A 576716-nucleotide genomic window follows, 5' to 3' on the forward strand; every position below is an offset into this window, starting at 1 on the left:
CATCTCATTTGCAGACACCATGTTCAGTGTGTTTATCTGCTCAAGGGAAGGAAGGCTCTGCAGAGGGACCTGGAAAAAGCTGCCCAGGGAAGTGGTGGTCACCATTCCCAAAGGTATTTAAAAGCTGTGTAGATGTGGTGCTGAGGAAGAGGGTTTAGTGGTGACCTGGCAGAGCTGGGTTAAATGTTGGAGTTCATCATCTTAGAGGCCTTTTCCAACCAAAATGATTCTATTATTCTTTATTGAAACACCTGCACCAGTGCCCATCAGAACACAACAGCCTGCAGTATATACTGCACCTCCCTATTTCCAGGGGAGGCACTGGTGTAGGCAAAAGACTGGAAAACATCAGGAATAATGTTTCAGCTGCAATGCATTTCAGCAGATGGCATGACACCTTGTGTTACCTTCCCTGTGTATTGGTAGGAGACTTGAAATCATACACATCAGGGGCTGAGATCTTATTGACTAACTGGAATCTATCCAGAAAGGGAATCAATTAAAATCCATTACTTGCACCCCATGAGCTCTTCCAGGCACCTAATGCATTCTGAGAGGCAGTGTTATTTTACAAACTCTGCAGGTTTGATAGGAATGATGTACAAGTTAAAATGGCTAAGTGTGGACTGTATATAGTGCTTCTCATTCTGTATTATTAATTACACATTAATCGTTTGAGATGTGCTTACACCTGCATTCCGCTTCCAGCAGCAGCATTTCAACTGCTCTTGAAAGCAACCCAGAACTGTAGCACTCAGCTTCAGGTTACTGAGTTAAATCTAGGTTCCAGTTAGGAAAGCTAAAGTGCCTGAAGCTCATATTTTGTCAGGAGCCAACTCTAATTTTAATTAGTGCCCATACTCTGGGATCCCCTTTACCTCTCATGCCAGCCAACCTTCTGCCCCTCAGCAGCAGAGACATGCTGGGCTTATGTGATGCTTAGAATGAACTTCTCAAATTGAAAAGATCTTGATTGTAGGCAGTCAGCAGACTCCATCCACCTTTCAACATTTTCTTCTTCCTGGGGCCTGGCACTGATTAAGGCTTCTCAAGAACAGTCTTTGTAAAGTCTTCCAACACCTCGTCATGACAAAACCAAATATGCAGTATTAATACTGGACCTTAAAGGGGAAACTCACTTCCTGAAGTTACTAAAATATATCAAGTGCAGTGCTATCACTAGCTCAGTAACTTTAAAATCCTGTTTCCCCCCCGATCTGAATATGTCCCTGCATTTTGTCTTCATCAGTTGGAGCCAAACCAGAGTACTTTGATGATAGATGTTCAGCTTCAGCTTGGAAAATCTTACTCTGTTTGCATTTTTCCTCTTAAACCACAGAGACATTTTATAAAAAGTAGGCAAATATGTCTGTCAGAAAGTTCTGTACTCACATTCCTGTTATAGCACAACAAAGTAGCAGGAGAAGACATAAAGATGTCAGCAGTTGTAAGATGCCGCAGGCAGCACTTGGTGGTGGGATGCTGGGATGCTGAGATGCTGAGGCTTAGGCCCAGTGCACAGCCACCCCCTGTTGGTTGGCAGCTGGGAAGCCCCCAAGCCTGGAGCCTCTCAGGGCTTTCTGGCTGAGGGGCAGGGGCCGGTAGAAAGATGCTTCCTGGGTATGTTCATTCATTTAAAACCTACCTTAACTTCTGATTCTTAAACAACCAGCTATTAATTTTTAATTCTCATGACTGCAAGAACTCGACTCCATTTGCTTCACTACAATCTGGCCTCCCCTGAGAGTTTGGGGTTTTTTTTTCCATTTTTTTCCCACAAGTTCAGAGCTTGCCTCAGCACAGCCATGCATTGTTCTGTGAAATGGTACAATTTAATTTAACTGACACTGCAGCTTTGGGACTAAAAAAATCTGAAGTGTTTCATGTTGTTTCCTAGGAAACCTTAGAAAGCCTGGAATCATCAAACTGTAACACAGCCTGCAGAACAAAGTATTGTTTTGGATCTAGACTGGGGATCTGCCTGGGATCTACCCTAGACCTGAGTGATTCATAAAAATCCAGCTGACCCTGAAAGACAGACTCTGCTTACTGAGTTTTTCCCTCACCTATCTCATCTCAGTTGAGTAGCTGGGATGTTTGTGACTTTGAAAACTTTACCAAGGAAATGACTCAAACCGAAAACCTTGCTCCGTGCTTGAAACTGACATTGTCCGTAGCAGGCTTTATACACAGGAAAGCTTTTAATGCTGTAACTTAATGATCTGTAGAGGAAATGAATCCATAAACCCACGTTAGAATGAAGGAGAACACAAGTTCTCCAAACCTCAGTAATGTAAGCCTCTATCTTTGGATTCGTTTGTATAAAATACACTTTGTTTCTGTGAGAGAGAAGTTCTTTCTGCACAGGGATTTAGAAACATCACTGCAGTCAGCAGCACCACTGCCAAATAAATGCTCTTTTTCCTCTGGACTTCACTAAGGAAATAGAGTTGTACTGTTAAGAGGAATCTTATATTTTTCAGAGAACTTTCATGCAACAAAAATGCAGAAAGGATAAAATGTCTTAATATTCCCTGAGCAGCACTAAATGTGATCTGGAGCACAAACACAGTCAGTTAGTGTATTAGATAAAGCAGACTCAAACCAGTATTTGATCCTGTGAGGACACAGCCATGCTTGTATATGTAGATGAAAAACAGATCTTCAAAACATAGATAGGCAATTGTGTTAACTATGACTTGCAACAGTATAATGCACAGCAACTTTTAACAGACCTAAATGGTTTGAAGCTGAGGGAGAGCAGGGTTAGACTGGATCTTAGGAAGTAGTTCTTCAGTATGAAGGTGGTGAGACTCTGGAATGGGTTGTCCAGGGAGGTTGTGGATGCCTCTTCCCTGGGGTTGGTTGGAGGCAGCCTTCAGCAGCTGAGTCTAGTTGAGAGATGTCCCTGCCCATGGCAGGGGGGTTGGAGTAGATGAATCAGCACCAGAATAAGAGGACACAGTCTCAAGCTGTGCCAGGGGATGTTTAGGCTCAAGCTGAGGAGACTGTTCTTCATTGAGAGAGTTGTTGGCCATTGGAGTGAGCTGCCCAGGGATGTGGTGGAGTTGCTGTCCCTGGAGGTGTTCAAGAGGGGATCGGATGTGGCACTTGGTGCCATGGTCTAGTAGGCATGAGGTCTGGGGTGACAGGTTGGACTTGATGATCTTTGAGGTCTTTTCCAACCTTGTTGAGTCTATGATTCTAAAGAGTAGCAGACTGGTAGTACCAAGCTTAAGCTTTTGTTGAGAAGCTTGACATCATTAAGTCTTTCATCACAGAAACATTGTCTTAAAAAACAATCACAGCTCTAATTCCTAATCAATAGGGTGGGTTTCTGACCCATTTCTTCCCTCCCCATGTCACGTCAGTACTTCTTTGTCAAGGACATGGAAACAAATGAAGGAACTCTATTGATTTTTGTCATCTTTGTGGGATTCTATAGAATTTCTCTTAGGTGTAAGCACCTTGGAAATAAATAGAGTCACTAAGCAGACCAGACTTACATGGTCCATGTAGTTCTCTGTGGTTGAGAGAAGGGCAACAAGGCTGGTGAGAGGCCTTGAACACAAGCCCTATGAGGAGAGGCTGAGGGAGCTGGGATTGTTTAGCCTGGAGAAGAGGAGGCTCAGGGGTGACCTCATTGCCCTCTACAACTACCTGAGGGGTGGTTGTGGCCGGGAAGGGGTTGGTCTCTGCTCCCAGGCACCCAGCACCAGAACAAGGGGACACAGTCTCAAGCTGTGCCAGGAGAGGTTTAGACTCGAGGTGAGGAGGAAGTTCTTCACCGAGCGAGTCGTTCGTCATTGGAACAGGTTGCCCAGGGAGGTGGTGGAGTCACCATCCCTGGAGGCGCTCAAGAGGAGATTGGACGTGGCACTTGGTGCCATGGTCTAGTCATGGGGTCTGTGTTGATAGGTTGGACTCGATGATCCTCGAGGTCCTTTCCAACCTAAGTTATACTGTGATACTGTGATACTGTAATACAGCCTATTTAACTGAGCAGTGCAGTAACACTTCCTCAAATATCAAAGAAAACCACTTGATGATCTACAATGGAATTAATTTGTCAGTCTGGATATTTCAGAAGAAATACTGCAAGTTCTTGGAAGGCTGAGAACACAGTGCTTTTAACTCTGTTTTGAACATAACAATCAAAGGCACCACGGGGTTTGGATAACGATTGTTCTGGCTCTCGTCTCTGCACAATCCACTTTAACTAGTGGCAGTTTTATAAAGGGAATGTGAGATACAAATTGGCCACAGGGAGCCCTGGAAAAAAGACAAACTGTAAACTATAGACATAGCTATATGTAATTAGGGCGTAACAATAAAATTGCCATCATATAGTAGCTTTTATCAAAATGTGTTTTATAAACTCTAATTAAGCAATGAGATGCAATTATCTCGTTTTCCAAAGATGATTATTAACTGTTTAACAGCAGCACTGACAGTCTAAGTGACCTTCTCAAGTACAAAAAAAAAACAGCAAAAAAATAACTTATGTCCTTTTTTTTGGCCATTGTTTCTACCTATATCAGAAAAACATTTTCAAAGGTCACAAGGCTTTTTTTTTTTTTTCCCCCCTCCAGCTAAATTGAAATTGGTCCATTCAAATGTTTCAATCCCTGCATCTTGACACTGACATTACCCTTTTGCCTGTCAAAACTTGCTGCTCAGGGAGTTTCAAACCAAATTTATGGTCTAAGTGCAACTTTGTTTTTCATAAGGTGGCTTGTCTTGCGTTCAGACGTTATTTGCTCGGGTATCTAGTCAGTGTTTTTTATCCCAGTGCATTGTGTCCACGTGGTGTTGAACAGCATCTTTCTTTCGAGATTTACTTCTGCACAAACTTGAGCATCACGAAGGATGCGGAAGGAAAACGCAGGCTGGAGAAATCCTGCAACAAATCCAGCGCAGGCATCAGCCTCCACACCTCCTCTTTCGTAACCAGGGCTGCCAACTCAGCCAGCGCCCAAGAAGGAACAGGCGCCCCAGGCCGCACCAACCCCAGATCGGGTTGAGGCCACAGGGCCAGCTCGGCGAGGAATAGGGCCGCACCCCAAAACCGCCCAGGACCGAGGGAAGCGGCGCCGGCAATGGCCTTTCCCACACAGAAAAAACCCCGCAGGGCTGGGAAGTTTGACAATCTCCTGCACTGCCTGCGCCTCACAGGAAAAGAGACAGTGAATGAGGGCAGAAGCGGAGCTGCCACGGCTCCCCCCGTCCCCCATCACGACGTCAGCTATAGGGCAGGCAAGGAAAACAGAGCGAAACCAGCCGCACACCCGTGCCCTCACAGCCCCGCCTGCATCCGCCTTCAAGCCCCACGAGGCGCATGCGCGCAAATCTCGAGCCCATTCCGTCACCCGAGCTTCGCCGGGCCTGCCCAATCAGGAGCCGCGCCTACCGCGGCGCCAAACCTACAAAGGGCGGGGGTGTAGCGGCGACTTCGTGCACTGGGCTGGGGGTTCCCTTGCGCCCCGCCCCCGGGGCTCCCCCGCCACGTGACAGAAGACGTGGCTGCCTCGTTAAGGGGCGATGCCCAGTAGGAAGGTACCTGCGTGCGCGTGCCAGGGAGGGGAGGGGGCTCCGGTGGTCGGGGCGCGGTGGAATCTCTCCGGCCCAGCCTGCCGGCTCTCGGGGCCATGCTGCGGCTCCAGCTGCCCCGCCGGCAGTACGCCGTGCATCCCGGTCGCTCGCCGCGCCTCGGCCCCGGTACGGGGGGGCGAATGGTGAAAGAGGGGCAGCCCCGCAGACCCGAACCTAGAGCTCTGGCTGTCGGTGCTCCCGTCGCCCGAGCCTGGGGCTGGGGTGTGAGAAAGGCATGCAGCTGGCTCCCCGGGGACTGTGATCCCGGTGGAGGGCGGTGTTCCGTGACCGGGTAGGCTATGGCTGGGCCCGCCGAGCTCAGCCTGCGGGCAGGCGCCTGCCGCAGAGCGGCTCAGCGGCGCCTCTTGCCGGACTCTGGCCGCACCTGCGGCAAGGGAAGGAACGCTCGTTCCGGCTCGGTAGAGGGTATCGGCACCCGCTGGAGACGCCGCCGCCGTGGTGTTCGCAATTGCGCAACGTTGACCTTTTATTCGTTATTGCACAGTGAAAGCACAGCTGGACCGAGCGGAAAGTGTATAGCCTTACTTGCTAGGCGACCGAGAAAAAGCGCAGGGAAAATAACAGAAAAAGAGACCTGGTAAAATTGCCAGGCTTGGTGTTCTTCGGAGCAGCCTAGCTTCTCTGGGCATGAGTATGAGTAGAGGGAGTAGTCCCCTGTGCTGCTTTTTTTGTTTGGATCCTCTCACTTGGGTAGTTTGGTGTGTGAAGTGATGCTTTCAGGGCAGTCAGTGGGATGCCGTCTCCGATTTGCAGTGCTCATGCCGGTATTGAGTTACCGGTGAAAGGCTGCAAGTGTCATTATTTGCTATGGGAATGCAAATGGAGTTCAAATGCCACCTGGATTCTAAAACATTTATTTTCCCTTTTAGTGTATGGACGAAATGGTGTGAATATTTACTAACTTTTAAATGCATCTGCACTTAAAATCTTTTTAGTGGAAGAAGACATCAACAACAAGCTTAAAATAGCCTCCTCTACTTAAACTACCTTGTAATACTGACACTATAGGTATTTTCTTCTGCAAGGTTTTATGCTCTTCTTTAGTGAAGAGTTGCACAGTCAACTGCCAAGGTTTAGCCAACTCTTGTAGTGTGATGACAGCTTTTGATAGCAGTAGCTTCTTTTGCAGTCAGGTATGATTGTTATTATATTGATAAAAACTTCCTGGGGGTTCATTCTGTGGGTTTGGAGCAGCCCCAAGAAAAGTGGGATTGTCTAGAGTGTAAAGGGCTGTGTCGTGTGTAGTCTTTGAACATACAGTCCCAGTGACTTCATACAGGGTGCTTATGGCTAACAAATATTTGGTAGAACTAAAACATACTCTGGTTGAGTAGAGATGTTCTAGATAGGACCATCTGTGAGAAGCTTGGCCAGCCCCATATTAAGTAGTTTGTTGCATGATTGCTTTGTATATTTGTTGATTTTCCAGTGTGTTACTGTTTTCCTCACACCTGCACCCATGTGACCTGGCCTATGTTTATCTTACTGGAAGTAACTAAATGGGTAACTGAGGAAGGATTGTTTCCTGTGCTTTTTGTCTGGAGGGTTTGAGCCTAATTCCCCTAAAGCCAGCAGGAGAAATGTAGGTTTTTTTTTTGTCCTCCTTTAGAAGGAACTGCTCCAAAGATGAAATGCAATGTTTTTGTGAACAGAATTCAACAGACAACTTCTGTAGAAGGAAGCCATCCGAGCCTCCCCTTTAACTCAACATTTTAGGCCTTACTATGTCTTCAAATACTCTATGTAATTCAAAGGTTCTTTTGCCTATCTCTTGATTTTTCTTGAGATATGCCAGGTCTACATGCTTTTAGCTCCTTTAAGCCTGATTCAGTGATATTTAATACCAATATCTTGTTTCTTAAGACATAAGACTAATAAATTACAAAAGATATTTTTGTGCCCTGTTTTTATGCCAGAGGAAGATGATGATGAGCCTTGTGATTGAGATGAAGAAAACTCACTTTTGTTGCTGTATTTCTTTGGGTACAGCATGGCCTTTGGACTAGCTTCATTATAAGTATTTATTCCTGAGAAACAAGGTTTTTAAAACCCTGATTTCTCTCCTGCCTTGAAGGAGGCTGGAGTGGATTAAAGAGCTTTTAGAGCTTTACACTTCTGTGTGCCAGCCAACATACTCCTGCAGTAGAGGTCCTTGGATGCCAGACCTCTGTGTCTGGGGAGCAGCAGCCTTGGAGGCTTTGCAGGGGAAGGGTGACAGTGCCTTCCTTGACATGGGCACTGTCCCACCATGGCCAAAAGCAAAGAGCTGAAGACAGACCCTGCAGAGCTGCTCCAAGCTCACTCTCACCTGGGGCTGTGGCCACACTCTTGCAGCTGCTACTGTAGGGCATTTGTCATTTGAAGCCTGGTGACACTAGCTGTGTATGGAAGGTGTGGCTGCTGTTTCCTTTCTGTTCTTTGGGCTATAATATTCATCCAGGTGCACCCCTGCCCTGGTGTCATTTGTGTTCTTGAGAATTTCATGTCTCAACTTCATATCTATGGCTATCTGTAGCTCTTTCTGTTGCACACAATGTTCAGATTACAGATCTGTAATAAAAACACATTTGTGGCATTTACATTTATATATTCACATAAACATTACTTTATGCATGTTGAAGTTATGTAGTGGCTGGAAATTTCTGTGTGGTATCAGAAACTCTGATTTTCCTGTATCTGGGGAGCAGGGCCACGTGATGAGACAAATAGGTAATTAACCACAGTTGTCAGCAGTACCAAGGGTTCTTCAGGTTGTAATTAAGCTGACATGGTGTCAAGCAGCTGCTGGAGTGGTCCCACTGGTCCTTGCATCCTTTATTGTGCTGCTGTGCCAGCTGTAGATAACTAGTGCTTCTTCCCAGAGAAGTTTTCTGCCAGTTTGGTTCCTTGTCACTGTGTCTGCATAGAAGTCTGCTGAGTGCTTGAGAAGGGAGAGAGGGGACTGCAGTTGTCTGGTTTGCCATGAGACCACCTGCTCTGAGACATCCCTGTAGGGCTACTTTGAAAACCTGAGCAGCACCTGCCTTTATCCAGGCTAGCAAAGTGGAGGATTAAATAACACAATTCTGTTGTTGAGTCATTAACTATTAAGACTGTTTCTTGCCTGTCACGGCCTTGATTATTTAATGCCTTTGAAAGAATATTCCCGGCTGTTTAAAAGTTACTTCCAGTGCCACTTCACATTGCACAGGGCCATGATGTGTTTCAGTTATTTGCCTTGTCCATGCTTGCTTCTGTGCAGAGCCATAAGTGCTTTCCAAGAGGTTCATGTCTAAGCATTCTAAAAATTGACCTTGGGGATAGCATCTTCAGCAGGAGGAAAACAGGGTTTAAATTCTGTGTCACAGTGTAAACCTTTCTTGTTTAAACTGTCATAGGCTCCTTACTTGATGCCATGCCTTTATTAAAGTACTTTTGATTCCTTATTTAATACCATGTCAGATGCAAGGTTGTGCTGCTTTTTATACATGTGTGGAAGTAGTTGTGGGGTTGGTTGGCCTTTGATGATAAACCTCTTGTAGTAGCTACTTTGCAGTGTGTATACCCTCAGTGGTTTTAGTAGAGACTCTTAGCAAGGTCAGATGCTGTCAGAGGCAACTGCAAAGCTCACTTCTCTTACCCTGTCTTCTCACTGTGTGACAACAGGACCAGCTCACCAGAGGGGGTGAAGCAAGATGCTGCTCACTGCATGCTTTGGAAAGTGCTTGTGTTGTTCTTGCAAGTGCTCACAAGATCTAAAGGAAACAAAATATATGTTGTCAAATACAAAATGGACAAAAGTTGCCAAAGACTGTCTTTGTTTCTTAGTTCAAAGTATGTTACAGTCTTGATTTCCCAGCCTGGCTGAGAATGTATGTGCTGATTAACATAACATTGGAGTAATTCTCAAGTACAGCTAGGAGCTGTGGTTGCTTGAGGAAGACTATCAGGAGAAGAAAGACATTCAGGCAGATAATGTAGTCAACATTTTGTAAGTTTCAGTAGCATAGTGGGCTAAGATGTTTATCATGCTCAGTGTTAATTTATGTGTGTAAAAGGCTGCAGAATCTGAAAGGTAACTTTGGATGTGATAGCAGGCAGTTCCCTCATCTTCAGCTCTTCTCATCTATTGCATGTAATTAGCACTGGGTGCTGATCAGCATTCTTATTTGTGACCTATCTAATAGTCCAAAGAACTTCTAGCAGCCTGTAAGGGGGAGGCAACACTGTCTACTAATTTCTGGGGAAATGACTATGAAAGCAAACATAATTCTAAGAGCTGGAAGAGTCTGGGTTCTTTTGGTTGTTTAATGGGGAGCTGTACAGTGATATCTAGCTTGACCTGGATCACACAGAATGAGATTAAATGCAGCTTGGAATGAATTAAGTTAAAGTGTGTATTACTGGGCTGGTCCTGTTTAGGATCATATTTTCCTCTCTGCTGGGCAATTAACAGGTATTACAACTGTAACTGATCAACAGAACATGGTGTACTTAAAAACGACTGCATTTTCACCTGACAGTGCTGATAATATTTAGTATTGCAGATACAATAGTTGTAAGTGTTCAAGACTCTTATTCCCTCAGCTCATTAAAAATTGGAATTTGCTTGCAAGTCTTCCTCAAATTCTAAGGGGGTAGTCTAGGTTAAGTAAGCTTAACTTAAAGAATTGTGTGTACACTGTCCTCAGTGGGTTTGCTTTCCCTTGCAGCGGAAGCGGTGTTGGAATGCAGAATGCACTCCCTTCCCAGATGACACACCCCTACAGCTGAAAAAATCGAGTGTCAGGACATCAGTGGCTTCCACTTCCATTTCCAATGCGTGGCTCAGGTGTGGGGATGGTTTTCAGAGCACACCGGTGCTGGAGGTAAGATGCTGGCTTACCAGTGTAAGGAAGAGATGTGAAGTGACAGTTGAACCAGTTGCCATGCATGACTGGATTTCAAGATGTTGCCCTTTTTTGTTTCTTGCATTGTTTCCCAATTAACAGCATATTGCTGGCTGTCAAAGCAGACAAAAATGGGAAGCAAGGTTACATAAGGGCATTGTCTTAACTGGTTAGTGTAATTTCTTGAGTACACATCAATATGTTATCGCCTAGATAGCTTTTGTCACTTGGAAAGTTTCAGTATGCTGAGGGCTACAAAAGTAATTTCTCATTTGGGATGTGCTGCATTTCCTAGCAAAAATACTGAACATAAATCCTCTCACTTGCATCTGATGATTTGTTGTTAGGTCTAAAGAGTGTTTGCAGTAATTAATTCACTGTAGGGAATCTTGCTTGTTGCTGACTCTGCAGACATGTATTTGGGTCTGATGCTCTTTTGGAAGATATGTCAAATTGTTCTTCATTTTGTGTGCATTGGTCTCATTGGTCAGCCAGCTCTGGGTGAGAAGTGCTTTGTGTTGAAAATCACTTTCAAAGTTGCCTTTATTTCTTGTTTTTCTGGTACTGAGCAGTCAGTGTTGCATAGCTTGTGGGATTTAATGGAATCAGAGACAGGGCCATTGAATAGTCTTTCTCTGCAGCCTTTGAATAGAGCACGTGCTTTATCAAGTGTGTTCTTCCTGTCTGCTTTTGACATTTTAATGCTGAAAATACTGGCTCTTGTTCTTTGCAAGGTCAGATGTGATTCCTTTCATTGTCACAGTAAATTAACCTTCCTAAACAATGAAAGTTTAGCTTTTATTTTACTGTTCTCCTGCTTTATTACCTCACATTGAGTCTAGTAGATAGAGAAACTGATTTGAAGCTGTGCCACTAAGTTGTGGTGGGTGAATAACAAGAGTTTTGAGTATATTGCTGTATGTTAAATTGTCTTTACTTGTCATGATTAAATGTCTCTGCCTCTTTTTTAATATAGTCCCTGACACCTACAGATAAGAAATCCAGGTTTAAGAAGCATCTTGGACCACTCTTAACATCTACTGAAAGAGCAGCAGGTATAGCTATTTCATGTTAGTGTTGTCAGGAGATTGTTTTGCTCTCTTTCAAGGTGGAACGGGGCTGAAAATGCTAATTGCTTTCTTTGGTTATTGGAATCAGAAGCTAATTTGGATAAGACACAGCTGTGATGCTGTTGTGATTAGGCTCCTCTGTTCACCTGGAGTTGCAGGAATATATTCTGCAAAGCTGCAGGCACTCCAGCTCTTGAAGAGGTGAAAGAAGCATTGCTCATGTTGTGTATACTCTGTGGTCTGCAAGGACTGGATATTAAAATTGCTTACATTTTTAAGAGGAGAGAATGATAAACAAGCCTTAGCTGTCTAGATAGGGGGCAAAATTATTCTCAACAGGCACCAGTGTTTTGTAAGTATGAGAGAATACATATTTTATAAGTATGAGGAATAGATAGGAAAACAATTTTGTCAGCCTTCTGCTTTCAGTCTTGATGCACCTGAGTCTCTGTAATACCCAAGGAGATGTCATTGCATTTCTGCTCTGGGCCTCCCTGCCTTCAAATCCCCAGTGGCTGCCTAGGTTCCCATTTCCTACAAAGCTCTAGTAGGGTAGGAAGTGAAAAGCTCTGCCTTCCTATGATTGCAAATGTTATATGCTCCATGCTGAGCATTAATCTTTCTCCTTTAAGTGTCTCACATCAAAGGTACAATGGCTATTTGTGGTTACTCCTGAAAAGTTTAACTTCTTTTTAACCTCAGGTCAAAACTGGGGAGTACCCTTTACTGATGGAATACTTTGTTCTTCACTCTATAAAGTTCCAAACACAAGTCCAAGGACAGTCTTTATTTAAACCACTTATGATTTGAAAGGGCACACGTGAGAGCATTGGGAGTGAAGGGCAGAGTGACAGCCTCGCTGTATAAAATGCAGTGTTAGTGTTTAGTATGAAGAGCCAACATGAAATGATGTGTATGTATAAGAAATAAGTGGGAGTTAATGGTCCAGTATTAATCTCTGATGCCTGATGACACAAGTGATAATTCTTCCAGTTCAAAGATAGTGTAGTTTCATTTTTAAGTATTGTTACATTAAACTTCTGTACCAGACTAACAGTTTCCAAACTTTTCTTAATAGGATCTGCTGCTGCTGCGAGCTCTAAGGAAGCTGAGGACATTGTATGGACCTCTAGTGGCAGTGATTTTTCAGATGATGGAAGTAAAACCTTGTTACACAGCAAAAGAAGCCCTGCTTCCAAACCAGAGGAATCACCCAGCAGACATGATTTATTATTAGAGGACAGTAGTAGTGAAGGTAAGCTCAAACACAAGCAGATCTGTCAAGAAACCTTCTGTCAGCTTCAAGTGATACAGTGACAATTCTTTGAGGTCATTCTGATCAAATGACACTATCTTAATCCTATTTCAGTTAAGTCAGTGGTCATTTTTATCATGCATTCCACCTGAGCATGGAATAAACTTGTAGGATGAATTATGTACAAAAATTTTAGACCTTGGAGTAAAGGAACATAGTTGGGCAGGTTACACATGGAGTGAAGCATGTCAGTTCCTTGCAATACATGATAGCTTATTTGTCCCATTTCCTTCTGTGCTGTGGCACAGATACTGGGGTTGTGAACAGGGCTTTGTCTGCCCTGTCCTACTGACAGCTCTTCATTTCTCTGTGAAGGTTGCCACTAACAGCAGATGTTAACTTACACCAGATTTTCAGCTGTTCCAGGTCACTGTCTGAGGTACTTGCTTAGAACAGTTAATTCTGAACAAGTGCACTGGGAAAATCCAGTGCAACTGGAAACCTCCCCCTAAATAAACCCTAGGAGAACTAATAATAACTGGACTAAAAGCCCTACCTGCCTAAGCTGTTAAATATACTGCCTTGGGGGGAAGTTCTTTGAAATCTCTTTTTATTAAACATACTTTTTCTATCTTTCTTCACAATGGAGTGTCTGCTGGTAGGATTTAGCTTCTATGAGAGGCAGGATTATGAAATAAACATAAGGATCAGTTGAACATGTGTGAAAAATCCCAAAACAACCAAGCCTTGTCCAAGTTCAGCATAAGTGTAAGATTGCTCTAGCTTCATTCTTCTGAACAACTCTTTTGTACAACTGTTTCATTGTTAGATGAGTTGGAGTTCATTGACTGGGAGAAGGATAGTGATTCCCCTGAGAGGCATGATGGATCAGAGAAAGATGACAGCACACTTGAGATATCAGATTCAGACTCCTGCACAAATCCTAATTCCCTGCCTGTCAAAGAAAATGATGAGCTATGCATGGTAAGAAACTGTTTCAAATTTCAGGGGGGAAAAAAACCTCTTGTACTGTAACTGTGGAGGGCATTCATATTTGGTTGCACTTATTTGGAGCAATGTGAGAGCTTTGCTTGCCTTCTTTCTCCAGAAGAAATTCTGTACACAAGAATTTCCAAGGGTGTTCTTTTGATTGCCAAACCTCAAAACCAAGTGGTGCCCCACATACAGAGCTTGGTCACTGAATCACTGGATGACTGAGGTGGGAAGGAACCTTTGGCAACAGTCCAGTCAAACCCTCTGCTCAAAGCAAGGTCAGCTGGAGCTGGTGCATCAGGAATGTCTGGTTGGGGTTCAAGTATTTTCAAAGATAGAGATTCCACAAGCTGTCTGGGTAAGCTGTACCAGTGCTTGGTCACTGTTGCAGTAAAGCAGCTTTTTCTTGTGTATGAATGGCATTTCTTGTATTTCATTGTGTGCACAAAAATTGCTCAAGTGGGTAGGTTTCTCACCAGAGATACAGTGATTTGGATTCTTTACAGCCCCTGGCTGTGGCAAGTTGATGTCCAGATTTCCTGTAATGTGTTGTGAGACTGTCAACCTGCCTTTATTACTATGAGATTCTGAGTATATAAAACCGCAGTATTGTGAGCAGAGCATATTGTGAGTGAGGATGAGGGGCTGTGGAGCCTGCAAGAGACTGAAGGGGGATCTCGTCAATGGTTATCAATAGCTAAAGGATGAGTGTCAGGATTGAGCCAGACTCGTCTCAGTGGTGTCCAGTGACAGGGCAAGGGGCAGTGCATACAAACTGGAACACAATAGGTTCCACAAACATAAGGAAAAAATTCTTCACTTTGAGGATGGCGCAGCACTGGAACTGGCTGCTCAGAGAGGTGGTGAAGCTTCCATCTCGGGAGGCATTCACCTGGATGTGTTCTTGAGTGATTTACTCTAGGTGACTGCTCTAGGCAGGGATTGGACTGGGTGATCTTCAGAAGCTCCTTCCAGCCCTCGTGCTTGGGACCCTTAGAGGAGCCCATCGAAAGGCCAAGAAGCAGCGGCCATCTGGCAGCAGATGAAGCTGGGCTGGACGAAGGGAGGGTCTGGGAGCCTTGTTCGGGCAGGGCTCGAGGCTCTGCAGGCGCGGAGGGCACACGCTACCCGGGTCTGCTGGCTGGGTCGCCCCGAGCCCGCTCCGTCGGGCGGCGTTGAGGCTCCGGATCCGCGGCTCCGTGCTGCCGGCGAGGCCCCGGCAGAGGGCGCTGCAGGTCCTTGCTGCGCGGCCCCGGTCCCGATCCGGCCGCCGCCTCCCGCGGGCGCGGCCCTCCGGCGGCGGCTCTGCCCGCGGCGGACTAGCGCCGGGACCGGCCCCGGCAGGCGGGCTGGAGCTGTGCCACCGCCTGCGGGCAAGGGAGGGAAGCGGGCCGGGCTCCGTCCCGCGGTAGGGATGGGGCCGAGGAAGGCTGTTAGCGGAGCGCATTAAAGCCTTGCTAAAGATCCCCTAGACTCGTGTGTTCGTTCGTCATTAAATGTCTGTGAGGGTACAGAGGAGCCTGACAGTTCCGCTCCCGGAGGAGCGGCAGTCGCCAGCTTCCCTCTGAATCGGTCCCCGGCAGGGTCGTGCCGCCGTTCTGGGGTTGCTGCCTTGCTACACCTGGCCGGTCCCTAAAGCGGGTCTGGACCTGGTGCGTGACAACGTGCCAGCTGCTGCGGTCACGTCCGACGTGGCTTCCAGCTCACTCACGCATGGCTGTCGGTGCACTTCAGCATCTGTACCTTAAAGTTCAAGAGTTCGAGTGTTTTTCAAATTCGTGAAGAAGTGATATAAAATAGGTTAGATCCTGGGCAGCAGCATCAGAAGAGATCTCGTGGTCTGCATAAATCTGGGAAGCCAGAAGTGGGATTTGTGCAAGCAGTAAAAGTTGTTCTCCTTCTGTTATGGCAGAGCTGGATAAATGCTGTGAGACATGTTCATATAGTAAAGGTTGCTCAGGAAAAAGGTGTTTTTGACTGCAGCCAAATGTAATAAAGCTTTTAGCTCCAACCAGAGTAGTTACACTGCTATAAAAGATGAGGATACGCTGGGAATCTGGGAATGTGAGAATGCCTCTGCAGCTGGAGTGCCATGCTGTGGGAATTTGCATGGGTGGTCAGTTTCACCAGTGAACTTTCTGGGGATTTGGTTTATGCAGGAGGGTAAATCCTCAGTGGTTGCTGTGCCTGTTGCAGTCTTTGTTTTGCTTCACTTGGGGTAGGCTGATTTCTTAGGGGGGAAAAATTGCAGGCAAGCTGTTCAAGAGGTTTCCGAGTGAGAACAGAAAAGCAGTGTTCTCTATAGGAGGCCATTTGCTGTATGAGTAGTCTTTGAGAGGACCTGTTAATTTTGTGGCCTGGTTCCTGGTGGGGAATAGCAGGGAGGGGAAAGCCAAACGTGGATATATGATCATTTTTGTGGTATTTACTCAATCTCTGGAACCTAATGGAGTGTGCAGATAATCAAAAGACCATGAAATTTATTTTACCCCGCTTTAAAATATGCCAAATACCAAGAGGTTCTGGAGGGTTTAGGATTGCTGCCAAAATATCTTTAGGGTAGTGTTTACCCATGGTAGAAGTGCACTAGGCTTCTAATGGGAAATGTCAAAAGCTGTGTAACTCCACAGCTTGCTTTATTTGTATACCAGTAGAACAGATTTTCAAATTACTGTTCCTCAGTGGTAACTAACTGTGTGCAAAGACTTCATGTGAAGCTTTGGTGCAAAGATAAAGCCTCTGCCTATTGGGACTGTAGCTTCACGCTCTACAGATTTGCTTCACGTTCCAGGTCTGTGTCTTTCCTATCAAGTACCCACGTCTGACGTGTAAAGCTGCTTGATAGAGGGTAATGAGGAATGCAAGTTGAAGCTGGTCTTGTGGTGAGCAGCTGTTAGCTAATTTACGGTTTTGGTTCAATTCAGAAATTTTGAAGCAAACGTGTGCAAGATGTGACACGGTCGTGCTTTGCGTGTGCGAGATGCGACATGGTTGTGCTTTGCTTTATGTGTGCAAGATGTGACATGGTCGTGCTTTCCGTGTGCGAGATGTGACACGGTCGTGCTTTGCGTGTGCAAGATGTGACACGGTCGTGCTTTCCGTGTGCGAGATGTGACACGGTCGTGCTTTGCTTTACGTGTGCAAGATGTGACACGGTCGTGCTTTACGTTCCGTTGTATATTTTTAGGGCATGGGAGAGTTATTTGTCAACTTTCCTTTGACCTATAACCAGTGGAATTCTTGCTTAAGGTGATGTGGGACGAAGATCTGGCAAGACCTGATCCCAGATGGTTTTGTTCTGAGAAGTCCTCTGCTTTCAGATGCTTGCCTGGTTGACCTTTTTCTTGGAGATTAATGGTTAACCTTTCTCTTAGCACCATAATGTTAACTTTCTGCCATACATGTGTTCTGGAAGAGAATCGTGTAGTCATCTCAAAATTGATCTGACATATTTCCATGGATTAGTAATGGCTAGGTTTTGCTTGGTTTGGGCAGAGACTTGTCTCATGATCAGTTCTTATCACATGCAGAACTTCAGCTTGTCTCTGAATTGTTTTCAACTTCTAAGTATTTCAATGCTAGGGATTAAATGAAATCTAGTACTCCTGTAAGTGAATTCATGTTTCCTGCCATACTGCCTCCTAAACTGAGAACTTCCTCTGGCCCTGTGCACTGAGTGGCATCATCTTCTGTGCTCACATCCCTCCTTAACACACTCTGTATCTTAATCCCTTAAAGTAGGCCAGCATTTTTATAGAGTATATCATGGTGGTGTTTTGCAGACTAGGGTCTTTCCTTTTTGTCCTGTGCTAAATCTGCTTCTCAGTTTCTGATGGGTAGTCAGATTTGCTTGCTTTGTATGCAGTGAGATTTATCCCAAAATGGTGTGAAGAGAACCTTTCACCCTTTGTACTGCTAGTATGTAGGAGCTAGTCTCCTGTACTTGCTGTGCAGTGCTAATAAAGCTTAACTGATTACAGCAGACCCTTTTTATTGCAGAGCACGCTAATAAGCTTGTCTACTGATCTTAACTTCTAATTTGACTGAAAATTAATCAAGAAGCCAAGTGGTTAAGGGCTTATTTTCTTTAAATACATAACGACAAGATCCCTGAAGTGTCTTGCTCTGTTGGTAGACAACTGAAAAAGAGTTGCCATATTTTGTTTATGAAACTGAAATGGATCACCACCGAATTCCTAGCTCTCTGTGCTGCAGTGTGTGTATACTGACAGTGGGGAATGTTGAATCTTGTGCCAAAATCCTTGTAATGTTGTGCAAAAGGTTGATTTTTAGGCTTTCTCCTGAGTGAAGAACACATTACTTGAAGTCATAGTATCATAGTATCAGTCAGGGTTGGAAGGGATCACAAGGATCATCTAGTTCCAACCCTGCTGCCGTGGGCAGGGACACCCCACACTAGATCAGGCTTGCCAGAGCCTCATCCAGCCTGGGCTTAAACACCTCCAGGGACAGGGTCCTTCTTGCACATGGATGTACGTAGCTGTATTTCTTTGTATCTGAGGCCTTCTCATCTGTCAAAACAAGGTCCACTCATGTGCTTAATTCATGGATTTATTACTGTCTTTAGGGTTTTTAAAAGCAAATTTGACTCTGCCCTTCTGTGGTATTACATTGAGGAGGATTCAACATATCTAATGAAACTCTGAAGTGATGACTTGAAAGATGAGTACACCAAGATTTTGCTGTTATTTCTGGGCCTGCATTGTCCTTGATCTCTTGGTCCCTTGTGATGGTAATTATAACTATCATTGGCTTGGTAATTAGAATTGAGCCTAGAACTATTGTTGTGTAACAGAATTGAAAATAGGTTATCTCAAGGTAGGGAATCATTATTATGGCAAATGGAATTTGTGTCATCCTCTCAGACTGATGGCTTCACACTGATAAAGGGTGATGGTATGACCATGTTATTGCAAGCACTTACTCTTGTCAGTCCATTACCAAAGGAAGCTTATTAGAATATATACAAGAATACCCACAGGCTTACTATTACTTCTAAATGTGTGCTTCATAGAATAATCCAGGTTGGAAGAGACTTCAGAATGTCTCCAACCTGCGCAAAGCAGGCTCAGGTGCAAGGTCAGACAAGGTTGCTTAGGGCTTTGTCCAATTCGATCTTGGGAAAACCAAAGGTCTGAGACTGGATAACCAGTCAGGGCAACATCACTCTTCCCTCCCTGTCTCTTTCCTCCATGTCTCCTCCAAAATTGGAATGTTACCTTTCTGGATTGAACTGGTCTCTTCTAGCAGGGCACTTCAGGTGGGCTTTTTGAATCAAAAGACTGCAAATCAGTACTGGCACAGAAACAGATGCGTTTTGCATTCAGACTGGCCAGGTGGAAAGATTTGTACCTAAGCTGCTGGACAAAAATGAACTCATGCACCAACAGCTTTCTTCCACATCTGCAGGGGTGTCTTTGCACCTTCTGATCCAGAAGTGAAACCTTGGAGCTTAGTCACAGACAATAGTTTCCCTCTAAACTTCATTTCCATGATTTGCTTGGATTCATCAAATAGGAAGCAGCATGTTTCTGGGTGCACTGTGCCTCGCTGTACTCTTAACTGCCTTCTCCTAAATCTCCAGTTAAACAATCACCCTGTTAATTTTAAATCAGGATCAAAGACATTAGTTCAGCTAACATCTAAATGGCTCAGATGTTCCTTGCTTTGATTCAAAGTATCTTGGGAGGACATTTCTTTATAATTCCAAGGCACATCTCAGTGCAGGTGAATGGGCTCATTATCCTCCTCAAGAATGATGCACTCAGTCAAATGAGTGTCTTGACATTCATTAAGTGTCTTTTTAATGGTGTTTAAAAAAAAATCCTTGATGGCTGTTTTGGAGGAAGCCTCTTGGCTCACAGTTGTCAGACTTACAGGTGTTTGCATGTATATATGTGTGTTTGCTCTTGCAGGTGATCCTGAGCATCACTGAGGCAGCTGTGCTTTGTGCCTCACTTGTGAATTCCCTGGATATTTTATTAACTAAGTATAACAGAATCCTGTGTACCACATCCTGGGCATACTAAATCTGATGGATCACAGGAACCACTGCAGTGACATAAAGAGACTTCAGACTTCACTGCCTTCTGGTGTCATTCCCAGACTGTATTTTTGTTTGAAGTCCTGGGCTGTGTGCTGCTCATCCAGTCCCTGTGCTTTGTTTAACTTAAGGCTTCAACCGAGCCCCATATTCTTTATTTCACAGCTCTGGAGAGCAACATCTTTAAGTGCAGCTGACAGCATGGCTATCTTGGCATCCACCTATTGAATGCTTCCCTCTGTCATCTTTCCTCCTCCCCACGTTTGCCTGGTCTTTCAAACAGGATTCAAGTGGCCTGTGTGGCTTTTCCTGCAGCTGCATGCCACAGGAGGCATCTGCCTTTTGTCAGGCCAGGCACCTCTTGGCTTTCTTCACAGCACTGCAGAGGGTCTGTAGGAGTACTAGGAGAACCAAAGCAGTCTGTTTGCTCTGTTAAGACACTGACCTCCACCTCAAGAGGTGAAGCAAAGAAAGAGAACCTGTGTCTCCAGTTTGTAGGCTGCCTGGTGCTGGAGCAGAGGCTATGGGAAAGGGCAGAGCATGCACTGCTGGGAGTGCAGTGCTCTCAGTCTTTTCCAACCTGGTTTATTCTATTCTAAATCCAGAGGAGTTAACATGCACAGGAAGTTGAAAGCTTTTGTCTCTTCTCATCTGAGGCTTTCTGTTTGCATATCACATTACAGGTGATATGTTAATAGTTCTGGACTCTGCAAGTAGCTGAGGACCCTGAGGAAGCTCTTGTGTTTTGATTTGTCCAGCTTTGTCTTCCAAACTATTTCCTAAAGGGGTCTCTCAGAACTGCTCAGGCCAAGTTGGAGGAGAGATTGGTTTGAATTTGTTTTAAATCCTCTTTGAAGGAAATGGTGGAAGTTGTACTGGAATACATAGGACTAGTCTTAACCAGTTCTTGTTCTGATATGTGTGCTTTCTAAATATTCTTCTGGAAGGAGACCTGAACAGAATAGACTGGCTCATGGCTTGGATTCTCAAAGTCTTTAATAAAATCTTTTTTTGTGGATTGTAACTTTGCTCTACAAATTTTGATCTTTCAGTGGCTGGTTCTGTCTCACATCATACCAGTTTGTTGTGGCAGGCAAAGGTCTGAATATATTAGGGGAAAGTAAAATGCTCTTTCTTTATCAAGCATACTTGTTGCATCCAGGGGTGATAGAAGAAAACATATATCATGTCCTTTTAAGGTACTTTGTTGCTGCTCACATCTTTTCACAAGTGAACCTTGCTGGTCTGGGGATTTGTGGCAGCAACAGAATAAAGACACACAGCTATGTGGAAAAAATGCACATGTTAGAATAAACCTTTATTAGAATAAATCAAACCAGGTTGGAAGAGACCTTCAAGATCATCGTGTCCAACCCATCAACCAATCCCACCCACCCAAACAGCTAACCCATGGCACCAAGCACCCCATCAAGTCTCCTTCTGAACACCTTCAATGACGGCGACTCCACCACCTCCCCGGGCAGCCCATTCCATAGCGCAATCACTCTCTCTGTATAGAACTTCTTCCTAACATCCAACCTGAACCTCCCCTGGCACAGCCTGAGACTGTGTCCTCTTGTTCTGGTACTGGGTGCCTGGGAGAAGAGACCATCATCCGCCTGTCTACAACCTCCCTTCAGGTAGTTGTAGAGAGTGATAAGGTCACCCCTGAGTCTCCTCTTCTCCAGGCTGAGCAACCCCAGCTCCCTCAGCCTCTCCTCATAGGGCTTGTGTTCCAAACCCCTCACCAACTTTGTTGCTCTTCTCTGGACTCGTTCCAGCAAGTCAACCTCCTTCCTAAACTGAGGGGCCCAGAACTGGACACAGGACTCGAGGTGTGGCCTAACCAGTGCAGTGTACAGGGGCAGAATGACCTCCCTGCTCCTGCTGGCCACACTGTTCCTGATGCAGGCCAGGATGCCATTGGCCCTCTTGGCTGCCTGGGCACACTGCAGGCTTATGTTCAGCCTACCATCAACCAGCACCCCCAGGTCCCTCTCTGCCTGGCTGCTCTCCAGCCACTCTGACCCCAGCCTGTAGCACTGCATGGGGTTGTTGTGGCCAATGTGCAGAACCCGGCACTTGGATGTGTTAATGTAATGCTGCTTATAGAATGGCTATCAAGTAGGGCATTTAAATGCCCAAGGTTAACATTTAATTTGTGGCAAACCAGGTAAAACATGGAGTGGTAACAAAATCATCCAGCTATCCCTGTATTGCAGTTTCATCTTAGGAGTTTGTCACTCTTCACTGAAACAGAGCTGTTCCTTGATGGTAATGTTTAGGGTATCCTGGCTCTTTGTAGCATTTGCTGAATTGGGAATATCTGGGAATAAATGTAGAATGCTGTAAACAGAGGAAGACCAAAGTTTAGAGACTATTCTGTACTAACCACGAGGTTTTTCAACCCCCCTGAGGTTTTTTTTCCAGTGTGTTTCTCCCTCTTGAACAGATGAAGCTCTTGTATATCTGTGCTTGTCTTTATCTGGCATGGAAGAAGGCAGCTATGTGGGGGCTTTGTTTTGTGGCTGTTTTTAAGTCCTGCCACTATCTTTTGCATGCAAAGAATGCAGTTTGGTATGGTATGGGGAGCGGGACAGGACGTTTGTTCCCTCTGCAATGTGGATGTGTGCTGGATAGATAAGAGAAGTAAATGGGGGTAGAACAAATGGAATAAAGCTGAGATATTTATAATAAAACATAAGACATTTGGATGTGGGAACTTCTCTTGGGCGGGGGTTTGGCTTGCTTGGGGACAATGAGGCGGGGTGAAATCCCAATGTTTCTCATATCCAGTTTGGCAGGGTTTGTGTCATGTTCTGTTGCTCTTGCTTTGTGATAAACAGTTTCTAGACAAATGTCTGAATCATCTGTAGATGACAATCCAGATTTACAGTTCTTTTGTTATCAGGACACTTGCATTCCAGGCTAATAAGCCTGGTGATTGATTAACCCTTTCTGTGGAGGTGTTCCATAGTGGTGGGATAAAACTCCCTAAGTGTAACATTAAAGATGACTTTGCTCTGCAAGGATGTGCTAGCACACTCCTGTATATGCTAGCTGCATACAACCCTGCTCTCATGAATCTTTATTAGTGTATCACTATTTGACTTCAGCCAGGGTAGCAGCCTTGACTACTTCATGGTTTTATCTTTGTCCTTGATCTCTATCTTTGTCCTTGATCTCTCTGGAAATACGCTCACAGATAGTGAGTAGTGGGAGAACTATCACATGAAGTAACAACTTCATTATTTCCATTATTCCTAACTCACAGCTTTATTATTGCCACTTCCTGGATACATGAAGAAGCTGTTGCCCCCTGGCTGTTGATTCACTGTTCAGTCCCAGCTCCAGTGGCATATTTTTTGACTCAGTCCCAGTCATTCTCCTCCCACTCTGTCTCCTCTGCCTAGCACGGTCACTATTTCACTCCCTTGTCCCCATTCACCCTCACCTGGTCATTGCTTGGTCTCAACTCACCAGTTCTCTTGCCTAATACATCTGCTTTGTTCTGTGCTACCAGATGCTCTCCCGTGGATGCAGCTCTTCAGACACAGTGGCTACAGCAGCTCCTCACATCCAGTGTCTCACCAGCACAGTGCTGTTGTGGCAGTCTCCAGTGTTCTGCACACAACTCTTGTACTGATTCCTTTAGTAGGAATCTTGGTGGGGCTGTGGGGAATTTTGGTGCTTCTGAGAGGAAATGATTTGTTGTTTTGCAGACACATTGACACCTTCCTATTCATGGGAAAGGGACAACTGAAGCTAAGTGAGGAAAGCAGTGTAACTGTCTGCATGTGAAGGCAACAATGATAGGCATAGAGCAAATTCATCCTGACATACAGTAGCCATGGATGAGATGGGTTGAGGTGTGTTCTGGGGTTTAAATAGGCTTAACAGTTGCTAAAACACTGCAGTTCAAAAAATCCATTGTGTGTACATCAGCTGTACTTGTGGACAGTAGTTTTCATCCTCCTGTGCACAAAAAAAACCCAGCCCTGCTGTGTAACTAGAAAAGCTTAAGAGCAAGTTGGTAAGAGTGATCAGGTATATGGGATGCTTTCTGCAAGGGAAAAACTCCATACAATAGAAACCTTCATTCTCACAAAGATTGCTGTGGAGAGGACATGAAAGAAACCTGTGAGTCACAAACAGATAGGGAGAAGTAAACAGAATGACTCGCTACTGCATGCCTGAGAGACATCAAGTGAAACTAGCAGGTTGATTCAACGTTAAAAAGGAGTTTGTTCATCCCACCATATGAGCTGTAGAGCTCCTTGCCACAGGGATGATATGGATGCTTAAAGATTACATGAGTTCAAAACTAATTGGACACAAATTCATGGATGACAGATCTGTTAAGGATTACATACAAAGATCTTGTCACTGGTTGAAGCCACAAAGTGGAATCAGGGAGGCTGTTCTGTGGCAGCATTGCCACATGCTTGTCCTGTGTTAAACTCTTCCCTAAACATCTGACATTAATCATTGTTGGAGACAAAAGTAAGGGGCTAGAATGATCCTTGGTAGATTCTCCTACAGCTATTCCCATGTTTGTACTGTGGACTTTTCAACATGTATGAATTTTGTCCTCTTCCTGTTGCCACCCTCAATGCTTTTTCTGCAAAGCAGTTGAGAAGTTACATACCAAGAAAGCTATGTTGCAAATTCAGATTGCACTGGGTTGGAAGGGACCCTCAAAGGTCATCTTGTCCATGCCCCCTGCAGTGAGCAGAGACACCTCCAACTACATCAGGCTGCCTAGGGCCACATCAAGTCTGAGCTTGAAAGCGTCCAGGGATGGGGCCTCAACCACATCCTTAGGCAAACTGTTGAAGTATTTTACTACTCTCATTGTAAAGAACTTCTTCCTAACATCCAGCCTAGATCTACCCTGCTCCAGTTTCAAACTATTGCTCCTTGTCCTATCACTAAAGTTGATCCTCACTTGGTGCAATGCAGTGCTAGTAGTTGTGGCATCTATAGGGAAAGCATCATATTTCCTTTCACTCTAGTCTTTGCAGACAGGTACAGAGAAAAGAACAATATTATAGACAGTAATGTAACAGTTTTACAGAGCCACTTGTAAATCCAGGTTATATAGCTGGGTACCAGCTTCATCAGGGAATTTGGTTAATGTGTTCCTCCCTGATAGGACTTATCCTTGTAATGTAAGGTACCTGTGATGTGAGGGCAAGATATGAGAGATTTGTGTGGTGTTTACTTACTTTTTCTAGAAAGGAAGAATCAAGGCATCTCTTTGCAGTAAGAAACTCATCAGATTAGCCTGCAGTTACTGCAGGGGTTAGGGAGAGGCAGATGTGTTGTTCTCTTACCTAGCTTGTGGTGGATTAAAATATATCAGGCTGTGTAGACTTTTCCAAAGGTACAAATTTAGGACAAGGAAATAAAACAAGCCATAACTGCCACTCATATGCCTAGAAAGCAATGAGCTGGACAGCAGATAAGGTTGTCAGTTTAAACAACAACTAAATCAATGTTTTTACAAGAAACAAGTGAAAAAACACGAAGGGTGATTATTCCCATCTACTTTTTAACCTTTAGATGCACTTGAGTCTCATTCTCCATATTGTTTTCTCCCTGCAAACAGCACAACTAGATTTGTTTCTGACAATGTTTGACTTGTGGCTTATTTAGATTATGAAGTAAAAGGTTCTCTGTTTTTTCTTTTCTGTAAGAGCATTTCATTGTTGAAAAGCTAATAAAGGAGCTGTGGAAGGAAAAAGGGAGCATTGGAAAAGGGCATGGCTTTGCAATTTTAGATAAATGATTGCTAAGCCTATCAATGCTTCATAAATCTAATGATTTTGGAGAAGAAACTGGGTCTGGGAAAACATCTGCTTTAGTTTCTTTCATGTTAAAGAAAAAAGAAGTCGCTGAAAAAGGCAAATACATCACCTTGGATAATGAGGGTGGATTGATTCATCACTTCTATATGAGTCTTAAGTGAAAAATATTACTCATTTCCTTGTTTCCTATCGTGGGAATATGCTAAGTGTAAATGTTTAAGTTGGTGACCATCATAGTTCGTTGTGAGTGAATTGGAAGAAGTATCTGGGGAAATGGGGAGGAAAATCAGACCATGATTTTATGCAGTAGTGGCAGGCAGCATCTCCTATGCCACTCTTGTATTGTTCAAGTCACTTTTTGAAGCCAAGACTGGCAGTGAGATTTAAGGGGGACATTATACTATATTATTAACTACTCTACTTTTTCTTGTGTATGCCTTTGGTACTACCTTGAGCATTCTCAGGTTGGCATTTCTGCATGCTTAACGCAGCAGTGGCTTAGGGACCACGACTTAAAGTTTGGTAGTGAAGTACCAACACTTAACTTCTCTGCATGCAAATTGCAGTTTGTAAAAAGCTACTCAGCTGTTACTTAATTGCCATCAATTAACTTGCAATCATTTTGGAAGGTGGTGGAAGTTTTCTATTTGCCTTGCACACCCCAGACACTTTGAGCAGTCAGAAGTAATAATGCAGGCTTTGACACAGTCATGATCTGTGTCGTCATCACGGGGCTGGAGAAGTAGGACTGCTGGTGATATAATGTGTGGTGGTTTCTTCTCACATTTTGGGGAGGGAGGAGTGATTTAAGAGAACATTGAATGCTAATTTCTGCTGCTTTGTTACCATGCATATTTTAAATGAAAGAATAGCAAATGGATTTAATTTTTATGGGATTTGCAGCCAGTAGATCATAAAAATTCTCCATCTGCTTGTTAGCAGCACTGTGCTCCACTCTCTGTAGAAGATGATGATTATGCAGCTTATGTGTTTTCCTGAACTGGAATGAACTGGAATGAATGAATGAGATGTTCTGAAGGAGATTCCCACATGTTGGTGGTATTGTAGGGTTTAACTGCAAGAAAAGTACCATTGAATATTTTCTTTCCTCCAGCACTATGCCTTTTCCAAATGTACTTTGTTTCTCAGGCTCTTCAGCTGGCACAAAGTCGTTGAACAGAGGTTGCTGCTTTTTGCAGTTTTTGGTACAGGTCTCAGCACAACACTCAACTTTCCTGAGGCTTCTTTAGGTGTTGCAGCAATAACAAACCACGACTGCTTTGGGAACCTAGAGCTGGTGAGCCAGCTGTGGCCCCTTCCAATTACTTTCCTTGCTGATGTTAAGAAGTTGTACAGTATTTCCAGACTTCTGCAGTGTTTGGTTTAAAAGTGATTGTGCAGTTGTTTGTTTTCTGGAGTTAAAAATCCATTAAACTGAAAAATCAGCTGTTGGTCCCCTGGGAAGTTCTCCAGTTGCAGATCACATTCCTCTGAAGGAGTATACCAGGGAAGAAGTATTCCTTTGCTTAGTACTTCTTTGCTTCATGCATTTCATACAGACAATCTATCAGATAAGATGCTGAGTTCAACAAGTCTCTGATCTGACTTGTTCTTGATGTTCTTACTTTGTTCCCTTGATTTCTGCAACTTTTAAACTGCTGCTCTCTTGTACATTAAGTTCTCTGCTTCCAGAATCTCCTTGGTACGTTATCTTATGTGGCATTACAACAATGTTTATGGATTAAAGCAAAAGGAAGTTCTGGTTTGCTGTTGACATCTAAAATGTAGAGGTTGCTTCTATTCTATTTAGTGAAACTGAAAATTCATATCTGATGCCTCAATCTCTCTGGCAGATGTTAGTCCCAGTATGTTCAATTTCTAAAAAGAACAATGCTTTAACTTCTGCTAGTTCAAACTAGACTAATTGCATGTGTAGAAATAGATACAAACTATGCTGGAAAAAGCTAGAAAGGAGTTAGCTGTTGTTTTCTTTTAGCTTCCTATTTAGAGTTGTAAAGAGAGGAAGTTATACTGTGGAAAATCAACGCTTGCTAAAACTTAAACCACACAGAGGTCAAAGTAAGGCATAATAAAGTGAAAGCATTAAACTCAAGTGAAGAAGGTGATAGTTACTGATAGAAAAGAGGTCTGAAAAGTGAGAATGAAATTAAGACTGGGGAAACAAGCTTGAAATTCTATTTAAATGAGATGTGAGTACAAATCTGTTCTAGCGTCGTGAAACTGCAGAATCCAGAAGCCTGATGGGTCATAAGACATTGTTGCTGTGGTTAAAATGTGGTCAGTGCCAATGTGTGCAGCTGTTTTTAGAAAAAGATGTCAACCTGGACTGGCTTTTGAAAAAGAAAACACACACACACACATCCCCCTCCCAGCCCTGAGATGGAATTATTCAGAATAAAACCAAGTCATCGAGAAATATGTTCTCATAGGTAGCTGGTGATGAACATCTCCTTCACTGCAAATACTGATAACTTGTATTGAATAAATTGAAAGGTCTTGAGTTCTGTGTGCATAGTCAGGTGCAATTTGTCTGCCTCTGTCTGCATTCATGGTGACCACACATCATGTAAATCCGGTTGTGTTACCCTGTAGGCAGCTAGACGTTTTTTCCTTTCACCTATTTTCTGTGCTTTTCGTCTGGTAATAAGTCATTTCCAGACCCAAGAGGGATGAGGACTGACAGGTCAGGTGTTATAAAACAGCAATAGAATTACAATGCTTTGACTTGGAATATTGCAGAAGCTCAAATGCAACACTAACCTAGTTCTGGCATTATCCCAGTTTTACTCACCCATGGATGCGATTCGTATCTCTCATCTGCTGTTGCACTTCCTGCTCCTCTGAAGTCGTGTTTCTACGTTGCTCCTGCACTTAACAGCTCGGTCTTGTTTTGGATCTGTCCTAGATTCTTTTCTCTGACCCTCTAAATGAATATTTTAACTATTTAAAAATGGGGGAGGAGAAAGTAGGCAAACATGTTAGGTTGTCAGGTTCTACAACATTACTGACAGAAGGGCTCTTTGCTTTATTGGCAAATGATCCTACTCTCAGCTTAGCTTGACATGCTAACGGAGCTGCAAGGTGTTGCTGTTCTTCAGTAGCTGAGTTATAGAATAGAATTAGCCAGGATAGAAAAGACCTTTGAGATCAAGTACAACCTATCACTTGGTTTTAAGGAGGGTGTAACAAAGCTGGTGAGGGCTTTGGAGCACCAGCCCTATGAGGAGAGGCTGAGGGAGCTGGGGTTGTTTAGCCTGGAGAAGAGGAGGCTCAGGGGTGACCTTATTGCTCTCTACAGCTACCAGAAGGGAGGTTGTAGCCAGGAGGGGGTTGGTCTCTTCTCCCAAGCAACCAGCACCAGAACAAAAGGACATAGTCTCAAACTGTGCTAGAGGAGGTTTAGGCTGGATGCTAGGAAGAAATTCTTCACAGAAAGAGATTGGCCGTTGGAATGTGCTGCCCAGGGAGGTGGTGGAGTTGCTATCATTGGGGGTGTTTAGGAGACTTGATGGGGTGCTTGGTGCCATGGTTTAGTTGATTAGATGGTGTTGGGTGATGGGCTGGACTCAATCTTGAAGGTCTCTTCCAACCTGGTTTATTCTATTTAAGAAAAGAAATTTATTTTCTAGTTTCCCTCCCTCCTTCCTAACTGGCAGCTTTGTAACTAGCTGGAGATGTGTACTGTTGTGGTTGCTTTCAGACCTATATAGTTGATGGTTAGCTGCATTCATGGCTCAGGATTCAACTCTGCTTTCAAGATGGGGCTTCAATGACAGGTGGTCGTTTCTTTTATGTTAAATAAAACAATGTGCTGCAATGGAAAGCTGTAATTCAAACACTATGTACTCAAGTCAGGGAATGTATTACTCTGGTTTTGATCCTGGTGAAGCTAATTCATAGAATGGTTCGAGTTGGAAGGGACCTTAAAGATTATCTAGTTCAAACACCCTCCCTAGACCAGGTTGCTCAAGGCCTCATCCAGCCTGGTCATGAATGAGTTGAGATGCTCTAAACCACAAATGAAAATTATTTCCAGGACTTAGCAAACTGAAATCCTTCATGCTTCAGAGAGATGAAGTGGTCTAGGAGAATGGCAGTGGAGCAGAGGACTTGGTGGCTTTTGTGTTCAGCTGAGAAATAGAAGGATTTGTTGCTTTGTCTTTCCATTTTAAGAGACCCCAACTTTCTCCTTCTTTAACCATCCTATTCACAGCCTTGAAGGGTGTAAGAAGAATCTTGCTGACTACGTACTTTGACAATACAATACAAAATTAATCTTGCCCTGCTGAAGCTAACGTGCCTTTGCTTAGAGGCTGCAAGCCAGGCTGCCTGTTAGGCAGACAAGTAGCCCGCATGATTGCGGTAAGTGTGTCACATCCTGCCCTCAACTTTGCCCTCCTTGGAGGCTCTGGCAGTCTCCCTGTGGTTTGCCCACTAGCCAGCTGGGAGTGGCTCGAGAGAACTTCTCGAACCTGTGGATCTGGTTCTCGAGCAAACTTTCAGACTTAACAGTATCTTGGTGCTGCTTGCCAAGCTCAATTAGGAGCGAGGCGAGGGTACTGGGGCAGGCTTTCAAAGTTTGGCGGAGAACTCACCTGTAATTTTGTGACAAATGTAATTGTATGTATACAAAGCATGTTGTGTGGGGAGCACTGTGGGCTTTGTTCTCCTTAACGACCCAGTAAACTCCTTTGTAAACATAAGAATACTGAAGAGCTTCCCTCTTCTGTGAAAATCTTCCCCCGGTTTCCACTGCCGGAGTAGTGTTTCTGGCCGTGCTTGCAGGGGAATGGTTAAGGCAGTTCCCTGCCGTCTGCTTCGGGTGGTGTGAATGCCAGTGCATCTTGGTTAAATACGAACTGCTCCTTTCCTTAGGGAATTTTAAAGATAACCTATCAAGTTACAGCATGCTGTTGGAAATCTACGTGTCCTGATATGAATTCTGTCATCTGTGTCATCGTCAGTACACGTTGTGTGCCTCTTACTTGAAAGCCTTTTTGTCCTGTAACTTACCACCTCTGAATTCACTTTACTTCTGCTACTTATTGAGGTGCCTCTTTGATCTGGAGCCTGACCAGAGAAAGACAAGATTAGAAATTAGCTCCACTGTTGTTTCTCTTGCTCTGTGAACATTTTTCTCTTGTACAGACTTGTATCAAATGATCATTAATTGTTTATAGAGGGCTTTTAAATTGTTTACTCTTAAGCTAGTCTCCTTCCCCACTTTGTCTTGATGAACATTCATGTTTTGTGGGTGTTTTCCATATGTGAACGTGTGCTTGGTGTATATCATAGAAGCAAAAGAAAATTGGGTAAGAGTTGTATGTTTTGTTTTGTTTTTTCTTTTACTTCAGGATGCAGTTACTGAGAAAATGGCTTTTTGAACATCAAAAAACCCTGAAAAAGCATTCACAAAACATCAAATACATAACTTCTTTCTCTCTTTTTTTCCTCCCTTGGGGCATTAAGGCACTGCTACAGTATTGGAACCAATACTGGTTTAATCTGGAAGACATAAGCAAGATTCTGGCTGGAAGAAAATGGCTTTTGAAAGGATTTTCTGTGATATTAACCAGGGACTACTAAAAGGGCCTAATTGCTTCCTATACAAGTTTTGTTGTGTCTTTGCTTAGCAGGTAGTTTATTTCTATGGTCATAATAGTAGTTTGCAGTGTGTGTAATAGTCAAGGTGGAAAAATAATCAGTGCAAGCTTCATGTATAACACAAGCTCCTGATGCTGAAAAGACTGGCCAGAGATGTGGAGCCTCTCCTACAGGTTTGTGTTCTGTCTCAGAATCTGTAACTAGACAGAAATGTCTTCCAGCCTATGGATGAAGGGTGGTGGAATGCTGGATCAGCTATGAACTGATGTAGCTTTTCAGGTTTGCACAGAAATGCTGGAAGTAGCTTCAGTGGATTACCCATGCAGGGAGCAGGTTTGCCATGCTGTCTCCTTTATATTCCTCTAAGTGTGTGGACTGTGTTCTAGGCTGAGGATGTGTGTGCAGAAGGATGAAACTGGATCCATCTGGATCCATCTCCAATTGTCAGCACGGCTGATGACCTGGCTGGAAGGTGCTGCTGGAGGCTTGCACAGTCAGGACACTGGCGGGTTTGTGGATGGCAGGTATGGGCCCTTAATAGGTAGCAGGTACCTGTGAGATGGTTTTGATCCTGTACCTGCAAGTGTTAAATGCATTGATCAGTTGCTGAAGAGGAGTATAGGACATCAGAGAGAAGAGGTGACAGGTGGAAGAAGAAAAAGGGATGTGAGGCTAGGCTTTGGAGAGAAGGAGACAGAGTGGGAGTCCTGGAGGGAGGAAATACAGAAATGGGAGATAACAGCCACATGATATATGGAGGAAGTACATCAAGTTCGTGGTTCACTAAGTTTATTTTGCCTGTCCTCCTACTTGTTTGCTTTTCACCCCATGACAGTGTTGGCATAATCCACTTGTGAATGACATAACTGTATAAGCCATCATCCCCTATGGAAGCCTTGCGTGAGCTGCCTGCCTGTTGCCTCGGTGTGAGGGCTGGGCAAGGAAGTGACTCAGGGGCAGCCCTGGCACAGCAGCCCTGGCACAGCAGTCGCTGCCTGGCTGAGCACTGCACTGGAATTTTCCAGGTAGGGCACAGATTGAGGTGAGAGGGAGAGTGTGTGGGACAGGATCTGGACGGGGAGGGCTCCTCCTGTGGAGAGCTGCCCGTGCGCCCAGCTCCTGGTAGCACCAAGTGGTACAAATAAATCAGGGGGAAACGCAGTGGGTGCACTAAAAAATATCTAATGCTGTCTCGGTGTTTTATTACCTTTTCAGTACCATTTTCCTGGATTAATTTGAAACATACACTGACTTTTTTTTTCTCTCTCTCTCTCCAGCGTGGATTTCAACACATTTTTGTGTGGGTGCCAAGAACACTGTGTTCTGTTAAGTCACAGAGTGACGTAGGGTGCTGGATGGCTGCCAACCTGGGTCAAGTTCATTCAAATAAGTTTCAGTGGCAGCCCTTGCTGCCTGAGCCTTGTCAGTCCTGCTTTTGCATGGTAGGTGGCTCTGTTGTGTTAGTTTTTCAAAGAGCTGAAGAATTTTTGGGGCTTGAAATTTTACAGGCTTTGGAATTTTCTTCAATGTTTACATAAGGATTAAAAAAAAAATATGGAAACAAAACCAACCAAACAAAAAACCCAATAACAACAAGAAAAATAACCTGAAGCCTGACCTCACATAAATCTGCGAGGAGAGAAGGAAATGGCCATGGATTTACTGAGCAGAACAAGGTTCACAAGTTGTAGCATTGCTGTAGTTACAAGTCTGCCCACTGGCTTGTTTTTTGACTCTTGTCCTTGTGATGGCTTTTCACCATGGTGTGCATGCTTGGTCTTTAAAGCAGGGCTACTCCTGAGGGTTCCAGTGACAAAATCCCACTTGTGACAAAAATAGAGGAACGGCACAATGTGTGAAAGCAGCAGGGCTGTGCTAGTGCTAGGCTAATCACTTCCCTTTCCTACAGGATTTTGTGTTTTGCTCTTCATCCTGGAGCTTTGGACTGCTCTTAAAAATGCATTAAGTGAAGAAATTTCTTTCTCCCAGTGTACAGGATTATCCCCATGTCATGGTGTTGAAAAGTCACGCCAGTTTTCTTGGTCTCTTTATTCTAGCTTCCCTTTCAGGGGACTGTGTTGTTGCTACTTTGCATAGTAGCATACTTTTCCTTCCTGTAACCCTACCAGAAATCACACTAGATCCCCTCCCCTTCACTTCCAGTAACTGCTCTCTGAGCAATAATTTTGGAACTGCTGGCAAAATAAGAGTCTTTGACAGGCTTGTAAAGTCCTTACAACAGGACAGCAGCTACAAAGCTGGAGACATCACTAAGTGGTCTCTAAGACAACTGCTGATATTTTAGTCTTTGATGAGAAACCCATTCTTCCCCTTTGCTTCTGGGATATATATTTTTAATTAAGAATGAGATCTCTGGGAAAACTTAGTGTTTCCAGAGAGAGGTCATTAGTTTTGAAGAGAATAGCCAAGTGAATTTACAAGTCATGATTTAGATCTGTTTAAACCATCTCTTATTTGGAGAGGTTTAGCCATTTTATTTTCACTCTTTTTAGCTGTGCACCAAGTTTCTAGGCCTTGGCTCACTTGATGTTTGGCTTTTAAGGGAGAGAAACGTAGTAGTGTCAGGTTCCCATGATTCAACACCCACTCCTGAGTTACCTGTTGGTGCTTGCTGGCTTATCTGCTCTGTGTGGGAGAGTGGAGGATGATCAGATTTGTGTTCATCACTAGGTGTCACTCACTTGCAATTACTTAAAGTATGTTTTAGGGCAGAATTAAAAGAAACAACAAAAAAAAACCACCTCTCTTGCTTCCTACCTCACTCTGAATCTGGGGGGGAGGGAGGGGACAGAAAATGGTGTGAAGTCTGGAAAAGATTCTCCCCCCAATCCATCCTTCCCCTAAAACTATTGTAGGTGGTGTTTAGTAGTTTCAGTGCTTTATAGTATATCTTGACCTGTATTTTTGTTGTTCTTCTATAGTTCTGTAGAGTTTCAATGATTCTTTCTTCCTGTTGTCAGGTGTGGGAAAAACCTAGCAGGTAGCACTGGGTGGGGGGAGGGAGGGGAAATAAAAATCTGGATACCTAGCTTAAGGGAGGTGCCCCAATGGAACTATGGGGTCACTTGAGAGCTGAAAAAGAGATGAGAGGACTCATGAAATTTTTCTTGACCACTGAGCTATGTTGGGCAAGGGATGGTGGTTAACTCTGCACGTAGAAAGATGATTTATACTTCTGTTATCTAATAAATTATGTGGAATGTGGTGCCTCAGCTGGGTGCTGGTCAATCTTCTCCCTCATCAAGTGATTGGTGTGGGCAATGTGTTCAGCTCAAACTACAGAATATTTCAAAATTATACCACCAATGATGAGGAAAAACAGTGGGAGAAGAGGAAGGTTAAGCAGTTAAGCTCGGTCGATTTGCTTAGCAATGTTGAATGCACACCACATGCTCTAAATACTTCATTCCAGAATGAGAGTTTCCAGAGTGTCCATGTGGATAACTGGAAACTGTGTGTCCTGTATCTCCTGCTCTTCTCCTTTTTCCCTTGAAATGTGATGTCTTTTATCCAAGCTGGTTCCATTGTTTGGTCTGGGACTGCTGCGGGTCAAGATGCTCCGTGGACCCTGCTCTCCTTCTCCAGGTTCAAGTGCACTTGGTGTGTGTGGCCTGAGTTAGTCTTCTCAGGGAACTGAACCTCCTTCAGGGTCTGCAGGCATCTTTTGCTGGGAAAGGTTCTCTAACTGTCTTCATTGGTGTTAAATGTGGACTTGGAGTGTCGGTAGAAAATCTGCTGAGAAACTAAAGCTTGCCTAGTGTCCGTTTTGTTTTTCATTGTGTCACCAGAAGTGTTAGTTGGAAAGCTACATACAGAAACTGCTTTCCCTCATGTTATTCCTGAGTAGTGGTGGCTATTTGAGGTTAACTTCTTTTTCCCTGTGAAAGGTGACCTAAGCCAAGGAAGCCCCTCTGTGCTGGCAAGGACAAGAACAATTATTCCTGTGGACGTGGAGTGATTATTTGCTGATCAAATGGAGCAAGTCTGTTTCAGGGTTGAAAATACTGAGAAGAAAAAGATTTCTACTGTGCTGGAAAAGATTCTTAGTGCCAGCCTACCCCTCTGTGCAGTGTATATGTGGATACCCATAGAAGTTCTGTGCTAACTGTATAAACAAGTAAATCTCTTAAACTCTGTCAGACCTCGTGTTTGCAGTGTCTCTGCTCAAATTTAGGCCCTAAAAGCAGCATGAATTTCTTATGCCAGTTGAGAAGAAAACACACAGCCTCCACTGATACCTGCAGAGATATGACAGAACTCTTAATCATAAGATTTAGTTTCCCTTTGCGAAGATTATAGGTTAAAAGATTCATCTCCTTGTTCTATCTTGGATTACTAAGTGTTTGTGGCTGTGTGTCACTGTATTTATCTAGTCCACATGCTGTATTTGAATTTAACTGAGAGTGTGTTTGGATGAATAAAGTAGCATAATTTCCTTCCCTTCCCCTGAAGGAGAGGTGGGTTTCGTTTAAAGTACGGCAGCTATTATGACTAACTATATAATTACACCTTTAATCAGGGTAAAATAGTCTAGATACACAGTAGCCCCATTTGGCCCCTCAGTGCTGAATTGAAAGCCCTCTAAAGATGCATAGTATGGCCTTGTAGTCATCATTGTCATCGCTCATCACTCAGCATGTTAAAGCCACTGTGCAGGAGTGTACATGGCTGTGATTTAGTTTTTGGGAGGTGGTGGTGAGAGCAGGGAGGAGAGAAGTGTTAACTGAAAATTCCCTTTTCCCCTAAACCTGTAAGGACACTATCTGTGTGTCTTTTCTTGCTCTCCCTGATCATGTTGCTGATATTCAGTGGATGGATTTCTTCCACTCTTGATCTGTGATTGAAGCTGTGTGTGGCTCTGAAGATGTGGGGAGTTGTTTTTAGTCCCTCTACTTAAGATTTTGAGGCTGATGGATGTGGCAAGAAACTTGTTGCATGTACAGTTCAGAGACATGGCTTCCAGAGAGCATTTCTAAGTGGTGAAGTTGTCCTCATAGCTCCTCAAATACCGAACTCAGCTACTCTCCGTCCCATTTTATGCAAGCTAAATGGGCAGTCTCTAATTTCTCTTGTATTGAGTTTCATCCTCAAAGTAAGAAAGATGTACTGCTGCTACCAACTATCAGTCTTGTAATTTATACAGTGTACTGCTGGTGTCAATCCTGTAACTTCAGTAAAACATGGTAAGTGCTGTTTCTTGCAGACCTTAATGCTAACAGCAGTTTTCAAACGAATCTCCAGTTGATACACAGTTCCAATATTTGCTTCTGCCCTGTTTCATGTTTTGCCCAGTGCTTTTGGGCATCTCTTTTGTGCAAGGAGGATGAGTAGAGGAGGAAAGGAAGGGGCACATGTCACAGTGAACAAAGGATAACACCAGAAAGGCAGCTCTGTGAAATAGAGCCCAATTCAGGGGTTTCACAAGGTGGCAGATGTAGGCTGATTTGGGGCTAAAAGGTTAAATGCTATTGGAAGAAGAATTGACATTATCTGGGAATGTTATTCAAGAAGGATTGATGGAGCTTAGGGTTGTTCCATAACTGATTTCACATTGGAAGGCCCGGAGTTCAGAAGTGAGCAGATCTGTTGTTCCAAGGCATGTGCAGATGACAGTTTTCAGGCATCATTATGCATGGTCCATGATACTCCATCAGGAGTGAGAAACTCAGCATCGTGTTTGCAAAGTGGTCATGGTAAAGCTGGAGTTTGTAACCTGTTACTGCATCTTTTTGTCACAACTTACTGGCTACACAAACTTTGCATGGGGATGCTGGTACAGCACTGGGATAAGGGCAGTAAATTAAACCAAGCATAATAAATGAAGAAGCCTTTGTGAAAAAAGTGTGCAGATAAGACAACTGCATTCAGCACAACTGTTGATGGCTTGGCCTTGAGCTGAGGTGGTGGAGCTGCTGCCTGACTGCCAAGGTAGTGTATGATGTAATCATGCCAAGCCCACACTATGATGGTATTACAGCAAAAGCTGTGCCTGTGAACTGGGCACAATCCCAGTTACATTTGGGTACAGTAACAAGGTAATTGGCAAGGTTTTGCCAGTGCTGTACACATGTAGTTACAACTTGAAGTGGGTGTTGTGGGGCATGAAAGGCAAAGTAAGTCTGGTTGCTGGCCACGTTGGCCACATGTCTTTAGTGGGTACCTTTTTTTATCTAACTTTCATATTTAAATGACCCTGCAAGCATGCAGCCCTTTGCTGGCTGCAGAGGAACATTTTCTGAGAGGATGTGAGGATGGCTGTATGGGATGGACCCAAGATCTGCCCAGCCCATTGCCCTTTCTGTGCTTGTGGCCAGACTCCTGCAGTTTGGACGCTGGATATAAACACAGGTTAAGCTAAATGTATTAATTGACTGAATTGTAATCCAAGCTGGTTTGCTGCTGGTTAATCTCTGATCTTTGGAGAAGTATAGATCTTTGAATGCTGGAAAGTTGTGAGTGGTAGGGAAAACCAGCAGAATAAAGAGAAGAGAGAAGGCTTGGGTAGACCTTATAGCAGCCTTCCAATACCTGAAGAGAGCATACAAGAAAGCTGGGGAGGGACTTCTTACAAGGGCTTGTAGCGATAAGACAATGAGGAACAGCTTTAAGCTTGAAGAGGGAGTTTTAGACTGGATCTTAGGAAGACATTCTTTGTGGTGAGGGTGTTGAGACACTGGAACAAGTTGCCCAGGGAGGTTGTGGATGCCTTCTCCCTGGAGGTGTTCAAGGCCAGATTGAATAAGGCCTTGAGCAACCTGGTCTAGTGGAAGGTGTCCCTGCCCATGGCAGGGGAGGTTAGAACTTGATGGTCTTTAAGGTCCCTTTCAACCCATTCCATGGCAAATGTCCTGGTGTCAAATACCTTTGTGTTGTATGACTGAGAAGGTAGAGAATCTAAATGGTTTTGTCTTAGCCAATTTGAAGTGTCTGCATCTAGCCTGTCCAGTGGGTAAATAAATACATCTCAATGTGACAATTGCAAGGCTATCTGTTATGACCTTTCAGAAGCCTGTGCCACTTGATGGGAGAGGTTTGTTTTGGTTGGGTTTTGGGTTGTGTGTTTTTCTCTTAAGCGGGGACGTTCTGAAGTTATTGACACAGTCCTAAACTGAGCTTGTTTATGTGGTTGCGTGCAGTTTCTTCACACAACCTTCACAAACCCTTCCTGCTTTCTGAAGGTTTTTGGAACAGTTAGTTAATTCTCACTCTCCATCTTCCTCTTCGACTGAAATTTGCAATTTCCTTTCGAGAAACAACTTCCTATTGAGTCCTAACTTTTCTGACCGCTTTGATGTAGTTGAGATATGTTTTTTAAAGTCCTGAATGCGTTGCAAAATCCAGTGTTGGCTTCACAGCTTGAACTTCTGCACTGAGTTGAGAAAGTATAGGGCTGGGGAGGAACTTGTCGAACTCACAAACGAAAATCCAATTAAATTGTGCTTGGTCATGCGGTGTCATTGTAAAATTCCAAGCGGCAGTAATTGGTCTGGTTAGGCAGCTAGAGGGGACTGAATTGTTGCACATTTGCTGTGAGCAGCGTTGAAGTTGGGAGATTTGCCTTTTGGGAGTTGTGGAGTTCCAAAAAATGCTGCGGCGCGTTTGGAGGCGGATCAGAACTGGGCTGATCTCTGCGGCGCGGCCGATCCTCATGCCAGAGCTGCAGGAATCTAAGCCCTGGCCTGCAAAACAGTCACCAGACTTAGATCTAGATGCCTGTCTCCTGTATACAGTGAACAGAAGAGCTTAAGTGCTAAAGACCAGCATTCCCAGCTACTGTCTTTCTAACCAAGGAATGCTTAAGCTCCCTGGTGTTCCTGCATTTTATCTAACGCCTGTTTGATGTGGAGCAGGAATTGGAACCCTTAAAGACCCTTTGAATCTTGTGGTTTCTTCCACAGTGGCCTAGCCTTGAAGGGAGAGGTAGAAATGACCTTCTCATTGCTTTGTTTGTTGGGCTGAGTGCTTTCCTGAGGGAGGGATTTAAACTCTCTTAAGCTAAAGACTGTTGCTAAAATTTGGATTTCTCACTGCTTAGGCTGACATGTCTGGTGCCTTACAGAAGAGTTATGTGCTTACTGTTGTGGATGTGCTTTTCCCTGCAAGCATGCTGAGTGGAAATCTCTGCAGAGCATAAACCCACACCTACTGAATCAAGCCCCTAAACAAGCTTAGCTGCAGAAGTGCCACCTTTGTACTCACAGGCTTAAATGTGACATAAACCATGAGCTTGCAGGGCTGTGTTGCACCTGGGTATGTCCAGAAGGAGTGCTTCAAGAAACTCCTGAAATGCTAGGTATTGAAAAAGCTGGATTCAGCAGGAGGCTTTGGGGACAGGAGTGGAAGATTTTGACTGACCTCTTGGATTTGTCTGAATGCTATTGATGGGCCCTTAGAATAAAAGCCTTATTTTCATAGCTGAGGATAACCTGATGTATTTGTATGCATAGAACCCTTCTAATGCTTTCTTTTCTGTTGCAGTCTCCATGTAGTTATCAAAGTGATCAATAGTCTATTTTGAAGAGTTAATTAAAGGAGGACTTCCAAAAGTCTTAACACCTGTGCAAAAAAACCTTGAGAGCTAAGCTGCCAGATGCAGTTGAGTCACTTGTGAAAATTTTGTCCTAAACAGCATCTCCACAAACCACAGGAACTGATGTTAGATCCAGTCTTAAATGTCAGCCTCTGACTCAGTCTTTTGCTTACACCACTGGAGCACACTTTATTGTGAAGGTTCACGTGTTCAGGCAGTTGATGGACATCATGTGCCTTTTAAAGTAGATCCTTGGGTTCTAGTACAGCTATTGTTTCCTCTCCTGTATCTGAAGGAGGGAATTCCCCACATTTCTCCCAGGATGTTTCTTTGTAAGTTCAGGGTTGTGCTCTCTCTAGAAATCTTCTGGCTCAAGTGTACTTCATCAGTCATGAGAACTTTTGGTGGTGATTGCTATCTACAGCAAATAGTGTTCCTCTGCTTCCCCCAAACTAGCTTTATGTACAATCTGTCAAACTACTTCAGGTATCTGCGCATCTGTCCACCAAGGTTGTATCCATGGAGAGGCCACCTTTGTGCACTCAGTCTTCACAGCCTTGGCTGTGTGATGTGGTAATATTTGAACAGCTAGAAAACCCATGCACATAAATGCAGTGTTGTTACTTTCCTAGAACACCTGATGTATGTGCCTTCTGGATCCTCTCCCTTCATTGTACCTTCTAAGTGGTTGTCCAATGAAACAAACTCTTCTAATCTCCCTCTGGTTTTCCAGGACTTCCATACTTGCTGTTCAGGACTTCAGGCACTGGTTTAATGTCCCCAGAAGTCCTGGTTTATCAGTATAGCATCACGTGAAACTCCAAAGCTCCTTGGGGTCTAGTCTTGAGGCTCAGAATATGAGAAAGCATCATTGCTGTTGCTCCCTATTTTTGTGTGCTGTGTTTCTATAATCCTTCAAATGTAAAGTTATTTGCAGAACTTTCATGGCAACTATCTTTCTGTATTTGAAACCAGATTCTAGAGAAGGTGAATATGTGTGTGTGTAGTGGAGTGGGGTTCAGCTTAGGGGCAAGGAAAATTGTATGTGTAGATGCATCCATCTACTTTCAATGTATGCTGTTCTTCCTTTCCTGTTTAGTAAAACTTGTGTTGAGTTATTCCAGCCTTAAGTAGTTGTTAGTGAAGATGAACTGAAGTTTCTGTTCTGCAAAAAAAACCAGAGTGAATTTGGGAACCCCTTCATAGCCAGAGACCTCTTCTATTAGGCAGAATGAGCTAACAGGTTAACAGTAAATGTATACAAATATAAAGGCAAACCTCAAACTGGGTAGAAAAATGTGAGGTTTCCTAAGTGGAAAAGGACAGGTTTGTTTGAGCAAAGCAATGTAAATGCTTGTGGTAAGGATGTCGTGGGGTATGTGCACAGACACATGTTCTTCCACTGTGCTCTTTGAGTGTGGGTGACTTGTTAAATTGAATTTTCAATTTCCTGAGCACTTTCTCCTTTAGAAGTGGTTGTCTTCTCAGGTAGTCTGCATGTAATGGTACACTTCTGCTGGTTTGCATGGGGCAGACTTTGTGTTTCTTCTCTAAGTGCATTCCGGGAGTAATAGGACTTATAATTGGCTGTAGTGATGCAATTGTTGAGGACAGAAGAGTTAAAAGAAAACCCTCACTTGTTTGGTGGTACTCTGGCAAATTGATACAAATAGCCAGCTTGTGATCTAGACACTCCTCCCTCCTAAGTGATGAATACAGAACAGAATCCATTTACTTTTGGCTATTTGGAGGGAAAATGTATTTAAAATGTCTAAGATTTCCAAGTGTAAATTTGGCTGTAGTGGATGTCAATAAACATGTCAAAAGGATTTTTATCCTGAAGCCTTGGTATGTGTTATAATAATGCTGTGAATTGCAGTAGCTCCAGTGGAAATCTGAAGTCAGCCTTCTGGAAAACAAGGGTTTAAATGCTTATTTTGACAGATTTTTAGAGCTGAGGCACAATCTTGTCTGCAAGAATATTCTTGTCTGACTCCTGAATTATTCCCCTTTATGCCTAGACTAAATCATCTTGCACCATATTGTGACACAGCTGTTTGGGTTTATTCTGAATTTTCTTGACTGCACTTTGTGCTTGATTCTAATGACATTTGTTATTAATGTGTAGTTTGCTTTCAATGAGCTGATAACTCTAGGAGGGGGGGAAGAGGAACTTGCCCTTCTGCCATTTGTCTAAAGACTTGCTTTAACTTTGACTAACTTTATCTGAGGAGAGCTCTCCTACTGAGAGCTCTGTAGTTTCTGTCCTACATACTGAACAGAAGATACTGTATGAGTTGGAGTTTAAATGAGTAAACCAGCTATATAGATGAACTGACTGAGCTTCTGACAAATAAAGTAATATCTTGCTGTAGTAAGTTCTGCTGCAGTTCTGCCCTGTATTGCACCCTAAAAAATGAGCCTTGAAGCTATGTGAAAGTCTTTGGATTTGAAAAGATTGGTTGGTTTGTTTATGATTATTAAAACAAAACACAAACCCAACTCTTCTACAGTATTTTGCTCAGCTTTCTGTCCAGAATGAAATTGCTGTCAGCTGGGGAATGCAGATGATCAGAGGGCAGTTCAGGTGACTTTATGCCCAAGTATCTCTGGTGATTTGGAGCAGGGAATACAAAATGTTGCAGTTAAAACGGGCTCTGGGGGCTGTTCATGCTGCTGAATCAGTGTGACTATATCACACACTGCTGTTTAATTGCTAAGTAGAAAAATTCCAATTAAAATAGTTGACAGTAAGACAAGTACAAAATTGATACACAGGAAGGCTGGGGAGGGACTGCTCAGGATCTCAGGTAGTGATAGGACTAGGGGGAATGGAATGAAGCTGGAGGTGGGGAGATTCAGGCTGCAGGTGAGGAGGAGGTTCTTCACCATGAGAGTGGTGAAGCCCTGGAATGGGTTGTCCAGGGAGGTGGTCGAGGCCCCATCCCTGGAGGTGTTTAAGCCCAGGCTGGATGAGGCTCTGGCCAGCCTGATCTAGTGTGGGGTGTCCCTGCCCATGGCAGGGGGGTTGGAACTGGATGATCCTTGTGGTCCCTTCCAACCCTGAATGATACTATGATACAGTGGACACCAACAGTTGCACTTCTGCATTTAGGCAATGGAGCTGCCTGTCAGACACTTCCTAAAAGTGGTGCAGCTGGGTGCCCAGAACTGCTTGAGCGCTTTCTTCAAAGCTGGTGTTTTTGCTCTCCCCCCAGCCCAGCTTCTCAGCTCTGAGCACAGCTCCTGGAGTGAGACCTCTAACTGCTGGTCTTCGAGAGTTAACTGCTGCTTAGTACAAAACACTTTTTTTTCCCCCCCATTTACTCTTAGAACAAACTTTGGGCCTGGCTTTGTGGCCCCCAACACTTCAGGAAATTGCAGCTTGCACAGGGTTTTTAGTTGCTTCATACAGAACATGTCAGTTTTTGGTCAGAATGCAAATGGTCACTTAAAAACTCAATGAGGGGGGGGAAAAATATAAGATGTGCAGTGCTTCTAAAAATCTGAGGACAAATGTCACATGAGTGTTGGGTTGTTTTTTTACCTTGGGAAGAGGAAAATAAGGAATGCTTAATATTATCTTGAAGGACATACTTCATATGCTCTTCCTAGAAGCCCAATTCACATGTTACTTTAGCATTATCTTGTCAGGTTTTGAGGCTATCTTACATTGAAAACAAAACTAAGCAAAACCCAAACAAACCCCCCCAAACCCCAACCAAATAACTAAAAACACAAAGTGGGATGGGGGGGGGGGGGCTGGACACCACCTCTGATTCTTGCAGAGGTTGCATTTTCCATGAGTAAATACACAGCATTGACATGTGCCACCCTAATAGAAGAGAAAAATGCCAATTCTATATGCTTTCACTACACACCCACACCCCCTTTCTGAAGTAAAGCAAGCATTGGTTTAAGAATGGAAGTGAAATTGAGCCATTGCAACCTCTTGATCTGGTTTGAGATTAGTGGAGGCATGAAGCCAAAAGATACTGGTGACTGCTGCCGAAAGCAGTGAGCTGTTGCTGTTCAAAGTGTGCTAAAGTACGCAGAGGAGCACTGAGGCTCTTTCTCTTTGCCTGCAATTGAGAAGCATTACCTTAATTCTTTTTAATCTTCCTGCTTTATGCAAGCTTTATAATCCTTATAAGGCATTGCTTAGGACAAATGACTGATGCTTGTATTTCAGAGCTCTTCTCTTTGCAAGTTTTCCATGCAAGGCAGTCCTTAGAGGCTTGCAGCTCATTGAGTTTAAGGGTTCTGTGTAATTGCTGCCTTGGTGAGACACTTGAAGTGTGTTCTTCCTGGTATGTTTATGTGGTATGTTTATTTACTAATAAAAGCTTTCAGTATCTGTCTCCATGTGCCCTGTGATGTGTGTTATCCCCACGCTCTGGCAGTCGTGGCTCTGTGTGTAAAGTGACACACACGTGGTTTTGTTCTCGTCTAAATCTCGGAGGAGCTTTAATCCGTCTGCCCTCTGAAATCTTCCCATGCGCTGTGAACAACCAGCACAATGAAATGCGTCAGACTGAAGACAGGATTGCAGCAGTTAGCACCTCTGAATCTTGCTATAAAATGTGTATTTATAACAGCATGGCAGTTTTCAGTCACAGCGCTTTACGCAATTGACAGTAACTTCATTCTCCTTCTGCTCCTTCAGAGTTTAGGCACATGATCTGAAAGAAAAATTTGTAAACCTAGTGGTGCTCTCCTTTTTTCCTTTGTTCTTTCTCCAGGCAGAATTAATTTTAGCAGAGTACATTTAATGTGTTTCTTTTTCTTTAATTTTTGTTGTAACTAGTTTTCTTGTTTGGGGTTCTTTGGCTCATTTGGAAGAGCAATTAACTGGGCCCTCTGTTGCTTCAGTCTCGCTTATAGGTGCTCTCATCCTCATGGAAATTCAGTTGAGGTGAGGGTGCTTTTGTGTGCACACACATACTGTCCTCCCTAACACAGTATTTCAGAGTGTGGAAGATATTTCCTGCCCTGAAATGTTCACTGTTTAAAGTAGCTTTAACAGCACAAAAATGTGAAACAAATGCTCCAGAGGAGGAAGGTTGTGGAAGAACTTCTGGAGAGGAGGGAAGGGGTTGCAAGAAGTTAGAAATGGAGAGGAGGGAAGAAATGAAGCGGCTATTTTAGGATTTGGGGGCAGTACTGCAGGCCCTGTGGAGCAATAAATGGGGCAAAGGGGAGAACAGTCAAGTGAGAAGAATGTGGAGTGAGTGGGAGTAGAAGCAAATTTATGTAATGTGCTGCACTGCCCAGCAGCCCGGTGTCTCCTGCAGCTGCCAGCGCTGGAGCTGTGACTGCCGGCGCTGCTGGAGCTGCAAGAGCACAGGCTCAGTTTTAAGTAGTGCCTTGTGTACCTCTGTGGAAATTATGAACAAAGCAAAACAAATCCCCTCCGTGCTGAGCACTATTGCAGAAATGATGCCTGTATTGCACTGGTGTGTTGTACAACACTGCCAGTTGTGTTTCCTCCCTCTCTTTTTTTTTTCTCGTCCTTTTTTGATAAGTGCTTCTCTAAGGGCTTTCACAGGAAGCTGCAGGCAGATAACCAAAGATGAGAAGTCAGTGTGCATAACTTGTTCTTTTTGAATACCTGTGTGCCATCTCTCGTTCGGTTTGGGGTTTTTTAGGGAGGGAATTGTTTTCTTTCATCGCAGAAAATAACATGCCTGCAGTCATCACCTACTTTTTGGAAGAGAATACAATATGAAAGATGGTTTAAAGTCTGCTTGGTCTAAACAGTGACATTACTGTGAGAGGTATTTTTCTCATGGCTTCTTATTTTTAGAAAGAATTTGAGAAAAGATGACTCTGGGGGGACCTTAGAGCTGCCTTCCAATACCTGAAGGGATCCTACAGCAAGGCTGGGGAGGGACTTTTCATGAGGTTGTATAGCAGCAATGGGATTAGAGGGAATGGTTTTAAGCTGAAGGAGAGTAGGGTTAGACTGGATTGTAGAAGTTCTTCAGTACAGGGGTAGTGAGACTCTGGAACAGGTTGCCCAGGGAGGCTGTGGGTGCCTCCTCTGTGGGGGTGTTCTAGGCCTTGAGCAGCTAAGTCTGAGAGGTGACCCTGCCCATGGTGATGAGGTTGGAGTAGATGCTCTGTAAGGTCCCTTCCAGCCTAAGCCATTCCATGTATCTGTGTTAAAAGGCTTTCAGGATTGTTATTTATAACTGTATAAGCTATTATTATAAGGAAATAACTTATCCAGACCAAGTTATCTAGTTAAAGAAACAACACACTGACAAACTTTTGGGACCTAGAGAAGGGCTCGATGCTGAAAGCTTGCCTGTTTTCTCCACAGTTAAATCAGGTTGTCTAGTTAAAGACATTACCTCTCATTGCAAGCATTTTTTTGTCTCTGGAGACTTGGAACAAAACAGAGTTGCTTGAAGATGGAAGTGTATTTCCTCCCTTAACAGTTCCTACTGAATCCTGCAGGTGTTTAGTCTAGGCGCTCTAGGGTTTAGCTCATAAATAATAATTTGGCTTTTAATCATGCCTTTCAGTTGAGTCCTCTTGTTACATCCAAGCTTTAACCTGGCTGATTACCATAGCATCACCTAAAATAGAGACAATAAAACTGAGGTTTCATGGCCTGAATCCACTAACTTTACTAAATGAAACTGAGCGAATAACTACAAACAAAGAATGTGAAAGTAGGTTATCAAACCACGTGATAACATCTGCTCCTTGGGAACATGAAAGTAACAATTTCTGTGTCAAGAACTAAACCCTGTTTAAGTGGTGTTTGAAGCTGACTGTAATTTTCTCGTGTGCCCAGGCTGCAGTGCATGATGTTGAGGCTTCTGTGCGAGGTGATGTAATTATCTGCATGCCCTATCAGAGGCAGGTATTTATATTTGAAAACTTGAGACTGTCATCTGGAGAATCCTTATCAAGATGAGAGCTCGACTGCGTGGGATAATATGCAGTTGCAGGAGAGGAGCCCTGGTTCTGTCCCTGAATAGTTTGCAAGATGCAACATGTGAAGTGGCGTCTTCCCCCTCCCCTCTTCTTTTTTTTAAGGAAGGAATGGAGAGCAAGGGTTACAGTAATCCACTTGGCTGTGATGTTGGCTAACAGTGTGCTTAAATGGGTCCAAACTGGCTTTAACAGCCAGTTATTTTCTCTGGGAGAAACTGAGGATGACCTTGTATGATAAAAAGAAATAAAACCAGACAAAGCAGGAAAAGCACTCCTGGGTTACCTGTATTGACATTTTGCAGCATTGTTGGGTCTCTTAGAATTTGACTGCTTGTCTGATCACCGGCTGGTGGAGAGCTCGGTGGTAATGCAGAATATTAGGAAGCGATAGTCTGGCTTTATAATGCTAAAGCTTCATTTCATTAATAAAGCAATGCTTTTTAAGAGGTGTGGTTGTAGCACAAACGCTGCAGATGCCAAGATGGCAGCAGGCTTTTCCTTAGGCTTCCTGCAGTGCAAATCAGTATCCCTTAACTGTTGTCAGCAAACTTCTGCTTCGTGCCTGTTTCTAGCTCACTGTCCTCCACCTGCCTTCTCTTACCTGCCTTTGTGCCTGGCACGCAGCCATTTTGTTCCATTTTCCCTTCAGACTCGCTATTCAATTGTACATCTGAAGAGTACACCGAGAAATAAATGCAGTCCTTTTGGCTTTACTGACTTATTTTGTGCTTAAAAAGAAAAAAAAAATGAAAGAAAATGCACTTGGGCTGAGAAGACAGCCTCACCTGTTTCGGTTGGCTGATCCCTGCCTTAGAACAACCTGTTCTGGGAGAGGCAGGCTGGAACAGCTTGTGGATGTATCTCCAGAGGTATAGCCTGCTAAACCTGTTTGCCTTGTAAAAGCTGAGGTTTCTGCTCAGGATTAGAAGTTATGGCTTCGATTTCATCTTCCTTACCACTGGCTCAGGGAAGGGGGAGGGAAAAAAAAAGTCAGTAAAACACCATCTTGTCATTAGGTCTATAAAAAGTCCATTTTGTTGTGATTTACATCACTCCTCTCCCAGAGCTGTTCTTTCTGAGGACAGATCTTCGTGAGGTTTCTGTGTGCAAAACCTTCCTCTAATATTTTTTCCATTCTTGCTTTCTAAAAGGATTAGTGCTGTGTGCAGGATACTGCCTGCCAATGGTGTGTGTGCACAGGATTATGTGTGAGCTCAAACCAAACAAAAACATGCACCTCTCCCTTTATAATAAAGAATGTACAGCCAAATGTACTGCATGTGGTCCTAATCATCACCTCATTTTCCACTTCAAGGCACTATGATCTCCACCAGATACAGGAGCTGATAAATGATGATACAAGCTATTTCTTTTGTTAATGATGTCATGTGTGATCTAAAACACCATTTCTGTGGGCTTGTTTGCTGTACTTCAACTTCCTCACTCTTTGAAGCAAGCGTTCCTGTCCATGCCACCCTCCACACCTTTTCTTGGTATCAGAAACTGTGCAGGAAGCCCAGCACCAGAAGAGAACTGTTGCTTCTACTCAACAGCAGCTATATTGTGCTGGTAATTCCTGCAGTTATGTCAAAGTTCCTTCAACTCCTTTGTTCCATGAACGCATCTCTGAAACTGTCCCCTTTGCTTTTGATAACAGCTCTTGGTATTCCTCCTTTGGACTGAATCATGCTTGGGGTAACCTTTAAAGACAGTAGCTGCTGCAGCTGTAATTTTTGACAGAGTTCGCAGAATAAATGGGCTCATACATGAGTAAGACTTCCCCAGGAGCTCTCCAAAGGGAAGCCCAGCAGAGTCAGCAGTGGTGCATAAGGGCTAGTAGCTGGCCTCCTTCCTTCAGAGATAATCATGAATCAATTTCCTTCATGATAGGAAGCACTGGGCTCCTGCTTGCAATGAATCCTTTTTAATTAGTCATAGGAGAGAAGTCCTAACCCCTTGTTTAAAGGTCTCAAAACACCATTAAGAGGAGATGAGGGTGCAGCCTGTGACCAAATTCTGCTTTGAATAATTACAGTGTTGCTCCCTACATGTCTCCTCCATATTCACTAGATACAGCATTCTTCTTTGCTGCTTGGCAGAAATGATTTTGTGTGTTAATGACTACATTCCAGCCTAGGGGTGGTGGCATCTAGGAGATAGCAAAAGTTCATTCCCATGTTTGTGTGAAGGGAGATGCTGCTGAAGTTTAGCAGTGGCTGAGCAGGGAGAAAGAAGCAAACCCTTTGTCAGCTCAGTAGTAGCTGCTGTTGGGGATGCCCAGACAGATGCTTGAGGTGGCTGTTCTGGTGGCCTCGAAGAGCGTGTGGCTCCATGTCCTGCAATGGCAGCCACGAAATGCTAATGTGTGGGGAGCAGGACCTGTCATTTCCTAGTGTGCTGGACCAGCCCCACTGATAAATATTTAGGGCAGATCAGATGGTCTGAGCACATGTGCTGAGGAGGAATGCTGTGCTTGGCTAAACAACCAGGCATTATCTGAGTTCCACTTTAAATATATGCTGTCTCTGTAATAACACTGCCTGGTTCTTCCAGATACAAAATTCCAGTTAATATGCTGTGTCAGTTTGGGCTTGCAAGTCCTAAAATATCTTATTAGTGATTTATGTCTTTCATTGTTGTTCTTTTTGTCATACTGTTATCTCTGCCCACGCACAGCTACCTAATCTCGCACATTTTGCGTGCTGTTGCTGTGGTTCTTCCGTGAGAAGAAAGCTTGGTGTCACCCAGAGAGCAGCACACGCCTAGCTCTGCGCTTTGAATATTCAGTATCTTGTGTGAAGGTATATCTGAATTTTATCTTTCTGGAGTGAAAGCAGCTCTCTTACCGAGAACTAAATTATTTCTCAAGATACCAGGAAAATATTTGGCAGGAACTTCGCTGCTTCGGTTGGAGCTTCAGAAAGCACAAAGCCTTGAAGAGAGCTGCAAGCGTTAAATGCTTTATCTTTTATTATCTTTATGAAGCTGAATAATATCCTGTACTATCTGTGTGCACAATGCTTGAATTAATTTTATGTTGATTAATTAAGGGGGGAGCTTTTTTTCTTTCACCCTTACCCTACTCCCCATAGTCCTGCAAGCCAGCTTCTGGTGGAGTTAGCTTCAAGCCTTCGTTAGCATAGCCTGAGCCTTTTGACACACTGCTCTGGTGATTTATGCTTGTGAATATTCATTGTAGTAAATCCAGTAGCTTTTCTGCTCATTCTGGTTTTTGGAGAGCTCCATGCAAGATATAAAATTGCTTTGTAGCCTCGAACTAACTCACTGTAGAGGTTCGCTGTGTTTGAATCCCTTTGCGTGCATGACCTCAAAGAGTCCCAGGAGAGCAAATGGAGCCTTGCTTATCAGAAAGGAGGACTGTATTTAAAAGGAGAGGTGGCAGGATAGTTGCCCAAGTTTGCTCTGGGTGTTAATACTAGTCATCTTCCACCCATCCTGACAGCTGTCATTTAGAGGGTGGTTAGGAGAAGTCTAAATTAGCTCTGAAAAGAAAGAGCAAGGGAATCAGAAAAGAGGGGGGAAAAAAAAAATCATGAGGCAATAATAGAAAACACTTCCAGAGTATAGAGATAAAGATAGGAGAGAGAACAAGGAGGAAAGAAAATTCCACAAGATTAATTTTCCTCTGTGTACAGTGATCAAAGTCTGAAAGTCTTGCATACTGGTTCCATTTCTGACATAACTTGGCGCTGTGGCCTGCTAAAGCCTGCTTCCCTAAGGGTGCCTTCTGAGAAACCCTATTAGTTCTGCCATTTGAGCTAAGCTGGAGTGAGATAACAGAAGGGAAGAAATGTATTAATTTTAGGGAAGGGAATAACAGATTCAGTGACCTCTATCTGCAAAAACAAATAAAAAAGAAGTTATTTCAATGTCTGTGTAGAATTAGATAGCGACTTTTTATCAGCAAGAGGAGATTTGGACATACAGCAGCATACTGAAGCGCCTTAATGCCGGCTGATGAGCTTGTTCAGAAGATCCAAAGCAAACATTTTGCTTTCTCAAAGAGGTTGAGGTTTGTATCCTTGTTGAGGTGCAGTGGCTATCACAGCAATTGAAGCAAAATTAAAGCATTCCCAAAGCAAAAGGGTGCACTGGAACGGTGCTTTAAGACTCAAGTGCTTGCTTACTGCTTTAGTGCTGTTTGAAACCTTTTCTTTCTGGCCCTTTGCCAACGTGGAAGGAGTTTGTTTTCAGAGCAATATTGTTGCCAGGGGACAAATGTTGACTGTGTTGTGTTTAAAATAGGCTGATATTAATTACATTCTCTTAGCTATTCTCCTTCTCTGGCTAACTTTAAAAGGTCTTTCCAATTTCCAGCGTGTTTGGGTGAGCGCTCAGAGCACGAACGCAGTGTCTCATCATTTACGTGAAGAATGCATTAAAGAACTGGCAAGAGCTGAACTCATTTCTGTGCACAGTTGAGATATGTTGGTTTCAGATGATTGTACTAATTAATGACATACAACAGCATTAGTGAATGCAGTGATTTTTCCTCCCTTTAGTCTGTAAACTTTAAGGCAATTGTCAGTCAACCTGTGCGGAGAGCTGCTTACTGCATTAGACCAGGGGCCCTGGGCAGCCTGATGTAGTTGGAGGTGTTCCTGCTGACTGCAGGGGGCTTGGACAAGATGATCTTAGAGGGTCTCTTCCAAAACAGTGTGATCTGTGACTCTGCAAACAGGCTGGTTTGCAGTGTGACATGGAGTAAAATCAGCCCTCGGGGTTTTCCAGTTCCCCATTTAAAATGTGACCCTAGTGTTTTGGCATTGGGTTTTGGTTCTTTCAAGGACTGGGCTGAGTTCTCTTCTACTGAGTAGTTTTGTGCAAGCCTCCTTGATCTGTGCTAGTGCTGGTGGTCCCAGTGATGGGACTGGGACTGTACTACCCTGCCAGAAATTGCACAGAATGGTTCTTTTCATTTGGGTTGTTGAGCTGATTTTTTTCCCAACCAGTTCCTGAAGACTGAGCCCAGCTCTTGTTTCTTAGTCTTCTGCTTCTTCCAAAGGTTTAGATTGTTCTGTACTAAGTAAAATGCCACTTTCTAAGTACTTTTGCTTAATAGTGGTTTAAGAAGTATTAGGTCAAGAGAGCATAACAGACATAACTGTGCAGAGCTCATGTTGGGGTGACAACCCAGCTGCCTTGCCCTGCTTGTGCACCGCCCTAGAAGACAGTAAAACAAGCTGAACCAAAGCATGTGAATTTTCTCTGCCAGCATTCTCATCCGTCCACATCTCTTTATAGTCTAGTTTTGGGGCCTTTTCATTCTCTTCTTGCACTCCTCCTTCAGTGGGATGAGTTCAGTGTGTCCTGTGATGCTCTGGGAGAAGACTACCAGTGAGGTTTTTTGAGTCTGAACTCCGGCCATGCTTGCTCTCAGTGCTGTTTGCTCAACAGTGATTGATCCTTCCTTGGAGCTACCTGCATGTGGTCTGATAACTTATCAACTTCTGAAACCTTCCTGGGAAGCTGTAGCCCTGCTGGGCATGGGGGAAGGCCAGCTTTAGTGGTCAAAATCTTGCTTTAATATGAGGTTACATACTTTTGCTAGCTATGAGTTCTCAACAGAGGCATGTGTTTTACTTTCACTGTTTAGACTATGGAAGCCAACCCTCCAACTTGAATCCTGATGTGAAATAGAATAGAATAAACCAGGTTGGAAAAGACCTTCGAGATCATCAAGTCCAACCTATCACCCAACACCATCTGATAAACTAAACCATGGCACCAAGCACCCTATCCAGTCTCTTCCTAAACACCTCCAGTGATGGTGACCCCACCACCTCCCTGGGCAGCCCATTCCAACGGCAAATCTCTTTCTGTGAAGAACTTCTAACATCCAGCCTAAACCTCCCCTGGCACAGCTTGAGACTGTGTCCTCTTGTTCTGGTGCTGGTTGCCTGGGAGAAGAGACTAACCCCCACCTGGCTACAACCTCCCTTCAGGTAGTTGTAGATGGCAACAAGGTCTCCTCTGAGCCTCCTCCAGATGAAGCAACCCCAGCTCCCTCAGCCTCTCTTCGCAAGGTGCTTGTGCCCTCACCAACTTTGTTGCCCTTCTATCTGCCTCTCAGCTTTCTTGCCACTCTGAATCCCTGTCTTCTGCTTTCCTGAAAATGTACTTTAATCCTCCCCCTTGTCTGGAAACTTTTCCTGGTAGAGACAAGCACTGGCTTACCATTTTCATAACTTGAGCAGGTCTCATTGCTTGAAAAAAAATGAAAGCTACTCATCCCAGTTGTTCCTCAAGAGATGGTCCTTATGTTCAGGAGTTCATGTTGACTTCCACAAGATCCATGTTATGCACAGTGAAGTCATCCAAGTTACAGTAATAAGTTGGCATTCAGTTTGTGGCTTACTGGGGAACACCACTAACTGCCTCTCTAAATCTGTGCTGTCTCCCCAGCTCTCTGTTTAAATAGCTTTGTGTTTCTGTTTGTTTAGACACCTTCAACAGGCATTTCTGAGTATTCATCCGATAATGACAGCGTGGGAGAAGGAGACATGGGCCTGGTGACCATGGCAGAGAGACTCCAGTGGAGGTCAGGAGTGGACACGGAGGGTGATGGAGCACGGCCAGCCAGTGAGTGGCTGAGGTCAGCGCAGGCACTGCTCCGCACCCCCAGCAAGCAGCCAGGCAGGGCCCCCCGAGCCCCCACTGAGTCCGCCAAGAAGAGGAAGCTACTGAGGTAAATGTGCTGTTAGCCCTAAAGAAAGGTTAATTAGTTTTTAAGCCAAATAAGCTGGAGGTGGGGAGATTCAGGCTAGATGTGAGGAGGAGGTTCTTCACCATGAGAGTGGTGAAGCCCTGGAATGGGTTGTCCAGGGAGGTGGTCGAGGCCCCGTCCCTGGAGGTGTTTAAGCCCAGGCTGGCTGAGGCTCTGGCCAGCCTGATCTAGTGTGGGGTGTCCCTGCCCATGGCAGGGGGGTTGGAACTAGATGATCCTTATAGTTCTTTCCAACCCTGAATGATACTATGATACTATGATAATGCCTGCAGAAAAGTAGGAAGGTATTTCAGGGATAAACACTTTAGAGATGCAGACTCCAAAAACTTAGGGGGATGTAAGCAAGTAACCAAGGCGAGAAAGAACTCAGCTGAGGTTTAAAAATCTGTGGTGAAAGCTCTTGATCTTGAACTTCTGTTTACAAATAGGTGTGGGTTTTGCACTTCTAATAAGGCTTTATGATGCCTTACAGGGATGAGTGAGAGGACATACTTTTGGTTGGTCTTGTAATCACTTCATTGCTTTGTGCCTCTCCAGACAGTCTGCAAAGATGTTGTACCCAAAATACTGTAGGATGAGCAATAGGGCTAAGCAGTGCAGGACAGAGTGGTATTTAGGCAAAGGTGGGTTGTAGTGGTTAATTTGAAGTTGAAATCTCTGTGACAAATTAAATATGTTAAAAAGATAACTAACTGCTGGGGAGAAAAACAACCAAGAAAACCCCAAAACCCATCACCACTGTGGCCGGTTGACGTTGCCCCCTTAAGAAAGGGAATATGGTGGACGGAAGTTGGTAAACGGAAGGAATAGTCTAAACTAATTTCATTGGATGAGTGGGAGGAAGCACTTCTGAGCTGGGACTATACTGGACATTTCCAGCACTTCTCAGTCAGTCTTGCTTCCGCCTCTTCTTCAGGCAACAGCTTTCTGTCCTGGGCTTTCTGCCAAGGCTTCGGCCTTGAGGCCGATAAGATACCAGGCCTGTATATTAACTCCTTTCCAATTAACACGAACTGCTTCTAACTTTTTTTTCCTCTCTTCTCTTTCTCTTTCTATCCCATTCTGGGGAAAGGGGGGGAAGAGAGGGGAGAGCGGAGGTGGGGGACCCCTCTCTGCCGAGAGGGATTACTCTCATTTCTGTGTTACTCTGTTGTATATCTTTGTATATATTGTAGATATTGTAAATTTGTAAATAATCCCCTGCAAACCCTACATCGCTTTGTAAATATAGCTCCACTGCTTTGCTAATTCAGCTTGCGAGTTTTTTTTTCTTTTCCCTTCAATTTTTTTTCCCTTTTACCTTACAAGGGGGAAGGGAGGAGGCTTCTCGGCCTTACCCCTTCCACCCCACGACATTTTTTTTTATTGGCGTACCCAACGTGGGGCAGATAATTAGTTCAATTTATTACTTGATTGATTTAGTGTTTTCCAGCTGAATTAGCAAACATGAAGGTATTGTGGTTTGTGGAGCGATTATTCTTTTCAATTTTTGGGGCTCTGGTTTACAGGTATTGTTTGGGTTTGATTTTGGATTACCTGGGTAAATATTTGGTGCAGACACTTTATATGTGGGTTATGTATAAAGTTAAATTATGGTATGGAAAATGTATTAATTTGTTATGGCCAGTGAGATACAGGAATGTTACCTCCACCACTCTCCCAATTGAGATAAAGGGTTTTAAGATTCCGCCTGAGGAGACAGTAACTTTAGGTGATGCCTGGGATCCAAAGATGATTTATGTGATGTGTATAATTCTGCTGCTGGTGATAACTAATGTGTTTTCTCTGTATTCCTTGTGGCGAGAGAAAAAGGTGTCCAGGGCGTGTTTTGTTATTAAAACTAGATCAAAAAGAAAACGCCGTGGCTCTCGATCAGTCCCAGAGTCATCTAGTGACGAGGACTGTGGAGAACCCGTGTCAGTAAAAAAGAAGGCTAAAAAGTTAACTGGTAAGGCAGCTCTAAATGACTTTGCTGATTCTGGCAAGCAGCCAAGGGCATCAGCTGGTATCAACATGGCGCCTACTCCTTCTCCCACTCCTTTTCCTTCTTCTTCTTCTCCGTCGGCCAGTAATGGAGCAACGTCACTTCCACCCACTCCCTCGGTGGGACCGGAAGTCACTGCCCCAGCAGCTGATTTATCTCAGGACCTGTCAGCTTCCATTAAGGTGGCTGTAAATTCAAACACAGCTCCAGTCAAGATGGCTCCTTTAAAGACTAGAGCTGGAAAGGGCAAAGATGGAGAAGAAGAGGAGGAGACTGATCCTGGTGAGGGGCCCTCTACTGTAAAAGATCCTGCTCAGGAGGAAGAGAAGGTTTGTTTTAAAGATCTAGCTAACCTAGTGAGATCAAAGCAGGATAGAGATGAAGCTAGGAAAGCAGCTGGCAAAGGTGGTTCTCAGCTTAAAGAGATCCTTAGGAGAATGACAGCAGGATTTTATGGGCAAAGAATTCAGGGAGATGAAGAGGAAGATGATATTACGGACTGTTCATCACCACGGGAGGAATTGAGAAATGTCCGTAAAGATTTCACCAGGGCAGATAAGGAGCCAGTTCTAGCTTGGCTTAGTAGGTGTTATGATACAGGTGCTTCAGCTCTAACAGTTGGAGACAAGTCAGCAGCTCAGTTAGGAACTCTCTCGAGGGACAATGGAATAGATAGACATCTAGGCGAAGCTCTCGGTAAGGTTAATCTGTGGATACGCCTTTTAATAGCGGTTGCCCTGAGATACCCTTCCCGAGATGATCTTCCATGGAATCCTAAACCCTGGACTACCATAGATGAGGGAATTAAGCGCTTGAGAGAATTTGCTGTTAGAGAGCTACTCTATGGTGAACATGAAACTCTGAATCCTGATGACGTTCCTGTGGGTATTGGTCTTGCTAAAAAGATCATCAAACTTGCTCCTTCTAATTATGCAAACATTCTGGCAAGCAGAATTGTGTCAAGAAGTTATGGTGGAGCTTCTCCCACGGTTGGCCAATTCAGTGATCAAATGAGACAATTGGAGGATAGCATGACACGTGGTTCTTTGGTTTCAGCCATTGAAACTCTGTCTGGAAAAATTGAAAATTGCATGAAGGATCTAAAAGATTCCATATACCAATTGGCACAGAAGGATAATTTCAATTCTTCCTCCAGGTGGGTACAAGTCTCATCTGTGAGGAATACACGTCCTCCAAGGAGGTCATTCCAAAACAGGACATTCCAAAACAGGTCATTCCAAAACAATTCCAGCAAAAACCAAGCAGTGTAAGCTTGATGTTCACAAATCCCTATTTCTGTAACTAATTACAGTGCAGAAACTCTCACTTGCTATACTGAGTTAATGAAAGCTGCTTTAACTTAAATGGTGTAAGTGAAGTTATGCCTCAAGCTATGGAGACTGCAAGCAGTGCTTCTGGAGATGTCTGTTGTACTTTTAACAAGGTGGTTCTTCCTTTTCTTTTTTCCCCTAACTGATTCTATGTGCAGTTATCAATTAATTGTTTAAGAATAGAATAGAATTAACCAACCTGGTGAATTTTATTCTATCAATAGACAGAAGGATGTTCTTCACAGAAAGAGTGATTGGCCATTTCAAGGTGCTGCCCAGAGAGGTGGTGGAGTCACCATCACTGGACATGCTTAGGAAGAGACTGGATGGGGTGCTTGGTGCCATGGTTTAGTTGATCAGATAGTGTTGGATGATAGGTTGGACTCAATGATCTCAAAGGTCTTTTCCAACCTGGTTAATTCTATTCTATTCTACTTCAAAATGCTAACTGAGCTAACGGATTAGAAAGTCCTGATTACTGAGGATCTCTATACTTAAAAGTACTTTGCTTATGCAATCAAGCTTTATTTTTTTGTTGCTTTAAAAACACATAGACTGTGCTAGGTCAGACCAAAGCTGTAACACCTTAAAGTGTCTGTTAGTGGCCAAAAGGAAATAAGTATGAAGGTAATAAGAACAGGATAAGCATATGGTGGTATGTTACCCAGGTGCTCTTCCAGCTTTCAGCAGTTTCCTGCTCAGGAGCTGTTTGTTACCCTCAGAGGCTTCATTGTTTTGTGAATTTTCCCAGTAGTTTTCTGAAGCCACAAAAACTGGCTGCTGCAGTAACATCCTAGGGTGTAAGCATGACTTGAATCTGCACCCGCCAGCTTCGTCTGATGATCTCCACTATCTGCAATCTTAGTGCAAAAATATCTTTTCCAGCAAAGATACTCTGAAACAAGCTTTTAAAATAGACAAAACCAAACCAACCACAACTGTATAGAATGTAATCTGTCTGGAGTGGCCAGAGGAGCTGAGTCTGCAGGACTTTTCACTGTGGTTCCACCTTGGGTTCCTTTGGGAACAGGAAAGCAGGCAGGAAATACCTTAGTTATGAGTTTTGTTTATCTAGTTACTTTGCTTGTCCAGGTAATTGTCATCTCTTCACTCTTCCTGTTCAGGACATTCATTCCTTTGTCCCTGTCCCATCCTTCCTCTTACTGTTGATGGAGAACATTTTCATTAGTGTGCTAACTGTGGATAAGGATCTGCACCCTTGATAGGAAAGCTCAGGTTTTCTGTGCAGAGGTCTGAAGGCTGGTTTGGGGAAAGCTATGTCAGCATCTTGACAGATGAATGACACCACCTCCTTTCTGGTCATATAGCTAAATATTACGTAGCAGTCATTGCCTTTCTCCTTCCTTCTCATCTCTGTTGCAGGTCATGGCTACAGCACAGAAAGCAGTGAGCAGGGGAGATCATCCTGAAAGCTGGATCTGGCCCATGGCTTCCACTTGGATAATTTGGAACTGTGCAGCAGGTGGAGGAAAGCCAAAAGCCTCTGCTTAGCTGGGCTCTTTTTCCAGGCTGGTGCTAGGGAAGCTGGGGTTGAGTGGAGACAGTGTAGATGGTAGAGCTGTTTGGTTGTTTTTTAGTATTTGAGTGGCTTGGTTTAGTTTAATAGTAGAACAGAATCTTGGGAAATTCAGTTGAACTATCTTATATCTACTCGTATGCAGATCACTTACAGATCTGCTCTGCTAAAATTAACTTCCTTTATCAAAATATGAGAAAAATTACAGCATGTCCTGGTTTGCCTCATGCAGTAAAATGAAATCCAGTTGTTGGATGAGGCCAACTGGGGTCCTGAGAATAAAGGAGACTGCCAGGGCAGGAAGGAGCTGGCGCAAATGTAGGGACTTCAAATTATTGTCCTCAACTTTTGGTCTTTTATTTTTCTATCACATAGGAAAAGAAATCATGTCATGCTTTGATTCCAGAAAAGTAGCCCACCCTCAACAGACAGAATCATGCCAGTGGTCATGGTAATGGTGGTGCACCTAAGGCAAAAGCTTGTAAATCTAGTTTTTGAGCTTGAGTGATCTAGGAAGCTGAAGTTACTCTTTCTGATCCCTTGTTACTTCAAGTTGACAGCTTCTCTTCTGCAGTGGAGGGGAGTTGGGCCTCTGTAGAGGAGATTTGTATGTGTCTCTCTACTCTGTATGCTAAAGGAGCACTTGGTAGTGACTGTCAGCATCCAGTGTGGCTAATTTTGCAAGTCATAAAATAGCTGATAATAGCTGATGGGTTTGTAGTGTTGACAAATGAAATACCAGCATGCTTAGGGGGCCTTTTTCCTTCTTTAGCAAGCACCCTGTGGAGTGGAAATGGACGGCTGAGTGTTGCCGTAACTGAGTGAAGTCAGTTACTTCGCCAGTTAAGTTGGAACTATGAAAGGAGTTCTGTCCTTGCCTTGAACATAGAGGCAGGGAAATTGCCCAATCCTGAGATGGGGATATATAGTTATATAATCTATGGTGTTTTAAAATACATGGGGTCTTGAGTATAGTGTATATGAGGAAACAACTCAGTAACAAGATGCTTAAGTGCTTACTGTTCTTAATTTCAAATGCAGCCTGGAGAGAAGCTGACCTAGATGAATGTGGGGTTATTTTTGGTGACTGCCTCACTGAATTAAAACCTTAAGAAATAAACAGAGACCTCCAGCACTTCAGAAAGACTGGAAATGCCTTTTCAAAACACGCCCTACTCACTAATGCTCACTCTTCCCACTGCCTCCTTCTGTTCCCTCTTAGCCTCATTGGAGTAGGAAGCTAGGGGGGCAGCAGCCTGAGAGTCACAGAGCAGGTTCGTTGTTACCTTTTGGTGATGGTTGCCTCACAGTGGCACAAAACTCTTCAGTCATGCTGCTGAAGTTTGTGGAAAGAGGCAACCACCAGAAACTGAGCTTTTGTACTGGCTGCTGAGCTTTCTTATGGTCATCAAAGCTGTCTTTCATGTGGCTATTGTTGGACGTGGACAGTAACGGCAAACTGTTGTTCTAAATGTGGTATTTCAACAAGCTCAGCGGACATGGATTTCTGCTTGTTAAATCAGCCTGCCTTCAGGGATTTAAAGGAACAAAATAGCTGTTCTGAAAGCTTTGTGATTAAAAATAAAAAAGGTTGTGGGCAGTAGAGATTGTATCTGAGCAGCTTGGCTTCCCTGAACGGCCTTTGTATTAACGATTCGCCAAATGTGTTCAATTTGCTCATATTAAAGCGTTTTGGGAGCAAGTCTGATGTGCTGCTCGGTGAAGTATGCCTCTCAGATTACAGGTTTTGTTATTTAAATCCAGTTTGTCAGTTCCCCTGATTGCAGAAATTGTACACTAGTAATCAAAACATATTTGCCAAATACATACGTAACACGCTCAGCACATGTTGGGTTTGTTATGGAGGGCAATAGAGTGCGTCGTAAGAGCTAGAGCTGTGCAAAAGAGGGAGCTGAAAATGTTGTCCCAAACTTCTTGAAGCAGCTAGATGTGTCAATAAACACAGACTACAGGTCAACTAAAGGGAGGGGGGTGAAAAAGAGGGGGGAATGGGAAAAAAAAGGGAGAGAAAAGGGTGGTTTAAGGTGTAAGATCCAGTCCCCACCCTTGATGCCATTAAGCCTCTCCTCTGGCAAAATTAATCCAAAACCATTTATGAAAAGCCAGGAAAACCAGGGAATTTTTCAGAGGGATGCTGTATGGACAGTGTAAAGTGAGTATTATTAATCTCTACCTTGAATTACCAAAATGAGCAACTCCCACATGATAGAATCTGTGCTGAAGGATGACTTAGCCCCAGTAAAGCCAGTTAACTACCAAAGGCTGACTATAAAAGCTCATTAGGTGTACAGCAATCCATACACGTGCAATTAGGAGTAACATAATAGTAATTTTAACCATTTAGCTTTATTCAAAGCATGGAGTTGGTTCTTACACTGTAGTCAGCACCTGATTAGTGCCATGTTCTGCTTGGTGTAAGCTCTGTGTAATTCTGTCTTATCTCTCACGTGCACAGCCAGGAATGTCTTGGTGGGTACAGTTCACAGTATCTCACAGCACATATATTGACACTTTCAACAGTGTGGGCACCTGTACTGTATGGAAAGGCATTAGTAGTTTCCAAATGCCATTGTCATCAAATTTATTAGACTATGCAACAGAAAAGTGTGTCTGTCTTTGTTTCTTTTACGTGTTTGAGCTAGAAAAGGAGCTTGATCCAGCTGGGTTTGGGGAGGTGATTAAATGTCTTTGTTTCTGCCTTTTAAAAGAAACAAACCATAATCTACCAACTCTCTGCCTTGTCACAGAAATTCCTTTTGTGCATGACATGTCCTTAATTTGTGTTTTCCAATTTCCCAATGTATGAAATGGACATTTTTAAACCACCCCAGTTCCAGTGACCAGCTGGGAACCTGTCATAAAAGTATTCTTGGTTATTTTATATTCTGCAACCAAGCAGATGCAAAACACTTCATGATGTTTTCTGCTTGAGCTATCTTTAATTGCCTTTGGAATGTGAATGGAGGGATGGTGATTAGTATCAAGGAATTTTATTAGCACAGAGGGTTGCTAAGGTAAAGGCACAGCTTTACTCTGTGATTACTAGTGTCCTACTACAGGCATGGTTAGCAAAGTAGTAATGAAGCTGTAAGTGTCAGTGAGACCCTTTCTGGTAGGTGTATCAGGCCTGAAACAGGAATGGTGTATTGTAGTAGCCACCAGACCAGGCACTTACTATCCTTCATGCTACAAAGTGTTCACAAGGAAAAGCAGGAATAGACTGGACACAACCATAGCCCAGCACAGAGAAAGAGGGAGAAACAGGCTGTGTGCCAGTAATAGCTGCTCTCTTCTGCAGGTATCTTGAAGCTTTCTAGTGTTACTTGAACAAAGAAAATATATTTCTTTCACTGTTGCCTATGTAGGGAATGGAGCAGGGGTTTGGAACACTCCTGTTGAACAGTTCTCTTTCAGCAAAATGAGTTTTTTTGCTGCTGGCTGTATAGTGTCTTGCTGTAGTCAGACCAGAGAGTTCACTTGCAGACTCAGGCTTGCAAGACAAAGAAGCAAACTCAAAAAGTGTTTCTAAGCCTAGCTGAGCTGGCATCTACCTGTTCCAGCGTGGCTCATGTAGACCATGCAGCCAAGCTGAATTACAACAGCATCTGAGAATGGTTCCCTGGCAGGAAGAAAAACTGGGCAGATAGCTTGCTGGATTTTGCAGTACGATCTTGCCCACAAGTGTTGCAGTGCAGTAGTAGTGCTTGAGTGCTCAGGTTTGGGGGGAAAAGTGGCTAGAGCAAAATGTCATCAGCAGAGTAAATTATCCTGTATGAAGTTCTGTGACTGTACTCTTGGTAGCAGTTTCTCTCTTCCCTGCCTCAACCACATCAGCCAGAGAGGAGATGCGGTCATGTAAACTACAAAACTTTCATGGATCACTCTGTCCCCAAAGTGACTCTGAACATTTCAGAGTGTGATCTTTTACTTCTGAAATGTTTAGCCATGCTTTCTAATAATTCTTGGGACAGTTAGAATTTTGCCAACTGTATGTAGTTGTCCATTAGAAACCCAGCTGAGACTGTGAACTACTTTGCATATAACCTGTTGCTTTGTCTGCAGGTGAAATTGCTCAGTAATTGCTAACCAAAGAGTCTCTTACAGCCTACCAGGGATGCTGCTTAGCCATTTTAGCTGATCTTTGGTTTCCACAGGTGTGAGTCCTCCCAGTTTCACATTTGCAATGTGAGCTTTACCAAGCTATTTGTCTTTTCTTTTACCTCAGCAAAAAGATTCTATTCCTGAGCACAAATAACATTAAGGTGCTTGTGTATTATCTCTGATTCCTAAACCAGTTTAACTCCAGGACACATTTCACCTTAATAGAAACCTTTATTGATATACTGGATGGTATTTGTTGTGGAAAAAAACTTGCACTGTAAGGAAAGAATGAGGTAGGTTTTAATGCAAATAACTTATTTGAAGCCAAAGAAAAATGCTCAGATAATCCCCTAGTAGTCCCAAGCTCTTTGTAATAGCCCAAAGACAGCTTCCAACATATTAGTCTTTTTGTTCTTAAAGTGAGAAACTGTCTTCTGGCTTTGATTCTAGGGCTAGGAATTACTTTAGTGTTACCTTAAATGTGTTTGTGTTAGGTGCCACTCCTCTGCTCCTCACCTTGGGAATGCTGAATTAATTTTTGTCTGGGAGAGTGTTCAGACCACTGAAACTACACACTTGACCCAGCTTGTGAAATGAATCATAGGGTCAAGTATGGGTAAAAGAATATTTTTGTGATCACTCCTTGCCAAAAGCCAAACAAATCTCGGGGGGGGTGAGAGGGGGACACAAAAAAAAAGTGCAACCAACCTGTTACAACTGGTGGTTACACTGGTGGTTTGTTTTGGATTTGCAGTGTCTGGAGTCTCTGTCAGGATTTGTCTGTAAGGGCAAAGAAAAGTAGAGAACCTTGCATTACAATCCTTCTGGTGGAAACAGGCCTGAAAACATGAAGATAGTAAAAATGTTTTATTGTGTGTGTTGACCCTAAGTGTGTGCCTTGTTGGGAGTACATCCACTGGAAAATTCAAAGTAGGGGAACTAATCTGCAGAATGTAATTTTACTGTATGTTTCTGTCTCTAAGGGGCAAAGCATGCATATTCCATCTGTCCCATGGCTTCTCACTTGGCACTTGCATACTGATTCCTGGCAAAACTGAGCATTCCTTTATTCTCTGCAGGGGTGGGCTAGCTGAGAGGCTGTGTCGACTGCAGAACAGAGAGAGGTCTGCCATTAGCTTTTGGAGGCATCAGTGTGTTTCAGATGATAAAATCCCCTCAGGTAAGAAGCTTTACACATACACTACTCTACTGTGTAAAACTCTGTGCTTACATGTGTGTATCTATGGCCCACAGAGGGGTACAGCTGAAGCTTTTGTTCTTTGTGGGTTTTGCCTGACTTGAGTTTAATGCTCTCTTGATTGTCTTCGTCTAAATATGATGGTTTATAACATCTCACTCATCAAAGTGTTTGAATGCAAGAGGTCAAGAACTTGTTTTAAAGAGCCTCCATCTACATTCTTCGCAGCTGCTTGATTTCTGGCATCACCCAGAGAAACGGTGTTTCCAACAGAGTGTAGGACAATTTAAGGTTTAATTTATAGGTGGTTTTTTTTCCTTCTTGTTATTTCTGTATAACCACCTTGCTCATTTTGTCTTTGAAGTCAGCTGTATTCATGGGCAAGTGGTGAAAGTGTGAATGACAGCAAATATGGGCAAATGGAACACAACCATGAAATGAGTGTGAAGCGTAACTGCAGTGGGCACTTCACTCTAAAAGGAGCAGTGGGAGTTATGTGAATTAGTTACAAGTGACTGACAGCACCACCTTTCAGCAGTGGTGCTTTGGAGATAATGGGGTCACAGAGTTGAAGTGTGAAGAAATGGTTAGTGTTTTTTATCAGTTTGTGTGTGTGTGTGACTGCAGGCTGTGAAGCTTCGAGCATTTATTTGGAATGAAGCTGGCAGCTTGTTCCTCAGCATATATTCACTTACTTTTCTTTGTCAGGGTGTCCTCTGGTCTTAATTTGCACATACAGATGAGGGAATCTATCACTTGGCTTGGAAGCTTGTCCTTAATTCCACTCCCAAATTTTTAAGTGGATATTCTTCCAAATCTGAGTTTGTCTGGCTTCAGTTCCTCTCTTTTGTTTCTTGTAAAGCCTTTCTCCAGTAGATTAAAGGGCTCTTTAGTATGTGGCATTTTCCTTCTCTGGCACTTGTGCAGCAAAATCATGCTGCTTCACTATTTTCATAAACTAAACAGACTGAGGTCTTTAAGGCTCTTTAAAGCATTTTTACCACTCTTGAAGCGATTTGTATGGCTTGTTGTATGGCTGCACCCTCTCAAACTTTTCAGCATGATCTGAAGAACAAGGACAGGCACTCTGTATGTATTCTTCCAGTCTCATCAAAAGCATTGGCCAGATCCAGTTTGCTGCTCAGCCTCCTGTATGTTCAATGAGTTTAATCTGGCTTTGGTCACAGCAAGATGTGGGATTTCATGTTGAATTGGTTGTCCAAAGTGGTTTCATAACTTTCGTAGCTGTTGTTTTCTATGATCCAGTTTCCTGGTGTCCAGCTATGTTCTGTGTCTCTTCTACCTAGACACACAGACGTATTTGTGCAGGCCTGCTTCCCTGGAGTATGCCTGGCTAACCACATCACTATCTATGTCAAGCCTGTCCTCTTCCAGTCACAACTATACTTCAATTTGAAATATCCATACAGTTTCTTATTTCTTTAACTTGTTCTGATATCACTGATGAAACCACTGAACAGCGTCACAGCTTGCTTTCAAATCCTGCTGGAACTATTCATACTCAGTCATGAGTCTCCACTGATTAAAAAGTTCTAGTTTCAGAGTTAGTTCTATGAAATCTTTGATTAATTTTTTTCTTTGCATTCCACTTAGAATACATTAGTGATAGTGAAAATGTTAGGTGTTTTTTTTCTTGAGAAGGTTGTATGATTTTTAAGTCACACCCAATCTATTGGCTATAGCCAGTTTCACAGTTTCTCAGTGGAGCTGTAGAAGGTTTACATCCTGTGTCCACTGCTCCCTCTGTGGAACAGCATGTTATGGTTCTAGCCTTAATCCCTTCCTTACTTTTCCAGTCTCTCTGCCTGGATCTGATGTCAGCCTAGCTGGTCTCCAGTTATTGTAGGTCACTGTTTGCTCTTCCCAAATACTAGCACAATATCATCAGCCTTTCAGTCTTCTGGCATTCCCCCAGTATTTGAAGACTCACTAGAAAGTAACATCAGGGAACCACAAATGTCTTTAGCCAATTGTTTTCAGAACAAGTATGTTGAAAATTATGCAGACTTAAACCCAATCAAGCCTTCAGCATGTAGTTTGCACCTGAACTGCTAAGAGGTAGGGGGTTACTTTGTCATTCTGGTGTGGTGTGAGGATGTCCTCTTTGTTACTACAACATGTGGAACAGAAATTGATACTAAGTAGGTCTGCCTCTTCAATAAAATGAAAATCTCTTGTGTTCTCTATAGTAATGGACCTACAACACTGCTAGTACTCTAATAGTCTTTTTGTCCTAGCTTCACATGTGTCCTCACAAAACCCTGTGTTTGGCTGCTCACCATTTTGTTAGGCTTTAACTCCTAGGCTGAAATATTCCATGCTAAACATCTGCCTCTGGCTGAATTCCTCTCTTTGATTATTCTTCTTTCTTTCAGAAAATGAGTCAGAATTCGTTAGCATTTTATGAGAAACCAGCTATGGGAAAATACCTTGCTCTGTTCTAAAGCACATTTCAAACATTCTGATGAATGTCTTCAAGACAATTCAGTTTTGGCAGATGATGAGCCGTTTCTGGGACGTGTCTTTTGTCCTAATGGTGAAAACCTACAGCAACTTGGGCAAGTTAGAAGTCTTTAGGACAAACTAGTGTTTCATTTACTCTGCTAACATTTCTGAAGGATGATGAACTTGCCATACTTCAGCTTAAACTTCACCTCCAATTCCCCACCCCTGAAATAGCTGTGATAATATTTGAGGGATATTTTTTCACTTAGGGTGAAATCTATTTTTGCCCCCTTTATGGTTTTTTTTTTGGTCTTTGAATGGCCATACTGTTTCATGACACCAAAGTAAAAATTGGTGTTTGGCTTGGAAAATGTGAGTTAGAATGTTGAAATTTCAGTAATGTAACAAGATAACCTTCTAATTGCTTCCAGTTTGGAAATGTGAAGTGTCAGCACAGCAAATGCTTGCAGCTTTTTAGGTTCAAACTAAGGGTGTCTCACTAACCTGAGATTCTCCTTGGATTTTATTTCCTCTCTGTTTCACCCAGTAATATTTCTAAACCACGTTGTTTCCAGAACTGATTCTGACATTGTCAACAGAAGGAGAGGGGAGAACTTGACCAACTCATTTGAGGTATCAAAGGAACCTGAAGATTGATGTCAAAGATTAACATAACTTAGTTGCTGGGGGAGCTGTCATGTCATTTTGGATATCCCATAGATTAGAATAAATAAACCTTTATTAGAATAAACCAAACCAGGTTGGAAGAGACCTTCAAGATCATCGTGTCCAACCCATCAACCAATCCAACCCACCCAAACAGCTAACCCATGGCACCAAGCACCCCATCAAGTCTCCTTCTGAACACCTTCAATGACGGCGACTCCACCACCTCCCCAGGCAGCCCATTCCATAGCGCAATCACTCTTTCTGTATAGAACTTCTTCCTAACATCCAACCTGAACCTCCCCTGGCACAGCCTGAGACTGTGTCCTCTTGTTCTGGTACTGGGTGCCTGGGAGAAGAGACCGTCATCAGCCTGTCTACAACATCCCTTCAGGTAGTTGTAGAGAGTGATAAGGTCACCCCTGAGTCTCTTCTTCTCCAGGCTGAGCAACCCCAGCTCCCTCAGCCTCTCCTCACAGGGCTTGTGTTCCAAACCCCTCACCAACTTTGTTGCTCTTCTCTGGACTCGTTCCAGCAAGTCAACCTCCTTCCTAAACTGAGGGGCCCAGAACTGGACACAGTACTCGAGGTGTGGCCTAACCAGTGCAGTGTACAGGGGCAGAATGACCTCCCTGCTCCTGCTGGCCACACTGTTCTTGATGCAGGCCAGGATGCCATTGGCCCTCTTGGCTGCCTGGGCACACTGCAGGCTCATGTTCAGCCTACCATCGACTAGTACCCCCAGGTTCCTCTCTGCCTGGCTGCTCTCCAACCACTCTGACCCCAGCCTGTAGCACTGCATGGGGTTGTTGATGTACAGCCCAGCATTTCATTGCTAAGGCCAAAGGGAGCAATTTCAAGAGAGATCAGTTTGAAATCCTCCTTCCATTTGAGATTTAAGGAAAAACATTTCCAGAAGTGTGGGTGTTCCTCCCATTAGGCATTTTGTGTTACAGAATTTTATGCCTTTGTTTAGCTGTTGTTTTCTTTCATATTGTATCAACACCCATGTTCTCCAAATCCCCCTCATTTTGGCTTTGTTTTTCAGAAATTCCTTTGTTTGCTCCCCTGACCCTTTTCTGTAAGTATCCATTGTGGTTTGGCTGCCTTTTGGTCACTGGGATGAATCACAAGCCCAGAAAAGAGCACCTCATTTCTGGGTGTTGTATAGCACATGGGGGTCTCACTTTTGACTGACTCGTTCTGCAGGGTAGAAGAAAGCTTTGTGCTTTCTTCATTTTGACAATTTCAGGTCAAAATTGGGTTGCATGGCCTGTCCCTGGATTGGGTTAGGCACTTGCTAAGGATGTGTGTTCTGATGAGGTGATTGGTCATTCCACTTCTGCCATCAAGATAATCATGTCAGACAGAGGCCTGAGAGACGGCCAAAGCTTGCCCATGCTACATGGTGTGGGCATGCTGTGGTTTAGTTGTACTGGAGATGGATGTCAGGCTCTTGGCCACAAATTCAGAAGTGTTTCTTTTACTTCAGAAGATGTGAAAGAGGGGATGAGAGCTGTGCAGTCCCCATAACAACAAGTCTCCAATCAGTCAGGCTGATGATTTGAGAGTATGATGTGCAGGGGAGGTTGAGACTGTGCAAGCTGCCTTTCCCCCTCTCCCACATATGCAATGCTGCAACTTGCCTGTGAAGTTTTTTGTTTGGGCAAAGAGGAGGTCTGGAAGGTTGAGACAGGAGTTGGGGGAAAAAAAAAAGGGGGGGGGAGGGGGAGAAAAAGCCCCAAGCAACTGAAAAACCAAAACAAGATCAGCACAATCCAAACAACAAACCCCCAAACTATTAAACAAAACCAAACCAATCAACCAACCAACAAAAAACCCAAACAACAGCCGCCCCTCCAACCAGTAAACAAAAACAAACATAAAATAAACAGCAGCAGCAGCAAGACAAACAGGAAAAAAACCCCAAACCTTTTGCCCATCAATACCTGCAGGGATTGCAGGCTGCAGAAAAAAAATGCAGTGTCTTTCAAAGTTATGTTCAGGCAACTTTGTAGGGGGACACTAACAGTATTTGAAGCAAACTCATTTAGATTCCTTCAGCAGCTTCTGAAGTTTTTCTTCCTAACCATTTTATTGTGTATTCTTTTTTCATTTTGGCAGTTATTATCAAAGTAGTTTTTGACCTCAGATGCTGGAGAACAATATGCTTCTGCGTTTTGAATCTGATACAAGATATTTGGTGTTGTTTGGCCTGAGATTAAGATTTGGGATTGGATTACAATTGAATTAGATTAATAAACTGATAAAACCCCCAAACCATTGATGTTTCCTTCCAGACTGCTCCTTCCTCTCAGGGGGAAGTGACCTGCAAGGAGCAATGATTCTTCACTTTGCTGTGGAGCATGCATATGAGGGGAGGAGGCTGAAGCCCTAGAGTGGAAGACAGGCTTTCACAGAACACATTTTCAGGAAGGCTTGAAGGGTTTACAGAAGAGGATATAAACAGTCACTCCCCATCTCATTAAAATGATGGGGAGAAAGGATTTTAGCAGCTTGAATGCCACGTACAGAAATGTGTCTCAGCGGATGGAGAAAACAAGGGTAGTCCTTCTAACAGGGTTTCCTTTTACCACGCAGAATGGTTATAAAAACACCAAAGCCTGCACTTTGCCAGTGGTTGCTTATTTTCTTAGTTCTTGATAGTTTGTTTTATTACTTAAGAGTTAATAATCTAAATTAGAGCTGTGGCAAGTGGCCAGATGTGTTTCTCTCTCTTTTTTTTTTTTGCTGCTGACTGCCTGAACTTGTTACAGCACTGGGGAGGGAAAAATCAAATGTAAACTTGTCTCTTGCTTCTTTTTTGTTTTGAAACAAGAATTCTTTGTATTGTTTTTGTTTTCTGGTGAGAAACAATGATGGCATGCACAGTCACTTTAAGTAGCTTGCCTATGTTCTTATAAAGACTGCCTGATGTTTAAAGCACAGCCAAACTCAGCAGCCTTTTTGCAATGAAGATAGATGTGGCAAAAAGCATTTATGCCTACAACACTTGGCATGTTTGTGAGAGAAATCTTTTTGAATGGCTTCAGAAGTCACCAGCCCAAGAGGAATAACATGTATGGATCAGAACAGCAACCAGGGTTGTTTTTTGTACAGGCTGTCAAAGTTTTGGAATGTCCACGTGGTTTTCAACACTGGATTGCAAGTGTCGGCTTGGTATCTACCTGCTTGTTGTGCTTGCACCTTCAGCCTTCTCTTTGAGGAAGGAGGAAGAACAGTAATGGGATGCCAAGCAAAGAAGGTTTTTATGTTGATTTATGCCTGTAATGGGCTTTTTTGTACTTTTTGCATTTGAGAATCATAGAATCAATAAGGTTGGAAAAGACCTCAAAGATCATCAAGTCCAACCTGTCACCCAAGACCTCATGCCTACTAAACCATGGCACCAAGTGCCACATCCAATTGACTCCACCACTTCCCTGGGCAGCACATTCCAATGCCTAACAACTCTCTCTGTGAAGAACTTTCTCCTCACCTCCAGCCTAAACTTCCCCTGGCACTGTTTGAGACTGTGTCCTCTTGTTCTGGTGCTGGTTGCCTGGGAGAAGAGACCAACCTCTACCTGGCTACAACCTCCTTTCAGGTAGTTGTAGAGAGCAAGAAGGTCTCTCCTGAGCCTCCTCTTCTCCAGGCTAAGCAACCCCAGCTCCCTCAGCCTCTCCTCACAGGGCTGTGCTCCAAACCCCTCACCAGTTTTGTTGCCCTTCTCTGGACGCTTTCCAGAGTCTCAATGTCCTTCTTAAATTGAGGGGCCCAGAACTGGACACAGGACTCAAGGTGTGGTCTAACCAGTGCTGAGTACAGGGGCAGAATGACTTCCCTGCTCCTCCTGAATGAAAGTGAAGTGAGTGCCGTCCCAGGGGGGTGTCTAACAACTGCAGTTTTGGAACCCACTTTGGACAATTAGATGATGTTGAGATGAAATAATGAAAAAAATAACCGAGGGAGACAAACTTGGAAGTCTTCTTTATTAAACAAGTCATAAAGTGGTTTTCTGTCTTTGCTTCATACTTCCAGAATGTGTATCTGATGCATCCATCAGAACCAAATGGAGAAGTTTGCTTCCATTTTTAGCACAGTCAGTACTATTCCCAGTGTCAACTCTCCAAGATTCTTTGTGCTTTCAGTTGGAAATAGTATTTTATAAGAGCTTTTAGCTAGGATTGCTAGAAATCTGCCTTCAGTGTAGCTCCTCTGGTTCCTGTAGTTCATATTTCTAACAACAACAACAAAACTGCCAGTTAAGTACCAGTATAATTTAGCTTTTCAGCCACGTTCTTCAGAAATGTCAACTAGGTCAGGTACGGTACAAGTTTGCTTCTAAACTGCAGTTCATAGCTGTGATTTGATAGGTCTTGGAGCAGAAGTAACAGTAATTTCTTTAAGAGCATCTGTCCTTCAATATCAGGTATCATGAAGATCAGGAACTGTGCATTGTGACTGTTCAGCTGCTAAGAGGAAACCCAGGTTGCCCTGACTGCCTTTTCACAACGCAAATATTGATTAGCAGTTTTCCCAGATGACATTGATCTCCTTTTCCTCCTAGTCCCTTGAGTTTTCTTATGAGTTTGTCTTGCTTTTTCAGAAAGCTCTACTTCCATGAGCAGCATTTCTTTTAATTGATTTAAAAGGAGTGTGTTGAAGTACTCTTCCTTTTGCCTCCTGCCCTGCTTGCTTGGTTTCTATCATCCATATGCCCTAAGGGGTAAGTTAGTGGAAAGGGTTTCTCTTTTGTTTTGTCCTTCTTGCCTTGCATGACAATCTATGTGTGTATTTACTTTATTACTAGAGATTTTTTTACTATCACAAGTATAATTTCCACTCTGTTCTTCATGCTTGCATACAAGTATTCTAGTTTTACCCTTGGAATGCTCCGTGGAGCTGAGCTCTGTACCCTCCTTAGCATTTCACTGGACTCCACATTTCTTTTGTGTTCATAAGAGCTGCGTGCCTGTTGTTCACTGCTTTCTTTGTTGGCACTCTGGCCTTTAGGAAGATTTATTTCTACCTTGATTGTTACATTTGGATGGCTTCCTTCAGCCCTGTGGGTGACATGCATTCCACCAACACTGCAAAAGTTTGAAACTGCTATTGAAGAATGGAAAATTGACTAATTCAGGGGGAGCCACTGTCACAGCCTGCCTTGGGTTTGCTTTTGCAGATGTAATGGTTACTGTTGCTACTTCTCGGTGGATCCCACCTAACACATTCAAATCATGCACTAGGGGGTAAATTCTCCTCTGCCCCAGCTTGCTTTTCAGGACCTGGGAGTTGTTGAATGCAGCAGTTCTCACTCTCTGGGTCTCACAGGGACTGTGCTGCTGCTGGAGTCCTATCAGCTGACTCACGAGAGTTTGTTACCTTTGAGAGCTTTCTGTTAAGGCTTGAGGTGCTCTTTTGGAAAAGGAACATTTTAGCACAATTGACTGGAGTGAGGTGAAACTGTTTGTAGTCTTAATGATGCATTTTCATGCATCCAAGCCCGTGGATGCAGTGTTCAGCTTCCTGTTGCTGTGTAGTGAGAGGCCCTTAAAACATACAGTCCCCAGGAGACTCTAATTTTTTCCTCATTTGTCTTCTTTTTTGGTAGTTAGAGAGTTATTAAAACAAACTTGAGAGTTGTATTTCAGGCACTGAAGCCAGCATGTCTGAATATTTATTTATTAATTGTGCTCCTTGATGTTTTTCCTTCTCTCCAATCTACTTTTTGGGTTTCAAGAGTCAAAGCAGGCTGGCTTTTTTTCTCAGCCTCTTTCCTAGGCTGTCCTTGACAGGGTGAGGGCATCATCTATGACCTTGTACATTCGGTGTTGATGTAGCTTCTGTGAAGCCACAGTCTATTCAGGAGCCACTTTATTGTGTCTGAAGGTTAATATGGGCCTCTGCTCTGCCACAGACTGTAGAGTCATGCTGAAGTTTTGAAGAGGCTCAAGATCTCAGCTTCTGTGATCTCCACAAGAATGGGGAAGTTATCTTTTCTTTGTTTCCTCTTTTTTTCTTTAATTTTGTAATTTATGTTTTTTAATTTTCTTTAACACTTCTGGAGTTCAGAGTAGTGCAGAACATCTGAGAAGTACTGTGTCAAAATATGTTTTGATGTCACATTGTATGACACAGTATATGACTGGAGTTGCAGAACGTACCTGTGCTTATGGTCTCGAATGTGCCTGTGGACAACACACCTTGAAAGGCTCTACAGTGACTTCATCTACTTCATTTTGTCTGTCTCCTCTGTGTTCTGAAGGAGCTTCTCAGGAACACTCCAGCCTGGGCAGCATGGTAACAGGATAGTGTTTGAAACTGGCTTAATCCAGCCTGGTTGGGCTGTCATGGGCAAGAAATGTCCTCCTGCAGTTCCTCCCTTTCCATCGCTTGTTCCTTCCTTTCCCTAGTATCTGCTCATGTGCTTTGGTGGCCTTGCTGGATTAGTTCATTGAAGTAGTCCTGGACAAAGAGGTTCATGAGTGCTCTAGACAGCAGAAGGGGCAGTGAAGGAATATTCAGAGTAAGAATGGGCAGGATTTCAGCACAGTTGTTGCTCTCACCTTATTAAATACAGACTTTTGTAAGCTATTCTTCCTTGTTTAAGATTGCTAAGTATTGTCATAAAACCGGCACATTGACATTTCTTGGGCTGTAATTCTGCTTTGCAAGTGACATGAAGTGAATGGAGACTTCATCAAGCAAGCAACAAACTTCTGTGAGTGATCCAAGGGTGAAAGAGAACATCTCAAAACCTCAAAACTGAGCTTTTCACACAGATGAACAAACAAGTAAATGTCTCTGGAAACTGTAGGAATTGCAGTGATCCAGCCCATGTCCTCACCCACAAATTTCCCCTGCCATGTGCAGCCACATATGTTTGATTTATTTTTGATTGGCATAACAATGCCAGAGCCAAATGAATTAAAAATGAAGCTACGTTCTGAACTTTGGCGTTTCATCCTGTGCCAGAAAGCCGGAGTGCTTCACCGCGCCGTTCAGGAGGGCATTCTATCATCATCAGCAGCAATCATTTCTGAGCAATTAAATTAAACTATCTCTGTGCATCTAAATAAACAAATAAATTGTGGTTCTGCAGAATGTGTGTGTGTGTGTGTGCCAAGTGTGAGACTTGGCTGGCTGTTGAGATTGTGCTGCTTTTAATGTAGGAACGTTCAGCTTGATTTAGGATCAGCTCCCACTGTTTGCACCAGCTCTAAGACTGGTTTGCAAGAGGCTCTGGGTCCTTGGAAGGGATTTTCCTCCAGTGTCTTTTATAACCTTTCATAGAGATATAGTTCTTGATTTACATAATGTTTTTATCTGGTTTATAGCCAGAGATGTTTAAAAGAAGACTGTCCCTACATTGTCAATCACTGTCTTCAACCTGCTTTATCAGCTCAGCAACATATTTGCTGCTGTCCAACTGTCATGAACTTCTGCACACACAAATGCATGGCTTGGGAGTGATGAACAGTGTTTCTCACAAGCTGTCTCAGTACTTTCAAATAAATTGTGGGTGTGCTTCAAAATTGAAGTTGCTTTTTCTGGTGACTTGGTCTTTAAAGTGGATGAAAAAGCAAATTGTGCAGTCCATCAAGAGGGGAGAGGTAACTGCTCAGTTACTTAGAATTTTTGTGGTCAGGAGAACTTGTTTGTGTGCCAGATGAGTTGGAGTTGACAGAGGACCACAACTGCAGCTAGTCAGGCAAAAAGAGAATTCAAGTGTGAATATTCTGAGTACTTGCCTTTAGGCAGAGAAAACTGGTCCCCAGTCACACTTCGCAGGCGTCTGCACATAAACACAGTGCAGTGCCTGGAGTGGCACTGCAATGTTACAGCTTCCCCTGGGAAGGTGACAGTCCTGAGGAGTAGTGGCAACCACCTCTCCTTATCAGTCACTCTCAAAGGCATTGACAGAAAGGATCAGTTCTCCTACTCCTGCTCCTCAGATCTGGAAAAGGAGGTGGAGCTGCAATAGCTCGGGCAGGAATGACTGATGTACATCACATGGGGAGACTTTCTGGTGCAACCCTTGATCCTACTGGAAAATACTGGTTCATGGGAAACAGAATGCTTTGCAGAAGCACGTTGCATGTGATGAAAATTTGGTTCACATAAAAGTGGTTTTGAGAACATTTTGGGTTTATATTTCAAAATTACTTTACTTCAATTTCAGTATAAAATGTAATAAAGACTGGGGAATACGAAACAGGGACAGAATATTTCCCCCTCTTTTTTTTTTCCCCCTTTTTGGTAGACCTTTATTTAATAAATCTGAAAGGTTTGGGGGCCCAATGACTTTGGTTTGGGTTTTTTTTTTGAGGGCTGGGTTAACTTTTGTTTTAAAGTTTCTCATAAACTGAAACTAAAATATTTTGATTTATTTTCCAGAGGAAAGGCATTCACAATTGTGAAATGGGCCTTGAAAGAAACAAATGACTGGTGCAGCTCTGCCATTAAGTTCCAGTATCACATTCACAGTTCCTCCCCTGTTTCTTCTTTGCTGTGGGGAGACAATAATTTGTATCAGCTGTTTTTCTTTGGATGCTGTGTTTTTCCCAATGCAACTTGTAAAACACAATGGGTAGAACTGGGGCTGTGCTGCCCCTAATCCATTGGCATTCTGCTTTTTCCCCCACTAACTGCTCACAGCATTCTGCAGGTAGATAACAACAGTTCTCCTCTCGGTGACCAGAGCATGAATCCGAGTAAAGCTGAGTGAGAAAGGGAGCTGGGGTTGCTTAGCCTGGAGAAGAGGAGACTCAGGGGTGACCTTATTGCTGTCTACAACTACCTGAAGGGGGGTTGTAGATAGGCAGAGGTTGGTCTCTTCTCCCAGGCAGCCAGCACCAGAACAAGAGGACACAGTCTCAGGCTGTGCCAGGGGAGGTTCAGACTGGAGGTCAGGAGGAAATTTTACACAGAGAGAGTGATTGCCCATTGGAATGTGCTGCCCAGGGAGGTGGTGGAGTCACCATTGCTGGAGGTGTTCAGGAGGAGACTTGACAGGGTGCTTCGTTGCATGGGTTAGTTGGTTGGGTGGTGTTGGATGATAGGTTGGACGCAATGATCTTGAAGGTCTTTTCCAACCTGGTTTATTCTGTTCTATTCTAAGGTATGTCCAGGCATGAGTAGCTATTGCCCTGTGCAGGCTGCAAAGGGAGCTAGGAGTAATTTCCTTTCAGTGCAGAGTTGTTTCTTCTTCAATGTAGACAAAAGTGCTGTGGGGATGCTGGTGTCTGTTCATGTTGCTGCATCCTGGTAGTTTCCTGATAAAATGGATGGGCAGTTTTGCAATAATTGTTTTTAGGCAGTGCCCTACTCCCTTTTTCTTCATGTTCCTCTCTCAGTGTGAATCATCAGCTTTGTACCTGGCAGATCCTCTGCTGACTTGATCAGCTCTTGCTTTGAGAAAGGTCAAGAAGGGCAAACACAGCTTTCCTTCTAACCCACTGTGATTTTTCTGCTTTTAAATAGGCTTCTTTTGTGCAGCATATAATAAGAAAGACTGAGCTCAGTGAACAAGTTGCATGATGAGAAAGTTCAAATGTGGTGGGAGAGGGCTTTCTGCAAGGAGTTTGATTTCCTTGGCATTTGAAAGATGTGCAGATAGGCCTTTGTTTCCACACTTAATAGTATCTATAAAGAAAGGAAAAGTTACCAGAACACCTTAACAAGTCTTTTGGTGGGGCAGCATATTCTACTCGTGGATTTTTCACAGTCAGATCTGCAGAGAGCAGAGGGGATGCACATCTTCAGGCTGACAGGAGTTCTTTCTTCTCATCCAGACTTTGCATTTTGGGTTTTTCTGTTTACTTTCCAGATAAATCTGGTGTCTTAATTGTGAGGATCTTAGAAATATTTGAAGAATGTACAATACAAGTTGCCATCTGCCAGCAGCTGGAAGAGTCCCCTGCTACGCTTTCATCCGAGCATGCTGGTGTCAATGCAAGAGAGCCACTACTCAAAGTCCTCTTTGCGAGAGAGACAGCAGCTCACCTGAAGAGCAGGCCTCAGGATGTCATCCACATCTACCCTCCATGGTGAGTAGGGTGTACTGGCCATGCTTGCCTGTAGCACTGCAGAACAAAAGGGGTTGGTAGAATGCTGCCTGTGTTGCTGTGGGAAAGACCTTGGGGGGAGCAGGGCTGTCTTGTGGTCATCTGTCTCTGGCGGCTGGACAGACCTTGACAGATACCTTCAAGATAGCTCAGATAACAACTAAATGTGTATCATAATGCCTCTAGAGTTGCTCAGGGCTTCAGTTTTGTTTTCACTTCATATTTTCTTGTTTAGAGCGATAGAAAGGCCTGAGCAATGTCTTATCAATGGTGAGGCCAATAAAGTGCATACTTTCTGGGAGCAAAGTACTTCAGGAATGCTCATCTGTTGCTGTGACTCTGGGTACAGTGTTTCAGTGGAAAAGTCTGTATTAGCTGTAAAATGTTCAACAAAAAACAGCATCCAGATCAAAACTCAGGGGGGAAAGAGTCCCAAGACATGAGAGATTCAGGCTGTTCTTAAGGAATCAAGAGACATCTTTTTGGTAGTTCCACACTGCTGTTGCTGTCACTGTCCTTGATTTCCAAATCCCTCTTCAGCATAGCCCTTCCTGGCATTCTGCAAACTGTTTGGCCTACATTTGGGATGTATGTATTTATTTTCATGATTTGATTACTTTCCTGATTTGGAGGAGTAGCATAAAGTAATGAGATTTTCTGGTGGCAGTGGAAGATCTGCTCTTCATAAAAAGCTCAGGATATCTTTGAAGTGGGGTTATTAGTCCTCTTTTTTACTCTTTTCTACTCAAATTGTGAAAGCAAATGTTTTTCTTGTGTATTTCAGTGTTCATTAACTGAGCTTTAGCCTCTAGCTGCCTCTAAGTGTCTGACCACGTGCTTTTGCTGGACACTTCTTGTTTTGCGAAGGTCCAGACCTGGTTTTTGTCTTCATTGGTAGCTGCAAATATTTGGGGGATTCTCTAGTTTGTAATCTTTTGCTTCTAAAATGTTGTTTAATTGTATTGGTGGAGGAGATGCAAAAATTAAGGGAAGATACTTTATCTCTGGTTTATTATGGCTACAGGTACAACTATTGATAGTTTAGATCAGTGTAGATCAGTGGCTAAGGGAAATACAGTTGAATGTTAACTGAATTCTCAAGTCCTAGTCTTACATGAAACAATTCCTTGCTTTTTTGCTTTTTTTCCTTTCTCCCACCCCTGAGGTACTGATGTTTGTTCTTGTTTATCTTTTCCTTCAATGAGTTTCATCCCATGATTTACATCTGGTTTTGTTTCCCCCTGTTTTCTTCTTGTTTCTCTCTCATAGAGACTTCTATCCTAGCTCCATTTTTCTCCTCAGGTTTTCTTTGTTGGTTTGAAACCACAAGGCTTTGCATTTGTGCTGCTGCATCTTTCTGAAGAGACCTTAACTTACACAAAGAGTGTTGTACAGCAAAACTCTTTTAGTTAGAGTATGATGCAGTTTGGTTTTTCCCCCTCTCCTTTTTGCTTCTCCTCAACTGTTACTGTCAGTATGTTTAGCATGTATTAAATCTAATCCCCAGTTTGTTCCATATCTGCTCTGTAGACATACAGTCCTCTCCAGACTACAAGCATCTGTAACTGCCCTAGTGGGGTGCTCTCCTTTGTTTAAATACTAAAGTATTCTGGACATAAAACTTATTCCTGTATAAACTGAGACTTCTTGACAGAGCTTCTTAGCTGTCTCCCCTGAAATATCACTTTTTGTTTGCTTTGAGGAATTATTTTAGTAGGATGCACTTTTCATGCTAGCAAAAGGTTATTTCATCAAACCAGAAGCTTTGGGCATAACTAGAACAACATCGTAACTCTGTGCCATCAGAGTTTCTCCCCTTACCTATGTGGCTCTCAAGGCACTTTGTGAAGACATTAGTCAGTAATGCCAAAACTGCATTATCTAGTCCCATTTGCTGTCATTTTGGAATTAACTTAATAGCAGTCATCTGTTTGCTCAACCAGAAGCCAAAAGAAGTTGGGCTGGATACTGTTAAACTAAACTAACTGGAGGCGGGGAGAGGGGAGGATGAGGAATGGTTTTGTTTTAGGTTATTTGGCACTTTTAGTTTACATTAAGTACAAGCTGGACTTGTAAGCTTAATGGAAGTTTCCTCTTGTCACATTTCCAAGCTTCTATTCTCTTAAACTCTCACTTGAGGGCTCTGAATGCTGAAATGTAGTTTCTGTGACTCTGCATTGAATTTGTACTTCTGTTGTTGCAAACAAATACTGTTTGTGTTAAAATGCTTTCCTGTCAATTCAAATGTTTGACTAGTGTGAAAACAACTTAACTGAATCTAACCTTGATGTGGTGAAATAAGAATATTTATGTATCTTACTGATGGCCACCAGTCAGAAGAGGGAACAAAAACAGAAGTAGGAGGGGAGACAATCCTTGAATGACCTGCGTGTGCTTGGGGCACAGCCCACTGTGCATCGTTGACCTGAGTTTTGAGATACTTGTATGGTAGGGCACAATAGGATGAAATATGGTGATTCATAAGTGGACTCCTGCTGCTGCTCTAAATTAATGTCCTGAGAGTAGAATTTCCTGGGATCTTTAAAACAACACCCCAGAACTATGTTCTGACTTTGCTTTTTGCTTTCTAAGCAGGCCACTGGGTGAGTAAGAAAGATGCAGACAGAGAGGCTGCTAGCTTCTGTGTGAGCAAAACCTGAATGCCTCATTTTGAAGCCTCTGTAAAATTAGCCTTTGCTTGTGTAACTGCATTTGTATGTGTTGTGAACTCGGTGTAGAGCTTGGTATGTGAAATGTCTCTGGCAATAGGCTTACATAAATACTTTGGGAAGCAGTGTTTAGAGGTTTGTTGATATGTTTGTTGGTATTTGTGTACAGAATCCCAGGAGACTGCAGCACTAGAATACAAGCAATCTAAAAGCTAAAATACTGACAAGAGGCCAGTTACAGGAACCTTACTGACCTGGACCTTGCTCATGAGAGTGATCCCAGCAGCTTTCAGAGGAGCTTTGTGTCAGAGTAAGAATCTGCAGGACTGAGCCCTGATTTCTTTATGACTGGACATGGATTTATTCAGGTCTAGTGTCTTATGCTACATATATGCAGCCTTGAAAGCAAGGGATTTCACAGGAGGGTTGTCACTTCCCAGAACTACAGAATGTCTTTGGTTGGAAAAGACCTTCAAGATCATCTGCTCCAACCTTTACTTGCTATAGGGAAAGCAATCCTGCTGGGCTGCTGGGATTTTTCAGACCAGTGTGTCTGGTGGAGGAAGGAGCTCGGCTCAGCTCCCTGGCCTCTGAGCTGTCTGATGGGGAGCCTGCTCTGATCTTAAGGCTCCATAGAAGCATTATTGCAGGGTTGTATCTAAATGAAGCCTATTGACTTGGACTCATCAGATGAAAACCATTGCATGGCTTATGTCTGGCCAGCTAGGAACATAGCAGGCAGAACTCAGCCCTGCCTGCCCCTGCCTGTGCAGGCTTGCCTTTGGTTGGCTGTGCTGTACCCAAGCAATTGCTTGGCTTAAGGTTTCAAATGAGCACCTTGTAATTTGTACAAACTTAATCTGACTCATGAAGTGTTTTTAACAGCTGGAGAAGGATAAGCTTATTACTGAGTGTAATGAAATCGATTACTAGGGTTTTAATTCACTTTGCAGAACTACACATCCAGCAAGAAGTGGGGACTGCTTGATGCTGCTAAGATAGGAGAAGGAGCACAGGCTTCCCATTTCCACTGGTGGTGATTTTTATGGCTTCAGCTTACCTGGGGTTTTGTTTGTTTAGTTGTAAAAATGATAGAAATAACTTGCCATGCCTAACAGAAAGAGATAAGACTTGGTATTTTTAGAGACTGAGATTCATTTTTCTGCTGACAGCAGGCCTTTGCGGATAGGTGGTTTCCTGCAGATCCTCCCTCCTCCTCCTCATAGATATGCCTGTTGCTGAATGTTCAAGATAAATTAACCTGAAGAAAATGGTGCAGATTAGAATTCCTTTCCCTGCCATTAAATTTAACAACTTTGAAGTGTTTTTCATGTCTTTCTGAAGTTGAGCTAGTAGAAGTGTGTTGATACTCGCAGAGTTGCTGGCAACAGCAATAGAAACCACAGACCACATTTGATTTGGACAGGCTCGGAGATTGATCCATACTTCTTGAATATGATGGTCTGGTGTGAAACCTCTAGTTGAGGAGGTTCACATGCTGGTAACTGGGGCAGTATGAAGGGGGCAGAACCACTCTGTGTTCTGTTCTTCCACTGCCTGTAAACGCTGTCTGTTCTGTACTGTGAAGAAGGATCCTCGGCTGGATAGCTGCCGTTCCCTATGCAACTTCTCGGTGCTTAAAAACAAAGAAAGAGGGAGTTTATTTTAGGAACTCAATATGGTAAGTGTATAAAACACTTAACTCTATGACATCAACAAGCAACTTCAAAGTTTTCTTTAGTTTCTCTTAAACTCTGAAGCCACGGGGAGTCATAATTACTCAGCTTTGAAAGTGTTCCAGGGCCTGGTGAAAGTGTTTTTAATGTGGACTTCTCATTTCTCCTTGCATTACACTAGATTCAGCCTCTCCTCAGTGAAAGAGGTTTAGAAGAGCTTGAATTATTTATTGCCAGGAAGAGCTCATACAAGACATTGCTGCAGATAAGCTGATGTACAGTGATGAAACCTTGTAGCTCAAGTCCTTTAAGGTGGGCCAATAATGAAAGCTGCTGTAGAAACATGCAAGCAAACTCTGAACAAGTTTGTGTACAGGAAGCAATTCAGGTCTGTGGACTTCTGTATTCTACTTTAGAATTACAGTGGCTATGCCTTAGGCTATTTTGTTGGCTCAACAACAGGACTTAGATAAATGGAGGTGTTACTATGATTTTTGTATTATCTTAATACATTGCAGGGTCTTACATAACCTTGGTGAGCAATAAGAGGGCTAAGACGTGAGATGGGTGTGCTGAATTAGTGTGACTGGTGGTTTGCCTGCCATTTAATGAAGATAGAAATTATTTATCACTGTTGCTCTCATGGGGCAAGGGAAGCATTTAAGAGAGCATTGTTACAGAGCACCTCCCTGTCACAAGAAGGATCCTGTGAAAGCAGGACCGCAGAATTGTAGAATGGCTTAACTTGGAAGGGACCTCAGGGATTATCTACTCCAGCCTCCCCACCATGGGCAGGGACATCTCTCAACTAGACTCAGCTGCTCAAGCCCTCATCCAGCCTGGCCTTGAATACCCCCAGGGAGGAGGCATCCACATCCTCCCTGGGCAGCCTATTGTAGTCTCACCACCCTCGTACTGGAGAACTTCTTCCTATGATCCAGTCTAAACCTAACTCTGCCTTAGCTTAAAACCATTCCCCCTTGTCCTATTGCTAGACAGAAAAGTCCCTCTGCAGCCTTCCTGTAGGATCCTTTCAGATATTGGAAGGCAGCTCTAAGGTTCCCCCCGTGTCTTTTCTTTTCTAAGCTGGACAACCCCAGCTCCCTCAGCCTATCCTCTTAGCAGAGGATCTTTGACTTCATGTGTTAAAGAAATGCAGAAGTGACCTCCTGATGATCTCTTAAGAAAGACAGCATCTATGTCCTTTAAAAACTTCTCATTCCACAAAGGTAAGATACAAACACAAATTGAAGACATGTATGGAACAACTTCTGCATCAATTCAGTTTCTCTACTTAACCCCACAGAGGCAGCTTCTTTAAATCCTTGTGATTGATCAGTTGGACAAAACTGATCTAGGTTCACCATCTTCCTTTGATGAAATCTAGGGGGGTGTGTGTGTATATACATATATATATATATATATATATACACACACAAATAATTAAATGGATGGCAAAGAGGAGGGTAAAAGATCACCAGTCAGAGCCCTCCCATTGGAAAGACGTTAGCTTTGCCTTTACATTCTTTCTTTGAAGATCTTACAATAGCAGAGTTGGACAACCCTGATAAGGGGGACAAGGCTCACTCAGAAGATAAAATCCTACAAACTTCCAGAGCTGTAAAGCCAGTGTGGGCACTGTTTCTAAAGTACATACAAGAATGGCCTAAGAGCTAAAGATCAGATTGTATCATCTGCTTGGATTGCTTCTCAGAGATCATGCAGTTGTGAAAATGGAAGCTCCTTTCAGAAGAAGCTGAAGCAGCTGCAGGTTTCCTGCAAGTGGTTATATTTTTGCTAGTATTTGCCTTTCCTAGTGGAGTCACTTCATAGGAGATGGGTTGTCTTTTGAGAACAGGAATACACAGACTTGTTGTAGATTCTAACTAGCTTCTGTGACTTTATCCATTTTTGACAGAGGACTTAGGATTTTGCTCATTTTTCTACCATAAAAAAAAAAGGGTTTTGTCCTTCCCCTCATGTAAAGGGAGGAGGTTGTATCTCTAGAGGACATCGAAACACTTGAACGTGTCCAGAGAAGGGCAACAAGGCTGGGGAGAGGCCTTGAACACAAGCCCTATGAGGAGAGGCTGAGGGAGCTGGGATTGTTTAGCCTGGAGAAGAGGAGGCTCAGGGGTAACCTCATTGCCCTCTACAACTACCTGAGGGGTGGTTGTAGCTGGGAAGGGGTTGGTCTCTTCTCCCAGGCAACCAGCACCAGAACAAGGGGACACAGTCTCAAGCTGCGCCAGGGGAGGTTTAGACTCGAGGTGAGGAGGAAGTTCTTCACAGAGAGAGTCATTCATCATTGGAACTGGCTGCCCAGGGAGGTGGTTGAGTCGCTGTCCCTGGAGGCATTCAAGAGGGGATTGGATGTGGCACTTGGTGCCATGGTCTAGTCATGGGGTCTGTGTTGATAGGTTGGACTCGATGATCCTCGAGGTCCTTTCCAACCTAAGTTATACTGTGATAGAGATGCTCAGATATATCTGGTTTTATGTCTCTGGAAGTAAACAGATGTAGCCATTAGTGTAGCCATTAGTCTTGTTGCTTTACTTCGTATGTAGGAAACACAAATAAAAGCATTTCCTAGCAATCAAATCAATGCACAAGGATGTTCCTTCATAGGTGGATGACATAACTGGAAGGATACAGAACTACACAGCTTTGACTCTAAGAGGAGAACAAGTTGTTTATGCCATTTCTGTCATCTGCCACAAGCACCTGAATCAACTGACACCTGGTATTTCAGATGTGGACTGTATCTAATGAAGACAGTAGCTTTATCACACTTCTACAGTGAGATAATTTGTTAATTTCTGTACCTATGGCATAGACAGATGCATTGCATGGATGCAATAAAATTGCAGCACACTGAAAAAGAAGGATGGAAGAGCTCCTCTCTTTAAACGAGGTCTTCCATGGAGTAAAGAACTGAAAAACATGTGTGGAAGATAGGAGCCTTAACATAGTAGATCCAGAGCTCTGTGGAAGATTAAATGTGCATTTTAAAACATGGATGTCTGTCTCTGGGTGAATAGCTGATGGTATCTGGACACACTGCAACAAGGGACTTTCCACTGCATGCTACCAATGGCTGGCTTTTGTTGGTGTGTGTGTTTGCTTTCAGCCAAATCAGGGGGGTTAGAAGTGAGTGGTGTGTTTGCTAAGCAGCAGCTTGGGTTTTAGATCAAGATTGAAATGCATTGCCAGCACAAATCTGCCAGCAGGGGTAGAATCTGACCCTCTGTCCAGATGGACATCTGAACTGGGCACATGGGTCTGGGCACAGGGAAGCAGCAAGGGCTACCTGGGCAACCTGCACAGAGCTCACCTGCAAGGAGCATTGAGTATTATTCTCAGGAGGTAATTCTGTGCTCCAGAGGAAGCTTCCACCAGGATGACTTCCTTCAGTACAGGCTGCTTCACTTGTAGGAATAAAGGCAGTTTAGAAAGGAGGCAGTGAATGCAAATAGCCTGGTTTAAGCTGGTGGGGGGTGGTTTTCAACATTGTTATTAAATGCCAGATAGAGTCCAACACTGATCCTACTGGAATGATTGTAGTGCCCTGTTAAGGGGGAAAATCTTTGTCACTCCCTGTGGTGCTTACCTTTTGATGGACCATCATACCTTTGAGTCCATGGTGTTAAGGAACAGAAGACAAATATTATACGTGTTAAACATCCATTTCAAACAGTGATGCTGGTTCCATTTGGTTTCTTCATAGAAAAAACGCTCAGGGAGAATGAGAATGCCCTATCCTAATAATCACAAAATATCTTGAACATCTAATCATGTGTACTTTTTTCTTTTTTTAATAGAAAGGTCTGTACTTGAAACTTTCCAGCTTTTATAAGTGAGGAAATTCCAAGCATTTTATAGTGACAGATAGTGTTAGTGGGTAGTTGGCCACTGACGTCAGAAACAGGGGATGGTGAGCAGCTTTGCTAAAGCCAAGGAAAAATGTATGGTCTTGGATAAACTCTGTGTTAGCAACAGAGCTATCAATGATATATGAGCAGCTTCTCATGAGTTCCCATGTGCCTTCAATCCAGTGCTGAATTCCAGATCTTGTTTAATGAGCAGCTGATGGAGCCAAGCCCTGGCACCGCGCGAAATCCTGCAGTCTGCTTTATCCAGTCGTGAAGGCGGGGGGGGGGGGGGGGGGGGGTGGAAACAAGCTAAATAAGTTCAGATGAACAAGTTCAGAATCACTGCAGGGTTATTAAAAAAAAAAAAAAGTTGTGATTTGTATTTCTCTGCTAATGTTTATGACTAACACATTTGGGACGTGTAAAACAATACTCAATTTGTAAAAGACCACGTGCCAAAATTCCTGCAGTAGTTTAACCACTAAAGAGCGAGCTTCAGCTGTGTGAATGGGTTGGGGGAAATGTTTAAGGTTATCAGTAATCAGTTAATCTTTCATTGGGGTTTGGGTTTTTTTTTCTGAAGTTTACATTTTGGAAAATGATGTGGAGTTGTCTTTGGGGGTTTTTTAAACTCTTGTTGGATGGCTGCTCAGCACTTCCACTCTGTGAAATGCGTGCTCCGTGGCTCATCGGGGAGAAACAATCTGGAGGTCGAGTGCTGTTCTCGTTAGCAGGTGGGAATGGTAGGTGTGTAGTTACAGGAAGACTTTGTCTTGGGTATTTCATACCACAGTGGCTTTTTATGCTAAGCATGCTCATGTCCATGTGTAATTTGTAAGGGTAAGGAGATGGATAAAGTCTGAGTTTACCAAACTCAATTGGGAGAGGAGAACGCTCCAAGGAGACCTTCTTGTGGCCTTCCAGTATCTGAAAGGGGCCTACAAGAAAGCTGGGGGGGGACTCTTTAGGGTGTTGAGTAGTGATAGGACTAGGGGGGAATGGAGCAAAGCTAGAAGTGGGTAGCTTCAGATTGGATGTTAGGAAGAAGTTCTTCACCATGAAGGTAGTGAGACACTGGAACAGGTTGCACAGGGAGGTGGTAGAAGTCTCATCCCTGGAAGTTTTTAAGCTCAGGCTGGATGGGGCTCTGAGCAACCTGACCTAGTGTGAGGGGAGGTAGAACTGGCTGATCCTTGAGGTCCCTTTCAACCCTGACAATTCTATGAGTCTATGAAACTGTCATGCCTCCTGACTCCCTTCAGCACGAAGGGATGCTTCCTCAGACTCCTCCTCCTGAATGGATACTTAAGTGTAAGTAAGCAGAAGTTAATGCCTATGTGCCTAGCAGAAATGTTAATTAAACCCTCAAGTATTTCAAAAGGGAAATGTTGCTTTCAGACTTGAAAAATGTGGAATGTTGCTACCCAAAATGCAGTGTTAAAAACATCTCTGCTATCCTAGGGGGCAGGGGCATGGGGAGGAAAGAGGAACACTAATTTTGCTGTTGCTTCCTCTGGGCAGATTGCTTTCCTTTCAGTAAAAGCTTATGGAAAGAGTGCCCATGATTTTATGCTTTTTTGGCAGCAAGAACATCCTTCAGTATATAAAGCAGTTCAGCTGGGAAACGTTCAGTGCAGCCTTTTGTGTGTTTGAAGCTTCTCTTACTACCAATCTTCTGAGTCAACATTAACCACACAGATTGCAATGTATAACTTCTTCCAATGTTAGGCTCTCTTGACAGCTTCCTGAGATGTCCTGAAAAAATATTCCTTGTTACTGTCCCAGGACGGCCTTCTGGCAGACCAAGTTTCTCCCAGCAGAAGTATCAGAGCAGTATCCATGACATGAGAAGGCGGTGTGTGACCAGTAATTTTACCTTTGAGGGATTCACTCTGCTTTTTGAAAGCCAAATCACTGATGTGGCTCCAAAAAATCATTCTTGGCAGTATGTGGGAAGGGTTTTTTGTGTGTGTGTGTGGATTTTTTTTGTTTGGTTTATAGAATTGTTTAGTTCCCCCCCCCCCCCCCCCTTTAATCTCTTTGGACTCCTGAAATGGCATCTGTTTGTCTCCCTCCTTGATAAGAGTTAAGAATCCTAGTGAACTTCTGTGAATGTTTCTGGGTTTGATGGTTCTTTATCTCCCCCCCCCCCTTTTTTTTCATTTACTTTGTTCATTTTTTGGAGTGATGAATGTGTGTTGTATGCTGGGCTGTGCAGAGTCTTCCTGGGAGTCACTGTCCGTAGTCTCTGTGGTCCTTGGCTGGTGTAAAACAGAGGACTCTGCGTCCACCTTGAAGCCGCTGCTGCTGTTTGCTGCACATCTGTTAGTACAACCCCAACTCTGTCAGCATCTTCAGCTAATACCTTGTAATCTGAGCTGAAGCTGTGAAGAAATACCCCGTTTTGCCATCTCTGAAGTGTTGTTGGGACAGACGTTGTCGACGGTAACTTAATTACTCCGAAGAAACCTGGCAGCCTATCTGCTAGAACGCTGTGTGCTAGAGCACACAGAAAGCACTGAGCTTGAGACCACTTGAGGCTGGGTATAAAACCCTCAATTGCATTGGTTGTATTTGTGTTTTCATTTGTCTTCCCAGCATGGCACAGCATGTCTGCCTTTTGTGTTTCCCGGAAACAAATCGCTTCTCCCAGCTGAGATTCATTTTTGAGAAACGTGGGCAGTGCAGCGCTGGGAGCCCTGTGCTCTGCATCCGTGCTGAAGCAAGCACTGCTTCTCTTCTGCTTCCCTGACCTTGTCATAAATATTAATTTAATAGGGCTGGTACTATTTTATGCATTGTGCCTGTACAGAATGAGGAAGAGATCAATGTCACAGATATGGGCTGTTGGTGGAACTTACAGGGTTTGTCGGCTTAAAGGAGCCCAGAGTTACCTTGCACGTTTGTCACAGCTGCTCTTCAATTTAATTGCAGGCTTTGGATGTGGAAGAGGGTAGTTCTCTATTACCTTCCCAAGTTATTTTGTACCTTCCATCTCTCACACAAAATAAGCTGCCCAGTGTTTTCCTTGTCTTTTTGCAGCCTCCTTTGGCTGACACTTGTGGCTTGCAGTTTGAGATGTTGTGCGTGAGACGATTGTTTGATTTTGCTGGGAGATATTTGACCCTGGGAGTTCGTTTTTCCAATCTTGCTGCATGGCAGAGAGACATTTGCTAGGCTATACTGAAAACCAAACCCATTTCAAAAACAAACATACCACGTTACCAGCTTCTAGAGTAGTCCACCTAAGCCTTGAGAGCTGCCTTTGGTTGCTGGTCACTGGCTGTAATTTCCTGGTATTTGAGGACTAGCAGTCAGGAAGGAATGGAATCCCCTAAGGTTTACTGGTTATTCTGAAGCTGTCCTTAGCACCAGCTCAGCTTGGAGGAGAATGCAAGGGGGGGAAATGATTTCCACCAACTTTAATATAAACAACACCCTTTTAAGGGGTGGGGGGGGGGAAAGAGTCATTTTTATATCTACATACAGAAGTATTCTCTTCCTTTGTCTTCCAATGGTTAACTGAGCAGAATCCTTACCTGCCATCATGAATCTTGGTCTTAGGTAAACCCTGCACGTTGAAGGTTGCCTTCATGGAAGAGGTCTGAGGTTTGGAAATGTGTAATGTTACATTTAAAGTCCTTCCATGTCTATTTAGAGTAAATTCTCAACATCCATTATTTAAGTTAATATAGATATTACTTGGTTGCAGTGTTGATATTTTTTTTAGTTGGATTTTTTTGAGCTTTCCATGCAAAATAGTTTTCTACCCCACACTTGGTGCCATGCTTTAGTCATGAGGTCTGTGGTGACAGGTTGGACTTGATGATCTTTGAGGTCTCTTCCAACCTTGGTGATTCTGTGATTCTCAGCTGTGTTGATATTCTTTGACCACACCTGGGTAGAGCTATTTTCCATCCAGAATGCTAGATATATTTCACTATATGAAATATACTTTCATATCTTAATATTTTAGTTAATTAAATATATTGAATATATGACTTCTATTATTAGTTGTAGTTTATTAAACTGCTGTTATAATGCCTCTGCTTTATTAACTGTAAAGGTATCAGGGACAACTTGGAGGCAAATAATTCCTGCAAGCTAGCAAGACAAAAAATCCAGCCTTGCTGTGTAACCTCATCAGGTGTTAACATTTACATGAAATGCAGATATTGAGAGGTGTAAATCCCACATGATGAGAATGCAGAAGCCAGAGTAACACGTGTGGTTTGTTATCGCTCTTGACTGAAACTGGGCATGATCAGAATCAAATGCATGAGGGATGGGGTCTGGAATGAGAGATCCTCAAATCTGGCCATTGAGAGTGCAGCCCTCTCATCCCCTCACCTTCTGCTTGGGCTCTCCTCAGCTCCCTGAGCTGTTTTGGCAGTGACCCAAGCAGTCACACTCAGTACTATGTGGTGAAGAATACTGACCCTTCTGTGAGCTGCACTTGTTCCTCAGTGGTACCAGACCAGTTGTTCTTGGGGCCTGTGCTGTGCACTGAGTCAGTTAAATAATTTGCCTCAAAAATACAATATTTTAAGTTAGGCTTGCTGAGCAGTGTGGTTTATTTACAGTGTGGATCTTTCAGAGACCCAAATGAACACAGCATACAGCTGAGACTGAAACTGGCAGGATGGGAGCATTTCAGGTGGTGCTGTGAACATCAGATGAGGACACGCTTATTTCCCTGTAAGGAATCCCTGCCAGCAGGAATCTCCTTCATGTAACAGTAGTGGGGAAGCACTTTTCTACAGAGCATTGCCATAGGACTTCCCAGTAAGGTGTAAGTGGGATGCTGGCTGGATCCCTCGGTGGCAGGTGCCTCCTGCCCTTCCTGCCGGCTGCAGAAGGTGGCAATGTTGTCAGCAGAAGCCCAGGTAGAACTGGTCTCTCCCGGGTGACGGAGCTGTGAGACTTTTTCTGTAGTCAAAGTTTCTGGTCTGTGAAGTAAGAGTCTGCAGAAGGGGGCTCTGCAGAAGGGGGCTCTGCAGAAGGGGGCTTTGTGTAGCTTTACGTGCCATTGCCTTTGCACAACTTGTAAGAGCTCAGCTCTGTTCTGAACGCAGGGATATGTGTCAGTCAGTCACTATGCTGCCTACACACTTTCCTCCTCCCTAACACTGAAGAAGGCCATGTGCCATTTAGTCTAACACTTAAAGACCTCTCTCTGTCTGGCCTTGAGTACTGATGAACCATCCTCTGCCCAGAGAGCCAAACTGATCTCATTAACTGCTTTCATTTCTGCAAAGCACTTGTAAATATTTCTGAAGCCCACTGCAATTTGCTGCCTCCCCTCCTCCCCGAGATGTTTACAAACTTTGCTTTGAAGTGAGCTTGCCAGGGGAGAAACCGAGAACTTCCCTGCTGCCAGGGGTTTTGTTGAGAGCTACCTCCTGGCTATAACAAACTTTTAACCAGTTGAAAGCCTAACAGACTTGGTGCTGCATTTGGTGGGGATATTTTTCTTCTTTCTTTCTTTCTTTCCTTTAATACTCCAGGAACTCCTTGAATCTTTTTAACGACTTCAAATGATCCTCTCTAAGACCTGTGTCTTGTCTTGTGATTATTTATTTGCCTCTTGCCTTGTGATTATTTATTTATTTTAACATTTTATTCTGTCTGATGCTAATTCTCCACCCTTGAAAGTACCCAGATTCTTGGTTTATGTTATCCCATTCCCTTCCTCCTGACTCCCATCTCTTGATTCTGCTGTGGTAAATCCACCACTGATTTCCAATTATCATGGACTCTTTCAACATATTTAATTGCTGTATTCTCCTCTCACTCTGTGTTCCTTTACCAAGCCTCTCAGGATGCAGTGGATTTAATCCATTTAGGAGGTGCAAAAAATACAAATTCTTGATGTACTTTACCACAAGCAGAGTAAATAGGTGAGGAGAAAGTTCTTCACTGAGAGGGTCGTTAGCCATTGGAATGGGCTGCCCAGGGAGGTGGTGAAGTCCCCATCCCTGGAGGTGTTCAAGAGGGGATTGGATGTGGCACTTGGTGCCATGGTTTAGTCATGAGGTCTGTGGTGACAGGTTGGACTTGATAAGCTTTGAGGTCTCTTCCAGCTTTGGTGATTCTGTGACATTACCCTGTAATCCTCCTCCCACGAGCTGAGCTTTATTTGCAACACAGATGACAATTTCTGTTGGACTTACCTGTATTTCATAAGGAGAGCAGGCGGAGCTCAGTGCCTAATGCTGTACAACTTTGAGTTTAATCAATCAAGTTGTGTGTAAGTGTCCCCTTCCTGGCCTTTTTGGGGGATGCTACTCACTGCATCAAATATTCACTGAAGGCTTCTGGTGCTGCTTTGGTCTCTGTTCAAGACTGCTTGCTGGGTAGCAAAATCAGTTGCCATATCAATATTTTGCCTACCACTGCTCTTCAATCTGTGGAATGGGTAACATCTCCTTAGTATTACCGAAGAGTAAAGACAGGCTTGCAGAAGCTGGTCGAGGTTTTGAGCAGTTTGTCTGGCAGAATCTGCTCTATCCTGTCTCTCCAAATCCAGTGGCAAGCCAGTAAAAGGTTTCTTTTGGGAAATCTCTTTTCCTGAGCTGTGTGGGAGACTGTTCAATATTGAAACTGGGAAAGTAATCTCCAGCTCCAAAGAAGAAACAACTTAAGATTCGGTGGCTCATTAGCACTGTGATTTTTTGCAGTTATTTCTTTTTGTAGTAACTGCAGTCGTCTTAGAGCTTTAAGACTAAAGTGAATGTGAAGAAATACCTAATCTTGGGACTTTTCTCTCTTCAAACACCAAGTATTGTGGTCTCCTGCAGCTGTGATGGTGATAATATGGCTGCCCAAGCAGTAAAGCTAAGCAAATTGAGGCAAAAGCTTTGTGATCATAAAATGCTCGCATTAAAGGAAGCAGATGCTACACCCGAACAGAAAAGCTGGGAATGAGCACACTCAGAATTCCTGTTTTCTCTTTCCAAACCAAAGGGAAAGAGGAGACTTCCCTGTGCTTTCAGAGCATTGTTAACAAGCCCTCACAGCTTTTAGGAGCTTGAAACAGTAAACAGCTTAGTAACTACATAATTATATCAATAAACCTAACATCAAAATAGCTCCTGAAATTTATGTACAGACGGTTCCAGTTTACATTACAAAAGAAGCTTTCTGAAGTCCATTTGCCTAAAACAGAGGTTTTAATGGAACAGCTAAATGGTTTGACCTCAGATGTGTGTATCCTTTTTTGGATATAAATATGAATGCCAAGGCAATTAGCTGGGTAATTTACCCAGTCAGACTGCGCTGAGGTTCTGAAGGTAGCTATTGCTTTAAGCACAATTGGCGTGCTGCCTCCTGCACGCCGATGGGCTCTTGCTCAAGCCTGTGTCAGTCCTCCGAGTGTCTTCGTGCTAAGGAATAGTTCCCCTTCAGGAAGTTTGGGTTAGATAAATATCTTGAGTTTTTTGGGGTCCCGAAATCTGGAACGCAGAGGGAAATCTGATGAGCACAGCCTCCGAGAACTGAGTCAGCAAAAGGGTTGGACCTGTTGGTGAGCGCTTCCACTGCTTGGTCCAACCAGCAGCAGAAAACAGAAACACAGGAGAAGAAAAACCAGAGGGAAGAGGAAGAAAACAGAGTTTGTGTAGGTTGTGTGTGAAGGTGAGGAGCTGTGAAGAAATTCTACTTTCTCCAAGAAAAGCCTTCCAAAACCTGAGGGGAGGTTTGGTTCTCAGGGCTCATAGCCCTGTGTAAACAGGCTTTGCATCCTTAGCAGCTGGGATCTGGGTTGTTTTGCTTAACAGATGTGAAAGCAAACCTATTAAATTAAGGGTTGTTTTCCCTGCTTATGATCCTTTGCAGCTGAAAGTATTACAGATGTTACAGGGCACACTTATCTACTGAAATGTTAGTCTTGGAGAAAAAGAGTTACCCACTCAAATGGGTCATGCAAGCAAGAAAGGTATGAAAAAGGAACTAGGAAAGGGAATTGATGTGTTACTGGGTGTTAATTTTTGGATCTCTGTTTCTCTACACCTGTTTTCTAAACCTTCCTGATTGTTAAATAATCCTTTTTTGAGAAGTTTACGAAAAGAAGTACCCTTCTGGAAGTCAAGTGAATGGCTGTGGTTCTGCCAGTTGGTAGCAAATATACATCACTTTGTGTTACTGTTTTCAGTAACTGTTTTCACTGAAGTATCTGCAGTCTTCTGAGGCTGCATTTCCAATTGAATGCCCTTTCCATCTGTGGAGATCATTGGATGGGGATCAAATCACTTGCTAGTTTTGCCAGGAGAAAGCCACAACTGGATGGCAGTGCGTGCCTGGTACAAGGCTGGTGAGTCACCAGTTCTTGAGGCAGCCTTCTGAAGCTCAGCTCTGTGTTCAGAGATTCACAGAATGGTTTAGGTTGGAAAGGACCTTAAAGATCATCTAATTCCAACTGCCCTGCCATGGGCAGGGACACCTTCCACTAGACCAGGATGACACATTCCAATGGCCAGTCTCTCTTTCTGTGAAGAACTTCTTCCCAACATCCAGCCTAAACTTCCCCTGGTGCAGCTTGAGACTGTGTCCTCTTGTTCTGGTGCTGGTTGCCTGGGAGAAAAGACCAACCCCTACAGGGCTACAACCTACCTTCAGGTAATTGTAGACAGCCATAAGGTCTCCCCTGAGCCTCCTCTTCTCCAGGCTAAGCAAACTCAGCCTCTCCTCGTAGGGCTGTGTTCCAAACCCCTCCCCAGCTTTGTTGCCCTTCTCTGGACACCTTCCAGCAACTCAACATCTTTCTTAAACTGAGGGGCCCAGAACTGGACACAGAACTCAAGGTGTGGCCTAACCAGTGCTGAGTATAGGGCAGAATGACTTCCTTGGATGAGGCACTTGGTGCCATGGTTTAGTTGATTAGATGGTGTTGGCTGATGGGTTGGACGTGATGATCTCAAAGGTCTTTTCCAACCTGGTTAATTCTATTCTAATTCTATTCTATTCTAAATCCCACCCTCTCTCATTTTGTAATGCATTAGAAGACAGATCCTGTATGAAAAGAGGCAAAAGCGGAGATCTGTGTTGCAGAGCCCTGTTTGGTGAAGGCAGCCTGCCTAGGTGTCCTTATCATGTCACAGTCTCTTGGGAATATCTCAAAAGCGAACAAACAAACCACCCCGCAACAGCACGTCGCTGTTTTCCTTGGCAGCCTTCTGCAGCGTGCCTTTGCATGAAGAAATGAGAAGCAAAAAGGAAAGAATGGTAAAACTTTGGTGTCTAAGCTGCTTTAAGCCTCGGAGGGACCTGAAGTTAATCGAAAGCAGAAACTCCTACTTGAGGGCAAGAAGGAAGGGGTACGTTGAGCCGCTCTGCAGTGGCTGGAGCCGGGTGAGGCTGCCCGGCTGGGGCAGCATCTCCCCTTCCTAGGTTTATCTAAGCGCTGTGTTTGTGGGGCAGGTGAGCAAACAGCAGGCAGGATACGCAATCACTTGAATAAACGCCGGCTTTGCAGGACCCGAAGCTTGCCGCCTGCCTTCGCCGACTCAACTTTAAGAGCAAGGAGCTTGGAGCTCCAGGGTGATTCAGGGCCAGCGGCAGCTGGGCCGAGGCTTGGACTTTCTGGGCCGGGCGGTGGCGGCGGCCGCGGCTGGAGGAGGAGGAGGAGGAGAGGAGGAATGCTGCCGCCCTGACGTCAGGGGCTGCTCCTGGGAATGTTTTGCATTCCTCTTCCTGGCAATGGTCAGGTGGCTTCCAGCAAGAAGGAAGGAACAGCCGCTTCCAAAAAGAGAAAAAAAAAAAGCCAAAAAACTTTTGGGGAGGGAGAGTGCACGAGGAGGAAAAGAACACTTTATAATAAAAGTATTGTGGGGGAGGCACTTTTATTAAGAGCCAGATTGGGAATTGGAAGCAGATGTTCTGCATTCGAAAGCTGCACGAATGTTAAATGCATTCATTAATGACGGTGATGGCTGAGGTATTTGGCTATCTGCCTCACTTTAATCTCATTGCTCTGATTTAAAAACAGTCAAGAAAAAAAACTTTTTTTTTCTGGTGCTCAACTTCCTTTACACAACCTTAGTCTTCTTTCTCTGAGTTTTGCTTGTTTGGGGTGCTTTAATATTTTTCTGGGAGAGTGGTCATATGTGTGTGTGTGTGTGTGTGTGTATATATGGAAGTAAGAAGCATGCAGGAAAACAGTCAACATTTGTCTTCTGTTAGTTCTGACATACATTTTGCCCTGAAAGTGAAAAGTTTTGAAATTCAATTTCCTTCTTGATTTGTGGTTGTTGGATAATGCCTATGATGTAAGCTGGAGAGGTCAGAACACCCAATTACTCTCGCTCACAAAGTACTTCCTTACTCCCTTAACTCTCAGATGCTCGGTCTGAGGTGGGCCCTGTAGGAACAGTGCTCATCACAGGCAGTACTTGGGTAATAGCTGCTTTATTTCTAAAGGCAGTCCCAACTGCTTCTCTGATCTTGGTTTCAGGAGCAGCATCTCCACCTGGGTGGTTGTACACACCTGGGAGTATCGATCACTGAGAGCTTCCGTGGGGACTTCTGCTCCATGCCTCAGTGCCTGCGTAGATGCAGGCAGATTTGGGGTGTCTTCCAGGCAGGTGTGCATCTTTCTTCCTTTGTGAGGCACCACTGTATGTAGGCTGTAAGATTTTCTGTGTAAAGCAAGGACTGCTGGAGGGAGAGGGGGAGTTGCAGTCATGTCTCCCCTCCACTCAGAGGCATGGTGATGCCCTAAACATGTGGCTGTTTCACTGTCTTCAGAGAGGAAAGCAACCGCTTTCTCTGTACCCACTGGAGAAGCCCCTCTTTACCTGGGGGAGGAAGAGGCATGGCTCTGGTTTTTAAGAATTCAGACTTCCTTGGGCAGGGGACAAACCCTGCTTGGGGATGGTAGAGTGAAGCTTTCTCAGAATTGGGGCTGGGAGAGTCCCTGCCATTTAATTTGTACCGTAGAGAGCTGCCAGCATCCTTATCGGACATGATTATTTGGTTAATTAGTCTTCTGTGTTCTTATTCCCCAGCACTGCATGAAGTTGTATTTGTGTTCTGACCAAGGAGTTTATTCTGAGCTTATTCCCCAGGCAGTGTATTTTGGAGGGGAAGCAGGAAGCTGGCAGGATGGGAGACCATTTTAGTACTTCGGGTGAAGTTCCCTTGAGAGCTGTCCCCAGCTCAGGTGAGGCCCCTGACTGCCTGCCCATTTCCTGGTACCAGCTGAAGAGGAGAGGCAGCTTCCTGCTACAGGGTGGATGCTCTGCTGAGGAATTTCCAGAAATGCTGAGAAGTGCTGACTCACAGCTTACAGCCTGTCTGGGCTGAGGGGAGGTTTTCAAGTCCTTGGCTGAAGCCAGCAAAAAAATGTTGCTGTAATGTACTGTTTTATTTTTAGCAGGGGGGGGAGGCTGTGTTGCTTAGGATGAAATGCTTGTGAGTGGTTTCAAAACGACAGACACTTTTAATATTATTATTATTTTTTTCCCCTTGTCTATTTTTAGAACTTGGAAAACAGGTTGTTTTGCTGAAAAGACAGACACTTCTCTGTTTCCCCACTAAATACGTTGTTGTAAAGGAGCCTTAAGGAGTTCGTGCAGGAAGGCTTTTTTGCCACCATTGCAGTTCAAAATGTCCTGCAGGGTAGGAGGTACGAAAGCATTTGAGACTGAAACTCCTTTGGCGCCTACTTGCATGCTGTTTCTCACTTCTGCTGAGGTGGGACTGCAGCTCCAATTGTTGGAGCTGAAATGCAGCCAGGTGTTTGACTGCTGCTGTTACAGGATGATTGTAAAAGCTTGGTGCTTTGGTTTCATCCTCCCTTGTTTTTAGCAGTCACTTCACAAGTAGTTGGCTGTGCATTTTCTTTCTTTCTGAACACAAAATGCCTATGCTGTTGTCTACTAAACTGAAGTGAGAGAAGAGTCATTTTGAGCTGTACCACCTCTCAAAATACCACTCTGGTGATTAGACTGTAGGGGCAAAGGTCTGTTTTTTTGTTGTTTGTTTTACATTCAGTACATTACCTTTTTTTCTTAAAGCATATTCTCATGTGTGGCTGTTGATGTTCTGTTGAGCAAGCACTTTGGGATCATCTCCAATGTATGCACTGTCCCACAGAGTATTGTAAATGGAATATAAATTTGCAAGAACTCTTTCACACTTGTTTCTAATTTCTTAAAAGCTGTTGCCAGCTGTTCCTCATTCACAACTCTGTACCTCTGCACACAGAGCTGTTTGGAGCCCCTTTTTACATCTTCCTAGCGAATTATGCGACAATGGAAGATCTACAGACTGCTTCTAACCCCGATGCCAATAGCTTTTGAACCTGTAGCCTAAACCAACACATTCTGCACACATAAAAAAATACTCAGAAGAAAAATCAACCCACAGCCTTTATAGCAACCCTGCAGTGTCAGCCTTGAGAGTAACTGATCCCACCTCCCCCGAGGAAGTACATTTCCCTCTTGTAGGTGGATCATGTTTAACTACTCTCCTTAATTTTTGCCCTGGGTCTGAGTGATGTTATATGTCTAGCAGGTCCTCATCTGACAACAACAAAGGGGAAAAAAAGGTACTTCTGTGCAGGAAGTACAGGAACAGGACAAGGCTCTTTCCATGATGGGCAGCGAGCTCGTTTATTTGCTCACCACTGTGAATGAGTCCCAGTCTCAGCCATTTTAATGGAAGTACAGTCTTACATGTGAGCTGCTGCTGGGTTTTGTGGGCAAAAATAGTTGTAGGCTGCAAATACATCACAAAATTTCTCAGTCAAATCCACTTCAACTAATGACTCTAAACTTGCCAGCTATCCATCTCTGGGAGAAGGCTGTTCTCCCACCCATAGCTGCCCGTTCCCTCCAAGATTATAGAGCAGCTGCATAATCCCTTTAAGTGCTGCATAAACATCTTTGGTTGTGTCCTGGCACCCATCACTCTAGTGGGAAAAATAATATAGGCCTTACATTATTTCTTGCCACCTGTCAGTAAATTCAGGACAAGAGCCATGAACGAATAGCCTTGCTTGTGCCCCCTTTAGATGTGTCATCCGACCTGGCTGGACATGCCTCAACTGGTCTGCCTGACTCCAGATAACCCCTTGTACAATCCACTGCTGCTTGATCCTTTTCTGGTCTGGAGGAGGCACAGAATGTACCTTTTTGTGAAGATTCTGTCCCCAAACATTTGTTTTTCTAAAAAGAAAAGAAAAGCAGTAATAAATGATGCCTGAATGTTGTCCAGCTTTCCAGGAAAGCTGTTGGTACGACGTGTCTCGGTGTAGTGAGAACATCTACTGGGTTTATGCTCAGATTTTTGTAATTGAATCTGCCCTAGTGGAGTCCAAGAGTCCTTTCTAGTAATATCATACTTCACAGTCTGGTTCCTGTCTCTAATACAGACATGCCCTGCAAAGAGCCTTCTGCTCGTGACAGGGTAAGCTTGTGCCTTCTCACGTATCTTGGGCTCCTCATGCTACCTGCTGCCGCATAGCTTTCTGATCTTCTCACTGTGTGATATGTTTTGCTGCTGGTTGCACTGCAGTCATGGTAGCTGTGTGAAATCTCAGTGATTCATGTCTTGGCTTCAGTTGTCTTGCTGCTTCTCGTTATTGTGTCATTGTCTTCATTTTACTTCTGATCTTGAGGAATTTCCTACACCCTTCTTGTACCTGGCACTGCTGGGTACTTTGAACAACACAGTGTGGTGGTTTCCTTCTTGTGTCATTGATTCCAGAGTCCGCTTCAAAATGTTGGTGCTGCTGTCTAGCTGGGAACATCTGTCTTTCTGCTGGGAACATCTGTCTTTCTGCTGGGAACATCTGTCTTTCTGCCTTCCAGGCTTTCCACAGTTGTACACCTTTCTGAAATAATGAAGCTATCAAAGGATGCAGGGGGATTTTGCATACAGAATCAAAACTTGCCTGGGAACAGGAACATGGCTTTGACAGGGACATGTCTGTACTAGCAAGTGCTGTGACGTGCTAGGAGCAGCTCTGTGGAGTAAAAGTTGGTGTGAGAGGTTTGGTCCTGCTATATGCATTCACAGGGTGTTACTCAAGAGTGACTGTAGGCTGGCCGTGGTGGACCAAGTGCCTTTTAGCAGTTGAAATGCATCTTCAGATTTAGTTTCATCCAAAAAGAATCCATTCTGTGAGCTCAGAAGAAAGATGCCTCACAATCCAAACCAAAGCACAGGGAGAGGACTAAGAGATTTGCCTGAAAAGCAAAGCATTCATCTGCAGTGCAGGGCTGGTACGGACACACCCCTGGATGACCAGGCATCACACCAAGCCATCTCTGTCAGTCTGGCTTGCTCTGAGAATTCCTGTTGCCATACACACAGAGAGATGCACAGCTGTAAACAGATAAACCCCAGACAATAAGCTGCCTTTTTAACATGAAGAACAAGAAGGAAAAGGGGAAGAAAGAAGAAAAAGGAAAAAAAGTGGATATTCAGTTTTTAAATACCTAGGTGTTGCTCAGTCTGGTGATGGTGACTGTGTAGCTGGCAAAGTTCTGGACCTCACCCTGCTGCATCCTTTCTCTTCCAGAGTCTTTAAAACTGTGCTGAAATGCTAACACACTTCCCTTTTAGCTGGTGTGTATTAACTTGAGGAGAGTTATGTTTTCATTCCCATGGCTACCCTGGAAATCTCTGACAGCTTGTGCCATGCCATGTACTTGATGGTACAGCAAACAGATACTTGGAATGATAAGTGGGGAAACCAGTCTTAAACACGGTAACTTTTTATGGAGGGACAAGTTCAGGGCTTACTGCGACACAGATGCCTAGAAGAAACTTGTTTGTGTTAGCTAAGACGTGTAAGATGGTGCCCCATAACCCTGTCATTGTAAATAAAGGGTTTCTGAATCTTTCAGGCTTAGTTTTGGTGAAGTTACAGAATAGAGGTATCACCATCAGAGTGAAGTCCACACACCACAGCACTTGCAGACTTCTTACCCTTCCTCCATCCAGCAGAAGCAAGCAGGCTGCAGGCTTGTGTGGACTTTTACCTTGTTCCCAGCCAGGTTAGGGCTGGGAAGCACCAGCAGGCCAGAGCTATGGGTCAGCCAGACCAAGTCAGGTGTGAGCACCTTTTAGCATGCTGTGACAGCTTGCTCTTCTGAATGGAAGCTGCAGATGTCCAACCTGCATGGTTTTGGAAAGACTTATTGCATACAAGTGAAAAATGAAGCTCTCAGGACAAGGGGCAATGGGTGGAAGTTGAAGCATAGTAAGTTTCATGGAAACAGGAGGAATAATTATTTCAGTGTGAGGGTGACAGAACACTGCGACAGGCTGCCCAGGCGGGTGTGGAGCCTCCCTCTCTGGAGGTATTCAAGACCTGCCTGGGTGAGTTCCTGTGTGACCTGGTATAGGTGATCCTGCTTTGCCAGGGGAGCTGGACTGGATGATCTCTCGAGGTCCCTTCCAGCCCCTGACACTCTGTGATTCAAATATGTGTGTCAGCATATCTGTGCCTGGAGAAGGGGCTGCAGTGAGCTTAGGCAATAAAAACTGGGCTGGAAAACAATCAGTGTAGCACAGGGCCCGGGTGGCTGTTACGGATTTTCCCTCTTCCTGTTTTCCTCTTTCCGTAGGGAGCACGCAGAGCCATGAGGACAGGGAAACAGAAAGTCTTGGCAACTTCTAGCCTGCCAGAGACTGTTCTGCTCGGTGAGGAGGGGTGCAGTTCCCAAGGAAGATGTCAAATACACCAATTAATGTTCTTCTTCCCTGTGATGGATCCCGTCTGCCTTTGGAAGCGCCCGAGCTTGCGCCTGCATAGCAGTCACGTAGCATTTTTATTGGTGCAGTGAAGAACTTGAGTGTTTTTGTTCATACTTGAGGCTTTGCTCCCAGACATAGCTTAGAAATGCGTGACATTCCTTTTACGTTTCGATGTGCAAAGTGAGCCAGGGTGAGCAGGAAGGACATTCCGGAGCTCAGTGAATCTTTTAGCAGTTTTTCATTGTGTCATATTTGTTTTTAGCGAAGCGACTTCAAACTAGGGCAAGATGAGCAGCAAATGAGGCTGGGGTTTGGAGCTTGGGTTTATTATTTTTCTGTTTCTTTTTTAACCTCCTATGAAAACAAACGTGATGAGAATCTGCTCATCTGTAAGGGGGTATTCATGGAGTCAGTTATTATCAGGATATACAGCTTTCCCTCTTTTGACAACTTCCCCTCGGACTAGTCAAAATAGAGTGTCTTCAAAACAAACAATGTCTTCAGTTTTCCTTCCTTCTTAGCTTCCCTTGTTTCCCTAGCAGTGAAACACTATAACCTCATCTGAAACATCGCTGTGTTTGTATTCGTGTCTCCTAGGGCTGGGATGTGGCTCACTTATTCTGCTACATAGCAAGTTACTTCCTCTCTTAGTCATGTAATGTATCTGCCCATCTTTTTATTTCCCCTTGTTTCAGAATTTAAACATCAGCTAATATCATTTTGGTTAATCCTCTCCCTGTCCTTCATCTCCTCTTTCCCTCTCCCTGTTTTGAGGCAGAGTAATAAAATCATAGTATCAGTCAGGGTTGGAAGGGACTACAAGGATCATGTAGTTCCAACCCCCTGCCATGGGCAGGGACACCCCACACTAGATCAGGCTGGCCAGAGCCTCATCCAGCCTGCTCTTAAACATCTCCAGAGACGGGGCCTCAACCACCTCCCTGGACAACCCATTCCAGGGCTTCACCACTCTCATGGTGAAGAACTTCCTCCTCACATCCAGCCTGAATCTCCCCACCTCCAGCTTCATTCCATTCCCCCTAGTCCTATCACTACCTGAGATCCTGAGAAGTCCTTCCCCAGCCTTCTCATAGGCCCCCTTCAGATACTGGAAAATGCAAGTTTATTCTTTTCCAAACAAGTTTATGTGAGGGAGAATGTCTTAAACATACTTGTTTTGGTTTGTTTTGCTTTAACCTACATGGAAACAATTGCTGTCTAAATCAATACTTGAAGGGAGGTTGTAGCCAGGTGGGGGTTGGTCTCTTCTCCCGGGCAACCAGCACCAGAACAAGAGGACACAGTCTCAAACTGCACCAGGGGATGTTTAGGCTGGATGTTAGGAAGAAGTTCTTCACAGAAAGAGAGATTGGCCATTGGAATGGGCTGCCCAGGGAGGTGAGGGAGTCACCATCACTGGAGGTGTTCAAGAGGAGACTGGATGTGGCACTTGGTGCCATGGTTTAGTTGATTAGATAGTGTTGGGTGATGGTTTGGACTTGATGATCTTGAAGGTCTTTTCCAACCTGGTCTGGTCTGTTCTATTCTAATTCTATTCTAATTCTATTCTATTCCCTCTTCAGCCTGGTAAGAAAGAGTTAATGACCTGGAACAAAGATTTTTGGGTGATAACCTAAAATATCTTCATAATATAACATTGTAAATGGACAGTTCCGTGGTCTAGCAAATATATGTGAATATAAATGTAAGTACATATAAAAAAGTATCTTAAGGTGGCCTACAAGAAAGCTGGGGAGGGACTTTTTAGGCTGTCAGGTAATGATAGGACTAGGGGGAATGTGGAAAAAAAGTAGAAATGGGTAAATTCAGATTGAGTGTTAGGAAGCTCTTCCCCATGAGGGTGGTGAGACACTGGCACAGGTTGCCCAGGGAGGTGGTGGAAGCCTCATCCCTGGAGATTTTTAAGGCCAGGCTAGATGTGGCTCTGAGCAACCTGATCTAGGGTGAGGGATCCCTGCCCATGGCAGGGGCATTGGAAATAGATGATTCTTCAGAACCCTTCCAACCCTAACAATTCTATGATTCTATGTACCGTGTATGTACTTCATAAGCCTGATTTGGGGGTCAAGAAAGGAGATGCCAGATAACCCAGATACCTAACTGTGGCCGTTTTCAGGCACGCCTAAATTTAATACAGTGCACATAACCTCAACTCTGCTGGAGCCCTCCTGGGTTCACAGTTTGTCCAGGGACAGAGGAGGATCATATGCTGTGACCTCGTAGCTGCCACCATGCCATGGTGTCATAGAGCTGGACCTATGCCAGTCAGATGGTCAAAATCCCCTTCTCTGCTGGCTCTTGACCTCGCACGCACTTGAATGTCTTGTAATATAAGAAAGGAGCAGAATTAAAGACTGCTAGATGTGGAAAAGCAGACTTTGTGTTCAGAATGCTTTATATTCCTGATTTCATTTGGCTTGTGCCACAGGCTTCCCATAAAAGCTCCAGCAGTTTGTCTATTATGAGCCTTCATTTGGCATATAAAAAAAGTAAAACAGTGATTCTCAGTTTCAGTGGATTATTAGTAAATAAAACTGATGTGAGTGCAACACTGGCCTATGGGGTCTGAGGGGAGGCCAGAAAGTGGGAGGGAGGAAAGAATCCCCTTTTCTTAGGGAGCTGGCATGAGCTATGTCAGAGCCTGCTGTAGTTCCCAAGAGCAGCAACACATTGAGAGAGACCTAAAGGTGTTTCTGACTACCTCTTCATGAGCTCTGAATCTTGTGCTGCTTCTCCCTGGATGCATGTGCAGACGTGTCCTTAGGATCTATTTGTTCCTATGGAATGTGAGAATATAGAACAGATCTAAATTTATTTATGGATAACTAGCCAGAGAAAGCAGGAGAAGAGGAGGCTCAGGGGAGACCTTATTGCTCTCTACAACTACCTGAAGGGAGGTTGTAGCCAGGAGGAGGGGGTTGGTCTCTTCTCCCAGGCAACCAGCACCAGAACAAGAGGACACAGTCTCAAGCTGCACCAGGGGAAGTTTAGGCTTGAGGTAAGGAGAAAGTTCTTCTCAGAGTGAGTTGTTAGCCATTGGAATGGGCTGCCCAGGGAGGTGGTGGAGTCGCCGTCCCTGGAGGTGTTCAATAGGGGATGGGACGTGGCACTTGGTGCCATGGTTTAGCAGTCAGGAGGTGTTGGGTGAAAGGTTGGATCTGATGATCTTTGAGGTCTTTTCCAGCCTTGTTGATTCTATGATTCTATTCTATGAAATTCACTTTGGGCTTGAGAGGAAAGAGGACAACTTCAACTCAGACCAAGTAATTTTTCTGTATTGTAAGCAGCTAAAGAGAGACTCATTAAGGAAATGGTAGGTGGAACATAAAATTAGGATTTAGCATGTATGGTCTGTGTTAAATGGGATGAATTTTAAAGCAGAAAATGAATATGCTGTGAGACATTTTCATATACATTTTACTGGCTAATGCTGCACTGATTTTCTTTCTCTAATGTTTTCTGAGTATGTGCCATAAACCATGTTGTTAGCAATGGTCTTTTCCAACCTTGTTTATTCCATTCCATTCTATTCCATTCCATTCTATTCCATTCCATTCTATTCCATTCCATTCTATTCCATTCCATTCTATTCCATTCCATTCTATTCCATTCCATTCTATTCCATTCCATTCTATTCTATTCCATTCCATTCTATTCCATTCCATTCTTTCTATTCCATTCCATTCTTTCTATTCCATTCCATTCTTTCTATTCCATTCCATTCCATTCTTTCTATTCCATTCCATTCTATTCCATTCCATTCTATTCTTTGCAACATGGTGCGATATTCTATTTGGAGACTTGATGGGGTGCTTGGTGCCATGGATTAGTTGTTTGGGTGGGTTGGATTGGTTGATGGGTTGGATGTGATGATCTTGAAGGTCTCTTCCAACCTGATCTATTCTATTCTATTCTATTCTATTCTATTCTATTCTATTCTATTCTATTCTATTCTATTCTACAAAGCCAAATACTTAATATCTTGTGTAGTATTCAGAATATTACCACGTGAAATCACCATAACAAACCCCAAGAAATAGCTTTTAAGCCATTTTTGTAGCTTCTCTAACAGGAAAGCCTTTCCTGTGGGAGAATGGTTTTAACAGCCAGGTGCACAAAGCAAAGCGAGGGGATAGCCCACCACTGGTTTTGAGCTAAGTTTCCTGTTAAAGTGGTGGTGGAAAGTGTCCTTCCCAGAGGATGATGTGTGCTGTTCTGCTGTGTTTGCCTGAAAAAGCTGAATCCAGTCATTGTGTCTGTATTTTGGCTTCTATCCAGCTCTGAAAGTACAGAGCAAACTGCTGCCTGCTACTCCCTGGGAGCTTGATATCCTCATTAAAGATCAGGGAAAAGAAAGGGGAAAACCCGAGGAGATGAGTGAGTTCATTTCCACACCAAGCCAGGGCCGGAGCTGGTTCAGCACGTGACGCAACAGGGAACCTTTCTGGTGAACCTGCTGAAGCCACTGAGAGGCATTTGGAACTGCACAGATCCAAGACTGACATTTCTTCTTAACAAGCAAGAGTGAAAGTGCTTTATGACTTAATTGCATCACATAAACAACATGCTCTGCCTTTAGTAATGTTTATCATTTTCTTCCTGTTGTTGTTAGTACTATTAATGCTTGAAGCATTTGAGACTTGTTGTCATTCCTGTCTTAAAAGAGATCTGTGTTCCTGAGAGCCTTACAGTTTAGCTAGTGCCTTGGCTAGGTGGAAAGGGCAATGAGAAGCACCTAAAATGAGCTACACTGATGTTCATCTCTGCTGTGACATCTGCTTGGGCACATTTTTTTGCCTTTGAAATGGAATTTATTTATAGGGCTGTTTAACTCCAGTCCTGAGCAAAGAACTGTGGCTGCTGCTGTGAGGTGGGGTTTGTGCTCTTGCCATTTTGCCTGTACAGCACATCACACCCTTCTGGGAGCAGATTCCTCAGCCTTGCACCGGTTGTTTCCTGGGTTGGTGAACTGAACCTGCTCACAGACAAGTGGGGAGCAGATCCGAGCCCTCTCTCCTCTTTTTAGGGCTAACCAGCCCTTAAGATACTTTTAGCTGAATTATCTACCCTTATGCTTTTGTCCAGGCTGAGAAGCCTGTTCTGGATGCACTCCTATCTTCCTTTCTCAATTTGCTTTATATCCTTTGGAATGAGCATTGTCTGTAACCTGTTACAACTGGGTGACACACAGGAGTTCTAACCTCCTAACAGGGCTTCGTGTCCACCAAGCCAAAAAAGGCGGCCTTGTTATGAAGTATATTGTTGAGTTGTGTAACAGACTCATGAAGACTGTAGACTCATGAAGACTACACCCTAACAGACTCATGAAGACTGTAGACTCATGAAGACTGTACACCCTAACAGACTCATGAAGACTGTAGACTCATGAAGACTGTACATCCTAACAGACTCATGAAGACTGTAGACTCATGAAGACTGTACATCCTAACAGACTCATGAAGACTGTACACTCTGTTGAAGAAAAATGCCACTGAAGTCATAAACGCCCTGGTACTGCTACTGCTGCTGTAACTCTGTCTGTACCACCTGAAAGGAGGTTGTAGTGAAGTGGGGGTCAGTCTCTTCTCCCTAGTATCAGATGCTAGGATGAGAGGAAATGACCTGAAATTGGGCCAGGAGAGGTTTAGGTTGGATATTAGGAAAAAATTCTTAACCTGACCAGGGGGAAAGAGTGAAAATTCAAAGGTAATTAGGCTCTTCCCTTTTTCACATGTTTTTAGTTTCTTTGAATGCTAATTGATTTTATGAGTGCTTTAAGAAACTGCATCTCCTGAGACATCTCCTGTGAGACTTCTCTGCTTGGACTCAGCTGAAGATGAGACATGTTCAGTATGATCTCAGTTGCTCTTTAAAGGTTTAATTTACGACTCAGCACTCTAGGTACTAGAGTCTAGGTAAAATAGAGACTGTAAATAATTTTCATCACCATTTCTTCATTTAGAAGCAGTGTGTTCCTTTTGGACACACACACACACGCACAAAATGCTTGTTTTCTGCCAAAGTGTTAAAATTTAAGTGAAGAAACCATGGGTTTCCCCACTTTGCAGCAGCTAAGTAAAGAAGAGAGGAATTCACTCACCACTTGTTTTTCTTTGAGGCCATACACTTCAAAATAAGTGATCCAAGAGGTTGTGTTCCAACAGAAGGATTTTGTGGCTGGAAAGCTGAGGTTTTATCTTGTGTTTGGAAAACCGTATCTGAGTTTAGGTAGAAATAAAAGCACGTTGCAAGGATCAAGACTTAAGAGGGGAAAGGTTTAATCACAAAGTAGTTAAATATAGTTAAAAAAAAAACAAGGTCTGCATAGGCTGATCACAGTATCTTGGAATTTCTGTTTGGTTTATGCTTACCATTAAAGCAAAACATCATTAGACTTCTGGGAACCTGAAGCGCTCAAGGATTATAACACAGAACATGTTTATATTTATTGTTCATTGAAATTTTTAAGAGCAAATACTTATCTGGTACGTGATTAAAGTGCCTGTGGCCTGCTACCAGGGGAGCACATGCCTGGCAATTTTTGCTCTTGCTGGGTTTTTCACCATTACCCTGCCAGGAGCTCCCCTGCCTAATATCTTTCCTTCAAGTGAAGAAGTTCAAAGCTGGTGGCTGGATGACAGTGAAATGAAGGAATAGGTGGGTTTTTTTTTCAATTGCAGCTGACCCAATTCCAAGTAAAGATAAGCCTTTCTGATTTACAAAGTGGTGTGTTTTAGCTTGGGCTGCTCTCTCAGGAGTTTTGTCTGAAGAAAACAGAATGTGATGTATATGCTCAGCTTGGTTTGAAGTGGAAAGGCTCAGAAATGCAGTTGTCAGAGCTTGCTTTGGCTGTACGTGGTTTTGGCCCAAGCTTTCTGCTGAGGGGGAAAAGAAACTGAAATCTTTACCAGCTTTTAGCAAGCCCTGATATGGAGCCAATATTTGCAACCCTCAGCAGAGTCCAGGGTGCTGGCTCTGAGGGAGGAGGGGGTTTGCCCAGTCCTAACACTTCCTGCTGATGGTTTTGGGAAGTCAGGCTCTTCGTTTCCAGAACAGAAATCCCTCTTGCAACACAGCACTTTCCTACTCTCCCTTGAAAACCTACTCTGTAGTAGAGGCACTCTGTGTAGCTTGAGAGAAACACAATGCCCTGGTTTGTTCCTTCACCTCAAAAAAATCCTTGTATCATTTCTCCAAGGCTCAAAGCATCTTTACATGTAGTAAGTACTTCTGCTAGGAAGCTGATGGAAAGGTTTGTGTAATGAACTGTCCATAACCCAAACTGAAACATTTGCAGTATGAAGCTACTTGAACAATTTCACTGTTCTGTGGGTCTTTCCCCCCTCATACTAGTGAGGGAGGGACCCAAATGTTCTGGAGTTTTTTCAGCACTTACTGAACACATCACTCCAGAGGAATACCAAACACTAACAGAGGCTCCTGCCTGACACTGAAGCTTGAGGCTTTGTGTTGCCGTGAATTGCCTTGTTAAACCTTTGAGTGAAAGCTCAGAAGGATAAAAGGCCATACCTGTATGTGGAGTAATTAGCTTGGTGGAAATAGATGTGATCACTATATATGGACTTACTGGCAACAATTTAAGTTGGAGTGTTGCAACTTAGAATATAAAGCAGCAGGATTTGTCTTGCAGCCCTTCTTCCTCTGTTGCCACTAGAGCTGACTGATCGCCTTTGCCCACCCTGGATGGCTGGTTTGAGGAGCAGGCTGAAGCTCACTTTGTTTTCCTTTAACTTCTCCCTTGGGCTGCTGCATCCCTTTGTGCTTTATTCTTTATTTATTGCCAACTTGTTTGATTAGATTAAGGAAGGATTAAGGGATTGGGTACCCCTAACAAAAGGCAACCCATCATGTATAAATGTGTAAACATAATGTAATTACTTCTTAATGCCTTGGGTTAAATAAAAAAGGGGATTCTTCAACAGATAAACCCTGGCAGGTTGTTTGAAAATCAGATGAAGGCAATTTGCTGACTCAAAGATGTGTAGGCCAAGGATGAGTGTCCCTCACAAAGCTCAGGTTTTAGCTGATATGAAGAACTTTGATCTCCCTGTGATGCAGATAATACACCTTGTCAGTCCACGCTGGTTTCTAACCATAATGAAAGGATTTGGGATTTGCCATTAATTGGTAGTTTACTTCTCTTTACATTAGCTAGGGTAAAAGATAGAGTGTGGAGAGGATTCAGCTTTTATTAAAGCACACATTTTGCTTCTCTTTCTACAGATAGCAGAGCTGTACTAGTGGTAATTCTGGGTAAAGAAATTCATGAAAGCTTAGCAAAACCACACACACAAAAAAGGTAAATCTCTGCCTGTAGGCTCAACTGGCCTCCTTGCATTTGCTTTTTGGGGTGTTTTGTTTTAATAAAGTGAAAAAAAAAACCCAAACTCTTTAAAACAAAAGAGTCAATGGGATTCTATTAGACAGGGAGGTAGCATACTGTGAGCATCTGTGTGCAGTCCGTTCTCTAGGTGCTTCAAAGGAACCCTCTCAGTGACAAACAGAACCATTTCTGTGCCAGCCCTGTCAGCTTCAGTTCTGTTCTATTTCACTTTTACAAACTCAGTGCTTCAAATTCCACATTTCTTATGAGTGGTTTTTCCTGCCTCTCATGTGGAAGAGTAGTTGAGAAGCATTTCTCTGGAGAGCACTATCCCTTGCACTTTTGTAACACATTAACAGTAGAACATTGCACCTACTTTATACTTTTGTGGTTTGGCATGTGTTATTTTCCCTCTGTCTTCCTCTGGCTTTGTTGTCTCTCCTCCATACTGTGATTGGGACTGTTTATTTTTATTATACCTCCCAGGTCTGTAATTGGCTAATTGTGAGCTGGCTACCTGCAAGAGGCTGCCTGTGGTGCTCAGAGCAAACAGCAGGGCTGTGCTTAGAGGTCTCTGCCAGGCTGGTGTCAAAACACTGGTATCAGAAATGACGCCAGTTCTGTGGCAAAGGTTTCTGTTGCCTTTTATTTTTTTTGCCAAAGACCCTGAACATGATGTGTTCAGAGGCCACTGAGCCCTTGCCATGATCACTCACATTTTTACCATAGAATAAATATCTGCAGCTTCTCTGTCGGCCGCAAGGCACTTGAAAGGTTCAGAACGCTGCCTTGGGTGTAGTGATGAGCTTCTTTATAATCAGCTCTTGTTTTGGAGTGTAAATGCTTGCTGTAAGAAGACAAATTAACTGGATAGATTCTGAATTACTTCATGTGGACATGATATTAGTCAGAACAGTTTGAGGAGTGCAGTTTCAGTGTTCGGGACCATGTGGCGCTTCAGTTTTGACAGGATCTAAGCTACATGAGAAGAACAATGATGGAAGCAGATATTGCACACAGGGACTGTGCCTGGCTGTCTACCACGACTGCAAAGGAACAAATCACAATTAGCATAAACGCTGAAGAGTGTGTTCCCTTTGGAAGCTGGGGTTTGAATGTATTCATTGGTGGGTTTTAAGGCAATTAGGGTATGAGGCAGAGGAACATAGAATCAGTAAGGTTGGAAAAGACCTCCAAGGTGATTGAGTCCAGCTATTAACCTAACACTGCCAAGTCCTTTAAGGATAATACCTTAAAAGACTTCACTGGGAGCCAGGTGCTCTGACACCTGAGGACTTTGTCTGGTTTGGTCTCCACCAAGTGTTCCTACTCCTGCAGTATAGCACAGCCTGCTTCTACCAGGCTTTTTTGGAGTGCAAGGGATTTTGTCTGCTTTGCTTTGCAGATTGGATAAGTTCTTGATCTGGTTTGCAGATCCTCAGGTATGTCAGCCTAAATGAGTGGGCAGTGGATCACAGTGAGGGTATTGTGAAGCCAGAGCTTTCTTTTCTGTGTTGTTTTAGACAAGTTACCATCCTCACTACCTTCATTTCTCATTTCATGAGACAAAGGGAAAAATACTTCAATTAAAGCAGGAGTTAGAAGGCACCTGTCTGTTAAAACTGTTGTGTGAGCATTTTAATCTTTGTGCAGTAATCTAAAATGTATAGGAAAAGGTGCTATGGAAGAGCTAAATATTACTTTCAGCTGCCTTGCCACCTGCATCTTTAGATGCTTGATGCAGTAAGAGTAATGCAATTTTATGAAGTGCCTTATTCAGTAGAGGAGACATGCTGCACTTTTAGACATAGAGCTGCCCATGCAGGGTATCCAGTTGTGGTGTCAGAAGGGCATCCCTGTCCTGAGGATTGAAGCTATGTGCTTAGAAAAGTGCTCAGTTGATTCAGCAAATGTGTCTGTTTAGCAGAGATTCAGAGAAGTCTCTTATGCTCTCCTTTCTGGTTTGTACCTGCACTAAACATGATTGCCCTCTTCAGATCTGCAGTACCAGCATAAATCAACCTCTTGTTGCCTGATTTTCTGTGGCATATCAGCTACAGTGGAGCAGGAACACTGGAGCAAAAATAAAAATATCTTGTTTAATAGCAGGAAATACAAGTTTTTGGAGTTAAATTGTCCCTTCTTAAAACACCGTGGCAAGGTGAATGGCAGCAAGAGAAGTTTATTGCACTTTGGAAATGCAGCTCCTGAGCTGACTGTGGCTTTTTCTTTTGCTACAGCGATTCAAGTGAAAGTGCTGCAAGTAATAAGCATTTTCAGTCCTAACTTTGAAAGTCTTTATTTTGGTTTAGCTTTACCTCAATTTCCTTATGCACTTTCTTTGTCTGATAGAGGCCTGTACACCCACATACAACTTCAAACAATCAACAAAGTGATGAACTGATGATTGCGTTTGTCTTGAAGGCTGGGAAGGGAGGGATATTGCCAACACACTGCAGTACCAACAGGCTCATGGAGCCATATAAATGTGTAATTAGTGAAACAGGAAACTTCACGCTTAACATTTAGCAACTACCCTCTCTAGTGTGCATTTCAGTGGATTTTTGTTGAAAAAATAGGTGTTTAAGATGTGTGTGGTTGGCTTCAACAAGGAGGAAAGAGTTGGCAGAGCGTCTGGGCAATTAAGCCTCCTGCTGTGTGGACGATACATAGCAGAGATAATCGTTTGGGAAAGGTGGAGTTAAAATTCTCTTTAGCCATATACTGGGCTCCTAAATGCTAAAATATGATTTATGTTATGCTCCTGGTAACTTTCCCTTTGATCTATCCAGCTGAAGACTTAGACTTAACCCTGCCTTTGTGACTTATCTCCTGGCTAAGTTGAGCAGGCTCAAGAATGAACACTAACAAGAGCCCACACAGACATGGGAAAGGCTTTGTGTTTTGGTTTGTGCCTGTATATGTTTCTCAACATTTCTTTCCGTGAAAGCTGCAATTTCAGAAATAAGATTGCCTGAACAAATATTGCCAATTGCATTTCTTCTTTGTATTGTAATGGCATGAACCTAAATATTTGCTCCTCAGGTCAGGAATCAGCCACCCTTGTCTTGGACAGTCATGGAGAATCTGGAGCCAGCTCTTAGGTGAAGCAGGCAGCTGGTATTTTCTTCACAGCTTTAAGTTTCAGTCATACAAATACAGTAGGATCAGAGATGAAGAGAGATTGCAGGAACACTCAGAGTGCAAATCCTGAACTTCTGATTTTTCTCAATATGAAAAATAAAGACAGATCTAGTTCATGCTGTATGGTAGTGTTCTTGAAAGCAGCTGAGGAAAACCCCTTGCTCTAGGTAGCTGAATGGGGGGGGGGGGGGATGTAATAAACCAAGACTCTTCCCTTTGCTATCAGCTGGCACAGGGCTTATCTGTGTTAAAAAATGTTGGGGTTCCTTATTGCGTTGGAGCAGCTAAACTCTGGTGCAACTACTCCATTTGACTTCCTGTGGTTGTGCAAAAGGCAGTGCAGTGAACCTGTGGCTGAATTAAGGCAAAGCACCCTCACCTGTGCTGCGTATAGCCATGCCAGTATGAAAATCCCTAGAGAGAGCTATGCCTCTAAGACTTAGGTTTGATTGCATTATATTCGTTTCATCTGTAAAGCAGTAATTTTGTGGCTGATTTATATTTCTTGATAAAGTAAAAATGAATTATTTTGAATTTGTTTCTTAGGCACCAAATAACTCCACCCTAAATCTTGCCAGCATAACTGATCAACCTTGTAATAGCATCTTTGAGATATTAATGTGCGCACTCCCTTATCTTGTGCTTTATCTGACCTTTATCTGTTGACTTTAATATCCTTTGTGGTTGCTAGTGACGTGTTTTTGTTGTAGACAGTGAGGGATTTGGGCTCCTGTTTATTTCTCTAGTTTATCCTCATTCACTCTGTTCTGCCCTCTCATCAGGCAGGAAAAAACCCAGGATGACAAACCACAGCCCAGAAACACAGCTCGTAAATCATGGCTGCTTGAAGTGTTCAGAAGGTGTGCTGTGATCTGCATGTACAGTTTCCACTCTAATGCAGATTGACATGATCTAGTGTCAGGTGTCCCTGCCCATGGCAGGGGGGTTGGAAATAGATGATCACAGTATAACTAAGGTTGGAAGAAACCTCGAGGATCATCGAGTCCAACCTGTCACCATAGGCCTCATGACTAGACCATGGCACCAAGTGCTATGTCCAGAGGTTCCTTCCAACCCTGACAATTCTATGATTTTATGACAGTGGAAAAATAAACTGCTCATCCCCAACAAATGTGGAAGCAGCTTTTTTGCCCCTTTCCCAGCGTGGTTTACATCTCTGCCTTATGTAAAGTGTGTCTCTAGGGTAAAGTTTAGCCATTGCATATGCTGGCAGCATTGTGGCATCTTGTGAGGCTTGGGTGCTTGTGGTTCCTATCACTAAACCAGTGGAAAACTCATCAGAAAAAGGAAAATAAAAAGGGGGGGGGTGGAAAGATGGGGAGGGGAGTACAGCTGTCTGTTGTTCTGCTGCATTAAGTGGGCTCAGCGGGATCAAGCATACCCTAGAGCAGCAGAAGGCAGAGGGAAGCGAGGCGGCCGGTTCCAGCCGCAGCGAGCCTGGCTGTGCTGCGGATCGCCGTTGACCGCTGACGGCTCTGCGGGTGGCAGACGCCCGCTCCCGCCTGCTGTCCTGCTGGAGATCCTTGCCCTGTGCCAGCAGATACTGGAGAGGAATGTGTGAAAGTCCTTTGCGAATGTTATGAGAAATCTGAGAGCTGAGTGGAAACTGATGATTTGAGGCAGTTTGCTAACCCGGCTGGCTTTGCACTGAAAGGATCAGAGCTCTCAAATAGAGATCGTGAAGTCCCGGTGTTACCTGGAGCTGAAGAGCTGTGAGGGGCAAGTGTGGTGCTCAGCCACAGCAGCTGGGTCTGGAAGAGAATTAATTGGTTACAGCACACCGTTTACTCATGGATGTGTTACAGCTCTCGGCTGTATGGCCATGACTGTAACTTCTCTGTGCCTGCTGTGCTGTGCACTTCTTCAGTCACTTGTGCTCTGTCTGCGTGGGGCTGTATTCAGCTCCAGTAAATATTTGTCAGTTTAGCTCCCACAGTTTGGAGACATGTAGGAGAATGTGGAATGTAATCCTTCTGTGTGATACCATGTTTGTTTCTCAGTGGGTGTTTTCCTTGATGCGTGACATCCGATTTGGCCTTCGGGGACATGGAAAAACCTGTGTGATTTCTCAGCGAGTGACTTAGTTCCACTTTCAGACCACTGTACTACAGTGTTGTAGTTGAAAAGTGTGTGTGGGAAAGGCAGAAATAGGAATGGAGATCTTTTCTCTTAGCTGTGTCTATCTATAAAAGCAAATAATGAGAAGACATCCCTCTTTCCAGCATCAGGGAGAAGTGGAAGATCTCCCTCTTGGACAGGAGGTACATTTAATTACAGAAAGGTTTCATTATAATTTTTCACAATCCAGTGAAGCCTTCTGAGAGGTGATGAGTGAGCTTGCAGCAGTGGGGAGCTGATGATATGAGAACCTCTGCAGAATTCACTTCTCCTGCTTTGGCAAGGGGATTGCCAGGTTACACACTTGGCTCTAGGCTGTGCTGGCTCAAGATGCCTGTGGTGTGGTGGTGCAGGTATGGGCCCCTTACCCTTCTGCAGGAAAAGGGGGAAGGAAATTTGCATTTCTGGAGCCTGTCTCCTTTCCTCTTAAGGACATCCAATGAACCTCATTCTGAAGTTGTTTGTTTCTGCTCATCAGCTGTAAAGAGGCTAGGGGACTGGTTCATAAGGTTAACTAGACAAATCCCGGGTTTAAATGCCAAATCCCACTCTTAAATGTCTCATAAATGTTTTAGGCTTGAAACGTCTCCAGCTGTTTACTGCTATCTTAGTGCCTAATACAATATTTTACATTTCCCTGCAAACTGTTCTGCTCTACCCATCCATGTGACAGTACATTTGAAAGGCTTCATTTTATCAGTATGCTGTAGCTGAAGTGAGCAGCAAACAGTCTTTCTGTATACCTAGGGCATATGCTCTTGTTATATTAAGTTATACTGTGATATTTTAGATACACAAATAAATAATCCCCTTTTCATAAACAACCATTTTCTTTCTTGGCTCAGATGGCTTGGGCTGTGTTTGGAGAGCCTGTTGCTTTGTTTACATTGCCTCTTTCTGTTTACAAATGTGCCCAGATTTAAGGTATTACAGCAACAGAGAAAGGGCTAACTGCAAGCCAAAACCCCTAACAGGACAACTGTCGTCTCGTCCTGCTGCCGTACAGTAGATGCGCTGCAGCTCACTTTGTCATGTGCGTGTCAGAAGTGAGATTCCCTTTTAGCACATTCTCCTTAGCACCCAGGCTGAAGAGTTGGCAAACTGGAGAACAAACTTCCTAACGTAAGCATTTTTTTCTCTGTTTGGATGCAGCGATGCTAATTTGTTCTCCTGAAGAACTGCGTTCATGTTACATCCTGCTCTCAGCAGAGCTCGTGGCAGTTGCAATTTGTCAAAATTTGCCTCCTTTATGAACTTTGGTTTTGCTGACAAATTAAATTTGAAATTAAAACAAGGAATTGAGTTTATGCTCTTGCTGCCAGGATCCTTCCCCGAAGATGGTTAGCCTAAGCGGAGCGTTGTCAGGAAGGAGTCATATCCTCTTCTTCTGTAGGAGGTGTTTTAATGAGCCACCTGAAGGCAGAGAGTAAGCAAAATTACTTCCTTTTTTTTTTTCCTCTTCCCTTTCCCCCATCAGGATTATCACTTAGGGCAAGTGTTTTCAAACAAACAAAAGTCTCTTGCGATGTTTACAGTCTGGGAGGAGGGCATCCGCTGGTCCTGTTTTGTTCCATGTGTAACTTTTATATCCCGTTTCTGTGAGAAGAACAGCAGAGGGATTTCCACGCCATAAACGAGTCCAGAGAAGGGCAACGAAGTTAGTGACGGGCTTGGAACACAAGCCCTATGAGGAGAGACTGAGGGAGCTGGGGCTGCTTAGCCTGGAGAGGAGAAGACTCAGGGGTGACCTTATTGCTCTCTACAACTACCTGAAGGGGGGTTGTAAACAGACAGAGGTTGGTCTCTTCTCCCAGGCAGCCAGCACCAGAACAAGAGGACACAGTCTCAGGCTGCGCCAGGGGAGGTTCAGGCTGGAGGTCAGGAGGAAGTTTTACACAGAGAGAGTGATTGCCCATTGGAATGGACTGCCCGGGGAGGTGGTGGAGTCGCCGTCACTGGAGGTGTTCAGGAGGAGACTTGACAGGGTGCTTGGTGCCATGGGTTAGTTGATTAGGTGGTGTTGGGTGGTAGGTTGGACGCGATGATCTTGAAGGTCTCTTCCAACCTGGTTTATTCTATTCTATTCTATAAAACAAACACGTAGGGATATGCCAGGAGATAGAATTGCTTCTATCAAATAATGTGTGCCCTTTAGCAACCTTAATCTGGCAGTGAGGGGCACTGAAAGTAAAACTAACTGAATTGATTTTCAGAGCAAACAGGTGAGGATAAGGGACATGGCAAAGGAATGTATTTATTTCATTTGTTTGCCTACTATAAATTCTACTAATCTACATGGCAATAATTATTTCAAAAAACTATGTGAAGAATGTGCTGGCCTGTGGAATATTTTCTGTATGGGCACGAGATGCCTGGGCCACTCATACCCGCGGTCCTCGTCCTGCAGGTTCCCTGTGTGTGGATCAGGATAGAGCTGAATTCAGTCCTTTGCCTGGGCATCTGGGCAGCGCCCATAAGTCTCACTGTGGAAACTTCTTGTCATCCCGGGGTGACTCTAGGTTCTGTGCTTTCTGGAAGTGCCATCCCTCTTCCTGCCTAAAAGGGGAAGAGTGTGAAGATTTCAGCGCTTGGGGGGATCCCGGGTGGGACCATGAGCTCTCAGCCACAGTCTGGTTTTGTGGCCGTGCCTGTTCAGCTGGTGCTTAATCACAACACTGTTAGTCATCACTCTGAGATCCAGCACCACGGGGTGATGGGCACTCCTTGCTGAAATACCCAGAGACTGCAAAACAGCTGCCAAGAATCTTTCTGGGAAGAAAGGCCAGAACACAAATTTTTAAAGGAGGCAGCATTGAATACTGAGTTTGTGGTGGATTTGGGTTGGGTTTTTTCAGTCTTCTTACCTGCAGTGTTCACTGTATGTTATCAACCTTCCACAAAGTGCAGCTTGCTTGCTTGTTACAGTCTAAGCCTAGGTGTGATGGAGGCATGGTAAAGGCTCTGCCTCCGAGAAGACAGAGAGATGGGGACTCAGGGGACACTTTCTTGCTCTCTAACAACTACCTGAAAGGAGGTTGGAGGCAGGTGGGGGTCAGTTTCTTTTCCCTAGTAACAAGTCATAACACAAGAGAAAATGGCCTTAAGTTGCACTGGGAGAGGTTTAGGTTGGATATTAGAAGACACTTCTTCAATTAAAGGATTCTCAAATACTGGAACAAGCTCCCTAGGGAGATGGCTGAATGCCCTAGCCCTACAGGTGTTTAAAAGACACAGAGATGTGGTGCTGAGGGACATGATTTAGCACCCAACTTGGCAGTGCTGGATTAATGGTTGAACTAGGTGATCCCTGTGGTCCCTTCCAACCCTGACTGATTCTATGATTCTATGATCTCAAAGGTCTTTTCAAAGCAAAACAAGTCTATGATTCTGCTCTAAGCAAGTCTTTGCTTAGAATTTCACCAGCCACTCATTCTGCTGCATGAATTACTGGTTTTCAGTGTCCTTTTGCTGTGTTTTCTGGTCTGGCAGAGCCCTTTTTTTACTCTATGCCTACTCAAAAAGTCACAACTCTTTTTGCCCTTCCTGTGGCCCTCCTTACCAGTATGATGTTATTAGAATGCAACAGCAATCTCTGCATGGTTGTATTACCCAAACAGGAGTAAGCCAGCCTTGCACAGAAGCATGTAGTTTGTAATAGATTTTACCACCTTTTAAAAATTGCTGGATGGCTGCTGGGCCTCTTTATTAAGAGCCTGCAAAAGGTAGCTTGGGAAAGTCTGTGCAAATGACTGCTAAGCTGCCATAGCTGTGCTTGGTGCGTGTCCTTCAGCTGGATTACTCTCTGACAGCATGGAAGAAGAACTCCCTGGATGACTTCAAGAGGCTTTCTGAGCTACTGTGTGCTCTCCTGATCAGACATAGCCAGGCATTCAGGGTGCTCTGGAGAGGCCACTTACCTCCTGAAGTGATAGGAGAGGGGTTTGGGTGAGGAGGGCTTACATTTATGGAGAGCTCTTGTGGGTGGTTCATATTTTGGTGCTTTCAGTTAGGCAGACACTCTTAGGTTTATTAAGGTCTTGACTTTATTTTAAACCATCTTTTTTTTTTTAACCTTTAGAAAGTAGACTTACATAAGAATTGCAGCCCCAAAACAAGGTTAAAATGAAATGAAGTGAAATCCACTTGCATCTTGAGCCTTCCATGCACTTTGTGGTGAGTTTATAAAGCGAGGGATTTGTGTCCTCATCTACATAGCCATAGAAGACATGCATTCATTACTGCCATGATGTGATCAGTTGTGGTCATGGTCTGTGGAAGCAGAAGGTATTCAACCAAAGACTGTCGTGACAGGATGAGCTTGTGACACACTAAAAAAGCACATAGTGCTTGACTGCTTGTCAGGATCTGCTTTTCTGTTGGCATGGAGGCAAAATGTGGTGGGTGTGATGAGCAGACCAGCCCTATCAGATGAGATAGAAGTTCTGCCTATCTGGGTACCCTGTCTCCAGGAGTCTGTGTTGGTGGGAGAGTAGGAGTGGGCAAACACAGACAGATTCTCCCCTGGATTAACCTGCCAGCCTTCAGCAAACTTTAGTTCAAGGACTCCTAAGGGCAAGAGGCTGCAGGTCTGCACTTGGCAGGGTTTCTTTTAAAGCGCACATAGGCGAGTTTTTGGGGCAGGACAGGGAGTTAAATTCACTTCAGAATGAGAGCTGCAGTAGCTGAATCAGAAATGAGATTCTGTAGTGCTGTTTGGCTCTGTAGAGCTGGTTGCCCAAATAAGATCTAAACAACAAAGCTGTGCTTAAAGCAGATTGTTTTTAACTAAGATTTTCAGCCTACATGTGCATGTAACCACAATGGAGAAAGCAGATAGGAGTGTTCTGGCTGATTAAGAGGGTGGTGGTGTAGGAATTTGGAGGACAACAATGATAAAGAAGACATGGAAAGACAAGTGATCTGGGGATAAAGGATCTGAGAGGGAAAAGTAACATCCTCTCTCCAAATTTAGGGCACAGGTGTGTTTTGTGGTCAGTCTGGAAAAGAGAAGACTGAGGGCAGATCTCATCAATACTGAAAAATATCTAAAGGATTGGTGTCAGGAGGATGGGACCAGTCTTTATTCAGTAGTGCCCAATGACATGACAAAGGGCACAAACTTGAACATAAGCAGTTCCATCTAAACATGAGGACAAACTTCTTTAAGGGTGGTGGAGCCCTGGAACAGTCAGCCCAGAGAGGTGGTGGAGTCTCCATCTTTAGAGACATTCAGACCCTGCCTGGACATGTCCCTGTGTGACCTCCTTTAGGTGAACATGCTTTGGCAGGGGTCTTGGACTCCATAATCCCCAGAGGTCCCTTCCAACCCCTACCATTCTGTGCTTCTCAGCAGTGAGCTCAGGGACAGGCAGCATGAGCTGCAGGCCCAGGACTCTGAGCCTCTCCTCAGCCCACAGCACTGTTCTCTGGCGGCCGTCCCAGGGGTGCTGGAAAGCAATGCGGTCTGCACAATCTCTCTGCCTCTTGACCAGAGACAGTCAGGGTCACAGACGTGAATATTATCTTTGTGACGCTTCGAGCAAGCAAACAGATAATATTTTTTTGTCAAGGAATGTTGCATGCAGTTGGTTGGATGTAAAAATGCCGTGTCAGATCTTTCAAGAGCTGTTCCCTGGAGGGGATGTTGCGCCAGCTCACCCGCCCCACCGGGACAGGGGTAAGGCAGGGGAGGGGCTGCACATGCATGTGTGTGCCCTGTGTATGTGTGTGTGTGTGCACACCCTAGAGTCACAGAATGGCCTCTTTCCCCTCGATGAGTCCCCTGTGTCTTCCCTCCGATATTAACTGAGCCAGGGAACTCCTCTTTTTTCCTGTATCTCCTCTTCTTTTCCGGTATCATAGTCCAGGAGTCGTGCTGTGAACATTTTATCAGCTGAGCGCATTTACATACAGGAAATCAACCCGGAGAATCCTCTTCATGCAGCATTTGTACCAGCCAGTTTTGCTCTGGGTTCAGGTATGCAGGTGTACAAGTGATAAAGAGGAAAATACACAGGTAACTTTGCTTTACAAACAGTGGTACAAAGATGTGTTAAAATACTCTCTCCTAATATATATTTCCTTGCACTAAAGCAAGGATGCATTAGTGGTACTGCAGTGATATGTTTTTTCCATGTTCTGATGCAGCTGATCAGGAGAATAACTTTTTATTGAAGTCCATCTTGAATTGCACATGAATATGATGACTGAGAAGCTCTCTCCTCCCTTCCAGAGTGCCAGCACTTAGAGGAGCAAAGCAGGTGGGACCTAGCAGGGTGGCTGCAGACCAGGGTGTTCTCTCTGGGACATGGTTGACTGTGTTGAGTGTTGAATTTAGGTGTTACTTCTCAGAAGGTTTTTCCCTGTTTCAACTGTGAGCAATGTGATAGAGTCCATCTATTGTGATTTAATGGAGAAGATAAGTGCTTCTAGACAGAAGCAAAATGGCACTCTTAAAGTAATTCTTGTGAGTGATAACTTTGAAGTGCATGCACAATTGAGGGCTGGTTTCCACCCTGAAAAGAAGGAAGGTATTTTGTTTCTCCCAGACCAGCAGTGTTTCTGTGGCAAGCTGAGCTGCCTGGCTTCCCTTGCACTAGCAAATTTCACTCAGGCTGTGTCTACACCAGGATATTTCACTGAGTAGGTTCCCACTTTGGTTGTGAGTGTTGGTGACCATGGTGGGTGAGTTACTGCAGGCAGGACTTTGCCTAACCTGGGTTGCTGTGGTGCCTGGCGTAGCCACATCACCTTTACCTTTGTTACACATTATCAGTGGTAGCAGCAAATACACTGACAAAACCCATAAATAGATTTTTCTCAGCTCAGTGAAGCTGGAGTCGACTACAGTGCAGATAAACTTGTTCTACAACCTGCCTAGAGGACCTCTGGAGCTCTGCACAGCAGCCCACTGTGCCAGGATCCATCCACTTCCCTTTGCCTGACCCTGCTCATTGATACTTCTAGGCTGCTGCTCACCTTCTTGCTGAGCAGAGTTTGACCAGCTCAGAGGGAGTCTTTTGCTTTGCTATTGTACTCCCCAAGCAAGATCTCACTACCCTTTCTGATGCCCTTTGTGTTACCAGAGGATCCAGAACTACTGCTACTTGGAGCTGTTGTCCCTGTGCTAATGTGCTGATAGTGTCTGTATAAGAAGTGACCTCATCAGGCCAGACCTAAATTTGTCCTGGGAAAGGAGTAATAGGAAGTACCCAGAGATGAGAACCAGAACAAGAGAGGATGGCAAGAACAAGTTTGATGGGAGGTGGTTTTTTTTTGTTGCCTTGAAGGTTTTTTTAGTAGTAGATCTACTAATGAAATACTTACATAAAACCAAGTATATACATACATTGAGCTGTCTTTCTGAATAATAGTTTACTCAGGGATAGGTGTTTGTTCTTCTTGCTACTGTGCATGTGAAGACACTTGTGAGCATGCATGCAAGCATGGACTCGTCAAGAGTCTTTGCCAATAGCCCATGCCAAACTTCCATGGGAGAAAAGACTACTGTTCTTAATCATCTCCACAGAATGTTGAACAGTGTGTTTTTTAAATGGAATTTATTTCTTAAGATGTCTCTGATAATCCTCCAGACTTGAACAAACTCACCCAGAACCCTGACTTTCCATACCTTGGTCAGGAATTCTGAGCTCTGAAGCATTGAGTGCACCCTCAGCAAGTTTGCTGATGACACCAAGCTGTGTGGTGCAGCAGACACGCTGGAGGGAAGGGAGGCCATCCAGAGGGACCTTGACAGGCTGGAGAGGTGGGCACAAGCCAACCTCATGAAGTTCAATAAGAGCAAGTGCGGGGTCCTGCATCTGGGTCGAGGCAATCCCAGGCACAAATACAGGCTGGGCAGTGACTGGCTGGAAAGTAGCCCTGAGGAGAGAGACTTGGGGGTGCTGGTGGACAAAAAGCTCAACATGAGCTCTCAATGTGCACTTGCAGCCTGGAAAGCCAATCAGATCCTGGGCTGCATCAGGAGACGTGTGGCCAGCAGGTCGAGGGAGGTGATCCTCCCCCTCTACTCAGCCCTGGTGAGACCCCACCTGGAGTACTGCCTCCAGTTCTGGAGCCCCTATTACAAGAGGGATGTGGAGGTGATGGAAGGTGTCCAGAGAAGGGCCACAAGGATGATCAGAGGGCTGGAGCACCTCTCCTATGAGGACAGACTGAAGCAGTTGGGGCTGTTCAGTCTGCAGAAGAGAAGGCTCTGAGGTGATCTAATTGTGGCCTTCCAGTATCTGAAGGGGGTCTACAGGAAGGCTGGGGAAGGACTTCTCAGGATCTCAGGTAGTGATAGGACTAGGGGGAATGGAATGAAGCTGGAGGTGGGGAGATTCAGGCTGGATGTGAGGAGGAGGTTCTTCACCATGAGAGTGGTGAAGCCCTGGAATGGGTTGTCCAGGGAGGTGGTCGAGGCCCCGTCCCTGGGGGTGTTTAAGAGCAGGCTGGATGAGGCTCTGGCCAGGCTGATCTAGTGTGGGGTGTCCCTGCCCATGGCAGGGGGGTTGGAACTAGGTGATCCTTGTGGTCCCTTCCAACCCTGAATGAAACTATGAAACTCTACCACATTGCCCTCAGCTGCATGGGTAGATATTGCAGAGCTATTCTGGCCTGAGAAACAGCTTCTCCTCATACCAGGGAGTGGTGATGGTGATGCTGTGCAACAGAGAGAGAGTGGTCACACTCCTTACCTTTCCAGCACAGGCAGAGAAACTGGTGGTGTAACCTGTTGCCCCAACTCTCTGTTGTGTTATGGAGCCTACAAAGGAAATAAAGAACTGGACACCTTCTGTACAACAGAATACTGTGCAGGTTTTCTTCCTCTTCAGTGAAACACCTTAGTCCTCATGATCCTGTGGACAGGAATGTATGTTCAGCCTCCTATAGAGTGCTCCAGAACTAGGGGAAAGGTTTGACCTCTCTTCACTATGAAATTTTTAGGGAGATGCAAAGTGCACATCTGAAATGATGGCCTTAGTATCCAGGAATGTGTTTTTAGTGTTCTGATAGGTTCATTAATGTAACTCTTAGTTTTCATTAGTGATCAGAAAGCCACATAGAATGGATAGGCTTGCTAGAAATGGAGTCAGAACCACGGTGATGTCACTTTAGACACTGATGGTGCGTTTTCAGGTTGGAATTTCAGTTTCCTGAAGCAAAAATGTGTACCAGAAGTGGAAAAATTATCAGAGAAAAATGACAAGGAGAGGTATGGAGCAGCTTCCCTCTGAGAAATGGCCAACATGACTAGGGCTCTTCACCTTGAAAAAGCAGTGGCTGGGAGAAGGTGTGATAAAGGTCTGTATTAGGAAGCGCATCAAGAAGGGTGGTTGTTCTTTGTCTCTTAAAAGCAAGAAGTGGGGGGCAGCAATGTAACCACTAGGTGACAGATCAAAACAAATGAAGGGAAGTGGTTTCTCTCATGCCTGTAGTCAGACTGTAGAGCACTGTGAATGCTGCAGGATGTTGTGGATGCTCTAAATATACAAATGGTCAAAAAGCAGACACATAAGCTCCTGGCAGAACAGTCTACCAAGGATTGCTAGCAGCAAAGATACTGCTTCTGGCTTAGGAAGTTCCTACACTGAAAGTTTTTGGAAGTTATTAGAGAGAGCTCTGGAGAACTTTCACTAGATGCTTGCTTTTATCTCTGTAGTCTTCCTCAAACATCTGCTGTTTACTGCTGTAAGCTAGACTAGATCGGAGGAGTCTCCGATCTCACACCAGTATGGCCATTTTTGTTATCTCTCTTGTTCACCACAAGTTCGAGCAGGATGTCACTTTGCAGTTTACTTGCTTCCCTTTTCAGCCTTTCAGAATCCCCCAGAGTCCCCCTGGACTTCCTGGTGGCTCCGGCCATCCTCCCTCAGCCACCTCCAACCCTACGTGCAGTTTAGCACTGGGAGCAGAGAGAAGTCATCTGAGTAATGAGCTCGTGGCTAGTCAGACACAAGTTGATATATGGACTAAACACACAGATTGGAATTCTTTCATAACATCTTGATTATGAAAAGATAACCATGATATTTATATCTCCCTAGTTACTTGTAACACCCTCATGCTGAGTGTGGGGGAGTGGTTTGGTTTTGTTTTTTGAAGCAACTTTCTCGCTTAACACTTTGCTTTGTGCAGCTTTTTAAACAACAGAAGTTGACTTCTTTCCAAACTGGTTTTGTGCCCAGCTTGTGTGTTAGGTGTTAGGAAAGTTTCAGCGTCGCAGCTGGGAGGAGGTTTTTAGCAAATTCTCTCAAAAGTTTTACCCCCAGTGAGCTCAAGAAGGGGTTTTCACGCCGATTTGTGTCTAAGCACAGCCTGGGAGTGGAGGTTTGTGTTTGGTGGTGCCAGAGGTTAAGCTTTGCCATGATAAATTGTGGTCCACAATACTGAAATTGTCAGGTAGCTGAAGCAAGTGGCTGGAGAGCTCTGAGAAACTTCCCTCCTCTCCCCTCTTGCTAAAGCCTGGTACTACAGTAACTTCCCAGAGGTGTATGAGATTAGCCTTGATATCCATCTGTGCTTTGCCATGATAAACTGTGGTCCAGAATACTGAAAATTTCAGGTAGCTGAAGCAAGTGGCTGGAGAGCTCTGAGAAACTTCCCTCCTTTCCCCTCTTGCTAAAGCCTGGTACTAGAGTAACTTCCCGGAGGTGTATGAGATTAGCCTTGATATCCATCTGTGCTTTGCCATGATAAACTGTGGTCCATAACACTGAAAATGTCAGGTAGCTGAAGCAAGTGGCTGGAGAGCTCTGAGAAACTTCCCTCCTTTCCCCTCTTGCTAAAGCCTGGTACTAGAGTAACTTCCCGGAGGTGTATGAGATTAACCCTGATATCCATCTGTGCTTTCCTACACCAGAAGACTTGTGCATCCTCTTCAGTTAGCACACAGGGCACCGAGGTGAGAGCACTGGGGGTGTGATACAGTAGTGCAGAATGTTAACCACAGGCTTTTTATAGCAGAGCTCTTCGTCAATGTGACAATTTCCATAGGACTTCTTTTTGTGCTGCAGGGTGTCACGTTTCAGAAGGCAGCAGCACTGTGGCCAGCCAGTGGTTAGCTTATGTGATTGCTCTGAAATTACTGAAATGATACAGTGATAAAGATGTTGGCTTTGTGTACTGTAATTTCTCAGGTCTGCAAATAATTCTGGTGAAAAGAAAAATATTACTTTGCAGGAAGAACTTATGCTGCTGCAATAAAGAGTAACATTTTTTTCCCCCCATTACTTGTGTGGTTTTATTAATTTCCTTAAGAGTTTGCTTTTTACTCAGGGCTGAGTGACAAATGGGAACAGACTGGGTTATACTAGTATGTGCTATGTATTCTTTGTGTGTTGTATTCATGGATTGAGTCCTCAGACAAAACAGTTTTCCAGTAGGGGAACACAACAGATACCTTGCTGTTGGCAAACAAAAGGCATCATAGAATCAATAAGGTTGGAAAAGACCTCAAAGATTATCAAGTCTAACCTGTCACCCTCGTGACTACTAAACCATGGCACCAAGTGCCATGTCCAATCCCCTCTTGAACACCTCAGGGATGGTGACTCCACCACCTCCCTGGGCAGCACATTCCAATGGCTAACAACTCTCTCTGTGAAGAACTTTCTCTTCACCTTGAGCCTAAACATCCCCAGGTGCAGCTTGAGACTGTGTCCTCTTGTTCTGGTGCTGGTTGCCTGGGAGAAGAGACCAACCCCCCTCCTGGCTACAACCACATACTGAAGGAGGCATTTTTGCCATTGCTTGAGTTGAGTTTTATGTTTTTATTGTTGCATCTTCCGCAGAGCTGCTGTTCTGAGGTGCTGAAGCTGCATTTCTTTGGAAGCCTGACACAACTGAGTCATGTCATTGACATATGTGATTCTGGACATTGACCTAGATGGTTAATGCTCTTTCTTAGTGGAGAAAAGAGTGTACTCTGCCTTGAGAACTTGAGCCACAACAATATGTAGCCTTGAATAAGATAATTTCAAAGAAAGACACCAGCTGATTTTTGGGTTTGTTTTTGAGGTTGGGGCAGGGGGGAAAAGGTTTGCATTATGAAAGTGTGAGCTCGCAGACACAATGTTTATACAGATGTTCAAGTGATGGTAAGGGACTTGAAGGAGACTTACATGCAAGTGGTGAGATTACTCATTTACAGATGAAAATTCTGTGTTTGGGCAGTCTCTAGGCCCAGCAGAAAGTAGATTTGTCCCAAATAAGCTTTCAATTTGGGCTGCATTTTACCAAGACAGTTATCCTTGGCTGATAAGTGGGCAGAGATCTGTCTGGACTTGGGAATTTGGTGGGGTTTCCAATTATTATTATCATTGTTTCAGTGCTTAGGCATTTCTTGGGCATGTTACAGTTTCCCAGGAAAAAATACCACAAATGGCGCTCAACACTAAGTGAGAGGCAGCAACTGCCTTCATAATGGACAAAATAAAGTGATTCCTAGGAAGTTAAGGATGGGCCCTCAGGGGTAATCCTATGGGGGATGATTCCTCATGTTTCTGGGCAGCAGCATAAGGCCCTGGCAGGCTCTTACCCTGCGTGTACTACTACTGCTGTTCTGCTTGGTGGGTGTTAAACCTTCTTTACGCAGCAGTCATTGCTCTGAGACTCCAACTCAGCCTCTTTCATAATTACAGTGCACGTTGTAGGTCATTGAAATGTTCAGAGTGTTCAGTTAATGCTGTAGGCATTTTGCACTTTGTAAAAGGAAAGAAAAGGGGGGAAAAGAACCAATAAAATACCCAGGGAGAGCAAACAAACAAACAAAAAAAATATGTTCACTAATTTCAAGTGATCCAGAGTCATCTCGAGTTCATGAACCAGCACTGCTGTTTGATGTCAGGGGAAGGGAGCGGAAGGCTGTGGTCTGCGCGTTGAGCTGCTGCCGCAGAGGCTCCGCTTCTCGTGGGCACAGCCTCTGGATGCGTGCGGCACACCACAGCACAGACCTGCCAGCTAGCCAGCAACAGGACTGAGCCCCTGCCTCGGGCTGGGACTTCAGCTGCTCCACACTGTGCCATGCTGTGAGTTTCTGCAGTGCTTTGCAGCTTGCATGGTGCTAGACTGCGATTGCCACGATTAGTGCTGCTGCGCTGCCGGATGGCCGTTTCATCATAGGAGGCAGGAAGAACAAAAGCAAGCTACGTCCTTGGAGAGAGAAGCAAGCTGCTGCTGCTGGAAAACTAAAAAAATAACACTATTGCCTCATGTTCTTTCAGCATGTGACCAGTTACAGCAACTGCTGATTGTCTACATACCAGGAAAAAAAATGCCCTGTAGTGTAAAAAGTTCACAGTCTCCACTTCAGGTCATTACAGATGACCTTTTCTCTAAAGGCACTCATCAAGGAAGTTGATTGCTAATCCAACATTTAAACATACTTTGCTGAACGAGAGGAAAATCAGAAAATGCAAGAGAGGACTGGCATGTTTGAAGTTTGTAGTGAACTTGGTTTTCTTTCCATTGCCTCCGTGTGATTCGCTCAGCGAAACGATGTCTCTCGTCCTTTGAAAATTAGCTCCTAAATCTTAGAAGCAGAGAGAGGAAATTTAAGAGCGGTCACAGGCGGCCTGAAGTGCCCATGTAACACTTTATCTGTTAAGAGGATGCCACAGTGTGCTCTGTGTCCTACAGAACAGGGCTTCTGGCTGTAGAGAATCCATCGCTGGGACAGGTAGAGAAGGTTGAGGTGATAGGTTTGGGCGTCTCAGGACCAGGAGCAACACCTGCAGCTCAGGACTTCAGGGATTGCTTGAGGAAGTGATTTCATTTTCAATGTTTTTTCTTCAACTGTTCCACCTTGATAGGGCTTTCTTTGCCCTAGTCTGCATCTTTCAAGCAGACAAAATGAACTGGTTCTCTGTGTGTGTGTTTCTAACATGGTTGCCTTTGTCGCAAAGAGAACAGTGTGAGCGATGTACAACAGCAGTGCAGAATGTCCTGCCTTGGTGAGGATCCAAGATTCCCATCCTGCAGAGCTTCTTTGAGCTGTATTAGGAAGAGCTTCTGGAAAAGGAAAGAGTTTTCATTCAATTAATTAATATCATATTAATATTTCTGTTCTTTATATTGAAGTGTGGGTTATGTGTATGCAAAACTTGGGAATAATTTTATGACTCTATTGTATTACATTATATTATCATCCATTATAGGTTGGACTTGATGATCTCTGAGGTCTTTTCCAACCTGCTTGATTCTATGATCCTATACTATATTATATTATACTATATTACATTATATTATACTATATTACACTAATTATAGCTTTGTTATATACTGTATATACAAACTTTTTTCTTATTTATTTAATTTCAACTGGTTATTAGTTCTACTTTTTTTTGCTGGTCCTTTCCATTCCTATTGGGAGGAATCAATCCGTTGAGGACTGGGGAAGGTTCGAGTAGGCTCTTGTGATTATTCCTCTGGCCTAGCTGAAGAGTTACAGAATACAGAATTAACCAGGTTGGAGAAGTCCTTGGAGATCATTGAGTCCAACCTATCATCCAACACCACCTAATCAACTAAACCATGGCACTAAGTGCCTCATCCAGTCTCTTTTTAAACATTTCCAGTCCTGGTGACTCCACCACCTCCTTGGGCAGCCCATTCCAAGGGCCAATCTCTCTTTCAATTAAGAATCTCTTCCTAACATCCAGCCTAAACCTCCCCTGGCACAGCTTGAGGCTCTGTCCTCTTGTTCTGGTGCTGGTTGCCTGGGAGAAGAGACCAACCCCCACCTGTCTACAACCTCCCTTCAGGTAGTTGTAGAGAGCAATAAGGTCTCCCCTGAGCTTCCTCTTCTGCAGACTAAGCAAACCCAGCTCCCTCAGGTTCTCCTTACAGGGCTTGTGCTCCAAACCCCTCCCCAGCTTTGTTGCCCTTCTCTGGACACATTCCAGTTACTGCTAAGTCTGACATCTCTACAGGTGTAAAACAAATGATTCCTTAAGGAGAGTGTTTTTAGGCAGAAAGTGTATATATGCAGGCAAAAATGTTTATATGCTGCTGCTTTGCTTTGCAGAAAAGCCAAGTAGCCATTAATGTACTCATTAGATAAATGACAATGATATGGTGAACACTGAGATGAAAAAGCTTTTGGTGGCTACCAAAGGACTCAAGGCATGGAATGCATAGGCAGAGCAAACCCATGGCACATGTAATCCATGTGTCAGTAAAACCTACCTGCCTTAACCAACAGCAGCAAGGAAAAAAAAACACATATCTGCAGAGGAAAATAAAAATAAAACCAGAAACCTCAGAGTTCCTGCAAATAATTTGCTACTAACGTCAGTATATTGTAGAGAATGAGATGATTTAGATCAAACAAACATGCTTCTGACATCAGTGACGTCACAGTCCCGTGTTCAGAGAGATTTCCTGTTTACTTTGGGTCTCGACACAGACGTCTCGAGAAAGTAGGTGCTAAAATTCTCATTCCCCATCTGCAGATAAAGACAGACCCAACTGCTCTGTGGCAAGCTTTAGATACATGTTTGTTCTTTAGAAAAGGAAAAAGAAAAGAAAAAAGGGGGGGGGATAGGGACAGTTTAAAACTCTTCCTAAGATCAGAGCTGTTTTGGTTTGCTGACTAAGCTAATTCCTCAGTTTTAATCCTGTAATGCAGAAAATTATCAGGCAGTGTCAGTTTGGCAGCCTGGTGAGCTGCTGTCATGCTCTTCTTGACAGGGACCTTCATTAGCAAATCCACCTGGAGGCAAAGAACTCTGTGTCCCTTATGGATCATAGAATCATAGAATCAATAAGGTTGGAAAAGACCTCAAAGATCTTCAAGTCCAACCTGTCACCCAACGCCTCATGACTACTAAACCATGGCACCAAGTGCCATATCTAGTCCCCTCTTGAACACCTCCAGGGAGGGTGACTCCATCACGTCCCTGGGCAGCACATTCCAATGGCTAACAACTCTCCCTGTGAAGAACTTTATCCTCACCTGGAGCCTAAGCTTCCCCTGGAACAGCTTGAGATGAGCTACTGCTCATTTAGTTCTAAAGAGCTCACAGGTGGCCATAAGAAGTCAAGGTGAAGTTCAGTCCTTAGTTCTATGCTGTCACTTTTCACTGATTTTCTCTTTCAAGTCATAACTTCCATGGGTGTTCAGAGAGAAGGGTTGGTCTCTTCTCCCAGGCAACCACCAACAGAACAAGAGGGCACAGTCTCAAGCAGTGCCAAGGAAAATTTAGGCTTGAGGTGAGGAGAAAGTTCTTCCCAGAGAGAAAGATTGGCCATTGGAATGTGCTGCCCAGGGAGGTGGTGGAGTCACCATCCCTGGAGGTGTTTAGGAGGAGACTTGATGGGGTGCTTGCTGGCATGGTTTAGTTGATTAGATGGTGTTGGGTGATAGGTTGGACTTGATGATCTCAAAGTCCTCTTCCAAGCTGGTTCCTTCCATTCCATTCCATTCCATTCCATTCCATTCCATTCCATTCCATTCCATTCCGTTATGTTCCATTCCATTCCATTCCATTCCGTTATGTTCCATTCCATTCCATTCCATTCCATTCCATTCCATTCCATTCCATTCCATTCCATTCCATTCCATTCCACTATCCGCTCAAGAGAATGAGGGAGTCTGTTATAAAGTAGACCAAGGGCAAAACATTGTATAGACTCAGATCAGATATACTTTTTTAGTGTTTTGCTTTGCTGTGGTTTTCAAGTTTGTATGGTTGCATATTGACAGGCAGTGTCATACATATGAAAACTCGGTTCATTTCCATAAGACAACTGATGAGCAGTCTAGAGACTGAAGGCCTGGGGTTACTTCTGAACTCAGGGCAGCTCAGCTTTGCTGCCAAGGCAGGAGGCTTTGTTTTACTCCCAAGTGATAAAAATCTTAATACTAGGAAAACACAGCCTGCTATAAAGTCACTAAGTGAATTTTGTTTCTGTTTTGATGGCCTCTAGAAAATTAGATTACTGATTGTTTTTGTTAGCTGACTTCATTAGATTTCTGCCCTGTGAGTATCAAAAGCGTGTTTCTAGATGTGTAACTGTGAGATGAGCATATGAAGAAATCCCAACACTGAGACATGATTTGGCATTAAATTATTGTGTGTTTAGAGATTTTGCAGCCATTACCTTAATCTGCTGGGCAAGGGATTGCTGCATGTGAAGCTGTTTGGGAATTTACATTGGCACTAGAAACCAAAACTGGGTCTTGGAGAGCAAGTTTATGACAGCAGCAAACACACAGGCAGGATAACATACAATTTATAGTAGGAAAAGCATAGGATTTTGCTTTTAGAAAAAGAGTGGAGAAAGAGCAAAAGGGCTGGCTGCTGGCTGCAGTGAGAATGAGTTTGGAAAAGTGGGAAGTAACCACCAGAGGGGAATGTGCTGGTCTGGAACAGCCACAGTGGGTCCAGCAAAACCAGCACCCTGAATTAACACAGAACAGGATCAATAATCTATCAGTCATGGCTTCTACCTCAGTGACTGCATACAAGGGCTCCTAGGGCTCTTGGTTCTGCACTGACAATATGGAGACACCACAGTGTTTGTGTGAAGCCAGATAGGGTTCACAGGGCTCCTCAGCTCAGCAGATTTAGAATCATAGACTGTTAGAATGGTTTGGGTTGGAAAGGACTTCCAAACATCATCAAGTCCAGCCCCCTCTGCAGTGAGCAGGTGCACCCTCCAGTAGATCAGGTTGCTCAGACCCCTGTCGAGCCTGACTTTGAATATCTCAAGGGATGGGGCCTCAGCTACCTCCCTGAGCAAGCTGTTCCAGCACCCTCATGGTAGTGTGAGTGGTTCCTGGATTCAGTGAAGCTCCACTTCTCCTGAGCTAGCACAGCTGATCCAAGCTCAGTGTATCTACGGGGTGGGTTACTTGCAATTTACACAATGCACCCTTGAGTGTTTTAATGATAGCTTTAGGGGGAAAAAAAAGGAGAGAAATACAACAGAACAAAGTTTTAAAACAGTTCCACTTGTAATGGATTTGATGCCACTGAAATTATTTCTTTTTCCAGGCAAAAACTGCTTCTCAAGAAGGCAGCTGTTCCTGTTATCATGAATACCTATTTCAGTCAGAAGGTGCTACCCAGTGACCATTTGGAAATGAAAGAGGGCACACAGTGTCTGAGGAAGATGCTCATTAAGAAGAATATTATATCTTTGGCACTGACTTTCAGACTAGATGATGATGAGCTACCCCAGCAGTCTTCAGCTCATCAGGTAAGGTCCACTTGGTTCCCGGTTTAGCGCTTGGTGAGAAGGTGGTGAGCAGATGTTTGGAAATCACACCCAAAGCAAAGACTCTAAATTACTGACCTGTTAAGTTTCCCCTTTCATTTAGCCAAGGATGAATAACCTGCAGTATTTGCTTTAACAATATTTCTCAGCAGAGGCCTTTGGCCCATCCAAATGCTGAACTGCTGTGAGATTGTTTGACTGAAGTCTCACTGCTGTGCTAAATAGTAACTGTACCTTGGGTTTTCATTATTTTTTCTCTTTATAGCTGAAGAGCTAAGCTTTATCTGAAATCAAATCTGTTTTCTGCTGTCTCACTCAAGATGTTATTTAAAATACACATTCTCTTTTCCCACTCCTAGTTCTTCACTCACTTTCTAATTGATATTATCCTTTCCTTCCTTTCCCACCCCTTCAGTTTCTTTTCTTTCCTATTTTGACTTCGTTTGTACTAAAATGACTTCTGCCTGTGCCTATCTTGAGCTCTGGTTCTACAAGCTGAGGTGTTTTAAGGGATCTGGCTTTCTGAAAGTAAGGCTTTTGTAAAGGCTTTGTATTGGCCACCCCAAACCATCCTTGATATTTGAAAAGTGTGGCCCTGCAAGTTGGTTGAACAACACTGAGAGTCAACATTTTGTATTTGCCTTATATATAATTTCCACTGCAGGACTGGGAATGAAAAAGTTACACAAATCAAATCCTAATCTCCTTTCTTGCTTCAGCTCAACCTTGTAAAAAGCTTCTGCTGTGGTATTACAAAACCAGAACAATTTACTTGGTTCCCCTTATGGTTCCCAACAAACAAAACCACTTCATTTGAAACTCAGACAAGTTTTATTGCAACCACTTTGCAGATAAAGGGTAGTTCTCATACCACACTTTTCTTTTAAATACTTCAAATTCTCCTCTACTGGTGGATAATACTTATGGCTCAGTCTGCAGTGCTCTGAAAACCTTTCTTGGCACCCAGCTTTTTATACAAACAGGTTTCATTGTGGAAACAGAAATTTGGCTTGTGCTGGGAAGGAGTCTTTTTATATGGACCGTGTTAGTCTGTACTTGCAGACAGCTTTTTACTGGGAGAGCTTTATTTTAGAATTAGCCTTAATGGAATTACTCATTTAGATTAAGGCATAATGGGGTGTAATTTTTTTTCCCCAATAAAATTTTTATTTGAAACTTGGGAAATAGGTTTTGGAAGTAGTGAAAGAGTAAATTAAAGTTTGCACTTTCTAAAGTTTTATACTTCTCATCATTAGTCTAATTATTTTACAATGAAGCGTTTTAGATTGAAATGTGGAGATCTGAGGGCTGAGCTTGCTGTTCTGTAACACCAGGCAGCTGCTCATTTGCAGCTTAATCTGAAAGTCCTGAAGCATTCAGGATGGATTTTGCTCCTTTTGTAGGAGAAGGAGGAACAGACAAAGAACTAAAAATGAGTTAAATTCAAGGGGAAGATTCATAAATGCTTCATATCAGTTCTGTTTTCCTGCTGGTGCCACCCTCATCTCTCATGCACTGAATTAGCTCAGTCCAGAGCACCAGCTAAAGAGAGGAGAGCACTGTGTGCTTTACTCTCTGGAGTGAGGGCCATCAGTCTACAGGTCACTTTAGGTGCAGCATTTTGAAAGTGATTTTGCACTGCCTGCAGTGATTTTTCCATGCTGTATTTTCACTCCCTACTACTACATAGTTTCAGGGTCCCCTGAAATATCTCCATTAATGTATTTTCCATCACCAGGTTGCTTGTGGCCCACAAATGCCTGACAGCTGTGATTCAAAACAGCATCCCTCAGCTGTTAATGATTCTCTGCTTGAAATGGTGGAAAGCCAGGGGGCCGTGGGATGGAGAGAAGCACAGGTACAAGTCGTTATCCAAAGGGTGTACTGTTTGCCTGCGAGAGAAGGTTGCAGAAGCCAGGTTCAAGGAAGCAAGCCTCTTTGTGCAACACCCATCATAAATTCAGATCCACCAATTGTTAGGTGAGTAATAAGATGCCTGGGAATTTTCCTGTTGGGGCTGTCTTATATAAGAAACTGAAGAGGAAGGAGTTTGGATGTGCCTTTCTTAGCTGTCAGCTCACAGGGAATAAGCACACTCAGCATGGGGGAGGTGGTGTCAGTTTTTAATAGCTATAGTGTGATGCAGAAGTAGTCCTGCCCAGAGCAGGGAAGGCTCTAATGTTGATGTCTTCAAGAGATGATAGGAAGACTGAAACCAGGTTAATGGGAAATTAATTTAAAACCAGTGATTATCATCATCTTACATTGTTCCTTGAGTTTCACAGAATAACTGTTACTTCCCACTTACCTATTTCAGTTTCCAGTATGCTCTGCTACTAAGTTGTGCTCATAGAATGACCTTTTGATGCAAGAGAGATATAAAGAGATGGAGAAACTGAAGACTTCTCTAAAAGGGGGGGTTGCACAGATGCATTACAGAAACATAAGTGTACACATACACTTTGGTGTGAAACCCAAGACTGATTTTGTTCAAAGATGTTCTCAGCAACGCTGGGTCTTGAGATCACTGTGTCTGGTTTCTTCCCTTTGGCTTTGCACTAACTTTTCCTTCCTGCTGGCTGAAAACTTTTAAAGGTAAGGTACATTTGATTGTGTTTTCACTGAGGAAGCTTATTAAAGTGAGTTACAGTGGCAGAGCTTAACATAAAGCTTCTAAGTCAGCCTTTCAGGACATTAGATCTCTCCTCTTGTAGAGTTTAGGACCTGAATGGAGTTAAGCAATTAATTTAAAAGGTCCCATTGAGAACTCTCCAGGTGTAATTTGCAATGGACTTTGAAGGAATTCTTCAAAGGTTTGAAGAATTTGAGTTCCTCTAAGCCACCCTGCTGGTGGATGGTAGCGTCCTCACAGCTCCTTCTTCCCAAGCTTTTGCAATACTGGAATTCCCCCAGTTCTTACCACTGGATAATTAACAGCACTCACCGATCAATAAAGTCCTCCAGGAGGAACTCTGGAAGATTGCTCTTTCCTAAAAGGAGGCTTGGTCATCACCCACAGGAAAGTCATTATCAGCAGCCTTGTCCCTGTATTTTTGCTGAAAGCTCCTTCACACATAATAGTTATCTTGACCTTAACTTGCATTACCTTTTTTGTTTAATTAATCAGTGTGCCTTGTTGTGTGAACTCATTCCTTCCTTGTTAGTTCACTCTTGCTGTAATATATATATATATTTGAAAATTGAGAGGAAAAGTATTTTACCAGCCCTATAACAATGTGCACTTTTGAAGAGAGTACTGTTCCTCCCTGTAGATTTTCTTCCACCTTTGATCAAAAGGTGACACTCTGTTGTTCAAACTGATTTCTCCCAACATAGTTCTAGCAGAGTTCAAACAATTTCTCCATATTTCCTTTCCAACTTCTCACCAGAAGTACACTTAACTTGCAGTCACACAGTTTGAGGTACTTAACCTGCCTGAGCACACACCCTCCACAGGAATGGGGTGAGAGAAACCAGAAATCTCAGATTGCACTTCTTTATGTCAAACTCAAGATAGAAATAAAGTAAGAGATGAGAGTGTTGTTTGTGAGTACATGCTGTGGCTGGGTGTTCTCATGTGCAGTTGTTCAACTGGCTTCTTGGAACTTCCTCAAATCGTGTAGATCTCCCAGCTCGGAAAAGAGCTCGGTGCTTCTCCTTTGCGGCTATCACACTGTGTTTTAGATCCTGAAGAGAAGAATCAACTCACTTTCTCTTTTGGGGAGAAAGAGAATGAAGCCTTCTTTTAAAGTCTGAGGAGTGGGAAACACCTCATGCTGCTTTATCAGCTGCTGTTTCCATGGCTGATAAGCATCCAACAGGAGACTTTCCTCCTCTATCGAAAATGTCTCTGTCTGTCACCTGATAGTGAGCAAAAGGGTCCAACGCCCTCTGGCAATCCTTTGAACCACCTGATGGCTCATTCTTTTGTAATTAAGAAAAACCTCCTCTTCTTCTTTTTTTTTCCTTTTCTTTGTAAACTTCTTTTTGTAAAGTAAAACTGCCATGAAAGCAACGTTTGTTGTTTTATGAGGCAAGATGAGCGAGATAAGTCATTGTTTCATAACCAGAAGTTTCTAGTTAGATATCAAGGTAGATGATATCATTGATTTGTGTTTTGGACAGGCTGGCTTATTGTATATCTCCTTTTGTAACACCCTTGACAGTAACCTAGATGTTGTTGCCACAGGGAAGCATCAAAAAAAAACCCAACCCCACGGTAAGCTGGAAAGAGGCATGAAATTAAACGTGGAGCAGGGGAAGTGATGCCTTTGTTCAAGGCATTCAGTTGCTAGAAAGAGACTGGCAAGTTGTGGGAGAAGCCTCTGTTTTCATTGTAAGGAAATGGATTCATTTAATTGGTTAAAACTAACACCAGTAAAGCACTGAAGCTAGGGCGTTGGCTGTATGCATCTACCTTTTATTGTTCATAAATACACATTATAAAAGATGGCCTTTTACTGACAGACAAACAGATACCTCTGATGGGTTTCAGACGGTTTAGCTGAAGTATCTGAAGCATTTTCCAAGGACGCTAAGAAATTGTTGCAGAGACTGAGGAGTTCTCTGGCTTCTGTTGCACAGAAATTGCTCCCATGTTCCCTGCACGATTGTCAAATCATTTGCCTTTCCCCCCATAATTAACTGCTTTTGCAAATGGACTTTTCATGCTGAAGGAGTTTCATGGGGGGGGGGGGGGGGGAATGAAGAAAATATGACTCGCCCTGACTGTCTGCCTCTTTCCAGCATTCCTGACATACTTTGTGCTGCCTTTTCCCCTCAGATGAGGCAGAGAATTTTGCTAATGACACAACACATGTTTGTCTAAACTCAAGTTATTTTGACTTTTTTTTTTTTAAGCTTTTTTGGAAAAGGCCTGGCTTACACAGATGAGGATCCCAAAGAGACTCCTGTCAACCTGAGGAGCTCACTGGCGCTGAGGTGTCTGACTCACTCGCATTGGCCTTGTACTTTGTGTTCCTGGGATAAAGCAGTGTATAATTTAGATTTTGCTCTTGCCAGTATCTGTTTGTTTTGAGCAGGGCCACGTGAGTTCAGTTAAAAAATAGAGCTGGTCAATTTTGTGCCTTAAAGGACAGGGCTGGACGTGTGGTCGTCAGTGAAACGAAAATAGCTGCATTTTTAGGGCTATTAGGCAGTTAAGCTGGTCAGAGCGCTCCAAAGATTTGGGTGAGGAGGCTGGACAGAAATGGGTGTTGTCTGAGAAGAAGGAAAAGCTAAGCACTGCTAATACAAAACAATGCTAGCTGTAGCTGTGAATCTACAATTTAAAGTCTTTGTGGGTGCTTAGAGAAAATTTCCATTCGCTTCTCTTGGCATGTTTTCACCTCCTTCCTACCTGAAGGTTAGCACTCCAGCCTGCTCTAACTTTCTGTTCCAGGAACAAAAGAAAGGCAGTACATCTCCTTTAAACAATAACATGATCTGCCTCTATGCACTAGTCATCAAGAGCTCTTTTGGGTTTGCTCTTTGTTTTCCATTTGCCGTACCTTAGAGCAGTGGCAAGGCCTGCTGCCCTGCAAGCAGGACCCTTGTGGAGCACAACCTACAGAAGAGGTGAGGATTTGTTGGAGTGGCTGGAAGGAATAGAAGTGTGGGGAAAGCTGCATTTCTCTTTCTGTGCAGGCCCCCAGATAGTCAGTTGCTGGGATTCATTTTGCTCTAGCAAGTTGCAAGCCTCTGATAGTCTGTTCCTTTGTAATTCTGTGTAAAACAGTTTTATTGGCAAGTGGTAGTCCAGTAAAATTAATTCATTTCTAAGTTGATTTCCTTTTTTTCCTTCATCTAATAATCTTTGCTGCTTATCTTAGCACAAATCCAGTCGACGGGTTAATCTGCCAAGCAGCAAGTTGAGTGTCAGGTGCTGCATCTGGCATTCCGAGTAGGTGGACTAACACATTGAAGAGCCACCCTGCTGGTATGGAGAGCCTAGCTAAAACTTTCTGAAGCATATTGAAATACACAACAACAACAAAAACAACCCTGGAGGTATTCTCATTTGAAAGGAACCCAGATTGGAAAAGGCTTTGTGAAAGATCCATGCTCACAGATGCTAACATCTGTCCCAATGTTTTTTGTGGCTGAGTTAAGTCTGTTTACAGCATTCCATTTGTTTTTTGTGTTGTTGTGTGTTTGGGTGTTTTTTTTCCCCCCCCCAACAAAACATTTGAAATGGAATGGTCATAAAGGCAAGTTCTTAAAAATTACATTATGTCTCTGGGATGTGATTTTTCAAGTGGGAAATAAACAGGAAAGAGGTAACTGAAGTGCAGTAGAGTGTACTCCACCAGCTAGATGTTTTCTCTGATTTCCCCTTTTCAGATCCTTCTCAGAAGTGATGCTACTTCTAATACTCTTGCAAAGTAGTCTAATTGCTACTTGACAGACTTTGTAATAGTTCTGACAGCTGTGGCTCAAGGTCTAGTAACCTGTTTCTGCTTTGAAGTTTGGGTTTGGTTTCTTGTGGTTTTGGTCTTTTTTTTTTCCCCCCCCTTCTATTTTTTTTTCCCCTTTATGATGTTCACAGTTAAAGCTTCCCAACACCTGGGCTATTCACTTTTGCCTTCACCCTGTTCTATTTATAATTCTCAAACTGGAGCCATCAAAAGAGAGAGTAAGCACAAAGGACTGCTGGAAAAACAGCTTTAGTATCACATTGTCCAGCTGAGGCGTTCAATTGTATTTCACATTTAAGAGTGTAGCTTCCCCATGCAGTTGCCCTGAAAGTCTGTTTTCCCTGCTGCTGCTGCAAACAGATGGAACTTGGGCTTCTTCCAGTGCCACTGTAGTACACCAATTTGTTAATTTGACATTCCCGTTTATTTTTCAGTGCTAAATATTTACATAATCCTATTCTGTCCAAGGGCAAGGTGAAAGCTCTGTTATCTGATACACTCAGTACAAAGGAAAAGAGGGGGAAAAAAAGAGACCCCTCTACATGCACCACTGTGATTCAACCCTGCACCAGGCACAGGCAATTAAACAATTTGCCATTGTTCTGAAATATGTCAGGGCAGTGGGAAAAGCTGCTGATACAGAAGAGAGTCTCAAGAAGTCAGCAGCCAGCACAGACCACACGTGTAGCAGGGATTCAGTCTCTTTGGAGAGCAAATGGGCAGAAGAGAAACCAACTGTCAGATGGCCAACACTGTGTGCAGGCTCCTGTATGCAGCTGGCAAAAAGGAGACACTGTTTGCTAGCTTTTATTTCCTCCATACCTGCTTAGACTGATTAGTAAAGTACCTGTACGTCCTCAGAAGATAGCCACACAACACCCCAAGACTTTTTTTGGTCAAGGAAAAGTAGATCTACTTTCTGATGTGTTCCCTATGATGGAGAGGTTGCAGAGATATGTAAATAGCACAGAGAGACAGATAGAGGTATGGAAGCATCACTAAGTTGAGTTGTGTATTCATCACCAGTTACCTTGTAAGCATATCTCTGCACACCTCCCACATCTGATGATCTGAAAGCTGGGGAAGCTTTCTTGCCCCTGAACACCTCATTGCCCACAGCTGTCTGTTCCATGGCTGTATCCACCTGCCTGACTGCTTTCAAGGGAATATGTAAATGGGGGGGGTTATGTTATCCTATAGTGGCGACCAGTCTTAGGGAGTAGAGAGTGGACAACTTAAAGAGGTAATTTTCCAGCCCTAGAGCCATGATCAAGGTATGTGCTGTTGTACATTGTCTGGTTTAAACCAGGAATAGGAATTTTCCAGCACCTGTAATTTGTCAAGAATTATTCTAAGATGGCTTATGTAAAAGGTATGGAATCTTTGCCTTCATGTTGACCTTTCTTCCCCTTGAAGTTTTGTATCTCTGAAAGTTATGTGGTTGATAGAACCAGGAACAGAGTCTTCCATGTGAGTTTTACACCCCCCCATCTTCCACTGACTGCCTGATTTGAAGAAGTGTTAAAGTTGTGCTGAAGCTCTCCAAAACTTTTTGGAAAGCTAGATTGTGTCTCTGAGATTTGTTTTCCAGCTACTGTGGTAAGGACCATGAGCAGTGATAAATGTGATAATTTAACTAGGTGAACAGAATAGAATAAACCAGGTTGGAAGAGACCTTCAAGATCATTGAATCCAACCCATCATCCAACACCATCTAATCAACTAAACCAAGAACCCTATCAAGTCTCCTCCTGAACACCTCCAATGATGGTGACTCCACCACCTCCTTGGGCAGCACATTCCAATGGGCAATCACTCTCTCTGTGTAGAATTTCTTCCTAACATCCAGTCTGAACTTCCCTGGTGCAGCCTGAGACTGTGTCCTTTTGTTCTGGTGTTGGTTGCCTGGGAGAACAGACCAGCCCCCACCTGTCTATAACCTCCCTTCAGATAGCTGTAGAGAGCAACAAGGTCTCCCCTGAGCCTCCTCCTCTCCAGGCTAAGCAACCCCAGCTCCCTCAGCCTCTCTTCATAGGGCTTGTGTTCCAAACCCCTCACCAACTTTGTTGCCCTTCTCTGGACACGTTCCAGCAAGTCAACATCTTTCCTATGAGGGGCCCAGAGCTGGGCACAGTGGACACACAGTGAGCTAACAGTTGGGAGAGAAATTTAACCACCCAAATATTGCATGTTATTTCTGTGCAACTTGGGCTGGTAAACACTCTTTGTATGCATAACCCTAAGTATCTGCATAGATCACTGGATGTGCAAAGAAACATCAATGTAGATTTAATACAATAACACATTTCTGAGAAGGCAGGTTCTTAGAAATCAGGTTTTTTTCCATCAGCTTTGTAAAAGCTTTGGGTATAACAAATCAGTACTTCTTGGAAAGGTGGCCAGAGCATATTCTTACTCTTTTGAGAAGAAGGAGGTCGTTTGCCCCAAAGAGTCTGGAGTCAGGGTTACACTGTCCTACATGGGTTTTAAATTGTGGGCATGCTCTAGTAATTAAAACAGGCTAGACTTTGAAAGGGATAGTATTGCTGGGACATAGAAGATACTCCTCAAACAAGAAAAGTGAGGAGCAGAGGCCTAGGATGAACTTCACAATAGAAGGACTCCTCCAGTGGAGTGGCAGTGAACAGATTTCACTCCTTCTTGTAATTTTAGCCCTACAGTAAGAAAAAAAGGAAATGACTCACCTGATACATACTGTGTGTTCAGAGTGATTTTGTAACTCACTGAATTCAGGTACTTGGTTTGGCCTGTGTTTGGCTGCAGAGTGAGGTCCTGGACAACCTGCTTTACAAGTGTGTAAGGTTAGAACTGAATGCAAAATGCATTTCAAAGGGATTTCACGGTTACATGGAGCAAAAATGACGTCATGAAGTTGCAGGGTGTAATTTTTGGTCACAGTTGTGTTGTGGGCTCTTTTCATTCAGTACCACGTGGTAGCAGGATTTTCTATAAGGACTTTCAGAATTATTTCTTTGTATCAGTGGTTTTCCAACTCTGGCACTCATTACTTCTGGTGGTGTGCCAGTCATTGAGAAGGATCTCACAGAAGCAGCTCCAGATCCTGCCCTTCTGGAGGTGCTAATCTGAGCCATCGGGCAGTTAGCACCAGCCAACTGTAAATATCTCTGTGCAGCTGCTTCCTCCAGCTCAGAGGGACTTACTGATCTGTGCAGCTAGAGGTGTAAGGGCTGCATCTGGGAGCTGGCTTGGGATGGCCACCTCAGAGTGGACTGAGGATGTTGATTGCTCCATGTAGCCTTCCTTGTGTCTGCAGCAGTGGAAGGAATGAGGTCAAGGTGGAAGTGACAGCAGCAGGCAGGCTTTGTGCTGGGTCCTCTGCTCAGGAAGTGATTGTCCACTGTCTTTCACATACATCCAAATGTAGATAGCAGGTAGGAGTGAAGTTCCAGTGCCAAATGCAGTGAAGCCTCTACAGTGTTTCCACTTTTCATGCATTTGTGTTGCAGTCTGGCACTTGGAGCTTGTGCTGTCACTGTGTGATCTCGTCTTATCCTATGCAACATCATCATTCTTACCCAGGAAGATGGCTTTAAGGACATGCTAGAAGTATAAATTTTTTTCCATATTTCTCAGTAGCTCCCCAATTTCTCTTGACCAAAGGCAACCACATACTTAGAAGTGCCTCCCTGGCAGTGGGCTACTGTCCCTTCCACAGCTGTGCAGTCATGCTGCATGAACATCACTAGCAAGGAGATATTCACTGCTGTTTGTGGATGAACAAACAGGGGAACTGCAAGGGAAGTGGGCTGAGAGATTGTACTGGAGTCTCAGCTTCACAGAGGTGGGAAGTGTGATTGAGATCATGGAAGTAGAGTCCTGGGTATGGGAGTGCATGCTGGGTCATGGGAGAAAGGATGAATGCATGGAGCAGAGGTCCTCATGTGAGGAACATGAGGGTGGTCGCAAGGTACTGAAATACCATTTGGTGTGAGTTACCTTTATGGCAGCTCATTAATTTCCCTTGAGCCTAGGTAGTCCCTGCTGTGGATTTCCTCTCCAAGGCAGTGACTTTCCCTGCAGCTGAACTCAAATATGATCTACATATGACAGCTACAGCTGTTCTTGTCTTTGTCCTCTAATGATGGGATTATGCATTTCCCCCTGCTTCTGAACAAATGCCAAACTCTGTAAATTCTCTGTGACTTGAAAGCTGTGCAGGGGGATTAATGATTGGTACAAGTTATATCATATCTTCGATATAGAGCTGTAAATTAACTGACCATAGTGATACAACGTACATGGAAAGTGCAGGAGGTTGTTAGCAACAAAACATTCAGTGCCTAGTCTTTTTTTCATGTCTTCATTTAATTTAAGTGCCTATTTCCTTTGCAAGGGAGCTAAAAACTGCCAAAACTTTCTTGCTGAATCCTGGACTGTTTAGTCATAATCAAGAATATCTGTGACAGGAGTTCACAGCTATACCTTGGTCCTTCTGTGTATCTGACTCATCATCTGTATTTAGACTGCCAGGGTTTAGGGGAGAATTGTAGCAATAACATCCTGAGAAAGCAGGTACTTGAAGTGGATGCCTCCACAGTCAGGAAAACCCATGGCTCTCAGACTGCTCTTCAACATCTAAGAGGGAAGGGACTCTGCCAGGGTCATGGGTTTGTATTAAATGAGTCAGAAATCAGATTACATGCACCAAGGAGAAGGACCTGGGATTAGCCTTTTCAAGATAAACCCAACTATTTAAAAAATAGCAGAGCAACAGTCCAGTGGACAGAGAATAATGAAAAAAATGTGTGTGTGTGCAGCATGGTTGACTAAAAATTACTGAGTGTTGTAGCACTTCACTCTCCTGATAGTTTGGTCTGAATTTACAACCCCGGAGTTGCACACAGCCTTTTTTCCTTGGTCCTCTTCTACATACTGGATAATCATGGAATTATAGAATGGCTTAGATTGGAAGGGACCTTACAGAGAATCTACTCCAACCTCCCTGCCATGGGCAGGGACAACTCCCAACTAGACTCAGCTGCTCAAGGCCTCATCCAACCTGGCACTGAACACCCCCAGGGAGGAGGCAACCACAACCACACTGCATGATCTATTCCAGAGTCTCACCACTGAAGAACTTCTTCCTAAGATTCAGCCTAACCCTACTGTCTCTCAGCTTTAAACCATTCTCCCTTGTCCTATTGCTAGATGTCCTTACAAAAAGTCCCTCTGCAGCCTTTCTGTAGGATCCATGGTTTAGTTGTTGCCATGGTTTAGTTGTTTAGGTGGGTTGGATTGGTTGATGGGTTGGACGTGACGATCTTGAAGGTCTCTTCCAACCTGGTTTATTCTATGTATCCTTCTAAGGTCCTTCCAGAGTCTTCTCTTCTCCAGGCTGAACAACCCCAGCTCCCTCAACCTATCCCCATAGCAGAGGTGCTCCAGCCTTTGGATCATCTTTGTAGCCCTCCTCTGAACTCACTCCAACAGTTTCATGTCTTCCTTACGACGGGGACACCAGAACTGGACGTGGTACTTGAGCTGGGGCCTCACAAGAGCAGATGAATCTGGGTCTTTTCTCTTCTTTCTTTTTTTTTCCCTTTAGTTTTGTTTGCTATTTGGTGCAATAAAAATGCAGCTCCCGTGTGGTAAGTTTTGAGAGTGCCTGGAGCTCTGACGTTAGGAAGCGTCACTCCTCTGCTCCCTGTGTGTCAGGGCATGCAGTATTTATCCTGAGTGAGTTCAGCGCAGCAAAGCCAAGAGCCCTCGCAGCGCTGCGCGGCTCGGGCTGCGTGCAGCTCCAGCCCTGTGACTCGGTATTTTCGTGCCCCTAGGTCAGTCCCTCGGTTCATAGATGTTTCCTTCCTTCACCCCAGCCGTCAGGGCTGCGGGAGGATCTGCTGGGCGAGGCGGCGGCCACGTGGTGTGTCTCTCCCCCTGCGTCCCCCCATGCGCAGCCCGGCTCTGCACAGGCTGTTCGGTAAACAAACCTCGGAGAACCAGAGCGAGCTGGTTGAGAGCAGCCAGTTCATTCACACAGACCGCTTGGAAAGTGATGCCTGTGCGCAGCCTTGACGTAGGGGCTGGGGGAAGCAGAGGAGTTAGTATTTATGTTTTCATTAATGCTTTTTATAGCCGGCAGCCAGCTGTAGCTAGTTAGCATTAGCCTGGGACATCTATTAGTGTGCAGACCTCTTACGCAGGATAAAAGGGCTTCTGATGGAAACAGAATTGTTGCTCATGGTGCTTATGCCCCTGTGTTTACATGAAGGCTGGTTGTGCTGACATAGGTTGTATATTAAGAGCATGCACCTTTTGCATGAAGGATTTTTCACGGATTCAAGAGGGGGTTTTGTGTAAACGCTTCCAGTGTAGCAAATCCTGAGATTTGCATCCTTAAATGGCTCATTGTTTGTTTGAAAGCTATTCTTTTACAATAATGCTCTGCAGCTACACAGAGATAAAGAGGATTTTCTGTTTAGCTTTTTAGGATGAATTGGGAATAAGCAGTATTCCTGTAAGCCTTGAGCACACCAGTTTGGACTGCTGCGTTTCTTGCTATGAATGATGTAAGTGGCTGGCAGTAGCACAGGGTGAATTGGACCTGATGGTTTGGCCCAGAGGAATTGATGGCTCAGCTGTCCTTCTCTGGTTTCACCCAGTTCTTGGTTTGTTTTGGGAGTTTTGTGTATATTTTTTTTCTTTCCTCTTCTTCTGGAAGATAGTCAGAAGGGTATTGAAAAATAAATAACAAAATCAGCTGCAAAACCAAGGGTGAGGGAGGCACAAGAAGTGCACCATGGCCTCTGGTATTTGCGTCAGGACCACACTTTGCTTTCCGGGTCAGTCAGCGTTCCCCAGACTACCCTGACAGCTCCACTTGTCCGTGCAACAGCAGAGGCACCTAAGGAAGAAGTAGAAAGCTTTGTCTATCTGCTTTGCATTGGTGTGGAAGGTGTGGAATGAGCTTATTGCTTTCTCACAGCTAATTGAGTTATTTTAATAGTTACAGCTTTGGAATGAAACTTTCAAGACTGGCTTCCCTCTCAAGTTTTCTTCTCTTGAGGAGGTTAGATTGCACTGAAGGCCACCATTATTATTCCTCTTCTTTCCAGGTCTTTTGCCTCTACTTGCTCTTGTTCTACAGAGACTAGAAAAGCTTCCTGAGCCATTGTAAAATGGTCTCAGCATGAGTTTCCATTCCTTTTATCTTTGTCACACAGGTTGTCAGTGATGAACTCCTCCAGTCCGGGGGAATTCAAAACGTTCATTGTAAAAAGCTTTACTTTGCCTTGTTGTTGAGCCTATCCTCCTCATGAAAATGTTGATTACATCAGCCATCATCATGTCAGAATTATACCTTTATGGTTCACAAAGAGAAGCTTTATCATGCTATTCTTTTTCATCTGCACAAGAGTATCTGTATGTGAAACTGCTGAGTGGCCCCAGATGCCAGTGTCAACTCACGTGGTCAAACTATAGTCTTACCAAGACAAAAAGCCAGGTTATCTCCCAAAATTGAATCACTTCTAATCTCCCCTTCAGATAATTTTCCTCCACCCATCCATTTACGTACACCACCCTTAATGATCCACTTGAAAAGAATGTGACAAGCTCTTGAAAGCCTTGTGAGCCTGTGGAAGCAGAGCTCATGAATTAGACATGTTCAGTGCCAACACCTGTACCCTCAAAATACAGGTGGGAAAACTATCAGCAGTATGGAGACTTCCTTACAGAGTGTGCACTGTGATTTGGCTCCATATTACCTTGACAAATGTGGGTGAAGGCTCAGCTAATTCCATTTCAAAGTCACTGTTCTCTCGAGGGCCAGAACAATAATGTCTTACTCAGGCAAAGTCAAGCTTTGATGTGCTCACATTCTTCCTTTTAAGGCAAACCAGCAAATTTTACTGGAATGTTTTGCACCATTTGGCAAATCTACTGGGGACTTCTGTTCATTATGATCTGATAGAAAACATTTTTGTTCATATTTATTATTCTTCTAAGTGCTTCATGAGCAGTTTTTATTATGTGGAAACGACCTATGTGGTGTCACCATGTGCTGGCCCTTGGGCTTGTTTTAAATTGACTGTTCTGCCATTCAGGGTCCTTTCTTATTTGCTCCTCATACCCTTGTGACTGAAACTAAAACCTCCATGTAAGAATTTAGCTGGAGAGACCTGGAAAATTGGGAAAAGCAGTTTAATCCCACAAAGGTGGCTGGGACAATGAGCATCGTGCTGCTGGCTTTGGATATTGTGGACATACACTGGGCTATCAAATGCTGTAGTACAAGACTGTGTAGCCTTAAAAGCAGTGTATTTCTCCTCCAGGCATTTGGCAGAGGTATTTTTAGTGTTTTCTCAAAGCCCATGCTTCTGTGACATCTGATTAACGAACCAAACATAGCCAGATCCTGACTGGCCAATCCCTTCCCTGAGTCATTTGTTAGTCCTCTTTAATTGATGGGTCTTGCTAGTTTTTCCAGCACAGAGAGAGCACGTGTTTGGAGGTAGGGAGGCAGTTCTGACTCTGGCAGGGCACCTGATTACAGCATGGACTTTCTCGTCCCTCACATGGTATGACAGTGTAGGACAGTACATGATTATGCCCTGCAATCAAGTGAAGTCTTTCTGACCAAATCTGGCAGGAGTTTCTCCCTGGTTCTTTAAATGGCTTTTTTCTGATGGCTTGAGGATGGTATTTTTCTCTTGTGTTCTGTCCATAGCATCCTAATGAGGCACATGATATGTGGGAGGCATGGATAGGAGAGAGATAAAGCTGCAATTTCTGTCATCAGGTAATACTGACTTGACAGCTACTAATTTTATCTCATCTATTCCCCATATACCTTGCTCCTTATGCTGAATAATTGCCATAAAACTCCCTTGGCCCCTTTGCAAAATAACTTAATGCATCTTTTCTCTCTCTGTATATAAGCTACTACATTAGTGTTGCCTGCATTAAAAACAAAGGAGACATTGTCCTGGGATACAGATGTACAAATGAAATGGACATTGAAAAAGAGGAAGCTTTAAGGAGGTGCTGCAGTTGAAGCCAACATGTGCCTAGTCTGGTGGGGTACAAACTTGATTGAGGTTTCTGGACATTTCTGTGATAACCAGCATGTCCACCTTATGGCAGAGTAGTGATGAAAAGATCTGTGGTGGTGTTATTCATATGGCATCATTTAGCAATAAAACTTTTTCATTTCTAGTTCTGTTTGGAAATGTTGAGCTGATTTTAAGCTGTTTAATCTGAATCAATGGGCTCTGCTAAACTCTTAAGTTCCAGTGTCTCTATAAACCAATTGCCACTTCATGGTGAACACTGAGAACTGTAAAATGGGAATAGTATTTATACACCAAAGATTTAACAATATCTTTTTTTCCCCCCCTGGTTATCAAGGACCTTTAACTACCTATTTTCTCCACCAGTGTAAGTCCCATGTGTAAAATCTAAAGTCTTACCTTTAAAATCTACAAACTCAGACATTTTGTTCTCAGCATTGCCTCTTCTAAGTGTGTTTGAGTGTGTGTTCTTGCAATTAGTCAAACTCAGAGGTTTTCTGTATCCATCACGTGGAGAAAGTGTTGGCTGACCAGGATTTATTAAGTGGATAAGAAGAAGGGAAGATTAGAGGAGTGTTCCCATAGTGGGCACTTTAGGTCAAGGATGAATGTACAGAAAGGTGTTGAAATCTTGGGAGAAGCTGCAGGCAGTGAGAGTGATGGTGGTGTTGCGCAGCTTCCCATGGGAGTTGGCAGGATGGTGATTTGTGAAAGGTATGATAGGGTTAATTCTTTTAATGAGCAAATGCTCAACTGCGCCTCCAGTCACCAGCTCTGCTGATTCGTCTCTGCTAAACTGTTCGGTAGGGCAGTGGGAAAATAAGAAAGGAATCCAAAGCAAATTTTACTATGAAATTAAAACAATATTGAGTTGCAGCATAAGAAGTTGTCCTGAGAATTCAGAGCTTTCAATCTATGCCCCTGACTGCCTCCCTCCACTGCCCCAGCAATAGAGAAAAATGCAGATAATCAGAGTTTCCCTCTTTGCTGAAGGCTCACCTGTGTACAGAATCCTTAGGGAGACAAGTGCCAGATATCTGGGGTGAACATTTAAACTCTCTTAATTTCCAGCAGTACAATTATTTTGTTAGGCACACCTTAAGGGATTTTATTCTAGTTAAGGTTTAACACCAGAAAGTTTGTTCAGTGATTGCTTGTCCAGCATTCTTCCCACTAAATGCTCTTTGAGTCACCTTCCACCTTTGGTCTAGGGACTAAGAGTTCACTAGTTGTCTTCATAGCAGCATCAACTGGATATCACAGAGTTCCTGCCGACCCCTCCACTTCTGAGAGGCAGGAAAGAGGGGAGACCACCAGAGTGTGTTTGAGGAGGTGGCAGTGATGCCATTGCTGAATGGGAGTTGAATGGAGGGGACATCTGGGCAAGAGGGGTGGGTGTCCACATGGGAATGTGACCCCACAGGACACTGCTGTGCTCATAGGGCTGGGTGTGTATGCACAGGCAGAGAGCAGGGGCCCAGAAAACATGTGGCTCCTGCTGTTGCAGAATCCCATCCTGCCAAGTCTCCATGGAGGCCTCTAGTATGGCTCCAGTAGCTGCTGGCAGCCAAGGGCTCTCTGCATTGCTCATTTGTCCTTTGGCTAGGGCTTGGGAAGCACAGCTTCATCAAGAGCTTATCACATGCTCAGCTCTTCTCCCTGAAGCTCTCCAGTAGCACATGCCCTTTCTCCTTTCCCCTACTTCATGTGCTGCTTCATTTCTGAGCTGCTATTTCAGAACACCCTACAGTTTGCTTGGCTGTGCATTCCCTTCCCAAAGAACTAAAAATCTATTCCTTTTAAGATCTGACAATTAAGGTGATTACAAAATGGCTGGAGGGAGGATGAATTCGAGTTACATCACTGGGACCATGCAAGATCTCCGCAGAGACTAGCTCAGCTCCAAATGAGGTGTATTTGCAAGCACATGTAGTGTTGTTCATGAGCTAGAAGCAACCCCTGCCTGTAGATAGTCTATTTTCCATTATGAAAAATTCTTGTGACCTTTTGTTTGCAAAGCTGTTTCAACTCCATTGTTTGCTGTAGACTTTTGATGTTCAAAGGGGAATGTCCTCAAGGTAGGAAAATGCCATGTTTTCTTTGGCAGCAGTTACAGCTTGCTCTACGGTGGAAACAGCTGGGGTTGGAAAGGGAGAAGGGGGAGAGAAATAAGAAGTAGCCTTTTCTCCTCCAGCCCAAAATGTTCATGCCACCTGAGGCAGGAAATATTTCAAAGTGAGAGGCAGAGGGATGAAGTAAAGTTCTTTCCAACCATCCTCCCAATTAGGGCATAGACCACACTGGACCAGCTACCTCCATAGCAGCATCACATGATACTTTCCATGTGTCTGAAGCAGCAGCTTGGGGGGCACTTAGCTATACAGACCCAGGCTGACAGCTTTCCACTCGTACTCAGATGTCCCCTCAGTTGAAATGGTAACAGACTGTTTAAGCCACAGACCCTGATAACACAAATCGTTGTTGTCTAAACACATGCTGAGAAGCACAGGTGCAAAATACTCCAGAGATGTTACACCACATTTCCTGCTGTGCAGGATCTATACAGCAAAACCTGAATGTGTCATCTGTTGATTTCAGAGCACTTAACCTTGCCACCTTCAGATTCCTAACACAGGAAGAGTTAGTTACTTCTATTTATGTTTGCCTCATGGATCAAGAAAAGCCAAACCCAAGGACTCGGAACGCGTGGGGTGTGTGTGCGTATTTACAAGTACGAATGATACATAGAAGCTGTGTGTTTGTTTTCTCCCAGAGCAGTTCAGCCTCTTGCAGTTCTGATTTGGGGATCACAGAGTCACAGAATTATTGAGGCTGGAGAAGACCTCTGAGATGGTCAGGTCCAGCCTATGACCTAACACCACCACATCAGCTAACCCGTGCCACATCCAGTCTTTTGATAAAGACCTCCAGTGATGGCAACTCCACCACCTGCCTGGGCAGTCTGTTCCAGAGCCTAATCAGCCTTTCTGTGAGGAAATGCTTCCTAATATCTAACCTAAACCTCCCCTGCTTCATACCGTGCCCTCTTGTCCTGTCACAAGTTGCCTGGGAGAAGAGTCTTACCACCACCACAGTTTCATTTTAAGTAAGTTTCCTTCCTTGTAGAGTGTGATAAGGTCCCCTCTAAGTCTTCTCTTCTCCAGGCTGAACAACCCCAGCTCCCTCAGCCTTTCCTCAGGCTGCCCTTTCCATTCTCAGCTGTTCTGTCAGCCATGGATTTCTCTCCTCACAGCACAAACCTGGGATTTCTGTAGTGGTTAGTTTGCAGTCAGTGTGCTGTTTATCCATGGACTTTAAAGCCTTATCTTTCGTTCTCCCTCTCCTCAGTTCAGTATTATACAATAGAAAGAGATTACTATTGCTAAACAGTCACTATTTGTTTGCAGAATTGCTGTGGCATGTAAAGCAAATACCTGCAGATACAAATAGTCCTGGTGCTCACAGCTATTTCCCTTGCATGCACCAATGAGGAATTTACACACTCGTAAGGTCCTATTTTGCTGACCTAAATGATCTTATCCTCTTGCACTCCGTGTAGTGTGGTGTTCCAAATGTGGGGAGCATAAAAAATGCCAGCACTCCATACAAATCCCTTTTGGCATATGGCATACAGTATATCCCACTCACAGAGCATGTGGAATAGGGCAATTCCTTGTGGTGGCCTTCCAATATCTGAAGGGGGCTACAAGAAAGCTGGGGAAGGACTTTTTAGGGTGTCAGGTAGTGATGGGACTAGGGGGAATGGAGCAAAAATAGAAGAGTAGATTCAGATTGGATGTTAGGAAGAGTTTGTTCCCCATGAGGGTGGTGAGACACTGGCACAGGTTGCCCAGGGAGGTGGTGGAATCCTCATTCCTGGGGGTATTTAGGGCCATGCTGGATGTGGCTCTGAGCAACCTACTGTAGTGTGAGGTGTCCCTGCCCATGGCAGGGGGGTTGGAACTAGATGATCCTTGAGGTTCTTGACAATTCCATGATTCTATGTTTCTAATTTGTATTTCTTTGGGCCATTTCATGTTTAAAACCATTTCTTCATTCAGGGTGAATGAAAATTTTCTCTGATGGGTAAACTGAGCTGGGTGAAGGAGCTGCTCCTAGGAAAGCAGCTGGGAGATGAGTAGCATTGCCAAGGGACATTGGGCAATGTGGGACCGCTTTTTGAGGAGTTCTGCTAGAACTGAAATGCTTCAGCAGTCACCAAAAGGTGAGAGCAGAATACTGTGCAGCTGGCAAGCTTGGGACCAGCCCCTCAATTTAAGAAGGGCATTGAGACTCTTGAATGTGTTCAGAGAAGGGCAACGAGCCTGGGGAGAGGCCTTGAGCACAAGCCCTATGAGGAGAGGCTGAGGGAGCTGGGGTTGCTTAGCCTGGAGAAGAGGAGGCTCAGGGGAGACCTTCTTGCTCTCTACAACTACCTGAAGGGAGGTTGTAGCCAGGTGGGGGTTGGTCTCTTCTCCTAGGCAACCAGTATGAGAACAAGAGGACACAGTCTCAAGCTGCACCAGGGGAAGTTTAGGTTCAAGGTGAGGAGAAAGTTCTTCACAGAGAGAGTTGTTAGCCGTTGGAATGTGCTGCCCAGGGAGGTGGTGGAGTCAGCATCCCTGGAGGTGTTCAAGAGGGGATTGGACGTGGCACTGGGTGCCATGGTTTATTAGTCATGGGGTGTTGGGTGACAGGTTGGACTTGATCTTTGAGGTCTTTTCCAACCTTATTGATTCTATTCACTTTGCAACAAAAAGGCTTGGAGGACCCTAGTTTTTTATTTGATACAGGAAAATAAATCCCACAAAGTGTTAATCCAAGGGGAGTGGGAAAGGGAGGAGGGGAAGAAAAATGTGGGAAAAGGAGGAGATGAACAGTCTGTCTGTTTGGTTTTGCTGTGTTTTTTTTAATCTATATTGTGGTTTGAAAGGTGTGCCTGTGATTAACTGGTGGGGATTGGGTAAAGTGGTAATTGAGTAACTATTTATTAATCATATAGTCGTTATTTCTGACCAGATAATGAGGGAGGGTAGGAGAAACAAGCTTGTTTAAACAAGTGTGGGCTTTTGGGAAGCTGTTGATTGCTCTGAGGGGCAGGAGGGAGAGGGTGACTGGGCCTTGCAGTTTTGCTTTCCTTGTCAGGGAATTCTTCACACTCTGGTTTAGCTGATTTTCCCAGGGGATTGACCCAAGATTTGACCTTGCTTCCTTTTTTTTTTCCTTTCCCCTCATCTGCTCTCTTAGAGGTTGTGACAGGTTGGACTTGATCTTTGAGGTCTCTTCCAACCTTGGTGATTCTGTGTTGCACCTTCCTTGCTTGTGCGTGTGGGTTGCTGGGATTTCCCCACCTGAAAAACACATCTCTCTCTGTTATTGGTACAAACCACTGGCCAAGTGTGAGTAATTTCATGAGTAACTAAGAAATCTCTCTCTTTTTTTTGTTTCTTTTGGTATAAAAGAGCATTTCTAACCTCATATTGATGTGTTGTGAGAGAAGGGGAAGGAAAGGTGACGTGATCCCTGCGCGAAGATGCTTTCCTCTTCTGAAAGAAAACCCAAACAAATCCGTCATCGTGTAGGGCTTTTGGAGTCTTATTTACATTGTCAGAGTGCTTTTACTTTCCTAATATTTCCATTATTTTGTAATTCTGCTGACAATTCTTGCTGTTACTGATAGGGTGGCAAAAGACAGGAATTGAGGTGCTTCCATTAGGGGAATGGAAGCTTTTAAGGCCAGGCTGGATGTGGCTCTGGGCAACCTGGTCTAGTGTGAGGTGTCCCTGCTCATGGCAACAGGGTTGGAACTGGATGATCCTTGAGGTCCCATCCAATCCTAACAACTCTACGAGGGCTGAAGCTCCTCTCCTCTGAGGGGAGAGTTGGGGCAGTTCAGTCTGCAGAAGAGAAGGCTCCAAGAAGACCTAATCATGGCCTTCCAGTGTTTTAAGGGGACCTACAGGAAAGCTGGGGAAAGACTCTTTAGGGTGTCAGGTAGGGATAGGAGTGGGGGGAATGGAAAAAAAAATGGAAATGGGTAGATTCAGATTAGATGTTAGGAAGAAGTTCTTCCCCATGAGGGTGGTGAGACACTGGTACAGGTTGCCCAGGTTGATGGTGGAAGCCTCATCCCTGGAGGTTTTGAAGGCCAAGCTGGATGTGGCTCTGAGCTACCTGCTGTAGTGTGAGGTGTCCCTGCCCATGGAAGGGGTTTGGAACTAGATGATCCTTGAGGTCCTTTCCAACCCTAACAATTCTAGCATTCTAAATTGTATTTCTGTGAGTCTATGAATGCTAAAATTAAATGCTTATAATCCACTTTTTCCTGCCATAAAGACTTAGAGCTACTTTCTCGCTCTTTGCTGTTGGCAAAACCAACATGCTCTGTGGTGTTCCCATGTGCTCTGCATTCAGGAACTGCCTATGGTTTAATTATCTTTTTGGAATAGTTCTGCTTCATGAGGCTCTTATCCCACAGTTGTTGAAGTCATGAGGTGTAAATGGGGCAGGTTTAATCCCAAAATCATAATGTGAAAGCCAGTAATTTAGTGGTAATACCAATCCATCTGCATACCCAGGACAACAGGACATGGAGTTTGGTCTCTCTCAGCTCAGGAGCCATTTGACATGCACAATTTTGTCAATATCAGGAAGGAGAGGAGATGACCTTCTGGTTTCCAATAGGTAAAAATCACATGAGGTTTAAAGTGCAGCAGGGATGGTGTGCATGTGTTTGAACTTTTGGTAGGGAAAGTTTGTGTCTTTGGTCAGAGAAGGAAGAGAGCTTTGATAATCCCTGATCCACAGACAGACAGCCCAGCATGTTCCTGCTTGTAGAGTTAGAGTGAGGTTCTGCTCTCTGTACACACTGATCAAAACACATCTGATAGATGTTCTTAGGTGTTCCTGGAGATTTCTCAAACCTAACTTAGATAAATGAGCTGTAGTGCCGAGGGCTAAAGCCAGGAGAAAAACCTGTATTCTGCCTTTTGCTACAGCTCTGTGTATCGTCCTCTTAAGCTTCAGACCCATCTGCAGGATGGCTTGTTTAATCAGGGTGAATAAACTGCATTTCCTAGCTGTTTAGAGTTCCAAAATCCTCCGCCAGCAGAACACGCTTCGTATTTAGAGAAAGCCTTCAGATGGGCTTCATGTTTCCAGAATCTTTTGGAGTAAGAACATATAAAACATTGTGTCACAAACTGAAGTGCAACAAACAGCTCTCAAAGGCTACTGGAGTTCAGTGAGAGGTTTGGGAAGTGACCAGTAGTTATGGATTACATCAGGTGTTGGAGTAAGTAGTACTTGCCCTTGTGAGTATTTTCACTTCCTCTGTAATGCTAAGTGCAAGCGTCCATAGGACCCAAATCACTGCTGTCATCTCCATATGATGGAGCAGCCCATGTGGTGTGCATCTCCACCTATGGATCATAATGATGCCTCTATCTGAAAATAAACACATAGTATGAGCTTATGAAGGAAAAAAGGAGGAGGGAAGATCAGTCTCCCAATAATAAAAGCTCCGAGTGCCTGTCAGAAAGGAGGCACGGATACCTCCTTTGCCTTTGCTGAACTTTGACAGCTGAAGACCACCTCCAGCACTGTGTGCAGGGCTTGTTTTTGTTTTTGTTTTGCCTGCTACCTTGTGGAAAGGAAATATTTAATAATTTTTTCCCATAACTGTTTACCCACCGCGCTCTGGAGTTGAGAGTGTCTCACCCTGCAGGAATGTGGCCTGAAAACCAAATAAAGCTTGTAGGCTGCACAACACAGTCATTCCTGCCAATCCCCTGGCCTATGCTTAGTGATGTCCCACACTCTGACAGTTTCTGTCCATTTAGTTCTGTAAAAACAGCAAATATGATTTTTTTTTTCTTTCTTTTTATTCTAATTTTTTTCTCTTTTCCTCTTTAAATCAGCAATAGAAAAAAAGTCACAGGTTTTGTCTCTACCTCCTGGTTGTAAAGTGTTCAAGGAGGTAGGATTTTGCTCATTATGGGGCAAAAAAGGAAAATAAGTGTCTGTAGTTCTTGCAAGTACAAAGGGATAAACTAAAGGGAGCAGTGTCTGCAGCAGTCTCACTTGCCAGCTGAGTTGCCTCAGGCTGAAATAAATAGAAATTATAAAGTTAATATCATAGAATCATTAAAATTGTTAAGGTTGGAAGGGACCTCAAGGATCATCCAGTTCCAACCCCCCTGCCATGGACATGGACACCTCACACTAGATCAGGTTGCTCAGAGCCACATCCAGCCTGCCCTTCAAAACCTCCAGGGATGAGGCTTCCACCACCTCCCTGGACAACCTGTGCCAGTCTCTCACCACCCTCATGGGGAAGGACTTCTTCCTAACATCCAATCTGAATCTACCCATTTCATTTTTTTTCCATTCCCCCTAGTCCCATCACTACCTGGCACCCTAAAGAGTCTTTCCCCAGCTTTCTTCTAGGTCCCCTTAAGATACTGGAAGGCCATGATTAGGTCTGCTTGGAGTCTTCTGTTCTGCAGACTTTACCGCCCCAACACTGTCCTCAGAGGAGAGAGGAGTTCCAGCCCTCTGATCATCCTCATGGCCCTTCTCTGGATATGTTCCAGCACCTCCAGATCCTTCCTGTAATAGGGGCTCCAGAACTGGATGCAGTACTCCAAGTAGGGTCTCAACAGAGCGGAGTAGAGGGGGAGAATCACCTCCCTTGACTTGCTGGCTGTGCTTCATTTGAACACAGTAATTCTTCTCTATGTTCATTTGAACACAGTCATTTTTCACTTGAATCTCTTTCAGCAGTTGCAGATACCACTAGGGGATTGGTTTTTTTTTATCAAATTGATTTATAAACAAAATAGGAAATGGTCAGCAAGGCAAACCATTAAATAGCATCCACAGCTGAAGTTTTAGATAAGAAGAAGAAATTCAGTGAGCTGTACAAAAGATAGAACAGAAGAAATACAAGTCAGAAATAGGGGGGGCTGGCAGTTGGGCACAAGTTGCTGTTTGAAAGCTTGGGCTTCACTTTGGAAGCTTTAAATACTCAAGAGTTAGTTAAGCTAATTCTGCTGAGGGAAATTAGGTGATGTGTTTGTGTGCTTTCATAGTGTATAGCTGTAAATACAAACTGGCACTCTGAAAAGACTAAATGAACTTTAAAATAGGCAAATAAGCAAACTTTTTGTAGGCTTTCTAACATGTTTTCCATTAGCCTGGCTCTCAGTGTTTTTGAAGTGTTTCTGCTCTTCCTCTTTGGCTTGCATTTTTAAGCTGGTCTGTCTCCTCTGCAGTTATAAAACTAAAATGTGATACTGTTTGTAGTGTTCCATGGTATGCTATTGTTTCTGTAAATATTTTTTTGTGTACAAATTATTCTTGCAAGAGTTATTCTTACAAGGTGGTGGTATCCAGACCAATGTTTCCATCAAAGGCGAGCCAAAGAACCAACACTTGAGGCAGGAGGGTAGTGATAGACCTTCAAGCAGTGGCACAAGGCCCATTTGGTTCTGTGCTTCATCTGGGGTGTGACTGAGGCTGTGATCTCTTGTTGAGGAAGACCATGATAAATTATTCTCTCTCTCTAAACTAACTTAAAATTAGTCTCACTCCACATCCATGTCCCCACCTCTTCTCTCCCTGGTGAGCTGTCCTGTCACCACTACGTGCTGGAGTGCCCATTCAGTGGAGCTGGAACAGCTGTTAGTAATGCTCAGTCAGCAAACTGATGCAAAAGAAAAACAGAATCACAGACTGGTTTGGGTTGGAAAGGACCTTTAAAGGTCATCTAGTCCAAACCCCCCTGCAGTCAGCAAAGAGATCTCTAACTAAATCAAGTTGCTTAAAGCCCTGTCCAACCCAAACTGGAATGTTTCCATGGATGGAGCATCTACCATCTCTCTGAGCAACCAGGGCCAGTGTTTTACCACCCTCATTGTAAAAATGTTTTCCTTAGATCTAGTCTGAATCTACTGGCTTTTAATTTAAAACCATCACCCTTTGTCCTATCAAAACAGGCCCTCTTAGAACATCTATCCCCATCTTTCCTGTAGACCCTCTTTAAGTACTGAAAGGTCATAATAAGGTCTCCTTGAAGCCTCCTCTTCTCCAGGCTGAATAACCCCAACTTTCTCAGCCTGCCCTCACAGGGGAGGTGTTCCTCTGAGATAATTTTTGTGGCCTTCTCTGGACCTGCTCCAACCAGTCCATGCCTTTCCTGTGCTGAAAACTCCAGAGCTGGATGTTGTACTCCAGGTCAATAACTTTGGGTTTGCACCTGAGATTTGTTTGTTAAAGCCAGATCAGCTCCCAGATCTGATTTTCCCATCCTGCCTCAACTTGTTTTGCCATCACACTCTTGAAGGAGGAGGAGGGACAGTGTACTGCACCTTAGGAGTGGAGAATCAAATGTGTAGGATGGAGGAACCTTCCCCTGCTATCTCCACTGAATACTTCCTGACATGAAACTGGTTTTTAGTTTGTGGATGCTAAATTTGTGGAGTTTTTAGTTTGCAGATGTTGATACCACCTGACAAATAGTACTGTCAGTCTGCAGGTTTGATATGAGATAGCTATATGTATATGTGTGTGTGTGTATCTGCATTTGCATATGGGGAAAAAAATAGGTTTAGTTTAAAATTTTGCATGAAAATGACAGAATTTCATGGTTTGACAGAAAAATCCTGCAGTGAACATGATTTCAAGTCATGGTTAGAAGCACATGCTGCAGAAAAAAATATTCTCTTGGAATCTGCAGGGCGCTCAAAGGCGTTTCGTGAGAAGCTGGACGTCTTCCTAGCTGAATGTGGTCATTAAAAGGTTTGGTTTATGAGGAAGTGTAGGTGGAGATGTTAGTATTTCTTCTATTACTCAACTAGAAATTTGAAAACAATGTAAGGAGCTCACTGTGTCCTGAGATAGCCTGTGTTAATTTTCAGTCCAGGACGACTCTGAATATCATAGTATCAGTCAGGGTTGGAAGGGGCCACAAGGATCATCTAGTTCCAACCCCCCTGCCATGGCCAGGGACACCCCACACTAGATCAGGCTGGCCACAGCCTCATCCAGCCTGGTCTTAAACACCTCCAGGGATGGAGCCTCAACCCATTCCAGGGCTTCACCACTCTCATGGGGAAGAACCTCCTCCTCACATCCAGCCTGAATCTCCCCACCTCCAGCTTCATTCCATTCCCCCTAGTCCTATCACTACCTGAGATCCTGAGCAGTCCCTCCCCAGCCTTCCTGTAAGCCCCCTTCAGATACTGGAAGGCCACAAGTTGAACATGGAGGGTGGTTTTGTCTGTTTCTAGACACATGGCATATTCTGAATCTGAGCATTGCTAATTCTGTTTTCTTCCAGCTGTTTTGCCTTGTGGCATCAGAGAGAGTAGATATCTTTATTTCTTTTCACGTGGTATTCTTCTGTGTCTCACCCACCTACTGCAAACTGGCCTCCTCACGGGTCATTGTGCTTTGATTTGATTATACAAAGTGTTGGAAAGACAATGGAAGGGCATTCCTTGCCTTCTCCTGCTGGCATGATTGTATCTCAGGAAAACTTCTGACTAAAACCTGGTGAAGTCCAAAGCTTGTCTGGAAATTCCTTGATGTACATTAAAATGCTGCTCCAATGCTGAGAGATAATATCTTTCCTTTCTAGGAGCATCCCTTTGTGAGCAGCGTTTTGTGTGATGTGTAAATGTGTGGCACTTTATCTCTGCCCACTGGAGGCTTTAGATAAATTACTTTGAAATCTCCCTTTACATGAGATTTGGAACTGCAGGAGATACTTCTGTAGTGGAACCATCTGTTTCCCTGTATGCCAACACGGAAAGCAGGGAGCTTGTTGTGATGAATTCTGGAGAAACTACTGGTGCTGTGCTGCCAACACACAGCTTTGTTGGCCACTCAGTAACTGTTCTTTTGTGTAATTTTTGTAAACCACAATTTACCATTTCAGTTTTTTCCAGTTAGGTTGTACTCTTGTAAAACTATCTGATGAGACACTTTGAAGAGATGCCAAATGATTTCTAGCTGGTTTTACTTTGGGCCTATAAAGTATTAAAGGTAACTTTTAATCTCTCTGGAGATTTTTAAGGCCACTGAAGGAGAAGTAAATAGGTAAAACCCATATCTGAAGATTCTGATGTGAATTCAGTCCATCTTAATGTTAATTATTTCTCCCAAACTGGGCAGTCTGGTGCCTTTTTGCACAGTGAGCAGGACAAATGAATTATAGTCTATTGATGCTTTAATTGTTTCCCAATTTAATGTTAGTCAAGCCAACCTGCAGGCAAGAAAACTAGAAAGGAAATAAAATCCAGAGGATCTGTTCTCCCTGAAATTGTGCAACCCATTCCACAAATACCCAGAGTTTGAACCACTTCACAACTCTGAGCGCAGTGGTCAGTGTTAGACAATCTTCTCTGGCAGCGTGAATAAAGTGAGTCAGTAGAGCAAGGTCAGTGTGGTAATTACCATACTGTAACAGTTGTCACGGTAGCTTCCATTTGTGTGTTAGAAACCCTTAGAAACGTTGTTACAACACCTTAGAGACCTTGTTGAAGGAGATGACTTCTCTCTCTTGTTCTCCCAGTAGTCAAAAATACAGCTGATGAGGAGAGTGCTTTTCCCAAGTGTGTGTCCTTCCAGGTCAGCATCAGCACCCTCTGTCTGGGTGCTGAAATAGTTGTTGGGAAGTGATAAGTCCATGCATCCTCCTTTTGGAATAACTGCAGACAGTGTTCCTCTCTGGCACCTGGCAGCTGCTTGCTTTCTTACCAAGGTTTATAAGCACTGGCCCTAGAAAAGTCAACCAGAGACATCTGTATTGATGCTTTAAGATTTCTGTCACACCCTTGCTGACTTGTGCATGTGAGACAGGAATAACTCTGTTTACTTTCAGGTTCTTTTCCTACCCTACTCACCATAATATACTGTGATAATAATTTGTTAACTAACATGTTTTAGCTAGGAAAAAAGAAAGTGTTGCCCATTAGGGAAGTACAACTGACTTCCACACAACATTCCTGTCACTTTGTCAATTGGATGTTCATCTAGATGATGTATTTACACTTGGATGTTGTTCATCTAGATGATGTGTTTACAGCTGGATGCTGTTCCTCTAGATGTATTTACAATTAGATGCTGTTCCTCTAGATGTATTTACAATTAGATGCTGTTCCTCTAGATGTATTTACAATTAGATGCTGTTCATCTAGATGCATTTACACTTGGATGTTGTTCATCTAGATGTATTTACACTTGGGTGTTCTTCATCCAGATGCATTTACACTTGGATGTTGTTCATCTGGATGCATTTAAAAAGCTGATTGACCCCAGCTCCCTATCACTTAATAACACCATCATAATTAAAAGTTATAATATAAACCATGCAAAGAATAAACTTTGGCTTTCAGTGCTGTAATACATTAACAGCCCAGCTGGAAGATTAAAACACTGTGTAATAAAAAAAAACAAAGGAGTACCTGGAATGGAATGGAATGGAATGGAATGGAATGGAATGGAATGGACCAGGTTGGAAGAGACCTTCAAGATCATCGCATCCAACCCATCATCCAACACCACCTAATCAACTGAACCATGCAACCAAGCACCCTGTCAAGTCTCCAAATGTTACATGAGTGGCTAATACTGGAATTTGGGATTAGTGTGTGTACAGAGGTGAGTGTGTGCAGCAGTGAAAAATGTGCAGCACATCAAGCTAGGGAGAAAGGAGAAATAGCTCTCATAGGCTGCTTTCAACAATTAGGAAGAGATTTGAGCAAAGGAGTCCACTTTTATTTTGTGTAAGTCCTGTAATCTAAAATTTCCTCACAGAAGAGGTTTGCTTACAGCTTTCTTGGCAGTTTTGATTCTGATTTAAAATGTTGCATGTTCGGATACATTTCTGCAGCTGTTGTGAGAGGAAAGGGGATAAAACCAACATACATTTTATTCCCATCTTCTTCACCATGAGGGTGGTGAGGCACTGGAACAGGTTGCCCAGGGAAGTGGTGGAAGCCCCAGGCTGGATGTGTCTCTGAGCAACCTGATGGCCCAGTTCAGGAAGGACATTGAGACACTTCAACGTGTCCAGAGAAGGGCAACAAGGCTGCTGAGAGGCCTTGAACACAAGCCCTATGAGAGGCTGAGGGAGCTGGGATTGTTTAGTCTGGAGAAGAGGAAGCTCAGTGGTGACCTCATTGCCCTCTACAACTACCTGAAGGGTGGTTGTAGCCAGGAAGGGGCTGATCTCTTCTCCCAGGCAACCAGCACCAGAACAAGAGGACACAGTCTCAAGCTGCGCCAGGGGAGGTTTAGACTCGAGGTGAGGTTCTTCACTGAGTCATTCGTCATTGGAACGGGCTGCCCAGGGAGGTGGTGGAGTCCCCATCCCTGGAGGTGTTCAAGAGGAGATTGGACGTGGCACTTGGTGCCATGGTCTAGTCATGGGGTCTGTGTTGATAGGTTGGACTTGATGATCCTCGAGGTCTCTTCCAACCTTAGTGATACTGTGATACTGTGATGTAGCGTGAGGTGTCCCTGCCCATGGCAGGGGGCTTGGAACTAGATGATCCTTGAGGTCCCTTCCAACCCTAACCATGATTCTATGATTCTATCTCTCACAGTTCAGCGTTGCTTCTACTTGTAGGCATGCTGGATAATTATTCTTCAGTATGCTGGGTAATTATGATTTGTCAAAACAGAGCCTCGAAAATTAGTGGATAGTTGCTGCATGACAGTTTTGAAACCTATTTCTAGGAAAGAAAGGATTGGAACTTTTCAAAGAAACAATCTTCTGTCAGATCATCTTGGAAAGAAAAAATCATGGAAACTTAGGAAGAGCTTGTACAAGCAATTGAAAAAATGTGCAATTGCTGAAGTGCTGTGTTTTGAAACAATGCCATTTTCCTACTCTGCAACCACTTGTTTAGAAAGTCCATTGCAGTTTTTATTTGATTTTTGTTTTTTAAACTTGATTATGGTGGGTTTTTTCCCCCTTTTAAATTGGTAAAAGAAAATACTTGGATTGATCCGAGTGGGATTCACCTGCTGTGCTGTCATTTATTGTATTTTTCTCCTGTTGGTGTTTTCACACTTCTTGCACTGGTAGAAATTAGGTGAAATGTTTATCATAGTATCATTCAGGGTTGGAAGGGACCACAAGGATCATCTACTTCCAACCCCCCTGCCATGGGCAGGGACACCCCACACTAGATCAGGCTGGCCAGAGCCTCATTCAGCCTGGGCTTAAACACCTCCAGGGATGGGGCCTCGACCACCTCCCTGGACAACCCATTCCAGGGTTTCACCACTCTCATGGGGAAGAACCTCCTCCTCACATCCAACCTGAATCTCCCCACCTCCAGCTTCATTCCATTCCCCCTAGTCCTATCACTACCTGGCATCCTGAGAAGTCCTTCCCCAGCCTTCAGAAAATGGCTTTGGAAAATGGCCTTCAGAAAAGGCATTTTGTTTGCCCTTCTTAAGGGGAAAGGCTTTGTCTGCATTTCTTCTGGTGCATTCCCATGCAGTGGAGGTAACACCATGTGTCCCATGACAACAGACAATGCATGAAAAATTATGTTTATGCAAAATATAATCACTTTTATGTACTGGTGGTTCTCTGTGTCCAGCTGGAAGGAACCCTCTTGAAGCAACCTTCAAAACTCCTTCTGCTGGTTTTGGAATGCTTTGTTCTGGGAATAGGGGTGAAGCCAGGGTGAAGCAGCCTAGCAGCTTGGTTTGAGACCCTTCCATGCAAAGAGTTCCTATTCAGTGGAGGGCCAGGGAGGGAAGAATGCAGTGGCTAAGATGCTGATACTGCTCTGAAAATACAAGTGACAGTACTGTTGCCTGTGATTAAGGCTAAGCAGCAGCAGCTGATGTCTGAATGGCTATGCCAAAGCTTTGATCGTTTTGTGACGCTGATGTTCCTTTGAGGATCAGGTCTTGTGTGGTGCTTCAGATGCTTTACTGGCATATAGGAGAAGCCATCCCTGTCCTAATGCTTCCTCAGAGAAGTACTGTGAATTAGAGGAGCAATGTGTGACAGGAAAAAGAGAATGAGACAAGTGTGACTGTACAGAACACTATCAACAGGAAACTGCATGTTTTCAAGACAAAAGGTATCTGGTTATCTTGGCTGGGATGCTGTATCTCCTGCTGGCCTGCACTGGGTGACAGCTCAGGAAAATCCAGATTGTATTCAGCTCTGCTTCTCCCTTCACGTCTGTGCTGAATCACACCAGAGGTTGTAACACCAGCACGGTGGTAGGAGAACAATGTGCTATTGTTGATACTCTCTTGGATAAGACACAAAACCAGGCTCTAAACCACAGAATATTAAATCACCTCTTCTGGCATGAATAGATAGGTTTACTAAGGGCCCTAATCCAGTTCTAATTTACATGATTATCTTTTGTCTCTAAACTCTTCCTGTAGTTTTTTATTAGATTTGGTCCTGTTTTATATATATGTTTTATTTCCTTTCCTTGGGAGATAAATAATGAGTGCTCTCATTATTTATAACTATGCTGTACTGATACTTTGAACAGGTTCTTACTTTCAGGCCTGTTTTTATAGGAGAAGGGAAGATCAGAATTAATTATACCACGCATGTAGTTTCTCCCTGTTTGACCAGGATTTCATTACCTAAAATCCAGTGTAATAGCTGATTATATCATTACAATAAAATAGTTCTCCACATGCATGAGATGTAAAATAAACACTGTGATCTGCACAGGGTAATTGTGATAAGAGGCTGCAGTAGAGGTTCTCTTTCTTTTAAAACACTTCCCACTAGCACACACGATAATTGAAGTCTTCGTAGGCATCCAAAGATAACTAAAATGATGAAAGAAGTGAGAGATTCTGTGTGTGTGTTTTAGGATTACCCAATTATATGAAGCACAAAAAAAAATAGTGAAATCAGAATGTGGTAGATTTAAGACTCTTCATATACTGTGTGCTGTGTTCCAAGTTCTGATCCTGCTAAAAAACAAAGCCATTCCTTGAAATTACAGGAAATTGTCAGTGTGGTGTTAATAAAATGACTTCATCATTTGGTCCTTGACTGGTTTTCAGTTTAGCTGATTTTAACAAAGAAACCTGGAATTTGCATGAATGGTTGAATGAAATCAAGGTGTAGGAATGCTCTTTGTGCTGCCCAAGGGTTTTCTCTGCCTGCTATACAGCGTGACACGAAATCAATGGGAAGAAGGTAATTGGAGTGAGGTTTGGCTAATGGCCCAAGTGTACTGCTTATTTCAAAGTAATTTATAAAGCTTTGCTTGGCCTGTAGCAGAGAATAGGATTTCTCACTTTGAGAGGTTCAAATGGCTTGAAAGGATAACAAAACTCTTTAATTTTCAAGTTGGGAAACTACTGCCATCTGCACTTCCCTTTCAGCAGCACTTGCTGTGTCCATCGTTTCTGATACCAAAAAAGAATCCAAATCTGTCTGGGGAAAGTGCTCCATCAGTGATGCTTGTAGGTCACCCATGGGATTGTGTTGGTGTTGCCTCAGCCCGGCATTTCCCCCCTAATCTCTGACTACCAGAGATATGGAAAAGAGCAAAGTGTAAGAAAGGAAGTGGAGAAGAGGTAATATCAGAGAGACTCCTTTCTCCTGATCTTTATTTTCTTCACCTTCTGTGTTTTCCTCCTGCTGTTGCTTCACCTCCTAACGATCTCCAATGGATTCACCTCTGATGTGCATTCCTCTTGGCTGATACGTTCCCTCCTGAAGCAGGGTGTGATGGTGGCCAGACTGCAGGGGCTCAAAACTCGGGGAGCCAAAGGGAGTTCTCTTTTATACATGGATTATAACTGCACCTTAAATGATTTAAGTTTAGTGCCTTGTTTTCCTGCACCCAGGAGTTTCTCCAACAAGCAGAGACCGTAACACCACCACATTCTCCTCTAGCTTCCTGAGAGAGGTTTTACCAAAGCTATTGCTTCTTCCCTGCAGTTAATAACTGCTCTGCTCAAAGCTGCAGGACCTCAGCATAAGATGGGTCTTTCATAGGTGATGCTGTGGGCTATCTGTCAGCCTGGGGCCAGTCTTTGGCAGAACTGACCCAAATTCATAAGAGAGCAACGATGCTTTTCTTGCACAGGTGCAGCACTGAGAAGGAAGGGGTTAACTGACAGGGTGCACCTGGAAGATGAAGTGTTCAGCAGCAGTCCTGTCCTTCCAATACTGGCTCTTCCAGTCTTGGCTGGAGGCATACTGGCTCTTCCAGTACTGGCTGGAGGACACTGTGGGCAAAGTGGTGGACTGGGGGAGATAGTCCTCAGGCTGCTCCTCTGGGGATCTATCCCCAGGCTGCTGATAGCCACCTCCTCAGCCCTGTTTCTGCAGCGGGAAATAGCTTGTCCTGCTCTGTCGCTACAGAGCAACGTAGATTCAGCAACTGCTGCAAAAGATTTAGCAATAAATGCAAAAGACAGCAAAATAATGTTTAAAAACTTGCAAGTTGTACATGTGTAATGGGGGTTTAAAAAAAAAACCCCAAACCAATCTCTGAAATTCAGACTTTCATTCCCAGACCTGAGCTTACATTTTTTGCACTTGATGACATTGGTTGCACAGAATCTTAGAGCTTGCAAGATGAGCAAAAATAAAACAGGGAAATATTTTCCTTCTCCTCCTTCAGTTTTTGCAAATCATGTATTTTTGTGATTATAAATAGCTAAACCAACAAACTTTTACTGACTGGGGATGTTGAGCACACTTTCGATGTTGACTTTCAGAACTATTTAAGCTTCTGACTGCTAAAAATTAGAATTCCCTTTGGGAAAGCTTGTAGCTTTCAGTGGACTCCCCCACGCACACTAAGAAGCAGTTAATAGGTAGACTCTGGTGACTCCAGCAAAACAAGATAATCAATGCCATCTGCTTTTCTAATTAATCACCCTTAATATTGAAAGTCAGGGGCGTGATGAATCTGCACAGTAAGCATAACTTTGGGAAAGGAGGATAACAGTTTGTTACCTCACTTGCAGTCCATTGCTCTGACTCCTCTTGTTTCACCTCCCAGAGGAACACCTGGGAACAGCCACCCTCCCTTCGGTAGCTCATCTGGACTCCCCCCAGCCAGTCTGCACTCCTGATTTTTGTTTTGGTTTAACGAGTTTCGCTTGTTGTTGTCAGCAAAGGAACAGTTAAAGGGGCTGAAGAGAGAGCCCTGTGTTTGGGACTTCAGTTTTCCAAAATAAAATATGTAAGTGAGGGAAAGGTTTCATTCAGTTTTGGCATCACTTTGTTAAGTCAGTTTGAGCCAAGAAAGATTGTTATTCCCCACTGTTTGCTGATAGTAGAGAGTTTACATATCAGATTGATTTTTTTTTCCTCCCCCCCTCCCCCCTTCCCTGTCTTGAAGGAAGAGAAAATCAGTCCGAATTTAAGGGACAGATCTCTTACTTGCTTTGCAGAAGAGATTGTTCTGTTAACAACTCATCAAGGGAGAGAAGGGGGGGGGGAAGATAAACAGGATTAACTGTTTACTTTAAGTGAGCCGAAGTCTGGTTGTTTTTCCAAAGAAGAACACAATGTCCTGTTGTATCTGGTTTCCAGAGTGGTGTTTATCATAATTCCTCGTGCGGTGGTTGGTAGAGTGCTGGGAAGGCTCTCCGCCCACTCACAGCTCGCTCCCTTTCCCTCTCCCATTGAGGCCTCCAGCCAGGACCACGAGATGGAGCGAGCTGTCCTGTGTGATCTTTACAGCCTGACATGAGCTGACATTGACCCAGAATAAAATAACAGGGGCCATTTCCTAGAACTCTCGGTGGACTGCTGAGAACTGCTACCATAACTCTTGTAAACACGCGGCGTGCACACACAAACACGCTGCCTCTGCCTCATTTAGAAACACACCTAGGAGAGGCAGCCACTGGAGGAGAGTAAGGAAAAACAGGCAGAGCAAAACAGGAACAGCAGACCCTGTGAGAAAGAGTGGAAAACTGCCTCGCTGCTAGGGAAGGAGCCCCGACACGATTTCACTTCTGCTTTTCTTCTCCGCTCTCTCTTCTGCCGTTTGTTGCAATGAATATTGTGTCCTTGTGCTGGGCTGCTGGGGTGATGTGGCAGTGAGAGAGCAGAATGTCTTATTGAAGACAGACACAGCTCTGTAAGAAATCCCACAGTGTTAGATTTCATGTACCTTTCACATGCACTGGGGAAGCACATGTGCAATGCTAGCCTACCAAGAAATGTGCTTTAGGATGTTCTGTGCCTGCTGAAACAGGCAGTTGTTGGGGTTTTTTTTTCAATGCTTATTTCATGTTGGTCTGGCTTGGTTTTGTTGTTGGTTGGTTGGGGGATTGCTTTGTTGGGTTTTTGTTGTTGTTTTGTTGTTGTTTGTTTTGTTGGGGTTTTGTGTGTTTTGTTTCTAGGGTCCCGTTCAGTGTCTTCATGATTCAGAAGTAAATCTGATGACTCCACAAAGAATACAGTCCTGAAAGATAAGGAGCCCCAGTGCCTCTGCTGCAGTGTTCTTGTTTCATTCCAGATGCTGTAAAGTCCCTGCTATAGAAGTGCAAGGGCATTTGAGTCCTGTAGCACAGGAGCAATGGGTTGATACTGCAAGGAAGCTCTCTCTCTATGTATATGCACACATGTGTAGCCTCCTCCCCCAGCTCCAATGGGATCTGACACACAGAATAGACATTATGGATTTGCCCTTCTAGGTATCATCTAGGTCCCTGTACTCAGCACTGATTAGGCCACATCTTGAGTCCTGCGTCCAGTTCTGGGCCCCTCAGTTTAGGAAAGATGTTGAGTTGCTGGAATGTGTCCAGAGAAGGGCAACAAAGCTAGGGAGGGGTCTGGAGCACAGCCCTATGAGGAGAGGCTGAGGGAGCTGGGGTTGCTTAGCAGGGAGAAGAGGAGGCTCAGGGGAGACCTTATTGCTGTCTACAACTACCTGAAGGGAGGTTATAGCCCTGTGGGGGTTGGTCTCTGCTCCCAGGCACCCAGCACCAGAACAAGAGGACACAGTCTCAGCCTGCACCAGGGGAGTTTTAGGCTGGATGTTAGGAAGTTGTTCTTCATAGAAAGAGTGATTGGATATTGGAATGTGCTGCCCAGGGAGGTGGTGGAGTCGCCATCCCTGGAGGTGTTTAGGAAGAGACTGGATGGGGTACTTGGTGCCATAGTTTAGTTGATTAGATGGTGTTGGATGATAGGTTGGACTCGATGAGCTCAAAGGTCTCTTCCAACCTGGTTAATTGTATTCTATCATACTGTTCAGCTGTTGCTTTCAGATCACCCTTTAAAGAGAGGAGTTTTATTCTGGTTTGAACAACTAAGGAACAGAGGTGTGGAAGAAGCACACCAAAGGTGATAGGGAATGCTGCCAGAACCAGCAAGCGAGTGCTGATTTTCTTGGAAAGGAGAGTGCTGAGCACCTTGCAGGAGAAGAGCTTCTGGCAGCACCTTGCTGACTGTTGGAATTCTTGGATGCCGAAACAATAATTACAAAGTCTTGAGATTTAAAAAAAAAAAACAAAACCCAACCAAAATAAACCAAGAACCCCTCCTCAGCTTCCAGATAAGTACTTTACCTGGCTGGGCGGTAATTGCACGTTGTATTTGGGACGTGATTTTTCTATTGGAGATCGTCCATAAGAAGGACTTGCAGTTTTCAGCTGAGCCTGTAACCTTTTTCCAATGTACATTTTAAACTTTGATGCATAAATCATGACCTATAGGAACAGGATGTTTTCTCTGACCTGTGTGCTGAAGTAACCAAGGGGTTGCAATGGGATTCCACCCCAAAATAATGGGACGCCGAGGGTCGTCTGGATCGTTGTTACCAACTGCGAGTGACAGCATGGCAAGTGTGACACGAGCTGGGACAATCTGCTGTGTTTGCTTTTCTTGTTGCCACCCCAAATTGGTTTTTATTTCTGTTACAAGCTGTATGGAATGGATCTTAGCAGAGGGACCATAAATTACTTGCAGTGTAGTAACAGAGATACTGGGGACATCTGGATTACCGGTCTGTTGCAGCTGAACGTTTATGCAAACGTTAAGGCAGTACTTGGGAAGTTAATTTTCCTTCGTTTTCTCTGTCTCCCAAATCAACCATCCATCAGGGTAAACTTCAGCTTACATTGCATAATTAATTTGGATTGAAACTGTTAATACAGAACAACTTCAGTATTCACTGGAGCAAAAATAGAAATGGGGAGATTCAGATTGGATGTTGGGAAAAATTAATTTGGATTGAAATTGTTGATATGGAACAACTTCAGTATTCGTTGGAGCAAAAGTAGAAATGGGGAGATTCAGATTGGATGTTAGGAAGAATTAATTTGGATTGAAACTCTTGCTATGGAACAACTTCAGTATTCAGATTGGATGTTAGGAAGAATTAATTTGGATTGAAACTGTTAATATGGAACAACTTCAGTGTTCATTGGAGCAAAAGTAGAAATGGGGAGATTCAGATTGGATGTTAGGAAGAATTAATTTGGATTGAAACTGTTGATATGGAACAACTTCAGTGTTCATTGGAGCAAAAGTAGAAATGGGGAGATTCAGATTGGATGTTAGGAAGAATTAATTTGGATTGAAACTGTTAATATGGAACAACTTCAGTATTCAGATTGGATGTTAGGAAGAATTAATTTGGATTGAAACTGTTAATATGGAACAACTTCAGTATTCATTGGAGCAAAAATAGAAATGGGGAGATTCAGATTGGATGTTGGGAAGAATTAATTTGGATTGAAACTGTTGATGTGGAGCAACTTCAGTATTCATTGGATGTTAGGAAGAATTAATTTGGATTTAAAGTGTTAATATGGAACAACTTCAGTATTCATTGGAGCAAAAATAGAAATAGGGAGATTCAGATTGGATGTTAGGAAGAATTAATTTGGATTGAAACTGTTAATACAGAACAACTTCAATATTCACTAAAGCAAAAATAGATATGGGTAGATTCAGATTGGATGTTGGGAAGAATTAATTTGGATTGAAACTGTTAATATGGAACAACTTCAGTGTTCATTGGAGCAAAAATAGAACTGGGTGGATTCAGATTGGATGTTAGGAAGAAGCTCTTTGCCATGAGGGTGGTGAGGTACTGGCACAGGTTGCCCAGAGAGGTGGTAGAAGCCTCATCCCTGGAGGTTTTTAAGGCCAGGCTCTGAGCAACCTGATGTAATGTGAGGTGTCTCTTCCAACCCTAACAATTCTATGATTCTATAATTTATGAATCTGAGATAAGTCAAGATGTTGGATGACACTGAAAATGTTTCTCAAAGGCAGCTCCGTGTCTGTTGGCAATTGTAGCTTAGGCTCCATATTGTGTTGGAATGGATATCAGAGTTTTTTATGGTTCTCAGTGTTTTGTTTACTTTGGGGTAAAACGCTGTGTACAAATAAAACACACAGATCAGCAGTTCAGTTTGAAAGTGCACTTGGAGACAGTGTCAGCTGGGGAGTTTAGAAAGTTCATTTGGTGCCGCATGGAAAGCTCGCAGAAGGAATGGTTCACACTGAAAGAATCATGTGTGGAGCTGGTGTTTGTGCTGCACCCTGTCCTGGGATGATGTACACAGGTAGTGCTCCATGTTTCAAGTGGGAACGTTTGCAGTGCTGTGGAGTTCCATCTCTACATGTCCAGAGAAGGGCAACGAAGTTGGTGAGGGGTTTGGAACACAAGCCCTATGAGGAGAGACTGAGGGAGCTGGGGCTGCTTAGCCTGGAGAAGAGGAGACTCAGGGGTGACCTTATTGCCCTCTACAACTACCTGAAGGGAGGTTGTAAACAGGCAGAGGTTGGTCTCTTCTCCCAGGCAGCCAGCACCAGAACAAGAGGACACAGTCTCAGGCTGCGCCAGGGGAGGTTCAGGCTGGAGGTCAGGAGGAAGTTTTACACAGAGAAAGTGATTGGCCATTGGAATGGGCTGCCCGGGGAGGTGGTGGAGGCACCATCACTGGAGGTGTTCAGGAGGAGACTTGACAGGGTGCTTGGTTACATGGGTTAGTTGATTAGGTGGTGTTGGATGATAGGTTGGACGTGATGATCTTGAAGGTCTATTCTATTCTATTCTATTCTATTCTATTCTATTCTATTCTATTCTATTCTATTCTACCTTTAAAAGGTAGCCCTGCTGACACATTTGGCTCATTCACGTCTCTTCCTATGGACAAAAGCCATTTCCCACAGCAGTGCTGCTGCTGCTTCAGGCCATAGACAGAAAAATGGTGGGTGGAAGGATTAACCTGAATGAAGAACTGGAAAAGGCAATCAGCAGGCAGAGATTCACAAAAGACCTCATGGAGGTTGCATTTGATTTTTTTTCCAGTTTGAATTGCAGTGGCTGTTAAGGAAGCAAATATGCAATAGGTATTTCATAACCTCTCCCCCTCTTTTTGTTTGTTTGTTTGTTTTGGTAACATATGCATACAAGTGTAAGGAAAACCAAGGAAGATCCAGAATGATGGGCTTGGTATGCTTACTGTAGTGAATTATTTGCAAAGTGTGCTGTACAAATACTCTGTTGTACATGGCTAAAGAGTGCCTGCAAAGAAAAGATTCCTTTCCTGAGCCCAGGAAGGCCTCTGATACATATTTTCTGTTGAGATGCAGAGATACAACTTGCTCATTGCCCTGTTGATACTTGTGTGGTATATGTAGTTTCCACCAATGCTTCTGCAAGGGCAACCTGTGTTTCAGTGGAGGGAGCTGGAGTGTCTGATGCTAGCCATGTGTGCAGATCCAGCACTCCAGAAATACCTTCTCTTTTCCATCCATCCACAATCATCAGATAAAAACTCACATGGTCACAGACTCTGCTTTTCAGTTATTTGAAACTTTCAGCTTTCAAAGCAGATGATTGCTGTTTTGGTCATCTTAGTGCTTCAGAGCACCAGGCTGTGTGCTGGAAAGGTCTATAATTGGGAAGAGAAGTGAGCAGGATTCTTCTTGGAGCTTGTTGTTCCTCTTGGTGCTTGCGTTTCCCTCTGTACCTCTGTTGCCTGTGCATAGAAGGGGCTAGTCATCATCATCATTAATTTTTGTTTGTGTCCTTATACTCTACAGAGCTTCCTTCCCTGTTTGGTCACAGCAAATGTCATGGATCTGGAGCAGAAAACTCTGAATCTTGTGCCTCCTTCAGGAAGGCTATAGGGGATATGTACTTTTCAAAAGGGACTCTGAAGCAGTTTGTGATCTGGTGAATATGGTGCTTTTAATGGCATGCTCCTCCTGGTGTTACTAGGGGGTGAAGGGGATGGATGGATGGATAGATGTCCCTGTGTATTTAGACCCCTGCCCCGAGCTTTGATTTTTCAGAGGTGATACGGGAATGGTGAATACAAAGAGTGCATAAGGTAGGGATAAAGTAAATCCCAGTAGGGTGGTGTCCTGCAGGTTACAATTTGAATCTGAGCCATATTAGCAGGAGTTAATTGGCTCCACCTTGAGACTTGACCAGACAAGTTGCTGAATTGGAGTTGTGTAGGTAGTGTTGTGCCTCTGGTGATTAAGGGAGAGGGGGGTTTGTTTATGTGTGTTTATGTATGTGTGCTTTCTGCCTCTGCTAGAGCCGCGCCTCAAAGAGATAAGAAGTCCTTCTGACAAACAAAGGAGCAGCAGCTCTCTCTTGGATGGTTAAGATAAAGAATGAGCAAATATCAGAGCTAGTACAATTCAGTCCTTTTCAGGCATTTCCCTATTTTCCCTCCCTTCCAAAGAAAGAGTGACTAATGAAGTCCCTGTTGAGCGCCACCAAGGTGGTGGCATTTGCCTGGCTGTCTTCCTTCTGATGCTGTACCACACAGCTTAGCTATGCCTGGAAAAGAGCTGTCATGGCCACATGGTTGTCCTCCTAGCCAAGGGTAAAACAATTATTTGTTAGTTAAGATCTGTTCATGACAAATTTCTGCTGCCTGTTTTCAGAAGACTTGGTAAAGACATTCCCTGTGTCATCAGTCAGCTCCGGCCTCCCTGTGCTGTCATCTCCATGTCAGGCAGATCTGCTTAGTCTTTTCCCATATCCACTGAAGAGGCTGAACATGACCAAAGCTGAAGAAGGATCTTGTGACCCTTAGTTCTGCAGGAAGTCAGCTACCCAGTATGAGGCAGTAGTGTGGGGTGACATGATTTTTCATGCATAAAAAACAAGTAATAGTAAAAGGAGGGTTTATCCATGAGGAGTGACTAACTAGCAGCAGGGCATGGCAAAGTAATCCTGTAATCCTCTCCAGATTTCTACTGGGAAATGTTTTGTCCTAAAGATCAGCACAGTCATAGAAATCATGCAGAGTAATCAGTCTCATCTTTCCCCAACCCCCATCCTAGCTCCTGGCTATTACCAAATGAACAAAATCTTCCCAAGCTTTTGCATGAAACTTACTGTGTCATTACTTTAAAAAAAAAAGAAGAAATACAAGCTAATCTCTGCCTTACTGCTTATCATTCTCTATCTTCACCCCCCCTTTGTTATTACCCATGAGTCATACTTCACCTTTTCCTTAGTCTGCATCTCCCACATTCTCTCCTCTGCTGGCTTTCCTGCCACCCCTTGCTACTGGAGGGAATTTTCTGCTCCTTTGCAGGAGAAATTTCAGGTTCCAAACCCATATTTTAAACTCAGGTCTTATGCAGGCTTGCATCCTGTTGTCCCCCAGAATAAAGACAGCCCTAATTTCCTCCCTGCGTGAGCACTGCTGATAAAAATGGAGATGCTGGCCTTCCTTTTAATAAAAACAGCTCACTGCTATGCATACTGATATGGCAAAGGTATGTTTGAGCTGACTGATTCCATGCAAATGCCACATTTTGTGGAAAAAGAAGTATTTGTGATGGCTCTTTGTGGCCCTGGTGGTGTTAGGTTGATGGCTGCGCTCGGTGATCTTAGAGGTCTTTTCCAACTGAAACAATTCTCTGATTCTATGTGCACAAAACAAATGCTGGATTCCTAGGGGAATTTGGATTTGCAGCTTGTCTCATAGTTTAGATGTGGGTTTTCATCCTGGTAGTGAGCTTCAAAGAGGGGGAAGGTCATGGGGCAAACTGTTGCTTTAGTCACAGTTAGACTTGCTGCTAAAACTTCATTTGCAAGAGCATTTGCTGCAATATGAGAGCTCCACTGTAACATGGGAAAAGAATACACATGCACTTTTCTGGGAATAAAGTGAAATCAAGGCAAAAAAACCCAATGCTGGTGAGGAAATGAAGGCCATGAATCAACAGCCTCTGAAAGCAGCTGAGCTGCTACTGTCGGTGATGCTAACCGCATGTGCGAAATCCATAAGAACAGAACTGGTTGGAGAGACCACGAAAGGAGTTCTCCAGATGCATCGCTGAGTCTGTTGTGGGATTCAGCTGATTTCATGATAGCCATTCATCAGGAAAATCTGTTGTCACTCATCATTAAATACCTATAGCATTACCTACTAAATTAGGCTGAGAGATCAAATGATACTGAGAGTATTTCATGGTTTTGTCATCATTTCTTTATACCGCTTGAAAAAGTGTGCTGAAGCAGGGAAGGTGTTCGTGAAGTTCTCTTCATAGCATTAGTCTGGGACAGTCCCCATCCTCTAGTCTGAAATGAGGCATCTGAAGGTTATTTGTGAAATTCTTCCAGGTGAGTGAATGTAAATGCATGATGCAGAGGAATCATGAACAGCATTTTTGGATGCTGTTAGAACCAGTGCTGTATAGTGGATGTCTGCTTGCCTTCGTGGTGCTAATAGAGCAGAAGGACTTGGAGTCTGATGCAGTAGGTTCTGCTACTCTGCATTTCTTCATGTTGACAATAGTAATGAATATGTTACTAGTGTGAACACAAACATTGGTGATGTAAGCCTCAATGGACACAGTTCTGTTCCTTCTATTGGTCATAAGATGACCGTTCTTCCATCATATGATCTGATGATGTTGTGTATGCAGCACAACATCCCAGAAATGGGAGCTTCGTCCTCCTAATCCTGTCTAAAAAACTATATCCTTGTCTAGAAGTAGTATTCTGTGTAAGTAGGAGCTTAATTCTACAGAGTTAATTTTTCAAGGAGCTGCTCTGATGATGATGATTGTTTTTTCCCTACAGTATTCCTCTGGCTAAATCAATTTCCTAGCCTAGCCATCTACACTGCCACCACAAAGGGATGGAAATATGTGGCCAGGGATGTGGGGAGTTGAGACTCCCATGTCTGACAGCAGCCATCTCTTTGTTTGGCTTAAAGAGACTGGGAAAATGCACTTTCAGAGGCTGATGCCTTCAGCACCAACCAAGCTAATTTTATTTGGGCAATTAACATGTCCCAGAGGAATTAATATGAGCCTGGTGCCAGCTAGTCTGAGACTTACTTGAATTCAGTTATGTCTCACTAAAGATAGGAGAAATTCCAGTGATCAGTTAAGAGACTGCTGAACCGATCAGATCTGGGACACTGACTCTGTTGGCCCTTGCTTGCTCCAGGATATGGAGACCTAATTTTTCACAATGAACAGCCACTGAATGTTTTGTTAACGTAGGCAAAACTGTTGGCTTTGTTTTTTAATGTCCCACTCTGTCTGATTTTCAGAAATGTCCAGAATGCCTTAGCTCTGCTACTCCAAACAAAACAATAGCATGAGGAGTTTCAGTCAAAGCAGTTAAAACTCAGGACTGCTTTTGACTGACTGCCATGGAAGGCAGCAGGCAACCGGAGTGTCTTTGCTTCTGGGCTGGCATGTTCATAGCGCAGCAGTCTTTGTTCTGTTGTGGGAGATGACCTTGTGGTGTAAATCCAGAAGGCATCTCACAGAGGATTTTACATAGAAAAGGCAAAGAGTGGTGGGGCTGTTGTGGACCCAGGTTTGTGTTGTTAGGACAGTCACCTGTTTTCTAGGCTGGGAACACAGCTCAGCCCAGAGGTGAGGGTATGCATCCTACCAGCCTGCACATCACAACAGCATTTGGTTTCCTCCCATTTGTTATTGCTCAGGGCAGAAACAGTGTTTCATGGCTCTAATGGACTTCTTTACCTTAGCAGGCTGTGGAGGATTTGCACCTAAGCTTTCTTGGCCTGGTGAAGATTCTGTCTGTGTGGGACACTTGTAGCTGTAGATACAGACCAAATGCAGGAACCTTCATTTGTGCTCAGCCCTACCACTCCCTGCTCCTCAACACCAGCACTAGAATCTAAAAAAAAAGAGGACTCTCAGTTGGTGCTTGCACAGTTCTGATGCCCAAAAGACTGTGGAGTTGTACCCTATGCCAAATACAGCCCTCTGAAGGGTGCAAGCCAAAGCCAGACAGTTCCTAATGAACAAGGGCACTGTGACTATTAGTCTTCCACGTACCTAAACTTCCCTGTGAAGAAAACACATGGATTTCTTCCAGAGAAATGCAGGAGCTCATTTCAATTATGACTTGTTTTATAAAGACATAATGACTACCACTGAATACTTTCAGGGTGCATACATGTTCTATGCTGAGCTCCAAAGGCAGCTGGAGTTGGCTTGCTCTGAACAATGGTGCTGTTCTGGAGAAGATAGTTTAGGCATGTACCTTGGAAGTGAACTTAATTCTGCTGCCTAGTGCATCTCTGAGTTTTATTTAGAAGCAAAAATGCATGTGCTACCCTCAAAGGTAATTTTTGTCTGCCTTTGAAAATTTTCCATGCTTAACTGTCTCTTTCTGGGGCAATTAAAGCCATCTTGTAGACAGCAGCCTCCTTCAGCGCTGCGTGACTCATGCTATCGTGGCTGCTCATCTCAGGTGCCCAATCTTGTGAAATGCATTTTCGACTATCTAACTGTATGACATCCTCTGATTTTTGCCTTATCTGCTGTGACAGTAAGATCTTCTCAAAATGCCAGCAAGTTGGTTAAGCAACACTTCCCAGCCCTACAGCTCCTGCTTCCAAATATTGCTGCAAACTGTTTGTTTAGCAGGTTCTTTAATTACCTCCTAAAATAGTTCCTCTGGACTCCTTCATACCCAGTATTCAACATACTGAGATGCAGCTCCATGATTTGGTTTTGGGGTTTTTTTTGTTGTAGAAAAAATGGCATTTCACTCTTCTTTTGCATCCTCAGGACATTTAAGAGAAGAAAAAAGCTCTAGAAAATGCAGTGCTTGCTTTGGTGGTTTCAGTGTCGGTGATTATGGCTTGTGAAATAGATTCTTTTGTGTGCTTCTAAGCAGAATTTTGATGTTTATGCACACACACAGGTTTGGTCCTTGCAGAATTCACCTCAAATGAGGCAAAAATTCAACTGTTCTACTTTATAAGTACACAAACCACATAGTGCAGAGCAGCTAATTTATCTAATTGCCCACGCAAGCACTTTGGCCTTTTGGGTTTTTCAGTCATGCTTCTCTGGTTCGTGGCCCTATTACATCCCCAAAATACACATGAGACAACCTGTTGGAGCGAGTCCAGAGGAGGGCCACAAAGATGATCCAAGGGCTGGAACACTTCTGCTGTGAGGATAGGCTGAGGGAGCTGGGGGTGTTCAGACTGGAGAAGAGAAGACTCCAGAAGGACCTTAGAGTTGCCTTCCAATACCTGAAGGGATCCTACAGGAAGGTTTGAGAGGGAGTTTTCATAAGGATGTCTAGCAATAGAAATAGGAGGAATGGTTTGAAGCTGGGGGAGAGATGGTTTATACTGGATCTTAGGAAAATGTTTTTCAGTACAAGGGTGGTGAGACTCTGGAATTGGTTATGCTGGGTGGTTGTGGATGTCTCCTTCCTGGGGGTGTTCAAGGCTAGGTTGGATGAGGCCTTGAGCAGCTGAGTCTAGTTGAGAGGTGTCCCTGCCCATGGCAGGGAGGTTGGAGTAGATGATCTCCAAAGTGCTTCAAAGTCATTCTATAATCCTGTGATTATCCAGTATGTAGAAGAGGACCAAAAAAACCCTATTTGTACTCAGTGGAAAAAAGGCTGTGTGCAACTCCAGGGCTGTAAATTCAGACCAAAGCATCAGGACACTGAAGTGCTACAACACTCAGTAATTTTTATTCAGCCATGCTGCACACACACACATTCTTCATTATTCTCTGCCCACTGGACATGGCCATTCCATGATTTAATGATGGTGAGTTTATTGATGCATTATTTGGTAGGAATTCTCCAGATGCAGGGCACCAGCCCTCTCCTGAAGTTTGTAATAGAGTTTTCAGCAGTGTGATAATGAGTTTGTCATGAACAGAAGCCACTAAGGATGGAATGCTTTGCAGGTTGTGCCTCCTTGTCCAGGATGCCTATGGCATGTTCAGTGAAGTGCAGTTGCAGTCCCTGAGTTCTGCAGATGACACTGAGCAGTACAGCAGGAGATGGGAAGGAAAATTCTGCTGCTTAGCTGGAATGAAAATTCTGCAAAGAACTACAAGAGGAAGGTAAGAACCAGTTCCTGGGGGAAGTGTGTAGTGTGCTGTGGCATGCTGGGGTGTTCTGCCTTTATATTCATTTCTGTGATCAATATTCTTTGGAACAACTGAGTCTGGCTTTGTTCAATTAAATCTTCTCATTGCCATTTTTTGGGGCACCCGATAGTACTTGAGCCAACCATCCTCCAAAATGAGCAGAAATGAGCTAACAGATCAGTCCACCCTTAGCAGAGAAGGGAAGAGAGAAGGCTTGCCAATACAATATCTCATTAAAAAAAACAAGAGTGTTTCACAGTATCACAGTATCACAGTATCACTTAGGTTGGAAAGGACCTCGAGGATCATCAAGTCCAACCTATCAACACAGACCCCATGACTAGACCATGGCACCAAGTGCCACGTCCAATCTCCCCTTAAACGCCTCCAGGGTCGATGACTCAACCACCTCCCTGGGCAACCCGTTCCAATGACGAATGACTCGCTCGGTGAAGAACTTCCTCCTAACCTCGAGTCTAAGCCTCCCCTGGCGCAGCTTGAGACTGTGTCCTCTTGTTCTGGTGCTGGTTGCCTGGGAGAAGAGGCCAACCCCTTCCTGGCTACAACCACCCTTCAGGTAGTTGTAGAGGGCAATGAGGTCAGCCCTGAGCCTCCTCTTCTCCAGGCTAAACAATCCCAGCTCCCTCAGCCTCTCCTCATAGGGCTTGTGTTCAAGGCCTCTCAGCAGCCTTGTTGCCCTTCTCTGGACACGTTCAAGTGTTTCGATGTCCTTCTTAAACTGAGGGGCCCAGAACTGGACACAGGACTCAAGGTGTGGCCTAACCAGAGCAGAGTACAGGGGCACTATGACCTCCCTGCTCCTGCTGGCCACACTATTCCTAATGCAGGCCAGGATGCTGTTGGCCCTCCTGGCCACCTGGGCACACTGCTGGCTCATATTCAGGTGGCTGTCGATCAGCACCCCCAGGTCCCTCTCTGCCTGGGAGCTCTCAGCCACTTCGACCCCAGCCTATAGCTCTGCATGGGATTGCCGTAGCCAAAGTGCAGCACTCAGCACTTGGACTTGTTGGACTTGTTTCCTTCCTCCTCAGTAGATTCAAAGACTTTAAACCAGCAGCTCACCTCCTTTCATTGCAGCAGTGTTCAGTGCAGTGGATTTTCAAGCCCTATGAGGAGAGGCTCAAGCCCTATGAGGAGAGGCTGAGGGAGCTGGGATTGTTTAGCCTGGAGAAGAGGAGGCTCAGGGGTGACCTCATTGCCCTCTACAACTACCTGAGGGGTGGTTGTAGCCAGGAAGGGGTTGGTCTCTTCTCCCAGGCAACCAGCACCAGCACAAGGGGACACAGTCTCAAGCTGCGCCAGGGGAGGTTTAGACTCGAGGTTAGGAGGAAGTTCTTCACCGAGCGAGTCATTCGTCATTGGAACGGGTTGCCCAGGGAGGTGGTGACCAAGGACGTCATCGTCCCTGGAGGCATTCAAGAGGAGATTGGACATGGCACTTGGTGCCATGGTCTAGTCATGGGGTCTGTGTTGATAGGTTGGACTTGATGATCCTCGAGGTCCTTTCCAACCTAAGTTATACTGTGATACTGTGATTTTTCTCCAGGGCTGCCCAGTATGGGTTGAAGTTTCCAGCACAGACTTTCCCTTAGTAGGTGAAAGCTTCATTCAAATGCATCCATATGATTTTGAAAGCACAGTTTAGGTTTCTTAAGAAATAAAGAAATAAGAAATCTTGCAAGTCTTAAAGCCATTCTTATTCTGGAGCGTCCCCAGGTTTAGAGAAGTATCCTCCCAGGTAAGTGACAAATCGAATTACGATGCCTCTCGGACTTTGCTTATTCTGTGACTTCCTTTACGTAGTTGGGATGAAATAAAATGCCTTTAATAAAGAGGGGAGGAAAAAAAAAACCACAGAGAGATATCTCAAGTATCTCATGGAGTGTCTTTCTGAGGCAACTGATGTAGTGTTCACATGGGGACCTATAGAAACGTGATCGGATTGGCTCGATTTGTTCGCGCAAGCCCCCGCCGTAGATAAGCCTTTGCTGCTCGAGCCGCTGGGATATTTCTGCTGACACGTTTTTTTTCCTGTTGAAAAAAAAAATGCTGTTTCATCAAAACCAGAATGTTTCATGGAAACTTTATCTATTTTGGAGGCAATTTTGTTGGGAAGACTTTTTTTCCCCCCCCTCCCCGCTCAGGTCCAGAGGGAGCGAACATTCTCCCTCCCTCTCTCTCTCTCTCTCGTATTCTCGTTTCATGAAAACGTTCAGAGAGTCTCATTTCTTTTTTTTTTGTTTCATATTGGAACAAAAACACATTTCAAAGCCTTGAAATGTTTAGCAAAATGGAATTGTTGTTTCCCAGCCAGCCCTATTCAAGTGTGCTTTGCTTTTCATGTGTGCTTGCAGTGTTAATTTTCAGATCCTTTGGATTTCAAGCCTCCTTGCGTTTTTATGGACCTTTAATAACAAACACGGCTTCTTATTTCATTATTTTGGTGGCTTTTGGTTTGATTGGATTTTTTTTTTTGCTGTTTTTAAGTGACTTCTTTCTTTACCCTCCTCCCCCCCCCCACCCCAACCCCCCCCCCAAGCAAATTAAATAATGGCTTTGGAATTCTGGATACAAATGAAGTTTTACAACTGGCTGCTGGTGTTTCCAGTGCTCTGCCTAGCTCTAATAAGAGACAGACTTTTCCTAATGTAAATTCTGTTTCAAAGCAGCAGTCAGTTACTTCTGGCTGTTCTGAGGACGATTAGGAGGCACACTGCTGCAAATGCTGGTGGCTCAGCTGGAGCTGTGCTGGTGGTAACCCTGCTAGGAAACATTAAAAGCAAAAGGCTGGTGTAGCTTCAGGGACAGTGCAGTGGTTAAAACGTGATTTCATTGTACAAGATGGGTGGGTGGGAGGGAGGGAGGGAGGAATTGTTCAGGGGGGGGTATTTTTTTTTCCCTTAATTGTTTTAGCCTAAGTTCTGCTTTTGTAACTTGTTATTACAAGCGTTGGGACACGTTTTATGTCATCCTAGGTGTGATGGAAACCACACTAAAGCTGTAGCTGAAAGGAATATAAGGGACTAGTTATTTACAGAGAGCATAATTAGGCTGTAGAACTCATTGCCACTGGATAAGTGGGTTTCCAGAGCCAGTGGTATATCCAAGCACATGATGGGATGTGCCTGTGAGTGCCCAACCTTGGCTTGCAGCACATGAGTGAATAAGAACTATGTGGTCTGCCCTGCAAGAAAGAGTGCTGCCTCTTCTTTTTATTTTTTTCTGGAGAACACCAATTACTCTTTGGAAGGAGATGGATTTTGAACTGTTTGTTTCCTGGACTCTGACAGTGGCTTTTAAAATGGATAAAAGGGAACAAAATGTAGGAAATGCAAGGGAAAAGTCATGCCTTTTTGTTTGTTTGGTTTTTGTGCCTTTGAAGCTCATGGTCTAGAGCCAGCCAGGAATGGCTAATAAGATCCCATACATGCATTTTTGTCCCCCAGTCAGATGGATTGTAATCTCTTTTATGGAGACAGAGTGCTGCTTTATTCCCTCCATGAGCCAGGGGAGATTTTCACTTAACAGATACAAGAGATTCTCAAGCTCTCTGCATCAGTGGACCACTGATACTGTTAACACTTTCCAGATCATCATTAAGCCTCCTCATCAGGTGCTATTCAGCATCATTTTAGTCAATGCAATTCAAAAATCCTAGCTGAAAGCTGAAGCTGCATTTCAGTCTACAAAAAAGGGTATTTTTACATCCAGGTGAAAACCTGGCTGTTAACCTGACTTGGTCTTTGGAATGGGACCTACACTGTAAGATGTGCTAAAGAAACTACACCTGTTGCTCCTCTTGGTAAGGGAATGCTTGTGTTCCAAAAGCAAAATGGGATGAGAACTTGCACAGTTGTGTCCTGTCTTGACCAAGATCAGTCCTGTGCAAAATTAGAATTACAGTGATCTTACATTGGAGACTCTGTTAATGTGGAATATTGGCTTTGAATAGCCATGTGCTTTAACAAGGACTAGAGTATTGTAGCAGATCATCTGAAGATCTTCCATTGATTTAGATGGTTTTTCAGAGCAATTCCAATACCCCACGTACAACATACTCCCCACAAATGTCCCTGCAGGAAATCCTTCTCTTTCTAGTCCAGTAGAGGAAGTGGTGTTTCCCTTTGCAGTCCAGTTTCTGGCAATCCTGTAAGACAGATGGGCATGGCTGAGTCATGGCAGAGTTGCCATGGATTGCTCAGTCTCTTATTTCCAGCAGTTCTTCTGTGTCTGTCCATGGGGCTGTTGAATCAGTATTATCAGTATTGTAGCAGCTGAAATAGGATAGGATAGGATAGGATAGGATAGGATAGGATAGGATAGGATAGGATAGGATAGGATAGGATAGGATAGAATAGAATAGAATAGGATAGGACAGGACCAGACCAGGTTGGAAGAGACATTCGAGATCATCATGTCCAACCCAATTAACAGCCTGTACGTGGTTCAGGGTCTGTTTCATGACACCTTTTCTCTTCACCTCTCATTCATACTTGGCTCCAGCCTTTCCTGTTCCCTGAACTGCATTTGATACCAGAAAGAAAAAGAAAAAAAGAGAGAAAGCTCTGGTGGTTTAAAGAGAGAAGACTAAAAAATGTTTGTTGATCTGCTGCTGGTGGAGTTGGCTCCATAGAGCTGTCTGTTCTCTCTCTTGTCCTCCCACTACCTCATATGTCAGTCCTATAAATTCAACCCCTTGAGAAGGAAGAAGTGAGATTTTGATGGTGTATTGCTAGAGGCAGGAATTTGGGTTAAGAATCTGGATGCAGTACAACCACCATGTAACCTCTCTGTTTTAATAGATCCCAGGTGTGTTTCAGGTATGTCCAGTATAACCAGTAACTAACTGGCTGCAATTAGATGCAGGGTCTGAGCATTCACTGAAATGCCTCAAGGAATACATAGTCTGCTGCTTTCTACCAGAAATAAATTTCAATCAGCTGAGAGAAACTTTACTAGTTTCTTTATGTCTTTGTTGAGAAAAAGGTTAATTTTATGGGGTTAGCCCTGATTGGAGTTCCATACAGAGTAATAATTTGGACAGTTTGTGTCTTTTCACCTTGTTTGCCAAGCACTGAGCTGTTTTACTGCTGAACAGAGCAGACCTCCCTGCTGCTTTGTGCTTTCTTACAATCTAGAAACATGAAGAGTTTCTGTTCAGCAGGACAGAAAGATGACATCAATTCAAAAAAGGAAGGAGAAGGAAGAACTATTTAATGCAGGACATTAAAGGGTCTGTACAAATTTTATCCCACAGATAAAAAGTTATCAACGAGTTTCAAAGGAAGGTGCTGCTGCTGCATGGATAGTGCTAAAGTCCACATTTCTGCTGGATAGGGTAAACCACTTTGAAGGATACTCCTAAGCTTTGGCACTTCACCCAGCCTTTAGCTCACGGCTGGTTGTGCTAGCTGTTGTATTTTCCTCTAAAGGAGGTAGATTCTGACTGTTGAGTTCCACAACCAGTGTTGTGCTTGTCTGAGAAATGTCTGCATTTTCAAGTAAAGTTGGTTTCTGTTGTTTGTCACTTTAAACTTTCAAATGTTAGGCATTGGAATGTGCAATCCCCCTGTATTTGTCTGTAGCGTTGGTCACTTGAGCCTGAGGCTTTTCTTTCTTCTCTTTTTTTTTTTCCTGTCTCATTTTTCCCCTACTCTTCACTGTCTGCTTTGCACTCAGAGAGAGGACCACCACTAACTGGCTTGCCAACTGCTAGATGCTGACAGGAAATGTAATAGTAAGAACTCTCTGCAGAGCAAGGAAGTCTTAACTTCCTTCCTTTGGTTTTCCCTCCTCCAAAAAGACTGCCATCTACGAGAGCCACCCCCGGCTCTGAGGTTTTCAGGTCCTGAAACACTTTGGTAATTGCTGTGGCTAAAAGTTGAGCTCCACTCAAAGGATAATTTCTGTAATCACATTGAAGTTTTGGATATTTGCTTTTTCGTTGTTGTTGTCCTTTTTTATGACTGCTTTATGTATCAGAAATTAACTTTCCTTCCTGAGTTTTCTTCTCTTTAACAAGCACAGACTGCTGCTTGTATCTTTAGTGCTTCTGTCATGAATCTGTTTAGTAACCAGTGCTGGAGAATGACTAAGGCATATCCATATTGAATCAAAAGTACTTCTATATAATGTAATGTATTACCACCATGAGGGTGGTGAGACACTGGCACAGGTTGCCTGGGGAGGTATTGCAAGCCTGGAGGTTTTTAAGGCCAGGCTGGATGTGGCTTTGGGCAGCCTGATCTAGTGTGAGGTGTCCCTACCCATGGCAAGGGGGGTTGGAATGAGATGATCCTTGAGGTCCCTTCCAACCCTAACAATTCTATGATTCTATGATTTTCAGTGTTTTGATGTAGTATTAACAAATACTGTCATTTACTACTAATAAAGAGTTCCTGGTTCAAGCACTAGATGACCTTCTCCAAAAGGACACAAGTAATAAAAACAAAGTACCATATGTCTTAGATATTCTGATAAGGGGTAGCAAGCTGGAAGAGAGCTGAAGAAGAAGGGACAACTTCCTGTCACTTGTGCAAACTTAAAAGCACAGATGAGAGATCAGTGTAAAGTCTGTGTGGAGCTGTGGATGTATCTGCACTGCAGCAGTGTGGCTTGCTTGCTCTGAGTTGCTCAGTGTGTGACCTCTGTGCACACACACAGGCAGTTTGTGGTGCAGCCTTACCCATGCTCTGCCCTCGTGCTGCGTGTCGCGTGAGGAAGGACACTGCTGTAGCTGCCTCTCTTTCTGTAACTCTCCTTTTTTCATGTCCAAGTTAGCAAGGCCAGTTTGTTTCTCTGGACATTGGCCCAGACACAAGACAGAAAATCTCACCCCAGTCAAGGGTTCAAGAAGCAGTCGATTTGCTGTGCAGTCTCTTTCGTACCTACACAGTGTTGCTGTCTATGTTGTAATGTTCTGTTAAAACACACAAGCCCCCAAGCTCTGAGCTCAGCCTTCTCCTCTGATGAACTCAGCAATGATGCCATAAGTCAGAAAGATTTTTTTTCTTTAGCAGAGCAACGTTTTTTGTGTTTCTGGTGTGTTCATTAGTGGGGAGAACACAACTACAGGCAGCAACATCACCTTTACAAACTGCCGGCTTCCTACCTGAACGGCGAAGCTTTATTCCACAAGACCCTCTCTGAGATTTACGTCCATAAACCTTCTTACAGTGCTGATGCAAAGGCATCGCTCTTAGCACCAACTCATAGATGATACCTGGTGCTTTATGGAAAAACATGGGAAGAAATTCACTGCCCATTGTCACCCAAAGTGTCAGCACTTGAGAGTCTGGAGAAGGATTAGGGAAATACAGAAATAAATAAGCTTAAGCAGAAGTGAGCTAAAAGCAGAACTTTGAAAGTTTCTGTGACCTCTCAAAGAGAAGCAGCATATTGCAAAGTGCTGCAGCCCTGTACCAGAGAATGCCATTTCCTTCTAAACATTTACTAAGGTTACTTTTAGCAAGATTTGGACTTCATTTTTTGGAGCTGTTTCAGAAACAGTGGCTTTCTTGACTGGAGGAACAGAAAACTTGTTCTTGGAGGCAGTGTGGGGTTAAAATCCGGATCTCTGCGCTTCAACCACACAGAACAGAGAACTAGGACAAGATAACTGGGAGCTTTAACTGAAAAATGCATGCCTCTTCAAGTTGGTTATCTGCAGCTATTTCCCCTCCCTCATCTGTTTTCTTAGCCTCTCCCTTGGATATTTGTGCCTCTCCAGCCAGGATGCCAAGGCAGCCACGGAACTGCTGCAAATGACAGCGCTGGTTGCTGAAGCTACAGAGTCTGCAGTGTTTCACCTTAATATGCCAGGCTGTTAATTTTGTGTTTGGTTCTGATTTAAAAGTGGGAAATGCACAAAATAAATAGATAAAAATCACAACTAGATGAGCAGCTGTGTAGGAAGGAGGCTGCTCTCTGCACATGTACTTAAGAGAACCAAATTATCCTTGTCTCTATCTGACAATGCCTTCCCTGCAAGCAGTTACAACCAGCTGTTAGAGACAAGCAAGAAATGAAAATGTTACAAGCAGCACTTTGGGTTTTTTTCAGACTCTGTGTCCTTCTCTGGCTAGCATTTACCCCAGTTCCCCTGAATTCTATCATGTAGCAGGCTGTTCGTGGCAAAGGATTAAATACAGCTTGCTTGTCACTGAATGTGATGCATCCCTTCCCTCCCTCTCCACCCTGCAGCACAGATGATGGAGACTTAATTAGACCAAATCAAGACCAGCTTCCAGAAAACAAATATGATCTGAAATTGTTTTCATAATCATGCAATGGTTTAAATTATATTTCTAAATGAATCCTTTAAACTGTAACACTGGAAAACATTTTAAACCTGCTTTTGTTGGTCTTTTTGAAGGGCATTAGGACTTTTTAGTCTGATAGACAGCCTGTGGCCTCCAGTAGTGCCTGTAAAAGTTCCTGGACAAAGTCAAGACTCTGAAATGGTAAGCCTTGCTGTTATGGAAATGATTTTTTTTTCCACCCACAACTGCTGTTTTTGTTGGTAGTGTAATCATGTTTACTTTGGGAATCGATTCTCTTCCCCTCTTTAGCTACCGAGTTTTGTTCTACTGTTCCTGGCAAGCTCCTGGGCTAACCTGAAGCCCTCTGAATCAGCAGCATCTTTCCAAAATGGTGTAATTAACCTCTTATTAATCTTCTAGAGCTGGAATATTAGGATGTCCAGACAAATTGTTCCTCTCTTCTTCTTGCTGGAGGAAAGAGATATTAGATAGAACAGAGCCAGCTGAGAAATCCAGACACAAGGATATTAACTCTTTCGTTTGCTTGTTTGGTTGGTTTTTGTTTTCCTTTGGAAGCACTTTCCAACCTTAGATTTGAAAGCACCTTTCTGAAGTTTAAATGCTGTGAAATCAGACTGACTGCTGGAATCAATTCTCCTAGTAGTTAGGATGACTTCGCCATTGGAATGTGCTGCCCCGGGAGGTGGTGGAGTCACCGTCCCTGGAGGTGTTCAGGAGGGGATTGCATGTGGCACTTGGTGGCATGGTCTAGTCATGAGGTCTGTGGTGACAGGTTGGACTTGATGATCTTTGAGGTCTCTTCCAACCTTGGTGATATTTTGATACTGTGACTTTGACAGGTACTTGTCTCATGTGAGAACATCCAAAGGATGAACACAAAAATGATCTACTAAGAAGTAATGAATGTTTGTGTGATTTTTAGGTGGTGGGGAGGTATTAAAATGCATTTAAAAGTACATGACTGTATATTTGCAAGCCTAATATTGCATCCTTAGTTATTTCTTGAACTTGGGTATTTGAAAAGGAGTTCTGTCATGGCAAGGTAAGATGAAATCATTTGAGAAGCTTTTGGGTAGGCAAGTGCCTGTGTCTGTCCTGTCATTCTTGTATAGGGGGAGAAGTTTGTGGTATTAAAAAATTGTGTAAGAGCCTAGAAGACTCAATCAGGATGTAAGTTCTAGAAAAGGAAGGAAAAAACCACTGGAAATAAGCAAGTTTCAAACCCAGGGAACAGTAAAGGTCATTTCAGAGGTCTGAGAATCTTTTATCCACAGTGTAGAGTGTTCTTTGCATTGTGCAGGGGTTTGTGATTAAGAATTAAAAGCTCAGCCCTTGGTTATATATAAAACCAAGACTGACACTGATTGAAACAGCTATTTTCTCCTTGAGCTCCCTGTCATCTAGACATTTCAGGAGTCCCAGAGGAATGGATTGTGTTGTGGATTAAAACACAACAGAATGGGAATATCCACGGATGGAGCACTGTTATTTAGTCTTGTTATGACTCTCATTTGTTCCTCATTTTCTCTGCTTTATTAGCAATCTAAAAATGAAGGAAACTTGCCATAATTGTGTCATTTGCACCTCTGTCCTGGGTCTGCCACGCTGATTCCATTCCATGGAGGATCACAACTTGCTTTCTACTGCTGCAGGTTCTTGGCTGAGTGGAGTTTTATGAGTTGAGATACATTTTTCTTGATCCAAAGAGTATAGTTTTGAGCACAGTTTTATGGGAGCCAGTTTTCTACACAGGTACATAAATAATGTTGCCAGCACACTGATAAAGCTGTTGGGAAGAGTTCCATGGGACTGATTTCTTCGGACCCACCTCTAGAGTCAAATACCTTCTTCAGTGCTGTCAGAGGCAAAGAGAAATCTTGAGTCTCAACTCATTTTGCTTATTTTTTCCTGTTGCAGATTGGTTTTCTTTAATGGGTGGGAAGCAGTCCTTAATAGATTCATGTTTCTTCTACTACATGAAATGCTTTATGAACAGCAAACGTCGCCAGAAGAATATTTTACCATATCCACAATAACAATTATTTTCTACCATTGTCTGTGTTATTTTCTGAGAAGCCTTTCTAGCCTGGGACCTCTTCAAGTGGTGATTGATAAAGCTTGTTACATCATGGCACTTTTTAAGGGGGAAAGAAAAATCTGGCTTCACACAAAGAGAGCAGTGCTCGTGGCTGTTGTGTTCCTGTTCTTCATTATCTCCTCCTGCTGCCCTGCATTTAATTTGGCAGCTTTAAACATTCGGCAGCTGTTTACTATCACCAAAAAAAAAAACCAAACCCACCCACATGCAAAAGTCCCCAAATCTCAGGAAATTTAAAAAATAATTCAAAATCAAATTAAATTGGAAAAAATCAGGGCCCTCCTGCCATGTAATAAAAATAACACCAAGCAGCACCTTGAAACAGCCGCAGCGTTTGCCAAGCGAGATAGTCGCGGTGTATGCCAAGTGTGCCAGATCATGAGATGTTATTTGGGGTGGGGATTGATATCAGATTATGGAAAGAATGATAGAGCCAAGCTGATTTCACTTCTAACTTGTGGATGTTGGTTTATTAACTCAGCTTCTGCTTCAGTCTTGTCGTTATTAACCATATCATTCCGTTTCCCCCTCCCTCTTCAAATGTAAATCGTGTGGTTTGGGTTTGGCTTTGATTACAAGACCCAAGTGGCCTAATGAAAGTGCTTTTAATTTTTGTTTCTTAAGGTCACCTTTCTTTTCCTTACTTTTTAATAGATGACAACCCATCTTCCTCCTCCCAGCTTCTGTTATATCCTTACTGCTCAGTCTGGTGAAATAGATGTGCAAGTGGATGAGGAGGAACCGGTGTCTAATTTGTACCAGCCACCAGCTGTTGGTGGCCTAAAAGACATTCTTCAGGTAATCTGCTTTACAAGTCAGGTAACAGATGCTTGGTACCACTGGATTTCTGGAATCATCTTTGTCTCATTCCCTGGTTTTGTATTGTTTTCAGATCCATGGTTGTAACGAACGTTGTAGCTTTTGGGCACAAGTACTGTACCTCAAGCTGCAGGTAATGTTTTTCACTCAGGATAAAATCAATCATAGTATCATTCAGGGTTGGAAGGGACCACAAGGATCATCTAGTTCCAACCCCCCTGCCATGGGCAGGGACACCCCACACTAGATCAGGCTGGCCAGAGCCTCGTCCAGCCTGGGCTTAAACACCTCCAGGGATGGGGCCTCGACCACCTCCCTGGACAACCCATTCCAGGGCTTCACCGCTCTCATGGTGAAGAACCTCCTCCCCACCTCCAGCTTCATTCCATTCCCCCTAGTCCTGTCACTACCTGACATCCTGAGAAGTCCTTCCCCAGCCTTCCTGTAGGCCCCCTTCAGATACTGGAAGGCCAACATGATGTTTTTGTGAGGAAGCCAGCGTTTACCTTGTTCAGGGGAAACCCCAAAACCCTCCTGGATTGTCTTCAAGAGTTGTATAAGCAGAGGTATCACCAAGTCTAAAATGCCTGTGAATGGGTACAATGAGCTGCCCCTCTAGTTTCAATACCATCCAGACTGGGAAGTGAATTATTTCTGAATGGGTTTCTGTCAAACCAGAGCTAATACCGCTCAGGGGGCTTGCAGGAAGTTGGTTGAGACTCAGTTTATAGCTAAATGCTATCCTTAAATAAAGAGCAAAAAGTTCCCAGTCAGTTGAGTGTCTGGGGATAGGAGATGATGGTTATATGAAAATAGTTTTGCTCTTTGCATGCAAGTTTGTGGACTTTTTGTTGACTTCAGTAGAAACCCCTCAGGCAAATTTGGCTTTTACTGGTCCAGTTAGTGGAAAGGAGGAACTCTTAGGTAAATACATCTGCCATCCATGCTATGCTGGAAAGCTTATAATTATGTTTTGTTTACTTGTTTCTGAATTACGCTACCATTTTCTTTCAAAATGCTGCTGATTCCCTCAGTAGTGTAAGGAAATTTTTGTTGCTGATTTATTTATTTTTTCCTGGCAACTGGGTCCTCAGCATAGGAGGAAAAAATTGCAATTGTCCATCAGCTTCACAAGTAACGAAGTGGGGAATCAAAGCACATGAACCCAAGACAAAGGAATTCCAGAACAGCCAGCAAAATAGCTGGAGATGCTTCCCACCAGAGCGAGACATAAATTTAATTTAGGTCTTGCCCTTTTGCTTCAAAAGCCAATGAATTATTATTTGATTTTTAGGCAGGGAGGACTTTTAACTCCTGAGATGATGAGGGCTACCTCTGGGGTTTTCTCCCAACCAAGGGAGAATTTAACAGAGCATTTGCAAAGGTGAAATTGAGGCTGGCTCGCTGGGATCTTCAGGGTGCTAACAGAAAGATGGCCACACATGTGCATGAACTTCTGTTGCCAAGAACACTGTACTGTTCACAAAGAAAAGAAACTCACAGACTAGTGGTATCCTGCCCAAACCCTTTTGTACTTTGGAATGTCTACATCTGAGATGCTGTGGGTCATCAGTATTCCTGTGTAGAAAACATTATTGCTAAATTAGAGGAGAGATGAGCACGCAGGAACAGATGTGAGTCTGAAAAATGGAAACTTGTCTAGAAGGAAAAACAGCTCTGTGATTTCTTCTTGCTGCTAGGAAGTCTATTAGCTGGATTTTTTAGTGGCTAATCACTTACTGAACTGTAAGCACTAAATTTTCTTAGTGAACCACATGAGGGCTTATAATTTTATGGAAGGAATGCTGGAAAAGCAATAGAATGTATCCTTCTGCATAACTTTTGGATAACTGCTGAGTAACTGCTCTAGGAATGTAAAGGGATTGACCTGCTGGTAGTGTATTCCTTGCCTAATCCTCCCAGAAGAAGGTTGTGAACAGCAGCTTGTTTACTGCAGCTGCCTTTGCCAAGAGGACATACCCTTCACAGGCAAAGTCACCAAGGGGTAGTCAGTGAGGAAGGGGCTGTGATTTGGTTTAGTTTGCAGATTTCTTTCTCTTAGACCATCTGCTAGGTGAGCTAATTCACATGTATTTTGTGAAAGAGGATTTATTCCAAGCTTTATTCTGAAGTATTCCGAGACGCTTCATTTGTGTGAGGGAGGACTGGAAGCACGCTTTTATTTTTGCTCAGAATCTGTACTGTGGTACAGAAGGAATATGAGGAAATATATTCCATCTGTGGTTAAGGAGCTGTCCTTCCTTATAACTCATTCCTGCTGCTATTTGTCTGTTGTGTCCTCTCTGTTCAGAACAAATTGTCACACATAGCAAGATGATGATTTTATACTAACTTGTGATTTTTGTTGTTGTTATTATTTACTTTCTGGACGCTTCTCCTGAAAGCCATCTTTTAATGTGCTAGCAATTCTCAGGGGGCAGCTGTAAAAATTCTTTCTTTGAAGATGTCCTAGTGCTATCTCCACAGAGGAGGTACTCAAATGCAGGGAGAGAAACAGCAGCACTGCCATCGGCAGCATATGTTGTATTAAGGCATAACTGCAGTAACTGAGGTATGAATTATCCCAGCCATTATTTAAAATGAATGCATTTGGTCGAAGAGCTGCTAGCACAAAACAAAACCAAAACAAACAAAAATCTAATTTTAGTGTGGTTAACAGTCTCAAGGTTTGAATTCAGTCAGAGAGAGAAAGAAAAATTGAGTTCTTGTTGCATTACTTCATGCTAGAGAGAAGGAACTTTGAGAGAAGAAAATCCTTCTGTGCTCTGTGTTTCTCCAATCTTTGTAGAGTTTAATTTTCCTTTAAAAGCTTAAAGTATGAGCTTCTAATTGGCAGGCTAATTAAAAACAGTAGCCAAAAGTGTCTAAATTATGAAAGGAATTTAATCTTAGTTAAATATTTAAATTATTAACATCAATTCTTACTGTCTTAAAATTTGCCAGTTGCTTGGGCTGCTAAATGTGACATTTGCTTTGCTTTGAAGCCCTTTTGTTTTCCCCTAAAGCGTGGGGAAATTCACATAGATATTATAAAAGCTGTGTTATAAAATCAAAGGAAGGAAAGTATCAAATTGTAACCCATCTGAATTTGTTAGAGTCCCTGGATGGAGTAATCACTGGAGTGTATGTAATGTCTGTTCAGTCTGTCTTGTTCCTCATCCCAGTGTGAAAAAGACAAAACCCACCACTGATTTGGCCATAATTACTTCCAGATATGAAGGCTGAGATGAAATGTAGGTATTTTGGGTGTGACATCAGTAGTTGTGATGTACCTTCATTTAGTCACACCACAGTACTTTTATAGCTGCCTTAGGCAGAAAACTTCCACTGCCATCACAGGTCCCTGTGTCCTTTACTTTTGATTTATCTATTTGCCTGTTTCTGTGCATCATTCACACAGTTAGAGATGTTTGTTCAACAGAAAGAAAAACACTCCAGCTTTGCAGCTTGCAGCAGCTATTAGCCAAGGACTGGGCAGGAGCTATTAGCCAAGGACTGGGCAGGAGCTATTAGCCAAGGACTGGGCAGGAGCTATTAGCCAAGGACTGGGCAGGAGCTATTAGCCAAGGACTGGTGCTCTTGGGAATCAGATAACAGTGCATGGAAAATTTGCTCACACAGAAATTCTGTTAGTAGTAGCATTATCCTTGCTGGGTTTTTTTAAAGGAAAAACAGTAATATTGAAGTCTTTCTTCCAATTGACTTCATCACCTTATCATTATTTTCCCTTTTCCATCCTATGGTAATTTATTTACATTCTACCCCTTTCTACTCAATCTGTGGAAAGTCTTCCTAGGCACCAGCCTAAAACTGCCACAATGATACAAATATATCATATTTTTTAAAAGAAAATGTGTTTTAAAGTCCCTGGCATAGTCTAAGTTCTATACAGTTCTATACAGAGAGAGTGATTGCCCATTGGAATGGGCTGCCCAGGGAGGTGGTGGAGTCGCCATCATTGGAGGTGTTCAGGAGGAGACTTGATGGGGTGCTTGGTGCCATGGGTTAGCTGTTTGGGTGGGTTGGATTGGTTGATGGGTTGGACACGATGATCTTGAAGGTCTCTTCCAACCTGGTTTGGTTTATTCTAAATAAAGTGAATTATGATAAAGGGAGGTAGTTGATTGGGATAAAGCCAAGTTTCCAGTGGGTGAACCCCGGAAAGATGATTTAAGGTAGGGATGTTTCTGCCTGCAGTGAGGGATGATGAAAAAAAAACAGAAATAATGAGAAAAGAGAAATAATGAAAAATAGAACTAATGAAAAAATAGAAATAATAAAAAATATTCTAATAAATATAGTAAAAAAGCTTTAATTCATTCTCCATTGTGAGCCCTAAGTGCAATCACTTCTGTCAGTTTTATTAGTGATTTACACGTGAAGGTGTCGTTTTAGCCTTTCCTTCTCCTGTAAATTAACAACTGCATCCCAATTTTGTACTGTGGTTGGTTTGTTTTCCTCAAATCCTAGACAAAACCCCACGTTCCTGTAAGCCAGAGAGAGATGTGGCTGTTTGTGACTGACTGCACGTTGCAAGATGCCGTCCACGGCACCCCGAAAGTTGTGGCTGTGTCAGTCGCTGCATCCTGTGTTCTCAGTGCAGGAATCACAGAAGCCCTGGGTGCTGCCTCACGATTCATCTTCTTCAAGGATGCACTGTGGGGAAATGGTGAGCTGTCCATGGGGGTCTGAAGCAGCTGGGATCAAACTGAAAGAGCATCCTAATGGTGCCATGGTTTAGTAGTCACGAGGTCTTGGGGGACAGGTTGGACTTGATGATCTTTGAGGTCTTTTCCAACCTTATTGATTCTATGATTCTAATCTCTGATACTGCAATACATGACTTACAGAGACTTTTGTTGTCAGGTGAAGAGGAGACGTGGCAAGTTTGGGAGGAAATTTGAAAGGGGTTGTAATTAGAGCTTTCCTGTAAGGTTTCTTTCTTTCACAGTTTTGTCTTGAGCTTCAACGTAAAGGAGAATTTAGTGACCTTTGTGGATGTCCACCAATACTTCTGTCGGTCTTCCCTGCTGGCATTGAATCTAATGACCAGCATCAATCACATTTGCTAGCTGACAGAAGACTCAGACTCTCACAGTTGGTCTTAGATGATCATCGTAGGTCCTTTCCAACTGTTAACAGTCTATTCTGTTAAGAAAGTTGATTTAATCTGTTTTGATATCCTTGCAGAAACTTGTTTTATTGCAAGGAGTAAGAGGGTGAACTGAGACCCTAGGCAAAGAACTTATACAAACTCCTCTCTCTCCTCTTAGCAATGAGCCTTAATCCCAATACAGGTCATGTAGGGATGCTAGTTAACTTTAGATTCATTCTGAGTTACTGAAAAGTTCAGGTATGGTTCTGTATGGTGCCTGCATGGGTAGTTCATGTCTCACACCTTCAGTCGCTTCCATAATGGACATGGACTGGAAGCATCAACCTGTGTCCTGAAGCAAAACTCTCTGCTTTGGAGAACGAAGCATTGCAGGCACCTACCCTGTCATCTTTGCAACAAGGTAAGAGCACCCAAAATTGTGCCCAAGCTTCTAACCAAGGAGTAGACAGCAAGGCTGGCTTTGCAGGGAGCATGGAGTCAGGGTGGAATCAGACTCTCTTCTGCCATGAAGCACCTTTTTTTCCCCAGGAGCTGCAAAGTGTCAGGAGAGCACGATGCATGTAGCACTGAAAGCAAAATACTTTGTCATTGAGGAAGCCTGATGGAGTCTATCCATCTGTTTAGTAGCTGGCAGAGATCATTGTCTTTATTGGCCATGACAATTAACATGGTCACCTTTTTTCCTTGTTACTGTACTGAGTTGAAATGTCTCTGTTGGCAGGTAGGATTATTTGTGTTGAACGTACTGTTCTCCTATTACAAAAGCCTCTTTTGTGCTCGGCTGCTGGTGCTGACCTCAGTGAGCTGCCTGGCCCTGTCAGACTCGATGAGCTGGATTCTACAACACAGGCCAACTCCATTTGTGCTCTGAGAGGTTTGTATGGCCTTTCCTGAAATGAAGGTGGTTAATTATTTCTGCTTACTTTAATCTTCTAGGTCTTCATATTGATTTCCTGCACAAACAGCATGGAGGGATAAAAAAGTCCAACACTGCTGTGGGTCATTAGGGTATTGAAGTTTTTAACTTCTTTGTGGGTTCTCTTTGCCTCGTGCTGGCCAAGATCTGCTCCCACTCACTCATTCCCCAGAATAAATGTTTGATTCACAATCTGTTTTATTATAGTCCTCCCTTCACTGTCTTCTTTCAGAAGCTGTCTGTTCACACCAGCCTTGTTGATGTTGGCAATAGTAAGGTATACTAATAGTTTTTAGGCAGATGAATAAGATGTGTTAGCCAGATCCTGAAGGGCAGGGGTTAGTGTCTGATTTCCCTGGAGCTTTGCTGCAATGGGACAATTTAATATTTCACCATAGTCATCCAGCGTAACTCGGCCAATATTTGCTCACCAGCCACTTTGGATCACTGCTTTGTCTAATATTTCAGTCCTACCACTACCCATGCAGAAACATTTCTTACAATGTATTTTCTGTCGTTTCCTAATCATGCAGAAACATTTCCTACTGTGCATTTTCTAAGGCTAGGTCCAGTCAGCTTCTTAAGCCTCCCAGTGGTAGATTGTCTATAGGGGAAAAGTCCTTAAAAGCCCAATAACTCTTGGCTTTTAAAGGCAATTCCCCTCTTGGTGTAACTCCTGGGATTCCAGTAGCCCTTGTAGAAAATTCTTGATACTGTTTTACATTTGCACCTCCAAGTTTTCACTGGAGCATTTGAAATTAGTTTTAAATAATGGCAAATAAGGGTTATAAATTAATCTTTCCAGCTCTAATGTAATGCACTGAAAAAAAAAACAGTTTGAAGCCCCACAGAGGTGTTCTAAACATACTTCTCTCCTGGCAGAGCCACAGGGTTAGCAATACCTCTGTGACAAGTCCATGGGCACCTTGCAGTGGCAGATCTTGAACTCTTCACACTGCAGAATGGAAACCAAGCACAGCTAGAGGCACTTCACTTTGTGCCTTTGTGTTGTGTACATCTCACACCTATAGTGTGAGTTACTTGAAAGATATTTCTGTCACTGGGTGTGAAATATCTTTCAGCTTTTTGTTTAACCTCTCCAAAGCTGAAAATTATCACTTCTTCACTCCTAATTTTATAGCTATGAGAAGTGCCTGTTGTCTTTAGTCCCACTGACAGTGTACATAGCAGGACAAAGCAAACATTTCCCTGTCCTTTCTTTTTCCAGCAGAAAGAAAATACTCCTTTGTGATCTGTTGTATAAACAAGTACTTACTTTACACATATGGGAGGTGTCCCCCTTTCCCTGTTCTGTACTACAGATGGAAGAATGACAAAAGGAGAAATTAATCCTGCAGCCTTGTCTTGCTTAATCTGAAACTTGTCCAGGGTAGCTGTTCCCAGTACGTTCCCACACCTTGGTACCAGCATAGAATATAAAGTGTACCTATGGTAATGCTAAATATAGCTCATAACTTTTATGTGTGACTAAAATTAGTTAATAGCACTTGAGACATGAAAGCAGTGTTTTGAAATTCAGATAGTTACTGCCTCCATCTTTCTGCTGAAGAAGTGACACTGGCAGCATTGCCCCTGCTTTGCTGGAGGGAGGGTATGTATTTGATGGAGTAACCCACGGAGGAAAATATGTCATCTTCAGAAGTCACTCAGTGTCTCTGTCTCTTAACTGAGGGAGCTGTTCATCTGGGTTTCAGTGAGAAGCAGGATTACCTTGTTCATTCTTGGGTTTTGTGCCCTCCTTTCACTTCCTGTACTTTTGGTCACCTACGTGTGCTGGTTTTGGCCCCGCTCTCAGCACTCAAAAAAGGCTGCAGAGGCTTCACCCCTTCTTGAAAGAGTGCTCCTCCCTGCTCCTTTGCAGTCACAGATGCTCCACCTGGCTCTCAGGGATTCAGCAGGCTCAGCCTACTCTAGAAAAACTTCTTTGCAACCACTGAAAAATGCAGGTTGTCATTCAAGTCCCTATCCACAGGTACAGCAATTGGTCACAGTGTCAGAGCTTCCAGGAGTGTCAGGACCAGAGGGGGGACACAGGCCATGCTGCCCGCCGGATTTTGAGTAGATTGATTGGTTTGGGGAAGGTATATAAACATTCCTTCCAACCTCTGAAGTTCCCCCAGTCCTAACTCATGCTCAAAGCTGAACCCTGAGCATCCTGGTACTATTCTACAGCTTGTCCAGCCTCAAAAGCAGCTTCAAAAGCACAGTGTGGCAATCCAAGCAGAAGTTTGTCAGACACCCTTGTTTCAGGGAGATCCAATCCTATCAGCTCTGGAATGGAGTGTCACTCTTCAACAGATGAGTGGAAACCTGTGGTTGCTTTCTACTGGAAAGTTTGTTATTCTTTCAGAGATGAGTCTGTGGTTCTCACCTGTGAGCTTCAGAGTTAATAGAGTCATTTTCCTGTCACTATGCTTGGCAAAGTAATTTGCAGTCTCTTTTTGCCATATAGTAGCAGTCAGGATGACTTCAATGTTGGCAGTTCATAGAGCTGTTTTTGTTCCTCTTAACCATACTTAGGAGCAAACTCCAGTTTAGTCCATACCATATATGTTATGTTGGGCTATTACTTGATTAATTATATTTGCCTAGCCTCTGACTCACCACCAGTAGTTGAATTTTGACATTAGATATTTTCATACCCAACACCCTTACTCAGGGGTGGGGTTTTTTCAGTTTCCTTCAGTGGTAGTTTTGGGGGTTGAAGGCACCTCCAAATGTCCAACCCCCCCTCTGCAGTCAGCAGGGGCATCCTCAATTAGATCAGGTGGCCCAGAACTCTGTTGAGCCTCACCCGGAATATCTCCAGGGATGGGGCCTCAAACACCTCCCTGGGCAACTTGTTCCAGTTTTCCACCACCCTCATGGTAAAGAACTTCCTCCTAACATCAAATCTAAGCCTAATCTTCTCTGGTTTGATATCACTGCCCCTCATCCTATCACTGTAGGCCTTTCCTGATCTTCAGACTTGCTGTCCTTGGAATTCCCAAAGAAAATTACAGTTTTGTTCATGTGCTGCTCCCTCTTCCCTGTCAGGAGAACCAGGAAAACAAGGGATTAACTCCCTGTCTTACAGACCAGACAGTGTAAAAGCTTCCTATTCTCCCAGGGTTTCTTTTATTGGATGTGGTATAAAACTGTGAGATTCTTGCTCAGTAGGAGCCGGAATTTTTAGTCTATGCTTCCGTTGTACCAACAAGGGTTTGTTTGAGTGTGGTTTCATTCTTACAGGTGATCCACTTTGTGTGCTTTTAAGTACTTAGAAGGATTTTCTCCATAAATAATGCCCATAATTTCAGCATATGATTACTGTAAAACATAATACACTCTTTATTGGCTTCTCATAAACCTCTGACTGTATTCTGTCTTGCCAAAACTAGCAAGGCCCTTTTGTATTAGTCCAAAGTATCTTTGGCAATCCCTTCTTCTGCACACACTTAAATCTGTGGGCCAGATCTAATCTCTGCTAAATCAGTATAAATTAAGAATAACCCCATTGTTAATGGGATTGAACCTGCATGGTTGTTTTGGAAAGGGATTGAATCTTCTCCTTGGTTTGTGTTTCCTAAATATCGATATCGAGCTACCCGACCTGATGATTTTTATAGCTGCTGATTGCCAAGGAAACATCAGAGGAGCAGAAAGGAAAACAACAAGAAGCAAACAAAAATAAATCTGAAAACCAGTAAAACTCAGACTGAGGGAACTGAACCAGTTTGGAAAGTTAGTTATCAATTATCTACCTGATCTTTTTAGAATGCAACACGCTCTGCCATGCTGTCACCTGAGTTTTGAAGGAGAGAGGGAGTGAGATTGTTGAAAGAGCTGATGCCTGGCTGTGACAAGACTTGTTCTTGAGCTGAGGGTCAGAAAGGGTCAAAGCTGCTGTGAAGCCGGGGTGACTGTTTGCTGTCACTACTAATCTGTAAGAATGTCATCTTCTGCAGGTACTGTTGTTGGAGTTAATGAGAGCACTGCTTTCTCCTGGCCTACCTGTGACAGATGTGGCAATGGAAAGTTGGAATTGTGTCCCCAGGACAGGTAAGAGTCAGCATGCTCCAGAGCACTCCAGGTGTTCTGCAGATGTAGCCATAACAGCAGTAGGTGATGCAATGAGCTTCCTGCAGGCACAGGCTGCACTTTGTTCCTTCCTACAACTAAGACGTAGTATTTTTATTGCTGATGAACTGATAAAGCCTGCAAGGTTAGATTAATTTATTAAGAAAGATACAAGCAGATATGACATGGTTTGAATTTGCAGTTATCACTTGTTTTTTTCTCCTTCACAGTGTTGCTTATAAAGATCTCACAGCCTAATGCATTACACCAGTTTCAATAGACATCCCCACAAATCACAGGGCTGGTTCTAAGATCCATTAGAAGTAGTTTCTTGTGCTTGTCTCCCCACCTCGTTAGCCTGTGTACCACCAGCTCACCTCATTTTTATATTGAACTGTGATCTTTGCTGCTATTCACTTAGTGGCAAAATCCTCTCTAAAACAGGATGTGGAATAATTCTGGGAGTGAACTGTCCCAAATGTAAAGGTTGATCCTGCAGGACCTGTTACCACCTGAAATGCTAACCCTGCTTGGAAAGCCTCCCCTCCAGCTGCTTAGCCAGTTTGAGAATAGAATAGAATAGAATAGAATAGAATAGAATAGAATAGAATAGAATAGAATAGAATAGAATAGAATAGAATAGACCAGACCAGACCAGACCAGACCAGACCAGACCAGGATGGAAGAGACCTTCAAGATCATCATGTCCAACCTATCATCCAACACCACCTAATCAACTAACCCATGCAACCAAGCACCCTGTCAAGTCTCCTCCTGAACACCTCCAGTGACGGCGACTCCACCACCTCCCCAGGCAGCCCATTCCAATGGGCAATCACTCTCTCTGTGTAAAACTTCCTCCTGACCTCCAGCCTGAACCTCCCGTGGCGCAGCCTGAGACTGTGTTGTTTTGTTCTGGTGCTGGTAGCCTGGGAGAAGAGACCAACCTCTGCCTGTCTACAACCCCCCTTCAGGTAGTTGTAGAGAGCAATAAGGTCACCCCTGAGTCTCCTCCAGGCTAAGCAACCCCAGCTCCTCAGCCTCTCCTCACAGGGCTGCGTTCCAAGCCCCTCACCAACTTTGTTGCCCTTCTCTGGACACGCTCCAGCAAGTCAACCTCCTTCCTAAACTGAGGGGCCCAGAACTGGACACAGTACTCGAGGTGTGGCCTAACCAGTGCAGTATACAGGGGCAGAATGACCTCCCTGCTCCTGCTGGCCACACTGTTCTTGATGCAGGCCAGGATGCCATTGGCCCTCTTGACTGCCTGGGTACACTGCAGGCTCATATTCAGCCTACCATTGACCAGTACCCCCAGGTCCCTCTCTGCCTGGCCGCTCTCCAGCCACTCTGACCCTAGCCTGTAGCACTGCATAGCACTGCATAGGTCTTGCACAGTCTGAGATACCTGATGGGAGAAAAACACAAGAGGGTAAGAGCAGTCAGAGTGTAAAAAGAGGGAAAGGGAAGCCCTTACAAAAAGCATAAGGAGAAGTTGGGTGAGCTTGATCCCAGGGAAATAGCTAACATATTCCTAAATATAAGAAGCTTTAATGTTTATGCCTTGTTCTGTATAGCCTCTGGGGCCAGGGAGAAGGCTGAAAATAAAACATCAAGTTGTCCTGCACTATGCCATCATGCAAAAACATAGGATAGGATAGGATAGGGTAGGGTAGGGTAGGATAGGATAGAGTAGAGTAGAATAGGATAGGATAGCGTAGAATAGGATAGGATAGAGTAGAATAGAATAGGATAGGACAGAGTAGAATAGAATAGGATAGGACAGAGTAGAATAGAATGGAATGGAATAGGATAGACATGGGGGGGGTGTACATTCACACAGCAGTGTAGTTCCATATATATTTTAAAAGTCTCTGCTGTGAAGGACACTTTTGCTTCATTTGGAGAACAATGTAGCACCAATATTTGCTTAAGATGTTATTCCAACAGGCACTTATAGCTGAGCTTAATTTTATGCACATGACTTAAGTGTGTGGTGAAGATGTTGAACATTTGCTGAACGAGGGCCTAAACCAATAAGTCACCTGGGCCAAATCTATACTGCAGGTTTTCTTTTGCCAAAGCTTGCAGAAGGTTATGAGGTGAATATTTGCTCAAGTGGGGTGACTGTAAACAGCAACCTCCCCTCTCCTTCCCCCCCAAAACCTTTAATAGGAAGATCCTTCTGCTAGAAGAGTTTAGGTCCTCCAAGAGAGTTGCCAACAGAAGAGCTCCATTTGCATTTATCAACTGGATCCCTAGCAGGAATTTCCTACTGAAAGTCCACCAGCAGAGTATTTTAGAGGATAAGCCAGCTGGGGGGTTTGTGTGTTTGGATTTATGACTGACAGTTTTCCCATTTCTCCCATGTTTTTCCATCATTATTTGTGTGTTTCAGACGATTGATATATTGCAGCCAGTGCTCTGAAGTTGTCACTTCACCAGTCATGAAAATGCAGCTGGAAGTCTTCTTGAGGTGTCCATCTCGACCTCAAAGTACAGTAAAAGTAAAGGTGTGGCACAAACTGAGCTTCTGTGTATTGAGTAAAGCAAGGCTAGAGCTGTAGCCACATGGGCACTGTACACCACTCTCTTATAAACAGCTCTGTCAGGAGAACAATTGCAAGATGTAAGAATATCCCATAATTTAATCTGATACTAAAGCTGTGTTTCATTGGACTCAGAACCCAATTCCCAGATCTTACTCAAATAATGCAGTCACTGAGTTCACCCTGAGGTTTGCAAGCTGGTTTATGGTCCAGCTGAAGGGTTTTATTGGGTAGGGCCTTGGGAAACCTCAGTCTCCACAGCCTGAAAGGAATGTGTATTTTTGGAGTCCCATTTTGAACATCATCTCTGTCACCTCTCCTCTGCTTTCTTTGCCAGAGAAGCAAAACCATTCTATATTAAAATGATAAATCTTTGTTCAGCATGGCTGTTTTAACCTGCAAACAGAACAGCTTTGCATGCAGGAGATTTTTGTTATGAACAAAACCTGTTGATTTTCTCCTTCCAGCTGTTACAAAAGACAATCTCTTCTCTCCTGATGTCCTCTGCCAGTGAGGATGGGGTAGGTATACTGAATGTTGACAAAATTAAGTTAAACTATGTGACTTTCTGTAGAGGCAGAGTACAGGAGATGTGAATCAGGTGGGAAGATACTTGAACAGAGAGGTGAGGATTCCTGGAGGTCATGTCATCATCCAGCCTACCACTCAGCCTGGCCTATTGCAAATTCATGGACAGGTTGGCCATGACTGTGGTTGACAGGGTCTTGAAAACCTCCAAGGATGGAGATTCTGCCTTTCCAGGCAGCTCATTTCACATCTGCACTAGGGGCAGTAGGAGATTCCACTAAAAATAATGGGGTTTTTGCTCACCTTCAGCCTGGGATTTGAGTGGGCTGGACCCTTTGTCAAGCCCACCTTCCACCTGCTGATGCCCTGCTATCACATGGCTGCCATCAGGCTGGCACCCTCCTTTTTTTGGAAGGGGCATGCCACAGATGAGATGTGTACAAAGCTTTAGCTCAGCTGTGGGTCTGCAGAGCTGCCTGCACACAGCACTGTGTCCAGGCATCCAGAGCTGCCATGGGCTTTCCTCTGTTTTCTGGCTGAGGATCCAAAGACAGCAAAGAGACAGTCCAAGCATCCCACCTTTTTGGGATGGGCTTCTAAACCCTATAAACCACTACTACTTCCTGAATTGAAACTGCTGGCAGGCAGGAATAGGAGGGAAATCTGCAAAATACAAGACTTTATGACTGTATGAATGAACCAGGCGTGAGCCACAGGGATCCAGGGGCTAAAGTACAGTTTATGTCATCACAAAGTAGTTACTTCTTTAATCTGAGATATCAGAAGAACCCTGACTTTTGGCACAGTGACCCAGATTTATCACAGGTGAGGGAGGCACGCAGGTACACAGGTGCCTGCCTGGCATTGGTTTCTGGATGGTCAGCAGTGAAGGAGCAGCACCTTCAGAGGCTGGTTAGACCCAATTGGCATCCTGAGATCTCCCCTCACCTTTGTGCGTGGAAGGGGGCAAAGGGCAGCTCCTTGTCTCCATTAATCAGCCCAGGTAAGGTGACACATACTGGAGGTCATTCTGCTTTCCCTGCCCTGCAGTCTTCTAGCATTTTGCTGTTACATGCTGCATGGTTTTAATGGGATTCAAGGCTAGTATTTAATGTGGAACTTTGCACATTTCTTGTATCTCTTTCCTTAAATGAAATATGCACCCTCCAGCACAAGAAAAATAATTGACAATGGCAGAGCAAAATATGTTTGCTCTTTTAATAGCAGTTAAGTCTTGCTGAGTTTTACAGGCTGTGTCTGGATGGTTACAGGCTGACAAAATGTCGTTCCTTTCAAGCTATTAGAATTCAAACAACCTCTTTCTCATGCTCCAGTTTTTATAGTGCTCCTGTTTAGAAGTCTGGCAACTTAGAAACTATTTTTTTTTCCCCCTAGCTGAAATGCAGAGAGCATTTTCTCCTCTTGTTTTTTCTTCATACATGTTTCCCTCTCTGAACCACTGCATCTCAAAAAGCAGCACATCTCAACAAAGATTAATCACAAGGCATACCACTTGGGCTGGCATTTTTTGGTGCCAGTGCTGCTGGATTTTCTAAGGGTGTGGCTTTGTGATAATTTCTCTTGGCAGGGAGGTTGGCTTTAGCTGTCATTGGCCTTGGCCACTTGTTCCTGAACTGGTGGCAGCCCTTCTGTTACACCAGTACAGATGTTTGTGCAGCTGTATGGTGAACTAGACTGTGGAACCAGTCAGGGGTAAAAATAATCTAGGGAAGAAAAAAAGAAAAGGGCTGTTTATACCTTGACCTAGGCCATAGATGTATCACATACCTGTGCAAGTGCACAACCCAAATGAAAGTGGGAGTGTGGTCAGAGGCTGCTCATAGACAGGTCCCTTTGAGGCGGGAAATGGATGTAAACCTGCCATCTGAGATAGATCCTCTCTCCAGCTATCAGCTATTGTGTTACCAGTTCTGGCAGCTTGCTGTCTTCACTAAGAGGAACCACTCCAGCCTCTCATCCCTCTCCCCAGCACAGAGTACAGCCTCCACAAACTTGCTTAGGCACAGCTGGTGGGGAAACTGCCAGTCAGGGCATTGAACAGAAGGGACTGTGAAGGTGCCAGTGGTTATAAATGATGCATGATACAGCACAAAGTTAGAAGGGGGGAAGTAAAGAGAGTTACAAAATCTTTCCCCCTCAGTGGATCTGTTTGGTGTCATCGATCTATAGTATGTATGTACACATTGCACAAGTGAATTCCTGTGGCTGTCAGGAAGCTAAAGGGAGCACATGCTGGTTCTGCTTCAGCAAGCTTGAGTTCAAAGTCACAGCAGCTTTTATTGTTGTTGTTGTTTTTTAAACAGCTCACTTTAATAAGCCTGGTTGGGCAGCAGCACTTTAAGCAGGAGTGAGATCCAGTTCTTGAAGATGTAGTATATTAATTCTTTCCATCAGTTGTAATGCCCCTTTCTTTTTGAGGCCTTAAAAAAAAAAAGCTGTCAGTTGGAAGAGGACCTTACACCCTGCATCTTCTGAGCCGAATGCTGCTCAGAACAGAACGTCCAGGACTGTTTGTTTTAATCAACATGCTTTTATCACTGCAGAGCTATGAGGTGCAGAGCGTGCTGGGAAAGGAGGTGGGGTTATTGAACTGCTACGTCCACTCTGCCACCAGCCACCCCAGCTGTGTTGCACTGGAGGAAATTGTTCTTCTGGAAGCAGCAGGAAGACGCTGAGCTGAACTCTGGTCAGCTACTACAGTATCTGTGGACTTTGTAATGTGGTTATCTGTTAACTAGTGCCACAGATAATGTGTAATGCCAGCGTGATAAGCCTTGAGATAGTTTATTAAAACTGTGATTTACAAAGCACATTGTGCTAATGCTGGAAAGAATCTGTTTTAAGAGGGGGGGGGGGGGAAATCAGTTCAACTTTCTGAACTCTTCTGGATCAGTTCAGAACTCAGGAATGCAGCTCTTCAGCACATTCACTGTTTCTGTATGCAATGTATCTTTGTTCTAGAAGCTTTGACTGGTTGTGAATTTTCTTTTTTAGTACCACTGTATTTATTCTGTGTTGATGGAAAATGTTTTACTCTTTATTTTGTTTTTAATAAATACCTTGCTCTAAGCAGTGAACACTGGTCTGAGTTTTATCAGCAGCTTCCAGACGTTCTGCCAGCAGCAGAACGCAGCGCTGTGCACGGGTTCTGAGTTGTAACGTGTGTTACCACCTTGCAATAAATGTTGGAAAGACAGAGACTTGAACAAAGCTTGTATTTTGAAGTGTCAAGCCTATAGAAAGTTAATGTTTTACAGCTAATTGGTCTTTAAGCATAGAACTCCCCTGTTATCTGTAGCTTCCCACAGAACGGGTGCCTCATTGTAGTTTCTGTTACAAGTAATGAGCAAACTGCTGTGCAGGCCAGAGTTATCCTCACCCTGACTGTGCAGAGACATGCATTACAGAGCCACAGCAAAATCCTCCTTGGTGTGCTTTTCTTGGGGTATGAGAATTAATGTGGGAGTTCAGTCAGCACACAGATTTTATTCCACCACCACCCACCCCCCTTTCCCTTTCACAGTGTTTGAAAAACCTACACAGGTCAGAGGGGGAATGAATGGGTTTGTGCAGGTCCCAGTGTGTGATTACCAAGGAGAAAAGGAACAGCAACTTCATTCCTATGCAGATCATTCCTGTGGCTAAGGCTGATAATGGAAAATCTTGTGTACATCACATTTACTGGAGGAACATCCAGCTCTTGAATCCTTTTCCCCCTCCTCCAAGTGTTTCAGTCTCTTACCTGCCTCCCTGTATAGAAGAAGGGGACCTCAGTCCATTCCTGGACGGGATACTGCCCTGTATAGGACCAGGGTCCAAACCAGCGAGGTTTGTCACTGGCTGCTGGCGGCGCTTGTCCCGCTGCTTCCTCTGCCGGTGCCGACAATCGCCGGCATCCTCATGAAAGCACTATCGGAATTCAGCAACCGGTGTTACCGCCTGCTGTCACTTTCACTAGCAAGGAACAGTGAAAGTGGCCAGCTGCTGCACTTGCGGGGTCCTATAGGGGCTGAGAGCTTGGCTGCAGCAGCAGCAGCAGCAGCAGCTCCTGAGGACTGCCGCTTGCCCCAGGTTTGTCTTGGGACAGACTTCAAAGGCCTTTAGTGGGGGCAGCTTTGCACTGCTTGGGGTGGAAACCACTCGCGAGGGGGTCTAACAGGAAAGTGAACTAACGTGTTCTTGCGTTCTCTGTGTATTTGCTTAGCACAGTGCAGCCGCTGCTTAACCCAGCAGTACCTTAGAGGCAACAACTGGATGGGGTGCTGGGATTTCCTATCTAGACTGTGCTTTTCCCAAGAAAGTTCGGACCGAGCGATCCGACCTGGTGTTCCACGCCCTGACTCAGCATTCCGGCACAGCGCTGCAGCTCCCGAGGGAAGCGGAGTTTGCAACCACCACGTGTACTGTCCCAGTCATCACCACCGTGGCATGGCCCTTGGTCTGCCTTAGAGAGGAATACAGGCCGCCTCACCCGGGCTTGTCCTCACCCCATTTCTGCTGCTGGAACCCCCTCCCCACCGTGTGCCTCTCCCCCCGAGCCGGCAGCAGCTCCCGGGCTGCGCAGCTCCCCGCGCTGCTTTCCAAACACAGCAAACCAGAGCAGGGTTGATTTAAAATGCTTTTCTTTTATTCTTAGAAATGCTGTAAAAATTGATATAAAAGGTCGAGCATGCTCAGTCTTTTTTTTTTTTTGTTTTTCCATCTTAATGTCTAAAATACATGGGGGTTGAATCATTTTAACAGATGTACCATAGCTGCTTCGGTATTGAGTAAAATGTAGAAAAGACGAAAACTACCATTATAAAAATAATTTAAGGGGAGAGAAGACAAAAAATAATATATATTTAGGGTTTTTTTTTCCTCCTTTGTTGTTTTTTTTTTTTTTGCAAGTTTCGTGGTGCAAGACCCGGGGCATCGCCCCACGTCGTTGCCACATCGAGAGCGCGGCCGCGGCCCGGCAGGTCCCACGGCGGCCCCGCGCATCCTCCCCACGCCCGGCATGGCCCGGCCCGCCGCGGTACGACACGGCAAAGGCCCGGCACGGCTCGGCTCGGCAAGGCCCGGCCCTCTGAGGTATTTATCCACGGTCTCCCGGAGTCCGTCTCTCCGTCCCGCTCCCCCCCGGTTACCGGCAGTCGGTGCCCGAGCCGGGCTGCAGGAAGGAGGCGCTGGGCAGCTGCTTGAAGAAGTGCCGGAGGCTGGTCAAGTCCCTAGTGAGCTGCTCGATCTTCTTGTGCAGCTTCTCGTTCTCGGCCGACAGCTCCAGCAGCTTCTGCTGCATCTCCTGGTTGCGCCGCTTCGCCTTGTCGCGACTCTTGCGCACCGCGATGTTGTTGCGCTCCCGGCGCTGCCGGTACTCGGGGCTAAACCTGTCCACACACTTCTTGCCGCCGCGCTCCTTCCCGCCGGGAGCCGCCGCCGCCGGGACGCCCTGCGCCGAGCCGGGCACAGAGCCGGCGGCGGGGCCCGGGGAGCGGGTGCTGCAGCTGGACGGGGAGCTGCTGCCCGGCGGCTCAGGGGAGGTGGGCGGCGTGGGCTGCCCGCTCAGGTTCATGATGGTCTGGGCGCAGGTGGCGATCTGCGAGGGCAGCAGAGAGGAGGAGAGGTCGCTGTCGCTCCAGTCCGGCTCCTGCTTCAGGGCGCCGCGGGAGGAGGAGGAGGAGGAGGAGGAAGAGGAGGAGGAGGAGGCGGTGCGGGGCTCGGCGCCCAGCAGGGTGGTCATGGCAGCGCCGAGGTCCTTGGTAGGGTCGCGGCCGGCGCCGCCGCCCGGCGGCAAGTACTCGCCGTAGTCCCCGCCCCGCTCGGGCTTGTGGTTGCTGTTGAAGAGGTCGGCGAAGAGCTCGTCGTTGCAGAGCTCCAGGTTGGGTACGGCCGACATGGAGTCAATGTAGGAGCTGAAGTCGATGGCGCTCTCGTCCTCGTACATTGCCGGGGCGGCGGCGCTCAGCTCCGCCAGGTTGGTGCCACTGCCCCCCAGGCCGCTGCCTGCCTCCTCGCCGCTCATCCCGCAGCCGCCGCGGGCCCCCGGCTTGCAGGCGGGACCCAGCCCGCCGCCGCTGCCCACCTTGGCGTCGTAGAAGTTGGCGGGCTCCAGGCACCAGCTCTTATAGCATGCCGGGGAGTCCAGGCTGTAGAGAGCTGCAGCGCTCATGGGCGAGCGGGACGCGGCGCCGCACGGCCGCGGCTCCGGGGCTCCGGGCTACGGGCACCAACCGCCGTTCCGCGACGGGCGCAGCTCCAGCCTCCGCCGCGGGCAGGTGGGGAGCGGGGCTGCTGCCGGTACTGCTGGTGGTGCTGCTGCCGCCGCTGCTACTACGCTGCCGTTACTGCTGCTAGTACTGCTGCTACTGCCGGTGATGGCACCGGTGCTCCTGCTGCTGTCCCGCTGTCGCCTCCCCGAAGGGGCCGATCCGGGCTCGGGTCACGCCGTGTTCGGCGAGAGGCAGGCGGGAATGGGACAAGGCGTCTCTGGACCTGGGAGCGAAACGGCCGCTCGGTCCCTTCTTATACGGCGCCGGCTCCGCCTCCTGCCCTAGTGACGGGGAACGAGTATTCCCGGCACCCCCGGGGACCCGGGGGCGGGAGCGGGTGGGGTGCGCGGCCGCGGAGGCAGGGCTCCCGCCGCGGAGAGCTGCCACCTCTCGGTGGAAGGTGGCCGCGGTCGGGGGCAGCCCTCCCCGTGGGGGACGACACCGTGCGTGGAGCTGGCAGGCTCCCGAAAGGCGACCCGTCCGGGAAGGGCTGCCCTGATGCCTGTACCGGACCCTGTTCCCCCTGCAGCGCTCCCTCTGAGAGTTAATTTCCCCTTTTCCTGGTTTATTTCCTCACGAGCCAGCGGAAGAGCCGGAGGCAAAGGCTCATTTACCCCCACGCCGCATTGCCCCCAACTCACTTCCCTTGCAGTGCCCTGGATGAAGTGATCTGGGAGGGATGCTCCTGCCCACGCGTGTCCCTGGGCATGGCCTTAGCGCCCTCCCGAGGCCCCGCTCCTCGTTGGTGCCAGAGTGTCCGCTTGGACTTCTTAGTGCAGGGCACTCTGGTGGGAAGGGGTCTCTAAGGCATCCTTAGCCGCTCCTTAAAATTTAGGGCAAGGAATTAGTAACTTTCCCATTCTTCCTTGCATCCACCAAATTACTACCATTAAATTGGCAAGTACCAGCGAAATAAAGACATTTTAATTATGTGAAATGTGTAAGTTTTCTAGTTGCATCATGCCTTGTAAAACCCTGACTTCAACCTCGGGTGCTCCATTGACCGAATTACAAAAGAATCACAATATTTTTTTTCCTATTAAAAAAATCTATTTTAAGGTTTATTTACTCCCCACCCCGCTCCCTCCCCCTGCTCTCTTTCTTTCTTTCCAGAAGACCCAGCTAGATTTATGACACTTCACAGCGCTGCTCCAGCCGCTGAGTTTGCAGCCCGGCTCTCAGCTGACACTGCTGGCCCCGAGCTGTGTCCCACCGAGCGCTGTGCCTCTGGCTCCAAGGTGGCTTTCTGGGGACCGCGGGTACGTGCCGGTCATGCCGGGGCTACCGCCTCCCTCCGGGCAGAGCTCCATCTGCTGCTACCGCAGCTGTTGCAGTAACGCAGCTGTTTATCGACGGGGCGTGTATTTTAACATAAATAGTTGGGACAGGACTGGTACATGCTCTCCCTTTGGCTGGCAGCTCCCGGTGGGAAGGCTTGTGGGACGGGATAAGTGTGCCCTGCCTGGCAGGTGAGGAGGTTTCACATGGAGGGGCTTGGCTTGGCTGGTAGCTCTGGTACTGCAGTTAACCCCACAATGATGCTGTGCTTAAATAAACTGAACTGCAAGATGATTTCAGGGTCAGCTGCAAGATGATTTCAGGGTTAACTGCAAGATGATTTCAGGGTTAATAAATCCTGGGTAACATTTGACAAAGTTGGATGTGTAAAGCCTTGCAATATATTCAGAAACAGAAATGCACTAAAAGTTCAGCCATATATTAAATGACTAGTTCTTACCAAAAAGATCATCCCTGTCTTGGGTGGAGGAAAAGGAGCACAGCTCGTAGACCATCTTGGTCACTGTCTTTCCCTCCCAGCTGCTGCTGCACCTCTTGATGCTGGTGCTGGTAGCAGTGCCCCTGCTCACTGAGAGATATCCCTCTCTCGGGTTTTATAGCCTAGCTCAGGATGTCCCTGCCTCATAGGTGATATTTAGCATGATTTGGGAGGAGAGTTAGGTAACAGAGTCATATATGTTTAGCGTGTGCTCAGTTTGGCTCATTAGCATACCAATTGCAATTAATGAGGCGAAGGTCTGCTCAGGGCCAAAAGGAGGCCTGTCAGCCTGACCTAGGTACCCAGGAAGATTATGGAGTGGTTCATCTTGGGTGCCCTCATGTGGCAAGTGCAGAATAATGGTGGGATCAGGCCCAGCCAGCATGGGTTCATGAAAGGCAAGTCCTGCTTGGCCAGCCTGATCTCCTATGACCAGGTGACCTGCCCAGTGGATGAGGGAAAGGCTGTGGACATTGTCTACCCAGACATTAGTGAAGCCTTTGAGACCATCTTCCCCAGTGTTCTCCTTGAGAAACTTGCAGACCGTAGCACAGACAGGTTTATTCTTTGCTGGATTAAAAGGTGGCTGGGTGACCAGACCCAAAGAGTTGTGGTAAATGGAGTTAAATCCAGCTGGTGGTGGCCACAAGTGATATTGGGGCCAGTTCTGTTTAATACTTTTATTAATGATTCAGGTGAGGGGGATCACGTGCACCCTCTGCAAGCTTGCAGGCCATACTAAGTTGAGAGGGAGTGTTGATCTGGAAGACACTGCAGAGAGATCTGGACAGGTTACATCAATGTGCCAAGGCCAGCGGGATGAGGTTTAACAAGACCAAGTGCTGGGTCCTTGCACTTTAGTCACAACAACCCCAAGCAATGCTACCAGCTTGGGGAAGAGTGGCTGGAAAGCAGCCCACTGGAAAAGGGTCTGGGGATGCTTGTGGATGGATGGCTGAATATGAGCCAGCAGTGTGCTCAGGTGGCCAATAAGGCCAACAGCATCCTGGCCTGTATCAGGACTACTGTGTCCAGAAGGAGTAAGGAAGTGTTAGTGCCTCTGTGCTTAGCCCTGGCGAGGCCACAGCTTGAGTACTATGTTCAGTTCTGGGCACCAGAGTGTAAGACAGATGTTGAGGTCCTGAAGTGAGCAGCAACACTGGTGAAGGGTTTGAAGGACACATCTTATTCGGAGTGGCTGAGAGAACTGGGATTGTTTAGTCTTGAAGGAGAGAAGGCTAAGGGGAGATCTTACTGCTCTCTATAGCTACCTGAAAGAAGGAAAGTGAGACCAATGCTTGACTCTTCTCCCCAGTAACTAGTGATAGGACAAGAGGAAATAGTCCTAAATTGTGCCAGAGGAGGTTTACATTGGCTATTAGGGAAAACTTCTATATGAAAAGAGTGGCGAGGTGTTGGAACAGGCTGCCCAGGGAGGTGGTGGAGTCAGCAGCCCTGGAGGTGTTCAAGAAGCATGTAGATGTGGCACTTCAGTACACAGTTTAGTGGTCGTGGTAGTTGGGTTATGGTTGATCTCGATGATGTTAAAGATCTTTTCCACCCTTAATGATGCTATGATTCTACAAGGATGCTATTCCCACTTATTCCCAGTTATGCTTACTTCAGCCTCCAATACAGTCAGTTCTTGAGATCTTCCCCTACTCAAATTGGGATCTGATGCCCAGGAACTAGGACCAGAGAACCGCTCATGGTAGAGCAGTGCAGCTCTCCTGCTGGAAGAACTCTCTCCTCTTTACTTTTCTTTGTAACTCATGCACTTGTGCCTGTAGAACAAAGGGTTACCATCTCATACTCAGATTGTCTGCATACTCACACAGCAGAGAGCACAGGGTTCATTGTGGCATGGAGTGTTCCTGTTTAGCTTTAGGAGAGTTCAACTCTGCTAGCTAAACCCATCTTCACCATAGCAGTGTCCTGGCTTCATACATCCTGCTCTCAGAAGCAAGACCCCTTCCCCCCACACAGATGGGTTGGAAAACAACCCCAAAACCCCCCTGTGGGTTGAGATCAAGAGTTTACTGCGATGGTAACGCTATATACAATTACCTTAGCAGAAGGGGGGTGGGGTTTTTTGTTTATTGAACTTAATATTGGCCTATCAACATCATGTTTGGGTTTGTCAGTAAATTATCTAAGACCCAAGGGGAGTGGAACATCCTGAAAGTAGCCATATTAAGCATCTAGCAATCACTAGAAGTCAATAATTCATATTTGAATATTATTTTAATATCCATTCTTTCTCATGAACACTGGTTTCACAGTCTGTCCCTTTCCCCCTTTTTTCCCTCAAACCCCAGCACCTGGGCTCTGTTGGAGTCTCCTCCCACCCCAGGTGTGGCCACTTGGCCCTCCCCACCCACTCCCCTTTTTAATCACCCCTAGGAGAGGCAGAAGCCCCAAGCTGAGCCCATCTGGGCTGAGGATCCTCCTCTCATTGCTGGTGAGTGCCCATGGTGCACACTGGGTGATGGTGGTGGTGACAACAAAGGCCGGGGGGCCTGGTGGCCCCCCGGTTAGCTAGGAAGAGACTTCATGACTACTTCAATATCATCCACGGGTGCTGGCTGGGCTTCCTTACTGGGGCTGAGCTCCTCTGTGTGGTATTTTGGCTCTTTGAGGGTCCTGGCTCTGGGATGGGTGCAAAAATGGTAGCGGTGAAGCAGGAGCTGCTTTGGGAAGAGGAAGGGGGAAGCAGGAGCTGCTTTGGGAAGAGGAAGGGGGAAGCAGGAGCTTCTTTGAGAAGGTAATGGCTGGTGGTGGGGAAGGAGAGGGGTTAAACTAGATGACCTTCAAAGGCTACTTCCAACTTTGGTGATTCTGTGATTCTATGACTCTACATTCTAGTTCCAATTCCCTTACCACAGGCAGGGACACCTTCCTCTAGATCAAATCAGAATCTTTAAGGGCATATTATGTTTTTTAACTGTACATAGAAATCAAAACACAACATGGTAGCTGTGATGAACTGATGGATTTGGGGCTTGAAGCTACCTTGTTTTGAAAATAAGGTCTTCTGTATATTGACATAAGGAATGAAATGATTGCATTAAATGTGAGAGTGAAGAGAAATAATTGGCCTAACAACCATGTAAAATCCCACTGCACCTGTGGAAAGGGTTTGGAAGCTCCATGTAAGCCCCACTGTCAGCCACCTGTGTCACACCTAAGCTTGTCACAGGGAGTGCAGCACTGCTTACAGTGTCTGCAGGACTTGTAGGTGTGTTCAGAGGTTGTGGTCAGATCTGTTGGCATCTCTCCCCCTCAAAACAAGCGGTGAGAGCTGTCCTGTGGAAGGTGAACTGGTTGTATTTGTTGCTGAGGCTGAGATGTGTGATTTCAGCAGCACATTTTGAGGGTGTTGCCCCACACCCAAGGCAGGCTGTGAAGCCCTGGGTGAGATCATTGCACTGCTCCAGCCTGCAGCCACCCCACTCTTAGTGACTGAAAAGCAAATGAAAGGATTTGGGGGTGTTAGCTCTTTTAAGCTGTGCTCTGACTCCCTGTGGGTATTTGAGCCCTAGCACTGCCAGCCTGGGCTGGGTTTTCTCGGCTGCACCTGTGGCTACTGAATTAACTCTTTGACACACCCTGGTCCTCAAAGGCCAAGGGCTGCAGCAGTGAAATGCACCCCTTGTTTTGTCACACTCTTCAGAATGCTCTGAACCTTGTTTCCATGCAGGTTTTGCATGAATTTCCAGCAGGGCTAAAGGTGTGAGGCCGAATTCACAGCCAAGTCTTCAGCCTAACCAAATGAAATCCTGCATCGCATCCTTTAGTGTAAGCTTAATGCACAGGTGGAGCCAGTGCTACCCTCCCCTGTCCCACTGAAGAAGAAAAAAACAAACCACAAGCAAAGAAAGAAACCCTGTAACAACGTAACCAGATCTTTTCCAGTCTCTTTCAGCCACTCCTTCCCAAAACCATTTGCAACAACAACAAAAATCCACCAAAACCCCAACCCTAAACACACTCTTCTGGCAGCTGCTGTTTTGATGTTAAGATGTAGCTCTTCAGTAGCTGTGCTGCAAGATGAGTGCTGTGGGTGGCTGCCAGGTGTGACCCCTCTCTGTAGGTGCCATTTCTTACAGGCAGCACAGCTTAAAAATGATTACTTTTAAGCCCAGTTAATTTCCAAGCGAGGCAAAAAGGTTCATGAAGTGATGAAGCAGACAGCAGACCTTCCTCTCAGTAGCTGAGAGAGGAAAAAGAGAAGAGCTTGAAAGCAGCAGTAATAAAGCCTTATTTTTAACTCCCTGGTTATGAAAGAAATGGGAAGTTTTCTGGGGAAAATGTCTCTAAATGTAGGCACTTACGTGCCTGGCTTTGGGAAGCAGCTGGCCAGATCCTTCAGCATGAAGCCAGAAGAGCTGTAGGAAACTCATTCCACAGCTGAAGACAAGCCCAAGTCATTGCTCTTGTGGAGAGCTCATAGGGTCCTTCTTGTGGCCAAAAACTGGCCACAGACACCTCAAGATGGCATCTAACTTGGGGGAGGTCAGAAGGGGGGGGGCTAAAGGCAAATCCTAGGCATGACAAGCAGCATGCAGGAACCTCTTTATCAGCTGGGGAAGCTGCAGGCTGCAGCTGCAGGGCTTTCCTGTGTTATTTTGAGCTAGAGGAAAACTGTAGGACTGAGAGGGGTGCTAAGGACTAGGTTAAATATCAGGAGTATCCTATAGATGGAGAAAAACCTGCTGAGAACATATGCTAATGGTGACCCAGCTTTTGAGCTGCAGCTAATGAATTTCCAGATACAGTGCATGTCTGGTTATTGAATCTGAGGAGGACACATTCTGCTCTACTTGTGGATAGTTACTGTTTTGGTTTGCATCATGAGACCTGAAGCAGCCTCTGATTCTGAGCTGCACACCATCTCCTCTGGAAGCTGAACAAACCCACCCTGTCAAGCACTGAGCCCAGTGCCTTCAGGTTTGTGCTGCGTCACTGTTTTCCTTGCTGCTCCACGGGCTGGCTTCAGCCTGCCCACTGCACTGCTGTGTTTTGCAGAGAGCAGTGCTCAGTAACCAGGCTCGGGGACAGCAGCTGCTAGTTACAGATGTTGGAGGTTCTGTTCAGGCTCATTCAGCTGCCCAGGGAAAGCTCTGTCAGGGCAATTCCACCTGCTCCACACAGGATGAGTTTCTGCTCAGGCAAACGCAGCAGCTTTGTGCTTTGCTCCTTAGCTGGCACTTGAGCTGGGCACATACATCACTAGGGACTGTGATGGAGCTGTGGCTCTGAAGTGTAGCACTTAAAATAGCAGAAGTCTTGGTTTTGACCCCAAGGTAAGTGTCATGGCCATGTGCAAAAGAGCTTAGAACAACGTTAGAAGGCCAAGGGGATGTTCGGAAATCAAGAGTCTGGTCGTAGGAGGTGTTTCAGTGCACTAAGGGAAGTGTCATGGACATGTTCCACTGCCAAGGGTTCTTTCACCTGCCTCAGACTTTCACCTCTGTCCTGATGGCCTGTGGTGGGTTGAAGCCTAAAACCACTACATGGCCTTTTGGTATAAATAAAGAGGAGGAAAGGTTCAGCAGTCCTCTTCCCCTGGAAGAGCCAGGTTGTGCTCCCCAGTCACTTCAGCCCCTTCTGGAAGCCTCAGCTGGCACTGGAGGGACTCCTGCAGTGCACAAACATTTACTGCTGCTCAAGTCCTGCAAGAAGAGCCTCGTTAAACTATAAACCTATACTTTGTCCAGGTCAAAGTACCTAGTAAATATCTGAAGTATGTGCCAAAAGTGCAATTAAACACCTCCTACAGCCAGCCCCTGGATTTCCAGAAGTCCCCTTGGCCTTTTAATGTAGCTTTTTATTGTGTTTTAACTCTCTTGTATTTGTCACTCTGCAGTGTGAAAGCTGAGTGCCTCACCTCACCACTCTTGAGTCATGGTTGCTGCCTTCCCTACTGCTACCAGAGATTAAAAGAACCAAATGCAGAAGGCATCTTACACAACTGTCTTATAAAAATAGACCTTGTCACACACTTATGGAAAAAAAACCTACTGTCCATTAATTATTATCTGTATAAATGGGTAGATGAGGATGTTGTCTGTGATTAAAGTGCCTTACATTAACCTTTGAAACGAGGTATACAGTGGAAAGTTTATTTTTTATTGTCAAAGAGAAGCTTCCTCTACAAAAATGCATCCAAAATGCTGGGTTTTAATGAATAAAACCTGATAAAAAGATTCTGAGTTTCTTGAGTTGTGACACTGTTGGCATCAGGAGTTGGGCATATTTAGTGAGAAGGTAGCAAAATCATTGCTGGAAAATACATGAAACAAAAATCTGCCTCCCTATTCTTAGGTCTCAGTGAGCAATCTTCCCCAGCCTGAGGGTTTTTTTTCATGGAGCTGTATCCAGGAGGCAGATTCCTCTGCTCTCCAGCTGAAAGATTCATCTGAAACTGGTGCTGGCAGGGGCCTGTGGCAAGCCTGGACTAACCCATGGCCAGGGTGGCAGGAGAGAAAGCTTGTAGGCAGTGAAAGGGCAAAGACTCATTTTTATTACACCTTTCATGATAAAAAGTCTCAATGCAAATGACCTCCTACAGTGGATTGTAGGTAATATCCATCGTGGTTGAGAGACCTCTCTCTTCCCCTTGCTGTCTGTGCTGGGCTGCCCTTGCTGCCAGGGGTACCTGGCAGCTGGTGGCCAGAGAGGAACAGCCACATCTGGCACAACTTCCCCTCTTTGGTACAAGCAAATACCAAACCTGTGCTGTGCTGCAGCAAGTGCAGGGTCCTGCATCTGGGTCGAGGCAATCCCAGGCACAAATACAGGCTGGGCAGTGACTGGCTGGAAAGTAGCCCTGAGGAGAGAGACTTGGGGGTGCTGGTGGACAAAAAGCTCAACAGGAGCTCTCAATGTGCACTTGCAGCCCACAAAGCCAATCAGATCCTGGGCTGCATCAGGAGAAGTGTGGCCAGCAGGTCGAGGGAGGTGATCCTCCCCCTCTACTCAGCCCTGGTGAGACCCCACCTGGAGTACTGCCTCCAGTTCTGGAGCCCCTATTACAAGAGGGATGTGGAGGTGCTGGAATGTGTCCAGAGAAGGGCCACAAGGATGATCAGAGGGCTGGAGCACCTCTCCTATGAGGGCAGACTGAAGGAGTTGGGGCTGTTCAGTCTGGAGAAGAGAAGGCTCCGAGGTGACCTAATTGTGGCCTTCCAGTATCTGAAGGGGGCTACAGGAAGGCTGGGGAAGGACTTCTCAGGATCTCAGGTAGTGATAGGACTAGGGGGAATGGAATGAAGCTGGAGGTGGGGAGATTCAGGCTAGATGTGAGGAGGAGGGTCTTCCCCATGAGAGTGGTGAAGCCCTGGAATGGGTTGTCCAGGGAGGTGGTCGAGGCCCCGTCCCTGGGGGTGTTTAAGAGCAGGCTGGACGAGGCTCTGTCCAGCCTGATCTAGTGTGGGATGTCCCTGCCCATGGCAGGGGGGTTGGAAGTAGATGATCCTTGTGGTCCCTTCCAACCCTGAATGAAACTATGACACTATGAAACTATGGCAGGAAGCTTCTGGTGCTCTGCTGTGTCTGCAGTGGCTCCTTTTGGCTTTGGCCAAAGTAAGAGTATTTAGAATTAACACAACCTGAGGAGGGTAGACTTGTAAAGGACAGAGAAAACAGAGCATACCCTCTAATTGTTAACAAACCAATATGCTGGAACAAACTGGCATGGTCTCATCCTTGCTTCCTCATTATCCAGCAATGAAATAAGCATCCAGCTATGTTAGGTGTTACCTAGAGCTAAAAGGAATCTTCTGTTGAATTTTATCATGTGCTTCACTGCTCCTATTGATATGAAAATCTTCTAGTTTTAATTACAAGTAGCATCTGTCTGCAGAGCAGATTCAGTCAGTTGTCAAGTCTCTCTAAAAGCTAAAATCACAGACTTCTGTGAGGAGGATGCCTACAAGCTCACAGAGTATGAATTTGTGCTTGCCTCTGAGTGATCTTGGTGCCTTTCATGTAAATCTTTAAGCTCTGCAGCCTCCCCAGTTCCTCACTAATGTTAACACAAAGACAATAAAGCTGCTCTGTTACAGAACCATTAGGCAGTAAAAAAAAAAGAATCACTGTTTGAATACAGCTTTAATACAGAAGAAAAAATATTTTCCATAGCAGTCAAGTTTAACCAATGATGATAAAAGTGGTTAAGAGTCTATTTTCCATTTTGGCCTTCAAATTCTGATCTGGTTGTGGCTGTGGCTCAGGGGATGCTTCTCCTGGCAGTCTGGGTCCTAGGGAGCAGTCCCTCACATCCAGGGCTCCCATCCTTCCCAGACTCTGCCAAGAATGTTGGGGTCTGTTGCTTGATCAATCAGGCACCTCACTTGGGTCTCCTCTGAAAGTCCATGCTCTGGCTCCTTGGCTCTGATGTTGTGATCGGGATGACCACGAGCCACAGCTGCAAAATCCTTGTAAGAAGGAGACTTCTCGTGGCCCAGGCGTAGCTCGTCACTACAATTGAGAACACAAAAACAAGCTCTCACCGAAAGAAACAAGCAAATAAAAAGCCTGGGATGGAGTTTCAAACACAAACCAGCACTTGAGCACAATTCATGCAGCTTTGTTTTTCAAGATGTGGAGACTGTTCAAGAGCTGGAGGAGGTATGGCTAGTGGAGATGGTGAACTCAGGTGCCCTTTACTAGTGACTATTTGCCATGACTATTTCAGTCCTGTCCAAGGTCTCTAACTGAAAGGAGGATGCAGCAGTTCACATCCAAGCTCTTATCTCCTTATCTGCCCTCCTGATTTCTGTCTGCAAGAAGCATTTTGCTGCCTTTTCCAGTTCAGCCTTGACCGCAAAAAGGACTCCTCCCAAGTCCTGCGCTGTTCAATATTTGTCTGCTTTTAAAACAGGCCTGCTTTCTTTCCCTTTTTTTTTTCCCCCTGATTAATCCAAAATGCCTTTTTAAAAGAGGATGGAAGGGATTAATTGTACTTTAACTGAACTTTAAAGACATTCTGGCTTGAGCCAGACTTGACTAGACTGACATAAATAACTGAGAATGCCATCAGATCTGAATTTGATGGGTTTGGGAAGCAGCTCACCTCCATGCCTCCCATACAGCTGGTTCAGGCTCCATCTCATGCAACTGACCAGCAGGAGCATGTTGATTTAAATACTACCCCTAGCCCAAAAGCTATGGAGATGAACACAAAGCACAGCAATCTGAGGAGTGAAAAGTGAAGCAGGCTCAGAGGGTGGGGATGTGTGTGCTGCCAGGAACAGTAAAACTGCTCAGGAGGCCTGAGCTGGAGCAGGAACACTCACAGGGAGCTATCTGGTGTTTTGGCTGGGGCGTGATTCAGAGAGCCTGTGTGCACACCAAACGATTCTGACAGGAGGCTGCTTGAACTGTTGCCCTGTCTGCTGCTTCTCTTTTCCTAGCTGCCATTCTATCTGCAGGGAGCAAATCCTGACACAGGAGACTGCCAAAGCTCTCAGTGGAGCAGTCTGAAGCAAAAGGAGAGTGTCTTACCAAGTGATTGTTGCCGGGTTGGCACCTCTGAGCTTTCTTTTGACGCAGCTGACTTTCTGCAAAGGGTACCAGTTTACTTCAGCTGTGTTTATTTCCTTCATCCATGTGCCTCCTTTTCTCAGCTGTCTTTGTTCAAAGTTCTAAAGGGAGAATAAATTTGCCCTGTTTATCATAAATCATATACTTAAAAAGACCTTTAAGCTGCCAGCTCACAGCAAGTCGAGCCAGCAACTCTTAACTGCAGCTGCAAGGGAGGGCAAAGCAGTGAGATGACACCCACCCTGCCTAGGACTTGAGGCTTAATTTACAACTGGAATTACTGAAGTGCAGTTAGTTTCAGACTTTTATTCTGCAATTATTAGTTTGATTTACAGTGCTGTTATGGAAATGTAAGGGGCTTAATGCAAAGAGCTGAAAATGTTTATGACATTAATGTGCTCAAAAGACACCCACATTTTTAGGATTATTTTGCAGATAAAGAACAGTACACTGATGACACAGATGTGCTCCTATTCTTTGTCCATCAGTCTAGCATCCTGTCATTTTAAATCCTTTAAGTTCAGTTTCTCTGAGAACTCAATAAAGCAAAGAAAGATAAAAGGAGCACTGTGAGCGCGCACCAAGAAATACTTCCTCTTTGATTGGTTTTGTCCTTACTACTGTTTAAGAGTTTTCACATCAAGGAAAAAAGGCAAGAGGCAAGATCCCACCTTCCAGTCCAAAGAAGGCTCTTTGACAAACACATCCATTGTGCTGATGAGGAGGTCTGGGTCAGCACGATAAGCCCTTAGGGCATGCACCATCACACTGTAAATGAGCCCCCACTCCTTCACTGGCATCATCAGATTAACAAACTGGCGAGTCAGACGGAAAGGCATCAGCTCTGGCACACCTAAAAACTAGCCAAGGGGGAGGACAGGCAAAAGAAAACAAGAAATAAGAATAGAAGCCTTGGAACAGAAGGATGAGAAACAAACCTTTTGTTTTGCAAAAGCTTTGAGACCTCCTTTGCCACTTAACTGAAAGTAATCTGCAACAGGACCAAGCCGTGACTCCAAAACTCTAGCCACCAATACTTAGTGACAGTGGTTGGCAGCATGGCTGAAATATACAAACCACCATCACCCAGAGATGCTGACACTCTGCAGCTTCCTGCTTGTCTGAGAATATCCAAGAACAGAGATGTTCTTCCATTAACTAGAAATAACTTGTAAAGATTATTTTGCATCAGAGCCATGGCAAACGAGGAGCATCCAATTTAGTACTGAGAATCCACTTGTACTTCCACACAGTGAATCCAGAAGCTGTAACAAATGAAGGAGAAAACAGATACCTGTGTAGCTGAGCCAAATGCACATCCAAAGTCTATTCCCACCATGCCACCTGTCTCCTTGTTAATCATGAAGTTGGAGAGATGCCTGTCTCCAATACCAAGTATCCAGTGGCTGATGCACATCAGCGCGTGAGAGCTGGCAAAATGGGAGCGCAGGGACAGGAAGGCTTCAGGAGAGGTGCTCATTTTCACAAAGGCTCGCCTGGACAGAGCAGAAGGCACTTGTTGCATGCAGAGGAAACACCAACTTTTGTTGCACAAAGGTGAACAGCACACTCACCTCAGCAGGTCTTCTGCAACGCTGCTTTCCCTGCTTCTGAAAGACACAACGGCTTCTCTGCGGCTGGCGGCTCTGAAAACCAATGAAGGCTCAATGTTGGCTATGGAAGTATCAGCCTGCTGGATGCTGGAGGTTCAGATGGGCACATGACCACAGCAGCACATCTTGCTTACCACCCCAGCAAACGCTGCAGCAAGCCACAGGGTGTCTGCCACCCCCCAAATGTATCTGCTATTAAAACCACTCCCTCCTCTCCTTTTCTCCCAGCAGTTCTTTCCAAGACTGACATTTCTTAATGCCAAACAGTAGGTAGTTGTGTCTAGTTTTCCCCAGATTAAGTAGATGGATTAAGTTTTCATCCAGCTGTGCTCTTTCTGGCTGGACAGTCTCTTCCAGAGAAACTAAGGTCCAAATTCAATCTCTCAGCAGCATCCTGACACTAGTGCAGCACAACAGGAAGCAACAGAACTGAACAGCTGCTGCTGAGGACACATACAAGGAGGGAGGACCACTGCTCTGTCCTAGCCCACATCTGGTGCTGGGAAATGAGTGCTTGTGAGCATCAGGAATGTGTTGGGTGCTCTCCTTTCAGTCCAGTCTCAGCTGAGAAGAACCAAGCTGTGGCTCAGGGCACAGCTCTGCGATGTAAGCCAGCATGAGGTGAGTTGGGGGTGACTGGGAACTGACTTCAGGAGCACATTCTGGATCTGAATACAAGCTGGCAACAGAGTCAAACAAGTCAAGGTTTTTCTTTAAAAAGCAAGACACTAGCTTAAGCAGGTTATGAGCTCATCAGAAATGCTCCACTGGAAACTTCACTTCCCCCACTGCACTGCTAGACATGGGCAGGTGTGGAAAGTCCTCTGAGGACTCAGATGTGGACCCAGACCATCCAAGAATCTTAAATTCTCAGTGAATCTCAGAGATTTTCTCTGCCCAATTCCAGCAGGTGGTCTGGCTCTGAGGCAGCCAACCTAACTGCTTCATCAGGAACAAGACACCTAGAAAAGCAAAGCTGATGAGGAGCATCTGCTTCTAGACACTTTCTTAAGGCTGTGAGCAAGCTTCTGGAAGTATTCCTGTGCTCTGGTGGGATTTTGGCAGTGCTGAACTTCTCCTGCAGAGCATCTCCAGTAAGACAAAGCATTAAATGAGCAAAGATCAGATCTAGCCAGCATGTTATAATACAGATCATATTTTTTTCCTGGCATTTCTACAGCTGTGTGTGTGCACACTCTAGTTTCTGTATTTCACATGCAGTTCTCTTTCACAGCCCACCTGTACATGACAGGGTATCGAGAGATGCCTTGTGCCTTCCCACCCATCTTGGACAGCCACTCAGAATAGGCAGCACGAGGTCCTTTTTTGCTAGGGACAAAAAGAAAGAGAAAAAGGGCTGATCATTTCCCTACATCACCTTAACCACTCTGCTCTTGAATATCCACAGGCTGTGTGCACAGCAGTCAGGAAGCTGCAGCCTACATTCATTTTAACCTTGCTATGGAAATGAAGTTTATGCAGTCAGTGCTTATCTGATCCATCCATCTCCTTCCCCCCCAGCTTTGAATGCACTTCAATCATATTTGACAGAAGATTAGACATCTCAGAGGTGTTAATTTGTCTAAAGGCACTGTGAAAATTAGATGCTGCCTTGAGAAGAAGGACCCAAAATAATTTCTCCAGGGAGGGGAAGGTATTTTTAACACAATCTCATATCCATTTGAGAGGCATTATGTAGCCTACCACAGTACACACTGCCTTTGTCCAGCCAGCCAGGCAGGGGATGCAGCAAGGCAGGCTGCTACCTGCAAGAGGGGAAGGGAGGCTGGACTGAAGGTATTTATCCCTGAGAAGTCAGTCTTCATTGGTTGCACTGCTTATAGGATAATTTGGTATTTTCCTTCCATCCTAACCACACACACTAGACATGGAACTTCTATTCCAGAGAGACAGCAGCTTAGCACAGCATCTGCCTTCTGCCTTCTTTCTGAGATACAGAGATCCTTTCCATTTAAGAAGAATTCATCATTTCTAGACTGCAGAGCCCATCACTTCAAGGAAAGGATTTCAAAACTTCAGAAAGTCATTTCCCCCACACCAACCAAAATGTTGCCAGAAAGGATTTCATCAGAATTTTCCTTTGTGAGTGCTGTCATTCAATCATAACTGACTTCACTGAGGGCACATATGGAAAGATATTTAAAGTCTACATACAACAGTGTTGAGCTGGTTGGTTGGTTGGTTGGGGGTTTTTGGTTTTGAAATAAATCATTAAGTGTTGTTAAAAAGGCACCAGACTCACAGAAATGTTTTGGTTGGAAAAGACCTCCTAAGGTCATCAAGTCCAACCATCAGCCTAAGACCATCACAGCCATGTCCTGAAGTGCTGTGTCCATATGGTTCTTGAACACCTCCAGGGACAGTGACTTCACCACCTCCCTGGGCACTGACCTTCTCCATTCACTATATCAAATATTTTCTCCCCTCCTGAGGTAGTTCCCTGTGAGTCCTCCTCCACTTTTCCAGTCAATGAGTTGGGGCCAGCACAACACTGCTGCTACTCACAGAAGTGAACCAGCCAGCAGTAATGCAGGAACTGCAGCAATTCCTGAACTGCTCATCAATCAAACTGCTGCAGAAATAAACACTCTTTGGAGTCCAGCCTCCACGTTGGAGGTTCCTCCAACCTGCCCCAACAAAAAGGAGAACTAGTCAAAATAAATGGTGGCAACACTTTGACAAACCCAGAAATCATGTACCAAGAACAAGAGTGGTGCAATAAAACCACACTTCTGAATTCCAAACCAGAAACAGGCTGCAATGCTAAGGATTAAATCAGTTGGATAGATGTTCATCCCCCAACTACAATCAACAAGCTAATTAATTCAAACCCAGCACTTGTGCACAGCCACAGGAAGTGCTCTTTTAGAGTTGTGTTTGGTGCACCTCCTGCCAATCCAGCCCCCCACAATCACTGACTCACAGCTGAACCCAGGTTCTGAACAGCTCCATCTCTGCTCCCCTCCCCCTCAGCTCCCCCCTCGCTGACCTACGTCCATTTCCTGCCTGATCACATCAAGAGATCAAAATCCTTTGCTTGTAAAAATCAATCTGCTGATAAGGAAATGGTGATGATAATGACGTTGCACTTGGTAATAAGGCTCTTGTTTAAACAAGCTGGGTGGAGGATACTCCAGGTACAATGGTACTCATTAAACAAACACTTGCCAATTACTAATTTGGGTCAGGAAGTACAAACTGCTGCCTTGCTTAGAGGCAAATGCTGTCAGAAGGTTGTCAGTATCAGACCCCCACCATCAGGAGTGGTCTCTACTACAGCCAATCATCACCTGTTATAGTTGATGTCCTCCTCTTCAGACATGCTATTCTTCAGGAACTCTTTTAAAGTACAAGTATTTTCCAGCCACTTGATGAGTCCTAGCCTGGAACAAAAGAAGTCAGAGAACAAGTAACTCACAGTTGACCTTTAGAGGAACACTTGAAAAGCAGCACCTTCTAGTGCCTGGTAAAAGAAGATTGAAAGCTGCCAACTGAAATATACTCTGAAAACCAGCTTCTAGACAAAGCCATTTCAGAGGAAAGGAAACCAAAGATTAGGACACAAGAAACTGGCACACAGAAACCTCACTTTCCAATGTTGCAACAATAATAGCTCATAGAATGGTTTGGGTTGGAAAGGACCTCAAAGATTATCTAGTTCCCATCCCCTGCCATGGGCAGGGACACCTTCCACTAGCTCAGGTTGCTCAAGGCCTCATCCAACATGAGGATTTCTCTCTCTCCAAGATAAATGCCTACCTTGTTGTCATGGGGATGACCTGGTAAGTTTTTATCTGCATATTTCTTTGGCTACAAGCAGCATCTTGGGAGAGGATGATGTTCATGACATCAAACAGCTGCTCAATGCGTTGGTCCTGTCGCAGGTCTTCGCCTCCTTTGACGAGGAAAGGATACTCCTGCTCATCGCTGCCGCGGATCGTGATGCGCTTCGGCTTCCTCAAGGACTCCATCACACTTATCTTGGGGGGAAAAGAGACAGGAAATTATTTGTGACAGAAGTTTTGTCCTTAAAAAAAATGAATTCATCAATGCAATGAGGCAGAGGTTGGTCTCTTCTCCCAGGCAGCCAGTACCAGAACAAGAGGACACAGTCTCAGGCTGTGCCAGGGGAGGTTTAGGTTGGATGTTAGAAAGAAGTTCTATACAGAGAGAGTGATTGCCCATTGGAATGGGCTGCCTGGGGAGGTGGTGGAGTCACTATCACTGGAGGTGTTCAGGAAGAGGCTTGATGGGGTGCTTGGTGCCATGGTTTAGTTGATTAGATGGTGTTGGATGATGGGTTGGACTCGATGATCTCAAAGGTCTCTTCCAACCTGGTCTGGTCTGGTCTGGTCTGGTCTGGTCTGGTCTATTCTATTCTATTCTATTCTATTCTATTCTATTCTATTCTATTCTATTCTATTCTACTCTATTTTACTCTACTCTACTCTACTCTACTCTACTCTACTCTACTCTACTCTACTCTACTCTACTCTATGTGTCTGTTAGTCCTAGATGGCATAATCAAGTGGCTCAATCGCAGCCAGTGAAACAAATGCATTTCTGTGCTGCAAGGTGCCTGTGTGAGCAGCAACCCTGCTGCTGCCACATTCCTCAAGCACAGAGTGGGCACACAGGACTTGGAACTGCAGCTCACAAACTTACCCGCTCATCAAAGCCAGAGATTTTGGCATGGTACTCTGGCAGTGGTTTCCCTTTTCCATCATACTGACCTGAAGTGATAGAGGAAAGAAACAGAAGAAAAGAGTTAAATAGCACTGATTATTTTTTGAAGTGTATTTGAAGAGGAGAACACACTCCTAAATATTTTGTCCAATCAGTACAACGTGAGAAAATTATTTTAAAACAAAAATAATCCATCACACTACTTCACCTGTGAATTACTGATTTCCTCTCCTTGGCAAGATGTTAGCATTGCAGCTCTTAGTGGTTTCAGAGGACACACCCCTTTGCAACTAGATTTAGCATCATAGAATTGTTAGGGTTGGAAGGGACCTCAAGGATCATCTAGTTCCAACCCCCCTGCCACGGGCAGGGACACCCCACACTAGGTCAGGTTGCTCAGAGCCACATCCAGCCTGGCCTTAAAACCCTCCAGGGATGAGGCTATTAGATTTATGGATTAGATTTTCGGGAGTCAAGCCTTAAAAAAACAACCCTCTGAGCTCTTAAGTAAGAGATATGATTCTGAAAATCAGGAGAGATTTAAGAGATGATGAATGAACAGAGTTATTTCAGATGAAATCTACCTCAGCACATGGCCAGGAAGAAGAGCCATACAGACAACATGAGCAACACACCTCATGAGCAGCGACTTTCTTACAAGGGACAGTTCACCACTAACACTGAAGAGGGACTTACCAGGAACCTCTAGCTCGTTCCTCAAGAACTCAGCTTTGAACTCACTCATCCAGGGGGAACATTCTTTCAGGTTTCCAGGCTCTTTATGGGTTTTGTTCATTTTTGAGAGGAGAGAAGTCGTGATGGCATCAAAGTCACTGGCCTTCATCTCCAGCAGCGCTGAACCGCCCTTTCCAAAGTGATGCTCAAAGTCCTTCCCAAAAGCCTGGAGTTCATTTAGGGAAAGGAATCCTGTTAACACAGTGCTAGGAGATCCCCAGGAACACCAAAGTGGTACCTTCCTTTCTACATGCACAGCTTCATCTGAGCTCCTAAAATCTATCACTCATCCTTCCACCCCAGTTCTCCCTTTCTCCTTTATTTCTAGCCTGTCAGAACCTTCTCCCTGCCTGTCTGCTAGACCCACCAGTTATCACCAATAGAAATAGCTACATTTTATCAGCTCAAAGATATCAAAGATCTGTAGACTTGGATCACAAACCTCTTTGCCACATCAAACCCAGAAGCTTATCCCTTTTTACTTCCTCTAGCTGCAGAAGGGTGCTGGGTGAGCACATCAATAACGCTGCTCTCTAGCTTCATTACATGGCCCTCAGCTCCTTACCCAAACTGAAGATCAGCTAGTGAAATATGACTATAAAATACTACTATTTAACATTTTAACTATTAAATGCAAATCCCATCATGATTCCATGAATTCTGATTCAATCACTCTACATATAGGATTATTATGAAGCTAAATACAGGATTATTAGCAGAAGATTTAATTGGTGCCTCAGTCTTTCGACATTAACCTGCTTTCAAACTGCTGCAACAAAACCCCCAAAGCCCTCAACTGTTCAACTTACAAGTGAGAAGAAAACAGAATAGAAATTAATTAATCTTAGTTAACCTTCCCCCTCTTTGAATATGAATACTCTGTGCTTCATGGAAGTTGTGTGGGGTTTATAGGACTTCAAGCTTGCTTTGCCTGTTTGCCTGTTCTCTCTTTTGTTGTTTTGTTAGTTTTAAACTAGCAGCAGCCAAGGGGTAGCAGCATAACCCTTTTGCTAACCACCAGATATATCATGTATATATGTATACATTATGTATTACTGTGTCCAGTTCTGGGCCCCTCAGTTTAAGAAGGACATTGAGACACTTGAACATGTTCAGAGAAGGAAAATGAGCCTGGGAAAAGGCCTTGAGCACAGCCCTGTGAGGAGAGGCTGAAGGAGCTGGGGTTGTTTAACCTGGAGAAGAGGAGGCTCAGGGGAGACCTTATTGCTGTCTACAACTACCTGAAGGGAGGTTGTAGCCAGGAGGGGGTTGGTCTTTCCTCCCAGGCAACCAGCACCAGAACAAGAGGACACAGTCTCAAGCTGGGGGAAGTTTAGGCTTGAGGTGAGGAGAAAGTTCTTCACTGAGAGAGTTGTTAGCCATTGGAATGTGCTGCCCAGGGAGGTGGTGGAGTCACCATCCCTGGAGGTGTTCAAGAGGGGATTGGACGTGGTTTAGTCATGAGGTCTGTGGTGACAGGTTGGACTTGATGATCTTTGAGGTGTCTTCCAACCTTGGTGATTCTGTGATGTATACATAATACATTATGTATACATAATGCAGGTCACAGAGCTTCCAGCATGAAGAGAGCTTTTTGTGTCCTGTTAGAAATCGTCTCTTTATTTACAGGTTTTATTTACTACCACACTTATTAGTCATTATTTGCTTCAAGACAATTTTGGATGCAAAATGCATACAACCAGATTTTAAGTATCTTGGTAAAAAAAGAAGTGCAAAGACATTTCCTACTGCTCCATGTAATAAACAAAATCAGTGTTGTCTGCCAGTAGTCAACTGAGTTGACTTCTTGTGTTCGTAATTCAAGGTTCTAGAAAAAACAGATGTCCCCTCTTGGACCTCACTGGCATTAACAGCTTGGAAGGAGATGTAAGCTGACTTGTTTTGTTCAGTGCCTGATCATTTTTCTCCCCAGCTATGAAGGACACAGCTATTTCACTGAAGTAAAGGAAAGCACAGAAAATGTACCCTTCTGAAGAAGAGACTGCAACAGTCAACATCTCTATCACTTTAAATCTATTTCCAGAGGATCATCTCATTGCTTTCCCTGCTCTGTTATCTGACTTCTTTTAAAATGCAAGGCAGCAAATATTTAATAGCCTTAACACTGTGTTTTAATTACTACAATCCATCAACAGTCTCTAATTTATGCATTAGTGGGATTCAAATGTTAAAAATAAATGCAAGATTCCTATGAAGTTGCAATTGAAATAATGCACACGGAGATTAAAAGCCTGAAGTACTCCCCATATTAAAGCAATTGAATGTGTCAGTCAAGAGACACAAGTTGGGTTTTTTTTTTCCAGCAAGGACACCAGAAACTATGCAGTTAGTCTCACAGCACACTTTGTTTCTTCATGAAGGCAAAGAATCCAGAGTCTGTGCATCATCGCCCTGACCCTTTCCTCCTGCAGCTGCCAGTGTGTGAAAGGAACACTGCTCTCCCTCTTCCCTTCAACAGAGGGGAACAACCCCACTAACCCTCTCCCAGCATCTCCCCTGCTCTTCTCTCCCTGTTTGGTTAGTTCAGTAACAATTAAAAAAGCATACTAAATCATTCAGCTCTACTTGCAGCATCCTCTACTGCTGCACGCTTCAGCTTTTTCATAGCCCTGGATTTAAGTGGGCCAAAGTGCACACAAAACACCCCACCTACCAAATGCAGACTGCTTTTGTCCTCAAGTTAGCAGATACCTAGCTGTGCTTGTACCCTCTATGGCTCAACATACAGCTGCTCCCCTCCCTCCACCCCCACCCCACAGTATCACATCATGCAAACTCTTCAGTTTAAAGTCATTATCATCAGAGACTGGGCTTATCTCCCAGCAACATATTCAAAGGCAAATCATGCTCCTAAACTCCAAATTGCCCTCTCTGCTGCTCTATCACCTCACCTCCACCCAACTCCATCTTCCTCTCATTCTCCACCTTCTGGGCTCATGGGGAAGGAATCTCCCTCGAGACACTGGGGTAAGTTTATCTAATGCTAATGTGACATAAGGACAGCCATGTGGGAGAGACCTGGAGCCACCCAGTCCCGGCCACAGGCCTCTGCACACACATACAAGCACGGAGCCAGGCTTCTGCAGCAGTATCACTCTTCTGCAGGGCCTCCAGCAATTTACAGCTTGGGGATTTCTGGGCCCAGAAGTGTGCACTTATATGTAAAAGCTCCCACAGCATCTTCCCCCTCCCCATGCTGCTGTCTACTTGCTACTTCAACCAGTGAAGTCATCCATAACACCCTGCAGCAGGCATTCAGCACTTCAGTGTCTACTGAATGAGGAAACACTTCTCCAAGTTTCTTTTCAACCTGCCACTTCCACAGAGATTTGCTTCATGCTTGGCACTCCTGATGTTAAGACCTTCATTCTATGTGGCGTCATTGGGTCCTTTCCAGCTGGAGGAATGCTGAAGCTGCTTCTTGTGCAGAGGTTACTCTGTGCCTCTGATTATTCTTGCCACTCTGAACCTCACCCAGTTTCATTTTATCTGTGTTGAGAACTGCAGATGAGGACTCAGGAAACAGAGAAGGCTGCTGAGAAGCAGAGAAGGCTTTGCTCTCTATGCTGCCTTGCTTTTCTCTCTTGACTGCTCTTGAGTATTCACAGTTGATGTTTTTAGAGAACTATCAGAAACCATGATTTTGTTCCTCAGTTGCAATAGTCATCTCAAATCCAAAGCATTTATACATGAAACTAGGGCTGGGGTCTTTTGCCACATGAACCACTTCGTTTTTCCACACTGACCTTCACCTTTTTAGATCTCAGTCAGTCTTGTGAAGCCCTTTCTGTAATTCTTCATAGTTTCACTCTTGTGAATAGCTTACTCTAAATAACTTAGTATCAGCAGCAAATCTGAGTAGCAGAACATAACAAAACACCCTAAAGTGTTCATACATCCTTGGCAGCAGGGAAAGAACACAAGGCCAGATTCCTCTGCGGGTTCATGGATGGTCAGAGGCACCCAGGCCCCAAGAAGCTGGCAGTGTGAGGGACAGGGGAGGCAGGAGGTAAGAGGGAACATTTAGTCCTGCAGGGCAGTCAGAAGTGAAAGTTGAACTACAGTAAGTTCAAAGCTGCTAGCAAAAAACTCCTGGTCCTGTGCTGCTGACGTCACCTCTTGTCTTATCAAGTCCTGCAGCACCTGTAAGAGCTGTGATCTGCTCTCATCCTTTGACTTTCTAGTCCCTTCTAGAAAAGCACATGATGCCAACACTTCTCAGTACACCACACATACCTGGATAAACCTTTTCCTCAGCAATCCAAGGCCAGGAGCCTCTAAATTTCCCAAACTCCTGTACATTCCTTCGTACATTTCTTTAAGCTTATTTTTATTTCTCTGAGATTTTACCAGCTCGGTTTTGACATCCTCAATCCAGTCCTGCAAACAGAAGGAAACAGATGAGTGCTGTGAAAAACTTTATTGAACCTTGCCCTTTGGCAATCTGCTCAGAGCACATCTGGGTTACTGTATTTACTAGTGTCTGTTAATGTGTCTTTTGACAACCACAAGAGCAATCCAAAGGGTGTCCCCGACCCTGGCACCACGATTCTGGGCTGAACTGCTTCCCTGCAGCTGTGGTGTCAACCAAACCCTGGCAGGGTCTGCCTAGCACTCCCTTTCCTAAACAAAGGGTGAGGAAAGAAAGGGAATGGAGGAGAAACAAACAGACAAACAAATGCATTTTACCTTAAAAAGCATTATGGGACTAGAGAGCTGCTCCAGAGAGTGAACAAAGTCTTGAACTACTCCTCCTCTGTCCAACTTACTCTTGATCCTTTAAAAGACAGAAAGTGCATCACAACACAGGAACTACCATCACCACCCAGCCTGCAGATAAGCAATGATCCAATGCCTGCTATATTCAAGAATCTAGTAAAATAACCCCAGGGGTAGGTAGGTAGTTAGGACTTCCTCTGAATTCTCTCTTGGGCTGCATGACTGTTAATATATTCACTGGCACAGAATCACAGAATCACCAAGGTTGGAAGAGACCTCAAAGATCATCGAGTCCAACCTGTCACCACAGACCTCATGACTAAACCATGGCACCAAGTGCCACATCCAATCCCCTCTTGAACACCTCCAGGGATGCTGACTCCACCACCTCCCTGGGCAGCACATTCCAATGGCTAACAACTCTCTCAGTGAAGAACTTCTTCCTAACATCCAGTCTAAACCTCCCCTGGTGCAGCTTGAGACTGTGTCCTCTTGTTCTGGTGCTGGTTGCCTGGGAGAAGAGACCAACCCCCTTCTGGCTACAACCTCCCTTCAGGTAGTTGTAGAGAGCAGTAAGATCTCCCTGAGCCTCCCCTTCTCCAGGCTAAACAACCCCAGCTCCCTCAGCCTCTCCTTGTAGGGCTTGTGCTCAAGGCCTCTCCCCAGCCTCGTTGCCCTTCTCTGGACACGTCCAAGAGTCTCAATGCCCTTCTCAAACTGAGGGGCCCAGAACTGTCCTCACCATGCAGCTCTCAGATTTTTAATCAGTTGCCCCACAATAAGAATAGGAGCTTGGTGGAGGAGTGGAAAGCGTAAGTGCAACAGAAATGGGCATGAATCAGACTATACATCCTGTCAGGACAATTATTCAAGGGCAATACAGCTTGTGAAGCACAAGGTGATGTTATTATTTTAAGCAGAGAAAATTCAGCAGATGTATGAAGGATTTGAAAAGGGCAAGAAAGTCCCCCACAGCTGCCCCCCTGGCTTCACAGCACTGTGTGATAAACCTTGACTTGTGCCTGGGGATTAACTCAGGTTTTATTGCATGGCAAAAAGGGCAAGGGAGGGCCTGCAGAGGAAGGCACATGCTGCACACTGAGTAAGCAGAGAACACAATCAAGAGCTGTCATTCCCCAAGAGTATGCATCCATTTCACTGGCCTTCTCTGAAGTCTGGGAGGGGCATCTGTTCTATTTACACATTATCTGCTTTCTCTTGGTGTTTGAAAGGTTGAAAGTGCCCAAGCAAGCTTCATCTTCATCTCTGATGGGTAGACTCTTGCTGCTGTGAAGTATACTACAGAAAGAGCCTTATCATGCACCCAGTTTCCCTTCTGCCTCAGCAGAGCAGGAGAAGGAAAACAAAAGACTACTACAGAATTATGGAGGAGAATACCAAATGAATACCAAATGAATACCAAATTTAATGGAAGCACAAACGTCTGGTGGTTGGAAGAGAGAAAGAAGTGAGCTAAGGGAGCACTCTCCTCCTGCTCCAGCCCTCCTGTGGGCTCTCTGTGATGCCCCCCCAGCACATTTGGCTCACCCTGACAACTGACCTGCATCAGAGAAGCGCTCAGAGGTCTTGAAGACTAGTCATGAGGACTGTAGTGATAGGCTGGACTCGATGATCTTTGAGGTCTCTTCCAGCCTTAGTGATACTGTGATACTGTCTTCAGAGGAAGCAATGGGTTGCCTCTCTGTGGTCTTTTTGTTTTATCTTGGAAAAATTCTAACTTCCCACAGCCCAGGTACTACATGCACTCAACACTTCAGAAAGTATTCAGGCCACCAACCTGAGTGAACTTATGCATTGGTTTGCCCTGTCCCTCTAAATGAACACACTGTGCATGGGACTACCCTCTAACCTTTCTCATGGCCCCCATGGAAAAAGAAATCAATCTCTCCACCACTGAATAAGGAAGATATGAAAGAGCTGCTCTGATTCACCTTTCTACAAACTCCTTGTTCTTACAACCAGTTGCAGTATCTTTGAAACAGTAACTTTCACTGCTGATCATGAAAGGGTAGATGATGGCCTGGGGATAGGTATCTGCAATCTCTTCAACAGTATGTTGCACTGCTACTGCTTCATCCTTGTCAAGTAGTGCCATCATCTGGCTGATCCAACCAATGAACTGCCAACAGGGAACTGAAGAAAGCTGCAAAAACAGACACTGCATCAGCTTTGGTCCTCCTTGAACATACCAAACATAGCAACAGAGCTGCTCTGTGGCCCTGCCTGACAGAGAGAAACACGTGAAAAGGAAACAGAGAACGTCAGCTAGGTTGTACAAAACAGCACCCAGAGAAGCAGAGATTTCATTCTTGTTTTCACTACTTCTGCCATCACCACCACTGCTGCTGTTTAATGGGTTTTGCATTATAAAGATTTGCAGTTTGTTGCTCAAGATGAGGCTTTTTTTTTCTGTCTGGATGTAATATGATCATTTTTGAGCTCTGCATACAAGCAACTCAAGGTCCCGTCCAACTCAAACCATTCTATGATTCTATGACTAATATACTTCAAGCTCACTTCCCTCCAAAACCCAATCACTTCTGAAAGGAGCACTGCAAATCTTCTTGTGATAGCCAGAGGCCACACTCCAATTCCTTTCCTCTTGTCTCATTTCTTTGTACCTTTCCAATAGAATTTAAGATCAGATTGCCAGTATTGATCTCACAGAAAGAAAGAGGAGAGGGCAAAGTACTGCCTGGTGAACTCCTTTTCTGAGCAAGATTAGTCAGCTGGACCAGGTGCCAGGTTCTGTTTGAACTGTCTGAGTTTCACTGTGGCCACAACTTATGCACCTCAGCTGCTTTTGCTGCTTCCTCAGTTTCTTGGGATAACTAAGGTCTGTTTCTGTCTCTCTGAGATTCTTCTTCCAAGAGGGCCTGGTGTTCTGTGAGCACCAGCACAATGACAGGGGCTTGTAAAGTGGGCAGGCCAAGGCAGGAACAGGCATGAGTCACAGAAGAGCTCTCACCTTATCTGAACTGTGACAACAGGGAAGGCAGCACAGCTCATGGTATCCTGCTGTGGAACAGCAATGGAGGGACAGGTTCAAGGAAAGGAGGAAGAGGGAAATACAAAGGAGGAAGGGCTGCAGTAAACTCTGAAGTGAAGCAGGTCACGAAGAGGTGGGAGATAGGAAAAATGAGTCTGGAAGAGCTGCTGGCTTCCTTCATACAGGAAACTCAGCTTACAAAACCAGGAGAGGTTCCTCACCCTAGCAGTAACCACCTCTTATCAGCCCTCTCAGATTGTTCTGAAGGAAAAAGGGAAAAAATAAAAATCCACCACCCAGTTTTTCTCCAGCAGCTCTCACACTGACATCTGGAATCAGGAGAATGATAAAAAGCCCAATTTAAGGAAAAAAACAAATCTGCCCCTATGAATTAGACTCAGCAAGTTAGAGGAAAGACAAGGAACAATGATGGGATAACATTTATCTGATTTCCCTGAAGCAAAACTTACCAGTCTAACTTCCCTCTCCCTCCAACCTCCACCCCCACCTTTTAAATTGGATTTACAGCAACATTTGCTGCCAGGAAAATGGAAGCAACTAACCTCTCGAGTCGCCAGCCCCAAGGTCTCTGCTGGATATCTTTCAATTATTTGCAGCAGTCTAGGAAATCTCAGCCTAGCTTCTCTGGAGTTCAGTTTTAAAGCTTTTATCATTTTCTCCACCACAATAGCTGGGAATAGCTGCAGGTCTGCAGTGTTAATTTCTGCCAAGAGACATTAAGAATGCTCAGAAACACCACCACTTGGTCCATGTCTTTGATCATCTGGAACATTCATCTTTATAATGGATGAGCAGAGGGCTGGAGCTGCTCTGCTGTGAGGACAGACTGAAGGAGTTGGGGCTGTTCAGTCTGCAGAAGAGAAGGCTCCGAGGTGACCTCATTGTGGCCTTCCAGTATCTGAAGGGGGCCTGCAGGAAGGCTGGCGAGGGACTGCTCAGGATCTCAGGGAGTGATAGGACTAGGGGGAATGGAATGAAGCTGGAGGTGGGGAGATTCAGGCTGGAGGTGAGGAGGAAGTTCTTCACCGTGAGAGTGGTGAAGCCCTGGAATGGGTTGTCCAGGGAGGTGGTTGAGGCCCCATCCCTGGAGGTGTTTAAGCCCAGGCTGGATGAGGCTGTGGCCAGCCTGATCTAGTGTGGGGTGTCCCTGCCCATGGCAGGGGGGTTGGAACTAGATGATCCTTGTGGTCCCTTCCAACCCTGACTGATACTATGATACTATGATAATTCAGTAATCATTTTGGGGTTGGGGAGGGTTTTTTTAGTGGATTTTGTATTTTCACTTTGTTCTCCTTGCCATCTGTTTGAACAGCACACATCTGCAGCACATGTACTTGGGGACTGCAGGGATTAGCTTTATCGCTGATGGTATCTTGCCTGCTTTAAATACAGCACTGCTGTGGCCTGGGAAGGAACAAGGGAAGCATCTGCTGGCTATGATGCATTTCTCACAAGTGAGAGGGAGACTCTGAGTGATTCACTAGCACCACAGCTAGCAGTAATAGTGGGGGGAATAAAATACTGCTGAACTGGAGGACAAACTGTTCCACTTAAATTCAAGCTGTGTTGCTCAGAGGGATCTTCTGGGTACCACAAAAGCTCACATGTAACAGACAAGTCCACTCCAAATGCTGAGGAGAAACCCTGACTAGGCTGGATGAGGCTCTGGCCAGCCTGATCTAGTGTGGGGTGTCCCTGCCCATGGCAGGGGGGTTGGAACTAGATGATCCTTGTGGTCCCTTCCAACCCTGACTGATTCTATGTTGATACTATGATACTATGACTAACCAAGCAAGTCTTCTTCTTCTTCCCTGCGCAGATGCTGGTCACAGAAACCAACCAAAGTCATATAGGCATCGATGACTCCCACCACATCTACATGTTCCATGGAGTGGGACTGCACCTCCTCTTCAGACTTCCTTGTGGCACTGCTGAAACACTGAAAAGCCTTCTTGTTCAGACCTACCAATACCTGAAATTCAACCAGAGGAGAGACAAAATCAGCAGGTAGCGTTCAACAGCTCTTTCTGAAACCGGAGCCTGGTTGCAAGCCTTGAGTAAATAAAACTCTTCCTGCATTAGGTGTTTTGACCAGCTGAAACAAAATTGGGATGTTATTTCCAGCAGTGATTTGCAGAGTTTCAATCTCTACAACTTTCAATTGAAAAAAAACCAACCAACCCAAACCCAAACCAAACATAAACCACTTTAAAAATTAGTCTTTGGAGATCTTCTGTGGTATTCTTTCAACTGTTAATCATTAACTATTATAAGCTGATCTTATTGGAGCTTTTGGAAACAGTTAGAAGATATAATGTAAAATGTTATGGTTTTGCTGTTCAGGCCTATCTACAACAGCTGCCCAGGAGCTATACTTAGAATTTGTGATTAAAAACCCCTCCTCATGCACCATCCCATTTCAGATCTGGTGTCTTTTTCCCTCCTCCAGTCACACTGATCATGTCTTTCTGATGCAGCCCTAATGAAGGCCTTGACAAGATCCTTTACAACTGGATGCTTATAAATCAAGTCCACGTGCTCTCCCACTGCCAACCAGCTTACCAACTGCAGACAGTGCAGCTATTGTGGTTATTAAACAATGTCCAAATCTGCTGCAGAGCAAGTTGGAACAACTGCAAAACGCTGCTAACTGAAATGAGTTTAAATTTCAGGTAGGTAGAAGGCAACTACCAGGGTCACAGTGCTGCTTAACACTGAGCTAAAGCAAGGCTAAGCTCCAAAAGAGGCCAGCCAGAGGGACCTTGACAAGCTGGAGAGGTGGGCACAAGCCAACCTCATGAGGTTCAATAAGAGCAAGTGCAGGGTCCTGCACCTGGGTCGAGGCAATCCCAGGCACAAATACAGGCTGGGCAGTGACTGGCTGGAAAGCAGCCCTGAGAAGAGAGACTTGGGGGTGCAGGTGGACAAAAAGCTCAACAGGAGCTCTCAGTGTGCACTTGCAGCCCACAAAGTCAATCAGATCCTGGGCTGCATCAGGAGAAGTGTGGCTAGCAGGTCGAGGGAGGTGATTCTCCCCCTCTGCTCAGCTCTGGTGAGACCCCACCTGCAGTACTGTGTCCAGTTCTGGAGCCCCTATTACAAGAGGGATCTGGAGGTGCTGGAACGTGTCCAGAGGAGGGCCAGGAGGATAATCAGAGGGCTGGAGCACCTCTCCTATGAGGACAGACTGAAGGAGTTGGGGCTGTTCAGTCTGCAGAAGAGAAGGCTCCGAGGTGACCTCATTGTGGCCTTCCAGTATCTGAAGGGGGCCTACAGGAAGGCTGGGGAAGGACTTCTCAGGATCTCAGGTAGTGACAGGACTAGGGGGAATGGAATGAAGCTGGAGGTGGGGAGATTCAGACTGGATGTGAGGAGGAAGTTCTTCACCATGAGAGTGGTGAAGCCCTGGAATGGGTTGTCCAGGGAGGTGGTTGGGGCCCTGTCCCTGGAGGTGTTTAAGACCAGGCTGGATGAGGCTCTGGCCAGCCTGATCTAGTGTGGGGTGTCCCTGCCCATGGCAGGGGGGTTGGAACTAGATGATCCTTGTGGTCCCTTCCAACCCTGAATGATACTATGATACTATGATACTATAAGATTGCAAAAGCATCTGGTATTCCAGCCTGACACAGAAGAGCTTTTAGGCTCATCTTTAAAGTTTCCTTAAGGAGGATGCTCTTCATTTGCTAATAAATGCAGCTTGAAGCTTTTAGCTCAAGATCCTACACACCTGAACATTGAAAATCTGGTTTGCAGGCATCTCTCCTTTATCTGCTTTAACAACCATAAAACCACAGATTAAGAATTTAATCTCTTTTTTTTTGTTTGCTGATTTATACTGATATGGTTCCTATCTAAAGGTTTCCTTGCTGGCTTGAAATAGAATTAAATCAGTGCTGGTATTTCAAACTCTTACTCAAGCAATTTGACAGACACTAAGTCAGTGCCACAGCCTCTGAGACAAGTGACAACACAACACAATTTCAGATGCAGGAGTCTGTCTTTGCATTCTTGTAATGCATACCTCCCCAAAACAGGCAAAGATGACCTGCACATGACCTATCTTAAGCCCCCCCTCCTTTCTCCATCACTAAAATTATTTAGATAAAGCAAATTGTTTCTTCTCCCAGGCAGAAGTGATAGAACAAGAGGGAATGGCCTCAAGCTGCACCAGGGGAGGTTTAGGCTGGACATTAGGAAACACCTTTTTCACTGTCAAGCCCTGGAACAGGCTGCCCAGGAAGGTGGTGGAATCACCAGCCCTGGAGGTGTTCAAAAGCCATGTAGATGTGGTGCTTGAGGATATAGTTTCATAGTTTCATAGTTTCATTCAGGGTTGGAAGGGACCACAAGGATCATCTAGTTCCAACCCCCCTGCCATGGGCAGGGACACCCCACACTAGATCAGGCTGGCCAGAACCTCATCCAGCCTGCTCTTAAACACCTCCAGGGACAGGGCCTCGACCACCTCCCTGGACAACACATTCCAGGCTTAGTGGTGGACTTGGTAGAGTAGGGTTAATGGTTGGACTTGGTAGAGTAGGGTTAATGGTTGGACTTGGTAGAGTAAGGTTAATGGTTGGACTTGGTAGAGTAGGGTTAATGGTTGGAACTGGTAGAGTAAGGTTAATGGTTGGACTTGGTAGAGTAGGGTTAATGGTTGGAACTGGTAGAGTAAGGTTAATGGTTGGACTTGGTAGAGTAGGGTTAATGGTTGGACTTGGTAGAATAGGGTTAATGGTTGGAACTGGTAGAGTAAGGTTAATGGTTGGACTTGGTAGAGTAAGGTTAATGGTTGGAATTGGTAGAATAGGGTTAATGGTTGGACTTGGTAGAGTAAGGTTAATGGTTGGACTTGGTAGAGTAGGGTTAATGGTTGGAACTGGTAGAGTAAGGTTAATGGTTGGACTTGGTAGAGTAGGGTTAATGGTTGGACTTGGTAGAGTAAGGTTAATGGTTGGACTTGGTAGAATAGGGTTAATGGTTGGAACTGGTAGAGTAAGGTTAATGGTTGGACTTGGTAGAGTAGGGTTAATGGTTGGACTGATCTTGACAGTCTTTTCCAACCTAAATAATTCTGTCATTCTATTATTACTGGTATCATTAAGAGTATTATAAAGATCTCTTTATGAAATAAGAGAGCCTGAGAGCAGGAAGCAGAAATGCCCAGCTCAAATGAAGGCATGCTTAGAGAATCACATTCCCAAGCCTTGTCTTGCAGCTGCATGCAGGTACTACGCCTGTGTGCTTCCCCACCAAACAAAAGGCAGGAGCGGGGGAACACAAGAACACTCCACCAGACAAAAAGGCTACAGTAGTGCAGAACTTTATGAGAGCAAAACCCAGACAAGACAGCAACCACAGCTTTTTATCTTTTCCCTCCCCTAGCTAGTGTTCCAGGACAAACCACTGCTAATAGCAGATGGCTTACATGTTTTCTGTGTCTACCCATACCCAATGAAGTAGTGATTATGACACCGAAATGGTTAAAAGCTTTCCCCCTCTCATTTACCTTTTCAGGATTCTCAAGACTTTCTCCTGTTAGCACAGATATTTTTCTAGCCTTTTCTTCCTCAATTTGCTCAAGGCATTTTGGATCCTGACTAAGAGCATTGGCCATGATGTGGTATGTAGTACCCAGCAGAAGATTCTGGTTTCGGAAGGCCGTGATGTTCTTGCTAAGATAGTCAGGTCTGGTGTCTGCTGTTGGAATTCAAAAACAAAGTTGGTAATTTGGCAACAAAGCAGCTTTGTATAATAAACAAATGTGAAGCAAAGAGAAGGCTGTTACCAAGCAGGGAGATGGTTTTTAACACTGAGAGCACGCGTTCAGGACAACTCTGGTTCCGGCTGCAGCTATGCGTGAAGCGGCAGTAGGCATAGTTCCACCTGACCAGCCAGTCTTCCCTTCCTTTGGCTTCCTTGTGTAGGTCTTTCAGAAGCTTCTTAGCAACTGAGAAGCTGTTCTGTATGCAGATGAAGACAGAGTTTTCAGATAATCTATCTGAAGAGGAAATAAAACTGTTCTGCCACCTAATTAAGGGATGAGAAGATTTAGGTAACAAAAGCAAAGCTATGATAAGATGAAGACAGGGCCATTGCTTGTTGGGACTCACATTCAAAACCAGATTTGTGCTCATGGAGAAATCTGACCAGAGAAGACCACAGGTCTGACAAATTGAGGGAAATAATTCTCTCTGTGTTACTGAACAGACAATAACTGTTCTGCAGAACAAACACAGCTGGGGAATGCAGCTTGGTTCGAAATATCCTTAAACGAATCGCTTCTGTTTGTATCCAGATGAAAACTTTCATGTAAGTAACAGGAAATGAAATGTTATTTGCATTTACTCCTTTAAGGGGGTGTAGCTGGCACAGCACTAATGTTATATTTGGTTCTTATAGTGTTTACAACAAACTCTTGTCACTGCTTGCCATCTCAGAAAATGAAGGAGATCTCAACTTGAATACTATTTGTCTTGTCTCAAGTTTGAACCACCAAGGGCCTGTCATCAAAAGAAGGCTGCTTCAGTCATTTTAAGAGCCAGCCAGATCCAACCCAGAATTAGCAAGTCATTTAGCTTTAGTTCTTTGTATAGGTATTAACCTAGCAGCATTAATAAAAAATGTAAAAAACCCATAAAATCCTAAAATGCTTCATCATTGCTGATGGAAGTAAAGGGCATTGATTCAATCTGAAATTGATCTGTTTTCTTGTACAAAAAGCATAATGTTTGGTTGCAAGCATCCCTTCCATTCAAGACTGAATTATTTCAAGAGTGTCAGAAACCATCTGAGGATCAAAGGGGCTTTCAGGCACATTTCCAGGAATGACAAATGATCATCAAGCTTGTGATCAATATTCATCCATTTCTGTCTTTTTGCTTTGGAACTGACTTTCTTGAGCTTTCAAACTGTCCTGCTCAGAAAGGTGAAAAAGAAACAAGGTCTGCTCTGATAAAAAGGTGCCCAAGACTACCAAGGGGCTTTTCCAGCTGCAGTTTCTATGCATTTTCCCACACAAGTGGAAGCTATCAGACAGTACACTCACCTGTTTCCTGGCACTTTCTACCATCTTCATTTTCATGTTAAATTTGCAGCTTTTAATCATTGTACAAACGTCTTCACCCTGTTGATCCACTTCCATTTGGTCTCCAGCAGCATAGTCTTCATCCACCTCCATACTATCATTGGCCTGATCACAGAGAAATTTATCCTGCAGCTTGTCAAGAAAGAAACACCTGCACAATGACAACAGAAGTACAGATCACCCTGGGATGCATCCAAGGGAAATGAACATTCAAAAGTGTTGATCTGCCTGACAGCAAAGCTCCAGCAAGCTGGAGCAATCACCTTCAGCAAGGGCTAAACACTGTCCTGTTTGTAAAGTCATAAACAGGACAAGCTGACCCTGAGAGCATTCTAGGATCTTGAACTGAGGAGATTAAGTATTAGAAAAGTACAACAATAGAGTGGGTTGGGGGTTTTGGTTGGTTTATTCTAACTTCACCTAACTCCATCAAGCCAGAACTCTCATGTTAGCTTGATAGAAATGCCTCCAGGAGTCTCCATTATACAGTGTAAGTTCAAGGCTGTATTTTAAGTCAATCTGCAATCCAAATGTGCATCACACCAACACATGTAAACATTGAAGTCTGGGTTGCAGAAAAGAGCAGAGACCATACTCAGCATTTGAAAGGGAACTGCCATGAATCAGTGCTCAATCCTTCTCATGCTAATTTAACAGCATCTCTCAATTATGTGTAATGCACAGCTCTGCAGTCTGGAATGGGGCTTGGAACATCCTTTGTCAGTAATTAGATGATCTTTAAGGCCCTATCCAACCCAATCCATTCTACGAATTTAGGATGAAACAAAGGTTTTCTCAAAGCACATAGAGGTGATTAAGTCACTGACAGCCCCTCAAGTCACAAATGTCTTGTGACTTTGTAAAGGAGTAAGACACACCATGTATTCTGCCTAATATTCAACTGCAATAAGCTCTTCTGGAGCCCACCTTTCCTGACACCAAAACAAAATAAACTGCAAAGCACAGTGGGTATCAGCAGAGCTGTTGAAGATATCCCCCAAGAAAAGAGAAAGAATCTAGATGTGCACTGGAGGAATGGATTGGGCTGAAGATAGACACTACTAGGAGGACAGAAAACTTCAGGATTTGGAAAAGCATTCCAGCTTCTCTGGAGCTAATCCAAAGGCGTCTCCAGAGAGCTTTTGCTCTTTCTAGCAACAGTCACACAGAAGAAATCTCTAATTACAGCCCTGGTTATTAATTCTCCTATAAACAGGTGAAGCACAGACAGTGACAGGGCTGGGATTATTGTGTACAGTCCCTAACTCCAGGTCAGCCTAGGAAGTATTACTGCTGGTAACAGACTGGCCTTTGGGATGGTGTTTCATGGAAATAAATGCAGCTAGCCTGCCCATTTAGAAGTGGATGTGTTTAAGGGCAGCTGAGGTGGGCTAGTTGGCGCAGAGCATGCAGTCATCGATGCAATACATGCCTGAAGTAGCTGTTATGTTTCCCCATCAAAACACTGTTTATTCCCTGGCCATTTCTCAGCCACATTTTGCCTCTCACCACAAGTTAATCATACAAAAATTGATTACATTGATAAAGCCATTGCAAGATTTAGGGGGAAAAAAAAAGGACAAGCCATCCAGTGGTTCAACACTCACCCCTCCATGGGAAAGGAAGCAGCATTAGAAACAGCACCCAACAGGCAGACAGAACTAAAGCTAACCCAAGAACATCATTTTACCGGTTTGTAATGATATCATCCCAGATGTTCATAGGATCCATTTTAGCATCTGGATATCTGCTTGTCCAAGTTCTGAGAAGTCTCTTCAGGGAAGCCTGTGAAGCTAGGTTACCTAGAAATCAATTAGGAATGCTTTAAATGCATCCAAATCCAACGAGCGTGAAAAGGGCCAAAAATAAACATAGTCTGACACTGAAACCAGAAAACTGCAATAAAACAACAAACTTTGCACTTCTGGGCTTGCATTCAATACACTGCTTGGTGATCATGCTGCTTGTGTTTATTGCTGAAGCACAGCAGATTCAGTACCATCAGTGTCAGCTGTCACTCACTGGGAATCAGCATGAGGTAGGAAGCTTTCCATACAGGAATGTGCTGGAATACTGTGGAACTGTTAGCTAAATGGAATACATCACTTGGTTTATGTGCACAAATTTGGATTTCATGCCTACCTCAGTAGCTGTAAATGGTACCCCACACCCAGCTTTTATTTTTGCCAACCACTATTTGCTACCAAAAGTGACCCCAACAAAAACCTTCAAAGTGTATTAGCTTTAAACCAAAAGAGATTCTCAGCTCTTATCAGAACAGCTAAGCCAATAAAGCTTTGCAATGGGACACAGAGTTATCTTCAAGCCCATCTTACACAAGAAGACAATACAAAGTAATTCCAGACCTGTGATCCTTCAAGCAGGGCTTTACTCCACTAAATGGGGAAACAGAAATTCGAAGTGCAGGTACACCATGGAAAGAGAAGAGAAGAGAAGAGAGGAGAGGAGAGGAGAGGAGAGGAGAGGAGAGGAGAGGAGAGGAGAGGAGAGGAGAGGAGAGGAGAGGAGAGGAGAGGAGAGGAGAGGAGAGGAGAGGAGAGGAGAGGAGAGGAGAGGAGAGGAGAGGAGAGGAGAGGAGAGGAGAGGAGAGGAGAGGAGAGGAGAGGAGAGGAGAGGAGAGGAGAGGAGAGGAGAGGAGAGGAGAGGAGAGGAGAGGAGAGGAGAGGAGAGGAGAGGAGAGGAGAGGAGAGGAGAGGAGAGGAGAGGAGAGGAGAGGAGAGGAGAGGAGAGGAGAGGAGAGGAGAGGAGAGGAGAGGAGAGGAGAGGAGAGGAGAGGAGAGGAGAGGAGAGGAGAGGAGAGGAGAGGAGAGGAGAGGAGAGGAGAGGAGAGGAGAGGAGAGGAGAGGAGAGGAGAGGAGAGGAGAGGAGAGGAGAGGAGAGGAGAGGAGAGGAGAGGAGAGGAGAGGAGAGGAGAGGAGAGGAGAGGAGAGGAGAGGAGAGGAGAGGAGAGGAGAGGAGAGGAGAGGAGAGGAGAGGAGAGGAGAGGAGAGGAGAGGAGAGGAGAGGAGAGGAGAGGAGAGGAGAGGAGAGGAGAGGAGAGGAGAGGAGAGGAGAGGAGAGGAGAGGAGAGGAGAGGAGAGGAGAGGAGAGGAGAGGAGAGGAGAGGAGAGGAGAGGAGAGGAGAGGAGAGGAGAGGAGAGGTTCGGAGAGGAGAGGTTCGGAGAGGAGAGGTTCGGAGAGGAGAGGAGAGGTTCGGAGAGGAGAGGTTCGGAGAGGAGAGGAGAGGTTCGGAGAGGAGAGGAGAGGTTCGGAGAGGAGAGGAGAGGAGAGGAGAGGAGAGGAGAGGAGAGGAGAGGAGAGGAGAGGAGAGGAGAGGAGAGGAGAGGAGAGGAGAGGAGAGGAGAGGAGAGGTTCAGAGAGGAGAGGAGAGGAGAGGTTCAGAGAGGAGAGGAGAGGAGAGGTTCAGAGAGGAGAGGAGAGGAGAGGAGAGGAGAGGAGAGGAGAGGAGAGGAGAGGAGAGGAGAGGAGAGGAGAGGAGAGAAGAGAAGAGGAGAAGAGAAGAGGAGAAGAGATGAGAATAGGTTGGAAGAGACCTTTGAGATCATTGAGTCCAACCTATCATCAAACACCATCTAATCAACTAAACCATGGCACCAAGCACCCCATCCAGTCTCCTCCTAAACACCTCCAGTGATGGTGACTCCACCACCTCCCTGGGCAACACATTCCAATGGCCAATCACTATCTCTATGAAGAACTTCTTCCTAGCATCCAGTCTAAACCTCCCCTGGCAAAGCTTGAGACTGTGTCCTCTTGTTCTGTTGATGGTTGCCTGGGACCTCCTGGCTACAACCTCCCTTCAGGTAGTTATAGAGAGCAATAAGGTCTCCTCTGAGCCTCCTCTTCTCCCTGCTAAGCAACCCCAGCTCCCTCTATGAAAGGAAAATCACTTAAGGAAAAATAAAATGGAAATCCTTACTTCTCTTGGTCATAAAGCTGATGAAATCCTGTATTTCTGTCAGAGCTTGCACAGACTGCAGCTTGGTCATTCGACTCTGATACAGCAAAGTATCAATGCTGGAATAACTCTGAGAAGAAAGGGGGAGAAGAGGGAATGGAAGATTTCATACACAGGATTTACAATGTGGTTCTATTCAGTGCTCTACAAAGTCTTTATCTGATGCTATTATATATCATGCTGTACAGCCCAAGCTTTTACAAGTCAGTTAATAGCCTGTAATCTGAGAGCAACTCAGCTTTGGACAAGCAGAGAGGCACATTCTAGCTGCAATTCCTACCCTAGGCTTTAGTCCTACAGTCTAATCAAAACTTGGTAATGGAAGGAATGTGTAGCCTCTGAGTGTAATACTCTTTCCAAGCTTGTTCTGGGGACAGGATGTCTCTGAAAAGATGAATTAAATAAGTGCACACAAACAATTACTCTGAAAAATTTCTCCGAGATGAAATCATCACAACAAAACAATTAGAACAGGAGGATGCACTTCTCTGGCTGGCTCACCTCTCATCATTGCAAGCAGTGAGCTCAAAAATTGTCACACAATTGGAAAGCACCTAGATTTCATTGTATTTGGGCAAGTGCTTCTGCAGTGAGTACAACCTAGCACCAGTAACAGCAACAACTTAGCTTCGTGAGTCTGTATGGAAAAATCATACCAGAGATAGCAGGGATTGTTACCTGCATGAAGATCTGCATGCCATTGCTGATATAATACTTGGCTCTGTCAAAATCATCTTGTAGGATGTAAAGCAGACTAAGCTCTTGGCTGTAATGCATCTCTATAATGGCTTTCTTCTGTTCTGTCTTCATTGCCTCATCAATGAAAGTCAGCAAGGCTTGGTCGTTTTCCCCACAGAGCAGTAACTTCAGCTTACTGCGTATGATGTAGGGCAGGTATGTCTCCTGCAAGGGGAAATAGAGGTTTCATTTCTAGGGATGGAATAGTAGATGGTCAATGTTTTGTTCTCAGTGGCAGATCGAATGAAATATTCAAATATTTAACTCTTTCCTTCAGTGTTTTCCCTTTGGACAAATTCCAATTTGCTAGCAAATTACAGCAGCCTTTCCCGGTAGGCTCAAGGAGTTGTTAGCAAATTCTGCCAGCTTCAAAAGCAGTGGCTTGGTGACTCTTAAAACATAGAATCATAGAATCAGCCAGGTTGGAAAAGACCTCAGAGATCATCAAGTCCAACCTATTAGCTAATACCTAACCCCTCCTGACAGCTAAACCATGGCTTCAAGTGCCACATCCAATCGTTTTTTGCACACCTCCAGGGCCCGTGACTCCACCACCTCCCTGGGCAGCACATTCCACATGAATCAAACAAAACTGATAAAAGTAACAAAAACACTGCAAGAAGGTAAGGGTGATAAAGCTGGTACCATATGACCAGCCAGAGACTCAAGGTAAGAATTAAGACACTGTAAAAGCAGAAGCAGTGGCTTCAGTTATTTTATATACACAACTCTCTGCCAATTCTCATAATGAAATCAACCCAAGTAATGCAACTGATTTCCACCCACAACCACATTGCTGTAGGACATCCCTGCAGAGCTAAACCCAGTGCAGAATTAATGAAGAGATTTATAAAAACCTGATAAAATGGATCATCCCATGTTTTGCTTAGGTCTGGAGGTTTTCCACTATCAATATTCATGGTAGCACAATACTCCAGAGACTTCCACTCTGTGAGGTGGTCATAGCATTCCAGAGAAGCAAGTTCCCAGAAGTCCTTCTCTGCTTCTGTTGGGTCTCCATCTTGCCACTCTTCCTTAGAGAGTGCCTAGGGAATGAATTTGAGGGGGAGGAAGATTCTCAGCTGGAATCTGACATTAGTTTCAATTTTAAGTCACCAGGAACTTAACAGCAATTCACTGGCTCATAGCTACCCATTTATCAGAATGGGACAGCAACATTCACTGCAGAATATTCAAGCTTGTAAGTGTTGGTATATAAATGAATTTCAGCCAGCCATCTTCACTAAACCTGTACTGTTAAAGAAGGAGGACTTTAAAGGAAGGTTAATGAGATCCTCCTTCATTTTTACCCACCATAGCTCAGACATTCTCTGCCATGAGCACATGCAGTTTGCTCACTTGGGGCGGCTGTGTGTCCATGGTGCTTCATCTGTCTGCCCAGGTGACCACACACATGAGGCCTTGTAACAAGCAGTAAAAAGCATCACAGTTACTGTTCTGTGGTGACTGCTCATCTGTTCCCATGTCTTTACAGACTGAGAAATCAGACAAACAAAACACAAGGACATTTCAAACAGTATCACAGAAGGCAAGCTTGGAAGGGACCCCAAGATCATCCGGTCCAACCTTTCCAGGTGATGCTGCGTCTCATTTTGGCTTCTTAGTTTCAATTCATGGGAGGTTTATGAAACAAACAAACCAAAAATAGATCATTGTCATTTTACCTCATCATAGCATTTGGCTGCTTCAGCATAATCACTCCTTGCTTCTGCCATCAATGCTTTCTGTGTAATTTCCTTAGTCCCAATCTTCCCACTGAAAATGCCACGCAGGACATCGTAATCCCCCAGGGATCGGTAGAGCCTAGATGATTGGGAAGGGAAATCTTTCAATCAGTTGAACAGAGGAACATCACTGCAAACACCAGCTACTTAGAAAAAGAAGGATTCAATAACCAGTCATACTACTGGCTTCTAATAGCAATATTTGTTATAGAACATCAGAAATGGAAGAAAACTAGAACTGGGTAGATTCAGATTGGATGCTAGGAAGAAGTTCTTCCCCATGAGGGTGGTGAGAGACTGGCACAGGTTGCCCAGGGAGGTGGTGGAAGCCTCATCCCTGGAGGTTTTGAAGGCCAGGCTGGATGTGGCTGTGAGCAACCTGATGTAGTGTGAGGTGTCCCTGCCCATGGCAGAGGCTTGGAACTGGATGATCCTTCCAACCCTAATAATTCTATGATTCTATAAATATATATTTGACTAGATCAGCTTTATTTTGGAGGGTAATACCTGAACTGTGGAAAACCCTGCAGTTGAGAAGCTTTCACCAAGATGGTTTTCAGCAGCCTGAGAGCATCACCAGGCTGCACAGCTGCTAAGGCTAACTGTTCTAACTGAAACACAGCAATTAACTGACTAGAAACTCAAAGTGTATCTAATTCTAAAAGAGAGAAGGACTAAAAAGGAAATCCCAAAAGCTATAAAAAGCAGAGTTCTTCACAAGACAAAGCTAAATGGGAGTAAATTGTCTCAAATAAGACTTTACTTTGCAAGCTCAATCCATCTGATCACGTCTGGGGGAAGCTCTGTCCTTCCACGCATCCGCTTGGGTGGTGGCTCCTCCTCAGGGGACAGAGCCATCAGTGCATGCTCTAGAAGAAGGATACCCACAGGCTGCTGTAAACTTGCAAGGCAGCTTGTGCTCACATTAGCTGAATCCAGTTCTAGCAGTTCCCTGTGCCTGTAACTCATCTCCTATAAAAGGAAAGAAAACAAACCAGGTCTAAGCAACTTGGTATAAAACAGTACTGGCAGTTACCTCCTGCAGATCACAGGTTTGCTATCTCTCTTCCTGCAGTGCAAGCTTTGGATATAAGCTGCTAGATCTCCAGAAGTTCCCACCTCTGGGGAAAGTGGAACCTTCTCCTTCTGTGCTGTCACCCTTGGGACAGAGAACAGCAAAGAATAACCCTTCTGCTTTGCTGCCTCCAGGGAGAGGACAACTCTCTGCACAGAAACACATGGAAGCAGGAAAAGAGGCAGATGGCCACATTCACAGCCTCAGTCTTCCCTCTGTTGGCAGCATGGTGCCTGCTACACCACAGCTGCATTTCACATAACCTATATTGAGTGGTGTTTCAGCTCTTTTTTAATCTGTTCTGAAAGCCAATCCCAGAGCCTCACAGTCAATTTTGAGATTATAGCTGGAGAATAAAACAGCTCTTTCTACTACCAAGTTACTCTCCTGATGAGACTTGAACCTGTAGAAGACTAGAAAGATAAATAAAATCAAACCACCAGACAGAAACAGTGAGTAGGAAGCCTTTCTGAAACATATATACTGTTGGTATATAGGGAGCAGGAGCTGCGTTTCCAAATGGCCAAGCCATGAGGACAGCCTTTGTGAGCCAAATGACAGCTTGGCACTGTCTGCTCTCCCGCCCCCTCTCCCAGCTCTCTCTCCTGATCAAGATGAACTCTACTCCCCCTTGGGAAAAAGTTTTCCTCTCACTGTTACACAGGATGCTCAAACACCCAGGCTGAGGCTTGCCTTCATGCTGCTGTCCTTTTGTTACTGAAGGGGGATGGCAGTGAGATGCTCTTATTACTACTACAAAATGTCTATTCTTGGCTTATTTTAACTTATCTCTTTCTTTTGAGACTTCACTTTACATCTATTCAGAAAAAAAGCAATCCAACACAACAGTGTGATTAATAGGGTTGAACAGACAGCATAAATCAACACAAAGAATGATATCAAGACAGGGAACCAACAAATACAATGTGAAGAGGGAATATTAACAGACAGCTATTGTGAGATGCTGGCTAGAAAAATTCCAAGACAGCCCAGGAAAATCCCCACAGTATTTGACCTTTTCTGCAGCTGCACAGAAAAAAAAAGTAAACAAGAAATTGCCTTTTTTCAGATGTGTAAATCCAAGCACTAAAGGAGTCAAAGTTTGTCACAGTCTAAAAAGCTAGTCCAAACTAGACATTTCTCCTGTATTACACATGACAGCTGCTGTCACAGAGCATTTCATTCTCCGTAACAGCAAGGACTGCCCCTCAAATGAAGCCTATTTGAAGAGCTACAAATCAGACACAACGTTGGGATCAAGAGAGTTGACAAGAAACATTAAATACAATGACAATAGGTATGTAACAGGTGGCTGGAGAAGTTGGGGGGTTTTTTATCCCCTTTGAAATGTGGGGTAAATAAAATTAAGTCCACAGACTGTTTTATGAGTAGAAAGTCTTGTGTTTCCCTTCCAGTAAAATGGCTGTGGTTCACCCACTCACCCTTTGGAGGGAGTGAGCCCTTCTCTCATTATTGGAAGCCCCCAACTACTAATTTGACAGGATAAATAAGGCTAACAAGAAGCAGTCTGACAGCTGCTGATATCCTAAAGGCATCACAGTATTCCTCAGTAAGAGCTTCCCAGAATCAGGAAGAGATGCATGACACCCAAGTAACCCTTTCAATTGTGGCTTCCATTTCAAATCAAGCCTCTTCTTGTTACTGATGCAACTGAAAACATTAAAAGGTGACTCAAACTCTACAGATCAGAAATTGCAGAAACCTTGAAAATAAACCAGTCCAGAGGCACGAATGACCTTGTTCACCTTAACAAGAGTCAAGTTGAGGATCGAGGTGAGGGGAAAGTTCTTCACAGAGAGAGTTGTTAGTTGTTGGAAGGGGCTCCCCAGGGAGGTGGTGGAGTCACTGTCCCTGGAGGCATTCAAAAAGGGATTGGATGTGACACTTGGTGCCATGGTTTAGCAGTCAGGAGGTGTTGGGCGACAGGTTGGACTTGATGATCTCTGAGGTCTTTTCCAACCTTATTGATTCTATGATTCTATGAAATATCCATTTGGTTAGCAATTCTCTTTCCATCTCTGTCTGTATTTCAGTACTAGTATTTAACCTACCACAGGTGTTGATCACACATTCAGAGCCATGATAGTCATTTTCATGCCACATAGCAGGGATTTACCTGGATGCATGCAATGAACGGTGGAAAGTAAGCCACGCTCGTGCTCAGGAAATGATTGAAGTCTCTCAGCAGCTTCTGGCTGATGGCTTTTTTCTCAGAAGGAGCTTTGGATTTTTCTACCTCATGAAGAATTCCACCAAACAAACTGCTGAAAAGCTGCTTGGCAAATGTTGGATCCTTCTGCCAATGCCAAGGAAAGCAATGTCATTGGATCTTGCTGTGACACAATACACTAATAAATAACACTAAGAGATGTGACCCACGCTGTACCTAATCCCTGTGTGGACACTCTTTTGGGAGTGGAATAATTAGTCTGGCATGTACCTACCACACCTCTGCTAGGAATTATTTTATTAGCCATTCATATCCCTAATCCATATCTTAATTCTTCTGCACAAAGAAACTCCAAGACAATGTATTTTACTAGCCATTCATATCCCTAATCCGTATCTTAATTCTTCTGCATAAAGAAACTCCAAGACAATGTAGGTTTCGTGCCAGAATGTTGGTGGAGAGGATGGAATTAATAATTTTCACATATTCACAATTCCCACTGCAGGAACCAGACACCCAACATCATCCCACTGACACTGCTGCCAGTGAGGAGGGTTTCAGGTTAAAACAGAGGGCGTTGATGTGTAAGGAGACCCTCATCTACCATTCACAGAGCTACCCCAGAGAAACAGACTGTCTGTACAGACAGAGAGTTCCATCTGATAGTTAAATGCACTTTTGCAACCCAGAAACACATTTTTTATGTGTAATATACTCCTGTGCATCTTAGCCTAGCATAGGACTGGAGTTTGGTCTAGCTCTTGATCTGATGTTACTCAGACAACTCATGAATGTGCTGCTTCCTCCTCCTACACAGAGATAAGCACCTTCAAAAGAAATCAAATACCAAGTTAATCAGGAACATTGTGACTTCCCAAACACTGTAAAATTGGATAGGTTCAGCCTACAGTTTGTAGTGCTTTTGGGAAAGGAAAAGGAATGCTGAATCAGCTTTACTAAGTACACTGAGGCCACATTTTAGCCACAATAACTTCATTTGCACTTTTACAACTCCACTACAGCCATAAAAAGAATTCAAATGGCTGGGGGTTTGCTGTACAGTGAGATGTCCTTTGCAGTGATGTCTGTAAAGACCACCACCATCTGCTTCTCAAGTAGAGGAACCCAGAGGCAATGGAGAAGAGCTGATATCTCAGGTGCTCAGTGATCAGCTCAACTGCTCAGTTGAGGCAAGCTACAAGGAATCCTCTCATCGCTGCAGCAGCCCAGGCACAGGAGAAGCACTCCCTCAAAACAGGCTCTTTAAACATGTAGCACAGCAGTTGGCTATAAAACACAAAATCAATTTTGAAAGCAGTTGCCCAACTACATGTTGTTTTCCCTACAAGAACAGAAAACCTCAGAAATGATCTCTGAAAAGCAGACAGACCTGGGCAAGGCCCTGCAGAGGGGCGATGAGACTGCAGTATTCAATCTGGATGTCAGGGAGGTCTCCTACTCGGTAACTTCTGTACAAAGTAACCTGGGCATGGTGCTTCATCTTCAGCTCAGATTTCATCTCCTGAAATGCATTGCTCATGTTACACAAAAATAACAACCATATTACTTGGCCAGAGCTGTATCTAGAGAAGACAAAACAAGCAAGAGTGTTTCTCAAGTGCCTGGCAAACCTTGGCCGTGCTCATTAAAACAAATGCATTTTCTACATAGCTGGAACATGGTTAAACTCAACATTATCTTAGCCAATGAAAAAAACCTCCAAAGTCTTGTTCACAGACTTACTTCAGTCATTAACTTTTAATATTAATGCCTTCTAGTTCCTGCTTCCAGACAAGGAGTGTTTAAATCACTTTTAAAGGGAATGACTGTGCCTGAGAGCCAGTGAGCAGCCAGTTACTGCCTGCCAGCTGAGCCACAGTAGTCCATAATGTGATGGTTCTCAGGCTGCTCCAGCTGCAGAGTAAAAAGAGGTTCCTAGAGCTAGGGTTTTTTTTGTTTCACACAGTGGTATGGGGATGAACCTGGTCGAATTAATTCCTAGTAAAACTTAAACCAAACCATAATAAAACTGTTGTAAAGTGCAGTTCCTAACTAGCTGCCCTGCCTGGTGCTGAGGCTTAAAGAAATCCATTTAAACTGAACAAGAGCTACTACCACATACAGACAAAGCTCAACTCTTCCTCTGCCTTCCTCATCATAGTGCTGATATGCCGCTGAGGGAATCAGCAGTAGTTTAGAAGCTGGGATTCTATTTTCTAACTACTGCCATTACCAGTGAAAGCAGCAGACCAATGGTGGATGCATGCATGAGTAGAATGGAGGAGGGAAACAGAAGAAAGCTTGAAGAATTTTTCCTCTTCTGTACACCCTTCCTAATGTTGCTGTTTGAGCCCACTGATTGTTTTTTCTACACAGCTTCAACAGGATGATTTTCTCCTTCTCTGGAGACTTTCACAACCTGGCAGTGCTCCTCTGTGGCCTGCCCTAGGTGACCCTGCTTTGGCAGAGGAGTTGGGACTTGATGATCTCTGGCAGCCCCTTCCAACCCCTAACAATCTGTGATCAAAAAAAATTATTTCAAGAGCAATATGCTGGGAGAATTAGCACTCTACTAAAGCTATTTCCAAATGCTTTCTTGGTCAGGACCTACTTTGTCCTCTTTTGCCCCATCAGGTACACACAAGCCACTGAGCTCCCTGTGTGTTTACGTGCAACAAATCCCTGGAAAAGCCTAAGGGCTCCTGAGGGCATTCAGAGCCATTTCTGGTCTTTTATTGTGGAATATCACAAGAGGTTTTGTTGGTTGCATTTTGGAGTGTCATACAGAATGCTATTACAGGTTCTGTCTTGTAGGGAGGGAGGAAACGGCAGCTATAAGCCTGCAAGCAAATACAGATTGGCTAAAATAGGTGTTTGTGTGGCTCTTCCAGACATGAACTCTGTTTAGACAGTTGTCTGCAGCTACAAATAATTATAAGAGTGTCTCAGACTGGCAGCTCTCAGTCCTGGGTTCCTTTGCTTTTGGTCTAAGTGCTATCATTTTTGGATGATTATGTTATTTTTAGTAACATGAACCTCTGAAAAACTGTTACAGAGCTTAAAATTCTTAAGCATATTTTAAGTACATAACACAACCAGGAAACCCACATAGTACTAAGTTCCTGGCCTGGACAAACACTCAGCAAATGATTATTACTGCCATTCCTTAGGGTTAAAAGCACATGACAGCTCTGGTTTGGCCATCAGCTGTATCACATGGTTGAGTTCACCTTCAGACACTGGATCATGTTCTCCAGCTATTTCTGCAGAGCTGCAGAGTAGCTTCAAAGCTCTTAATTTCCAGGATGACAACCATAAATAGTTTCCCATAGCTGTTAGGGATTCCACCACATAAAGAAACATCTCTTACACATTAAGTGGTAGACTGGAAGTGTCATCATGCAGCTCTTTTCTACTCATGCTAATGACATTACTTAGCTTTAAGCACGTGAAGAGCAGGACTTGCAAATACCTTTCACAGCTCTCATAACAGCCACCAGTACCTCACACCCATCCTTTCTTCACAAACTTTACTTCTAGAGATGAAGTACAAGACTGCATATGACATTGGCACTTAAGGCTTTGAACTTATTTGGATTGACAGACCTTTTCTCTTTTCTGCTCAGCCACACCTTTTCTAGCATAGATCAGGCTGAGCTTCTCTTGGTCCTTCAGGAAACGTCGCCGGAGCCTCAGAATTTCTGCTCGCTCTTCTACACCTAAGGAACACACAATCATGTCCACACCTTTTCCTTTCTCAAGCAAGCTTGAGATTTAAGGCAAGGACACCACATAATAACAAACATTCTCTTTGTATTACTATAAGGCTCCCAGGTGACCTCATTGTGGCCTTCCAGTATCTGAAGGGGGCCTACAGGAAGGCTGGGGAGGGACTTCTCAGGATCTCAGGTAGTGATAGGACTAGGGGGAATGGAATGAAGCTGGAGGTGGGGAGATTCAGGCTGGAGCTGAGGAGGAGGTTCTTCACCATGAGAGTGGTGAAACCCTGGAATGGGTTGTCCAGGGAGGCCCCGTCCCTGGAGGTGTTTAAGAGCAGGCTGGACGAGGCTCTGGCCAGCCTGCTCTAGTGTGGGGTGTCCCTGCCCATGGCAGGGGGGTTGGAAGTAGATGATCCTTGTGGTCCCTTCCAACCCTGACTGATACTATGATACTGTGATACTATTTAGTGGCTTACCAGCTAATCTCCTCAGTTTCATATCAACAACTCAATGCAAGGCCTTTCAACAAGGGAGCAAACGAAAACAGATGAAGTTGTTCCTTGCAGAGGGGGTAAGAAGCCATTGATATAAAAACTTGAAGCACATGGATGAGGGCATAAAGGCTAAAATACTAACACTGGCAAAGGTGCTAAAATTCATGAACAACTTTTGCCCCATATGGCAGATTTCTTTTAAACTCTCAGAGGTTAGTATGACATTTGCACCATACTCCACAGAGTACATATTTAAGTATACAGAGGATGTTCAGCTACATAAAGAGGAGCTAAATAGATTCAAAGATTGGGTAATAACAACATGGTACTGTATTATTTAAGTTATTATTGTGCAGCTGTCACTGGATGAGTTACTGCATGGGACAGTCATGAAAAAAGGCTGTTACAGACTGTTCACTTCAGTCCCACTTCCCAGGAAAGAAGAGTGAGCAAACAGAAGCATATCACTGTAACTGACATTTTCCTGGTAGAAGACCAGGGACTGACTGGAAGGTAGATGACCTCTCTGCTGCTGTAGCTCAGCATGGCCCATTCAAAACTGCCACCTCATTATACCTGAAACACCTCTCAGATACTGAAGGTCAGTCCTCTGCCTGAACTCTTTACTCTCATCCTTCCAGTCCAAATTTTAATGACAAAGTAGGCAAGGGTGAAATGAGAAAGGAATGGGGAGAAGGAGACTAAGCCATTCCACAACAGTACTGGTATTTTTCAATTATTGACTGGGTGGATGAAGCAGCACACTCAGAAAATAGCAGGTAATGCTAATGACAGATTGTGGATCATGTGAGCACAGCTGAAATGGTTTGGAAAAAAATAAGTTTAAAGAGATCTCTCCTTGAAAGAGATAAGCAGTCAAATTTAAACCAGAAGGGACAGAACTGTCTAACATTCACTCTGTGATCACCTTAGGGAGAGGTAGGAATGCAAAGATCAAACTGCCTGGGGTGTTTTGTCCAGTCTCTTTTGGTTTTGTTTAGCAACATATAGCTTTGCAACTCCTGGCACAATTCTACCTCATTATGGATCACCACACACTCCTGGAAACTAGATTTCCCAAGTTGAACCTCAATTAGAATGACAATGGACTTGCCAGTCAAATAACTGACCAAGATGTAATATTCTTATAGAAACTGCATCATAAGGCTTGCAGACCTTTAGTTTTGCTGTCCACCTCATCTCCAGGCAAACTCAACTTCTTTTTCCCAAAATCTGGCCCCACTGGTTTGAAAGTTGCTTGTTTAGTTTTCTCACTCCGTTTATTCACCAAGAGCAGGGATGAAGACAAGGATTCAGAGGAAGAAGGAACTGTGTAGTCTGCCAGTGTGTCAATGCTGCTTCCCGTCAGCCAATTAAAAGAACTTCTACCACCTGTAAAAGAAATGGCAAAAAGAGCTGGAGCACAGGTCAAGTGAAAGCAGCATGCAGAGCTACAGGCTGGGGTTGGAGTGGCTGGAGAGCTGCCAAACAGAGAGGGACCTGGGGGTGCTGATTGACAGCCACCTAAACATGAGCCAGCAGTGTGCCCAGGTGGCCAAGAAGGCCAATGGCATCCTGGCCTGCATCAAGAATAGTGTGGCCAGCAGGAGCAGGGAAGTCATTGTGCCCCTGTACTCAGCACTGGTTAGGCCACACCTTGAGTGCTGTGCCCAGTTCTGGGCCCCCCAATTTAAGAAGGACATTGAGACACTTGAACGTGTCCAGAGAAGGGCAACGAGGCTGGGGAGAGGCCTTGAGCACAAGCCCTACAATGAGAGGCTGAAGGAGCTGGGGTTGTTTAGCCTGGAAGAGAGGAGGCTCAGGGGAGACCTTCTTGCTCTCTACAACTACCTGAAGGGAGTTTGTAGCCAGGAGGGGGTTGGTCTTCTCCCAGGGAAGCAGCACCAGAACAAGAGGACACAGTCTCAAGCTGCGCCAGGGGAAGTTTAGGCTCGAGGTGAGGAGAAAGTTCTTCTCAGAGTGAGTTGTTAGCCATTGGAATGGGCTGCCCAGGGAGGTGGTGGAGTCACCATCACTGGAGTGTTCAAGAGGGGATTGGACGTGGCACTTAGTGCCATGGTTTAGTAGCCATGAGGTGCTGGGTGACAGGTTGGACTTGATGCTCTTTGAGGTCTTTTCCAACCTTGTTGATTCTACAAAGCAGGTAATTTTCTTCCCCCTCCCCAACATTATTCCCTGTGTTTACAGGCAGGACAGATTTCAAGGTGTTAGGAAAGACACAACCTTCCTTCATGCCAGGCAGAACACAGCATACAGACGAGATGAATAAAAACAGTGCCTGGATGTTTTTTTTCTCATCACACCCCACCCCACAAAAGATCCTTGGATACAAAACCAGAAATGCATTTACATTCTTATAGTTAAAGTTCACATGTAACAGGAATTAAGAGAGTCAAATCATTCTTACAGCAAAGAAGAAAACTTCAGAAGACACTGGTCTGGACTTACTGCCATGCTGCGTAGGTGTAAATTCATACTGTCGCTGGGTAGCCCTCACTCGACCACCAACTGATCCAGAAGCAGAAAGGGATCTTTCCTGTGATGAATTCCTGTGGAGACTCTGAGAAGCCTGAGACTCCACAAACATAGGTGTTAGCATGGTACTCTGGTAACGCCAGCTGGAATCGATGACAAAGTCCTACGGGCAGAAGAAGATTTTAATGACGAAACACAAGAATGGAGGCTTTTCACCTTCCTTTCCTGAGCTTAAAGCATCGACTCAGGTATAGGGGCAGAACATGACTACACAACAACTCCCAGCTGAGTGCTGGTTTACAGGGCTTGTACCACTATTCTTGTTTCTTCATAATTCTTCTCCAGCTTATGGTTGTTGACAGTTGGGCTCAGTGATCTTAGAGGTCTTTTAGAACCAAAACAATTCTATGGTCGTCTCCACTAGCCTCTTTTTAAAGTGTTCCTGTACTCCATCCATGAGCTATACTTCTAACTCTTTGAATTGAACCTTTCTTTCTCAGAAAGAAAGCAACACTGCTGCCCCAACAAAATCATCAAACTTCTGATACTGTGCATAAACCCAGGACTGTTGGAGCTGTTAACTACAAAAAGCAGTCTCAAACCCCCCCCTTCACTAAGCCATGCTTGTCCAAGCAGGAACTACACTAGGGAACAGACTTTGTTGCACACAGGATAACATATGACAGTTCACCTGAAATTTGCATTCTGACAGTGGATGCTCAAATATTTTTCTGGAATAATCTGGGCTCTTGCTGGTCATTTCAAGGAGAAAATTTGTGATCAGACTCAAGTACTGGGCTTCAATCTTGGTGGAATATAAAGAATTTAACAGCGACAGCATGCGATCAGGAATCTTGGTGGGAAGCCTTGTCTCATCACTCCAAAAATTCCTAACAATTAATCTGTAAAGGCAAGGAATACAGTTATCCTTGGTGATGTGAAAACAGAAGACATAAGACTACCAAAAAAGCCAGGGTTTAAAGAAAACACAATAGGATTATAAAGCCTTCAACCAGCCTTTTCGTGGCATGGATCTTCCACTGCATTACACCAAATTCCTCTCTCATCTACCATGCTCTGTGCCACCTGACTGATGTTAAAGGTTTACTCTGAATAAATTATTTCTATTGACTTGTTTTCTTCTCAAGAAGTGCTACAGGAGAGCAACTTTAAGGGCCATGAGGATGATCAGAGGGCTGGAGCACCTGTCCTATGAGGAGAGACTGAAGGAGTTAGAGCTGTTCAGTCTGGAGAAGAGAAGACTCAGAGGTGACCTAATTATGGCCTTCCAGTATCTGAAGGGGGCCTACAGGAAGGCTGGGGAGGGACTTCTCAGGATCTCAGGTAGTGATAGGACTAGGGGGAATGGAATGAAGCTGGAGGTGGGGAGATTCAGGCTGGAGGTGAGGAGGAGGTTCTTCACCATGAGAGTGGTGAAACCCTGGAATGGGTTGTCCAGGGAGGTGGTTGAGGCCCCATCCCTGGAGGTGTTTAAGACCAGGCTGGACGAGGCTCTGTCCAGCCTGCTCTAGTGTGGGGTGTCCCTGCCCATGGCAGGGGGGTTGAAACTAGATGATCCTTGTGGTCCCTTCCAACCCTGACTGATACTATGATACTGTGATACTCTGGGGAAAAGGAGCTGGGAGGATAATCATGAGCCAGCAATGTACCCTTGTGGCCAAGAAGGCCAATGGCATCCTGGAGTCTATTACTCTCTGGTGAGCAGGTAGAGAAAGGTTCTCCTGGCCCTCTACTCTATCCTGGTGAGGCTGCACCTGAAATGTTGTGTCCAGTTCTGGGCCCCTCAGTTCAAGAAGGACCTCAGGGAACTGCTTGAAAGAGTCCAGTGCAGAGCCACAAAAATGCTGAAGTTAGCAGAACATCTCCCTTATGAGCAAAGGCTGAGGGAGCTGGGGCTCTTGAGCTTGGAGGAGACTGAGGAGTGACCTCATACATGTTTACAAAGATGTGAAGGACAAGTATCAGGAGGATGGAGCCAGGCTCTGTTCAGTGATGTACAGTTAGAGGATAAGGGGCGATGGCTGCAAGCTGGAGCATAGAAGGTTCCATGTGAACATAAGGAAAAACTTTATCACTGTGAGGGTGACAGAGCCCTGGGGCAGGCTGCCCAGAGAGGTTGTGGAGTCTCCATCTCTGGAGATGCTCAAAACCCACCTGGATGCATTTCTGTGTGACCTACTCTAGCTGATCCTGCTCTGACAGGGAGGTTAGACTGGATTATCTTTCCAGGTGCCTTCCAACCCCTAACATTCTGTGATTCTATGTGTGGATTCTATATTTTACTTCACAAAAAAAGAAGTAAAAGAATCCAACAGCCTCCAACATTTAATCTGGTTTTGTGTCTTTGTGTATAGTGAGGGCCTTCTTGCTCTTCAAAAACATTAATGGCAGAATTAGGTGTAACACACTGAAACAACCTCTCCATGGCTTAGAAGTTCTGTGCTTCACTTCAAATTTGGTGTAATGGTATGGGGCACAATTTTATACAACTTACTGGGATAAAAGGAAATAATGTTATGTCACTGCTACACTTCCATACTAAAATACTTCAATGCCTCTAAGGATCAACTCTTCTGCTGTGAACAAAGAAAGAGTGATACAGAGATTCATTACTTCAGACAGGCCTCCCAACACTGTTTACTCACTGCAGCTCAGCATTCCCATCAATTAGTCCTTGAAGCAGCATTTCTTTTGCCAGTTTGAGTATTTCCTGAGAATCAGCATCTGCTTGGCTTTCTGGATCCCTGAGAAAGGATAGGTAAGACAAAAATGTCTCTTAGTGACTTTCCACAGTAAAATAAGAGAATGAGGATGATGGGAGAAAGGGAAGAACATGCCCCTCTCAAAAATCTCACTGTAGCATGAGATACTCATTGCCAAAAATGTTTTGCTTCTTCATTGCTTAGAAAAGAAAAATATCAGGAAGCTAAGTAATACTTCCTAGGTTTATTTGCTGTTACAAAGGCTAAACAGAAGTAATTCTGAGTTTGCAAGGTTACAACTGAGAAGGCAGGGAATTGGCTTTTTGGATGTGATGCTGGACTAAAAACTACCTGTACTTTTTCTTCACAATAATTACCCACTCAAATAGTTATCTTGAGAAAAAGGACATAACTGAACCCAAGTAAGAGCATTTCACAACAACCTGCTTGTCAAACTGAGTACATGCCTGTTCCCTACTCTAAGGGGTCAAACAGGAAGAACATCTTTATGCTGCTGGATTGAAGGCACCCAGATCATTCCAAAGTGCCTTAATACACCTTCTGTCTGCAAGCAAATTTCTCTAGTATGCAATTCTCACCAGTTACAAACTAAGTGGGAGCATCAGAGCTAAGACTTCTTTATGCCATCGTGCTGTGGTCATGCAACATCCCAGTTCTGGGCTAAAGTTCAGGTCTAAATCATTTTCCTTTAGTGAAAGTGAGAACACTGCCACCAAAGGCCAGAGCTACACAGGCAAACCACAGGCTGTCTTCTTCTGAGCATGGGAAAAATACTGCCCTGAGGGACATGGAGTTGGAACAAAGTGCAAGGAGGCGTTCAAGAGGGGATTGGACGTGGCACTTGGTGCCATGGTCTAGTCATGGGGTCTCTGTTGATAGGTTGGACTCGATGATCCTTGAGGTCCTTTCCAACCTAAGTTATACTGTGATACTGAGGAGTGACCTCATTCATGTTTAGAAAGATGTGAAGGACAAGTATCAGGAGGATGGAGCCAGGCTCTGTTCAGTGATGTACAGTTAGAGGATAAGGGGCACTTTGACTCTGCCTGTGATCAACCAGTGAAAGCCAGCAACTGCAGTGAACACACACCTGTAGTTATCATAGATCCACATCAGAATATCGTACATGCGCTGTCGGCATACTGCAGAAGGGTGAGAAATGAACCCTGTCACTCCGGGAAGAAGCTCTTTAAGTTCCAGTGGCTTTAGTTTAGACAGCATCTTGTACACTATATCCAAACAAATCCTCTGCCTTTCATCATCCCTGAAAACAGGGGAAAAAAAGAATAGTTATGTTGCTTTTCTCTGCACTGCTACAGCCAGAGCCATAAGAGCAGGTCAGGTTTTAGCAGTAATATTTGGTTTTACATAAAGGGCTTTAGGTAAATGTTTTTTGAGTTCAACCAAAGAATACAACTCAGCTAATACATACTGCAAAAATCCACATCCCAGTGGTTTGCTTTTTCTTGCTCTTTAGGGGTTTTTTGTTTGTTTCTCAGAGTGAGCCAACCATCTTCATACTTAACTCCCAGATTCCATTAGCTCCACATTAGGAGAGCACTCACCAAAAAGTGAGCATGAATTATAGATGCTTCTGACAAAAATGTTGTGGGCAGCACAGAAAATGTTACCAAGAGTTTTAGACTCTGCAACCACAACCACTCACCTGTGATTCATGATCTGGATGAAGTCTTTACTCTTTAACTGCAAGTGGAGATCAGGTATTTCTTCAGCCCGGCACATTATTATTTCCAGACAGTAGGTTTTCATCACACCATGAAGTTTGGGTATCAAAAAGAATACTGCATTGAGAAACCTTAACAGAAACAAATGCCCACAGAGAAAAGCAAATTATTATCTACTGTCCATGTAGATCTGCAGTGAAGACAGCATGTAAACCATGACATACTTGTCAGCAAGAGGTGGAAAATTCTTAACAACTTTATTCAAGCACTGAATAAACTTATCCTGTTGGGTGTTCTGGTGATGTTTTAGTTTTCTTATGACACAGTCATAAACTGGATCTTCAAGTACCTGAAAATGAGAAAGACAGTAAGACAAGCATAGCCATGAAACTTATAACCACCTCAATGACACACAGCTCTGCTGCTGTACTGCAGATCCACCTGCCTCATCTTGACATTTATGGTGTTTCATGGCTGCTGTAGGGCTGTGCCTGGCTGAAACACGTGATTGCTTGATTAGACAATCCATTTGTGAGCTGCTATTGATTGGCTTGGAACCAAGACCTTAGCTTTAAAATCCAAGTTGCTTAGTATGCTTATAGAAATAAGCAGCTTCTCATTTGGTGTGAAAAAAACCAAAGACATTCTTAGTGAAGAGGTGAAAAATAATCAGCAACCCTCACTTAATGTCAAAGAAAAATGAGCCCTGTGCTGGATAAAAGTATTTGCATCATCTTTGCTCATTTATTCAAAGTTCTGCTTAGAATGGAACTTGGAAGACTGAAAGAGAAGGCTGCAGGAATTCCACTTATGAAACATGCTCTACAAACTGTGAAAGAGCAGAGTGCAATTAAGTGGGGAAAGAAGTAAGTAAAGTAGGAAGAATAACCTTTGAGGTCAGACTGATAATCACCTAGGTAATATCTTGTTATTTTTCTCTCCAAGAGCAGCTGCAGAATGGTATTTAGGGGGAGCACATGAGCCTTGCTGCATTTTGCCCTTTTCTCTCACACAACTCACCATTAGATTAGAGATCTTAGAGGTGTATTGTTACCTCTTGTTTCTAGACCCTGTTCACAGTTTAAGGGTTTTTTTGTGCAGGAATTTGCCTAATTGCTCTCTGAACCTGCTACTCACTCCTAGAATCTCTTCCAGCAACAAATTCTAGATGCTCACTAGCTATTGTGTAAAGAAGTGCTCCTAGCATCTATCTCAAGCTGATTTCATTGATCATCAAGCACTGATCCCTACCTCTAGGTACTGCAGGATTTGGTGAGAAACAGTTTTGCATTCATCTTGCCCCCTACCTAGAAGATAACTGGATTAAATACAGTAACTTTAAATTTTACATCTAAACATTCAAGTTACTAAACATCCTCAGGTATGGATCTTCAAAAGGTAGTCCCAAATCTTCCCCCTTTCAAAATCCCAACTTCAAATGCACCATCCCAGTGTTGCTGGTCGGCAAAAGCTGAACAGAGCCTCAGAGAGGGACTACTCACTGTCAGCTCCAAAAGAGCAGGGCAAAATACTCTGCACTTAATCTGCTCTCAAATTCTTTTCCTCTTAACTTTCAACTCCATCTGTTGAACAACAACTGTTGAGTTTTAAACACAGGTAAGTGTTTAAAGAGGTACACAGAATTAAGAATTAAGGAATGGTGAAACACACAATACTGATCACTTACATTTTCTCTCCCAGCAATGTATTGAAGAGCAAGTCCCAACACTTCTGCTGCAGCTGCATAAACTTCTTTATACTTTAACAAGCCCATGTTGCTGATCAAAGCCTGAAAATACCTAACACAAAAGGTAGACCTGCTGTAAATCACTATTCCAGCATCCAGTCTTAAACTGAAACAATAAAAACCTCACCTGAGCTGCCTAGGGGAATAGTGGCTGCTTTTAGACGAGCTGTGAATACACCACAACATGGATGTTCCCCCTGCAGTGTCTCAAATCCCTGCTTTGGCAATCCCTGACTGTTAATTCCCAGGAAAACTGCAACCTTAGGGCCTATTGTAAAGAAGCCTGCATCCCTCTAGTTGCTTTCCAAAATAAATGTGGCCTGCAGTTTGCAGCTAGAAAAGCATCACAGCTGACAGACAATAGCAAAGGGATGATGGGAGAAATTAATCCAATAAAGGAGCAAGCAGCTCCCAAATGGCATGCTCAGAAGTTAAGACTTGCTTTGCTTTTTTGTCTTAAGCTTCTGTCAAAAATCAACCACCAAAAGGCTGCATTTCTCACCTGACACGTTCTACTTCACACTTTGGGTCAAAGGGAGGCAAATTGTTAGCAAGAACAATTCCCAGCAGCTGAATTCCCACTGAGTTGTCTTTTGTATCAGGGTCTCCACTGGAAAACTTTTCAAATATTAAACTGTTGGATAAAAACATGAAAGCAATTATCTACATGAGAAAAATCACCAAATACACACAGCATAAATCACAGATCCTGGGTGTAAATACAGACATATACACACAGACAAGCCCACCAAACCCAGCAGCATGTGTATATGCATACAGACTCTCATCAAAACCAGGAGGAAGCATACATTCAGAAAGAAGTATTCAGCTTCAATGAAGAAGTCTTCACAAAACAAATCTAAAGCTTGTAGGGCCACACAAATGATCTGTAACAAGTTGAAGAGCATGGCATACTGCAGAAGTCTTAATAAGCCTGCACCAATTATTCAGTGATAACACCCAAAATTTCAAATGAAACATAAATCTTTGTGGAGATCACTCCTGCTTTTGTTGCTCCTGTTGCAGTCCTCCACATGTTTTCCCTGTGCCTCTCCTTGTTGTTTTGCAAATTAAATTACAGCATTTGGAGAGTGCAGTTCTGAAGTTCTACTGTCAGCTCTAGGGACAAAAAGTTTATTGCTGCAGATGAATTTATCTTTTCATCTCCTTTGACAATGTTCATAGAATCACAGAATCAGTAAGGCTGGAAAGGACCTCAGAGATCATCAAGTTCAACCTGTCACCCAACACCTCATGACTAACTAAACCATAGCACCAAGTGCCACATCCAATCCCCTCTTGAACTCCTCCAGGGATGCTGACTCCACCGCCTCACTGGGCAGCACATTCCAATGGATAACAACTCTCTCTGGGAAGAACTTTCTCCTCACCTCCAGCCTAAACTTCCCCTGGTGCAACTTGAGATTGTGTCCTCTTGTTCTGGTGCTGGTTGCCTGAGAGAAGAGACCAACCCCCACCTGGCTACAACCTCCTTTCAGGTAGTTGTAGACAGCAATAAGGCCTCCCCTGAGCCTCCTCTTCTGCAGGCTAAACAACCCCAGCTCCCTCAGCCTCTCCTCACAGGGCTGTGCTCAAGACCTCTCCCCAGCCTCGTTGCCCTTCTCTGGACACATTCAAGTGTCTCAATATCCTTCTTAAATTGAGGGGCCCAAAACTGGACACACTGTTCATTTATGTTCTTGAACTACTGCTACAAGAAAGCAATTGTCTAAACACTTACCTGTAAGGTATGGAGAGACAGTTCTTCCAACACTCTATAACTGTCTTTATGATTTCCAGATTGTGCCTGAACACAGCTCTTTTCTGGTGAAAGGCATTCTTCATCAGGAATTCAAGCAATCTGTTAGCTAAAATCTCATCTTTAATATTCCCCTGCAACAAAGAGGAGCAAAATTAAACCCAGTGACTACAAGATGAAGACATATATTGTTGTATTGCAAGTAACTAAGCTGGTACTGTTGCATGAAAGCAAGTAACTAAGCTGGTATTGCATGAAAGCAAGTAACTAAACTGGTATTGCATGAAAGCAAGTAACTAAGCTGGTAATGCATGAAAGCAAGTAACTAAACTGGTAATGCATGAAAGCAAGTAACTAAACTGGTAATGCATGAAAGCAAGTAACTAAGCTGGTATTGCTTGAAAGCAAGTAACTAAGCTGGTAATGCATGAAAGCAAGTAACTAAGCTGGTAATGCATGAAAGCAAGTAACTAAACTGGTAATGCATGAAAGCAAGTAACTAAACTGTATTGCATGAAAGCAAGTAACTAAACTGGTTTTGAAGTTAATAGCCAAAAGAAACAGTGGTCTGATGTAGAAAACAATTTTAAGTGCATAACAACAGTCACACACATTCCTTACCAACTAGTCACAGTAATAATACAAATGAATTTCACATTTCCTTACCTGGGGAGTGGTTACACTTGTCCAGGAAAGAATAGTAACTACTATTTCCACTACCATGTAATGAATCCCTTCACCTCCATTATTCCCAGATACAACAAGCTGCAGCAATGGACCAAGCCACTGCTTTGCATAAGGTCGGAAAACCTGTGGAGAAACAGGAGAATCAGTGATCAGATGCAAGTTACACAACCATTCACCAGCCTGTTATTCAAGAATCCGTTCAGGTAAACCTGCTAAACCAAGCCCTGCTTCACCTCTGAACCAACAATGACAAAAAGTGTTAAAATAACTTTAAAATAGAGTATCCATAATGACATCCCTCACTTCTGCTTAGCAATCTTTAACATGATCATTTCATGAGGGCCCACATAATACAGCTCTCATGTCCCTAAAGGACAAGAAAGAGTGTGCCATACACATTTACTTCCACTTCAGACAGCTTTACTGAGAAAGTAGCATTAAGCAGCTATAAAGCTTTCTTAATTAATTCTGAAATTCAGCCTTTGTTATTCTGGATTTGGAATATTTCAGGTAGAAATATTTTACTTTAAAATCAGTGTATGAAATAGGATGAGAATGTTTTACCCCAAGAAGCATAGAACAGCTCAGGCTGGAAGGGACCTTAGAGATCATTTACTCCAACCTCCACACCATGGGCAGGGCATCTCTCACAGAATCATAAAATCAGCCAGGTTGGAGGAGACTTCCAAGATCATCCAGTCCGACCTATTACCCAGCCCTATCCAATCAACTAGACCATGGCACTAAGTGCCTCGTCCAGGCTTTTCTTGAAGATCTCCAGGGATAGTGACTCCACCACCTCCCTGGGAAGCACATTCCAATGGCAAATCACTCTCTCTGTGAAGAACTTCTTCCTAATATCCAGCCTGAACCTCCCCCGGCACAACTTGAGACTGTGTGCTCTTGTTCTGGTTGCCTGGGAGAAGAGACCGACCCCCACCTGGTAACAACCTCCCTTCAGGTAGTTGTAGACAGCAATAAAGCCTCCCCTGAGCCTCCTCTTCTCCAGGCTAAACTAGACTCTGCTGGCTCAAGGCCTCATCCAGCCCAGCTTTGAACACCCCCAAGGAGGAGGCATCCACAAACATGCTGGGCAACCTATTCCAGAGTCTCACCACCCTCATACTGAAGAACTTCTTCCTAAGGTCCATTCTAAACCCTCTCCCTTAGCTTAAAACCAAAAACTTGTCCTGTCTCTAGACACCATTATGAAAAGTTCCTCTACAGCCTTCCTGTATTTCAGGTATTGAAAGGCAGCTGTGAGGTGCCCCCAGAGGCTTCCCTTCTCTAGGCTGAACAACCTCAGCTCCCTCAGCCTATCCTCATAGCAGAGGTGACTTCTCAGGCACAGACACACTGTGCTATCTTAACATTAGGCTGGATGTTAGGAAGGAGTTCTATACAGAGAGAGTGATTGCCCATTGGAATGGGCTGCCTGGGGAGGTGGTGGAGTCACCATCATTGGAGGTGTTCAGGAGGAGACTTGATGGGGTGCTTGGTGCCATGGGTTAGTTGTTTAGGTGGGTTGGATTGGTTGATGGGTTGGACGCGATGATCTTGAAGGTCTCTTCCAACCTGGTCTATCCTATCCTATCCTATCCTATCCTATCCTATCCTATCCTATCCTATCCTATCCTATCCTATCCTATCCTATCCTATCCTATCCTATCCTATCCTATCCTATCCTACTCTATCTTTCAGCAACCAGAACATCCATTAGCTCTAAGGGTTTCCATAAAACTCTTGTGCCCAGTATCAATGAACCAACTGCTTAGTTTACAGAAGACACATACTATGGACACCCTCTACTTACAGAAGTAGAGTTTGGAAGAAAAGGTATTCATATTACATCCAAAATACTGGCAGTATCTGGAATTTTGGGTTCCCTTGTATCATGGCAAACAATCTGAATACCCTACAAGTCTCAGCTGAAGAAATCTTTTACCCCACCAGTGTTACACAGTTGCTAATACAATCTGCTAACCGAAAAAAATATGACCACACAATTACTCACATCCTCAGTGTTAACAATAAGCTTTGCTATGAAAAGGCGAATATTTAGTGGTACTGATGGGTTTCCCAATTTGCCATGCAGGAATTTCATCCAAAGAGGAAGATCTGCTGGAACTGTTCCCTGAAATCAAAAATATAAGCAAATATTAACTCACTTCTCGGTCCAGACAGGCTTAGTGAGCCCCAAAGCCCTCAGCTACATTAAAATATAGCTAAGTAAATCAACAAATGAAGGGATTCAATCATGACTCCCCTTTCTTGCTATAATCAGTGAAAAAATGCCAAGTTGTTGGTTAATACTGGCCTCCTCCACTTTGGGTGTGATCTGGTTCCTCTGCATATGTTTAATCAGAGTGGTCATAGGAGCCATACATTCATGTTGGTTGAGTTCATCCATTTCCAGCTCCATCTCATCATTTAAAACCATGTATTCTGTGGGCTCCTGGAAAAACCAAAGTGTCACTCTGGTTAATAACAACACTGTGCTTTCAAATCCTTCTACCACTGGGAGTCACCCCGGTCTGTGTTTGCAGGCTGGACTGTAAGCTCAGTGTGTGCAACAAGGAACACATCCAATGCACTGTTCAGACACCTCCCAAATGCATGGACCAGCTGTGCACATCTTTCACTTCCTGTGCCAGCAGATGTCAGCTTCTTGTTACTCTGACTTTACTAGCTGCCTGCTGCAGCTGCTGGAAGCAGGAAGAGTTAGCTGAATCTTGCAGGAACTATTTCATTTCACAGCTGATGCAAGGTGTCAACACTTTGCACAGGGGGAAAGCCTGATTTTTAGAGCTGTGCTGCCTCACAGTGACTAGCAACCACAGCTGCCCTCTCTTTTGCTACACAGATTAACACAAAAAGGAAAATTGTTTAGAGTTAGAAATGACACCATTAGTACACAAAGCAGATGAGAGGTTTATTTCTGGTGAACTTCACTGCAGTTAAAATACCTCCTTGCTCCAAAACATGTAAATAGTTTATCTGTACCGATGTCAGCAGTTATTTCAACAGGTTTTGTCTTGCAGTGTCTGTGACACTTTTAAAAGCTTGCTTTCTGTGTCAGAGCAAATATCAATCCCATCAGTACTGCTGCTGATGAGAGCTCTGCAGAAGGAACACAGCTTCAAGTCTTGGGAGATATTTAAATGCTGTTCTTCAAAAGAACAACAGAAAATAAAGAGTTTGATCATTCACTCCAAGCATTTGATACAACCACCTCGGCCAAGTGTTTTCAAAGAGCTAAAAAGAGGAGGGAAATGAGGAAAACAGGTGCTCAAAAGCAAAACACAACCAGCACACAAAGTCACAGGCCACCTTTTTACAACTCCAGCTGGACTTCACTAACACAAGTTTAAAAGCTCAAGGTGGAGCATTGCTTTTCTCCAGCTGTGGATAGTGGAGGGAAGTCAAAGCCAGGGACGGGGAGGAAGAACTGCCCATTGTAAGTGCAGATCAGGTTCGTGATCATCTGAAGAACCTGAAAGTGTTCAAGTCCATGGGACCCGACGGGTTACACCCACGGGTACTGAGAGAACTGGCAGATGAGGTTGCTAAACCCCTCTCTATTATATTTCAAAAGTCCTGGCAGTCTGGTGAAGTCCCCACAGACTGGAAAAGGGGAAACATTGCCCCCATCTTCAAAAAGGGCAAGAAGGAGGAACCAGGGAACTACAGGCCAGTCAGTCTCACCTCTGTGCCTGGAAGATCATGGAACAGATCCTCCTGGAGTCACTACTCGCTCAAAAGAATAGTGAAGAGGTGATTGGGAACAGTCAGCATGGCTTTGCCAAGGGCAAATCCTGCCTGACCAACCTGGTGGCCTTCTATGAGCAGGTGACAAAATTAATAGATGAGGGGCAAGCAACTGATGTCGTTTACCTGGACCTGAGCAAAGCCTTCGACACTGTCCCACACCACATCCTGGTGTCCAAACTGGTGACACATGGGTTTGATTGGTGGACCACTAGATGGATAAGGAACTGGCTTGATGGCCGCACCCAAAGAGTGGCTGTCAATGGCTCCATGTCCCAGTGGAGGCCAGTGACAAGTGGAGTCCCTCAGGGATCAGTCCTGGGACCTGTCTTATTCAACATCTTTGTGGGGGACATGGACAGTGGCATTGAGTGCACCCTCAGCAAGTTTGCTGATGACACCAAGCTGTGTGGTGCAGCAGACACGCTGGAGGGAAGGGAGGCCATCCAGAGGGACCTTGACAGGCTGGAGAGGTGGGCACAGGCCAACCTCATGAAGTTCAATAAGAGCAAGTGCAGGGTCCTGCATCTGGGTCGAGGCAATCCCAGGCACAAATACAGGCTGGGCAGTGACTGGCTGGAGGATAGCCCTGAGGAGAGAGACTTGGGGGTGCTGGTGGACAAAAAGCTCAACATGAGCTCTCAGTGTGCACTTGCAGCCCGCAAAGCCAATCAGATCCTGGGCTGCATCAGGAGAAGTGTGGCTAGCAGGTCAAGGGAGGTGATCCTCCCCCTCTACTCAGCCCTGGTGAGACCCCACCTGGAGTACTGTGTCCAGTTCTGGAGCCCCTATTACAAGAGGGATGTGGAGGTGCTGGAACGTGTCCAGAGAAGGGCCACAAGGATGATCAGAGGGCTGGAGCACCTCTCCTATGAGGATAGACTGAAGGAGTTGGGGCTGTTCAGTCTGCAGAAGAGAAGGCTCCGAGGTGACCTAATTGTCGCCTTCCAGTATCTGAAGGGGGCCTACAGGAAGGCTGGGGAAGGACTTCTCAGGATCTCAGGTAGTGATAGGACTAGGGGGAATGGAATGAAGCTGGAGGTGGGGAGATTCAGGCTGGATGTGAGGAGAAGGTTCTTCACCATGAGAGTGGTGAAACCCTGGAATGGGTTGTCCAGGGAGGTGGTCGAGGCCCCGTCCCTGGGGGTGTTTAAGAGCAGGCTGGATGAGGCTGTGGCCAGCCTGATCTAGTGTGGGGTGTCCCTGCCCATGGCAGGGGGGTTGGAACTAGATGATCCTTGTGGTCCCTTCCAACCCTGAATGAAACTATGAAACTATGAAACTATGAAACTAAGAAGAAAAATGACTGACACAACACAGTGGAAGTCCCCTCCCTCACATTCTGGAGGAACCCATTTCCAGTCAAGCAGAACAAATGCAGGAGACTAGAAATTTGTCAATTCAAATGAACATAAACAATTGCTAGAAAGCATAAAACCTTTCTTCCTCAGAACACAGAAGTCACTAAATTACCTTCCTCCTGAAACGAACACTGCTGCCTGGGACATCTTGGGAGCTGTAAGAAAAGCCTTGGACTCCAGTAGAAAAATCAAACTGACTCATTTCTTCACTCAAACTGCTATCCATCATGTATGATGCAGAAGCTAAATACTTGGGTTCATCTAAATAGGAAAAAGAACAGACCATTAGTCAAAGGGACTGACCAGGAACAAGCTTTTTTATTAATGGCCACTGAAACTTAAGGATGGGTGAGTGGTTGTCAGATGAAGTGCACTCAATGCTTTTATTTGTTCCTGCTTCTGTAGAAGCCAATTCACAACACATCAATGAACAGTGTATGAAAGGTAAGAAGGTGGGGACATTTTTATACCCAGAGATGACTTCCTTACCCTCATTGCTACTCCCTGCATCCCTGGCCTCCTTTCTGATAGCAATGTATCGCTTCTTCCTTTCCAGAGGCACCTAAACAGCAACAAATAATAATAGTAATAGTAGTAATAATGATGATGATGATAATTATGATTATAATAATAATAGTAGTAATAATAATAATAATAATTTTAGCAATCTGATCTAGTGTGAAGTTGAATTGTTAGGGTTGGAAGGGACCTCAAGGATCATCTAGTTCCAACCCCCCCCATGGGGGTGACCCTTGAGGTCCCTTCCAACCCTAACAATTCAACAACAACAACAACAACAATAAACAATAATAACAAACCCTTTGACAGTTTATTTACAACTCTTTATTAACAGAACTGCCCTCCAAAACTATCAAAACCATCTAACAGGGCTGCAAACTCCCTGCTGTAAATGATTGCAACGAATGCTACAGAGCCACAGCTAAATGAACTTATCCCTGCAGCCACTCATTACCAGAGGAAGTGTGCTACACAGTGTATTAAATTTATGTGCACTGCAGGTGTGTTCTGAATTTCAACTCAGGAAAAAATAAATAAATGTATTTTAGAGCTTTTTTTTTTTTAATTCACTACAGAATCCTCTTCCTCATTATGTTAAGAACTGACCTGGTCTACAATGACTACACAGTAAAAGCCACATCCATTTCTTACTGAGGAACTGTGACTGTTTTAGGCTGTGCCTTTAAGAAAGGGACAGTTGCTGGAACACTCTGGCTGAATGTTTTGAAAAACAAAGACATTCTAAATGAGAGCTCCCAAACAGAGAGGGACCTGGGGGTGCTGATTGACAGCCGCCTGAACATGAGCCAGCAGTGTGCCCAGGTGGCCAAGAGGGCCAATGGCATCCTGGCCTGCATTAGGAATAGTGTGGCCAGCAGGAGCAGGGAAGTCATTATGCCCCTGTACTCTGCATTGGTTAGGCCACACCTTGAGTACTGTGTCCAGTTCTGAGCCCCTCAGTTTAAGAAGGACATCGAAACACTTGAACGTGTCCAGAGAAGGGCAAACAAGGCTGGGGAGAGGCCTTGAGCACAAGCCCTATGAGGAGAGGCTGAGGGAGCTGGGATTGTTTGGCCTGGAAAAGAGGAGGCTCAGGGGAGACCTCATTGCCCTCTACAACTACCTGAAAGGTGGTTGTAGCCGGGAAGGGGTTGGTCTCTTCTCCCAGGCAACCAGCACCAGAACAAGGGGACACAGTCTCAAGCTGCGCCAGGGGAGGTTTAGACTCGAGGTGAGGAGGAAGCTCTTCACCAAGCGAGTCATTCGTCATTGGAATGTGCTGCCCAGGGAGGTGGTTGGGTTGCCGTCCCTGGAGGCATTCAAAAGGGGATTGGATGTGGCACTTGGTGCCATGGTCTAGTCATGGGGTCTGTGTTGATAGGTTGGACTTGATGATCCTCGAGGTCATTTCCAACCTTAGTTATACTGTGATACTGTGATACTGTAAAAGCCACATCCATTTCTTACTGAGGAACTGTGACCGTTTTAGGCTGTGCATTTAAGAAAGGGACAGTTGCTGGAACACTCTGGCTGAATGTTTTGAAAAACAAAGACATTCTAAATGAATTTCATTGGTAGACTGGTAAAATGCAACTTTGAGTTTTAGTTCAGTTTGAGTCTCAGTCTCAGTCTGTCTGGTCTTTTTCAGCCTGTCTGCTTCTGTCTCTCTCTGAGCGACAGCTGCTGGACGGAGTTAACCTTGAACTAACAGATAAGAATAGTTCTTGCATACTCTTTGAGCTAACAGAATTTCCTCCTTAATAATTACCTTTTCTCTCTCTCTAACCCTTTTTTGGGAAAAAAGGGAGGTAGGGGGAGAGAGAGGGTACAGGGTGGGGGGAACCCTCCTGGCTGGAGGAGGGAGTTTTGCTCTGTATTACGTTCTTTGCTGTATATTTCTGTGTATATTGTAACTACTGTATATTGTGTATATATCCATCTGCATTTCATCCTGCTTGTAAATACAGCTTTAATTCCTTTCTGCTTCTCTGACTGAGTTAGCCATGGTTTCTTTGTGTTGGGGGGAGAGAACTGAACTTTCTCTCACCACCACAGGAACCCTGGAGCCCAGAAATTCCACTCACCTCAATTTCCACAGGAAACGTGTACTGACGCTTCAGGTCTATCAGGTTTTCAAAAATCAGCAAGTTCTGCAAAGAAAAGCAGGTTTGGAAACAGCAGATTAGAGTGCTGCACACAATTGCTCTGAGCTGCTTTGTTTCCTCCTTAAAACCCAACAAATCATAGTATCATAGTATCAGTCAGGGTTGGAAGGGACCACAAAGATCATCCAGTTCCGACCCCCCTGCCATGGGCAGGGACACCCCACACTAGATCAGGCTGGCCAGAGCCTCAGCCAGCCTGGGCTTAAACACCTCCAGGGACGGGGCCTCAACCACCTCCCTGGACAACCCATTCCAGGGCTTCACCACTCTCATGGGGAAGAACCTCTTCCTCATGTCCAGCCTGAATCTCCCCACTTCCAGCTTCATTCCATTCCCCCTAGTCCTATCACTACCTGAGATCCTGAGCAGTCCCTCCCCAGCCTTCCTGTAGCCCCCTTCAGATACTGGAAGGCCACAATGAGGTCACCTCAGAACCTTCTCTTCTCCAGACTGAACAGCCCCAACTCCTTCAGTCTGTCCTCATAGGAGAGGTGCTCCAGCCCTCTAATCATCCTCGTGGCCCTTCCCTGGACACCTTCCAGCACCTCCAGATCCCTCTTGTAATAGGGGCTCCAGAACTGGTCACAGTACTCCAGGTGGGGTCTCCCCAGAGCTGAGTAGAGGGGGAGGATCACCTCCCTTGAGCTGCTGCAGCCCAGGATCTGATTGGCTTTCCAGGCTGCAAGTGCACATTGAGAGCTCCTGTTGAGCTTTTTGTCCACCAGCACCCCCAAGTCTCTCTCCTCAGGGCTGCTTTCCAGCCAGTCACTGCCCAAATCAACATACAAAAGAGGAAGCACGGAGTGTTTGCTTCTCCAAGATTAATGATTCTAAGAAAATGCTGTTATTCAACTACACAAGAATTCACAGCACAGACAATGTGCTCTGTGCAGAGGGTGTATTCCAAGCACTGAGAACTTAAACAATAGGGTGGTTTTTCCCTCAGATTTCTGAAAAATTGATTAAGAGTGGATGGAGACAGGGTAAATGAATTGTTGCTTCATTTGTGCCCAACCAGATGGTAAAATCTTTGTCAGCAACTCAAATTGTGTGAAGGATGCAAGAAAGGATGGAAAGATGAAGGATGAAAGAAAATTCTTTATGGTAAGGGTAGTGAGACACTGGAACAGGTTGCCCAAGGAGGCTGCAGATGGCCCCTCCCTGGAGGCGTTCAAGGCCAGGTTGGATGAGGCCTTGAGCAACTTGGGCTAGTGGAAGGTGTCCCTGTCCATGGCAGGGGAGGTTGGAACTAAACGATCTTTAAGGACCCTTCCAACCCAAAATCTGTGATTCTATAAGGCAAGAAGTCAGCTATGACTCCTCCTATTGCCTGAGTAGTTTGTTGATATAAGTACATGTCTTTCAGGTTTCATTCTTTCATTTATTGCAGTCAGGTAAAATCACTCTGTCTCTCATGCTCTGGAAGCCTAACAGCAACACCAGCTCCTCACCTTTTCTGATTTTTCTGTAAAAAGGAAGCCTTGGTAAAATTTGCTTTCAGTGAAGACACAACTGATGACAGCAATGGCACAATTATATGCTGCACAGTGATACTGTCTCCTCTTCTCCAACAGCTGACTCTCTCCTGCCATGTTTTCTGTAAATGCATCATAGCATGACCTTAAAATACAAACAGGCAAGAAGACACCATCAGCAGTCTTTTCTTAGGAAGCATAAGAAAGGTCCCAATCAGAGACCAGTGAATCAACAGAATTTCAAGAGCTCTTTGTTACTGTAGAATTACCAGCACTAAACCACTTCAGACTTCTTCAAGTTCTCCACAAATATATTGTGCTTAAATGGAGCCATTCAGCAGTGACAAAGCCAACTTCTCCAGGTGTCCTTAATGTCAGCAATATGAGGACAGGCCATTTTCAGATGAGGTAAGATATGTTTCAATGCACACATAATCTCCCTCATGGTCCCTTCCCAATAAATTAAGCATGGACAGGCATGCTAAGCTATTCTATAGGTCAGCCAGAGAAAACCAGCTGAGATGCAATCTTTACAGGTCTTTTGCTCATAGCCTTTTATAGATCTGCAAATCATAGCCAAGAAATTCTTTAAAGTCCTCATGGGTCATGGTATTGTAAAATAAAATGAAAACAAAACAAAATGAAGAGCAATTCAAGTACCTTATGTTCTGTTTTTTCCAGACCATTAAACAAACAACATTAATTAGCATATCTATTTAGTATTAATCTCTTGAGCCACTCTGCAGTGGGGATTAAAGCAAATTAGACATACTGGGTGTGCTGCTGTATTATGACATGTGAATGAAAATCCATCCCATCTTCTCATCAATCACATAGGTATCTCTCTCATAACACAGAACCACACTCTACATAATAGTGCAAGCATACTGAGGCTGAAATTGTAAACACACAAATTAAAGAGACTCATGTGGAAAAGCAAACACAAAAGCACAAGCTTAACAAATAGGAGAAAAAACCCAAGCAAACAAAAAGAGGCAAAACCAGGAGGCTAAAATTATCCTGCAGCAGGACTGCAGTCTCCAGTAGAGATCATTCCATCAATGCAAATTCAATACTGTGTCTTCCATTTCCAAAGTCAAAAGCCACATCCCAGATTACATTTACCCTCGAACAAATCAATCTTCTGCCTTGTACAGCAGGCTTTAGAAGGGCATCTGCCCAAAACCCAATTGGAAATGAAAAGGAAATAATAATAAAGTAACCCCCCCCCCCAAAAGCAGCCTTACTTTATTAGTGTCTTGGTAAGTTCATTTCCTTCTACACTGCTGGAGCCACGGTAAGCTTGGTTGATTTTAGAGTCCTTGGAGTAAACATCCTCCTTTGAAAGGCGTACATACATCACTTCCAGCAGCTTGTAATACCCCATTTTCTTGGTGACTTGTGTATCAAAAGCATGTTCATTAGACTGGAAACAAACAAGCCAAACCTCAGAAAGGTTTCTTGGATCCTGCCCTTCCTATGCAGCTCTACAGTTACTCTAAGTTTCTCCTAAACAACCTGCAGCTTACTCCTGCCTTCTAAATCAGAGACAAAGAGGTGATGACAAAAAAAGATTGGCAGATTCTGAGTTCTTCTGTAATGTAAGATATTGAAACTATGCTGGCCTGGTTTTTATCAGGGGAGCTGTCTTGCCTACAGTTGGCCCTAAATTATTAGTTGTATTAGGGTAAAATAAGCAGAAGATCAAGCAGCAGCTCCGACCCATGACACCTGTAAGCAAACCACACATACCTGCCACCATACTGGGTATCACCCATGAGCTTCCTCATGCACCTCACTTTGGTGTCAACATCACCAGCAACAGAAAAATGGTGGGGGGGACTCTATGTAAGGCTTGGTTTCAGCATTTTGATTTGAGTAACTATGATTAAATTTAGATCATTTCAGTATGATGTTCATCCTGCTGCCTTTGAAGAGCTGCATCAGCAAAGCTATGGGAGTGAAGAACTACAGCAAGATCAGACCTCCACTGACAACAAAATCATTACATGCAAGTGTATTTCAAACTGGAGGATAGGCTGTAAAGAAAGAAAGGAGGATTTGTGCTTCTGAGGGATGTTTGCAATGTATTTCTCTAGAAGTAAGGCACTTAACTTGAGAGCTTTCATTACAGGCTACAATTTTATACAGCTTTTGTATTTCGAAGTCAGAATGGGGTTTTGCTTTTGACAGATCTTCAGACCCCTTCAGATACATAAAGATAGCATTCTAACTTCAATTTCTGTACACAGGAGATATGAGGACATATATTAATCTCAAAGGAAAAGCATGTTGGGGAACAGGGAAAAGTTTCTCAGCAATAACAGAACTATGTAATGGGCACAGACTTCTGCTCCAAGGTACAGAAAACTGGGAAGCAAATGGTTTCAGCCAGGGTTTCACTCCAAGCAAAGCAAAATGTACATACTAACATCAGCCTTTAATTATTCCTCAATCCTAAAAAAAATAAAGGAGCAATTCATACCTTTGTAAACCTGGCATTAAGAGTATCCATAGCCTGTACTATCATCTTGACAAAGAACTCTCTCAGTGCATCCAAGCTGCTGTGCCACAGGAGAGTGAGGAGGGAGCGATCCATAAACGCCTGACGAGTAGTGTTTGAAAGAAGGTCTTCCCTCTGGAACATTTTGTGAACAGTGTCCAACAGTATCACTTGCTTGTCAGTGGTGCTCCTAAAGAAGATGGAAATCTCAAGATGAAAACTCATTTACCAGCCTCCATTTATGTTTCAAACCCCTGTGATGTTTAAAGTTTGTACTGTCTGCATTCATCCCCTCCTGGGTTATCATCCTGCAAGGCATGCAAGGCCAGCTTGAATTGCCACTTATTGTGGAGCTCTCCAAGGAAAATCCCAGCTTCTTACTCTGCAACTGAAGTAAACTTGTTTGTATGTCTTTGTTAGCATAATCCAAAAGCCATCATAATCACTTTCTCAGCTCCTTTTCACTGAACAACCTAAATAAAGAACATTTACATGGTACACGTGAAGGACAGAAGCAAGTAAAAAGGCAAAAAAATAAAAAGGAAGAGGCTTCACTGAATTCAGGTCCCTCTGGGGCCTATCAAATGTTCCACTGATGGATGAATTGTTCTGAATAATTTTATAGAAGTTGAAATTTCAAAAATGGGATTTGAGCATCAGGTGAATCTTATTGTCCACAACAGATGCTCCAAAAAAGTCACCACTCAATAGCCCATCATGCATAGGAATATTTGGTTTAGAAGAGACTGGGCTACATCAGGAGAAGTGTGGCCAGCAGGTCAAGGGAGGTGATTCTCCCCCTCTACTCAGCTCTGGTGAGACCCCACCTGCAGTACTGCCTCCAGTTCTGGAGCCCCTATTACAAGAGGGATCTGGAGGTGCTGGAAGGTGTCCAGAGAAGGGCCACAAGGATGATCAGAGGGCTGGAGCACCTCTCCTATGAGGACAGACTGAAGGAGTTGGGGCTGTTCAGTCTGCAGAAGAGAAGGCTCCAAGGTCACCTCATTGTGGCCTTCCAGTATCTGAAGGGGGCCTACAAGAAGACTGGGGAGGGACTGCTCAGGATCTCAGGTAGTGATAGGACTAGGGGGAATGGAATGAAGCTGGAGGTGGGGAGATTCAGGCTGGATGTGAGGAGGAAGTTCTTCACCATGAGAGTGGTGAAACCCTGGAATGGGTTGTCCAGGGAGGTGGTTGGGGCATCATCCCTGGAGGTGTTTAAGCCCAGGCTGGCTGAGACTCTGGCCAGCCTGATCTAGTGTGGGGTGTCCCTGCCCATGGCAGGGGGGTTGGAACTAGATGATCCTTGTGGTCCCTTCCAACCCTGACTGATACTACTATGATCCTACTACTATGATACTTTTCTGTGGACAGTATGGTTGTGCCTAAATTTACCAGCTGGAAACACTCAATAAAATACAAGTGCTGCTGTGTTTTCAAAAGGGTTTGAACAAAGTAATTTGCTATCAGCTTCAGTGCCAGGAGTGTTGTGTGGCTATACAGGGGTAGCAAATAAAGGTACCACGACCACCCACCACCCTCAACTGAATCCTGTCAGAACAAGCTAATTCACACAAGGCTTTACAAAATCTCCCCAGGCACTGGAAGTGTCATCTGGAAGTTGGTGCCATATGTTCACACTTCAGAAACATTCAGATTTTGCTTTTGTCTTCGCTATTATGTAAAGCTTTATGGTGTAAATCACTACTAGTACAAGGACAACATAATAGAGGAAGCACATTTCCTTCAGCAAAATTTCAATGAGAACAAGAGCAAAATCCAATAGACTAAACTCACCTTCTGGCAATTCTTTTGAAGCTGGCTTGAAATAAGTCCTCCATGAAGTGTCTGTGATCCCTACAGAGGACTTCTGTCATCAGCTGTAACAGCACTGGACTCTGAGACAATTCCAATGCCTCTAAAAACTGGAAAAGAAGTAATACATAACATAAGGAGTCACACTGGATCAAATGAATTCACTCTCTGTAATTATTTTTCTTTATGATCAGAAGCAGCTGCTCAGAAGGGTATGTTTATTTAATGTGTATCTGTATATTAAACTTCTGGTTTAAGACATAACAGACACAGAAGAGCTGATTTCCTTATGTGAATTGAGGGTCTCTCTAACTCCAGAGCCTGTAAAACACTGTGTTCAGACACAGTTTCCTTGGGCTTCTAATTATATGTGTGTGAAAGATACTGACCTTCTTAGTGCAGTCTACATAGTTATTGTGCTTCAAGGTTCCTTTGGGAAACTCATCAGACCTCATGGGGAAATTGAAAGCTACAAGTTGATCAAGAGCATCCTTAAGGTCACTCAGCTTTCCTCCAGTCAAATTGGTGAAGAATGGGAGAATTATCAGTGCTTGGCCCTGATTGAAAAAAAATAACATGAATGCAGTTTTGCACAAAAGAAAAAGAAAGATGATTCTCTAATGATGAAACAAGCTGAACAGGACCACAAAACAGCAGCAGTGGCTGTAGCTACTACATCAATGGCTCAGTGTTCTCATAAAGACATGTTAGGTAGCTGCTCATCTCTCAGGGGCTAGTTCAGAAGACAGCTTTGGTCACTGCTGAGTGAGAGTTAAAAGCAAATTAATATCTCATGGCTGCCATGGCTATGAGGAAACCTCTTTGTTTGCAAGCATCCATTCTCACACAAATCACTGATTCAGTGCACTGCCTGAGAGCTAATGTCTTCTGAAGGATCAGGGAAGATTAAAACTCTGTCTAGCTACAAGTAGGCTGGCAGAGCAGTGTCTATGCAAAGCTGTTTCATTAAGTATGAAGTTTTTCATCTTCCAGTTCGAGCCTCATGCTCTAGCACCTTTTATGACTCCCACTTTCAGCATGCAGTACTCTATCTCCCTCTCCTGACCAAGCCACATATAGCAGTTAATCCACCAGTACTGGGCTCCTACTTGGAGACAACGACATTAAAATCACAGAATCACAGAATTTTAGGGTTGGAAGGAGCCTCCAGAGGTCATTGAGTCCAATTCCCCTGCCAGAGCAGGATCACCTAGGGCAGGCACCATAGTGAGTTTGGAAAGTCACAGAATCATAGAATCACCAAGGTTGGAAGAGACCTCAAGGATCATCAAGTCCAACCTGTCACCACAGACCTCATGACTAAACCATGGCACCAAGAGCCATATCCAATCCCCTCTTGAATACCTCTGCAGTGTGGACAGCATGGCAGATATTCACCATTTAACCTGTGGGAAGTGCTACTCCTTGCTAAAAGCCTGGTGAGATGCTATTTCTCAAGAAAACACTTCACACTTCTAAACAATTTGCCACTGACAGTAGTTTTTTTCCCCCTACAAATGATGTGCCCTTCATCTGGGAAAAAAAAACACCCAACAGGAGCACCTCAAAACAAGAGATGACATCTGTGATATTGACTTCTGTCTGAAGATGATTTTGCAGTTTTTAGGATGTTGACAGTAGAAAAAAAACAAACAGAAGTTTTTATCCATCCTATGTTGCAAACTAAGGTAAAATTTAAACCAAATAACAGAAGAGGTTCATGAATGATTGACATTCTAATATGGGGAGAGCAGGGAAGCCACCGAAGTGAGCAATTTACCTTAAGATTCAAGCCCAAATTCTGATCAATAAGTAGACTGGTATAGGTGTTAAAAACTGCTGTAAATGCTTCATGATTGGTATCAAAAGAAACTGAAGAGTCTATCTGGAATGACAGAAAACAATTTTTAAAAGGATCTTATTTTTTTAAGAGACAGAGATGATTGCAGAAATGACAAATTGCAAATCAAATAAAATCCTGAGCTATAGAAGTAGTTCCAAAAGTAGTTCCAAAACTCTTGGTTTAAAAAGGACTATCAAAAGAAACTCGAGAATCACAGAGTCAATAAAGTTGGAAAAGACCTCAGAGATCATCAAGTCCAACCTGGCACCCAAGAACTCATGACTACTAAACAATGGCACCAAGTGCCATGTCCAGTCCCCTCTTGAACACCTCCAGGGATGCTGACTCCACCACCTCCCTGGGCAGCACATTCCAATGGCTAACAACTCTCTCAGTGAAGAACTTTCTCCTCACCTTGAGCCTAAACTTCCCCTGGTGCAGCTTGAGACTGTGTCCTCTTGTTCTGGTGCTGGTTGCCTGGGAGAAGTGACCAACCCCCTCCTGGCTACAACCTCCCTTCAGGTAGTTGTAGACAGCAATAAGGTCTCCCCTGAGCCTCCTCTTCTGCAAGCTAAACAACCCCAGCTCCCTCAGCCTCACCTTTTAGGGCTTGTGCTTCAGGCTTCTCCCCAGCCTTGTTGCCCTTCCCTGGACACATTCAAGTGTCTCAATGTCCTTCTTAAATTGAGGGGCCCAGAACTGGACAGAGGACTCAAGGTGTGGCCTGACCAGTGCTGAGTACAGGGCAGAATGACTTCCCTGCTCCTGCTGGCCACACTAGCTCCTAAACAGTACAAAACTAAACCCCAACATTAGGCATTTTCCAGTTCAACAAAATACTAAGCTCCCTCTCAAAGCCAGATTTCCAGCTGGTCACTTCACTACCAGCCAATACAGCAATACAGCTGACATTCTCTGCCCTGACACATCCCTTTGAAATGATTCAAGTTTAGGATAATTGATCACCAAAAAAAAAAAGGGAAAAGAAATACTTTCAGTCAGTGAACTTTAGGTACACTCATTAAAAGTGTACAGCTACTTTTATAAGTTCCTAAAAACCACCCCAGTATGATAAAAGCAGATCCATTATGCTTACAACACAGAGAAAGGAACAAAAGACCAAACCCCCAGTGTGACAGAAATGAAATGTCTTTAAAACAAAGATCTTTCTGCAGTTTGTTGGTATGAGTAGAACCTCTCCATTGTGGCTTTCTGGGTGTCAACATGACAAAGAATATTATCAGGGCTGCTCAGTTGCAAAGTTTAGTCTCTGCACTTGTACTAATTCTCCAGCAGGAAGAAGCAGCTGAACCATGAGAGGAGTTAAAAGAAGAAGGGAGCTGCTTTTGTTTCCCCAAACAGAAAAGATCAGGAGGAGACACCATGGCTTTAAAACAAGAGGGAATCAGAAAAGCTACCTGGATTTTTTAATGCAATCATACCTGGAGAACTTTTGCCAGTAGGGTCAAGACTGCAATTTTGCTCTCAGGTGCTGAACCTTCGGCCCACCAGCTGTCAAGTTTCTCCCAGTTCCTTAGTACAGCTGTAACCAGTCTCGCTCCCTGGTGCTTGCGCACAGCCCGCTCCCTGAAGCTCTGATCTAACATGCCGTTCAAAATGCAGCCAACCTGGAAGGCAAAGCAGCAGCTGGGTTCTTGGAGCCCTCATGAAGGACTATCCACCCTCCAAAATCCTGAAATGAATAGATGGCAGGAAATGGAATAGGTAGCACTTTCCCCTCAGTTTGACATGAGACAGCAGACAGCCAAGTTACACCCAGAGATCACGAAGGCAGCACCAGCAGGCTGCCACAACAAGCAACACCTCTCAAGGGAATGCTGTCTGAGGTGCAGCCAAATGCGTTTCTCCCCACTACACCCTTGGGTTTTATCCACCTGTAACAATAAAAGTGTTACTTCTAACATTGCCATTTGACCATGGCCCTTTAAAGAAGCCCAGTACCATTTGGGGGTTTCTGACAGATGATTCCATGAGCTGGACTATGACCACATCCACATTCTTTAGCAGCTGTTGATTGATGGTTTCTGAGAAGAGGCTGTAGAAATACTGTCCATGGGAGAAATTGATCAGGTTCTTCGGGGATGCTCCTGATAATGGCACAGACAACACTACTGTGTTCAACAGGAGGCTCACTAGCTCCTCACACTGGGAAAAATGAGGTAGAGAGAGAAGGTTATCCCAAACACATTGAATTTTACTCATTTCTTAGAATAGCACCTGAGTTTTTTAAAGCTCCCATCCCAAACTGTTTCCTGTTACCAGAAAGCACACCAAAAAGCACAAATAGAATACTGAGGTGCTTGTTATCTACAACTGTCATTTAGTCAACCCAGAAAATCCTCACAGACCCTCTGTAGGAATATGAGCAGCCTCTTCTACCCCAAATATGGGCAGAAGACTACCAGTGATAGTACTAAACAATGACTGAATATTAAAACTGGAGAACTGTATCCTACCTGGTCATTAATAGCAAAGGCTAGCTGCAGGAGTCTGTCAGCTAATTGCTTACTGCTGATGTCCAATGATGGAAGAGACGTCCTTTCACCCCTGGGGGCAATGCCTTTGTAAACGACTGAAAGAAGCTTAGAACCAGCTGATAAATAAGGCCTTTCATCCTATGGAAATAAACAAACAAGTGGCAATTAACATAAGATGGAAAAAAAGAGACCATAAAGGCCTTCCAACCCCTGAAAACACTTCCAGCTCATGAAACCACTTGAACTCCTGGCCATTTCCTTACAAAGTGATGCAACTGTACCATGACAAGACACCTTTCTACCTGAGGAACAAGACTTTTAGCAAAACCACCCTGTTATGCATAAATTTCAGAACAAGCTAATAGTAATCTGACAACCTTCAAAAGAATCTAAGTCTCTCCCAGATTTTTTTTTCCCCCAGGTAACACCATGACCACAGAAATAAAACAAACAGCTTAGTCAAGGCATGGGGGTTGCAAAAGTTAAACAGCTACAAAGGTAAACCATGCAGCTCCTTGGATGCCTGGTTTCCTTCAGTTACCCAAAGTGAAGCAGAAATTTACTACAATCAGAAACTGAGTAGGAAGAATTCAAGTAGTACAGCCCACTATGCTGTTTTTGATCAGCCAGAAGACTCCTTTTCTAATTCCCCTTAGCACTTTGAATGTCCTGTGTTTAAGAATTGTTGAAAAATGTCTCCTTGACAGGGTAGTAAACCTTTATGTTTTGAGCTTTCAGCCTTTTGAAGCTCACTACAAGTAAGTTTTAGGTAGATTCTGGTTGCCTCCATGCCCTGGAAATTGGATAAAGACAGACAATTATGAAGATCATTCAAACCCCAGTATTGTGCTACTAAGCTGTGTAGAATAAATGTAAGACTTTTATTTCTTGATCTTAAATGACTTCATCTGATCTGCTCTCTTCAGGGTGCTAGGGCATCACATTTAAACTCTATCCTTACCCTGAAAGGTTGGACTAGATGATCCTTGAGGTCCCTTCCAACCTGGTACTCTATGAATGTATTTTCCTACCGGTCTTTTACACAGGAAAAGCTCTTTACTGTGTACAAATATTCACTGTTATTTTCTGGATGAAGAATTACCTGACTGTGCAGAGCAGAATGAAGAAGGCCAGATTTCTGGAGCTGCTTGCAGGCAGAGAGGAGAGCATTAAACCTAACCCGATCAAAACGTGCATCTGAGTTAAAGAGATCAACAGAACAAAGGTCCTCAAGGCTAATGAGAGAAGAGAAGCAACAACATTCCATTGGTGAGGATCTCCATGTGTAACCATACACAACATTATTTCACTGTTCTGGATTCATGCTCACCAGAAAGCCTCTACTTACCTCTGTGGTGTGATTCTTTTTTGCAAGCACAGTTCAAAAGATTCCTTATAGGGAGATTTCATCAAAGCTTTCATGAGCCTGACTGAGATATCTGGGAGATTCTTCATGACTTGCACATCAGCTGTGTTAAAGCCTACATGTGATGGATCACACACTGTCACCACCAGAAGCTCTATGAAACTTGTATTAAGCAGCTCCTTCTCAAGCAGCTAGAAGGAACAAAGCATTAAATAAAAGCTTTATTTAAAAATGAATTCCAATGTCCCTATTTTGTTCTTCCTAACTTATCATTAGTCCTTCTATCTAAAGAGAAACCAAGCATGGAGACCTATTCTCACTAAGTGACATTCTCCTTCTCCATGAAATGTCTTTCAACAGATCATGCCAGTCAAACAGGAGTTAAGTATCTATAAAACCAAAGAAGGATATTTGCTATCCCCTCAAATTGCACATAAGATCTTTCATGCCCAGATATGCCTGTTTCAGTATTGATTACACACCTGTAATCACCTTGCAATCCAGATGTACCCCTGAGATCTTCTGAAAACAAGAGACAGTCACAGACTTGGAACTAAACTTGGCATTTCATGAGACTCAGAAGTACTGAGCTTGATTTAGTCAGATACAGTTTATATTGCATCAAAGCTAGGCACATTGAGAGACCTGAGTATACTCAATTCAAGACAGAATTGCCACACTCTGCCTTTCTGTCTTCTAAGCAGCTATGGCTGCCACACGTTCAACACCATCAGGAGTCATAAAGGAAACATTCATTCACAGATTCACAGATTGCACTGGGTTTGAAGGGACCCTCAAATGTCATCTTGTCCAACCCCTCTGCAGCCAGCAGGGACACCTCCAACTAGATCAGGCTGCCTAGGGCCACATCAAGTCTGGTCCTGAATGTCTCCATGGACAGGACTTCAACCACATCCCTGGGGAACCTGTTCCCATGTTCCAAGTACTCCATACAGAACAACATAGTCAACATACAGGAATCTCAATCAATATACAATAGGAATATACAGGAAATATTCATTCCTTAGCCCAAACTACCTCACTCACTAAAATTCACCTGTGCAGTACAATTCTTCTCACTTACATGCAAACAATTTATGACTCTTAGTTATCAATTTGAATTAATGCACCACTAAAGAGGATGTTCTCCAGTGACCTAACCTCATAATGAAAACACAAATCTTTGACTATATAGACAATTTGGAACCTTTATCCACCAGAAATTTCAGTGCCTACCTTCCAGAAATCCTGCTGACATGTTTCCAGGATCATGGTGACAAACTCCATGATTCGGACTATGATGGTGCACTTGCTGTAGCTGTACATGTCCCTCTCCTGTGGACTGAACATGCTGCCTCTTGAACTGCAGCCAAAGCACTGCTCTGCTGCCTGGATATCATGCAGAGCAATAGTTTCAAGGAAGAACTGCACTGCTTCCAAGAATGAGGATCTTTTGTTCACACCTAGGAAGAATCATAGAATTGTTAGGGTTGGAAGGGACCTCAAGGATCATCTAGTTCCAACCCCCCTGCCATGGGCAGGGACCCTTCACACTAGATGAGGTTGTTCAGAGCCACAACCAATCATACACAGTTGCAATGATACAGCAGCTCTCAACTTTTCAAGATGCTATTTTGTGTTTGGAAGAAAACAGTCGAGCTGAGATAAAAAAGAGTCACTAGATCTCACATCAGTGTCTTCTGCAAGTCCTATGCCAGCTCCAAGTATAACATTCCGAGCAGTGAAAAGTAGCTTTTTACTTACTGACCAGTACAAGCACTTTGTATGGAATCATAGAATCAATAAGGTTGGAAGAGACCTCAAAGATCATCAAGTCCAACCTGGCACCACAGACCTCATGACTACTAAACCATGGCACCAAGTGCCACGTCCAATCCCTTCTTGAACACCTCCAGGGATAGTGACTCCACCACCTCCCTGGGCAGCACATTCCAATGGATAACAACTCTCTCTATGAAGAACATTCTCCTCACCTTGAGCTTAAACCTCCCCTCGTGCAGCTTGAGACTGTGTCCTCTTGTTCTGGTGCTGGTTGCCTGGGAGAAGAGACCAGCTCCCTCCTGGCTACAGCCTCCCTTCAGGTAGTTGTAGACAGCAGTAAGGTCTCCCCTGAGCCTCCTCTTCTCCAGGCTAAATGATCCCAGCTCCCAGACTCAAGCTGCACCAGGGGAGGTTTAAACTGGATGTTAGGAAGAAATTCTTCATAGAGAGAGTGGAGGTGGTGGAGTCACCATCACTGGAGGTGTTTAGGAGGAGACTGGATGGGGTGCTTGGTGCCATGGTTTAGTTGATTAGATGGTGTTGGATGATGGGTTGGACGCGATGATCTCAAAGGTCTCTTCCAACCTGGTCTGGTCTGGTCTGGTCTGGTCTGGTCTGGTCTGGTCTGGTCTGGTCTGGTCTATTCTATTCTATTCTATTCTATTCTATTCTATTCTATTCTATTCTATTCTATTCTATTCTATTCTATTCTATTCTATTCTATTCTATTCTATTCTATTCTATTCTATTCTATTCCAACAGTGAATCCCTCACCCAGTATTTCATGAGGTTTGATCATCCGCAGCTCAAAGAAGGTGTTGTAGCAGTCCAGGGCTGCTAAGAACATATCCATCCAGCGCATGACTGCCTGCAAAGTGAAGGGCTCCTGCATACCACGGAGGGTTGGCTGAGAAAGCAGCCCAGATGGATTTTTGGCATCGCTGCCACCTCCTTCAAATTTGTTAATGAGGAAAGAAACATCCCTGGTTTTCAGGACATCAGCCAGCCAAGAAGATGGAGATTTGTTTCCTGGCAGAAATGAAAACAGAAATGTAAATTCTTTGGGAAAAATACATTGCAAACAAGGAAGGAGTTAGGGGCACATGGGTTGAGACACGCTCAAACTTTGTGTTTTAAACAGGATCTTCCAGCAGAGAAGGTATTAGCTCTAGTCAGAGAAGGTATTTGCTCTAGTCTAGCCTTGGTCATCCTACTTTAATTACCCACAAAGAAGCAGCAAAATTAGTGAGACACTCCCACTAGTTCCCAGCTAGAAAATACTGCCTCCAGAGCTGGATTCACAGATTCATAGAATGGTTTGAGTTGGAAGGGACCTTGAAGATCATCTAGTTCCAAACCCCTGACATTTGCAGGGACTCCTCCTACTAGACCAGATTGCTCAAGGTCTCATCCAACCTAGCCTTGGGCACCTCCAGGCAGGGTGCATCCATGACCTCCCTGGCCAACCTATTCCAGTGTCTCACTACCCTCACTGTAAAGAATTTCTGCCTAATACTTGGTCTAAATCTACACTCCTCAAGCTTCAATCCATTTCCTCTCATCTTACCACTACAAGCCCTTGCAGTGGGTGTGTAAGTTCTCCTTCCTGGCTGGAAGGAAGTTTGCAATAAAACCCTCTTCTGTGCCCACAAACCCCGAGCTTCCCACAGCATTTGATTTCCACTATGAGCAAACACTCCGTTTCCATTTGACAGCACTGAGCAAACAGTAATTCACTCAAAAAAAATCATTTCTCTTGTAATTAATACTTTGCACAGAAAACACAGAGGACAGGTGCACACAGTAGACAGAAAGGAAAGATGATAGAGGATTGTGACTTCAAATACCTGGTAATAAAGGGACAAATTCATAGAAGAGCTCCATGGCTTTATGTCGGCACTCTGTCTGTGGTCGTCCACACTGCATTAAGAGCCACATGACAACGTCCTGAAGACACACTGACTTAGTAGCTGGAAATCCTCTGCACAAAAATATTACAGATTAATAGCCCTCTTGACATCTATCAAAAAGTCCAAGTCTTCCAGCTGAATGAAAATCAAAGTGTTCCACAAGCATTATTGAAAGCCCTTCTATCTGTCCAAGCATCTGCACTACAACGAAGAGCTCTTCCACAAGCACATCTTTCACTTTCCCTCACTGTGCTTTGGATCCCCAAAGACGAATGTTGTGGCAGCAATTTCAAACAAATCAGGTCAATTTCAAGCCAAATCAGGTCTCCTCTCTTTCTAATGCTCAAAGAGACAAAAAAGAGATTAAAGCTTTGCTCAGGTAGTGATAGGACTAGGGGGAATGGAATGAAGCTGGAGGTGGGGAGATTCAGGCTAGATGTGAGGAGGAGGTTCTTCCCCATGAGAGTGGTGAAACCCTGGAATGTGTTGTCCAGGGAGGTGGTCGAGGCCCCGTCCCTGGGGGTGTTTAAGAGCAGGCTGGATGAGGCTGTGGCCAGCCTGATCTAGTGTGGGGTGTCCCTGCCCATGGCAGGGGGGTTGGAACTAGATGATCCTTGTGGTCCCTTCCAACCCTGACTGATACTATGAAACTATGAAACTACACAGGTTTGCTTATGTCTGCAGAGGTTTCCCCCATCCATAATTATCCAGTCTGCTAATTTACCAAATGTCAGAGCAGTGAGCTAATTCTCAGACTCCACTTGCCTGTTTCTTTAGGATCACACGATAATTCAGGTGAAAAGGACCTCAGAAGGTCTCTAGTCCAACCTTTACTCAAAGCAGGGTCAGCTATGTGATCAGACCAGGTGACTCAGAGTTTCATCCAGTCCAATACCAAAGCCGTTCTTGCTTCTCCCACCTTTTTTGCTACCCCACTTTAATTGCTGATCATCCTGTTGCACTTTGTTCTACTTCTCCTAAGACCCAAGAGGACTAAGAAGGACTTCAAAGGACTTTCCTCCAAGTGCTTTGCAGCACCAGTGATAACATGGTCATAAACACTGCTGGAAGGGACACAGGCATTTCTTTTTCTGCCTGTCATTGCCAAGCTAAAGCAAGCTCATCACGCTGGGATAAAGAACAAGCATCATGATCCTCTGGTGTCCAGTAATTCCCAGCAGATACAGCAGATCTGCATCAGTAACAGAAACAGCATGGATTCCTCATTCAGTGCTGAATGGAACTACACATGTTGCTCATTAAAATGCAATATGAATAAGTTTGAGAAAGGCAAACTGCTGACCGTGGTACCCGGCGCCTGCCTTCCTTGTTCAGAGCAGGAGCTTTATGCTTGATTATGCGCTTCAGGTGATTGACAGCATCACAACACTGCTGAGTGGTGCCTGTGAGAAACAGAGAATTGACATCAACATGTAAATGCTAGTAACTGAAGAAGAGGAGGCTCAGGGGAGACCTTATTGCTGTCTACAACTACCTGAAGGGAGGTTGTAGCCAGGAGGGGGTTGGTCTCTTCTCCCAGGCAATCAGCACCGGAACAAGAGGACACAGACTCAAACTGCACCAGGGGAAGTTTAGGCTCGAGGTGAGGAGAAAGTTCTTCCCAGAGACAGTTGTTAGCCATTGGAATGTGCAGCCCAGGGAGGTGTTCAAGAGGGGACTGGATGTGGCACTTGGTGCCATGGTTTAGTAGTCATGAGGTCTTGGGTGCCAGGTTGGACTTGATGATCTTTGAGGTCTCTTCCAACCTTGGTGATTCTGTGATTCTGTGTGATTCTGTGATAGGTTGGACTTGATGCTCTTTGAGGTCTTTTCCAACCTTATTGATTCTGATTCTATGACTCTATTAGATACACAAATGGTGCAAGAGACTTACACACAGGATACATCTACCAGCTCCACTACTCTACTTCCACAGGAAAATTTTCAAGGGCACAGAGCAAAATCATAAAACAGCAGAGAGGTCAACATGGCCTTAGCCAGCCCTGAGGCCTCTGCTATAGAACTGTGTATTCTGCTTTCTGTGCTCATGCTTACAACTGTGACAATAATCCTACCCAATCAATATTCCTTTTGGGGCCACTTCTATCATATCCTGAACTGTTTCTCTGAATGAAATAGAGCTTTGTAACATCAGATTGTGGGTTTATGTTGTAATTACAATTAATTGGTGAAAGTTAAAGCATAAAAAAGCCCAACCAACAGGCAGGCAGGTTTACTGAAGAATCATCAGTACTGTGGAAAAGGTCATAGATTCTTCACACAGCTACATACTGCAGCCAGGAAAGAGTACTACAAGATGATGAGAATCCTGCAGAGAATGTATAGAAATGTCAATTCTTGAAGCATTCTGTCTGTTACAAAAGAGCAGACTACAAAATAATCATTGAGCTGAATTTTCACACCATGTAGCTAAGAAAACAGCTGGGCAGATCCAACGGCATGAGATTTAACACATCCAAGTGCCGGGTTCTGCACATTGGCCACAACAACCCCATGCAGAGCTACAGGCTGGGGTCAGAGTGGCTGAGAGCAGCCAGGCAGAGAGGGACCTGGGGGTGCTGGTCGATGGTAGGCTGAACATGAGCCTGCAGTGTGCCCAGTTGGCCAAGAGAGCCAATGGCATCCTGGCCTGCATCAAGAACAGTGTGGCCAGCAGGAGCAGGGAGGTCATTCTGCCCCTGTACACTGCACTGGTTAGGCCACACCTCGAGTACTGTGTCCAGTTCTGGGCCTCTCAGTTTAGGAAGGAGGTTGACTTGCTGGAATGTGTCCAGAGAAGGGCAACAAAGTTGGTGAGGGGTTTGGAACACAAGCCCTATGAGGAAAGACTGAGGGAGCTGGGATTGCTCAGCCTGGAGAAGAGGAGACTCAGGGGTGACCTTATCACTCTCTACAACTACCTGAAGGGAGGTTGTAGACAGGTGGAGGTTGGTCTCTTCTCCCAGGCAGCCAGTACCAGAACAAGAGGACACAGTCTCAGGCTGCGCCAGGGGAGGTTTAGGTTGGATGATAGGAAGAAGTTCTATACAGAGAGAGCGATTGCCCATTGGAATGGGCTGCCTGTGAAGGTGGTGGAGTGGCCATCATTGGAGGTTTTCAGGAGACTTGATGGGGTGCTTGGTGCCATGGGTTAGTTGTTTAGGTGGGCTGGATTTGTTGAAGGGTTGGACACAACGATCTTGAAGGTCTCTTCCAACCTGGTTTATTCTATATTCTATATTCACTGGAAACGTTCCCAGGAAGAAATGAGAAGCACCAGTAGTGTTTTTAGTGTTACTGTAAAACTGTAAATCATTGCAAATGTGAAAAGATTCTTCCTCCTGGGCTCAAAATCTTTACTCTTCCTACAGTTACAGCAGTCTTTTAATCCAAGACTCAACAGGATGACTTTTTTTCTTCAGCTGATAGTTAATTAATTAATACTCACCTAATGACTTCTCATCTGTATGGCTTAAGGCCAGGCTTTCCAGAAATACCACCAGGGCTTCAAATACAAACTGCTCCACCAGAGAATTTTCTTCCCTTTAAAAAACAAACAAACAAACAAACACACACACACAAATTAATGAGAAATATGAGTAGAGGAAGCACTGAGAGATTCTATTTAAAAAAACAAACAACAAATTACAGTACTGCAGAGATAAAACTGCACAAAATATTTGCACAAAAGCCCCACATCTAAACTCTGAAAAATAGCAATGAAATCTCTGTTGGCTCACCTAAATTCCCTGTAGATGCTGTTAAAAGCAAGGGCTGCACCCAGTCTCTTGAAGGCACTGGGATGAAGAGCAAGGCTATACAGCCTCTTGAAAAGAGACTTGGTGTTTGCTGGGCTCTTCTCCTGCTGTCTTGGTGTTGTCTGCTTAATAGACCACTTCAAAAACTCTCGTACACACTGACCACAGAAATCTCTCAAAGTGCTGTCAACAGGATCCACTATTCCACTCTGAAATGCCACAAGATTAGGTCATTGCAAGAATGCAAAAAGCAGCACACCACTGTCTTGCTGCAGTATTGGAATAGATCATTTACAGAGTACTATTTCCAAGTTAAAAAGCTGCACTCACAGCTTCCCAGAAATAACAAAGCTTCAGAAATACAACTGTCCAAGGGAAGAGGTCAGAATTCCCAGCACTCAAAGAAGGGGATTAGGCCTCACAGATCTGGATTTCTGCTCCTACTCAGCCAGCAATTTTGCCTAAGTCACTTCATTCTCTGATGGGCCAGTTTTCTCTGCTTCAGAAGCGGTGGGACAAGACTGATTTGCATTTATACAAAGTACTGCAAAACCTCCTGACCTACCTTGCCTCCAACCACCTCAGCTCAGTGCAAAAGCCAGTTTTACAGTTAAAGCTTTTGCACCTGGTGAAAGGAGAGGCAGAGAAAAATTAAGCACACCTCTGAAGTAACTTTCATCCGGCGGTGGGGGGTGAATGTATTTCAGCAGTCCCATGTATACACTGAAGATAAAAAGAGTGCTTCATTATTCCTAGGAAGACTCTAAAGATGCTACATCTGCAGTTTGGGTATGTCAAAGAAATAGCCAAATGTCTTGGTTCATATTGAATGGTCATTTAAAAATGAAATTTAAAATGATGAAGCATTTTCCTTCTTCCAGACAAATCAGGAGTCATTACACCCTGCCTGTGTGCTCCTGGTTCTTACACTAGAACAGTGATGCCACTTAAAAATAGTCACATGGGACAGGAAAAAGAGAAGAAAGGTTTATGACCTACCAAGATAGCTTCCAGCAATGCCACTGTATCTTGACTCTCAAATTTTTTGTTGTTGGTAAACCAGTGAATGAGTTGCATCACTAAAGGCTCATACAACTGTCTTGTTACCTGGAAAGAGCAAACACCAGATGCACTTCTAAGATTGATAAATTTCTCTGCTAATATGCTCTTCAAAATAAGCAAGAACAAAACCTGGTACTTCTTTGGAAAAGGGGTCTATAAAACCAATAATCAGCTTCATATTCTATTGTTACACCTGGCTGCATGCTGTCAGAGTAAGCCTTGATGGAAGGAACCATTAAATACACTCACACATACACACATGTATGATTACAGTACAGCGTGCAGGGGGTTGGAACAATCCAGATGTCATTTACCAATGGTTTATGTTCAGCCACATGCCAGCAAAAGGAGTTTCACCTAAAATGGTAACAGCTACAGAACACAAAGTCCCTTAGATCTAAAAAGAGATCCCAGATGCCAAGGTGCAAACACCAGACTGAAAAGGCACGACCTGCAATTTCAGGTTCAACTACCTGAAGGGAGGTTGTAGACAGGCAGATGTTGGTCTCTTCTCCCAGGCAGCCAGTACCAGAACAAGTCTCAGGCTGTGCCAGGGGAGGTTTAGGCTGGATGTTAGGAAAAAGTTCTATACAGAGAGAGTGATTGGAATGGGCTGCCTGGGGAGGTAGTGGAGTCACCATCACTGGAGGTGTTCAGGAGGAGACTTGATGGGGTGCTTGGTGCCACGGTTTAGTTGTTTAGGTGGGTTGGATTGGTTGATGGGTTGGATGTGATGATCTTGAAGGTCTCTTCCAACCTGGTCTATTCTTATTCTATTCTATTCTATTCTATTCTATTCTATTCTATTCTATTCTATTCTATTCTATTCTATTCCATTTTGTGTAAAGAGGGAGAAACACCAAGTTCAGGTGTTCAATTAACTGTATTACCCTTAACTATCCAGGAGGCAGCTACAAATGCATTCCCAAAAGCTCTTCTGATAGCTGGTAGCCCTGCACTCATTCCATACTGAAATAAACAGCTTCACTTTGGATTAATTTATTACAGGACAAGGAAAACACAGAAATTAAACACAGCAATAAAGAGTAGCTAGAACCACAGACTCTGAATGAACCTCAAAACCTCAATCTTGAAACCTTCATGTGTTTGTACATTCCTCTGAGGCACTTCTGAATTGCACTCCATTGTTGAAGACTTTTCAAAGCCTTCATCCCCAAACTCCTGGAAAACTATTCCTAAAATAGAATTTCACTTTACAAAACACATTATATTTGGTGGGGGGTGGGGGGAAAAGGCAACACATTGGGGTAACTTCTAACAGGATACCTTCTAAATCAAACAATAAATTCATTCCCACATGAGGAGGTATCTTAAACAAGCTGGAATGTTTATAAACGAATCTGATTACCTGGTCTACATCACAAGCAAGGCGAAGCAGCACCGGGAATACTCTCTTATGTAATTGATACATGGGTGGGGGACCCTGACGTCCTTCTGGCATCTGAGATGCTTTCCCCAACATATAGGTGACTATGCTGTGCAGCAGCTCACATGCTGCAACCTGAAATTTGAAAATCCCCATGGTTATGCATCCATTACTTTCACAGCCAAGACAAAGTTGTGAGGGCAGATTCACACAGTATCACAAAGGTTGGAAGAGACCTCAAAGATCATCAAGTCCAACCTGTCACCACAGACCTCATGACTAGACCATGGCACCAAGTGCCACATCCAATCCCCTCTTGAACACCTCCAGGGATGCTGACTCCACCACCTCCCTGGGCAGCCCATTCCAATGGATAACAACTCTCTCTGTGAAGAACTTTCTCCTCACCTCCAGCCTAAACTTCCCCTGGTGCAGCTCGAGACTGTGTCCTCTTGTTCTGGTGCTGGTTGCCTGGGAGGAGACCAACCCCTTCCTGGCTACAACCTCCCTTCAGGTAGTTGTAGAGTGAGTCTCAAGAAAGGACATACTTGAGAAATCACTCCAACCTATGCTACATTACTGTTCCAGGAACAGAAAATGCCCATGGAAATAATTTATGCACATTCTAATTGGCCTTTCTCCCAGCGTTCTTGTCTCTGTCATGGGCAGTCATTTTCCAGATGGAGAAAACTCATCACTAGATGAATCACCCAGCGTTGTGTTTTCAAGGATCCCTCTGTTCTGGACTATCCTGGGATATCAGAGAAGGGCAACGAGGCTGTGGAGAGGCCTTGAGCACAAACCCTACAAGAGAGGCTGAAGGAGCTGGGATTGTTTACCTTGGAGAAGAGGAGGTTCAGGGGAGACCTTACTGCTCTCTACAACTACCTGAAGAGAGGTTGTAGCCAGGAGGGGGTTGGGCTCTTCTCCCAGGCAGTCAGCACCAGAACAAGAGGACACAGTCTCAAGCTGCACCAGGGGAAATTTGGACTGGATGTTAGGAAGAAGTTCTTCACAGAGAGAGTTGTTAGCTGTTGGAATGTGCTGCCAGGGAAGTGGTGGAGTCACCATCCCTGGAGGTGTTCTAAAAGCAATTGGACATGGCACTTAGTGCCATGGTTTAGTAGTCACGAGGTCTTGGGTGACAGGTTGGACTTGATGATCTTTGAGGTCTTTTCCAACCTTATTGATTCTATGATTCTATGATCAACATCCTAATCCAGCAAAGCAGCAAAATATCTGGTCCAGTTGAGGATGCCGCTCTTTACTGCAGAGGGGGTTGGACTAGGTGACCTTTGAAGGTCCCTTCCAACCCAAACCATTCTATGATTCATTTACGTGCTCTGCTGGACTGAGCTCAAATTCATAGGCTAGGCATGAGGAAGAGGCCAAACACCACTGCAGATCAACCAGTTCAAATTTTTCATTTTTATGAGTTAACTCTCAAAGCACAATAAATACTGTCTGACAGAGCCCACTGAAACTTGAGATCCTTAGCTTTTAAGCTCTCAGAATAAGGTCATCATGAATGAGCCTCAAGGAAGCACATCGCTACCAGCGAGTTAATCAAACCAAGTCTTTAACAAGGAAGATGGCATTTTATGCAGTAATTATCAAATCACATTAAAAAAAAGAGAAAAAAGGCACATTAGAAACATCAATACTTTTGTTTGTCTGTCACTTGCAGAAAGAGCCAGCTCAGTCACACGAGGCAAGAATAAATCCAGGTAGATAACAGGCTTCATATCTGCAAATGGCACAGCAAAGCTCAGCCGCTTCTCAGTGTCCCAGGACACGCATTTCTTCATCATCTCTTCTGCAGAGGTAGCTAATGCATTGAAAAAGACCAAAGCAAACAATAAGCCATGTATAATATGCATAGAGCAAGTCCCTCCATAGCCTTGTCAAAATATCTGCAACCTGCCAGTTTCAGTGAGAGTGCCATATGGTGTTTGTGCTCTATGAATCACTGGATTACAAGCACCAGAGGTGTGTTAGAAGGCTGGTTTTATTTGCACATCCAAACAGCTGTTCAGTCACCACATGGAAATACTAACTGCAGCCTGTGCAGTTGCAACACAGGTAGGTTTGGAGACAGTCCTGAAGCCAGAAGATGTTGAGACCTCACTGAAATCTGCTTTCAAGAGAGAGCAGAAGCATGTAAATACTTTTATTTGCAGTGACAGGACACTCACCTGTAATTAAGTTGTGGTTGATCTGCCCTCCCAAAGACCCTAGGAGCCGTGCCACTCTAGTCCTTACTGCTTCCAAGGAGGGATTTTCATCCTAAATATTTCGACAGATTCCTATTAGTGAGGAGTCAACTTCTCTGGAGAAGTAACTTGGTTTACATAGCAGATGAAGGTTTTATGGCTCTTACTAACATATGGATGAAGAAGATAAGATGAAGAACTTGTAAGGAGAGCAACTACATCAAACAAGACAACAGTTTTGGTTCAATAAACTAAAGAGGGCAAAACTAGAAAGCATTTTCATGACATTTTGTAGGCTTTCAGCTGCCATGTCTCAAGTAAAAGTTACAATGTTGAACTGATCTAAGGAAGATCTAACCCTCAGAAAAAAACTCTGCATGCAACAAAGAAAGAGAAACAGTGGGAAGTGATTAACAGACATGTAAGTCTAAAGAGAAACCATGTTCTTACCAATGAAGAAGTCTTTGCTTTTCTCAAGCGCTGTATCACAACCTTATTAAATCCCTTCTGGGCGGCTCGAGAAAGTTTCCTTACTTCCCAGTTCTCCTGGGATTCAGCTGATGAATAATAACAACAACAACAACAAAAAAAGCATTTTACTACTAGTTTTTTGTACCAGCACCTCTTGCACCTACTTAAAGAGTTTCTTTAAAACACCTCCTCTGCTTTTGCCTGTTTTCGTTCTTAAGCTGTAACAATTATTTTCCTTTAAAAACTTTATGAAGGGAAAGAAGTGTTAGTGAAACCTAAGCTGATTCAAAGACACAAAGCACAATCACAGAGAAGTGGCATATAGAATGGCTGCAATTAATGACTGTTTGGCAGTAGCAAATAACTCTAAGAAAAAGGTAAGTTCTGGGGTGTAAATTAGATTGTTCCAGCGACAGAAGTGCACAATGTAGACAAGTCTGCAGTATGTCACTTCCACATCTTCAGGCTATGAAACAACTATTTTCCTCTCTCCTCAATTTAAGAGGTAACAATTTTTTTTTGCCAGTATGTACCTGCAGAGGTAGAGGTTTTCAAATACCCATCAAGAAGAGGTAGAACATCCTTGTAGTAAGGTTGCATTATATGTCTGGGGATGTGAGCCGACCACTCCTCCAAAGCATCCAGTCCCAGATCAGCCATTGGGGTACAGCTGAGGCCCAGCTTAAATGCATTCTGTGTGTCAAATGGAAAAACATAGAATCATAGAATCAGTGAGGTTGGAAAAGACCTCAGAGATCATCAAGTCCAATCTGTCACCCAACACCTCATGACTAACTAAACTATGGCTCCAAGTGCCACGTCCAATCCCTTTATGAACACCTCCAGGGATGGTGACTCCACCACCTCCCTGGGCAGCAAATTCCAATGGCAAATTACTCTTTCTGGGAAGAACTTTCTCCTCACCTGAAGCCTAAACTTCCCCTGCTGAAGCTTGAGACTGTGTCCTCTTGTTCTGGTGCTGGTTGCCTGGGAGAAGAGACCAACCCCCACCTGGCTACAACCTCCCTTCAGGTAGTTGTAGAGAGCAAGATAGTCTCCTGAGCCTCCTCTTCTCCAGGCTAAACAACCCCAGCTCCCTCAGCCTCTCCTCACAGGGCTTGTGTTCAAGATCTCTCCCCAGCCTCGTTGCCCTTCTCTAGACACATTCAAGTGTCTCAATGTCCTTCTTAAATTGAGGGGCCCAGAACTGGACATTATCAGCCTTCTACTTTTATTAATGGTATTATTGTATTTAATGGTAAAGGCCCCCACATCTAAAAGCATTTAGCATACAGTACCTCTTCCTTCTTCATAACTTTTGTCAGCTTAGCACCTCACTCCAGAGCAGTACAGAAGACACATATTAAATGGCAACACAGGCACTGAGTCAGCTTAGTGCAAAAGCAAATGCTGACAATTTACTTGTTTATCCAGAAAGTCAGATCATTTCTATTCTATCTCACTGAAAACTGTACAAAGCTTACTATTTATCTTAATTGCTCAACTGGCTACTAACCTTGCTCCAGAATTGTTCTATGTTTTACCAAAAAAAAACCAGGACAAAGTGTTATCTGTACATCAGACTGACCTACCTGCAGTGCAGGAATATATGCTTTGATATCAAGCATGATGATGTCATGTGGCAAACAAAGCAAAAAATTCAGACAGGATGCCAACAGCTCATCCTTATACTGTTTCATTTTTGCTGCAACCTGAAGTTCAGATAAAACAGAGCAAGAACAATCATAAACCTTTTCAGATCTTGATTTTGCTGTATCAATATCTATGTAAATACCCAACTCAAAGCCAATAATGAAACCCCACTCACCTGCAGGCAGTGATCAGATAGTATTTCATGTACCATTATGCAAGTATTTCTCATTTGTATCTGAGCAGGAGATCAGCACACCTCTTCTGACATTAAGTAAAAAATCAGACAGAAAAAGATCTTAATCCACCCCTAGGCTGCATAATTCAAAGAGCTGGAATACCTCTTTCATACATGCAAGATTCCTCAGAAGGTAAATTCTGATTGTGTCATGTTTGCTTATATTCAAACCAAGAAAGCTAACCAGTGAAATCACTTACCTCTTTTCCAAACTTTACAAACAGTGCAAAGCAAGACTTCTTTTCTGGGTCTTCAGGACACTTTTTGAGGCTCCTTGGACTGACACCCTACCAAGCAGAAGCCACAAGTCAAGAGTTATCAGAAATGTAGCAGACAGGATGAATATGAAGCACAGATTCAACTCAGAATACACACATCACTGTCCAATATGAAGCTGCCATCAGTGAAAACCTGAGATGCACCTTTGTTCACTCAAAGCCTAAAAGCCAACTTTAACAACACTGAGGGTCAGCTTTTTGGAATGCACTTAATAATACCCAAATAAGCAAGATACATATAACTGAAAAATAACTTTTTGGCCCTTCATTTTCTCTGTGTCCACCCAGCTAACAAACCATGAAAGCAAAACACACCCCTAGTAGTGGATGACCTGGTGGCAAGACAGAATGCTAGTGGAGTAAGAAAAGGGCAGCCCCCAACATCATCTACAGTACAAGCATCTACACCAGTGCATTCCCAGATCTGCTTCACTTGGTGCCATCACCAGCAGTGGCAGGGACATTGCTGGGCTCTGTGGTGTGCTACACACATGATGGGATGAAGCACAGTCACTTTAAAATAGCTTCCACATCACAAACGGTGGCCCCACCAATACAGCATTGTATTTCCTGTGGAAACCAGTGAGTGGAATAGGAGTACACCCCAGAAACCAAGTAACTAGCCCATGGGTGTCTCTGCTGCTCTGGCTAGATTGTTCCTGATATGCACACTATCCTCTGTGCCACCTGCACTGCAAAAGCATTTCCCATGCCTCTGTTCACTCAGCTCTGAAAGAGCATTACACATGGACCTGTCTCTTCAGAAATTGGGCTTCTGGTCCAAATTTTGACTTTGTATCTGCTTGTGTCTATGAAGGCATAAAATGCTATAAACATCTGAAACAGCTAGGTAACACTTTCAATGGACTACTTTCCATAGCACATAAAGAGACTACATAAATAACTACACCATCACTAAAGCAATGTTACCCTTCCACTGGGAAAAAGAGATCTCACCTCAAAGTATTTTATTTTCTTGGCAATTTTCATTGCAACAGAAAGCAGCTTGTAGAATCCACTAATCAGAGGTAGTCTCGTGGAGTGTGTAATAAGCTCATAACCAAAGGAATATAACCAAGGGCTAAAGTATTCAACGTGCTTCTCTGGCAGTATCTCTCTAAACCAGATGCATGGAAAACATACAAGGATAAAAAAAAGAAAGAAATAATAAAATATTTGTTCCATTTTTTCCCCCCAAACTTTCAAGGCAGTAAAAAACAGGGAAGTATTGCTTTCACAGAGCAGCTCCAAAGACAGCGAGGAAACAACTACACACTGCCTTCTGAGGCAAGCACAGGAAGATCTTTGGTTTGCTCTCCAGCACAAAGCCATTTCTTTCTCATTACATCTTGTCACTGAATGTCTGCAAACACACACACTCACAGATCAGATTTCACTACCAAGACTGCAGTACTGTCAGGGGAAATCAGCTGCACCTCTGCAGGCAAACCGTGCTGCACCTTTCGCTGCATGCCCCATACCCCTCCATGAAGACTGCATTTCAGGCCTCTGAAGTATTTAAGATGGTTACAAAGAAAACTGAAAGATGTTTGCACCCAAATAATGGAAGTGAAATGTCTTGTCTCCTGTACTCTTTACAAAAACCTGAGCTAAAAGCCCCTCATATGCTTCTAGCATACAAGGATCAACAGATGTAAGCTGGAACACAGAGAAGTTCCCCCTCAACATGAGCAGAAACCTCTTTACTGTGAGGGTGATGGAGCACTGAAGCAGGCTGCCCAGAGGAGCTGTGGAATCTCCTTCTCTGGAGATTTACAAACCCCTCCTGGATGTGTTCCTGTGTGACCTGCCCTAGGTAATCCTGCTCTGACAGGGAGCATCGGACTGGATGATCTCTGGAGGTCCCTTCCAACCCCTAACATTCTGTGATTCTGTTTTTCTGCCTACAACCTGCTGTCTGAAGCACACAATCTGTTGTCCCCTTCCCAATCACCTTCTGCATTTTGAAACATGGTGTATCAGCCTGAGTCAGAAACAGGCATCTTAAATAAATCCCACTTTGAATTTCTTCCAACTGCTTTGCAAATTCCAGATTGCATCAAACCATGTTAATACCTGCAGAATTCCACCAGATTGATAAAGGCAAGATAGTCTGTTGGCTTCGCTGGCCGAAGGTTTGAAGCAGGATCAGAAGAAGGCTCAACCAAAGCACTGTCAGCTTCATTTTCATCCTGAAAACAAATATTGAAGCAAGATCACTGGATCTGTGACAATACAGAAATAAACATGTTGCCCTGGGAGGTCCTGGATGCTTCCCCTCTGAAGGTGTTCAAGGCCATGTTAGATGAGGCCTTGAGCATCCTGGTCTAGTAGAAGGTATCACTGCCTATGGCAGGGGGTTTGGAACTAGACTATCTTGAAGTCCCTTCCAACCCAAACCATTCAGTGCACCTATGAACTTTTTTATCCAGATAAACAGTTTGTCTCTTCTCTTTCTTCTAGCTGGTCTGACACAGGAAAGGGACTAGTAATTGACACATCAACAATTCAAAGAAATAATAAGGGATGCTTGCTTTAAAGGAGAAAGCAAGCAGAAAAATTAAAATGACCAGATGCCAGAGCAGGGAGTGCAAAATAACAGATTGTGATCTTCTACTGATTCAAATGTTTCCATCTCCTAGCACTGTAATGCAATATTCAGTATTCACTTTAGTATTAATGTTACTTTGAGGACACTGCAAGGAGCTATCTCAGCATAATGAAAACAGAACAGGTAACGTGGGTTTGATTTCCCCTACAACAGCAGGAGTTAAAGGACAAGCCATCAGGTCTCACCTGCTCATTAACACCCAGTTTCTGAACAGTCAGGTCCAGTTTCTCAATAATCTTCAGAACAGAACTGATAAATTCATCATACAGCAAGCGATTCAGGGACTGCAGTGGTGAATCAGTAAGAAAGCTTTCCTCTTCAAAAACACATTCCTGTGTAGGAGGAAAGAGGTTCACATTTCAAAACTCCACTGAAAATTGTTTCTTGAATTTACCAAGATCTGAATGTCCCAGAAAATCCATCTTCAGATGTTTCTCAGCTGCTAGGGAAGCCTAAATTAATCCCTGTTTCATTCACTAATCAGCCACAAAATCCAACTAAAACCAGGAGGCAGTTCTTTCACATCTTCTTTGAAAATGGCTAGGGTTAGAAAAGCAGCTAAAAGACTCAGGATTGTGTTTCCTTTTGTATTTCCACATTAAATATGCTTTTACCTTCATTGTGCCACAGTTCAGTAGACTTCTAAAGAGATACAGATAGTCCTTATATGTTGGTACTTTCGATCTGCCTGTCCCAAACTCTCCAGCTTCAAGGGATTCTTCTGACCCTGAAGTCTCTTGTCCCAAAAAATTCTGAAAGGACACAACAGTTTTCAGAAACATTGCTGTGGTGGCTTGACCTTAGCTTGGACACCAGTTGCCCAACAAGGTGCTCCATCACTCTTCTCCTCAGCAGGACAGTGAAGGCAGAAAATAACATGGAAAAAAACCCCATGGGTCAAGATTAAAGCAGTTTAATAAAGCCAAAGCAAAGTCTGTGAGTGGAAGCAAAGCAAAGCAGAAGATTTATTCTCCACTTCTCGTCAGCAGGCAATGTGCAGCCACTTCCCAGGAAGTGGTGCTTCACTGCACACAGCAGTTGTTCCAGGAGAGAAATAATAAATGCCCTCCCCTCCTGCTCTTTATTGCTTTTATTGCTGAGTAGATATCATGTGGTATGGACTATACCTTTTGTCACTTTGGGTCAGCTGTCCTGGCTATGTCCCCTACCAAGATCTTGCCCACCACTGAGCCTACTGGTGAGGGGAAAATGCTGGATGGACAGCTTTGATGCTGTGCAGCACTGCTCAGCAGAAGCCAAAGCATGGGCATGTTACCAACACCTTTTCAGCTACAAACACAAGCTCAGCACTAGGAAGGCTGCTACATGGAAAATCAATTTCATCTCAGTGTAATCAGGCTAAACATAATGTAAAATTACTTGTACAAGCATGAACATGAAATGGTTGGGTTTAACACATAACCTATCTGAAAAGAGCACATAACAAGGTCCTTGCAAAAATCTCTACAGCTCCTCCGGTGGTCCCTTAGAGAAAATCCATCGCTGTGCTGCTACACAGGATGTAAAACAGCTTTAAAATCCTCCCTTAACACAAACATTCAGTGAAACTTCCAAAGTTTCCAAAATCTGTTAGCCTAGAAGAAAGCTGGATGACCTTAATTGCAGCCTGGTTTGTTGCAAACAACCTGAACAAACAAGAATTGCAGAGGACAAGTCAGCTTCCTGTCATTTTTTTCCCCGTTCAGTACAAGAGACACATCTTCATTATGCTGAGCAGATGTAGTGACCAGAGACCCATCACAACTGAGTCACAACTCCAAATGCAGAGCACTATCTTTGCTTCTTTGGGCCTTGCCCTGCTACTGAGCTAGATCTTCAAGAACTGGGATGCATGGATGTATGCTCTAGAGATCTGCATGAAGAAAACCTATGGTGAAACAATTATATTACCTTTGAAAATGGGATTGGCTTGGAGAAGATTCTGATTAATCCCTGATGCACTGAAACAAACAAACAAAAGTACTGCCTAAGCAGACTTAAAAAGACACAGCACCCATATCACATTAGCAATGAACTAAACCAGTTTTCTGTTTGCTGTCAGGATGAGGGAAAGGCAGAGGAACACAAACCTTTCTTTAAGGACAAGTATTTCCAAAACCAGACCCAAAGCTTTAGGATGTTTCACAGGGAACCAGTTGGGAACTTTCTTCTTCCTGCTTTTTCCTTAATCCTGTTATGATTTCTCCCTGACTTCAAATTCAGTGAAGAAGAGAAGAGGAGGCTCAGGGAAGACCTTATTGCTGTCTACAACTACCTGAAGGGTGGTTGTGGCCAGGAGGGGGTTGGTCTCTTCTCCCAGGCAACCAGCACCAGAACAAGAGGACACAGTCTCAAGCTGTGCCAGGGGAAGTTTAGGCTCGAGGTGAGGAGAAAGTTCTTCACAGAGAGAGTTGTTAGCCATTGGAATGTGCTGCCCAGGGAGGTGGTGGAATAACCATTCCTGGAGGTGTTCAAGAGGGGATTGGACGTGGCACTTGGTGCCATGGTCTAGTAGTCAGGAGGTGTTAGGTGACAGGTTGGACTTGATGATCTTTGAGGTCTTTTCCAACCTTGTTGATTCTATGATTCTATGAAAAAGGCACTGTGAAATCCCTTTCTCCTGACAATCCTTCAGAGCAGGAATGTAAGTCTTCTGTTCAGATTATCACAAAACATTCTCCTGCCTTCAATGACAGCCTTTCTGTTATCCCAAACAGTCATTAGAAGTATTCCCCAGGTGATTTAACAATGGATACTGAAAATTAACATGATGAGAACCCTGAACCTCCATTTGTAGAAGATGGGAAAAACTAAAAGCTTGATTTTTGACTCCAAATGTCTATCTACATATCTCTCTCAGAAGCAGTTAATCAGTTCAGGGGGGAAAAAATCCAACCCTAAACCTCACAACCTCCCCAGAACCACAGCAGTTAATATCACAGACTTACCCACTGTACTGATAAAACTCCAGAGAACAGGACCTTTTCCTGAGAGGGCTAGAAATACCTTGATTATAGACCTGCAACAGATTAACTGCATCTTTTCACTGTATTGTGGAAAGTTATTGATCTGCAGCACAACCAGGTGTTCAAGAACTGGAGTGTATGCTTCAGGAATCTAGAAGAAATAAAACCAAACCACCCATCACACATGGACAATGATTATAATGTGGTATCAATGTGAAAAAATAGGATTAATTATTTCAAGCAAGGTATTTTGTTACATCATGACCTGATCTACGAACAGGAGATCAGCAAGTGAATTAATCTTACTTATTAAAAACAACCAAACAAAAAACCCCAACAAAACAAAAACAACCAAACAACAAAACACACACAAAAAAAAACCCCTAACAACCAACAAAACCTAAAACCAGATCAAAACCCCAAACAAAACAGAGTAAGAAAGCTTCTTGGAACACATCATGGAAAGCAGTTCCTGAATATATCAGGTAGTGATAGGACTAGGGGGAATGGAATGAAGCTGGAGGTGGGGAGATTCAGGCTAGATGTGAGGAGGAGGTTCTTCACCATGAGAGTGGTGAAACCCTGGAATGTGTTGTCCAGGGAGGTGGTCGAGGCCCCGTCCCTGGGGGTGTTTAAGAGCAGGCTGGATGAGGCTCTGTCCAGCCGGATCTAGTGTGGGGTGTCCCTGCCCATGGCAGGGGGGTTGGAAGTAGATGATCCTTGTGGTCCCTTCCAACCCTGAATGAAACTATGAACTTAGTGGAACCAGTCCTAAGCTTATTAGGCAAGTACCAATTTAGTCAAACAATAGCAACACAGCAGAATAACCTCTTCATCCTTAGCACCTTGAATACCGAATGTAATTGAAAGCCTCTCCTCTGCACCAACCTTATTTCCCAGCACCAGCTAGGATCCAGAAAGCCTTCATTAGAACACAGAGGAAAATTGAAGTATCAGCCTCAGAGAAGATGCTAAGCATCAATACCAACAAATAAAGCAGGTATAGAGTGGTACAATCACATAAAGGGTAGGACTAAGTCCAAATCAATAGCTTCACCTAAAATAAAGTAAAGACCTCTTCACTTTTGGCTAGCATGGTTAGCACTGCAATGCACTGTTGAATTTTATGCTCCATATTCAGTGCATTTTCTTTATCCAAATACAATCAAATAAAGTGTTCTCCTGATATTATTCCCATCCTCTGGAGGTAAATGTCATTGTATTTCAGATAAAGAAACACCTTCGGTCATAGGTAAGTTCACAGCTTCTACCTCCTTATCTATCCATAGCTGCATAGAAAAAAATGACTGATACTTTAAATCCTCCACTTACTGTATCTAAATGGACTATCACACTTGCAATGGACTGGAGGAAGCTTGGGAGCTGATACATATGGTCATCTATTGTTTCTGCTTCTGTCAGGTACATTTGCTTACAGCGCTGAAGGAGCTCAACATACATGTTGTCAACATCCTCAGAGTGCAAAGCTTTACAGGGCTTAGAGAGAAAATAAAACACTGAATTAGCAGCTTTGTACAGCCAAACTCTGTAGCATGAAAACCAGGCAAGAACCATAAAATAATTATCTTTCCATTTCTTCCAGCAAGTCTTTACATCTGAATAAACTAACTTCAAGTATTTTACTTGCTACACATATGAGAAACATGGTAACTGCAATGAGCTATAATGATGGTTCACAGATGCAGTGTAATTTACTATTAAAGGCATTTGAACTTCTATTGACACAATTTGAAATCCAGCCTGAAAAGCACAGTTTGGCTGTGAATATCATACACATGGCATTAGGGATGCTAATATTCACTTACATGGTGATCAAGCTGCATTAAAGGAGTAAGTGACTTACTTTAGTGTGGCTTAACCAATCCCCCTTCACAAGATCTTGCTATTTAACATTTAACCCAGAAGCCCAAATTCTGAACTTTTATTGAGCTGGGTACAAACTGCACAGAGGACAAAGACTAATCCTAAACTGATGAACAAGTAGAAAGCATCCCAAACAGTACTAGAGGGCATGTAAGAATGCTTACAGGTTTCTATAGCATGATTTATTAATCACAGCATTTAGCATGAGCTAGGTCAAAAACTGTTTTTTTTTTGTGGAAAAGGCACCAGGAATCAAGTTACAGTCAGGAATTGCAACAGGGAACTGGCTATGGAAAAAGAATGGACTGCCTGAGGCAGTAACAGACCATGAGAGCTAGGCTAACGGCTGAATCCAGTCTGCCTTAATTTTGACATTTAGATTATTCATCATTTGCAGAACTACAAGTATTTACAGTTATTTCAGTGTCTAGGCAGTAGAAGAAACCCTGCCTTGAACCTGAATCAATCACTGATGTTGTGTGCAGACTAAGCCCACAACTTGCAGTAGCAGCAAGACCCTGCACATACTGCTGCAAAAAGCCCATATCCACGGATGGCGATGGACAGCTCTTTGCTGCTCGAATCCATTCTCCTGATGATTCCATAGAACTGCTCCATGAAGAACTGCAACGTGCTTTTGTGCAGCTCTGCATCCTTGGCTACCATTACAGAAATCTGTAAAGCAGACAAAAATAGTTCAGTCCTTCCAGAAAGATGAAAAAAAGCCACAAAAACAGAATATAGTAAGTCTTAGCAGGTACCTAGCTTGTAACACAAAGCACATCAAACAAAATAATTGTTTATTAAACAGATTCACTGAACTTCCAAGCACCAAGCATTCCCACTACTTCAAGAAATTTGACTTTGCTTTAGTCTCAGAGATGCCAGTGAAGTCTCCATACCTGCTTGAGGAATGAATCTAGTGCAGAGTGACTGGCTTTCTTCAGCTCGGGATTGTTGTGGCCACACCACTTAGACATTGCTTCGAAGAGGGAGACATAGTGGTCCAGGAGCAAGGCACCAAACTGAGCAGCATGCCAGCTGAACAACTGTAAACCAGCTGCAATGTAAACACAATTCTCATTAAAGCCCAGGCACATTCCACTTCCCAAGACCAGACTATAAAAGTCCACATTAGGACTTCAGGCAGATGTATCTGCCAGGACTGGAGGGTTTAACAAGTATTCAGAATCATTACAGTATCAGTATCCAGACATTAAGAACTTAAGCATAAAATCAACACTCCACAATCCTCTCTTTGAATCTACACCATCACAGAAAGCACAGCTGTGTCTTGAAGTAATTTATATTAATAGTGAAAGAGACTCCACTGGTTACAAATAATACTACTTGATCACACAATTCACAAGGATGCTCTTTCTCCTGTCCTTTATGAACTTCATCTGTCCCAATTTCCTTCTCTTTCTTCCAGTGAAACTCCCATTTTCTTCCTACTTTTCAAACTTTAACCCTATCCACTACTTTCTGTTTTCTCCATATTTCCTACCTCCCTCTTATTTCTACTCCTGCTATGCTTCCCTTCTCATACTGAGGTTTTGTACTACTCCAGAGGGGTAAATGGCATCGAGCACGATGCTGCTCTTCATAAGCTGCTTAGACCTTGCCTAGTTTAACCAAATACGCTTTAGATTCCAACTTAAAGTTGGATTTGCTACTTAATCAGCTAAGAAGTCTAGAGCTATCTGAACACAGCCAGCAGAGAATGAACAGCTCCAGATAGAAGACACCATTGAATGGTAACCACCTCAGTGTGAATGGAAACGATTCCCAACCTTACCTAGTTGCACTGCGTATCGCTTCTGATCAACCTGTAACACCAGAAAAAGTTTGTCACGGATGAGCTGCTCTTCACCAGGACTAATTCATTTATGTGGAACACTTAACAGGCGGCAGATTTACCTGTGGGTTGATTGCCTTCATTGCAAAATCAAAGATCTCCCTGGCAGTCTGAGGATCTGTGAAACAATCCAACAGTGAGTAGTTCACTTACTGACACACAAATGGGAGAGTGAAGACAAAGATATTTTTGTCCAGAGCTTGGTATGAAAAAGAAGTATTGGAAAGCATTACATAATTAATCTGAAGAGGCAGAGATGGTTTTTCCTGAAATACTCTTAAATGTGGGGAAAATGTACATCTATATTCATGGCTTTCCTGCACACTGATATTTTAACAGACACACCCCTTAAAAGGGAACCACACCTCTGTATAAACTCCATTCCAGCTCCAAAGTGGCTCTCTCAGCCACCCAACCTGTGGTTAGAAAATAGCCCTTCACAGAATCAAGGAATCACAGAATGGTAGGTGTTGGATGGAACCTCTAGGGATCATCGAGTCCAATCCCACTGCCAAAGCAGGATCACCTCGGGCAGGCCATGCAGAAATGCATCCAGGCAGGTTTTGAGTCTCCAGAAAAAGAGACTGCACAACCTCTCTGGGTAGTCTGTTGCAGTGCTGTCACCCTCACAGCAAAGAAGTTTCTCCTCATGCTGAGGTGGAAGCTCCTGTGCTCCAGCTTGTACGCACGGTCCCTTGCCCTGTCACTGGGCACTACCAAAAAGAGCCTGGCAACTTTATCTTGACACCCACCCCTCAGACATTTATAAATATTGATCAGATCCCCTCTCAGCCTTCTCTTCTCAAGACTAAACAGCTACAGGTCTCTCAGTCATTCTCCACAGGAAAGATATTTAAGTCCCTTCATCATCCTTATAGCTCTCTGTTGGGACTCTCTCCAGCAGATCCCTGTCTCTCTTGAATTGAGGAGCCTGAAACTGGATATGGTATTGCAGGTGTGGTCCCACCAGGGCAGAGCAGAGTGGGAGGAGAACCTCCCTAGCCCTGCTGAACATACTTTTCTTGTTGCACCCCAGAAAACATTTATGTGCAGAAACACATCATAAAGCAGTCCACATCGGGACAGACAGCACGCAGAGGGACAGACCTTCATCTTGCCTAAACCATCTGCCAGTGGGGAAATGTTCATTCTGAGTTCACAGCAGATCAAATTGGATAGCTTTCACATAGAACAAGAACTTACCTTCATCCATGGATTTGGTAAAGTTGTACATGAGTGCAACCAGTCCCCTCAGGCACCCCGCCACAACAGGCAGCTTAGGTGGCCTTGTAGCTGATGTCATCTGAAAAACAAGGGGGAGTTAACAAAACATTCACTCTCAAGTTAAGACAAACACCAAGGTTTCCCAGGTCCTAGAAGTGTAGAATAAATTCCATATTCCAAAAGAACACACTTATGTTAGCACCTGCCTCTATGAACACAAGTCCACAGAGACATTTCCTGCTCAGAAGTTTGATAACATTTGGGAGTTTAACTACAGAAGCATAAGAAATCCTCTGGCAAGCATGAACTATACTCCAAGAGCAACCACTGGATAACACACATCAATGTCTTAGAAGTGAGGAAGCAGGAAAGTGAAGTTCAGCAGAGCTGTGCTATTTCCCTGAAGTGCAAGGATTTTGCAGCTAGTAGAGACCAAAGCATAAACTATCAGTGCATGGCAATGTTACTTTTCTTGGGAGCTGCTGCAATGTAGGAACCATTTTTTTCTCACAGTATCATAGTATCATAGTATCAGTCAGGGTTGGAAGGGACCACAAGGATCATCTAGTTCCAACCCCCCTGCCATGGGCAGGGACACCAAATTCACTGTCACTGATGGCCTTGAGTTTTGACTTTGAAAGCGTCTCAGAAGCAGAGAACACAAAACATCAACAGTCCTTAGGGAAGCACTGATGACTGTCCAGCTAGATCCCTACAAACTCTCCTAGTTAAAACACATATCCCAACCTACAGTGCTACACCAAAGGGCAAACAACCAAAGCAACACAAGGGGCTGAAAAGAAACACCAAACAACCAAAGCAACACAAGAGGCTGAAAAGAAACACCAACCCTACCTGTGTCTTAAGCTCTCCCAAGTAAGCTCGGAATAGTTTCTCAGAGTGGTTAATCATGTCACTAGGCTGGACCTCCCCCAGAACTCCCAACAGCTCATAAATCTTCTCCAATACTAGAAAGGAATTTAAAATGATTAAGCATTACTTACTGTAATAATTACTTGGGACATTTCTATTGCAACTCTTATGTAACTTCCAACCTCGAGAAAAACCAGCCCTGAGGGTTTGATTTTAATGGGTGATTAGCCTGTGGGAAAGACAGCTCTTTATGAGTTACATCTACATATATATATACATCCTTATCATGATGTGAGATGCCTCCTTCTCTCACAGTAGTAAATTAAACACATTTCTCAACTGTGGCTTAGAAAACTGATTAATAAAGGCCATATCCACTGAGGAAGCATTTACAACTAATACAAGCTTCTACTGGCCTGGAGGTTGTGCTGGTTCTTTTAAGTATCATCAGGGTTAAGGCCAACAGCAGAAGTTCCTAGGCCTGCGTTCAGACTAAAGGGTTCTACACAGGCACAGCAAATTTGGTGAGGGTTAGACTTGTAAAGCCAAGCTCTCAGCTGTAACCAGCCAAGATGACCAAACTAGAGCTCATGTTGTTGTGTTTAACATTACAAACAACATACACAAGGCAGGAACTGATGAGCTCACATCAGGGGCAGCCAGTGCAGGAACTATGACACTAAAACAGCAGCTCTAAGACAACAGTGTCCAGGGTTGGAATAAAGTTACAGAGACCTTTAGAACTGAGCTTGGGCTTACAGAAACTTTGACAGGCCCACCCACTGGAGGGACCAGGACTACTCTTAAGGCTCACTGTTATAGGGGCATGCCTGGATATTGTTATAAAACAGGTATAAGAGTAACTCTAAAAGGATCAGCTAGACCAGGTTAGCACTAAACCTGGAAAACAAAAATAAAAATCCAAGAGAAAAGCAAAGTCAACTTGGTTAACAACAAGAAAGATGGAATTACTTCCAGGTTTAGGCGTTCAGAGACTAATAATTACAGCTTAGGGATACAAACACTCTTTTGTGTCAGGAATCCTAAGCCAGACCAGTGCTTAAATTGAGTATGAAGTGCCATCACTGAATGTGATTATATAATTTCTCCCATTTGATGGCTCATTATATACATATAGCTCTGCTAAGAAGCTGCATGGTCATGATCAGAAGACCTGGACAAATTTTTCTAGCTCTACAACAGCTACCATTGTTCAACACGCTTCCCATGGCGATGACAATTACACATTTCCAGGGGCTATGAACCAACAAAACCCAAGTGTAGATATAGCAAAGGGCACTGACAGAAAAACTAAAGGCTACCTGTGTCAGGAGATCTACTTTTGGTGGCAAGTTCACCATAAAATTTGTTAAATATCTCCCCAACTTTCATTTCTTCCATCAGGCAGGAATGTCGTAAGCTGCGGAGCAACTAAGATAGATTGAAAAGAAAGGAAGTCAGGAAAATCATTAATATTAGTACCATAATCCTACTTGGCTTAGACAAAACCACAGTTTGTATGTCTAATGTGCCATGGTTTAGTTGCTTAGATAGTGTTGGGTGATAGGTTGGACTTGATGATCTTGAAGGTCTTTTCCAACCTGGTTAATACTATTCTATTCTATTCTATTCTATTCTATTCTATTCTATTCTATTCTATTCTATTCTATTCTATTCTATTCTATTCCATTCCACTCTTATTCTATTCTATTCTATTCTATTCTATTCTATTCTATTCTATTCTATTCTATTCTATTCTATTCTAATTCCATTCCATTCCACTCCTATTCTATTCTATTCTATTCCATTCTATTCTATTCCATTCCATTCCATTCCATTCCGTTCCATTCCACTCCTATTCTATTCCACTCCTATTCTATTCCATTCCTATTCTATTCCACTCCTATTCTATTCCACTCCTATTCTATTCTATTCTATTCTATTCTATTCTATTCTATTCTATTCTATTCTATTCTATTCTATTCTATTCTATTCTAATATACATAATAGCTTACCTTCAGTATGCCATTCAATGAGATAGATTTATGGTAACAGCTCCAGAAAAAAGTACTGACATGAAATCTCCTTTAACAACAAACTACCTTCCTGCATACGTGTAAATGCACCACTTAGAATTCTTACTTTATATGATGCATATTACACAGTAATCTTCTACAACTATAGAAAGATAATTATACTCTGTAGATGTATATAAAAAAGTTCCAAGAGCACAGGCTTAGCAAATCTGCAGTAGTCTTTATCATGTTGCGTTTCTCCCTGCTGCTGTAAAGCCAAGCCCATTGACAGAAAAACTGATGCAGAGTAACTCAGAAGGGAGTTTTGGTTTTCTTACTTAAGCAAAGCTAAGTAGGTGCAAAAGCATTTGCAAAACAAGGGTCTAGTGCATTCTAAGGAAGCACATTAGGAAGTTACTGCCCCATAGAGTAAGAATACTTATGGAAAAAAGCCCTTCTCCACATGTTTCACTGTCTAGTGTATTATACTATGTATTAATATATAGTATTTTTAAAGTAAGAATACAATTGAACTGCAACTCCTTAAAGAATCATAACAAGCTGGGAGACAGAAGATCTGCAGCTGCCCCCCCAAACAACCATGCCTTGCTCTTGCAGATGAAGGACATGCTCACATCTAACCAAGCTACTGGAGGAATAGCAAAGACAATCTGTTCTTAAGACATATCTCTTACCAACAGCCAAATATTACACTAGCACAATTCTCTTGGGCTACAGGTGTTCTGCACAACTACAGTACCACAACAGATGTTCTACTTTTTCTAGAAACAAGATTTATAAAATGCATTTTACCTGAATCAGAAGTTCCAGAGCTGAGACTTTACATTTTGCTGCTCTCTCTTTTGTATAAACACTAATACAAGTTTTCTAGGTAGGAAGGAAAAATAGAGATTATAATACTGGTAAGTGGAGAAGAGAATTCAGAGATATTAATGTACTAATTTACCTGCTGCCCAGGGAGGTGGTGGAGTCACCATCCCTGGAGGTGTTCAAGAGGGGATTGGACGTGGCACTCGGTGCCATGGTTTAGTAGTCATGAGGTGTTAGGTGACAGGTTGGACTTGATGATCTTTGAGGTCTTTTCCAACCTTATTGATTCTATGATTCTACCTCTTTGAAGTATCTATTCCTAACAAGTTTAAGACTTTTTAGAAAAGACTAAAACAACAAAAATTCTCAGTCCTTGAAGTGGCTTCACAGACAACAGTGCAGCCCTGTCTTGTATAGTAACAGTTCCCAGATAAAGCAAAGACAGTGACTTCTGAAATAGAAGTCATACAGCAAATTTTCTGTCTCTGTACTATAACTCCTTAGAATATGCAGCTACTAATTTGAAAGACCTTGGAGTGCTGGTGGACAGCAAGTTGACCACGGGACAGCAGTGTGCCATTTTGGCCAAGAGAGGGCCAATGGTATCCTGGGGTGCAACAGGAAAAGTGTGTCCAGCAGGGCTAGGGAAGTTCTCCTCCTCCTCTACTCTGCCCTGGTGAGACCATGCCTGGAATACCATGTGCGGTTTTGGGCTCTCCAATTCAAGAGGGACAGGGATCTGCTGGAGAGAGTCCAACAGAGAGCTATGACTGTGGGACTTGAACATCTCTCCTACAAAGGACTGAGAGACCTGGGGCTGTTTAGTCTGGAGAAGAGAGGCTGAGAGGGGATCTTTTCAATGTCTATAAATATCTGAGGGGCAGGTGCCAAGATGAAGGTGCCAGGCTCTTTTTGGTGGTGCCTGGTGCTAGGAGAAGGGACAATGAGTACAAACTGGAACACAGGAGGTTCCAACTCAACACGAGGAGACACTTCTTTATGGGGAGGGTGACAGATCACTGGAACAGGCTGCCCAGAGAGGCTGTGGAGTCTCTTTCTCTGGAGACTCAAAACCCACCTGGATGCATTTCTGCATGGCCTGTCCTAGGTGATCCTGCTTTGGCAGGGCAGTTGGACTTGATGATCCCTAGAGGTCCCTTCCAACACCTAACATTGTGTGACTCTGTGATTCATCTCTCATAAGGGAGTAAGGGAGATGAGGCTGGTTGAAGGGTAGTTTGTGAATCTGTCACAGTATGTGACCCACCAGAATTGTTTCACTCATTCAGCAGAGACCTTTAGGAAATTATTTTCCTACCTCAATATTAGAGGCATAAGGATGAACTTTGTCACCCACTTTTTCCATGAAGACACAGAGAAACTTCAATGCTTCTTCCCTGCAATCTCGAAACTGTAATGTTAAAAACCAAAACACATTCTGTGTAGTAACACAACATGCTATTCATGTAGCACTATTTCAACACTTCTTTAAACATTGAAAGTTTCCCAACGTACCTCCTCGATGCCAAGGGATCTGTGGATGAAGACAAGCAAGCCTTGCTCTGGGGAGAACAGCAGGGACAGGTGCAAGGCTGCAGGAAGCAAACAAACCATCAGACCCCTGGTTTCCCCTCTAGAACAAGCAGGGCTGGACACGGCTCAGCTGTCACCATGTGCAGAGTCTGCCTTAACGCCTTGGACGGACGCTTGTCACCAGAGGAAACACAACTTAATGCAGGCTTCTTCTGACTGCAAGGGACAAGGCTCTGTGCCTCTGACCCTGGGAAAGATACCCCGAGGGCAGGTGGGCCGCTAGAGGCACACACCAAAGCACTTCTATCAAGGTAAATTATTATTTGGGGCAAGAGACCACCCTTCCAACAAAATCAGCTTTTTATATTTATATCACGCCTGTAGCCCCCAAGTGTCGCGTTGAGTCGAGAACTGCGGGAGTGCTGTCAGAACCACCGACGTGGTGCGTGCGCCCCTCTACCATTAAGGAGCCCTCCCCAAAGTCAGCAGTTGCTGTTTTAAAGACATCGGCGAGGCAAAAGCCGCTCCAGAGTACCCGAAGCCCCCCATCCCCAGACACCACCCGCCACGGCCGTGTCCGGGTGCGCACCCTGCGTGCCGCTGCCCAGGCTGATGAGGCAGGTCTCGCCCAGCCTGCGGAGCAGACTGTAGCCATGCATGGCGGCGCTGGCCGCATCGCTGGACTGCAGGCAGTGATGCAGCTGATGCAGACATTCCCGGACACCGGCCATGCTGCACCGGGCCGGCAGACAGGCAGCGGTACCCGGGGAGGCGGAAGCGGGCAGGAAGGACTTGCCCCCGGCCGCATGTAACGCAGCCACCTAGGGGACATCCTCTGTGGCATCAGGACTGGCGAACTGGGAGGCAGGAGAAACGCCAACAGACATCGGCGAGACCGCTCTGAGCAGAGCAAGGCACCTCGGGCGGCACGACCGCCTAAGGGGCTGAGTCACGGATGAGGGTTTGGGGCTGTACCCGCACAGACAGTCGAACTGTCCCCCCTCCGCGGAGAATGGGCTGCTCCAGCCTCCCCACGCCTCCTTGCCATCCTTCAGGACTAATTTTGCCGCGAAATTCGGGCCTCTGCGGGCTGTTCCACGCTGGGCTGAGGGGTGGCCTCTGTGCCACCGTTGAGGGTAACCCACTCTTGTAGCACGAGGAGTATCCTGCAGCAAGCTGCTGTCCCTACTGCAGAAGATCGATCAGGGCCCGACCCTCACCTCGGGGATCCGGAGAATTCTCCTCCTTTCCCCTTCCTCAATCCGTTCCGCATCCCCCTCTCTACCTGCGTTGGGCGCTCCCGGCTCGATCGCTCATATCCATTGGCCAGAAAGCCCGCGAGAGCGCGCCACGAGACGGGCTTGGCGGGGAGCTCCTCGGGTTGTTTGGGGTAGTTGGGCCGCAGAGGTGAGTGGGGGGTCCTGGCGGGGGTCGGTGCCCCTTTGCCCCTGGTTGTTCCGCGCTCGCTGTGCCTGAGGAGACGGGTGGAAACCCGCGATCCGGGGCTCGGCGGTGGCGGAGCGCCTGCAGCCCGCGTTTGTCTCCTCGATTCTCCCCCGCAGGTAGGGTCGCCGCGGGAGCCGGAGCAGCGCCATGTCGTCGCCCGCCTCCACCCCCAGCCGTCGGCGCAGCAAGCGAGGCCGCGGCAGCAACCCCCCGACTCGTAAGTGCTTTGGTGGGGATAGATCGGCCCGGGGGCAAAGTGGCCGCAGCGGTGGGCAGAACCGGACAGCAGAGAGGCCAGGGGAAGCGAGCGGATGTGGGGTGCCTGGTGGGCTTCGTTCCGCGCTCTGCCGACGGGGCAGCGACACCGTCGCTTCACCGCGGTCGTGTTCTCCCGGCCGCTGTCTCTGTACACCGGTCCCCGCCACTTACGGTGGCCGCAGCCATATAAATACCGGCTCCCGGTCTGCTTGTGTCTTGCAGCACAAGATGCTCGGTCTCCGCCTTCGCAGAAGCGCCGCACAGACGACTCCACCTCCACCGGAGACCTGCAGCCCATGCCCACCTCCCCACCCGCTGACATCCAGAGCCCCGGCGCCGCCGATGCTCTGTTCTCCAGCCCCCCGCAGTTTCGCCACTCCGGTACGCCGGGGCTCGGGACGGTGCTGGGCGATGCACCGCGGGAGGTTTCATGCCGGTGCTGCTGTGTAGCGAGCCAGCTCGGGGAATGGATCCGGCTGAAAAATGTTCCAGAAAAAAACGGATTCTGGCTCGAATTTCTCATTTGAGTATAGCTCAGAACGGGAGTGTTGTCAGTGTCAGGGGTGCAGGTGTGCTGTTGTAGTTTAAAATGGTCATAGGAGTGTGTACCTGGGATTATACTGTACACTACCAGTGTAGTGTCAGAATGCAGCACTGCTCTGATGTTTCCTTGTGAAGCTCTACTAGAACTTGGGATCTTTCAGGAGAGATGCTGATGCAGAGAAAACTGTGCAGGCTTGCAAGATATTTCTTGTTTCTCTTGTACCAAAACAGTGTAAGTGATACTATTTTCATGATAGTGGAGTTAAAAGGGTGATGAGAGTCATGCAACTGATGCAGAGGCTGAAGTTTAATCTGCTCTAAATGTAAGGTGTTTCACTAATCATAATAAAATATTTTTTTGGTAGCTATTCCTCTTGACTTTGACATCAGTTCCCCTCTGACTTATGGCACACCCAGCTCCAGGGTGGAGGGCACCCCACGAAGTGGAGTACGAGGAACTCCAGTTAGGCAGAGGCCAGATCTTGGGTCTGTCCGTAAAGCCAGACAAGTGGATTTACACTCAGATGGGGTAGGTGGATGTCTCAGCCTTGTACCTGACGACTTGTTTGTAAACAACTCTGCATACTTGCTTATACTTAATTGGTTTCCACGCAGCCAACTGAGGACGTAACAACTGAGCAGTCTCTTGGACAGAAGCTTGTTATTTGGGGAACAGATGTTAATGTGGCCGCGTGCAAAGAAAAGTTCCAGGTGGGTTAACAACTTGCTTTTTTCCTTCTTTAAATGAAAAGCTAGTTTGATTTAAGCAACTGTTAGTTGAATCTAATGCAAGGAGGGTGTTGGCACTGCTGATTTTGCTCATCTTTCCTTTCTGTCTCCCCATTACCTCTGACACTCAAGAGATTTCTTCAGCGCTTCATTGACCCGATAGGTAAAGAGGATGAAGACGTTGGCTTGAATCTTAACGAGCCACGTTACATGCAGCGGCTTGAAGAGGTACTTGGAACAGTAACATCTAACTTTTCCTTTTCAGTCTTTTATGCTGCTGAGCTAAAGGTTTCTTTTCAAATACCTTGCAGATTAATATAGTTGGGGAACCATTCCTGAATGTAAACTGTGACCATCTAAGATCATTTGATGAAAATCTTTACAGGCAACTGATCTGCTATCCTCAGGTGAAGTACTGCCCTTGTCTTCTGGCTTTCAGCAGGCCCTGTCCTATTTCTGCCTTTTAATGTTTAAGTGCAAAGAGTACTTCATACATTTAGTGCAATCTCTGTAGCTTCTGTATTTTACTTGCTATAAAATACTTTATGTTGTAGTAGTTGGTAAACTTGCAGTGTCCCAACTCTTGGACCTTTTCTTTCCAGTACTTAAAGGAATAAATCTAATGTGAAGAGCAAGTTTAGGAAAATGGTCAGCTGGCATAACTTTCAGTCATTCCTGGCTGATCAGAAGCACACAAAATACTTCATGCAAAAGTATCTCATTGTTTGATTTTATTTTATGTTTTAACTTGTAAGCTTAACCCATTTCTAACATTTTTTACACAGGAAGTTATTCCAACTTTTGACATGGCTGTCAATGAGATCTTTTTTGACCGTTACCCTGATTCAATATTAGAACATCAGATCCAAGTCAGGCCATATAATGCACTGAAGACGAGGAACATGAGAAGTCTAAATCCTGAAGGTACACTTTTGATTACTGTGTTAGTAAAGAATCTTAAGGATTTATATCAATTTACTGAATGTTAACAAATACTTACATGAAGCCCATATAAAACTGTACTTTTAGTCCATCCAGACTGATGGTTTTTGTTTATAGAAGGCTGTTTCAGAAACAAATGCTTTAGCACCCAAATGCAGAACAATCTATCCATAAAGGAGATGTCTCCTGGCATCAGTTACTCCTTAGTTCTGTGAGTGCAAAACTTTTGTGTAAGTAACTCCTGTAAATTAGGCTATTTGGTACCATGTGTTTATGATTCTTCTTGCTTTGTTTTATGCAAGCACCTAACCTAATGCCTGCCTCCCACCTGAAAACAAAGTTTTGAAGGTTCATTTCAAGTTTTCAGAGTATGGAGGGTTGACACAAGTCTCTGTATCCTGTAGATATTGATCAGCTTATCACCATCAGTGGAATGGTCATCAGAACCTCCCAGATAATTCCAGAGATGCAGGAAGCCTTCTTTAAGTGCCAGGTTTGCTCTTTCACCACCCGAGTAGAAATCGATCGTGGCAGGATCACCGAACCGTCCGTCTGCAAGAACTGTAACACCACACACAGCATGGCGCTGATCCACAATCGATCCATGTTCTCTGACAAACAGATGGTATGTGGTGCTGAGGCAGTGGCTGAAATGGTTTCCAGTTTTCCTCCCCCATCTTCCTAATACCATCAATAGCATTAATGCATGTGTCTTGAGACTCAGTGCTTTGGAAAGGGAAAAGTGCTCTGCAATGTGAAACAACTCAGTGAAAGAGTAGGTCTGCTTTGAAGGAGAAATGCATGAAAACTAGGAAATTAAGTATGTCCACATCTTAATAGTTCCATGTGGAAACCCCTTTATGTATATGTAGTATGTACAACTGTTACCTGGAGTAGATGAGCCTCCTCTAACATTTTAGCTGTACCAATAGCAACCAGCAGCATTCATAGCTTCATCACACCTTTTTGTTACTAACCACCTTTGCTGTTGGAGTATTTTGTTCTTCAGCAATGTTCCTGATTTAAAATGATGCTGAAGACTCTGCAAATACAGAGTTCCATTGTATGCTCTGTGGAAAAGTTTTGGGGTTTGCCTCTTTGGGCTTTTTTAAACTAAACTGTGTGTGGTTTTTACTAGATCAAACTGCAGGAGTCTCCTGAAGATATGCCAGCTGGACAGACCCCGCATACAGTTGCACTGTTTGCTCACAATGACCTTGTTGATAAAGTTCAGCCAGGTGATAGAGTTAATGTCACAGGTAAAATTTGGTTTGAGTATTTGCATCCTTTTTTACTGATCTTAACTGTCTGTAAAGGGACCTGCAAGTGCTGAGGGATCTGACCATTGTCTTTTCAAGGCCACTCAGTTATCTTTGGAAAGTCAGTGACAGGCTAAGATACTGGCAGAAAGCCAGTGTCACTCCTAGGTCAAGGAGAACAAGAGAACTACAGGCAGTCAAACACATCTGACCCCTGGGAAGGCAACAGAGCCAATAGTACTGGAAATATTTCTAACTATATGAAGGACAAGAAGGTGATAAGGTGTAGTCAGCATGGATTTACAGTGGATAACAACCTTCTAGAATGAGATGACTGAAGCAGTGGATGTTCTTTATTTTGACTTCAGCAAGGCTTTCATCACAGTCTCCCATCCTCATAGGCAAACTGATGGTGTCTGGGTTAGATAAATGGACAGTGAGATGGATTTAAGTGGCAGAACTGCCTTCATTTTCTTCTTAAAAAGCTTAAGCATTTTTCTTGTTGAGAACACTTGTCATAGGAATGCTAAATGTAGCTGTGAAAGTAGGGTCTGGATGACTTAAATATGTCCCATGGAGTTCTACATGATGTACTCCTTCTGGGAGATCATAGTATCATTCAGGGTTGGAAGGGACCACAAGGATCATCTAGTTCCAACCCCCCTGCCATGGGCAGGGACACCCCACACTAGATCAGGCTGGCCAAAGCCTCGTCCAGCCTGGTCTTAAACACCTCCAGGGACAGGGCCTCAACCACCTCCCTGGACAACCCATTCCAGGGTTTCACCACTCTCATGGGGAAGAACCTCCTCCTCACCTCCAGCCTGAATCTCCCCACCTCCAGCTTCATTCCATTCCCCCTAGTCCTGTCACTACCTGAGATCCTGAGAAGTCCTTCCCCAGCCTTCCTGTAGCCCCCTTCAGATACTGGAAGACCACAATGAGGTCACCTGGGAGCCTTCTCTTCTGCAGACTGAACAGCCCCAAATCCTTCAGTCTGTCCTCACAGGAGAGGTGCTCCAGCCCTCTGATCATCCTTGTGGCCCTCCTCTGGACACGTTCCAGCACCTCCAGATCCCTCTTGTAATAGGGGCTCCAGAACTGGGGACAGTACTCCAGGTGGGGTCTCACCAGGGCTGAGTAGAGGGGGAGGATCACCTCCCTCGACCTGCTGGCCACACTTCTCCTGATGCAGCCTGTTTTGCAGGGCTTTACTTCTTAGGGGAAGGTGTAAAATTTGCAGGTTTTAGAGTGACTATGTTTCTTTGTGTTTAATGCTGTGGTTAAAACTTGTGTTTAGGTATCTACAGGGCAGTCCCAATTCGAGTTAATCCAAGGGTCAGCAGTGTCAAATCTGTCTACAAGACCCACATCGATGTCATCCACTATCGCAAGACAGACTCCAAACGCCTCCATGGTGTGGATGAGGAAACAGAGCAAAAAATCTTTACAGAGGAACGTGTCAAAATGCTGAGGGAGCTGTCTAAAAAACCAGACATCTATGAGAGACTTTCCTCTGCCTTGGCCCCCAGTATCTATGAGCATGAAGACATCAAAAAGGTGACTTAAAATCTGTATTTCCCTTGGAAGAAATGTATTTGTGTGTCAAATATGCTTGTAGTTGTTTGCCAGAGAAGTGACTTGAGGCTTCATGATTCAAAAAAACTCTACCTTGAGCAGTCTTAAAATTCCATTGTCTTGTCGGGATGGGCTTGGTGGTAGGTATATCTGATTCTTTTCATGGTATTTTAAGGAGTGTTAGTCAGGGAAGATACTGAAAAGGTAGGAGAGCAGCAGAACTGAGAAAACTTAATTGCAGTATGCATTGTGGACATTTCCTGGATTACTGCTAACCAAAAGAAAATCAGTAGCTGTAGCAGGGTGAGTGCTGGAAAGAGGCACCTGCAAGAGGAAAATAGCTGTAAAATGACTTTTGGTTGACCCTGGCCTTCAAGAGGTTAAAACAGTTACTTAGATGTACCTAAGAAGGGATTGTTCCAATACAATGTTCAGTAAAGCTACTACAACTTTATTGTGGGAAAGGCCAGAATCAGGAGTGGCTCTCAAGGTAATGTCAGACACCAAACAAGCCTTTATTTTTAACTTGTAGTTTCATGCATTATCATAGTTCACATGTTTCTGAAATGGCAAAAAGTTGAATTCCAAAGCATACAATGGAAAGAACAGTAACAAGTACTCCATTTATTCTTCCCTCCTCACCACCCTAGTAAGGCACATCAGGTGTGGGGGGTGGAGCTGAGGGAAGATAGGGATCCTTCATCAAGGGACACCTTCAGGTTCTGATCAAAATGTGTTCACAACAACATACCAAAATTTCTATCTTTTGATATATGAGAGTGCTTTTAACCAACATGCATTGGAGCACCAGTACTCTGCACAAAGGAGGAAACTCTTCCAATGAAATGAGACCTGATGGGCAAGAACTTTCAAAGAACTTTGAAGTGATGTTGCCAGTGTAGTAAAGCAGTTTTGCTGAAAAGAAAATACTTGGTTAGTCTTGACTAAGAAGCTGATAAAGACAGCACATTTCTAACTGTGTGAAAGAGGTAATAGTACTTCAGTCCTAGATTAAACATAGTCTTAGGGAAAACAATGATTTGTTACCAGCATTCCAATTATGCACATTTTGCATGGATTTGTGTGAATCTCAAGTTTCCAACTTTAATTAGAAGCTGACTTCGTAGGAACTAGCAGTTTAAATCTGTGGCAAACTCTGATTGAAAGAATCTATAATGAACCCTTTTTAAAGACTCCTAAAACCAGTTTGAAGTGTTGCCTTTCACCCCTGAGTTGTGTGAATTGTAGGAGTATTTCAATTCCTGAGGTGTTTCAGTTCAACAGTTGGATTTGTTGTGTTAGCATACAAGAAATGATGTTTTGACACTTAAAGAGACTATTTTTATAGGGTATTCTGCTTCAGCTTTTTGGGGGATCGAGGAAGGATTTTACTCACACAGGAAGAGGCAATTTTCGTGCTGAGATCAACATTCTCCTCTGTGGTGATCCTGGCACTAGCAAATCACAGCTGCTGCAGTATGTGTACAACCTGGTTCCTCGAGGCCAGTACACATCTGGCAGAGGCTCAAGTGCAGTTGGTCTTACTGCATATGTGATGAAGGATCCAGAAACACGGCAGCTGGTTCTTCAGACAGGTGCTCTAGTACTCAGTGACAATGGCATCTGCTGCATCGATGAGTTTGATAAAATGAATGAAAGCACAAGATCAGTACTGCATGAGGTGATGGAACAACAGACTCTCTCCATTGCAAAGGTAAGTGCCTGTTTAATTCTGGATTCTTCCCATCAGTCTGATACATGCTAGGCAGCTGAGACAGAAAAGTGACCAGAAGAACAAAGGGTCACACTCTTGTTGTCAGTGGATCAATTCTAGATTATGTACCCATGTAACAACTCATTGACCAAGCCCAGTTTCTATAGCAGGCTGGTATTTCCAGATGCTTTTATTCTTGCTTTACTGTGAAAGGCTTTTGCAATCCATTTTTTTTGTACTACAGAGCCCATGTAGTAATGTTGATGATCTATAAAGATGGGGGCAGAAGTTTTGGTGGTACACAGCTGTGGCTGGTTTCAGCAATCGTTTTCATTTTGACAGGCTGGAATCATTTGCCAACTGAACGCTCGTACATCTATCCTGGCAGCAGCTAACCCTATAGAATCACAGTGGAATCCAAAGAAGACTACTATAGAGAACATCCAGCTTCCACATACCCTGTTGTCAAGGTACCAGTGCTTGCATGTCTCACACTTTGGCTTGTAAAAACAAATGTTGTAGGACAAAACAGCTCTGTTCTTTGGACCATAATGGAAAGCTTCCACAGTACTTACTTTAAATGCTCTCCTTACACCTTTTGTGTGAGCACAGAATGACCTTTTAGTATTTACACCTTGAACAGAAGATGTGATGAGATCTGTAGGATCTTTACTTCTCTGTTGTTGGTTTTCTGTTGTTTCACTATCATCTAGAACAAAAAAGTTGTTCTGAAACTTACAGCATTGATAAGTTGGACAAAAGCTCAGGATGTTGTTCTTAGCACCATAAAACTTAAACAGTGAGACAGTGCTGATCAGGGAACTTGGAACAGAGTTGGTAGAATCTGAAGATCTGTGCCTGCTTTGTGTTGCTTTGCCAAGTCTAGTTGTGGAGGTGGCAGTGCCAGCCCTTTGGGTGACAGCTGTTAGACCAACATTTAGTGTCTGCTGATAAAAAATTAATCTATGTGCTGCAGTTACATCTTGTGAGAAATTCCCCCACAAAATTTGAAGTACAGTGCTGGCATACTGGACATTGTGAGAGCACTTATGGCTTAGAATTTAGGAGCTGCTTAGAATTTAAGAGCTACTTAATTTAGCCACTTACTGACAAATGGTACCTTAGTGTGGGTGTAGTGAATGCAACTAGGCTTGAGCAGTGTCTCAGTTCCACTATTCATTGGAGTGAAGTTTAGCTGGGTTTGTTAGATGCTTTTTGGTAAGAAAACAAAAACTGTCAGCCTTGAACACAGGATCTGAATTTTGCAGGAAGGATCTTACTTCCCAAGTGTCAAGTCCATAGGATGAAAGCAAATCCATTGCATGTTCTGTTCTTTCAGACTTCCAGGACAATTGTCATTTCAGTTTAATAGAGCAACTGCTCCTGAGAGTAGGAATTAATAATCAAATAACTCCTGCTTAAAACAGAATCCCTAAACCAAATGACTTCACGTGGCAAGAAGGCACACACACTAATGCTGGATTCTCGTCCCCTTCAGATTTGACTTGATCTTTTTAATGTTGGATCCACGTGATGAAGCTTACGACAGACGTCTTGCTCGCCACTTGGTTTCACTGTACTACCACAGTGAAGAGCAGATGGAGGAGGAATTCATGGATATGGCAGTCCTGAGGGATTACCTTGCGTATGCTCGTGGTTACATAGCTCCTAGGTTAGGCGAAGAAGCAAGCCAAGCCCTTATTGAGGTAAGAGTTGCTGTTGAGCATGTATGTGTGCTTCTTGTATGTGTGCTTCTGTCTGCATATATACTGTAAGATCTTTCAAAAATCACACTCACCAGCATTTCAATAGAAAGAGGAAACAGTGCAGAAGTTGTTCTGCACTCAAATGTTTAGATTTCAGATGCGCTGGATTGGTACCATCACATAAAATTCTACTGAAACAAAAATGTGTCATGACAGAGACAAGTACTGCTAGGTAAGACTAGTCCTAAGTTTTGAAAGTGATGCAAAACTTGTCATTATCCTGGCTTAATTGCTTTATAGCAAAAAGAAATATATAGAATGTGGTCTTCACCATGAGAGTGGTGAAGCCCTGGAATGGGTTGTCCAGGGAGGTGGCTGGGGTGCCGTCCCTGGAGGTGTTTAAGACCAGGCTGGATGAGGCTGTGGCCAGCCTGATCTAGTGTGGGGTGTCCCTGCCCATGGCAGCAGGGTTGGAAGTAGATGATCCTTGTGATCCCTTCCAACCCTGACTGACACTATGATAATGTGGTCATCCCTTACTGCAGAAGAACTGTGAAGTATTTGGAATGGCTTGCTTGTATTCCGAAATAAGAGGTGGAGGATGAAGTGGAGCCTGAAAATACTAAGAGGATTTACTGAAATACCTAATGACTCTTCCTTTTCAGGCATATGTGGACATGAGGAAGATTGGCAGTGGGAGGGGAATGGTGTCTGCATACCCTCGCCAGCTGGAGTCTCTGATCCGGCTGGCAGAAGCCCACGCCAAAGTGCGCTTCTCTGAGAAAGTGGAAACCGTTGACGTAGAAGAAGCCAAACGCCTCCATCGGGAAGCGCTGAAACAATCTGCCACTGATCCAAGGACAGGAATTGTGGACATATCCATTCTCACCACAGGTTGGTGTTTCCATGGCGTTACAGCTTGGGTGCTACAGGGCTTTGGTAATTTGTAGATGTAACTGAACCTGCCCTCCTCCATCCATTTCTTGTGTTTTACAAGGAATGAGCGCAACCGCTCGTAAGCGGAGAGAAGAGTTGGCTCAAGCCTTAAGGAAGCTTATCCAGTCAAAGGGTAAAACACCAACTTTGAAGTACCAGCAGCTCTTTGAAGACCTCCGAGCACAGTCTGATACAGTAAGTTTCCTGCTTTGTTTTTACATTCTCATTAATTTTTAAAAGCATGATGTCTTCGCAAATCAATGTCCTTGTCCTCACATCACGTGATGGAGGAAAATGGGAGACATCAGCTGACATGACCGGGAAGCTAATTCAGTTACAGATAAAATGAACTGAATCTTTTGCTTTACCTTAGTTTATTCTTGCTTCTGAAATAGAAAACTGCTTCAGGGTCAAACTCTGCTTCAGGGGTTTAGGCTGGATTTCAAATGGCACAACTAACAAACTAAAACCTGCTAAGAAAATTGAGGGGGATTAAGGCATTTTTGTCTTTCAAGTATTTTTCCTTCCCATCCTTACTTGATTTGCTCCTTTTCTTTAAGGCCATCACAAAGGAAATGTTTGAAGAAGCTCTTCGTGCCTTGGCTGATGATGACTTCTTGACTGTGACTGGGAAGACTGTTAGGCTGCTGTGAATCAGCCCTCCCTTGTGAGCCGACCACCACAGCTTTCACTTCTGCCTTACTTAAGACAGTGTCAGTCTGCAAGACCTTTGAGATTTGGGACTATCATTCACCATGACAAGCATAGCTTTTTCCTTGCAGGCCAAGTGTTGTGGCTTCACTGTGCCTTACAACAGTGCCAGTCTGCAAGATCTTCGAGATTTGGGGCCATCATTTGCTATGAGAAATGTAGCAACAATTAAGTGGCACTTCTGTCAGCACAAGGTATCACCTGAGAAGCCTCAGCTGAAAAATGCTATTTACATTGTAGCTAAATGTAATGACTAATGTCAAGAGCTTTCTGGTTTTATGAGGCTTTGTAGAACATGCTAATGATGTGATATGTATTTCTACTTGAATTGTAAAAATTCATCTTAAAAGTTGACTGTTAGGATGGCTGCAACCTGAAATAAAGTTACTGGACTTGGAAAAAAAATGCTGAAGAACCCTTTTAAGTGAAAACTGATCATAGCCTTATTAAGAATTATTCCAGATGATGTTTAGAGTTACTTGCAGGAGAATCCCACCAGGTGGCTCTTAAAGCCTGTATGTAGTAGTTGGATTTGTTTCCAGTCTAGTGGTAGTTTGTTACTTAAATAAGCAGGGATGGCAAGTGTCACTCTGATTAGGGAGATAGAGTGGAAATAACTGTAAATGGATGTAGTGTGCTTTGTAGGATACAGTATTCAGGGAAAAGAGGTGACAGCTCTTGCCCTTAAACTTGAATTGACCAGTTTAGCTCCTGCAGCTTTACACTAATAATAAATGGAGAGAGAAGAGCCTTTATTTCTGGAGAGGGACCACAACTGTCTGATAAAAAATACAAGCTGATTCAGGTCGCTAACCATCATTCAACCATTGTTTATTAAAGCCTGGGAAAACGTCATACTGCAGTGTTTGGCTTAATCCAGTCAGGAAGAGCCAACAGTTATGAGATGATTGACACAAACAGTTATAGAAGCCTGATTTTAGTAGGAAAGCATGAAGAGGAACGGAGGAAGGAATGAAAAAGTAGTTTTTACTCCTACTAGAACAAAATGAACATTTTACCACAAGAGGGACGCATTTTGTTATGGCAGTTTCAGTTTCTAGGTCAAATGCCTGTCTGGGCAAAACGCTGGAGAATGCGGGCATCGATCCCGCTACCTCTCGCATGCTAAGCGAGCGCTCTACCATTTGAGCTAATTCCCCGCCCTGCGCTTGGGGGCAGGGATGACAAAACTCTGCCCTTCGGGGCGTGGTTAGACCAGTTTCACGCACACAACAGACCTCCTCTTCTGGTCTCTACATTCACGAATGAAAACATTCCATTTCGACTCTGAAACAAGCGTCCAATAATACACATGTAATATTTCATTTACTATTTCCACATGCTGTAATAAGAAACAAGACAAACCAGAAAAGACATGTTTTATAGGTGTATGAAATAAAATCCCGTTTATTCCTCACAATTCATTCATGAGAGGAAGTTACAGTTTGGTCTTCTCCCCAGAAAAGTGGGTTTCTATGTTTTTGTTTGTTTGTTAATCTTGAGTTAATTAATTTGTTCTAGTCAAACACGTGCAAGTATTTAGGAAATAAATCCTATACACCTTAAAAAAAAAAAAAAAAAGAGAGAGAGAGAGAAAAGAGGTTATTTTACTTCAAGATTCTAGTTCAATACATGAAAAGATCTTTCATAGTTCAGGGGGTTAGTCTCCCCCGCAGAGCAAAACACAGTCGTGGAGAATGCGGGCATCGATCCCGCTACCTCTCGCATGCTAAGCGAGCGCTCTACCATTTGAGCTAATTCCCCTCGGCCTGTCCCCTTTTAACGACCGATTTCAGTAACCTCAATGCAAAGTGCCTCCCACTGTTAAGGGAACGTTCCACAGCACTCCCTACTATCAATCTTTTGTCCAAGACGACAAACTCCAAGTACTGTAATAAGGACCCTCATGATGATTTGCATGACAAAGTCACTACCTGCAGCCTTTCGGTGACACCCATCATTTATCCTTTGGAGAGGACAGCTGCTGTTTCCATGCTGAGGGAAATGACACCACAGTAGGGCAGCCTGAAGAGAACCCAAAACTTCTGTTTGCTCTGATGTTCCCCCTAAGAAGACCATCTAGAAAGCAAAAGTCAAACCTGATTAAATGAGCTAAAATCAGTTAATATTGGTGTTGCCACAGAGACGCATCAAAGTGATCTGTGTTAAATGAAAGTACATAGACATGAAGCCCTCACAGCTGAAACTCCCCAGAGAAATGTAAACAATGGATTTAAGAAGGGCAGGTAAAGGAATTCTCCCAGCTGACTGGAGAATTTATAAAGTGTTACTTCTTGTCCTACGGGAAATCTTAGCTATAAAAACAAACTGAAGATCACAAAACAATACTGCCTGCAGCGGGGGTGGTCTGTTCCAACACAGTACAATCTGTAAATGAACACTAGCAGAGGCTTCATGCAGGAAAGTTGGCACCGTTAGCAAAGTAACGTGGCAGAAAATGCATCTGTATTCTTCTCATATGTCGAGTAAGCACGCTGACTTTTAAACTAACAGGCTTCTCACATGAACACGTAAATGACGATTCTGTGTCATGAAAGACACGAACAGCGAAAAGCTAGGGCAGCCGAGCTATGATTCAGCAGAAGAAAAGCGGCCTTGGGCAGCGCACAACAAGGGGAATTAGCTCAAATGGTAGAGCGCTCGCTTAGCATGCGAGAGGTAGCGGGATCGATGCCCGCATTCTCCAGTGTTTTGAGCCTGAGTATTTAACAGCGGCGTACGATTTTCTTCCATAAATTCTTCAGGTTTGTGAAAGAAAATATAAACCGCCGTGCTATAGGCTACTGCATACAGCAGTGACAGCAGGAAAAAGGTCTTTGTTGGTAGCTTGCACGGGAACTCCCTTAAAAACGATTTCTTCACAAAAGCATCGAAAACTGATGTCCTTCTATAGTAGAGGAAGAAAAATTCTGTTCTACCCCTCAGAGAATTTTAATGTGAGTTTTTTTGCCCCCGCTTTTAATTACATGGAAAATTAGTAAGTGAAAAAATGCTCAAAACAGCGCTACATGGAGAATGCGGGCATCGATCCCACTACCTCTCGCATGCTAAGCGAGCGCTCTACCATTTGAGCTAATTCCCCGGTGAACGCGGGGCCGCGGTTACTGCTCTTTAGACTCTCCTACTCGTCACTGACAAAAACTTCCTACAGCGGCTTCAATTGGATCTGCTGTACTCAGCACAAACAATCCCACTCACGGAATCACAGAATATAGCTGATTAGAAGAGACCTCAAAGATCATCCAGTTGAACCCCTGACCCAGTACTGAAGAGTCAACACTAAACCATCTCCTGAAGTTCCAGGCCCACATGCCACTTGAACACCCTCAAGGATGACAACTCCACCACCACCCCAGGCAGACCATTCCAAAGTTGGATAACCCTTTCAGGGATTCATCTTCTACCCAAATAACAGACTGGTAGCTGGGCAGTCTGAGTCCACTGCTCCAGTTCTAATTCCCTCCTGATGTTACAGGGAGTCAGTAAGAACCTGCAACTCAAAGCTTATGTAATAGAGTCTTGTCCCTTTGAAAGCAGCATGAATGAGGGGGAGAAAACAGCTACAAACCAACTAATTATGATTTCCCACTCTCATAAACAGAAATACAGCAAGTCAAGGGGATCTATTTTGTTAGAACTAGCACATGCAGATCTGTTAACCTTATATGAAATGTTGCTGCAGCATCCCAAATGACAATTCCCTCACTACCCAATGAAGGCCACTGGTCTAATCCCAAATCCCTGCATCAGAAGTGCTGCACACACACTCCTTTTAACAAACTCCAGTATCGTGTTACCTACTTCCTCACTCTGATTGAGACAGATGGCTTTGGGAAAAAAATGTTTCTCCCTCACATATTAAAATATAATCACTGTGGGAAGAAGCATCTGAAAATAATTTGTAGAAGATAATGAAGTTCCTACAGCTGGAATTATTCTGCAGATACCATAGCCAGGCTGACTGGAAGCCCCACTAGTCAGTATGTCTGGCAGAGTACACCAGAAGTTTGCTACTTCTACTCTGTGATGTCTTCACATGGCCAGCTGGATTTTTGCACCAATAGCTCTGAACCATCCAGAAGTTCCTTTGCTTAGTCATACAGTAACTAGAAACACAACACTTGATTATGATGAAAACATTCCAGAGCACCAGAAAGTGACTCAGAGTTATGCCACACTTATGGCACTACACATTTCAATACGCTATAGAAACAAACTAGCTTTAAATGAGGTGGCTTGATTACTAAAAATTCCACTCAATATTTTACCTTGTTTTAGTCAGAATGCCTTCTGCTCTCTCTCTGACTGACATAAGTAGGTAAGCTAAAAATCACTTGTAGACAAGAAGCACAATTTTCCTTCAAACAGCAATATGCAACTCTTAAATTGCTTTCAAATACAAAGCTTAAAAAATTCAAACCAACGGTAAGCCTGAAAGACTTAATGTTTGGTTGGCTTTTTTTCCCCCTCTCAGTATTCTGCCAGAATAAAAAAAATCACCAAAGTATCACAGAGATACAGACTGCACTGGGTTGGAAAGGATCTCTAGGTGCCTAGTCCGACCCCACTGCAGTAAGCAGGGACATCCCCAACTAGACAGATTAGGCTGCTCCACCACTCCCCGGACATTCTGTTCCAGCTTTCCACCACCCTTAATAGTAAAGAGCTTCTTCAAACCACCTATGCTGTCAAACAGACAAGCAAACAAAACCCTTCTAGTTGCATTTACACTAGACTTGTGTGAACACGGCTCACCAGGATTTCACCACACTAGCTTTGGAATAGTAAAGCACATCTACACGGCTTCATAAAGGGAAGCCTCAAGCCGGCTTACAAACTGGATGCAAACTTGCAGGTACTGCTGCCTGGGAAGCTTCTCGTTACAAAGCAGCGGCAGTCTGTTAAAGCTTTAATTCTGTAAGTAGGATAAAATTTACCGAAACAAAACACAGAACTATTGAATTAAACAGTGACAAAATAACCTGGGAGCAGCTAGCGTACGTTCAATTAATTCTTTTAAACAGACCACCCTTCAAGTTGACAATTGATCATTAAAGTGGAACAAATACATCTCTAGGTCTGTATCCAATTTTTGTCTTTAAAGCAGTGCAGGGGTTCAGCATCACAAAAGGGAAGCAAACAAACAAAATCAACAGCTATTAAATGTTTACTAAGACAGTTTAAGACTGGTTCTGTAGCAAGTACTAAGAGAGACTGAAAGAGAGATGGACCTCGAGTTAGGGCAGGGCAGCACTGCAGTAAGAAGAGCCCCACCGGAAGCCACGAAACCAGCCCCTGCCAGGAGCTGCGGCACTCGCTGCCCCTCCTACTCCTTCAAGCCAGCACCATCACCTCACAGCCAGGTTTGCAAGGCCCATTAAGACAACCACCACGACAAGATAACCTTTCAGTAAAAGGCTGCAAACAAACCTCCTTCACCACCAGCTTCGCCTTTCGAAGGTCTGAGCCTGGATTCGCCCAGGTTGACAGCAACATCGCCAGCCGGCAGGTTCCCGCCTTCCCGCCCCCTCAGGGCGCTCCCCGCCCTGGGCAGTGCTGGAACCTTCGGCGGCGGGGCGTGTGACACCCCACCCCCCACCCCCCCCCCGTTTTAGCTTTAAATTATAGGTGTTGGGGGAAAGACGCCATTCTGGAAGAGGCTGCTGTCTGTGGGGAGGCAGCTGCTTTAGCTCGGTCCCCTCCTAGCCTTGAGGTTGTCGCTGGGATGGCAGGTGAGCCTTCAAAGGAAGAGCCTTGCCCGTGTGGTGAGGCTGCTGGTGGCCGGCTCTGTTCTTCCCCCCTGAGCCATCTGTGCTCAAACCGCTTGCTCGTGTTATCGAGGGTAGGAGGCAAGGCTGGAAAGAGCGCGTTTTGACCAAGGGTTCCCCAATGCAGTGGCTCTAATTAAGTAACGCCTGTGTGCACCTGCCTTTACATCTCTTCCCCCCCAAAATTGCAAATTAATAGTCTTATGCGTTATCCTAGGTGTGGATTTGAGAGTGGAGGTTGGAACAAAAAATGTGTGTATTTGGCTTATGTGTAAGGAAGGCAAAATTATTCTCCTACAACCATATTCCTGGTAGGTTCTAGCACTCCACAGCATGACTTATAAAGAAAGCTGGGTATGTAATACATCTTTCAGTGCAGCTCGTTTGTTTGTTTGTTTGCTTGCTTGTTTGTAAAGTGGTTATAAAACTTAAAGGCTTGTTGGTAACTCTGAAAACTTCTGTTTTACAGTAACACAAAGATATAATCCTGGTCTCCTGAGCCTTTAACACCAGACATCAGGTTAACTGCTAGTAGAAAGAGACAGTTTTATTAGAAGATGGGGAGGGAAGCCCCTCCATTTGATTTATCCTGCTAGCTGGCTTGATGAAATTGTTTAGGCTGAGCTCTTCCAGCTTGCCCCCCTGCATCCTCAATTCCTGCAAGTCTCCAAAGTTTTGCCAATAACCCATCTCCCAGGCCTTTGTAACCTTGCTGTCTTTGTATGTTGCTAGGTGTTTTTCCATGGAGGGGAAAAAAAACCCAGGAATTCAAGCATTCCAGCAAGAGCTAAGCTATTTTTCTAATGGCAAAAGCTTTTCTGTAGCTCCTTAGTGCTTCTTTTGCTGAAAGTTTTTAGTAAAATTACAGCTACCTCAACACTTCTACAACGAATTAAAGGTTATAGTGGAAAAAAAGGTTAACAGTATTAGACAAAATTAGATCAGTGGAGACTTTGAGTTGTTTAAGGTTGTAGTAGCACTTGATAGTAGCCACTGCTAAACAGCTTTCTGTGAAGAAAGCTTTATATTTTCTGAGTATTAATGTGATTTTGTAGATGGTTTTAAACAAGACTAAACAAAAAGCCCACACCCTAACAAACAAAACCCCCAACCCCACAACTCTTTTATTTTAGAATAACAATATCTGACCTGGAAGTTACTCAGGAATGCCTGGTCTAAATATGCTCTTTGTCATCACTGCTAAAAATGACTGACATGTACCATGGAATGATGAGTATTGGTTAGCCCTGCATTTCAACAGATGATCAAGTAAGCAAGTGCTGTTAGACCCAGGTGAGAACTCAAATGTGTTTTTTTCCAGGTGTACTAGTTGAGCTAGTAGTAGCAACAGATAGCTACCTCTTTAGATCTGCATTTTGAGGTAAAGACTTGCTGTAGGCAAGTAAAAGTGCAAATTAAACCATGAAAGATGGCCTGTTACCATACCTCGTTGTGTTCCCTGCCTACAGTGTAAGCTTTATGCCCTGTGTCAAGTCCTGCAAGTGTGTGCTATGTTTGAGTGTGTTAATGTTTGAAAAAGGTCGGTGTTTTAAGGCTGTTAAAAGTAATAATCACAGGGAAGTGTATTTGGTGAGATAACAAATAATAAGGTAATAAATAAGGAAAATTCAGTTTTCAATTCATTTGGCTTTGCCACCCCAGAGAAGCCAGACAGCTTTCCAAAAGGATGTGTGTGTACACACACAGATGTGACTGCCCGGAGAGGCTGGGGAGTTCCCTTCTCCCTGGAAACTTTCAAAACCCATCTGAACATATTCCTATATGACCTGTCCTAGGTGATCCTGCATTAGCAGGGAGTTGAGGTCAATGATCTCTTGAGTTGCCTTCCAACCCGTACCATTCAATGATATGTATGAACTTGGACTGGAAGACTCTATTTCAATCAAGCCGAGAATATTTTTCACCCATTAAACATTTCCTGAACACGGTTTTCTATGTGCATACCTTGAACATTGGAAAGAATATGAGTTTCCTTGTGGAATTTGGAACAGTTATTCAATAAAACTTGAGCTTGTTTGTTTGCTTGTGGTTTTTTTTTTTTTCAAGGGGGAAAAAAAAAGTAGTTTCTTGTATTTAAGTCTAGCGTTTGGAAAGCTTGTATGGAAAAAGGTAGATAACAAAAGAGATGAATAAGATCATTTTGGTGGCGTACAGGCTGCAAGGTGTACCACATAATTCCAGCTGTGAGTTGCACTCGGTGAGCGGAATGAGTGACTCGGCAAAAAAACCGAAACGAATTTGAAACCAAACGCAGTTGCCCTGCGGGATCGGACTTCAGCCCTGCCCAGAACTGCAGGGTTCGAAGTTTTTTTTTCCAGGTGGGGAATTAGCTCAAATGGTAGAGCGCTCGCTTAGCATGCGAGAGGTAGCGGGATCGATGCCCGCATTCTCCAGTATCTTTTTAACCTCTGTTTTACCATAAACTGAAAAGCAGCACATACAAACATTTCCTGCTTGCACTTCATTTTTTCCTTACACAGTGGCATAAAGAAACCTGCAAGAACTGTAGTCTGAAAGAAAAAAAATGGCTAAGACTCCTTTACCATTTCCTTTTTATCTTTTCAAAATCATGCTCATTATACAGGGTAAAAAGATGTAACTTTTGCATGAAATAAAACTCACTGGTGTTTTAATGCAATAAGCAACAACATGAGCACATGCTAAAGAGAAATAAATGGGGATTCTTTTTTAATGTGCCCTTCGTTTGTGATTTCCCTCCTTACTCAAATTTTTATTTGAGATGGTTTAGTGTGTAATGAACAAAATTTTACTTCTGCTGTAATAGCATTTTTGTTCTATTTCAGTTGTGTAGCGTATTGTAGTGGGCTAGAATATTCTGTAATTGTTACTCCTGGAAGATAGTGTCAATTGCTTGTGGATTTTCACACCTGTGAACTATGATGGAAATTTTCTCTGTTGGTCTAGGCTTGAACATTTTAAGTCCTTTTGCTTTGTTTTGTTTTGTAATTACGATTTTATCTTCTCATTTGGGTATTTAACTGCTTATAGTTTCACACTATGAGGCAGCCTGAGGAAATGAACCTAACTTACATCCTATGAATACAGTGAATTTGTGCACTCAGGGTCTTGGGACTACCCAGCAAAACAAATAGAAAACAAAAATAGATTAATATTTTAAATGGCCATTTGCTTGTAACGAGACTCTGTGGTAGTTCTCTGTGTGATTATTTTTTGCTTCTGCATTTCCTGTGTTTGTTATGGCTTAACAACTGACACCTGCTTGTACTTCCAAAGAGCAGGAGGACTGTTACTGTTCTCAACTATTCAGAGGGAAGTTGTGCAGTGATGAGATGGGAGAACTCTAGGGCTCTGCACAGTTGCAGTCCGCAGGCAGAGCGGTGGCTTCTGGCTGTGAGCTCTTCAGACTAATGTCTGCCAGTTTTACATGCCTTGCTTCCTGTAAATCTGCTGCTGCCTGGTAGGGCTGGTAAACACACCATGGTATGAACAGAAGACTTTTTTCTCATCCCATGTGATATTTTATGTCCTTTTTAGGTAAACCATCTTGTGAAGAATTTCCTGGGTTGAGAGCAGCAAGGGTCCTGCCCCCCAAAAGCACATTGTCTTGGGAAGAAACTACCTGATGATGGGTAAGTAGTTTCAAAGGAGTAACTGCTCTGTGTATGTGCTTCCTAGGTCAGAAGTTGCACAGAGATACTCTTGTGTAAAGAACCATGGGGAAGTTAATCTTTATTAGATTTTTATCATTATTGCCATGCACACAGACTTATCTCCTCGGTAATTTCATGCTTAAATGAGTTACATGAGTTAGTTTTTCCTGTAAGAAAGGATTTGTTTGTACTAAACTTACTGGAAGATACTGCCTGTGCTTGTTGTAGTCCGGGAAAGGGCAATTCCTTACTTATCAACACTTTATTACAAATATTACTCAGAAAATCTCTCCAGAGGTGGGATGGAGCTTGGGGACCATCACCTGGCAACTCCGTGAAGGGTGTTTTTACAGCAGGAGGGCAAGCTGTGGAATCTGCACTGAAATCTTGGTTCTGTGAAATGCTTCATTTAGCTAAAAGTATCCCACAACATGATTGTAGTACACTGTTTCGGTTTTTTTCTGACCTGAGCATACTCTGGCTGTTTTCTTACAATGGAGACAACATGATGTTAGACAGTGACATTTAGAAAAGGTTTTGCTGGGATGATTGCCATGATTATATTTTGAGCAAGCTGTAAGCAGGGTTTGTATTTCAAAGAGCAAGTGTGAGAAGTTACTGTTACCGTGTGTAAGTACTTGTCTGTTTGGAAGAAAAGAAATTTACACCTTTGAATGTGCTCAGTTTCTAGTTGTCAGGTACTTTTTCCTTTCAAGTTCAAAGCTGCAAAAAACCCCCCATTTTTCCTAGTAAATGTCCCACAACATCAGAATGGCTGTTACAGTCTTTCAGCACAGGGTTCCTCACGTAGGCCAGCCACGTTATCACAGTATCACTTAGGTTGGAAAGGACCTCGAGGATCATCGAGTCCAACCTATCAACACATACCCCATGACTAGACCATGGCACCAAGTGCCACGTCCAATCTCCCCTTGAACACCTCCAGGGTCGAAGACTCAACCACCTCCCTGGGCAACCCGTTCCAATGACGAATGACTCGCTCGGTGAAGAACTTCCTCCTCACCTCGAGTCTAAACCTCCCCTGGCGCAGCTTGAGACTGTTACGCTTTTCTTCTCTCTTGTTCCCTCTTTTATCTTTATTTCCTGTGGTTGCAGTTAGCGTTAAGATAATGTGTTTCTGCTGTGAGCTGGGCCCTGCATGTAGGGGAGGGGTGTAGGCATGGACAGACTATGAAACCTGCTGTGTGCTTTCACTTGCAGAACACAAGTTGGCTTTGCTTTGGTAAGCCTAGAGGTGTTTCTACTGATGACTGCACTACTCCTCCTTAACACAAGATCACCTGAAAAAAGAAAGATGAATTCTTCTAACGAAGTCAGGGTGCGGGCGTGGGGTGGCCGCGGACAGGCAGGGTCTAGGGTGCTTGCAGGTAGCAGCATAGGCTGGGCAGATGCGCTGTGTGCTCCTGGATTCATTCAGGATTACACCGAGGACAAGGCTCGAGGAGCGGTCTCCGATGTCCCTTTTGCACTCTGATCAAAGACTAGGCAAACAGGGACACTCGTGGCTCAAGACCACTGTGTTTCTGCAGGGAAGCTGTAACACAGGAGAAAAGCCTTTAAGTACCGCGACCCGTTTTCAGCATCCTTGCTGTTTGCAGCGCAAGGCGCTGGCGACAGCGGAGCTCGAGATTGGCTCCCGGGGGCTGCTGGCTCGCTCCGGCTTGGTGGAGCTGCTGGAGCTCTCCTCGGTGGCGCTCGGGAAGGTACCCGCAGTGCGGACACTTTGGGGACCGGCACCCCAGGTGCCCCTGGCGCGGCTCAGGCCCCGCCCCCTCCACTCGGCCCCGCCCCTCCGCTCCCGCTCTCCGGAGCTGCCGTTTGCCCGGTGGGAAGTGACGTGCTGCGTCAAGCGGAAGTGACGTGCGTCGCGTGCAGGCCCGGACCGGCGGGGGGGGTCTGGACAAGATGGCTGGATCCACAGGTCTGTGAGGGGGGCTCGGGGGGCCGTGGGCTAGTGGGGAAGAGCAGAGCGCTGGGCCGGTGCTCGGGAGGTACTCCTGCGAGGGCGGCGTGGGGGTCGTCTTCCTTGGGGAGGGGGAAGAGCTGCCTCTGACGGGAGAAAGCGGAGTGGGGAGGAGTTTTTCCTTCTGACAGGGGGAAAGGGGAGCTGCAGGGGCGCCCGGTCAGGGTCTGGTCCAGGCATGATCCCTCCCGCCGCCTATAGGGCAGCTCTCTGAGTGCCTGACCTAAGGGGTGAATAGTGGGAGAAAGGACTCCGGTTTGTATAATGAATGTAATGGGGTGCTGGAGAAGAGATTTTTTTTCTGGTTAGAGGAGTCGATAGATGCGTGTGCATATAGGGAAGCGAATAGCCTGGTAAAAAGGCTGAGGAAAAAGACTTGTACTAAAGATTTCGAGTACACACCAGTGTACTGTCTGGTGAGTAGAGAAGTTGCAGTGTCTAAAATACAGGATTGTCTCTTTCTTGTCTTGATGCAGGGGGAAAGGCATCAGGCCTGTGTTATGTTTGGTACTTCACTTTGAAGGTGACTGCAGCATGTTGGAGAGGAGTAGTAAAAGCATCTTGCTGTCTTTCATGACAGCCATTGGAGCCAAAGGGTCTCTTACAGGCCATTAGAAGGGCAAAGAGCTGCAAGTTATCTCAGGAATCCCATATGTATAACCAACACAGCACATGTTGAGTATTTGCATGGTAGAAAATTGTGGAAGGTGGTGGCAAAGAAAGGGACAAGGATTGAAGTACTGAATACAGGATTTTAAAAAACACAGTTATTTCAGTTTCATTTCATGACAGGTTTGAAATATAAAAACACCATTCCCCAGTGCAAAAAAATGAAGTCTTCAGGGCCTCATTTCCCCTTTTCACACCTCTGATACTTGTAAAATGGGATTGACAAAGCTTAAGAGGAATGGTTTGCTCTCAGAGGCCAGTCTAGGATGAAGGTTAGCCACTACCTTATTTCTTCTCCCAATACAATGGATTGCTGAAAGATTGAGTGTAAAACAAAACAGAAGAAACCCCTGTGTGCTGAAATTGATCTTGGTATCTTATTGTTGATTATGTGAGGGCCCTTCCAAGGTAGGGAATTCTTCTTCACTTGGTAATGTGACTTTGGGGATGTGGGGTTTACAGGGTGTAATTTGGGAAGATTGCAACAAATTGGAGCACAGAGCAGCTCTTGCAACTCTGGAAAAGCAGCCCAAAAATGTACATTATTGCCTGTGATAAACAGAGCTAGAATTGATTCAGCTGTGGAGGATTCCATTTTCTTTTGGTAAAATGTATTGAATTGCTTCCTGATGTCTTAAGTTTAAAAGGATTTTATTAGTAGTATTATTGTGCAGCAGCTCCCAGAGTTTATATCTGGGGTCTGGCCTGGCATTTCCTGTAATGCACAGGAAGTAAAGTTGGATTAGGTTGTGTGTATTTGCATTTGGCATCACAGTCTATTCAGTCTCACTAGTGTAGACTTTCAGTTACTTTTCTTCCTACAGAGCATTGAACTCCAGTCAAAAGATACTTCTTCTCATAAAGTCTCTTAGTTTTACTGCCATAAATGTTTTTTATGGTCTTAGGTGTGATAGTTTAAAATCTCCTGTATGCACTTACTCGGTGTGGTTGGTTTTCTCTCAGAAATAATCCCACACCTGAAGTTTGAAAGAAGTAGGATATGTAGAAAACTATGTATAGGTGTGTCTGCTCCACATAAAGTGCTAGTTCTGCATGTATGCCTTGCTCAGGAAATGAATTAGTATAATGAAGTGAGCAGATAGAATCATCAGCAGAACTGCTGGGAAAATTATTCAGGGCTTCTAAAGCAAAATACTTATTCCTGCAGAAAAGGTTCTTTTGGCTTTGTCTTAGTGTATGCATAGATTATGGGAGCAAGGAGTGTTTATGTGTATATATATGTGTTTATATATATATTTATATATATATGTGTAACAATTTAAGGCTTCACCAAGAACTGCTCTTGCTAGGAAACTGTGCTATTCTCATTCATGGGGGAGGGAAAGGAATGGTTTGCTACAGCCATAAGGTTTAACTCCACCTGGTTGTGTGAATGTAATCTGTGCTTGCTGTGAAGTTCAACTTCATCCTTATTTATCTCAGAAAAAAAAAAAAAAGAAGGAATGTTTTGGTTGCACAGACTCCAGGAATGAAATTCTAGCCCTAAGGAGGTCAACAACAAAATTTTACTAAGGTCAGATATTTCATTTTTATCCCAGGAATTCCTTTCATGGACTCACTAGTTCTTTAAACAATCATGTAAAAGATTACATGCTTTTCACAACAGATAATTTAGTTTGAAAATAGCTGTTCTTTAACGTGTGCAAAAGAAACTGTGTATGTGGTAGTGTTCTGTTGTTGTCTGAAAAGTCTTACCTGCTTTCTGAAATCACCCATATGGACTAATTTTACATCTAGATTTTGCATATCCTAGAAATGTACATTTGTGAGCTGCAATTGGATTGATAGTTGATATTACAATTTCCCCTGCTTGTAGCTGGGCCTAGGCTGTTTATGTAGGTACTACTGGAGGTCTGGGGAAATCCAAGTCAGTCTTTAAAGAAGAGCTGCTGTTGATACAACGAACTGATTTCATATTGGGTAGCTGGAGGTTCATTGTGTTAATTTCTTTGAAAATACAGAGCAGGAGACATAATTGAGCACAGTTTCAGATTAAAAGGAATAACTTAGCAAAGCGTGCCAGTTGAAATCCTTTCTTTAACTTGAAACAGATCAATAACATCATTAAAATGGGTTATTTCAGGAGTTATTTCTGCATTTCCACAATTTGTGCTTTGCTTGTGTATAGGTACATCTGTCTAAAATGTGAATGTTTCTGAAAAGCAGTGATCATGTCAATAAGTGATTAGAATTCATGCTTGAAAAGATGAGAATGAAGGCAGCAGTACCTATTGCTGTGTTCTGACTATGGGCTGATAAAGCTTTTGTCTCCTTCCTCTTCAACCCAGGGCTTCGGTAGCTTGGGGGGAGGGTCATTAAGGCTTAAGTTAGTGAAAACTCCCTTGGGTTTGCTGGAACTGTGCACTCAGAGAAAAAAAGCAGTCAGCAATTACATGTGAGATTGCTGATTTGCCTCTAATTTGTAGTCACAAGCCACCTTTTCTGACTTAATGTTTTTTGCAGGAGCTTAACTAGACCCCCAGACAAATGTTTCTTGTAAAATCCATACTTCTCATTTCAAGATAATTCTAGTCTTTAGGGATGAATCTGCTTCTTTGTGTGACTTCAGTTGTCCATGGAAAAATATCTTTCCCTTTTAATTTATTTATGATTGATTCCTTGAGTACAAAGGGCACAGTGCTCAGTGTTGGTGCCTTGTTTGCTGAACATTGTTTTTTACTTGTATTTGTAAAAATTTGGTGGTGATGATGAAAGCCAGTCTCCATGTGCATGACTGCCGCTGTAAGGAAGCCGATACTAGAAGTGAAGGGCTGGAAGTGGTCTTGAGTGGATTCAGTCTGACTCCCCAAGCTGTGAAGCGAGGACTGACTCTCTGTCTTGGTGATTGTTGCTTTGGTTTAAGGCTTTGGGTTTGTTTTTTATTTTCCCCATAAAACTTCACATTGAAAAAGATTCCATAATGTGAAAGGGTTTTGTAATACTTTCCTTTCAATCCTTTGAAACCCTTTATTCCAAATCAAGCTGATGTCTGTTCTGTGTTTAGTGGGGTAGAGATTGATCTATCACCATACCCTTGTGTAGAGACTCTTAGAAACTAAGAGCTATTCAGGGGAGTAATAAAGGAATTTATTTGTAAGTGGTACGTGGAAGTAATGTTTTAAACACTATGTTTTCCATTCAGGAGATGATGTAATTTAAGCTTTGTATACAGAAGACTTGGGTGTTAAATTCTGTGCAGGTGGGCTTCTCCCTTTGACACACTGGATGCCTCTTTCCTCCCTTGTGGAGGAAATAGTTGTCTATTTTTTATCTATTATGTTTTACCTTCAAGGATGTATTCCTGTCTTCCCTTTTGTCTATTATGCCTCCTTCATATTGTTCACTTACCCAGAACCTGTCCAAGAAGTTGGTTTAAAAGATGTTTAAAAATTTTACAGTCCTCAAAAGTTTGTTCTGTAAGCACAGACTTCTTGAAGCTGCAAGTAATCAGAGAAAACAAAAGAAGTTAAATGCTGTGTTCCATGAGGCAGCAAGCACTCTGTGTGGGGCATTTTTCCATCCTGTCCTATGTACAGGGAGCTGCAACTGTGATTGTTCTGCCTACTTAAACATCTTGGCAAGCCACAAATAATTTAGCTGTGCTTCAGCTGGGTTGAGAACAATCTAGCTTACAAATGACTTTTAAACTATATATAGACCACCAAGTTCTTCCAACTTTGTGGCATATATAGGCAGGATACTCAGTTTCCTCTCAGAACTTTGCCTGAACCGTTTTCCTATCTTTCTTGCTTGTGTTGTACAACTCTGTCCTTAAATTCAAGCCCCACCTTCTTTCTTCCACAACAGCTATCCAAAAGTGTGTTCATAGGCTTAACACCTTGTTTCTGAGATTCAAAAGTGGCCTACTTTGTAATTTCTATTTGTTTAAGAGTTTGTTTGAAGTTCATGGATGTTCTCAGGCATTGTATTAAAACCCATTACCTAAATTACTCTGTTAAATCCTGGATGAAGATACAACACAGTTTCAGGAAGGTAGGCCTTTCAGCAGTTGGAGGCAGATGGTCCATGCTATAAATCTAAGCATAGATGAAAAGGCTTCTCATGTGGGAGAATTAGATTTCCAAGTCTCATGAGTGGAGCTTCATTACACACATATTTGTTAGGGTTTGTGTTTTACTTTGTGGAGGATTTTTCCAAAGGCACTGTTAAGCACATGCTGTGTTCAGCTGTATTTTGTTGACAGACCTTTCCTCTTCTCTCTCTCTCCCTGCTCCTCTGTGGTTTTTCCTATACTATAGCTTGCAATTCATCCTGACCAAAACTTTACATAAAGTATTAGAGCAGCTTCAGCCACTCAAGTCACTTAGACTCAGTGGCCCTGCTGTCTCAGCCAACCTGTAGGAACCTCAGCAGGTCATGGAAAGACAAGAAAGTTCTATGGGGAAAACATACAAAGTAGTCTTCATTTGAGCTGTACTCAGAAGGGGGCTGCTATATGCTATCCTGTCCAAAAAATTGTTTTTCTTTGTGTTTCTCATTTGGAAGACACTAATGAGCCATAATTCAAACAATATTTTGAATAAAACCAGTGCAGCAGTATAAAAACTTATGACTGTGAAGCTGTCAGACTGGTTCTGAATAACATGAGCTTCTGTTTTACAGCCTTTTCAAATATGTGTGGTGCTTTAAAGTACATGACTCAGATCAATTCTAGTTAGCTTTTTGGAACAAATGGAACCTTCAACACTTAGGCCTTCAGAGCTCTAAATTAACCCTGTATTTCAAAAGGATGTGAAGCTTCAATTAGGTTACAAAACTGTCAGATTACATCTAATATCTGGATAGACTCAGAATCCCTTTAAAAAAATGTTTAACATAGACATATTTAAACTGCCCAGAGGGGAAAAAAAATGCCTTCTCTTATTGCATTTGTGGCTGTTCATAACTGGATAGTTAAGTGCATTTGCAGTTTGCATGAGTAAAAAAGATTTTTCCCAAAACATGTAGAAATAATGTCCTTTACTCAGGATGCTGTTATGGTTTTAGTGCTCCCCCCTCCCAGTGTAATAATAAAATGCCCAGTTTTAACTCTTCATTTAATTTAGAACTCTTTCAAGAAAAAAGGTTCTTAGCTTGCTTTCTTTTCACTGAAGTGGAATAGGGGATCAAGTAAATATGAAAGAAGTCAGTATTCAAATTAGGCTGAAATATGGCTATTGCAAAAATACTGTAGGAATATAATTGAATGGCATTTCTTGTGACTAAATAGGTGCTGATTGGTGTGTTTGATTATGTCCATAAGTGCTTATAACTGAAAAAAATAACAATAGATCACATGATTTATTTTTTTTAACGTAGATAAAGGATCTTTGTGTTTCAGGCTGTGGATAGGTGCTGAGTCATGTTGGAAAGGATCTTCATACAAATCTTAGAACAACTGTTTGCTAATCTGTAACTTGTAACCTGTTTTAGACAGCTTTGCTAAACCAAATCCTTGATACTGCTCTTGTTATCTGGGTCACACATTGTGTCCTTACTACTAGAGCAGACCTTGTGAAAGCCAGCTCATGACAGAGATACTGGCCTCTACTGGGTTCCTCCAGAGTACCACTCCTCTTGTACCTTTATCTAGGGGAAAAAAACCCAAAAGGTAAAAAAGTCATCATACTTTAAGAGGTAGTTTAAATGTGTATTTGAAATCCTTTCCCTCTCTGCCAACACAGTTTCAGGTTTAGAATGAAACTTGCAAAAGTGGAGCTCATTATACCTTCCCTTTAGCCTTTTTTTTTTCCTTTATGTAAATTTATGCTTTTGATGGTGGGGTTGAATTGCACTAAACAAGTTTGAGGTTGGTTTGTTTGTTTGTGGGGTTATTTTTAGCTTCCAAGGAGAGGAATTGTAAAGGTTGTTTTGATTAAAATCTTGACTCCTTAGACAAATCACAATATGGCTGGTGGGTTTTGAAGTGACAGATATCTTCTCTAAGCCCTTGTTACTGGCTTCCTGCCTTACATTGTTCTGCCCAAAATTGAAGTAGGAATAAAATTTTGAATGTTCCAAGCATCTCAGTGTGTCATTTTTCATAATACATATTGCTGCATACTAAAACCTTCAGGGAAACATGTAATATCTCATCTGTGTTTCATTCAGTGGCTGCTTATAAAGAGTTAACTCTTAAACCGTGGTCAGCCTCTGCATTTCCTCCCTTCACCGAAAGGGCCAGGATGTCAATTGAGAAGCTGTTTAGTCACTTAACTCTTTCATGGCTGTATGGATTTTCTTGTGGTTAGGTACAATTGGATGTGCAGTGTCTGCTGTAACTGAACTCAGAGTTAATGTCTTGTTTATATAAAACCCCCTTGCTTTTAGACATCAATGAATATTAGTGCAGATTTGTAAAATAAGTTGAAAGCAATTCACACCAATTTTCTATTGGCACCACAGTGTAGTTTAGTGGGTGTTATACCATAGTTTTTTATCAGTGTAATAACTGGGTTTTGATTTTTGTTTTCTTTTTTATGAGGTATTTTAACTACTCATGTGGGAGCTTTTCAAGGTTGGTTGTTACTAAGAGTTTGCTTATGCCTTCACTGTTCTGTAGTCTAACAACATGTACCTGTAGTGGAGCAAGCTTCTCCCGTTGCAGTTTATATGAGCACCATTAGTAATTCTATGCCAGCAGCTGTACTCAAGGTGATCTTATCTGTATGAAAATGCAGAGATAGAATGAAACAAACTGTAACTGTTACATCCTTGCTAACCAAGTTAATTTGAGTTGGAGTTTCTCTCAGGTGTAGCCTATACTGTGTTGCATATATGCAGTCTTTAACTACTCTGTGCTTCTGCTCCCTGACACCATGTAATGGTTCTTGCACTGTTTTACTATTGTACCTTGCACAGCTTTAGGATGTGTAGGGTATTGTTGCTACATAAAAGATCAGGAGAGTGAAGAGGCCATTTGGAAGTGGGATTGCAGGAGATGGGGAATAGAGGTTTTGGTGAGGCATGAACTTTACTAAGAAGAAATGGTGCAGGGTGGGCAAAAACCTGCAGGGATTTGTGAGAAATGTCCGTGGTTAAGGTTAAAACTCCACAGAAAAATATTTTCCTGGGGGCCATTAACCATCACAGGCAGAGTCCTGTCCTCAAGGTTTCAGTAAGTGAACATAAGCTGTCACTTATGTGGAGTAAGTAGAAATTATCACCAGTGTGGCTCTGAAAAAGAGTAGCACTTTAGTTGGCTTTAATCAAAGGGTAGGTTTTAAGATGAAGGTTTATGAATTTCACACTCCTGTGACTGTTTCTTGGCTCCTGCTGGGAAATGTTCCTCAGCAAGTGGTGTGTCTTCTTAAGAAGAAAAACAAACCCAAAAAACTAATGAAATACATAATTCAGCTTCAGTGTGGTTCAGAGAATTGCACCTGCTCCTTGAAGTCTTCCAACCTGTGTGCTTTTCAATTTATTTATTTTTTGATTAAATATTGTAAATGGCAAGTTACCCTGTTACAGACTCCTTGTGTAGTCAAATACATCATAGAATTGTAGAATGGTTTGGGTTGGAAGGGACCGTAAAGATTACTAGTTCCAACCCCCTTGCCACGGGCAGGGTCACTTTCCAGTAGACCAGCTACAGTAGATACTGTAGTAAATGTATCTCTGTGAACGCTACTGTGAATACATGGAGTTACCAGTTTGAATTTTGCTGAACTTAACTGAAACTTGTCTGGAAAGCAGTTCAAAGAAGTGTTATGTTCCCATGATGCATAGAAAGCTGAAGTTTTAGTTACCAGGAGTATGTACACCAGGCACACATCAGGAAGGTTTGCTTTTCTCAGTGCAGGCTTCCCGTGTGTTCAGTAGTGCATGGTTGGGTTCATTCACAGACTTGAGTTCTGCAGCAACTGGATGCTTTCCTAGTTACTGGAAAAAAAATGTATTGCTTTTCTCTGAAAATGTCTGTTTGCCTTGAACAAGAATGGTCTTGTTCTCTGGTTTGTTGGAAACAGTGCTTTTACTATGTGTAGTAATATTTGTGATTTTAAACCAGAAAGAAGTTCGTTGTTGTATTGCTGTGTTCCACTACTAATAGCAGTGGAGTTCTTTCTGATAGCATTTCATGCCCTAGCCCTCTTTCCTCTCTTATTTTGTTGCTGCTGCCCATTTCAGGGCCTATTTGAGGCTTTGTTTTTTTCATGTTCTTTGTGAGTGTGTGCTGTCTTGTCATTGTCAGTACAGTATTTGAGTTTCTTGCTTTATTTTGTCCAGAGCAAAATGATTTCTCAGTTGCTCAGGCTGAAAGGAACCTGTTATTTTCTATGGTTTTTATTTGGATTTTTTTTTTCTCCCCTCCCTGCCCCAGGAGAAATTGTATTATGGCTTAGCATTTGCAAGGCTGACATCCCTCCCTCCTTCCCTGTCATTAAAAATACTTATTTTTCTGCCAGGCTGAAGCTGTTAGATGGGGTTTGAGGTTTTTTTCATTATTGTTACTAAGCTAGACATAGTTTTTCAGTTTCCTTTAGTGGGAAGTCAGTGGGTAAAAGATAACCTATCCCTTCCAAATTGTTTATACTACAGACTCTTCCTGACATAGCTGTCTCAGTCAGGAAGAACAGCATCTCTGACAACATCTCAGCTGTGTTCATGGGTAATTTACTAATAACTTGCTCTTGGGTCCATGTTAAGAATTATTTTTATAGCTGTGTTGGGGAGTGTGCTGTTGGAGTGGGGTGTGCTGGTGTAACTACTAAAAAGCTCCTGCTATGGATGTAACTATCAGGAAGGGGGGAAATCTTTAAGGAAGATTTGAAGAGAAACTGCACATTGGTATGGATATTATAATAAGTTAAAAGGATGGTTGTGGCTTTTTTTTTCTAGCATGCCCTGTGGGATAGTAGTGTTCTTGCTTCTACTAATTTGGTGGATTAGAATGTGATGTCTGAAGTAACTTTGTAGGTATGAAAGTAGACCTTCCTTCTTAAGTCTTTATTTACTGATTCTGCTTTTATTTTATTTTTTCTCATTGTTCAGGGTACTAATTTCACAGATTCCTAATAGTTACTACTTTGTGTAGTCTAGCTTCATGATTAAACTTCTAAATTAAAGATTATTGGTATATGTAAGCATGAGTGGATGTTGTTCAAGTGAAGTATGTGTATTTCAACTCTTTGTGAAAACTTGGTAAATACTGTCTGATAGCTCCTATATATGGTTTGGGGGAGTTCAGGAGGTATTTGTAAAGTCCCCAGTGAGGTAAATTTTGCAGATAAAGCAAAAAGAGGGTTGGGCGGAGGTTGCTTTAGTTTTGTATTCAAGCTTGATGAGCCCAGCTGTGTTTCACATGGAGAGCTTTGGTCCATCATTGCAAATAGCTGTGCTGGATGCAGTGCTGTATGCAGCCTTTAATCACAGGCTCCTGAGCAGAGCTTACCACTCCTACAGCTCTGCCACTGACAACATCCCATGACTGCTGTAATCCCCTTTGCTTGGAAGCAGGAGGTTTTAGCTGAGGGATGCCTGTAGGTAGGGAGTAAAACCAACCTGTCTGTACTTGAAGCCAGTGGAAGCCAGATAGTGGAATTGGGGAGAGTAACATTTGGCAGGAGCATGGTGAGAAAAGGCTAGAGGCATTTCCCTCTTCAGTTTCCACTTCTTGTTCCTTGTACCTGAAATCTAGTAATCTACTGAAGAGTTGGCTGTCTTCTGAAATTTCCTGTGGTTGATGAGCTGCAAACTGCAAGCGAAGGATATTGTTTCATTGTCTAGATTCTGTAAATTAAATGCTGGTTCTTACTCAGATTTTAAGGAGTATTTCAAAGACTTTTAGCAAATATTTGATTAATTGTATTTTCTGGATTAGAGATTAACCCCTAAGTTGTGTATGTACCATGCCCTAGTGTGAGCCAGTGCATGATGGACTCTCAGGGCAGCATTAGCATTTAATTCCACTTCATTTTGCTGATAGTTTCTAAGACACTAATTGTAAAGGTGGAGGAGTGGGGTTATCCACTGTGCTCATTTTTAAAGTGTCAGAAATCTATCACCAGTGGCTTTCTAATTAAACATTCAGTAGTGACTTCAACTGAGGTTTGAAGTTATGAGGATAAAAGATTAATCATGTCTGCCAGGGACATGGAAGCAGTTTTAGGCTTTGTTTGGGTTTTTTTCTCTCTCTCCTTCTGGTTTTTTTTCCTTCCCCCAAGGTAGGAAATAGTGACTTGGTTAATCCTTGGTTACAAAAAGCTTTAGTAGACATTCATAATTAAGATGTGCACAAGTTGTTGCTCTGTCCCTCTGATGTCAGTTGACAAATTAGGGTGTGTATTTGGAAATAGGGTGGGGAGAGGTGGTTGTCCAGCTCTTAAATCTCAAATTGCATAAAAAGAAAGATCTTGCTCATTTCCTATGGACTCATAAATAAAGGAATAGAATGTTTGCAGAAGTGAACTAAGTATCTTAAATACTGAGGTGACCTTCAGAAATACTGTTTTTATCTTAGTGTATGTAATTTCTGGTGAACCCAAATGTAAGATTCTGTAACTTTCTGAAACAGAACCTGTTGGAACGTATCTCTGGTCCTGTTTTAGTTGGGAACTAGAATTGTTTTCTTGGAGTTCTTCTATGGGTTGGAATCTCAGTGGGGGAAGGTGGTATGGGGTTTTGTTGGTTTCTTTCTGTTTTGTTGGAGGATTTTTGTTAGTGTTTGTTTGCTTGGGGGTTTTTGTTTGTTTTTAACAGCGAATGTTTTGACTCTTTTTAACTTGATAGCAGTGTTTTGCTACCTAGTTCTGGCAGTGATAGGACTGTTAGTATGGGGAGCCTGGTGCTTGCTGACAGATGTTTTTGTCTCTTTTTAGAGCAAATCTAAATAGTTTTCTGGAGATGTTCTGGAGCATTCCCAAGATCTTCACTGCTCCCTTTGGGCAGTTAGGGGAAATAGCAAGAGCAGACAGCACAGTGGAAAAAAATGTGATAAACACAGAGCAGTTAGTCATAAGGGGCTGTTATTTTCTGTCATCTCCTGCAATTTTGTGTGTGAGTACAGTTTTATGATATAGCTGTGCCAGTCCAATGGCTCTCTGCCACAAAAATCTCCCTCATCCCTACACCCCTGGTGTTGCAAAGGAGGGCACTGAAAGACACAGCAGTAAGCTCTGGCATTTGTTGATCTTCCTGGTCGATTTAGTTCGTTAGCTGGTAGGATTTGAGTTTTGCCTGAAGGAAGAACAGCATTTTGCTAAATCAGTGTGCCAGCTTGGCTAATACAGGAGCCTAGTTTGTAAAAGAGCACTAGAGTTTTGAGAAAAGATAAGGAACCTCTTCTCCTGTCAATGAGCAGTTGAGTCATCTCAGTTGCACTGAAAGGTGATAGCAGGTGATCAGAAATAAACTTAAGGCTTGTTTTCTGCCATCTTTGATGTGTTTTTAAAAGAGGTGAACTATAAATCAGAGCCACTGGAGAAGTCTAAAGTCATGTTTGGATACTAAAGAACATGGGGTTTGGGTGGTTGTTTGTGTGTATGGGGGGTGTGTTTGTGGTTTTTGCTTTGTTTGAGACTCTGTGTACCAGTCACAAGCTATTCAGCCCTGTGGTGCAAAGCAAGAAGTTTAGTAGAAGTTTATCCTGCTGGGTTTCGTTATTTTTAAAGATGAGCAATAGCCTTTCAGTGGCAGACTCTATTCCCAAACTCATGTGAACCTGTGCACTGTAATGGGATGGAAGGGTGGTTGTCACCTCTCATCCCTGGTCTGAATAAGGTACCTAAATGTACAGATCTGATGTTAATAACAAGTCAAGAAGGGGACCAGAGCAATGTGTAAGTGACTTTCAGTAAGGCTTTTTAAAACAATTGGTGCTACAGTATTGAGAAATGATCTAGCCCCTTGGTGCACTATGCTAGTACTCTGAGGTAATTACTTACGGGCTTTTATTTGTGAAAATAAGATTCCACAGTAATTTTAACTGTATGAAAACACTGTTACATCAAAGTTACCTGAGTTTTGCTGTCAAGGCTTCACTTTCATGCTAATACTTGTCAGATCTTTATGAGCTGGGCTGGTTTGTTAAGCTGCCAGAAGACTAACCAGAATGTATAATTTCCTGCTCAGTTAGTAACCTGAAGTAGCTCCTTATGGGCTCAGATGAGTGACAGTACCAAAGCTGGAAGGAAGGTGAGGCTGTGTATGAGCGATGTAATTTCCTTGCACTGTCCTGGTGCTGTGCTCTTTATACTTTTAGCTTGGAGTTTGGAGAACCTGGAGACATTTTTACAGTTTTTAGGAGCCTCTCCTTGGACTGTGTTCAAAACTAAAGAATTGGTTTAAGCACTGTTCAAGACATACCATGGTTACGCAAGATAACTTGAAGAGTTTCTGAAGGCTATGTTCTGTACTAGTTCATAGTCATGTGTTGACTGCTCAGGCTGTATGCTACTGGTCTCAACTTCTTTCAGAGAGACCTGTTGGAATACAGACTAGGGTCAAGTGAAGCCTGAAACCCCAGTGACTGAAAAACTGACATGGTAAAACAGTTTTCTTTGACTGCCATCTCTTTTTTACACACGCCCAGTGTATATTTCTTGCTAACTTTGTATGTACCTAGTCACAGGGGTTTATTACAGAGTACCTGGATTCTTCTAGTACAGGAAAGGATCTCTACTAGAAATCATGGAAAACACTGTAGCTGTAAGAAGCTATAAGTGGGGAAAAAAAAATATATCTATAAGCAGCTATAAGAAAATGGGAGAGTTCTTGTAGTGTAATATTGCTACTGCATTGTAGTGCATATTTTGAGATTGAAAGCATACCATGATTGCATGCACAAACGTTCATTAGCTTTGTTCCCTGCACCAGTGCTGAAATACCATGTTAACTTTTGTGATGTACAGCAATTAAGCATCTAATTCTGTAATACCTATCAATATCTGACTGTTTTCATGTCTAATAATCAAAATCCAGTAATTAGCGTTCAGTAAGCAATTATTACTTGGCTCTCCTTAGAGGCAGTGCATCTTCATGGTCTGTTGTGAATGTCATTATCTGTAACAGCCTAATTAGTGTTCCTGTGTTTGTATTTTGTTTCTCTGTTAATCACTAGGTTAAAAAATACTTGATTTCAAATTTGTTTTCAGATATGAAAGGTTTAGGGCTTTTTGTTTTAATCAAATGAAATCAAGCAAAACGGTTTCCAGTTTATCTCTTGCTGTTTATTAAGGTAATTTGTGTTTAGTATTGCATCTCTACTTCAGTGGAGGGAATTTACCATATCAAGTTCACGTGGATTCTGGTTGAGTAGAACTTGACAGGCTGTGAATTGATGTTTGAAATGTACAGACTCTAAGCAGTACTGTGCTTGGGAAAGGATCTGAATTAACCCATCCCAAACTAGAGAACTCACTACTTTTCCTTTCTAGTTTGTATTGCTGCCACAGAGTAGTAATTAGTTTGCACTGAAGTACTTAAATTACTTCAAAATGATTTTGAGTGCTGAATAAATTCATGCAGGAAATACTTGTTTGGCTTTGAAAGTATATTCAGCAGCTGCTAGTGCGTAAGGTATAGAAACAATGAAATTGTTTACCTTTTGTTTAACATGAGCAGTAGTAATTGCATTCTTCACTTCTCTCCAGTTAAAGTACCTCGTAATTTTCGCTTGTTGGAAGAACTAGAAGAAGGGCAGAAAGGAGTAGGTGATGGTACAGTAAGCTGGGGCCTTGAAGATGACGAGGACATGACACTCACCAGGTGGACAGGAATGATTATTGGGCCACCAAGGGTAAGTGTGATGAATAAAAGTACTCTTGCTAAGTTTGTAGGCAATGCAAAATGAAACAAATAAATAACTGAAAGTGTTACTTCGATAAAATTTACCCTGTAGCAGATATTATCAAATAGTGAGTGTAGCAGTCAACACATTTTAGTTGAATCATGCCTAAAGACCAAACAATCTTTAATTGCCTCTCATAAAATATGTATTCAAGTTCAAATACTTCTGACCTTTAAGTTTTGTAGCATGTCATCTAGACTGATAAAATCTACAAGAGAGAAGTAATCATCTCTCACGTCTGACTATCAGCCCCATAAGATATGACTGATCATATCTTCACTTGGCTTTTGTTCACACTTTCTCTTGAGTTAGTGTGATGCAAAAGATCACCATGTAAATGAGAACTTCAAATGAGTATATTGTAAATAGCTCTAAGTTAGCATAAGTCTCTCACTGCTAACATAAGGTTACCCTCTTATGTGTCCTTCAGTACTGCAGGGCTTATTGGAAGAACTATTCAAGACAAGAGCAAAGATGAGAACTTGGCTTCAGTGAAGATAATGTGTTCCAGAGTAACAGAGTTTCAGGGTTAGATTCAGTGTGCTTCAAGCTCCTTTTGCAATTCAGAATTAGTTGAAACTTGCAGCAGGGTGTTTTCAACACCTGCATAACTGTGCTGAGCTCCCAGAATTTTGGTGCATTTGAGAGACAACCAATGACAAATATAAGCCTAGTGGTGATATACTTTGGGTACTAGCTTCTGTAGTCTGACAAGTTTTGGAAAGAACTTCAGGGATGAGCTAACTAAAGTAGTGTCTACTTGACCCTTCCTTCAGAACTGTTTGTGGCTGGTTTCTGGTTTCAACCTAAGGCACATTCCTAACACACATATGAAGAGAGAGATTGTTATGTAGGAGCCCATATGTTATACATTTATGCATATTCATGAGGTCATCACTGTATACAAAACAGTGGAGTATCAATCAGTAATCCAAGACCATCAGTTGACACAAAGTCAACAGATTTGTAATTGTTTAGTGTTTCTTAATCTTTATTCCTCTATCCTTTGCTGTATTGTTATTTATTAATATTCAGCTTTCAGCAAGATCCATTAGTCTGTCTTTTTGCTTTCTAGACAAACTATGAAAACAGAATATACAGTCTGAAAGTAGAGTGTGGACCTAAATACCCAGAAGCACCTCCTACAGTTAGATTTGTAACTAAAATTAATATGAATGGAATAAATAATTCCAATGGAATGGTAAGTTGATAAGATCAGCCATGTTGTTAATATGTGCTGTCAGTTATTTCTGTGAAAGAACAAGGTGAGGAGTATGCATGTTGTACACAGCTTTCATATGTCAATAGAAGTACTTGGTTTAAGTCCAATTTTGGTTGCCTGCTACTTCAAATCTTCAGGTATTTACAATATAATAGCAGTTCTTACTGGGTTATCATGGAGATGAACATTATGTATAGTATTGCAGTAGTTGTTTCTTTTACATGAAGCTGAAGATTTAGTTTTGAAATGAAAAGAATTTAAGCAAGCTGTGGGTAGGTATTTCCTCTGTAAAGCTCTAACAAAGGGGATTGGATTCATACTGTAACAGCAATATGAAGAACTTGAGATTTTCCCATTAATTAAAAATGGAGGTTATTCCTGATGCCTCTCACTCTGGTTGTACTAACTCACCTGTAATGAACTGATGTGTTTTTGTTTATGCTGCTTTTATTCAAATCTAAGGTGATTCAGAGTGCCAGTCTTAAGATGAGAGATGGGTATGTGCTGGCATTACAGGGGTCCTAAGGAAGTTAGTCTCTTGCTGCCTTGTTAGTGGTGGTTCTCAGCCTTCTTGATGCAAAAGTGCCTTTGTGCTCTGCATGAGAAGTGCCTGTGTGTAAGGAATTTATCCAGACTGACAGTCTGAGAGGAGTTTTGATCTTTACCATCAGCAGCAGATCTTCAGGGATCCTGGAGATTGCTGTTTGATAAGCTTAGTGCAGGAAAGGAGATGGCTTCTTCAGGAGTACTTAATCTCAGAAGACTAAACTTAAGTGCTCTGAGTCACCCTATTAAATTGTCTGCATTTTTCTTATCTGCAAGGTACTTCTTGTGGTTTTCTGCATTTCAATTTCCCAGTCAAGTGACTGCATTTGTGTACAGAGTTAAGGTACTAAGTCCAGAAAAGCTAGTCCAGGTACTTCTGTAGGGCTGGACAAAGTGTTGATGTGCTGATGGCATCTCTGTTGTAAAACTGTATTTAAATTACTACTCTTAATGTTGCAGGGTCTTTTCTCATGGGTTTGTATATCCTCTACTGATGAAACACAGGTGGCATTCTGACATGCTATTTATTTTCCCATGGTCTTTAGAGGATGTCTGATTCTTTTTGTGTCTGTGAGAGCCATCTTCAGCAGTCTGTCCTGCAGGGTTTGAAGTCACTTCTATTCATTTAGATACCATTTACAACTGAAAATCCTTGTGTCCTTCAAACTCGCTGAGGACTGTCAGCTATGAACATGTACACTGTTGTCCAGTTATTGTTTTGGATATGTTACTGTAAACTAAGCAGGTTGCTACTTATGAAAGGTACTGAGAACATTACAAACACTAACTACTTTGCAACACTGTGTAAAATTATTTGGTTTCATTGTTTAGGAAAAGAAAAAAACCAAACACACTGCTTCTCTTCCTATTTAAGAACTTAACTTACAAACCTCCAGAAGAGTCTTCTGGTTGGAGTTTTTAGCTTCATCAGCTTTTATGTGACCTTGAAATTTCTCTGTCTCAGGGTGTGAACTTGAATATTATTAAATGTTGTGTGACTTGAACCTGGTTTATGCCAGTCTTTCGAATACCTTGCTATTGTTCTTTATCAAGTGCAAATGGACACTGAGCCAGAATCCTTGCTGCTGCAAGATGTCATGAAAAGAGTCAGTGACTTGCAGAAAAGACTGGAGATGAACAGCAATGAAAGTGTCATGTTGCAGCAGTCTTTACTCAGAAAACATGCATAACACTCCTTAAGCAGAGTTCACAGTCTGTGAGTTTGTCTATACAAATTCCCAGCCAAGAAAGGAAAGCTGTAGGAATGGTCAGGATCTCATGTTCCGGTACAGCCAGTGTATGTTGCATTGCTAAACAGCACTGGTGACTGTGTGCTGTAATTGAGGCAGATCTCCAGACCTGAGAGCCTAGAGAGGGAAAGTTGAGGAGAAGGAAGATGGTATGAAAGCAAAACTGCCAGCTTTTTTTCCTAGCCATTCCTTGTTAACCCAGTCTTTATTTGAATGGATAATTGCATTAGTTTTCTTTCTCAAACCTACTGAAATCTAAACTTAACTTTTCCTTCTTATCCATGTGGCCTACCAACGGTCTAAACCTAATGGTCTAAACCTACCTACCAATGGTTCTAAACCAGTTTGTTATCATATGGGCTTCCATCCTGAAGTGCATGTCTTTGTTGGTTGGGAATCTTCTGTTGCAGTCATTACCTGTTCCTTGATAGTCATTTATTGTAGCTTCTTCCCCCTCCCCCCATTTTTATCAGGAATATCATTGGGGTTTTTTTGCTTGTTTGTGTTGTGGGGGTTTGGGATGTTGATGTTATGTAATGTGACCTCTCCTTCAGTAAAAGGTATTGTGATTCAGACTAACATGGGAAATTTTTAGACTGCTGCTCTGCCAAAGGGCTTGAACCAGAGCGTTCAGGAAGTATTCTCACATTTTGTTCTGTTTTGCTAAATTGAAGATGATGTCAGGTTAGCTGTGGAGAAGTATCAACAGATGTGTCTACCTGTGAGAGGGCCAAATAAGTTTGTAAGCATCTGCAGCTATTTAAGTAAAGATGAGATCTGAGCCCTTGTTTCTTTTGTTGTCATGATGCTTAACCACCATGAAACTGTTCTCTGTTCTGTAGGACCCCATGAGGAAAAGTGGTGCTCTTGTGCATTCCCCATGGCATTAGGATAGTTAGTATTCTAATTTTTGAAATTAATTCAATGGTGTTCCTGCTTTACTGGGTACAGCTTGTTGGCTAGATGCTCTGGAGCATCCTTCTTATATCCAGAAGGACTGCAGAAGAAGAAATCCATAAGAACTTGGTACCTCAGAACAAAGATTGAGGCTAAATGATGCCTTACTTAAGCTGCTACTTGATAACACAGGTGATCTCTTACCAGAATTTCTCCAATGGTTTCATCTAGTAGTCTGCTTTGTAAGAAAAGAGAACCTGTTTTCCAGTTGCAGAGGTTATTCTGCTCTGATACTGCCTTATTGACCACATTACTTCTTTCTGAAGGGATAATTGGTTTAAAAGTAATCTAGGAATTACAGCAATGGTCTGACCATGGTCTGCAGCAATGCTAGTTTCAAGACCTCTCTGTATTGGTTCATAAACAGTTGTATGTATTTTAAGTTGGCATGGTTTTGCTGCATACTAGAGCTTTTATTTTGATGCTCATTTTCTTCCTAATATATTAATGTTTGCAATAAGTAATCTGACTGCCTTGTATACTGTGGCTTGATAATGTGCTGTCTTTGGCAGCTCTCCTGAGGGGTGGTTCCTGACTTTGGGCAGGACACTATTTGTGTGAAGAGAAATGCTTATGCTGCCGAGCTGTGAATTTGATCAAAGATCCTGCTTAGGCACTTCTCTCCAAGGTGATGTTTTAAACTAGATGGGGTTTATCAGTTCAGGTCAGAAAGTAGCTCCCCGTATATTTCATGGTTCACCTGAGTTAATAGGCAGTAGCACTGTTAAAGGTGCCCAAGGCAGCATGTTGGTAAACCTTGACCTCGGTTTCCTCTGGCAGAAAGGTTTAGTCTCATCTGTATGTCCTGAAAATAGACAGCCTCACTTCAGACAGTCTAGAGCTAAAATGTCTGTGTTAGCATTCTGATTCCAGTAGTGGTGTTCTCTTTCAGATTGCCCTAATTAAGATGGGATAAGAAACTCCTTGATGTTTTGTGCTGCTTAAATCATAAAGCAGTGGTCTCCAGCACTTTTATAGCCATGTGGGCCACCTGTGCTACCCTGCCAATGGAATGCAGTAGCTTGCAATAGTGTTCTGCCCTGGGCCTGCTTTGCAGTTGCACAGCTGTAGGCCCCTCTGTCTTCTCAGGTTCCTCCGTGCAGAGGCTGTGTGGCCAGGGCTTAGCTATTGCCAAAACAGTTCCCAGGCTGACTTTCAATTGCTGACGTTCCTATGGCAACCTCCCTGTTATAATACAATTGTGTAAATTGTCCCACAGGTTTTATAAGCGCATAGGAGAAGTCCCATGTCCTTTCCTTTCAGTTCATATTCACATTGGTAAGTGATGTACAGTAATCTTCACAGCTCCATAAGATGGCTTAGTGTAAGAAGGATGCAGAGAACTAAGAAATGTCCAAACATTATGAATCAGTCATTTCAATGTCATTCATTTCTTAGTATATGCAGTAGCTCTTGATGTATCAGAAGCATTGTGTAACATTGATGTGAAACCAATCACTAACCACACTTGCAGCAACGGATAAGTAAGGGAAAACTTCCTTTAGACAGGTTGGACTCGATGATCTTTGAGGTCCCTTCCAACCTTAGGAATACTGAATATAATTCCACTGAATATAATTCCACTGAAAGTTACTCTACAGACTCCTGTGTGGCAGGTTCTTCTAAAGAACTGAGGGAAGCCCCAATGTACATATTGGGAGAATGAAGGTGATTGCTTTTTTGGGTTTTTTTTGCTTTCTTTTTTGTGTGGGATAATTTGAAGTAAATGAATAAACTTCATAAGAGATGGCTCCAGTTGTGCAGTGAATGGTTCGCTGATCCCCTCCTCCCCGTCCACCCCGTTCCTTCTCACCAGTGTTAGTATCAGCACAGATGGAAGGGTCCACCTGCATGGATTTTATTGCAGAATCTGTATCTGTGTGTAAGTATATGAGTGTTTGGTTTAAAATGTTTTGTGACCACAGGGGCTTCATTCCCCAGAGAATGTGGCAGGGTGTGCTCGGACCCTTTCTTAGAACAATGAGGTCTTTAGCAGCTCTTTCTGTGGAGATGTTGAACTTTGCTGCAGTCGCTTAACAACTTTCTCTTCTTTTTCCAGGTGGATGCACGAAGCATACCAGTGTTAGCAAAATGGCAAAATTCTTATAGCATTAAAGTTGTACTTCAAGAGCTAAGACGTCTAATGATGTCCAAAGAAAATATGAAGCTTCCACAACCTCCAGAGGGACAAACTTACAACAATTAATTTTAGCCGGTTCTCAAACTTCTGTCTTAAAACAACAACCTTCTACTCATGTTAATGTCTTGATTAAATCTCACAATGCAAACACCCACACATTAAAAGAATTTCAGCTGGTATACATGACCTGGACATTTGTAAGAATATATATAATATATGTATGCCCAATATGTTTTCAGGCACTATGGGAGAAAGAGGCAGCACAACTCTTTTTTTTCTTCTCTTATCCGAGGCACTGTCATTTAAGCATAAGCCTGAAATAGTCTAAACTTGGAATTCAGGTTTTACAAGATGAAAGCATGACAGAAAGTGTCAGGTTGCTGTGGAATAATATATGTTTCTGAAAATAATCTCTTGAGAAGGCAAAATATAAATGGCATGCTTTATCCATCTTGCTTAGTAAAAGAGCTGCAGTTCAATTTGTTTTGAAGTAGCAGGTACAAGTGAATACCGTTGCTCATCTTGTTTTAATTTCGCAAGGGTGTGGGTGCCGACTACTAGTAGTGTCACACAGTATGTTCAGGATTGTTTTGATACCTGTATTTATAAACTGGGGGGATTCAGTTCTGTTAAGCAGCTCCTGTGTGTTACATGTATCGGACATGGCAACTATTTGTTTACAGTCTTTGTTCTAATAAACCATGCATTTAAGTTTTAGTGAAACAAAGGAAATGTATGGATATGTGATTGAGATTAAAGTTAGTCTTAAAATGTAAATAAAATGTGGAAAGTGTCTGAGGCTGTGCCATTTCTATGATAGTGATGTAATATATGTACAGTAACCTGCAGAAGTAGTGGAGAGCCAAACATAATATTGCTGCTGATTTTACAGGCACCTTTGATTCTTGCCACGTTTGTATGCTTAGTTTCCTTGAGAGGTCGAGCTATTCCATTGTGGCAGGGGAGTAAGTTCTGTCATTTGCAGTGCAACCTCTGTAGACAGGCTTGCAGTGTATCTCTAGGGAAAAAAAAGTTTTCAAAACCTACCCAAGCCCTAACAATCCAAAATTAACACCAAACCCCCTTTGCCTACCCACCTGCCCTTCACCTCTCTCCAGGCTCTTCTCAGAAATGACCATAACTTTGACGTTGCTTACATGACCTCTGAGCAGTTTTCAGACCACATTTGCTGAAGTATGTCCTCCTACTCAGTCTTTTGTCTTGCTTTTGCAGCGACTGCCTCGAGTCTTGCATTCTTCATCTCTTCCTAAGTTTTTAAGTGTGTGGATTTCCTTTTTGTTTGGTTGGGTTTTGGTGGGTGTCTGTGGCACTTCTGCCTTTTCTGAATCACGCAGAAAAGAAGCTTCAGGAAGCTTTAATAAAAATTACACCTGTGATACAGGTCATCATATTTCCATCTGTGTTCCATCTCTCATGCCATGACATCACTGCCTTTGTAGCTAGAACTCTTTCTGCCTCTCCTGCAGTTGTCTGGCTTTTTCAATGTATTCTGTCTGGTGGGTGCTCTGGTTTTAGTTCTGTTCCTGATTTCTCATAAGTAGCTCATGCCATCCTTTTGGAAATGATGCCTCCCTATTTGGAGAATGCAAGCCTTTAGTCATTTTGGTGAGAACATGTATCACTGGGAGCAAGTCAGGAGTGTTCTTAGTGTTCCTTGGAAAAAGGGAGTATGATCAAAAGCCATCAACAGCCAGGTGACTTTCTTTTGAGATGCCTTTGCCTGTTTCTGCTGTAAAGAGAGAACCTTTCAAAGCAATAAACTAGATGGGGTTGTTGCTTTTCTTCTTTTTGTTTAAATTTTATTTTTAATGGCAAGGTTTAATCAGTATTTGTCAGTTCATGCTTTTCCAGACCAGTTGGACACTTCCAGAATTGGTGGATTTGTAGCTGGCAGCTACCTCCTCTCTGTATTTCTATAGCATGCAAATTGGGACGGTTTGGCTGGAGCACATGGCAACATATTCCTCCTTGATTTCATTGGAATGATTTTGATGCCATTAAGTATTTCCCCCCCCCCCCCCCCCCCCCCCCATGCTAATACTGCTCATCTATAGCTAATCAATTAAAAGAATGGAACTGTACAGTTCTGAGATGTGAATTTTTGGGAGAATTTCAGCATGAACTATTGAGAGAATGAGAGACCCATGACGTGGCTGGCAAGATAAATTGAGAGGTATTCAGAGAGCATGAAGAGGGGCTGGCTGGTTGGTTGTATGTGGTTCAGACTGATCCCCCAGTGGTTATTTTGCCTTGTTTGTAATCTCACCAATTGTATTTATGAAAATCTGTACACAGATTTTGCAGTAGGAAAAAAAAAGGGGGGGGGGGGGGGTGTGTGGATGGTCTTGACCTGATGCCTGACACCAGGGTATGTAAAAATCACCCTGCAGAGTTTTTAAGTGTGTTGGCTTTCTGTTTTGCCCATGGTGGAATGAGTTTAAGTCTAATTACGCTGCTTAAAGTTGAGAGCCTCCTTGAAACTCTTCTGTTACCTGAAGATGATTTTGAAGCACTGCTGCTTACTCTCCTCCAGAAAGGTTAAGTTGTTTTACAGGTATCCATGTCTGACCAGTGTGTGCTTAATTTGTTTCCTTCTGTCCTTGCAGTTTCTCTTAGGTAACCTAGTTAGATGCCAGCATTTGAGATTTATTTGAAGTTGTGTTGTGTTCTTTTGGCAAGATCTGACTTTACTGTTGTTAGCAAATGTGTGTGGGTTTTCCTTCTTCAAACTGTATTTGTATGTCTTGCGAAGCAGAGCACTGCTTTCAAGTGCAAAACTTCCAAATGCAATTTGAAATACTGCATTTGGGAATTCCTCTCACATTGGTGATCATCAACTGGGCTTTGAACTGGCTTTGTGCTCTGGAGCATTGGCAGAGTTCTTGTGTTTGGGTTGTTCAAGGGAAGGCTAAGTTTGCTACGAAACAAACCCAAAGATGGTATGATCCATGCTTTGTAAACTGAAGAAAACAATGAGCAAGCCTCTGGAAATAATCCATGTTACAAACAATGTGCCTTACTCATTGGTAATAAAGTACATAAAACATTGCAAGGTGTGCACCTACCAACTGCCTTGATTGTGCTCATCTTCCTGAGAGCCAGCTGAGAATACTTGGCATCCAGCAGGACAGTCAGGAATGAGTTCCTCAGCTGTTCAGAGAAATGAATAATGCACATTCCTCACAAATGTTACTGTATAGGGAATGCCTAAGGGAATATTTTATTGCATGCTATGACACTTGCTTAACTATAATAATAAACTGTATTGTTTAGACAAGTATTTTGTGTTTTACATGGTTACTTGTATGGGAGTTTGTGGCCATGTATTTACTGTTTAGTAGTTTCTGAGACAAGAATGTGGAGCCTAAAACTATTACACTTCCCTTACACTCTTCTGAAGCAGAAGGTTCATCTAGCAGGCCACCTGGTGATCCTCCTGACAGGCAGGATGTCTCACTGCTGCTTGGTTCTATCCTGACCTCCAGTGTTTGAAAACTCAGCCAGATTGCCCCAGGTGAGGATGGACTCAACTGTTTGAGGAGGAGGAGGAGGATCAAAGTGGTATTGAGCAGATCTGACTCTTACTGTAACGACAACAACAAAGGTGACTTAAAACTGCTGCTGGTCTTACATAGAAGTGAAATTCCAGATGGGAGTCAAGCAGCAGGACAAAAGATGTTTTCTTTGATTTTTTTCCTGAATGTGAACAGAACTCTTGTGAAACCTGGGAAGATACCTGAGGTGGGGAGGTATTGGAGGAACATGAGGAATGCCTGGGGTCTTTGTTATTAAATAATGGTGAAACAGGGAAAGGGAAAAAAAAGCTTTGAAACTTGTGAATGCATCTGTGTCACGTAATGAGACAATTGTGGGAGAGGGTTTTCTTCTTTTACCTGTGTTGGTGATTGCATTATTCCCTGAAGCTGTGTATTGCACCTTGTCTGTTGCAGTCCCAACTGGTAGTAGGCTAAAATGATGGGGAGGAAGTATTGCCTGGAATGCTGAAAGTATGAAAATAATTGATACTGCTGTCATTAAAAGAAGAAATGAGGTACAAATGAACACATTTCACAGGCTGACCTCAGTTTCCACAGGAATAAGAACTCCATTCAGTAGTTAAAATACCAGCTTCCTACACTACCTTGGTGTTCATGGGGTTTATAACTTAGTGGTAATGGTTTTTTTTTGCACTGAGTGGATGAATACCTCCAGTTCAAATGATAAACAGTTACAAATGAATGCACAAGGAATTCCATTCTGTAAAAGAGAGTTGCTTATGTACCACCTCTCAAGTAGCATTCCCTTAATCAGGCAGTTTGAAGGTGTTCAGTCCTTACCATTTAATATTAAGGATATACACACACATAAAAGTCCTTTCATTGTTTAAACTAGTGCCAATTACATCAATGGATAACTTAGTGATGTTGAGGTAGTGCTTGAGAGCTGGTGATGTAATACATGTGTTCTCTACTGATTTATGGCTTACAACCATTTCTTCACAGAGCTATCCCAAACTGCTTTGAATCTATGCAGTGTGGATAAAAATGTCAGTATGGTTTTATAAGGTATAAACAATGCCATTTGGGATTTAAAGAAAAAATCCAAACAATCTGTGTAGTTGACTGGGAAATGCTGAAGGGCTTTGCAGACATAAGGGAGGTGTTTGTCAGCTGCTTTGTGCTGCTCCCACCCTGCTCCCTGGTGAGGCGTCACCAGGTGTGCTGGTTTAACACATTAGCTGTTACCATCTTGAATTAGTACTGGTTTACTATTGCATTTTTAAGCATCGAGGAATGAGAAAGGGAGTGGGGAAAGGACCTTATTGCTCTCTACAACTACCTGAAGGGAGGTTGTAGCCAGGAGGAGGCTCGTCTCTTCTCCCAGGCAGCCAGCACCAGAACAACAGGACACAGTCTCAAGCTGCGCCAGGGGAGGTTCAGACTGGATGTTAGGAAGAAACTCTTCATAGAGAGAGTGATTGGCCATTGGGATATGCTGCCCAGGGAGGTGGTGGAGTCACCATCACTGGAGGTGTTTAGGAGGAGACTGGATGGGGTGCTTGGTGCCATGGTTTAGTTGATTAGATGGTGTTGGATGTGATGATCTTGAAGATCTCTTCCAACCCGGTCTATTCCTATTCCCATTCCTATTCCCCTCTGCAATTTCTACTGATTTTAAAATTACTGGAGGAAAAAAAAACCCAACCCACCACCCAAAAACCTGATAGAGGTAAACACACCTGTTACCAACTTGACTTGAGAATAGACCATGACTTTTTCAGTTGTCCCAGGAAGGAAAGCTGTTACAATTATGAAGGCAGCTCAAACAGCAGAGCTGTGAAGTTATCATGGAAATGAGGATGTATTTCTTGTAGATCTGCCCAATGTCATGAAAACTGTGTTAATGTGGGAGAGGGGGTTGCAGACTGGCTTTGGGAGATGAGCTAGCACTTGGAATGCTTAATTACTGACTCGCAATGCTGGATTTTGAGATGGCATCAAGCAATCAGCATCTGCGAGCAGATTGCACTGCTACTTAGAAAGTGAAACAGCCTCCCAAAAATCCACCCATATTCCTCACCCAAATGGGAATGGCTTTCACCTGAAGGCAGAGTTTTAAGTACACACTTTTTAAAGAGATACTGGCTAAAACCAGCCTCTTGCTGCTGCAGCCATGGCTGATAATCAAAGTGCTCTACAAGTGGCACATGGCTGTTTGTGAGAGGAAGCATGGGACATAGTCCTGGGCTGTAGGCTGAGAGGTAGCTGTGCTTTCCTGCTTCCAGAGAAAGGTGGGATCAATGGCTGCTGATGGGGCTAATTGGAACAGCAGCTGGCATGCTGGGGCTTCTGATTCATCAGATAATTGACTCACTCATCAGACTGAAATGGGACCTGGTGGAAGATTACCTGCAGGTGAGCAAGAGAAAGCCAGAGTGAACTCTGTGTGTGTTAATACATCCACATTGTAGAGTTTTCAATGACTGGAGGTGCAGCCTGTGTAGGTGGGGTGGACATCAGATAACCTGTGGTGCTGTGTGTGTAGGTGTGTTGGTGTCCTTTGCTACAGCTTAGCCTACAGCACAGTGTAATGCCTGGTGGTGTTCTTGTCATGAAATTGATGAAGGCAGTCTTTAAAATACTGTGCTCTTCCTCCTTGTACATAAAGGACACATTGGTGTCCAAGGGACTAGCTTAGGTTTCGCTTAAGCTATGATGTGGCTGTGGCTGTGGTATCAGATCTACTGCTTCTGTGTTTGGGGAAGCTGTCTTTTGCCAGTGCTGTAACAGATTATTGATAGAATCATACAATGGCTTAGGTTGGAAGGGACCTTAGATGTTATCTACTCCAACACTCCTGCCATGGGCAGGGACACCTCTCAACTAGAATTGGTTGTTCAAGGCCTCATCCAACCTGGCCTTGAACATCTTCAAGGCTGCTAGTGCTTTTGTGCTCAGCAGTGGTGGCAAGGAGCTGCTGGAGATGTTCCCCAGCATCCAGGAGAGAAACTACCCCGACTCAGCAGAGTCACAACCCAGAGCAAGCTCCTGTGGGAGGGTATGTGGCAGACAAGCTCTTTATCTGCACAGATGTGGTGGGATAGCTAATATTCTTGGAGTGCTGCAGTGGCTGCTTGTAGGCTCTTTAGGAAGGACAGACCAGGATGGCAGGATGGTTAGGAGAGACAGTTGCTCTTTCTTTTGAGAGACTACCAGTGAAGCCACATTCAGAGTTCTGTGTCCAGTACTGGGCTATCCCAGTGCAAGGGAGGTGTGGATGTGTCCTCTACCATCCTGTGAAATCAAGGCAATGGAATAACTGCCAACTGCTGAAGGACAGAGCTCAGGAACTTCCCAGCAAAGCAAGGCAAGGTTTATTCTGTGTAACAGATGGAAGCTGAGTATGTCAGAGGGGATATCCAAAAAAAAATTGAGAAGTTGAGGTTTGCTGTGAGGAGAGCATGTATAATGCTCTTGGAATCTTATTTTCCTGGGGGTTTTTATATACAAACTCTACATATGTTTATAAAACTCCACACACAGTGGCTGCCTGCTCCTGCATATGTGTCTGTATGCATTTGTGTGTGTGTGTATACATCCACACTGAAGTAGAACACAACACAGAGCTTGACTCCAGGGCATCACAGCAACCATTACACATGCTGTTGGTCCTGTCATCTTACACAGAGCCTCCTATTGTAAACTTAACACAGAGGGGCAGGAGGTGAGCTCCCACAGGCTCTGACATCAGTACAAACATGAAATTCCTGCCTGGGAGGACCTTCTCATGTCAATACTGCCTTCAGCTGCAGATGTCATGGATGCCCCCTACCTGAAGGTATTCATAGAATCATTGTCACAGAATGGTCTGGGCTGGAAGGGGCCTCCAAAGGTCATCTAGTTCAATCCCCTCTGCAGTAAACAGGAGCATCCTCAACTAGCTCAAGCTGCCCAGAGCCTCGTTGAGCCTCACCTTGAATATCTCCAGGGCTGGGGTCCCAACTACCTCTCTGGGCAACATGTTCCAGTGTTCCACCACCCTCATGGTAAAGAACTTGTTCTTAACATCCAATCTGTATCTACTCTTCTCTAGTTTGAAGCTATTGCTCCTTGTCATGTCACTGCAGGCCTTGTAAAAAGTCCTTTTCTAGCCTTCTTGCAGGCCCCCTTCAGGTATGGAGACTTCTCCAGGCTGAACAGCCCCAGCTCCCTCAGCATGTCTTTGTAGCAGAAGTGCTCCAACCCCTGATCATTTTCATGGCCTTCCTCTGGACCCGCTCCATGAGGTCCATGTCCTTCCTGTAGAGCCAGGTTGGATGAGGCCACGAACAATGTGTTCTATTGGAGGGTGTCCCTGCCAACTAGGTGATCTTCATGGTCCCTTCCAACCCCAAAACATTCTAGGAATCTGTGAGCAAGCCTCATGTTTGTGCACTTTGCTGTTTGGCTGTGCTGCATGAAGAGCTGAGAAATGCCTTGGTGGGATGTGCTGCTGGGAAGGCTGCGGTGGCTGGCTGCGACCTCAGAAAAGCAGGAGATGTTTGACCTGTGCCACAATGAATCACAGCTGAGCACTGTACCAGGCAGCAAAGCCTGTGGGAGCTGAAGACTTCTGGAGACAGCACAACTGTGGTCAGCCCTGCACAAACAGACCAACCCAAACCCAGGGAGGCTGAAGAATGTTTTTCAAACGGGAGTAGGCCTAGTGTGAGAGATGTCTTTTTGGGTAAAACAAGGCAGGAAAGAGCTTGCTCACATACATGCAGTCTACTACTAACAGCTGCAAATTCATAAAGGTAATTACTGATGTGTCCTGTAAACACCATTTAGTGTCTTCTTGTCCTTCAACTGTGTCTCTGAGCTGAAAATGGCTTTGATGAGTAACAGCATATTCTTCATGGTGTTTTTAGAGATGGGCAAGAAGTCCTACCAAAAACCCCATGACTCTAGAAGTCCTTATTCACCTCACCTTTACCCACTCCCTTCTTTCTTAAGAGCCTGCACTACTCACAGTATCACAGTATAACTTAGGTTGGAAAGGACCTCGAGGATCATCAAGTCCAACCTAATCTACTGGTTTGGGTTTTCCCTGTGGTACACCTTCCTGCCTGCAGAAATCTGTGGCTCAAAAGATATTGAAAAGCAAGATCTGGTTTGCCTGTGCCAATGCAGTAATCTATTTGTCAGCTGGACAGGATGGCAAGATCCACACGACTTGGCAGTGTGTGTGCCTGTGACTGGGCTGGCCACGGTGGTCCTCTCTTCAGGCTCAGTGCTGGTAAGTGCAGTACCTCCTATGCACCAAGTCTTTCATGTGATAAGTAGAACCTCTTGCTCTTCCAGATGCCAGTTGATTCAGTATTTTATTTTAACTCCCCCCCCCCCACTCTGTTACACAGCCCAGTTGGAGAGGGTTTCTTGGCCTTCAGCCTAAAGCTGGATTCCACCACCCATAACTTGTATAAAAGTGTCTGGGGTGTAATCGGCGGCGGCCACGATGCAATTTACACTTAGCATGTGGTGTTTATAAAATAAATACAAGTGGCAGCTGGTGTAACTTGTGAAAACTTGGTGTTTGGAAGGGGCCTAAGCCAAAGACCATCAGTCCATATAAAAGTTCCTGTTGGTTTTAGGTTGGTCTTTTAGCTGTGCTGTGTGGGTATCGCTTGTAGCCCCAATCAGTGCTTTTATGAGGCAGCAAGGCTCAAACACTGAGCCATTCTGTCATTTACTGTACTCCTGTGTTCAGTTTAATTACAGGCAGGCAATTAACGGCATAGGTGAGAGAAAAAGTCAGAGTTTTACTGAACTTACCCTGAAATGCAGCAACAGTAGGAAAAGGGAGTTTGCAGTTACACGTTTAATCATGGAATTGCAGCATGGTGAGAGCTGGAAAGGATCTCTGAAGCTCCAGACCAACCACCCTGATAGAGCAGGGTCACCTAGAGTAACTCACCCCAAAACACCTCCTGTTTGTCTTATGCATGCTGGCTGCAGCCTCTGGGCTCTTTTGTGGGCCAGAGGGTCCCCATGACCCATTTGGGGTAAGAAAGAGCAGAGCTGTCAGGCTGAGGGTGTGGGTTTGCAATGTCTGTTCTGGTGGCAGTGCTGGGTTAAAACATGCCCTGCACTAGGACATCTTTTCACTTGTGCTCTCTCCTCTGCATTAGCACAATTCCTCATGCCATGCAGTGAAGGAAAGCATATTTTTTTCCCCCTGTGTGTTTTAAATGCTGGTTTGGTTTCCTGGTAGGATTCCTCCTGAGGCTCAGCAAAGAGTCATGTGGACAACTGCAGTCAGTCTTGTTTCTGAAGAGCAGCCCATCCCGAAGCATGATCTGCTGGCTGCTGTGCATCTCCTCTAACTGCTTTTGCCTATGCAAAGTCTGTATCAAAACAAAGCCAGACTCGTGTGGCTGCACACAAAAGGGATGACAGTTTCCCAGCCACCTGCAGAAGTGCTGGGGATGGCTCTGCAAGGCACGCAGTGATGGACAGCCAGACCCTCAGGCAACGGCTGGTGCCAGCGAAGGGCAACCGCAGAAACCAGGTATTGCTTTGCAAGCTCTGTAGATGGCAGCTTGCCAGAGCTCATTGTGTTCATGCAGGAGAGTGTTGCTGTGCTTCTAGGTGGGGAGAAGTACACTTTATAGGCTTTTTGAAGGATAATCATTTTATCCTCCTTGGCTATGTACAAAGGAAGTGAACCCCCATCACGATAGTGTGGTCCATGGCCTCGTGAGAAGGGGAGAGGAAGGGGCCCCAGTCCTGCTCTGTAGGTCAGGGTGGCTCTGAAAATGTACCATGCTGTAGTACAGCCAAACCTAGCAATTGCAGGCCAGATTCTGGTCTTGGTAAGCGACCCTGAAACAGGCTCATCATGCAGGTGGGTGGACCCTCATCCCTGGAGGCCTTTCAGAGTGGCAGAGATGTGGTTGAGGGTCGTGGTTTATCTCCAGACTTGGTAGAGCTAGAGAAGAATTGGACTTGATGATCTTAAAGGTCTTTTCCGAGCAAAATGATTCTGTGATTCTTAGACTGTATCTTGAGTAGAGATGGTACTGTTGGTCTTTGCTAATATGGTATAGGTTGTTTGCTGGCTGGTTTGTTGGTTTATTTCTGATGCTGTTTGGTTTTGGAGAGTATTCACCCCTGAGGTTTGTTTTCTTCCTTTTCACTGCCCTGGCCAAACCTATCCCATCCTCCTCCTCACCACCCTTCCACACTTGCTGTTACTCTGTGGCCTTATGTTTATTTATTTATTTGTATGGAGGTGCAGCACCCAGGGGGATGACTCAGATGCTGAAAAGTAGGAGCGCATGGTTAGTCAGAGAGGCAGCCACAAACCTTCCAGACAACGCTTACCAAGCTCTAGCTCTCCCTTTAGGTTTCTTTTGTTTTCTTTGCTTTCAGACATTTGTCTCCAGGAGCTCAGAGACTGCAGCTGTGATTTTATTTTTTCCCCCCCCATTTGTGCTGGGTTAGTACCAGGGATGTGTGAGCCAAGGAACTGAATCATGTTTCCATGAAGAAAGTCAGCGCGGTGTTAACGTGATGCCTTTTCAAAACACAGGAATTAGGAACTGGTTTAATTTAATTTAGCTGGAGCCCTCCACCAGTCTTATTAAACACAAACACACATAAGTTGCTAAAAGCCTCTGAGAGGTTGGGGAAGGCTTCTAATTTTAAGTCTTGTGGAGACTTCTTCCAAGATTATACAATGAGTAGATTTTTTTTTTCACTTCACTGAGGGTTTGTATTTTGTTTCTCCCCCCCCCCCCCCCCCCCCAGTTTCAGTGTAGTTTGAAGTGCTGCCTGGGAACACACTGTACAAATGTAAATCATTACACATCTTCTGTTAAAAGTAGGCCTGTTCTGGCTGCCATGGTCGTTAACCTGGGAAGAGATGACTGAAATGCTGGGCTGTAGCCCGACCTGTCACCGCACTTGGGCAGATGTTAACATGCAGCTCTTCAGAAGGCACTTTGTGGTTTAGCATCACAACGCTCCTCTCAAAAGAGACATTAAAGTCCCTGAGTCAGGAATCTGAGTCTTTCATAGCCTTCTGCTTTGTGTCAATGAGCCTTTGCATGTTTAAAAGACACGTTCAACTTTTCCCATGTTTAAATCTGTTGAAACCAATCTGGCTTTGCTGCTGCATGCTGCCTAAGGCTCTGTGCTCCCCTGCCTTGACCATGACTGATTTATGAATGATTTACCCCAAGGTGCTCTCAATTATACAACATCACTTCTAGTGCTCTCCTGGGTTGTGGCCTCAGCCAGCTGCAGTCAGACACCCTCAGCCTCCAACTCCCCATCTTCACCAGATTTCAGAATCCAGCTGATAAGTACATGATGGGCAGACCTATGAGCAACTGAGGGAGCTGGGGTTTAGCTTGGAGAAGAGACTAAGGGGTGACCTCATCAATGTTTATAAATATGTAAAGGGTAAGTGCCAGGAGGATGGAGTCAGGCTCTGCTCAGTGATGCCCAATGACAGCACAAGGGGCAGTGAGTGGAAGCTGAGGCATAGGAAGTTCCATGTAAACAGGAGGAAAAACTTCTTCACTGTGAGCGTGATGGAACACTGGAACAGGCTGCCCAGGGGGGTTGTGGAGTCTCCCTCTCTGAAGATATTCAAGACCTGCCTGGATGTGTTCCTATGTGATATGCTCTAGGTGATCCTGCTCTGCAGGGGGGTTGGACTGGATAATCTTTGAAGGTCCTTTCCAGCCCCTAACATTCTGTGATCTCATGGGGCCAGCCTTCCACCTGGCCTTGGTGACCTGGGGGTGTCCAGCAAGTCACTGATGAGCCCATTGCATCTGGGAGGGTAACGGAGACGATGCTCCAGCAATCTTTCAACCTTCCTGCTGTGTGTCACTTTGGAATGAGGAAAAAGCCACCCATTCTAATTAAAAGAAAGCTGTCTAATTAAATGACTTTAATGTTCTTTAATTAAAAGGAAGTTCACAAGTTGTTGTATTCAATGCTTGTGAAATAATAGATTCATAGTGAAGGCCTTCTCCCATTGCCTTCTGAGTTGCCCTTAGACAAGAAAAATGGAGGGAGGAAAAATGCAGGGGGTCTTACCCACGGGCTTTACCCCCACATAAATGATGCTGGCTCAGGGAGCTGATGAGGGCTGCACAGCATTCACAGAGGCCCTTCCTTTTTTTGTCTGGTTTTAAAAAAGTAAATTGGTTGTGACACTTTTTTAATCTGGCTGCTCTCTGCTGGTGCATGTCTGTGAGATAAGTCTGGTAAGCTCTCTCTTGTGAACAGTTCTGCTGAAATTAATGAGATTAGCTTCCAGAAAAAGAAATTACAAACCAGTTTGTCTTCTAGACAGTCTTTATTGCTGTATTGACATACAAGCCCCTATGCAATAGTCTTGGGGTTTGGTTGGTTGTTTATTTTTTTTCCCCAAGGCAAGGGAAAAAAGGAAGGACTCCAAGAGTCATTTCCTAAAGCAACTCAAAAATTCAAATGAGCAGCCACGGTGAGCTATCTGTGGTTTAAAAGAAAATCAAAAGGCACCAAAGGGAAGGCACAAATCTCCTTTTAGCCTTTGGAGATCAATCATTCAAAGGAATCCAAATCATGCTGGCTAAGCAAAATGTTAGTCATGGAAGAAATCAGCAAGAGCAGTAGGAGAAGCAGTAAGAAGTTGTGTCTTATTCTACAGGGTTCATTAGTAGCATAATTAGAAAGAAGTGGTGGCTTGCAGTCAGGAGCCACCCCAGGAGAGACTGGTGGTCTGGAGGTCCCCTTCAGAGAGCAGGCTGCTGGTGAGCAGCAGAGACAAATGCAAGTCTAAGGGAGAGCTTGCTGCTCTAGATAGACCTAAAGGAAAGAATTCCTCTCCCCTGAGATCTTTTGGAGTAAAGCTGGCTCAAGAGATGTACCCTCTCCAAGCAGTCACAGGCTGAGCAGTATCAGCAGTAGGATGTTGGAGGATCTTGAGGGGTCCCTCCATCAGTTAACTGTAATGGGTGTGTAGGAGGGGGTCCAGCTTCATTGCTGATATTATTGGTGGGGCATGCAGCCTGTTAACTGCCCGGTGTAAGAAGTTGGGCATGTCCAAGTAAAGCTTGCCTGGATTTTACTGTGGTGTGTAATACCATTCGAGTTCCCTGCTGCTGGAAACAATGCCACTGTGAAGATACAATGTGTAAGCAAAAACCCAGCATTTTTGAGTTGGGAAATATCAGACACACAGCAGCCTGTGCAGCTTTAGTGGTGGCCTTTGTTGAGGGCTTTGACACATGAACTCTCTGATCTTTCCCCCAGTTTTCTCTCTGTTATCCTCATTGCCACCCATCTTTCTATTAGTAAAATTTGTGGGCACCACAGAGAAGTCAAAAGGACCCCCTAATGATTGCTGTGACTGTTGTTGTTTGTTTGTTTTCTCCTAGGACTCGGCATTTCCTAATCTTAAAGCTGCTCAAGTGTTTTGTATACTTGCTGACTTCAGCTTGTACTGCCTGCTCAGCCTTTCTGCACACTGTCCCTGCGGTCCCAGGTAGCACACCCAGAGGATGCAGGTTTTATAAGCTGGTGAGCACTAGTGATTTAGTGCACTGTATGTATCAGCATCACCACTTCTGTCTGCTATCCCCTGCAAAGGCTGGACTCTAATCTGATTTTCCCAGACAAAATTCAAGCATAATTTTATTTCCTCTTTCTCTGTCCTTCCCTCTCTTCTTCACATTGTGGCCTTCCTTAAAAATGCAGCAGTTGTCTGATGCAGGATGTTGTTTACATGTAATGAAATAAATGCTTTGGAAAGAAAATCATGTTGTGTGTGGGGGGAAAATAATAATCAATGTATGAAGGCAGACTGTCTGTTGATGCTTTTCTTTGCAGCACTGTAATTTATGTATGCATTTGTTTGTTTGTTTATTTTTAACTGGAGCTGGCTCACACTGAAGTGGTTTTGACTTGAAGATCAACTAGAGAGCTAGAAATAAACCTCTGGTCCTCTGAATTCCAGTCCACTTTCTGCTACTAAGTAAATTTTCCTAAGGTAATTCCCTGGGCACTTTTGTTGATGTCTGAGTCCCCTCTGCTTTGGATCCAGCAATGCAGAAACCAGAGGTTGTAGTATTTTCCATAGGTAGACAGAGACACCCTGGTTGGGAAAATGAGCAACATCATTCTGTGTGAAGGCTGCCTGACATGACTGACTTTGCTTAGGCTGTGCAGAAGTGTTTGGGGGTATGTTTGCTTTGCCACATGCTTAGCTGAGGCAAGCAGAGAAGACATTGGTTTTCAACCCGCATCTTTTTTGCCTGTGCACCAGTTCCCCAAACAGCTGAAGTGACACAACCAAGGAGGTAACAATTTGTGGCAGAAAGGTGAGACTCCGTGGTCAGGCCTTCTGAAGCCAAAATATTGTGTAACAAACAACTGGATTCGCATCAGTTGCTAGCTTACAGTAAGCATTTCTCTTTTAACGCTCCTGCCAGGATGCTTTCTGAAAAGAGCAGTGGATTATTTCTCCTATCTTCTGTTGATGTCATTAGAGGAAAGAGCTGGCTAAAAATATTATCAACATGACTTCTGCCAAGGTTCACTAGTTTTTGGCTCTCGGTGTGGTACAGATAACCAGAAACATTTTCATTTCACTGAGCATGGGGCTCAGGGGAAATTTTGCTTCCTTTGTGTTCTGTGGCATTAGCCAACACAGCTACAGACCTGAAGGCTTGTGGGTTGTGTTTCTCCAGAAAATGGCTTCAGTTTCATTCTACCTAGCACAATGTTGCAGTGGGAATTTACTGTACTCCAGAGCATGAGATTTTCAGGAACCTTCACATTGTTTTAACATAGACCTTTTGGGTTATTGGTGTGGATCAAGCTGGTTCTCTAGGTAACAGATTTTTCTTGATGGCTGGCCAGAACCTGTGGCTGATACTGCAACAAAACCAAGCAGTGAGCTGTGCCACCTTTCACTGCCAGCCTCTGGAGTGCTTACTTGGCTTTATTGCCACACACATGCAGTGTAATGAGCATGTAGTGCTTTAAATCAAACATCACATTATAGCTTTCCCTTAGGAGAAATGGAGGTAAGGAGAGGAAACAATATAACCATGTCTGTCCTTTTTGACTTTTAGTACAGGACCAGAATGCAGAAGAATCTAATGCAAGATCTTTGGATCTTGCAGGAAATAAACCAGATGTTTCTACTTCCAATTAAGCTACTTCTCTCTGAATTTCACCATCTAACTCATTAGATGCCTTTAAATCGATTGCAAAAGGATGGAAAAGGCTCCGAGGTGACCTAATTGTGGCCTTCCAGTATCTGAAGGGGGCCTACAGGAAGGCTGGGGAAGGACTTCTCAGGATCTCAGGTAGTGATAGGACTAGGGGGAATGGAATGAAGCTGGAGGTGGGGAGATTCAGGCTGGATGTGAGGAGGAGGTTCTTCCCCATGAGAGTGGTGAAACCCTGGAATGGGTTGTCCAGGGAGGTGGTCGAGGCCCCGTCCCTGGAGGTGTTTAAGAGCAGGCTGGATGAGACTCTGGCCAGCCTGATCTAGTGTGGGGTGTCCCTGCCCATGGCAGGGGGGTTGGAACTAGATGATCCTTGTGGTCCCTTCCAACCCTGACTGATACTATGATACTATGATTTTGTTGCAGCTATTGCTAAAAATGGCATCAGTAAAGTTTTGCTTAGAATGTGGAGTACCTACACCTGTGATCATGTCTCTATCTGTGAGTGCTGAGCATCAGGACATTTAATTCTTGTTATCACTATTTTTCTTCTTAATTTTACTCAGATGAAGAACTTGCTGGACCTAAACATCTTGGCCTTCATTCTGACCATCCTTCTTGGAATGCTCGGAGGTCTTCTGGGAGCTCTCTTTATTTGCCTAAATATAAAGATTAATAAATTGCACATGGGGTTCTTTAATTCAATTCCAAAAGCTTTCCTTAGAAAAAACAAGCAGGCTGTTGGAAATTCTGCTCATCCTTGCAAGTAAACAACAGGCTTCTCCTGGCTGTATAATGTTTGCAGTGGCTAACGAGGACAGGTCATATACTGACTGGGTGGAAAAGTGGATCTCACCTGCTCTGCTTTGGGAGGTTGTAGCCAGGTGGGGGTTGGTCTCTTCTCCCAAGGCAACCAGCACCAGAACAAGAGGACACAGTCTCAAGCTGTGCTAGGGGTGGTTTAGGCTGGATGTTAGGAAGAAGTTATTCCCAGCAAGAGAGGTTGGCCATTGGAATGTGCTGCCTGGGGAGGTGGTGGAGTCACCATCACTGGAGGTGTGTAAGAGGAGACTAAATGAGACACTTAGTGCCATGGTTTAGTTTATTAGATGGTGTTGGATGGTAGGTTGGATTTAATGGTCTCAAAGGTCTTTTCCAACCTGTCTTATTCTGTATTCTGTACTTGATCTTGTGCATCAGAGTACAGCAAACATGGATTTCCAAAGTACATGGAGATATTTCATGTTGGTGGGTATGGAAGAATGGAAAAGACATGCTTTGGGGTTGGTTGGTTGGTTTTTGGGATACCTGAAGTATTTTACTTGTAGATTTACAAAGATGTGTGCATTTCCCATAGGTTGCACTCTCCATAGGATCACTAAGAGTGCAATTCACTGAGTCCTTGAAAGATATGCATGCTATGGCAGTCCAGCTCCTACTCCTCTGCCTGGTCCTGCTTGTTGCTCAGAGCAGCATCCTACTTGTTGGACTTTCTGTTGATACCTCAGAGGTGAAATTTGACCTCCAGGAGGAGGACAAGGAGGAGGAATCCTTGTGAACAGGCAGTGCTGGAGCAGGTCCATGCCATAGATGATGACTGGATTTCAGCTCCTCTCAGTGGCAGGCTGCTAGCTTTGCAGTGTACAGCCCTATCTGTTCAGCATCTCACTGAGAGGAGACACTTCGAGGAAGCTCACTTGAAGCCTTTTGCTTCCATGCCTGAAGGAGCAGGTAAGGTAGGTAGAGAAAAATGATTTCCTCAGCTCTAGGATGAGTCTTTCCACTGCCCAGCCTTCTTTCCTTGTGTGACAAATTTGCTCCCATGACTTGCAAAGGATTCAGGACTTGGTGCTTTTGAACACTGCAGTGAGACAGCCTAACAAGAATCCAGTTTTCAAACCAGCAGGATGAGGAGTAGAGTCCCATTTGTCCTGAATAAGCTCCATGGTTTCCAGAGCACCTCTGTTTGTGAGAGGTCAGGTTTGTATCAATTATTGTTTTGACAATTTGGAGCCAGAGCTCTGTGTTTTCCCAAGAGCAGGGAAGCTGCTGTCGAAGGTTTGGCTTTCTCATGGCACATTACAAAACCCCTGCACAAAGTGCTTAAACACATCAAAGCCCACACAGTTCCTTGTTGCTTTTTAGAAAACAAAGCAAGCCACAGCACTGGCCAGCAAGACCCAGCATGCTAGAAGGTGCTATAGGATTAAGGTCAAGATCAGCTAGCAAAGATTTAGTGCCAGATGTAAAGAAAATGCCTCTTCAGAATTCCTTTAACAGTGTTTGGGAGGGATGCCTTACTGGCTCTGAAAGCTCATGGAGCATTAACACCTTGCCAGACCATACCTGAAAGTGGGAGAACAGCACATGCTGTGCAGGACTCTGATGCTTACAGGAGCTTTGCTGCTGCTATGTTTTTCTCTTCACCCTGTATTTTTTTTCCCCCCAAATCCTGTCTTGTTTTTTACATTACCTCCATAGCCTGAACTCTTATTCAAACTGTCTTTCCCCTTTTTATTTGCTCTAGAAGATCCTGCTCAGGTCACAGTCCTTATTTAATTACAACTTGGCAAAGAAGAAAAAGGGCAAAGAAGAAAAAGGGCAAAAAAAACCCCAAACCAGCAAGAAAGAAACTGTTTGATCTGTGAGAACCAGGCAATTCTTCTCCTCTTTTTTGTTTGTGCCTTCATAAACTCACACAATCAGGCAGCTAAAAGAAACGATGTCACAGTGACTTTAACCCAAAATAATCTTGTATAAACCAGTCTGCATTTAAACTTGGAAAGAACCCACTGCAGAATCTTCCACACCCACAACATAACCCAGGGTACCATTCCTTTGACTGGAATTGAATATCTAATCTCCAGCCCATAGATTAGGCAAAGCTGTTCTTCCTAAGTGCCCTTCTGCCCCTTGGCCTGCGCTTGCTTCTCAATTCATCACCTTGCTCTCTGTGAGGAAATCACAATGTAGATAATGTTTTGCCAAGAATCTGGCAGAGCTATCTTTCTTTTTTATTCCCCCCCCCTCTTTTTTTCTTTCTTAATCAAGTTGACTAATGTCTCTGTTCCAAAGGCTCAGTGTTTCCATGGGCAGGGTGGACAATTTAAGGATATATGTGTATGGGCTTATATATTAAACTGTCAAGACTTTTAAAGGTCACATGAGAGGGTTACTGTTTTTTCCAGCTAGCTGTGAAGATAGGCTACTGCTTTAAATATGTAGCCACTGGCTGCAGCCTGCAGGCTGGGGTCAGAGTGGCCAGGCAGAGAGGGACCTGGGGGTACTGGTTGATGGTAGGCTGAACATGAGCCTGCAGTGTGCCCAGGCAGCCCAGAGGGCCAGTTGCATCCTGGCCTGGATCAGGAACAGTGTGGCCAGCAGGAGCAGGGAGTTTAGGAAAGATGTTGACTTGCTGGAGCGCGTCCAGAGAAGGGCAACAAAGTTGGTGAGGGGTTTGGAACACAGCCCTGTGAGGAGAGACTGAGGGAGCTGGGGTTGCTTAGCCTGGAGAAGGGGAGGCTCAGGGGAGACCTTATTGCTCTCTACAACTCCCTGAAGGAAGGTTGTAGCCAGGTGGGGCTTGGTCTCTTCTCCCAGGCAACCAGCACCAGAACAAGAGGACACAGTCTCAGGCTGTGCCAGGGGAGGTTTAGACTCGAGGTGAGAAGAAATTCTTCACAGAGAGAGTGATTGGCCATTGGAATGTGCTGACCAGGGAGGTGGTGGAGTCACCATCATTGGAGGTGTTTAGGAGGAGACTTGATAGGGTGCTTGGTTGCATGGTTTAGTTGATTAGGTGGTGTTGGATAATGGGTTGGACACGATGGTCTTGAAGGTCTCTTCCAACCTGGTCTGGTCTATTCTATCCTGTCCTATCCTATCATTCCCTATCCTATCATTCCCTATCCTTCTAGCTCCCTTTGGGGCTTTGGCAAAACTTGACCTGGGTTTGAAATATCCCAGAGTTAATTTCAGTTAAGCTTTAAGACTGAGCTTCTCCCAGTTCCACCTGTCTCTTGTGGATGCACTCTACCCACAGACTTATAATTGCTGAGCTACAGGGAAATGAAGGCTTGAGATATGATTGTCTGATGGGTAGTGGCAACCACACAGAGCTGGGTCTCAGCTTGAGGGTTTCTATAAATGTGCTTCCTGAGCTGTTTTGTGACAATCCACAGAGTGCATGAAATCTTGTGCTTGGAAAATATTACCCTTGTGTGTTCCACTCATTTTTCTCTGGATGTTTACTGAAAGAGTTTCTTTTTTTTTTTTTTTTTTTTTTTTTTAAAGATTACCTCCACTTATTTAGAAATGCTAATCATGAAATCACAGAATTGTCAGGGTTGGAAGGGACCTCAAGGATCAGCCAGTTCCAAGCCCCCTGCGATGGCCAGGGACACCTCACACTGGATCGGTTGATCAGAGCTACATCCAGCCTGGCTGCAAAAACCTCCAGGGATGAGGCTTCCACCACCGCCCTGGGCAACCTGTGCCAGTCTCTCACCACCCTCATGGGGAAGAACTTCTTCCTAACATCCAATCTGAATCAGAACGTGAGGAGGAAGTTTTTCACCGAGCAAGTCATTCATCATTGGAATGTGCTGCCCAGGGAGGTGGTGGAGTCACCGTCCCTGGAGGCGTTCAAGAGGAGACTGGACGTGGCACTTGGTGCCATGGTCTAGTCATGGGGTCTGAGTTGATAGGTTGGACTCAATGATCCTTGAGGTCCTTTCCAACCTAAGTTATACTGTGATACTGTGGAACGAGTCCAGAGAAGGGCAACAAAGTTGGTGAGGGATTTGGAACACAAGCCCTATGAGGAGAGACTGAGGGAGCTGGGGTTGCTCAGCCTGGAGAAGAGGAGACTCAGGGGTGACCTTATTACTCTCTACAACTACCTGAAGGGAAGTTGTAGACAGGCAGATGTTGATCTCTTCTCCTGGGCAGCCAGTACCAGAACAAGAGGAGACAGTCTCAGGCTGCACCAGGGGAGGTTCAGGTTGGATGTTAGGAAGAAGTTCCATGCAGAGAGAGTGATTGCCCATTGGAATGGGCTGCCTGGGGAGGTGGTGGAGTCGCCGTCATTGGAGGTGTTCAGGAGGAGACTTGATGGGGTGCTTGGTGCCATGGGTTAGTTGTTTAGGGAGTTTGGATCGGTTGATGGGTTGGACACGATGATCTTGAAGGTCTCTTCCAACCTGGTTTATTATTCTATTTATTCTATTCTAGTTTTCTTCCATTTCCTGACACCCTAAAAAGTCCCTCCCCCTCTTTCTTGTAGTCCCCTTCAGATACTGCAAGGCCACAATTAAGTCTCCTCAGAGCCTTCTCTTCTCCAGACTGAATTGACCTCAACTCAGCTAAAAGCCATTTATTTACAATGAAATGTAACTATGTCATATTGAACATGGTTATGTTGAAAAGTATGCAGAAGGTCACCTTGTGTAAAAACTTTCTTTGCTTTTGGTGCCTGCAAAGCAGGCAGTGAAAATCACCTTCTGCTGCGCTTCATTTCAAGACATTTTTGGGTTTGTTCATGTTTACTTCAAAATGATTAGATGGGAATCCAGTAGAAGGACCTGATGAAATGTCTTCACCCACCCAGACTGCAATGTTAGTGTCTCTACTGTATGTATGCTTTGGGTATTATAGCTGTTTAGTATTGCTAGGGTGTCTAGGAACTTCTTGCTGCTGATCCCTGGAAGTGTTCAAGGTCAGCCTGGATGGGGCTTTGAGCAACACGGGGCGGTGGAAAGTGTCCTTGTTCACTGCAGGGGGGTTGGACTAGATGACCTTTAAAGGTGCTTTCCAACCCAAACCACTCTGTAATTTTGTAATTAACCGGACATCAGTCCACTCATAACATCCTCCTTGTAAGCAAAGTGTGTGCAAGTTGGAATCAAGCCTCTAGTGGTTCATACTGAGCAGGGACTTCAAATTTGCATGAATCAGGAAGCAATTCAAATTGACACAGTGGATTGGTTTTGACACACAGCACAATTTGAAGTACCAGCTCTAAAACTAGGTCTTTAATGAAAGACAGATCTCAAGTCCTTGCTGTCCACAAGTTGCAGTCTCAGGCTTGGTAGCTTGCTAGGAGCTCTGGCTGGCCACATCTCTGAGGTCTAAAGGCAAGACAAAGAGACAATTTCCTTCTGGTAACCGCTGGCACTAGTGATTTTAGACATTTTCCTTCATTTTTATGTCTGTTTCTGCAGCTCATGATAATCTGTTTCCTTATTTTAATGCTTTCAGGTGTGTACAATGACAGTCACAGTGCGTTTACCAGGTTTCTTTCCAAGCATCCCAGTCATGAGAAACTACCAGCTGAGAAACTAAACAACTCAGAAATGGAAGTGGGGAGAGTCACTATGTAAATACAATTAGCAACCACTTCTCCCAGTTAGAAGGATTTGGGATGGAAAAATTCTGAAGTGCATCAGAGCTGAATGATGGAAATTAATTTATGTGTAAATACAAGAATCACACTTAATCTTTTAATCGCTGAAATGTCATCACACTCAAACTTTCCCTGTGAGAGGCATTTGCCATCACATCACATCAAAGAAAATGAAAGGAAGAAAGAAACAAAAGGGAGTTAAAGGATGAGAAGGGAGTAAAACGTGGCTGTATGTATCACACAGGCACTTTTCCACTTCAGAATTCCAGTTTTGCTTTGCAGAATCACAGAGTCAGCATGGTTGGAAGAGACCTCAAAGATCATCAAGTCCAACCTGTCACCACAGACCTCATGACTAAGCCGTGGCACCAAGTGCCACGTCCAATCCCCTCTTGAACGTCTCCAGGGATGGTGACTCCACCACCTCCCTGGGCAGCACATTCCAATGGCCAATCACTCTGTGTAGAATTTCTTCCTAACCTCCAGCCTAAACCTCCCCTGGCACAGCTTGAGACTGTGTCCTCTTGTTCTGGTGCTGGTGGCCAGGGAGAAGAGACCAACCTCTGCCTGTCCACAACCTCCCTTCAGGCAGTTGTAGAGAGCAGTAAGGTCTCCCCTGAGCCTCCTCTTCTCCAGGCTAGGCAGCCCCAGGTCCCTCAGCCTCTCCTCATAGGGCTTGTGCTCCAAACCCCTTCTCAGCTTTGTTGCCCTTCTCTGGCCATGTTCCAGCAAGGATGCTGTCATTTGACTTGCAGTACCTGCTTCAGCAGTGTTTGTTATATTCTTTACAGTACAGAACATATTATTTATTTAGAATAAACCTTTATTTAGAATAAACCAAACCAGGTTGGAAGAGACCTTCAAGATCATCGTGTCCAACCCATCAACCAATCCAACCCACCCAAACAGCTAACCCATGGCACCAAGTACCCCACCAAGTCTCCTCCTGAACACCTCCAGTGGTGGTGACTCCACCACCTCCCCGGGCAGCCCATTCCAATGGGCAATCACTCTCTCTGTGTAGAACTTCTTCCTAATATCCAACCTGAACCTCCCCTGGTGCAGCCTGAGACTGTGTCCTCTTGTTCTGGTACTGGCTGCCTGGGAGAAGAGACCATCATCCACCTGGCTACAACCTCCCTTCAGGTAGTTGTAGAGAGTGATAAGGTCACCCCTGAGTCTCTTCTTCTCCAGGCTAAGCAACCCCAGCTCCCTCAGTCTTTCCTCATAGGGCTGTGTTCCAAACCCCTCACCAACTTTGTTGCTCTTCTCTTTACAAAAGCAAACTTTGCCACTCAAGTAGTACCAAGATTTGGTGACTATGACTGCTTGGATCACCACAGGGACAAGCTTTCTTTCCCTCACCCTGACATCCTTTTTTATTTTAAGGGCTAAATGCTTGCAAGAGTGTTCTTTTTCAAAACAGACCTATTTTTGCTCTAAAGGAAAACCATCTGAAACCACGACAATTTCATGGCTTTTTCTGTCTGCCCCTGAATCAAAAATAGTCATGCTGATCCATCCTGGAGGCTCAGTCGTCTTAGTGCCAGCTTTTCTTTTGGTGTGGCTGCAAGTTATAAAGAGTACATCCTGTTGCAAAGGGGGAGGTCTGAAGCACCAGATTGTCCTGGGCTTTGCAAGGCCATGCATGTGCTGAAGGTAGTGATGATGTCTTTAGTAAGCTTGTTTAAGAAGGACATTGAAACACTTGAGTGTGTCCAGAGAAGGGCAACAAGGCTGGGGAGAGGCCTTGAACACAAGCCCTACGAGGAGAGGCTGAGGGAGCTGGGATTGTTTAGCCTGGAGAAGAGGAGGCTCAGGGGTGACCTCATTGCCCTCTACAACTACCTGAAAGGTGGTTGTAGCCAGGAAGGGGCTGGCCTCTTCTCCCAGGCAACCAGCACCAGAACAAGAGGACACAGTCTCAAGCTGCGCCAGGGGAGGTGAGGAGGAAGTTCTTCACCGAGCGAGTCATTCGGCATTGGAATGGGTTGCCCAGGGAGGTGGTTGAGTCATCGACCCTGGAGGCGTTCAAGAGGAGATTGGACGTGGCACTTGGTGCCATGGTCTAGTCATGGGGTCTGTGTTGATAGGTTGGACTCGATGATCCTCGAGGTCCTTTCCAACCTAAGCTATACTGTGATACTGTGATAGTGTAATAAGGTACAAGTCTGAACATGGAAAAGAGGCTTGTTCCTTCTTCTCCTCTTCTGAGAAATTTAAATAAGGGAATTATGCTTGCAGTCGTGAGACTTTGGTTTAGCTCATCTCAGCCCTTCTAACCCAAACCATTCTATGGTTCTTAGTGCTCCAGAGGCAGGTAAATAGGAATTTTTGGAGATCCAACAGGTTAGTAATTGCCAATGTTGCCATTTGCAAGATATCTAGTAAAACTTCTATCAAAAAAAATAAAAAGGTAAGATATTTAGTGTTGTCTTTGGTACTCCAGCTCTGGAGTGTGTCTTTCAAACCATGGCAGTACAAGATGGGGCTGTATGTGGCTATGTCGGTATGACAGGGCTTGAGCACCTCTCCTATAAGGACAGACTGAGGGAGTTGAAGATGTTTGGTCTGGAGAAGAGAAAGCTCTGAGGAGACTTATTGTGGCCTTCCAGTATCTGAAGGGGGCTACAAGAAAGCTGGGGAGAGACTTCTTAGAGTGTCAGGTAATGATAGGACTAGGGGGAATGGAACAAAACTGGAAACAGGTAGACTCAGACTGGATGTTAGGAAGAAGTTCTTCCCCATGAAGGGTGGTGAGACACTGGCACAGGTTGCCCAGGGAGGTGGTGGAAGCAGTGGAAGCCTCATCCCTGGAGGTTTTTGCAGCCAGGCTGGATGTGGCTCTGAGCAACCTGACCTAGTGTGAGGTGTCCCTGCCCATGGCAGGGGCGTTGGAATGAGATGATCCTTGGGATCCCTTCCAACCCTTACAGTTCTATGATTTTATGACAGCGCTCCCTTCTAGCATAGCTTATCCTCATTCATAGACACAGGACAAATGCTTTTGGTAGTGTTTTGTAGCACTCCCAGCAAGTCTTGATATTGCAAGGAGGAGGAGGAAGCTGTGGGCAGGCAGGAGAAGGAGGTAAAGAAGTGATGGGCTTCTGCCATTAGCAGTTCTTTGTAGGGCACATGTGTTCCTGGAGCATGCAGGAGCCACTGGCACCAGGCAGCAATCTGTCTCTACTAAGCAGACTGATTGCAAACAGAAGGAGTCAGTGGTACAAAACCCTGTGTGTAAACAACCCCTTACATCTCCATTCTCACTGCTTTGTTCTTCTTGCTCAACCATCTATTTTAATTGTAAACCCCCTTTCTTCTGTTGTTTCTCTCTCTTTGTTACTTTGGCATTGCTGCTGGCTTCAAACTGCCTCTGAGATGTGCTGGGTTTTGTGTGTGCACTTCTTTACTGGTACTAAAGGCACTTGCTAAGACCTTGGGGCTTTGCTGGAAGTGGTTTACACAGCCTTATGATTTCTAAAGCAGGATGGAGAAAGAAACTTTTTTCTTCTTTTTTTAATTGGCCATTATGAAATTGGAATATGCTCTTGTGGGAGTGGTTGGATTAATGTAATAAGCAAATACAAGATTGGGAAGTGTCTTGTGTGCCTTTGGCTGCCAATCTGGGGTCTGGAAGACATTTTATTGCATTAGATGTTGGCTGCATTTTAAGTTTTCCTTGTAGTTCTGAGAAGGGACCAGGTGGGTCAAACACCACAGATCTCCTGCTCTTTGTCCCAGAAACAGAGTTCTTAATGTTACTGTGCACGTCCAAAGCACGCTGGGTGCTTTCCAAGCTGGAAGAAGGAAGTTGTACCTGCTTGGAGACTGCAACTGCTCCACATGAGAGAGGTTGAGAAAGTGTCCAGGAACAGTAGTGCTGTACAGAAAGGCTGGTCATGGTCAGCATCAGAACTGGCAGTCTAAGTAGCAAGATGTTGAAATACCTGGTGGCAGCACTTACTGCAAGGAGAGCTTGAAGAATGTGTTTGGCAAACATCTTTTGGATGTGGTTTCCAAATGAGGCAAACATCTTTTAGATATGCAGCCTGTGCTGCTGTGGAGGAGGCAACCTGTAAGGCCTTCCAGCTCTCCATGGTGCTCTCCTGTGCAGAGCTGCCTGAGTGTAGATGCATCTGCAAGCCTGGGATGCTGTGCTTACCCCACTCAGCAATGCTACATGTCTGGTTTGCTCATCCTGTTCTTTAGAGTTACAGTGATATGTATGGACAAGGAGGTCAAGGCCAGGCTGGGCATTTCAATCAGCTATTTCCACCCCTGCCCCAGTTTTCTTGGTTTAGGCAGCGTCATGTGCTGCTTGTTTCTGTGATTCTGTGAGATTCTGAGTTTCAGCAGCAGGAGGTTTATGCAGGGGAAGAATATGGGCATTAATAAACCAGATTTATTAGTTTAGTAGAATAATTCATAAACTGGTCCAGTAAACTAGATTTATTAGTTAATAAAACAACTTAATTGGGAGATGTAAAGGCAAGCAGGCTTTTGGTGTAAAATTTATATCAAATAAATATGTTCTGTATGGGCACTAAGGTAAATTACATATATATATATATTTCATTTTTAATATTGAAGCATAAATCAGTTCAAGAGGGAAATTGCAGCATGTAGCTGTTCATCAAGCACATGGATTGGTCCAGATGGAGTCAGATACTCTAATCAACCCTTCAATCAAGGTAAGGGAAGCCAAGTAAGTGATTGACACCTGGGAACAAACTGAATTCATGCAACTTGAGCTGACACCCAAGTGAGGTAGGTTTTCTTCAAAGAAATGTAGTGCTCCCTTTTGAGAGATATAGCAGAACTAAAATCTATATCTGAATCAAACATGCTGGGAAAGTGCCTGAGTTGTGATGTCTGAAAGGAATGAGGAAAGGATCTTTGAGGTCCCTTCCAACCTTAGGAATATACTGAATATACTGAAAGAACTCTGCTGAAGTAGGGTGGTTGCCTTTTTTTGGCTTAAATGGCTGCAGTTTCTCCTTGGCTAGGTCAAGGTTAACAGGGTAGACTGGAAAGAATAAAGGTTCCCTGTTTTGCCCCAGATGCTGAAGCTGTCATGTAAACTCCAATTCACTGGTCTGTGTACTTGGCTGTTTGTTTTGGTTTTTATCAGGCTTAGGAAAATGAAAACTGCTACAGACTATTTGTGTAAGGTGTCTTTTAATGCTTTGTGTCCCTATGAGGAGAGGCTGAGGGAGCTGGGGTTGCTTAGCCTAGAGATGAGGAGGCTCAGGGGAGACCTTATTGCTCTCTACAGCTCCCTGAAGGGAGGTTTGTAGCCAGATGGATGTTGGTCTCTTCTCCCAGGCAACCAGAGCAAGAGGACACAGTCTCAAGCTGCACCAGGGGTGGTGTAGGCTGGAGGTTAGGCAGAAGTACTTCATAGAAAGAGTGATTGGCCACTGGAATGGGCTGCCTGGTGGAGGTAGTGGAGTCACCATCCCTGGAGGTGTTTAGGAAGAGTCTGGATGGGGTGCTTGGTGCTATGGTTTAGTTGATTAGATGATGTTGGGTGATAGGTTGGACGCAATGATCTCATAGGCCTTTTCTGGTCTGTTCTGTTCTGTTCTATTCTGTTCTGTTCTATTCTGTTCTGTTCTATTCTATTCTATTCTCTGTGTTGCAGCTGCTGTTCTTCCAGTTGAAAATGGGAAGCAAGAGATCACTCATGAGGAGTTTGGATCCGCATCCCTCTGCGACGCCCATCCTGGACAGCAGGTTCTGCTGCTGCCAGTGGCCTGGTTATTCCTGGACTGTAAGCTTCATGAGTCTTGGTTTGAGCTCCCTGTACAAAAGGCTTGTGTTGAGTAGCAACAGTCTGAATTGCAAGTTGAAAACTTGGCAATAGCAAAGTTATGATTGCTTGAAAGAGGTTTTGTAGGTGGAACGGGATGGTTTGCTTGGAAAGAGATACTAAAATTGAGGAAAAGAGTGAAGAAAAATCATCTGAGAATAACTGTGAAAGAACCATAGCCAAAACTGTGTACATTCCAAGTGTAGATCATTTGAATCCTTTGACGGGCCCAGAGAGAGCCTCTGCTGCTGGCTCCATCTCATTTACTGTAGAAACAAGTGATTCAGGTCCAGGGTTTTCATCTCTTTCTTATGCACATAATAGCCTGAATCTTCATCTTGAACTTCAACACCCTAGACTTTGGAGGAGACTGCAGTTGTGTCTTCTGTTGTATGTTTCAGCAAGCTGTTGTAGACTAGAACAAAGTTCTTGCAGTCATGTGGAGAGTTCAGTGTTCAGCAAGCAAGAAATCATGGGTGGAGAGTGAGTATTCACATGAGGTAATTCAAACACTGAAAATACCAGAACAAGAGGACACAGTCTCAAGCTGTGCCAGGGGAAGTTTAAGCTCGAGGTGAGGATAAAGTTCTTCACTGAGAGAGTCATTTGTCATTGGAATGTGCTGCCCAGGGAGGTGGTGGAGTCGCTGTCCCTGGAGGTGTTCAAGATGAGATTGGATGTGGCACTTGGTGCCATGGTCTAGTCATGAGGTCTGTGGAGACAGGTTGGACTCGATGATCTTTGAGGTCTCTTCCAACCTTAGTGATACTGTGATACTCTGAAAAGAAATTAGTTGTGTGTACAACCTTCTGCCTTTGCCCTGCCCCAGAATATTGACCTCCTCCCCCTCCCAAACTGCTGTCTAAATCAGTGTTTAATATGCAGGTTTTTGCTGCAACATGGCATACATGGCTGAACAGATCTTGGTAGGCAAGTCCATCAGTCAGCACCCAAGGGTTTTGCCCCAGTGACCTGATTTTTGTAGCCATTCTAGAACTACATCCATCAATAAAATGAATAAACTGGGGGGGAAATGTGCAATGGTGCAAGATGATGCTCCCCAAATTGGCTAATATCCTTCATATCTGTGGCTATTGTATAATTCACCATTTCTGGAAGGTGAATGTCTGTGCAAATCCAGTTCATTGGCTGATGCTGGAGACTATTTAATTCCTTGTACAAGGAATGCTGTGTGTCACACCAGCAATTACATCCCCAAATCTGCTACATTTTGGCTTTGTAACATGTGGCTAGTTTGAGGACTCCTAGGTTCTCTTCACAGCATCATTCCTGGTTACCTTTGGGCAGGTCATTGATACTTCATTCTCCCCATTTATAACACAGCTGTAACATTTTACTTGCCAGGTTTACAGGGCACAGACTTAATTTGAAGACATTATGTAAGGCTGGAGCTCTGGAGGTGCAGGATTTTTACCTGAAGTGTCCCAGTGTGACCTATATTTCCAGTAAGGCTCATTCTTTGAAGGACATTAAGACAGACATGGTAAATCTGGCAGTTTCATGCTAGTGATTGGCACTAAATAAATGCTTATGCTAAGGAGGGATGCTAGAGCTTTTCTTGGGAGAGATGTTGCTACAGAAGTTGGCAAAACTAATCTGGAATCAGCAGAAGCATTAGAAGCATTTCTAGCAAACACTGTCATTGGCAAGAGGACTGATCCTCTTCTTCATGCATACAGGTACAGAGGGGCTTTGCATGGCAGGACCACTGGCTTGATCCTCAGTTCCATTGTTGGTGTTCAAGCTAATGAATACAGAGCATGGATTGATCCAGGTCTCTCTGCTGCCATTGGAGCTGCCTCCTTTCTCAGCGGTGTGTCAAGACCAACTCTCTCCCTCACTGTGATAATGGTAAGTGTAGCCAGGATGCCACATGGTTTGTGTGCTCAGGGTTGAGTTGAGCTTTTGCTGCTGCAGTGAAATGAACAGGTGATGTCCTGTGCACAGTGAACTCCAGAGGGGGAAAAAAACCCCAAACTGTTGGCCTGGCTATTTCCAGTTTGCCTGAAGAGTTGTCTGGGGTTTTGTTTGTTTTCTTTAGTTTGTTTTGGTTTGTTTTTCTTGGACCTTTTATTTGTGTAGTGTAAGCTTGTAAATAAGAGTGTGACTGAGCAAATCTGCTACTTTGTTAAATTTTGGTGGGGTTACAGAGGTGATAATGGCATCAGTGGTTTCCAAAGAGAACCTCAGAGTGACACTATCTTCTTTTTCTTCTGAAATAGTAAATCACACTGCTTCTCTTGTGAACTGGCTGCTGTGGGGGCTGAGGACCTTGTGCAGTGCACCCTTTTGTTGTGTCTGGATATGGCCTTCTGGAGGGAGTAAGTGAAGGACTTGCAGCAGTAGAGGCAGGTGATGCAATGGGAAGCCTCCTGCACGTCTCTGGTAAACTTATGCCTTATGGATTTCAAAATGTTGAGATTGATTGGAACACATTTCATCTTTCTGCTTCCTGCTCCTCCTCCTCTAAGAGCAAACCACTTTGAGTCTGTGCTACAACACTTTCCAGGCAAACCTCTGAAATCTAAAGGATCTGCAAATAATACTCTTATCATCAGAGAGGATGTTCTCTCCCTGGTTGCAACACCTGGGGATGGGGAGTTGTAAGGCACAGCTGAAATTCAGCTTAGTCAACAGAGAAGGGATGTTGAGGTCACAAGGGGGAAGCTTTCACCCTTCCACAGCAGGACATTCAAGTCCTGTGAGTCTCACTCTATGTGGAAACTTCATCCATGACTAAACCCAGTCTTGGCTGCCTGGCTGGCATTGCCCAAAAGGATCTCATTAAAATCTTTGCAGGTGTCAGAATTCACCCAGAGTGGCCAAGCCAGGACTTTCCCTCCTGGAACACAATGTTTGATGAAGTAGCTGTTTATCAGCACTCACTCCCAACCGGGTTCATTTTGGAGATAAGTTGTGCAAATTGTGCAGGAAGCATTTTTGGATGTTTTAGCTTGAAAGGTGTCAAGGGTGTCTAGCAATAGGACAAAGGGGAATGGATTTAAGCTGAGGGAGAGTAGGTTTAGAGTGGATTTTAGGAAGAAGTTCTTCAGTATGATGAGGGTGGTGAGACTCTGGAATGGATTGCCCAGAGAGGTTATGGATGCCTCCCCATGGAGGTGTTCAAGGCCGGGTTGGATGAGGCTTTGAGCAGCTCAGTCTAGTTGTGAAGTGCCTCTGCCCATGGCAGGGAGCTTGGAGTAGATGATCTCTAAAGTCTCTTCCAACCTGAGCCATTCTATAATAAGGAGATTAATTATGGTAACATTCCTGCTTCAGTGTACTCTTGGTACTTCACCCCCACCTCATTCCATCAAGTACAAATGCACTCTGGTGTTTTTGTTTCTGTTATTGCAGTTACTTTGGAAGTTACTGTATGATTGGTTGGCCAGCTGCTAAGTCTGTAAGATTTGAAGGGGGAAGGTGCCTGTACACTAGCTGTGATTATTTGTGGAGCCCCAGTTACCACTGATATAATGTCTTTTCCAAAGCAGGCCTGAATTTTCTTGCAATGGGTCAATACATTTTAATTTAAGCATCATTTGTAAATCACTACTTTATGATTTTGCTGCAGGTACAAGTCCTTAGTGGCAAAAGCAGTTGACTGACATCTTCCTTAGCTTTGTGGCCATGAGGATGTGCTCATTGCAGGGAAGTGAGAAGTGATTGTGTGCCAGAATGCTTGCTGGGCTTGGATGAGACAATAGTTTCATTAGGCTGCAGCAGAGAGACAAAGCTGAGACACCTGGAGAAGACTGAGAGAGGATTTATTAAATGCTTCTAAATATCTGAGGGCTGGAGGTCAAGAGGGAGGGGACAGGCTCTGCTCAGCTGCACCCTGTGATAGGACAAGGGGCAATGGATATAAACTACCGCACAGGAGGTTCCACCTCAACATGAGGAGGAACTTCTTCACTGTGAGGGTCACAGAGCACTGGAACAGGCTGCCCAGAGAGGTTGTGGAGTCTCCTTCTCTAGAGACTTTCAAGACCCCCCTGGACACATTCCTGTGTGACCTCTGCTGGGTTTTACGGTCCTGCTCTGACAGGGGGGTTGGACTCGATGGCACAGTCTCCAACCATGCCAGGGGAAGTTTAGGCTGGAGGTGAGGAGAAAGGTCTTCACAGAGAGAATTGCTGGCCATTGGAATGTGTGGCCCAGGGAGGTGGTGGAGTTGCCATCCCTGGAGGTGTTCAAGAGGGGATTGGACGTGGCACATGGTGCCATGGTTTAGTAGTCATGAGGTGTTGGGTGACAGGTTGGACTTGATGATCTTTGAGGTCTTTTCCAACCTTATTGATTCTATGATTCTATCTTCAGAGGTGTCTTCCAACCCCTAACATCCTGTGAGCTTTGATTTTAGTCGCTTCAGTTTCTCCTTGCTTTCCCCATTACCTGCACTTGTTCTTTTTCCTGGTGCCTCCCTCTGTGAGCATGCACGTATGGCCTCTGCAAAACAACAGCTGGAAGCTGGGAAGAGAGCTGGGGGAATCTCAGCTGGGGAGGCAGGAGGCAAACGCCGAGGAGCTCACTGCAATGCGTTCTGAATTCCCCTAGGTGTCACGGTCTAACTCCTCTGCGCCTCTCCCCGCGCAGGCAGATCGCGGTTCAATTCATGTGCATCCAAGACAAATAGTTGCATTGCTTGAGGAAATATTAATTTTTGAGAAGAAAAAAAAAGGTCTTGGACATGACAATGCAAAAACATAATTAAAAGGTTGTGCCCTCAAACCATAAAATGCACTTTCCCCCCCCCTCTATATTTTTTTGTCTATAGTGTCTGATGGGTTCAAAAAGAATTAAGAATGTTTGCTTTGGCTTTTTGCACAGGCTTCCTTTGGAAGCAGTTATGAATGTGAGGCTTGGAGTGAACAGGTTTGTAAGATGCTTTTCTGTTTGGGTTTCTTTTCCTTTCTTTCTTTCCTCCTCATTTTTTTTCCTTCTCATGTCAAACCCCACAGGCGTCTGCCCACCTCTTCTTTCTGTGCTGCCTCTTTCTGCCCCCCCACCATGCTGACACTTGACCAGCATCCCAACTCTGTGGCAAACAGTAAATGACATTTTCCTTGGCGAGCACAAGGACCAGCCTTATGACTTGCCTTCCCACAGCCTTCTGTCTCCCACGCCTTCTTAATTGTCGTGTGTCCTGAGCTTGCTGGCCTCAGGGTGCCTCGATGTGGGAGGGGGAATGCCACCTTCCTGCGGTGCGTTTTGTCTCTGGGTCATTCTGTACTTTTGTTGTTCCTTTTCTTTGTTTTTGCCTCTCAATTACACTGCCTCGCAAGGGTTAAAGAGGAAAGGTGGCACTGGGCTAGCCTAGGATTAGTGCTTTTGTCCAGCACTGATGATGCCTCTGTCTGCAAGCTGCGAGAAGCTTGATTTACACCCATTTGCATCCTTTGTTCCCTGAGTTGTCTTTCTATTTGTTTTACGTGGAAAATAGCCCAGGCTCTCTCTGCTTTCTTGCCTCTTCTGTTCAAACAGAATTAAAGCAGTATATCAATTTATTGGCTTAATTTATTTCTCCAAGAAATCTCTTCTGATAGACATGGGGAATGCAATTAATCCTGAAAACGTTAAGACTCAAAACCACCTCTGAGTACAAAACACTGAAATATCAGGCTTTAGACAGGCTCAAGGAGAAAAGAAGAGTATTCCTTAGGATTTGGAAGGGCTTATCCTGTGATGTTTTGCACATCTGTCAGAACATGAACATTTCCTCCTGTTACCTGCTGCTGCTTTACTTGGCTGCTAGCAGGGCAAAGTGTCCTAGAGAAAGGAGGGAGGATGACTTTGGTGGTGCAAGTGCTCTTTGTCATGTGAAGCAGCAGTGTCCATTTGCCTTGGGCAGCTTCCAACGTCTGGGCTTTTCCCTCTTCCCTTCTCCTCCTCGAGCTGGAGAGTAAGGATGGAAGCAGCTTGTGCTAGGAAATAGTTGTCTTGTTTGGCCACTATCCAGGGTTTGCCTCTCTCTGACCTATGGATTCCCAGGACTGTTGTGTAGGCAACAAGGAGGGTCTGCAAAGGGAGATGGATGTTACTCAAGGAGGTGCTCCTGCAGAGCTTGCCTTATGTGAGACTTGTTCAGTCTCACAGTCATCTTGGATCTTGCTCTAGTAAGAGAAGGGAACAATAGAAATACCTTTTAAGCTGCTGACTTTAAAGCACCAAATTCAGTGCAGGTGGTTTTCTGTTTCCACCTAATGTGTCTTTATCTTTTTACTGGGCTTGTGTACCAGTGCCCTTATGTTCTCCCCAAATGGAGAAGCAGCTGACCCTGCAGCAGTGGGGCTTGAGACCCGTGGTGCTGTCATGCTGTGGGCTTTAGAAAATGGAGGGTCTTGGATTTTGGTCCATGACAGCTCTTCAGGGCAGATCTCAGGACATGAGTAACTACAGGAGGCAGGACATTTTGCACAATGTCAAATGAAATGATTTAGTTGGTCCTTCTGGCCTTAAAAGAAACCAGTCTTGGTTTTGGTATCTGACTAGCTGAAGAGAAGGGTGTTCCCTTCCAAGCTCATAATGCCATCCAAAGCGCAATGCTTTCCATGACAAGGATTGTAATGTGCTCAGATGTGAGAAGAAAAGTTCTCAGCGTGCTGATGACACTTTTGGTGTACCAGCAGGCAGGGGACAGGCTGGCTTGAAATACATCATTTTCATGTCCATGTGAAAAACCTTATGGTCAAATAAGACCAATATAATCTTGTGAGCCAATACAGCAAAAGGTTCTTCAGTGCCTAGCTGTGTGGTAGGAGTGACTAGAAACATGGAAGTCTGCAGAACTTGGTTTTTTTTTCAGCACCATCCTGGTTAGAAAGATTTAAAACTTCTGCTCTGTTTTTGGCTGACAATGAAGCCTTCTCACCTGGCTTTAAAAAACCTTGGACATTTCATCAAAAAGCTGAACAGGGAGGTGGTCTTGCATCCCCTTGCTTGCTTGCATCCCCTTGCTTGCTTGCATCCCCTTGCTTGCTTGCATCCCCTTGCTTGCTTGCATCCCCTTGCTTGCTTGCATCCCCTTGCTTGCTTGCATCCCCTTGCTTGCTTGCATCCCCTTGCTTGCTTGCATCCCCTTGCTTGCTTGCATCCCCTTGCTTGCTTGCATCCCCTTGCTTGCTTGCATCCCCTTGCTTGCTTGCATCCCCTTGCTTGCTTGCATCCCCTTGCTTGCTTGCATCCCCTTGCTTGCTTGCATCCCCTTGCTTGCTTGCATCCCCTTGCTTGCTTGCATCCCCTTGCTTGCTTGCATCCCCTTGCTTGCTTGCATCCCCTTGCTTGCTTGCATCCCCTTGCTTGCTTGCATCCCCTTGCTTGCTTGCATCCCCTTGCTTGCTTGCATCCCCTTGCTTGCTTGCATCCCCTTGCTTGCTTGCATCCCCTTGCTTGCTTGCATCCCCTTGCTTGCTTGCATCCCCTTGCTTGCTTGCATCCCCTTGCTTGCTTGCATCCCCTTGCTTGCTTGCATCCCCTTGCTTGCTTGCATCCCCTTGCTTGCTTGCATCCCCTTGCTTGCTTGCATCCCCTTGCTTGCTTGCATCCCCTTGCTTGCTTGCATCCCCTTGCTTGCTTGCATCCCCTTGCTTGCTTGCATCCCCTTGCTTGCTTGCATCCCCTTGCTTGCTTGCATCCCCTTGCTTGCTTGCATCCCCTTGCTTGCTTGCATCCCCTTGCTTGCTTGCATCCCCTTGCTTGCTTGCATCCCCTTGCTTGCTTGCATCCCCTTGCTTGCTTGCATCTGTTTAAAAGATGCAGAGATGCTGTGCTGAGGGATAAGATTTAGCACCAGACTTGGTGGAGTTAGATAATGGTTGGACTGGAGGATCTTAAAGGTCTTTTCCAACCAAAACAATTCTATGATTCTATTCTATATGAGAAATGGGGTGGGAGAATTAAACTGTCTTGCTATAAGCTTTTGTATTTAATATCAGCATTTTTGTGTAAGGAATGAAATATTTCCCATGAAACACCAAGGAGGCTTTCTAGGTATGTTAGAGGAAGGAGGGGGCGGTGCATAGTGGGAGATGTAGTTGAATCTGAGAGGCCAAGCCAGATCCAAGTGTAACATTCTCCAGAGATGTCAAAATACCATTCCAAATGAAAGCTTTTCAGGATTTAACCTGAAAAAATCATGCTCTATAGGGATGCTAATTGATTTGTCAAGTCACTGGAACATTCCACTACAAAAATGTATGCTTGTAGGGAAAAATGGAAGAACAACTTATTTTTTTTCCCCCCTCTGTGTGGATGGTAGCCTTGTGAACCCAGCCCAAGAAAGTCCAAACAGGTCCCCTCTGATTCATTCATTCATCCCCAGTAATGAAGAACTGCAGCTCTGGGACAGTCTGCAGGTGATGCAAAAAATTAGAGGAGAATCCAGCTTTATCTCCAATATAGCTGTTTCAGCTTTGGCCCCAGGTCTTGCTCAGTAGAGATGACTGAACTGTACACGGATTCCACTGGCATCCACCTTTCAGGGAGTTCAGTGGTGCCTCTGAAATACTGAAGTGGAGCCTGCTGCTCTGGTTTCACTGCACACATCGGGAACGAAGCTGTAATGCCAGAAGATAACACTTCCATGCAGTCATTTTTCTGGCTCGAGCTTTCAGTAGCTTTAAAGGTCTTGCACAAATAAAGAGATCTAGGGTATTACACCCTACAATTGTACATTTGGGACGTGTAACACAAACCCTAATGGAAGTTCATGAGAATTTAATGTGCAGAAGTTATTTTTAATCCCTAGTATCTTATCTGGTTTTAATTTCTGGGTTCGAACTACAACGTGCAGTTGGGCTGTCTCAGGCACTAAATTCTTTGCCAAACTTAATTTGTTTCCAAATTAAAGACATTTTTCAGTTACATTGTCACCAAAAAAAAAAAAAAAAGAGAAAAAAGGCATCTGAAACCATTAAATTTTGTCTTATTTTTAACTTAAAACCCTTCAGAATGTTGCCAATAGTTGTTGGTTGGTTTTTTTGTTCCCCCCCCCCAAATTTCAAGGAAATGATTTATCTCCAGGACAAAAGCTACCACAAGAAGTCTATCTCTTTTCTCCAGCCTGAGGCATTTATCATCATCTTGAATTAAAACCCCCATGTAAGAGGGTGCACTGATGAATGGGGGCTGGGTGCCAGAAATCCCTCTTTGATTATTGGACCCAGCTGAAACAGGAGCAAGTTGTTATACAACTCAGCAGCTGCTGGTCTGAACATGGTCTGTTGGTGGGAAGGAGACTCCTGCTGTAGGTCATGAGAGAAGCAAACCCCTGAGGAGGAGCATGGCCTCCTCTCTGCTCAAGATGGGCAGAACAACCTGTTCTGTTAGAATAGAATAAACCAGGTTGGAAGAGACCTTTGAGATCATCAAGTCCAACCTATCACCCAACACTTTCTAATCAAATAAACCATGGCACCAAGTACCCTATCAAGTCTCTTCCTAAACACCTCCAGGGATGGTGACTCCACCACCTCCGTGGGCAGCCCATTTCAATGGCCAATCACTCTTTCTGTGAAGTACTTCTTAATATCCAACCTAAACCTCCCCTGGTGCAGCTTAAGACTGTGTCCGCTTGTTCTGGTGCTGGTTGCCTGGGAGAAGAGACCAACCTCCACACGGCTACAAACCTCCCTTCGGTAGCTGTAGACAGCAATAAGGTCTTCCAGCACTTAGATGTGTCCAATCTCATGCCCTTGGACTCTGCCCATCTGTCCAGGCTGTCAAGGTCCCTCTGCAGAGCTCTTCTACCCTCTAACAGATCAACTCCTGCCCCCAGCTTGGTGTCATCTGCAAACATACTGATGATGTTGCACTTTAAATGTTTTCCTTGGTTGTATGTGGAAGAAGAATAAAACTGGGACCAGGATGTGCAGGGTGGTGATGGTGAATGCACATTAGAGGTGTGCTGCTGTGGCAAGCAAGACTGAAGGCAGGTGGGCACTCAAAGAGAACCTGTGAGGTCACACAGAAAAACAAAAGCATTGCAGAAAAGAGGAGTACAAATGGTAGCCAGTGGGACCTGTCCTAATGATGGCTCTTTTCTGATTTTATACTATGAAAGAGTGATGATGGAAGAACTCTTGAGTGCCTGGTGCCTGTGTTTCAGGCAAGGTTGTGGAGCCAGACCTGAGCTGCTTCCTTGCATCTCTCAAACAAACAAAAATCAAAACCCCCAAGACCCCAAATTGGCAGCAGCCAGCTAGGTTGTTGTCAACTGGTGAGCTCTGCAGCAGCAGGTGACTTCTGCAGGTACTGGTGCACCCTGTGGAACAGCAGTGTCTGACTTTAGAGAAGAGGATGTTGCACAGCTGTAGGGATAGCTGGAGTGGAGTTGTCTGGTACTTCAGATCATACAACACAAAGACTGACCTCAGGCTACTGTGGTTATACTGCTCCCATCACATGCTCTTCTTCAGCCTGACCCTTGTTCAAAGAAAAGAGAATTTGTTGGGAAGGCTTGAGTCATACTTTCCCCTTTCTCTTCCTTGTGTCGCAGAGTGTTTGCAATACTTGGAAGGGAACAAAGACAAGTGAAAGAAGCAACTGTTAAAAATGAACACATCCTGGTGGTGCAGTTTGGCACCACAGACCTTGGGACATCTCTGATCGTGCCTTCCTCTGACTTGTTCAAGATGGAGGGGCATGAAAAGGCACATTTGGCTCCTGGGGCAAGCACAGCCTGATGCTCTGGAGAGAACATAAGTAATAATGAGCACACAGCTGTCTGTTGGGAGAGCCGTTCCTGTGTGAGAAAGTAATAGAGGCTCATGGCAGGTCATGTCAGCATCTGCTGGGCTACACTGGTGTGGAGAAGATTTTGATCCTCACTTCAGAAGGAGTACACATGTACGTGCTCTGGATCAGGGAGCACTTTCTGCTCTGCTGGTGGAAAAGACACGTCCTGACCAGAGGGGCAGGCAGACATGTCCACTCTACAGTCACGTTCAGATTCTTCCCTCCCCAGATGCTTAAAAGCAGTTCAGTACATTTCCTCCAGCAGGGTCACTCAGTCCTGAATTTGGCTTTGGCCAAGATTCTCCACACAGCTACACTCTTTAACTCCTCAGGAGAGAACGCCACGTGGTCGCTTTTCCACCTGATTTCGGTGGGGAAAGGAGAAATCTTTGGCAGAAGCTGTGGCAAATGCGTAGCATTTAAGGGTTTCCACTTCGTGTTTCTTTCAAAGCAGGCAGAGGAAGTACTTAATTATTTGGAGACTCATTTGGCAGGTTCTTCTAGTGCTAGGCTGTTTAATCCATCAGCCTGTCATGCTTAAAGACTTTAGAGCTCACTTAATGTTTTTCATTACACCTGAGATGGTTCACAGAAGTTGTTTTGACAGGGCCTAATTTTCTTTTACCCAACTACCTGATTTTTTTTTTTCCCCCCTTTCCCCTAATGAAGAGTTTAAACCCTAGTCAAAACAATTTTTCACCATCTCCAGGCCTAAAGTTATTCTGAACAGGGTGTTTGCTCTGCCTGTCAGGAGGAGCACGGTGTGTTTGAATGGTCTATCTGATGGCGCTTGGGAACCTGGCTGCAAGTGATGTCACCTTTGCACAAAGAAGGGGAGATGCAGAGTAGTGTTGTGCCAGTCCTAGTCTTATCCAAGTAAATCCCAGAATAACTGGAGTAACAATGTATAATCAGCAACCTGTTAAGTGCATTAAGTGCTATTATTTTGTGCTGAATTTGCTCCAACTGGGGGAAGAGCACCATGTGGGTTTTTTGGCAGCAGCTTGTCTGGAAAATGAAAGAGGTGAAGCTGTGCTTTCATGGAGAAGGGGATGGGGAACGGTTTCAGGACCTCAGAATTTTGTTGAAGAGACTGGAGGCTCAGGGAAGAAATGCCTATGCTCATTTGAAAGCAACAAGCTTTTCTAAGTTTTCTCTTCTGATATTTAAGATCTAATCTCCCACTGAAGTTAAAGGTGAAATGGAGTTTGCAGCCTGTGGCATAAAGCATTTATCAAAGAGCCTTGGTAAATCCACTGTCCAGTCTGCAGCTGTCTGTAGTTGTGGGGCTCTGTCTTCTTCAGCCTTTTTGAAGGTGGTGGAAGCCTCATCCCTGGAGGTTTTTAAGGCCAGGCTGGATGTGGCTCTGAGCAACCTGACGTAGTGTGAGGTGTCCCTGCCCATAGCAGGGGAGTTGGAATGAGATGATCCTTTGGATCCCTTCCAACCCTAACAGTTCCATCGTTGGACTCTTCTTCCAGCAATCAGCACCAGAACAAGGGGACACAGTCTCAAACTGTGCCAGGGGAGGTTTAGGCTTGAGGTGAGGAGGAAGTTCTTCACAGAGAGAGTTGTTAGCCGTTGGAATGTGCTGCCCAGGGAGGTGGTGGAGTCACTGTCCCTGGAGGTGTTCAAGAGGGGATTGGATGAGGCACTTGGTGCCATGGTTTAGTAGTCATGAGGTGTTGGGTGACAGGTTGGACTTGATGATCTTTGAGGTCTTTTCCAACCTTATTGATTCTGTAAGTCTATGAATGTTTAGGTGCACTGAGCAAGGCACATACCCAGTCCTGCTGGTTTTTATTAACGGAAGGGTCACTTGCCACAGCACACGTAAGCGTTACCTTCCTGAGACACAGATGTAGACAGCTTTCAAACCTCCTCTCAGGGTTTGGTGTCTGCTATGTACGTCAGATAAAGAGCCAGATTACAAAAAATTCCCTGGTGGATATCTTTCCAGGGCATCTTGGCAGGAGCTGCTGCTCTCACCTATGCTGTTTCCGATATTACTTGCATCCCTTGCCACAGCCTGTCAAAACAGGTGTATTTACAGGCCTTGAGGGACTGAAACAAGAAATCAAACATTCATATAGCATCTCCCATCCAAGTTCCCAAGGACTGAGGCTCAAAGGATTTTTGGTATGTTTCCAGGGATTACTTAGCTGTGCTGGGTATTTCTGTGTTCTCTTTAGCAACCTCCTGCTGCTGCTCTACCTCTTGGAATTAGGGAAAAAACACCCAAATTCTGCCTTTAAAGAAGGAAATCGTCAAGAGAATGCTGGTTGGCTTCAGCAAAACACACAGATACTTAAATCCACATCAGAGACAAGTGGGATGAGGTCTCACTGAACAGCCCGAATTAAGGTGAATTAAGCAGCAGTGCACGAGTGTGGTTAATTAGAGCAACTTTGCTCAAAGAGAAAAGGTATGTGCCCTCTGCTAAGATGGCTTTTCCTGCTCTGCCTCGGCAGTAATTGAGCTCTAGGGTGCTAGAGGCTGCCTGCTCCTTGTGATTGCCTGGAATAGTCAGTGGGGCTGAGCCGTGGAAGAGGAAGAAGCTCACTAATTGTGCAATCCTCCTGGCACTGAGGTTTGGCAGGACGTCCTCCCAGTGAACCTACGCTGGGTGTGCCACCCTTTGTAGAGTGTGATGCACGGCTCAGGGTGCCTGAGGCTGCAAGCAATAATCGTTTTCAGCAGTGCGAGGGAACTTGAATGCATCGTCTTTTGGGGCTAGCATGACAATCGTGGCTTTTTAAGGGATTTATGTTTACTGTATTGCAGCATCTCCCTTGCCCAAAAATTTCCAGCAGTGATGGTGATGAGTGGTAAGGAGATAAAGGGAGTTCATGGATGTAGTCCTAGGACTATAAGAGGTTTCTTCATAGGTGAAGTGCACAGGGAAGTAATCTTTTCCCTTTAGTTTTAAAGAGATGAATGACATTTCTGGGAGGGAGTATTCAGCTGGGTTGGTATCTCAAGAAGGTGTCTTTTTGAGCATAATCCCAGATGCAAATAGTGGACTGTGATAATGGCATTGCAATTCATAGTTTGTCCTGACATTGTTAAGTGTAAAGTGACTCAAGTGCTCAACGCCCAGGTTGCTCAGGGCCAGCAGATTGTAAGCCAGAGATGAAAGAAACAGAAATGCAGATCTGCATTGTTTATGAAATGGAAGTGACAATACAAATAACTCCATCTTTGGAGACATTATTTCCACCAGCTTGTATTTTCAAGTAAAGCTGTGTGTCCAGAGAAGGGCAACAAAGCTGGGGAGGGGTCTGGAGCACAGCCCTGTGAGGAGAGGCTGAGGGAGCTGGGGTTGCTTAGCCTGGAGAAGAGGAGGCTCAGGGGAGACCTTATTGCTCTCTACAACTACCTGAAGTGTGGTTGTAGCCAGGTGGGGGATTGGTCTATTCTCCTACCAACAGAACAAGAGGACACAGTCTCAAGCTGTGCCAGGGGAAGTTTAGGCTGGATGTTAGGAAGTTCTTCCCAGAAAGAGAGATTGGCCATTGGAATGTGCTGCCCAGGGAGGTGGTGGAGTCCCCATCACTGGAGATTGTTTAAGAGGTGGCTGGCTGAGGCACTTGGTGCCATGGTTTAGTTGATTAGATTGTATTGGGCGATAGGTTGGACTCAATCTCAAAGGTCTTTTCCAACCTGGTTAATTCTGGTTCTGGTTAACAACTCTCTTACTGCTGTGAGGAGTGGATTGTTTTCTCCTTCCCAAGAAGTCAAGTGGCTTTCTGCTGCAAGAAAAAAGTGGGCAAAAGTTTTCTGCTGGCTTCAAGTCTTGCAGTATTTCGAAATGTTCTGTTGACCATGAATGATTTTTTTTTTTCTTGGTGTCTGTAATCAATAGCAACAAAAATTTCAAGTGAGAGAAGTTCTGGCTGTAGGTGAGAGAAATGGAAGGTGCTTTCCTGGGGGGAATGTGTGCTCTTCCACAGAATATGGTAGTGTGGAGACTGGAAAATTTCCCAGCATTGGTGTTCTGTGCCAGCTGCAGCTGCAAAGCTCTTGGATTTGGCTGGCAGTACCCAGACTTCATGTCCTTCCCCACCCACCCCTCTTTCAAACTCACTCTCAGCTATGTTGTCTTGTACCTTTGTCCAGCAGCTGCTTGGGTTTTTTCCTAAATCTTTTCCAAATTCCAGGCCTTTCAGTTAAGCATGTGTACCCTGCAAAGAATGACAAAGATACTTCTGGAGAGTTTGCTTTTGCCAAGGATGGTGGTCTTTATGTCCTGGGAAGGAAGGGGATTTTAAAGAATAGAATAGAATAGAGCAGACCAGGTTGGAAGAGACCTTCAAGATCACTGTGTCCAACCACCATCCAACACCACCTAGTCAACTAAACCATGCAACTAAGCACCCCATCAAGTCTTCTCCTGAACACCTCCAGTGATGGTGACTCCACCACCTCCTCAGGCAGCCCATTCCAATGGGCAATCACTCTCTCTGTGCAGAGCCTAAACTTCCCCTGGTGCAGCTTGAGACTGCGTCCTCTTGTTCTGGTGCTTGCTGCCTGGGAGAAGAGACCAAGCTCTGCCTGTCTACAACCTCCCTTAAGGTAGTTGTGGACAGCAATGAGGTCATTCCTGAGTCTCCTTCTTTCCAGGCTAAGCAGCCCCAGCTCCCTCAGCCTCTCCTCACAGGGCTGTGTTCCAAGCCCCTCACCAACTTCGTTGCCCTTCTCTGGACACGCTCCAGCAAGTCAACATCCTTCCTAAACTGGCAGATTTTTATTTGAACAAACCTTGAACAGCAAATTTGACTGAAAAAAAAAATACATATATAATTTTTTTATAGGCTCTTCTGCATTTGTCCTTGCAGGCTGCAAGCAGGAAGAGAGCTCTCTTGCAAAGTGGGTTTGCAGTCAAAGCAAGAACACCCATTTGCACTCTGTAGCAGGCTGACAGTCTTCCCTTTTACATTATTGGAAATATCAACAGCTCAGGGAATATTCACTGTATCAGCAGCTTCTAATGAGGTTGTTTGGACTCTCTTCTCTGAGCTGGAGTGAAAAAACCTTTGAAACACGTTGACCACAATTCGATTGAAAAGAGGGGGGGAGGGTTTTTACCAGCGAGCTTTAAGTAAACTGCACCTTTCTGAATTTCCTGGGCAGCTGCCTGTCTGCCTTTGATGTGCCATGCCCGGTGATGCTGTTAATGAAATGCATAATTATGTGTTATATAATAAAACAGAGCTAACATGAAGGTGCCTAATAGATTATAATGATGTGGAGGCCTGAGAAACTCGGGACCCACGGGGGTTGTTGAAAAGTGCCTCTGGTGACAAAGGAGATTTTTAAAGAGGTTTGAATAACTGTGCTAATAGCTTAATTGTGGTCTCTCTGTGTGTGTGTAAACGGCATTTTTTCAAGATTTTTTGTATATATAGAGAGAATATTGAAGGAAAAAAAAATGGTGCAATTTACTGGGCTGCTGATGTATGAAGTGTCAGCACTGAGTGCTTCCAGGGCTTATTAGTGCTGTTGGCTTGACGTAGACGGGTGCCCTAGGCAAAGGCATTTTTGGCACAGCCTGCTGCACCTCAGGATCAAAAGGGGGGGTGGGGAGAGGTGGTGGGGGAATCTGGCAATATGCACAGAGCATAAATTGCATCCTAAAGAGCAGCCCCCCAAATGCAGGCTATCAAGAAATGAAACATCATGTTTAATGGTTGAAGAGTTGTAGGCATTTGATGGCTGGCCCCAGCTTCCCTACTTCCTGTCTCTGCTTTTGTCAGCCTTTATCTCTTCCTCTGTAATGTAGTTTGTTCCTTTCTTAGATTCTTCAGGAGCCAGTTTGAACAGATAGGAGGTTGTAGTGAGGTGGGGGTTGGACTCTTTTCCCTAGGAGCAAGTGATAGGACAAGAGGCAATGGACTCAAGTTGCATCAGGGGAGGATTAGGTTGGATATTAGAAGAAACTTCTTCCCTGAAAGGGCTCTCAGATACTGGAACAAGCTGCCCAGGAAGGTGGTTGAATTCCCATCCCTAGAGGTGTTTAAAAGATGTGGAGGTGTGGTGTTGAGGGACATGACTTTGCACCAGAGTTAGAGAATGGTTGGACTTGTTGATCTTAAAGGAGTTTTCCAATCAAAACAATGCTCTGATTCTATGATTTTTTTTTGTTTAAGAGGCGGCTGCATAACATTCCAGCCTTGGACCACGTGGAGTCATAAAGGTGCTGGGCTGTGGCTGGGCTTGTTTGGCTGCTGTTCTGGGCTTATGAGGGCCTGTCTGCTGGGAGGAGTATTCAGGGAGCTCATGGGTGAATTTACAGCCTGCTCGTTGCTTGGCATGAATTCCTTGGGTGGATGCTTCCAGTACCTACTGAAAGTGCTTTTGTGCAGGTTAGCTTCAAGAGTGCTTTTGCCTGAATTAGGTCAGCTCCTTTCTGAAGATGAAGTATGTTGGTTTCCCTTCCTGAGCACCAAGAGCACCAGCACAAGCAGTTGGGGCTGGGTAGCTAATACACAGTAAATTCACACCCACTCTCACTGCATGCTGACTTCCTCCTGCAGTCAAGTCCTGGGGCTCTGCTCTTTGTCTCTTGCAGCGGGAAGCAGATGGCCCTGCTCTAAGCAGGGGATACTAGGAAAGCCTTATGAAGAGCACATATCTGCATGTCTGTAGGTTTCTCTGTGTCCATATGTTTCTGTGAGGTGACTTGAATCTATCACAGTTCTTGGGTTAATCTGTGCTGCCTTGATTTTTATCAGGATGCTCTAAGGAGAACTTTGCTGCTGCATTGCCATCATCCCTGTCATGAATGAGCTTAGTGTTTTAGCTACAGGCTTTGGGCAAGTTTGGGTGAAGTCTTCCTCTTTCTTTGGTGCTAGGAGCAACGCACCCTTCTGTTTTCTTATCTTTGCTGTACGAATCTGTCGTTGCCATTCCCTTCCCCAGCGTTTCTTATTTGCTCTCTGGAGTTTCTTCTTGTATTTGATATGCTTTTCTAGCTAATTTATGTTCTATCACAACTTGGGAACCCCCAGTTAGAAGGAAATGTGGTTATCTCTAGCTCTCCAAATACCTGGCTATCAAATCCAGCCCATTTTTTAATTAAATCTTTGCTTTAGGCTGAGCCTCATAAATAACTTGATCTATAATTAGTACACAGCTTCACCTTATCTTAAGATGACATAATGGGTTAAATTTTCATGCACAGTTCTCTTGGGTTTTAGAAATTATTTTATCTGCATTTAATGCTCATGCTTCAAAGACAGCCCTGATTCCTTCCTTCTTTCCCTCTCCTTCCTTCTTTCCCTCTCCTTCCTTCTTTCCCTCTCCTTCCTTCTTTCCCTCTCCTTCCTTCTTTCCCTCTCCTTCCTTCTTTCCCTCTCCTTCCTTCTTTCCCTCTCCTTCCTTCTTTCCCTCTCCTTCCTTCTTTCCCTCTCCTTCCTTCTTTCCCTCTCCTTCCTTCTTTCCCTCTCCTTCCTTCTTTCCCTCTCCTTCCTTCTTTCCCTCTCCTTCCTTCTTTCCCTCTCCTTCCTTCTTTCCCTCTCCTTCCTTCTTTCCCTCTCCTTCCTTCTTTCCCTCTCCTTCCTTCTTTCCCTCTCCTTCCTTCTTTCCCTCTCCTTCCTTCTTTCCCTCTCCTTCCTTCTTTCCCTCTCCTTCCTTCTTTCCCTCTCCTTCCTTCTTTCCCTCTCCTTCCTTCTTTCCCTCTCCTTCCTTCTTTCCCTCTCCTTCCTTCTTTCCCTCTCCTTCCTTCTTTCCCTCTCCTTCCTTCTTTCCCTCTCCTTCCTTCTTTCCCTCTCCTTCCTTCTTTCCCTCTCCTTCCTTCTTTCCCTCTCCTTCCTTCTTTCCCTCTCCTTCCTTCTTTCCCTCTCCTTCCTTCTTTCCCTCTCCTTCCTTCTTTCCCTCTCCTTCCTTCTTTCCCTCTCCTTCCTTCTTTCCCTCTCCTTCCTTCTTTCCCTCTCCTTCCTTCTTTCCCTCTCCTTCCTTCTTTCCCTCTCCTTCCTTCTTTCCCTCTCCTTCCTTCTTTCCCTCTCCTTCCTTCTTTCCCTCTCCTTCCTTCTTTCCCTCTCCTTCCTTCTTTCCCTCTCCTTCCTTCTTTCCCTCTCCTTCCTTCTTTCCCTCTCCTTCCTTCTTTCCCTCTCCTTCCTTCTTTCCCTCTCCTTCCTTCTTTCCCTCTCCTTCCTTCTTTCCCTCTCCTTCCTTCTTTCCCTCTCCTTCCTTCTTTCCCTCTCCTTCCTTCTTTCCCTCTCCTTCCTTCTTTCCCTCTCCTTCCTTCTTTCCCTCTCCTTCCTTCTTTCCCTCTCCTTCCTTCTTTCCCTCTCCTTCCTTCTTTCCCTCTCCTTCCTTCTTTCCCTCTCCTTCCTTCTTTCCCTCTCCTTCCTTCTTTCCCTCTCCTTCCTTCTTTCCCTCTCCTTCCTTCTTTCCCTCTCCTTCCTTCTTTCCCTCTCCTTCCTTCTTTCCCTCTCCTTCCTTCTTTCCCTCTCCTTCCTTCTTTCCCTCTCCTTCCTTCTTTCCCTCTCCTTCCTTCTTTCCCTCTCCTTCCTTCTTTCCCTCTCCTTCCTTCTTTCCCTCTCCTTCCTTCTTTCCCTCTCCTTCCTTCTTTCCCTCTCCTTCCTTCTTTCCCTCTAGCATTGCCTATTTCCAAGAAAATTCCATATCATAAAAATGGCCTCTCCAGTTTCCATCTGCAATGAGAGCTGAGGACAGCTCTATCAGCTCTGGTTTAGCCAAAGTTTAAATTTACTTCCATACGAAAGAGATTGCTCAAAATGCTTTTAACATGTCTTTCTTTAATGACCTCAGCCATGTTAGCCTGCCAAAGATAAACAGCGTTTCTGCTCTGCAGGCATTAACTCTTGGAGGAAGTGAAGTCCACACTGAACCCAGAGGCACTTGCTCTGGGTGTTCCATGTGCTAGTGCAGAGGAGTCCTCCCCCCACCCAGATCCCAGCACTGGGGAGGGCTGCAGGGCTGGGGTAACTCAGCACAAGCCTTTGGTGTTTCTCAGCAGCAGATGTAAGATGTTGCTGAATGTTTGCAACAATAAAGGATAAAGGACCAGGCCAGTCTGTTCCCACCGGAGGATGGGAGGGTAGGAGGAAACGGGATGAAAGACAAGCGAGGGGAGCCTGGAAAGCCAGGCTCTGGTTGTTGCTGTTCTGGAGATATCCTCTGTAGGTTAAAGCAATCAGCTGAGTGTATTTATTAGGGTTTGGCTTTCAAGATTTCTAAAATTGATAGTTCTAGGGTGCTTTTATAGATTGATTTTTTCCTTCTTCGCTGTTTTTATATTAATTTTTAATGATAGTTTTTGTTCCAGAAGAGTTCCCCATAGCAAGATACTGTTAAAAGAACCTTTAAAGCAATCCACAAGAAAGGAGTCTCCATCTGTGTGAATGAGTTGTGGCAGATATGATGAAGCAATTCTTAAAATCCCACAGTTGCTGTTTTCCTTTCAGCTGACATGTTCCTGGTGTTTTAAAATAAAACAGTTGAACGCTGGGTTTAAAGAGACATCCCAAGAATGCTGTGGTGGTGTTAGAAATCCCTGCCTGTGCCTAAGCAGACAGGACAGTTGCATGACCCTGTTGTACACAGCTGACCGTTCCATCCGAGTCCCTTGTTGGCCAATCCTGTAAATCATCCTGGGTGTTATCTTTCCAGTCCCAGAAGGAGGGTGGATAAAGCCTAAGCCTGGATAAACTTGCTATCAAGCAGAAATGTGTTTATTGGCATTCTCTGAATGTAGGTTCTTGGAGTACTTAACAATCTCCAGCTAATGAGGTCTATTAAATGGCAATGTGCTGCAATTCACTTTGTGTGAATTGGAAAGAAGTTTCTGGGCAAAAGCCTGGTAATGTTATGAGGGAAGCTTGCATATGTAATCCCAGGATAATTGCTAATGAATATCCCTTTTTAATAAGATGCAGTGGTAGGGGAACTAGTGGGAGTGAAGGGAGATAGTAGTTTTTACTGAAAAGTCTTGAGGTAGTACTGAAAAGACTTTCTGTGCAGTCATCTTCACCATGGAGAGTGTTGTATTGTGAGCTGGGCATGAGCAGTATTACGTGCATCCACATTACTCTTTGTGCACAAGGATACACTCTAAATCCCTTGTTCAACAGCAGCTGTATTGATGTGCTTTAAGTCACTGCCAGCAAGTTTGCAGTAGTAGGTGAAGTGAGCTCAGTCTACCTTTGTGCTGCCACGAGCTAACAATACCCCTGTGGTAGCTGTGTCCAAGCACAGAAGCAGAACCTAATAGCTGAAGTGGGACAGAGCATTAAAACATTCTACACACTTGGCACTCCTCTGACTGTGCCCTCACTGCATAGGGAGGAAGGGCAATCGTACTTAGGAGAGAGGTTTTAGGTGAGGTACCATAATCTGTCCACAAGTTTCTCTACAATCAGCCCTGCAGTGCCCCACATTCACGGAGGGGGATGAGCGGGACAGGGATGCCTGCACCATGTCTTGTACTGCCAACAGCTCTCAGTGAGGTAACTGGGATGTTCCTGCTGCTTCATCTCCTGAGCTGGACTTCTGTTGAAAGCTCCTTGTTTCCTTTTCTGGCATCCTTCAAGAGAGTTTGCAGAAGGAGCTTGTTCTGTCAGGAAGCAGCAGTATGGGAAAACAATTTTATATCTCCTGAGCTCAGCAAGAATGAAAAAACTATTTGGGTTTGTTTGCATTTTTTAGTATTTGTCACAATGCCAGGCTATTTAAAGCAGTCTGGCTATTCCATCTCTGCTTACCCTCCTCTGATACATCAAAATTATCACAAGCCACCTGAAATATGGGAATCAGATGTGAGCACAGCGCTTCAAGCTGATAGGAACGGGAGGGGGAGCTGTCACTGCATCAGCCAAGGATCTCTGCTGGAAGTGTTGATTGATTAACTGTCCCTGGGAAAGGAGTGGGGAAGCACCCTTCCATGTCTAGCATCCTGTTCCCTCCTGAAACAAGTAGGTACAACCATTACCATTGTCTCCAGGTATGTGAAAATATGGAAAGTCATTTGTTCTGTTTTCTCCAATGATGTCCAGGCCTTGCTACTGATAATGCTGGCTGTCATATTTGCCAGGATGGTTGGTGGCTTGTTCAGCCCATCCCTGTACTGTTCCCTACTGAAGTTGAAATGTATTCCCTACTTGGATGTGGCACCTTTTGTTCATCACAGGAGAAAATGGTGAGGCCTCCTTTGTTGCCAATCTCTAAGTTTTCTGTGTTCTGCACAGAAGCTGTGTGGGCTCCCTAAGACCTGGAGCTTGGAGGGACAAAGGAGTAAATGGAGACCCTGATCCTGAACATTGTCCCCACAGTGTGATGTGCTGTACAAACAGGACAAGAGAATCTCTGCAGGTTTATGTTAGGATCTGAATTACCACTGTCACCAGAGTCCTGAGGGCAAAAAGTGCTGTTTGTTAATGGTCCAGTTGATGCAGTGGGGAATGTAGCAGAAGTATTCACAGACAGCTGTGACTTGTTTCTTGTGAACAGATGCCACAGAGCAGAGTTGAAAGAAGAAAGCCTGTGGAGTCCCTTATGGTGGGGGTTGCCTTACCTGACTTCTAGGTGCTGAGTCTGGGCTTCCTGTGTGTTTGGTACCCTAAGATGTACATTTTCAGGCAGTGATTCCTGCCATTTCAGGCAGGTAGGATGAATTGTCTTCTGGAAGACAATTAATCTGTGGATTAAATGACTAGCTTTGAAAAAAGTTGCAGTATTTATGCTTCAATTTCTATTAATCCAGCCTGTCCTGTGTATCTTCCAGGGTGTGGAACGCTATCCAAAACTTCAGTCTGTTCATGGGCATTTATAAGCAGTGATGAGAACCATTTGCTCTCCTAGATGCTGGCTCTGCATTTACCTGCAGATGGTGAGAACTCTGTACTATTATCTTCTATAAAATAATTAGCAGCAATGTTGCTTCTTTGAGCCATTCTCAAGGGATGAATTAGGCAATGTGGGGAAGAAATAGGAGGGGAAAATGAATTCGTTCATTTACCATAGAAAGACTTTTTGCTTTCCTTAAAGCATGTTTGGGTAATGTATATCCACAGCCAAAGCTATTTGCAGGACACTTTAGCTGTCATCTCTCCCAGTATTGAGGTCTGCTAGACAATCTCTTAGTTTCAAATGACCCTTTAGAAGAATAAAACATTGGCAACTCATTCTGTCCACACTTTATAACTTTCTTCCAAATGTAGCCATATCTGCAAGATTACAACATCCACATTGGATGCTGGGTGTGATCTTACTGTATGTGACATGAGAGGAAAAAGAGCCAGCAATGTGGTAGGAGGAAATAAAAACAGTCTGTGACATTATGGATGACTTCTCTATGGCAGATAAAACAGAGGGGAAGAAGCCATAAAGCTTCCCATGGTATTCCAGTTAGTTGACATGTCCATGGAATGAATTATAGCAGCTTTCCTGGTTCAGACTGAGGTTCTAGTCACTTAAAAGACAAATATATATATATATATGTATTGAAAATTTAATTTCCTTCCCACTCTTTTCCCTTTCCTCTCCAGGAACTTAAAGGAAGTTTCTGGATAACTTGGTCACAGAATATGCAGATATTCTGAAGCAAAATACATCATATCACAGAATGTTAGGGGTTGGAAGGGACCTCAAGAGCTCATCCAGCCCAATCCCCCTGCAGAGCAGGATCACCTACACCAGATCACACAGGAATACATCCAGGTGGGTTTTGAGTATCTCCAGAGGGGGAGATAGTATCACAACCTGGTAAAGATTTTATGGATTGACATCTCACAGGCTGCTGAATTTTAGTCTAAATCCTCTTACACATAGTCTGAATGTACTGATACACATCTGAGCTGGCAGATTTGGTTGCTAAGCTACTCTCTTGGCCATCAGGTGAAGTCCCCAGTGACTGGAAAGAGGGAAACCCCTCATCCACTTTCAAAGAGGAGGACCTTGGAACTGCCAACCAGTCAGCATCACCTTTGTGCCAGGTAAGAATAGAATAGAATAGAATTAACCAGGTTGGAAGAGACTTTTGAGATCATCAAGTCCAACCTATCATCTAACACTACCTAATCAACTAAACCATGACACCAGGCACCCCGTGAAGTCTCTTCCTAAACATCTCCAGTGATGGTGACTCCCCCACCTCGCTGGGCAGCACATTCCAATGGCCAATCTCTCTTTCTATGAAGAACTTCTTCCTAACATCCAGCCTAAACCTCCCCTGGTGCAGCTTGAGACTGTGTCCTCTTGTTCTGGTGCTGGTTGCCTGGGAGAAGAGACCAATCCCCACCTGGTTACAACCCCCCTTCAGGTAGTTGTAGACAGCAATAAGGTCTGCCCTGAGCCTTCTCTTCTCCAGGCTAAGCAACTCCAGCTCCCTCAGCCTCTTCTCATAGGGCTTGTGCTCTTATCACAAGATCATGCAATGGATCCTGTTGAGGCACTTGCAAGACAGGGAGGTGATCTAAACTAGCCAATATATAGCTTCACAAAGGGCAAATCATGCCTGATGGTCTAGTGGCCTTCACAACAGAGTGACTACATCAGAGGACAAGGGAAGAGCTGAGGATGCCATCTTCTTGGTCTTCTGCAAGGCCTTTCTATGGTCCTGCTCTGGCAGGTGGGTTGGACTCGATGTCTGGAGGTCCCTTCCAACCCCTAACCTCCTGTGATCCTGTGGCCCATTTCTTAGGCTCTCCAGCATGCTTCTCAGATACACTCCTACCTTGTTATCCCCTCAAACAAATGAAGCTTTACCATTCAGCCACCTTAAAGCTCCAGAATTTGGACTGCTTCCTATTTCTATCTTACAGCTTAGGCATCCTAAACCCTGAATTCTGACCCAAGGGAACTCTAGATTTGTAATCTGCCTCTTAAAATTAAAAAATGTCATAATTGAAACAAATGATGAAGCCTTATGCTGTCTTTGTAAGAATTCCAAACCCAAGATCTTATTACTTTACCTAGCATGAGAAATGCACCAATTAAGACAAGGCAGTAAAAAAATTAGTCTCTGTACATGTTTCCTTATCTCTCTTTCCTCATCACTTGTGAGCATCCTTGAAACTTGAGTCAAAACTCTGTAGAAAGGTGCCTGGCCATGACTTTCCTGTCCATGTGTTTTCCCTGTGGACCATCATTTCTCATCTGTTTTATCTCTGACTGGTTCTGCAGCTAATGAGATGCTGTGGGAACCTGCCTATCTACTTCACTAGTCTGTCTTTGATCTCAGAGTGACCACACAGCGTTTGTGAGGCTCTGCTGGTTTTAAGTTCCACTTATTTGCTACACTTTGAGTGCATTTTTATCTTCAAATGCCTACAGACAGATGTTATTTTGCACAGGCTCTCCTCTGCCTCTGGTTGCGCTAGCTCGGCTGAGCGCTTGCACCCATGTCATCGCCGCCCTGGGCAACCTTCAGTGAAGAAATTAGATGTGTGGCAGGTTCTGCATCCCCTTTGTTCAGTGTTCATTATTCTATGAGGTCACAAAACATATAAACTGTGCATTGCTGGGCTCCCTATATCATAGCAAGGATGGAGGTCAGCTGAGTAGGAACCGGTAGCCAGCATGTGTTTACAAACAGTTGATGAATTGTATTTGTGCTGCAGAGTGAAAGGTTGGGATAGCTAACAACTTGCATAAATGCCATAGAAATTGGGTTCCTTCTTCAGATGAAGCTGAAAAGCCTTTGGGGAACAGTGTCTGGCTTGGAAAATGAGAAACTCGTGAGCACACCCTTTTTTAGGTCCTCAGCCCTCATACTGTTAGAAATAAAGTAAGGGTCTTCTCTTTCCCTCTTCTCCATCAGTGTCAGGGATGAAAGGACCTTCTGTATACTGTCATTCATTGATTCCTCCTACAGGGCTGGATAACATCCTCATGCAGAAGATGTGTTAGACACTGAACTGAGAAAACAAAATAACCTTTACATCAGCAGGGTTAGGGTGACATTAAGGTCCAGATCCACAGAAGAATTTAACTCCTAACTGCTGCAGAGGCCAGTGGGTACAAGAAGCAGCTAAATTCTGTACACACTCTCTGTGAAGACACCTCTGCAAATACTGCTATAGGTGAAACTGGTGGGAGTGAGGCTTGGGTCCTCAGTGACATTTCACAACCTGATCTGTGTTTAGGCACTGGCATCTCTGGAGGTTTTTCTTCCTATGGAGCAGACAGGTTGGAGGTTTGTTTTTGTAGTGCTTGTTGGTTTTTTGGAGCCTCCCTGATCACCCTGCTTATTGTGTTCTGTGCCCTGGGTGCTCAAGCTGCAAGCACAGCTCTAGCTAGTGCAGGGCTGCTACAGCGCACTGTGATTTCCAGCTATGTTGCACACCACTGTAAACACCCCCCTTATAAAACCTGGTTCACTGGAACACTCAAAGCTGCTGGCTGCCAGGGAATGTTCTTTAATGAGGGTAAGGAGTACTTGAACACATCTACGACTTGGCAACCCTTCCTGCTTTTTATAAGCTACTATACACTTCAGAGAGAAAATATCTTAGAGGCTACTTTTTAATGGGACAAGTTTACTTAAGAGCTGAGTGGAGCTGGTGCCAGTAGTTCTGTTTTGTTCTAGCTTAATATTAGCCTTGTCAAAGTTCTTATGGTGTCTCCTGGGTGTTTCTGTATTACATACCATATAAAGCTGGCTTCAGGAGCCAAGAATTTTGGCTGGAATATATATTATAGTGGTCTCATTATATATTTTTTTAAAAGTGTATCAGAGGTGGCCCTATATTAAAGATTCATGGAGAAAGGCTGATTTCCCCTTCCCCCCGCCCCCATCTCCCTTCTACTTTTGCCTTAGCCCACACCGCAGGCACTGAACCCAAAATTTAAGCTAACCCAAGCCTGAGGGAAATTTGAGATCCAAGGTCCTGGTCTGGCCTGTTATAAAATTTAGGATAATTAGCAAGCTTTTTAGTTGAGGCTTTGGAGTTTGAAAATCACTGGTCTTGGGGGCAGGAGAGTGCTTTTGGTTTGGGTCTGGACTAGCAGCCACTACCCCAGAAGATTCCTCACCCATCTTGCTGACACAAGTGCTCATTCAAAGACGAGTTGCCAAGATGCACGTGGTGCATCCCGTCTGCCTCTTTGAGAAGCTGGTGTGTTTCGTGGCTGCTTGGCCCTTTCATCCTGGGAGGCATCATTAGGGGGTGGACTTGGCAATGTTTTCACGTCAGAGGGCATGCAGCCCATCTTTTGTAGAGTGTTTGCGGTGGAAGCTGGATCCTGTTCTGGCTGCACAAAGGAAAAAGGGAGCTGCTGTAACAAGGCCATGCGTTGTCTGGGGAGAAGCCTGGCTGCTACAGAAGAGATGCAGGGAAGGTGTTGAGATGTGGGTGAGGTTTATTAAGATTACATTTGGGCTTTCAGGTGCCTCTGTGTCAGGCTTAAGCAAACAGAGGAAAGAAGTTTTTTTAATGCCATTTTTTTTTGCCTCTTCTCCTGTGCTGGGTTTTGAGTTACCTGAGAAGCAGATGTCCTCATTACCTGAGAAGCAACTGTATGAGCCATAAACAACAGTATTGACCCCCTAGCAAAATTACTATGGCAGAACCAGATGTTGCTTTATGTGCATGGAGGAGCAGCAGCCTTGTTCTCAGTGTGGGGCTGGTGGTGCCATGTGTGATGGCCAAAAGACATATTGCTCCCTCCTGCACCAGCTCCTGCAGGTCTCTGTGGGAAGGTCCAGGCTGTCTCCCTTTCAACCTTCGTGGTTACAGAAGGGAGAACAGTGCTCATATACCTCATGTGGCTTTCAGTCTCTGTCATCTTTGCCACCTGCAAGGTTTATGTAAAGGCAAAACTTCTGTGAACCCCAGAAGGTAATCCCCCCCCCCCCCCCCCCCCGGCTCTAGTTTTGACTGTTTAATGAAGTTACTACCTAAAGGTAATACATGAATCAAAATGAATCAAAAGATGGTTGCATTACTGGTTATTTTTAGAGTGGAGTCTGAACAAATAAATTACTCTTCCCATGCTACAATAAATACCAACAGATATAACTGTTCCTCCAACCTAAAATAAACCTTTCTCACCCTTAGTCATTCCCTTTCTTAAAATCTCCAGGGGGAGAGCTGGAGCTGGTGCTGCACCCTCAAGGTTGGAAGCTGCAGGCTTACACAGAGCAGTGGATGAGGAAGAAGTGCTGAGCAGGTTGGAAGGAGGAGAGCTCATTGAGACCTGGGCAGCAGCACCCTTCTTTGATAGAAAGGGCTGGAGGGTGAGTAATAGCTCACTGCTGACCTGCTGCACTTGGAAGTGTATTGGTGGTTACTACAGTGCTCATAACCAGCTATATACAAGAGAATCATGAATACAGAAAAATATAGTGACAGGGATGGTGTAGATGAGCCAACAGTCTGTCTCTTTCAAATTCTTGGAGGACCCTGTGAGTACTTTACTGTTTACACAAAGCTTGTATATTTGCACAGTTACCTTTCCACAAGTCTAAAATGCTTTACACTGGAATGTTTTCAGGCTCTAAGGAATTACAGTTTTTTTCTGATACATCTGAAAATTGCAGGTTCAGCTTCCCTATCACCTTGCTCTTTTCACGAGCAATTAATGCTCAATTCCTCCCTGCCCCTGAATATGCAAAATGTAAACGACAAGTTCTGCCAAGATAATGCACTGATTGTGGTCACACCATGCTGAGAAGAAAACACTTTGAATTTACAAGTGAATGTTGTACTGTAAATTATCAGATAGGTGGAGCTCCGTGCGCTGCTTTCATTACAATTCAGAGGCAGAGACAAAAATAGCTTTTCTGTAGCGAGATTTTTAAGAGAAACGAACTTCAAAGAAGTTTGAAAGAGTGGTTTGGTACAGTTGGTCAAAATCTTAAGAAGAAAGTTTGGAAGCATGAGCCAGCAGATCAAATCTAGTGACTTCTGAAGCAGCTGTCCTCTTCCTCTGCTTCGTGTCACAGGATACTTCCCTTACACTTCCAAAGCAAGGTCCCTGGTAGAGTGTGAATGGGACAGTCATGGGGTTGGCAAACCTGCTGCAAGTGTTAGACATGCTATGATAATGGGCAGAACCTTCATGTGAGCTTCTGGTTCTTGCTGTAAGGTCAATCATGAATCAGAAGTAAGGTCTGTCGGAGTGTAACACAGATCCCTTCAGCTGATGGAGAAGTCTCTCCACAGATGTCTTACTTGCTGCTGCAGCCTGCCTGATGTTGAGGGAGGGATAAGAAATCCATGCCAACTTTTGGTGTGTTTTCCATTTCTGGGGAGTCCCATGAAACCAAAAGCAGTGACTTCTGCACGCTTTCCACAGAAGGAAAGGCACTGAGGCAGCATCTGGAACTAATCACCTGTGTTTCACAGCTCACTGGTGGGCAGCGAGCGAGCCGCTCCGGCTCCTGCAGCCCCTTACGTAAAACATGCACACAGTGACTCACAGCTGCAGGAGACTTGAGACAGCTTCTGTTGGCCCAGCCAGGAGGAGACTTTTGGCTCACCTGGGAGGACAGGCTGCCTGTGTGGGTCCCACCGCAGCCTTCAGATGTGGGAGCGTGCAGGTGGAGCGTGCAGAGACACACACAGAGCCCTGGGATGGGGTATTCCACTAATTGGTTGAGTCTGCTCTGGTGTCTGGCCACCATTTGGCAGATACTGACAGTTTCCACTCCAAGCCAGCCAAGCTCACTGGAGAGCCAGCCGGGCCGGCAGAGCAGCCCCTCTCAGGAAGATGTCATTGAACAACTGTTTCAACTCACTGAGGAAATGGTGGGTCTGGCTTGATGCAGCCTGAAATCCTCTGGGGGTCTTTGCTGGGTATGTGAGAGTTATACCTCAGTGTTCCCGAGTTACAGGCGAGGAGATCATCTTCATTCTGGCACTTCCCAAGCCGAAAGGGATTCTTTTTGCTGTTCACATGTATGTCACTTTTTCTTTTCCTGTGAGCGTTGCTACATCCTCATAAATATTAGTGGCTTGTCATAGTGGTTGCCATGATGGAAAGAATTATTTATTTACAAAGAGGAAACAGATGGCACCAAATACTTTAATGAATTTCAGCATGCTTGAAGGATGAAATAGCCTTTTAAGAAATAATACCAGTTTTGTGAAGCTGCTAAATGCTATTCCACAGCATCATAAGGGAGTCTTGTTCTTCGGTACACTGTGTGCACAGAGCCACAGCAGAACTAAGGCCAAAAAGAAGAAAGTCACAGACTGGAGCAGCTTTATGAAAAGCTATAAAGCTATGAGCATAGCTTTATTAGCTGCTGCCATTCAATATGTGGAGTTGTGACAGTAGGTGAGTGGGAGATGAAAGTAGCAGCAGATGGGAAAAGCCTGAGGAAGCTGAGCCCTAGAGCTGGGGATAAGGATGGAGAGAGAGAGAGAAAAAGCAAGTCACACACTCAGAAATCCATTCCCTGAATTTTTGGTGCATACACTGACAGTGTTTCACTGCACATGCAGTCAGGTGCAGAGAGATCACCCACTTTCTGGAAGAGCAGATAAATAATGCCACTATTGGTGACCTCATTTTTAACTGGGATGTAAGTACAAGTGTGTTCTCCGCTTGTAGTGATGAGTCCTTACTTACCATAAGTCATGACTGAAGGCAAACCCTGTGCTGCATGTGGATGGTGCTTAGAGAGCAGGGGAGTTAGCTAAAGAAATGAAAGATGGATCTATGTAGTAAGTTGTGGCTTAGAACAACTTAGAAAGTTGTGCTTAGGAGAAATTAATTCTGGTTCTCAGTGTGCTTGTGGTGTAACAAGTGGGATGGATTTGCTTTAGAACTGGGAATGCTGAGGTTTGAGGGGTTAAATGCTTTTCCAAAAGAAGCTGATTGGACAGCTGGAAGAAGTGCTTCTGCTTGAAATCCTGGGTGTAACTGTCAAAAACTCCTGTTTACTGGAATGGGAACAGGGCATAATCTGTATCTCCAGATGCCCAGTGCTATGTTTTGAATACCTGACTACATTTTTCCACTAGAGAGTGCTTGATTCTTGGAGGAACTGAACAGTTTGAAATATTTTTCATGTTATTTCCTATTGATATTACTTTAGTTTGGGGCTGTTCAGTCTGCAGAAGGCTCCAAGGTGACCTAATTGTGGCCTTCCAGTATCTGAAGGGGGCCTACAGGAAGGCTGGGGAGGGACTTCTCAGGATCTCAGGTAGTGACAGGACTAGGAGGAATGGAATGAAGCTGGAGGTGGGGAGATTCAGGTTGGATGTGAAGAGGAAGTTCTTCACCACGAGAGTAGTGAAGCCCTGGAATGGGTTGTCCAGGGAGGTGGTTGGGGTGCTGTCCCTGGAAGTGTTTAAGCCCAGGCTGGCTGAGGCTGTGGCCAGCCTGATCTAGTGTGGGGTGTCCCTACCCATGGCAGGGGGGTTGGAACTAGATGATCCTTGTGGTCCCTTCCAACCCTGAATGATACTATGATACTATACTATGATTTTATAATCTTCAAGACCTGAGTCCCTGTACCTCCTTTTGACTAAAAGGTTATCTGACAATCTGTACCTGTACCTGAAAGGAGGTTGTAGTGAGGTCAGGGTTGTTCTCTTTTCTCTAGTATCAGGTGATAGGATGAGAGGAAATGGCCCCAAGTTGTGCCAGGGGAGGTTTAGGTTGAACATTGGGAAAGTTTTCTTATGGAAAGAATGGTCAGGCATTGGAACAGGCTGCCCAAGGAGGTGGTGGAGTCACCATCCCTGGAGGTGTTGGAGAAATGTGTGGACACGGCACTTTGGGATGTGGTTTAACGGCTCTGGTGGTGTTAAGTCGATGGTTGGACTCGCTGATCTTAGAGGTCTTTTCCAACCAAAACAACCCCATGATCATTTCAACATACATTGCTGTCACTGTCCATGCCCAAACATTATAAAACCAGCATTTTTAATTTGCTAGTCAGTGCTTTCTTGGAGCAGGCAGAGTGGAAAAGCTAAGGTGGCTGGTACGGTACATGAGGGTGGAGGCCCTGAATGAAGCTTTTAAGAAAACTCTCTCCCTGCAGCTTTCCTCTCTTCTTTCCAGTTTGGATTAGGTTTTCTGGCATCCATTTGCAAGAAACTCATCATGTCATTGCTTTCAAGCTGCAAGAGCAAGCTTAGTGTTTTATGAACTTCCTTTGGAAATGGCTCTGTGATGATCTGTCCAGAGAACATGCATTTCCCTGCGTGTTTGGTTGTAAGAAAGACCACGAGGTATTTATTTTAGAGCTCAGTTTACTTGCCTCTCTCACTTTATTCCTATGGAAGTTTGTCTGAAACATTCCTTTGAATTTACATAGCTTGTGCTGCTTTCACTTTGAGAAATTACTTTCAGTATCACAGTAGCACTAAGGTTGGAAGAGCCCTCAAAGATCATCGAGTCCAACCTGCCACCACAGACCTCATGACTAGACAAACGCACCAAGTGCCACCTCCAATCCTCTCTCTGGTTGGTTATAATGCCAAGGCAGATGGATTTAACACAAGCTTAACACTTTTTTGTTTTTTTAAATACAAATGAGTTATTTTTTCATTATTACTGTTATTATTTTGGGGAAAGATTCCTACAGGCTCAGGTTATAATTTGGAAAACAACTGAATCATTCCCATTCTGAATGCAGCAGTAATTGCTATGCCCACCAGGGTTAGCAGACAGAGAGGTAATCTGGTTCTGGACCTTTCTTTCTGTGTACATCTATACACATTCAAATGTGTTCTTTTTAGAGTCCTCCTTCTCTGACCATCCACCTGACCATCCTCAGGTGGAAGGTGTTTGCTCTTGCTCCCCTGTGAGCCTGGATGCTGCAGCATTCCCCATGTCTTGGAGATTCCACGTGAGAGTTCGGATACAGCAGAGGTGAGAACCCATTTCAGATCTCTCATATGTCCACCAAACGTAGCCCTCTTACAGTGATATCTGTTGGATGCCACTCCCCAGTGGCCATGATGCAGTGCCTTGTGTTACACTTGTAGTGCTGTTGAGACATGTAAGGGCTGAGAACAGGTGTGAGACACAGAGCTGCTTGTTTGGGTTGACTGAGGGATTTCTGCAGGCACTTAACTAATCATTTGGTGAAATGCACAGGTCTGAGTAGGAACACCAAGTGAGTTGAGATGCCTTCAGGTTTGGGTGGAAATTGTGAGCAAGCACTGTCAACAGCTCTGGATATTTAGATGCCTCTGCTCCCCTTAGTACTGACATGGCTAAAGTAGGCTGTTACTTATAATTTTTAAACCTGTTACTGGACTGTGAGCAATAAGTCAAGAACTATCACCTTTCTCAAGCTGTACCAGGGCAAGTTTAGGCTCGAGGTGAGGAGAAAGTTCTTCACAGGGAGAGCTGTTGACCGTTGGAATGTGCTGCCCAGGGAGGTGGTGGAGTCACCGTCCCTGGAGGTGTTCAAGAGGGAATTGGATGAGGCACTTGGTGCCATGGTTTAGTAGTCATGAGGTCTTGGGTGACAGGTTGGACTTGATGATCTTTGAGGTCTTTTCCAACCTTATTGATTCTATGATTCTATGTTTTTGCCAATGGTTTCACATATGATGTGTACCTATGGTGTGCTGAGGTCTTTATTTTAGGCTCCTATTTGAGTAACTCCAGCATGTAGATCCCCTCCCAATTGTCCTTTACCTGCTCATCCCAAGGTCTCATGCACAACCTAATTAATTAATTTATATTATTTTTTTTAGCTAAATGCCCTTGTATGAAGAGCTATGTCTAAGCAAAGTGGGTAGGAGCTCCTATTTTCCTAAATTAATAGCATTTTCTATTCATAGTGCTGGTGGGAAAAGCTTCTGCAGGGATAAAGGAACAGAAAAGCAAACTCTTAGCAGAGAAGCCCCAAGCACTCAACGTTCTCCCCCTGTCCCCATCCATCTCTTTTCCAAAACACAAAGCCTTTCTTATCTGTTTCCTTTGTTTCTTTTTTGTTCTGCAGTTTTTCAAGCATTAGAGAGAGAGAGAGAGAGAGTTTCCCAGCGATTAGAGACCTGGTGGAAAGCCGTTTGTCTTTAGCATACAGTAGTTGCTAACCATATATAACTTGCAAATCCTCTGGGAAATAAGTGACAGAGACATTCAGCTAATCCAAACAACACATTTGGCAGTAAGTGCTGCACTATCAAAAGGCCTTTAGACAGAACAGCTAAATGTCCCCTCATTTAAGGATATTTGAGGGAGCCAGGACCAGGGGGGGATGCTGAGGAGCTTGTCATCTTACAGTCAGTGTAAATATTTGTAGATGGAGGCTCAACGCTGCCAAGCTTCAGGCTCCTGATTTAACTGGAAGATTTTCTCACTCGGTTCAGTGTGCAGCTAAAGCAGAGGCAGCAAGGACTCACAAGCCTTGTCTGCTGTGCAAAGTTCTTTTATATGAGGTTTAAGTCATACATAACTAACTTGGTTTAAGAAGGCCAAGTGCTGGGTCTTGCCCTTTGGTCATAACAACCCTATGAGTGCTCCAGACTTGGGGTAGAGTGGCTGGAGAGCTGCCTGGCCGAAAAGGACCAGGGGGTGCTGGTTGACAGCCAGCTGAACATGAGCCCTGTATTCAGCATTGATAAGGCTGCACCTCTCCGTGATGAGTTCATTTTTGTGCCCCTCACTACAAGAAGGACATTAGGGTGCTGGAAAAGGTCCAGAGAAGGACAACAAAATTGGTGAATGGTCTGGAGATCAGGGCTGGTGTGGAGTGGTTGAAGGAACTGAGCTTGTTTAGTTTGGACGAGAGGAAGCTGATGAGAGACTTTACTGCAGTCTACAACTACCTGAAAGGAGGTTGTAGTGAGGTGGGTGTTGGTCTCATCTCTCAAGTAACCAGTGATAGGATGAGAGGAAATGGCCTCTACTTGCACCAGGGGAGGCTTAGATTGGATATTGGGAAAAATTTCCTTCCTGAAAGAGTGCTCAGACTTTGGAAGAAGCTGCCCAGGGAGGTGGTGGAGTCACCATCCCTGGAGGTGTTCAAAAAAAGTAGATGTGGCACTTTGGGACATGGTTTAGTGGGCATGGTGGTGTTGGCCTGGCAGTTGGACTTGAACTTAGAGGTCTTTTCCAACCTCAATAATTCTCTGCAAACTGTTTTTCAAATGGATCTAATTAAACAAAAGCACAACTAGCATGCATGCACTTCCATCAGTGCACCCAGTGATTTCATTGGTTCAATTTAACTTTACATCAGTCTAAATATGCCTGTTTCAGGGCTTACTTAGGGGAGCACATCAGTTTTGAAATTAAATGGTGGTGTTTTTCCCATGTAAGGAGTGTTTCCCTTTATTGATCTCAGCAGTACAACCAAATTTGTTGGGGTTTCCACCCCTCCCTCAGAAATGACTTGCAAAACTACTGATTTTGGTGACCTTCATGTGATTTACATTTCTGTGATTAATTATTCTGTTATACAGTGAGATCAATATTGGCATGTGCCTTTTGGATAGGCTTTTTCATAGCTTGTTTTTACCAAGGGCCTTCTCTAAAAGGAAACTGATGGGCCTATGGCAAGGCTGGAGAAATATTTATGGTTAAATCACTTTATAAGGAGGAGAAGAATAAATTGTATTTAGATGTAAGCAATTTCCTGCATTGCTGTGAGTTTGTTCACAATGGGGTTCCTTTGATAGAGTGAAAGAAAGCCAATATAAATGTATTTATAATGCAGTAGCAGCTCTAGGTCTTTGTAGCAGTTCTGGTTCTGTACTGGAGTTAAGATTATAAAATGTCTGTTCAATATTTTTTTTTCTGGCCAAATGAAATGTATCTGAAAGAAACCCAAGACAAACCAGAATGTCCCAAGTCTCAGAAAATGCATGAATAGTAGAAACCAGAACAGAGTAACTCTAATACTTGCTGATGTTTGTACCACAGAGAAGTAATTTTAATGACCTCCAACCTGATGATGTTCCCCTAAGCTAGCCAGCCCGCCCTCTCAATTGTTCCAAGTACTGACTATGCTCAGACTGAAAACCACCACAAGCATTAAGCAACCCCCAAAACAACCTCCTGAGAACTATTTATACAACATGTGGTGGTCAAGCAGGGCAATAAAACAATGGTTTACAAGAAGCCCAAATAAAACCTAGGGCTGTCCTGAGCAGGACAGCCTGTGGCGAGTCAGTGGGTAAACATTCCCAGTGCCAGAAGAGGGGGACAGGAGCAACAGCTGAAAAAAATGAGGGCAAAGCTGTGAATAAATCCAAGCAAGCAGCACAGCCTGTGTTCTCATGCACCTTGGGCCTTGACTCTGTTTGAGTTAGGATTATGCCTCTCTCCCACCCCTTAAGTTAAGTCCCTTTAATCATTTGAAACATGCATAAAATATAGAGTAAGTCCTGCTTGAAGAAAAGTCCTCTCGTACTGTGTGCTGTCTAAGGAAACCTCCATGTTATGATTAGATCTGTTATGGTTAGATCCTTAACAATTTATTTCAGTGGGAAAACTTCCACTGGATTTAATAGCAACAGAGCCTGAACTATATTTCCATGAATCATTTTAAGACAGTTTACCATTCAGGGATACTGGCTTCTTCCCAAATGACTGTCTTGTTTGAGTCACAAGGCAGATTGTCTTTCTTCCATGTTACATCTAGCCTCATGGATGTGCTCTTGAAAGGAACCTGAAACTTTGATATCATGCCTTTGGTGAAATAGCCTGAATACTTAAACACATCACACTGTCATAGTGAATTACATCTTGAGAGAAAATGTTCTCACATGTCCTATAAAAGTCAAATTTATGCTAGATCTGTTTTAGTAGTGTGGCTATGGGGCTGTCTCTCTCCTTGATGTAAATCTAACCATGTAAGAAGGACTGACTTGATAAAATCCAAATGTAAGTACCCCTTGTTGTCCCACACAAAGAGCATTTTCCAAATGGTAAATGAAATGTCCTTGCTTGAAATGGTATTGCGACACCAAGGCTTTGCTGTTGCCCAGGGAGGTGGTAGATGCCCCATCTCTGGAGGTTTTTAAGGCCAGGATGGATGTGGCTCTGAGCAACCTGATCTAGTATGAGGCAGGGGGATTGGAACTGGACGATCCTTGAGGTCTCTTCCAACCCTAACAATGCTGTGGTTCTATAAACACAAGTGTGCAGCAGCAGGGGCCCTCGCCAGCTAAACAAAGCATCCCTGGGAGGTGTTTGGTTAAGCTCTGGACCTGCAGGGACCACTTGCACTGTTAGGCTGCTGGACTGGGGCTTGTTCAAACTCAATGTGAAGAGGCTTTGAAGGCACCTAATAGTATGCACCCCCATTACCTGTAGCTATTGGAGAGCACGAGAAGATGGAGCCATGATCTTTATAGTGGTACACAGCAGACAAGAAGCAACAGACTCAAACTGAAATAACAGTTGTTCATACTGGGTATGGGGAAATACCTTTTTGCCATAAGGACAGTGGGGTAGTGGCATAGGCTGTCCAGGGCAGTTGCTCAACTTCTCTCCTTGGAGTTTAAGACAGGAGAACAGGCCAAGCACATATTTTGAGCTCATGGCTGAAGCTATGTTCAGTGGGAAGCTGTACTAGAGAATGAGTTTCTTTCTGACTGGAACAATCCTTGATTGTTATGATCCTATAGATACAACTCCAGTTCGACTTGGTGGTTTTTTTGAGAAGCATTATATTGCTAAAGGCTTCCTTTAGCCAATTCTATTTAAAGATGCCTTGGCCATGTAACAGTCTTTCATAAAACAGCTCTTTGGCCTGCCTCTCTTCTCCACCCCCAAAACAAAGTTATTCTTTACAGCAGCAGACAGAAAACTCATTGAAAGCAATGCCACTGAGAATGAGCAGTGAATCAGAGTCAGTCCTTAGAGTGTTCTTACGTCTGAGAAGGTTGACTGATGATAATGCAAGGGGTGTAGTTGAGGTAGACAGCACAGATGCTTTATAATCCCAGACAAAGCCAGGTTCACAGAACCGTGTAAGGAGGCATCCCTCACTTTTACACAAATGACTGGTTTGACAAAACCTAAGGATGTTTCATGGACTTCTGCAATAACGTGGAACATTTACTTTACATGCAACAGAGCAAAACTGTAAAGTTGGGAGGATGGAAAACCCATGTACTGCTAAGAAATGTACTTTAGAAACTGCTGGAATGTCACAGTATTCATCTTGCCCTTATTAGAAAAATCATTTGGGGTTTGCACATATTTCATGTAATTCAGGAAGTAGCTATTATCATTAATCATGGTTTCATGTGTTCACCGTGCTAGGTACAGTGCTTTTAATAGTAATACAACATATAATGTTTCTAAAAAAAGCTTAATCCAGGCAAACACAGATTTTTATTTGGCCTATGGAGATGGAGAAGAGGCAGAGGATGAACAGAAATCTACTAGTTTAGGAAGAATCAAGCTCGCCTGGTGGAGTATTTTATGCAATGGCAGCACAGTTCTGACAGCAAAGTCATCCTGGGCTGCATCTGTGGTTCTCACTGAGCTCTATCACTTGTACTGCATCTGTACAAGATAACACTCTGTGAGTATAAGAATGAAAAAATCCATCCCTTTGGGATTTTTTAGGCTTTGTTTTCACTAGCTGATATTAAACTCCTCACTCAGCCATCTTGATTTGCAGGGTAAACTACTGCTCACTTTAACTCCAAAGGAAAATACCATTCAAGCAGGTTCATTTTTTCCTCCCCCATAAGCTGGTGTTCTGGTCCCTTGAAACATGGATTTATAATAAGGTGAACAAAATTATCATTGCCTGCAGTCTGTTACATATAATTAAGGAGGAGTATGATATGTTTTCATGCATGTAAAAACTGTTCTTTGTTAGGATTCATTTAAATCCCTTCCAGTTTAAAAGAAGAAGAAACTTGCACAGCTAGGTAGCTGCCATGTGTGAAGTGCATTGTCTTCTCAGTTCAGTTGCTCTTAGGTGGTCATGCCATGAACCACCAGAGTAACTGGTGTGAAAAAAAAACACCCTTGTATCTCTCAGGAGGGAGGACAATAATTAACAGCATATGGAAAGAGTTGCTTTTACCACAGGGATGAAAGGTACCTTGGTAAAACAGGATGTGGGCAAATTTATGCTTCGGTTGTCTCTGTGGTTTGTGCCTGAACAGGAGATTCTGGCTTATGGTGTGTCCAGATGATAGTCAGGATGTTGAGGTATTTTTATTTTTGAAAACAGAAGGTATGAAACAAGCTCAGAACTCAAGCAGTTAATTGATTTTACTTGTAAGAACCTGGCCTACTGCAATTCCAGACAGGTGACACCTTAATTTTACAGGAAGTATCTTTATTTTTCATTTCACTCAACCATCAGCAATAGTGAGTATATCCATTTTTCCATTTGTTTTTAATGCTCATATTTACCAAAAACTTTGCCTAGATCCTGAGAAGTGTTTGAGAACACTGGAGAAGGCATATATGATTTGTAAGCTGTCGCTGAAGGGGCCATCTTCCTAGCTGCTACAGCGGCAAACCCCGACGATTACAGCGAGAATCGTAAGCCTGAATTTCTCCAAAGTGCTTATCTTTAAACTATTTGATATCAGCCAGAATTCCAGAGGATTTCAGCTCAGCTTAAATGCCCCTTTTTTGATGTGAATAGTCATGCAAATTGATAAAGGAGTCTTACGGTATCCTGTCTAGGGTGAACACGTCATGCATATGGTTGAGTTTATCACATATCTCACACAAGGAGAGGCAACGCTTGATAAACACTTTTATTAAGTAACTACATTTCCTTCCACCCCTCCATTTACAAATAAAGCAGATTGATTTCCATCTTGAAGCAATTTACTAACCCATCATAAACTCGGCAAAAGCTAACATGGCATAGTACACCTAATTTCCTGTTTACTGCATAAGCCTTTGGCTCTCTGCTTCGTGATTTCCAGGTTGAACCTGGAGCTGTTCTCTGCCAGGGACATCATGGGGCCTGGCGTCAGAGTCCTTCACCTGAAGGGAAACATTGCCTCCTTGGCTCAGCTTCTTGCATGTAAAAGCCGTGGCGGATTCCCAGCGGTTTGCAGGCCCAAGCCAGACCATGCAGAGGTGTTCCAGGGAGCTATTTAAAGGTAAAGCTCTATCAAATTGATATCCTTTGATGTTTCTGGCCATTTATCAGGGGTTGTTTTTTTTTCATAGTTTCATAGTTTCATAGTTTCATTCAGGGTTGGAAGGGACCACAAGGATCATCTAGTTCCAACCCCCCTTTAAGCATCTGTTTGTGGAGATTATTTGGGATGGATATGAAACTTGTTGCTACTTTCTGCAGCTGTCCTTTGAAGAAAGGACCTAGGTCCTTTCTAGCAGAAGGTTATCTGTTCCATCAGGGATTTATTGGAACATCACCAATGGAAGGATCTTGCAGGCAGTGCAGAAAAAAGAAGACTGCCCTTCAGAGCCTTAAAGGTTCACTGAAACAGTAATTTCAAAGGATTTGAATCTAGTTACTCAAGAGATGTCCCATGCCAATTCAAAGCTGGTCTGCTCTTTCTTCACAGTGTTGTTTTTTTCCCCCCCATGTTATTAGTGTATGCTTTTACAGGAAATGAGTTAACATAAATCATATCACAGAGGAGATAAGCAACAAAGTCACTGGAAGTAACATGCTAGGGTAAACAAAATTAGACTGAAGGAATCCTTGCCACACGGGGAACTCTCAAAAGGCATATAAAATCTCCTGATAAATGAAGTATTTATGGTACTGTATTTCATATGGCTACAAGACTGAATTCATCCTTTCAGGAAGGTATCTTAAAACTGTCCTTTGACTGGTGGGCCATGAGTGGGAGAGGCAGGGACTGAATTTCTACCTTGAGTAGCCTAAAGGAAAGGAGAAGATGCAGGCACAACTCCTACTGCATAGGAGTTCATGCCACAAAGTCCTGTGAATTATGCTTCCAATAACTGTAATGCAAACACATGTCCAGCTTCATCTTGTGGTTTTACAATCTTTCATGATTGTCATGGTGTCTCTTGTTCTGAATGACCATAGTGTTCTATACCTTTTCCTGCAGAAACTTTCTTTGGTGGCTTTTTTATTGGTTAAAATCCACTTCTGGTTTCATGCCTTGGCTGGGTGGCAGTTAGGAGATGTCTGTGAGCAAACAAGGATAAAAGTATTTTCTTCTGTTGATCTGGATGGAGAAAAATGTTATTTGTGCTTCATCAGTGGAAATTTGGTTAGGACTTGTCTCTTTGCCTACTTTATAACAAATTTTCAAGGAAGAACCGCTGGCAGCTGGATCACACAAACTTACCTCATAGCAATGTGGTCAGCTGCTCTTTTGGAGCAGGAAGATGGGAAGGGGAGTGAGTACTTAACAAAAACTCTTAACTTGCTTCACTGACAAATGAAAGAGCTTGGATGAATGCTTTAGGGAGAGAAATACCTTCTTGGAATGAGAATTGTACAGTGGAGATTGGGTGGCAGTGGACTGGCAGTAATAACAGTAAGTGCAAGATCATTTGCTTGTATGATGCTGTCATAAACATTAGTAACAAGAAATGTGATAAGGCACTGAACCCTAAATTTCTGAGTGATAATCTGCAGTGTGCACCAAGCTAAAGATAAACTAAAGATAAACCACTGTATTTATTTTAGTTCTCAACTGTCCACGGCAATAGAACTAGAAGGCAACGCTAACAACTGATGTAACCAAAATTAGTCTGAAATTCAACGTAGAGTCCCATCATTTCCTTATTTAATTCACCAAATTGGCTTTGCAGTGAGTGTCCCAGGCTGCTGAGGAGTGTGTTGAGGTTATACAAGCATCGTTGTGCTTTGTAATGCAGAGCAGAGTGGTGTGGGAGCAAGCAAAAAGTGGGGACAAGAGGCTGCTCACTGGCACACCCCAAAGAGAAGTGCCTTTAGAGAAAAGGGGATGCTACATGACAATTCTGGTTGACTTGTGGTTTGTTTAATCCCCAGAGCTCTTTTATGACATATTCTGTTAGAGCCTTTTAAGAGGGATGAATGAAAAAGTTTATTTCGCCGTCACTTGCAACATAAATGAGCTGTTGGTAGGTTGGTTTGAGTGAAACCAAGATAATATTGTGAATGGTTGACAAAGCAGCAGCAAATGGGTTTTTTTTGGCCAGTCAGTTGCTCAGTCCAGTGAAGCCCATACAGAGATGTTGTCTGGGAGCAAGCATTACATTCTTGGGTGCTCTGGCAACATCCCTTCTTGCCCCAGTGCATGCCCAGTGGTCTGAATACTTGCACAGTGAGCTCTGGGTGCCTCATCCCCAGTAGGGACTACAAGTGTCTTTGCTGTTCTCAGCAACACAAAGGAAGGGAATGCTCTGCAGCCATCCTCTGAAACAAGCCTCCAAAAATGTGGTGTGTCATGGAATTAGTGTATTCATAACCATAAACAGTTAGATTTTCCATCTTACTCATAAAATTACAGCTCTTGAAGCATGTAACTATTATGAACAAGATGAGAAATGCTGTGAGCTCCTTAAAGGAGAAGGGTGCTGCTCAACCTCTTACCCTCTGAGATCAGATGCAGGCCCATGTGGAGGTGACATGACCACAGGCAGTAAAAAGGACAAGTTATGTTTGCATCTTGTACATCAATAAGGTTCAAGTGAAGAAAATGTGGTTTGCCTGGCGTGTTTTAAAAGAGGTGGCTTGGGAAGATGCAAGAAATAATTGTCATGATGTTTTTCTTGAGAGCTGCCTTGGGCATTATTGATTCCCAAATGTGTAGGGCTTTTGTTGTTGTTGTTTTCTAGTACAAAAATGTTGTTATTAGGTTAAAAAGAAAGGGGCAACAAGCTAATGAAGGGAAAGAAGCAAACAATCTGCTAAGCTTGCATGAAGGCAGCAGCTCATAGCTTTTCAATGCTGTTTCTTATTTACGTGTTATTCTGTTGTTTCTTCCCAAGAAATAAGCACGGATGAAAAACTGTAAATTTGGGTCAGATCCAAAAGTTATTCAGTACCTGCCCACACTTGGAAACTGTAGTGGTGAGAATTGCTGTACAAGGACAAAGTGTTGTTATGTTTTGTAATATGTAGGAATGATTCTGATCCTTTGAAGAGGAAAGGTCAATGTCAGTTGTTACAACAGCAAGGACCATGGCCAAGCAATGTTGGCTGGAACTCACATCGGCCTACAAATGCACCTCAGTGCTGGCCTGCAGCAAGCACTTCGATATCCCAGTTTTACTGAGAACAACAACAACAACCCAAACCTCCAGAATCTTCTAGAGTTGCTTAGTGGGGCCAGAGTTTTCTCCTACTCTTTGTGATCTGCATGCTTATCCACTAGGGCTCAAGATGAGATCACCAAACACGTTTTTATATGGGTGAACTAAATCTGAAGCTGTTATCTTCCCTGGTTGAGTAAGCAGTAGAGACTAAAAACAAAAGCAACTACTACAGAAAATTCCTTGGCTTTAAAATTGTTGAAGAGGAAGCAAGCTGTAGCTGAGAAGCAAGTTTCCAAAACAAAGATCTCCTTAGAGTAATGATTCTGACACTTTGCCATAGGCAGAGCTCTGTGCATGCCTGGGAAACCCTCACAGAATTCAGTTTGAGAAATGTGTGGCTGGTGAGCTTGATGGAACAGCACTGATGGGGATGATTGACTCATTTTGTGCAACACAGAGGGATGAGGGACTAGCTTCCCCCCTTCACTTCTCCCACAGTAATGATGATTCTTTCAGATCAGAATAAAACAAGCTATTCTTTTGCACTGCAGCTGAAATGCCTCCCCTGTCTCCCCACAGTGACTGCTGGAAGGGAGCTGGGCTGTTATGAATGTGTCAGCCCAGAGTCTGCTGAGAGCTATAAATGTCATGCCCTAAATGGCATGCCCTGCTGGCTAGGTGCAATTCATTCTTCAGAGAGACCTGAGGATAGGACCATTGCCTCCCTTCCCAGGAAGTTTCTGCCAGAGACACTGCGTGAGGCTGTAAATGCATATTGAGGAATTGTTGCGAGGTCCCCTGGCTCTCTTTTGCCTTGGCTGCTCTAGTCTGTGGCTTCAGATTCTCTTCCAGTGGGAAAAGATAGAGTTATGCTTCTGCCTAATTTCTGTGAGACCAAAACTGCAAAAAGAGCTATTTTTTTTTTCCCCACTTCCACTATGTTACAGTGTACTGTTGTAGGGCCATTGTGGGGCAATGAAGTGGTTCTTTGACATGATGAAGAGATTAAACACATCATCACTTGTGTTTTGCTGCTCCTTCTTCTTTGCCAGAGGTTACTTTGCAGTGTAATCACAGTAAAAACAGCAGACATGGAGGATTTGAGGAGGAAAAGCTGTAGGTAAAAAAAAATTCTTATCCCTGGCTGTGGACGTGGCTGGGATATAACGTGGAGGGTGATGACACCTCATGGCCATCAGCCTCATCTTTGCTGCCATGCTGTGCATCTTACATGTGTGTGACAGCCACATTCTCTCTGACTTCTTCCACCCAAATGGATGACAAACTTGCTCCCTGCTTGGGTGCTTTTTTCTGAGATGCAGTTTATCCCTTTTTATATGTAGGTTTCCTGCATATTTGTGACTGACAAATACCATGTTCCTCCCAGGGACTGTTCTGATGTTTGTAGCTTTTCTTGCCTTTACTTCACTACTGCCAAGGAAAACGAAGGAACAATGTTTCCATCCTGCAGCTAAATCCTCCTGGTATTCACTGAAGAAAAGCAGGTGGATGCTGGTGTCTTGTTAGGCCAGCATCTGTCCCTTCTATTTCCTTTGAGGAAGTGGTGCTGAGAGGCAGAACCTGGAGCACTGCCCAACAATCCTGAGTTTGGTCTTGAACATAGCTATGGGACAGTTTTCCTGGAGAAACTACTGGGCTGACAAATACCACTGAGGAGCCTCTTCGGGCATTTTACCATAACAAATAAGCCATTCTGTTCATGCCTGAACCTCCCAGATCTGTGCCATACAGAGCTCTCCTGTGGGAAGGCTGAAAGGTTGGATTCCCTGGGTTTGCCTTTGCACCTTTACCTACACAGCTGTTAGCCATTATGCTGCGTTTTGCTGGTGCTGTATTCTAGCTGAAGGAATTATTGTTCTTCTTCTTCTTTTTAATTTTGCTTGATTTAAATTGATTGGGGTGGGGGGTGGGGAAGTGATTACATAAACCCCGCAATCCCTCTGACTGTAAGCAGACTGTGCAGAATGTACCTGCCTAAGCAGAAATGGGTTGGAGCTTGGTTTTCTGCTCCTTCAGTACAGGATGTGACATTTCTGGCATTGTGAATGCATTTTTTTTGGGTCTGTGGTTTTTTTTCACCTAGGAAACCTCATCTCTTCCCACCCATCAAGCTGACTAAAACATCGACGTTTGTGGGCGGTGGAAATTGTTATTTTCATGCCAAAGAGAAATTTTAATAAAAACATGGTAGGCAAAGTTGTCAAAAACCCCTTGTAGTTTGCCATGTCTGTTTGAACTGCTTTCTTACACATTTTGATAAGCTATAGGGGAGTGTAGTGGCTACGTAATTGCCCGAGTCAAACTGTGCTTGTTGGATACAAGTGAAGGAGCTGGGGTTGCTTAGCTTGGAGAAGAGGAGACTCAGGGGTGACCTTATTGCTCTCTGCAACTACCTGAAGGGGGGTGGTAGACAGGCAGAGGTTGGTCTCTTCTCCCAGGCAACCAGCACCAGAACAAGAGGACACAGTCTCAGGCTGCGCCAGGGGAGGTTTAGGCTGGAGGTCAGAAGGAAGTTTTACACAGAGAGAGTGATTGCCCATTGGAATGGGCTGCCCGAGGAGGTGGTGGAGTCACCATCACTGGTGGTGTTCAGGAGGAGACTTGATAGGGTGCTTGGTTACATGGTTTAGTTGATTAGATAGTGTTGGGTGATAGGTTGGACTTGATAATCTCAAAGGTCTTTTCGAACCTGGTTAATTCTGTTCTATTCTATTCTATTCTATTCTATTCTATTCTATTCTATTCTATTCTATTCTATTCTATTCTATTCTATTCTGGTGCCATTTTCAGAACAAAGTTGGAAACCTAAAAGCCTTTAAAACCCCAGAACTTTGTGCTCTAAATTAGCAATAAATATGTTCAAAAGCTGTGGTCTTCGTGTTACCAGAGCTTGGACTTTGAGAACACCTAGGGAGTGAAAGCATGGTCTCCCACCTGAAGACATTTCAAAAGGTCAAATATTCAGGAAAGCAGATTTTATCCATCTTAAAATAAAACCTAATTGCTTCTGAAACCTTGTTCTGAAAGGAGCTGTGCAATAATGTGAACAGGTCTAAGTGTTGTGAGCTTCCCTTCAAGATGTCCAGCTGCCTGAGCCAAGCTGCATGGGCTGGCAGAGCTGAGCATCGCTGCTGTGACAGTCCTGGGGAACCTGGTGGGACTACATCACTCACACACAGCTGAATGTAAAAACTGACTTCAGTAAGGCTGGGAGCACTGGCAAGAATGCCAAGGGTTACATCTTTCCACTTCAGAAGCTTCAGGGAAGATATTAAACATCCACTTGAACAAAGTCCCTGCTCTAATTCTTGCTCAAAGGATGTCATATCTAATAGAGTCGAGCTGTCAGAGAGCTGCACCTGAGAGAGAGATTTCTGCCTGAGGTTGGTCTCTGATACAGAGGCAGAAGGACTGCCAGCGGAGGGAGCCAAACGACATTTCTAGTTGCAGTATTTATTTTGCTGCTGGTTTTTCTGTGCTGCACTTTGCACTTCCTTCCTAGCAGGAGGAAGCCAGGTACAGAACAGCGTGCACTCATGAATCTCCTGCCCGATGGCCCTGCTATCATTGCACTGCTTGTGAGCTGGTATGGGAAGGGAGATGCTCTGCTTTCCACCATCAGAAGAGATGGTAGAGCAGCTGTTCCCAGTAACAATAATGACACTATTGCTGAGACAAACATTTTTGTGATGATGCATGGGAACACTAAATCCAAACCACATTGTTTAGCTAATGCATGCTTTCACTCTGCTAAAGGCGAATGTCACATAACTGAAAGTAAATTGAAGAGATCAGAGTTTAGAAAATATGGCAAAGTTGAAAACTTAAAGCTGTATTGCACAGTAACATCCTTGAGCAGAGAAATCATTGATCCAAAGTGGTGAGTATTGTGTATTTTATAGCACTTTATTAGGTATGGCCTAGCCTCTGCTCAGGCCAGGGAGCAGAAACCGTTGCGAGTCAGGAATGCTTTCTGCCGAGCACTTCGGTAAAACTGAGCACAGCATGTTGATATGTGCTGTGGGGAAGGAGATCTAGCATTGCAACACAGCATGGATATGTCAGGCTGTAGGTATGGTTTCTGGTATTCTTCTTTAATCTGCCCTCCCAGTTGGGACTAACGAAACACTAGTCTCAAAGCGTCTGCGTGCGCGTATGTGAAGAGTCCACAGTCCACACACTTCTTTCATAGAGCAGTACCTTTATGTTTCTTAGCAAGGGAAGCCCCTGATGTCAGTAGGCAATATGTGGTAAAACAGCCTAGGGACAAATGGGAAGTAAAAGGTGAATTGTGACCCAAAACATGTAATTCATAAATTAATTACTGAGCTTAAATTGCTTACCACCTTAGTATTGCAACAGCTTTGCTGCTGGCACTCTAGAAATCACTGATACAGGTTTGAAAGTTTCTTGGAGAGCCTTTTCCTTCTGGCACCGTTGAGGGGAGGTTGCTAAGTTTAGATCACAGGAATGCAAAGTTACTCAAACAGAGAAGTCTGCAAAGTTCATGCAATATATGGAGATAAAAAATGAGGTTTTGTTTCTTACTGGAGGATCACAGACAGCTTTCCCCCTTCCTCTTCCCCATGGCTTTGCTATAAGCTATAGGCAACAATGATTCTACCAGGTCTTGATCAAAGCTAGGAACACCATTGGCAGTGGTTTGAAGGCTGCATTCAAGCTCAGCCAGCAGAGAAGAGAGAGAAAGGGGAGGGGGAAGTGTGTTAGAGACTTGAACACTATTTTTAGGTGTGCAGACTAGGGAACTGACGGCAATATCAAAGTGCTTTTGTGATTACTTGGTTTTCGTGTTAGAGGGTAGAGTCTGTCAGCACATTGTTTGTTTTTACTGTCTGGACTCCTGCTTTTGAAAAGCTGATCCAGATAATTTCAATGATACACTGCACAGTGATCTTGCCTATTAAAATAAATGGAATCCAGCACTTTCAACAACAGCCCCTGACGTTCTGATCCTCCCATGTATTGTCAGAGTGCTGGGGCACTGCAGCTCATGAATTACACAGATGGAGGAAGGTTTATAGAGTCTGTGGCAGTGGTTTTATTTTGTACCCCAAGTGTGAGAGTTTTCTTCCAAAGAACAACATTATATGATACTTTTAAAATTAGTAGGCCTGTTTGGCCATACCAATAATTGTGCAGGTGCTGTAGGACTTTGTGACAGAGCCCTTTGGAAGGAAAGCTGGAGTGTTGCAGAGGCTGTGTGCTAGCTTAAAAAGCCAAATTAAAAACGTATGCAGCCTTGCTGCAGCATGTGGGTGGCTTTTAGGCAAGTGCAGAGTGTTGTTAAACGCTGAAATCAAATATAGGCATAGGGGAAAACTGGTGTGTGAATGGAAAGACTGATCACATACTGGTCCTGTCGTTTAAATGTGTGGTAGGTTCCTCTGAAACTCTGCCTAGTAACAAGCCACTTTGCAGGGAAACCCAAACCTGATCCTAAGTCTTTGTCCTTTCCTAAATCTAGCCTTTCTGTGGGTCTGAAATGCCAAGCTTGCATTTACAATTTAACAGCTGCCTTAGCATTTTCATTTGGAGGCTGCGGGCTTACTGTCTGCTCCTTCACCCTGACTATGGTGCCCATAAAACCAGAAAGCTGGCAACTTAACTAATGAATATTAACCTCAAAACTCAGAACTGAGGTGGAAGAAATTCCTCTTTTATGGGTCTGAATACTGAGGTACAGTGATTAAATATTTATTCAGAATCCTTTGAAAGGTGGTGGTGGTGTGGAGAGGATTTGATCTTTGCTCTCGAAACCCTAAGTCCAGTACTTGATAATGGCCTCTTTATCATCTGGGAGGTAAAATGCCAAAAATTCCTGGTTTCAAGAACAAAATATTAAGTAAACACTAATGATTTAGGCTGTCTAACCTGAAACAGCCCTGTAACCCTGAGATTTTGCTGTGTAAGAGGAAGATTTGGTAGATTTTAAACCTGATCCTGGTATGTGATGGTCCAGTCTTCATCTAATGTCTGGCTCCTTATATGCAGAATACCCTTTTTTAATCAGATAATAAAAGGCACAATGCTACTCAAAGTCAGGAAAAGTGCATTTAGTGCACTAGAAGTGTTTTGGAAGAGTTAGGTGCTTCAGCTAGAACTTTTGGTGAGAGCAGAGCAGTGATCAAATCCTGCCAGGTCCTCCAAGCATTCCTTTCATCTTGAGTGCTGTGAAAGTGGAAGGTGCAAGACACTAAGTCTTAGTTGCAGCAAGTTTGCAGACTTGTTGGTATTATAACATAATTTGCACACCAACAAGGTCTTAGGATGAGGAAGGACCATGAAGAGTTTCAGAGTTCCTTATCTGGTTGTCTTAGTGTGCAGAAAATTAGTGGGTGGTGTCACTGGATTTTAAATATTAGAATAGAATTAACCAGGTTGGAAAAGACCCTCGAGATCACTGAGTCCAACCCACCACCCAACACCATCCAATCCACCAAACCATGGCAACAAGTGCCCCATCCAGTCTCCTCTTAAACACATATGCCTGAGAGAAGCCCTGAGACAGTAGATTTTTAATGCATGGAAGGGAGATTTACTTTATTCTGGTCAGAATATGTTAATCACTGACCCTGAGTTGGATATTGGCCTGACCATCAGATATGATCAGCCCAAGAATAAAACCAATGCAGGTAGGATCAGCACAAGAATAAAAACAACGCAGGTAGGATCAGCCCCAGAATAAAACCAATGCAGGTAGGATCAGCCCAACAATATAAACAATGCAGGTAGGATCAGCCCAACAATAAAAACAATGCAGGTAGGATCAGCCCCAGAATAAAATCAATGCAGGTGGGATCAGCCCCAGAATAAAAACAATGCAGGTGGGATCAGCCCCAGAATCAAAACAATGCAGGTAGGATCAGCTCAAGAATAAAAGCAACGCAGGTAGGATCAGCCCCAGAATAAAAGCAATGCAGGTAGGATCAGCCCCAGAATAAAAACAATGCAGGTACTTTTGGTGGATTAATTCAGGAGAAATAAGCCCAAAGCTTTTGGAAGCAAGCTAAAAGTGATGCTTTGGGTTCTCTAATTCTCTCTCTTTCCCCTGCCCGACTGTGCAGCTATTTTATCCACTTAATTTAGCCCCGAATGCTTTTGCCAGTGACATCACCTTTTAATCTGTTCATTTGCAGCTACTTTGGAGCTGCAGCTCCTTTTATGTCACTGCCCCAATATTTAGGATATGGAGTTTTCTCAGCTAATTGGCCATCTTGACAAGACGAGTGACACAATCAACTGTCAGATACTTTTCATTCCTGACTTCCATGCCAAACCCGACATGTGGATATTGGGATAATAATGTGTTATCTTAATTAGGTGTATCTTCATGATGCATGCTTTATAACAGATAGAGCATATGAAACTACTACAATGCCTTGCCAGGGTATCTTTGAAATGAGATTCCCTACTTAAGGGTTTTCTTCCTTCTTAAATAAATAAAGAGTAAACGAACAATCGCGGAGTCCAAGTCTGAATCCTAGCACTTCCTGTTAAGCCTCACAAAATAGTGCAAGAAACATGTTTGGTCTGCTTTCTAAGGCTTGATGATGTGATAGGAAGGATGTTGTATGTAACATCAAAGAGTGATGTTGTTAGACCTCTGAAGCATGACTTCTGGAAGTCCAAGTGAAATAATGTATGCTCATTTTTCCTCCTGAATATGGCAGCTTTTAGTAGGCTTGGATTCTTATCAGAAATGTTCCAATGATTTCCTTCATTGTGTTTGCATGTGCTTTTATTTTTTTTGACTAGCCAAATTTCTCTCACACTTCCCAAAGCCCTGTTAGGTGACTCCCTGCTGGGTTTAGTTAAGAGCGGTGCCGAGCAAATCGCAAGCTGCCAAAGCCAGCCAACAAACCACTGGTGATGAGAAAATGTTTCTGCTCTTTCAGCTCATTGTGAATGTTGCTGGTATTCTGGTTATTATGATTTTTTTTGTTTCAATCCCAGCCCATGATGGTCAAGTAGAAAATTAAGTCTGGGCTATGGACAGAACAGTGTTCTGGACCTGAGCACACAGTGCCTGGCAAGAGATCAAGGTACATCATAACTTGCATGTATGGACTCTGACATCTACATGTTCATGTTAGCATTAAAAGCCTTCAGACTATTTCTGGCCCAGTGATCAGCCTTGAAATTGACTTCTTGGAGCTGTACCTGATGATCTTGGAGCAGAATTTAGATCTGTGTACTTGTATCTCACACACAACAATTACAGACCTCTTTGTGGAAGGCCATGGAATGTGAGTCTTTAGAGGGCCCTGCAGAACCAAGTGAATAACCCACCAAAGGTAATTCCCAGGGCATGGCTGAATTCATTTCTTCTCCATCTCCTCTGCTGTAGTGAATCTATCATGAGTATACTGTGCTTTCTCCCCTTTCCTCCTCCAAATGTAGGAGGAGGGGATTGTGCCTGTTACAACATGCTACTCTATACTACTCTTTTTAGTATATACTCTCATGATTGACCTCAAACCTAAGTCTTTTGTCTATGTGACATCTCCATATGCTGGCTTGCATGTGACAAGAGGCTTAGGGCAAGCAAGTGATTTTTCCAGGAGGGAAAATATGAATCCAGAGTGAAGTATTTTCTCAGTGGAGTCCTTGGCAGTCAGCTCTGCTGCAGTGCTGTGCTCTCCTTAGTAATGTGAAAGAGATTTTATATCACCAAAGGCAGTCAGAAATTAAATTGAGAGATATAAAGATTCAGTACTTGTGAAGGAGACTGAATTCCTTGTTTGTCCTGTGAATGGGATGTGCTGGTAAGGAGGGGGCAGGTTAAAAGCTTCTAGCATTCCAAGATTTTCCACTGATTTTCTTCAGCACTGATATTTTTCCACAAGTTATATTCACACTCGGGCCTTCACCTGTAGAAGGATGATGCTTATATCCCAGCCTCAGGCATCTTATTCAGAGATGCCATTGAGAACCTCAGGTGAGAGACCAAAGCCACCTCTGCATGAACAAATTCTGGATGTCAAGACTGGATCTACAGAGTGAAACAGGTGACTATTTCAGGAGAAAAGGAACTGCTCTACAATGGCAGTCAGCTCATGGGAGGTGGACATTTCCTTCAGATGTCTGTTCAGATTTGAACTGAAATGCAGAACTAGATGCTCCCAAAGTATCTAGGTTTTAAGTTGGAGAATTACATAAAAGACCCCAAACATGTGAAACTCCATTTTAATATTCTACATGGGAAACTAGTTAAATGTTACCTTTTCAATGCTTGTTCATAATTGGTTTACTGTTTTTTCTGCTTCCCCCTATTCTTTACAGTTTTGACCCAGCTCCATCCAATTCAGGACAAAGAAGTATACAACAGGGAAGAGCAGACTGTTTGGAAAGAAAATAATAAAATGGCAAATAGCCTGCTGGTCAGGGCAGCCAGCAGGAACCAAGGGGATCTGGTGGTTCAGATCCCTGTTTATCCAGCATGGAATCCCTCCAACGGGAGACATTCAGACATGCTATACGTAGCCACTAATGTGCTTGCTATGAAGGAGAGTGTGGAGAAAGGGCCTGAACCTAGTTCTTCCATATCCTGTCCCTAGGGAGGGCACAAACCACCAACTTTTGGATCTGGCAGATGTGCCATCATGGTGTAAGTCCTCTGCTGCAGAGTGCTAATCCTTCCTTGAAGCAGACTAATCTTTCCCAGGAGATACTATGTTAAAACTAGTCAATTCCTGTCACAAGGTTTGGGTTGAGCAAACCAGTATTTTTGGATACAGGAATATTTGTTTGAAATGTTCCCAGCTCATACTTGGTGTTTCAGTCACAGAAGCCACTTTGTACCTAATTTGTACTCCTTTGATGCCCTAATGAAGATTGTGTGTCTGCTCTCCTCTGGGTCCTTCAAACACATCATTTAGCAGTGTGTTGCCCATCTTTGTACTACTGCAGATGCTCCCAGCTGTAATCATAGTCCAGGGCTAACACAATGCTAAGGATGTTGCAAGACAAAAATCTTCGTGGTTGTCACCCAAGGTGTTTGTTTTCTAAATATAAATTAAAAGGCTGGAGGTGGATATTGGGGGTGGAGTAGTGAGTGTGTGGGCAGCAAGGAAACACTGAGATATGATTGCTAATTTAAAATGTATTCCTAGCCAAGGCTTTATATGTGTAGTGCAGAAGGGGAGAACCTTAGAGAAAGCTTTGAACTGATATAATAATTGATAAAGGTATCCATTTTCACATGACTAAGACTATTAAATGTCTTAATGAACTCCAAGTGTTGGCCTTGAGAGAAAGTTTCAGGGATGATTTAAAATGTGACATGAACTTTTTGCAGACCTTGTGTTTTAATGGAGATGCTACCTTATAAGGATGTGGGAAAGAAGAAAAGCCTATCCATTTATAGTCAGATAACTGTATTTGCTTGGTATTGATAATGTCTTTGTAGATGCAAACTAGACAGTACATGAACTGCTTCTGCCATGCAGGTTGATACAAGTCAAGAAGAACATGTAGGATTAGGTGATGTTCATTAATCTAATTAGCCAATCTTAAACCAGAAAACACTTGTGTGATGATGCTTTTGAAATTTAGGAAGGTGAAGCATGTGCTGAACCCAGTAAAACCCTAGAGTCACAGAACTTCTCAAGTTGGAAATGACCCAAAAGGATCATTGAGTTCAACTCGCTGTTCCTCACAGTGCCACCTTATAATGAATGTAGTCTACTTCTCTACCCCCAGGCTAGAGCTCTGCATGCTGCTGGAGAATGAGAACATCTTTGAACCAGAGACAAATGATGAATCTTCTTCCTCCCCTCCTCTCACCTATGAGAAGGTAAGCTCTTTTCTCTCAGTTCTTTCCTTATTTAATCAGCCTGTGTATTGGCTGATTTAGGATGGACTTTCCATGAGCAAAGAAATGATGTAACTTATGTGGTGGAGCTAAAGGGATGGTCAGGTACAATTTAAGTGAAAGGATGACCAAAGACCTTCCAGGGACAGCTGTCATAAACTATAAAGCCAGTCTGGAAATTTTGTGAGACTGCTGGCAAACAACTTCCTTGCTTAGACTGTTCCAATCTCAACTTCTCTATGGATAGCAGAATGATTATAATATTGAATTCTGTATGGTTAGCACCTCTCTGAATGATGAGTGTTTATAAAAGCTGCCAAGCTTGAGAAGCATATAGCATTCTTCCCTTTGACAGATGACTACAGGGTTTTTAGGGATAGTAAACATGAAGTGTGGCAGAAGAAAATCGTGTGTTAGCAAGGCAAGACTGGTAATGTAGTTTTGAGCAATTCATACAGGCACAACTGGAAAGTCATCAGATACATTACTGAAGCTTGGTCTACACATGAGAATCCATCTGGCAAAACAGTATTGGAAGGAGCAGGGCAATTATGTATGGGATGAGGTGCCAGGATACAAATAGGTGCTTCTGTGGAAGAGGGCTGGAGCTCAGCTGATGGTTAATAGCACTTTCATTGGATTGTTCTGCTCTGTGCTATCAGGTAATTATCACTTACCATGTGAATTTTCACAGCATGAAAAACCTCACCCCTAAGCCAATTTAACTGACATTGTCTTAACAGACACAGTTATGCTAAGGGGGAAAAAATAATCTTTTTGGAAGTGAAGAGTTTTGGTTTAAATTGCTAATTTAAGCCTTACTGGCAAAAGAAGTTCTAAAGTTTGGACAAGATCTGCCAGTGTAGCTCTGCTAGAAAACTTCTTAAGCATCCAACTAGAAAGCTTTGAACCTTGAAGAAGGAAAGAGAAATAGATTCTTGCCTCTTCCAGATAACAGAGGAGAAGCTGCCCACTGTGTCATGCCTGCCCAGGCTGCTGAATCGCTACACTACAGATCCCCAGTATCAGCAACTCTTCATCAATCTGGTAAGACTGAAGCCAACTCTGAAAACAAACATTTCCTCCATGAACAATGTGTTTGTTATATTTCCTCATTTGTTTATGATGGCTGTGTCAGCCGCACTGATTTACATAAACACTGCCAATCCTGGGACCTTACATTCTCAACAAAAGTAGCTGAGTACAAACAGCATTCCCAAGTTTTAATTCATTTTGTATAAACATAACAGATGTTGATAAAATGAGCCAAAAAAGAAAATACAACAAAGGAGACCATTTCAAGGGGGCTTTTGATTAAAATACATTCCAGATTGACAAAATGATACAATGTTAATGGAATAGATCATTTAAATGTCATTATTTGGCTCCTATAGTCCCATAAAGCAAATATAAAGCAACACTTTGGAGATTTTAGGTTCCATTACTGTACAGTGCCTATACATCAACCTATAAATAAAGCTGTATTTCTTTCCCCTTCCCTCCCCAACCCCATCCCTACTACGACCTTGCCACATTTGTTTCTAAAACTCAGTATTAAAACACTGGGCCCAAAAGCAATAATCTGTTTGGTGTACTGAACGAGGCCTAAAACAAATATGTTATAAACAAAATAAATGTAGTTTTTACCTCAGTGAATTTCCAGTCTACAGCATTGAAACTGAGGTGTGAGGGGACACACATTGGGAAATTGTGGCCAGAGAGCCAAATTCAGATGGGTTTTATTTGAAGAGATACAATATCTGCTCTTGTTTACTCATCTGTAAAGACGATGAGTTTGAGATCTATCTAGCCTGAATTCCTTGCTTTGAGAATAGCTAGAAGGAGGGAAAAGTTATAAACCCACAGTGCTTCCAATATTCAGTATCTAAACTGGTTTATGAGTTACCTTTTAAGAGATGGGGAAACTGAGATGGAGACAGAACATGTGGCATGAACATGATAGCTCAACTGAGACTTAGGCCAGGGGGAGGCATACAGCACTCATTTAGGTTTCACACTCATCCCTTCCAGCAATTTCTTGTTATCACTTGTGAAAGATCCATTCCTGATATCCACAGAAATATCCACTGTGAAGTTCTTAAGTGTAATGACTTCCTGTGGCAGTGAGTTCCACAGCAAAATTGCATGTGATACAGAAAGAGGAAACCTTTATGCCTTTGATTTGGCTTTTTCTTCCATATGTCATTGAATGTTTTGTCAGACCTGTAAATGAAAAAGGGAGAGAAGATGTGTCTTTCTACACTGTGGACTTATTTATACTACTTTATCATATCATAGATATCAATTTATCATCTGGAGCAAAGATGTGGTGTGGAGGGACATGGTTTAGCACTAGAATTGGTAGTTGGATAACAATTGGACTCTATGATCTTAAAAGTCTTTTCCAGCCAAAATGATTCTCTGATTCTGTGGTCATGTCTCTGTTTCATTCTCCCTCTGGGGAGCTGTACACTTGGGAAGCATAATACACCTTTGTCAGATCTGGCTGAGTCATAAGATGGACACCATCCCTGGAGGCGTTCAAGAGGAGATTGGATGTGGCACTTGGTGCCACTGTTTAGTAGTCATGAGGTCTTGGGTGACAGGTTAGACTTGATGATCTTTGAGGTCTCTTCCAACCTTATTGATTCTATGATTCTATGGTGTGAAAAGTAAAAGCTTGGTGAACACCAATACAAGCTGTAAAGACCAGCCTGGCTAACAATAAAATGGTCCTTAGTGCTGTTCCTGTGCAGAAACATTTGTAGCCCTCATAGTTGTCAGTGATTGGAGCTTAGCGCTTGCAGTCTCTCTTCTTCTCAGAGCAATATGATTGTTTTCTCTGTCCTCTTCCTCACAGTTTATGTTTCTATGTGGACTGACTTTTATAAGCATTTACTGCAAAATATTACAGGATGTCATAAATGGTTGTGTAATGAGAGAGCAGCTATAAAAAAAATCTTAGGACTTAATAAATATTGGGGTCACCGACTATTTCCAACTAAAAACCCAGACCATATCAATGGAGCTCAACTTTGCTTTTCTAAGCCTGTGAGATTTGGGTACATTCCAGTCATAATAGTTTATTTAGAGTGAACCTGATGGTTTACCAAAAAAGAAAGTGTTCTTTTACTATGGTATTTCCTGATGTTTTAGGTGTAATTGGTGATGGGGAACAGGAGAGAACTAATGTTCATACTGGCTGCTGTCCCTCAAGCCTGTTACCTCTCTCTGCATGGCCTCCTTCCTCTGCTTTTCCTTCTCACCCCTGCGTCAGGGGTGCACTCAAGCTTTTGTGTTCTCCCTGTGCCTTCTCTCATTGCCTTACAAGAGCCATAGATAAACAAGTCTGCAAGGTCAGTCCAAGCTCATTTCTCACTGTAATGCACCTATGTCATCTTTCGCACCCTGGGTCTGTGCCACCACTGTCGTTGAGCGGTTGGGGTGATCACCAGGAAGAACCTGCTGCCTTTCACACTGGAGTTGAGGCTCAGGACCCAGCTGGCACCACAGAGCCCTGATGCCCGTGGGTAGCCACAGATGTGTCCTTAGGCTTTGTCACTTCTTTTGAGCCCATGTGTTTCTTCAGGAAAAAATAATCAGAGCTTTTCTATTTGATCCCTTCTGGAGAAGTGATGCTTAAATGCTGTTGCACCTGGACACGTGGGATTGTAGCCCAGAGCTAAGCCTTTTCTAAACTTTGGTGATTGCAAAATTCATTCATTTAAATGCTTGTGAGACATAGTAAGAATTTTTGTGTTTCATAGTTTCATTCAGGGTTGGAAGGGACCACAAGGATCATCTGCTTCCAACCCCCCTGCCATTGGCAGGGACACCCCACACTAGATCAGGCTGGCCACAGCCTCAGCCAGCCTGGGCTTAAACACCCCCAGGGACGGGGCCTCGACCACTTCCCTGGACAACCCATTCCAGGGCTTCACCACTCTCATGGTGAAGAACCTCCTCCTCACATCTAGCCTGAATCTCCCCACCTCCAGCTTCATTCCATTCCCCCTAGTCCTATCACTACCTGAGATCCTGAGAAGTCCTTCCCCAGCCTTCCTGTAGGCCCCCTTCAGATACTGGAAGGCCACAATTAGGTCACCTCGGAGCCTTCTCTTCTGCAGACTGGACATATGTCCGTAGGGATTGGATGTGGCACTTGAAGCCACAGTTTAGTAGTCATGAGGTGTTGGCTGACAGGTTGGACTTGATGATCTTTGAGGTCTTTTCCAACCTTATTGATTCTATGATTCTATACATAAAATTGGACATGAAGGATGGCTATCAAGGATGCTTTTGTCACAATGTGCTTATACTTCCCAATGAAGAAAATGTCATAACCCTTAGCAGCAGTTATGTGGTCAAAGCCTTTCAGTGAGGACTTAGTCTTCATCCTCTGAGCATATGTCTGTTAACAAGGAGAATATTCCCATATCAACATCTATCTATTGAAGACTGTATGTTTACCTGAGAGGAAAAACTGTCTAGAGAGAGGAGGACAAGTGAAAGGAGCAAGGGATTGGCCTTTCTTGCTGTCCCATGGGTATTAGAATTGAAAAGGAGACCTGCATGTAAGAGAAAGGTATTGACTGTAGGACCCCTGCCAAATTCCCATCACACTTTTATCTCAATAAGAGAGACCTGCCATGCTGTTCTGTTGCCTACATTGATGTCAACTTCAGCAGCTCCTGGAATGGGCTCTCTTTCTCTCCTTCCACTTGATACAGGAACATTTTTAGTTAACATCATGTGCAGTGAGGTATGAGGCAAATTCTTAATGATGAGGAAGCAACACGATAAATTTGGAGCAATTTGGGATGAATTTGGGAGCAGTTTTTTGTGTACACAGCAGCATTTACCAGCTGCACACAAATGAAATAATTCTGCATGGTTTGGGGGTCATGCAATGTTTAAAACTTGGGAAAGTATTGTTAATAATTTAATGTGAATATATTTTCTTTCTTCCTTTCTTCCTTTCTTCCTTTCTTCCTTTCTTCCTTTCTTCCTTTCTTCCTTTCTTCCTTTCTTCCTTTCTTCCTTTCTTCCTTTCTTCCTTTCTTCCTTTCTTCCTTTCTTCCTTTCTTCCTTTCTTCCTTTCTTCCTTTCTTCCTTTCTTCCTTTCTTCCTTTCTTCCTTTCTTCCTTTCTTCCTTTCTTCCTTTCTTCCTTTCTTCCTTTCTTCCTTTCTTCCTTTCTTCCTTTCTTCCTTTCTCCCTTTCTATAAAGATACTTTTAGATTTCCTTCTATGACTTTTTAATGGGTCTTTCACTTTGCTCTGTTAAATACCAGAGGGATTCCCACAGATTTAGATAGTAAAACCAAGCATGTATGAAGGAATCCACTGCTATTAATGCTGTTGTAATGGACAGCAAAGAAAACTGGCAATAATTTACTGGTTTCAAAAACTTGCCAAAATTCCTGGCAGTGAGTTGCTGGTATTTGAAACATGAAGCTTTGAGTCAAAGATTTGTTGCATTTTCTCCTGTTTCCCCTGCTGGATCTTGTCTTTAGTATCAGTAACGTTGCTTTTGTAGCACCACAGAGAACACACAGCGCTTTAAAACTTAAGTGGCTGGTCAGTGCAGATAGCTGGCAGCCCAGAAACTCATGAAGGTGCATGAGGAAAGCTATTCAAACAGTTAAAATATGTCATCTGTAGGGTGAGAAATGGATTTGCACATCATCCACCCAAAAGACCTGGAGGTGGATGTTTATTCAGATCCTGTTGCAGTTAGTAATCTGTTATTCACAAGGACAGCAGTCAGGTCATTGGCACTTCTGGTCTATGCCTCACCTACCTGAAAAATGCAGAGTTTTTCTTGAAGGAATTAGGGTTTGTGTGCTAGCAGAACAAGAGATCTCATCTAGAAATGCCTAGAGAGTTCCCCTTAAGGCAGCGAGAGCCTTCTCTTCTCTTGCTAACCAAATCTGAACAACCTTGCCATGAATTTGCAGTTTTGGTTCAAAGCCCATTTCTGATTTCCTTTTCCTTGATTTACTGAGTAAACAAAGTATCATCCTTCTAAGACCTGAGTAATGCAATTTCTTTTTGCTTACAGCATCTGTGGCTAAATGACTCAGTGCAAACTATAGCAAGGGTGTACTTTGCCGAGCAGGAGGGCTGGAGACAGCCAGGATATCTGTAACTCATTACACAACTTTGAACAGGTCACTTAAATGCAGTGCATGTCATTTACTCTGCCTTTAAAGTTGGAACAGTGATAGGGATCCACCATAGTTACCATGAAAAGTACACAGGAAGGATGTTACAGGAATATAAACTACAACAGTATTTTGTGCAGGTGATTTGTACAAAGCAGTGTGTCAGGAGCAAGTGTAGTTTCTAAGGAAAAGTTGATGTGATTTATGTGGAACTTCCCATAAATGTGTTGTGAGCTGGGTAGCTACATTTTCCCATGCATTATTATCATCTAGTTCCATTGCTGGGTGAGTATTTATTTGTAATACATGTGTTATGACACACAACCCCAAATTCCCTTATATTCTGAACCATGGGGACAAAGAGCAGCCTTCCAGTACCTGAAGAGGGCCTACAAGAAAGCTGGGAAGGGAGTTTTCACAAGGGCTTGGAATGATAGGATGAGAGGGAATGGATTTAAGCTTGAGGAGGGCAGATTTAGACTGGAGATTAGAAAGAAATTATTTACAGTGAGGGTGGTGAGACACTGGAACAGGTTGCCCAGAAAGATTGTGGATTCCTCTTCCCTGAAGGCCAGGCTGAATGAGGTCTTGAGTGACCTGGGCTAGTGGAAGCTGTCCCTGCCCATGGCAGGGGATTGGAACTAGATGTTCTTTAAAGTCCCTTCCAACCTAACCCAATCTATGAATCCATCTCACCACAAGCCACAATAGCATAATACACATAGGAGAGTGGGGAAAAAAAGATGACATTTGTAGGAAGCTTTCCATTAATTCATGCTTCCTGTGATCCTTATATAAACCAAGTCTCTAAGGAATGGCAGCAATAGGTAGTCCTATCACTTGGTACAAGAAGCCTGCTTATAGTGAATGGCAAATGTTCTGCTATTTCTTGATATAATTTCCACTAAAGACTAGGGAGTCAGAACAAAGATACTATTTTAATAGGAAACACAGTTTGTGTATGAACTGTCACACTTCCTGAACAGAAATCTCTGTGACAAAGGACTTCACAGCAAAACAACAACAACAAAAAGCAACACCAAAACTAATTTGCATTACTTTTGGTTTGTGCTGTGCTCGCCCTCCTTTATTGATGGCACTTTCCTAACGCTTCTTGCTCTCTTAAACTGAAATGCAGCCCCAAAACACATTCAAACTCAACTTTAGATTCAGGTTTGAACTACAGCCATGCTATTCCCCCCCCCCCCCCATCACCACCTTTCAATTAGAAAAAAATGCTTTCACATTAGAAAATTTAAACCACCTGTGCATTGGATATCCCTGTGAATGAGCAGAAAGTGTTGTGAGAAGGGTTTTGTGGTGGGCAGCTTTAATGTATGGTTTTATAGGTATCCTGTAATGTCTGTGTGCTTATGATAATGAGTGTAACATTGGTGGTGCTTTTCCTGTCAGGAGATGCTTAACATACTTCAGAGTTAATTACCTAGTGTTTTTAACTGGTTTATCATGCTGTAGAACCTTTTAGCATTTTCTTGTTTTCCAACTGATTCTTGCTTACATTTTTTAATGCAGCATTGCCCTTTAATCATGTTTATTTGCTGACCATGAACAGAAAAGCCTGAAGGAGGCAAAACAGATGAATAAATCCTTAGTACCTGCTATATAGAAAAATGATGACTGGAAGGATGCAGGGATGGCCGTTGCCAAAGCTCCTAGTAATTGGATATAGACTATCTGACATCAAGGCAAGAGATAGCCTTGAGCCAAAAAGCTAAACAGGAATGGAAATGCAATTCTGCAAGAGTAGTGCCTGGAAAATCAGTGATAGGGAAGTGCTGCAAAATGTTACTGTTGTCTCTGCTGCCCCTTTTCACATAGCTTCACTAACAGAGCTGTCAGTGTACCTCTGGTGATCATGAAATCACTTAATGAAATGAAGTGTAACCAGCTCTCTGCTAAACTAGTGGCTAATTAAGTGTGACCATCAAGAGATGGGAACCATAATAGTATACAAGGGAATGCTTGTTCATTCCTGAAAGGCCTATTAAAGTAAGAGGAAATATGTGATCAGCAGAGTTGTCTGAATGTCTAACATGGTGTGGCGTGGGAATGCCAGCATCAGAGTTCAAACACATGAAGAGTTACTGCTGCTTGCTTGAGGTACCAAACCAACCAGAAAAACTTACACTATGTGATGGTAATCGACGTCTAGCACATTTCTGAGGGGCCAAAGCAATGAAATGCTTGAGTAACGTGCAGTATCTCATTAAATGGACAAATCTTGCTTCTCTTGAGGTCATAGATTATGTGCAAAGACTCAATGTTCTGCCTGGATGGGTTGAATCTCTGACAGAGTTCTTTCTTGCACCTTGTCTTCCAGGTGAAGAACATCTGAAAACATCACCTTTTTGAACCTAGAAAGCTTAGTTTCACAGAATCACAGAAGAATTTAGATTGGAAAGGTCCTCCTGCTGTCATCTAGTCCAGCTCCCTGATCAGAGACATGCCCAGTCAAGCCCTTGACACCTCCAAAGACAGAGAGCTCTCATCCTTAATTCCAGTATTTGACCACCTTCATGGTAAAATATTTTTCTGATATTTAACTAGAATTTCTCATGCCCCAGCTTGTGCCCATTGCCCATTACTGTGCACCTACAAGAAGAATCTGGCTCTGTCTTCTCTACACCCTGAGGTCAGATAATCTGTTCTGGCAGTCAGGTTTCCTCTGAGCCTCTTCTGCTCAAAGTTGAATGGATTTATCTCTTGAAACCTTTCCTCATATGCCCACGCTCCAGCTCCCTGACCAGTCTGGTGGCCCACCAGTGGGCTTCCTGCACTGGGGAGCCTTCCCACCACACCCAAACTAATTTGTGCAGGTGCCATGCTGATCTTCTCTGTATCAATCAAACTTTAGTCTATCTACTGCCAAAACTAACATGAATTCATTAGAGGATAAGCTAGAAAAGTTCATTTTATAAGAAGAAACTTGGAGACAATGGAAGTGAGAAGCATTTCACCCATTTCTGCCTTCTCCCCCATGACTCAATGTGTCTTTATGTTTTGGTCTTTTTCTCAGGCAACTTTTTTCAGTGGCTTCCTGCACGGTGAGGAAGACTTCACCCATCCCCTTTCAGTGTCCTGGGAGAAGTATTTGCATCCGCTCGGGCCCTTACTTGTGTACGTCTTCTCTGCCTCTCTCAGAGCTCTTCTGTCTCTACTTATGCTGCAGGCTCCTCCTCCTTGTGCATTTCTCCACTCTGTCTGACTTGCTCTGCACTCCAGAGATGTTTTTTCCCCGAAAAGTTGCTCAACTGCTCTTGGAAAAGCACAACTTCCTCCTCCTTCCAGAAGATGCCCCCTGACTGAGCGCAGCCACATTGTTCTCTGCTGTCTCTTGAAAGGAACATAATGCTGATTAGCACAGAGCAACTCCAAGCAAAGAAATTAAAATTATACTCTCAACATGCTAGCAGAAACATCCACAACATTGTTTTGAGAAATTATTCATTAGGGTCTGGCCATGGTTTTGGAAATTACTCAGGGTGGTTTTATAACAGCCAAAAGCCTGCAAGGTGCTGTGTGTGAGGCTTTGGGGTTTGTACATATTTTTCCACAACTCTTTATGTTTGTCAGTGAGAACATATAGCTCTTTTGACAGTAGGACTTGGGTGGGCTGATGGTTGCTGGATGCTGTAATAGGAGGTTGGCGGGACACAGAATGATAAACTTACTTGTCAACAGCCTCTCTGGTTTAGGACAAGCAGAACTTTGTACCTCTCTGTCTTGTTTCTCATGTACTGCTTGGTAATTTCTCTGGTATGGGTTCATTGATTTTTGTATTTGTTTGCTGTTGTCCTTCATGTCTGCCCAACATGGAACCCTTCTCAGCCACAGACTCTCATTTCCTATCTATTAGTCCCTGCTTTGCTTTGTTGCTTCCCTCAGCCAGAAAGAATTAAATGGTTTGCATGTTGGTGGCAACAGAGTTGGAAGGCCAAAGAAAAGAGAGATCCGCAGCATATGTTGAAAATGGGGTGCTTCTAGTGTGTGGGATGGAGAATAAGGCTGCAAGCACCACTAGGAATATCTCCAGTGGGGTGACTTAAGTAGTGAGAGCCAGGAGAAGAGTTTAGAGAGCACCTCAAGACAAAGCATACCTCTGGCTGCACCTGTAGGGCCCTTTTGGCCTCTGTGCCTCCACTTCCTGTGAGACCAAACTATTGTGTAGCTTTGGTACTTGCTAAGGTTTCCCATGGTATGGAGTTGGCATATTGTTAAGACAGGTGCATGGACCAGGGAGCTAAAAGTATGGATGGGTGCAGCAGGCCAGATGCCTTAATGCCCCATCAGTTCACAGTTCATTTGTGGCCACTTTCTCTTTAGTAATGTGAGCATTTGCTGTTTCTCTCTCATGCAACATCTTTTTAGTTCCTATTAGTTGTGTTTTAGTTGCAATGCAGTTGTGTTAACAATATTTTTTCCACAATGAATTTTAGTGTGTTATTTTTTAACCCCCTCATATTTGTACTTTCTTTTCTTTCTTTTATAGTGGGTTTTTTTTTGGGCCATTATTTCTTCATCCTTGCTCCTGATTGCCTCTTCCTCATTGCTTTGCATGAGAATCCTTTCATTTGCAGAAATTCAGGAACTCTTGCTTGCTTTACTTCAAGAGCCTGGATATTGGCATAGAATATGCACCACTTTTGATCTCTCCTTGAGTTTTCTTGTTACAAAGTAGTTTTTCTGACTTGTGCCAAGCTTTGAGCTTTTGCCTTTAAACCAGATTTCCATTGTCTGCCACTGCAGGCATGGTCAAAGTGGCTGCCTCTGCTGCCCATTTCCTTGCTAATTACTTCACAGGTCCTGACTGAGTGGGCTCAGAACACACCTCCTAAGGCTATCCAGGGCAAGCTCACAGCCCCACCCGGGGTGAGATGTCACCTAAAGTGAATTTCACCTCTTTCATTAAGGTTTGTACACTTGAGAGAACTTGAGTAGAGCTGTGTGAAAGGTCTCTTGCAAAACTAAACACAGCAGATCAGGGGGCTATGTGCAGTTTTTCCTGGTGATTTATTTATTTCAAGACTAAAGCTAGCATTTTGCTAACCGCTGCTTGAAGCTGTTAATTGGGTTTGTCCGAAGAGAGTAAAAGAGACAGAGCTAATTGGTTAAGATTATAACAAAAAGCTTGTGACCTCTCACTGAGAGACATTTTGCTGTCTGTTCAGGTTTAGGTTTCTTCTGGGTTTGTTTTGCTTTGTTTTAAGGAGGCAAATAAAGCACACTCTTAGTGGCACCAAGACAGCTAGTAAGGAATAGTGTTTTATCACTTGGGAGTGACATCCCTGTCTCTGATCTGCTCATTGTCAATGGGAGGAGTTTTTCACTAAATACTTTGGTGTTCATTCTACTTGCATTTTGGCCAAGCAGAGCACTGTCAGGTGAATTTTCAATTCTTTTTTTAATGAGTAAAACCTAATAGGAAGCCTTTTTACAGCATCCACAGGTACAAGATAATTTAATCAGCTCTCACCATCCACGCAGATTCTGGCAAACCTGATTCACTTAATGAATAATTTTACTTGGATCTCTGTGAGAAAAATGTTAATATGAACAGCATGAGCAATAAATTTCCAGACAAAAACCTGGAGGAGACAGAGTATGTATAGACACAGTCTGTGGGGGCCTGTGACTTCATCCCACTTCACACACGATAAGAGGGTTCACTTCAGGAGCTGGTAACGGGACGAGGACTTGAAAGGCTGGGCTCCAGGAAGTGGGGATGGTGAGTCAGGAAATGGCAGCCTTCCCTCAGAGTCATCCTTGAACCACTGCCCTGGTGTGCTCATAGTGGGAATTGGATTAGTAGAGATGCTGTTCCTTCAGAAGAGGTTTCAAACCTGGGTCGTGACCATTTGATGTCGTTAAGCGTTACGTGCTGTTTCTTCTCTAGGGCATGGATTTCAGATCCTACATCTGGTCTAATCTCCAGCCTGCATTTTGCAACAGCCCCTCTCTTTGGAGTGTGCACCGTTTCCTTTCTGGCCCAGCTTTCCATCCTGGTGCTGTGAGCTGGGTTATGCATCCCCTTTCTACAGCTATCTGAAAGGAATTCATAGTGAGGTGGGTGTTGGCCTCAGCTGCCAAGTCACAAGTGATAGGGTGAGAGGAAATGGCTTCAAGTTGCATCAGGGGAGCTTTAGGGTAGATATGAGGAAAAATATTCTTTACTGAAAGAGTGGTCAAGCATTGGAATAGGGTGTGAAAGGAGGTGGTAGAGTCACCATCCCTGGAGGTGCTCAAAAAGAGTGTGGATGTGGCACTCTGGGACACGGTTTAGTGGTCATGGTGGTGTTGGGTTGACGGTTGGACTTGATCATATGAAAGGTCTTTTCCAACTAAAACAATTCAATGATCCTATGATTCCTCTCCTTGAAGAAGCCTCTGCATAGCTGTTGACCCAGAAGTTCCTGGCACTTTTGCAGAATAGCTGTCATCTCCTTTTGTGTTTTCTGTAATGTTTGATCGACTTACCAGGAAAAGAAAAGATCTCTGCTGGGGGGTGTCAGCATTATGTAGTGATTGCAGAGGTGCTTGTGAGAAGGGTACGAAGACAGGCGGACAGGCAGGCGGGCAGCAGCCCCTCGGGTCACCGCCTGCAGAAGGCAGCTGCTGCAGCACCACGTTCGTACCTGTGTCGCATTGCCTCCAAAGGCCGAAGTTACGCTTTGTGCTGAATTACGACTCGAAAGGCGCCAGATCGCACCCGGGGCAGGCGGGAGACCACCGAGCGACAGCAGCCGACGGGGCAGGAAGGCGCCACCTGCTCCCCCCGCTGCCCGCCCGCTCGGCGCCTCGGCCCCGTCCCCTGCCGCGGCGGGTCCCTGGCTGGCGGCGGCAGCAGCGGCCACTAGATGCCGCCCTGCCCAACGGCTTAGCGGCGCTGCTGGCGGCGGCTCGGCAGGCTGCGGCCACCTCTCTCGGACCCCGCTGCGTGGCCGGACCGGGAGCGCTCATCCCTCCGCTTGTGCCGAGCCGGGCTTTGGCGCTGTCGCCTTGCTGCCCCGCGGCGTTTTCCGGAGGAGGCGACTTGGCGGAGTCACAGCATAACAGCACGGTGGGGTTTGGAAGGGACCTCTGATCATCTGGTCCAGCCCCTAGCGAGAGCAGGGTCACCTAGAGTAACTCGCACAGAAACGCGGGCAGGCAGGTTTGGAATGGCTCCACAGATGGAGCTTCCACTACCTCTCCGGGCAGCCTGCTCCAGCGCCTGACCACTCTTTTCAGTAAAGAATTTTTTAGACAAATGGACTGCAGCACTGAAATGGATTGGAGCAAGTAGTTTGGATGTTGAAGTTTAGTAGCAATTGTGCCTGTGTTGCCCGTTTGAACCTTGTGTGCTTCGCTTTCTCTCTTTGAGTATCCTCCTTGAAAGAACAGATGCTTTTGCTGCATGTATGGTTTCAGGGAGCAAAATCACCTGAAGAAACCAAACCCATGCTGTAACAGCCTGTGTGTATTCATGGGAGAAAAAGTCAAGAGCAGTCAGTCCACAATTCAAGACTGGCTTTCGAGGAGGCCAAGGCCACTGAGATTTTGGGAGTATTCATACTTGAGACCCAGTTTGCAGTGGAATGTTGTTTAGGGGCTGGTGGTTACAGGCAATTGTCACACTTTTGATTGCTTGGGGTTTTGTTTGTTTGTTGGGGTTTTTGTTTGGTTTGGTTTTGTTTAAGAGGGATTTGTATTACTTAAAAATTTGCTTGCAATTGCTACTTTAGTGTCTGCATGAAATGCTGTATTGTCTGCACTCCTTGTATTTGCAAAAGGAGCAGATAGCAGAAGTGGAAGCACTTCCTGCACAAACGCTTGGCTGTGACCTCGACTGACCCCCAGGAACGACAAGTGGGGGTGAACAGTATTGAACTTGGATGTTCTGTTATCTCTGATGTGTTAACCTAGCAAAACTGTTTGGCTTCTCTGCTGAACTTGCCACGTAGTTCCATGCAAACATCTGTCTACCAACTGCACTGAAACCACCATTTCATTTTGTGTAGGCTACTGAGCAGCTGTCAGATGAGAATAGCTTTGGTTATCGCATGTCTTAACCAATGTCCTGGATGTGAGAGCTTCTGAATGCCTTTATCCTTGCTTGACTTCCCTGGTTTTGGAATGGATCCTTCTCAGCTATATGTTTTCAGTCTCAAACTAGGCTTTTAAATAACCTACAAGAGTGTGCTGGATGTTATCCTCCTCCAGAGCTCAAGTAGATTAGACAGGACTGTTGAGATCATCGGATTGCTGTGGATCCATTCAGTTCTTCTAAGCATCTCCTATACCCATTGGAGTCCCATCTCTAAAGGACTTTGTGGTATTAGCTTTGACAGGATGCATTATGCTGTGCAAGGTTATGCCTTAAAACCATAAAACTATGAGAAGGGAATTCCCAGGACAGCATTACAAGCAACTGTAATGGCAGATGAGCTGAGATCTCTCAGAAGTTTTTTGCTATCAGCATGGTCATATGTATTGCTTTCAAGTGGCAGCAGGCTATCAGTGACTGTGTCCAGTTCTGGGCCCCTCAACTTAAGAAGGACATTGAGATTCTTGAATGTGTCCAGAGAAGGGCAACAAGGCTGGGGAGAGGCCTCGAGCACAAGACCTATGAGGAGAGGCTGAAGGAGCTGGGATTGTTTAGCCTGGAGAAGAGGAGGCTCAGGGGAGACCTTATTGCTGTCTACAACTACCTGAAGGGAGGTTGTGGCCTGGACAGGGTTGGTCTCTTCTCCCAGGTAAGCAGCACCAGAACAAGAGGACATAGTCTCAAGCTGCATCAGGGGAGGTTTAGACTCGAGGTGAGAAGAGAGTTCTTCCCAGAGAGAGTTGTTAGCCATTGAAATGTGCTGCCCAGGGAGGTGGTGGAGTCCCCATCCCTGGAGGTCTTCAAGAGGGGATTGGACGTGGCACTTGGTGCCATGGTCCAGTAGTCATGAGGTCTTGGGTGAAAGGTTGGACTTGATGATCTTTGAGGTCTTTTCCAACCTTATTGATTCTATGATTCTATGCAGCAAAATATGCCATACACTTGGAAATGTTTGGTTTGGAAGAAGAATGTTCCTCACATAGTATGTATATAGCAAACAAGAGCTGTGTTGAACACTCACCAGACTCTAAAGTCAAATGGGAGTTTCAAACCACCTGATCCTGCAGAACAAGCTGTCTGTATATATGAAGGAGCCTTGTAATGTCCATCCTGAAGTTACAGAAATAGCCTCATTGAGGAGGTGCTTATACAGATGGTTAGGCTTCAAGACTTCTGAAATTTGGAATTTATTTTCCTGAATAGCCCAGAAGTCATCTGTAAATTCTCTGTGACTCATCCAGGCTGTCTGAACTTTTCAGGTTGAAGAGAGGAAGCAATGAGCAGGTTCACTGATGACAGGGCTTCCTGTTTTGCCTCTACAGAAGGTGTTTAGAAAGACCTTTTTCATGATGTTCTGCTGATCCAAGTTGAGTTCAGTGACTGGGCAAAAACAGGAGAGAAATTGCTGATTGTGGGATGCTGCTCCTGCCAAATCTTTTCAGCCTCCAAGGGAGGCTTATTTTGGCAGAATGTTAAGGGATGCTTTTTGGGTTGCTTTTCATTTGGGGAGGCTGATGGGAGAGATGCTCCTCCCCAGGCACTAGACTATAAATATTTGACTTTTATACAACCGAAATGCCTCTGAGTAGACACGTAATAAGTGATGAAAAATGAGCTTTTACCAAACCTGTGGAATTCATTTGAACTTTGCCAGGTGTTTGGCTGTAAGACTGTGAGGTCCCATATTTAACAGCTCATATAGTTTGCCAATAATATGTGAAGTGTTTCATTATCTTATACGCTGTAGTTGGCACACATCAGCTTGCAGACAAAGAGCGATGGTTTATGGCATTTGTGGATTCCATGTGCTGTTGTAGCCATGAAATGATGTGTGGTGTAAGATAAGACAAGTATATAAGAATCAAAGAGCTCGTGTAGGAAGTATAAGACCTTTTCAAGTCTGTGATAAGTAAAACTGTAAACTGTTCAGTAACATCAGTATTTTCATTTTTGTCTCCTCTTATAAATGCCAGGAATAAAAAACCCCCAAACAATTAAGAGACTTGCCTTCAGCTCACCCAAGATGTTCAAGGACTGCTTGGGACAGATGAGGAGCTAATTTATTCTGAGGCTGCAAAAGTAACCAGGGGTTTTTCAGAGTATTCATGCTAAAGGCCACGTTTTTTTCACAAATTAAAGCTTAGTTTAGGTGGACAAGCTTACCACACCAACTGTGCACTCACACCAGTTCCCAGGGTCCAGTGAAGTATGTCAATCAGCATGGAAATAATTATTGCAAGAGTCTGGTTGGACGAAAAGGTCTTTGTGTGAATTTTAACGGGGCTCTTTCTTCCCTCCCTGTCATATTTTCTAATCTTTCCATAAAAAAAAAGTGAAAATGCTCTAAACTTTAACCTGTTTCTAAGTAAATCTCTGACTGAACAAGTCTTCAGTGTGTTACTTTGCAGCACAGCAATGTGTGTAAGTGAGCACTTCTTCATGTACTGTTTTGCTGAGGTAGGGTCTAAGGATGAAAAGGGACTATTTACACCAACTTGGGAATCTGGTGTGTTGCAAGAGTGGTGATGTTTGCTGTGGCAGTGCTGGCAGCAGCCTGTGTGGTCTGCCCTCCTGGCCTCAGCAGCCTGTCTGGAGAACTGGCAGGGAGACCTCAGTCCCTGGGTGAGCTCTCTGACAGGCCACCAAGGAGTCACGGGGCTGTTGCCCAGCTGCAGTGAGCAGGGCAGCTCAGGGAGATCTGCTGTGCCTCACCAACTGTGATCCAGAAAAAAAACCAAGCCCCATGTATCAAGAGGAGTGAGGAGGAGAAATTTAGACTGTAGAAAGCAGAATAGGGAACCTCTCATGTATCATTTGTCTGATGCTGAACTTCAATATTTGCAGGATGAGGTGGTTGAGAGTGCAGAAGATGATTTTAATAACATTTATTATAATTTCTAGTGCATTTTCTGTGCTATAAACACTGACTGAAAAGCTCAAAGGTGGTCCCATTTCCTGTGGGACTGGAGTCTAATATTAACCATCTGACAAAGAAATGATGAGATGAGCCAGTGGGGAAGAGAAGGTGATGGGAGGACGTGGTAGGAATATCCTTGTGTGTATGTATCTAAATTAGTAGGCTGCAATACCTGCTTTGATGAAGGTGATCACAGAAAAGTGTGCTTGGAGTTGTCTGAATTCAGTGGGGTTTTGTTAGCTGAGAAACAGGCAGCTCTGAGAGATTTGCATTTTCCTTTGTGTTTAAAAGAGGCAAAACCCAAGGAACTTGCAAAGAGCCCAAATCTTTTGAGGAAAATGATGAAAATAAAGCTTTCCACTGAATCTGCCTTATTATGCTGGCATGTTTGTGGTTAGTCTCACTTCTAGTGGCTGCACAGATACTGCTTATTCGTGGTCCTGGCATGACAGTCGAGTCATGGATTCAGAATCATTAAAATTGGAGACGACCCCCAAGATCATTGAGCTCAACTGTTAACCCAGCGCTGGCAAGTCCACCACTAAACCTTGTACCTAGGTGCCACATCTACAGGTTTTTGACTGCTTCCAGGGATGGTGATTCTAACACTTCACTGGGCAGCTTGTTCCAGGGCTTGATCACTCTTTCTGTGAAGACTTTTTTTTCCCTTTCCTAATACTCAACCTAAACCTCTGCTTCCTCAGCTTGAGGGCATTACTTCTCATTCTGTTGCTTGTTACCTGGGAGAGGAGACTGACACCCTTTAAGCAAGTTGTAGAGAGCAATGAGGTCTCCCTTCAGTCTGCCTTTCTCCAGCCTAAACCACTCCAGTTCCCTCAGTGGCTCCTCATAAGATTTGTACTGAGCTCTCCCTTCAGTCTGCCTTTCTCCAGCCTAAACCACTCCAGTTCCCTCAGTGGCTCCTCATAAGATTTGTACTGAGCTCTCTCTTCAGTCTGCCTTTCCCCAGACTAAACCACTCCAGTTCCCTCAGTGGCTCTTCATAAGACTTGTGCTCTAGAACCTTCAGCAGCTTTATTGCCCTTCTTTTCACACACTCCAGCAACTCAATGTCTTTCTTGTAGTGAGTGGTCCAAAGTGAAGCCCTGTCTCTGAAATCTAAAATGATCAGCAGTTTGACTATGGAAACAGGCATGGATTTAGAGAGAACTTAGGAGTGTCTTAACTATTAGCCTGTCACCTGGTTTTGCTTGTTGGGCAGAAAATAATCCAGTATTGTCTAGTTTTTAGTGAGAAGTCTTGCTGGTACATTTATGAGTGATCTAACCCTAGATCTACATCAACTACTGTTGCTTTCTGAACAAGGTGGGAAAACCTTTGAAAAGCCTTTGAAAAGAGGGGCATGAGGTAATTTTTGGTTATTATTATTAATGAGCTGTGGTTTGTTTTTGTCAGATTATTAGTTTCTACCAGTAATCACCTAAATGAAATGTCATAAATTCATAGAATGGTTTAGGTTGGAAAGAACCTTAAAGATCATCCAGTTCAAATCCCCATGTCATGGGCAAGGACACCTCCCACTAGAACAGCTTGCTCAGGGCCCCATCCAACCTGGCCTTGAACACCTCCAGGAAGGGCAACCTGTACCAGGGTCTCACCACCCACACTGTAAAGAATTTCTTCCTAATCTCCAGCCTAAATTTTCCCTCCTCAAGCTTCAATCCATTCCCTCTCATCCTATCACTATAGGCCCTTGTAAAAAGTCCCTTCCCAGCTTTCTGGTACTTGTGAATAATGAATAAACTGAAATTACTGACATTTTATCAACTCTTTGTCTAGGACCTTAAGCTAAATCTTGGCAAAACATGCATTTTGCATGAACTGAAATAGAAAAGCCAGACTCTCATCTGCCTAAAACACAAACCTGTGCAATGCAGAGAAGGAAGGTACAGTTCAGGATACCAGGAATTTGAGAGAGAATTCCAGTATTCTTTCATCTGTGTTCTAGGACACATAGCAGCCATAAGGCATGTCTGTATTTCAGGGCACATCATTTCAGGTCTAGGAGTGCTGAGTGTGAAGATAAATTTTACTGATGTTGCATTTTAATGGGGATAAAATGACAGGTTTAGAGTCACACAGTGCACATAAGATAAGCAGTGCTGCTTCAGCACAACTTGCATGGACTGTCAGAAAGACACAGACACTTAGAAAGCAAACGACGGCCCCAAAGTTATGGTGATGTTGTAAGGCACTGGTATACAGTGGTTATCTTTTATATCATTCTTACAACCTTGGCACACATGGTTTATGCTCAAGAATTTAATTTCCTTAGTTTTATGTTTTTTTACAGCCCTTAAAATCTGTCATATATCCAAGAACAAATAGAGGCAATTAAAGAATTTCATAAAGCTTAGTATCTTGTGGGAGGGATTATTAGAAAGCTGAACATATGCATCAACGTTTTGTTTACAGTACTGTCTGTTCTCTGAGTGCATGCTCACAGCTCTCCATGACTGTTGGTGGGAATTGTATAGCCTGAAGTCAAGGAGAATTAAGCTTTCATGAGCAGGTAATTGACAGCTAAATGTAATATCTCACTGAATATCTTTGGTTGGAAGAGACCTTCAAGATCATCCAGTGCAACCTTCAACCCATCACTTGGAAGGTCACCCCTAAACCCCATCCCTAAGCACCAGGTCCACATCCTCCAGGGATGGTGACTCCACCACTGCCTTGGGCTGACCATTCCAATGTTTGAGAACCCTTTCAGTGAAGAAATGTTTCCTAATATCCAGCTGAAACCTCCCAGGGCACAGCTTGTATCCATTTCCTCTGGTCCTGTCCCTTGCCACCAGGGAGGAAAGGCTGTCTCTGTAAATCAGATGTTGGTCTTGAAAAGGGTTTTTAGAAGCCCTGGTGATGTGTCTTTGCTTAGCTAAATTTCATGTTTTCACATGTTATTTTTTTGGTCCAGTCTATAGTTTTTGGAAGCAACATGTCTATGGTGACTGGTGGTTTGTTGTTTACACTGACTCTACATGTTGCCATGAAATAATCCTATATTGCAATGTAACTTGGAAATGTGATCCATTTCTTTAGGTGTAGCTAATAATGCTTTGGACTCTTACTGTTGTAATGGTATTAATTCTTCCCAGCCTCTGTTCTGCTGGCCTGCTTTGCACAAAGAGCTTAAAAAGACCAGGAACCCAAGACCACCGGCATTGCAGGGAAATAACTTCAGAAAAAGCTCCCAATCTTGCAGTCTGCCCTCCTGCTGATGAAGAGCAATAGCAGACTTCATTTGGGTTTATTTGTGGATGGCTATTTTCTCAACAACCCCTCTCCCCCACTCCAAAACAACATCAAAACCCCAAGCAAACCCAACAACAAGTCAAAGAAATAAATCCATGCAGAACTTACATGACATTTTATCTGCTTTGATTCGCTGGTTGCTGTCGCATGACCGATAGAGAAGGCAATACACTCTTCACTCTGCTCCTGCCAGTGGGCTGTGTTTCTGTCATTTTGCTTCTACTTCCAAACACATTCTGCCACTTTTTTTTTAAATCACCACATTTCATAGTCATCAGTTTGTACTTCATTTATGTTCACCTTCCTTTTTTTGCACCTTGGATCGGTCTTGCAGTTCCCATTTAGTCCTTTGGAGAAAAGCCTTAGTGCCATTGACAGGTTGTTTCCTGGAGTCAGCTTTTGGCTGTGCTAAGTGCCTGATGTCCAGTAGGAAATGGAATTAACCAGGTTGGAAAAGACCCCTGAGATCGAGTCCAACTTATCATCTAACACCATCTAAACAATTAAATGATGGCACCAAGCATCCCATCCAGTCTCTTCCTAAACACCTTCAGGGACAGTGACTCCACCACCTCCCTGGGCAGCACATTCCAATGGCCAATCACTCTTTCCATGAAGAACTTCCTAACATCCAGCCTAAACCTCCCCTGGTGCAGCTTAAGACTGTGTCCTCTTGTTCTGATGCTGGTTGCCTGGGAGAAGAGACCAACCCCCAGCTGGCTACAACCTACCTTCAGGTAGTTGTAGACAGCAATAAGGTCTGCTCTGAGCCTCCTCTTCTCCAGGCTACACAACCCCAGCTCCCTCAGCCTCTCCTCACAGGGCTGTGCTCCAAACCCCTCCCCACCTTTGTTGCCCTTCTCTGGACACCTTCCAGCAATTCAACATCTTTCCTAAACTGAGGGGCCCAGAACTGGACACAAAAGAGAACTGCTGCTGAAATCCCTGTGCTTTGTTGTCCAGTTACAATCTGAAATTGTAAGGCAAAGTCTTCTTCACTAGTCAGGCTCTCCAGAACTGCTCCTTGACTTTTATTACTGAAGTCTTATTGACCCACCTGCATAATGGTCAGAGTGGTAGACTGCACAGTAAGCTCACAGTATTGCTAAGGTTGGAAGAGACCTCGAGGATCATCGAGTCCAACCTGTCACCACAGACCTCATGACTAGACCATGGCACCAAGTGCCACATCTAATCCCCTCTTGAACACCTCCAGGGATGGTCACTCCACCACCTCCCTGGGCAGCACATTCCAATGACTAATGACTCTCTCGGTGAAGAACTTTCTCCTCACCTCGAGCCTAAACTTCCCCTGGCGCAGCTTCTCCTTTCAGAGCCCACAGAAAGAGCCACAGGAGTGTATTTGTGACTCTCTTTGACAGACTCAGCCCTGGTGAGACCCCACCTGGAGTACTGTGTCTAGTTCTGGAGCCCCTATTACAAGAGGGATGTGGAGGTGCCGGAGCGTGTCCAGAGAAGGGCCACAAGGATGATCAGAGGGCTGGAGCACCTCTCCTATGAGGACAGACTGAAGGAGTTGGGGCTGTTCAGTCTGGAGAAGTGAAGGCTCCGAGGTGACCTCATTGTGGCCTTCCAGTATCTGAAGGGGGCTACAGGAAGGCTGGGGAAGGACTTCTCAGGATCTCAGGTAGTGATAGGACTAGGGGGAATGGAATGAAGCTGGAGGTGGGGAGATTCAGGCTGGATGTGAGGAGGAAGTTCTTCACCATGAGAGTGGTGAAGCCCTGGAATGGGTTGTCCAGGGAGGTGGTTGAGGCCCCATCCCTGGAGGTGTTTAAGCCCAGGCTGGATGAGGCTCTGGCCAGCCTGATCTAGTGTGGGGTGTCCCTGCCCATGGCAGGGGGGTTGGAACTGGATGATCTTTGTGGTCCCTTCCAATCCTATATGATACTATGATACAAGTCCAAAAAAAGTCTACTACTGAACGTCCTGTGTGTTGCCTCAGCAGTTGAAGGGTGCCTTCTTTATCCAGGTGATGAACTGTGGAGTGGAGATGTCCTGTTCACAGGTACACACGGTCCATGTGCTGTATGACTGGGGGGGAAATGAGATCCTGTGTTTGTTTTTATATCCAGGATCTGCTCTGTTAAGTTGCCAGGTTCCTTTCTAGCTTCCTTGAGTGCAGTGAGTGTGTCTGCTTTGCAGATGTTTTGCTAAAATTGTGTTTCATTGCAAAGAAGAGGTCTTACCCCGTTGTGGTCCAGTTGCTTTCTGGGTTTTCTGGTTGTTGGTTTTATTTCATTTTATTTTAATGCTCCAGCCACTTGTGGAATCACACCAGCAATTATTAATAGCCAAGCAGTTAACTGTAAATCAAAGGTGTCCATGCCTTTGATTTGGATTTAAGTCTTCAAATTATCTTTTGCTGAGCCATGCAAGAAGCTTCTATTGTGTGATCCTTTGAATCATCCCTAATGAAGCTGACACACCCATGATGTTGTTCTTGGCTTTGATACCTGGAGGACTTACAGAAGTGGCTGGAGGGTTTGGTTGTGTTCCACATCTCACAAGATCATGGGACACTGGGACAGTAGTTGCCTCAGGGAAGCAAGAGATAATCAACACTGGCATCATCATTGTTCATCTTCACTCCCAGTTTGATTCTGCTCTGGTTTCTCGCAGCTTCTTATTTCATTTCCTAAGACTAAAGATTACTTGACCTCAGTTTCTTTAAAGTATGTATCTGAGCAAAAGGAGGTGATGGTTCAGAGTTTTTTTTTACCTTGCCCAAGAGGGTTTACAAAAGCTAAGTCCTGGACAATTAGAGCTAACCAGATTTAACCTGGGCATAAATTTAGAAACAAGTTAAGCAAGGGTAAGTAATTATTGCTGAGGTGGAGAGTGGGCTGTGGGCTGTCCATAAGGAAATCTTTAAACCAGGTTATTGTTCTAAAACATATGAGCTGTAGATCAACCAGAAGGCACAGCCTGTGTGATCAGGAGGCTGGTTCAAATGGAGGTGGTGCTTTGTGTTTGAATTCCTAGGTTGTACCACAGAAGAGCAGTAAGGAAGAAGGGCCTCTTTGCTCCTTTTTAGGTTACCAATATCTCTTGGGGTTTCTCTCAGATAGGCTTTACTGAAAATGGGTTGTACCTTGACAAGAATGATGACTGTTTAAACTCTGTGGATTTTTACTCTTACCTGAACAGGTAGGCTCTTTTTTTTTTTTCAGGAAAAAACAGCCATCTTATAACATCTAATTGATAAAAATCATTAAAATGGGCTAGTTTGCAGTGTTGAGAGATTTTCCTTAGGTTGTAGGGTGTGAGAAGAAAGCTCTTTCCCTCTCTTTTCTCTTTACTGACTTCAGGTTCTGAAGCATATCTTGCTGTGCAGAAATCAAAGACTTCATCCTTTCTCTTGCACTGTCAGTTCAGGAAGCAGGAATAATGATTCTCCTGAATGCAGGCAGTGATGTTACTATGGAATTTTGCTTGTGAGATTGTTTTCCTTCCATATGGGGAGGACTTGACATCATCCTAGCTGGTGCCACTGTGATGGCTGAAGGAGTAGCCCTGGCTTCTCCTCCTTCTGTGGAGTGTAGGCAGAGCTGGCACTCTGGCCCTCATAGGCCACAAAGAAGTGCCCTACATTTATTCAGCACCCTCTTTGTGCTTGGCATACTTAGAAGCTCTGAAATCATGTTAATACAAATATGCCAATAGGTAGGAGTAACAAAAGCAGCTATAATATTAGAATGGAGAACATAAAGGAGTAACAGAATAGCTTTGCTGGTGGAGATGATTCATTCAAATGCAAGTTCACACAAGCTAAATAAATTAATTATATCACTTTATGCCTGTGGGTTCCAATTTGAAAGCATATTATAACGTTGGGGTTGCAATATTGGTCACTTGATTTTGGGCAACTGACAGTGAACCTGATCTGCTCAGAGTGTGAAAAATCCCAATAATGATTAAAAACTTTATTCCTCTACAGACATATAAGCCACAGCCTCTCTTTTTTCCTTTTTTTTGGACATCATGAATGATATTTTAGAGTAAATTACCAAAGAACAATCAGGAGGAGAAAAACCTCGTGATTTAGGCCTGGTTTACTGTGCCAGGCAGGGCCCAAAAGGTAGTTATCATAGAGACAGTGTAGTAGCAGTTGCCATCTTTCTTGTGGGGGTGACAGGTTGGACTTGATGATCTTGGAGGTCTTTTCCAACCTTATTGATTCTATGAAAGAGCCACTGAGGTATTAGATACAACTGAGGAAATCACTTTGAAAGGAGATTAAAGTAGCCAAAATGTTAAATTCCTTGAAGTGCCATGATCTATAAGGGATGGATTTAGAGTCTTTTTGATAGATAATGTGCATTCTCTCTGAAAATTAGTTTCTGAACAGGCTAAAAAAGGAATAAGATGAATAAAAAGGCCTAATGAATATGTGGAAGTCATGCCAAATAAGGAACATAGCAAAGACAATAAAGTTTCACAAGATGCATGTCACAGAATCACAGAATGACCAAGGTTGGAAGGAATCACCAAGGTTGGAAGGAACCTCCAAGATCATCAAATCCAACCTGTCACCCAAGACCTCATGACTAAACCATGGCACCAAGTGCCACGTCCAGTCCCCTCTTGAACACCTCCAGGGATGATGACTCCACCACCTCCCTGGGCAGCACATTCCAATGGCTAACAACTCTCTCTGTGAAGATCTTTCTCCTCACCTCCAGCCTAGACTTCCCCTGGTGCAGCTTGAGACTGTGTCAAACCATAGTAAGGTACACCAGAAAGATTCTGAAGACATTTGCAAAAACATTAAAGTAAATGAATTAATTCTTCTCTTTCAAACACATGAGAAGTTGAAACTCCACAGGTATATCTGTAGAATCAACCTGTGGAAAAAAACTGATGGCAATGCCCTGATATTCAGTAGGGAGGAGCTTACAGCTGCTGAAACATGTTGCTGCAGGAGGTGAAGCAAGGAAATTTAGTCAGATTGAGGCTGAATAGTTTTAGGCTGATTGTAACATAGTTTTTTTAATGAAATTCTGTGGACAGATGCTGCTAAAATGATACCCCCATGAAACTGCCAATTTGTTACCTGGACTATGTGTCCTAGCTGTTACCAGTAGAGGGATGGAAAGTGGTTGTTTGTGTAGCCAGTCTGGAGTGTCTCTGACTTTGTGGCAGGCAGAAGCTAAGCATTGAAGCCTAGGTGAGGAGGCACAGGGATATGTATTGTGAAAGATTGCCCTTGTGGTGTTGTAACCTTGCATCACTATGAGACTGATTTTTCTGAGGAAGTCAGTGGTGCTTGGATGTCCTGTGCTGCCTTTCCAAGAAACACAGAGTCATAGAATGGCTTAGGCTGGAAGGGACCTTAGAGATCTCTACTCCAGCCTCCCCACCATGGTATATGATCCTCAGCAGTCATCATTCCTCTTATAAAATTCTGTAAGTGGGAAAGTTCCCTTCTGAGAAGGATGTGTCAAGTAAAAATGTAAGTTTGTAGAGTAAAGCCATTTTTCCACTTGGGTCTTACTGGGTTACATGGGGTTGTTGGTGTATTTATGAGAGGAAGAAGGACAAGGCTGGTCTATTCAATCAGGGAAGTCCTTTGTGGGGCAGTAGAAAGAGGTCATAATACTTAATGACTGAAAAATAAAGTAGCAGATGATATTCTATGTTAATAAATGCAAGATAATCCACTCGAGGAGGAAAACCAGCTGTGAGTGTATGTTATTGAATACTGGACTCCACATTACCTGTTCCTGTTTTGGGAAGACAGCTTCAAATAGTCACAGGCAGGTCTGTGCAAACTTCAGCTTACAGCTAGATAAATAAATTTGAGGAATGAATAGGAAGGGGACAGCTAAACAGAAAACACTCCTGGGTTTGCTTAAATACAAGGTGGACTTCTTGTTACTTGTACCAGCCCAAATAAGTAGATGTCCATTTGCTTAAATATGGACTGATTTCTTAGGAAGCCAATCCAATTAAAAAAAAAAGCAGGCTCCAAGGATGGTAAAAGCATCAAAGTGCCTAAATGACACATTTCCTCTCAAAAATACATGTTTGTTTTTTTTTAGCAACTCTGCACATTCTGTGTCCCAGCTCTCGAAGCTGTGGGATTCACAGGCTCCATAATTTGGCTCTGCTTAAAAAGTGTCATGATTGATGGGTCACACCAGATCTACCAAGAAACAACAGGCTGCTAGGAAAACAGTCTGGGGAGCAGCCCACAGTACTTGTGGAGCCATTTCAACATCTCCTAGCATGGAAAGTTGCCTGTGATCAATGAATAGGCAAACATTCTCATGTTTTTTTGATGTGCAATGGCGTGGGGTGATGTTTTCTGTCAGAGGTTACAAGCTAACTCCAAAAATCAGTTTGCAGCAAGTGACACTTCATGTGCAAATCATTAGTTTAAAAAGAAAGTATCTTGGTGTTCATTGTTGTTAGGTGGGGATCAAAGAGAAAGAAGATGCAAGGTGAAAAACTGGTAAGGTTTTCTTGTGAGTGGAACAGAAATGTCATGCCTGTTATACCAGAATTGCTAACTACCTTGGTGTTCTTTTCTCATTCTGATGCTTTCTGGGGTTTGAAGAGGGAGGGTCATGTCTCCCCCTTCTTTCTGTGCAATAGAGAATTAACAGCATGGGCATTTTTAGTGTCCTGGGGCAGTCCTTTGCGTTAACAATTAACATGAGGCACCCTGTCAGTTACTGTTTAAGCCTCTCTTTCTGCAGGCTCACAAAATCATCCTGGTGCACATTTGGCACCTTCACACTCAGGATTTCTGGTAGCCAAGAGGACTAAGTTTTTTGTTTGGGTTGGTGGTATTATTATCATCATCATCTTTAATGTTATCATAGATTGTACAGACTCTGGCAAGGGAAATTTAGGCTCTAGGTGAGGAGAAAGTTCTTCACAGAAAGAGTAATTGGCCATTGGAATGTGCTGCCCAGGGAGGTGGTGGAGCCACTGTCCCTGAAGGGGACAAAAAAGGATTGGATGTGGTACTTGAAGCCATGGTTTAGTTAGTCATGAGGTGTTAGGTATTAGGTAATAGATTGGACTTGATGATCTCCGAGGTCTTTTCCAATCTTGTTGATTCTATGATTGAAGAGGACGATTTGCCTTCCCTGTGCTTGAGACCTGTTGTATATATGCATACAGATACATACTGAAATCTGTATTGCTTGTTACCCCTGGACTAGCAGAAAGTTTTGGAAGCACATACTGCTGTCCCTTGCCTTAGCAGAAATTGCAGTAATTCTCTATTTACTTAGCATTTTATTTTTTGGATGGCCCCATTGACTCCTGTAAGTGACATCAAACTCAGGCTGAAAGTTTCCAAAGTGAGACAAGCTCTGCCAAAACAGAAAAATTCTGTTATTGTTGAAAGCTGGATGCCTAACATCCAGCTCTGGAGCAGCAGTGCTGTGTTTGGGAAATTCTGACCAACTGGGACCCAGAAGCAGGTGAGAAAAAGGCATTGCTGGCTCCAAATGGCAGATTCCCTTCTCTGAAAGGGCAGAATGAAAGGAGGTAAGGGATGTTTGCAGAGAGGGCTTGTCATTCCTCCTTCCTTACTTTCAGCTATGCAGTTTCCTATTTGAAAGAATTTCTCAGCTAGGTGAAGCTTAGATTTACTGCAAATGATCAGACTAGAAGGCAACAGGCAGGACTAAGATGATCATGGCTGTTAAAAATGGGAGTGATTCTAGAGTGCACCATCCAACACTGGTTCTGTTTTGCAATTTACTGTACACACCCTTATGATACTTTCACATCTTTGGGGGAATTCTTCAAACTTTTGCTTGGTTGACTTCCATGGGAAATTCTATGAATAATGGCCTCAGGATTCTTGATGTGGAAATCATTATCCTCTTATGGCGTTCTACCTTGTCAGACCACCACAGATTTCTGTGTGTGCATAGCTAGGCCAAGCCTTGAGAAATGAAGCTGCATCAGGATGCTTTGCTTTTCCTCCACCCTGAGTGCAGACTTCATTCCTAGAACTGGGAATGGCTGTCCAAACTTCTTGCCTCTTTTACTTTTTCCCTTCCCCCCCCCCCCCCTCCTTTTTATTCCTCCCCTTCTTTTCTGATTAACATCTTAGATGAGTTATTCATTTGTTCTTTGTGGTGTCTGCTGATGTCAGTTTGTGGGCTAAAAATCTGCAAAGAAAAATCTCTCCCTACCTCATTGCAAAAATGAGAATATTTCCAAATGCAACAAAGACCATTATCCAAATGCTCATTTGCTTCCTTTGCTGACTTCTGTGTATTTAAGGAATTACCAAAGTGTTGTAAAGGATAACTCCTAACTGGGAGTCGGCAGACAAAATGATGTTGTCCAGTCTGAGGTAGGATCCCTGTAGACTTCACTGCTGGCACTGTGCTGCTAGGACCACAGAGAGAGAATGAACAGGGATGGTGAACCTGCTCGTCAGTTCTGCTAACAGCAAGGGTTGCAGGGCATCTGTGCTCCCAGTCTTGCCTTCTGGGGCATAAAAACTCACATGTAGCTACTCAAGAAACAGATATGAGTGTAATTAAACAATAAAACGTGACAACAGTGTATTTCTAGGGAGCTGCAGCGTGCCTTGGATGGAGTTTTAAGGCATGAGGCCAAAGATTGGATGGCTTTAATCACCCAAGACACACAGAATACTCCTAACAGCAACAGTGCCAGAGAAAGGAGGAGTGGGGTGTTGTGGACAGTCTTTCTGTGTGCAATTTAGTAACCAAGTTTTGATTTTATCCTATTTGGATACAGGACTGTCTGATTCTCCAGCATACCTTTTGCTGTCTGTGGTCTCAACTTGGTTAAACCACTATGATTGCAGAATGACACTGGCATGTCCAGCCAGCTAGTCACTGTTCAGCACCCAAACAGATCTAATGTGTGAAGCAGAAAGTTTTACCCTGGATTAAGAGAATATTTTCCAACCTCTAGGGCTGGGCTGGGATTTTGTGAGTAGAGCTCAAGAGCAATGAGAGCAGCTGCTAACTCTTGTAGGGGGAACTGGGAGATGCAAGAGGATGCTGTCAGGCTGGACTGCCAAGGGGTCTGTGATGAGGCTAAGGCTGGGGAATCTTGAGGTGACACATCTGGGGTAACAGACATCCTGTGATCATGGACTGGGCCAGAGATGCCCAGAGGATGAGCTGCAATTCAGAGCTACATTGCTCATTGAGGTGGAATGAATGCTGTACTGAGAACATTTCAGTGCTTTCAGTGTGGATGATTCAAATATAACCAGATATCCTGATGGCTACTGTCTGTTTTAGCACCAGACTTGGTACAGTTAGATAATAGTTGGCCTTCTTACAGGTCTTTTCCAATCAAAACAATTCTATGATTCTATTGTGCTTCGGTACAGCAGCTGTGAGTGGGATGATCAGCTTCTTCCTCTTCACGCTAATCTTCCCCAAGTGACCTTTCTAAGGATGTGACTCTACCCAAGAAGTAGGTAAGAGGCGATGCTTGCAGGTGCAGTGTTGCTCTTACACTGTGTTCTCTCTCTCTCTCTGTTACCTTCTGGCATTTAGCTGGAGAGGTGGAAGGCTTCTGCAGACAGAAGACTTCTGCTGAGAACTGCAGCTGGCAGCAGGACGTTGTCCCTCAGCGTGGGGCAGAAGCTTAACCCAGCGTGTTCGCTGCATTGGCAGCTCCCGGGAGGATGCGAGAGGAACAGGCCCTTGGAGAAGAGGTCTTGTGAGGTGGGAGCCTTCCTGTCATGCTGGTAATTAAGTGTTCAAAGACAGAACATGCTGATTCACAGAAATTGAGGCTGTTTGTGGGAAAGGGTTGGCTTTCACAAATATCTCTGCTTGAAAACTATTGTGGAAACAACGTTTTGGAGCTGCCAGAATGTTTTAGTAGTTTCTCACTCAATGGCTTTCTCATTCAAAACTACATTCTTTCTTTGGTTCTGTTTTGAAAATCAAACATAATAGCACAGTTGAGAAGTTGCATTGGAAAGATGTGTTTTGACATTGTCAAAGCAGAATGTTGGCCTTGAACTCCAGGTTTGTTGGTTTGTTTTTTTTTTCCCTTGGGTTTTTTTTTTCCCCTTTTTTTGCTCTGGGTCTTTAGCTTTGAAACTTGTTAATAATTTAAACCTTTCCTCCAACTCTGATATGTAGAAAAGATCTTGAAAACTCTTTACAGGGCAAATGGTTCTCCCTTAGCTTCACATAACAGGCTGTGTCACTCTAACATGGAGTAGCCCCACTTAGGAACACCAAGCTTCCAACAAATTCACTTAGCTAAAATAAATAAAACAATGCTGTTGCTCCAGCAGCCACCTTTAACTGCCACAATTAGTCTCCTACAAGTACAACCAGGTTTTCTGATTTTAGGCTCACAGTGATTACTGATGATTGTAATACACTCAGAAGAAACCAAATGCAGATGGTGGAGCTTGAACAATGTTTTTCTCACACAGCGTTCAGCGTTCAAGAAAGCCATAAAACAAAGAGGTCCCAGTTCAGTGCTGTGCAGCCTGTCCTGCTGATGTGTTTATTTCTGTTGCCTGGATTTTAATCACTGGGATGTGCTCACTTCAGATGTGATGCTAAACATTGCCTGTTACTATAATGCATTTCCCAGGAAAGTGCATTCTGACCAGCAGGCAAAGCACAGGAGAAAAGCACAGGAGGATTAGTATTCTTATTTATTTATTTTTGTTAACCATAGCCTGAAGACAAACAATGGCTCATTCTTTCAGGCTCTGGATCCTGAGTCCGATTTATACTGTTACCAGTTTGGCAAAGGGAAAGGGTCTTCCAAGTGAGTGTGAGTGACAGTTGTGCCTATGGCCTGGCAGTGCCAGCGGGCCGTACTCGAAGTGTGAATTCAGCTCCTCACAGCTCACTGTCATGCTTTGTGCCCCCACCCTGCCAGGAATCTTCATGGTGTGGCTCACAGCCTTACCAATGTGCTTAGTCAAGCTTGCAGGGCTGGACTCCCAGTTCCCATCTGCTCTGTGCAGACATTAAAGACACCGCTATGCTTTTGCCTCAGAGTGGTGGTTTGCTGCAGAGCTCTTGACTATAATTATGTCCCTCAGTAACTGCTGTGCAGCAAGAGATGAGTCAGCTGATGACTTCCAGTCCAGCAGCGGTTGTGTTCTGGTGGCAATGCAGATTTCTGGAGCAGTGGAGCCTTGTTATTGATGTCATTAGGTTAGCTCAGCTTGTGTGATGGAAGTCGCCCATCATGGTGACGTCAGGGTGCTGTGGTTATGTAAGATGTATAGAACTGATGTGGTTGCTTCTTTCTTTATCTGTAATATTGTGGACACCTTTATAGCTTCAATCCATTGCACTGAAATGATGGTGGATGGTGCAGCTGGGTGGCAGGTAAAGCACAGTATCTATGTGGGAAAGGTGGCAGCTTTGCAGTTTACCCATAGAACTGAAACTAAGACCTTTGTGTTTTTTTTGCCAGGACTGGCTGGAACCTCCTCATCATCTCTGCCTCAGTCAAGCACAAACCTGTTCATTTTGTGACTCTCCCCACTTTTAGTACTTTTGGTCTGGAAAACTTTGACAGTAATATCTCACAATGTAAAGCATTAGTGTCCCACCCTGTGCGCCCAGGACTTTATCATCCTAGCAGAACACCAAAAGCAGCTGGTTGGAAGCTTTGCTGCTGAGCTGGTTGGGTGCCACCACGTCACCAGCCCATGGTACTCTGTGGTGTTACTGAAGCCCAGCACTCACTGCTTAGCATGGAGGTACAGAGAAAGAAAAGAAGCACTGTTGGCAGACATCATCACCTAGCTGTTCTTGTCTGTGATTTCATGATGGTTAAGGCTCAGTGGAGCTTTTTTCTCATTAGTAAGAGCCAGTATGCAGAAAACAGATCTCAGAAAGTGCTGGTGTACTGTGTCACCATGTTCCATCTTCATTTCAGCATCACCCACTCCTGCCTTGCCTGAAAAGTTACACACTCTGCAGGATGCCTTGGGAAGACGGATTGTTTTCATTTGCAGAGAGGCTTGCAGCAGAGCACTTTTAAAATGACATTGTAAGAAATTGCTACAGTGCAAGACCTGCTCTGACTTTTATTTATATAAAAAGAGATCAGGGTTAGGATTTCTAGTTGGAAGAGACCCACGATTTTACTAGGACAGGGGGGCTCATTCTTCTCTCTTGGCATGCCATGCTCTCTGCAATCTATTTGAGAGGCAATAAAGGTGGTAATAAAATGGCAATCACAACCAATGCTTCAGTAGTCCTGAGCTGCAGTTTGTGGGATTTCATTTGGAACTTATTTACCTAACCCCCTCCCACATAGCTATCTGTCTTAGGCACCTCCATGAGTCTCCTCTTTGGAGTGCTTGAGACCATCAGAATCTTAAATCTAGTTCTGTCTCACAGCAGCCTGGAAGGCTTTATCATTGGCAAGGGGAAGTACAGAGAGGGAAAGGCATCTGGGCACTGCAGGTGTGGAGTACAGAGACAGCAGTGTGACTTGGGCCAAGGGCAATACCTTTGCATCTCTGTCACATTATACCAGGTTAACTGATGCCCCTAAGAAGAAACCTGTATTTGTCAGGGATGTGCTGGGGGATATCCTGCCACCAGACCTGGGTGAGAGCTTCATGTCTCTGCACCACACTGTGCTGCACTGCAGGCAACCAGTGCCCAGGGTGGGTCAGACCTGTCAGTGTTTGGATGCTGTGAAGTGCAAAGTAGCTCTGAAGTGCAGCAGCTGAACATGCCTCCTGAGGTCTCTTCCAGCCTGAATTAGTGTATGTCCTTGTGATCCTACATTTGACAAGTCCAGAGCTATTGCAGCAGCTACCAGGCAAACCTTTCCTTCACTTCACAGCTGCCAGTAGGTGACAGTGGGCAGTGTTTCTCACCTGGTGGTACAGCTGAGCAAATAGTTCACAATGAAGTTGATGTGTCATCTTTTGTTGGCAGGCATATATTAAAAGCAAGATATGTATTAGGCTAATTTTCACAGACTCACAGAGTCTTTATGATCATCAAGTCCAACCATTTTCTCACATTCATGAGGTCTGTCTTTCACTGCTCTTTTCCCTGTATTCTAGTTATGAATCATTCTGAGAGCACATCACCAGGCTTCTTGATTTCCATTTTGCAGTTATAGCTGCCAGGACTTTCAAGGTCTTGTTCCTGCCCTAGCTGGGACAAGTTCACACCACCAATGGCTTTTATAATTCTGAGTAGATAGGTTGGAAGTTTTCTCTTGCTCCCCAGGATGGCAAGATTGAAATACTTTATTGGTATAAGTTTTCATGCCAGTAGATACTGACCTGGATACTGCAATGAAAGGCTGAAAAGAAGACTGAATGATCTTAAACCCCAAAATTATACACACAGAAGAGGTTTATTTTTCAGTTTTCTTTGCTTCACATTAACTGCTCTGGAAGTCTTTTTCCTTCCCCCCCTGTACTTCTGCACATATCTTTTGTTGGGCAGGAAGATGTCTCAAGAGCAAGTGATAGTAGAGGATTTTTGTATGCATAGGCAGTCTTCTGCCTGTGAAGACTAGCAGATTTAAGGTTCTAAGCTAATTGTTATATACACAACTGATGGAAAATTGGGATGGAGTTGATCATGATTGTGATCTTCTGCAGAGCCTTTTCTTCAGCTTTCATTCTTGCAGAATGAGAGGGATTCTGTGTTCCTTGCTCAAGCAAAATCCTGCTGTGCAGCTGAGTCAGGGTAATGGGTTGTTGCCTGAACGAAGCCTGCAGCATTTAGAAATATAGGGCCAAGTAGATTTTCTGCTCTTTATTAATTTCCTTCCTTGCTGTGGGATTTGAGCACATCCCAATCTTCAGTACGTTTCTCTCTGTAACATACTTTGGGATGGAGGACGATGTTATCTTCCTGAATCTGCCTGTAGAGAATTGAAATGTGGGGAGGGGTAACAAACCCCTGTAAAACATTCAGCTTTCCAGTGGTACAGATGGTGCTTCACTCTCACAGCTGATAGATAGGCTTTTTCAAACTGCCCCTAGAGATGTCTATCTGAAAATCAGTGATGGCAGAGCAGGGACTTGAACCCACCATGGTCTCCTGGATATTTAACTAGTGCTGCAAATGCTGCTTTATCCTTCCTGTCCTAACACTGTGCTTAGCCCTGTCACTGCTGCCTTTGATTTAGAAGGCTCTGAATAGAAAGACTGTACTTGGGGTGAGTAATGGTGGTGAAATTGGTCTGTCTTTTTAGTAGCTGATTCTTAAGCCTGCAAAATCTGGCATCTTCACAAATTGTGAATCAATGCATCCAGTTACAGATGTTATCCCCTGCAAGTCGAGGATCCCGTACCCGGCCGTGCTGCTGTTGAACTACAGAAATGCTGTCTGAATGGGATTCCTATTCCTGTGGCATCCAGAAGATGCTATGCTGCCTTTCTCTTTGTAGAAGCAAAAGTTCAGTGCAGGTAAAAAACATACCAGAACAACACAAAGGAAGGGAGAGGGGGAAAAAAAAAGAAGGATGTGTTCGAAAGACCTCCATCTCTCCCCAGCTTCCTGCTGCCTCTGCCTGCCCCCCACCTCCTCTTCCTTCTCTCTAAGGGTTAAATATGCAGGGGGTGTGGGGGGGAATTGCTAGACTTTATGTCTGTGCTTGGTGGGAACTATTAAATTACGGCTGGATGTTTTTAATTATGCCACACATAAATGCCTGAGCACAACAGCGTTTTAATCCAAATGTGAGCCTCATTTATGTGTGTTCTGTGTTTGCTCTGAAATGCACTGGCTGGCACTTGTTTGTGGTGGCCCCTTTGTGGCATTGTAACAGTGTGGGGTTGGGCTTTTTCCCCCCCCCCTTCCCTTCTCTTTTTTTTTTTTCTTTCCCCTTTTTTTTTTCCCCCAAGTGCGAGGATGGGAGCTAGTGCTGGCGAGGGGGAAAGGAAATGGGTAATAAAACAGAGAGCTAAGCGGCTCACTGGAGCCAGCGATGCTGGGATCTGGTTAATTGCTCCGAAATGAAAAAGATTCGGGGGTTTTCATGAAATCCCATAGGTGCATTTGCCAAGCCTCAAATATTAGATTGAATTACAGTTTCTAATTCCTCCCCCCCCCTTCACCCACAGCCATGTGTCTTATTTCTTCCGAAGGCTTGTCCACTTTACCGAGCACTGGATAGAAGAGGGAAGCTGAGTAAGGACTGCTTGCCTGCCTGCTTGGTTTACACCTTCCCCACCTACATCTTTTCCTAATCCTACCTTTTATTAAAAAACAAGAAATCTGTCTCTCTCTCCCCCCTCCAGCAAATCCTGATCTGTTTGTGGATTTGAGGTTGAAATGTTGCCTATGTGTTTTGCCTCACAAGGGGCTGGGGGCGGGGGGGTGTACCGAGGAAGACTGTCTCTGTCCCTTGTTCTCCACACCCACGCACTAGCTAAGCATAATATAATCCTTTTTCCTTTCTTTTTGCATAGCCACCAAGACTTGCCTTTTTTTTTTAAGGGGGCTTTGACCTGTCTCTCTCGTTTTCAGGAATGATTTTACATTGGCAGTCAGTTGTGCCAGCATTTTTACTGTCCTACAGAGGGATTTCAGCACCTGATTTGTGGGTGTAAGGGGACTTCACTGGGAAATTACGTCAGTGGCGCAGCTCAGAGGAGTAGCTGTCTCCAAGATCAAATCCTTAAATGGTAGGATTGGCACCCACAAAACTGAAGCTGGAGCTGAGGCTCTCCTACATATAAATTATATCCACAAATCAAGATGCAAGCCCCTTTTCTGACAGTTATTGTGTTTTGTTAACCAGTGAACAATGTATATTTTCCTCAGCCTGAATGTTTTGAGATTACAGAAAGTACACCTTGGTTATGAGGGCTGGTATCTGATCCAAGTTTCTCTTCTTGTGAGAAACTGGAAATCTTTCCTCTTTCTTCCACTCTGGAGCTGGGAAGGCCCTCTGAGTCACCTAGGTCTGTCCCAGCCTTGGAGCAGACCTTTCTGCTGGAAATTTCCCTGGCGTGTTTTACTGAGCTCATCTCTCTGGTGCTTTCAGCATTTTTTTCCCTACTTCCAGCAGATAATTCTGATACACTTCTTCAGGAACCTTTCCTTCTTGCCTTTTGCTTTTGTTTCAACCTTCCTTTGTGTTTTAGGTAAAGATGGTCATGTGTGCCAACCTTAATTGGCTGGCTCAGTTCCTCCGTCCTCCTGGAAATCATTGTTTCCTCCATTCCTGTGTTATTTCTCACCTTCCTCACTCCATCTATCAGTGGAAATGTGTGTGAAATATTCCTTCAGAGTTTGCATGCCTATTAGCAATTAAATATAAGCTCCTGATTTCAGCCTGCTGTGATTACTTTAAATAATTAAAATGTAAAAGCCTCATTTCCTACTGAAAGGCAAGAAGGATCTGAACCACTGCTCAGCTGGCAATGTCTACCTAGCTCCTCATGCAGCCTCTGCTCATAGGCTTCAGTCTGGGCTGTGTAGCTGAAAGAGCAGAGCAACTAAGGGCATGCTCTAGTAAAACATGCTTTGATACTTCTGCTGTTTCCTTGTACGTGATCTCATGATGCATTGCTGTGGGGAGATCTAACTGTTCTGCCAACTCGTTTTCAAGAACTGTTTTCAAAGAGAATGGTTTTAAATTGCTCACTTGGGGGGTCATTTATTGTCTGGTGGGGTGGTTTTTTTTTAGTGTGGGTCCTCAGGCATTTGAGGGTGAAATCTCTATTGTTCACTCCACCTCCAAAATGATCAGAAATCACGGATTTTTTATTTAGCCACCCACTGTCTTTTGACCTGAATACTTCAACTTTTATTTCCCACCCAGTCCCTTCCTAATGTTAGCCACAGTCTTCCCATCTCTCTCTCTCTCTTACCCTGTAGGGTAAGGAAATGTGGTTTCATCCATGAATGACATTAATGCCATTGTGTGAATCATTAGTGGATCCAGCATCACAAGCCCTAGGGGATCAAATACTTGCAAACCACTAGAGAGAGATTCCTAATATCAAATACGTGGCAGGAATCATCCCAGCTCGAAGAAAACAAAACAACCCCATTTAATAGCCAGGGAAGGTCATGGTGCTTAGAGAGAGCAGAAGAGCTTGTGTAATGGCCTTGAGGGGCCCTGTGGCAACCATCCTGCTTCTCCTTCTTGTCCACAGCCCCTCTTGCCTCCCCTCCTCCCCAAGCAGCTCCCTTTCCAACCAACTAACCAGTTCCTTCCCACTTGTGGCCTATAATGGCAGTATTTGAAGCCCTTATGAAGCTGTTGCCTTGTTCTTCCTCAAAACAAACAAACAAGAAGTCAAGATGAAGCATGACTGACTTCAGGAAAAAAAACTTAACAAAAACAGAAACCAAGCTTTTGTGGTGGGATAGGAGAGGAAGAGCTGAACACCTGCTGCTCTGCTGCAGTGCCATCTCCATTGCCCTGGAGGCTGCTGTTTGTTCTGCCTTTGCTGGCCTTTGTGTGAGTGTCTCTGCTTTGCCATGGCCCTGGGTAGACGAGAGCACAGCCCAAGTTTTACAGCTGAAGTCTCAAGCCCAAGTCTCACAGCCCAAGGAAGAGTGTAAGATGTAGCCTTGTGCTTGCTCGCTGGCATCTCTGACATTCCCAGCTCTTAAGTATGTGTTCAAACATTTCTTGACATTTATTTGTCTTTTTTTTTTTTTCCTTAGGGGGGGTCTAATAGCAGGTGCTCACATTTGGAAATTCTGGCCAAACATCTGCTGGGCTGTAAACACAAAAGGCCTCTTTGGCTGTTGGCTCCTGCAGGATACATTACCTGTGTGAGAACAGGAATACTGTGCAAAAGCAGAGAAAGCAGATGGGAGTGCTCTCTTATGCACAACAGGACACAGACTTCCCTTAATGACCTCATCCTGATAACCTTGACAAGAAAATTCAAAGTCATTGCAAACTTTTTCTGTGGAAACAATTATTCAGAAGTACCAGGCACCTATACCTGGTATTTACCATTCTCTGCAATAATTAGGTGGTTAATAAACACAGAGAGTCTATCCAAGTCATTCACTGGCATAGCTAGATCCTGCTCTGGTGCAAGGAGCAAACCTAGAGATGTGTAGCACCTCATAAAAGAGTGGCTGAAATATTTGTGTAAAAGTCATTTTTCCCCCCCCCCCAAGAACCTACATCTCATTTCGCTTCCCTCGTGGACCATGAATTCAAGTATTGGAATATGGCAATCTCCAGTCCCAGAGGGTGGTCGTGGTGGCAAAATTGAAGGGAGGGTTGGTTAGTTTTATTAAGTATTCAGAGGAGGCTTGGAAGAATTTGAAATCAGCTGGGTTCAGGTCTCTTTGCAAAGTAAACCAGGGCCTTTGTGTTGGAGTCCTTACACTCCAGAACTAACAGAGATGACAGCAGTGGGCAGTGAAAAGTTAAAGTCAGTCTTGTGAGAATCAAAGAATCAATAAGGTTGGAAAAGACCTCAGAGATCATTAAGTCCAACCTGGCACCCAACATCTCATGACTAATTAAACCATGGCTTCAAGTGCCACATCCAATCCCTTCTTGAACACCTCCAGTGACGGTGACTTCACCACCTCCCTGGGCAGCACATTCCAATGGCCAATTACTCTTTCTGGGAAGAACTTTCTCCTCACCTCAAGCCTAAACCTCCCCGGGCACAGCTTGAGACTGTGTCCTCTTGTTCTGGTGCTGGTTGCCTGGGAAAAGAGGCCAACCCCCACCTGTCTACAACCTCCCTTCAGGTAGTTGTAGAGAGCAATAAGGTCTCCCCTGAGCCTCCTCTTCTCCAGGCTAAGCAACCCCAGCTCCCTCAGCCTCTCCTCACAGGGCTGTGCTCCAGACTCTTCCCCAGTTTTGTTGCCCTTCTCTGGACACATTCAAGTGTCTCAATATCCCTCTTAAATTGAGGGGCCTAGAACTGGACACAGTACTCAAGGTGTGGCCTAACCTGTCCTGGGTACAGGGCAGAATGACTTCCCTGGTCCTGCTGGCCACACTATTCCTGATCCAGGCCAGGATGCCATTGGCCTTCTTGGCCACCTGGGCACACTGCTGGCTCCTGTTCAGCCAGATGTCAACCATCAGGAAACACTGAATCTGCAAACTCTTCAGTGCTGGCCTCTGTCAGCAGAGATTCTGTAAGTTTATTTTCTGAAACTCATTGCTGTAGTGAGCTCATTAGTTCTTTGGTAACTGCAAAAGCTTTGCCAGCAATGATGTCAGACTCAGAATGAAAAGTATGTGTGGAGCAGATAAGATGAAAGGTGCCTTTATCCTTCTTTGAGCATTGAGGGTTTTCTGGTTGTAGTGTTGTGGACTTGTTGAAGTTAATACACGATAACACCAACTGTTTTGGGATGGCAAAAAGAATTCTTCAGGCACAACAACAAAAGACCAAAATAAAGAGAAAGCTTCTCCCCCCCACACACACCCCGGACCTTAACTGTATGGAAGGTTGATTTTCTGTGTGCATGATTGAATATTTTTATTGAATAAAGACTTACTGAAATAAATAAAAAGGGAAAATAATAAAAATGAGGCTTAATCCATGCATGTGACTACTCCAGAGTGTTCTTGAGTCATGGATCTTTGCCTGCACATCAGTGTTACTACAAGACTGGATAAACATCAAAGAGATCTTTTGCTTGCTGTATGAGCCTTGGGAAGTTAAGTACTGAGGTGAGGTGAGGTTATGCCATCCCAAGCTGTGAAACAGATACCAATGTGTCGTAGGGTTGGGGGAAAGGCCGGGCCTTCTCCCCTCCCTGTGAGTAAAGGGAAGAAAATTGAAAGGAAAGAAAAACACACAGCCAGCTTAGCAAAGGAGTGTGTGCTGTATATTTACAAAGCAGTTAGAATAATAGAATAGAATAAACCAGGTTGGAAGAGACCTTCAAGATCATCACGTCCAACCTATCACCCAACACCACCTAATCAACTAACCCATGTAACCAAGCACCCTGTCAAGTCTCCTCCTGAACACCTCCAGTGACGGCGACTCCACCACCTCCCCAGGCAGTCCATTCCAATGGCCAATCACTCTCTCTGTGTAAAACCTCCTCCTGACCTCCAGCCTGAACTTCCCCTGGCGCAGCCTGAGACTGTGTCCTCTTGTTCTGGTGCTGGCTGCCTGGGAGAAGAGACCAACCTCTGCCTGTTTACAATCCCCCTTCAGGTAGTTGTAGAGAGCAATAAGGTCACCCCTGAGTCTCCTCCTCTCCAGGCTAAGAAGCCCCAGCTCCCTCAGCCTCTCCTCATAGGGCTTGTGTTCCAAGCCCCTCACTAACTTCGTTGCCCTCACTCAGTTTAGGGAATGCAGGGCAATATATACAGAATTTACAGTATTTACAATGTATACATAAATATACAACAAAGTAGCACAGAAATGAGGGTTCCCTCCTCTGCTGAGGGGGGTTCCCCACCCCTGCTCCCCCTACTCTCCCCCTTTCCCCAGAGAGGGTTAGAAAGAGAGAAAAAGAGAAACTGTTAATTAAAAAGCAGTTATGTGTTAGAATGTTAGAAGAGGCCTCACGCTTTATCTGCTTCAAGGTCAAGCCTGGCCGAAAGCCCAGAAAGCTGTGAACTGCAAAGGGGAGAAAGCAAGACTGACCAGAAGGCTGCTGTACTGCCAGTTCAAAAGGTGCTTTCTCCCAATCCACCAATGAAATTAGTTTAGATCCATCTTTCATTTACAAACATTCAACCACAATATCCCCTTCCTTAAAGGGATCGCCTCAAACGGTCACACAATGGGGCTGCAAACGGCTGTAGAAGGTAACAGATAGGTACAAGTCACAAGGTACAATGCACTGGTGACATTTCTGATCAAAGTCATCAATATGCCAGCACCTGAGGGGGTCCTGCAAGAAGGCTGGAGAGGGACTTTTCATAAGAGTGTCTGGCAATAGGGCAAGAGGGAATGGTTTTAAGCTGAGGGAGAGCAGGGCTAGACTGGATCTTAGAGAGAAGTTCTTCAGTACAAGGGTGGTGAGACTCTGCAACACGCTGCCCAGAGAGGTGTGGATGCCTCCTCCCAGGGGGTGTTCAGGGCCAGGTTGGATGAGGCCTTGAGCAGCTGAGTCTAGTTGAGAGGCACCCCTGCTCATGGTGGGTAGGTTGGAGTAGATGATCTCTAAGGTCCTTCCAACCTAAGCCATTCAATGATCCTATGACTCCAATTATTCAACAAGAAGCTGCAAATGCTACGACGTTTTGAGAATTAACCAGGTACTGTTGCTGACAGGAGACCTTTTCTGTATCTTGTGCTACTCTGCAGTCACTTATATGAACTATAATATAAGCAGTGAAATAAAACAGTGGCCAAGACATTCTTCAGTGATAACTTCTATTAATAAGGTACAACATAAACAGACTTCAAGGTCTATGAGCATTCCTTATCAAGCAGAACCTTCTATGGTAGCAGAATGGTTTCTTGGTTTCTGAAAAGCTCTTTAAATCAATGGAGTTAAAGCAACCCCTGTCAAAGTCAGAGGGAATTTTACCAGTGGAAACAGAATTAAGCCCCAAAGAGATCATTTTTTCAGCACCTTTGCAACATTTCATTTGGCACCACTGGAGCCAGTGGAAAGGTTTTAATTGACTTTGGTGTGTAAAGGGATGTTAGCTGTGTAACCCAAGATATCTCATGTGTGCCAAAGAATAAACAAAACTTAGAATGAGACCAGCTCTGCTGTAATGGTGATGATATAATACTCAAGAGCAAACAACTAATAACCTCTTCTTAAAACAAGAATCCGTCATGAATGCTCTAAGACCAAAGGGAAAATTCGCCTCTGGTCTCTGGGATTCCCTGCTGGGCAACGAAAAGAGGAGCTATATCATGCAGAAAACTATGAGGAAAGAGGAAAAGCCCTCAGGAGTGAAAAACCACTTCCCTTCCCTCCCCCTGCCTCCTGGCATAGCTATCTTTACTGCTTGTGCACAATTCCATTGAGAAAACCCAGTCCATGATAGAACAAACTGAGAAAGTGCTAGTTCAGGCAGCCTCTTCTTTCCTTTGCAAGGTTAGAGGCAACTGAAAATGAAAGGATTACTTAAGGCCACTTGGGTAATATTAAGTACTGCCTATTGTGTGAGTCTAGGACTGCATGTGGCCTGGAAACTAGAGGCAGCAAACCACATTAGGTTAGTGTAGGTGGACACCTAGGTTATGAAACAAGGAGTTCTTGAGTTTGCTTGTCAGTAGTTTGGGAATTGCTCGTTTCGAAGATGGGAAAGAAATCAGTGGTGGTTTGCCTTCAGCCCTTGTGATATCCCATAGATATCAACAGCCATGCTACACAATCCTCTAGAAAACAGTGTTGGAGTGACCATTCCCAGTGACCTTTTCCCCCCCTTGGTTTTCTGCTGAAGATACAAGAAGTCAAAGTTGAATCAAGTTCACTTCCCCTCTTGTGTACTGATATGGGACTGCACTGACAGCTGTAAGCTGTTCAAAAGCTGTAGCATGTGTTTGTTAACCCCTTTCAGAACAACAGGAAAACTTTCTTCACCAGGTCCATTCTGCTGTGTTTTCCTGCCTTTGGAGGGCTGCTGGGAAATGCATTTCACAGTCTGGCAGGATCTGGGGAAAAGAAGAGCTTAACAGAGTGTATCCTGGGGTGCACCTATTTGTACTGGAACAGGAGCTGCCTTTTGAGTACCTTACTTTGGTCTCCTGTCTGCTCTGTTTTGGACTGGTAGAGGTGAGCCTGTGTCACTTCATCTTTGCTGTGAGAAAGCTAAATTGGTAAAATAGTTGAATAGAATAGAATAGAATAGAATAGAATAGAATAGAATAGAATAGAATAGAATAGAATAGAATAGAATAGAATTAACCAGGTTGGAAAAGACCTTCGAGATTATCAAGTCCAACCTATCACCCAACACTATCTAATCAACTAAACCATGACACCAAGCACCCTATCCAGTCTCTCAAACACCTCCAGGGACAGTGACTCCACCACCTCCCTGGGCAGCCCATTCCAATGGCCAAGCACTCTTTCTGTGAATACTTCCTAACATCCAGCCTAAACCTCCCCTGGTGCAGCTTGAGACTGTGTCCTCTTGTTCTGGTGCTGGTTGCCTGTGAGAAGAGACCAACCCCCAGCTGGCTACAACCTCCCTTCAGGTAGTTGTAGCTGAGCTGAAATGAGATAGAGACCTATTTTGTTACCACATGGATATGAGTTTCACAGAGGCTTGCTGTCAGACTTGCTGTCTGATGTTTTTGGGTCTATTATCTGACAATTTGATTGTGCCCATGGAACTTTGAATTTATTGACAATCATGTCTGTAAGAAAGAGAAGGGGATGAAAATGCATAGTAATGTAAAGCAGTGTAGGCATCCCCAAACCACCATCAGATGAGCTAGCTTGGGCTCTGAAGGCTTAGCTACCTCTACAGCTAAGATAACTTTTCCTTCTGGAGCTGGGGGAAGGATGCAGGGCTACTTGACTAATATGATTACTGCTTGTAAAGTCTGAGCTAGTGATGGTGCATGATGTGTCAGAATGAGGCTGGCAAAAAAATTGCTTGGAACTAGATCTGGAAATCTCTTCACATTAGATGCTATGTTTTATGAACTGACATTTGTTTGGATAAGTTCAGTGAAAGGATTTAATACAAGCCTGAACCTTCCAATTTTAATATAGATGGTATTTGGGAGGCCACTGGTCTTTCCAAGCATGTAATACCTTGTAGAGGAAGAAGCTTCACTAATACTGTTTGGAAAATGACTGAAGGAAAATAAACACAGAAGTAAGCAGTAGAAAACCACTGCATTGTTGTTGTACTTGAGAGAACATGTTGCTAGATGGCCTCCATCCCAAACAGTGCAAAATCATTCTGGAGTCCATGCACCCCTGTGCTTCAGGAACCTGTTGCCAGTGATCATATGTAAGAGCTTCCCTTAGGGATGAGCATTGCACAATGTTGGTGTCATAGAGGACTTGTGACTCACTTTGTGCACAGCCCAGATATTCTTTATTTGTGTAGTGCATAAGGTCACAGATAGTTCCAATAAGTGCTGGCCCCATTGCACTGCATGCTCTCCAGATACAGCTCTAGGTTCTTGACAGTTTAGAACAGAGCTTGCAAAAGGCACACAAGAATAATTTAAACAAACAATGGGGAGTAGGAAGGATGTACCTCTGCACAGAGTACTTTGTCTGTGTCTTCCCACTCACTTCTTCGTCTTTGGCAGACCCTTACTGCTTCTTTCTTCCTTGTTTGTTGCAGTTTTGGATGTCTTGCTGCATTGATATTTCCTACTCTGGATACTTTGAGTTTTACTAACAACAGAAAAAATAGGTGGAATGAGAATTTCCATGGTTTTTCACTTGCAGATGTTGGTGGAGGGTTCCAGATGGTTAGATGTTAGTCAATAAAAAAGCCTCTGAACCCAAAGTTAAGGCTTTTGCAAATGGGTCCAGGCTTGCTTTCAGGCTGGGAGACATTCTTCCCTATGTGTTAAGAAGCAACTGGTTCCTTCCCAGTCTGTTTCTACAGCAGTCTCCTGAATTATTTTGTCCTTGTGAAGAGAAGCAGGAATTTTTACTCCTAGTGAGAGCCTTGTTCTTCTTTTCACTTTGAGCAGTGGGGAAGAGAAATCCTTTCCTGACAGTTAGTTGAAAGGATGGACAATTCAGAAATAGAAGTATGTAAAGGAGGGTGGGGGATCATTCTTAACCTCACACCAGTGTAAATCCACAGTGAGGTCAGAGTGATACACATTGCATCTCTCAGCAGGAAACCTATTTGCCCCCCATGCCCATCTTTTGTCAGAGCTGTTTGGCCCAGTTACATCCCAAATTCTTGTTGGACTGCTCTTCCCATTACAGATCATTCTTTAGAATGAAACCCAGGCCAAAATGAAACAGAGCCACACTTCAGCAGGTCTCACAATCATCAGGAAGCACAGAATGGAGATGAGTACTATGGAGAGCCCTACCTCAAGGTCTGGGCTCAGGGAAGAGCAGACCCGGTGCCATGTCTTGGCACACTGGAAAAGGGATAGCCATTTAAGTGGCTATGCTAAACATTACACAGCTAGTGCAAACCCCAATATACTCTGGAAACTCCAATAACAAATTTTGGCTGGATTTATTAGTTGTAGGACAGGAGCCAAGTCAGCCCTTACACAATCTTGATGTGTTTGGAGCGATCTCATCTTTATATGTCTGGAACTTTGTTTTCCTGACTCGGTTTCTTTGTATCTTCAGTAAATGTTATCAAACTGCAACCCTGATGTTCTTTCTCTAACTTGGTTCAGGGTCAGGAAAGGGGCTCTGAATCACATACATTTTGGTTTATGGGCTTTTAATTTTCTCTTTCAATTAACAAAGATTCTCTAGTCACTAAAATTTGCAATTAGCCTTTTCCTGCCTGCTCAGGAAGTGCTTGACTGCCATTTGTCAGAGTAATTATAACATTTCCATTCATTTGGTATCTGTGATAGCACTTGTCATCTGACACATTCATGCACTCTCCCACCCAACCCCCACCCACTGACACACAATGGTATCTTTAGGGGAGGCTATAATGTGTCCATAGAGGTAAACCTGACAGTGACAAGTACAGCAGGGGCCACCTAACCTCTGGTGTAAGTCACAGCTCTCAGTTTTGTGGAACTTTGCCCATTCCCTTGCAGCAAACTTCTGTCTGCATCAAGCTGGCTTGTACACATGGAAGGTTTCAGTGAAGTCAGTTTAACCCTTACCAAGAAGGGGGCAGAGGCTAATAACAAGTAATTTTGGCCTATGACAGTATTATTTTCTCCCTGTGTGTTTCATTCTCTGTCTCTGCTTTTCTGTCTCTGTTTTCCTGTCTCAGCCCTATTTTTTACTTTTCTTTCCTATCCTGTGAAAGTCAACACAAATCCAACTGACTTATGAGCAAATTATCTTTATACCTGCTCCCTAGATCACTTCAGATGTCTGCTGCTACAGTTCCTGAATGTTCACAAGATCATAGGATGTTAGGGGCCGGAAGGGACCTTTGAAGATCACCAAGTCCAACCCCCCTGCCAGAGCAGGACCAGAGAATCCAGCACAGGTTGCACAGGAACACATCCAGATGGGTTTTGAAAGTCTCCAGAGAAGGAGACTCCACAACCTCTCTGGGCAGCCTGTTCCAGTGATCTGTGACCCTCATAGTGAGGAAGTTCCTCCTCGTGTTGAGCTGGAACCTCCTGTGCTGGAGTTTATATCCATTGCCCCTTGTCCTATCACAGGGTGCAGCGGAGCAGAGCCTGTCCCCTCCCTCTTGACCCCCAGCCCTCAGATATTTATAAACATTTATTAAATCCCCTCTCAGCCTTCTCCTCTCCAGACTAAAAAGCCCCAGGGCTCTCAGCCCCTCCTCACAGGGCAGTTCTCCAGTCCCTCAATCATCCTGGTGTTGTCTGATGGGATCCAGGGGAAAAGAAAAAATCACTCTTGCAGAACTTTTGTTTTGTTTGTTAAAACTTGTTGTCTTGATCTGAAAAGCACAGATTTTCCCACCAAGCAAGATGGTAATGATGGAAAGGTTTCATTGTAATAGCCACCAGTGTGCTTTATTTTATGTATTGATATATTTTATGATTTATTTTAGGTATGGATGGGTTTGTTCTTTTTGCATGGAGGCAAAGCAAACCATGAAAAGCAGTTGTACATTAGGGAAGATTTATGGAAAATGAAGTTATTTTAAATCCCCTTCTTTCATCACCACCTCCCCTTTCCTACCACATCTGACTTGTTTCCACCCCACCCACCCCATTTTCCCCCTTTATCCCCTCAACCCCCAGCACCTGGGCTCTACTGGAGTCTCCTCCCACCCCAGGTGTGGCCACTTTGCCCTCCCCACCCACTCCCCTTTTTAATCCCCCAAGGAAAGGCAGAAGCCCTAAGCTGAGCCCATCTGGGCTGAGGATCCTCCTCATTGCTGGTGAGTGCCCATGGTGCACACTGGGTGATGGTGGTGGTGACAATAAAGGCCGGGGGGCCTGGTGGCCCCCCGGTTAGCTAGGAAAAGACTTGATGACCATTCCAATATCATCCACGGGTGTTGGCTGGGCTTCCTTACTTGGGCTCAGCTCCTCTGTGTGGTATCTTGGCTGGTTGAGGGTCTTGCCCCTGGCTCTGGGATAGGTGCAAAAATAGTGGTAGTGGTGGAGCAGGAGCTGTTTAGTCCTCTCCCAGCAGTAACTCCTTTCAAGGTGAAGATACTGCAGTTGGGTTCCAAACTTGTTGTGATTTCCTATTTGGAAGTTGCAGGAGACAGCTGTGAAAACAAACACATATTTGTTCTTTGTCTCTTGTTAATGATGGGTGATTTTATTAAGCCACCTTGGGTAAGAAAGTGTCAGGTTTTATACAGAATTCCTATTTCGAGTTTAGTTGTCTTTTCCCATAGCTGGCCTTTAAAGAATTCCCCATAAACATAGAGGAGAAACTGATGTCTGGGAGAGGAAGAGTGAGAGCATATTCACTTGTTTCTGCTGTATTATCTCTGTAAACCAGTTTCTGCTTTTGCAGAAGTGCAAAATTCTCATTTCTCTTGCTTGTTAAATTCTGTTTGAAAGGTGCTAAGTGCTTGGAGAGCTTTTTTAATCACAGCATTCTATTTAATCACAGGATGTCAGGGGTTGGAAGGGACCCAAAGAGATCATCGAGTCCAACCCTCCTGCCAGAGCAGGACCATGTAATTGAGCTCAGGTCACAGAGGAATGCATCCAGATGGGCCTTGAAAGTCTCCAGAGAAGAAGACTCCCCAACCTCTCTGGGCAGCCTGGTCCAGTCACCCTTATAGTAAAGAGGTTCCCCCTTGTGTTGAGGTGGAACCTCCTGTGCTGCAGCTTACATCCATTGCTCCTTGTCCTATCACTGGGAGCAAATGAGAAGAACCTGTCCCCTCCCTCCTGACTCCCAGCCCTCAGATTATTTATAAACATTTATTAAATCCCCTAAGTCTTCTCTTTTCCAGACTAACAAGCCCCAGGTCCCTCAGCCTCTCAACATGAGGCATGTGCTCCAGGCCCCTTCTTCTCTTCCAAGTGCCTTGAGATGCCATCTGTGCAGTTCATGCAGCTGGCTGTGGCTCAGTTAAAGGTTGTGGAGTTCAGTGAGGATGAGCTCTTTTATCGAAGATGCTGGTCTAAAAGACTGTCAGAATTATGCTGATAGATGTCAGAGTGTCCCTCTGGAAGATAGGGGTGATTACATGTAATTTCTATGAATGTAAACCTCACTAAAGTGTGAATATTACTGCCACCCTTGATGATGATTTTGTTTGCAATTTCAGTGATTAGTAACTTCTTCAGTAAATGCAGTGACTGTGCCCTATGATAAGGTTTTACACCCATCCCCTCTGTAACTGGGCATTTTGGTGTCAGCTGAGATAAATTTAATGAGACTATTTAAAGAAACACTTGGATTTCAGACTTTCAGTTATGAATTAAAAGTCTAATTAAGGTTTATATGCTCTGAAGCTATGTATCCTCACTGAAACAATTCCCTTTTTGCATCCTGTTGCTCATTATCATAGACTCATAGAATGGTTTTGGTTAGACTTTTAAAGGTCATCTAGTCCAGCACCCTTTCAGTGAGCTGGGGCATCTTCAGCTAGATCAGATCACTCAGAGCCCTGTCCAACCTGACCTGGAAATGATATATTGTGAATTATAATAAAATACAATTATAAACCATTCCTGGATGATTGATTATTTCTAGCTTTTGTTTTCTGGAGCATATTTTATGCTAAGCAATGCTAACATGCTCTCTGCTATCACACCTTGTAACTACAAGTGGGACTGTTTTGGTAAACATATGATTTGTGACTCACTGTTGCACTGTGACTGCTCAGCAGTGCTTTGGTCATGCAAAGTAATTGTAAACCTGGCTTTACTGGGCAGTTGGAGTGGGTTCACAGCTGTCATGTGTCAGGAAGCCGAGAGAAGCAGGCAATGAATTCAGCACAGGACTCCTACTAGCCTGGTGTGGCAGCCAGGCAGCTGCCTCATTGAAGGCAGAGCAGGGTGATGGAGTATCTTCTGTTTCCACAGGGCAGTACAGTGAGATCCTTTGAGACCTGAGCAGTCCCTGCTTGCTCACAAGTCTAATCCTACTCAGTGGGAGGAAGTACCACAACCCTGTCTGCTCCACACTGCCCTGTGCAGAGTGGAGCAATCGGTTTCTGTGCATCGCTGCTGAGCTGCTTTGCCATACTTAGCATCCTATTTGCAGTAGAGAATGGGGCTGCGGAATCCCTAAGAGGGAGAGGGAACAAAGCAGGTAGATGTTGCCCCGATCACTTTGCTTTTCAGCATCCCTATCTGAAGGGCAGCGCTGGAGGGCAACCGGTGCTTTTGTGCCTGATAACTCTCCCTTTGTGCTGCTCGACTCTCCTTCCATCAATGCTGCAAAACAGAGGCTGAGCTGTACTACAGCTCACCTTGGGGGTGTCCAAGCTCTCAACTGCAGCTGAGAAAAACTTGCTGCAAAACTACTTTTTTTCTTTTTCTTCTTTTTTAAAAGAAGAAATAACACAGGTAGCTTTTTTTTTTTTTTTTTAAAATAATACAATATAAATAAATGCAAAATAAAAATACCCAGCCAAGTGGCTGTGCACACAATAGCTGGAAAGCAGGAGTGCAGCGGTGTTTTCCTCTGCCAGGGGGTCAGTGCGTTCTGTAAGCACTTCCATCCTGTGCAGGCCCTGCTTGGTCTCCACCTGCTAGCCCACTCGCTCCAGAGGCAGCGCTGACCTGGCCGCTCCCTCATTTGGCTGGCGCCAGCGGCTTGATGGGCCTTGCACTTTGATTATTTGTGTTAACAGTTAATTTAGCACCATGGCCACGTGTGCCAAAGCTGCCTCCACTTCCTGCAGCCTTCCAACAAATGGGACTTTTATGAGATGCCTTTCACAGCTCCCCCGCCTCCTCCAGCTCAACTCCTTTGCCTCTCTTCCCCTTCCTCCCCCCCCCGCCTTGCTTTCCCTCCCCACCCTGTCTCAATCTCAGCTGTAATCTTTTCTACATCTTGCAGGAAAAGAGCTATTTCTGGCAGCTCTGTCTCTAACACTCGCTGCACTCCAACTGATTTAATGGAGATTTATAGAGGCGAGGCTGCGCAGCTCCGAGGCGCTTTCCTGAAAAGTTTTGTGTGTTGGTTTTTTTTTTTTCCTCGGGCCTGTGTTACGTATGGAATTTATTTATTTCATGTTTGGTGTTGCAGCTACACTGTCAACTGTTAGCATGACATATTCCACGTACTTCTCCCCTTCAGCCCCTTCCTTTTTTTCCCTTTTCCCTTTTCTTTTCTTCCCCACAAGAATTCCACTGAAATCCTGTTACACAGCACATTTCTGGTCCAATTCATCCCAGCTGCCAACTTTACCAAGCTTAAACCTGACACCCTGGTCCGATTTTGTTAAACCCCAGTCGGCATGGCTCTCTCTTTGTGATAATTCTGACTCTTGTCTAAGGCAAATATGTATTTTGGCTGGCAGCTACAAATAAATCCTGTCATAAGTACCTTCTTCCTAGTATGCAGCACACTGCAACTGTCCCCCCCCAAGAACCCAAAAGCAGCTTCTGTTAGAAGGTGCAGAGAAGGGAGGCTATGATAGTTTATCATGAGTTTTCCAAGTAAACTCTCTGCTATCTTAAGACACTATATTCTCTCAAAATAAATGACAACCTTAGCTGCATTTAACACCAAAAGTGCTGTTTCTGTGGTTATTCCAGGGGGAAAGATCAGATTGATGCAGAGAAACCCAAGCTGCTATGTCAGGGGGCTGTGTATTTCCAGCCCAATATGCACAACGTGTTCATTCCGTTTTACCCCTTCCCAAGTGCCCAAGTACTAAAATTAGCATTAAATATTCAGAAGGGAGCCAGATAAACAAGAGGAAATGTATTGTTAAAGCTCCCATTTAATCTCCGTTATTAGAGGGTGCTTTGCGCAAGTGCTGAAGAGGATACATGCTAGTGGTGGGATGCTTCCAGCAGTCTCATGTCCCTGCCTGTCCCACTTAGCCCCTAGGTGAGACCTGACTTTCGTCTGGACCCTCAGCCTGAGAGTTTGTTTTACTTGAGCTGTTTCCCTGCCCCTGGGCTGTGGCACACATGGACTATCCCCTGTCTGCTCTCAGGGTCCCTGTCCTGCCAAGCGCTCCAGCTGGCTGCATCTCTGCTGGCTTCAGGTGTAGGAGTTTCCTGATCCGAGTTGCTTACAGGAGCCAGGGCACAAAGCTGCTTCTCAGCGGCTCCCCTGAGTGAAAACTCTTTTCTTTTGTAAATGAAACCGAGTGAGCTAAGTGTAACCTGTGAAGAGGTCGAGCTCAAATCCTGTACTCTCCTCATCTTCAAAACAAACACTGCAAGCCCTGCTCCTGCCTGCTCCGCTGCCTCCTGCTTGTATAACAAATGGTATTTTGAAATAATGCCATGGTGTATTTTTAAATATCAAATTTTGCTGTGTTTTTAAATTGCAGCTTCCCTTTGGTCAAGAAGATTTTATCCCTGTGTTTAACGTTTTGTTATTACTGTCTCTGCTAAGCTGCAGGACAGCACGTTTTGATAAGTAGCCTCTGCTTAGGCTGAGGCAGGTACTTTACTGCTGGGTTGGTGGGTTTTTTTGTGACACCAATGAAAAAGTTGACTAGGTGGAAGAGCTGAGATATTACCAGTTCAGACCAATTGCTTTGAGGCTAGTTAATCCTGGATGACACTTCCCCTGCCCCCCCCCCCTTTCAAATTAGGCATACTTTGAGAATGATTATCCCATGTAACAAGAGCAAGTGCAGGGTCCTGCATCTGGGTCGAGGCAATCTCAGGTACAAATACAAGCTGGAAAGCAGCCCTGAGGAGAGAGACTTGGGGGTGCTGGTGGACAAGAAGCTCAACATGGGCTCTCAATGTGCACTTGCAGCCCGCAAAGCCAATCAGATCCTGGGCTGCATCAGGAGAAGTGTGGCCAGCAGGTCGAGGGAGGTGATCCTCCCCCTCTGCTCAGCTCTGGGGAGACCCCACCTGCAGTACTGCCTCCAGTTCTGGAGCCCCTATTACAAGAGGGATCTGGAGGTGCTGGGACGTGTCCAGAGAAGGGCCACAAGGATGAGCAGAGGGCTGGAGCACCTCTCCTATGAGGACAGACTGAAGGAGTTGGGGCTGTTCAGTCTGGAGAAGAGAAGGTTCTGAGGTGACCTCATTGTGGCCTTCCAGGATCTGAAGTGGGCTACAGGAAGGCTGGGGAGGGACTTCTCAGGATGTCAGGTAGTGATAGGACTAGGGGGAATGGAATGAAGCTGGAAGTGGGGAGATTCAGGCTGGATGTGAGGAGGAAGTTCTTCACCATGAGAGTGGTGAAACTCTGGAATGGGTTGTCCAGGGAGGTGGTCGAGGCCCCATCCCTGGAGGTGTTTAAGAGCAGGCTGGATGAGGCTCTGGGCAGCCTGATCTAGTGTGGGGTGTCCCTGCCCATGGCAGGGGGCTTGGAACTAGCTGATCCTTGTGGTCCCTTCTGACCCTGACTGATACTATGATACTATGATACTATGTAAGGGTAGCAAGGCTGGAAATGAAAAGTGTTTTCCAATCTGTGCTGCTGTGTACAGCACATTGCTTTAGACTTTGTGGGAATCTACATTTGTTCTGGTCACTTATGGGGTTTTACAGAAGACCTGAGAAGTGTTGAAATTGCAAGTTCATGTTGGACCAAGTGTTGCAGTAACTTGGTGTTTCAACACTCTGTACGTCATGAACCTGTAATTTCAACACTCTGAAAGTCACCAGTGTCTCAGGCTGAACTATAACATAGCTAAGTGTTCCCCTCTGAACGCTCAGCTGTCTGTCTTCCACACCCCCCCCCCCCACTTTTTTTGGGGTCTTTTTCCTTTTTCTCCTGGAACATATAATCTGAAACACCATTTGGTTGACATTAAAGAGTTTAAAAAGTGCTTGAATAATAATGAAAGAAAGACAAAGTAAAGGATTACTGCAAACAGAGAAACTTGCTGACTCAAGTGGTAGCAGGAGTGAGTCTCCTGCTGGAGAATACAATGGACTATAGCTGCAGCTTCAAGTATGGATTCACTTGTGAGGGACAAAGCTGAAGTTTTACAAGCTGTCTGTGGTTATGCTTCTGCCTTATGTCATTGCACACTGGTTCTGATATCAAGTGTTAAACTCCTACGAATGAATCTGCAGTTCTGCTTCTGGGCTGGATCTCCTGCAGGCTTAGCCCAAGGGGGGAAGAGAGATACGGCACAGCTTTGAACAGGGATTCATGAGACCTGGCTGCCCTGTAAAGTCCACAGCAACAGTCTGGAGACTCACACAATTGCAGTGTGTGTTCTCCACTAGTCATCCCACCCCTCAAATCAGAGTGCTGGAGCTTCTCTTCTATGGGGGCAGGATGAGTTGGGGTTGCTCAGTCTGGAGAAGAGAACTCTCCAGGGACACCTTACAGCAGCCTTCCAGTATTTAAAGGATTCCTACAGTGCAGAGCCATAAAGATGATTAAGGAAGTGGAACATATCCCTTATGAGGAAAGGCTGAGGGAGCTGAGGCTCTTTAGCTTGGAGGAAACTGAGGGGTGACCTCATTAATGTTTGTAAATATGTGAAGGATGAGTGTCAGGAGGATGGAGCCTGGCTCTGCTCAGTGACGTCCAATGAGAGGACAAGGGACAATGGGTGCAAGCTGGAGCATGGGAGGTCCTAGGTGGACATAAGGAAAAACTTTTTCACTGTGAGGGTAACAGAGGCCTGGAGCAGGCTGCCCAGAGAGGTTGTTGAGTCTCCTTCTCTGGAGACGTTCAAAACCTGCCTGGATGTGTTCTTTTGTGACCTGCTCTATCTAATCCTGCTCTGGCAGGGATTGGACTGGATGATCTTTTGAGGTCCCTTCCACTCCCTAACATTCTGTGATTCTGTGATACAGGAAAGCTTGAGAGGGACTTTTTACAAGGGCATGCAGTGATAGGAGAATAGGCGATGGCTTCAAACTGAAAGAGGGTAGATTTAGATTATATGTAAGGAAGAAGTTCTTCACTGTGAGGCACTGCAACAGGTTGCCCAGAGAGGTTGTGGATGCCCCATCCCTGGAAGTATCCAAGACCAGGTGGATGGGGCTTTATGCAACCTGATCTAGTGGAAGGTTTCCCTTTCTCTGCCATGGCAGGGGGAGGTGGAACTAGATGATCTTTAAGATTCCTTCCAGCCCGAACCATTGTATGATCTTCTGATGATTCAAATCCACCAGAACAAACACACAGGATGCAACCTCCCTTTTAAAGACATCTGCTAGTACTGGAGAAGCCAAGGCTGCCAGAGCCAAATGGTTACAGCTGCAATAGTGTGAAAGGGCAAGACCATCTCACCTTGTAGACATTGTGGCTTTGTTTCCCCAACTGGCAGCCTGTGCATTTAGTGACCTGATGTTCCCATTCAGTGGGGGAAAAAAAAAAAAGAAAAGCCTTGTTCCTCACACAGAGCCTTTTTGTGCACTGACTCAAAGTATTTTGCAAAAGTTGAGCAACATCCCTTTATTAGATTGAGAAAATGAGGTATAGACAGACCAAAGCTATTGCTGGAAGTCCTGGATTGGGGCAGCAGAAGACAGAGCCCCAGTAGCCAAGTTCTTATTCATAGACTGCTCACTTGGAGGCTGTCCCCACGGCACTAAGCTTCCCACCATCCTGTGATGCAGGGCAAGTAGGTGTGATTGGTTGATGTAAAAGCTATGTCTTGCATTTTTCTTATGGTATTTTTTATTATCAACTTACTCCTACCTCGCTTCGGTAACCTTTCAGAAGCATCCTCCTCCCTCTCATACCCCCAGATATTTCCCTCAAGATCTAAATGACTAACACTTTCTCTGAGTAGAACATTTTTTTCTCATTTTGTATTTATGAGATGAATTGGGAAACATCCTGTAGCGTTCCTGGGAAACTGGACAACAGGCAGGACAGGAACTCCTGCATGAACCATAGCTTGTATTTAACATGCGCCGGTGTGATCCTATCTGAGGGTGGGTGAGGGAGAGCTACTGGGAATGGCCAGGATTGCTCCCTGTTGCAGGCAATGCTGCTGAGAAAGCACAAACCAGCCACAGTGGTGAAGTCATGCAAATGCAATGCTCCCAATGGCCACAGGAATTGTGGAAAGATTTGTGTAAATATCTCATGCATTCTTGTGCTCTAAGGTTTATGGAAACAAAAACCACAGTCGCAGAGTCAACGCCACATTTGCTCATCCCTTCCCCCTTCTGTTTCTTCTCTGCAGAAAGGTTGTGGAGCAGTTTATGAGCAGACAAGAAACTGTGGGGTTTTGCTTTTTTCCTTCTTTTTTCTTGTACTAGTATTAAAATAACAAAAAAAAAGAAAAGGTGGGAAATAGTGTGAGCACAAATAAGGTTAAGCAAGGTACAAAGAAAAGGACAGCTGTTTTGGGATTACCATGTGAACCCCTTTGCTGTAGGCATGCCTGCTAAAAGATACATGCCACACACATGTCCCCCAAGCCCTTTCAGACTGCATAACATCTCTGTTGCCCCCCAGCTGGACACCCCCCATCCTCTCCCCTGGCCCTGCCTTTTCCTGCACCAGTTTATTCTGCAGATTGTCCATGAGATTTGCTTGCCCTCAGAGGGAAGATTCTGCACATTTATCTCCCTTCTTTGTTTTTGAGGCTTCATCCTGCTCCCTCACAGTACCTGAGCTAGACAAAACCAGCTCTGTTTCTAATTCATGTCCTGGCATCTTTCTTCTCAGTGCACCAGGGACACTTGCTCCTGTTTTGGGTGCTTTGTATCATTTCAGATAGTGATGTCATACTGGAGAGGGACAGACTGCATGAGAGCTGCTATGATGGGAATAGCTCAGGGGAACAATGCACCTGCTGCCAAGGAAGAGATGGGTTGGTCCTGCTGCTGTTACTGGATCTGAGCTGCTAGAAGCTGGTGACCAACTACACCACACTGTCAGGAGGGGGTGGAATTCTATCAGATGCTCTTCCATTTCATGTCTTAGCTACTTGCTGTCCCATACTGAGAAGGGAGAGGATAGGAAAAAGGCAAAAGGAACTGGTTCAAATATGTGTCCTTAGTCTGTTGCAATTAACTGGCCCTTTTTAATTACAAGGGAGCTTTACCAGCATCTTTTTTCAATGGATCCACAGGCTGCAGTGTGGGGAGGAGGGGAGTGGAGGACTCCAGCCGGGACTGGAAGCTGTGAAATTACTGAGAAAGAAAAAGAACAAGTTGTATTGTCTCGGGGTAATAACCAGCCTGGCTGCTGGCACAGAGTCTGCTGTGACCCAAAGCTTTGCTGAAAGGAGAGCATCTTTCTCATGTCACAAACCCCAATCCCTTGCTGCTTTCCCACAGTGCCACAGCACCCTGTGCCTCCCCTGCTCCCATCTGTCAAGATGCCCTTTTTTTGGGGTGTGTGTTTTTGGCATTCCCCCCCCCCCCCCCCCCAAGTGGGGATTTTTTTCACATAGGAAATTGGGCAGGAGAAGCTGATGCTACTGTCAGGCTGGCTGCAATGGCCATGGAGCCAGGTCATCCCCAGCCTCTCAGAGAGACACTGGCTGCTGGCCTGAGCAGTCCTGGTGGTTCAGCAGGTGGCACTGTGAGTCCTGCTCACCCACTGTGGGGCTTTTCTGCTCCAAAAGGTATTTTTCTTTTGGATAAGGAATAAAGCTGAGGTTCTGGCCAGTTGTGGTCATGCAAAATATCATGGTATTTTTCAAAACACAGTGGTACTGGCTCAGGTATCCCAGCCTAATTGCTGCCTGGGTAGCATCCTGTCAGTCCAGGGCTCCACTGGTGATTCCACTGGGATATGATTTATTTATTCACTTCCTGTCCTGAAGGAACACCCACACAGTTGGTAAAGTCATGCACACGGTCTGCAGGGATCTCTGGTGCAAAAGAGGTGGCACTGATTGCTAGGTGTGGGTTAGTAATTGCTGCTGTTTCTGTGGTGGATCTTCAGAAGTAAGCAGAAAAGCAATAGCTAAGCAGCTTTTAGTCCAGGCCACTTTTCTGGGGCTTACTGATAAAAATGGGAGTAACATACTCAAACTGTGAAACATTTATTCCATGGACCAACAACACCATCTTCAGTGGCTGTTCCTGCAGCCACTATGGGTGCAGGCTTTACTCTCTCTTGAGTGCAAGGTTGTCCCACGCTGAGCTTTCTTCAGCTGCCCAACTGGCAAAGCTCAGTAGCAGTTGCTTCTCTCTGTTGCCTCAGTGATGGGCTCAACAGGCAACTATTTGATTGTGTTACATCATCAGGGGTTTGTCTGGCTAGCTGACTTTATGTTTTAGCTTCTATCAGACACTGTCATTATCCTTTTTCTCTTGAGGGAGTCCCTCAAGATTTGGAAGGCTATGAAGCCCTTTCCTACCTGCTTCCAGCTTCACTCCAGCTTTTCTGCCCTCCTGGCCGCCCTGAGCGCTGCCTGCAACGCTCCTGACCCTCACAGAGGGCTGTTTGCTTACTTTATCTCTGAAAACAAAACAAATTTCTCTGTGTTTTGTTCTATTTCCTACACGATAGAATCTTTTGTTTTCACTTGCAACCTTTGCAGCTTCCAAGAATTTTTACTCCTTGCGGTCTGTCGAGACGCGCAGGGTTCAATAGTCTGCCACCAGGCCCTGGCCCAAGGTCGAGGATTCCCTCCTTTTCCTTCCCAGTATTGTCCTGCATCCTGCGAGGCCCTTCTCCTTACATTGCTGCGGCTGTCGTGACAAAGGGGACTGGCACCAGGCACGCTCCTGCTGCCACGGTGACAGCTGCTGAGCACCCGCCAAGCTCTAATGACAATAGCATGACCTCAGATACTTTATTAAGAAAGAAAAACTTGAAAGGGAGGGTGCAGTTGAAAGCAGACAATAACACCTTGTCTCGGCGCAGTGCATTGTTTTTCCAAGCCTGGGATGGAAACAATTTAATGTAGTCTTGGCCTATTCTCTCCCAGCCTCCCTCCCCAGCTTGTGCGCCGCCTCACCCACAGCCATGCTGGACCCAAGTCACAGCAGTAGCTGTGAATCTAGATGTGTTACCAGATGCTGGACTCAATACAGGGCCAGGCAGCGGGAGTGGGAGTCGACTTTTAATGCTGCCATGACATTTCCTAGCTGGTTATGTCTCTAAACTTCACTTTCTCTGGCTGCAAAGTGGGGATAATCATAGAATCAATAAGATTGGAAAAGACCTCAGAGATTGTCAAGTCCAACCTATCACCCAACACCTCATGACTAACTAAACCATGGCTTCAAGTGCCACGTCCAATCCCTTTTTGAACACCTCCAGGGACGGTGACTCCACCACCTCCCTGGGCAGCACATTCCAATGGCCAATAATGGTCCTTTAGACACCATGACAAAGCCTCCTGAGCTCCACAAGTCTGGATGGAGCTGTGCTGTGAATGGAGAAGGAGGCTGAGATCTCTGCTGCGGCATGGCACTGCCCTCCCATGGGGACGTGAAAAGGGAGGACCCCAGGAGGTGAATGCATGTGTTCAGCTGTGTCTACAGAGCCCTGAGCACAGAGGTCTTTAGCTGTGATGATGCTGGCAGAAAAGCTTTGCCTGGAGCCACACAGAAACGTTTGAGAATTTGTAAATAGGCTTGGTAGGAGGAGGAAGTAGAGCTGGTCAGAAAAATTCTGACTAAACAAGTTTTTATTGGAATTTACCGATTCATCAACATCAAAGCACTTCGTGGAGAGGCTCCAATTTTGACAAAGTTGCTTCCAAAACCAGGCAGGGCTTGAAAACTGCCTGCTAGGCACATTTCAGGAACCTGGCTGCTTTTCTGCTGATTTACACCATTGGTTCCTCAGCAGTTCACCAAGTGGCTGTTAAGAAGTGTGTATTTCCAGGTGTAATGACCTCCAAGTGACTGCATCCAACTGAGGAGCCCTATGGTGGCCTATGTTGGTGACCCTGGCTTGATGCCCCAGGCAAAGTGCTGCAAGAGTTGATGCAGCCCATAAAAATCAGGGCTGAGGGAGGCTGGCTCTGCATAGTGCTATCAACTTATATCAGAGGCTGCTTCTTAAGTAATACAGAAATCAGCTGCCCTAGGAGTTGTTGCATTTAATTCTAGGACCTTTGACTTTGAACCTGGAAGCAAAATGGCTGAATCTTCTCTCTTTTCTGCATGTGTCAAAGTATCTCCATTGATGTAAATGGAATTACTACTCAGCTGCATTTGTGCAGATCAGAGAAGTGCAGATTAGAAGACCAGGCTGGATGAAGCTCTGACCAGCCTGATCTAGTGTGAGGTGTCCCTGCCCATGGCAGGGGGGTTGGAACTAGATGATCCTTGTGGTCCCTTCCAACCCTGACTGATTCTATGATTCTAAGTTCAATGAATTGCTACAGAACCTTTGAAATCTAATGAAACCCACAAAAATACCTAGCTATTTCTTCTCTCCAGTTGTAGCAAATTCTTTGTTTCTTATGGATGATCCTTGTATATTCAGTATTCAGTATCACTAAGGTTGGAAGAGACCTGTGGCACACCTTAAAAACAGAAGGAGAGGAAGAAAAAAGTACATACTGGGCCTGGTTCTTCTCAAAGTGCAAGTCCTCCTTTTGCATCCTTTGCAGCTGGGTTTGTGAGTGTGAGAGGGAGAGAGAGGAAGGGCTCTTTCACATTTCCCATGATATGTTTTGTTTGGGGTTGTGATAACTTGATTCATTGTGCATAATCTACAAGCCTTTACAGGGCTTTTCTCAAGCTTCTCTTCATGGGAGGAAAAATAGCTGTTGGATTGTTTGTTTGGCTGTTTGGTTGTTGGTTGTTTTTTTTTCACAGTGGACTTTTCCAGTGTCTGGTGTGAACATACAGTACTGGAGAAGAACAAAATTAAGCCCTTGCTTTCAGGCTTGCCCATGTCCAGATGTTCATCCCAAGATGTGCTAGCTTTGGGGGAACATAAAGCAAGCTGAAAGGAACAGGATTTTACTGAAACAAACAGGATTCCACAAGAAAGAAGCAGACCAATAAACACTGTACAGAGAACATTTTCTTTCATAGTACCTACTGTTATGCAACTGTCCTCATGTACTGTACTTCACAGTATGCCTGCCTTCCACAGCAGACTCTTCTCCTTTTACATGGATGCTAGCTTCTTTTATTTACTCTTTTTTTTGCCCCCAATTAGACACAAGAGAATCTTTTAAGTAACATGTTTATTTTAGCTTTGTTTCTCCCACTCCCCTAGCTCTGCTGTGATTTTTCCCTCCTATCTTTTTAATGTGCCAATGACACTGCTTGTTATAAGGTCAGGATCAGAATTCATTATGGGGGGCAACTGTGCTGTAAGGGCTTGACATGAGATCAGAAGTAATGCTGCAGTGAATTTAGGAAAGAAAAAAAAAAAAAGAGGAAAAAAAAGAAAGGAAGAAAGAAAAAAAAAGAGTAGCAAGGCTCATGGTGCCGAAAGCTCTGGGTTTCCCATCCAGACACCATCTGTGAAGCACTTGGGGACAGTGCCTAATGTCTGAGTCATCATGTTTGGCAGTCATTTACCCAGAGGTCCGTTTCCCTGGGGGGAGTATTCATTGGGGGTGGGGGGGTGGGTAAGGAATGGTGGAAAGAAGGAAGATAAACTGCCCTTTAGCCCCATGATTTATATTTGGTCAGAGTACCCCTGTTCTATTTTCTTTTACTTGGAATGTATCTTGGACATGTTGTTTCAATATGAGACAATCAGCTGGGCTCTCAAAGGAATGTCCCCAGAGACTCCAAACAGCCTCCCAGTAGGGTAATATGTTCAGCAGAATTCTAAGATGTATTCTTCAACATCTGCAGTCTATTTGTGCCTCCAGAATATTTCCCATCAGCATTTGGGGAATCAAAAGGCACTTTGAGAGATGGTCACCGATTCTCTACACTGCCTGATAACTTGGAAAATGTTTACTTCTTTAAACTTCTACTGAGCTGGTTGGTTTGCTTTGCTTTGTTGCTTGCTTGCCTTGTTTGCTTTCTCTCTCTCCTTCTTTCATTCTTGCTTGTTTTCTCTCATTATTTCTTCCTTCCTTCCTTGCTTTCCATTTCTTGCTGGCCACACTATTCCTGATCCAGACTAGGATGCTGTTGGCCTGCTTGGCCACTTGAGCACACTTCTGGCTCATGTTCAGATGGCCATCAACCAGCATCTCCAGGTTCTTTTCTGCCAGGCAGCTTGACAGTCACTCTGCTCCAAGCCTGGAGTATTCATGGGCTTATTGTGACCCAAGTGCAGGACCTAGCACTTGGCCTTGTTAAACTTCATACAACTGACCTCAGCCCATTGATCCAGCTGGTCCAGATCTCCTTGCAGAGCCTTCCTACCATCAAGAAGATAAACACTTCTGCCCAACTTAGTGTCACCTGCAAACTTACTGAGGGTGCCTCAATCCCCTCATCCAGATCATTGATAAAGATATTAAACAAGACTGGCCCCAAAACTGAGCCCTGGGTAACACCACCTTTGACTGGCCACCAAATGGATTTAACCCCATTCACCACCACTCTTTGGGCCCAACCATCCAGCCAGTTTTTGACCAGCAAAGTGTCCACTCATCCAAGCCATGAGTATCCAGTTCTTCAGGAAGATGCTGCAAAAGACTTTACTGAAGTGCAGGTAAACAACATCCACAGTCTCCCTCATCAACATCTACAGTCTCCCTCATCCACTAAGTAGATCACCTTGTCGTAGAAGGAGATCAGGTTGGTTAAGCAGGACCTGCCCTTCATGAACCCATGCTGGCTGGGCCTGATCACCTGGTTGCCCTGCACATGCTGCATAAGGGCACTCAACATGATCTGCTCCATGACCTTCCCTGGGATCAAGGTCAGACTGAGAGGTCTGTAGTTCTCCAGATCCTGCTTCCAGCCCTTCTTGCAGATGAGTGTCACATTCACCAATCTCCAGGCAGCTGGGACCTCCTCAGTTAGCTAGGACTGATGGTAAATGGTGGGAAAGTGGCTTGGTGAGCACTTCTGCATCATGGGAAGATGTCTGTTTGCATGACACGGAGTTCTACCTGACTTTGATGACTAGAAGCATTTAATAATTAAGAAATGGATTAAATTCTTGTTAGTCATAGCTGGTAATTGTAAAGGTAATAGGGGTGAAAGGAGGTATGTGCCTGTGAAACAGTGACACTGAGGAATTATGGGCAGCTCTGCTCCAGCACTACTACTATTGTCTGCATGAAGACAGACCATCAGACTGGGTGGACCAGGATTAGGTATACTATGGCATTCTTCCATTGCAAGGCAGAAGAACCAAGCTGTGGCACTGCAAACGGAGCACGTGAACTCACACCAAACAGCAAGGGAAACACCTAAGGTTTTTGATTCATTCCTTTATTTCCCCCCCCCCCCTTTTGTTTTGAGATCCTTTTGCTGTTTCTGTTCTGTGAAAACCAATAAAAGCAACAAATAACAAAACAATCCCTAAACAAACAGTTGGGACTTTGACTTGCGAAACTGTATTTGCATGTTTGTTCTGAAGAGGTTCCCATAGCCCAGCTCTGACTTTTATCTATCCCCACAGGATGTACTCCTACACTTTTTCTTCCAGGGTCCCATGCTTCCTGTGGGTGTTCCCACAGCTGCCAATTCAGACAGCTTGAGTCTGGAGTAGGCTTTGCACAATCCTGAAGATGCTATTCTCTCACTAAGTCAAGCGATTCCCCACAAAAAATATGGCAGATGTTTAGCATCAGGAATCAAAACAGCATTTTCGCACCACACAGCACATTCTTCTCTTCCTGATACCTTTCATTTCCTCTCTACAGGATATGGAGCAATTTTCCTCTTGCTGCTGTTCATGTGAACTCAGGAATCTGTGAATTATACCAGGACATTTGAATTCCTGTGTAATTTTCTCTGAGAGGTAAAGGGGTTTGGTGCACTGATGCCTCATGCTTCATATTTTCCTGCCTGGAAGATAAATATGGTGTTTGAAGAGAGGTAATAACACTAGATGGCTTCTCATCCTTGATTCTCTACTTCTGTCACTTTCAACACCTGCAAATCAAGAGCTTCTGAATGCAATCTGTACCTCAGAATAAGAACAACCACGGGCCTGAAATGTCCAGATGGCTCTTAAATGTTTCTGTAGAGGAGTCTGCAGGTCTTGGAAGTAGAAGAGGCCAGATTCAGTGATGCTGGAGCTCAATATTCCTAATCATCAGGGGGTAGATTCAAACTGAGGTTCCAGCTGCCTGTGGTCTTCAATTATCCTGTGGTGTTTTCTTAAGATAATCTGGTGTACTTTTGGGGTGTTCTGACGGGGATCTGCATGTGGGCATCTTCATCAGACATTTCAACTGCCTGGGGAAAGGCAGGTCAGTGTTGTGCTCAGCCCAGAGCCCAGCTCAAACCATTCCCCACCTTTTCTCTGGAGTCCTTCAGCGCTGCCCAGTGCAAGAGATGCTGTGATATTGTACTGCCCATTGAGAAATGTCTGAGGATGTTTGTGGAGCTCAGGTTGGAAAAAACTTGGGAAAAGCTGTGCTTTCCAGTCCTGATTGCAAGCAGCAAGGAGAAATTCATTCATTTGCAGAGCGAGTCTTTCACAGAGCCTCTGCATTTTGAGCACATCCTTGGGCTTAGCAGTGTGACACAGTGTGTTAAAGCATTACACATAAAATAAGAACACATTGTGTAACAGAGGATAAAAGAACTGCATGGCTGTCACATAAATTCTTTAGGCCAGTGATTAAATTACCTTCTTTGCCCCCCCTTCACTAAATTACCTCATCAAGAAATTACAAGCTCGCTCTTTTCTGGCTGATCTGAGACCAAAATAAGTAGGAGGTACATTACAAACTCATCACTGTGTACAACACTGTTAGGAATCCTCATTTTACTATGACTTTACACCATGCTGTCTATCTTAGGCAACTCTTTAAAGGAACCTGTAATCATTTGGAGGCTGCACAATCCATGCAAAATTGTCCTCTCTAGTTTTTAGTACACTTTGGTGATAAGGATTATCTGAAAGCTTTTACACTCAACATTTTTATCACTGTCACATTCTCCCAGAGAAATGCCTGCTTTCTCTGAAAATGCTCCATTTTGGTGTAGAAGATTTAATGTCTTCTGTAGACTAAAAGAGTTTAAAAGCTTCACAGAAATATTTGGTGGTTTGCCCATTTTTGCAAAGAGGGGGCTGGGACATTTGCAGACAGCTATGCAAAATAAGCCCCGTTTACACCAAACCCTTAACATAAACATATCAGGCACAAGCTTAACAGCTGCATGGAAGTCAGCAGAGACAGAGGAAAAACTTTTGAACTCGTGTTTCCAAACTGGACAGATCTGCACTGTTAGTATTAGTGGTGGATGAGGGATAGACAACCCCAAACATACTTCAGATGTTTGTCTTGTATGGTTTCTCTTCCAACTTGTGGACCTGGGGGAGAGGTGCTACACAAGCCAGTATGGCAGATCTCCTACCCAGAGTGTCCCATATATGGCAACCTAAACAGCCTTTATGGTGCTTTGACCCTCCAGGAAGAGTGAGTACAGAAAGGGCAGCAATATTGCAGGAAGGAAAAGCTCAGTGCCTGGCCTGAATCTTGCAGAGATCTCTGCATATTTTAACAGACACTTGTTGCATTCCTTCAGGCTTCTCAGGAATGTCTCTAGCAGCAGTGCCATGAGTAATGTGTCATGTAGTGTGAGCATCCTGGAGGGCAACACAGGTCCTGTTCTGTACAGCTTCCTCTCCACAGCTCTCTGTTTCTCTTCCCAAGGGAAAAAAAAGTCTGTGAAAGCTGGGTTGAATTTGAAAAGCTGAACTGCTAACCTCAAATCCCAGCAGCAGCACCAGCACCCTGACTGAAAATTGTTTTTAACACCTGAGATCCTATGCAGGCTAGAGAAGTATGTGTGTTAAATTCTGTGCTTCTCCTGGCATCTGGCTCGAGCTGATATTCCCTGTAGTGTTTCCATGTGTACACATCTCTTCCAGACATAGCATTTCTTCACTAATTTCTTCTTCTTTCATTCACCTGAAAGCTATTGCATTTGCATTGATTTCACTGCATAATCAGTGGCAATCCAATGATCACTTTGCCATGATAAGGCTGGTCTCTAGTAGATAAAGAAAAGACTTTCATCACCGAAAGAAGGTTACCAAGGAGTGCAGGAATTCTGTGAAGCTCAGACCCTTTAGAAACCTATTAGAAATGCAATTCTTTCTGTAAGCTTTTCCAAGCTGATTCTTCATTTTTTTTTTTCCTCTTTTCAAGGTTAAAAAGAAGAACTGAGGGTCAGGATTGCACTTCATTCTGTACCTTTTCCAGGCTTTAAGAATTCAGAGAAAGTTTTCACACTTCTGAAAATCCAGTGCACTAGAGGGATAATAGCAGGTTTACTCTGGTTTCCTGTTTTCACACACTGTGCTTCTGTAGTTCAGATCCTGTATATGGCTTTGCTAGAGGCCACAGGAGCCAGAAAGGATCATTCTCAGAGGCAGAGATTGCAGATGGCCCCGTGCTGAGGAGAGAGGACACAAACCAAAATGCCTCTGAGGTACCCACATGGCACCACATGAAGCTTTGGCAGGTTTGTGACACTTCTGTTCTGATTTGCAATACGGAAAGTGCACACTCCTTGAGTTTCCTGGCAAAATGACTGTTGCAGAGCACATTCTGTAACAGACAGTGCTGGACTCGGTAAAAATGAGGTGTGCAAGCTTCAAATCAGTTTTTATTTCCACACAGATTTTCCAGGGTGTGAAGAAATAGAAAGGATATCCTTACATTCTCAAAAGTCAGTAGGCAGTGTTCTTTTTCTCTTATTGAAACTGTCCCCCCCTTAAATTGATTAATTGATTCAAATCTTCTGCACAACCTTCTATTCTAATATGTGGGGTGAAAAAAAATTCCTTCCTGTGCCATTCTGCATTTGGGATTAGGACAAAAGTACCTTCTGCCTTCTCCTTGCTGCAGTAAATAGAGCAGCTGGATCTTTTCTGCTCTTCTCTAAAGAAAGTATTTAACTTGTTGAAAAATATTGGCCCCTTTAGCTAGTGTTCATAGGCCTTGTGAGTGGGTATGAAGAATAGAAAAGAACTTTATGTGGCCTAAACCATATATCAGTTCCAAGAGTGTCTAGTTGTAGTTGATAGCAACATTGTGAATAGGTCCTCAGAAATAAACTCAGCTGGACATTTGGTCAACAGAAGTGCTATAATGGCTGCTAATTACAGCCCTGTGTTGGCTATTGTGCCAAGTACACGTTCCCAGTGTTAGCCCAGGAGGCACTGGTTTTCAGAAGAAGGAGCCTCTTCCAGAAAATGCAATTGTGAGACTGGAGCCTGAGATTAAAGGCACCAGACAACAGCTTTTAAAAGCTGTGGCACCTCCTCTTCCTTCCTAATCATTGGGATATTTTTTTCCCTTAGGGAGCATCAGCCCCTTATTGACTAACACATTTGGAGGAAGGCCTGTCAGAGAACTCTGCGAACTCCTGTTTGAGCTTGAGCTGATCTACGTGGGGATCAGCCACAACCTAGCAAGGCAACGGGGTCACACATTTTACAAGATGGGAAAAGAAGAGTAAACATTACTAAATAGCTATGATGCCATGAAAAGGGCAAGAGGTTATGAAAATGATTAGGTTGAGGGAAGAGTCATGTATACAGAGGCATGGAAACGCTTGGCTAGTAAGTGTGTGGCATTCCATGGCTGTTCTATCAGAACTCTCCATACCAGGCAGCTTCCCTTTTCTGAGCTCTTCAGAAAGGGCCTAGATTTCCCATGAATAAAGATAAATAAATAAAATAATGAGGAAAAGATAACCCCCTAGGAATTCAGAAAGGTTTTTGTTCTGAAAGGCAGCACTGCTAGTCAGTAGCATGGAAAGAGCCTCATCAGTGCAGGTTAACACTTAAAGGCCCCAAAGAGGATCCTTCTTTTTTGCTCTGTGAATGTTTAAATACATTTTCCTCTGGTATTTTGGCTGGACCAAATAAGAAGGCCTTTGAGGCTTTGAGATAAAGGAATGAAACCTCAGTGTCTTCATTGCCATCCTGTTTACTGCCAGCTATGAGTTTTATTGCATATTTTTAATCACCAAATTCCATAATGCTCTCTATTTTGGGGAAGAGACCTTGTGGCTTTATTTAGTAGATCTGCTCTGGCTGGGTATGTGTCTGCTTGGATTAGTTGTGAGGTCAATTTTCCTACAGTGCATGCTGCAAAATATGCTGCTGCCTCTAGCTGGCTGTGCTGAATCCTGATGCACAATCCTAAGAGGCAATGGACATTGCAATTCCCTTTGTGTCTGTCTCTTCTGAACTTCAGCTCTCTTGTAGAAGCCTTGTGGAGAATTGCCCTGCTTACTAGATGGAAACAAGAGATTTTTGCAAATGGTCTGAATGAGTTGGCCCTGGATGGCATTACTAGTGAAGGGTCTACAGAAAGTGCTCTACCTGCTGTAAACCTTCCATATCATGTGAGAAGGTTGTAGGCAGAACGGTTTCAGAGACGTAGCCTTTGATGTCCCAATGGTCACCATGTAAATGCATGCCTGACACCATTTAAGCATCTGAAAATGTTAAAAATGTTTTGTTTTGAATTTAATGCATTTATGTGGATGGGAAGTGATGCTGTGTTAGCATAGCTGGACATGCTGTGGCTCTCTTTGCTGACTAAGAGGAAGTTACTTCACCTTACTGTCATTTCTCTTGCTTAATTAATGCCACTTCTCAATGTCCCACTCACTCATTTTGGAATTTCTCAGACAGGGACTGTTCCACTGCAGTGCCACTGAGCCTTGGCAAGAGCAGAGAAAATAAACCCCACAAATCAGGGCTAGTTTTGCCCAGGTTTGTATCTGAAAATTGTCAGTACTGCCACTGCAGCCACCTGCTGCCTGGCGTGGCACTGAGAGCATCCATCCAACCCCCAGCCCCTCCGGCTTCTTGGGTCAGACAGCTGCAGCCAGAATTCCTCTTCAGGCAGCCCAGCAGTGCAGACTGCCAAGGTTAATCTGCTGCGTGCTAACCTGCAGGGCCTCTGCGTGTGGGGAACATGAAAGTACGACCACTTTCCAATGGATGATCTAAGGAAAGTGACACAAATGAAAATACAGCAGAGTCTGGTCATCTGTAGTTATAAATAACTCCTGTTGTTTGGTCAGCTGGAATCACACAAACATGCTATTGCTAAGACCTGCAAATGTATATAGACAGATTCTTAAATGGGAATAATGTAGCAAATGAAAGGAGTAATTAACCAGATAAATGCTTGTCTCCTTTGTTATTCTGATAGTCTAATAGATAGGTGTATAAAGACATACAGTACTCTCAGCATCCTGACCCTAGGCCTTCAGGAGTCTTCCAGCCTTGCCAGTGGGATGAGCTGCTTTGGATGACTGACTTCAGACAGAAAAGCGTCAAGCCAGGGCTTCTGACAAGGCAGGCACAGCACAGCAAGCACTGTTCCTACCCTTCCTTTAGGGGCAGGAGTTGGATTAGAGTCTGGGAGTGGGGTGGGGAAGAGTGGGAACCGCAGAAATCATCCACAGAAATCATCCTTGCAGGAGAAAGAGGAAACTAAGAGAGCTTTGTAGCTCAGGTCAGCTTTTCTCTATGCTTCCCCCACCCTTCTTGTGAACAATGAGCCAGTTTGCTATCTCCTTTTCCTTCCTTCCCTTTCCCTCCCTGCAACACTTGGCCTGGGAACAGGGTGAAGGGGGGTGTTTGTAGTAGAACCCACAGTAAGCAAGAAGGTGGAGACCTTTTGTAGCCTTGGGCAGGGAAGGGCTTGGAGGAAACTGCCTGTAGCCAGCAGCTTTCTAGCCTGGAAGGTATGGTGTGAGGAGTATCTCTGACACACTGCAAAACAGTAACTAAAGAAGCACTGGAAAAAGCCAAGGGAGTGAGTTAGGGCTGTGCACTTGAACCAAGCTGGCAACTGGGTGAGGGAATCATTAGACTGAGTGATGGACAGGCCTGAGGTGCAGGCTCTGCAGTAATTGCTCATCTAGACAGGGATCAACTTTTGATCTGGGGGGGGGGGGGGGGGGGGGGGGGGGATGTTACCTAACGCAAGAATCTCAAACATTGCAATAGTATGTTCAAAACTTCTCAGATGTGCTGCATAGTTTTATGCCACATGCTTTAATAAAACATGCTTCCTCATTTCACCTTGGTTCAGCCTTTTGTCCCTAAAGGCAAAGAAGACACTCCTCTCTTCCTAAGAACTCAGAGAGACAGAGCTGGATGCTGAATAAAAGATAGGTGGGAAACTTAACAAGAACCTGAGGAGATGTGAAGGCTGTCTTTTCAGAGAGGAGGGCAAGACAGAGTGAGTAAGCAGATCTGGCTCCAGGCAATTTCTATTTGTTCTTCCCTTCTGCCTTGTGCAGATATCACTTTGCTCTCTTAATTTTTGGCCTTTCGGTCCTTGCCTTGCAGACCTGTAGAGTGGGAAGTCAAGCAGGCAGCCCAGAGGCACCACAGACAGAAGAGAAACAGTAGGATGATGGGGAAATAAGTGGAAATCCCTGGGTTCCAGAAAGTCAGCAGAGAACATGCCAGCACCCTTAAGCTAAGGAGGGATCTGGGAGAGGGTGCAGTTTACAGATTTGGAAGGAGAAAGGGAAGTGCGTGCTAACAAGAGAGTGTGAAGGTCTGTGAACTGCAGGAGAGGCATTCTAGGTGGGAACCACTCCCAGTCTCTAATTCCCTCATCTACTCTGGCTGCAGTTGAAGCCCACACAGAAACTCTTTCTCAGTCCCCCTTACTGTCAGCCAGCTCCACACAACTTTTGGGCTCACAAATGGGCAAGATGAGCAGCAGGGGTGGTTTGCTCATGCTGTGTTTCAAGGGTCAGGTTATAAAGCTTTGAAGCTGAAAATCTGTTCTCAAAATGACACTTCCTCATTTTGTGAAGAACAAAGCAGTAAATTTGCTACCTGCAACAGCCCCTCTATCACTTCAATTATCAAATGTAAATGGCTTTTTGGAGTAACTCAGAGGGGAAGACAATCCCCTAATTTCTTAAGGAACAGGCTATACGTTCGCAAGAGATGTTCTGCTCCCTTGAGAAGAGTGCACAAGAAACAGGCATGTTCTCAGCTCTGCTGGCTGCCATGGAGCCTGATGGCTTTTGTCACACTCTGGCAGTGCCAGAGAGATACACTCTCATCTGAGCTGAGGAGTTTTAGCTTGCTGTGCAGGCCACTCAGTTGGAGCAGGGAAGTTCCTTCTCAGTCTAAGGCTTCAATAGGTTATTTCACACATCAGTTCAGCCTGTGCAGAGGGAGTGGAAACTGCCCCAAATGCCCCTTCCTGGAAAGCCCTCGGAAAATGGGGACTTCCCAGCTTCAGAGTACTGCCAAAACATCCTACTTCTGCAAGCCCTTCCAGAGTTTATACATTGTAGGACTGTGCACAGTTCTTTGGGATACTCATCTGGGAAAAATTAGGATCATTTCTTTATTCGGGCATTGTGTCTGAGGCAGGGAGAATCAGGGAGCCACATGACCCCCTTTTCACATAGTTGTCTGCCTCTCCTTTGTGGCTCTGTAGGACAGGGGAATCTATCCTCTGTTAATGTGCCACTGTAGGCTTAGACAGAGCCCAATGAACCATTCTGTTTGCCCTCAGGCTCCCTCGACTCACTTGAAAGCAAGGAACAGAGCCACTCTTCTCTAGCATGGAAGCTGCTCAGCAGGAGAAACAGGGAAGAGGTTAGCAGCTGCTTAGAGCTCTCCCTGTTTGCATCTGAGCTGCTTGCTGGCTCTGAGGTGCAGGGAGGGGGAAAGGGTGATGGGAGGCAGCTGGGGAATGTGATGCCCTCTACATCCTTCCTGTAGTGACAAGCCTTATTCAAACACTTCAGTTTAAAAAGCTCAGAGTGCAGCTCCAGGAGAATGCTTTCAATTCATAATCAAATATGGGGCAATAACAGATGGATAAAACAAACAAATGTGGGGGAGGTACATACTCAAACACTCTGGAGTGCGTTCTGGGAAGAAGACACCCACTTTCTCTGGTGTTATTTCTCATTCAAGGAAATGTATGGGCAGGTGAACTTTGGGACCTTCTTTGCTGTGCTGAGAAAGACATAGCAGGAAGGAGCAGTTCTTTTCTTGGGCTTTGTGGTATTTTTTTAATGTGGAAACAGTTCTCACATCCTTGTTTGCTTTGCAGCTCTTCCTACCCCTGCTGTATTGCTCCTCTGCTTCTTACATGAGGAAACGGAGCAAGTAGCTTGGCTTTCTGCACAGCACTAATGCCGGCCTGATGCTTTGCCAGGAGGTGCAGCCTGTTGAGTGGAGCACTGGCAGAGAGAGCCCAGCGTACATTAGCGCTCTGCAGGCTTCATCATGCGACACTCCTCACCATCGCTGCTCCCCCAGCCCTGCATGGGGCTGCTCTCTCTGCTTGTGCCCTGTGTCACTGCTGTGCCTGCAGCCAGCTCCATTGTTGTGCTGGTGATGATAATACATAGGTTTCTTCCAGCAAAGAAAGCCTCCAGGCAAGCTGGGAGGCTTCTTGAAGCACAAGGGGTTGGTTGTCAAACAGCAGAATGCTTGAGGAGTCTGTAACAATTCATGGTCTTAATGTGCCTAGGTCCCTACTGCTTGGGACTGCATATGAGATTTAAAACCTGCAGCAGACACATAGTGAGCGAAGGACTTGAGGAGGAAATTCGAAGCTGAACTTTCACAGTTCACTCTTGTTAACCAGTACAGGGTTACTGAAGAGAGCAGAAGGCTCCCTGCAGGCAGTAGGCTGTGCACTGATAGCGACATGTCAAGCACAGCATCATCTTTAAAATCATGCTTTAACTTCGTGGGGAAATGGCACATAGGTTGTAGTAGGAGAATTTCCCTTCTACTGTCTGTGCAATCACTCATCTCTGACTTTTACTTTGTCTTCAAATGTGATCAGTTTCTGCCACCTGCCAGTCAGTCACAGATGCAATACAACCATAGAATCATTAAGGTTGGAAAAGACCTCTAAGATTATCAAGTCCAACTGTCACAACATCATTGCTCTTCAGGTTGGACTCGATGATCTTTGAGGTCTCTTCCAACCTTAGTGATACTGTGATCATTGAGGTAAGGGACAGAACAAAGTGTAGGCAGTTTGAGAAAACAGTCATATAGATTTCAAATCAACAGCAGTAGTTTCATTCTAGAAACCACGACAAAACACTTTTTATTTGTTCCCCTGAGTTCAGTCTTGGAGCCTTGTTTTGAAAGCAGAACATTTTCTTGGCATGCCTCTGCTCATTTCTTCAGTGTGGCAGTGGAGGAAACATCATGCTTCTGTGTCTTCAGCTCCTTTGTAATGAGATCCAGTTAAACAACTACAGACATTAAAAATTCATTAGAGCATTTCAGTGTTGCAGTCAATGAGATCTGTTGTTTATCAAAGCATTTCCAGCCAAACACAATGTCTTCCTTTAAACTACATGGTGGAAGGCATTTGTTCAGAGTGCTTTGTATGAAATTGATTTTGTATTTACATGTAAATAATTTTTACACTTCTCCAATGCAGCAGTAGGCAGCGTTAGGTAACAGGGCAGGTCTCTGAGAATACGTCTCAGGTTCGACTGCCAGAGTTACCTTTGGGTGAATTACTGGGGCGGCACTCAGCAATAAAATAAAGTTAATTGCAAATGTTTCATAATTACCTTAATTGTGAAGTATTTCTAGGGTACCTAGAGGTATACAAGTGAAAATGCACTGAGCCAAAGTCTGCTCTGATTTTCTGCTGGTGTCTCAGAAAGAGAGGAACTTGGGTGATCTGTACATAGAATACACAGAACACATAGAATAAACCAGGTTGGAAGAGACCTTCAAGATCATAGCATCCAAAACATCAACCAATCCAACCCACCTAAACAATGAAACCATGGTACCAAGCAGTCCATCAAGTCTCCTCCTGAACACCTCCAATGATGGTGACTCCACCACCTCCCTGGGCAGCCCATTCCAATGGGCAATCACTCTCTCTGTATAGAACTTCTTCCTAACATCCAACCTAAACCTCCCCTGGTGCAGCCTGAGACTGTGTCCTCTTGTTCTGGTACTGGCTGCCTGGGAGAAGAGACCAACATCTGCCTGTCCACAACCTCTCTTCAGGTAGTTGTAGAGAGCAATAAGGTCACCCCTGAGTCTCCTCTTCTCCAGGCTAAGCAACCCCAGCTCCCTCAGTCTCTCCTCATAGGGCTTGTGTTCCAAACCCCTCACCAACTTTGTTGCCCTTCTCTGGACTCGTTCCAGCAAGTCAACCTCCTTCCTAAACTGAGGGGCCCAGAACTGTAAAACTACAACAGCAAAAACTACTTTCAAACTTTTGACACTACTGAACACCTAGGAACCTTTGGATAAACTGAGATTGCATTGTCAAGGCAAAGGTGCCAAACCTTTGGATAAACTAAGATTACATTGTCAAGGCAAAGGTGCCATAAGAAAATAAGGTGTCAAGTCTCATTTTGAGTACACTGAATTATGTTGGATATAGGCTTCTGGAGCAGCAGCAGGTTAACTGATATTTAGTTCCTGTTCAGCTGAATGGAATGTGACCAAAACAAGTGCTGAAACAGCTGATGCAGTTTCTCTTCATCCAGAAACTTACCCAAGTTTAACTTCAAAAGCTTCTCTTACAGGAAAAGCTCTGTAGCTGTTCAGTGTGCTTTCAGTTCTACCCCTTGGTGTGGTTACTGAGAACGCTAGCTGGGCATCTGAACAATGTCCTGGTACAATGAAAGTTGAGCCTCTGCATTACATCTGTAGGACCTTTCACAGGAGTCTAGATTGGAGGTGACAGAAAACTTGAGAATTGAGTTAGGACTCATGTCGGTGAGGAAAAAAAATCATCTGTGGCTTGCTGTGATTCCTGTCATTCTAAATATCAGTGGGGCCTGACATTCTTGTTTGAAGGATTACACTTCTTTTATAAAGCTGTTTGAAAGAGAAATGTACACTTAGGAGACTGGGGACTCATTTGCATTCATGAGATTGCAGGATTTTAAGATTGAAATGAGGGTTTAAGAAATGCATGCTTATCTTGTGATATAGAATCTGTGGTTAAACTTAGAACATAATGTGTCTCCAGATGTTTATATACATGAGCCAATCTGGGAAGAAGACTGTCAAATAATTTGATACCCAGCTTGGGAGAAAACCTTGGCTGAAATCTTTTCCTGAGCTGTGAATATCTTTAAAACCAGTTATCTCACACATATATTATTTTTCAAGGGAAATCTGAAAAGACTTTGTGGGCTTACAAGGACATACTTTATGTGTATATACTAAATATGTTCACTTAAAGAAAGATAGATAAAGGCAGGATATTGCTTCCAGTAGTCTGATTTTGTCCCAGCAGAACATGCTCAGCTCTCTACACTTTTTCTTGCATTCAGAAAGTTCTTCTTGTCACAAGCACAGAAGCTTCCAAAGCTTCCTTTTCTTGTAAAGATGTGCCTGACCTTATCTTCTGTAATAGGCTCTGCTTTGGCTGACGCTCTATTTACATAGGAATGCAAACAGAGTTAAATGCTGACAGCGAGGGCCTATCTGGGTGGAATTTGAATGAAGATCTTACAGCAATGTGGTTAACAAACCTTATAGAGCTGAAAAAAAATAAAAAAGAGGAGAATCTGGGCCCTCACACACTGGGCAGTGTTAGTACAGAAGGGTTATGATGTCCTGGAGTGGAGGTATGTAAACAAGGAGGTGGCAGTGTTAGGTCTGTGGTGAGCTAGACTTGACAGCAACATAAACAGCATAAAGAAGCCTTCTAAACAAAATCTCCAGCTGATCAGTGGAGCCGACCCACCACAGGCCTTCAGAGCTGCTGAGAAGGCGAGGTGCAATTTCTAGGGGATGCCTGTGTGTTCCCAGCAGTAGGGAAGGCAGGGAAGATGTGTTGAGAGGTAACGCTCAGTCATGGGGCTGCCTACAGGTGTGACCCCCCAAAGGCAGGATGGACCTGGGAGCTGTAAAGGGCTGGCACATCAAAGGGCTGTTAGCAGCACTAGGTCTTCTGCTGCCCCAAATGTCAGAAAAGGCAGAAGTGGCCCCATTAAGACGTTAATTTAGCAAAACATCAGACTTTCTCTGTCAGGCAAAACAGAGTGAGTGAAATGCTGACCCATAAGGATACTACAGCTGATTTCAGAGAATGGTCAAATACTGAATTATTGACAGCAAATTACCTATCCTTTTTTTGCTAAGTCTCTAGCCTGAGCTGTTCATGTGGGGTTTGAGGGCACAGAAATGGATGGATAACTGTGTCCACCTTTTTCCTTGTCCAAAGCCTCCTCTTGCTAATTCTTTTGGAGTCAAAACCCAATCTGTGTTCTTGAAGTCACACATGGATACCTCAGAGCAGTGCTGTATGAATGAAGTACTGGCTTTGTGAAGCGTTTTGTATCTTCCCAAGAAAGGAGAGTGGGCTAAATTACCTTCTTTGTTATGTCACAGACATAATGTAGTGCAAGAGCCGAGTGTGATGAGCTGTCCTGAACACATGCAGATGTTGTGTTTGACTGTGATGAGTGGTAGAAGAGCCTGTCACATCTTCCCTCAAGAATGTGTTTATTGGTTGAAATGCTACACCAAACCTAGCATTTTACACTGGTAAGCTTGAATAGGCTCTCTTTATATGCATTTATAGCAGATACTTGGAGAGGTGTTTATTTTTGCTTTTGCTCTTGTTAATGTATGCAGTCACTGTTCCAAATGGTTCATAATCTGTTTGTATAAAGTTGGGTATTTCACTCCCTATTTCACCTTACAAATGAACAAGTGAGGTGTGATAAAGTGAGGTGGATATGTGATTGCATGCAGATAGATGTGCTCTCCTCTCCTGCAAAAGGAGTTGTCCATATAGAAACCAGACCCACTCCAGACACCGTATAGGAGCACTGATGCAGTGCTGAGTCGAAGGTGTTGAGTCCATTTTTGCCTACACAAACATCTTTACAGAATCGTCTTCATAGAACACTGAGGCTTATCTATGTTGGGATATCCGCATGGGTGAACCCAGCCTTGTCTCACATGTTAAAAACCCCAGTATCTCGATCCTGTATTCAGTGTGGTGTCCAGAGAAGTGAAATGCAGGCAAGTCTCCCAAGCACAGCTGAAACCTAATGTGCTGTGTCTCAGCATCAATAGCTTGTCAGTGAGTGACACCTGGGTCAACACCAGAAACTGTCTGCAGAAAATTCTTAGGCTATGGTGCTTTAACATTTCTTTCTAGCTGCAATTATACCTGCTAAATATTTACCTAAGTATTTAATAGTGTGCTTTATATCACTGCCTTTATTTGGGTTCTAGTACAGTGTATTAAATGTAGGAGACTACACAAGCTCATCCTTTCTTTGTAGTTGACCGATAGCAGTAATTTCTCACTGTTTCCATCACAGGCCACATGATTAAGATCAGAGTCAAGAGCTCAACTGTGCAGATCTCAACCACTGGGACCATTGCTGTGCACTGAGATAACCAAAAAAGGTAGAGATTGAAAGAAGACATTGTATTTTGAAATTAATCAAGATGTAACAACTCCCTTTTGTAGGCTGTGGTTGGGAATTCTCAGCTGAGCTGAGAGTGCCAGTGGCTGAATCACAGTTGCTGGCCCCTTCGCTCTCTGACCTAAGGCTGTGCTCTTCTCACAGCTGCTGAGCTGCTGATAAATCCTCTGCAGCCTAAAACCTTGGGTTGCCTGAGGTTAACGGAACACTGACAGTTTGCACCAATTGAAGATCTGTCCCTGGGTGTCTGAACCCTACAGGGAGCGTTCTTTTCTAATGAGCAAGATGTTCAGGGGAACTGCAGGGACTGTGATCTAAGGATACTGGGGTGAAGTGAGAGCCAAGACCCGAACGCCAGTTCCTTTGGTAGCAGCTAATACATTTCCTGACTGCTGTGTTGTCCATGTAACTTAAAAAGAATTTTGAATGAGTCTGTGGCAGAATGAACTAGTTAATGAGATCATGGGAGAGAGCTCTTTTGCCTTGATGATCAACTGTTGTCTTGTCTGGTGGTAATACATACATGACAGCCACAAGCGGTGAAATAGCTCATCATTGCCAACATCTGCTGAATCCCAGGCTCTCGTTTCCATGGGCCAGAGAAGTGCAAAGGCCACACTGCAGTTCAGAGGAAGAATAGACAGGCTGAAAGGAAACCATTGTTTCTCCCTTCCCACTTGAGCTTTTGCAGTGTTTCTGAAAACGTTTTAAGCTCTCTGTAGAGTATTTCAGTTACTCCTTAGAGAGCAATAATAAAGCTCTAGGAAAAGTTCACAAAGGAAAAGATAGGATGTTTTCAGCCAGGATAGCTGGGCTTGGTAGGAGGGATCTGCTTCTGATTAACATGCCAAGAAAGTACTTAGGTTGAAAGAGAATTTTGCTAGACACTTTTAAAGGAAACTGTTTAGAAAAATGTCATGTACTGACCTCTGAGAAAGATCTGCAGAATCAGTATTTCCTCCCAGTTCACCCTGAGGTTTCTACCTTTCTTCTCTGTCATGCACTCAATTGCAATAATAATAATAGCAATACTCTCAGTGCTGCAACACTCTCTACTTCAAAGCACTTCACAAACACTGGACTAGATTCAGTCTGGTCTTCTACGGATATAAACTTTGTGTGAAATCCTGGCTCTGCTCTAGTGAATGGCAAACTTCCCACTGACTTCAGTGGGGCTGCGATTTCCTCACTCCCTGTCAAGGAATTTGGGCAAAGCAAACCTTTTGGAAGAGGTGAATGTGATAGCTGAAACTTCATTGCAGAGGGGCACATAAATTCTCAGAGTGGAGGACAGGCATATCCAGACTGTAAGCAAATGACAGAGGGATGAAAGCCTAACCTATTCATCTCTTTCCTGTTTCTTTTCAAGTGTTAGGGAGATTCTCTGCTTTCCTTTTGCCCTCAAATTTATAACTTTTTCACATTTATAAAACTATGGCTATGGGGAAATACCTGCTTGACTTCCTAACTTGGTTAGCTGCTTGATAACTTTAGTTTTCCAGTAGTTTCACACTGGAAACTACTGCAGTTGCTCACACCGTGGTGAGGTTTATGCCCCACTACCCAGCTGCAAACCAGTCAGGAGTCAGACCCTTGCTCATTTGTGTGATCAGAAGTATTATACTTTTTAACACTTAAGATGCTGCAAGTATCTGGAATGTCTTCATTGTCCTTTTATAACGTTGCTGAGTGAAGACAGCTTTTAAAGCCTCTTTGGGCCAAAAAAAGATGTTGTATATTTCACTGCAGTATATTTAGAGGCTGAAAAATGTTAAGTGGCTTTTGTATGAATAAACACTGCTTTTAATGATTCATGACCCCGAAGCAATTGCTAACCATACACAAGGCTAAAGAGAAGGTATGGCTCTGAATATCAAAACTGAACAGTGAAGAAGATAATAAGAAATAGAACTTGCTTTAGAAATGAGTTAAAACAAATAATGAGTTGAAACACGGAGTGATGGCTGTCAAGCTATATTCACTCCTTCTGATCAGGGCTGTGTACCTGAAATGCTTATTCAAGGTAGCACTTGTATCCTGTTGCCATCTGTCTTTGCTTTTGACTGATCCAACTGAGCCTTTCTACCCTCCTGGGTAAGTAAACCCCATCTGTCCAACAGTGTCGATTACCTGAACCTCTTTCTTTTTTCAGCTTCCAGTTGGTATCTCCTGAACATGCCAAAGAGCAGACCTGACATCTTGGGCTTGTTTTTATTCTCCTCTTCCACGTGTGTATCTTATTACATGGAAGTATGCTGTGAGGCAGGTTGCCATGTGAAAATGCATTGAAAATTGAAGGAGGACTTTAGGTTTTTGGCCACAAATTCTTTTATTTTTTAATTGATTTATTTTTTTTTCGCCTGCTGTGTATTCTGCACAGCCAGGAAGGAATGTGGAAACAGCTGAAAAGTAAGCTGTGCTTCTCCTCCTCAGGTCCAAATTCATCCTCTCTCTGCGTATTTTGGAAGAGCTGCTTTCCAAATTTGAGCTCCACAGACGTTGCTGTGGCCTTGCATTTGCATTCTGTGTCTCATCACTGGGAGCAGCTGAACTAGTTTAAATTCTCACCAGCGATGAGAAATTCACCAGAGACAATAAATCATAGACATCATGAACTTCTGACTAGTGTGAAGTCATTCAAAAATATATTTCCCAGCAGATCTCTGCAGTTTGTGGTATTCCCATCAGGTGATTAATCCTCTGTCAGGGTGCAAAATGTATTGTAATACAGAAAGAGAAGGAAGCACACAGATACAGGATACAACATTGCTTGTGTTTCCAAAGTCTTTGGGTGATAGAGACTGCAAACAGTTGCAATACTTTGCATTCCATGCCTTTTAAAAAGCCTAAATCATGACTGAGGTGATATAATACTCTGAGGTAGAGATGTGTGAACACACGTAGGTGTCCATATGTGTAAAGAATCAAAAGCCCTATGAGGAGAGGCTGAGGGAGCTGGGATTGTTTAGCCTGGAGAAGAGGAGGCTCAGGGGTGACCTCATTGCCCTCTACAACTACCTGAAAGGTGGTTGTAGCCAGGAAGGGGTTGGCCTCTTCTCCCAGGCACCCAGCACCAGAACAAGGGGACACAGTCTCAAGCTGCGCCAGGGGAGGTTTAGACTCAAGGTGAGGAGGAAGTTCTTCACCGAGCGAGTCATTCGTCATTGGAACCGGTTGCCCAGGGAGGTGGTTGAGTCATCGACCCTGAAGGCGTTCAAGGGGAGATTGGACGTGGCACTTGGTGCCATGGTCTAGTCATGGGGTCTGTGTTGATAGGTTGGATTCGATGATCCTCGAGGTCCTTTCCAATCTAAGTGATACTGTGATACTGTGAAAATTCAAACCACTACAGGGCTTTCCTGACTGGCTTAAAATGCACATCTTTACACAGTTCTCAGCTTTTTTTCAGTTGTTGTGCAAGAGGGAGTTAAAATGGTTGCAATTTTCTGTTACAGTGATTACTCTCACTCTTGCACTCTGAGCTCACTTGCTCTCATGGGAAAACTTGGCAGCCTTGGACCTTACAAGATGTCTAAAGGTTATGACTTTTATGGGTAAAAGTGGAAAGGAGCACAGATGTGTAAATTCAGATGAGAACAACTCAACAAAAGAGAATTATGAATAAGTACAGGAGAGTGGTTTGGTGATGTTGGGGTTAAAGCTGCAGTTTTTCTGTCGCAGAGCATGATTACATTTTGACTGAAATTGGGAATCTAAAAGAAAAGTGTGGATTCCCTTAAACACTTTTCCCCTAAACACCCCAGAATGTTGTGGTGAATGCCATTTGACCTGACTGTCACTGTGAATGGGCAGGGGGAGCATGATTCCCAGCGCTGCTCATCAGGATGCTGGTCAAAAGATTGCCTCGAAGAAGCAAGATGTCCTGAGCTTGGCTGGGATAGAGCTAATTTTTGTTCCTAGTATCTACAATAGTGCTGTGTCTTGGATCCAGCATGGGAATCGGTATGAGAAGAATGTTGATAATATTGTGATGTTTGCAGATGGTGCTAGGAAGTCAAGGACTTTTTAACTTCCCTTGTCTGGCCAGTGTGCAGGTGCACAAGAAGCTGTGAGGGAGCATCACCAGAGCAATGGACCCAAACTGGCCAATGGAACATTCCATGTCCTATAACATCGTGCTCACTAAGGAGAGGAGGGATAGCTAGGAGGTTGGGGCTCTTCTGGCATTGTGAGTTTGGAATTTGCCTCTCTTCCAGGATCACTCATTGGAATGAGGTTGGGGATTGCTCAGAGGATGGTGAGAAACTGCATGGTGCATCGCTCATTTGTATATCCTGCTATTGCTATTATCATCATCATTGTTACTGCAATTACTTAAAAAAATGATTTCAATTATTAAATTGTTTTTATCTCAACCTGTAAGTCTCTCTACCTCTACCCCTCCAATCCTCTGTTTCCTGGGGAGGGAGGGTGAGTGTCTGCGTAGTGTTTGGCTGCCAGGCCAGTTCAAACCACAACACATGGAGTGGGAGGTGACCAGCTTTTGGCTTCAGTCCTTATCCCTTTTTGAATGGGTAAAAGAGGAGAGTGACAAGCAATCAGAGCTGAAATTTCATTAAAGGCATTGAACAGTCTGGGTGGTTCTCACATACACCTGTGCAAAGCTGGCTCTGGTCCATGAAGTCTAGCTGTACTCTGGTGGAACTGAGCTTGGTGTTTCATGCCTGGTCACTGAGTCTGGCAGCAGTGATGGTGAGCTGCTCTCAGGAAATGGGGCATGTGTTTCTCTCCTCAGATCTGTATGCTAAGTGCTAGGCCAGGCCTGACAGATGTTAGAGTGCCTCTGAGTAAGCAGGGAAATTATATACAAAAGTTTCCTATTACAGCTGGAATAAACAATTTCCTAACTTTTGTGTATGCTTGCCTTTCAGGGAGGCACAGAGCTCTCCCTGTGCAATGCCTCTGATTGATTGCCACAGCGTTATGGATCCCAGCTCCTCTGGAACCTGCAGCAAACTCCTTCTCATACTACTGCACTGACTTCTCAAAATGAAGTTTAAGTAAGTGCTTCATCAGCATAAATTAATGCAGCCAAAACAGCGTTTCTGTGATGTGGGAAAATCTGTGATGCCTAGCTGACACCACTTACTTGATTTGCTTGGTATTGCAAACTGCATCAGTGATACAGATAAGAAGCCAACCAGAATCTCTATTTCTGACCCCCTTGTCCTGCGCAGTAAATGCAGACAAGGCACACTCCCAACATTCAACAGAACAAGTGGCTACTGCACCTTTGCATAATAGTGCAAAAGGAATTGCTTTTAAGAGCCCCTCCTGCCCCTTCAAAATCTAGCTTTAATGAGAGGAAAATGTTTATAAAACTCACTCTTCTAAATGTAGCACGAAGGCTTTTTGCCCTGTTAACAATGAGTGGCTTTACTTGACATTCAGACTCTGGATTCTGGCTTAAGTGGCTAGGTTAGAAGACTATGATTTGGTTCCCTCTGGAGTCAACAGACAGGTGTGTGTACCTAGGAGGTTCTTCCAGAGGATGATTCAGAGCACAAGTCTAAGTCAGGTGCTGAGATTTGAGCTCGCTGAGCGCGTAAAGCCTTGACAAACTCTTGCTCCCTGATTGCAATTGGTGGAGCTGGGATTAATCTGACAATGCAGTATAACAAAAGTGAAACAAGACAGAGAAAGGACTGAGAGGTGATCATCCCTGTGATGTGCTTGTATATCTTGAGAGCTCCAAGCACTAAGAATAAATGTGTAGTGGAGACATCGATGTTACAGGCAGCCTTCTGTCTCAGTTCCCTGCATAGAGCACAAATCAGAAAGCATGTATTAGGTTTTGAGGGCTGACTAAAATTGCCAGTTTTGCACTAATAATGGGGCAACCTGTTGTCATTTGCCTACCCTCTTACATGAAATCTTCTGCCAGACAGTAAATTTGTTAGTCAGGGAGGCTAGATGTGTGTGAACATTATCTGAAGTATCTTGAATATCTTTTCTAAAGACAAGACAATGACATTTCTCTGTACAAGTTCAAACATGACTCCTTCCTGTGTTGCAAAGAACTGTCAAATTGAAGAACAGGTACAGTGAAAGCTCTTCTTTCCCAAACTATTCAAATGAACTTCAGCTTAAATAAACACTACCTGGCTGAGGGTTACATGAAAGATTTGTCATAGCAAGAAGTAATATTTGAATGATAATATCTCTTAATTTATTCATTATTTAAAGTTAGTCTTTTAAATAGACCTAGAGGAGTCTTTCCCAGGTAACCCCTAAGATAAAGTTATCAGACTCTGGCTCTCATCTCTGCATCCTCCTGCAAATAATGCCTTTGCACATGGTATCTCCTACCAGTGGTGATTGCAGTAACTCTTTGGCTCCCAGCAGAAGTGGCTGGGGGTGTGGCAAAGCCAGGATGCGGCAAACATGATTCATACAAAAAACCTCAGACCTTGGACTGGTTGTAAGGGATTCCCACGTTTATTATGTGGGAAAGTGTTGAACATATTGTATAAATTATACAATGGAGCTGAAAGATTGGGATTTCCCTGTGTTAGTCAGTTGGTTACTACACAAGATTTAGACCATCATTAGAAGAAAATACAAATCTTTCTCATTATGGACATCAAGACCTCATTCAGAAGACATTTTAATTAAGAGAATCCCAGAGAAATGAGAAAGTGAGGCAGAAATGGTGCAACAATTGATTGGCTTTTGCAAAGAACCACAGCTTCTAGAATGAAATGGCTAGATTTTGTTTGTCTGTTTGTTTGTTTGCCTGAAAGCAGAGCTGCTTTAACAGTTCAGTTACACTGACAGAAGCCATGAGTCCTTTATGCTATTAAGGGCATTTACATTGCCTGGCTGATGCTACCTCAGTCATCTGCTAAGGTGCAGTTAGGAGGGACCCAGATTCCTCACACTGCTGAGGTAGTGAAGGCAGGCACAATTCAGAGAAGCCAAGCTAAATGCCTGAAGGGGTTTGAAGGAGATGGTGTGAATACCACCTGTGTTTCTACTCTGAACCTCATTTTTCAGTCATTTGTACATGTACTGTAAAATTTCTCTTGGAGCTCAAACTTTGCACACACCAAGGCAAAGAGACTTGTAACAGTCACCAATTTGCAACAGCTGAGGATCTGGACCAGGATCTGTAATTTTGTTTTTTAATAGCTATTTGGAAGAGATTATTTTACAACTTACTCTACTATGTACATTCCCAGTAGACTGCTCAGGTAATTACTTGGGCTGCAGTTCAAATATTCCACAGTTTGAAATATACTTGCAGAAAAATCTATTTTTCTGTGTACAGAGGGTATAGAACAGTCACTTCTTTGGCATCTGTAGCTACTCCTTTGCAAACCAGTGCAGGGTTTTAGGTGTGCAAATGAATGAGCATGCAAATAAGCATCAGACTAGATCATAAAGGGGGGAAAAAGGAAGAAGTGGGCATGAAAAAGTAGTATAACACTGGAGGAAGGTCTCCTATGCCATCTTGAGTGCTGCTGGCTTTCTCATTGGCACAGATAAAAGACCTCACTTTTCTGCCTCTGACTTTTTATGTTCACAGGTCAGCAAGGGTCAGTTTAAATGCCTGTACTATATTTATCTATAGATTAATATTCTGCACCTCCATGATTAAGTAAAAGTTAAAGATCTCTGAGCCACAACAAATTAAAGTGATATTTTAAACAAAATGTTCAAGGCTGATAATTTGGTGCTTTAAAGATCCTCCCTGCATAAAAGTGAAATTATTCTGACCTGGGCAGAGTGGATGCACAGGACAACTTCTTAAGTTAATTTTCCCAGGTTAAGAGTCTTGACAAACTGCCTCCGTTTGCATTGTGAAATGTGTTTGCTGGGTGTATTTCTCAGCCCTGCTCCTGATTTCCCATGGAACCCTGCCCTTTATATTAGAGGAGAATAATTAGATCACCGGGTTTAATGTTATTATGCTGCTTGCCAAGGTTTGGTGTGCTATCACTTGCTAGAAGGTGTTCTCGGTCACCCTAACGATTCCAAGGCAGGACCAAGTCTTTATTTTCCCTTGGGAATCAACCTCAGGGTGGCGTCACTCAGTCAATGCATGACTTTTCTTTCAGGGTTTAACAAGCCTCACCAAAGACTAAGTAGTGTATTGTAAAACCAGACCTGCAAAGTCTCACACACCTAACAAATGAGTCCCACTCCTTTTTGCTTAAGGAAAAATTAAAACAAAGAAGGAAAAGAGAGAGAGAGAGAAAAAAAAGTTCTTGCCTAAGGGGATTTCTCAGTGCTATGAGGGAGGAAAAAAAAATCAAGTCAAACAAATGATCTTTCTCATACCTAGAGCCTCAGTGACATTATCTTTTACATGACACCATACCTGTGCTTTGCTGGTAGTGATTACATGAGGTACAGCAGGCTAAGCCCGGTCACAGAAGGTCTGCCTTGAAGAGAGAGGATTGTGTGAAGGTTGGGTTATTTGCCTTGGTAGCAGTTTCCCCAAAAAAATCAATACTGAGGGACTGGGCAAAATTCTGAGGATGAGTTTTCACTGCTTGAGAAATTTCTTCAACTGAATGAAACCCTTTTTGTTTTTTTGGTCCAATTCAGGGATCAAAATGCTTCACACTGAATCACTGGTAAGATACTTAGGGGGAATGGAACAAAATTGGAAGTGGCTAGATTTAGATTGCATGTTAGGAAGGTCTTCCACATGAGACACTGGCACAGGTTGCCCAGGGAGGTGTTGGAAGCCTCATCCCTGGAGGTTTTGAAGGCCAGGCTGGATGTGGCTCTGAGCAACCTGTTCTACTGTGAGGTGTCCTTGCCCTTGGCAGGGGGGTTGGAACTGCAAGATCTTTGAGGTCCCTTCCAACCCTGACAATTCTGTGGGATTCAGTTAAATAGTGTTGACACTTTAAAAGCTTTAAAATATCCTGATTTTCCCTCCACACATAGCAAGTGGGTAAAATGGCTACATGTTACATGGCATATTTCGAAGCCTCTGTGGATTGTGCACATTTTGTCTACCTCCACTTAGAAAGACCTGAATTTCATACAGTCTCAGAGGGCAAGCTGGGAATAAGGTTTTCTGTACACTTTGTGCTTTCACCTGCTATAGGGCACATATGAGTGCTCTTGAGAGAAGATTAAGCTGGCACCTAAGAAATGCACTGTGGTAGCAGGAGCATCTTTGAAGTGAATGGCTGCTGCAAGTTACAAAATCATTCTTTGTCTTTATTCCACCTGCACATTCATTTAATCTAAATATACTATAATGAATATCCTCCTAACCTGAAGTATTCAACCTCTAAGAACTCTGTAGGTACAACCTTACCTTTTCCACTTCACGCATATAAACTTTTTCTCTTTATCTGGGTCCCCCTCTGCTCCCATGCCCCCCAAACAACTTGCATGGGGGCATCCACTTTTAAATAATAAGTCCCATAATTAGCCATTAATATACTGAGGCTTAATGAGTAGGTATAATCTTATTAACCTAATGGAAGTTACAGGTGTAAATTGTAAGCAGCCTTATGCTGCCGAAGGGTGCAAAGGAGTTATTGCTATCTTTAAATAAAAGTTAAATAAACATGATTCATATCTCATTTTTTTTTTCCTTCATGTAGCTTGGCATTCCAGACAGTTTTCTGCTTTTGGCTGAGATGATTAGCTGCTGCAAGCCAAAGGCTAGGGGGTTTGTCCTCTCTGAAATTTCAGCCGAAGCTGACGCTGTCGATAGCCTTCTTCTGTCAGCCGCCGAGGCAGTACGTTTTCCTTCAGCTATTGTCATTTACCCCTGCTGTTTTCTAACAATTCCATTGGAAAGCACAACTTGGAAAAATATCCATACCTGTGTCATTCAAGATCGTGGGGGAAAATTCTTGCTGTGTTTCAGTGCAGTGGTGAAGTGAGGCAAATGTGACTTTCTTGTGATAGGTTGTGTGTGGCTGTTGCCATCACCATACATATTGTGTACAGCGTTGTACTCGGTTGCTGTGATCTCAGGCATCACTTGTCTGTATCCCTGGGTTGGTTTGGAGCCAGCACTTTCCTTGGCTTTACAAAGCAATTATTTACATCCACAAATATGAGTGTTGATGAAAAGCTGTTCATTTGTAATTGCAATGAGCTAGAGAGCTTCTAAATGAGAGTGACCTCAGACACAGACACCACGCATCCGAAGTACTTATTCATCATGTTTGGGGGATAACTTTTGCAGATAACTTTTCATGCTTGCTTTAAAAGAAAAACACACCACACTTTCTTTGCAGTTCCTTAAGTAATCTGATTGCACACATGGACCAGAGTATTTCCCTGTGATAGCCAAAGGCACACTAAATTTAAAAGCTCATTAACTCCTGTTAATTAATTAAATAAATGTCCTTAGCATGCTATTGAGTGAGGGGTTTGCATTATACTACTGAAGGATTCTTAGTCCTCTATTTCTTTTCTTAGAATGCCTCAGAGCTTTTTAAACAATTATTAAGTGCTCCTTCAGTGGCAATTACAATTTTTATCACAAAAATGCTGTGCACCTAGCAGAGTCTTCAATAGCATCTCACTTTTCTGAAGCAGCAGTGCATAATGCAGCATGCCAGACCTTTGATGTTCTCTGCAAAATGAATAGTGACTGGAGGGCAACTCCATCTAGCTATAGGTTACTCAGGTCTCGTGGGAGAAAAGTTAAGTCCTATTCGGTCTGCTACCAGCTGGGAACCTGCTGCTTCCCTCTGTCTGCCTTTTCAGCGTGTTCCACCTGCCCCCTTGCCAATCCCTGGCTCTTCAGACAGGCTGTGAAGCAGCAGAGAGGAGCTGGAAGTTTGCTGGCAGGGCTCTCTCAATAGCTCTAAGCGCTGAAGCTGGCAAGGGGTGAGGGTGAAGCAGGTGAAAGGGTGTAGTCACTTAAAGGACGGGTGGAGAACAAGAGTGGGAAAAGGAGTGAAGACAGTTTATCAGGGATGGTTAGAGAGATGGTATTCACAAGTACATTCTTCTGCCTTCAAGCTCTATTGCTTAATGCTAAAGATACCTATCCTTGATTTCCTTAGAGCTGTCTGACAATCCAGCTAAAGATTGCCAGAGATTGCTGTTCAGTCAGTGACTGCCAGGACTGGCTCTTCTTTCTCAGACCTCTTTTCTTGGGTATTTTGTGTTCAAATGTCATTGTGTCTGGGCACAACAAAGTGACAGGGCAGTTTTGTGTCTGATTTTCAGTCACTGATTTATTTGCTTATTTATTTTTGCAAATGTATAAATGAATCTGTCACCAAGGGTAGGCCATAACTGGTTTAGCTTGTTCCTGACTAAAAAAGCAGAAAAGTTCAAAGGAGTATTTTCTAAGGTGACCTCAGAATCTGAAAAGCTGCATTTCCCACCAAATTCAGGACACACAGAGAGCTCTCAGGTGCAATGATGTCAAAAGATATTTTCCAATGCATAGAGGAATGTAAGACTGGAGGAGATCTCTAAGGCATGAGTCCTGCGCTGTCACAGGCAACCACACCACAGAGCATTTTCACAAACCAATCTGGCTCCATCTAAAAGTCCTGTTAAAATTGTTGCTGTTCTCCTCAAAACGCTGTACCAGAGCTTTCCTCACTTAACATTTAGTAGCCTTCCTATAATTCCCACGTCACCTTGACTTCAGAGGGAACATAGCTTGTCTTCTAGGTTATCATCTTCAGAGGGGATGTGCACCTGCAGCTTTCACTGATGACATTTCCAATGGGCTTGTTCCCAAAGCTGACAAAATCAAAACTGAATCTTGCCGTGTTATCAACACTTTGAACTAAAAAGTGTTCAGAGGAGGAATTAACCTCTGTTAGAAATTGTATTGTATTACTGCTATCTCCTATGCCTTGACACAGACTCACAAGCATTATGATTATAGCCTTTAAATCGAGAGGCATCATGCATATGTAATTCTGACCAGTGAGAACCTATACTGCTGACGTTATCATTCAGTAAAATGTGCTGAGCTGAGGGAGATGAATGCATTGTGCAATGCAGGAGAATTATCTCTTACTAATTAATCCCTCTTTGTAATCTCATGAGAAATATTTTCTCAAGTATGTCTGGAAGGGGCATATGGGTACATCCTTAAGGCTGCCCTAGTATTTTGTCTAGTAAATGTCTTTTCAGTGTAAGGGCCTTAACACAAAATTTCCAGGTGTGTGTGTGTGTATATATATATATATATATCTGTAATCTTCAACCATTGTAACCTAAAACTTGCATGAATATTAGAGAGAAATCCCCTTCTAGCTAAAAATAGGGCTAATTAACTTACATAGAAGCCTAGTTTGCCTCCCTGTTTTTCTCCTCCATAGATGCTGTTTTGGCAGTCTCAGGAGATTTAAACACTGCTTCAGGTTGAGCTTAGCTTTTTTCCCTAACTTTATTTTGTATTTGTATTTTGTTCAACAGTAACAGGTGTACAAATGGGACATTACCAGATTCTGACCAGGAGAATCAGTGGAGGTGATTTCGATGCACTAGTGTTTGCAGAGTCAGATCACTGGCAACCACTAAACTCAGCTAGAACCATCAGGACAGAGAATACCCATGAATTTCTTTCAATTAAAAGACTTGAGTTTCATTTCATCTGCATATTCTTAGAGAAGGTATAATGGACAATCAGATCAAATAGCTTTATTACTACTATTGTAACAAAGATTCAACTTAGATTTGCTTCCTGTCTGCAAGCTTCACTCAAAAGAAACATGCCCAAGATTTCCTTTATAAAAGAACTTTTCTTAACCATCATCTATGTCTTTTTTCCTTTGAACCCAGCTAACTCTGATAAATTCTATGGTACAAGAGACAGGCACCACTGTCTAAAAGCCATTTCACTATGTCTCCTGATCAGAGGTTTTCCCTTGGAAAGTTTCCTCAGAGTCAGGATTTGGCATAGCAAGTTCCTTCTTATCTGACAGGAGCTGAGAGTTCTCAGTTCTTTCCTGGAGTCAGAGAGCTCTTCAGGAGCTGGTCCTCAAGCAGAATAGTTGTCTGAGGAACTGGGATGTGATCACCAAAATGAGCATTGCTTCATTTTATTTTCTTGTCCAATGACCCAGCGAAAGTTAGCCATAGTTTTCCCACAGGAAAATTACCAGATTTCTCCTCAGTCTTTATTAGATTTCATTACACTGTAAAAGAGTGCAGTCTCAAACAGCTGACTAGGGTGGTTTTTTGTTATTATTAACAAAACTCTCAGTGACCAGATGGGATGAAACTGATGAACAAAAAAAAAACTTGTGGAAGAGAGAATTTAGTTAACAGCAACATGTGAAACAATAAAAAAGCATTAAACCATGCTTTCAGTGGTTATAGATCTGCTTTTCTCTGAGAACATCAAAGCTGTTAATCTGAGTGTGAGGTACAAATTCATTTTTATTATCATGCTTACTGAAAAGGAAGCCAAGGCAGAGGGAAGCCAAGCCTCCTGGTTTCAAAATGGCCTCTAATGTTGGCTCACACAATTTCAGTTCAGTAACTTCTGACATACCAGGCTTGATTATCAGTACTGCTGGTAAGCTGCCTTAAAGATGGGAAACAAGAGGAAAAATTAACAGAACTTTGCTACTTATTTTTCTGTCCCTCTCTCCAAGCAGCACATCATTACAACTAGCACAGGAAGGCCCAGTTCTACGCTTTCCAGCTCTTCAACAACACCAAAGCAGAATTTTAACACATTAAGGTTTGTTTGAGATATTCAGTCTCCCTGTTTTACTTTATTTTGTTTTTGTGGAGGATATTTCTTGCATTGATTTGGGGAAAATTTGCTATGGACTCTTTTTCTGTCCAGAATAACAACTTGCCACAAACCTTTCTTTTAGGCTAACGTGTATAGTATTTTGGGGACCGTTAGTAGTTTCTCTCTGAACAATAGGAAGACTGTGTCTTGGAAAGCTCTGGAAAGGATTTAGAGGTCAAAGAAGACAAGTCACTCAACATGAGTTCCCTGTGAGATGTTCTGGGAAAAGACTGATGTGGGCCTTTGATATATAAGAAGGGGAGTTGTGAGTAGCATGAGGAGGTGTTTTTACCTCTATCTGACACTGAGGAGATTAGCAGTGAGAATGCTGCTTACTGTTCTGTCTCTTAGCAATGTTGTTGTAACTATGGTGGTCTAAGGATGCAAAGAAGATCTGTAGGAAGAGAGGGCCCTGCTTCACATCATGATGTCTGCATTAGGAGAAAAACTGGCAGTAGTACACACACACACAAAAAAAGGGAAATAAAAGTTTTCCAACCTGGGAAAAAATGCAAGAGGGTAAGAAAGAGAAGTGATTCAAGGTGCTCATCATATTAAAAGGAATACTGAGTGCATGAGTGTCGTAGTGCAGAGCACATTGTGGAGAACAAAACTCAGGGGTTAAAACTCAGGTGAAGAGGGAAATAAAGACACAGAGAGGAAGAGAGCAACAAATGCAAATAAATAAGAAAAAAGGGCATAATGATTTAGAAAAAAAAGATGCCAGTAACTGTGAGCTGTGTATGTGTGTATGCATGCACACCTACAGGTGCCTCCAGTAACTTTTGCACTTGCTTCTCTGCAGCCACTTTTGGTTGGAGGGCTCTGAAAAGCAATTATGTTTCTACAGGTTTCAGGAAAGTATGTGGTCAAGAATAGGTGAAACCTCTCTTAGAAGCATCCTGACAGAGATCTATAATGATCTGAGGTACTGTCAGGGCTATAATGTGAGTTGTCACATTAGTAAGCTGCAGAGGATCCACAAGGAGTTGGGGAAAAGACCTCAAAAATGCTCCCTATATGGGAAGAAACTTTAATCAGAGCTCACAGCTTGTTAGGCATCGAAGTCAATCAACCATGAAACACGAATCCATAGGGGACTAAGCTTTATTAGTCCCAAGCCTATATTAGTTGTGTAATACTTAGGGTGATTAGCTGTTGGGATAAACTTCCAAGGGAGAAGTGGGTTTGCCATCTTTTTGAAGTCTTTGGATGTCTTTTTTTGGGAGACAGTGAAACACAAGTAATTGGGTTAACAACAGGAGTAAGTGAATGCAATGCCTCTATAATAGAGAAGGGGAGGCCTGACGATCTAATGATTTCTTCTGGCCATAAAAAATCTGTGAATCCATGAATTACAAATGCAAAGCACCTCAGAAGAGCCTTGTGAGGAATTGGCAAGATGTGATCCAGCTAATTAACTATATAGCTACAGCCAGACGTTTGTGTACATCCAGGCTTGTGTACGGCTCAGCTTGGCTACCACGTTACCGTGCTCTGCTCTAACGTCTTTCATTGTTGTCAGTGGAATGTTAATACGTGACGGCAGCACAACGGGGGTGAGGACAGACAACTGGGAAAAGTTTAAGATAATGTCATCAGACCTGAGTGCTGTCACAGTATAATGGTCTCCTGCTGGCACCTAAATGCAGAGGAACTCACGGAAAATTAAACATCAAGGCACGTTCATTTGCAAAACTGGAGATACAGATCCTATGGCAAGCTCCTGTTACAATGGGCTTATTTCTGCTTTACTAAATGGATGTAGATGCAGTAGACCAATAATGGTAGGTTTTCTCCATGTGGCCAGGAGCTAGGTGTACTTTATTTTATAGCTCATTTATCTAATAAATAATGATTAAAAGATGTAGACAGAGAATGGATTTGGATGCTGCTATTAATTCTACTTGTGCTTACGATCTCCTCTAGCTCCTGGGTCAGGGGTGCTTTGGATGTCAGCTGCAGAACAAGGCATTTTGATTTGAAAGTACCCCCACAGTTTGGATGTGGTAGGAGCGCTTCCCCAAGCTGCTGCTACCACTTAACTTGATAGATAATAGCTTATTAAGATGCAATTATCTCAGTCCGTTTGTGTTGTGTGTCAACTGTACAATGGACCAGGTATTGTGCCAAAAGTTTAATGAATATAAATCTGGAGTTTCTCTTCTTAAAGGAAGTCAGACAAGGCCCTGAATTTCCCCTTCTGTATGGAAAAGATGTAGTACTTTATTGTGTGAATTCATTAGGACATGCTAAAAGAACACAGGGAGGAAGGCGAGATTTGTGTATACTCATATGACTCCAGCAATCAGTGCTTCAAGAAAATTACTGATTATTGTTAAGAGACAAGCACAGGAGGACCATGAGAGCTGGCAAGGCTGCTCCACAATTAATAATGTATGACAGGTCCAGTAACTAGCAACAGCTACTTGTTTTCCTTTTGTTAGCCATGAAACCATGTTACATTTGGATTTGGTTTCCATAAATATCTAAGCTTGTGAGTATCTGGATCTAGGATTTTGGCTCGGATTCAATTATAAATTGGATGTTGTCTGACTAGCTGAAGCCTTTTAAATCAGTATCATTTAGTGCAGAGCAGCCATCTAGCACAAGTACTGCTGGCTGGCTGCTGGCATTTTGGGGAAGCGATTTTGATCCCTAAACATTTTTCAAGCCTTGCCTACAGTCACACTTTAATAGGTTCATCTTAAGCCAACGACTTCCCCAAACTTTGTGAAGATGTTTTCTGAGGACAAAAACATGCTTATTTTTTACTAAGTTTTGGCCTTTGTTTCACTCAGCAATGGCTGATTTAACAAAGCTGTCACGTGTATGGCCACCTCTCAGAGGTAATGCAGGATTAACTTCTCTGCTGTACATTTCTTCAATCATTCTACACCTTTTAGCAGACTTGCTGCGTGGATGAGAGCATAGCTTTATAGTTTCACCGTTTCAAGGTGGTGGTTGGTTTGTTTGGGGTTTTTCTCCCCCTGCTTTTTCTCCCCACTGTATTTTCAGACATTAGGTAGTGCTGGAAGTGGGAAAGTTTGATGGAACAGTAGTCTTTCATCATGACACATCATGTGTAATCTTTCACTATTGTCCTTTGTCCTGCAACAGCTGACAGGGAGAGTACCTGCATAGCAGATGATGTTTTCCAGACACCAGCAAAAGCCTGATGTTATTTCTTAAGAATGCAGCAGCAACACTGCAAACCAAAGCACTACTCTAAAAGTAATTCTTCTGGTAGTTTCCCACCTGCCTGGCTCCAGAAGCATTTGTCCCTGCTGATGGCAACAAAGATACTTTCTAAATTGGCTTCTAAGCGCTGTAGCTTCTCCACTTGCAAGAACGCTGAGATCAGAAAATGCAGCCCTCAGAATGCAGAGAGATAATTTAGGAAAATGCCAGGTTGATAGTGCTAATTACATGTGCAGAAAGATGAGAGTGAAGAGGTGTGCTCATTGACAAACATGAGCCATCTTTCGCTTCATGATCACTGTGTTTCATTCATATTGGAGCAATGGGAATCATTCTGCTATGCTATCCTGTCAAGTCTAGCACACTGGACAAGACAGGACTGGCTTGGCAGCAGAGGCTGAGGGTTCCTGGAAAACACTTAAATTATTGAAAGAAGTGCTTTCAGTACAGATCTCTCAGGTTTGAGAGGTGAAGTTATCAGATTTCCAGTACCTCCTCCTTTTCTCCTCTCCTGGTAATCTGTATTACCGTCATGCTGTATCAAGTTCTAGACATCACAATCATTAGATCTGTACCAGCCCTCCTTAGCTGGCTATTGCATGGATGAGAGGGCTTAAAATGCTGCCACTAGAGCTTCTGGATGAATATTTTACTGAGCTCTTGACTGGTTTTATTTCTTTAAGTACAGGGATATGGATATTAATCCTTTTTTTTCTACCCCCTGCCCCCCCTTCCCTTGGCAGAGCTCTCCAAGTAATTCTATTGGCCCATCTGAAATCCCCCATCATTTCAGTGAAAGAAACAATCCCAGTTAACTTTCTCCCCTGATATACTACATGCTCCTTTGTTCCAAGAAAACACCTTGCATTTTGGTGATGATGGAATAATTCCAAGACAGAAATACCTTTTAAGTGGCTGTTGCAGGAAAGCGCATTGGATAGTTTCAGGTTTATTCTTATAAAGCTCCCCTCCCCTGTTTTGATTCTGTGCTTAATCACCCCTGACTTCAGAAGGAGGTGGGTGCACACCTAAAGCTAGCACCAGAACAAGAGGACACAGTCTCAAGCTGCACCAGGGGAAGTTTAGGCTGGAGGTGAGGGAAAGTTCTTTACTGAGAGAGTTGTTAGCCACTGGAATGTGCTGCCCAGGGAGGTGGTGGAGTCACCGTCCCTGGAGGTGTTCAAGAGGGGATTGGACGTGGCACTTGGTGCCATGGTTTAGTCATGAGGTCTGTGGTGATAGGTTGGACTTGATGATCTTTGAGGTCTCTTCTAACCTTGGTGAGTCTGTGATTCTGTAAAGCTAAAATATGTTAACTGCTCTCCTGAGTATTGGTGCAGGCCCTAAGCTTATACATAGCATTGGCACTCCTAGAGATGCAACAATTGCTCATGTTTACTTGCATCTTCTCCCTCAGGATAACAAGCACTGCTGATATAATCCATAAATCCATTCATTTGTGTGGGTGTGCTAGGATGTACAAGCTCCAACAAAACAAAAAGATCAATGGAAATTAGAAAATTATGTGGAAAACCTATCAGAGATGTATGTGTAGCACATATAGCTGGTCTGACATGTTGGGAAAATTGAATTATTCAGGAAGTGCTATTACATGTGTTTTCAAAATGCTTACTTGAATCAGCCTCTACTAAAAAAAAAGGCAACAAAATAAGAATCCTGAAATCCTTCAAGAAAAACCTTTGAAACTGGACAAATCGTTCTCACCACCTCCATCAATAAAAGCAGTGTTCTGGCTCTGCTTTAAGCAGACAAAGTGCAGGAAGTTTAGGGCAGGAGCTGTGAGCTACAGCTCTGTGACCTGGGGAGGTGTTGCAGCTGATGTGTGTCAGCCGCCACAGCAAAGCCTTCATGTTCTGCGCCAGCATCTCATTCGCCGGGCAGGGGGGCCAGCTGCCCTGTGCCCAAGCATTTTGCTTTTATGCAGCTCTTCAGACCCTGGCCTTGCCAGCAAACAGAAGGGCAGTGCCCCTGAGTGGAGGAGCAGGTGGTGGCCACAGGAATGTTGCATCAGAAGCTGTTGCTGCACCAGTCCGTGGCAGCGGCTCCTGGGTCAGGCAGCGGCACTTCTGCCAGGCAAATCATCAAGCATTTAATAGCCCTGTGCTAGAGAGCAACATCGTTACAGCAGGACTGCAAAAATAAATAGGAGAACTTAACCCAAATTACCTCATAAAATGTAAGAAAACAGAGCACTTGGTTTGGCCCGTTTGAAGTGCTGGAGGAAGCCCGAGGGCCTGGCTCTTCCCTCGCACACGCGGGGGCTGCTGGAGCCGATGGTGTTAGGCTGATTTAAAGGTGATGTGAGACCAAACAGGACTGTTAAAGCAAGTGGACAGCACCGAGTTAAATTAATCTCGGGTGCAACTGCAGGGATCGAAAGGGGACTAGGTCCCAGATCACTCGGGCCGTGTGAGAGCTGGGATGGCAGGGGCTGAGCCCTGCAGGCAGCCCAGGCTGCGTTGCCGGCCACAGCTGAGCCTGCTGGCCGGGCTGCGACGGCTTGCACTGACCAGAGCACGCCTGGCCGGAGCACGCCTGGCCGGGCTGCAGCGCTCGGCACAGTTGGGCTGGATCACGCCTGACACACGGAGCGAGGGAGCAGCCGCGGCTCCAGCCTGTCGGGCCGCTCGGCAGGTTGATGGATGTGCTGGTCTGCGAGCGCTCGCCACCCCGGCCAGTCCAGCCCATCCACAGTGAGTTACAGTTTCCCGGTCTGCCTCCCGGCACCTCCTCCCCCTCTTCCTCCCTGCTGCGTGGCTGCAAAGCTCTGCCCTTGCGTGGCGGTGCCCACCGGAGGTGGCGGCTGTCGCCTCGCAGCAGAGCCCTAACGAGGCCGTGGGCAAGGAACAGCGCTCGGTCATCCTTCTACCGTCCCACCAGGAGACATTTCCTGGCTGGACGGCACTAGATTTAACTAGTGGGGACAGTACACTGGCGTCGCCAGGGGCCTGGCTGGGGAGCGTGGCTGTTCCCAGCCTCCTCTTGCCTCTTCCCACCTCCTCCTGGGAAGCTGTCCGCAGGGGAGCCGACCGCGGGGTGTCCCGAGGAAGTGCTTAGCGCGGCTGTCTCCCAGGGAAAATGTGCTCCAGCCCTGCCGTGTTCCCACCAGCTTCTCTTTTCCTCTCCACGCATCTGTTTTCGTTTTCTTCACGTTTATACTTTAAAGATGATGTTTGCCCTTCCACATCCCTTCCCTCTCCACCGCCCCCCCCCTCTCGGAAGATGAATTTCATCTGCGCCTTGAAACAGGGCAAGAAACAATAAATATTTATGGGTACCAGGGGAAGGTTGAACTGTAAACCACCACTTATCCCTATGTCTCTTATGAAAGGAATTAGCATTGCAAAATTTACATTAGGAAAAGGGGGGGTCAGGGGGTGGGGGTGGGGGGGGGGGGAAGACGAGGGAGAAGCATTTCTATGATGTGAAAATGCTGTGCCTCATACCCATTTAAAGTGGAGCAAACTACCTCTTCACAGGGCCAAATCTGGGTCATGGCCTTTTAACTGTAATGGCCAAATTAAAACAAATGGCCAAAATTAAACACTCCAGGCCTGGCTGGATGTGAAAGTTCAAGTGATGAGGAAATATGTGTGTAGCAGATCGCTTTTCTACAGTTTTGTTTGAATGAAGGCTTAGGGTGTTTTTTGGTTTGGTTTTGGTTTGGTTTTGTTTAAGCAGATTTAAGCACATGCAGAGATACTGTACAGATAAAGATACATAAGAACATAAAAATACCAGTGCATGCAGCCAAGCCCAAACAGCTTATATGCTTCTAAACCCAAAAGGAGCCATAATAACAGAGTGTTCAGTATGGGTTGTTAGAAGCCCAGGCACAGATAAAACTCCAATAAAAAGTACATTCTTTTATGTTCAGTGTTAAAGGAAAGGCAGTGTAAAATAAGGATTTATGGTTGTGAGGGTAGGCAAAGGAGTAGAGGCCCTTTAATAATCTGGTGCCGCAGGAGAGGGAGCAAGGGCCATTGAGGTTTCAAAAGCTCCCTCTGGCAGCAGAAAGAACCTGAGGGAACCTGGCTCTTTTGGAGCAGGGCTGAAGGCTTGGAGCCTTGGAGTACAGGGATGCTTGGCAAATTGTCTGCTTCCTGTAAATCTGGGTAGAGCACCTAGGTTTAAAGAGCTATTTTTTGTTTTTGTTGTTATTCACTCTCCCTGTCAAAGTCAGTTTTAGAGTATGATTCTGGTAACATTAACCTTCTGGCTTTTCTTTGAGGAAGGGTGATGCCCAAGGGCCTGCACACCAAAATCAGGTTACAGTTCCCTCAGTACAATCAAGCCCATGTTCTAAAATAGCCTGTTTTGGTATTCCTGTGGTCCTGCAATGGCTGGTCCAAGTGGTTGGGAGTCCTTACTTGGTGTAAGGAGAGTGAGGGCTTTGCCTTTTCCCTGCTGGTATCACCAGTGCAGTAATACACAGCTGCTGGGGATGGAGCATTTGGTATTCTAGTGAACTTGGAGTGGTTGATCCTAACAGATAAGTCAGGCTGAAACTGGAGTTTCCTCTAACTGAAGCTGAAAAGTCTTTTTATTGCTTCCTCAGAAGAGGTTGAACTGAAAAAAAGCTTTAGCTCCTCAGTTTATTCATCATACTTATCCATAATGAGTTCTCTCATAATATTCTTACTACATTCCAGTTTGTATAAAAGCATCCAGATACTGTTTTCTGGCTTCTGTGAAGGGCCCAACTGAACAGACACAGACACTGAATAAGTCAGGTTTTTGTTGTCTCAATAGAAGATCGATAACAGCATTTTCAGAGAATGAGTCACGAGGAATTGTTGGCAAGGGTGTGGGAGCCGAATAACATCATCCTAAAAAATATGGTGTGACAAAGTTTCTTTGTTCCTTCACTTCTCTCCCAGAGACAATCAGACTTGTCATTTGTTCAGTGGGATTACTAAATGAGTTTTCCTCTGGAGTAAGAAAACTACTGGTAAAATAGGCTCTTACACTGGCTCTTTAAATCATTTGGAAGATGGGAGAAGGGAGAAATTACTCTTTTTTCATCTGTCTTGACTCCAACATTTTTATCCAACTCATTTCTTGTGTATAATAGGAGAAGTGGAGCTTCTGGAAATTCAGGCCATGAAAAGGAGTTGAAGCTGATATGGATGTTAATAAAAATTGTAAACAGCCAGAAAACCTTGGAGTGCCTGTCCTACAAAACAATTTTTTTCCTTAGTATTGTGAAAACTGTCCTCAAGCTTCCATAAGAAAAGGTTTGTTCTCAGAGCTCATAGAAGAATATAGATTGTCTGCTGGTACATTTAATGGCAGCTCTCCTAAATTCAGAGCTGGAATCTGTTGGACAACCCTCCCACATGCTGGTCAGTTTGGGGCTTTTTCCTCAGTAACATTCATAGGAGTTTTCAGGGGAGCTTAAGAGACTGTTGTGTGAGGACATGAATAGAGGTGACGTTTCTAAATTCAGCAGCAGAGGGAGAAGAGGGCCTGACTGAAGAGGCATAGGTATGGTCTATACCAACCTGCATCTGCCCAGTGATTTTATTGAAAAGAACAAGCATCACAGCAGAGCTTTTCAGGGATTTGTGTGAGAGACGATAATCCATGATGTGTCTTGAAGTTCAGAGGATTCCACTGAGCTCAGCCCACCACTGAGTAGCTTGCAAGTGAAACGAAGTAGCTGCTTTGAGCAGGGCTGCTGCATGGTGCCTGGTGCCCACCTGAAACCTGGTGCTTTGACCATGTCCTGAGTTTTTATACAGCAGATGGTAGTGGCATTGTTTACAAAATGAAACAGATTTTGTGTAGCACATAGAAACTCTTCCCAATAGCCTTTTCTCTGGGGTAGGAGGATAATACTAATACTAATACTAATACTAATACTAATACTAATACTAATACTAATACTAATACTAATACTAATACTAATACACATACACAAACCAGGTTGAAAGAGACCTTCAAGATCATAGCATCCAAAACATCAACCAATTCAACCCACCTAAACAACTAACCCATGGCATCAAGCACCCCATCAAGTCTCCTCCTGAACACCTCCAATGATGTTGACTCCACCACCTCCCCAGGCAGCCCATTCCAATGGGCAATCACTCTCTCTGTATAGAACTTCTTCCTAACATCCAACCTAAACCTCCCCTGGCACAGCCTGAGACTGTGTCCTCTTGTTCTGGTACTGGCTGCCTGGGAGAAGAGACCAACATCTACATGTCTACAACTTCCCTTCAGGTAGTTGTAGAGAGCAATAAGGTCACCCCTGAGTCTCCTCCTCTCCAGGCTAAGCAACCCCAGCTCCCCCAGTCTCTCCTCATAGGGCTTGTGTGATCTGGAGATAGATAGTATAAAGAATTACCAACTTTTTCTGGCTACATGTGGATAATTTGGGGGATTTAAGTCGCAAGCTTAGGCTTTCCCAGACTTTCGAGGCTAGCTGTGTGTAACAATTAAGCTCTATCTCCACATATTTTGATGCTACCTTTAAGAACACAGAACAAAAGCAGTAAGTCAATGAATTCACTTCCTTGGGTTCAAAGAGCTTTTACTCAGGAATTGACAGACCTAGCTTGAAGTATTTAAGTAGTCTTGAGTTTGGGGGTGTTTGAAATTCTAGTACCAGGGCACATTTGCATAGGTACAGTCATGTGATGTGTGTTATGTGCATAACAAAAAATAATGAAATGCTAGGCAAGGGCAAGAATATGGAGGGAAAGCAGTTGGGGAAAACTAGTGTAGTCTGCTTAACACAAGTTATAAAATGTAATGCCAGTTTATAGGTTTGGATGTAAGAGAATGGAGCATGTTTGCAATTAAATTCCTCCCCTCATGTTTTGAGATCTGTGGCACTATGGGAGAAAAAAGATCTGGGCAGCTCGAGACTGAGAAGAGAGAGGATCCTGTGAAGTGCCTTGTGCAAGAGGCTCTTGCTGCCTAGAGCTGGTGGGGCTGGGGTAGTTCTTGCAGCCCTTGAGCCTTGCAGTCAGCAGTAGTTCCTCTGTAGGTGGCACATCTTCACCTGAGTCAGTCCTCATGTCTCAATAGGACGTAGGGAATGCTGCTGATGTGGCTAGTACTGCTCGGAAAAGGTATTAAAAAGCTTCTTCACAATTACTGGTCTTAGGCGTTCTGTAATCGTTTCTCTGGCAGCAGAGTTAATGTACTTCAAGTTGCCCTAATCCCAGTTCCACCTGGGATCCTTCTGTTTACGTGATTCCCTCTGAACTTGCAGGTTGGATGTGGTATTTTCCTCTCTTTCCTGCTCTAATCTGTTGGGTCATGTTGCTGCACACCATTACACATCTATTGCTGCGCGCTGCAGAGGCTGTGTTTCATGAGCTGGGGCTTAATTAGAGTGTACCAAAATGTCTTTTCAGTCTTGGAAAGCAAAGTGCTAAAATGTTACAGTAATAATATTTACTAATTAAGTACATTTCAGTTATGTCTGTAATGCTTTGGCTGTGCTTTAGATGCTCACCTTCTTGGGAATGAAATCCCTGTAACTTTTAATATGATGTAGGTCCTTGTTAGGTTGATAGCTCTAGATGCAACTCCCACTCCTTTCACCCTTGATCCAGCCTACTCTGTAAGTGTTTGTTAATCCTCAGAATATCCTAGGGAAGTCCTTTCTAGATGTATCAGAGGAAAGGCTGAAATGGAGGCACAAGCTATGTGGTTTGTTCAAATTGCCCAGCAATTCAGCAGCAGAGATGGAAGCAGAACTCAGGCATTAGCCTGGCTCTTACGGCATGTCTGCACAGAAAGGGGCTGAAGTGTTCCAGGGCATCACTGGGGTGTTCAGCCTGGCATCCATGAGTGACTTCTGAGATTCAGCACAGGTCACTGAAAAAAGTCATTGTGGGCACACAAATGCACCAGGGAATGTGTCACCATCTGCCTTGACAGTGATTAATGTTTAGAAGGTTGGAAATTATTGGGAATTAATGATTTGTTAAAATATCTGCCTTGGAAAGTGGTAAAACTGTGTGCATAGTGGGATGGAGCTTAACACAAAAAAACTGGCTGTGCAATACCTGTGCTAGCCTGCTTCAGTCCTGTGCCAGCAGGGCAGGCATAGCAGCATGAAGTACATGGCAAATACCAGGCAAACCTGTCACTGTGCCATGCTGTGGCTTTCAATAAAGTCAGTTTTGAAACCTGATTCCATGGATAAAGAACAAAAATCTTTTCAAGTGTTTTCAGTAAGAATCACAACATGAAATCTGGGTGGAAGGTAGTCACATCCTCACCTGATAAGGAGGTTTTTTTGAGTAAATGAGTTGTGAAAGCCTGCTTGCAACTCGATGGAACAACTTCAGCTTCTACAAATGCATTTTCTGGGCCCTGATTTGTTGTTCCTAGATTTGATCAACGCCCCTCTGAGTACAGCAGCCAGGTAGGGATCAGATCCAAAGCACATGTTGAGGGCTTTCAGTTCTGGATAGCATCAAGGGAATTGGACTAAGATACTTCAGTTCTGAGAAAGGGCTTGATATCCAGATAGGAGAGGTCATAAATGCTATATGAAGGGAAAAAAGCCAGAGGATTGAGCTGACTTGCAAGTGAGTTTCCAAGGTCAGGGCACTTTCTTTAAAAAGGAATAACAAAACTTGTTACAAATGCTGAGGGACCTAGGAAGGGATTAAGCAATCTCATTAGTTGTACGAACCCTCTTATGGCAGCAGATCTACCCCTAAGCTAATGAGGTTTGTGTGACCATAATATCTGAGCAGAGTGCAGAGTGACTCTTCCCCTGCAAACAATGATAGGAAAAATGTTGCCTGGCTTTGAAGAGAGGCCCATTGTGTTCAGTCAGATGCAAAGGCATCTTGTTTAGATTCTCGAAGGAAGAGTCTCAGGCTGAGAGGCTGGCTGGGAGTCTGGGCAAAAAACAGTGGGGGAGGAGGCTGAGGATGCAGACAGGGGCAAACCATCATTAATGGTGAAAGCAGTAAAAGGAAGGTAGCAAGGGAGGAAAGGGACCTAGAGACAGTTATGTTTTCAGGAATGTATCTATGGATATGTGTCTGTGCCATGTGCATGCATGCTCTGCACTTGAACTCCAAAGCGTTTCAGTCCTAGTTACTCAGAGGTAGGTATCTGAAGCTCCTTAGTTTCAAAACTCACAGCTATACATATAAATCTTGTGTGCTTGTATGCATGATTAAATTTGTCTTTCCTCCCCTGTGTACATGGTTTTCCTTGGTAATAGGCCATGACACTACCATGATTTCTTACTGAATCTCCCTTTTACAGTTGCTCATCCTTTTCCCCAAAGCTCTATTTGTTTTCAGTTCCTCAGCAATTGATCTTGGCTAAAAAGAAGGTGTTTTAAAAACTTGCAAAGTACACCACAGGGCAGTGTATGTGTTTTTGTCTCTGCATACATCTTTTCATTGATCTACATGTTTATGTTTCTTTCTTTATGGGGACAGAGAGCAGAATGGAGACAAATAAATAAAAAGCAACATGACATTGCTAATATAAATGACCAGGCCATTGCTTCAGTGTCAGAATGCAATTAGATCTGACCTGGGACTGGAATTCACTTCTCAGCAGGCCTGCTTAATGATTAGTTTTATTGTTTCTTCATCACCCCTACTGGGGGGTTCATTTTTACTGGTAATGGAAAAAGACTGTTGCCCCTGGATAAAAAGCTGGTCATGAAAGACAAAGGGCTGATTGAGGCTCACTGCTAGGCTTTTCAGCCTGCATGCCACCTCTTCTTTTGCTGTCCTGGCTGACAGCAGGAAAAACAGGGGAAGGGGTCAAATCTTACAAGGGCCTTCAGGGTAAGGAGCATCGTGCTGCACACAGAAATTAGCTGGAGAGTCTCTTACAGCTCAGAGCAGTTTGGATCACTGGTGTAAGACAAATTGAATGAGAATCTTTGCAGCAAGATATTGCAGGTACCAGACATCGCTGGTGCGACTACTGTTGAGCCTGAGACGGCAAGCAGGGTTAGCAATATAGCTGTGGTTTGCAAACACCTGCTCACACTCCCAACCTCAGCAAGCAGGTACAAGTACACTTCTAGCAACAGCTAGAAATTTCCCAACAGCTGCAACAGGTAAAGACTAGTTTAAACCCTTGGCAAAACCTGTGTGCCAGCTGCTACCTGTTCGGAAGTGTTTCCAAAGGGGTTTATTATAAGCTGTGGCATAAATAAGAATACAAATAGTTCCTGTTTGTTTGCTTTAGTTCACTGGGTACATGAAACATGCAGTGTGACTCACAGAGTTGTAGGATGAGTCTGAGGTAGAATTACAGACGTTGTGCTATCTGATGTTATGAGATGTAACAGGTGTCTGAGATGGCAGTTTCCCCATCTGGAAACAGCGCTTCGGGGAATTTAGGCTGCTGGTGGAGGAAAGGCTGGTTGGTTTACACCAGTGATGATGGCTGAACTACCAGAGAATTGGAATTGGTGGTTTTCTTCAGCTGAGCATCAGTAGGCTGAGCTGCATATTGCAACCACAATAACAGCATGTCTGAGTTTGCAAGAACTTAACCGGGAGCTTCATGAGAGCAGACAGGAAGCTGAGGAAGTCTTCCCAAAGAGCCATGACACTGCTTCCTCCCCACACCAGTTCAGCCAGGCAGCAATAAAAATAGTATACAGCATTTAAAAAAAATCTTGATACTGTGAGTACAAGACAACCCTCTCATGTAAATTAGCAATCATTCAAGGACTTCAGCACGTTGATCATATCAACTCAGAACGAGAGGACACAGTCTTAGGCTGAGCCAGGGGAGGTTTAGGCTGGATGTTAGGAAGAAATTCTTCACAGCAAAGAGTGATTTGCCACTGGGATGGGCTGCATGGGGAGGTGGTGGAGTCACCATCCCTGGAGGTGTTTAAAAACAGACTGGATGAGGCACTTAGTGCCATGGTTTAGTTGATTATATGGTGTTGGGTGATAATCTTGAGGGTCTTTTCCAACCTGTGTGCTTCTGTAATCTGGGAACTGGCCTTTAATGTTTCATTTTGTAATAAATTACTAATTTATTTATTTATTAATGGTAGAATCTACAGCAGGGAAAATCAAGAGGGAGTTAAAATTAGAGAAATGTGTAAAGATGAGGTCAACTGTGAACCTCAGACTTGCTGTCTCAAACGAACTGGAGTAACAGCAGCCTTTATAATTGTCTAAATTCTGAAATGGTTCAGAATGAGAGGATGTGAAATCCAAACAAACCAGGGACACACCAATGTCTGCAGTGTGTGTATACACCTGAGAGCTGGATCCTCAGGAAAACATGCTCCTGTGATCTGTTCCAAGTGGATAGCTATGCCTCAAATGTTGCTAATTTGTGTAGATAGTTATACAGTGTTGATAGATAACTACTGTGGTGTCAGTTAGGGCCCAAAGTATGCACACACTGCCACATCCACATCACTCGGTATCCCTGGGCTGTGTGAAATTCATCTCTTCAGCCTGCTGCTAAGTTTCAAACAATCAGATTTGGAGTGAAACAGCTGGAAGAGATGGAGATCTACACTGAGCCTTGTGGCAAATTTCTGACAGCCCTTCTGCGATCTCTTTTGTGTCCTGCAGGTAGCGCTGCAGCCACCGTGGTGCCTGCTCCACTCAAGGCATTTGAGCAAATGAGTCTCCACAAAGCAGGACAGAGTAGAACATCCCCTTTTCTATCCTCTTCTGTCAGAAGGTGAGCTTTAAGAGGACCTCTGTGCTGTTCTGTCCAGATCATATGCCCAGGAGCCTGGACAGTCACTTCTTTGCACTTGATTTGGAGTTTGCCCAGGAAGAATGGAGAGCACGTGTTCTTGAGTGGATTGTGCAAGGCTTAGAGCCAAATACTGCTGGCACACAGATCTGACAAGACATCTGTGTAGAGCCATGGCCAGAGAAACTTCTCTTGTTGTTTCCTATCCTTTGCAAAGCTGACATACCACGATTTTGGTAGTGTAAGCTTGACTCCCAGTGAGCTGCCTGGCTGCCAAGCCTGTCAGGTGGACTGCAAGGCTGTTTCACTTGTCCAGTGCTTTGTATGACTTCCAGAGGCAAGGTCTTCACTCCCAGTCCCCTGTGTATATGCTTCTGAGGGAGTTCTTCATTGCTTTCCCTCTCTGTCTGTACTTTGCCAGGTCCATGGGTGTTGGTGAGTCCTCCTGCTCCCGTCTTTCTCTGTAGTCTCCCTACAAGGAGAGGACATCCAAGCCTTTGTGAATACATTAAGGAAACAAAGTAAATACCTACAGGCCTTGCTTGTACAGAGCCTTTGGGAAAGGGCAGCACTTTTCCATGCAGACATTAAGGCACATGAAGCCTATGGAGGCAGGTATTGTGCTGTAGGTAGTTGTGCAGTGATGTGCTCCACCATTGCTGGAGTCATCTAACAGGGCATGTTTTATATAGCTGAAAAAACTCTAAGGACAGTCTCCAAAGGCATTCATATTTTTAACTCAAATATAATGTAGTGTATAAGTAAGAAATAGTGCTCAACATTCTAAATAGTGCTCAATTTTTGGGCCAGCCTCACAGAAAAAAGTGAAAATCTGTGGAATAATTGAAGACTAAGCTCTAGCCTTCAGCATTTGAAAGACTGAAGTCCCATCCTTCCTTTGTCTGCCAACAGTTCATTTCCTGGGGTCCTGTTTTCCAGGGGATGCAGAGAAGTAGCAGCAGAAGGAGAGCAATGGATATGGCCAGAGTGGAAGGAATAAGCTGTTCTTTTGCAGATCTCTAGGCTGGTGAACACAGCTAGTCCTGGCCTTACACAAAGGGATGGGGACAGTGTGTGTAGGTGGTGCCTGTCTTGGCTGAATTACACACTAAAGTAATTTATAACAAAGGGGAAAAGGTGTATTGTTAGCAATTGTTCTGTGAAGGAGCAAACCTAACATACTGATTTAGCATCCATTTCCTCTTATAAAAGAGAGGAGAAAATGACAGTGGAGGGTGGGGAGACTTGGCAGGGAGCAGTGTAGACAGTAGGAGCATTTCAGAATCATTTCTGCCAGATTTCTGCTGGGTTTGGTGGCTGCATTATCTCATCTTTTTTCTTAACCGGAGTGTCAGGAGCAGCACACCCAGCAGGGACACCACATCAATTCGTGGAGGAGCACAGTGTTAAGCTTAGGGATGGAGTGAGGCCTCTATGGAGTATTTGCTGGAGTGTCATGGGAGCTGAAGCAGAGCTATAGAGGATGCTAGAAAATACTCAAGTACAAAATCAAAGTGGGTGACCTTAATTTCCTCAACTTGATTAAGTTAGTTGCTGCTTGGTCCCTTAATCTTGCATTTTATGATTATTGATGGCTTGCCCTCTAGGTTCCCTTCCTCTGGTTCATGTGCAGGCTGCACTGTCAGAATTTTTGAGCTGGGTCTCATGAAAATTGCCTTCAACTCTGCAACGCTGAAGATCACATGAAGGTAACTCCGCCTGAGTGGCAACGTCCTCCATGGTGCTTGTGGCATTTCTGAGTTTATGGGCACACATGCTGGTTTTATGAGACCCTGAAAAAACCAGATGGGGCTGCTGGTGATTCAGAATGTCAGTGTCATGCTGGCTTGCCATGTAAATCTCTTGTTGACGTACATGAGGACCGTCATACTAATAAAACAGAGGATGCCAATAACCTGCTGTTCCAGTGCCTTTTCATCAGGAAGAGAGTCACTCAGAAAGCAAGGCAAACAGCACTTGCTGCCCCAGAACAGTTTGTCTCCGACTGTTGCATTGTTAATCGATGCTCTGTCTGGTGAGCTCAGCAATCTTCTCACCAGATGGGAAACCATCAGTCTAAGCACACCAGACTGTGCACCAAAGAGTGGTGATTCATAAGGGTGAGTTGGAAAAGCCTCACGCCAATAGCCAGCTGTCTAGAGCCAGCCGGGGGGAGCACTGAGCTTTAGCTGGGATATGCCTGTAGTCATAGCCATCACCAGGCCTCAGCAGGGTTTGTGGGAAGATTCCTCTACCTAGCTGTGATCCAGAGCTCAGCATCCTAGTTGAAGCATGAAAAAGGAAGCAGTGAATTGCTCGTCCACAGTATAACTGCAGAGAAGCTTGCAGGTTAGAGTGCCTGTCTGAATGGGAGAGACATAAGATGTGTTTTCTTCTTATGTATGGTGGGAGAATTAGGAATGAAGTCTGTTCTTAGGCTCGTCCCCTAAAAAGTTGTTCATCTACCAGGGATGAGGCAGAATGGCCTGGAGCAGTGTTTTTCTTGTCAGTTCCTTGCAAGGACCACAAGATTAATTGAACCAGAGGGAGCAAAAAGCAGTGTGACTCTGTTGCTTAGTGCTTAGGGCGCTCTGTTGGGAGGCAGGAATCCTGCTTCTAGTCCCACATCTGTGTATTATTAACCTGATGTTGAATGAGAAGAGCAAAGATGTCACTGACACAAATTCCACTTCCTGCTCCCTTAAACACTGTGTCCACAACTGGCTTATTGTGGAGACCTCAGTTTATCAGTGTGTGCTGAGCTTGTTCTGAAGGCACCTGCTGAATTTGTTTCCTTGAAGGATGCAAACTGAGACACACTTGTGTTTTTAAATCGTGGCTGTGTTCAGGAGTAAAGGTGTTTAGCAGCCCAGGTTGTGGTATTTTCCTGTTGCTTCATATTTTTAGTGGCATTTTCTATATCATAGAATGTTAGGGGCTGGAAGGGTCCTTGAGAGATCATATAGTCGAACCCCATATATATAGAATCAATAAGGTTGGAAAAGACCTCAAAGATCATCAAGTCCAACCTGTCACCCAAGACCTCAACATGAATCTCTAATTTCTTGGCTGTTTCTGTTTGCCTGGAAGATTCAAACTGAAAGAAGCATAGAAATGAGGCTGTGAAGTGTATGGATGCTCGAGTTAGCTACAGACCCAGATGTACTGCAGAAACAGGTCTTCCAATTGTTACCTCAACTTCTAGTATCAGCTAAAAGTAGCTATTAACTGATTAAACCCCTGTGTTTTGAATTTTAAGAGAAGCATGCTCTCAGTTTTGGGCTGTAATTTCTCAGAAGTCGAAAGATCTTCCTGCTCTTACTTAGAATATGGACTTAACCCAGGGAGAGGAAAAAAAAGCCTCTTACATTTTCCTGGTGCTGGTAAGAACTTCTGTGTTTTTATTCCTGTTACATACCTAGTTAAATTAAACCAAATAATAACAGTCATAATGAAACCCCCCCAACAAAACAGCCATGAGGTATAAGGATCTATACACAAAAAAGTGAATAGAATGTTCTAAGTTACTCTTATTTTCCCCAAATCATATAATTCATTGACTAACTCATGTTTTATAGCAGCTTAGGCACTGCAGGCTGATGGCTGTCAGGTGTCAGTAAGCTGGCAGCTGAAAAGTTGCCTCTTTAAGTAGTCCCAATCAAATGAAACGCTCACTGTGAGCAGGGGTGGAATCTGGCCCTGTGTTTGCTGAGACACTCTTGGTTGAGGCTCTTACGCTACTACTGGTGTCTGGCTCTGCCTCCTGTGGTACATTTTTCCCTGCCATGGGCTGGAAAAAGTGGTTAGAGGTAAGACTAAGAGGGGGTTCCAGAGAGTCAGTGAGTCTGAGGCCTTATCTAAACAAAAATCATACCAAATTAACTGAACCTATTTAGAAACAGAGGTTGCTGAATTAATGCCACTTTCTCCCCCCACTAGAATGAAGTCTGGGGAGTGGTATTTTTCATGCCAGTACAATTTAAACTGCTTCTAATGGCATTATTTTCCCCTTTGTACTGTCAACAGCACATGTTTTGTAACTTCTTTGTGCATATTCCAGCATACTCCTGGATGGTAAACCAGAAACTGGGTTCCTTGCTGCTTTTGCTGCTTCTTTTAGAATAGAATAGAATTAACCAGATTGGAAAAGACCTTTGAGATTGTGCCCAACCCATCACCCAACACCATCTAATCAACTAAACCATGGCACCAAGCAACCCATCCAGTCTCTTCCTAAACACCTCCAGTGATGGTGACTCCACCACCTCCCTGGGCAGCACATTCCAATGGCCAATTTCTCTTTCTGTGAAAAATTTCTTCCTGACATCCAGGCTAAACCTCCCCTGGCACAGCTTGAGACAGTGTCCTCTTGTTCTGGTGCTGGTTACCTGGGACAAGAGACCAACCCCCAATCCCTTCAGGTAGTTGTAGAGAGCAATAAGGTCTCCTCTGAGCCTCCTCTTCTCCAGGCTAAGCAACCCCAGCTCCCTCAGCCTCTCCCCACAGGGCTGTGCTTCATACCTCTCCCCAGATTTGTTGCCCTTCTCTGGACACGTTCCAGCAACTCAACATCTTTCCTAAACTCTTCCTTCATACCATATGCCCTAACCCTTCTAGTGACCATCTGAATATTTAGCACAGCTCTGTTGGTGTTCACTCCTAAGGAACAGTTAGCATGTTCCTCAATAGGCTTATTGATGGAAATCTTCCAATTAATCTCTGTTTAATTTGTTGTGCAGTGGTGTATGAAGCAGTGAAAGGGAGGAACTTGGCAGGTGTGGAAGGATCCTACCCAACTTAAAATTCACCACATCAAATGGCAAAATACTTGGTTTTCACCAGATTTTCCCATCACATCTAGATATTGACAGTAGGAAATGGGTTTTTCATATAGCAGACAGTTTGTGGCAATGTATGCCATGTAAATAACGAGACATAAGGAAGGACCCAGGTAGAAAAAAGATCATTGAGTTCATTTTTTTTGTTCCAGGGGGCATTCCTGGCACCTCCAGAAAGACTTGGGGATAAGTGTTGATAGAGATATGCCCAAACATCTGCTCTGAGCAGGTTTGCATGTTAAACCACATGACTTCCAGGTCTCCAAGAAGGTGTAGCTTCAAAATGGAGAAATCACAGCAGCGAGGTGGAAGAATGACTTTTTCCCCCTTTGAAATAATAATAATGTCAGAGCTGTTATTACATTTGGCCTAGGGAGTGGGTTGGAAGTGTTTCTCAGAAGGGAAGTGCTTCCAGCTCCATGTCTCTTTCAAGAGCTCCATTCCCATGTACTTGCTGGAAACTTTTCAGGAAACCACATTCCCTTTCCCGTCCCTGTTCAGCAATGTGATCATTCCCAGCCACAGCGGCTCACAGGCTGCCTCATCGGCCGGGCCTGGGAAAGGAATGTGACAGCGAGGGGGCAAAAGTGCTGGCACTTCCAATCCCATCCTATGCTGCCTTTCAGAAGAAACCTCTCCCCCCCTCTGCCCCCCTTGTTTTATGGAAGGGTTTTCTACATCCATAAGCATGTTTAGAAGGATCTGCAGTCTCTAATTTTCCAGTGTGTGGTGGGAGAAGAATGTGATTTTAGCTGGAAACAGTCATATGGCCAGATCCTCAGCCTTGTGCCACTCTGCCCGGCACTCCTGAGGTCACACTGTGCTGTGCTCGTTTACACTGGCCCAGGATCTGCCTCCCCAAGTTGCCCCTGATGGTCCTAAATGATAGCTGGTGGCTGACAGTACCCACATGTGACCGAAACACCACTGCTGTGCAGAGGAAATGCCCTGAAACCTCACGCTAGTGCCACTGCCCAGACAATCAACAATTCAAATAGACAGTAGGTGAAGAAATGCTGTTTATATTGCCAGTTTCAATAAGTAAGATAAAGGGGACAGGAATAAGAGAACTGTTAATGACTTGGAGGACAGAATCATATTAAAGGCAGAAATGTAAACTTGTTTTGCTGTTGCTAAAAGCCCAGGAGATGCACATTTCATTCTGCAGAGAAATACTCTGATCAGTCCTTTTTTTTTTGTCATAGCAGCAGGCAGTTGAGCTTGGATTCCAGCCAGCCTCTTTTATCCTCTCTTTAAACTAAACAATTAATTAAAAGAGAACACAAGGCAGGCTAATTTAGCCAGCTCTGTTAGTTTAGACAGAATGGGTTATTGGGCAACACCAGCACGGCACAGAACAATCACTCCTAGCTTCTGTGCCACAGGAACAGTTAAGCCTTCCAAGCTGAGTTTCCAGCCATTGCTGTTAGGATGATTGTGCTGTTTTCTTATTCTTTATTTTTATGCTGTTTTATATGCTCATAATTCTTACTGTTTGTATTGTGTGGTGCATGGGTGGCAGTGATTAGATAGTGCTTCTCAACACAGCTATTTCTCTTGAGGTGGACATTTACCCCCCTCCTGAGACAGCTGCTCTCCAAAACTGAAGAAAAAGAACATGGGAGGGAAGCCTTGCAGCCAGTGAAGTCAAAGAAAAGTTTCTTGTTGGCTTCAGTGGGCAGGAAGACTGGCAGACAGATAGCTGTTCTTTCCATGTTTTGAAAGACTTAAGGAGCTGAGGCTTGGAAAAATGAAGATAGGTGGGTGACCTTTGGAAAATATTTGGAAGCTGCAGGTGCACAGAAGCTCTTAAAATTGCAATGGTTACTTAGGCATCAGAAATGGCTTCAGGGGGCATGGTATCAGTGGAGGAGCTTACTTCACCATTTTTATTTTTTATCTAAGTGGCTCAGACATTATGGTTAAGTGGGAAAGGGTTGGGGAACTGAATTTTCTTCCAGCTCCTGATGCTCGTTTAATGTGTCCCCTTGCAGTAGCTGTTGCATTTATAACTCAGCTGTAAACTGGGAATAACATTGTTGCCTCCTCAAGTTTTGAAGCCTGACTGAATAATGCTTGTAAGAAACTATGTGAGGCCAAAGTCATTCTGGGGCTAATCAGTTGCAGGGATAGAGCTAACACACAGGACTGTCTATAACTTGACACCATATACATTTCCTTTACAGAAGTGGTTCCCAACCTTCGCTGGCCCATGGGAAGGCCAGTGAGCAAGGAACGTGCTGCATAGAACATATGCTTTACTCTTTTTCAGTGGGCTCTATTTTAACTCTTTCATTTCTAGCAGCCACCAGCAGCAGAGAGAGGATTTTGAGTAGCAGGATGGGGGATTAACTAACTTCAAGCTGGAATTGGACTAACTTCACCTGGATTTTTGGAAGCATAAATGCTCTCCTGCTTTGTGTGAGTTCATGAAGTCATTATATGGAGGTTAGAATTCTGTTTTTGGGGGTGTGGTGTGTGTGTGTGTATGTGTGTTCTCCAGTGGGAATGAATTTTGCACCAGAGTCTCTTTAGGGGAAAAAAATGAAGGATTTCTTCTTGTGGTTGTGTGAAACGTTGTTTAAAATATCTCATGCCTTTCTGTGTTAAAACAAAAAAGAGTGTCATCACCTACACTTCATTCCATTAACTCATCTTGTTTTCAGATTCAGCTGTGCAGTATTTATCACTCTCTGTTGTGATATATTACACAGCTGCATAATGGCAAGGTTTTGTTTAAAAAAACCCCAACAAACCAAAACCAAAAACACCAAAAAAAAAACCAACCCAACAACAACAAACCAAATCCCAACAAAACAATAAAAGCCAAACCCAGTCCTGAAGTGAAGCTCCTGGTGAGTGGGAACAGGGTAATGGTTAAAATGTCATTAGGAAGAAAGTGTTTGTTGAAGAACTGTAATGTCAGTTGCAAGTTTATCTACCAGATTTAAAGGATTAAAATCAGAGGGAGAATTTTGAAGTGTTCAAAGCCTGAATCTTCAGTAAAATTTATTTCCCAGTAGCAGTCATGAAGTTAAATCATACAGTCAGTTTGTATTAAAGCAACAAAACCAGAAGGCTTAAAGTGAATGGAAGGACAGGGACTTTTCTGCCTCTGAATTGTGGTGTGGCCCATCTCAAAAGGTTGCTGAACTGCAAGATAGGAATCCTGTGACCTTTTTTGCTGCTCTGCCACTCACACTCTGCCTTCATTTAAGGTAACATGTTAATTATTTACCATGTCCTTCAGTTTATATCTGAAATTGGTGACTATCTCTTGGCCATAACTGCTGCCTTCCCTTTCACAGAATAATAATGTGCAGTTGGCTTTGTGAAGTGGTTTGAAGCCTTCTGAAAAGAATGTGGTGCTCAGGTAGTAAGCAAGCACAGCCGTCAGCTGCACTGAGGTGGTCGGACTGTTCTGAAGCTCTGCTAGGAATCTCAGCAGCTGCTTCTCTTCTCTCTACCTGGGGACTCCATTCCTCCTGGCCAAAGGAAGGGGACTCTACCTGGGACTGGCATGATTTGTTTGGACAATTTAACTACGACCAGCCTGAAGTTTTCTGGGTCTGTGGGCTGAAACCATCCAGCAAAACAATCAACAGTTGGTGTTTTTTAGTTCCATCCCATGTGTTCTCCTAAGGTTCTGCTCCCTCCTGGGAGGCTAATAGCAAATCATGTGCAGCAGTGACCATAGGGAGAGGCAATTGCCAAACTATTTGCCATGAAAATGGGTCCATATTCATCATTTAAAATGATTACAGTTTCCTTGTAGGAATAAGCTGCAAAGTCAGTGCATCTGTCTCAGGAGTAAAATGATATGCCACACACACAGTGGTGAGACATAAATAATCATGGCACAAGTCATGTCTTCTATTAAAAAGCCCCATGCCACCTGTTTCAGGCAGAAGAGAAGTCATTTATTTAACAAAATAAAAAAAGAAAAGGGCTGGTAGTAGGAAATAAAGCAAGACCCCTGGCTTGTATTCCTTTTACATCAACCAACTCATTGATTCAGACACTTTAGTTGAAAGAGTGTTCCAATCACATTTGATTATGGTTTGCAAAGTTGCCTCCTGACTCAGTGTGTACAGAATCTGCACTGCTATGTGCTTGTTTTTAAAGTAAATTGAATTGTTTGTTTGGTTGGATATTTTTTTATGCATGTGATCCTTCCTGATTCTCTCTTTCCTCAACAGTCTGCATCTGAGCAAAGACAGATTCATATTTTGCTGTCAGCAGTTGTGCCTTGGATGTAACAGTCAAACAAGCCTGGCACTCCTATGCTGCAGAGGTGAGCTTCCAGATCTCTCCACCTCCCATTTTCATTAAACAAAATCCCTGAACTTTGTGCTCTGTTGCTGCCTTCTAGTCTGAGGAAGTGGTGCCATGGATGACACACAGCTTGGCCTGCAGTGGAGCTGAGCACTATTCCCAGCTCTGCCATTCGCTGGATAATGTCCTGCAACTCATTTAACATTTTTGTGTCTCAGTTTCTCCGACTGTGAAAATGAGGCTAGTGGGCCAGCACTTCTCACTGAAATCAGTAATAGATTCCTATTGAGTTCAGTGGCACTTCAGTGCTCTGAGATCTGTGGGGAAAGAAAAGCTAATTGTTGCTTTTAATACATTTTCCTTGGTTGTCATTCACCAGTTCTACCTCACATGAGCATGACTCAGATTTATTCTTAGCCTCCTCCTTTACCAGTATGAAACACAACCTCTTATATAAAGGTTTATCAGCAGTTTTTTAAATGATTGCCAGTTCTGCTCAAGCCTTTTCTGACATTTTGTAAATGCTTCTTTTCTCTTGAACTCCTACAGTGTAATGCAAACATAATTCCTTACTGCCCTGTAATGTAATACAAACGGAAGGGACAAGACAGTGTTATTCAAAAATGTTCAGCTTATGAAATAATAAGTATTAGCTGACAGGCCCCAGAGAGAGATGACTGACCAGCTGCTCTGGGTGAAACAAATAAATAGAAAAATCCTTTATTAATGATGTACTCTGCAGTATTCTGCAGGGGAATGCTGCAGAAAGAAAGTCTTTCTCATCCCTTCCCTGTAAATGGAATAAGGAGCAGCCTGAGTTTCTAGAGGTTTGGTAGGCACATGTGGAGTGCACAGCTACATAAGGCATGGTCATATTGAGGGAGGATTTCAGCTTTGGTAACCACCACATCTTGCATTTTCTTTGGCTTCCTTCAGTCAGCTAAAGACTGTGGGTGAGACTTTCCAAACAGAGAGAACTGAAATTCTGACCAAAAAATGCATACATTCTCAGGGGCAGATTAAAGCAGGATTCATGGATCTGGGCCTTAGGCTTGGAGGGGTCTGTATAACCACAGTGTTTGGGCTGAAGGCTCTGGCAGCTTGAGCTCTAGTGTTAGGGCTGTGGAGGTGGGAGGTAGAGCTGACAGGCTATGGAGGTGGTTGAGTCATGGGAATTTTTGCTGTAGTTTGGACGGATTTGGTTAGTTTATTGCACTGCTCTGGTTTGCTTGAGGCATGTCACTGGCTTGACTCCAGGTCTTCTTTAGACTTGCTCTGCCCCAGCAGTGGGTCTCTTTGTCCCACAAATTGTAAACTCCCAGAGAATGCACTTACTCTGTTTCTGTTGTGAGATGGAGGGCAGGTTAGTCATGATAACAGATGAACTTCTGTGTAGTGTTATAAATTCCTTGAATAATTTAGCTTGTGACAATGATGGCGAGACCCTCTCCTTCAGCTCTCTGCTTTCCAAGCCAAACCAACCCAGCTTGCTCAGCTGTCCTCTCAAGTCACGTACTCCAGCCCTTTGTCCGCCTTGGTGGCCCTCAGCTTTGCTTGCTCCAGTTTGTAAGTGTCCCAGAATTGGATGCAGTACTCCAGATGTGGTCTCACAAGTGCTGAATAGAGGGGAATAATCATTTCCTTGACTTTCTGGCTATTTTCTTAATAAAACAGCCCAGTATGAGGTTGGCTTTTAATGTTGCAAAGGCACAATGCTGATTCATGTTCAGTTTGTCCTCTAGGAGCCCTGGGTCCTTTTTTCAAAGCAGCTTGCTAATCAGTTGGCCTCTAGACTATCCCAGATTCAGGACTTAGCATTTACCTTTGTGGAACATGATGAGCTCATGGATACCTTTAGGTACAGCTGTTCATTTTACACACAGAGGGAGTAACTGCAAGTACAATTACCTGTTTGTGCACGTATCCACCAGGTTTATAGACTCATTTTGCTATTTTTTTGTGTTGACAGCCTCAATGTTTCCAGAGAGCAATAAAATAGGACAATTCCTAAATTCATACATATGCAGGGAGGTTTCTCTGGGTGCATTTAGCACACTTCTAATGATAAACCTCTCCATTAGGTAGGGTTCTGTTTTGTTTTTCACTTGCTCTCCTTGACTTTTCCCATTCTTAGATAAGGGCAGTGAGAACCACATGAGGTATATTGGTGTAATCACTAACAGAGACTTGTCTGGACCTCAGGAGATAAGTCTGCACTGTATCAGCAGACAGCACCTAAGAATGCTTTTCAAAGAAAAAAAAGCTTCCTCTATCTTTCAAAGGGAGCTTCCTCCTGTTGTCTTTATTGGAGGTCAGATTGCCCATCTGCCTCCTCCAGAGCTGAAGAGATTCTTCTGAAGACCCCTGAAATTGCATTTGAATGATGTGGGAGGCTGCATGGCAGGATCATTTTCTTTCCAAGCCACCCTGTGGCTTCTCAGAGGTGATGCTATTTTAGAATCCCCATTGCAGGTAAAAAAGAAAACCCTCTTGTGGCAACCTGCAACACAAAATGTGCCTGGAAAGGCATATCCAATTGATTTAGAGAATCAACTGCTCTCTGTAAATAATGTTTGCACAGTGTGAGTCTCTCACAAATTAGGCATCCAGAGGAATGTGTTCATCAGCAAGGAGTTACAGGGCAGCATCAGTGCCTGTAACTGCAGAACACCAAAGCATTCAGAATAGTTTGGATGTACAACCTTAAAATGGTAACATTTGTATTTCACAATTCACAGTACAAAACCTCTGGTTTTCAGGTGTGCTGCTGGATGCTAAGGATGTGAAAATCAGCTGGTCTAACAGTGGCCTAAGCAAGATCTTTGGAACTTAACCTGCTTTCAAAAAAATAGAGCAGTTACTGAGATAGAATGAGATGGATTGAAAATAATCCAGGATTATTCAAATGCCAGACCTCAGTCTGGGTTTGGCCCCTGTGTAAATATTGTTTGGTCTTTCCCAGGTCCATGAGAGATGAAGTCCCTGGCATTCTTGTGGGAGACCTTGTATTTCATTCTGTTTTGTCATTCTTTCAGAGCTCTGGAGTTTATCCACTATTTCCTGCAGAGAAAACCTTCGTTAAAATTGCCCAGAGAATCTCAGCGTGGGGAACTGCATTTTGGTAAAAATTAATGGAGAAGTCTTGTTCCAGTGACTTAATAAAGGCAACAGGTTATATCTTTATTGATTCTGGCTTATTTCCTCCACATAAAATAAGACTTTTTGCTCCCTTTGATAATAAAACATTTACTCTTATTACTGTTACTGGTAGAAGCCCTTGGAGTGCACAACTGTTAGTACAAGAAGGAAAAGTCCTGGCTAGAAAACTCAGGGAAAGATGTGAGTGGATGTCAACCTTTGTTAAGTGTAATTAATATATATGAAAACACAAAATGTTTGTTTTTCAGTTTCCTATCACATTTTCCATCTGGTCTCTGCAAAGGTTTTAAACTTCCACTTCCTCCGTGCAGTTTTGCAATATTCCCGTTCACAGGAAGTAAGAGGAAGAGCTTTATGAAGGATACATTACAAATAGACTCTGTGTAGGTGTTTGGACAAAATAGCTGGGCTCAAACCTCAGCTGGTATGAGCTGAAGGCTCGTCAGTGGAAGTGTGACATTCAGCTTGCTTGTGATCTGATGCTTCGTTCTGCAGCACTGTGTTGGGGTTTTTCTTTTGGTGCAAATGCTGTTTGTTTTTTTTCCCTGGTGCTTGTAATCTGTGATCTCAGAGCACCTTACTAAGCAATAGTGATGGCCTTTGCAGCTTTTAGAGTTGATAACTGTTAAGTGTGGCCTGTGCCTAAGAAATGCTTCAAAGGCCAGGAGCTGGTAGCAGACTTCACTGACTTACTGAGCCAGGTCCCTTTACTCCCAGTCCAACACACTATCAAAGTGCTGCTTCCCAGTGCAAATCAGCATTTCATAAACAGAATGAATAACAGCAAAGTCTATGACAACAAGAATACAGTGATCAGTTGTAGCTTTGGGTCATGATTGCAAAGAGATTAGTCATAAGACTCATGAATGTGACAAGAACAGAGAGGCACTGGTGGATTGTATTGTTGTGCTCAGATTTCCCTCAGCAACAATAGGCACCCCAGATTCCAGTAAGGAGAGGGCCTGTTGCTCACATAGTTTTGTAACAGCAGCACTGAGGTTATACAATGTACATGTTACATAGCAAGGCTGTGGAAGCCTACAGAGCCATTTCTTCTTCTTTTTTTTCCTTTCAGCACTGAAGCCAACTAGAGCCTTCTAGTGTGAAATTTGAGAGGGGAGCCAAGCTTCCTCCCCTCTAAACATTCCAGAAGATTGATGAGCTCAAAATCTGCATCAGGATCAACATCCAAGTTTTGCAAATGGCATCTGTCTTACTAATTAACTGGTCCAAGCCTCCAGATCTCAAACTACAAATATCAATATTCCATGACTTTAATCTACCTCCAGTCCAGCTACAGGATACTTAGTCTGTTACTCACTTCTTGCAAGTTTCGTTTCTTACTAATTTTACTTTTCAGAAAAGGAAATTAATTGCCATAAAAGCAGAGTGGTTGAAGTGATTTCACTTTTTCCTGAGAGCTCGACACCGTCCATTTGCAAAGCTTTCCTCCCTCTTGTGCCTTCTCCTGCCTCCCCTTTCCCAGCCCACAGGTATAACAAAACAGCCTTGCAAGATGAGCCCTTACAAAGTCTCTGAACGCAGGCTTGGAAATCTGGCGCTCAAACAAGCTCTATTATTTTTAACTGCTTTTGTGTAAGACAAGAGGCTATGTAAAGAACAGGATGTTTTGAACATTGAACTCTGCTGCATTACCTAATACTGCTGATACAGGTTTGATGTAATTTCTCTGCAGGTGTCAAAGGCATCATGCTACTGGGATGTTAAACAATTGGCGTGTATAAGCCTGGTGGGCTTACTGATGGTTCTTTTATGAACAGAAATGCCCAGTTTGCAGTTTGTGCTCTAGACAATTTCAGCTGCAGCAGAGCTCATTCTTTGCAGTCTTTCAGACCCTTGTCTTCTTCAGAACATGGCCATGCTGCAGTTTCCTTAAGTTGAGAAGGATAATTGCATCCCTACTCTACTCCACAGGGTTGCTCTGCAGCCAGCTTCTCAGTTGCTCATCTTTGTCTCAGTCCCTGAAGGAAATCCACTGATATAGAAAGTAATCCTTCCAAATAATGCAGGTGTCAGAGGTCTGAGTAAGAGAGGCTTGGCAGAATCTTTTGTGGAAATTTACACAACATCTGCCCACACAATGGCTGGACAGTGCTGTCCTTCCTTCAGTTGTCAGGTGCATTGGAATGTGTCTAGAGGAAAACCCAAAGAAAATAGTGGATCCAAGATCCTAGTGCGTGATTATTGTTGGAAGCATGAACCATCATTTCCTTTGCAGGCATTTTTTTCTTGAGTGGTTAGTACCTGCTGACTTGCAAGAGGGCACATTCTGTTAGCTGAGCCATGGAAGAAAGGAGATGTTACCTCATTTCAGTGAGACTTTTGGTTAATTTTGTCTTTTTCTGAACTTTTGTCAGGGCAAGTGTCCTTTCTGATCACATTCATGATAAACCCGTGGTTAAGGGGCTGCACTTATGATGCACATATAAACAAGGACTTGATTCTATATTGCACAAATATGGCTAAAACTAAAGTGGAAGGGCACTGTTGCTGTGAGTTTAGAGCATAAGACTGAGGGAGGCTTCTCTGAAGAGGCACTGAACTATTTGCTCTGCTGTCCCTATCTTTCTCACTGATTCATTTTCAACACCCTCTTCATGCTTCACTCATTTCATGTCCTGGCTTCTAGATACATTCCTCCATGGTCACTTAGCCTTGTCTGATATCGTCTTACCATCATACATGGTGCTTTACAGGCAACTATTATCAGCTTTACGCTCACTTATTCTCAAATTAGTGCCATTATTGTGGTGGATGGGCTAAGAGCTGTGCTGCTCTTGGTGTCCTCTAAGTATCACAATTCCCCTGGGCCACTCATTCAACATTGGGTGGGAAAAGTCACATTCCTCACTAAACTCAGCTACTGTCTAATGAGACCCGTCTGTGTTGCCTCTCTGCATGACAATACTGCATGTTGAAAACACCTGTTCAATCACCCAGTTCGTATTTCTGTCAGTGTAAGGGAAGTACTGGCTGTACATTTACCACTGCTTGGGCCACCCTAATTTTAAACAGTCAGGTTTTGAGGTAATTTCAGTCCCAGTCTCACCATCCTGATTGGATACGCTTGGTTTGTGTTCACTTTTGTCCTGTTGTAAACTGCAGAAAGCATAAAGCAATGGTGAGAACCTTCCTTGGGGGCTAGCTGGAGCCTGAGACTGAGATGAGAGGAAGAAGTGGTCAGCACAGGATAGCTGGTGATGTGACACATATTCTTTGTGCATGAACTTTGTCTTCTTTGGCAGGTGCATTCCTGCTTGCTGAGGGCTTATTGAGATTCTCTGGTGCCTGGCATTAGGGTAATGATCCCAGTGCCTCCAGTGTCTGAAAACCCAGTATAAAATTTATGCATAAAAAGAATCATGTTTGCTTCCATTGTTCAGTCATGTAAGGTTGCAGTCAGAGTCAGAGCACCTTGTACTTTGCAGGATTGATTTAACCTAGAGGGAAGGGAGCTTACTACCCCATCCTGTCATTGGGGGGACTAAGGAAAACCAAGTCCCATGTACAACTGTTTGTTGTATTGCCAACTTTATGGCTTTAATTCAGATCTGATGATGTTTTTAAGGCTTCATTCTTTAAATCAAGGGATACCACAAGAATCTGAGCATTAACAAAAAACCCAAACAAAAACTTTCATACTCTTAGGGCATGTTCAGTAGGTTTGAACACTCACAATGAAGAGACCAGTAAGGATAAGGAGACAAGAAGGCTGGCTGAGATGGGATCTTATTAATGTCCATAAATATCCGAGGGGTAGGTGTCAAGGTGAAGTTGCCAGGCTCTTTTTGGTGGTGCCCAGGGATTGGACAAGGAGCAATAGGTATAAGCTGGAAAACAGGAAGTTCCACCTCAACAAGAGGAGACACTGCTTTACTGTGAGGGTGATGGAGCATTCGAGCAGGCTGCCCAAAGAGTTGTGGAGCCTCCTACTCTGGAGACTTTCAAAACCTGCCTGGATGTGTTCCTGTGTGAGCTGCCCTAGGTGATCCTGCTTTGGCAGGGGGATTGGACCTAATGCTCTCTGGAGGTCCCTTCCAACCCCTAATATTTTATGATTCTATGATATAACCTTTTGAAAATCTTATGACTTTTTTCCATGAGCCTCCTTCCTTTTTCAGCTTTGAGTCACTTTTTTTTTTTTTTTATTAAAAAATTGGAGCAGCTGACAATATTTCTCCCTGCTTAAGGTGTTGCCATTTAGCCCAGGTGGTACCCAGAGGATAGTCTCTCTGGCAAAGGAGGGCCTTCAAAATGCACAGCTCATCTTTTACAGCGCACAGCACAATGGAACAGGGAGCCTTTGCTGAGGATTTCAGGCACAACCACAATAAAAACAATAAATAAATGAGGCATTTCATTGTGCCCAGAGATGCTGTATAAAGCTGCACATTTACAAATAAAAGCAGCCTAAATTTAACTATGACTCAATTACACTAAATCTGACCCATTTTGGTTCTGTGTTTCAAGTTCACACTTATTTACATTCTTAGACTTGGCACTGTCAGAAGAGAAGGCGGGGGGACGGGACACAATTTGGTCTTCAGAATTGCTATTAAAAAATGGTGATTAGGAAAACACAGCTATAGTCAGCTTGAAGCTGGGTAGCTCATTTGAACCCACTATAAAAGAAAAGATCATTTTCTCATCCTATTAAAGCTGGGTTAGCAATGGCTGCGTAGGCGGCAGGAGATCAGAAGCGAGCGTCCAACTTGGAAGCGGTACAAGTGGGGCCGGGTCCAAAGCAAACTGCCTGATTAGGGAGACAATTTGTATCTTACAGTGACAGCAAATAGGTAAATCTTGTGAGCGTCAAGGAAATCCTGGAGGATTTTGAATGGGAGCAGTGGCTGCTTTGCAGGTTGCACTTTGATTAGGAGGCTTCACTGCCTTCACTTTTTCGTGCTCGTGTTGCAGGGACACGAACAAGGGGGACTCAACTTGCTAAGGGTATTTGTGACTCTGTCTCTCTCTCTTGTTTTCACAATCTACATACAACGACTAATTGGCTGTGTTTGCCCAGCTATTTTACGTTTCTTTTGCCCTGGTTACAAGTCGTACAAAACCAGCACATCCACGGGGACCTATAGACGGCCCGCATCACCAAATGATCTGCAGCATTCCCCTTTCTCTCTAAGTGTAAAACATTTACGAGTAAATTTACAAATGCATTAAGGACATTTCCCCCGTTGGCTGTTAGTGTTTATTTCTTCCCTTTCTCCTCCCGGGAGCGGACACCTTCCAGCCCCTCACCTTTCACACACTGCTCTCCCGTTATTTGCCTCCTTCCCTCCCTGTCGCCCCTTTCCCTCCTCTCCCTCCTCCTCCTTCTCCTCCTTTTCCAGTTCAGCGGCGCAAATTTCTGTTTGTGCCAGTGGGGCGGCCTGGCGAGACCGCAATTGCTCTACCCCACAGATTGACGAGCCCTCAGATGCCGATTTACTGTAGATGGCAGCCACGCTGGAGCCGCGGCACATCTGGAGTGGAGTAAGCTTACTCAGAGCTGGGGGCCAGCTCCAGCCCGAGCCAGCGGAGCCGAGCACGGCGCTGAAAGGCAGCCCTCCTGCCTCCCCTTCTCTCCTCCCCGGGTACATTTCCTAATGTAAACAGAGGCCAGGGGGGAAGGACACAGTAACTCTTTGCTGCGTGTTTGTCATTTCGTGTTCTTTATCTGCTTGAGGTCAAACTGGAGCTCTGGAAAAACAGAAGCTTTGCTTTTCTTCTAAATAGCTGAAAGCCAGTGCTGCTGAAAGGGGAAAAGAGGAAAAAAAAAAGAAAAGGAAAAAAAAAGTTTGCTTTTGTTTTTATTTGTTCCACTGTATGGTGATTTGGGGGATAATTTCATTATCTGCAGCCAAATTGAAAACAAGCTGTTGTCTATGCTAATGATACCAGCGTATTATGTACAGTAGGAGTGGAGCTCTTTCAGCCACAAGTGGACTGAATTGCTGCATACAGCTGTACCACTTTAACTCCCTTTTTTCCTCCCCCCCCATCTTTTTTTTTTTTAATATATAGTCACAAAATGAGACTTTCCTTTTAGTATCTGGAAACAAAAAAAAAGATTATGGATAGATGCTTTGTCTTCCAAAATGGCCAATACCTTTCACGGCCCAGTGCCAACCTTCTGTCCCACTAAAATGCATTTTAGCTGCGTTACTACAAAGAAAAAGCATGCTCCTTTTGGGGCAGATACACTGATTTTATAGTCCACTTCCCTGGACTGCTGAATTTTATTCTCTGTAAAGAAGTGGGAGAGGGTTTGGGGTTTTTTTGGAGGCATTTACTGACTGCCAGCACTTCTGGATGAGTACTCTGCAATTCATTACAAGCTTTATCATTCTGCTATTAGAAAGAAATGAAAACTACATAAAGCTTGTAGGTTAGTTGTTCAAATGGCATTAAAATGATGAACCTGCAATTTGAAATGGCTTTCCCCACTCAATATCCCTTGCAACTCAATAGATTTTGCAGCAAATAAAGGAGAGAAAATAAACCTCAGAAGACGTGGCTGCTTATAACGTACTAAATGTGTGCTGTGTTGACTTAGCTGTCTTTAAAGACCTGAGTAAAATTCTCATTCAGATGAAAGCAGTGGTTTAGCCAACATGAAGACTGTTAAACAATCTTGCTGAGTAAACCTATGAACAAACCACTGCAGGTCAGCCCCCACGTCATTTTTGCCTATAGGAGTAGAAAATCTTCGCTCACCATCCAGTTTTCTAGGAATGTGGGTTTCCCTCAGTTCAGAAGCATTTTGGTGGATTAAATTGTGACCTTCCTGATGAGTAGGTGGCTCCCATGATTCTTGATGGAGACTTCCCTATCTTTTGCAGGGGAAAATTTGGCCTGAGCAGCAGGTGTGGCTGGGCAGCAGCTCTTGCAACCCAGGCTGCAAAGTTGCAGCAGTACATCACCCCGTGGGGTTCTTATGAAAGATATATGTTCAAATACTGGAATAGGAATCCAGTTGAATCCCCATCCCTGCAGAGGTTCAAAAGATGCAGAGATATGGTGTTGAGGAACATGTGTTAGCACCAGACTTGGCAGAGCTAGATAATGGTTGGGCTGGATGGTCTTAAAGGTCTGTTCCATCCCAAACGATTCTCTGACTCTGCGTTGAGATGCCATAATCCTTACACAAGTGACAGCAGCATAGGTTGCATGCTTCTGTATTGCTGCTTTTAATGGATCCTGTATGGTTTAGTTGATTAGATAGTGTTGGATGATAGATTGGACTCGATGATCTCAAAGGTTTTTTCCAACCTGGTTAATTCTATTCTATTCTATTCTATTCTATTCTATTCTATTCTATTCTATTCTATTCTATTCTATTCTGTTCTGTTCTGTTCTGTTCTGTTCTGTTCTGTTCTGTTCCTGTTCTGTTCTATTCCTGTTCTGTTCTAGCTGATTTTAGTAATTTTGTCACAATTGTTTTCTCTTACTTTCCTGGCAATTCAGATGCCAGGAGGGAAAGGCCAGAATTCCTCGTGAATCACCTTGGCTGGGTGTCAGCCTTCTCACCCAGGGAAACACTGATCATTACGTCTCTGTGGCTGCTTAAAAACCACTTGAGATGAAATTCAGTAAGGAGGGGACTGACTACGTGGCAGAGGTGTTGGTCAGTGTGGAAAGACTGAACTGCTCATCTGCAATAACCTTTCCATGTGAGAAACCTGAAGAACCATCATGAGTCCAGGGACAAATCTGGGGATGCCACAACATTTTTCATGATCTAGGTGAAATGATTCATTTGGAAACCCCAACCTTTCTTTGCAGAACAGCTGATGGAACGAGTCTCAAAAGTAAAGATGTTGGGCAAACTTCAGAGAGACCTTGGAAGCTGACTTCAATCTAAAGTTTTGCAGGGACAGTTGGATTTTGGCTAAGTTCTTCTGGAAGCCTGCGGAGCTCTAGAGGAATCCCCTCTGGCTCACAAGCCATTGCTCAACCCTCTGAGTGCCAGGGTAATAGGATTGATGGCCTGTCACTGAAGGGTGGCCCACCAAGTAGTCTACCTTTGAACTAGAGACCTCAGGGCTTCCAGGTTTCAAAACTGGGACAACACTCGTTTTGAAACTTTGTTGATGTATTTTGATGTGCATTGGAAATATTTTGATTTCAAAGAATTACCAAATCCTGACCCCAAAAAATGTTCCATAGGCATTTTTTTTGGACAGCTCTATTCCAGTCTAAGTTTAATGACCCTGAGGGGGGAAAAAAAAAACCCAGTTGCTCCATAAATAAAGTAGAAATAAACCAGTATCCAGTGAATGAGTCTGAAGCAGGATTTCTTAGATGGAACTTACTGGGCAACCCTGACTGTAGCTGGTGTTTTTGGACTTCTAGTAGACTGGCCTGGGCTCAAATACACAGTTTTTGTCTTAATTTTGAACATGATATCCTGAAAATGATCGTTTAACTGTTTGAGTTTTTCCCCCCCTCCCTTCCACTTAACACACATTTGAAATGGATTCAACTCCTTGCTTTGCACTAATGCCAAAAGTGTCCATGAAGTCTCAGAATGAAGTCTCCTCAGTAGATGACTGTGCATCCTGCTGGTTATGCTATTGTGATTATATTAATAGCATGCTCTCCAACTTAAGCAATGTGCAGGTGCAAAACTCTCATTCAGCAGCACATAACTCTTTCATCTGTCATTTCTTGCCAGTAGATTTCCTGCCCATATGAATGTTTCTTGTGAACTTTCTGGAGAATTACTGCTAGGGTTTTGCCAGTTGTAAGAAAACAAATACACAAACAACCCCCTTCCAAAACCCAACAGCCTCCACAAAACTCCACAACAAGAGGTGAGTGGTGCCAATTATGGCACCAGAGCCTGCCTGTTTATTGGTATGTCCTTTTGGCTCACATGAGTGCCTCACTTCAAATATGTGCCCGTGGCTATCCTTACTCAGTTGCTAACTTCTGGCTTTTTAAAGAGGTCTTAACTCAATGGGGTTTGTTTTTTAAAGCAAACACAACTTCAGGATCTACCTGTATGCAGCAGTGAAACCTGGGGAACCTGCATTCACAAAGTGTTTATTCCAGTAGGCTTTATGCCTACTGGACCATCATCCAGACCATCCTGACCATCATCCAGAAATGAAGGCAGAGGAGCACTCTGAGAACCAGAGAAGATTTAAGGGTTTGAAAAGACTATCAGAATGTGCTAGCTTGGAAAAATGTGTGTGGGAAAAGGGCAACTGAACTAACCCAGCTATTAAGCCAATGCTTTAGAATCATAGAGTGGTCTGTGTTGGAAGGGACCTGCAAAGGTCATCTAGCCCAACCCCTTCTGCAGTAAGCACGGGGAATCCTGAACTAGGTCAGGCTGCCAAGAGCTCTGTTGAGCCTCACCTTGAATATCTTAGAGATGGGGCTCCAACCACTTCCCCAGGCAACCTGTTCCAGTGCTCCATTACCCTCATGGTGAAGAGCCTGTTCCTAACACCCAATCTAAATCTACTCTTCTCTAGTTTGAGGGCAACAAAGGCCAACAGATCCCTTTAACATCTAAATAAACTGAGAGATCTGCCTAAAAGGAAAAAAAAAAACAACCATATTTTCCAGTTTCAAGTGTGTTATTTCCTCTCAGTGTGATTATTTGCAGTATATCTGTTCCATGTTCTTCCCAAAAGATGTTATTGACATTTGAATGGTGTTTCAGCACGAGATTATGGAAGATGAGAAGCAGTCAAATGCCAACATTTGCAACAATTTTTTTTTTTACCCCAGGATAAGCTCTTGTACTTAAAAAAATAATAATCCTATTGTACTTCCTTTGCCTGCTTCCAGTGTTTTGGTTTGCTTTTTTGTTGTTAAAGCAGTAGAGGACTCATTGAACTGGAGCCTGCCGTTTGTTACTGGCATTTCTCAGAAGAATAAGAACAGTCGTCAGTTGCGTGTTTCTCCAAGAAAAACATATACTCAGTGCATAAATGTTCAGATTCCACCCCAAATATACATGTAGCCTAAAAATAAACCACAATAAATGGTAGAGTAAGGAAAAATTAAGAACAGCGAAAGAATGAAGTAGAGGGGAAAAAAAAGAAGTAGAAAGAAAAACCACAGGAGTTCAAAATGCAGGCATGAAGTAATAGAATGGATGTGGAAAAAAGGAGCTTAAAGATGAAGTTAAGAGAGAGAGAAGGGGAACTATCCACAGAATTGTTGCAGAAGCACAATTTATTACCACCAGGCAGGTGAAATTCTCCTCACAGTCATAGCAGTCAAGTCAGGTCTCCTGAAACAGCAAGTCAAACCCCAGGGTTTTTAAATGCTCAAGATTAAAAAGAGGTTAAAAAGAGGTTCCAATGAATTTCAGTGACCATCGAATGAGGATTTAATAATTGTCTTGGGCCAGACTTCTCCCCCCCCTCCCCCCCCCCCCCCCAGCCCCAATAAAGTTTAATTTGAGTTATATAAATACAAGCTGCAATTTTCTAAAGAATTATTCTCCTCTCAGATTTTTCTGAAGGAAGAAATGAGCCTTGGAAGCTCCGCTGTTGTGAATGCAGTTCATTTGGAATCAGATTTGTGCTTTGAACCTCCATAAAATGATGATGCATTTTGGCTGGGGCTGCAAGCTGGACCCATCTCTAATTCTGTTGTCCACCAACTAGGAAAATATAATGGACCTCTTATGCAGAGCGTGACTGAAGGATGTGAGTCTAAATTATTCCTGTAAGTGAGCACACTTGGTGCTGTTTAGTGGATTCAGTGCAAGCACAGGACTCAGTTGTCTCTTTAGGTAAACATGTACAGCTCTTGTCAGTCTCAAAGGATTGTACAAGTGATTGCAGTGGCCAGTGCTGCACTTTCTAGTTTTCATTATTTTTTTTTACAGTAAAGCCCAGTTGTAGTATATGTTCCTTGTTAGTAAGAGCACTACTATATTACTTTTCCAACAACACTCACAAAATATTGCATTACTTTTTGGTCCCCTGAACTACTGAACTGCCAGTTCTTAACAGCAAAGCGCTGTAACCGAATCGCTAGTAAAAGGGGCAGGAAATTAGATAAAAGGGTAACACCAGTTTTACATGCCTAAATGAAAAGGTGTTAGTTTGAAATATATGGCCTTTCAATATATTTTGCAAATCTTCAAAGTCCCTGCCTTTCATTATTGCAATGCTACACTAAATTAACTGACAGCGCTGCACCTTTCTTATGTGCTCTGATAGCTCAGTGCCTGGCATCAAAAATAAAGGTGAAAATTCCTGATGTCCTGATAGGCATAGAATCATAGAATTCTTGGAGTTGGAAGGGACCTCAAGGAGCATCTAGTTCCAACCCCCCTGCCATGGGCAGGGACACCCCACACTAGATAAAGTTGCTCAGAGCCACATCCAGCCTGGCCTTCAAAACCTCCAGGGATGAGGCTTCCACCACCTCCCTGGGCAACCCGTTCCAGTGTCTCACCACCCTCATGGGGAAGAACTTCTTCCTAACATCCAGTCTGAATCTACCCATTTCTAGTTTTTTTCACATTCCCCCTAGTTCTATCACTACCTGACACCCTAAAAAGTCCTCCCCCAGCTTTCTTGTAGGCCTCCTTAAGATACTGGAGGCCCACAATTAGGTCTCCTTGGAGCCTTCTCCAGACTGAACAGCCCCAGCTCCCTCAGTCTCTCCTCACAGGAGAGGTGCTCCAGCCCTCTGCATCATGGTGTCTTTGAAAGATAAGAACCTTAGGGCTTGTTTGACTGCAGCATAATCACTGAGTAGAAGAAAATCTCTTTTCTGATCACTACTTAAGACATTATTTTGAGGAAGCTAGCAGGTAAATGTCTTTGTTCATGCTGCCTGGAAAACTCTGGGAGCAGCAGATTTTGAAACCCATGTAACATGTATTGTGGGAAGAAGAATCCTTCAGACCTCCAATTCTGGAAGGCAAAAGGAGTTGTAAAAGCAAGAGAACACTTTACATTGTGTGGGAATTATCCTACCTAGATTTAGCCACCTGTGTTGAGTGTGGCTATTTTGGTTTTCCTTTACAGCAGAGGCTGAGAGATCTCCAGAAGGCAAGCAATCTTGTTGTTCTTTGAGTAGTAAGCTGCTTGAGTGTCTATTTCTCTTTGTTGATGGCAAAGGGCATTTAGGAGTTCTGTAGCCCACAGGTGGCTGCCTGCAATCAGTGCCCATATTTAAGTGGGATCAGGCTGGGACCTCCAGAGTAAACTATAAATGTAGGATGTGGAATTACAGAGCTATGTGTAAATGGAGTTATTAGTCCCATCTAGGAAACCTCAAGTTAAACTCCTCTAGGTTAACACCAAGTCTACTACACTGCTAGGAGGGGAGGAGAAAGAGGAAAGAGAATGCACCCTGGGTGAAGAAATAGAACATTTTCTCAGATGCTTACTCAATAGCATTGTGCTTCAGGCTCAGGATGTTGCTTCATTGTCAAATGGCTGATTTTTCCTTGTCATGCCTTCCTATTGTTCTCCATTCCTTAAATAATCCTGGCTTTCAGCTGCATTTTTCATCCATTTGATTCATTTTCAAACACCCTAAAAACCTAAAGATTAGTTTAGCAGACCAGGGATGAATTAGAAAGAAATGTTATGTAATGGACCTATTTAAATGACACAGTTGCTACTTGCCTTTTGCTTAATAAAGATGCAGTTAATAGCTTCCACTTTAGCTGCTAAATTCTGGTTTCTTTCAGAGATCCACTCCACAGCAATAATGACATTGTTCTTTGCACATTAATCACTGTTATTTGCTCTCCTTTGAATTGTTGTGAAGTTTTGGGACATGGGCAGTCCTCTGGCAGACAGATGAGTGTGTTGATCTATTAGGTGGCTTAGGCTCTATAATTTAGACAAAGTATCACTATTATAATGGTTTACAGACATTAGTGGCTCATTTTAGGGCTGCACTGTGCAGCAAATGATATCACAGCAGCTCTTAGCTCTATTGGTGTCAATGTGTCCCATGTAAGAGATGCAAGAGCAGCAGTGTTAGTTACTATACAGCCAATATTTGTCAGTAGTTTCCAGACCCCAATACTTGCAGTTAAATCAGAAAATAAGCAGGGGATTACAACACCTGAGGTTAAAAAATTATTTATATTCATACTGTGTATATCCTTGCAATACTATGTACTGCAGAATGTTACCACAAACTTACTCCTTGAGCTGAAGTCTTGTATCATTACATGGTCTGGCACTAGATCTGCAAATAGTTGTAAGCATACGACACTGTTCTTTGGTAAAAGTGCAGTGCAACAGCAGTATGAATACAGATGGAAGTGTTGGAGCAGATTATTCTACTCCTATTCTATTCTATTCTATTCTATTCTATTCTATTCTATTCTATTCTATTCTATTCTATTCTATTCTATTCTATTCTATTCCATTCCATTCCATTCCATTCCATTCCATTCCGTTCTCCCCCTCTATTCTGCTCTGCTCAACTGGAGTACTGTGTCCAGTTTTGGAGCCCCTAGTACAGGAAGGATCTGGATGTGCTGGAAGGTGTCCACAGAAGGGCCACGAGGATGAGCAGAGGGCTGGAGCTGCTCTGCTGTGAGGACAGACTGATGGAGTTTGGGGCTGTTCAGTCTGGAGAAGACTCCAAGGAGACTTAATTGTGGCCTTCCAGAATCTGAAGGGGGCCTACAAGAAAGCTGGGAAGGGACTTTTTAGGGTGTCAGTCAGTGATAGGACTAGGGGAAATGGAACAAAACTAGAAATGGGTAGATTCAGATTGGATGTTAGGAAGAAGTTCTTCCCCATGAGGGTGGTGAGACACTGGCACAGGTTGCCCAGGGAGGTGGTGGAAGCCTCATCCCCGGAGGTTTTGAAGGCCAAGCTGGATGTGGCTCTGAGCAACCTGATCTAATGTGAGGTGTCCCTGCTCATGGCCATGATCCTTGAGGCCCCTTCCAACCCTAACAATTCAATGATTCTATTTATATAGGTGTTACAATTTAGAGTGAACAAAGCAACACTGACAAAATCCTGCAGTTAATACTTCATTAAAGATGCAGGAAAAATCTCCCAGGCAATTCCTTTTGCTCAGACCTTGTGATCAATAAATGTCTGTGGAGGAAAAGCTTTGTCTAAATTTCTCCAGTGAGGTTTTCTGCAGCCCACAGTTCACCAGCACCTTTTTTACTAAGTGTACTGCTACATCTGATATTCAGCTATCATAGTTACAATCTCTACCTGTATCTCTTCAATCTGCTTTTTCCTGTGATGGAGCAGCTCCTTCCATTACGTGCTCTTCATTGAAGATGCTTTCTGTTTTGCTCAAGTGCTTGCTGTGTTTGCTCTGCTGTCTTTTGGGTGGCAGAAAGAAAAATAGCCAGAGGTGACTTGATTGAGCTCCTACATAGAAAATGTAGCAGAAGAATGCCTGTTATTAATCAGTCCTGTACTCATTAGTCCAGGACTCCTCACAATGAAGTTGATTACAGCATTTATGTTTCTTTCAAAGTACATAAATTAGGCTAGGTGCCAAACTCATCTCCAGAAGCTGCTGCACCTACTGAATGGCTTTCAGACCACCTGGGATGGACTGTGGTGTCCTGCTGAGACCATGTTGTGCCTAGAGAATTTGAGCTGTGGCTGGAAGAAGTCCAGAAATCTGATAGTCTAATGCCCATAGTTGTAGTCTGCTCTTCAGACTAGTGACTGTTGGGCATTGTCAAGTGAGGCTAACTTAGTCAGTCTGGTTATCTCATCCTCTGTGTGTTTATATGAATTTGTAAGGTGCTTCCTGAAAAAAACCTTTTATGAGGGTTCTGTATATGTTGAACTGTTTGGAGGGCTTGCAGTGGTCCTTTTCCAGGGCTGTACTTTGTGGCTTCTATACACTTAGGAGCATGCATATGTGAGTGCACTCTCTAGCTGCACAAATATGAGTTCCAATTTAATTGAAACAATGAAATGAAATAGGGGAGAATTCATGGACAATATTTGCACCTTGTCCCATCTACAGTCACAGCTCTGCCTATGTAACTGTTTAGAGTAGCAGTTCAGAGCAGCATAGTAA

General features: G+C 44.0%; 5 protein-coding genes, 2 long non-coding RNA genes, 5 other non-coding genes and 1 pseudogene across 13 annotated transcripts; 6 read left to right on the forward strand and 7 right to left on the reverse strand.

Annotated features, from left to right (window-relative positions):
- Positions 1-5442: 5442 nt before the first annotated feature.
- On the forward strand, positions 5443-207210 carry SPIDR (scaffold protein involved in DNA repair). 2 transcript variants are annotated; one of them, XM_068158790.1, is made up of 21 exons: positions 5443-5556; positions 10305-10460; positions 11458-11536; positions 12630-12806; positions 13636-13790; positions 32576-32740; positions 53262-53506; positions 63599-63699; positions 76682-76901; positions 132492-132696; positions 134453-134694; positions 179364-179522; positions 187945-188032; positions 190605-190748; positions 190843-190902; positions 195261-195459; positions 196628-196780; positions 200791-200884; positions 203301-203415; positions 203919-203972; positions 206544-207210. In XM_068158790.1, the coding sequence occupies exons 1-21, from the start codon at positions 5542-5544 to the stop codon at positions 206673-206675; spliced, it is 2958 nt and encodes a 985-aa protein (XP_068014891.1). In that variant the 5' UTR covers positions 5443-5541; the 3' UTR covers positions 206676-207210. The 2 variants fall into 2 exon arrangements, with proteins under 2 accessions (XP_068014891.1, XP_068014892.1); XM_068158791.1 differs by lacking the exon at positions 32576-32740.
- Positions 8997-28805, reverse strand: LOC137451359 (uncharacterized). The gene is made up of 3 exons (XR_010989793.1): positions 28486-28805; positions 10478-10594; positions 8997-9347 (listed from the first exon to the last, which is right to left on the reverse strand). It is a non-coding gene; the product is annotated as an uncharacterized lncRNA (long non-coding RNA).
- Positions 207211-208605: 1395 nt separating the features above from the next.
- CEBPD (CCAAT enhancer binding protein delta) lies at positions 208606-210488 on the reverse strand. Its single transcript, XM_068158792.1, has one exon. The coding sequence runs from the start codon at positions 210149-210151 to the stop codon at positions 209126-209128; it is 1026 nt and encodes a 341-aa protein (XP_068014893.1). The 5' UTR covers positions 210152-210488; the 3' UTR covers positions 208606-209125.
- A 9642-nt stretch (positions 210489-220130) lies between these two features.
- PRKDC (protein kinase, DNA-activated, catalytic subunit) lies at positions 220131-319152 on the reverse strand. Its single transcript, XM_068158794.1, has 86 exons — positions 318996-319152; positions 318389-318465; positions 318192-318284; positions 316856-316930; positions 315350-315458; positions 314010-314122; positions 313134-313233; positions 311993-312048; positions 311871-311901; positions 310975-311132; positions 310601-310747; positions 309521-309685; positions 308171-308339; positions 307134-307183; positions 305837-305974; positions 305408-305554; positions 304688-304803; positions 303569-303728; positions 302534-302620; positions 302038-302157; positions 300979-301138; positions 300425-300531; positions 299957-300047; positions 299426-299589; positions 297744-297896; positions 296312-296419; positions 295295-295521; positions 295003-295097; positions 292858-292957; positions 291492-291625; positions 290419-290673; positions 289099-289325; positions 287845-288053; positions 287599-287731; positions 286476-286634; positions 285961-286164; positions 285441-285626; positions 283936-284040; positions 282545-282712; positions 282138-282265; positions 280323-280530; positions 279085-279263; positions 277814-277982; positions 276282-276347; positions 274168-274240; positions 273791-273939; positions 270867-271004; positions 270564-270683; positions 268529-268672; positions 267845-267996; positions 266606-266737; positions 266044-266155; positions 264581-264705; positions 264338-264487; positions 263762-263935; positions 262594-262692; positions 260619-260829; positions 259901-260090; positions 258608-258823; positions 256825-256937; positions 254609-254740; positions 253165-253344; positions 250716-250924; positions 249893-250031; positions 249065-249253; positions 248148-248372; positions 247431-247539; positions 245181-245292; positions 243452-243641; positions 242192-242366; positions 241913-242103; positions 238192-238375; positions 236946-237106; positions 235325-235536; positions 233343-233430; positions 232890-233033; positions 228594-228798; positions 227877-227944; positions 226971-227191; positions 226502-226594; positions 224430-224519; positions 223152-223223; positions 222872-223073; positions 222249-222437; positions 221539-221678; positions 220131-220512 (listed from the first exon to the last, which is right to left on the reverse strand). Exons 1-86 carry the CDS (start codon positions 319135-319137, stop codon positions 220308-220310), a joined length of 12411 nt encoding a protein of 4136 aa, XP_068014895.1. The 5' UTR covers positions 319138-319152; the 3' UTR covers positions 220131-220307.
- Positions 319153-319751: 599 nt separating this feature from the next.
- On the forward strand, positions 319752-331194 carry MCM4 (minichromosome maintenance complex component 4). Its single transcript, XM_068158795.1, has 17 exons — positions 319752-319813; positions 319969-320069; positions 320333-320491; positions 321019-321182; positions 321269-321364; positions 321515-321610; positions 321694-321789; positions 322168-322306; positions 322729-322949; positions 323463-323583; positions 324884-325143; positions 326510-326875; positions 327218-327345; positions 328374-328581; positions 329247-329475; positions 329579-329712; positions 330078-331194. The coding sequence occupies exons 2-17, from the start codon at positions 320000-320002 to the stop codon at positions 330168-330170; spliced, it is 2580 nt and encodes an 859-aa protein (XP_068014896.1). The 5' UTR covers positions 319752-319813; positions 319969-319999; the 3' UTR covers positions 330171-331194.
- Positions 331039-335772, reverse strand: LOC137451362 (uncharacterized). Its single transcript, XR_010989794.1, has 3 exons — positions 335680-335772; positions 332163-332307; positions 331039-331789 (listed from the first exon to the last, which is right to left on the reverse strand). It is a non-coding gene; the product is annotated as an uncharacterized lncRNA (long non-coding RNA).
- Positions 331316-331388, reverse strand: TRNAA-AGC (transfer RNA alanine (anticodon AGC)). Its single transcript has one exon. It is a non-coding gene; the product is annotated as a tRNA-Ala (tRNA).
- Positions 331920-331992, reverse strand: TRNAA-AGC (transfer RNA alanine (anticodon AGC)). The gene has a single exon. It is a non-coding gene; the product is annotated as a tRNA-Ala (tRNA).
- Positions 332863-332935, forward strand: TRNAA-AGC (transfer RNA alanine (anticodon AGC)). Its single transcript has one exon. It is a non-coding gene; the product is annotated as a tRNA-Ala (tRNA).
- TRNAA-AGC (transfer RNA alanine (anticodon AGC)) lies at positions 333259-333331 on the reverse strand. Its single transcript has one exon. It is a non-coding gene; the product is annotated as a tRNA-Ala (tRNA).
- A 2586-nt stretch (positions 335773-338358) lies between the features above and the next one.
- TRNAA-AGC (transfer RNA alanine (anticodon AGC)) lies at positions 338359-338431 on the forward strand. The gene has a single exon. It is a non-coding gene; the product is annotated as a tRNA-Ala (tRNA).
- A 3097-nt stretch (positions 338432-341528) lies between these two features.
- Positions 341529-364050, forward strand: UBE2V2 (ubiquitin conjugating enzyme E2 V2). Its single transcript, XM_068158796.1, has 4 exons — positions 341529-341612; positions 355934-356079; positions 357206-357331; positions 362165-364050. The coding sequence occupies exons 1-4, from the start codon at positions 341597-341599 to the stop codon at positions 362309-362311; spliced, it is 435 nt and encodes a 144-aa protein (XP_068014897.1). The 5' UTR covers positions 341529-341596; the 3' UTR covers positions 362312-364050.
- A 2622-nt stretch (positions 364051-366672) lies between these two features.
- On the forward strand, positions 366673-457103 carry LOC137451325 (chloride channel protein D-like; annotated as a pseudogene).
- The last annotated feature ends 119613 nt before the right edge of the window (positions 457104-576716 follow it).

Source organism: Melanerpes formicivorus, unplaced genomic scaffold (genome assembly GCF_026170545.1).
Source record: "Melanerpes formicivorus ecotype bairdi unplaced genomic scaffold, bMelFor1.0.p_v2 SCAF_42, whole genome shotgun sequence".
NCBI lineage: Eukaryota > Metazoa > Chordata > Aves > Piciformes > Picidae > Melanerpes > Melanerpes formicivorus.

Coding starts and splice junctions, on each gene's coding strand:
- SPIDR (XM_068158790.1), top strand. Junction 53,507..63,598: donor AAGAAGAGGAAGCTACTGAG/GTAAATGTGCTG, acceptor TATTCTCTGCAG/GGGTGGGCTAGCTGAGAGGC. Junction 195,460..196,627: donor GGATGCACTGTGGGGAAATG/GTGAGCTGTCCA, acceptor CTCTGTTGGCAG/GTAGGATTATTTGTGTTGAA.
- CEBPD (XM_068158792.1), bottom strand. CDS start 210,151: ATGAGCGCTGCAGCTCTCTACAGCCTGGACTCCCCGGCATGCTATAAG.
- PRKDC (XM_068158794.1), bottom strand. CDS start 319,137: ATGGCCGGTGTCCGGGAATGTCTGCATCAGCTGCATCACTGCCTGCAG. Junction 233,431..235,324: donor AACAAGGAGTTTGTAGAAAG/GTGAATCAGAGC, acceptor TGTCTTTTAAAG/GATCAAGAGTAAGTTGGACA. Junction 233,034..233,342: donor GTCCCATAATGCTTTTTAAG/GTAAAATGCATT, acceptor TTCTGTTTGCAG/GACTGGATTGAGGATGTCAA.
- MCM4 (XM_068158795.1), top strand. CDS start 320,000: ATGTCGTCGCCCGCCTCCACCCCCAGCCGTCGGCGCAGCAAGCGAGGC. Junction 321,183..321,268: donor TGGATTTACACTCAGATGGG/GTAGGTGGATGT, acceptor GTTTCCACGCAG/CCAACTGAGGACGTAACAAC. Junction 325,144..326,509: donor AGCATGAAGACATCAAAAAG/GTGACTTAAAAT, acceptor CTATTTTTATAG/GGTATTCTGCTTCAGCTTTT.
- UBE2V2 (XM_068158796.1), top strand. Junction 356,080..357,205: donor TGATTATTGGGCCACCAAGG/GTAAGTGTGATG, acceptor TTTGCTTTCTAG/ACAAACTATGAAAACAGAAT. Junction 357,332..362,164: donor TAAATAATTCCAATGGAATG/GTAAGTTGATAA, acceptor TTCTTTTTCCAG/GTGGATGCACGAAGCATACC.